Here is a 487587-nt window from a genome sequence, read left to right on the forward strand (position 1 = left end):
ATTTGTGCTTTTTGTAAAACTATCACTGCATGAAGCATACAACTACCATCGTCATACATGAGCAAGAGATTTTACTGAGACCATGAGACATTTATGGTTCTTCATAAAATCACTGAGTGAAAGATTTCTATTCATGCAGTCATTGACCAGTGTTGTGTGGCTTTCAAGGAAAGCTGGAGTTTTAAAGTTTGTGCAGGAGGATAATACAAACATTGAAATAACAATATCGCACAGACTCGTGTACTGGGGACATAGTAATAGGCTCCCTGGAGTAGAGAAGCAGCTGGAAGAGTTGAAAACAAAATAGTTGCCATGTCCAAACAGAATCACAAATCATTTCTCCAGAGAGTAATCTACAGCATTGGCCTCTTACTTAGCTTGCATTTATTGCAAATCTCTCACTTAGTGCAAAGAACCAGGCAGCTGGGAAGAAGTTCAGGTGGCTTCTGTATATAAGAATGGTAAAAGAACATACCTGCAAAATTACAGACCAATATCCGCAACACTTATTTGCTCCAGAGTTCCTGAATAAAATTATTTTTCTTGAGACAGAAATGTTTCTGTTCACAAATCAGCATGGATTTTGTGGAATACTCATCTTGGTCTTCTTTCAAATTATATACTGTGAACCATGGATGGCGGGCAACAGGCTGGATTCCACATTCCTACATTTCCAAAAAGCATTTGACACAGTGCCCCATTGCATGCTGTTAATGGGGGTATGAGCATATGGAATAGGTTCCCCGATATATGAACTGCACAAAGACCTCTCAAGTTACAGAGGCCAGTATTTTGACCTCCACAGAGACTGTTCCTTAGAGACAAGAGTATCATCAGTAGTGCCACAGAGAATAGTGCCATATCTATATATGAAATGATCTGATGAGCAGCATTCTGTGTCTGTTTGCTGATGGCATTGTGTGTGGGGGAAGGGTCATCACTGAGTGACGACGAGGATACAAGGTGACTTGGACAGATTTTTATTTGGTGTGATGAATGGCTGGTGTAGAAATCTTCAAGTGGATGTAGATGAGAAGGAAAAAGAATCCCCTAATGTTAGAATACAACACTGGTACTGTACAGGTTAACACAGTCTGGTGAATAAAATGTCAAGGCATTATATTGCAAAGTGATATAAAATGGAACAAGCACATAAGGATTGTAGTACGATGGGGAATGATCAACTTATGTTTACTGAGAAAACTGTTGTTCATCTGTGAAGGACACCACATATAGAACACCATACAATCGCGTAGTAGTAGTAGTACTAGTAGAAGGTACCATCCATCATGCACCATTTGGTGGCTTGCAGAGTTTTTATGTAGATGTAGATACACAGCAACCAGAAAGAGGCTAATCAAATTGCAGAGTCCATGTGGAAATCGTTTTCATCCTTTTTAAGTTTGGAAAGCCTGAACGCTGCTGAACATGGGAAGAAGTATCTTCAGCTGTTTGCAAACTGAGGGCAGCTCCTCCATCTGCACACAGCATGCACACATTATATCCTATGTGCTACTACTATTCGAAAATCAACTATAAAAACGCACAGAGAAAGCAAACCATCTAACTTGTTATTGTTCCGATGTTTCACCAGTGGCGGCTAATGAATTACTGCGCTCTGTAGCTGTTAGTTCAAAAGAATTGACAGCTTTGAAACAGACTGCGAATACACCTTAAAGTTACTAAAATATGGGATGCTCCTCCTGACAACAAAAACATAGAAGGAATGTAATCATAAAATGAGAGAGAGAGAGAGAGAGAGAGAGAGAGAGAGAGAGAGAGAGAGAGAGCTAGCTACATATGTAACTTGCTTCTGAAACATCCCTGATTAAGTTATGGTATTGTTAGCTGTTGAACAATGTACCAGCTTAAGCTTGGTTTTAAATAACTGTAGCCTAATGCGTACATGTTACTTGGTTTTGGCTGCTATGGATGTTTCAGTCAGAAATTGGCTGCTCAATAAGGCTACATTCAGGGTGTAGAGATTTTTGATTAAACAAGATCATACAAGTTAGCCCAAAGTAAAGTTACATATTTTTGCTAAACATAAATGGAAGGAGTCACTATCATTGAAAAATAAATTCTTATTCATATCTAATCTTGACACATCAAATATGCGTGTGTTGTCTATCCTTTTAGACATGTTCAACAGGACAGACAGCATTCTGATCCTGCAGCCACAATGACTCGGCAAAAAGGACGTAGATACATTAGTTGTCTGGGCATTAATTTACATAAATGGGGAAGATTGAAAATTTGTACTGGACCAGGATTGGAACCTGAGTCGTGCTGACTAGGCGAATGCACTGACAACTAGGTCATCTGGACACTGTGGTCATCACATCTGCATGGACAGTTCTAGCATTCTACCTGTCAGACGCAAGTTCTCAACTTAATCACCCACTACCAATGCAGTGCTCATGCTCATGATCCTCATTACACATGGTTCCTGTAAGAGTTCAAACATGGTGTGAATCTATACAGAAAGGATCATTGGCTGACATCACCTTAATTATGTATGTGGTATCTGTTCTTTTGGACATGTCAATGTATTGTCACATCCTGTTCCAACAATCAGAACATGTTTTCCATACTGCAATCATTTGGCCAGTGTTGTGGACATGAACGTGTAATACTGGCATTCCATATTTAACATAATTTCTTGGTGAAAACAATTTTCACAATATGATATAACTTTGGGTTGCTGGGGTCAACCCACAACATTGGGGACACACATTCAGCCAGTGATATATTACTCCTCTCACTGTGCCATTACAATCAACACTCTGTTGTGGAGCTGCATCACTGCATCTGAAAGCAGCAACAACGCATACTGGGAGCATTAAGTGATCGACTACAAATACCTGGTATCTTCTACTGGTGTGAGTATAATATGCTTATCTTTCGGTAGGCAATAGTGCATGCCTTACAGTGCTCTGCTGGTGTGTCACATACAGCAGTTTGAATCTTTCTAAACTGAGAGAATCAGTTTCTCGTCATTCAAAACAAACAAAAGATAACTGTGCAACAGACTGAACGAATCTACACATTACAGTTTTGTAAACATACTAACAGAATATGTAGTGGAGATCACAAAACCAATAAAAGATCTGATCTGAGTCTTAAGCTCTGCTCCAATTGGATGATAGTAGTTCATCCATAACTTGACTCTACAAATTAAAAGATATTCTTTTGCCTCACTAACAAATGTTCATTGCCTCTTCAGCCAACAGCAAAAAAGTGAGTGTAGGATGTCCTCTGAGCCCAACCAACAAATTTCGTCATTGCACATGAGCCACAGTTTGGAGATGGCCAAAAGAACTTAAACCAGATCTCATATGAGACAGTGGCGGATAGAGAAAAACCGCAAGGACAGGGCGCTAAAGATATCTTGAGCTACCTTTCCTTTTATGGAATAAAAAATTATCAAGTCACATGCAAATTTTGAGAAAGTTTTATTTAAACTGATTATAGACAGATACAAGACAATGCCATCTTATGATATAAAAAAGTTACAATTGTGGTTCTCTTCCTTAAATGTGCGCCTGTTCTTCCTGGAAAATTGATTAATTACATCATCAATAGGACAATAAATGTTTGGGAGAATGTCCAACAGAGCTAAGCCATAAAGTCAATCCTCCTTCATTGTTGACCTCTGCCATGTCTTTGTATGCCGCAATGTTGAGAAACTTCTGTCTAGTGTAGCAATAGATGCAGGTAGACAAGCAAATATTTTGTACAGTGTGTACAAAGCAGGATAGTCAGATCTAGGACAGACAGACCTCACTTGTGTAACAGAATCACAATCATTAACGACATTTATTCTCCCTTACTTGTGTTGAAGAATCTCTCCCATTACTCTCTTTTTAATCACAAAGTGTGATTCTTCTTCGGGGAATGGTGGTTCAGTTAAGCACTGATTCAATTTATGTGCCAGATCATTACCACCGTGTTTCAGTAGTTATGAGGGCAAAAGTATGTTGAATTTTAAATGATAAATGTTTTCTTCAGCAAAATGTTCTCTCATGTCAGTCGTAACATGCTCCAGTGTTAGAATAAAAAACAGTTCTTTTCCAATATGTCATAGCATCCTCATTATGATCGCAGTTTTCCCTGTGTCTTTGTCTGCCTGAAAACAAGGAACACTCATCTCCACTTCTAACTCTTCCACCAGTGCCTTCGCCACATCAACAATATGAGCAAAGTGGCTATCAGCATTAGCTCTCATGCAGATGTACACCTTGAGCGTTGAATCTAATTTTGCTTTTGGCATTGAGACGTCCAAGATAGTGGCCTTGCAAGATTTTGCTGTCTGGATATGTTATACACATAACATCACTCAGTGTAAAGATTGTGATAAGAAACTTGCAATTAGAGAGAGCTCGAGGAAAAATATTGTATTTTGCAGCCATTGTTCTATCCCTCCAACACTGTATTTCCTGAAGAACTTTTCAAACTGTTCAGAGATCAACTGTGAATTGAAAAACAGCATCATGTTGCACAACCCATCTCATTTGACAGTGTGACTGCTGTGAGTGTTGTAGCCCTCAAGGTTGCAAACCGCTTGCTAGATGCTGTAAAGAATGATACTCCTTCTTCAATAGTACCAAGTGAGTTTCTCACACTTGCAACTTTCAACTGTGAGAGACGGTGAGGTTGAGCTGATGGCTTCGATACAGTGCTACTTGCACATTGATAGCTTTCTTTTTTATTCTAGCCACAGCTCCTCCCAGTTCTGACGTATTAACTGAGCAACCGTACAGCCTATACCCACACAGCTCTCCAGGGACAGAGAAAGGCTTTCCATTTTCCTTAGAACCTTAGTACCTGATACTTCACCAGTAGTGCTATGTTCTTCATCTGGAATTTCGTGAAGTTCGTCGATGTTCCCACTGCAATCATTGTCTTTATTGATGTCAATGATACGTAAAAATCTTCGTGTAATTCCCAATCATGATCAACATATATTGCAGCTAAACTCAGCTGGGCGATGAGTGCTATGCCTGCAGTCTCATCAAAGATTATGCTGTAACAACGAGAATCTTTGATTTCCTCCAATATTCTCGATAACATCTCTGTTTCACAGCATGAAATAAGTTAGTTACATGTTGTTTTATGTATGTAAGTGGCATTCGCTTTAGTGGTCTCAAGGTGATGTTTCAGTTGCAAGTCACCAGTGTCAAATCTGGATCGTAGAAGAGTTCTAAAGTTTCCCTTGTTATGTACTATACTTTCACTATAATTTTCTTTTTATAATAGACTCGCATCATTTCTATGCCCTGCAGGGGAATATTTTGCTTTACATAAAATATGATTGTTTATGTTATAGGTTTTCCCTAATACTTTTCATTCTCTGTCTCGACAGTTGATTTATCGCATAAAGTTAGCATTCCTCTTCTTGTCAAAAATAATTTTGCATCTGTTGACACTTCAACATGGTACATGAGCTGAGAGTGAGTCTCAAGGGCACCATCTTTACAAGTAAGTTTGGCAAACTTTGTTAGTGGTTCAGTCACAAATTTCTTGGCGATAATGGTTTTCTTTCCTCCAGCCATTTTATTATTCACAAAAGTTGAACAGTTAATGCAAAGAAGGCCCATTTTAACTTGTGAGAACATCAGCCATGGATACTGTTCAAAGTGATTATGGTACACTTGTCTGCATTCAACGCATCCTCTATTGTTGTGCTCGGAAGTAGGAAAGATAAAACATTTATCAGGTTTCCTTGGAGCTGTGAAAAGCTTGTGTTTTATGTCATCACTAAAATTTCCTGATGCTAATATATCCAAATAATTGCCCATATCTGTGGGATTAAAGGAATCAGCTGATGAACTTTGATGTGGAAGTTTCGACAAATGCTGGGCTCTGCCATTACATCTGGTGGTGGTTTTTGTGGCTCAATGGTGACCAGAATCTTCAAATGGTTTCTACTTTTTTCGTATTACATGAAAATCTATTTTATTATGTTGTTATGATGCAAGTAAATTCGGTGCCAATTATTCTTGAATAAATAATTTATTTACACTGGAAAATATTGGTTTCCATACAGAAAAATGCAGTAAAAGAAAATTATTAACACAAATATATTTGTGCACCTGCTAATACTGCCACTGCAGAAGAGCTGTATTTGTCGCACACATTGTACTGCTCAATTAGCTTTTTTATTTTAATTTTATTTGCAGCAAATGCTAAGAGAATCATGGCCCAAAAACTTAAATTGTTGTGCCACTGCTTGTGTAGGTATAAATTTGTGATACTGGATATGGTGGATGCAGAGAAAGTTCACACATCAGGTAGGAGATTTCAATCATGGAAGAACAAATTCTGATGTAACAAGAGGGAAATTGTTGTAAACTTAACTTTGGGGGCATATCTAGACATTCACTGACATATATAATTGTACCAAGGATGTGGCTGTGTCATTGGATCATTTGACTAAGAAAAGTGGTGGAGAGTAAACCAGTTGCGAATTTTTAGTCTACTGCACATAAAACAAGTGGTCACTGCGTTTTACGTCAAAGATCATTCCTTGTGCCTGTTCATTATCATGGAAAATTTTTCTTTAAATTAGGGTTACTAGTACAACAACCATGTGTCCAGATGGCATATATGTGAGTTGTTTTCTGTGACTTCTGAAGGCTTGCTAGTGGTGCAAGCAAAACGATTAAATTTATTTTTATTTGTACAGATTTAGAACAAATTCACAATTTAATTGAAATGTAAAATAACATAAATTTGTAACTTATGTAGCCTCCATAATTCACCACATCACTACTGTGACTGTGACACTGGAGAGAAACAGTTGTCATGATCACTTACTTTGTACAATAAAGATATGGCATTGTTTTTCGTAATGAAGGAACTTTTATTTAAGGAAAACTAGTTGACTACTAGGCTTCACCTGGCTATAAATTTACTCCACTTCTAACCTACTCCACCCCTATTATCTGTGGCGGTTAAGTGTCTGGATTTGGGCATGTCTTCTCATTGCAACACGAGCCTCATCTGTAGAGATTGTGGATGAGTACTGCATGCAAATGACCCATGTGCCTCTCGCCCCATTTGTGTCCACTGGTGGAAAGCACTACACTCCCTGAAACTTCCTGGCAGATTAAAACTGTTTGCTGGACCGAGACTCGAACTTGGGACCTTTGCCTTTCGTGGGCAAGTGCTCTACCAACTGAGCTACCCAAGCACGACTCATGACCCATCCTCACAGCTTTAATTCTGCCAGTACCTCGTTTCCTACCTTTCAAACTTCACAGAAGCTGTTCTGTGAACCTTGCAGAACTAGCACTCTTGGAAGAAAGGATATTGCGGAGACATTGCTTAGCCGCAGCCAGGGAGGGGGGGGGGGGGGGGTTTCAAGAATGAGATTTTCACTCTGCAGCGGATTGTGTGCTGATATGAAACTTCTTGGCTCAGTTGGTAGAGAACTTCCCGCGAAAGGCAAAAGGTCCTGAGTTTGAGTCTCGTTCCGGCACACAGTTTTAATCTGCCAGGAAGTTACATATCAGTGCACACTCTGCTGCAGAGTGAAAATCTCACTGAGATAACACCCCCCAGGCTGTGGCTAAGCAATGTCTGTAATATCCTTTCTTCCAGGAGTGCTAGTTCTGCAACGTTCGCAGGAGAGCTTCTGTAAAGTTTGGAAGGTAGGAGACGAGGTACTGGCTGAATTAAAGCTGTGAGGATGGGTCGTAAGTCGTGCTTTGGTAGCCCAGTTGTAGAGCACCTGCCTGCAAAAGGCAAAGGTCCTGAGTTCGAGTATCAGTCCAGCACACAGTTTTAATCTGCCAGAAAGTTTCACATCAGCATGCACTCTGCTGCAGAGTGAAAATCTCATTCTACTACACTCTCTGCTCACCAGATTATGCTATTTTCTAGAGAGGGAAGAAGATAGAAGAATACAAGACTCAGGACAAACCTACTGACAAAGAGGCCAAAATGAAGTGCAAGCAGTTGCCACCCCCCCCCCCCCCCAATCCCTCCCCAGCATTTACAACAATGTTACATGCTACAGCTACAAAGATATTTCCACTTTGTTGATGGTACTCCTGCATGTTACTCTTTCTGTAGTGGTCCCTCAGGGCCACTCAACCATCCCTGCCCCCCTGATTGTTTGGGGATCAATTGCTTCCCATCCACCAGGGACATTTGTCCCCACCCCCAGCCTCAGATGAATAAGCTGCTTCTGGCTTCCCTTGCCAGGAATGGGTCCTCAGGGACACTTCCTTCTTGGGTTACATTGGTCTACAACTGGACAGCAAGTGGCTGAAGGATCCACAGGCTGTTGGTCGCCATGCTTCAGGATCATCATTTTTACCTGAAACTGATTCAGAGAAGTTCTTGCCATAATCAAATCCTCTAAGAAGAGGAAACACAAGAAAAGTGCTTCACCGAGTAGGACCTTCCAGTGGACCTCCACTCCAGCAGATCCCACCTGTTCAGCTCCTGTGGCCAAGGCAGAGATTCCAGCAACCGCTCAGGCCCCAGTTTGCATCACTCAGTGGAACCCGGAACAGAGTTTGCACATGTGTTCTGGATACTCTATATAGCAAACTTTTGCCTGTTGATACACCTTTGGGCAGTTGGGGTAAGTGCATATCAGGGTAGTATTGTCTGCAGTATTGACCTCCCTCCTGATGAAGCATCTCACGATATATTGTTTGCATTGGTGTCTCATCTCCCCCCCTCTTTGCTAATCTTGGGCAATTTCAGCACCCATAACCCTTTGTGGGTCTTAACCACGATCACTAGCTGGCACTTACTGGCACAACTTGAACTTTGACTCTTAAATACTGATGCCCCCACACACTTCAGCATGGCACACAGAGTTTTCTCAGCCATTAACCTTCCCACTTGCAGCCCTTGGCTTCTCCCATCCGCTGGGAAGTTCATGATGACCTGTGTGGTAATGACCGTTTCATATCTTCCTGTTCCTCCTTCCACATCACTACCCTGGATGCGTGCCCAGAGGGGCTCTCAACTTTGCTGACTGTAGTGCTTTTGCCTTTGCTGTCGGCCTTAACTCCCCATGGCTTCGAGACATCAACAAGGCAGTCTAGAATGTAATTACAGCCATTCATTTGGCAGCTGATTTAGTAATCCCTTGTTCCTCATGCCTGCCCTGACATGAGAGTACCTTGGCAGTAATCAGAAACTACAGAGGCCATTAGCAATAGCAGCTGAGCTCTCCAGCACCGTAAGTGGCACAAATCGATGGAGCATATCATCCACTTTAAATGGCTTCGTGCCCGGGACTGCCACCTGATAAAACAATGTAAACAAGAATGCTGGGAGCTGCATGTTTCAACCATCGGACCACACACCTTTCTTTCGTGGGTTTGACCTAAGATGAGATGTCCTACATATACTAGTAGACGCTAGTAGGTGTACCTGCTATTACCTTGAAATTGCACTGTCTCCACTGACCCAGATACGATTCCTGAACATTCTACCCTGCATATGCTCGAGTCACAGCATCTGAGAATTATCTTTCCGTCTTTCATGTTCTCAAGCAATGGGTGGAGCAAAAGCAATATCTTTTCCTACATGCCACCTGGAGATGTATAAAGCTCCATTCACATAGTGGAATTCGTCAGTGTCCTAGCCCTTTGCCCTGATACAGCCCCAGGTCCAGGTTTCGTCCACAACCAAGTGATGAAGCACCTATTCTATAAATATGACGCCCAGTATACAGTGGAACGACACATCGCTCTATCACAAAAAGGGAAAAAACAATGAATTCATTGTGTGAATAGTGCAACAAGTGTGTTATGAAAGGTATCTTACGCGTAAAGTGCAATTTCTGGGTGCATGAAAAGTGCGCAAAAGTTAAATCTAAAACTCGTAAACGACGATTCTCTGTGGACATGCCCAGTACGTTTACAAAGTGAAACAATCAACCTAGAAAGTATGATCAAATTGAAGGACGAAATAAACTGCTGCAAAATGATATTGAATCGCTTAGGAGTGAAATTGTGTGTCTCAAGGAAGCAAACGCGAAGTTACTAAGTGGTTTGGCACCCAGTGTTTGTGAAAATCCAGTACCAAACACAGAAAAAAAATGTGAAAATTCTTGTGTGCAATCTTGAGTGCAAAAGGAACATTGAAAATTCTCATGGGAAAAATACGACCGAAAAAGAAGCAGAGTTTTTAAACTGTTGAAAACCTGTACGTAAATACACCTGATAAACAGTGACATATAATTAAAGGGTGAAACGTAAAATTTCTTCACAAAAGCAGATTAACGAAATGAATTCTTTGTTATTGGCAATTGTATACAAAAAAATGTAATTTCACCAAACTGTGAAATCGATGTTCGCCGTGGTATCTGACCTCATTAGCTCAACAAACATTTTAAAAATCTCTGAAGTGCAAAACAATCTACCACTAAAAATGGAAAGGATCCAATGACCAATTACAATGGTGTATTTATTCACTCTGTGTTGAATTCAATACAAAGCAGCACTCAGGAAGAAATTCTAAGTGAGACAAGAAACATCATTTGTTCAGCCAAAAGCATTGTAGACAAACTCAAGACTGGTTATAAGTGGAATTCTGCACAGAAGGTCAGTAAACAGTTCTTATATAAACAACATAAACAGCGCTATCAGGAAACAGTGTGACGAACTTGGCACGATATTTGTTAAACCCAATAAATTTTTAAGTGGCAAATGCTTGGGAAAGGATGGTGTGCATTTAAACAGACTAGGCTCAATGAATTTCAGTAAAATGATTACAGACATCTGTAAAATCATTAAGAACAAAAGAAACTGATACCATATGAAGGGGGTGAAAATTAAAAAGTGAAAATTGAAAATAAAAAGTATCTTCCAGGCAGAAATTCCAATATAAATACAAGTACTAAGGACAGTAAGTTTCAGAACTCGTTTTTAATTCCAAACTTGACGGTATTTCATCAAAATGTACAATTTCTGTCCAACAAAGGAAACAAATTATCTATTTTGTTAGAAAATGACATTAAAAAGACTTCTGTATGATGTTTTACTGAACATTTTGCTTGACAAAGAGAAACTTCATATGGTATACATTCCAAATTTTGTATTGGGTAGTTATTTTTGTTGGAAATTGGTTAAAGATGGTGGTAGTCACATTTATGTTAAAATAGCATAAATGTTAAATGTATGCCTTTCATAGAAAAATAATTCATAGAGAAAGATATTGAAGTACATGGAATTGAAATCGTGGATGAAAAAATTGCCATAATTTGTCTATACAGGGTGTCAACTAGCAATATTAACATCGTGTTAAAGAACCTTGAAAATATCTTACACAAGACTACACAAAAAAATAGAAAACTAATTATATGTGGGGTTTCAACACTGACTTTGCACCTGAGGCCAAAGAAAAAACTGCTTTAATGAACCTCTTAGCAATTTTCAATTTAAAGGCTACTATAGAAACACCAACACACATAACAAAAGCCTCAGCCACAAGCCTTGATCAAATATTTACAAATGCGCCATTGAAATATTCAACTCAAACCCACAATACAGGCTTTGAGGACCATACAGCCCAAAAAATTAGTATAAGAATACGAAAACAGTTTGGTTCAACTGAATGTCTTAACAACTACATCTAGGAAGTATAATGACCAGAATATACAACACTTCCTTAACTATCTGAGTAAAGAAACTTGGGAAGACATGTATGAATGTAAAAGTACAAATGATAAGTTCAACAAACTCCTAAATAGTTTTAGCTGTCATTTTGAATTTGTTTTCTGCTCCATAAAAAGACAGTCAAAAAAAAGGATCTGAAAATAAAATTGGTCACAACAGGGATACAAACATCTGCGAAGAAAAAGAGATTACTTTATGAAATATCTATATAGCACATCACATCCCCAGAATTTTATTCCTATTTTAAGAATTACAAAAAGATTTTAACTACAGCCATAAATGAAACAAAAAGAGTGGCAAATAAATTAAAAGCCACATGGGACATTGTAAGGCATGAAACAATAGTAAAATGGAGATAATACCATAATATCAAACTGAAAGAAAACTCGTCTGTTACATCTGATCCCTAGCAGATTGCAAAATATTTTAACTAATATTTCTCTCAGACAGCTGATATTCTGGTGAAGCAAACCTTTCAACATGCTGCCAGTGAAAATCAGATTAAAACTATTCCTAGTACCAAGTCTCTCTTCCTACACCCAACAGATGAACAGGAAATGCTAAAAACAATAGGGGAGCTAAACTCTAAATTTTCCTCTGGTACTGACAACATACCAGACCATATCATTAAAACATGTGCACCCTTAGTAGTGAGACCCATGGTAAACATATGTAATAGTTCACTTTGTAAGGGAATCCTCCCAGAAAGGGAGCCATTGTACAACATGGGTGAAAAACAGGCATAACAAATTATAGGCTAGTCTCCCTACAATCTGTTTTTTCTAAAATAATTGAATAAACCTTTTATAAAAAACTTGTAGATTTCAATGAAAAAAATAAACTTTTCTCAGCTACGCAGCATGCTTTCCGAAAACGTAAATCCAGTGAAACAGCTATTATCGATTTTTTAAATGAAGCTTTAAATGCATCAGATGAAAAAGAACACACAGCAGCAATATTCCTAGATCTTTCAAAAGCATTTGACACCATTAATGATGGTCTGTTACTTAGAAAGCTAGAAAATGTTGGCGTCAGAGGCCCAGGTTATGAGTGCGTAAAGACTGTTAGACAAAAATCTTGAAATTGTAAATAGCACCAAATTTCTGGTAATTTGGCTTGAGGATGACATAAGATGGCAGGAACACACACAACACCTATGCAATAAATTAAATACCATTTATTATAGTATAAAAATTCTTGCTGGATGCACATCAATGCAAGTCATAAAAAATGTGCACTATGCCCAAGCAGAATCATTACTAAGGTATGGTTTAATTTGCTGGCGAAATTCGTCACCCAGCAAAAGGTGTTTCATTGCACAAAATAAAAAAAATTATAAGAGCCATGGAAGGCACAGCACCTCGATCTTTATGCAAACCCTTATTTAAAAACCTTCATATTCTTCAATTACCATTCCTATTTATCCTAGAAACAATAATATTTATGAGGAAAATTGTAGATGAAAATAGCAAGATTGACCAAAAAACCAAAGTATCCATTGATACAACACAAGGAATAATCAAGATTTACATATGCAATTTTCACATACAACACTATAACAAAAAGGACCCTTGCAAGCAGGAAGAAACTGTATAAGAAACTACCTAAAAAAATTAAAGCAATAACTGGCGCGCATATATTCAAAACTGCAGTGAGTGACTACTTGCAACAGAATTACTACTATAGTGTTGATGAATATTTATCTACAATGTAAATATGTGAAAAATTTAAATAGTTTTTACAATTAAGGCCAAAATAATAAGAGTGTGCATGTAGATTTATATGTGTATTATCTGTGTATTATATGTGGTCTATAACATATATGGGTGTGTCCGTATAATCAAGGCTGAAAGTAAGAAATGTATATGTGTAAAATTTTTTTGTTTATTTGTGAAATGTTATTCCCATATGTTAGACTCATATTGCTATGTACTGGAAACCATAAAACAGTATTCTGTTAAACTTTATTGCAATCATTTGATGTGTCCTATATCATTATGTACGTTTGTACAATGTTTATCTAAAAACAAAGATGATGTAACTTACCAAACGAAAGTGTTGGCATGTTGATAGAGAAACACACACACTCACACTCACACACACACACTCACACACACAAACAAAATACGTAACCTACTCGTACAATGTTTGATTCACAGGACCAATAAATATCAGTGGAATGTCAATATAATATTATTGTCATCTTTAACTGGTTCTGGAGCTAGGGTCAGTTCCCATCGCAACAATTACGAAGCATCATTGCCACAGTGCTGAAACTGGGTAAGCATCCTTTAGAGATTGTCAGTTATCGCCCAGTAAGTTTCACCAATGTTCTCCGTAAATTGCTTGAATGTGCAATGAGCTGGCAGCTGTGTGGCTCCTTGAGTCTCAGGGAATTCTGGCCCTGTCCCAGGGTGGTTTTTGCCAAGGCTCTTCCACTACCAATAATCTGGTTTCCCTGCAGTCTGCCAGCCAATCAGCTTTTGCCCAATGTCAATGCATTATAGCCATCTTCTTAGACATGCAAAAGCTGTATGACACCAGGAGGTCACATCATATCCTTGCTACCTTAAATGAATGTGGTCTGTGGTATCCACTCCCAATTTTTATCTAGAATTTCATGTCACAGTGTATCTTCCAGGTTCAAGTTGGTGCTTCCCACAACACTCCCCATATCCAAGAGAATGGAGTTCTGCAGGGCTCTGTACTGAGTGTCCTTGTCATTCTACGAACCATCAATGGTCACCTCCAACTGTGAGGTCATCAGATCACCCTCCTCGTATGTTGACTACTTCTGCCTCTTACTATTTCTTTTCCAGTGTGGGTGTCACTGAATGCAGACTGCAAGGCACCATATGAAAGACATGGTCATGGGCACTCATCTATGGCTTTTGGTTTTCAGTTGACAAGACTCATGTCATTGTTCTCCGTCAAAGTCATATGGTTCATCCACAATCAGAACTTTATCTTGATGATGAACTACTCAATGTGGCAGGAACATGCATCTTTTTAGGACTGGTCTTTGATTCTTAGTAGACATGAATTCACAATCTTTGCTAGTGTAAGAGAAAGTGCTTGCTGCACCTCAGAAGACTGACGCCTGAGTAACACCAGCAGGGGGTGCATAGTGCACCACCCTTCTGCAGCTTTACTAAGCTATGATACAACTCTGTCTTGGTTATGGAAGTCTGGGATATGGTTCGGCATCACCCTAAGCATTGTGGATAGTGGATCTGATACACCACTGAGGGGTTTGATTTATAACAGGAGCCTTTTAAACTAGTGCTGTGGATGGATTACTCATGGAGGCTGGGGTCCATTCATTGTGTATCAGGTGCCAAGAACAGCTTCTCTTTTACACTACCTATGTTTTTAACGCCAAACACAGCAAATCATCTTCCACAATGGTGGCCCAGATCAGGGATTATGATCGCAATCCCCATCCTGTTCCTCTCCTCTGGACTCCAGTTATTTCTTCCTCCACCTCTCCTCTGGGCCCACTCGCATACACCTCTGTGGGCAACCCTTGGTCACAGCTTTGTCTTGACCCATCATGAGGTCTTAAAGACACGGTCTCTCCTGAGGCCCTCTGCCACCGATTTTTCTCCATCCTTGGTACATCCTGGAATTCAGCAGTAGTCTATATTGATTTCTTGATGGTTGTTGATCACATGGGCTTTACTTACTCTGTCACAGGTATACTGAACTGACTTCCTTCCCAGAAGCTGTAGTGGTGGTAGCTATCTCAGATTGTCTTGAGAATGTCCTTTCCTCCACTGGTGGGTGCATCCTCATCTGTAGCAACCTCTTGACCTGTTTGAAAGCTCTCAGCCAGTATTGCCTTCAGCATCCCTTGGTCATTGCTAACCAGTATTCCAAGCATGCCCCTGAGCAATGTGGATGCTCAGTGACCATTGTTTGGACTCTGGGTCATGTTGGGATCCCTGGGAATGAACTTGGTGATAGCTTGTTCGAATTGGCTACCAGTAAACCAGCTCTGGTGATCAGTATTCTGGAAACAGAACTCTGATTGATAATATACCATCAAGTTTTAGGAACCTGTGAATGGATGGCTCTGACTTCAAACTTCCAGTGATAAAGGAGACTACAAATCTGTGGAGGTACTCCATGCAGGCCTCTCACAAGGATTCTACCATCCTTTGCCAGGTCCACATCAGCCGTACCTGGCTGACTCCCGGTCATCTCCTCCAGTGCCACCCCACTGACTTCATTCCCATTCAACAGTGGTCTACATTTTGCTGTACTGTCCAACCTAGCACCCTGTGGCAGAATCTTGCTGACATGCTACCCCTGGTGTTAGGAGATGATGCCTCAGTAGCTGACTTTTATGTTTTATTAATGAGGAGGGCTTTTACTGTTCTCTTTAAGGGAGGGCAACTTAAGCTCATCAGCCCATTGAGGGGTTGGCAGAACACTCTGTTGCCTCCTCTGCCCAGACCAGTCTGTAGTTTCTGGGCTTGGTGGTTCAACCCGATTTTCACCCTACCTGCTAATTTACTCTTTTCCCCCCTCTTGCATGGTTTGTTAGACGAATTAATCTTTTTTCTCTGTACTTATCTTGTCCTGTCTGTGGTGCTAGTCTTTCCTAGGCACTGTGAGTAGAGTACCTCTGGTAAGTGGTGAGGACTGTTGGATGTGTCCCCTCATTGCAGTCTGCTCTCTGATGCTTCCGGCTGCTCCCTAAATGGGGTTTCAAGCCTGTCTTTTATCCTCTGCCTCCCTTTTTTCTCTGTCTCTTATATTGATTTCACTAACCTTTCATATACATTGGGGTTTTCTTCCTCTGGATTGTGTGTGGTAGGCTCTGCATTGCCTATAGTCATGTAGACCTGCCTGCCTGTTTGAGGAAGAAGGGATGGATGACCTAGTAGTTTTGTCCCTTTAATCATTCAATCAGCCAACCATCTCTGTTCATCTGCTGCCCTCTCCCTGTCCATCTGTTCCTGACACCTCTCTATCTGTTCCTTCCCCTCCTCTCTCCACGTCATGCTGCCCACCTCCATTTTAGTGTAGATGGTACGCAATATGCGTAGCTGGCTTGGTTGAATTCGAAAAAAGGGTTTAGGAGGTGATGTAAAAACATCCACTTTCATGATATGTACATATGGTTACTGTGTATGCTGATTGCTGCTTGGCATGTAAGAAATAATTTTGATTGATATTTCGGGGTCAGTTGCTTACTGTTGCACCCCCTGCGGGTCCGGGGTAAGAATAGGCCCGAGGTATTCCTGCCTGTCGTACAAGGCGACTAAAAGGAGTTTCAACCGTTTTGGCCTTCCATGTGATGGTCCCCCTTGGGGTTTGCCCTCCATTTTTCAAAATTCTACAGAAGTACGAGCCTTTTGGGGAAGGACACCTTACGTGGTGTACCACTGGTCCTAAGTGCACTAAGACCTTGGCACTCAGCATTGTAACAGCGTTGTTACCATACCCACTATTCTTCAAATTGGGCCTAAACGCCTGATGGGTTGTACAAGTTACGCCCATAGTGCGTCCCCATCTGCACCTACGATCATGATGGACTTTCCATGGCACCCGAAATCCAGCACGGTAGCCAGCCCGTTGTGGTGGGGTCGTCATGTACCCTCTAGGTTGTAGCCCCCTGACAACACAGGGATTGTACTGCCGATACCTGAGCTGCACCCTCCCCACGTCGGCCAAGGAGTAGATGCCCGTCTCCTTGGGGCATCAGGACTCCCAGCAACGGTCATCCTGCCAGGTGGCCCTCGCTGAGGCTGGCTGGTGCCCGTGGGGAGAGCCCCTGGTCGGAGTGGGTGGTATCGAGGCGGACGTTTCGCAGATGAAACGTCAACATGTATCAGGTCGCTCTGCGGCCGAGTCTTTTAAAAAGAAGGGTACTGTCTCTGGTTCTGGTTCTCCTGTCCTTTTCCCCTTGGCCACTCCCTGGGAGGGAGGACAGGCCCGCTGGCTTGGGGCGAATTACTTCCCCCGCTATTTGGTCTGTTCTCGAACCGATGGGGGGACGTTCGCCACCTCCAAGCCCATGTTCTTTGTTCAGTGCATCGAGGACATCTTTGGGGAAATCGAGGCTCTTAGTAAAATGCGTTCAGGATCCGTTCTTATAAAGACCACCTCCGCCACACAGTCGGCGGCGGTCCAGGCGTGCGACCAACCAGGGGACATCCCAGTGTCCATTGTCCCGCATCTGGCACTGAATAGGATGCAGGGGGTTATTTTTCATCGGGACCTCCTGCTGCAATCTGATGAGGAGCTCAGGGCCAACCTGGAGCACCGAGGCGTGCATTTCGTCCGGCGAGTCCAGCGCGGCCCCAAAGACCTTCGCATCGACACCGGGGCCTTTATCCTCGCCTTCGAGGGGGATGTTCTCCCGGAGAAGGTTAAGGTGATGTGCTACCGGTGCGACGTGCGACTTTACGTCCCACCTCCTATGCGCTGTTTTCGGTGTTTGCGCTTTGGGCACATGTTGTCATGGTGTGAGGCTGAGCCCCTTTGTGGCGATTGTGGATGTCCTCTTTGTGAGGAACATACATGCACCCCAACACCTTGTTGCGTTAATTGTCCTGGCATCCACTCGCCTAGATCCTTAGACTGCCCCGCGTATCAGAAGGAGAAGAAGATTCAAGAACTCAAAACTTTGGATCGTCTCTCTTATTCTGAGGCCAGGAAGAAGTATGACCGCCTCCATCCCGTGACGTTGACCACTTCGTTTGCCTCAGTCGTGTCCACTCCTTCCACAGTATCCTCACCCCTATCCTGTCCCCCCTCCACCTCCTCCCCGCATCCGGGGTCTATGCCTCCACCTCCCAAATCCCTCCCTTCCAAATCCTCCTCCCCCACGGCCCACGCCCCCTCTGCCCCAGGGGCCACCCTTCCTCCTCCTCCCCCCCCCACCGCCGCCTGAGAAGCGATCCTCTTCTCAGGCGTCCATCGGGGAAACGTTCCGGACCCCAGCTTCTGAGGTCCAGCGTTCCAAAACGGACCCTGCGCGTGAGGACCTTCTTTGGGTCCAGCCCACCATCCCTGTGCCTCCTCGGACTTCCAAGAAGGCCTCCAAGAAGAAGTCTCTATCCCCCTCTCCACCCCGGCGTGTTTCGTCTGACGCTCCATCCGTGAGTCGCTGCTCCCAGCCGTCCTCAGTTTCGCCGGGACGCTCTGCTGCCAGGCGCTCAGCTGGCCTCTCGTCGGCAAATGATGCTGCCCCTCCTACACAACCCGGGACAGCGGCCGCAGCTGGCGACGACTCGATGGAGCAGGATCCACCTCCCGCCGGTTGTAGCGTTGTTCCCTCGAAACCTGGCACTCCGCGGCCGTCGAGGTGACCAGCTCTCCCCCTGTCTCGTTCCCCCTCTTTTTTTGACCAGCGATGGCCTTGTTACATTGGAACGTAAGAGTTATTCGATCTAATCGGGAGGAATTACAACTGCTCCTCCGCCTGCACTGTCCGCTCGTCCTTGGTCTCCAGGAAACCAAGTTGCGCCCAACTGACCGTATTGCCTTTACCCACTATACCTCGGAGCGGTATGACCTCACCCCTGTGGACGGTATCGCATCTCATGGTGGGGAAGTGTTGCTCGTTCGGGACGATGTCTATTACCATCCCATCCAATTGACCGCCCCACTCCAAGCAATAGCTGTCCGTATTACTCTTTCTGCTTTTACTTTTTCAGTTTGTACCATCTACACTCCATCGTCATCAGCAGTTAGTCGGGCTGATATGATGCACCTGATTGTTCAGCTTCCTCCGCCGTTTTTATTGTTTGGCGACTTCAATGCCCATCATCCCCTTTGGGGCTCTCCTGCATCCTGTCAAAGAGGCTCACTCTGGGCGGATGTCTTCAACCATCTCAATCTTGTCTGCCTCAATACTGGCGCCCCGACTTTCCTCTCGGACTCTACTCACACCTACTCCCACTTGGACCTTTCGATCTGTTGTACCACTCTTGCCCGTCGGTTCGAGTGGTATGTCCTTTCTGACACCTATTCGAGCGACCACTTCCCCTGTGTCGTTCGTCTCCTGCACCACATCCCATCCCCACGTCCTTCGAGCTGGAACATACCGAAAGCTGACTGGGGACTTTACTCCTCCCTGGCGACCTTTCCGGACCACGATTTCCTCAGTTGCGACAGTCAGGTCGAATACATCACGGCTGTTATCGTCAATGCTGCCGTATGTTCCATTCCTCATACTACCTCTTCACGTCACGTTTCCGTCCCCTGGTGGAATGAGGCTTGTAGGGACGCTATCCGTGCTCGACGACGTGCTTTACGCACCTTTCGCCGCCATCCTACGTTGGCGAATTGTATTGGATACAAACGACTCCGAGCGCAATGCCGTAGAGTCATCAAAGACAGCAAAAAAGCTAGTTGAGCCTCTTTCACCAGCTCCTTTAACAGTTTTACTCCCTCTTCTGTCGTTTGGGGTGGCCTGCGCCGGCTGTCGGGCATTAAGGCCCACTCCTTGGTACCTGGCCTGACCTCAGGTAATGAGGTCCTTGTTGATCCTGTGGCTGTCTCCAACGCCTTCGGCCGCTTTTTCGCGGAGGTTTCAAGCTCCGCCCATTACCACCCTGCCTTCCTTCCCAGGAAAGAGGCAGAAGAGGCTCGGCGACCTTCCTTCCACTCGCTGAATCTGGAAACTTATAATGCCCCCTTTACTATGCGGGAACTCGAATGTGCGCTTGCACTGTCCCGGTCCACTGCTCCGGGGCCAGATGCCATTCACGTTCAGATGCTGGCACACCTTTCTCCGGCGGGCAAAAGCTTCCTTCTTCATACCCACAATCACGTCTGGACCAAAGGTCAGGTCCCCATGCGTTGGCGTGACGCCGTCATTGTTCCTATACCCAAACCCGGGAAGGATAGACACCTTCCCTCTAGTTACCCCCCCATTTCTCTTACAAGCTGTGTCTGTAAGGTGTTGGAGTGCATGGTTAATGCTTGGTTAGTCTGGATTCTTGAATCTCGACGGCTAATTACCAATGTCCAATGCGGCTTTCATCGCCGCCGCTCCACTGTTGCCCAGCTTGTGACCTTGTCGACATTCATCATGAACAATTTTTTGTGAAGGCGCCAAACGGTAGCCGTGTTCTTCGATTTGGAGAAGGCTTATGATACCTGTTGGAGAGGAGGTATACTCCGCACTATGCACAGGTGGGTCCTACGCGGTCGCCTGCCCCTTTTTATTGATTCCTTTTTAACGGATCGAAAGTTTAGGGTACGTGTGGGTTCCGTATTGTCCGACGTCTTCCTCCAGGAGAACGGAGTGCCTCAGGGCTCCGTCTTGAGCGTAGCCCTTTTTGTCATCGCGATCAATCCAATTATGGATTGCATTCCACCCAATGTCTCAGGCTCTCTCTTTGTCGATGACTTCGCGATCTACTGCAGTGCCCAGAGAACATGCCTCCTGGAGCGCTGCCTTCAGCGTTGTCTAGACAGCATATATTCATGGAGCATGGCAAATGGCTTCCGGTTCTCTGAAGAGAAGACGGTTTGTATCAACTTTTGGCGATATAAAGCGTTGCTTCTGCCATCCTTACATCTCGGTCCCATTGTTCTCCCATTCATGGAAACAACTAAGTTTCTAGGGCTCACATTGGACAGGAAACTTTGTTGGTCTCCGCATGTCTCTTATTTGGCGGCCCGTTGTACACGTTCCCTTAATGTCCTCAGAGTTCTTAGTGGTTCATCTTGGGGAGCAGATCGCACTGTCCTGCTTCGCTTGTATCGGTCCATAGTCCGATCGAAGCTGGATTATGGGAGCTTCGTCTACTCGTCTGCTCGGCCATCCCTCTTACGCCGTCTCAACTCCATCCACCATCGGGGGTTACGTCTTGCGACCGGAGCCTTCTACACTAGTCCCGTCGAGAGTCTTTATGCTGAAGCTGCCGAATTACTATTGACCTACCGGCGTGACGTACTGCTGTGTCGGTATGCCTGCCGGCTGTTGTCAATGCCCGACCACCCCTCTTATCAGTCCTTCTTCGCCGATTCTCTCGACCGTCAGTACGGGTTGTATGTTTCTGCCCTGCTGCCCCCTGGTGTCCGCTTCTGTCGTCTGCTTCGACAATTGGATTTTGCCCTCCCTACCACCTTCAGAGAGGGTGAGAGCCCGACACCACCTTGGCTCCAGGCTCCGGTTCATATTTATCTCGACCTCAGCTCACTCCCGAAGGAGGGTACTCCGGCTGTAGTGTATTGCTCACGGTTTGTCGAACTTCGTGCTCGACTTGCCGGTCACACCTTTATATACATCGATGCCTCCAAAACTGACGATGGTGTCGGCTGTGCCTTTGTCATCGGGGCCGTCAACTTTAAATACCGGCTCCTCGACCAATGTTCCAGCTTTACGGCCGAGCTTTTTGCTCTCCATCAGGCCGTTCAGTATGCCTGCCGCCACCGCCATTCATCGTATGTACTCTGCTCTGATTCCCTCAGTGCTCTTCGGAGCCTTGGAGCTCCCTATCCGGTCCATCCCTTGGTGCAACGGATCCAGCAGTCCCTCCATTCTTTCGCTGATAATGGTTCTCCTGTCAGCTTTCTGTGGGTTCCCGGACATGTAGGAGTGCCTGGGAATGAGGCTGCAGATGCTGCAGCCAAGGCTGCAGTCCTCCTGCCTCGGCCAGCCTCCCATTGTGTCCCGTCATCTGACGTTCGTGGGGTTGTTTGTAAGAGGTTTGTGTCGTTGTGGTGGGATGCTTGGTCATCCCTCCAAGGAAACAAGCTCCGGGCAGTAAAACTGTTCCCAACTGCTTGGACATCCTCCTCCCGACCATCTCGGCGAGAAGAGGTCCTTCTGACCAGGTTGCGGATTGGGCATTGCCAGTTTAGCCACCGCTACCTGCTCTCCGGTGACCCGGCCCCGCAGTGCCCTTGTGGTCAAGCATTAACAGTGCGCCATGTTTTATTGTCGTGTCCCCGCTTTAGTCAATCTCGTGTTGTCTTGTCCCTGCCATCTACTTTACCGGATATTTTAGCTGATGTCGCTCGAGCAGCTGCTCGTGTTCTGCGTTTTATAACTTTGACTGGCTCGTCCAAAGACATCTAACTTTTTTACGTATTTTATCTGCATCTTCGTCAGGACTTTCTGGTGTCCCCCCTCCCCTTGAGTTTTACTAGATTCCATGTGCTCTAACAACTGTGACCTCAGTAGTTGAGCGCCCTTAAACCCCACCAAAAAAAAAAAAAGCTTACTGTTGTACCTGCCTTCGAGAATAACCAATGCTTTGGTTTCAGATATCTGAAATGTAGCACCACATTTTCTTGCTGCCTGGTTCTAATTGATGAATATGTGTGAGTAATTGCTTTTACGCAAGATCGATATCTCTCTCTCTCGTGTGTGTGTGTGTGTGTGTGTGTGTAACTTTTTTTATTTTGCTTTTTCCAGTTTCTTGAAGACCAATTAAAGACTGAAGGCACTAGTGTTTCAGTAAAGCAAGATCCAGAACTGAAACAACATGCTGATGGATCTGAGCATAATGTAAGTTTTCACACAAGCACTGTATTGTGGAGGAAGTGTAGTAAGAATGTCATGACACAATTATGGGGCATTCAAGCTAAATTACCATGGATGTTCAACATTTGTAACCTATGATACCAGCTCTTTTCAAGAACTTTTGTGGACTGTCAGTTGACTCTAGTTAGATATGTTATTTGTTGGCTATTACCAATAGTATTTTAACAGAACTTGTAACAAGCATATCATTATGAACCATTACCCTTTTATTAATTTTTTATTATGGTTCTATTTAATGAATGCTTTAAGTACATTTTTGGTATTAACGGAGCAATGAAGGCTTCCTCTTGGAAGTAATTGTTAGTCTTGTTATGTGTCTTTGTGTCACAGTGTCGCAACAGAGGATTTGGCACTTATGATATGTTGTGAGTGTATATTTTAGAGTTTCCAGTCACTGTTCACTGTAATATTTACATCATTACTGAAATCCTGCATTGGCTGTATGTAATTCCTTATGATTTTCCTCCCGTACACATGACCTAAGTTTGCATTGTTTCCTAAAGAGCAGGCACTGAAAATACATGTTGACAGAGCAAGAAGCTGTGTAAATAGCATTAACTTTGGTCAATTTTGACGATAATGTGTGGAATGCCATATTCATTTGATTAATGGCCAAAATGTCCTCTTGTTTATGGGTTTACTGCTGGAAGATTATTTGCATCTCTATATTATCTGAGTGTAATTTTGAAATGTTGCCACACACGTGTATCCAGTTTGTATATGGGAGTACGACCACCCGATAGAGCAGGCCATGGTGCCTCTGAAATCAGAGTGGGTTATGTGACAGGAATAGGAAGTGAAAGCATCTCAATATAAATATTACTCAATGGCTGTTAGCATAATCAGAGATGTTAGAACTGATTTGGATGCATTCTGACTCTCGTCCCAAGTGATAGGAATATGTGCAAAGTTGGATGATATTCATAAGAAAGGAATATTGAGACCTGTGTCATACATACAGAAGTTAATAAGCAGTTATAATTCACAGATTGTTTTCTTCTTCCAGTCTGTTAAAGATCCATTGGGAATATCATGGCCCACTGATTTTATCAAGGAGGATCCTGAACTAAATTTGGAAATGAATGTAACTGAGAATATTGTAAGTATTCACATCTCTGATGTATTGCATGTAGTCAAGTAAAAAGTCGTCTGTTAATAGTGTAGAATAAAGGATGCATTGCAGTGGAATTGGCACAGTGTGTCAGTTTCCTGGAACTTGTTGCTGTTCACATTTCTAGAGTATTTTTGTTCTCGTCCACTTAACTTCCACATCACCTTTTACATGCTGACTGTTGTAAATAGAAGTGGATGGGGACTGGTGGTTGGTATAATCCTGTTTTCTGTAGCCCTTGTTGATGTCAACTATATTTTATAATGGCTGTGTGTGATGGACACAAAATTCACATTTAGATGAAGTGGAAGTTCTAATAGTAAGGTCACTTGAGAAACATTCCTCCTTTCGATAAATCCTGATCAATACAATTCAAAAGAACAGTGGCTGGTCTTACCTTTTTTGTGAATCATAGTTATTCTTCAGTTTGTCCTAAAAATTTTTTGGGTTTTGGAAAAAAAGAGATAAAATTTGTGTGTTGTAAATCAGCCCTGATACTTTGTCCACAACCTGTACATATTGTGGCAGCTTGTGTGGTACCTGTTGTATTAGCTTTATATTTTTCAACTATAGAAAAACTCTGTATGGCTTTTGGTGAATGATTGTTCACAGATGAAGCCATGTATGACCTCAACATTTGAATCCTGGATGATCTAAAAAAGGAAGATTAATTTTTTAAATACACTTTATGACCCTGCTAAGGGAAAGCGATGTTAACATTGATAAAAATGTCACAGGGTTTAAAATTAGAGAAAGAGGAGGGAACATTCAACACACAGTTGCCGAAGATTAGTTACTGGCTCTCTCGATATCATTGTTCATAAACAAACTTGCTGTAGTTATAAAGGATTCTTCAGGCACTGAAAATTTTGGTGATAATACAAGCACACAGATCAAGGAACCAAACTATCATTCTGGGGGCAGTTCTGGCAGAATGTAAAGGAGTATAGCTGATTCACAGCTAGCAGGCCAAGACTTAATGTCACACAGACTCACATTATGCCATTTTAAACAAATTAAAGGGATGCATTGGCATCACAAGTAGACAGGATGGTTGTTGTTGTGGTCTTCAATCCTGAGACTGGTTTGATGCAGCTCTCCATACTACTCCATCCTGCGCTAAATTCTTCATCTCCCAGTACCTACTGCAAACTACATCCTTCTGAATCTGCTTAGTGTATTCATCTCTTGGTCTCCCTCTACGATTTTTACCGTCCACACTGCCCTCCAATGCTAAATTTGTGATCCCTTGATGCCTCAGAAAATGTCCTACCAACTGATCCCTTCTTCTAGTCAAGTTGTGCCACAAACTTCTCTTTTCCCCAATCCTATTCAATACCTCCTCATTAGTTACGTGATCTACCCACCTTATCTTCAGCATTCTTCTGTAGCATCACATTTCGAAAGCTTCAATTCTCTTCTTGTCGAAACTAGTTATCGTCCATGTTTCACTTCCATACAAATACTTTCAGAAACGTCTTCCTGACACTTAAATCTATACTCGATGTTAACAAATTTCTCTTCTTCAGAAACGCTTTCCTTGCCATTGCCAGTCTACATTTTATATCCTCTCTACCTCGACCATCATCAGTTATTTTACTCCCTAAATATCAAAACTCCTTTACTACTTTAAGTGTCTCATTTCCTAATCTAATTCCCTCAGCATCACCCGATTTAATTTGACTACATTCCATTATCCTCGTTTTGCTTTTGTTGATGTTCATCTTATATTCTCCTTTCAAGACACTGTCCATTCCGGTCACCTGCTCTTCCAAGTCCTTTGCTGTCTCTGACAGAATTACAATGTCATCGGCGAACCTCAAAGTTTTTACTTCTTCTCAATGAATTTTAATACCTACTCCGAATTTTTCTTTTGTTTCCGTTACTGCTTGCTCAATATACAGATTGAATAACATCGGGGATAGGCCACAACCCTGTCTCACTCACTTCCCAACCACTGCTTCCCTTTCATACCCCTCGACTCTTATAACTGCCATCTGGTTTCTGTACAAATTGTAAATAGCCTTTCGCTCCCTGTATTTTACCCTTGCCACCTTCAGAGTTTGAAAGAGAGTATTCCAGTTAACATTGTCAAAAGCTTTCTCTAAGTCTACAAATGCTAGAAACGTAGGTTTGCCTTTTCTTAATCTTTCTTCTAAGATAAGTTGTAAGGTTAGTATTGCCTCACGTGTTCCAACATTTCTACGGAATCCAAACTGATCTTCCCCGATGTCCGTTTCTACCAGTTTTTCCAATCGTCTGTAAAGAATTCGCGTTAGTATGTTGCAGCTGTGACTTATTAAACTGATAGTTCGGTAATTTTCACATCTGTCAACACCTGCTTTTTTTGGGATTGGAAGTATCATATTCTTCTTGAAGTCTGAGGGTATTTCGCCTGTCTCGTACATCTTGCTCACCAGATGGTAGAGTTTTGTCATGACTGGCTCTCCCAAGGCCATCAGTAGTTCTAATGGAATGTTGTCTACTCCCGGGGCCTTGTTTCGACTCAGGTCTTTCAGTGCTCTGTCAAACTCTTCACGCAGTATCTTATCTCCCATTTCGTCTTCATCTACATCCTCTTCCATTTCCATAATATTGTCCTCAAGTACATCGCCCTTGTATAAACCCTCTATATACTCCTTCCACCTTTCTGCCTTCCCTTCTTTGCCTAGAACTGGGTTGCCATCTGAGCTCTTGATATTCATACAAGTGGTTCTCTTCTCTCCAAAGGTCTCCTTAATTTTCCTGTAGGCAGTATCTGTCTTACCCCTAGTGAGACAAGCCTCTACATCCTTACATTTGTCCTGCTTAGCCATTTTGCACTTCCTGTCAATCTCATTTTTGAGACGTTTGTATTCCTTTTTGCCTGCTTCATTCACTGCAATTTTATATTTTCTCCTTTCATCAATTAAATTCAATATTTCTTCTGTTACCCAAGGATTTCTATTAGCCCTCGTCTTTTTACCTACTTGATCGTCTGCTGCCTTCACTACTTCATCCCTCAGAGTTACCCATTCTTCTTCTACTGTATTTCTTTCCCCCATTCCTGTCAATTGTTCCCTTATGCTCTCCCTGAGACTCTCTACAACCTCTGGTTCTTTCAGTTTATCCAGGTCCCATCGCCTTAAATTCCCACCATTTTGCAGTTTCTTCAGTTTCAATCTGCAGTTCATAACCAATAGATTGTGGTCAGAATCCACATCTGCCCCTGGAAATGTCTTACAATTTAAAACCTGGTTCCTAAATCTCTGTCTTACCATTATATAATCTATCTGATACCTTTTAGTATCTCCAGGATTCTTCTAGGTATACAACCTTCTTTTATGATTCTTGAACCAAGTGTTAGCTATGATTAAGTTATGCTCTGTACAAAATTCTACAAGGCGGCTTCCTCTTTCATTTCTTCCCCCGAATCCATATTCACCTACCATGTTTCCTTCTCTCCCTTTTCCTACTGACGAATTCCAGTCACCCATGACTATTAAATTTTCGTCTCCCTTCACTACCTGAATAATTTCTTTTATCTCGTCATACATTTCATCAATTTCTTCATCATCCGCAGAGCTAGTTGGCATATAAACTTGTATTACTGCAGTAGGCATGGGCTTTGTGTGTATCTTGGCCACAATAATGCGTTCACTATGCTGTTTGTAGTAGCTAACCCGCACTCCTATTTTTTTATTCATTATTAAACCTACTCCTGCATTACCCCTATTTGATTTTGTATTTATAACCCTGTAATCACCTGACTAAAAGTCTTGTTCCTCCTGCCACCGAACTTCACTAATTCTCACTATATTTAACTTTAACCTATCCATTTCCCTTTTTAAATTTTCTAACCTACCTGCCCGATTAAGGGTTCTGACATTCCACGCTCCGATCCGTAGAGTGCCAGTTTTCTTTCTCCTGATAACGACGTCCTCTTGAGTAGTCCCCGCCCAGAGATCCGAATGGGGGACTATTTTACCTCCGGAATATTTTACCCATACAATAAAGCTGCATGCCCTCGGGAAAAATTACGGCTGTAGTTTCCCCTTGCTTTCAGCTGTTCGCAGTACCAGCACAGCAAGGCCGTTTTGGTTAATGTTACAAGGCCAGATCAGTCAATCATCCAGACTGTTGCCCCTGCAACTACTGAAAAGGCTGTTGCCCCTCTTCAGGAACCACATGTTTGTCTGGCCTCTCAACAGATACCCCTCCGTTGTGGTTGCACCTACGGTACGGCCATCTGTATCGCTGAGGCAAGCAAGCCTCCCCACCAACGGCAAGGTCCATGGTTCATGGGGGGGGTAAGGATGGTATGTGAAATAATAGTAGTGTTGTTCCACAAGAAGGGTTTTAAAGAAATGAGAACACCACACTTGTGAAAATGAGGAGCTTGGCCAAAACAATGAACTGTAGGGTGTTGAAGAGCATAGCTGTAGTTGTCAAAACAGCTTGATTGTATTTGGTGACCACTTACCATGAAAATATAAACGGCAATACTGGCCTGCATATGCAGCGCAAGAGATCATGTCGTACAAGATGCCTCCATAGCGTCAGGGCCAGAGGTGCAGAGATAGTGTCTCCTTCATGGAGTGTTGCTCCCGATGCAAGTGTGTAGAACAGTGTGTGGCTAGTTGTGTGGCCTAGAAAACCATGTCATATTGTTGGCACTGAAATCACTGATGTGTACCGCACTTGTTACTTTGAAAATGCATAACTTATATTAAATAGTGCTAGACACCTGAGCAAATCTATGAATAGGATGTGTGACCATAAGTGATCCTGAGTAGCACATACAGCTGTGCAGTGAACACCTTAGCTGTCAGCTGGAGTGACATGAAATTTTTGTGGTCTCGTGAGCATAAGATGCTTAATAATAATGCAGAAAAATAGGGCTGATTATTTTGATACTGGCACATGGCCAACAAGATTGTTTATTAATTGTGTAACTGGAAATTATAGTTGGTAATTGCGTTAGAATCTTGAGCAAGTCTTGGTTACTGTACTCCTAGGTATCTCATTTACAGTGCCCACTGTCGATCTTTCCTGAAAACCTGTTCCAACTGCTTCCTACATCAGAAATTTGTTTGTCAGGCTTAATTTTGATATGCATTCATTGAGTATTATTATTTGCCTGTGTTTAAAGATTTTTGTGATTGTAATTGCTGTCATATTTGAAGATAGTATTAGAAAGATAATAGTAAGAGACCTATTACCTAGTGAATTAAGTCATGAGATTAGATGCAGGAATCAAGACGTTGCAGTGCTTTTTATCACTTGCATGGTGTTAAACATTAATTATGAGTTGTTTGAATTTCTGTGAAGGTTTGGTGATCTTGCAGACCAATATGTATGTGCTAATAATTGAAAGCCCATGTCCTACATTAAGGTTCCATCAGCTAAATGTCATGATGGGCTGATGTGGTAGTGCTTGAAAAACTGAAAGGGAAGATTGGTTTGTAATGGCACATGATTTTAGAAATGTAAGATGTAGTCTCAGAAATTTTTATTGGAAATCCTGGTTACGTATGTGTCATCCACTCGTTGCATGGTACAGTTAAGGAAATAGAGTGCTGATGGCTGATTTTTCTCATGTAGTGAAATTTAGTCAGCTTTAATGAAGTTACGGAAAATTGAGATTCGGAGATGTGATTATTGAGATGGGAGAATCATCTTTTTGAACCATCAAGTATCATAAGGGAAAGTGGATGGCAAAAATGTGCGTTGGGATCAGGTGTCCTGGGAAGGAACCCTGAAGGACTATGCAGTGTCTAATTAGAGAACACGTTGAGTGTCAGACTGTTGTATGTTCAGATAACTGGGAGTGTTAAAACCTTCAGCCAGTTCCATTAGAATACAGCTAATTTCAGAATAAGGTGTTATACAGTGCAGTGACATTGCAAAGAAGTAGTGAGCTATGGGGTGAGATGAGAGCGTGCAGTGTTGTGCAGAGTCATTTGAATGAACGCATATGGAATGAATACGTAATTAAGCATGGGTATATTTTTCATTCAGTGAGCTGGGTTCCTTTGTATTGTGTGTGTAGAGTATTAGGGCATAGTTTTGCTGTTTTGATTGGTTGTAGAGTGGATGAACAAGAATATTTAGTTTCCAGCAGATATCATGTATCTAAAACAGAGTTCAGTGCTAACTTATTAGTCACTCTTTTGCTCAACAGAATATTTTGAATCAAGGATGCAAGTTTCACTTTAGTTTTTGTGTTGAATGGGTTTTGACTTCGACAGTAAGTAGACAGCTGATATAATTTCTGTGTAAAGGTGTATTAATTGTTTATTCGAGAAGCAATCCAGAGACAGGCTGGTAGATTTGTTACTGGTAGGTTCAAACAACCCACAAGTGTTGTGGAGATGCTTCAGGAACTCAAATGGGAATCCCTGATGGGCAGGTGATAATCTTTCAAGTAACACTATGGAGAAAATTTAGAGAACAGCCATTTGAATCTGACTGCCAAATGATTCTGTTGTTTCCAACATGCTTTGCACATACGGACTATGAAAATAAAGTATGAGAAATCAGGACTGATATGGAGGCACAAAGATTTGTGAGGTGAGTGGGAAAGGAAATGACCCACAGGGCTATGGGGCACCCTTTGCCGTGCAGCATTAGGTGGATAGTGGAGTATTGATGTATGTGGAGATATTAAGTAAAAAGTAGCTGACTAATGTAGTAGGGGAAACAGTGATATTTTTCATGGTAGTAATAGAAAATAATCTGTTAGCAGTTCCATTAAGTAATAGTGTGAGTAGATTAGCACTAGTCACAAACAGCTGGTTGTCAGTATATTTCAGAGGTAAATTCCTGTGGGAGCTTCTGCCTTAAGATTTGCAGCCTGGCTCACCCCACTTCCATCCACTTCTTCATTTATGGAATGCAATGTGTAAAACAAAGAATGAACAAACTAATAACCTTCATACCCCATCTCTAGCCAGAGCAGAGGTTACAGTGATGAAAGAAAACTTAATTTTATGAAAAAAATACTGAAACGTTCAATAATAAATGCAACCCATCAAGACAAATTAAGGTTATATTTTACTGAAAACAAATTATGCCTACATAAGCAGTTCCTCAGGGTGTTTAAAATCATCAGATTTGACAAGGCTATAACTTTGCCATATAAGATACAGAATTTGAGTAAAATTTGTGCCTCATTACATACCAGCAAAGCCTTTATTTACAAAGGAACTGTATGATTTTCCCGTTGTGTATGATTTATATGGGTGCACATATAACATTCAGGTGCCTTTCACAGCTGTGCTTAGGATCAGATTCATCATTTACTGATCACAAATATCAAAATTCTTTTCAATGCCTTTAAGCATCCAGGCAATAGACTTGATCCATGCAGTTGCAAGCATGTCAGTTTAGGAAACTCACTGCTGTTCCCATGTAGCATCATAGTTCATTCAAAGTAGTTGGAAGAGGAGACAACTAGGTGGAGCCTTTTACAATCTCCCACAACTAAAAAAGTTACCAGGTTGTGAGATCTGCAGCCCCTCATAGCTGATAAATTCCTCAGGCAGCTTACTGTTCAGAAGTGCTCTTTTGTGAAGGTTCCAATGCAGTGGTACACCATCCAGAAGAAAAATTATATTTCTGTAATTTTCCATCTCTGCTGTTTTTGGTCCATTTATGTGTTTTCTAATATCGTCTACTTTCTTCAGTTTGTTAAAGAATTCCCTATTCTTCAGATTAAGTTCAGTGTTAATCTCACTAAACTGTTCATCACATTACATGAGTTGGATAATAAATAATGATCACTACCAACAAGCTTCCTGTCCTGTATTGCACAGCACATTACCCTTATTAATTTTGCAGCAATCTGTTCAACTCTTATCCTCAACGACTCATTTTATACGTTTTAAAGCAATGAGAAATGACCTGCTGGAAGTAGTACACATTTGGTCATACACTAAATGAAACATACTGCATACAATTCCTTGGTGTCTGCTTGGATTTCAAATTGAAGTGGGGTCAAGAAATTGGTAAACTTGTCCAGCTAATCCACTCAGCATAACTCACCTAAAGGCAATTATGATGACTTCTTTTGGATTTTCACTTGTTTTTGGAATTATCTTCTGGGACAGCCAACTAGAAATAAATAAAATATTTATATGTTATTTAATGCAGAAACCAATAGAGTGTGCCTTAGTGACACATAGGTTCAAGATGCCCTAGATCAATGAAGAGGTTTATGCAAGGTGTTCAGTTGTTTAACATCACATCACAATCCTACTGGAAGTGTCTATAGGATACATACTTATTTGTTCATGGTTGCTATGCCCTATAAGATTATCGTATAGGATAGTACTGATTGGAAGCATGCTAGGAAGCATTCCTGCAAGGTGACACTCTGGAGGAACATTTATAATTGCAAGGCAGAGAGATACTAGCTTTTTGGTTAAATTATTCTTATGCTGGTGTCTCCTTAATTTACGCTACTGGCCATTAAAATTGCTACACCACGAAGATGACGTGCTTCAGACGTGAAATTTAACCGACAGGAAGAAGATGATGTGAAATGGAAATTATCAGCTTTTCAGAGCATTAACACAACGTTGGCACTAGTGGCGACACCTACAATGTGCTGACATGAGGAAAGTTTCCAACCGATTTCTCATACACAAACAGCAGTTGACGAGTGTTGCCTGATGAAACGTTGTTGTGATGCCTCATGTAAGGAGGAAAAATGCGTACTATGACGTTTCCAACTTTGATAAAGAACGGATTGTAGCCTATTGCGATTGCGGTTTATCATATCACGACATTGCTGCTCACATTGGTCGAGATCCAATGACTGTTAGCAGAATATGGGATCAGTGTGTTCAGGAGGATCCCAATGTCCTCATATCACTAGCAGTCGAGATGACAGGCATCTTATCTGCATGGCTGTAACGGATCATACAGCCACGTCTCGATCCCTGAGTCAACAGATGGGAACGTTTGCAAGACAACCACCATCTGGACAAACAGTTAGATGACATTTGAAGCAGCATGGACTGTCATCTCAGAGACCATGGCTGCAGTTACCCTTGACGCTGCATCACAGACAGGAGCACCTGCGATGGTGTACTCAATGACGAACCTGGGTTCACAAATGACAAAACGTCATTTTTTCGGATGAATCCAGGTTCTGTTTACAGTATCATGATGGTCACATCTGTGTTTGGCAACATCGCGGTGAACGCACATTGGAAGCGTGTATTCGTCATCGCCATACTGTCGTATCACCCAGCGTGATGGTATGGGGTGCCACTAGTTACACATCTCGGTCACCTCTTGTTCGCATTGACGGCACTTTGAACAGTGGACATTACATTTCAGATGTGTTACGACACGTGGCTCCCTGTGAAACCCTACATTTCAGCAGGATAATGGACGACTGCATGTTGCAGGTCCTGTAGGGGCCTTTCTGGATACAGAAAATGTTCGACTGCTGCCTTGGGCAGCACATTCTCCAGATCTCCCACTAATTGAAAACGTCTGGTCCATGGTGGCCGAGCAACTGGCTCGTCACAATACGCCAGTCACAACTCTTGATGAATTGTGGTATTGTGTTGAAGCTGCATGGGCAGCTGTACCTGTACATGCCATCCAAGCTCTGTTTGACTCAATGCCCAGGTGTATCAAGGCTGTTATTACGGCCAGAGGTGGTTGTTCTGGGTACTGATTTCTCAGGATCTATGCACCCAAATTGCGTGAAAATGTAATCACATGTCAGTTGTAGTATAATATGTTTGTCCAAAGAATACCTGTGTATCATCTGCATTTCTTCTTGGTGTTGCAATTTTAATGGCCAGTAGTGTATTATCAATCTGAATGTCCAAGAACTTCGCTCATGTATCCTCATTCAGTGTCTGTTATTGATATCTCCTTGTATCTATGAGTCATTCGGATTTGTTTGGAATTGCACGATGTGTGGTTTTGTAAATATAAAGGTTGAATTTTTGTTCTGTTTCCTGTAAACCAGTTTCAGGTATGTTTCATTATTCACCTGGCTGTTTCTAGTTTGAATGAGTTTGTCAGTTTTTAGTGTACTTGTGTCATCAACAAACATAGCAGATTTTGAAGGCTCCTCCATTGGGGTTAGCACTACATTAATGTGGGTCAGGATAAGTCAAATGCTGAGCCCAGTGGGACATCATATGTAATTTTTCCCCATTCTATATTCAGTTTTCCTCCCAGGGTATCGTTTGTTACTAAGACCCAGTTTTTTGTTGCTAAGCTAAGATTCAGTTCTTGTAAGTATAATTCTTTTAACACCATAACAATGTAGTTTCCCAAGTAAAGGGAGATCACGAGTTTAATTTGATGCCAATAAGTTTTCTCCACTTGTACTGCATATTTCTCATTCTATAAAGTCAGCACAATATTTTAGTAATTAGATTGTTACGATCATAACAAGAAGAATTTCTGCTTCTGTCACCAGACGATTCTTGTGATTGATTTGACCATTCACCTGATGAAACTGATGTCTGGTTGAGTATACACTTCCTGACTGAGTCTGATGGATCTAATTTCAATAGTCATTTTTTCTCCTCAAATGTTTTCAGCAACTGTTAAGAAATTGTTTTCATGGCCTGATATTTTTTCAGTTTTTCTAAATATTAGGCTGGTGCGTAAGTTGATAGCACTTCCGTTTTGCATGTTGATATTCCAGTTGCTGAGTTTTTTTTACCAATAGCTATTTTTTATTTGTAGTTCATTGTTGCTATTTGAGTTTACATGTATTTCAGTTTACACATTGTCATTTTGTCATCTGGAGATACTGAGTGGGATGGTGGTCACTAGAAAGTGGAGTGCCAAGTAGAGGAATTGAGGCACTGTGGACATGTTCATCTCTAAGGGTTCAATAGAGGGTAACTAGTGGAGGCAGCCAGAAACATTGTTGTACATCTGGTGGGACAGGGACAAAGTGGTTTACTATGAATTGCTTCCTCAACATGTAACCACTGATTACTGTTGAGATTTATTGTCAATAACTCAAGATGTTTTGCAGATGCAGTACAAGAACAATGACCAAGAAGTCGCTACTACATGATAACACCTGCCAACAATTTGCTAGACTTACAAAAAACAGTATACAGGAGTTGGGGGTTGGAACTATTGCACACCCCCTTCTTCACTTGAACTTGCACCCTCAGATTTTCCCCTTTTCTGCTCTTTATTGAGCAACGTTCAAAGAACTTTATTTCCAGATCAAAATGCACTCTGAACCTTGGTCAACGAGTACTATGCCTTAAAACAACATGATTTCTACAATTACAGAATGAAAAAGTCGCCCCAGCATTGGGAGACTGCTGTAAATAGTGAAGGAGAACATTTCACTGGTTATTAAAGTCTCTCTTATTTGTTTCTGTTGTGCGTATTAAACTTCTGGAAAAATACCAACTGATACTTACTGCAAATAGATACATATGCATAACTTTCTTTCATTGTGCTGCTAAACTTAGTTTCCTTTCGTCTTTGTCTAACCAGTATGAATAACATTCAAAATTACACTTGGTCTGTTAAGCCCAGTGTCTGGGTACAGATATTGCAAACATGGATGGGTATTGTACATATCTTTTGCAATACAATTAACTCAGTGCATGTGTCCTAAGTGTTCGAAGATGAATCATATTGTTGTTGGTTGTCAAGTTTATAAAGAATTTCACATTCTTTCGAAACAATTCTGATCCCCAAGTGAGGGTATATGTGAGTAAATGTCAGAAGAGTCTTAATTTTGTGTCATAAAAGGATGTGGCTCTGTTGAGAGTTTAATATAATTCGTGCACCATTGATTCTCATAATATTTGAGTAGTAGTGTGTGGGTCAGTTGTGTTATGACAGTTATCCAACATAAAAGTTGATTACTCTTGTTCTGAGGTATCAGTTTAGGTAATTTTGATGAACAACTCCAAGGATGCATTGAAATATTTTGTAGGTTATCAACAAATGAGCATAGCTTTTAAAAGTAATTTTGTATGAAGCAAATGCAGTGAAGAAATGACAGAACCTGTAAATTAGTTAATAAATTTCTTTAGTTCATTGTAGAAAGGACTGAGGCACTCAGTAGTCCACCAATTGATGTTGGAAATAATTTGAATTTGTTTCATGATCAGTAGGCATGGTAGTTGCAGTGGATAGAGATACAATTATATCTTAATGGTATTCAACAGTATACTTACTCATTAAAGGTCAGTTGAATCAAAAGTAAAATTCAGCTGAGGAAGGAGTGATTCCTAGTTTCCTCTTGGGCAATCACACGTATGAAAGGTTGAGTTTTATTAATTGTTACAGTAACATATCCTTTTCTAAATGATTGATAATGCATTCACACTGTAGGCTGTGTGGAATTAAAGATAGCTCCTGAAAGAATTTTTTAAAATCATGTTTAAATCGGAAATTATTTGAATTGTTCCTTTCCTTTAAATACAAGTACATAAGGAATGTTACATTAGGCATGCAGTAATTGTATCTAAAACCTGAAATCTTGGAGATAAAAGTAAAAAACTAATTGCATTTGGGACACCATAGATTGTACTCACAGCTCGCACAAATAGTGTCATTCGTAGCGCAATTCTTGATACTCTAAAAAACTAAAACTATATATAAATCATACATCTCTCTCAATTTTTCATTATATTTCATTTCCTTATTTAAAATAGTTTATTTATCTTGCAGCAGTCATAGGTCCCAATTCTAAAGACATAAGTAATATCAATTGCTTTTTTGAATAATCATTGGTCATTTATTAATGTTCAAATTTGTTCTATTCTTACAAAAAGAGCTGCCACTTTTGTGTTGTGTGAATAAATTGTAGCCTTGGGAATGGGATTCAAAAACATTACCATAGCTTTTCCATTTCCAGAGATTCCATGGAAATTGTTTTATATCTTCCTCATTTGAAATATGTACTTTGACAAACAATCCAGGGTATATCAGATCAACATGCATATCCTTGCCAGCCTCTGTTCCAATTGTCTTTACATGTGCAGCAAGAATCATGTTACACTTCTGAATACCCAGCACATCTTTGATGGGTTGCATCCTCAGTTATGAGAAGATTTTTTTTTTTTTCAAACTTCAGGGTTGTTGTGACAAGAATATTATGATAGCTTAAGGCAGTAAATAATGATCATTTTGAATATGAGCAAAAAGTTTGACCTGGATGGAAGTTATGATCACTCAGTTGCCCAGAAACCATTCTCTCGTTCCATAAAATATGCTTTCTGCTCGAATCTGAGTTTGTGCATATTCATAAAAGTCTGTAGCTCAGCCAGCATACAGTTTTCTGTATTTCATCTGGTTCCACACTCCTCTCATTGTACCACCAATAGCATCCATCACAACTTTACTATGACATGCAGCAAAGAATAACACAGTCCATTTCCACTTCAAATATTTTCGAACACAAACTGGATAGTGTGTACTTGTTTTCAAATAGGGAAGCACAGCCATCTCAACTAATCGTCATTTTTTTGACACACGAGATTTTCTTCTTTACATCAGCTATAATTTATATGAGAACACAGCAACAGAAACGGTTTCATGTGTTGATCTCATTATGATGATGGCAGGATAAAATTTTTCTGCGGCATCCAGGCACAACCTGTGAAGCGTGTACTTGTTCATGTGATGAATGAGCACTTTGACTTTTGTCTTCATTAATCAGAGAAACATTATCTACAAAGTCTGTCGATAGGTAATCAGATTTGGGAGATCCATTTTGCATATATCCCAAATTCAGCAGATTGTGAGGTTTAATGAAGCAGTGAAATATTAAATATAAAATTTGCCTATCAATTTCTGAGACTACATCAGCGATGGTACCATTAACTTCTGCATATTTTTGTAGCCTGTCAACATCAATCCAGTCTTTTCCATTTTATTTCTTTGTCAATCAACTTCCACATTTATTGTGGAGTGAAGTTCAGGAGTTACGGTTTCTATGCTTTATGCATGAGTTCATAGTATACATGAATTTGACAGTAGACTAAATGTTCCAGGAACTCCTCATCTCATGGAAAAAATGCTCTTTTCAGTGTCATTTTTCAGTACATTCACCAGATAATCAGAGTTGGAATGATACCTTCACACATACGTTAAGGTGTGTTCAAAACCAACAAAATGTGTAATGAGTGAAAGTGTTTTTTATTTTTTTATTTTCCCCATTTCCGTGTCTGCTAAAACTGCTTATAAGCTCCATGAGGTGAAAGTACTATGTAGTGTTTTTGCAAAACTCTTTGCATCTTAGTCTTGCGATCTTTAAATAATTTGGTATCCCATCTGTCAGGTGCTTGATAGATTGTCATCTGTTCTAAAAAAAATTAAACTGTTTTTTTAAAAAAAATTTTTAGGTTAAAGTTAACTAACAAAAAATGTAAACTTTCTTCCTGACCTACCTTCTGTGTAGTAAGAATCCTTGCTGTTAAATTCTTCTTCGGATGTCAGAACTTAATCAGTATTTTTAGTTTCATATCTGACATCAAACATGATGAATTTAAACTTAAAATGCCTCTAACACTGTAGCCAAACAAAATGTATTTTGTAACATGGTTTACGCAGTTCAAATCAGCACACAGGAAGTGTCATACTCATCAGTAAGTTAGGTATGTAATGTGAAGACAAAGATTCTTCATATCATTGTAACCTCTACTTGTAGCTTTCAAAAATTAGACACGGGAAATTATTTCCACTGTTCCTCCTCAGACAGGAAAATAGATACTACACATAAACTCTGATGAAAAAACAAAGATAAGGTTCAGAAAAATATATTTTGCTCTTGTGCTTACATTCTGGAAACTTCAAAATTGTCACACAAAATGGCTGTCCTTCACTTCACTGCAGGAGGGGAAACTACAAGTACTGACAACACATGCTCACAAATGTACAAGAACTTCCCTACCTTTTGGAACTATAAGTTTTGTCATCTGGAAACAGTTAGGAATAGATACATGAAGGTTAGGAAAAAGGACAGGTCACTGAGACCCAAAGAGTGTCAGTCACAAGGAAACATCATCCATTTGACCTTATATTTTTGAGACAACAAAAGTGTATCATATTTTATGGAGTATGACACTTTTTCTTCGAAAAATTGCCTACAAATTCCAGGTGCATCTTATACTCAAAACTACTATAAAAGTCCAGTGTTTGATTTGAAATTGCTGTCAGGCTTAAAAAAGGTCATATTGCTGTGGAAAACGTCTCTCTATCTGGCAACACTGTATTCAACTGGCAGCAGTAGTGCACTGATACAATGAACATGAGTTTTGGGGCTTCACAAGCTTGCTAACACTGTCCCCCTCACGCCCTGCCATCACAAAACCAGAACCCTGTCTAACCTTTGATGTGTCAGTGCAGTATACAGTGCCAGTGAACCTGAACTGAAAGTGATTTGTGTTATTGGTAACAGAAGAGTATTTTCTTTAGTAATTTCCTAATGGAAATGCAGGCTGTAAATTGAAAGTAACATCATATGGAGAACAATATGGAAGCATAGCAGCTGAGTGGCATTTTGGTCCTCCTCCAACAGAAAGACCCATTAGTTATTGGCTTGTTAGTACGAAAGAACTGCAAAAATGTAGAAGACTACATGTGCAAATTGATGATTGGATGCAAAAATGCCAAAACTACACTTGTATCCAAAATTAAAGCAACAAACAACTACTTTTCTGTTCTGTGTTTAATTCACAATACAATCCTACAAACTGTCAACCAGATGTCCGTACAATCGTGTTCTGCATGGAAAATGGCGTTCTGGTCAACTGGCAACTATTCCAATGATTTCAGGGCACCTATGAGACGATTAGTGTTTGCTGGGTAGCCCCATATCCACAACCGCCATGTACACAGCCACATACAGTCCACTAAGACAGAGAGAAAATGCCTACCAGACTAGACGGTGGAGTGCCATAGAAAGGAAGCAGAACAGTCGCAAATTGATGTGGCCTGATGGCTTAGTGTGAATCGTTCTGTTTTTCAGATGTGGCAACACTTTATAGAGACTGAAACTGTATCCCAAAGTCCAGGGCAGGATTGCATGTAACTTCAAAAGAGATTACCATTATTTGGTTGTAAGGTCACAACAGTGCATGGCAACTGGCATGTGAGTTTGCAGCATCCACTGGACATGTAATACGAAGGTAAGCTGTGTGCAGATGGCTTTGGCAGTGTGTCCTTTATTGTCGGAGACCTGCTATATGTCTACCTCCGACACATCTTCACAGAAGGGAACATCTAGAGTGGGCAGGTGGCTTGCTTGTGACTCAGGGCAGGCTGCAGTGTCGTGTATTTGAATGGTGACGCCATGCTACATTCCACAATGTCGCTCTGGGTGTCACAGGCTTGTGGCATAAGCTGTGATAGTGGGACGATTAACAACTGCTTTGTTAATCCTGTGCCCTGTATGCTAAAATGATATATATATATATATATATATATATATATATATATATATATATATATATATATATATATATATAAACAGGTATTGTATGATATCCCTGTTAAACAAACAACCCACCTGATCTAATACTTCATACTCTTCTAATGGTTCCACCACACACAAAGTTCTTACCAGCAAGCTAGACTCAGCACTGACCTAAAGTCATTTCACAGTACCCTTAGGTATGTAATTATGTGAATCAAGTCTTAGTATGGTTGTTCATGGTTTAATTGGTTCATCTTTTGCAACAGACATTCCTTGCCACCTCTCTACCATGACTTAACCTAACTGAAACATTTTTCGATCAAGTTCCACCCTATCAAGGTAGAAGTTGATTATGGCACAACACTGATATAAGAAATCTAATCCCAGACTCATGTTGTAGCCGTCAATTGCATGTGACACAATCTCTAAATATTGTTTAAATTAAGCTGTATCCAGGTGGATGTCTGTTCATTGTCCTAATGGTGTGACGTCTTTATTCCCATTCTGTGCAGCCTGTGCTGTGGTGGGTCCCATTGCTTACATTTCACCAGATCACTACTGGAGACTGGAACATGCTCCCCTGTGTCCAATTTTTTCCACTATTATTCTTATCGCATACAGTTCGTATCACATCCACTTCTGAATACAGTTTTGTAACATCTGATCATACTGGGAACCACCATAGGTTCCTCCCTGGTCCTCTACTTTTAAAACATTACTTCTTACTTTATTCACATCACCCTGAGGCTGGCGACACTTCATTCTTACATCGCCAGTTTTTCCAAACTTGATATGTTTTATACTAGCTGTAAAACACTGTCCATTTGCCCTGCATTCCAGTCGACAAATTGGTCTCCTCACACTATGTAGTTAATTGCACTGCTGTGAGCAAATCTATAGGAAACCCCGTCTGCACACATTTTGACATTTCTGCATGCAGCCCTCTTAAAAAAGCATCGAACACCCTCTGCTCTGCTTCTTGTGAAATAATGCCATTGACTTCAGCATCCTGCCCCAATGCATAGGTGCATCCATTAATTTTAATTATCCTATCTGCAAATTGTTCCACAGTTTTTGTATTTTTCTTAGTTATTACCGCTAGTTGTTGCAGCTCACTTCTACTGTGGCGTTTTTTTTTTTTTGCCAAATGCGGTTGACATGATACAGATTAAGCCCAACAAAGACTCACACAAGAGAGAGCACTGAAATGACCTACAATCAAACAAGTGTGTCAGTGGAAAAGACAGTCATGGTCTAGAGTAAGAGAAGACATTGTCAAATCTTTCAAAAAGTGCAGCATAAGTAACGTTCTGGCTGGCAGTGAAGACCGTCATTTATGAAGAGGACAATGGTCGTGAAGGAGAAGTTCAATTTTGATTTTCGGGGACCTTAAGGTCAGTTTGGTTTAATAGACTAATAATATTTTTACCCTGACTTTGCAATCTAATATTAAAAATTGTAAAAATTTTACTTTTTAAGAAGTGCTCAAAAATTAAAGTTAGCCTTATAGCCCATAGCATCTTACAGTCTATAAAATATACTGAGGGTCTTACTGAAGTCTTCACAGACCACAATTATCCTCCCAACCTTGCACAAAAACAAATCTCTCATGTCTTATCTTTCCAGTCTCCCACAGTCTGGTCACAGAACAGCATTCCCCCTGGAATTCATTACCACCCAGGACTGGAGCAACTGAATTACATCCTCCACCAGGGTTTTGTCTACCTCTCACCATGCCCGGAAATGAGAAATGTTCTGCTCCCTATCCTTCCCATCCCTCCCACAGTGATATTCCACCATCCACCAAGCCTACACAATATACTCATTCTTCCTTACATGACTCCTGCTCCCAACCCCTTACCTCGTGTCTCATATCCCTGTTATAGACCTATATGCAAGACCTGTCCCATACATCCTCCCACCACCATCACAAACATCACCTATCCCATCAAAGACAGGGCTACCTGACAAACCAGTCTTGTGATGTACAAGCTAAGCCGCAACCACTGTGCTGCATTCTATGTAGGCATGACAACCAACAAGCCATTTGTCCATATGAATGGCCACAGAAGAAAGTGGACCACCGAGTTGCTGAGCATGCAGCCAAACATGACATCCTTCCTTTCAATGACTGCTTCACAGCCTGTGCCATGTGGATCCTTCCCAATAACACCAGAATTTTCTGAAATGCACAGGTGGGAACTTTGCCTACGTTCCTGTAACCCTCCTGGCCTCAATCTTTGTTAGTCATTGTCCTCACCCATCCAGCCTTCCTGTTCCCATTCCAGCGCTGCACAGACCTCATTCCACCATTGTACCCAGTCTTTTTACTTCTCATCTTTTCCAGTACCCCCATCGCCAACTCTCCCCTGCCCACCGTCTTACCTCCTGACAGCACATATCTGCCCTACCATCTTTCCACCTCATCCCTGCACACTCCCCAGCCGCACTCCACTGTGTGCCACTCCTTCCATATTATTTCTCCCACCCCCTACTACCCCAGCTTCCTCCTTACCCACACCCAGTCACCACTCCCATCATGCATTGGTGCTGCTGCTCGGTGTGGCTACAGTTGCTTGAGACTGTGTGTGTGTGTGTGTGTATATGTGTGTGTGTGTGTGTGTGTGTGTTTGACTAAGGCCTTATGGGCTGAAAGCTTAATTTGTGACAGTCTTTTTTGTGCCTGTTTGCAACTCAGCATCGCCATTATATGGTGTCAACTTTCCTCTAAACAATATTGTTATATTCCAATCTGTATTTTCCATTATTTGAGTCTATGAAATATGATACTTGCAAGACATCAGCGCTGCAATTGATCCCACATTGGAATTTGGGCTATAATTCTAATATTTTGCAGTTGCAACCAACTGAAAGACAGCTTTTAAAGATGTACATGCACCAGTTGTCTGTTACTCCACCCCAATGGAGCCACGTAATGCCTGAGCAACAAATACTACACTGTCGAGTGGGTAAAGGGTTGTGAAATAATGTTTTGGTTGTGCTCTTATGATTTATTCATTTTGAGTGTGTGGTTTCTGACCTGTAACTGGTGATAGAGGTCTCTTTACTTCAAATATTATTATGTTGCAATTCACAAGTGCAGTGTAAATGAATGAATGTCTTGATGCAGTAGTAGTATAGCTCTCTTTGTTTCTTTAGAATATACCACTGGCATTGTTATATTGAAGGACATTTTGCAGGACATGCACTGTTCTTAATGTAATTGGCATGATCAAAATGTAGACCAAAAATAGATAACGTCAATTCATAATAATTCTGAAGTTGACTGGGTTATTCATTTTGATCTTCAAGTGCGTTTATAGCTGCTCCAGAATATGGATACAGTAATATTGTTAAAATAATACTCTACTGTTTCTACAAAGTAAAACATTCAGAAGCCATGGTCTGCAGCATGCCATGGTAAGAGGATTGTAGAACAGTAGAGAAATATTACATGATTTAAATAACAAAGAGGTGGTGTGCACATAGGTCCTGTATTGCCCTCTTTTGTATGGTCAAACAGATCACTGTTACACAGCACTCAGTTGTTGCAGAGATGTCATACGAAATAGAAATGCATAATCGTGTGAAACTATTCCTTGCCATGGTCAAATGGGGCAGAATTAATGGTTGCCAGAAGGCAGCTTTGTCATTCTGTGATGTGGCTCATACAAAGCCTGCAGCATCAACAATGAGGCAGATGTGGAACCAGTGGAGACGGTTACTGGAGAACACATTGTGACGACAATGTGAGATGACCACAATCTTGTCTGCTTTCAAGGTGTTACAAGAATGGCAGAGTGTAGCAAGGTGATGCTTACTGCAAGTGGTTTGAAACGCGCAAATAATGCACAGAAAAGGAAAATTAACTTGGGTGATTGGCAGGATATATAGAGAAAAAGATTTCATGACACTGGATTGGAACATAAATCGTGAAATTAAAGGTAATTCTTCAAAACAGCCACCAACGCAGAGGAGTGGAATAATGCTGGATTGGTTTTGTAAAAGGACATGTGTCTATTGAATAACATGTGTCCTGAATGGCAGCATATGTGTCCTATAGAGTACATGGCTCTAACAATATACATTATGTGTATCTTCTGACATAAGTAAACTCTAAATGTCTCTTAATCAGAGCCCTAACGTCATTTTATATGGCTTGTTGCATGCTGAAATGTTTTCCTCAACTATCTTCAGGAGTGGTAACTCCACTTTTGTTTCTGTCTTTGTCATTGATGAAAAAGTAAAATACACAGTTATGTTATCAAGAGAGTGTGGAATATGATAACTCAGTTGAATATTAGGTAGTAATATTGCCAGCATGATTCAGGATCACGTATGCAATGCAGAAGTGTGTTCAAAAGCAGGATGCAAGGACACAAGCCTGGAAATTAACTTACAGCTGTACGAAGAATATCGTGCCTGGATGCACAATCAACAGTCAATTTACTTGATAAACTCCATGTAAATAGGCATGCCAGCCAGATGAAAGGAAGGTAAGACAGACAATACATAGAAACAAGGTGCTTTCAGATATGAAGCCTAGTCAAGAGAACTGTTTAAAAACATTGCTTGACATATTCTGCATCATCCAAGAATGAATACATTCTCTTCAACATAAACTGAAAAGTGGAGTTACCACTCCTGAAGATGGTTGAGGAAAACATTTCAGCATGCAACAAGCCATCTAAAATGACGTTAGTGCTCTGATTAAGAGACATTTAGAGTTTCTCAAAGCAGGAATAAATCTCCAAAGAATGTCTGTGCTCCAACCTCAACCTCTGCAGAATGTATAGATTGTTTATGATCGCAGCTTCAGATGAAATAGAAATGCACGACATACGAGATGGAATCCAAAATTTTCGGGACTGGTGCTGCCATCCGGAAAGGAGGAATAGTAGATCTTTGCACCGCTAGGTGGCGAGAACTGCATATATGATGAGTCGGTGTGCAGAGTGGCATTCAGGTGCAAGGACGTGTTCTGTGTCTATAGTGATTTCCGTAATACTATGTGTTTGGTTTGTGGCAATTTTACAATGGATCAGCGAACAGAACAGTGCGTGTGTATCAAATTCTGTGCGAATCTCGGGAAAAGTGCTACGGAGACCCTTTCAATAATTCAAAAAGTGTTGGGGGGGACAGAGCATGAGCCGTACATGTGTGTTTCAGTGACATGCTTGGTTCAGGGCTGGCCGTACAGACGTCGAAGATGATGCTCACACTGGAAGGCCCGTTAGCCACACAATGTCAGACATCGTTGCTAAATTTCAACAATTGGTCCTTGCAGATCGATGTCGAACCATTCAAGACCTTGCAGATTAAATGGGTATTGGTTATGGCAAATGTCAACGACTGTTGAGTAATGAATTGGGCATGCATCGTTTCGCCACAGAATTTGTGCCAAGGATCTTGAGTGCCGATCAGAAGGCACAGTGTGTTGAAGTGTGCACGGACCTTTGTCAGACCGCAGCTGATGACACAACCTTCTTGTCATGGGTTATCACCAGCGACAAGAGCTGGATTTACGGTTATGACCCAGAGACAAAGCAACAATCATCCCAGTGGAAGAGCCAGGGCTCTCCATGACCCAAAAAAGCGAGACAGGTGAAGAGCACGATCATCATTTTCTCTGATACCAAGGGAATTGTGCAAAAAAGAACTCGTCCCACCCGATCAAACAGTGAATTCTGCATACTTCCGTGACGTTTTGTGACAGCTCTGTGAAAACATGCGGTGACGATGGCTCTAAATTTGGCGTCAAGGGAACTGGTTGCTGCATCACAACAATGTGCCCTGTCACACATCCTTACTCACCAGGACCTTTTTGGCAAAAAACATGGCAGTTGTACCCCCATGCACTCTACTCGCCAGATTTGGCACCTTCCCAAAACTGAAACTCAAGATGAAAGACCATTTGTTTGACACTCTAGAGAGGATTCAAGAAGCATCGCTGGCAGTGATAAACACTCTCAACAGACAGGACTTCGAGAAAACGTTTGACCAGTGGCAGAAGTGCTGGGACCGGTGTGTATGTGCAGATGTGAACTTCTTCAAGGGTGATGGAGACCATTAGTCCAAAGGTAAGGTTTTCAACAGATGGCAACACCAGTCCCAAAATTTTTTAATATCACCTCATAGAACTTACGTCAGTTACGTCATGCAAAAGAAGGCCCAGCATACGGAGTGACAGAAAAATTTACAAAAATGGCTATAAACGAACAACAATATAAATGTTACATCTGTTCATGTACAACAGGTTTTACTATGTCATACATTGACACATTCCATGGCATTCTGCTGGAGACAGCTGCCGTCGTATAATTTCATGGTTCATGACTTTGGTACTTAACCAACACTGTAAACTTGTGGGATGGATCTGGTGCAAGGTGTGGTTTAGTCATAATAGTTTCCTGCCTGATAAATTTGTGATGCTTGAAGAAGGTATGGAACACAGACTAACTATATGGTCTGATCACTATGTTGGGCAGAACAATAACTGGAGAATTTTAGCACTTTATTTCTATCTGGTCAACTGCAAGTACTGTGGAGAAATACATAAAAAGTTTTTATGTTCCATTCATAGTTTCCTACCTTGTGACAGGAACTTCACAATGATTGAGAAAAGACAGTGTCAAAAGTTATGGCTCCTTTAGAATAGAAGCATGCCATAGCTTAGGCCTCTGTAGAGCCTTCAAAACTGTCCATTCAGGAGATGATGGAGGACTTAAAGAGCATAGATCCATTGAGCTGGTTCTCAAAACGCCACCTGCTTTGAAAATAACTGGTGTGCTCTGGTTGAAGTTATGCAGTGAAAATCCTTGAGGCATATGCTTGCTTCATCCACATGAAACACAATTTATTTTGAAACATGGTTGTGAACATGAAGCAAAAGAAACTATGTTGCCTTCTCGGTTTTGGTTGCTCTGCAATGGGGTACTGAAACTTGTAAGGAGAAGGAAAGCGATCTATTGGATGTGACGAAATACATGGAATCAAAATACTGGCATTTCATGAAAACATGCAGTGTGCCAGCTGAGTGTAATGTACCAGCTTTGTGTCTCAACTTGATGATAAACTCATGTTATATTTTTTAAGACCAAAGTAATCAGTTTACAATAAATATTAGTTTGTATCTTGATATAATTTTCTCACTTAAAACTTTCAGATTCTAGGCAACCTTATCATTATAGTAGAGTAAGAATGACCTGCAGTAATGCTGTATATCAGTTGCTATACAGTGTTTTTTCTATTTTAGTAGTTATTTTCGAAAACCTATCCTTAGCACAAGCCAGCCATGGTGGCAGAGTGGTTCTAGGCGCTTCGGTCTGGAACCATATGGCTGCTACGGTTGCAGGTTCGAATCCTGCCTCAGGCATGGATGTGTGTGATGTCCTTAGGTTTAAGTAGTTCTAAGTCTAGGGGACTGATGACCTCAGATGTTAAGTCCCATGGTGCTTAGAGCCATTTGAACTTTAACACAATTTTAAAAAACACTATTTTCAACAGTCCACATGCACAAACAATACATATCTGCTATTAATTATTGTTAAGGGTTTTTATCGATTTCCTGAAAACGGCAAAATATGCCATATAGCATTATTCGTGCACACACTTAATTTTGCTGTGATTACGTGCATCTATGAGGTGATACTAATTGAGAGTATGATTGATTGGTGCCTTCTTCCAATCAGTCGGAAACTTTCATGACATCAGAGATGTTTGATAAGCTGCTGTGCGAGGAGGAACAAGTTCAGTGTAATATGAGCAGTATTGTACAGGTATCTCAACTGGTCCAGGTGCCCTTTTTTTCTATTAAGTGGTCATGCAGAAGAAAATAAACGGAAATTGATCATGTCAAAATCTGTCCTTTTGATGTTGAGGCCTGTACTGAAAGGAGAAACTGCATTATGATGATCCATGATGAAATAGATTTAGAAGAGCAAATTGAATATTTTGGCCTCGTGGCAGTTATCTTCAGTTTGTGTGCCAGTAGGGGCATCGATAGTGATTTCAGTGCAGCTACTGACACTGTGAGCTGACCCCTTACTGAGAAAATTCACTCAAGATGTATAATGTTAATGTTCTGAAATTGGTCCTATGAAGTATTGAGTTTCAGGGTAGTGAAGAAAGCTGATGTCGGAATGTACCTCTACAGTCCCATGCATGGGTCAGGGCCTTCCATCAATGAGCATGTAGCCTGATAAAAGCACCAGCGGTCTACACTAGATTTTGTTAGTCAAGCAACATCTAAAATTATGAAGTTAGGTATACATTGCAATAGTTAATGCACAATTAAACAAGTCATTTAAACAGATTTTAAATGCAGTGGAAAGGAAATAAATAAGGAAATGTAAACAGAGTGCTAAAGTTAAGCTGAATGCTGTATGCTGTCAATGTAAGACACTAAAATATAAATGGCCATACTTGTAATCAATAAATTGAATTATATAGGTTTACATAGGAAGCTTAAATACTAAATACAGTTCAATTGTGTGACTAAAAGTATTTGGCAGATTTCCCAGTTACATAAGCTACTGTGAAATCAGAACTAAAATCTAAGTTCCAACTATGTGTTAATATTATGGTCATCAGTGATGCTGTGTCATTTGTCTGTCAAAGTTGATCACAAAACAGAACTATCAGTTGCGTAAAGTGAAAGTTCGTCAATCAAAAAACATACAACAATTGAAAGTAGTGAGAAAATGCGAAAATCCTCACATATTGCTCAAAATCCTATTGTCCATGCAGTTTCAGAGAGTTGAAATGGTTGGGTGCAAAGAGACTTCTGTACAATGGCTGTCAAAACCTACCCAAACTTAACAGTAACTGTTCGCTGGCCTAGACCATGTGAGAAACACAAATATATTACCAAAGGCTGTGAGGCACAGCAGCACTGCTTATTTAAAACCTCAGAAAACCATACAGTGCTAATCATTTTAAAAACGTCTTACAAATGTACATTAAAATAACAATGATTGAAAGTACACTGATTTTATTGAAACTAAATAACTTGAAATAAGCACAGCCCCATGCTGGTCACTTTAAAACCTTATGAAACATTCTAAGATAAATATCACATTAAATATCTGTGGAAGTACTTAAACTGACATCATATACAACTGTTAAAATAAACAAATACACAGAAATATTTCTATACAAACAAGTGTGTCATATCAAATGAGATTATAATGTCCTGCTCATTTACATGGTGCTTTAGGTTACTATCTAGCACATACCAAGTTTGAATTACAACCAACTGAACTGGACACATCTTGATCACACTGCATAAGAGTTAATTTCTCAAAAAAAGACTTAAACACACATTCACTAAGGATGAAGGTAAGGGTGTAGTGTAAAATATGCTGTCTTTTTGGTATATGGGATTGACGAGTATATTTAGCTGTGGTCAAATTGAGTAGTTTTTAGTCAAATTGGTTTGATGTATTGTTTATGCTTGTGGTAGTTCTGGCTTATCAGTAGCACAATTTAGCATTATTGTAATCAGTGTTTACGAAAATTATTTAATGAAAATCTGTACAGTGCTATATTTAATAACAGAAGTTGAGATGCACAGTTTGATAGAGTACTGTTGAATTCAATTTTAGTGTTTTTCTATGTAACATTAGTGAGCAATATTTTATAGTTGGAAAGTGACAAATTAGCAATTGGCTATATATCTGATTTTTTAAGTGATCAGTCAGCAGAGTTGCGAATACTTCATCCATTGAATCCTTCTTTTATTGCTGTTCCTCACTTAATTTGGTTGCATTCATCTTTTATTTGCCAGTGAGTTAAATGTGTGACAAATATTCTGCTTGCTATCATAGCATTGACGTTGGAAAAGTCCTAAAATTCCTCAAAGATACTAGTGCAAAAGTTTTATGAATGTGAATTTAAATTCTGCCTCACAGTTGTTGGCCTTTTCTCACATGAAAGTATTCCCAATGGCTGGCCGGTTCTGGGCACCTCTCTCGGGTTAAGAACAACATAGTTCACCAGAGCAGAATATTAAATGTATAACTGTCTGTGTTTCAGTGTTAAGTGGGAAATGTTTAGTGTCAAACAATCCTTTGTATTTGATGTTAGATTCACATGACTATCTTAATTGTAATGTTCAAAAGTTTGAATGCACGACGAATTTTCAGTTACCTTAATTATTTGTTCAAACTAATTTCCAGCCCTGCTTACAAAGACTTGATACCTTATATTAAGGATTATAAAATGCACTTGCTTCTTCAAAACATTGCCTCTAAAACTGAGGTGTGTCCTCTACTCGAATTTAATATAACAAGTCCAGTGTTTGAGTCACGATTCCTGGTTGCCTTAAAAATGGACATATATTCAGTGGTGCAGGAAATGTATTTCTATCTATCAAGATTGGATTTAATTGGTAGCAGCAGTGCACCAGTGCAAAGAACATGAGATATGGGGACTCACAAGCTTGCTAACATTGTCTCCCTCCTGCCCCACAATCACAAACCTGAACGCTGTCTAGCTTGTGATGTGTCATTGCAGTGTACAGCACCAGCAAACTTGAACTGAAAGTGATTTGTGTTCATGTGGCCGAGCGGTTCTAGGCACTTCAGCCTGTGACCGCACGCCTGCTACGGTCACAGGTTCGAATCCTGCCTTGGGCATGGATGTGTGTTATGTGCTTAGGTTAGTTAGGTTTATGTAGTTCTAAGTTCTAGGGGACTGATGACCTCAGATGTTAAATCCCATAGTGCTCAGAGCCATTTGCACAATTTTTTTTTATTTGTGTTATTGGTAACAGAGGAATATTTTCTTCAGTATTCATATGATGCAGGTTATAAATTGAAAGTAATAGCATACGCAGAAGGTGGCACATCAGGCCACAGATTTCCAGGTCTTTTTATTAACTGGCAAACCATGTAAATGGTATGTTATGAACCTCCAGTAGCTATAGTAAAGAAGCGAGAGTCTTACCACTGACTTTCCAGCACTTGTCGCTAAAGTCGATACCATTTGGAACACTACGTGTAGAATGTTCTCTATTTCAGATTGTTGCCACCCTCAATGACCTGTAAATTGTAACAGTATAATTGCCCGATGAAATGTTGCTGTGTTGTCTTTGTGAACAGATGGTTAATAACGGCAAATGGACTTAACATGTAAATGTATTATGTAACATGATACATGATCACAACTGTTTTCTACGTGTTTTGAAAGTCATTTTTCTTAAAGTCACATTACTGAACTACAAGAGCCTTAATTTTATTTCATACTAGATGGTATTTAAAATTTGACATGCCAAACTTTCTTGATGCAGTAAGCAGTGAATTGAGAGTAAATTTGGCAAATTCCATTCCTTCTTAATCAGTGCTATCAAACCATTGTTGACACCCATCACACCTGTACATACTGATATTAATTTGGTCACAGATAAGTCTTTTTTTTTTTTTACAAAGTCTTTAATTGCATCCACAAAATCACATCCTTTTGTGTGACCTTTCATGGTTATAACTGCTAAAAAATCTCTATTACCCCATCATTTGTGCAGTAACGCACAAATAATGAAAACTGAGCCATCGAAGCTAAATCTGTAGTGGAATCACATGCAAGACTGAATATTTGTATAGTGTGACTTTATTAATTACTGCCTCAAACATATATTTTGAAATATCGTCTATATGATGTCGACAGGTAGATTCTGAAAATGTGAGCTTATTTATTTCAGCTGATATTAGTTTACTGTTGGTGAAATTTTGAAACAAAGTTTCAGAAACAGTCATCATACATCGCTTCACTAATTCAGCATCAGTGAAAGCTTTCCATATTTCGTGGCAGAATATTACATACTTGGTATGATGCTCTTGTGACAGCCTCACTTTGCCCAACTGCTGTTAACATAACGTTTTGTTGACGACGAATGGTAGATTTTAGATCAGCAATTTTTTCCTTCCTTTCATTTGAATTCAAAGAAAGAGCTACTGTAAATGAATTTTTCTTATTTGCGTAGTAGCGAAATAAATTGTATCTCTTCAGACCAACAAACGTATCCCGGCATATTAAGCAATTAGCAGTCCTTTCTTCGTGTCGACTTATAAAGCAAATCTCTTCTTCCCATATTTATTTGAAACTTCTCTTCACATATTTTCCTCTTACTCACTGTTCTTTAGGGTACATCAGACATTATTAGTTCCACTAATAATTATATCACCAAACATGAGCACAAATTCACTCAATATGCGACGAACGCTCAGGGGCATCGAAACTTAGTTCCTGACTGACACCATCACGAAAAAGCTAACAATGAGGTGGCTGTGGGACAACCCCACCACCAACAAACGAGCGGCCGTGGGCACACGGCGCATTTGATGCATGGCTCACATTGTTGGTTTTAGTGCTGCGGAACACCAGCAAGTGGCGCTTTAAATGAAAGTGATGGATGGTTTTCAGTTACCTAATTACTTCTCAGACTTTAATCACAATTCTGTAAACAAAACACCACTACACCAGACAAGTAGATAACCAATGCTACCTGTGCGTAGCCGAGGAGGGTCGCGGGCTGTACCAAAGCATGATCTGGGCCGCATGCGGCCCATGGGCCGCAGTTTGATGACAACTGATATAAATGCAACTTGCATAAACCACATGTTGTCGTGCTTGTAAAGGCACATGCTCTAGCAGCATAGTTAGGGTATCCCGTATGAAATCATGATAACGTGCTCCATTGAGTGTAGGTGGAAGAACATGGGGCCCAATCAAGATATCACCAACAATGCCTGCCCAAACGTTCACAGAAAATCTGTGTTGATGACATGATTGCACAATTGCGTGTGGATTCTTGTCAGCCCACACATGTTGATTGTGAAAATTTACAATTTGATCACATTGGAATGAAGCCTCAGCCGTAAAGAGAACATTTGCACTTAAATGAGGATTGACACATTGTTGGATGAATCATTCGCAGAAGTTTACCCATGGAGGCCAATCAGCTGCTGATAGTGCCTGCACACGCTGTACACGGTATGGAAACAACTGGTTCTCCCATAGCACTCTCCATACAGTGACGTGGTCAACATTACCTTGTACAGCAGCAACTTCTCTGATGCTGACATTAGAGTTATCATCAACTGCACGAAGAATTGTCTCGTCCATTGCAGGTGTCCTCGTCGTTCTAGGTCTTCCCCAGTTGCGAGTCATAGGCTGGAACGTTCCGTGCTCCCTAAGACACTGATCAATTGCTTCAAATGTCTTCCTGTCGGGACACCTTCGTTCTGGCAATCTGTCTCAATACAAACGTACCGCGCCACGGCTATTGCCCGTGCTAATCCATACATCAAATGGGCATCTGCCAACTCCACATTTGTGAACATTGCATTGACTGCAAAACCACGTTCGTGATGAACACTAACCTGTTGATGCTATGTACTGATGTGCTTGATGCTAGTACTGTAGAGCAATGGGTCACATGTCAACACAAGCACCAAAGTCAACATTACCTTCCTTCGATTGGGCCAACTGGTGGTGAATTGAGGAAGTACAGTACATACTGACGAAACTAAAATGAGCTCTAACATGGAAATTAAGCATTTCCGGACACATGTCCACATAACATTCTTTCTTTATTTGTGTGTGAAGAATGTTTCCTGAAAGTTTGGCCGTACCTTTCTGTAACACCCTGTATAAGAATAAAACTATTTTGGAATATGAAGAACAAATGCTTATTCGTTGCATACCAATGGTCTTTGATAACAGCAGCACATTAATTTGGCATGGAATCCACAAGCTTTTGTAATAGGCCAATTGGGAGTTCTGACTATGGGTCCAATAAGATACCAGCAAACTGATCTGTGTTTGGGTAGCTTCTACCATGAACACATGAATTCAGTGCATATCAGAGGCATTCAGTTGGATTTAGATCCAGGCTCTGGCATAGGCACTCCAGAAGTTTCATTTTTTAGACTGAAAAGAATTTTTTTGAAGATAGACAGAGGTGTGTTTTCAATCGTTGACCTGCTGAAATATCCAATTATGACACATACTCTTTCTCCTACACAGAATCATATCCTTTTCTAAAATGTGACTGTACAGCAAACATCCCTACACCATAACATTTCCTACACCATGATTAATGATCTGTATCTGATACTGTTGTGGCCCTTAAGCTTTTTAGTTCTGTATATACTTCACACCATCAGAAAAAATACATTACATTTATTTTTTTTACTCTGTAAAACCTTAGACCCATCTGTGGCATTCCAAATTCGGTGTTCTTGCCATTGACTGTGCACTCATGTTAGTAGTTGTGATATGCCATAGTCTGTATAAGTGCTAGGCTGCAAAATCACAATCTTGAAGACGTGCAAAACAACTTGTCTCACATCAAGCAAATGTTCTGTTATGGTATACTTCTAGTTCTCTACGAGTAAATACCATATCATCAAGGCAAAGGAATATATATTTACATTGCTGTAGTATGATATTGATCGTTAACTAGATATGTAACCACAGCAGCAGAAAGCTGTTGATGGAGCGACACTTCCATATATTGGTCGTTTGTGACTGCATGAAGGCAGTACTGACAGCATAATGACGCAACTGCAAAATACTTCTGATCACTGCTGTAACCTAACAGAACACTCAGAATACTGTTATCTGCATATTAGCAGAGACTCTTTGACCTCGTTAACGTAATTTGTTTTCAGTGAATATACCAGCAGTATGCTTTCCTGAGAAGGTATTACAAATGTGGAACAAAATTTTTGTTCTTCCTCCTCCATTACAGGCCAGCTAAGGTTTCATGTTTCCTTATGCTACTGCTTCATCTGTCCACTTTTTTCTTTCCACTCACTTGATGTCCAGATTCTGTCTTGTCTTTTTGGAACTATTTTGCTGTGGAGAATTTACCAACTCAGTTATGTTTCTGTATTCAGTTTGATTTTGAATTTCTTGCATATTTATACTCATTAGCCTTCTTTTCCAAATTTTGTCTTCAGTGTTTTCCTATGTATCTATATTTAGCCTTCTTTTCCAAATTTTGTCTGCAGTGTTTTCCTATGTATCTATCTATATTTGTTTATAGTTTCTTAATTTAAATATTTGTACTGGTGTTCTGTTTCCTAATACCTTTCCTTTTTTTCACAATTTACACTATATTTTGTTGATTCTAAAATTAGTGTTTGTGGTGCAGATGTGTATTCTGGCCAAATGACTGCCTTGCTAGTCAAAGGTTCTGCAATAGTGGAGAATGAATTTTTGTGGCTCCATTTTTTCCAACCATTTGGTTATATGACTTCTCATGGGTCCTCAAATTTGTCATCCCCTGATACTCCCATACTTCGTATTTGATTTGGATGTTGCAGTCTTGTTATAGCCAGTACCTCTTTTTATCTGAGGAGATGTGTCGATGTGCTTTCTCTACCGTTTTTTTTCCAGTCTGTCTTTGTGCTTTCTTTACACTGTCAATATTGCTAAATTGTCTATAAAAGTTGAACAGACGATTTTAACATTGTCTATTTTCTAACCAAGTTGTATTCAACTTCTGGCATTAGATTCTGACAACTGCTCCATCTGTTCAATGTTCACTTTTTCAAGTATGGTCCAAAAGAAGAATGGAGTTAATCCATTTCCTGGGCTAAAGTCTGTTCTTATCTCAAATAAGGATGTAGCTCTTTTAAGAGGACCCGTGTTCTCTTCTGTGTTTCAGATTCTTGAAGAATTTTCAGTAAATGCAGTCTTGGTTTATAGTCATAAGCCTTATAAAATATTACAAATGTATTCCAGTATTAATTTGCTCCGTTAGTCCTTCATCAAATTTTTCCTTCACAGCACCTCCATGTCCTAAGCCATTGCTGATACATGTAGTAGTTTTGAATTTCTGCTGTTGTTCCTTGGACTTCTCATGGAATTTCTTTGAATCTTCTGGGAATATGGTTATCAGTTATTCTAGACCAGAAATCTTACTTTTATTATTCGGTGGTAATGGTCAATTTCAACATGTATTTACGTATGATATCTATGTATGACTCTGAAAAGCATTATCTTTTTGGAATTGTGCTTTGTTATTGGCACATAAGCTATCTGATATTCTCAAATCATATTATTGTTGACTTCATCTCCCTTTAGAGATGTGTGTGTGTGTGTCACAGGGGTGGGAGAGAGGTGGTTCTGCTGCCAATAATTTTGTTAAATGTTTTTTCTTACCATTTTTCCTTTTTTCTTACATCCACAGACGGGCAGAAATTTATAAATGGAAAAACAGTTTCGCCCTGGACTTGTGATGGTGCTCACATGCTTTGTTTCTTTGTTGTTCTCAGTGTTGACGTACTGGCTGAAAAATTATGGGTGGAAGTGCAACTACTGTCTACTGTAAGTGATGTAGTCAACAGATACACAGTTGTGTTTCACAATTATTTACTATCACTTTTTCACAACCCCGCATATACACATTTAATATGGCCAGTGTACTATTGTTTAGCTTTCGATGATTCTCATAGGTTGCAGGCAAACATCCACATATTGCTACAGTAGTTTACTGTTGCATATCTATGAGCAGTAAAAACCTAACCATAAAGTTCAAAGTTCTTGAAGAATAGAAAGGTACGTGTGGAGCAGACAGTGTCATTGTTTTTACACATTGCCTAAGTGTCTAAACTTACTTCACAGATGCATTGTTGTTTATCTAACCAGTACAGGTTCCTCCTCTGAAATTTGGCCGTGGACTGACTGTCTCATGATCAAAAACCAGTTCCTTATATATCCTCACAATAATAGGTCTGAAACTACAAATTGTTCAAAGTTAAATGTACAGAAACTACAATTAAAACTTAACTCATTAAATTAACTAAATACATCGAAAACTTGCTTCTTTTTAACTGTTTCTCACACTGCAAGGGTTAAGCCGAATTATTTGTTTAAATTATGAAATTAACATACATAGTTAAGTAAACAATACTTTTGACAAAACTGTTAATTATTTTGGCATTAAGGGCTGGCTTTGCTAACATGTTTTCAAATAGAGCCAAATAGATATCTTAAGATTTCGAGTATTTTGTCTTCCAAATGTTTATAATTAGTACAGAATGTATATTTGTTTATACGCCAACAACAGAATTTAAATTACGAAATAATTACTGATTTCACCCTATAATAAAAGACACTAACTATGAATAGTCAAAATAAATTAGAAAATCTATTACATATTCTTTCTCTTTATGTTAATGATAATTAGACAGGAAAAAATGAATTTTAAGGAGGCAGACTGCAAAACAGTAGGGGATGTAAAAATATCCCAGCTTGCTTTGTCACAGACTGTTAGTGAATGTATTATTCAAAATTGTTAATTTGACAGTTCAAAGATAGCTCAGTTTGATGCCTGAATGCTTTATACTTTGTTTTGTGACAACACTTTCCTTGCATTAACTATGTTTAGGAATGACAGGAGTCATTGTCATCTGTATCCCTACACAATGATAGTACTTCATGTAATAATTTCCATCGAAGTCATGTCACACTGCACATCTTAATTTCCACTCCCTATGCACGAGGGGTGACATTTAATAACTTGACTTAGTTCATAGTAATCTCTCGCCAGAGAATGGTGTAACAGTCAAAATTCCAGTTGTGAATAAATACATTTAATAGCAGTTTAGGCAGAAAATGTTTTCACCTGCATTCTGTACCAATTTGAGGATTAAAACTTAATAAAATTTTTATGTTTTCCTATGGCACTTCATTAGATGCTTCTCATCATTGTTCTTAGGACTGTTATACTTTCTGCATTGTTCTTGTTATCCTGATATATTGGCGCATGTGCATTAATTATTGTGTACCTCTCATCTAAATACTGAATTATTGCAGGGAGAGTCTTCCTGGAGGTGATGAAAAATTTGGTACCAATTGCAACATTGATTCGCCATTGATGAAAGCAGAGCCTAGCTCTGGAGTATTTTCCGAATTTCTTCCCTGTGTTCTCTGTGAAAAATCTACAGTGCTCTGAATGTGGTATTTCTTCATCTGTGAATGTGCTATTTTGTAATGCCAATTTTAACTTGTCCATTTACAATGTCTGAAATTATTTTGAGTTTTCCAATATTTATTAATGTTTGTATATTTAATGGTCCATGCATGTATGCAGTTCTGGATGTGAACTTATGGTTGGGTTTAGAAGTCACTCCTCACCTCTGCAAATTGGTCTGGGCTGCCCATAGCACAAAGACCTAAACGTGTCACTTATGGTAGTGGATTTATCTCTCAGCGAATGGCAGTTTTCCTAAGGTCACTTTTTTTTCTGAAGTATCTAGTAGGAAATATGATTACAACTGAATAACTGGCTTGCATATTTATTTACAGTACTGAAGAGAAAGTGAGGAAATAAAGAGTGAATTCTTACTAACATTCTGTTTCAGTAACTGCAACAGTTTATCATGTCTTCTGTAATGATATTTTCAAGCTTCAAATACAGCATTTTATGGACCAAACACATGTTGGTGGGTGTTAATACAATTGTATTTATTTACTCTCTCACCAGTTGTAAATCACTGGCAATTTCTTGAAATGTTGCAGGTGGCAGCCTCAGAAAGATATGCATCCGATAGTGCGCGGTAAGTTTTCGTAATTCACTGCAGAACTTTTTGAGAAATATAAATTTTTATTTATTAGTTGTGGAGGTACTTCAGTTATAAAATGCACTTCTGTAATTATCCAGTATTATTAAGCAACAACATTACAATGCAGTATGGTCAGTAAACTATCCTCTGCAACAACCATTATGTGACTGTTCCTAAATAAACAGAGCGAACTTTTAATATCCATGCAAGGAAAAAAAAAGTTCAAGTGAATGTAGCAGCTGTATTGTACTTAATGCAGAACATCACTTGAAAGGCACTGAAATAGAATAGCTTCATCTTGATGGACACAAGCTAATGTCATACTGCAGTAGAACAAGGAAGAAGAAAGGGTGTGTGGCTGCATATCCAAAACTTGGAGCTGATTCCCAGCCATTCAGATTAACAAATATAGTGTTGAACTGCTCTTTCAGTTTTGTGTGACAGTGGTGCTCAGTAAATGTACAAACTTGTCGTAGTGACAGTGTATGACCCACCATCAAGAAGAATCTTAAGTAGCTGGTGCCAGTTTCAGTAGGGTTGTGAAGACTTAAATGGTGAATCCTCATTGATTGCAGAGATAGTATTATGTTTCTATGTCACATAGAACTAACTGAGGACACGTGGAAACCATGAGGTCCACTATTGAAAATCTGCCACAGGAAAATTGTCTATACGGTGACTAGTGTTGTTGCAGCAAAACCAAAGGCCACTGTTTCAATTGGTCATGCTAATCAAATTTATACTAATTCTAGTACCACGCACTGTGGAATTTGAATCCACACCAGATGTCATAGACATCGAAGACCCCTAGAGGTGTCTGCACCATCGCGCCATAAGCTGTGGTGGCGTGCGAATCCTGCCGCGTTTTCTGTCATTTCAACCCTGCAACTGTCCTGGTCGCAGTTACAACACTAATTATCAAGTGCAGATCACAGGAGGAAAGTATGTTTTCTCAGAATAAAAAAAAAATCCGCCCAATGGGACTCACCACCCTTTGGCAAGCTTCACCGCCATGGGACCCCAGCCTTTGCGGCACCTTGTTCCTTTCTGTGCCCATGTCTATGCTCCTGCTGTTCTTTCTCCCCTTGCTTGAGGAACACATTTTGCATAGTTTCAGGAATGTGTTCTGATATTTCAATGGCCTAGCTTGGGAACAGTCCATGATATGTTTTCCTTTCTTTCTTTCTTTCTTTGTTCTCCATCTCCTCACCTTACTGGCATTTGAGGTTTCTTTGTTTCTCCTTCCTGTGTGTTCCTGAAGGTTGGCCCATGCATTACACACATAACAGGTGACTGGGTAATACAATTACCAGTCCCAGGGCAATGGGTAAGATTTGCACATACCTCCTGATACAGGCCAGGCCCAGAGAGGGGTGACTGCCTGAGCTGTTACCTTCCCAAATGGCAATTGGTCCCTCTGTCTAGAGTTTGGGAGGTGTGACCTGAGGTGGGAACAGTCATTTATACCAGGTGAATCCCCCTCCAAGGGGGCCCCCAGTTGGAAGGAGCATGCCATTAGAGATTTTGGTGATCATGGGGGATTTTTTTGCCTCGACTCAATCACCATCTTAGTCTGTGTCTACTAAACGTAAACAGAATGAGATTCGAGAGTCGAAAACACTCCCAGCTGCACATCGGTTCCTCATAGTATCATGTACCGCAGGTGGTCAGTCCTTTGGTATGGTTAATGCTTGCATTATTCAGAAAGTTGTTGCATTTGCAGGCCCTGTGAAACTCTGTTCTCATTTATGCAAAGGAACTTTGCTTATGAAGACCACTTGTGATTTTCAAGCCCAACAACTGCTGACGGCATCACTCCTCCATAGCTATCATACTCGTGTCGAGGACCATTATACTCTGAATTCTTAACATGGTGTTCTTTACATTCAGATGCTTGATGGCCTCACTGGGGAAGAAATCAACACTTATCTCTCTGATCAGGGCATCACTGTGGCCCATTAGGTAATGAAAAAGATGAATGCAAACTGAATGCCCACATGCTCTTCTTTTCTACCAATTGCTCGATTAGTGTTTGCCTCAAAGATTAAGGCAGTAATCATGGTCTAACCGTACATTCCAAACCAGATGAATTACTACCAGTGTCAACATTATAACACCACACGTGTCCTGTCAAAACATTGCCAAATGTGTAACTCTTCAGGCTTTCCCGGCAATCTAATGACATCTTGGGTTGTCGGGTGTTCTGCCGGATATCAGCGTCGTACTTGAACGATATTTCGGTCACGTAGCTCGAGACCTTCATCAGGTGCGACCTGAGACTGCTCCTCGAGTGGACCTGGTCCAGTATTTATGCCTATGGCCTTCCCCCTCCACCAACGGCTGCAGGCGCTTCCTCTGTGGTCCGCGCCCATTCCCTGTGACCTGCAGGAGCGTTGCTGCTCCGTTTTCCGTCCGCTGCGGTTCTAGGGGTTCCCTCTGCGGTCCGCGCCCACCAGTCCCACTTCTGGGTGTTCCATCTTCGGTCTGGTGCTCCTGGCCGTCCGTCAGGGGCTCGTTTACCATCTCCATGTCTCTGGTTCTTCTGTTTGTGTAGTGTTGCAGCTGGCCCCGTTGCTCCTTTAACAATTCCAGAGCCGGATCCCAGGCTCTGCTTAGCTGGTACCCTGTGTCACGATTCATAAGATCGTCAGCCATTTTAATCTCAATCGATTCTCTTATAACACTGTCCCAAAATCTGGGTGTTTGTCCTAGAATCTTGGTATCCTCATACTTCATGGCATGATCTAGTTCTAGACAGTGTTCAGCAATGGCTGACTTAGTCACCTGTCTTAATCTAGTGTGCCTCTGATCTTCTTTGCACCTGATATCCACAGTTCTTGTCGTCTGGCCAATATAGGACATGCCACATTGACAAGGTATATTGTAAATCCCTGGTTTTCGTAACCCAAGGTCGTCTTTGACACTCCCCAGCAGTCCCCCGATCTTGTTGGATGGACAGAAAACACACTTGATATTGTGTTTACGTAGGATCCTACTGATTCTGGCAGAAATAGGGCCAGCATAGGGCAGATATGCCACCTTCCTTGCTTCATCTTGGTCTTCTTCAGGAACCTGTGGTATAGTGGCTGGTCGGAGTGCCCTCTCAATTTGTCTGTCCATGTATCCACTCTTGGAGAAAACTGTTTTGAGACGTTCTATCTCTATGGGTAGATTCTCTTGGTCTGATAGGGCACGTGCTCCGTGGACCAAAGTCTTCAGAACCCCATTCTTCTGTGCAGGGTGGTGACAACTGCTGGCCTGCAGATATAAATCAGTGTGTGTAGGTTTTCGGTACACACTGTGGCCAATTGATCCATCTGCTTTCCTCTGGACTAGTACATCCATGAGGAGCAGTCTCAGGTCGCACCTGATGAAGGTCTCGAGCTACGTGATGGAAATATCGTGCAAGTACGACGCTGATATCCGGCAGAACACCCGACAACCCAAGATGTCATTAGATCGCCGGGAAAGCCTGAAGAGTTACATCAAAAGTCTCTACGGGGAGGAGATGTATCAGAATATCAAGAAGCTGGACAAGCTACGGCAGAAGAAAGGGAAGATGTTGAGTTCTCTCAGTTTTTTGCTGAGGTGTCGAGATGGAGAAGTGGTACCAGTATTTGCCACAATTAAACATCACATCAACTCCAGAGCGGCGAACGAGATAAAACGCAGAGCTAGCATGGCACTGGTGAGAGAGAGGATTCGAGATATGCGCCACAGGTTAGATGTTGTGGCCAGGGAGCTGTTACACATTCATCTGTACATGGCATGGGCGCGGACCACAGAGGAAGCGCCTGCAGCCGTTGGTGGAGGGGGAAGGCCATAGGCATAAATACTGGACCAGGTCCACTCGAGGAGCAGTCTCAGGTTGCACCTGATGAAGGTCTCAAGCTACGTGACCGAAATATCGTGCAAGTACGACGCTGATATCCGGCAGAACACCCGACAACCCAAGATGTCATTGCCAAATGTGTTACTCATGGCAGAGATGCTCACAACGGCATTTGTCCACCTCCTCCCCACTATATCGATTAATCATATGAATATCCTGTGTGTCTTAATGAGCGAGCCTTCCAGGAGATCTGAATGAAGGAAATCGAACGCCAACCTGCCACTTGCATTTGTTAGCTAGTCAAAAGCCGTGCATTGTACTATATGGCATTTACAGTACTGTTCTTGCTATGCAATGCTTAACATAGGATATGCCCACCCAGACTTGCAACGTCCAATTAAGGATTGCAGTCGTGAAATCACGCAAATCACAGTAGCATCCCCATCTCCTCCCACAGCTGCTCAACAAGCCATCACATCTTTGCCCTTGGTGGTGAAACCACCTGCTACACAGCTATCAGGCTGAAAAGACAAAAGCAACACTCCTGCAAAGACTTTCTACAGTTAAATAAACAATCCACATCTGCCAACTGTAAAGTTCTAAGAAATCAAACAAAAACAAATGATCTCCTTCCCCAACTGGAAGAACTTCTTCAATGGTGTTGCCACATAATACCCCCACCTGCCTGACCTCTATTTTCCTGGTGCCCACTGCTTACCGATTTTCTGGCACAGAATACACAGGCTGAACTAGGGAGAGTGCCAATGCCTTTGTAGATAGCATGGAACAGGATTCTCCAGCCTCCACTGCCTGTAGCATTGGGTTTTTGATGGCTGGCACTCAGCAGCCACGAAGGTGACTAACCATCATTTGTTCCCTCCTCCCCACTCCCCATAATTACTTTTCTCCAGTGGAACATTCGTGGCATTAGATCCAACAATGAGGAATTACAGCTGCTCTTGGAATTGCAGTGTCCACCTGTTTTGTCCTCCCAAGAAAAAAAATTGTCCTCACATCCCCTTTGACCTCTCATGTTTCCTTCTGGTCCTCTGTGACCTTACCCCCAAGGGCAGCATTCCACCTCATCTGGGAGCCATGCTGGTTATGCCTGTCATTTAACACTCGACTGCTAGCTGTTGCAGTCTGCATCGTCCTCCCTCATTTGACCTTTTCTCTTTGTAACATCTACACCCCTCCGTCATTTGCTGTTACCAAGTTGGACTTACTCCAGCTCATTGGTCAGCTCCCTCACTCCTTTTTGCTGCTTGGCAGCTTTAATGCTCACCATCTGCTTTGGGGCTCTTAGAGAACCTGTCCAAGAGGTTCCCTCTTAGCTGACCTTCTGAATCATCTCTCTTACCACTGGAGCACCCACATTCCTTTCAGATTCCATGCACATTTATTACCATTTTCTCATTCTGCGCTGTCCAGCTCACCTGTCATCTTCAGTACCCGATCCCTCTGACACATACTCAAGTGATCACTTTCTGTGTGCTATCCATTTACCGATTCCTACCCCACCTAAATGCAAATCCAATTGGCAGCTTTCTAAGGCCGACTGGAGGCTTTACCCCTTCCTCACGACCTTTACAAAGCTGCGATGACTAGGTAAAGTGTCTTCCAAACGTTATCTTTACTGCTGCAAAATGTTTGATATCATGCACTTCAAGTTAACTGTAGCATGTCCTGTTCCCTGGTGGACTGAAGCAGGCAGCGATGTGATTAACTTGTGGAGATTTGCTGTTCACATTTTGAACCATCATCCTGATATATCTGCTGGAGGGTTGGTATCCTCTGTAGTCCATACATGTGGGGCTTCAGGGGTCATCTGCTCATTTACTAGAGGAAGTTTTGAAAGATGTTTTCCCAAGCTTTATATGCTTTGGCCTTGTCAGACACATATATCCAGGAAAATGGGGTGCCTGAATGCTCGTCCTGAGTATCATTGTCTTTGCTATCCCCAATAACCATATTATGGACTGTCTCCCATCAGGCATCTGTGGCTCCCTTTTTGTCAATGATTTTCCAATCTGTTGCAGTTCTCCATAAACTTGTCTCAATGAGCGGCGTCTGCAGTGCCGTTCCTATTGTATTTACTCATGAAGTGTAGGGAGTTGCTTTCACTTTTCCATGGCCAAAACCTTTTGTATTAATATTTGGTGATGGTATGAATTTGTTACAATATCTTTACATCTTGGGCCTGTTGCTCTTCCAACCACTGAAACTAAGAAATTCATGGGGCTCATGCTGGATAGGAACCTTCCTTGGTCCTCCCATGTTTCTTACCTGCCTGTACATTGTACCCAGTCCCTCAGTGTCCTACATCTCCTAAGTGGTACTTTCTGGGGAGTGGATCAGACCACCCTCCTCCATTTTTTTCCGATCCCTTGTCCATTCAAAACTAGACAGCTGGTGTTTCGTTCAGTCCTCTGCACCTCTGCCCATCATATGCTGTTTTAACACAATCCACCATCATGGAACACAATCTAAGTGCCAGCTCAGTCTGTCTGATGAACAGGTTTGGGTGCTGTCTGAGGCTGACGAAGTCCATGAGCCAGATGAAATCGTTGCCATGTTCCAGAGGAAGCCTCTCAGCATGCAAGACTGGGCATTTGCAGATGGTAGTATTACTGGTAATTGGGAGCTCCAATGTTAGGTGTGCAATGGAACCCCTTCGAGATAAAGCTGCATAGGAGGGGAAGGAATCCAATGTGCATTCTTTGTGCATACTGGGAAGACTCTTTCCAGATGAGGAATGGGTGCTTCCAAATGCCGTGAAGTGTGTGGCAGAGCCAGTCTTGCGAGATAAAGGTGGAGCTCACCATGTGTAGCATCATGGGAAGAACTGACAGTGGTCCTTTGGTACAGAGTCGACTGAAGGTCTGAAGCAGAGTGACAGACAGTTTTGCAGCTATGTAGGCTGCAGATGCCTCGACTAGCGCCAAAAGATGGTGGATTAACGGGTTTTGCTAAATAGGTCAGAAGTCCACTACACAAAGGAATCAATTACACGAGTATGGCAGATGTGAAGAGTAGATGGGACTCTTTTTAGGTTAGAGGGTCTCAGGAAAGTGCAGAAAGGGCTTTAGTTTCAAAGCCTAAAAGTAGAACACCAAAAGATGGTAGATAAAACCACAATAACTATTTTAGTTATGAATTGTAGTAGCTGTATTAGAAAAGAGTCAGGGCTCAAAGCGCTAACAGGAAGCACTGAATCTCAAATCATTATAGGTATGGAAATAAGTTCAGCTGAAATTTTTTCAAGAGGCCTAACCATGCTCACAAAGGATAGATGTAATTCGGTTGATGGTGCAGTGTCCATTGCTGTTAGTAGTAGTTTACATTGTAGTGAAATTTAAGTAGATAGTACCTGCGAGGTAGTATGGGTAGAGGCTATACCTGACAACTGGGATAAATTAATAATCAATTCCTTTTACTGATGTTCTGACTTGGATGATACGGTTGCTGAACAGTTCAAAGAAGACTTGAGTGTAATTTCAAATAGGTATGCCACTTGTACAATTATAGTTGGTGGATACTTCAGTCTACCCTCGATATATTGGTGAAAATACATGTTTAATATCAGTGGTAGGCATAAACCGTCATCCAAAACCCTACTGAATGGCGCCCTGAAAATTGTTTTGACCCAGGAGTTCAGGAGCCCACTAAAAGTGGAAATGGTTGTGCAAACATATTTGACGTCTTGTTGACCTTGACCAAACAGAGAACATAACAGCAGATACAGACATTAGTGACCACAAGGTTGTTGAGCCATGAAGAGTTCGCAAGAGTGAATACTGTAACATCCAAACTCACCAAAATAAACGCAAAATACTTTCACTTAAAAAAGCAGATAAGAATTCACTTGACTCATTCCAAAGAGACTGTCTCCAGTCCTTCAGATACATCTTTCTAAACATAGACCAGATGTGGTTTGACGTCAAAGAAATAATATCAATGGTAACTGAGAGATACATGTCAAATAAATGAATAAGAGGTGGTACTGATCCTCCATGCTACACAAAACATGTCAGAACACTGTTGTAGAAGCAATAAAAAACGCATGCCAATTGAAAAGACCACAAAATTCACAAGTCTGGCAAAGTTTCACAGAAGCTCGAAATTTACCGCAAACTACTAAAGCAGAGTTACTGAGGACGGTTTTCCTAAATCCTTCACAAAAAAGCAAAGTAAGTATTCCAAAATTGTAATCAAGAATAACTGCCTACATGAGTAACTTAGAAGTGGATATCCTGAATGTAGTGAAGCAGCTTAAAACACTTAAGGAAGGCAGTGCCTCCAGTCCAGAAATTTTTTGTGAACATACTTGGAACATTTAGCTATACATTGAGCCTACTCAATGTAGCCTCCATCAGCTGTGACGCATCTGGCCCAACGTTCATTTTCATGATGTAAATGCACTTTGGTGAAATTCTGGGGATTGACTTTTACACTATCGGTTGACATAGGAAACAAGGTGTTTCTGAGTATCAACTGTTTTACTGGGCAGGTGGGCCCTCAGATGTCCATAGCGCTAAAAATCAGACCGAGCCAGACAGACTGTAGGGAGGATAAGGAATAATTTTACAACCAATTTTCCTGATTTTCTTCTTAGTCATAAGGGCTGTCTGGGGTTTGGCATTGTCATGATATAGTCTGATGAGCTGATCTTGAAGCTGTGGTCTGTGGGTGTTGATGGCACATCGCAGCTTGTCCAATGACGAACATTAACGGTCCCGGTTAATTGTGGAGCCAAGTTCCAAAACGTCTATGAAAATGACAACACACTCTTCCCAGAAGAAGGAAGCCATCACCTTTCGACCTGCTGTTTGAGAAAGTCTTGGTTTCTTCATCCAAGGGGAACCCAGATGACGCCACTCCATGGATTGGGTATTGTTCTCAGGTTCGGAGAAAAACAACCACGTTTCATCCTTGGTAATGACTGTCAAAACACTGTCTCTACTCTGCAATAAGGGTCTTAATGAGACCCTTGCACACATTCTTCCTCATCGTTTTCATTTCTCTTGTCAATAACCTAGGTGCCTAATGTGCACAGATTTTTGTGTATCCTAGTGACTGTACCAGCGATACCACTCTAACCAAGAGAAATGAGTGGTTTCAGCAAGCTGTCAAGTCGTCACACATCTGTCATTTGAGATGATTTTATCAATTGTCGCCTTATTCACATCACTCACTGCAGTCGATGATCTACTGCATCGTGGATTTCCAGTGACAGAAATCACCTTCTTTAAGCCTCTGCAGCCACCGCTGTATACTGCTGCGATCCAGTGTGCCCTCCCCATAAACAGGGAGCAACTTTCTGTGAATCGATGTGACAGTCATCGTCAGTCTTGAAGAGGAACTCCATCACTTACTTAGCAGACATATACAACTCTTCAACTGCAGAAAGATTGGTACCCAAAGAATGGAAAGTTGCACGAATCGCACCAGAACCCAACAAAGGAAATGGGAGTAATTCGATGAAATACAGACCCATACCACTAACGTCACTTTGCAGTAGGATTTTGGAAAGTATGATCCGTTTGAACATTATTTTACCTGTTTCCTGTTCCATCCAATATCACAACATGATCCTACTTTGTTAAATCCTTGCACAATGATCCTACATCCTCTACCACATATCTAAAACTAGCACTGAGCTTGCAAAAACTTGTTACAGGAAACGAGATTGCTTCTTTGCATAAAGTTGGTGCTTCTCTGCATCAGGGAACAACAAGTGGTGCTTGAGGGGATTATGTCAGTTTTCACAACCTCCAATACTTGAATGACAACTAGGAGCCATTGGCCTATTTTGGCTTGGTCCATGGCTGCTAGCTAATACTTTTGCTACAGTGTCGTTTCCACCACAGGAGCCTTCCAAGTAACATAATAAGCAATGGCTACCAGAGAGACAAGGTCATGTGGTGAAGTTGTGCTTAATTCATGCTGCTGTTGACATGGTTTTGTAGATTTTTTGATACTCACTATCCAACATGTGCTTGCGCATACTGGACAGAAGAATGTGTCTGCAAAGAGAGCAGTGATTTTTCATAGGTTAGTATAGCAATTTTTATTTCCGAGTTAAGATGACTCGGTTCTGAAACACACAGAGCTGCAAATAGTGTTATATACAAGGTAAAGTTATTTATTCATAACCTTAAAGACAATGCCAAACCAGACGAAAGCTTATCAGCACTGCAGACTTCAACAACATAGGCATATGGTGTTTGACCATGAACTGTATTGAGAATATTTGCAGAAGTGTAGTCGATGGAAACCTGTGTTCAAGAAACTGAGTTTGTCCCCAAGGAAAGACATTAGTAGAAGAACACTGATTTGGAAGATCTACAGAGAGATGTTCCTCAGTGTACTATATTGGAATTTTATTACCATGGTGAGTATCCTACAAGGCAAAATGTAGATGTTTTATATTATAACATAGCTTTCACAGGGGGCCATCACTGGAGAGGAAGAATTCTGAAACCTTTGGGATACACACACAGCAAATGCAATGATGAAAGATTCACTCTGATGGAGGATCCAATACTGTAGTAACTTTAACTACTTCTTTGAGACAAACTCAGACTATCAGGAAAGGAAATAATCATTCCCCTATTTCTTATTTTGATGATATGTGACTCAATCAGAATCGTGCAATAAACAACATGTGACAGGGTTCAAAGAGCAATGAAGGGTTGAAAGCACTCTTTGGCAAAGGAAACACACATACTGTCTATCATGGAATAATAATACAAAAAGCTAGAATTTACATCCTGCATATCCAATAATTATTATGAAGTACCCAACAGTTATGTATCTGAATGCTTGTTTTTACTTTTATTGTGTGTATTCAAAGAGGGTGTCTGTCATCAGCAATGCTAGTTACAATTCAAGGATAAAGGAGAAATTTCCTAGTTCAAGAACAAGGAAGGAGAAAATTCCACATTACGTGGAAGAGAAAAGTAACTCCATTTCATGCTGCTAGTGATGAGGAGGGGCTAGAGGGAGGGGGGATGAGGCACAGAGAGACAGGATGGGAGAGGCAAATGCATTGGGGAGATGGAATGATAAGAGAGGAAGGGAAGCAGGAAGGGGGTTGGACACAAGGAGTTGGGAAGGGGAACACAGGCATGTGGGAAGGGGGGTGGAGGCAGGGATGTGGGAAGGGGGGGTGGAGGCAGGGAGATGGGAAGGGGGTTGGTGGCAGATATACGAGAAGGGGGGTGGAGGCAGAGAGGCAGGAAGGGGGTTGGAGGCAGAGAGGCAAGACGGGAGAAAAGAGGGGACGAGGGAGGAGAATGAGAAGGGGGGAGAGGTTTGAGAGGCGAGAGAGAAGAGGGTGAGGGACAGAGAAGGGGAGAGAGAAGGGGAAGAGAGAGAAGAGGGGGAGATTGAGGGGAGACAGGAGGAGGGAAAGGTGGAGAGAAGAGTAGGAGAGGAGTGAGGAGAGGGGAGAAGAGGGGGAGAGGGGTGAGAGAGTTGGGGAAGATGGGAGAGGGTCGGGGAAGATGGGAGAGGGTCGGGTAAGACGGGAGAGGGTCGGGTAAGACGGGAGAGGGTCGGGTAAGACGGGAGAGGGTCGGATAAGACGGGAGAGGGTCGGGTAAGACGGGAGAGGGTCGGGTAAGACGGGAGAGGGTCGGGTAAGACGGGAGAGGGTCGGGGAAGACGGGAGAGGGTCGGTGAAGACGGGAGAGGGTCGGGGAAGACGGGAGAGGGTCGGGGAAGACGGGAGAGGGTCGGGGAAGACGGGAGAGGGTCGGGGAAGACGGGAGAGGGTCGGGGAAGACGGGAGAGGGTCGGGGAAGACGGGAGAGGGTCGGGGAAGACGGGAGAGGGTCGGGGAAGACGGGAGAGGGTCGGGGAAGACGGGAAGGGGATATGGGAAAGGAAGAGAGGACCCTCCTGCCTCCTCCTTGTGGTTCTGCTAATTTTACTTGTGCCATCTCCCATTATGAGTGCCCCTCTGCTCTGCATTCACAGGACCAAGATTCCACTACAGTTCAGATGCATGTCACGTTTCACTGATATGAGCACCAGCATCCAACCATGAGAACCCCCACTCCCACAGCCAGTGCTCCAGCAACTTTCATGTAGCACACACTACCACATTTAACTCGTGTATCTACATCTGTGATGTCATATCGCATTACTGCAACTAGTATGTATGAAGTGTTGCCTATGTTAAAATTGTTAAATATGCCTGTCTATGAAGTGAACGCCTAAACCTATAACTCTCATTATATTTTGTTACTTTTATATCAGTGGCAGGTCGTAGGTTTTGTTTTAATATCTATGCACGGCACTCTTACAGCATTTGCATCTTGACCATTACTGATGAAGACTTTCACTGCAAGTATTAGAAACAAGAAAGAAATCTCACTGCTAAGCATCCAATTTTCTATACTCAGTTAATTTACTTTTTGTCCACAGCATGACGTAATGGCAGTGCTGATTAAGATATTGGAACAACTTTCTGTTGTTGCTGTTGTATTCCAGAAAATGTAATGAGAATACTGTTGCCAATTATGTGAACAGCAACTGGCATGTCACCTCTCGCTCTGAGACAATTATCAGCCACACCACCTAAACGTCCTTAGCTAACGAACAAAGACATACCGATGATGATGATGATGATGATGATGATGATCTATATCTACATGATTACTCTGCAATTCACAGTTAAGGGCCTCTCATAGGGTCATTGAAAGATAATTTTTAAGCTACTTCTCTACTATTCCATTGTGTGTGCAAGGAAAACTTAACACTTAACATCTTTCAATGGGACGTCTGATTTCTCGTATTTTATTATGATGATAATTTCTCCCTCACACTCTGATGACAAAATTCGTGATTGAAATTTCATGAGAAATTCTGGCCTAGCAAAAAACGCCTTAATTACCACCACCCCAATTCAGGTACTGTATCCATAGCACTCTCCCCCGTATTTGGTGACAACACAAAACGAGCTGTCTTTCATTGAACTTTTTTGATGGCCCACATCACACTGCAATACTCCACAAGAGGGCACACAAGCATAGTCTAAGCAGCCTCTTTAGTAGACCTGTTATGGTTTTAAAGTGTTGTGCCAATAAATCATTTTTTGGTTTACTTTCTCCAGAGCATGCTCCATGTGAACGTTAGGATTTAATTCATATGTAAGTATAATCCCTATCAATTTAGTTGAGTCTACAGCTTTTAGCTTTTTATGATTTATCGTGTAAACGAAATTTAGTGCATTCATTTTAGTACTCATGTCGATGACTTCACACTTTTCCTTATTTACAGCCAACTGCCAGTTCTCACACAATACGGATATCTTGTCTATCACTTCACAATTAGTTTTTATCGCCTGATGACTTCACAGTAAGGTAAATGACAGCATAATCTGCAAACAATCTAAGGGAGCTGCTCAGATTGTCTCCTAAATCATGTTTATAGATCAGAAACAACAAAGGACGCGTAACACTTCTTTAGGAAACGTCTGATATTACTTCTGTTTCGCTCGATGACTTTCTGTCGGCTGTTACTAACGGTGACCTTTCTGGTACAGAATCACGGATCAATTCCCACAACTGGGATGATACTCCATGGGCACACAATGTAATCAGAAGTCACTTGTGAGGAATGGAGTCAAAAGACTTATGAAAACCTAAAAATATGGGATAATCTGTCCATATCATTCATTACTTCATGAGAATAAATAGCTTCTTGTGCTTCACAAGAATTATGTTTTCTGAGTATGTGTCGGCTATTTGTAGGTAAATCATGTCTTCAAGGTAAGAACAGGAAACAGTATTTATATGGATCAGGTCTACAATATTGCATATGACCTGCTAAAAGTCTCATCTGCCATGAGCCTTACAAATGTGGGCTTAGTTCCTGATTTCATGGGGTTAGATTTGCCCCAATTGAACAGCTTTGTCAGGAAGGTCAATATGGAGTCAGATCAGCTGTTTTGGGCTGGTTTTTTTTTCTGGCATTGGTTTTGTTCCTGCTGATGCTATTGGTAGGAGGGACTTCACTTCTGAATCTCAATAGGAAAAGGAGGGTTAATTGGTCGTGATGATAAAAGGGTCTAGAAACTCAGGAGAGAACCTCTTTTTTTAGGCTAAGATCAGTATACAACTATTTAACGTTGAATGAGAATCTCAGACAAGTGGGTACTAGAGATATTTTCAGAAAAGAACAGTGAAAGATAATGTTAGTCAAATGCATCAGAATGTCTGGATTAAAAAATTAGAGTAGCTTCTTGTTCATTTAAAAGATGTAGAAACTGAGAGTGGAATAGATGTACCAAACCTGTGCGAACATCATGTTATCAAAGATGTGGAGAGGGTTAATGTAGGTGGCTATAAGGTTTCAGCATATGCATGTAGGCACATTATGGAAAGAGCAGGAGTTGCCATACAAGAGTGTTCAAACAAGTCCGGAACATTCGTAATTTCTCGCCAATAGCAACTTTGTGAAAAATGCAGTTGGTATCCCTGCACATGCTTGTGTTTAATGTGGGTTTGCCGGAAGTTTCTTGTTGTATGTCAGTTACTGTTCAGTGCTGTATTAAGTAGAATGTGTCACACAGTTAGCGAATTTCGACATAGCAGAGTTAGAGAATCCATGAACCTGCATTAAATTTTGTATGAAACTCAAGAAAACCTTTACAGAGGCACATTAAATGATGCACGAACACTATTGCGGTAAGTGCTTACGTCATACTCGGTGTTACGAATAGTTCACGTAGTCTAAATGTGGCTGGACGGATGTTACAGATGACTCTCATTCAGGATGCCCTTCAACATGTCAGGAACATCAACTAAATTGCGCATGCCAATCGAAGATGGACTGCTGGAGAGATGGCAGAAGAATGTAACATTTCTGTAGGATGATTTCATTAAATCCTGACAGCATCCTGGAACGCATCATGTTGCCGCCAAGTTCATCCCATGGTTCAAGTCAAGACCAGCAAGACGTTCATCTCATAGTCTGTGAAGAGCTTTTGGATCGCGCAAACGAGAACGAGATGTTGCTTAAGAGAATCATTACTGGTTATGATACTGAGACAAATATTTACAATCGGTGGGGAACGATTCTTGAAGTCCCAAAGGATTAGTTCATCATGAATCTGTATCACAGGGACAAACTGTTAATTGACGGTGGTATCGACATGTCACGACACTTGGAAGAAAATCAGAGAGGGAAATGGCCTGAAATGTGGCGAAAAAATTCATGGCTCTTGCATCACAATCGCGCAGCCGCACGTTCATCCCTGTTGGTGCATGACTAATGTGCAAAAAACCAAATCACTGTGCTGCTTCATCTTCTGTACTCTCCAGACCTTACACCTGGAGCCTTTTTTCATTTCTAAAGTTGAAAACACAATTGAAAGGAGGAAGATTTTCAATGATAGACAACATAAAAGAATATTCACAGACGGCACTTCACCGACCCAACAAGAGGCATACAAAGACTGCTTCAAGAAGTAGAAATGGCGTTGGGAGTGATGTATCTATAATGGAAGAGAGTATGTCGAAGGAGATCATGCAACATAAGTGAAATGTAAGTACAGAAAAATTTTGCGGACAAAGTTCAGGAATTTTTTGAACACACTCCATATGTTGAAGTTAAAGACAATATGAAAAATTCAGAAACTGAAAGAAAAATTGTGTAGATCAAATTCAGAAGCATGTAGCTGCGAGCTGAAGCTAAATGGGACTTTCATAATTGTAGCTGTGTACAGGTCCCCATTGGGAAATTTCAAGCGATTTCTGAAAAACTTGGATTCTTTATTATGTTGTCTGGCAGTCAGAGATAAGCAAATTGTTTGTGGAGATTTCAGTGTAGATTTTCTGAAAGAATCTGATAGACAGGACGACCTTGAAGTATTACTTGGTTCTTTCAATGTGACATCAGTTATTGGTTTTCCTGCACAGGTTGTACAGGAAAGCAGCACACAGACTGAAGATAAATTTAATCAAAAACTTTTCCTTTTAACATTGGTCCTTATGATCATGATGCACAGCTATTTATACTATATGACATAGTGCCATATAAGTAATGCAAAACACTTCTCCAAATTAGTGCATTCAATTTAACAATTGCAAATCTAGCAATAGAGTGGGATGAGATGTACAGGGAACCTGATGCTAATTTAAAATTTAATGTGAAAATAGTTTCCCTAAGCAAACAACATAACATAATTGTAAGAAACCATCTAAAAAGCTGTTGCTAACTAAAGAGACAAAAATATGTTGTAAACAGAAATGGGAAATGTATCTTACAGCCAGAAAGAGTAAATATGCAGAAAGAGCCGAACATTTCAAAAATTATTTCACTGTATTACGAAAAGTTATTAAAAAGTCCATTAGTGTGTGCATTAGGTCTTGGATTAGCAGCTCTGATAAAATTAAAACAATTTGGGATATTGTTAGAAAGGAAACAGGACAGTCAAAATCACAGGAGGGTTGTATTTCTATCAGACTCAACGAAAGGTTTGTTAACCAAAACCTGAAATACAAAGTATTTTTAATAAACATTTTTTACATATTGTAGAGAAAATAGGATCCAGCTGTTCATTAGAAAATACAAGGCTGTATATGAAAGAAGCAATAGCTATGCAATTTGATAAAACTGAAATTAGGAAAATAATTTACCCTTGGAATTGATGGCACTTCCAACACAATACTAAAAGCGTGTTGTCAACAGATAAGTAGAATTCTCAGCCACATATGAAGTAGCTCACTGAAACAGGGCACTTTTCCAGATAGACTGAAATTTGCTATTTTTAAACCATTGCGTAAAAAGGCAGATCAGTCTGATGCTAATAACTACCACTCAATCTGACTTCTGACAGCTCCACCAAAAGTTCTTGAAAAGTAACTTATTCAAGACTGCATTTACCTATTCATAAAAAATGCAGTACTAAGAAAAGTCAGTTTGATTTTCAGAAAGGCTTTGCGACATAAAATACTATACATGCTTTCACAGCTGAAATATTAAATGGTCTGGGTAACTTTACATCACTCATTAGGATTTTTGCAATCTCTCAAAAGCTTTTGATTGTGTGAATCATCAAAATCTTATATATCAGCTTAAGTATTGTGGTATGAGTATGACATGCACAAATGGTTTAATTCATATTTAACTGGAAGAATGCAGAAGGCTGAAATTAACAATAGAGATAGTGTGCAAAAGTCAGCAGTCTTCTAACTGGGGAGATATCAAGAATGGTGTCATATATTGTGTGTGTGTGTGTGTGTGTGTGACTTGGCATTCTACATTAACCCTGAAGATCCAAAGCTATTCTTTTTTCTGATGATATAGTAATCACACTCAAGAAACAAGAATTAAGTGAGGAAATTATAAATTATGTCATTATGTCTTTCAGGAAATTAGGTGGCTCTCTGCAGATGGTCTCACAGTAAATTTTTAGAAGACATAGTATATACTGTTCTGTAGAGTTGTAATCAGAATAATAGTTGGAGAGCACTCAAGATCACATTTTAGACACTTGTTTAAGGAACTAGGGACATTCACAGTACCTTCAAATTAGATACCTTCACTTACGAAATTTGTGATTAATAGCGAATCCCCATACAAAAATAATAGCAAAGTACAATGGGCTAAATCTGACTTTGGCACAGAAAGCGATGAATTGTGCTCCCACGGAAGCCTTTTGTCATTTACCAAATAGCATTAACAGTCTGACAGACAGCCAATCAGCATCTAAAAAAATTAAAATAATTTATTAATGACATCATTTACTCAGTAGATGAACTTTTAGATATGATATTGTAGTGGTGAAAAAATAAATTACATTGTGTAATGAAACCTAATGGTAAACTGACAAGTGGCACATCATTACAAAATGTCATATTCATGATATGTGGAACAAGTATCGATGTGATGGAATGTAGTGTAATATCATGAAACCAGGCAAGGACTGCACATCTGTCTATAGTTACTATAATTTGTATCTTACCTGGTTGAGCAGTTCTAGGCACTACAGTCTGGAACTGTGCAACCACTATTGTCGCAGGTTCGAATCCTCCCTCGGGCATGGATGTGTGTGATGTCCTTAGGTTAGTTAGGTTTAAGTAGTTCTAAGTTCTAGGGGACTGATAACCTCAGCAGTTAAGTCCCATAGTGCTCAGAGCCATTTGAACCATTTTTTTACGTGCTGTAAGAAAAGTAATTTGAAAAGTTTGGTCAGCATATGGTCCACCTGGGTCATAGAATCCAAGAAAACCCTGCCTGCCTGCCTGCCTGCCTACCTGCCTGGGTTCAGATGGTATCACTCCACCTTGAACACTATTGGTAGCTGGAATGCACTGACCATCTGTATGCCAATGTTTCATTCGAGCAGGGCGTGAGAAATTAAGCACTTGCGATCTGTAGATATTGAAAGCTTCAATCTTCTGAGTAGTATCTGAACTGGACTCACTAGACCTCTATGATGTGTTACTTGTCCTATCTGGAAGCAGGTGCATAAGAAATGTAGCTACATGAGTACCAGACAGGCAAATATTTTTTAAACACAGAATACAGAAACAAGTGGAATATAATGTTGCGCATTAACTTGGAAATTTGTATGTAAGGCCATGTAATTGTTTTCTTCTTAAATTAAAATCTTTAATTCATCATTGACACAATGTGTAACATCCTAAGTAGATAATACTATTAAGCAATAAAGTGACTGCAAACATTTTGATCAATGACAAAGAAATATATTTGATTAGACATACAGACTAAATGGTTCAAAAGTGTAATTTTTGTACATATACTTGGATGATGTGCATTGCCCAGTAAACCAACCTCACCAAAAGGAGAAAGTTTCAATCAGTAGTCGCTTAAATTTTCTCTTTACTACAAATTGTTTGTATGAAAGAATGAGAGAGGTAAGGAGGGAGTGATTCTGTGGGGGAAGAATGATGAACATTCAGTGATTTCAACTTCTTGTGCATTATGATACAAGAAATAATAACTTCACTTTCAACTTGGGCAGAAAGCCACACCAACATTTGTAATAAAATTAATCATTCAAATATAGATGGCAGTGCAGGATGTGCAGCCCAGTGCCCAGCCTCTCACATAGGAAACATACAGGGTGACAATTATTGAACTACATGAAAAAAATCGTAAATTAGTTGCAAACCATGGCATTCACACACTCTATTCAATATGTAAACGCACTGCAGGTATTCAGATTTAGGTTATGATATCTTTAATACGCATCTGTCATTGGCGATGATGTGGCACAAGCAGACAGCAAAATTCTGCATGACCCACTAAAGTGTCGGAGCTTCGATGCTGTCAGTGACTCCCCAAGTGGCTATTTTCTGCCTGCAATGGTTTTGGGATTGCTGCTGTACATCTTTTCTTTAATATGGCCACACAAAAGCGACTCAGATCTGTTCAGATTAGGACCAGGGATATTTGAGAATTCCAGGAATGTTTATTTTATTTTGCCATTAAATTTTTGTAATTTTGATTGCTACGTATGGATACGCTAATAAAAAATTACTTTAGCCCTCCACTGCAGAATAATAGTGCAGCAATAAAACATAAACGAGGGAATGTTGCCAAAATCTATAGTTGCAAAGAAAATGGGCGTTCACCACAACAAAACCAGTGTACACACAAACCTCTTCCGACAGTAATGTTCAAGATTCTGCAATACTTCGTAGAAAGAAAATGCTTTCAGTATGTCTTATTACTGGGCCATTTTGATGAGTGACGTCACAACTGGTTACATTTCTAATGGACGTGGGGAAATATTGCGAATGCTGGATTCAGAAGCATTACTTTCAAAGTAAGTTTCCTTTTATGCAAGATGATGATATGTGTCAGAATTTTTGATGAATTTCTTAAACCATGGAACATTAGATTCTCATTCAAAACTTAATGCTGAGGACTAGGTATGCGCATTATTTTAGGCGTAGAAGACCAGCCATTTATGCCCTAATTTTATATTTTGGTGGCACACTTGCTTTTCATATATCTTGAGAAGGTAATACACACAAAAATGACCAGGTTTCGAGGTTAGTCTCTCATATTTATTTTTGTTCTTTCATTGATTACAGTTTATGCAATAATGCTGGCAAAAAGTGTAGTTGTCTTTAAAAAAAAATTGTGAAGCAAGTTCTTGAGCGATTTCACATGTAACTGGCTTTACTATGAAAAAGTCAAAAGTTGTGTACAGAATATGATTCTGCTAGGTAACCCACAAAGTGTCCAGGGCACATCAGTCAGAAATACTCAGCTGCTGCAATTAAAGCTGGTGCTCTTAGTCCTGCCTAACAACACTCTCGGAAAAAACAGCACCAACTTTCCGAATGCCAGTATTATGTATGAAAACTTAGCTTTTCTTTTGGTTGTACCGATGTGTATTAATTTAAACCATTAAATTTTTCTGTTTGTGTGTTTGCACAGCCTAAAATTCATGTTGTTATTAGCTGACATCATCATGTTTCGTATGATCTTAATGTCTGCTGTCACTGGCTGGCAATATCATGTGACATGAGCAATACTTGGCCAACAAAACCACAACACAATGTTGATTTTAGCGATTTGGAAGTACTGTGGTGTAATTGGTGAAATTTGTGTTAATACTTTCATGATACAAAAATAAGTTGTTTATATGTTTCTACGCATCGAGGAAATGTTTCGCTCTTTGCTAGGTTGAGATTCCTAAAGTGCCAGAAAGTTCTATATCTGTTCACAAATTCATCACCATTCAAAGGATTGTAGGGAAACAGTATCATTTTTTAACATTGAAAAATGTACTTCCACCTGGTAAATAGTTCATTTTCACCCTAGAAAGTGTTAACTGGGAAATATGGGAATTTTTTTTCTTGGCCGGGTATACACCCACTTAATGTTTTTGCGTTCCATATGAAATGAAATGATGTGGCTATTGAGAAAAAACGCCATGCAGTGGTGGTACAGTTGTTTTATCAGAACAGCACTGCATTGCAGGAATATAATTGAAATAAATGCCTGAGAAACCACCCCATGTCAATAAATGTAATAAAGAATACGATCAAGAAAATTGAAGGAAGAGGTGAATTGAGTGGTGCAGCAGATTCCAACAGCAGCTGTTGAAGTTGCTTTTAGCTGCAGCTGACCATTCAGCAGATGCCTCAACATCTGCAGTAAGTGCTACAGTTGTAACAGGATCTCTCTCTCTCTCTCACTCTCTCTCTCTCTCTCTCTCACTCACTCACTCACTCACTCACTCACTCACACAGTGTCTCTGACTGTGTGTCCCCCAAATCAAAAGTTCAACAGATTTTGTGGCACATTTTACACTGGTATCTCTATAAGCCGCTAAAGAAGCCCCAGGATAGGCTACAACACTTTCATTTTGCCTTCAATTTTGGCATGCATGGAAGTAAGTGACTTTTGGCTGGGGAATATTCTTTGGGTGGACAAGGCATATTTTACTGTGCATGGGGCTGTGAATGCACACAACTGCCGCATATGGAGCTGTCCTCCCAAACGTGCAGGAGCATCCACTGCACTCAGCTTATGTGACAGTGTGGTGTAGTTTCACAAGCGCCTTCATTCTCAGTCAGTGTTCCTTCGAGATGACATCTCGTGGGCCTGTTAGGTGTACATTGACGTGTGAACTTCAGAAGAAACTTGTTATGCAACTCGTGATTCAACATTTCAAGAACACGCTAGTATCTGCACCATTATTTTGATGTGAGATGGTGTTACATGATAATTCACTTGTCATGTGAAAGATAGGTATTGCAAAGCCTTTGGTATCAATTGCATTATATCTAGGCAATTTCAAAATGTGTGGTCTTCGAGAGCCCTCTACCTAAATTAATGTGACAAGTGGGTATTGAGATATTTGAAAGATTTATCAGGGATATATCCAGACTAATCCTGATCAGAAGGATATCGTATGATGACAATCAATCTGATTACACTGGACATTCTGTAAGCAACTGTAACCATGTCATGTTACAGATACAGCATGTTGGTGGGTCAGTAGACCATTTTGAACACGCAACTTCTTACCATATCCTAATAAATGTAACAGAACCACTGTTATCATTTTACTCATCGTTTCTTCCCTTTTTCTTGACCTGTCACCTCATTCTGACAGCTTGTAGCGCCATATTTTCACCTGGTGGCAGAAAGTGAAAAATTATTTTTCAGGGTACTCAGTGAGGACACCAGTTACTGAACATCCTACAATGAAACTTCCTGGCAGATTAAAACTGTGTGCCCGACCGAGACTCGAACTCTGGGCCAGTGCACACTCCGCTGCAGAGTGAAAATCTCATTCTGGAACATCCAACAATGTTACAGCATTCTGCAAAATAGAGCGCCCACACTGCAGCACCTGGAACACAGTCAGTTTTATTATAAGCATTTGGAAGGTCTAGGATCGACATCTTGTTATGAAAGCAGGGTGCTACTCAGACAATTTGACCCTCAGTAAATTCTTGCAGAGATACCATGCTCGTTCTATTTTGGCTACTTAGCAGGGGTTTCTATCAACAGTTTGTATTTATTGCAGCATAATACTTTCGGTGACTTCTGTCAGTATCTTGTACAAGATGCAGTGTATGCCATGTCCTTCTGACCATTGAAACCAGCGTGAACAGACCTATTATTCTACCCAAGTTTTGACAGTAAGTGAACCATATTTCAATGTATATTTTGGATAAATGATTTATGAAGTTTTGGATGGCAGTGGTATTCATTAACATAACATGATAGAAATTGGTGATACAACTTCACGACGGACTGGATGATTCTGCTGATGATGATTATGATGATAGCAGGGGACATAGTCTTATCACCATGATTCCTGATTTTATGGTAGGGGAAACTCTTCCAAATGGAGAAATGCACAACCCAAGCAATGTGTACACAAGGCAATATAATATTGCTTTGCAGGTTCCTGCCCTGTGACTGAGGGGTAATGTGCTGGGTAAGAATTGAGACATTGAACAAGGAATCAGGTGTGCATTTCCCTCAAGGTATTTTAGATGAGATTCAACAGTGATGAAACAAAATTTTGACACTATGAAAATATTCAGAAGAACATAACTTTTGTGCTTGTTGTTGATGTCTCTGAGATAAAAGCTTACATTGATAAAATTTCCTTACTAGGGGAACCAGATGTAATACTTTTCATGGTACTGTAAGAAACTGGTTTTCTTCATAATGACAGATCTCTGGTTTGAGATTCGAGATAACAAAGGAAGGTATACAGTAGAGGTAACAGATACAGTGTCAAAACTTTTAACAAATGTAGTGTAAACCATCAGCAGTGTTACTGTCCAGGCTGTAATATTTTTGTTGATAATATACTTGTTCACGTTCACCATCACTGCATGAATAGCTTACAGATGCACCTGTCACGAAAATTGTTGTGGGGTAACGATAAGGATATGACACACACTAGTACCCAGTATCTATACAATGCTTACATGGAGATGTCTAAAATACTTTATAAGTAATTAACATGAAAATTGATTTCTCATTGAAGTTTTCCAGAAATTCTGTTCCTCATCCTTGATTGTTAATCAAAGTCTGGCATACCATAAAAATTTTAATTGTAACTTTTATTTCTAGTGCTTTGAGAATCATAGAAAAGTATTTATTTGAAACGTGACTTGGATAATTCTTCGATTTTCTTCAGTATTAATATTCAGTTACTTCACTTCAATGTGTGTGAAAACACATGCTGTAACTAGTTCAGTTAAAAAAACTTGTTAAATTCTGGAATCTGACATACAGCATGATACCAGTTATGTAAAAAAATCGTATGATCCCAGTTACAGCTTAAAAACACTCGAAATTTGCCAGTTACCATACTAAACAAAACTATACATCTAACACAAAAAAAGTCAAGAGTTACAATCAGAACAGAAGAAAATTACTGGAGCATGCTTGCCCACAGTATTTTGTAATCTTTCATGTGCAACATGCTGCACATACTGGGGACCTGAAAGGCATCACACATTTCTGTTCTGTGAGAAAGGGTTTAATTGCAGATGTAATCATGGGACCCAGATACTATGGGGGTTGCTCATGCATCAGCTGTTACCACTGGCACTCAGTATGATGTCTCCTGCACTGTGGCTAATGCGTTATGTGGCCATTTATACAAGTGTCTTTCTGTCAGTGGTGTTCTGCAATGCGAGGTGACCACATGCTGGAAAGAGGTAAAAGTTAAAAAAAAAAAAAAAAAGGATCACTGCAAATGTACTGGAAAAATTACACTCACTTCCAACTTTCCAGGCAATATTTCCATTTGCTTAAGGCTCCATATAAGTTGCAGTGCCAAAAACACAGTCTTGGATTGAAACCATCTGTAAGTGTAACATTCAAATTCATTCATCAGTATGCACATTTTTTTTACCTTAAATGATGTGATATTGATACTTGTTCATGAACAGTTTTTATCTAAATGATAGACAACCATACTAGATACCCAATTAAAATATTGGACCTTTCACTAGTTCTTGACTCAATGGGAATCAAACAAAAAAAATTTCTGTTTTACTAGGTGAAAGAGATTTATCATTTCCAAAAGTGGAAGTGTTTCCAAAACAAAGATAAGGCACTTCCGGAGCTGTTATGATGGAAGAGGGCATTAAAAATTATTTCTCATTATTACTTTTAATTAAATCTGAAATACCTTGAACATAAGAATTCTGAATTAAACATCTAACAAACATTTTTTGATACATTTAATAAACTGGTGTAGACTGTTAACTTCTGGCGCCATATTTTAAAAATATTGTAATACTTCAAAGTGAATTATCTTAATTCTCATCTAAAAACTCCCAATTCAAATCAGTGACTCAGATTAATCGTTATTGAATTTCCTATGGTTATTTTCTTTTTAAACGTATTTTACTTCATCAGTTCTTTCCTTCTGGTAGAATATTTTAATTTTAAATTAGTAACTGTTATTGAAAATGTAATTTCTTAGGCATTATTGTGACATGTGGCCTATAGTCCTGAATTTATGGACACTTAAATATTGTTCCCATTTTGTATATTTATCACTCTACTCCTCACTCTTCAGGTTGATTCATAGTACTGGTGGAAGCTGTGGCACATCATGTGAAGAAACTTGTCACCATGGATGGGTCCTGGATGACTTGGAGATAGACAGAGAGAAGTCAACACGCGAGTTTGGTAGACATAAAGAAAGGATTATGGATAAGGAATGCTCAGTTGCCACCATATATGACTGCAGTATGAGGGAAAAGGAATTTCATGTATATAGCTGTAACTTCTGTCTACAGAGCTTTCCTTCAAAATACAGACTCATAATGCATGTGTTTATGCACATTGATGGCATGCAGCCGCCTTTGTATGTTTGTAAGTGGTGTGGTGAGGTATTTCACAGGAATGTAAGCTTGAAAAAACATTTGAGAATGAGTGAGAATTATAAAGACTTAACTGCTGCCAATCATGAAAATTATGGCTTTAGTGATAAGCATCAAAGCGGTATCTTCTCAGATAGAGTGTCAGAAGTTCCTGTCACAGAACACAATGAGCTATCTTCATATAAGGAAACTTGGAAAGCTTCAAACAGGTCCTCTAATGACACATGTAACACACATATGACAAATGATATGGAGACAACAAATCATTATGGAAATTTATCTACAGCTGTTAATGTCGGTGCCCAGGCTGTTCTGCTTACTGCGAGCAGACCCCAAAAATGCGGTATTTGTGGTAAGTCTTTTCCTGTGTCAGGTAGGCTCAAGAGACAGGAATTAATTCACACTGGAAAAAAACCGCACAAATGCGATATTTGTGACAAATCGTTTGCCCTGTCATCTAGTCTCAAGAGACACAAATTAATCCACACTGGAAAGAAACCTCACAAATGTGAGATTTGTGACAAATCGTTTGCCGTCTCACGTCGTCTCAAGAAACACCGTTTAATCCACACTGGAGAGATACCTCACAAATGTGATATTTGTGGGAAATCTTTTGCTATGTCAGACAATCTCAAGAGACACGAATTAATTCACACTGGAAGGAAACTGCACAAATGTGATATTTGTGACAAATCTTTTACTGTGCCAAGTAGTCTCAAGAGACATGAATTAATCCACACTAGAATGAAACCGCACAAATGTGATATTTGTGGCAAATCTCTTGCTGTGTCAGGTAGTCTCAAGAGACACGAATTAATCCACACTGGAAAGAAACGTCACAAATGTGAGATTTGTGGGAAATTTTTTACTGTGTCATGCAATCTCAAGAGAGACAAATTAATTCACACAGGAAACACACCGCACAAATGTGATATTTGTTGCGAATCTTTTGCTGTTTAGATGGTCTCAAGAGACACAAACTAATCCACACTGGCAAATGTGATATTTGTGACAAATCGTTTGCCCTGTCAGGTAGTCTGAAGACACATGAATTAATTCACACTGGAAAGAAACCGAACAAATCCGATATTTGTGGCAAATCCAATGCTCTGTTAGGTAATCTCAAGAGTCATATTGATTCACACAGGAATGAAACGTCAGAGATGTGATATTTGTGCTCTATCGTTTGCCTAGTCAGCCTATCTCAAGACAGATACATTAATTCACATTAGAATGAAACCTCACAAATGTTGTATCTGTGGCAGAAGTTTCAGTCAATTGGGTACTCTCAAGACTCATGCATTACTTCACATCAGAAAGCAAGTGCAAGTTAGTGTTAGTTTAAGCAAATGGGTTTCTCTGGTTGCTGCTCTCAAGGCCTATAAAATAATGGATGTAGCAGGGAGACAATAAATTGTAATGACTGTGAAATAACATTAAAATGTGGTAGAATTCTGAAAAAATGTGCAACAATGTGAACTACAGTGTGGTAGCAGATAATGTTACAATATGAAAATCCATATCTGTAGCTTAAGATGTCAAGAAATTGTATTACTGTATACTCCAGAAATATGAATCAAATGTGTTTTTGTCATTAACACTGCTTTTTTTCCTATCGATTTTGAGACAAGCAGATTGTGAATTGTGATATATTCTTCACCTCTGTCAGTAATCCTATGTACCATGCAATTTTCAGTATAAGGCCAAGGAAATGTGATGAGTTCACCTTATTATTCCAAACATAGTCATCATGTGGTTCTTGTAACATTGAATTTTAGGAAGTGTCAGAAAAAATATATTCATGTCACTTCACTCAGGCTTGTAAACGCAACACTGGAGGAACTTGATTATGGCAATTATTTTACTCTGGAATGTTTTTCAGGAGATTTGCTGTGTGTGTCATTAATAGTGTGTACATTCATTTTCTGTTAGTATTAATCCTGCACCAGTAAACATAACAAATACATCAACCTGCTTAATAGCATGTTTGTCCCCCTTTGGAAAACAATGCAACAACAATTCAACATGATATAGACTTGACAAGCCGTTTACACATTTTTGAAAGTATGTTGCACCAGATGGCTATACAGTTGCATTTCACAGGTTCCCATCAGGTAAGTGGTGTGGCCGAGACATCAGTGTTAACTACCATGCTATTCAGACCACTGTGGAGTGATTCTGGATATATCACGTGGACAGTTATCCTTCTGAAAAATGCCTCCCGTGCCCACTGCAGTTGGAATTGAAAATTTTGGTGGATCAGTATGGGAACATACAGTGACATGGAACACCACATTCAACAATTTGTAGTGAATTGTGTGTTCCAAAACGTGTATGGCTACTCCAGCATTGTTTTCTGTCATCAGATATTCCACATATTGCCACGTGCCCAACTTTACAGAGCAGCCAAGGCTCTGACATCCATGATTTGTGATGTATAGATGTACTAAATATTTTCTTAAGGTTATGGATTTATCATCTTTCAGCTACTTTCCACAGATGTCTACAACAGTACCACAGAAACAGCCAACTAGCTTCACCACATTTGAGGCACAAGTTCCCAACTGCAGTGCCACAACAACATGCCCTTTGCTAAAGTAACTTATGTCATTGGATTTACACGTCCGCAACACATCTCATTGGTAGAATAATTCCTTGTTAATCTCGGTTCTGCTTATATACTTGTATCCTGCTTACTGCATCATATGCTTAGAACATGTGGCATTCAGTGTCCTGATGGGCAGTGTTCATGAAATTTTTGCTCATCAGTGCATCTTCATGTAAGAGGGTCAGATGCGAAAATGTGTAATCTAACATATTCAACTTGCTTGGTTGCCGTTTACACCAGTGCACAGTAGCTATATTTTTTTTTTAAACATTTTGGTGTTTCACAAAGCGGTGTGCATGACTCTTAATTATCTGTTCAGCATTTAATACTGCATAAGTTCTATGCAAAATGAAATAGGTAAACAAACATTATGTGTTAAAGTTCGATTCCAGTTATTTGTATACACAAGGACAACACTTGGTAGTGCTCAGAACATGAGTACTAAATATTAGCTGTGTTATGCGAGGGTCACTACAAAAGAAATGCACACTATTTTTTTTAAATCCATCTTTTATTCTACATGTTTGAAAGTTTTACAGTGTGTAGATACATCCTTTAGGAATAATATTTTCATTTCTCCACATAATTTCCATCCCTCTTAACTGCCTTACGCCATCTTGGAACCAGCGCCTGTATACCCGACGGTAAAATTCTGGACCAACCTGTTGGAGCCATGGTTTGGCAGCGTGCACAAGGGAGTCATCATCGTCAAACCTTGTTCCATGAAGAGAGTCTTTCAGTTTCCCAAAGAGATGATAGTCACATGGAGCCAGGTCAGGACTGTAAGGCGGGTGTTTCAGTGTTGTCCATCTGAGTTTTGTGATCGCTTCCTTGGTTTTTTGACTGACATATGGCCATGTATTGTCATGCAACAGAAAAACATCCTGCTTTTGCTGATGTGGTCGAACATCACTCAGTCAAGCTTGAAGTTTCTTCAGTGTCATCAGATATGCATCACAACTTATGGTGGTTCCACTTGGCATGATGTCCACAAGCAAGAGCTCTTTGGTAATAAGAAACATCGTAGTCATAACTTTTCCAGCAGACGGTGTGGTTTTGAATTTTTTGGGTGAATTTACATGATGCCACTCCATTAATTGTCTCTTCGTCTCTGGTGAAAAATGATGGAGCCATGTTTCATCATCTCTCACAATTCTTCCAAGAAATTCATCTCCACCATTCTTGTACTGTTCCAAAAGTTCGCTGCATACCGTTTTTCTCATTTCTTTGTGAGCCTCTGTCAACATCCTGGGAACCCACCAGGCACACACCTTTTTTAACGCCAACACTTTCAGTATTCTGCAAACACTTCCTTCCCCTATCCCAACATAGTGTGACAATGCGTTCACTGTGATGCGTCTGTCAGCAGTCACCAGTTTGTTAACTCTCTGCACATTGTCTGGAGTGTGTGCAGTACGACGTGTGCTGCTGCGAGGACAATCCTCTGTATTGCTGTGCCCGCTTTCATCACATAACCTGCTTGCCCACCGACTAACTGTACTGCAATCGACAACCTCTTGTGGATGTTTCCCACTGTCTCGTTTTCACAGCACAGGAGTTCTATGACAGCACTTTGCTTCTGACGAATGTCAAGTGTAGCAGCCATCTTGAAGACATGCTGTGATGGCGCCATTCATGGGAACAGGTTGAAATAAGTTTCAAAACAAGCAGGTAGAATGTATCTACACACTGTAAGACTTTCACACATGCAGAATGAAAACTGTATTTTTACAAAAGTAGTATGCATTTCTTTTGGAGTGACCCCCGTATTTCAAAGATGTTTCCATTGTGCATATTTTGTTAATTTGCGTAATTAAATGTAACGTTTTGGAAATGTGTACTCATGATTCACTTTTAATTTCAGAATGGTTATTTTTGATCTCCTACCTATTCATTATTGGTGAATGTAGTTTAGTGTGTCCCATCATACAGGTAACAACTGGAGATAGTTATAATTGATTGGCACTGTTCAATTTTGCTACACTTTATCTATGACACTTTGTAGTGATGTGATTACATTTCGTTCCATTTTTCATGATAGGACATCCACAACTTCTGTATAGTTTATTCATAATTGACAACATCCACATATATTTGTATTAGGTTTTTTCCAATAAAATGAAAGAAAAAACAGGTTTCTGGACAACAACATTATATTCAGATGAATCTGAAAATATACTGCTAAGTGTGGCGACTATACATATTATGAATCTCTAAGAAAAACACTAAAATTTGCAGTAACATGTTAAAAAGGGTACACAATATGTACTGAGTATCTATATGTATCAGCTAAAGATGGATCATATAGTTTTTCTCTGGTACATGAGATGTAAGCAGAAAATGAACGTAATAATCAGTACTTGTGTGGAAAACCACTCAAAGAACTGGGTCTATATAAACACAGTAGATACCCATGAATAAAAGATTGTAATTGCACCTAATAAAATCACAACCTAAGCTAATCATGACAAAATAAACTATTGAACAAGAATTGCCAAGGACAAGTCAATTGTATAATTTGTATCCAGGAGTACACTGAAATCGAGCACATTGTTAAAAAAAAACGATGGAGTGTGCTTTAAAACAAGTGACTGGTGTTTCTATCAGAACTATAACTCTACGGCCACTAACAGACTGAGGGGCATAGTGCCAGAGAAATGGATGGAAGGGCACATCTGGTCAGACTGAAGGCTGGTTCCCAAGAGCGAGTTAGATTGATCCCGGCTATGCTCTATAGCCACATGTGACCATTAACAGCTGTCTGATTGGTTGCTGGATGGTTTCCTACAAGTTTCTCCTCGCTAGTGACTTGTCGGAAGTGTCACCCCATCAGCATCCTCACTGTCAGAATGGTATGCAAGTGAACGGAGCATGGGCTGCTGACAATACACAGTGGTAGCTGATACAGAACCAGCCCCTGCCTAGCCACAGCTCTGCAGTGAAACATGTTTCATAAAGCTTTTTCCACTCAGTCCACCATGCACACTTCACTCTCCAGTGTTCTAATAGGGGAAAAAGAGAAATTCCAAAATGTAGTAAAAAATGTGGAGAAGAATACAAAACTCAAAAGTATTTAAGAAGTTACAAATAATAGTACAATAAGTTAGAGTTCGAATTGGCTGATTTTTGGTTATTGTAGAAATATATGCAGCCAACTGAAATGATGCATTGATACAGTGGTGCGGTAGTACAGAGGCAACAGGTGTGCAAAACCATGTACTGAGCCAACGGGGACAGCATGAGGGCTGCCAATATTCATCAGCCAGGCAGTGCCTAGGCTGGTGTAATGGTGATGCCTGTGGGCAGTGATGGAATACTGTGTTCAGGAATGACAACGTTGGGGCCACCAAATGTTGTTACCATTTGTGATGGTCTCAACTCGCAGATCATGGAAGACTGTAACACTCCATCGAAGGCTGCATCAGTGAAGGGGTGGGGTATTTTAATACAAAAGGAGGTTTAGCTCAATAATATTGATAACACTCATTACTTTTCCTATCATCTCTGCAGTTCGTAGTATAAAAATTAAAATTGCAAAGTTATTGAAGGATACATTACAAACTGGTTACATATCCATTATAAACTAATCTCATTAAGACAATAGTAACACTATCATTGTTTTATTAAATCTTAATTCATGTACTTAATTGATACTGACTGTTAAATCCTGTCATTGGTATGGTCCTTAACTAAGTGGCATGTAATGCTCTCCCATGTTACAAAATACGCAAAATGACAAAACTATAGAATGGAAACAAACTAATACATATTAACATCCCATCTCCTAATGCTTAGTCATAAACGAAAGCCGTGATTTAATTGTGCCAGGTTCCAAAATCCACTTAAGTGTAACAATCACCCAACAGTTGCTGCTCGTGCATCAGTGGTTTTGATGAACTGAATAGTTCTCAATATTCTTGATTACATATGATCCATATAACCATTCTAAGGACGATTGCAGTGACTGTAAGAGAAATGACACTGGGGCAACCACTCTATGTAGGTATTCTATCTTACACCATTCAGTAATGTGTACAGTGCTGTCGTAAATGGTAACTTGTAATTTTCCCTAGCTACTATTCATCAGTGGTTTGCAGGAGGCGAGTCTGATTTTTTTGCTAGTGTAGGGAGGCTGTCGGTTGGGTGGCGGTACAAAAGGTGTTTCAGGCAAATTAGCAGTAAAAGTTAAAAGCTATTGTGTCTATAAGTTAAATGAGCAGATAACCTAATAGTGGGTGTGATACATCATAATATGAACGTTGAATAAAAGTCTACCATTAGAGAAACTCGATAAGTCTGAAGAATAAATACATGATGATAGCAGAGAACTGCTATAATTGACTGTCGTACCAACTACGGTAATTTGTTCCCAGTGGGCATAAATAAAGGTTTGTGCATTGCAACAACAGTGCAAGAGCAAGGGAATTCTTTCGTTTCCTCGAAAATGAATGCACTTTCACAATTCACGACACTAATGCAGAGTAATAAGGTAGTACACTTGTGATAATTTGTATGAATGCACAGTTGAAACTCGAACTAATTACATGACAGTCTGATGGACAATCCTTGCTAACTACCAGGATGTCCTTCGTTTGCCAAACATTGCATTCATAAGCAGCTACACAGGCGACAGGGAAAGAGAAGGCGATATCACTCAGCTTTGTAACTGGTGCAAGCTATGGGCAGGGATATCTGCACATTTAACACATTTATAGATGATGACAGTTTATCTTAGAAGCAGTGTGATAATAAAGCAAGGTTGATTCCTACAAGGAGTAGATCATTGGCATGTGCACTGATGCACGAAATGAATTATTAGTTATGGTTTGCAGGTAAGTTTCAGCTGGCAGTAAGTTAGGGCTGATCCTCTGTTGAATGTGCAAGATGTTAGCAGGCAGCAGTGTTGTGTGGGAGCTATACAACAAGACCTGTAAGGCTTTGCTTACTTCCAAAGTAGCAGTCAGTTTTCACAGTTCCCTGTTTATAGTTACTAAGTCGCACTGGATCAAGATTTTGAGTTCCTAATATTGCAGTAGTAGCACAGTGGCTATACTGTGGGTTTGTCAATTGGTAGCCAAAATGTTGTCTTCGATTTGAGTGAACCACACATGCCAGCATACTGGAATTTCATGATACGGAGTAACAAAGAATGATGTCCACTGGATGGCTTTATCACATCGATCAGCATCAGTCTGTTCAGGGGTACCAAATTTGTTTTCAGCATAGCTGCATTTCCATTAAACCAAATTCGCATTGCATGGCGAAGTGGTTCTGTGACCAGATATTAACAGGATGAACAGTGAATATAATGCAGTGAAGGAGAATCAAATCAGTGTGAAAAGACAGAGATGATAGTAAACATTATCTTATCGTTTCTGCTTGCAAGTTGCAAGAGTTAGCACTCATAGGGAGGCAACTGCAACAGGTTACCAGGGTTCGATGGCTTCGCAAACAAGATGATTGATCAGCAGTATTTATAGTGTGTTGACAGATGGTAGTTGTCTTGAAACTTCGCACAAGTTTAAAAGTTTATTATTCTTTCGAAAAAATAGTGATGATTTATGCTGAGTAGGGATGAATGTTGAGAGGACTGAATTCACAGCCAGTTGTGTTTGGCACGCCTTGGGAAAGAATAGAAGACGTTATGGCCTGACATATTGCAGAATTAGGTCAACAGTTAGCTAATGTGTATGATTTAGTGTAATTGTGCTAATTCTATACTTTGTTGGGAAACGAAATGTGATTTTCTACCTGCACTTTCCTGAAAATCTAATGCAAATGAAACCACATTTTGGAAGTGTCCATTATTAAACTGGCATGAATATGGAGATCTTAGCTTTAGGACAAGGGTGTCAAGATGGGAGCCAGTAGGCCCACCCAGTAGTGCTAACCTTCTTCGTGAACTATGGGAAAGAATACAGGGCTTAGCTATTACGAAAATGGTCAAACCAGCTTTGATTGTCTGTAACAAAATTAAAGTGAAGATTATATAATGTATTAATACACAACGGACGTTGCAATAAGCATAGGATGTGAACTAGGAAGGGAATCATGATCAACTGTCTGAACTCATGATGTCTCAAGCAAACTGACATGCTGTGCACCACACAGGGCAGCCAATGTAATGAACTGAAAGCAGGTGTTCACAGTAGTCAGTTGTTGAAAAGGACTGTAGTCTTGTGACTGCTGATGAACATAACTGGTTCATGCCAGTACTAATTAAATTGGGTGATAAAAACAAATATCAGAACATGAAAATAGCAAATGAAAGACAGATATACAGAAACAGAAAAAGAGGTGACATCATGCACTACAATTACTGCAATTTACATTTAATCATAAAGGGAAGCAAAAGGAAGGGCAGAAGCTTGTTGCTAGATGAATCAGACGTTTTTCGTCATCTCATCAGCATATCAAGGTGGAATGAACTTAACGAGTGGTAGGAGTCAAAATGAGTGTGCTGCTGCCATACATGGTTTGTGTCGTTAAGCCATCGGATTTTATTCTACTGCTATAAAAGTTCGTCAAAACTAAAGGTAGTAAAGGAAAGTGAGATGAGCAGAAACGCATGTAGATACATGAGGTAAGTAGCGAAACATTTAAAGTTTTTCCTCAGTGGTGCAGTTCTCGCAAGTACTACATTAACTTTGTAGGTGTGTAAGGCACTGCGGTGTGTCCAACTGTATAACTATTTATAGTGTAGTACTTGTGAATGCATAATGTGGTATGTCTCAGTGGAAATGAAAGGGTCACAAACGTAACCTGTATCAGTAAGGCATGCATATCCAGATACACCGCTCTTTTGGTTAGTGACAGATGGGGAAGCACAGAGCAGTTGAACAGATTGCATGAATCATTTTAATTCTTTCCATAAACAGAATGGTCATCATCAGATGAGTTTGCATTCACATTATCCAAATAGCAGAGCCTAACTGGTAGGTAAAACATATCACTGGAGGGACAAGTGCACATAATTGTGGGATAGTGAGTGATTAATTAGAGTATGAGCATAATTAAAATCTTTGGTGGCCACAACATTGGGAAAATACTTCATTATTCATATTTTTCTTGGAGTGAGCAAGGCTAAAATTGGTGTGAACTGCTTGATAAATGTGATTCTGTGCTGCTAAATGCCACGTTTTAATCAATGGAGGATGTAGATAATGTCTGAGGTCACCTTTTACACAACAAATGACAGGCGACGAGTAATGTAGCACAAGTGTTCATAAGCATCAAATGAGGCTCCAGTATTATTATAAAGATGTACTAAACAGATAGATACGCAAGGGTAGACCAGCGTTCAAAGTGGGAACAATGTGGAATATTATTGCCCGTATGCACATAGTATTCAAGCAGTGTCATTGGTAGATGAAACATAAAGTATCAAAATAATACGGTGGTGTAGGAATTAGAGATAGTTACCCGCTAAAGGAACACTCTGTAAGTGTCTAAGAGCGAACATTGTGTTTCATAGGTGTTTGTGTTGTGTATACAACCCTAGTTGAGATCCTGTAGTTCTCAATGTGCAAATGAGGCACATATATTTTTGTGTGACAGCAAGATGAAAGATGGTAGATCGGACCATAGTACAAAGATGAATCAGAAATAAGTGCTATGACTAGACCAGGGTCTCTGTGATGGCTAATTGCACTGTGCTAGGAGGACGCCCCTGGAGGAACCAGAACGCCAAACAACATCCTCCTGTCTCATTTGTATGGGATCGATGTTGAAAGACACTAACTTCCTATCTAGTGAATCCCTTTCAACCACAAATTGTTGAGTGGTTAATGATATGGAATAAACAGGAGGTCTGTACATCGTTCAAGGCATATCACATTTCTCACACTGTATCGTTGTTTAATGATCTTACATCTTAATGTTAAATGTAAGTGGTTGTAAAGAAAGACAGTGTAAAAGATAGCAGTATTATTATTTTTCATATTAGGATGCACATTGGAAGCAGTTCTAACTTTGCTGGATCACCTTTGTCCAGTTGAAACATACCATATGAATATCTTAAAAGAATGATCAAGGCTTCAGATAGTTCGCTTATGGAGTGGTGATTTCATAATTAGGAGGGCATACATCTAATTAGCGAAACACATGAATGGAGGGATGATATTCCCATTGCCATGATATATGAGCCAAGATGAAGTGAATAAATCATAGGTAGGCTTAGTGGAGGCCAAGAGGAATTGCTTAGCGATATTCCTGTCATTGCTCAAACACTTGCTGTTTGACAATTGATGTGCTGAATCATTCCGCTAGAAAATAACATTGGTTCCTTGCTTAACTAACCAATTGAGAGACAGCTCATACCACGCAGTGAGTCTTTGGAGAATAGCTAAAGCAGACACTGCAACAAAGCAGGAGCGATGCTGCTGTAGTATAGGCTGCGATAGTGAGATAGAACTGGTACTATGAGAGTGACATGGTCCAGATGAGCTCAGACTAATATCTTCTTAACGGAAGAAGGAGAAGAACAGAACAGATTCACGGACTCAGTGGTAGGGACAGGAATAGCTGGGACGGGTTAAGAAACTAACTGCAATGATATGTGACTACGGAATTTCTCCGGCAGTACAGGATGACTGTTCATCTTGCCTTAGCAGTAGCATAAGAAAGCACATCATTGAGAAGATCAAAATTATATCCACTTGGACATTAACCAGTTGTAATACAGCAGATCTTGTGAGAACAACTCGTTTTAATTATGCCTACACATTTGAATAGTGCAGTAGATGCAGTAGAAGCGCAACTTAAAGTAAGAAATGGTACTATATTACTTGGCCAGAGTACGCACAGTCTAGTCCATGATACCATAAGTGGATGGAGAGATAACATGCGTCACTGTAGTGCGTATATTAAATAGGTTTTCCCAGGAAGATATAAAATCTCAATCACTGGGTTACCTATGAAGGAAAGAAATAAAATCAATATTGTATAAGAATTATGAACATTGACTGATCAGAGTATTTCAGATGAAATACTGTGTTGATGCTTAAAGGAATGTAATGTACCACATACCATTACAACGAAGTAGGATACTGGTTTTGGCTAATTTCAGGGGAGAGTGAATGTCATGTCCTCATTTCTATCACACATGAAATACAGTAAACAAAATACAGAAAAAAAACACAAGACATAAGAAGAGGTACTCATAAAAATGTTTAAAATGAAACGCAAATGAACATTTATGAATGGCATGCTTTCAGAGTAACTGTCACAGTGACGAGCAATTAGCCCATCACTGTAATTTCAACAAACAATTCATTTACCCTTCTTTGCAGAACTGTAAGCAATTCTTATTCGCTGGGCGACGTGGCCGCGCGATTTGAGGCACAATGTCACGGATTTCGCGGCCCCTCCCATCAGAGGTTGAAGTCCTCCCTTGGGTAGGGTGTGTGTTGTTCTTAGCGTAAGTTAGTTTAAGATAGTTAAAGTGGTTTGTGAGTCTAGGGACCAATGACCTCAGCAGTTTGATTCCAGAGGAATTCACACACGTTTGAACAATTCTTATTCATCCATAGGACAGTGAAGGTGCTACTGTTGTTTGAAAATTGTTTGTCTCTTAACGTCATATAGAACTGGGCATAATTAAACATTACCTTCCACAAATCATTGCTGGTAAACTACATTTGACACCTTCTGTGTCTGTAGTGCCTTTCAAGAATCATTGTTCGGCAATGAAGTTAAGTAATTTGTGGTACGGTAGTAATGTACAATTCAACTCGTTGGCGAGTGGTTTCTTGCGAAAATTTCAGTTCTCAAACATTTTTTTATAATTATCTATGCTTACTTTCTCCTGAAACATTGATACCAGGATTTCAGGTTAGAAGTCTATTGTAAATTAGGTGATGAATTGAGGAAGTATCTCTTTTAAAGGTGTAATACATTTTCTAGAATGGTATATAGCAAAATTCGTAATCATAAATAGCTTGTTTCACCAGATCAATCCACATGAGGCACGATACATTCCATCACAAATTACAAAGACGAGGACATGTTTTTGTTTTGTTATCCTTTACATACAAAGAATAAAGGCCAACAGACGTGCAAAGATGATACCAAACAGTAACTTATGCTACACTCTATGTATTTACTACTAGTAAAATGTTATAGTGTGAGTTATTCTTTGTTTACTAATGGCTAACGCAACTTCCAGATAGTATTGTTTTATAGATTATAACTTCCCCTAGTGTATACTACGAGAGTCCTGGGTAATTTCAAATAGCTTTCGTTTGCAGATGTTAGGTGAGTGTGTCAAGTACATGATCTGTGTAGGTTACTCACTGCATGAATTAGTCTTTAGTGTTAACTCGAAACACTTGATATATAGGTCCTCTGGTTGTTGCAACTTTGGTTCTTAACTGTTATATAAATGAATGCACCTATCTCTTGTCTCCTAATGTATTTAATTAAGTAGTTTACTTGCCCATAGTGGACAAGAAAACTATGAATTGTAATGTAAATTTTAATAGTAAAGTGTCATTAGCGTGACGTCTGATAATCACTGAACATATACCTATTTGGTGTATGTGTTTTCCGAAAGAAACTAGGCCAAAGAAAAATTTGTATTGCTTTAAAGAAACCATTCGATTAATAGTAGCTATGGGAAGGACACTTTTTTACTTAACGCCTCCAATTATCTATTTCACTTCAAAACTGCTTATGAGCTGCTTAAGTAAAATTTTCTTCTGTTTCAAAACGGTAATCCTCATCTCATAACAATAGTACTGATTAAACCTCTTTTGCTATAGTGTATATACGTTCGTAAAAAGTCCATTTCAAATGATGTAAAATCTTTAGTGCAAATAATGCAAAATTAACAGTTACTTCATGTAGGTATCACCACAATGCGTTTCTCACTTAAACGAAGGTCTAAAGTTTTACTGAGTAACGTAGTAATCTCCTGATGATGTTGAATAGTAGCCTCTCACATTCTCTTTTACTGCTACATTATTATTATAAAACAACTGATCTCTCTAAACTCTTGTCCACTGTATAAGCAATTATTTGTGGTCACACTTATACATTTACATCATCACTTTATCACTGGTCTCGTTACTTTGTTGTTAATATACAGCAACTTATAATACAGCAAGGCAAACTTAAAAGCAGTTCTTGCAGCTTCCTACATGACAATACTGCAGAAGGAAAACGGGAAACTAGCCTCAACTGGAGACTGATTCTGCAGTCTAGCATAATTCGTTTGCACTAGTCAGTCAAAATGACTGACTGAATGACAGAATTATCATTCACAACAGTATCAATAAAATACAATTCTTCCCATAGTGAAATCACTCCTACACAGAATAAAATACTACATGAAATTCGTTCAAATGAACAGTACCTCAATCCCACGACCTCAAGGCATAAAGGTGCTTATTTCTCAAGGCATACTGAGAATATGCTGACAGCAAGTTGTGTTATTTTTCCTGCATTTCTGCATGATAGTATATGTACTTTATCATAAATTATTTTGAGCAGGACTAAGAGACACTGCAGAGGGTGGCAGAGTGTGACCATGGTACAACTGTAGCCAGTCATAATGTAATACCACTGTGTGATCAGACAATAAATATCTGTATTAACAGGACAAGTCACTCATATGATGGAATCATGGCTTTCATATTGAGGCAGGAATTTCTTAGTCTTCCCTAGAGATTGGGTGGTCCTGTGATGCCCCTCTCCCCCCTCCCCTCCCCCCCAAATGAACTTCTACAGTGAACGCTGAAAAGCTATCCAATTCTGTTCTGTATCAGCTTCACTTGTTCCAGGTCATCCAATACGATGCTTCGCATCAACCCTTCCTGTCTGCATGAAATTCCTGTACCACCAGTGTGTCGACATCTGGGAGGGTGGGTGCTTCCTATGTTATGTTACGAAGTTCCTTTGCAAGGTGCTTCTTATGCCATGTTCAGAAGTTAGCTACAAATCAAAACTAGGTCCCCAGGTTCCTACTGAGAAAGTACAGCTCCTTTGTTACTTCGTTCATCTTGTTTCTGGATAGCTTTATATTTATTTTGCTTCGCCCGCTTCCAGATAGCCTTCAGGTGACAACTTCATCCAGATCCACGCCAGATGGGAGTTCATAATGTTCAAATGGGGAGCTAATAGTCTGCCCTTATACTTCCTTGTGGGATGTATTGTAGTTGATTCACATATGAGAATATTTTACACAGAAGTTACATAGGCGACCTATGTGTCCCAGTCACTGAGTGATTTATGTAGTAAGACAACATCCGAACAGTTGTTTGATATAAAAGTTGGAAATGGCCTTAGCTTTTGGGTGAAATGGAGTGTTTCTCTATTTTTTGGTTTGTAGTAATTTGAACACCTGTAAGAACAGGGTGTACATGAAATTAGTCCTCTGATCAGTCGAAATATCACCAGGACTTTCGAGTGATGAAACTTAACTATTGACAAAGGCTCTTGTTACTGCTCCTACAGTCATATCTGCAACTTGTAGTAGAATTAGATGTATAGAAAAAGATCAGTGATAGATAGGGTATACTTATTGTTTTGTGTGCTCTGTGGGAACGGTCTGACAATATCTAAGGCAACATTCTGAAACAGGTTTGTAGCGTCTGAAAGTGTTTGCAAGGCAATTTACGTTCATGGTGGGACTAACGTCTGACCAGAAGGCAAGTAGTTGTGTATGTACTTCTGAACATCAGTCTGTCTATCTTCCCATCAATACCATGTGTCTATTCTGGCATTATAGCTTCTTGCCCATTATGACATGCCTGCAAACTGTCATGATACTGAGCTATTATACATGCTTGCCACTCTTTTTGCAATTTCGACTCAGTTACTCAGGGGCAGTTATGTGGCATAGTATACAATCAACTGGACAAAATGTGGAAGAGAATTGTACCAGTGACATTGTATGTCTCTCAGTTCTTTTATTAAAACATTGTCAGTCTGAATCATTTTGACCTTATGGCTCAGTGCATCAGATTTCAGATGTGAACGGCCTGGTTTGTGGCATACATCATGACCGTGTTTTGATTGTTTTAATGCCCAATGAGTTAAATGACTACTGGTCTGCTTTAAACTGCACGGCTACAAACGAGCAGTATAATCAGGGAGTACAGTGAATTTTCTTCTGTACAAATAACTTCTCAAATAGTTGACTCAGAATATAAGTGCTAGCAATTCTTTCTCACTGGTACTGTAACTAGCCCTGCTTGGTTTAGCTATCTAGAAGCGTAGCCTGTGAGCCTTCGCTCACAATTATATTCCTGACAAAGAACAGCACTGATAGCATATTTGAGGTGTCCAAAGCATAAAAGGCTTTTCACAGTCTATATATATTTTAATAAATGTGAACCTGCCAATACATATTTAAGTTTCATTATAGCCAATTCGAATCCTTTTGTCCGCTCAGACACTGCATCTTTCTTTAACAACTTAGTTAATCGTTTGGCTGTCATAGCATAATCCTGTACAAAAGACGTTAATAATTAGTGAGGCCAAGAGAAGTTGCATCTCCTTAATGTTAGTGAGCGCTTGAAAAGTCTTAACTGCTTTGGTTAACTGTGGATGTAGCTTAACAACATCTGAACTGATAATATGTCCCAGGTACTTAACCTGTGACTGTGCAAAAAACAAAACAAAAAAAAACTTTAAATATAAATATGTATGATGTAACCTTGATAAAACGTACGTCTGTCTCACCAAATGTTCCTCAGTAATCCTTCAAAATATGATATCATGCAAATACACTAAAGACATTGTAGGCTTCAATCATCTTAGTAACAAGCCAGCGAATCTTTGGAAAGTGACAGGCGCATTTCTAAGGCTGAAAGGAATGTGTAAAAACTCATACAACCCTCATGGAACCACAAATGCGGTTTTTAGGTATTCTCGTGCAATCGGAATTTGGTGGTAATTAGAATACATATGAAAGGTAGTAAAATACCTACAGATCCCCAATCTGTCCTTTTGGGTGCCACAACAATAGGGACCAAGCAGTGGTTGGCAGAGGAATGATCTATCCCTGCAGCCAGCTGTTGTTGTGTAACATCCTGAACAATGTATTGTAGGTAAAGTAGGAACCTGTCCATTTCCGAGACTGTCCAGTTTCTAAGCAATTGGCCTAATGTCTCAAGTTGGAATTCCATGTAGTACAACGTCAGTGACTGACATATAGTGCTGTTCCTCGAACAACCAAGCTTATTCCTTTAATACCAGGCACAAAAGATTTCACTAACAGTGGCAAATGCGCTAACATAGACCGGATTTTTAAGTAAGTGCACGACTGTGCAAATTCTCCTTCTGTCAGCTCCTTGTTGCTCATACTCTTTAACTTACTTTCACAGTGAAATTTTTCCTCACAACTTCCTGCCACTAACACGTATTGTTCCTTGTGTAATCTGTATATCTCCTTACCGAAAATACAAATAAATACTGAATCACAAAACTTTTTTACTACTGTCTCTATTTTATTTATTTTTCTTCTCACATGAATCTATGACCTGTCGAGAACGTGGTTCAGACCGAGTGGATCAACCAGAAAGTCCAACCAAGGTAGCATTTGGGTTGTAAAGTGTATCCAAAGAACTCTTCCTGTGCCACCGCTGATTGTTACCAGTTGCGTAAGTTTCAAATGCCCATGTATGTGGTTCTGTTGGAGGTTGTGGAAGAGGCCTCATTCCACAAATTCCTAGCGATTGAGGGTCGCGAGTTCCACCGAAATAATTAGTTGCCTCACTGAATCGAACAATATGCATCCCATAATCTACCACCACCAAGTACTGGTATAGGAATCGTTCTCTAGAATGGTACTCCATCTACAGGTTTACAAAACATATTTCTGTGGGCAGTATTACTTCTTCTCTTAATCCACTAATGTTACAGCGAACGATTTCAGTGCACTTTTATCATTAAGAGAAACAAATAATGTAGTAATTGGCAGCCCTTCCTCTGATACTGGCTTCTAAAATTATATTAGCCACATCATTTACACTTCTGTCTGGGCTGGACACATTACTCATGTTAAGTGGAGGATAGGTGGTGGGGTCTGATCCCTGACCATTTCCCCACTCTGTACTCACATTTAGTCTATTATCACGTGGTAAATTCCGCTATTGATTTTGTCTCGGATCTTCTGGGTAGGCATTACTTGCATGCCCTACGACATGGTGTATGGTACAACACAGTGCACAACATCGTTCAGCAGTGTGATTTGGCCCTCCACAGCGTTTGGAATTCGTGTCACTTACAAAGACATGGCGCATCTTATTATTTTGCGACAGAGCAGAAACGAATCTGTCAGCCTCCTTGCAAGTAGGTGTCAGTCTTACTGCCTCATGTAGTGAAGTAGGTGAGGCCACCTTCTATACATATCTGCAGATTTATTCCACGCATGAAGATGTCAATTGCTCTGGCTCCAGCTACCTCAATTAAGACGTCATTACATGAGGCATCTCATCCTAAAATATATATGCCACATGACACAGCTCTTATTCGATCAGCTAAAACTTCAAAAATCTTTATTTGGCTTTTGCCTTAAAGTGGATGCATGGTCACTGCAGTTGCTGACTTCTCATTTGTCGGAAGAGTGCTCTGCTAAATCGTATGCCAGAGCTTCAGAGACTGGCAATTAAAAAGATTTCCAAGGGCTGTCATCAAGGTTCCATAAGTGGTCCACTCTTTTGAGATCTTAGTGTTGAGCCCTATTACTTCTGGGGCAGATGGTATTGAAGGTGTTGTCGCATACACAGGTGACATCCTAGTAGGTGTGTCTGCAGACACCAGGGCGAGGCTTAAGGGAAAGGCGAGTGATGTGCTCGCTCAGATGCAGAATTGGTGCAAGAGCAACAAACTGGCTATAGCTGTTCGTAAAACCGCATACATACTTTTGGAGGGAAGACTTCCTCTTAGTAGGAATCGTTCCCTGAGGCTTGACGGAATACCTTTAAAATTCAGCACTGTTTGTAGATATTTAGGCTTTCTTCTAGACGAGAAAAGAAACTGTCTAGAACACTAAAAATCTGCTACTCAGAAAGCGGCCAAATTTATGCATAATATTGCCTGCGCTGGTACTGCTGACTATAAATTACCATTAAATGTGGTGTGGTCATATCACGAAGCTCATTTCGACAATATTGTGGGCTTCACTGCCAGCGTCTTGGCACATCATCTTAGACTAAGGAGCAAGAAAACAATAGTGCGATAAATTCAGTGGAGCCTACTTCTGTGCATCACTGTGCCTTTCGCTCTACACCTGTAGGGTGTTTAATGGGGATATGTCTAATGGATTTCGTGGTATGTTACAGGGCAGTGCTGTTTTGGTTAGGGTGTGAGCAATATGATAATGTGTATGATACCACAGGAATGCATATTACTGGTAAATGACATTTATGAGCATGGAAGTTAGATGAATAGCAGTCAGATAGGAACCCTAGGAGCGCTACAAGGAGTGTTTAACGTATATAGTCACGCATCAGGAACAGGTTTAAATTGCGTGACATTTCCCCTACATGAGGTATGGTAAACAAGGTCAAGATCGATGGCGTGGTCCATATCCCAAACATCTACACCATGTGGGATGTTGTAACACATGAATCTGTGAATGTGGATAGGAAGGGTGTGATGATCATGTCGTTCTCAGATGGCCCCCTTTTCAGGTGGAGAGACATTGCGCACAATTAGACTGCAATCTACAAACAATTGCAAGTGACCAAGATTTTTAGACCAAATTCAATATGGTAGCACATGAGATATCCAAAAGGCAACCTCTTAACTTTCAGTCTACAAGATCAAGTGGACGCTCTGAGTATTAAAATAATGTCAGCAGCTCACAAAAAGCATTTCCTCAGTTATAGATAATAATAGGCACACATACATGTAACTAAGAGACCACCAACAAGGATATGCATTAACTTGAGGATTGTCGAGGCACACACATACCAATGTGGGTGATGTATAATAGTGTAGCAACAATAGGTTCAGAAGTAGGTGTAGCTGTAGTTAGCTGGAAAACATGATGTTCTTAAGACATAAGTCATTCACTTGCATCTTGAGTTAATTCCCCTTATTTTCTGTTTTTTTAATTAATTCCTATTTTTGAAATGTCGTGCTTCACTTCTACGCTAATATTACCACCAGTTGCTGTTAATATGATTTACTACTACATATACAACATGAAACATTGTATGTTACCATTATTAACGAATATGTATGACCTGTTTAGGGTTTCCAGAAAACAGGTCTAAAATTCGTAGTACTAAACTGAATTGAACTGAACTGAATTGCTTCAAATTTTATTGCATCTTTTAACTCATCAACTTATTCAACGTACTTACGTCTGTCATCTCACAATTTTAGCCTCAATATGTTTAGCAAAATTCCATTCAGTCAAGTCCAAAGATGCCCCAGATCGCTAACATTCTGTAAGAATGCAGTAACACTTCCATTCTGCTTTCCCGAAAATGTAGGTATAGAAGAGACTGCATGGAAGCTGCTTGCAGTGGTTGCTGCAGAACTAGCTGCAGGGGTTCCTGAAAAGCTTGCAGCTGTCCGACAGGTTTTGTGCTCAGTTTCATCCCTTTGCGCCAATTCTTCACACTATTCCTGTAACAGAAAAAAGGTCGTATGAACATGTGTCCAGAAATGCATTGTTGTCATCGTAGATGGCACTGACGAATGACAGTTCCTCTGATCACGAGCCTGTGTTCCTTATGTGTTGTAGGCTGTGTAATTGAGGTAGCATACTGTAAGAAGCAGAATGGTCCTGTACTCATGTCAGGAACAAGACAGATGTTATCTGTGTGCGGCCAAGCACATGGAATCAGTTGAGAGACAGCACAGCTAAACCCCTACAGACAGCAACATAGGACCTGTTTTCTTCCATTTCCAGTAAGGAATTACATCCTTGTAGTTTGTTGGTTTTATTAATGTTCTTCTTTTATATATTGAAAATCCCAAGAAGATAATGGATCAGCTATGATTTCTCATGGCACCACCTGCTGCTGGTAATGTACCTCATTAAAATGAGGTTGTTTGAATAATTTCAGTGCTTAGAGGGAGAGATGCACCATAGAATAAGTATGGAAACAGTAGCTCGAGAACTATGCAAACCGGCTCACAAAATATACCCTCAGAGACAAACTGTAATTCGAGGTTTGGATGACTTATGGGAGGCTGATCTTGTAGTTACGAGGGAACATTAACGCGAGAATAATCGTTGCAAATATATGTTAATAGTCATTGATAATATAATAAATTCACCTGGGCATTAGTGGTGAAAAGAAAAATGGCGAGGGATGCTCCACTAGTCTATGAGTGATTGCTGCAGACAGGGGTGAATCGAAGTCCAGACATCCTTTAAACAGATCACAGTGGAGAGATTAACAATAGATATTTCAAGACTATAGTGGAGACTAAAGGAAAGTATCGTGGAAAGCCTGAACAGAACAGTGAAAGCTTAAATGTTGGTGGACTTAAATCTACACAGCTCTTACAGATGAGTAGATATGCTCTCACAAATAATTGCACAGTGTAATGGAAAAAAACATCACACAATGAAAATGATACCAATCGATGTTTTGCTAGTGGAGTCCTAGATATGGTACACAATCTTATTAAAATGGTGGATCCACGCAAACATAAATCTGATGTAGGCGATTTAGTACTGATTTCAAAAGACAAGACAGTATTTGAGAAATTATACCTACCAAACAGGTCGAGTAAGGTATTTACAGTTTCCAAAGGACAGAGAACAAATCTCAGAACCTACATCTCAAAGGATAGTAGTGGTACCGAAATTGCTGGATGCTTTTACACATAGTAAATACAGAACAGCTCGGAACTGTATGTATTTCTCATAGATAGGGTCATAAGACGTCTAGGGAATGGAGTGTTACTTAAACGTTTAATTTTCTCGCAACACAAAACAGCTGGATGGACGCCAACGATTTGCTATTGTTGTTGCAGACCACAACCACGGCAACAGCATAAAATGCATGATAGGAGACGCATTAGAGAAAGTGGTGGTCTTCTAGATAAACTTCAGATATACCAACTGTGGTCCCAGAACAAAACTACAAAAACAGTTAGCCCATGGTGATAAGGTGATCAGTGTGCTTGATAAGGCATGTATGGAACATGATGCTCCATACACAGCAAATAAAGATCTCCCATGACATCACTTTACAGATCACAGTTTAACTGACAACACTAAGTCAATACGTGAGAGAAGGGATATTGGCATAGGATATGGTATTGTAGCATTTGCGGTCGATAAAACTATGCTTGGTAAAATTACGTTGAGTCTGAGTGAGAATTTTAACCAAGTTATCAACGCCGCACATCGTGTGTGAAGAAGAAAAATAAAAAGAAGAAGACAATAGCGATGAAGAAGAAGAAGAAAAAGAAAAAGAACAAGCTGGAGCAAGAATGTTTAAAAAGTTATATCCTGGCAGCTATATATGCTGCTGAAAGCGCTCTGAATCAGAAAGGAGAGAAAAGGCTGATTAAAGCACCCAGGATTCTGCCAATGCCCAATAGACGGAATTACTCCCTTTCTCATCCTAGCCCTCGTGGGTATCTCAGCAGTGGGATCATTGATTGGCGGTGCTGTGGCTACTCAAAGGACAGTCAAGAAAGCACAGAACTCTCAGAAGCAACTACAGGAAACAAGCAGACATGACCATATGATGGGATCAATAGCCCTCAGAAAGGTGTATACTTGAAACTATACAAGAAAGGACTAGGTCTCTTCATAAATAAAAAAGCCCCTTAACCATCCTACCACATAGAGGGCTCATCAATACAGATCTGCTTGAGTCTGTTAGAAATAAATTCAACATTCGCAGATTCCACATTGTATTTATGTAGGATACATTAGCTAAGATTATGTGGAAATTCTAAGGAAATGTAATTGTGAATTTAGGTGTTATCGGAGGAGCTGGAAACCATTAGGTGGCGTATATTCAGAATACAAACAACGTGTACTATTTTGACTCATTAAATGAGAAATAATAACGGTGAAAGCAATGATTGACTTTAATCAGAAATGTTCAATAGGATGAGTATTGGGTTTCATAAAGGGATAACTTTGAAGAAGGATCCCAGTAAATTTTACACGTATGGTCAGACTGGATATACTCCCTTTCATTACAAACTGTGTTGAGTGCAACATCTCAACGATGGACTGGTTCATACAATTTACAGATTCTTCCCCACAGCTGGATCGTGTTATGAGATTGTTAAGACCCCCCACAATGTGATATTTGAGACACTGTACTATTTGGAGCTGAGAATTGTGGAGCAGAATAGTCAACTTTTTGACTTTTGTGGTGAGGAAATCAAAGTATTACTACATGTAAGTTAGGATGGATGTAACGTATAAAAACAGCCCACACAACCCACAACATGACATTTCCCAGCACAACCGCAAGTTCATAACGTGTGCACCCTGCAAGTTTCTTGTATCAGTAAGCTTGAAACTCTGCAATGACGTTGTTCAATATTACGCTTCCTGTAGAATATAATGAGTGAATTATACACCAGGAATACTTCTCATACAAACTTTATGCTTCAGCCACATTTAACAAGAACGATGAAATTAGGATTGTTATCCAGCACCAAGGTGCTGTAACCTTTCCACGAAAGAGCTTTAAATGTCTGAGTGGAGGGTATAGGGAAAAAGGATCATTTTGCTAAAGTGGCATCCAAACTTACATGTAATACTTTAGCATTCCCGTTTCAGGAGATATCATATAAAATTAATAGTGTTGAGATTGACCGTACATGTAATATAGGCATATTATCGACCATTAAAACGTATGTCTCTGCATCGATCTTAGAAAATGCAGGATGGTTCATAGACGAGCCAGTGGGTAGAACAGTGGGTGAGTAGAAGTGATTTACTGCGCACATGTCTTTAAAAATGGTTATGGGGTACTTTGAGGACATATGATAAATTATTATTTAGACTAAACAGGAACTCATTCTTGTGATGGATAACAACTCATACACTCAACAAACCCAAGAGGAGAACGAGATCATTATCAATAAAATAATATTCCGGCTGGAGTGGCCAAGCGGTTCTAGGCGCTACAGTCTGGAGCTGCACGACCGCTACGGTCGCAGGTTCGAATCCTGCCTTCGGCATGGATGTGTGTGATGTCCTTAGGTTAGTTAGGTTTAAGTAGTTCAGAATTCTAATGGACTGATGACCTCAGAAGTTAAGTCCCATAGTGCTCAGAGCCATTTGAGCCAATAAAAAAATGTGAAAAATTCCGAACATCACTATACCAGATGAAGAGCATTTGAAACTTTTAAATGTTCTGAATGTTGGTATATACGTACCATTAACTTTCCATTCATGGGAGCGTCTTGATTACCAATTGCTACCGACAGTGACCAGACAAGCGTGGGCTATTAAAAGCTCTGTTCGATTGGGGATACCTCGATTCATTATAGTTGCGTTTCAGGTCGTCTGAAGGGCCAATACAGCAAATGATTCCACTGTATTTGACAACCGCGAGTTAACTAATTCCAAATTCCCCGTGAATACATAGTTACATCCTTATGGCAATTTACTGCTACAGTGAGAAGAAAATGTACGTTGTATAGCATTTGACATGTATGGGAGATTCTGCACTTCTTACTATGATGGTGCTGAAGATGGAGGATGTCTACTCACAAGGGAACCTCCCCATCGCACCCCCCTCAGATTTAGTTATAAGTTGGCACAGTGGATTGGCCTTGAAAATCTGAACACAGATCAATCGAGAAAACAGGAAGAAGTTGTCTGGAACCGTAAAAAAATTAGTATAATATACAAACTGAGTAGTCCATGCGCAAGATAGCCAACATCAAGGCTAGTGTAAATTCAGGAGTGCTGTGGTCCCGTGGTTATTGTGAGTAGCTACGGAACGACAGGTCCTTGGTTCAAGTCTTCCCTCGACTGAAAATTTTACTTTCTTTATTTTCGCAAAGTTATGATCTCTCCGTTCATTCATTGACGTCTCTGTTCACTGCAATAAGTTTAGTGTCTGTGTTTTGCGACCGCACCGCAAAACCGTGCGATTAGTAGACGAAAGGACGTGCCTCTCCAATGGAACCGAAAATATTTGATCGCAAGGTCATAGGTCAACTGATTCCTCCACGGGAAAACATGTCTGATATATTCTATACGACACTGGTGACGGCATGTGTGTCACATGACAGCAATACGTTGTCGACCCACCTAACTTGTACACTTAGCGAAAAGGTAAAAAGATTCTTCTACCTTGCCCGATTCAGGTTTTCTTGTGGATGTGATAATCACTCCCAAAAAAGTGATGAAAACATAAGAGTTTATCACATAAACTAAAAATAAAAAATTAAAATTTTCACGCGAGGGAAGACTTGAACCTAGGACCTCTCGCTCCGTAGCTGCTCTCGCTAACCACGGGACCACGCCGCTCCTAGAATCCCAGTCTCCTTGATGTTGCCTATCTTCGCATGGACTACTCAGTTTGTATATTTTACTAATTTTTTCATAGTTCCACACAACTTATTCCTGTTTTCTCGATTGATCTGTGTTCAGTTTTTCAAGGCCTATCCACTGTGCCAACTTATAACTAAATTTGAAGGGGGTGCGATGTGGAGGTTCCGAAATTCAAGGAGCTAGCACCAACCATCACAATAGACTGCTCAAAACAGAATGACGTACTTAAACCGGGACCAATATAAGTATGAACTCAAGGTGAATCAGAACGTACTGCAGCATATGCTCTAGCTAAACATGACCATGTCTTTAACTACTTCACTCTCATTAGTGTTGCGCAGCGAGCTGTATGAATGAATGTCTGTTGTGTCAACCATGTGCATTTCACAATGGCATCTCAATGTGTGGACATAATTGCAGACGTTCTAAGTTTCTATGATTATGAATGCAGATGGTTCATATTTAAAGATATTGCATCCATTACATTCACAGAAGATGCCGGTGTAATAGAGACATTCTCAGCAAGCATTGTATTGCAAAGATTTTCAAGATGTGAAGTCTACTAAAATACAGAGTGGAATATGTTAAACGTGTTTGCTTCATGGAATTCACTGGGACCATAAAGATATGATGCCATCACATCGATTATTTGACTACATGGAAACCACACTCTACTTCTAAGGGAAGGAGAAGATTCCATGAATGTGTGGAATCTACAAGGGGCAAGCCAGGCTCTACAGGCCATTTCTGTCTATTAATACAGATTCCACACACCCTCCCACCCTCCTCATCTTCAATTTATTTAGTAGATTTTGCCAACATCTATCAACTGAAAAGAAAATCAGGATAGTTATATATTTTAACTGATTATAAAAATAAAAGTGTCTTATGCAAGAAACAAATTAGATTTGACATAAAGCGGAAAATTTTGTAAAAAAATTCTAAGAAGAATTTGCTTTTCTTAAAATCTAATAAATGTTTCCATATAAATTAAACCAAAAAACATAACTTATTTGTGGAATGAATTAAAATGTCACATTTCTGTTGACAGAAATAACAAACGAAAATTCAAAGAGGTATTTCTAAATGTTATTTAAACTATATTTCATTATAGAAAATTTGGGAAGAATCAAACATATTCTTGATATTGATGTATTAAAAGTAATTTATGCAGAAGAAGAATAGAAAAGGGGATTTGATACTTAGCAGTGAGGTAATGGATATAGAAACATGGGAAGAAATAGAAAACATACAATCTATCTTTTTGGAAATTAGAGAATTACCAACTTTATGACTATGATTTAGGAATAAAAAATTTAGCAAACATGTTAAAAATTATAGTCATGATTATACATTATTTTTAAAATTTCTCAATAATTAAAAAAATCTGGATCTAGAGGCTTAGAAAGCAGAGAATACAATAAAAAGCATCTAAGAAATTATTTCGCTGTTGCAATGAATATGATATAAATTTGATGAAAATTGATGTAATTTTATTTGTAGGTGAGATGAGGTAAAGCACTTATTTTAATTTTAATTTATTATATCGGTTTTGATATACATAAGGCACTGTACATTTTAAAAATAAAAATTTAATATTTTCACTTATAAATGAGAAATTTAAAACCTTGGATTCAATTTGAGAATATCTTAAAAGAAATTTCACCTTGACCTTCGAGAAAATTGTAGAACAAATTGTTTGAAAGGGTGTTACACATTAAATAAAGGAGATTAAATTAGTAATTAAATGTTTAATAAGAATGGAAGTAATGGCAAGGAAGAATCGGAAATGTTTAACTTATTACCCCTCTCCTCCCCCCCCCCCAATGAACCATGGACCTTGCCATTGGTAGGGAGGCTTGCATGCCTCAGCGATACGGATGACTGTACCGTAGGTGCAACCACAATGGAGGGGTATCTGTTGAGAGGCCAGACAAATGCGTGATTCCTGAAGAGGGGCAGCAGCCTTTTCAGTAGTTGCAGGGGCAACAGCCTCGATGATTGACTGATCTGGCCTTGTAACACTAACGAAAACGGCCTTGCTGTGCTGGTGTTGCAAATGGCTGAAAGCAAGGGGAAACTACAGCCGTAATTTTTCCCAAGGGCATGCAGCTTTACTGTATGGTTAAATGATGATGACATCCTCTTGGGTAAAATATTCCGGTGGTAAAATAGTCCCCCATTCGGATCTCCAGGTGGGGACTACTCAAGAGGACGTCGTTATCAGGAGAAAGAAAACTGGCATTCTACAGATCAGAGCGTGGAATGTCAGATCCATTAATTGGGCAGGTAGGTTAGAAAATGTTAAAAAGGGAAATGGATAGGTTAAAGTTAGATATAGTGGGAATTAGTGACGTTCGGTGGCAAGAGGAACAAGACTTTTGGTCAGGTGAATACAGGGTTATAAATACAAAATCAAATAGGGGTAATGCAGGAGTAGGTTTAATAATGAATAAAAAAATATGAGTGAGGGTAAACTACTACAAACAGCATAGTGAAAGCATTATTGTGGCCAAGATAGACACGAAGCCCACACCTACTACAGTAGTACAAGTTCATATGGCAACTAGCTCAGCATATTATGAAAAAACTGATGAAATGTATGATGAGATAAATGAAATTATTCAAGTAGTGAAGGGAGACGAAAGTTTAATATTCATGGGTGACTGGAATTCGATAGTCGGAAAAGGGAGAGAAGGAAACATAGTAGGTGAATATGGATTGCGGCTAAGAAATGAAAGAGGAAGCTGCCTGGTAGAGATTTGCACCAAGCATAACTTAATCATAGCTAACACTTGGTTCAAGAATCATAAGAGAAGGTAGTACACATGGAAATATCCTGGAGATACCAGAAGATATCAGATAGATTATAAATGATAAGACAGAGATTTATGAACCAGGTTTTAAGTTGTAAGACATTTCCAGGGGCAGATGTGGACTCTGCTCGCAATCTATTGGTTATGAAATGTAGATTAAAACTGAAGAAACTGCAAAAAGATGGGGATTTAAGGATAAGGGACCTAGCTAAATTGAAAGAACCAAAGGCTGTACAGAGTTTCAGGGAGAGCATAAGTGAACAGTTGAGAGGAATGGGGGAAAGAAATGCAGTAGAAGAAGAATGGGTAGCTCAGAGGGATCAAGTAGGTAAAAATACAAGGGCTAGTAGAAATCCTCAGGTAACACAAGAAATATTGAATTTAGTTGATGAAAGGAGAAAATATAAAAATGCAGTAAATGAAGCAGGCAAAAAGGAATACAAACGTCTCAAAAATAAGATCGACAGGAAGAGCAAAATGGCTAAGCAGGGATGGCTAGAGGACAAATGTAAGGATGTAGAGGCTTATCTCACTATGGGTAAGACAGATACTGCCTACAGGAAAATTAAAGAGACCTTTGGAGAAAAGAGAACCACTTGTATGAATATCAAGAGCTCAGGTGGAAACCCAGTTCTAAGCAAAGAAGGGAAAGCAGAAAGGTGGAAGGAGTATATAGAGGGTCTATACAAGGGCGGTGTACTTGAGGACAATATAATGGAAATGGAAGAGGATGTAGATGAAGTGGGAGATACGATAATGCGTGAAGAGTTTGGCAGAGCACTGAAAGACCTGAGTCGAAGCAAGGCTCTGGGAGTAGACAACATTCCATTGGAGCTACTGACAGCCTTGGAAGAGCCAGTTTTGACAAAACTCTACCATCTGGTGAGCAAGATGTATGAGACAGGCGAAATACCCTCAGACTTCATGAAGAATATAACAGATCCAATCCCAAAGAAAGCAGATGCTGACAGATGTGAAAATTACAGAACTGTCAGTTTATTAAGTCATGGCTGCAAAATACTAACGCGAATTCTTTGCAGACAAATGGAAAAACTGGTAGAAGCCGACCTCGGGATGATCACTTTGGACTCCATAGTAATATTGGAACACATCAGGCAATACTGACCTTACAACTTACCTTAGAAGAAAGATTAAGGAAAGGTAAACCTACATTTGTAGCATTTGTAGACTTAGAGAAAGCTTTTGACAATGTTGACTAGAATACTCTCTTTCAAATTCTGAAGGTGGTAGGGGTAAAATACAGGGAGCGAAAGGCTATTTACATCTTGTACGGAAACCAGATGGCAGTTACAAAAGTTGAGGGACATGAAAGGGAAGCAGTGGTTGGGAAGGGAGTGAGACAGGGTTGTTGCCCATCCCCGATGTTATTCAATATGTATATTGAGCAAGCAGTAAAAGAAAAAAAAAAAGAAAAATTCAGAGTAGCTATTAAAATCCATGGAGAAGAAATAAAAACTTTAGGTTCACCAATGACATTGAAATTCTATCAGAGACAGCAAAGGACTTGGAAAGCAGTTGAACGGAATGGACAGTGTCTTGAAAGGAGGATATAAAATGAACATCAACAAAAGCAAAACGAGGATAATGGAATGTAGTCGAATTAAGTTGGGTGACGCTGAGGGAATTAGATTAGGAAATGAGAAACTTAAAGAAGTAAAGGAGTTTTGCTATTTGGGGACCAAAATAACTGATAATGGTCGAAGTAGAGAAGATAAAAATGTAGACTGGCAATGGCAAGGAATCGTTTCTGAAGAAGAGAAATTTGTTAACATCGAGTTTAGATTTAAGCATCATGAAGTCGTTTCTGAAAATATTTGTATGGGGTGCAGCCATGTATGGAAGTGAGACATGGACGATAAATAGTTTGGATGAGAAGAGAATAGAAACTTTCGAAATGTGGTGCTACAGGAGAATGCTGAAGATCAGATGGGTAGATCACATAATTAATGAGGAGGTATTGTATAGAATTGGGGAGAAGAGGAGTTTGTGGCACAACTTGACAAGAAGAAGGCACCAGTTGATAGGACATTTTATGAGGCATCAAGGTATTACTAATTTAACATTGGAGGGCAGTGTGGAGGGTAAAAATCGTAGAGGGAGACCAAGAGATGAATACACTAAGCAGATTCAGAAGGATGTAGGTTGCAGTAAGTACTGGGAGATGAAGAAACTTGCACAGGATAGGGTAGCATGTAAAGCTGCATCAAACCAGTCAGGACTGAAGATCACAACAATTATTATATAATATGAATAGTGATGATGTTTTTAAAAATAATGAGGATAAACCATTAAAGGAATTATTTTCTATCTCTACCAATTTGTTTTGGAAACTACATAATAAATCATTAGAAGAAATATTTCCATATTCTAGTAAGTTTGGTTGCGAAAAAAAGAAAAATTAAACAATATTTAGTTGATACAGCATTTGAAAAAAGATTACAGGCTATAAATTTCGAAAATAATGTAGGGTAGCTCAGTCCTAACATTTTCTAAACAGCAATGAAACACAAAAATTACGAAAATCTTTAAATGAAATCGTAAATTGTTTAATAGCTTGAAAATAAATTTTAATTGATTTTGCTGGTACAGAATTTATACAACAAACTGAAAATTATGGGATTCTTGCAGAAAACGATATAATTAATAAATTAAGCTACAAAAAATACTTTGACAAAAAATTCCTATTATGATATATAATGATCGCTGTGGATATCAAACAGAATTACTTGATTACATCTAGCTATTAATAAAGATGTTATACTAAGAGGTTTGTGTTACATCAGATCATCAGAAGAAATCAAGAAAAAAAGCTTGTGTTAAAGTAAAAAATAACGGTCAAAAGAGCTTCCTACAAGCAGTAGCTTCTGCATTAAAACCAGTAGATAGACAGAAATGTAAAAATCCAAACACAACAAGTAATTATAACAATTTTGCTAAGGACCTTGAAGAAAAAGTACCAGATATTTCTTTCCCTGGTGAAATTAATTATGTCCCAAAAACTAAGACTGAAACTGATGTTTCTGTTAATGTTTGTTCCTTTGAAGGAAAAATCATCCATTGTAATGTATTATTATGTATATGCATTAAAAATAACGAAACCTAGGAAAAGGAAAAGTTATTATTTTATCATATTAAAAAGAAAATAATTCACAAAGCTGCCGGATAAGAGATTTACCTCGACTTCATTCTAGCCAAGTTAATAAAAAAAGAGTATAAAAAATTTATTTATGATTTTAGTTTATTACATTTTAATGATAAGGGAAAAATAGATGATCACTCATAAAATTGTTCTATTATGAAACCAGTAAAAGCAGAGCACCCAGGAAAAGGTCAGTACATAGACCTTAAAAATTATGAATTTACCCAAAATGTTCCTTTTGTTGTTTATGTAGATTTCGGAAGTTTATTATTAAAATGGATAGCTGTCAACCTTCTCTAGAAATTTCTTTTACTATCCTATATCAAAAACATTGTGGCAAACTGTATTCCGTTTATTGAGAAAACATTTACTGATTGACCTAGCCCGGGTACATTACGTGAGTTTAGTGGCCCTAAGGCGCAAACAGATTTAGCTGGGGCTCGAAAAGTGCACGGAGGCAACCGCCCAAAGTGTCTGAACTCGTCGGGGGCCTGTCAGTAAAAGAGGGCGATCCACACGCCTCGTCCGCGCAGCTCGGCGCGGTGGGGGCTCACACGTGATCTCCTGGACCTTTCTGATTGGCTGCTGTAGGAGCTCTGCCTAGGCAAGCGACGCTTCCCTAAGCGTCACCCCATCAGCTGAAAGATTGTTTGTTCGTTGAGCACGTGAACAAGCCGTGGGATACAGGCACATAATGGAAAAATCTGATGTATCGCCAACCCAAGGCCCATGCACGGCTTTGTGAAGATCCATTGCCATCCATAGCTCACCCATTTAAAAAAATTTCCCTTTTCTTTTATTGAAAATAAAGGATTCCCGTACTCAATCTGTCAGAACCTGTACATCTCCTTCCCCTTCTGCAGGAGCGAGGTTTTATAGCGAAAATTAGTTGTTCTCGTTGACAAAAGAAAACAATTTGCTCCCTTGGTAGAGTGTGCTAATATTCGCAAAAATCTAAGTTTTGCAAAAACATCTATGTATACTGGAGTGTTTTTACAACAACATAAAAAGAAAGTCCCTTTTTTATTAAAAAACGATATTATACAGGGAGATTGTTGTGAGTTTGGTGATCAAAATCATAAAACATTTAGAGACATTGAACTTATCACACATAATTCAATACCATAATTTCCCATCATCATTACTATATCAGAATGCAAATCTTAGCACAAAAAGTTAAAAGTATGTCAAAAGTTTCATAACATTGGAATGAAGTATTACAGATCGTGTTAATCATATATACTTGCAACGCTAAACTCGGTGTAGCAGAAGTGTAGATGCTGGCCGAAATGAATCAGCACTGATCTTCTGAAGATTACAGGCGCCTCTAGAAACGTGTAATTGTTTGTGTTGTTTGGCAAACGTTAAACTCGTTGCTACATAGTGGAATCAGTTTCAGAATATAAACTAAAATATGAAGGCAGTAATTGTAACAAATTAGTTAATTCCACAAAATGAAAGTTTTCAATTGACAAACATAGTTAACATAAACAGAATATGAAGACAGTAAACAAGTAGATAAAACATAGAAATTCTCAAACTGAAAGGTAGTTTCTATGGTCAATAGCTTCAAAATAATAATTAAAGACTTATTGAAACAGTAACAACCTAAAAAATTGCTTCATATACAGATAATATAAAGTTAAAACATGTTCATAATGTAACATAAAAGGCATTTGCTTCTGTATAGGGACACTGATTGAAATTTGTTAAACACAATAAAGTTCTAACTGTTGATGGTATATCTTCCACACATAATATAGACAATCATTGAAAAATAAACAGAGTGAGAATCTTTGGGTCAGATGCGGCGCTGTGATGGCGTGGCCCATGTGCCACTGACGGAGAGTGAGGCAGCACAGGGCGCCGCGCAGCGTTGGATACACTGTCGCTCCCTCAGGTGGGGACGGCGGGAGGGAGGGACATGGTGGCAGCTGCTTATTGTGTAGGCAGGTACTGAAACACTCCCCCAGGGATTGTATCAGTAAAGTTTGCAGGGGTGGGCTTCAGTAGCAATTAAACTAAGGTTTCCCACATTCAGTGGTCATCTCTAGTATCTTTACCCAAAATATTAGACCCCAAAAGATAATTACACTACTCCCTGATAACAATGCTAAAACAGTATTTATCTTTCCCAATAGTTTACATGATTAGATAAATTGATACATTGATACATGATAACAATAATAGTAAATGAACATTAGACAATACAAACTTTATTTCAGTTAAAGAGTGTATTTCACTATGGCAGACCATGCCTGACATTGCTCTTGTCGAAATTCACCTTGGGCTGTGCCTCGGGGACAGTTGCTTGTTTTGACTTAATGTGTTTGTAGTATCCTTTCTTATACAGGCACCAGAGAACGGCTCCTGCGACAATCAGGGTTGGAACAGTAAGGGCACTAGGCAGAGTAACCGTATACAATTGTTTCTGTGTCCGTCAGGTAGCTATGTGAGCAACAGCTCGATCCAGGGTGATTTGGTCCGTTCGTGAGCTAGTAATTCGTCAGTTGACTGAAGTAATCGAGCATCGGACTCGTTGGGTAGCCTGGGTACACTATCGGGTGATGGTAGTACCACGGGTCCCTTAGGTAAATAAAGTAAAAGGGGTCTGAGGCTCAAATTTTTCACTTGTGTAAGGTGTGCTGCCAGTTTGACAGTAGGTGTTATTAAATCACAGGCGGACGTGTTGTACAGTAATCCACTGTTTTGTAGTGCGAAACGATATGTCCGAGACACGAAAACATGGTCATAGCATATTAAAGCAATTGTAGATGTTTGAGGTACAAAATATGATAAACTATCCCCTACTGGTTGAAACCAAGGCTCACGCAAGGTCGATAACATACGAGGACAGGAGGGAGGGGGGGGGGTTTGTTTCCTCTAAAAACAAGGCCGCCTCACAGACCTTAGTTCCAGTATGAATGTATAAGTTTGAACACATATAGTATTTAGTGTGAAGGCACTGATGGATGTCAGTCAGCTGCATGACAGAATGTCTTTGGCGATCTTTGCTAATAGCTAAGATATCATTAGTTTGCCAAGTCACTTGCTTTCGTAGGGCAACCCAAGTAACCGGAAAGGTGTGTAATCGGTAACATTCAAACTCGCAGCTGGCGCATGTGATGGGTAGAGAAATCTGTGCGCACAGTCCTTGAGAAGTTCGCACAAGATGTACTGTAGCTGCCACATAATAATGGGGTAGTGAATATTCCCATACAGGGTAAAGCATTTGCATTGGTGATGCAAGATGAAACGAAAAATTAGCCAGAGTGCAAGAACATTTCTGCAGGTATTAACGTAGGGCTAAGCTTATGCTGTAGTCCTAGCAGAGTAATAGTATGGAAGGTGTTAATATGTAACTGAATGGCATGGGTGTTGTATAGTAAGATATGTAGCGCCCTCGTTATCTCCAAAGTGTAGGTCACATTAGTTATGGTATGATGTAAAAACTCAAGGTCCCGTTGGATAACATTCCTGAATGTTTCGTACCGGTGTACAAGGTCAGTTGCCACGACACGAATTTGCCTAGTAGCAGCTAATAAACTGTCTTCAATATGGGTGAGGCGTAATTGCTGGTGGACCAGTACGTCCCGATTTTGGTCAGTAGTAAAAGTTACTGGGCGAAGGGTTTGGTCCCAGCGCTTAGCGTCAGCATGGTCGGGGGTACCAAAGATAGTTCTGAGCATCGCACGTCTGGCATTGAACCAGGCTCTCTTAACCCGAGTTAGGGGCACAGTGTCGAAGATGCTTCGTAGTTGTTCTTGAGTGTTTAGCAGTGCTTGTTTTAAATCCCACAGAGTGCGTAAGGTGGAAGTCTGCCCTGATTGTTCAAGTAGAGGTTCACAGGCCAATAGGCGATTGATAAGTTGTTGTAAAGCTAGCTCTTCTTCCTTAATGGAGGTTAGTCGTATATCGGCACTTATTACCGTTTGATGGGGGGTTATATAGCAAGTTGTTCAAACATGATGCCTGACGATGACGGATGATTACTAAAGGGTGGGAGACAGCTCCAGTAAAAAGAATCAACAAAGCACAGCATCTCATGGTGTAATGTCTGGTCGATATTCTCCTGGTAGTTATTCAACAAGTCCAATAGATTATGAGTGACACCGCCGAAGTGGCCGATGAAAGGACAGAGTGTAGTAGGTTTTCCCGGTGAGAAGTATTTAACGAATAATTCTCTCCAAATAAAGTGAGTAGATGCAAAAGCGATAACCAGATAGAGGGTTTAACCGCCAGAAATGCAAACAAAACAAGTGCAGCTGAACCCTTTTAATACATCTCCTGTAGTAGAGTTTATACCCTCTCTTTCAGGGTGGGGTGAATATGACTGTGTATACGTATCATGGGGATGAGGTGTCTGTGAATGTGTAAGGAACGTTATGCGGGTGTTCATGAAGCGATAACATGCAGTTCATACACTACAGGTATGTCTGACAATATGTGGCTATTCTTCGCTATGAGTTGCCAAAGCGAGATGGGACTTCATCATAGAAGCACCAGAGGTAATGAGAGGAAAAACTGATGATAGCGGCCGTGAAAGAGATTCTGGTGTGCAAGGTTGCGATTGCCAGATGGGCTGAATAATAACTAACTTGAAGAAGGACTTGCTACTGCTGTTATTGAGTGGTCGAGATTCGTGGATTAAGCAAACCAGCTCATATTTACGAGGGTAACAAAATGTTTCCCGGCATCAGGTAAAAGTAAGGCAGAGCATGGCATAAAAGGATGAAATAGCAAACATTTGCAGAGAGATGGTTACGTGCAAAGCATTGTCAACAACCAAGGACCACACTCGTTATGATATCAAGGCATTAAGCAATCAAGAGCATGACTGAAGTGGTTACTACACCCCGATTGCTTCAGGCAAATTGGGAACAGCAACTTAACAAGACAGATACTTCGGCTCTTTACTCCTATGAAAGCTCGAGATTCGCTGACGTGACTGTTGGAGAAGAAATGTGCCAACACCTGGCATAATACTCGGGTTCTAAGAAGGAAGCGAAATAATGCAGTATGTAATGACTGTAATACAAGAAAAGGCGGATCAATACTGTAATAATGTATAGCATTTTAAAGCTCAGAGTGACTTACTGCCCACTATGTGGATAAAGCTTCTGAGAGGTGAAGCGTAGCTGAACAGTCAAGTTTACTGGTTACAGTACGTACGCGCGTGGCTGCGGGAAACCTCACCAGGCCCGGACACCGGAAGGATTGACAGATCGATAGCTCTTTCTTGATTCGGTGGGTGGTGGTGCATGGCCGTTCTTAGCCTGCTAACTAGTCGCGTGACATCCTTCGTGCTGTACTTTTCTTCCTAGAGGGACACGCGGCTTCCAGCCGCACGAGAGTGAGCAATAACAGGTCTGTCATGCCCTTAGATCTTCTGGGCCGCACGCGCGCTATACTGAAGGAATCAGCGTGTCTTCCTAGGCCGAAAGGTCGGGGTAACCCGCTGAACCTCCTTCGTGCTAGAGTTTGGGGCTTCCAATTGTTCCCCATGAACGGGGAATTCCCAGTAAGCGCGAGTCATAAGCTCGCGTTGATTACGTCCCTGCCCTTTGCACTCACCGCCCGTCGTTACTACGACGTTATGTGATACGCGTGTCTGCTGATCAGGCAGCTCGTGCCCGCACGCACACGTGTGTTGCGCGCTGCACTGCTTCACAGTAGTACGTGCGGGGAATAAAACTTCCCTCTTACACGACCGAGTATTGGCGTACTTAGTTTAGAGAGTTACGCAGAGAGATAATTTATGTTGGCACTAAGAACTGTGTGGTGGCTCTTCCAAGTACGTATCGTATCGTTGCTACGACGCAAATGACGCGTCGAACTTGTGGTTAGTGTCACGAAAAGTCACGAGCAGCAAGGAAAAGTGAAAATGCGAACACGGTGATTGTATTTATGTACTTTAAGGGAGGGACAAAGCTCTCCTTAGGAACAACCAAGTAATTCCCATGGTTACGTCTTTAAAAATTTCCAACGCAGGTTTTTGGCCTACTGTTGAAGGACACTGATTCTTCGCTTAGCTAGATAGCAGAGACACGATTCTCACTTCACAATAGATCGTCGGAGAATAGCTTAAACATGGACACTGCAACAAGGGATGAGAAAAATGGCTGGAAAGACGGATAGGAGCGGTACTGTTGGATTAATTTACAGTACCACTGCATACTCAACAACAAAAGAAGAAAGACAGGATAGATCCGAGGGCTTGGCAGTAGAGTAAGTAATAAAAGGGGAGGTCTTCAAAAATTAACTGCAATCACAGGCGACTGCAGGTGACCACCGATTCGGCAGCACAGATACCAGCATGTCGTGTGCTTTCAGTAGCGTGAAAAGACCGAGCCAACGAAATAGTTGTCCATGTTACTCGTTGTCCAACCTATCAATCTGACACGTCAGTGACTGTGTCAGATAGTCTTCCACCGCTGCGGTGGCAGCGAAACATTCCCACAGACAAACAGGTGTATTAGTTTTTATCGCGGAGCCGCTCCTTGTTATGCAGGGTAGCAGAATGACCGGCATGGCTTAGGTGCTATTTGATTCATAAAGGAAAGATAATAGTAAGTAACTATCACTTAATACAGTGAGGGGAGGGGGACGGTTGAGACATGGCCCCGTGTTCCCTGCGTTTACAAACTGAAGGTATACAACATAAAATGACAAAAAAATGCACACATACAACATAATAAACTGACATGAGGCATAATGCAATTAACAGCACAATAAAATAATACAAAACAATAAAATGGAACACACGGCGTAAATTAGCTTATGACTTAGATCAGTGAGCAAGCATTGCAAAGCGACTGGAAGACAGTATAGTCGTCTCAGAACTAATAGATGTGCAATCTGCTACGAGTTGGCATTAAGACATTTAATTCCGGACGAATTACGTCACTTGAAAGGAGACTCTCATGATCCATGGCTATGAATACTAAGGACATCCATCACTGGGTGTGTGAAAACATTACTTGTAATGCAAGGTGGTGTGATCGGTACAAAGTGCGTAAATGACGGTAATAGCAAGTAGGAGCGAGTGGGACTGCGGTGATGTCAGTCAAATGTAATTCATTGAGGTGTTAAATTGTAATAAAATCGTGGCAGTAAAATGATGAGATTCTCTCACTTGTTTTGTACCACCTATAACGCCTGCCACACTGTCTAATAAATGGTTCTTTCTTTATATCCACTTACTCTGTTGCGGTAAAGTATTCAAATTTTGAAACTTCCTGGCAGATTAAAACTGTGTGCCCAACCGAGACTCGAACTCGGGACCTTTGCCTTTCGCGGGCAAGTGCTCTTGCCCGCGAAAGGCAAAGGTCCCGAGTTCGAGTCTCGGTCGGGCACACAGTTTTAATCTGCCAGGAAGTTTCATATCAGCGCACACTCCGCTGCAGAGTGAAAATCTCATTCTGTATGCATATTTTATCCATAGTTATGCTATTCCATGCTGAATAACGACGGCTGTGAGGATATGTGAGGGTCTCTTCATTTAATTAGTGACGTGCATGAATGGATTGACGAGATCCTCGCTTGCTATCCACTATCTAGCGGGACCACTGCCAAAGGAACAGACTGGAAAACGTTAGTGAAGAAAGAATACCCTATTGAGCTTGACTCGAAGTATACACTTGGCAACCGCCTTGCCGCAGTGGATACACCGGTTCCCGTGAGATCACCGAAGTTAAGCGCTGTCGGGCGTGGCCGGCACTTGGATGGGTGACCATCAAGGCCGCCATGCGCTGTTGCCATTTTTCGGGGTGCACTCAGCCTTGTGATGCCAATTGAGGAGCTACTCGACCGAATAGTAGCGTCTCCGGTCAAAGAAAACCATCTTAACGACCGGGAGAGCGGTGTGCTGACCACACACCCCTCCTATCTGCATCCTCAGCTGAGGATGACACGGCGGTCGGATGGTCCCGATGGGCCACTTGTGGCCTGAAGAGGGAGTGAAGTATACACTTGCATGAGTAATTATGCAGACCAGCTGTCATTAACTCTATTTTGTCAGTAGGTGTGTGTCATGCCCTATCCGTTTTCTATCATGTATCTCGCTAATCCTGGAGACTTACCTGAGCACGTACTGTAGCACCACGGCGACATCTCGACGATCCATGGCTTACCTGTGGCGTCTGCTCGGTGAGCCGCTGTTGCGATCAGTAAGACATAATTTTATAGGTGTGTAGTATGTAAACAGTGAATAATTCTCTGAGTTAGCCTTCTATAATGATCACTTGTATGATAGCTGATAGTGTTCTGTTCTTCATTAGCTAAGGAAAATGATTATTTGCATTGTGGAAGACAGCAAATGTGTAAATGTGAGACGTATTTACACTAGTAGTGCAGAATCCGTTTCATGGCGTATCACGGCAGTTGTGTATCCTGTAATTCTCATACGTGCTTGTTGAACGCCATAGGTTGCATTTCAGGCAGCATAAGAGTGTGAATTAGTTGCAAGGCTGTAGATAAGGTAGGAATAATTTTGTTTACTAGTGTTTTTTTTGTGTAATTTGCATTTGCTTAGGTATAAGGTACTTCGTGTAGTAGTGTAATTCATCAACTAGGACGTGTGCGGTTCATTAGATGACGTAACAAATGACAAAATGTGGCGCAGTGATTCATTCGACGTAGTGTGTGCTAGTGTGTGGGTGTGCGTGCGGCTGCGTATCTAACGGAATGCGGTGCTCTGGCGCCTCCAGCAAGGACGCCCCATCAGGCGGCTGTGCGCGCCTTCGCACGCTTAGTTATGTTTTGTTTTTGTCTGCGATGGCGTGGCCTGTTATTTGTCACTATGTGGGTGAATGACTTTACTACACTAGTGTTTGACTATGCCGAACTATTGAAGTTGCGATACTCAATACTTTAACTACAATTCTGATTCCATTCTTCTTAAAGTAGTGCTCTCTATCGGACGGTTCCGAGCCCAGCTCCCTTCCGTACACAGCCAGGTTGGATACAGAAATGCACATCGTAGTGGCCGGCTACACTAAGTTATGTATATCCGCCAATTCCTGGATGTGTATGGCGAAGGAGTACGCCCGAAGACGCCCAAGAGCGGCACTACTTCCTTTAACTTGCAACCGCGAATACCAATAGTCTCTTTAACGGTGGAACACAAAAACTTTTAATCCCTGTTTTCCAAGATAGCGGAAAAATATTACTGGGCGCTATACGAACTCAGCTGCATTACATTAGAAATGATTGTGTCCTCTACCAATTACGTAGTAGTGCCAGTATCTTTCTATGTGAACTTCGACTAAATAAGTTACTTTTTCATCGCATAGTGCTGAAGAATTTACATTGAATATTCACTTGGTTTGTAACCTGGGAAAAGTTTTCACTAGCGTCTTCTAGGCAATCAATAGAAGTTCCTCTTAAAAGATAGCAATTTGTGTTGTGTACGTCGGCAGACGTTATGAAAAGGTGTACTTTATTTGAGCATTAGGCAAAATGATTTGTGGTTAATAGCTATTGCAGTGATATTCAAAAGGGAAGTTACCAGTACTGTCGTATGGAGGATGAATGGCATAAATACTACAAGTCAAGTTCCCATGACCAGGTACCATAACACAGACCACTCCTCTTCACAGAACATTTATCTTTCAACGTTCTTTGTCATACTCTCCAGCATTTTCGTGTAGGCACATGACGCGCTAAAACTTCGGTGCAGCTACCAGCTCTCTTTCATTACAGTGGTAGTAATAGGTGTATTTTGTTACTCATAGTCATACGTACCTTGCATAGGTGTAGATGGACAGTGGAACGTGTGAAAAGAAATATCATTAGAATTTCTGTGTCCTTCCAGGCTAAATGTTAGGTTTGTATGTACTGTGTAATTATTTCTTTCGATAATAAATGATTCCAAAACCTCACTGTTCTCGTCCTGTTACCTTATTGATACATAGATTAAACTCTGGGGTAATCTCCATAGTTCCAGCATGGATCTGTACTCTCAGGGTGGGAAACAGAGAGAGAGATGTGGTGTGATATTTACGACGAGGCAGATGAAGCTAGTATGAGAGTGACCCAGCGATTACAAGCATTGCGTCTGACATCCTCTAGTGTGATACAAAGGAACTGCAGAAAATGTGGACAGCTGTATTCGTTCCGTTATCTTAAGCTCTGGAGAATTTAATTACATGGAAGATACAGACAGTGGCTATAACTGCTCTAATATTCCAGGATTGAGTTTTAAACTCGTGTTAGTGTAGGATCATGATAGTCTCACATTATTTGTCAATTACTTTTTCCATTCAGGAAGTGGTTAGGAGCCCTTGCGACAACTTATCGTACTATTTGAGCAGGTATCTCCTCATCGAATATAATTATACTGCCGTTGCAACCCATACTTCCAGCACCTTGCTTGCTCGCTACTTACTCTACACTTTGCAGTTACATATCAGTAAGCTACACTTAAGGCTGCAGCAGCGCATGCAACTGAACAAGTATTACATGAAGCTTCAAATGAATATGAGTTAACAGCTACGCTTGATACACTACAAAGCAAGATACAAACTTAGTCTCTTGACCTCAATGCATAAGGATGCTTATTTCTTAAGGAATATCTAGGTCTGGCAGGTGAAGGTTTTACCTTCTTTTTCTTTACTTTAGTCACTGTAGGTCCTGGCATAGTTGATACACTACTAGGCCATGGATCAGGCAAAACTGTCGGAATGGAAGGAGCTTTTCCATAAAAGGGTTTCAGACGATCAAAATGTACTATCACTAACCGATCTGGCAACTGGATTTCAGCATTTACTGGAGAGGTTAACCGAATGATAGGGTATGGTCCCTCATATTGAGGTGCAAACTTCTTTGTTCTTCCTCGTCTTACTATTGGGTTACGCAACAAGATTAAATCTCCAGGCTTGTAAAGGGGTATTACTGCATTCTTATTGCTCCGCTGTAATTGTTTTTTGGTGGCTTTGGAATTATTGGTTTGAACTTGTTTCCAAATTGACTTGAAACGGTGAGCTAACCTCTTGACTTCAGTTATGTCCACACCTGGGGGCAATTTATCCAATTCAAAAGGTGAGTTCATACGTTTGCCAAAAAAAAAAAAAAAAAAAAAAAAACTCATAAGGACTATAGCCTGTTGACTCATGGACACGGCTATTATAGGCTGAAGCGATTATATTGATATAACGGTCCCAATCTGAATGCGTTCTGTTTACACATTAACTTAACATTTTCTTAATTGTCCTTTGGACACGTTCCTGGCGGCCATTTGCCTTTGGATGAAAGGGGGTGGTTCTCCACTTTTTGATTCCTACAAGCTTGCACACTTGAACGAATAAAGCCGACATAAAGTTCGTCCCTTGGTCTGTTAGAACAGCGTCAGGGCTACCGAAAGGCAAAACTAAGTGATTGACAAATTCTCTAGCAACTGTCTCTACTGTCATATCAGCGAGAGGTACCAAAACAAGGTATCGAGAAAAGTGGTCCATAATGGACAGGATGTATTTATTGTTTTGTTTGCTTTGTGGCAAAGGACCGACAATATCAAAAGCAATATTCTGAAATGTTCTCGTCGCCTCTAAAAGGCTTTTTAAAGGTATTTTGGTCCTAGGAGGGGGTGCTCTTTGAGCGCAAGGTAAACAATTTTGAATATACTTTTTAACATCTTTCTTTCTGTTTTTCCACCGATACCGTGCAGCTATCCTTGTATTTGTTGCTCTTCGCCCATTATGGCATGCTTGAAAACTATCATGGCATTGAGCTATTATTCTGGACTGCAATTCCTTAGGAATTGCAACTCTATTACCACCCGGAGTCTTTCGGTATAAAATACCATCTTCAGTAATGAAATCTACACTGGTAACATACCTATGACATTCAACATCTCGGCTTTGCGCCTCTTTCAGTTCCTCAATCAAAACATCATTTGTTTCAACTACTCTTACTTTACCACTCAGAGATTCAGCATTAGAATGCAGTCTACCACGTTTATGCTTAACCTCGTAGTGATATTCGGCAAGTTTTAAAGCCCATCTAGTTAAACGACTGCTAGGATCTTTCAGATTCAACATCCAAGTTAATGTCGCGTGATCTGTTATTACGGTGAACTTTCTACCATACAAATAACATTTAAAATAGTTTACCCCGAACGTAAGTGCAAGCAATTCCTTTTCAGTAGTACTATAATTTATTTCAGCCTGATTCATCTGACGGGAGGCATCCCAACAGGTCTTTCCTCTCCGTTATATTCTTGGCTAAGGACTGCACCCAGAGCAAAATCTGAGGCATCTGTTGCAAGAATAAAAGGTTTTTCAAAATCTGGATAGACTAACAGAAGTGAGCTTGTTAGTACTTCTTTAATCTTCTTTAGAGCTACGTCACATTCTTCTGACCACTCGGAAACAGCACCTTTTTTCAACAACTTGGTTAATGGCTTAGCTATGGTGGCATAATCTTTCACAAACCGGCGATAGTAATTATATAGGCCAAGCAGTGACTGTAACTCTTTTACAGTGGTTGGGGTGGGAAAATCTCTCACAGCCTCAGTCAACCGAGGATCTGGTTTGACACCTTCAGCACTAATGACATGTCCCAAGTACTGGACTTGTGACTGTGCAAATGAACATTTTTCTATCTTCAGACTTAAATGGTCACTCTGCAAACGTGACAAAACACACCTCAACCTTTCTGCATATTCTTCAATAGTTCTAGAAAATACAATAATTTCGTCTAAATAAACTAAACATGTGGTGGGCTTTAAACCACGAAACAATAAATCAGCAAATCTTTGAAAGGTTGCAGGAGCATTCCTGAGACCAAATGGCATGTGTAAAAACTTATACAAACCCGAAGGCACAATAAAGGCGGTTGTAGGTCTGTCCTTGGGAACTATAGGAATCTGATGATACCCTGATCGCATATCTAAAGTGTTGAAATACTTGCAGTTTCCAAATTGATCTAGGGTTTCGTCAATTCGAGGCAAAGAATAAGTATCAGGTGTTGTTACTTTATTCACCGCTCTCATATCAACACAGAGCCTATAACTCTTCTCGCCATTGATTGATTTCTTACAAACCAGAACGATTGGGGACGACCAGGGGCTGGCAGAGGGTTGAATAATCCCTGCTGCTAGCTGCTGTTGAACTGTGTCTTCCACTATTGGTTGTAAATGATAAGGGATCGTATAAGCCTTTTGAGATATAGGTCTAGCATCACCGGTGGGAATATCGTGCTGTATGAGGTCAGTAGCAGGCAAATATTGCCTTTCCTCAAACAACCACGCAAATTCTTCCAATACGGGCCATAGTAGCCTCCGTTCTGCTCTACTCAAATGCTCTAACTTTTCATTACATTGCTTTTGCAAAGAGGGTATCAGGGTACGCACACTTCTAATAGGGAACTGCTTCCTATTTTGACCCTTACCTTCATTTATCACTTCCTGACCACTTGCTAAAACTGTTCCACGTGGAATCTCTATCTTTCTCAAACAAAAATTATCGACACATACAGGTACACAAAACTTCTTCCCTTTTCTCTCTACAGCACATAAACCTGTCTTCACAGGAACTTATAACCTGTCCAACACATCGTTTTGACGGAGCGGATCCACAAAAACTATTGAACTAGTAGGTAATGGAGCTTGGATATCAATCCATAGAACCTTGCCTGTCCCACTCTCAATGGTAACTGGGCATAACGATTTAATGGGCCATGTACGCTGTTCTGTTGGATCCTGTGAGAGCGCCAGTCCCTCATAATTTCCTTGCGCGCTTTCGGTCCGAACGCCGCCGAAAAAGTGAGTTTCCTCACCAAATCGGACGGTGTGCGTCCTATAATCGATTACCTCTTAGTACTCATTGAGGAAATCATTGCCTAGAATGATATCAAAGTCCCTCCTACGTTTCCGTACAACCTCCATATTAAAACCATGTGTTTTTTTACTTAAATGAAAAGTAACGAAAGATGATCCGGCAGGAATGATCAGTCCCTCACCCAATCCAGCAATGTGATAGCGGGGCGGTTTCAACCTCCGCTTATGGTGATAGGGGACAGACAGCACGCTAATTTGTGCTCCCGTATCTACTAACACTCTAATTGTTCTACCCCTGAGTTTACCTCTAACAAAACATTTGCCACCTCATCTTTCTGCTGTTTTTTACACACCTGTTTCATTACTTTTATCAGGGGCGAGGGTCAGTGGCTGAGCCTGCCCCCCGACCATTTCCCTGTTGGTAACTACCCCGTTGCCTGTTTGTCTGTGGAACATTTTGCTGCCTTTGTCTGGTTACATTGTTTTGGGGCCATGTGGCATTAGTATGGCAGATCTTGTGGCATCTGCCACAACACGATGCGTCAGCGCGCGGTAGTATGATTAAACTTCCCGCAGCGCTGACATTTTGCACCATTAAGAAACATGCGCCGTGACTCGTTACTTCGCGCTGGGTGAGTAACAAATCTCCCTGCTTCCTCACGTAGCAGCGCAATTCGCACAGCTTCGTGCAATGTAGTAGCGGAAGCCATTTTCACTTCCATCCCGGTTTGCGGGTTAATCCCTCGAATGAACACATCTATAGTCCTTGCTTCTGCTTCCTCTCTTAAAACTTCATTACGGGCCTGGCAGTTGCTAAGCACATAAGTGCCACACGATACCGTGCGGATTCGATCAGCAAATACTTCTAAATCTTCTTTGGTTTTCTGTCGTAAGGTAGACAGCAAATCTCGATAATAACTGACACCTCTCTTATCGGAATAGTGCTCTGCTAACCCTTTAGCCAAGGCTTCAAAAGTGATAGCATCTCGCAGAGCGTCGACTGATTCAACATATGTTCGAGCGTCTCCTGCTAGTTTCAGTTTCAGCACACTCAAAAGGAAACTATCAGGCCAGCCGCAAGTCCTACCTACATCTTTGACACACTGCAAAAATGTCGTTACATTTCTGTTAGTTTTACCCGCGAAAGTCGGGATGAAATTTACGGCAGGGAAACTGCCAACAAGAGTAGACATAGGCGGAACTGTGCTAACTACAGAGGGGCGACTAGCGCTTGCAGCTGCTTGTTCAATTGTAACTTTTTTGTTGCTTTCCACAGCAAGCGCATTGCACTGCTCATGCAATTACATCTTTTGCACAGTTAACTGTCTTATCTGTTCTTCTAACATAGTGACAGGGTCTGCGCCAGGAATTTCGGCAGCAGCTCCTGCTTGCTCATTTGAATGGGTGTCAGGCCTGTTTACAAAATGACTTCACAATCAACTCAAGGAATTGCTACAAAGACAGCGAGGCCAGGCTACTGCAATTCCTCACGACTTACACTACTTCATTATGCTGGAGGCGGCGACGTTCGCGGCGGCGGCGAAGGCGGCGTAGGCAGACGAAGCGGCAGCCGGGCGTTGACTGCCGGCTGCGCAGCGACGCTACAGCGGCGGTGGGAAGTGCTGCCCCGGCAGCATCTGGTACAGTGGCATCCAGCTGACTGCGGCTCACCTGGCGGCGTGATGGTCAACGCGCGGCGATGTCGCTGTATCGCGTGCGTTAAGGCTGAAATAAAATGGGCCACCAAGGCCGACGCGACGGCAACAAGAACAGCTGCATGTAATAATGTAGTGTCGTATCGGTGCATCTAGCACCACAAGAAGTTAATTCACTGCATGGCCCCCAGGTCAAAGAAAATGTCCCGGCATCTAGCCGTAATTTCAATACTTGTTAGACCGCATGGTGGGTCAGATCCCACTTCTCTGACACCAGTTGTGCATGTCAGCATGTGGCTGAGGTGGAAGTGGGGTCTAAAAAAGAGCAAGTGTTAATATTTCAACTCCGGTCGGCAAACTGCCTCCCATTTATTGAGAAAACATTTATTGATGACCTAGCCGGGGTACATTATGTGAGTTTAGCGGCCCTAAGGCGCAAACAGATTGAGCCGGAGCTCGAAAAGTGCACGGAGGCAACCGGCCAATGCGTCTGACCTCGTCGGGGGCCTGTCAGTAAAAGAGGGCGATCCACACGCCTCGTTTGTGCAGCTCGGCGCGGTGGGCGCTCACACGTGATATCCTGGACCTTTCTGATTGGCTGCTGTAGGAGCTCTGCCTAGGCAAGCGACGCTTCCCTAAGCGTCACCCCGCCAGCAGAAAGGTTGTTTGTTCGTCGAGCACGTGAACAAGCTGTGGGATAGCGGCACATACTGGAAAAATCTGGTTTGTTGCCAACCCAGGGCTCGTGCACGGCTTTGTGAACATCCATTGCCATCCATAGCTCACGCATTTAAAAAAATTCCCTTTTCTTTTATTGAAAATAAAGGACTCCCGTACTCAATCTGTGAGCACCTGTACACAAAGTAAATTGTGTGCTTGCTAGGAGACAGACTCTGTTAATCTTTGTTATTTTATGAAATCACAGAAACAATTCACTATGATAAGAATTAAAAATTTTTTACATACACAGATATACATATATTTTACATACACAGTGGAATTCAAAAATGTGTCACAGCCCTTTAAACTGAGTTATTATGTAGATGGACAGCTGTGCTGATGAAATATTGCTTAAATGCTCCATGTATTCCATACGCTCCCCTTGAAGACCGATCACAACGCCTCGCCCCTTTGACACTGACGTGACAGAGACTGGCTCTCACTCACAACTTCCACATCAGCGACAGGACAGTGTAGTAGGCAAACACATTTTACGGCAGTATCGGCATGTTCAGGATATAGTTGGAGCTCTGTCTTTGGACATCTCCATTTGCTTACAAGGATACCAGGAGGGACATTCAATTGCACGTCTGCCTCTAGATAGGTCATAGTTGAAGATCTCCTTTCGGTGATCCATACCGTGTCCAGTGGGGTACAGACTCATCAGTTATTCCTCCAGAGGGTATCCCTGATCACCCAGCAGTGCACGAGGTGTACTGCTGGTTGGTACACTGAATGAATTGCTTTCCAAGCGATGACAGGCGGCAATATCTAAAGGGACGGAACAGCCATTCTGTCTGCCGCATCCTCCTATGTACACGGTAATAAATCTGTGACTGGAGTCTGCAGTACTTTGAAGGTGGGTAGAGAAGTACTTTTTGTAATGGAAATCCGTAGATGCCGATTTGGAGGACTTCTTATGCGAATGTGTTTGCCGTCATTGCTGACTATACGGTTGGGACACTTCCACAGACGCTCATAATCAGTCGCAATTTTGCGAAATTCTTCCGTGTTCGGAACAGGCATATGTTTCGTTAGCGTCTCCACTCAGATAGCTTCACACGTTTCATACACAACGCTTGCGATGGTGTTTCGTGCCATTGAGTGAGGATGCCAATAATCTGACGGCCATCTCTGTAGAAATAAGCCTGAAGCAATATGTTATTTATGTCACTGGGTGTCACTTAGTGAAAGTGCAGATGGGTTCAGAGGTGCGCTTACCGTGAATGTTATGACGGCAACTTGTGCCGCAAGCAGTTGTACAATGGTCCCATTGGCTATCTACGACTTGACTGACGCTTTGCCAACATCTACTCACAAACTCTGTAAGACCGCTATGCGTTCGTAACCCATCTGCACTTTAGCTGTCTGTTTTATCTTCTGTTATCATTGTACGAATATCCCTGCGAACGTTTCGATAGAAGTTGATTTTTCGTGTGTGCATTTTTAGCTTCCACTGTGAAACGAAAGTGGCAGAATTGAGGACTTTCATAACGACAGAAACTTCCAGAATTTAAAACTTTCATATCAACGGAAACTTCCGAAGGATAATCGGCCCAACAGGTTAGACATCATTGTACTTTGATTCTAAACCGAAGTATATTCACCAAATGCGCTTTTTACAACACGTTATACTTCAAGGCGTCTCGCTGGAAACTTTCAAAATCCGATGCATCACATATAATGGTCGGCGGTAGAGATGTACATGTCGTATCATACGATGATAGACACAACTTCAGGATTTATTTTGAGACCAACGTGACGACGAGGGCACCCACTCTAAGATGAAAGTATTACTACCGAAAAAACTGCCAAAACGGGGAAAGAAAAGGTGTCAAAAAGGGTCTAATTTACGATCCAGCAGAACTGGAGGAAACCAAGGAAGAATACACAGATGATATGATTTCCAAGAATCAAAAGTCCGGAGAGTGTGACGAAGACAATTTCTTTCTTATGAGGTTATTTCCACATTTATGTGTCACACCACAGCACCTGAACTTAAATTACCTGAGGTCTTAGTGAAAATCTGACATTTCATCATTCACCACACCCTACCACCGCCTCAAAAAGCCTGTCAACACTTGAGCCACATCCATATTTATCACGCTGAGGACAGCCGAAACACAGGAATGGTGGTTGCATTGAAACAAGCAGAAAATTCTGACTCACATGACGTCAGGCATTTCTTGGACGTGGCCCAATGAGGAACATCTAATTTTTAGATTGAGAAATAGACTGTAAACTGTAACTACAATTAGATATTTTTAATAAAAATGATTTTCCTTCTTTATAACTTTCAAAGCTGCATCGTTGTTTCTGTGGTAACTCTGAATTATATGTTAACCACAGCTGAATTAAAATTATTCGCTTACAATTAAAACGACATAGATGAAATGCGAGCATATTCAGTGGGACAGTTGTGTCCCGCTCATAATAGTATTTTACCAGGCTTGTATGAATTGTATTTTATGTTACCTGGGGGCCTAGAAACATCGGAGAGGCTCTGTCCCCGCCGCAGCTGCAGTGGTCCACAATCCCACGACGACTACTGCAGTTCACTTCACCCCTCCGCCGCCACACACCGAACCACTCTTTCAGGGTTATTGTGCGGTTCAGCCCCCGCTGGAGCCCCCACCCCCAGGGCACGTCTCACACCAGACGAGTGTAACCCCTATGTTTGAGGGGTAGAGTAATGGTGCTGTACCCATATGTGGAGAACTTGTTTGTGCAGCAGTCGCGGACATAGTGTAGCTGAGGCGGAAAAAGGGGAACCAGCCCACGTTCGACGAGGCAGATCGAAAACCGCCTAAAAACCATATACAGACTGGCCAGCTCACCAGACCTCAACAAGAGTCTGCTGGGCGGATTCGTGCCGAGGACCAGGCAGTCCTTCCCAATCCGGAAAGCTGTGTGTAAGACCGCATGGTTGAGTGGGCGGGCTTTACCAGGCTTAGTGCCCTACCCAGTAGTATTACAGAAGCTATACATAGCAATAGATATGAGCAACCTGAATTCTGTGAACTTGGTATTAAATAGTATGAGTAACAGAAAGTAAAGTTGCTGTGTGGTTACAACTAGCCTCACTTCCGCTGAAATGCATTTATTTTTTCCTTTATTGAATTTAGATTCCCCCCCAAGGGGGCAGGCTGGCAGCGGCTTAGCACGCCGCTCTTCAGCCTACAGAATTTTTAAAACGTAAGAAGACAGGAAACAATAAAAGCAAACGATGAAATGGTGATGTAAAATGTGAAACAGCGGAAAATTGTGGAAAGTTTAAACATAAAAACAAATGGTGGGCGATGATAATAAAATACACAAGAAACAAACATGGAAAATAGTAGATAATTAAAAAACATGGTGACGGTCTGGATTCTATTCACAAGAGATATAAAAATCAAACCCTGTGACAGTATGATGTCAGTACGCAACACTTCTTAACAATCACTGGAAACACTGCACTAAAAGGTCAGCACGAAGATGACACACCACAGGCAGGAGCTCAAGGGGGGGGGGGGGGTACTGGACAGATGAGGGGAAAAAAAAGGAAAAAGAGGGGAGGAGAGGAAAAAGGAGAGGCGAGGGGGGGGGGGGTCGAACTGATGGAGAGGACTCAGAAGGGGAAAGCAGGGTAGACGTGACAGGGAATGGGGAAGGGCAGAGGAAGGAAACACAGAAGGACTCGAGGGAGAGAAGGGAGGCAGAGAGAGAGAGTAGACAAGGAAAAAAATAGGATGGAAGGGGGAGGGGGAGGGGAAGAGGGAGCCTGGGAAAAGGACAAAGGAAAGGAGGGGGGTGAGAATCAGAGTTGATAGGAGGGATAAATGGAGGGAGCGAGGGCATCATCCAGGAGGTGGAGTTGATGGAAGCCACCTTGGGAAATGAGATGGTGTAGAGACAGAGGGCAGGGGGAACACAACAGTGAAGACGTGGCAGAGGGCAGGGATTGGAGAGGAGAGGAGCAATCATGGGATGAAGGGGATCAAGGTGGCAGGAGGTGTAGAGTATGCGGATATGTTCAAGGAATAGAAGCAGATGGAATCAGGTCGTAGAGGATCCGCATGGGGGATGGGAGGCGGATACAGAAGGCGAGGCGGAGTACATGGTGCTCAAGGATCTGGAGGGACTTGTAGAATTTGGGCAGGGTGGATATCCATGTGGGACTGGCATAACAGAGGATGGGATGGATTAAGGATTTATAATTGTGGAGGGTGGTAGAGGGTTTCAAACTCCATGTCTGGCCAGAGAGGAGTTTGAGGTGGTTGTGAGCTTTGGATTGGATAGAGTGGAGATGAGGGATCCAGGTGAGGTGCTGAAATGCATTTTGTGAAGTTGAACTACTTCTCAGTGTCCCCACCAATCACCTCTAGTCCGTAAAAGAACGTTTCTCTCTTCATTATATACTCGTGAAATTATTGTAGCGACTGAGGAAATAGCATACACTATTTGTCACGCTTATCCTGAGACAGATAAACACGCATTCGACCTCGTTACAACAGCAAAAGCTGCAACGCAATCCTAGCCTCTGGACACAGAGGCGTTGTGGGATCCACCCCTTCCCCAGCAACTGACGGAGGTCGGACGCGCTTTGACCCCGCTGTCTGCCGATGCCATCGTGCGTCTGACGGCGCTGTGGACGCCACTGTGGACACAGCCTGTCTGTCTCCGAATTGTGGCGAACACGCTGTAGTCGCACAGTGAAAAGAAGCGACTCGCCTTTCGATGAAAACCGCGTGAAAAGCAGAGTTCAGAAAGAACCTATACTGCAGCGAGCAGAGGACTGACTGCTGCGCTGTCATCTGTTGGCGGCTCCCAGCAACAGCTGCGTGGCTGTCCGGTCAGTAGCCTCAGACGGCGGCCGCTGGTTTTACTTCGCGTTTCGAAGCTTTGTAAAGCTCTGAGTGGTATAAGACGCATCTCCAGATTTGCACATATCTAGATGGTTACTAGAGTGTCATAATCGAACATAAATTTGAACTGCTTATGACGAGAGTGTTTGACACTTGTTTCATGTTTCTTATTGCAAATGGCATATATTTTCTTTCATAACTGTTCGTAAGGCGAGTGCAATGTGGTATGAGAAGTCTGTTACCCTTGTACGTGGATAAACTCTGTCTGTGTGGGTGAGGGGTTACTTAACACTAGAAGAAATGGTGTAATGGAACTCTACTATGATATTTCATTCTTGCTGTCCCATTTTGTTTATTGTCTACATAGGATATAGTGTCCGCATGCTATGACATGTCCGACTAATTTATCAGAGAAATTTTCAGGAACGTTGCAAGGGGGAAAACCGTAATTTGTTTCTTGGAACGTTCCACAACAGTCGCAAAAAGTTGCACTGTTACTTTGCGGCCCATGGGATAAATTCAAAATATTAAACGAGAAGTTGCAAGAAAGACAGTTTTATTAAATCAAATATAGTTTTAGGAGCATCCGGTATGGATCTCTGCTTGGAGATCGTCCCCATACTTAGATTTATTTAAAGAAATCAAGTTTCATGTAGCTTCCAAATTTTGGGAAACACATCACTGTTTAAAAAAAATCACATACATACACGTCAGTGCCACAGTCAGCACCTTCCTTGTGGGCCAAAATTTCACAGGGCATACACTGCACACATAGTTGGCCACTACAGTCTCCTGTTCACATCGCACCACGAGACAGGGAAGCAGTGACTTCACTGAGACGCCTGCTAACACCAAATGCAGTTTCGGGACCAGACTCAACCCGATCCTGTGTCTGAATGACTTGACTCATGATTATCAGGAACTTTCTCTCGCTCATAATAGCAGCACCCACATGTTTGTGTATGAAAACTTATCATGTCTAAATTTAATTATAAATTCCAGTACTAAAATTGGAACATAAAGTTTGATACACGTGCAATGCCAGGAGACTATCGTAATTACACCTTTCATAACTATAGCACTTTTGTTACAAATGCCCACCTCACAAAGTGTTTGTCAGCAAAACTGTTGCATCAGGGTGTCCGACAGGTGAAATTGCGAGCTGGTACTAGTAACTGACGCATTTAACAACAGAATGAGCTGTGTTGTTATCAGGTATGTAGAGTGCCCAGATTACACGCACAGTTTAAATCGTTTTACGACATCGGTCCTCAGAACTGTCCGTCAGCGATACTCTCCCAATATGGTACTGTAGTTGCTGGCGTCTGCATAAAACAGTTTCACCAACAGCGCACAGTCTCTCTTCTCGATAGCCACACGAGTCACGTTACGACTCGTCAAATTACAGTGTCATACTGTTGTAAAAACGGTGAACAGCTCAAGACTGGTATTTTGTTTCTATTGTAAACCGGTTCCACATTAAAGCATTAGCATGTATACCAATTTTCGGTTAGTGAAAACTGCATCAGAATCCCTGCAGCTGTTCCTGAGATCAGCCTTGTCATACACACAGAAAGACTGCGGTAGGGACTTTAATTTGCAATACTCAGTGATGGGTAGATTCTGGTCAAGCTTCGTCGTTGTCTGGAGTTGCGGCGGCTGTTTAGTTTATCTCTTTTGCCGATAGATACCGCCTCCTCTGTAGCTGACCGTCTCATAGTTGCCATCATTGCCACGAGGTGTCACTCAGAAAGCAATGTGAATTTGTAACAGACTAAAAATCGAGTACCATGTTGTAATGTTATATAAAGGAAGTGTAATTAGCTGATTCAATGCCTGCATAAATTAAATGCAAATTTCGCAGAATGTTACTACACAGGAAGCAAAACGCAATAAACATAGTGACACAATTAACGCATCTTTGAGATGTCGCAATGAGACTCAGTAGGTTCTGCATCAATGTTACTTATAATACGCCTTGATTGCAAAAATGTTTATTCGCATGACCGATTTCGGTTCCTCTAGAACCATATTCAGATCTGCAATTTCGGTTACAGGAGTAATCACTCACAGTAACCTTCACATTTTGGTTACAGGAGTAATCCGTCCACTCACAGCAACCTTCACATGCTGAATGTGACGCAGCATGTGATGGTTACTGTGAGTGGACGGGTTACTCCTGTAACCAAAATTGCAGATCTGAAGATGGTTCTAGAGTAAATGAAACCGGTCATGTGAATAAATATTTTTGAAATCGAGACAGATTATAAGTAACATTTTGTGAGTGATTGCGGTATCCCATCAGACATTATGTCTATTTTTGTAAAGGTTCTGCATCAGCTACTCCTGATACAAGAAACCTGTGAGCATTTGTGATCCAGTAACATGTCTGCATATCTTTAGAGATAGCGTTTGGACACTGCACACAACAGAAATCGTCACAATGAAGCAAATTTTCTAAAAATGCCCTGGTTATGTTCCTTATTTAAGAATCACCACCGTTAGGGAGGTTGAGGGACAGTGGTGATTCCTAAATGTAAGTCCGATTGTGAACGCAGATTTTTAATTTATAGTATATGTTATGTCACTAGACAACAATATGTAAAGGGTGTCCAAAGTTAAAGTTCGTCTTTGAAAACGCTGGAGTGAGAGAACGACTGCTCAAAATGGCATCAGATTTGAACAGCGTATTACTTAACCCTGGGCAAACGCCATGGCACAAAAAAAAAAAAACAAAAAAAAAACAACTGACCGTCAGATGTCGCTGTAAGTCTCAGAATATGAACACCAACAGACGCGCGGCACACGGCTGTACCTGAGTTCGCTTCCGAGGCACCCAACATGACTATCGTCATCCCAAGGATAGTGCGCTGCTGGTGAAGTTCTTCTACAAGAATGGCGACTGCACACCAGTAGACCCGCAGTAGTTCTGGACACTCAGGGGTGCGAAAGGAGGCGTTGGCTCGATGTCTGTTACTGGTCTCGAGAAAATAATTATGCATTCAGAACGACAGGTTCTTTTGAACTACAGTGAGGTGTACAGAGGGAGAAAAACAGTTAATCCGTTGTCTGTTGAAGATGTGGCCACAGCATTACAGGAGGGGCCGAGTTGTGGTGTGCAAACATGCAGTGCACAGGTAATTGTCCGAACGTTGGACATGCCCACAAGCACAGAGCTAAAAATCCGGTAAAATCTACTGCATGTCTATCCACACAAAATCAACCTTGTTCAGGAAATGCTTCCTGCTGACCTGGCAGCAAGACAAACGTTCCGTCTGGGATTTCTTACTCACTTGGAAGTGGTCAATGAATGGCCTTTGAACATTCTGTGGACATACAAAGTCCATTTCCGTCTCCAACTACATGTCAATGCGCTGAGTTACAGAATATGGGCAATGGAAATTACCCACGAACTTGTACCACTTCATTCCGCAAACGTGGTCCGAGTTGACGACATTTTTTTGTTTTTTGTTTTGTTTTGAAGAGATAGGTCATGTGGGTCCTTGTACTGTCACTGGTAATTGGCGCACCAACGTCATTCCCAACCATCAACAGCGTGGATCCGTGGATAGGATCGTTCTAATGCAAGATGGCGATCCTCTGTACATTGCACAGCCAGTGGAGCGGCTGCTGCAGAAGCATTTCGGAAATGCTAGAATTATCAGCCGTCATTTCCCTACAGTGTGGCAGTCTAGATCACCTGGTCTTGATCCATGTGACTTCTGGTTGTGGAATCATTCGAAAGGCGTGTTGAGTGCTTCAGATACAAACGTAGCTGAACTGAAGGCACACATTGCACAACGCTTTCTGAACAGGACCCACAAGATGTTGTGATCTGTCATGAAACATGCCATTTCTAGATTTCAACTTGTGTCAGAGAATGATGGACAGTGTATTGAACATGCCTTGCATCAGTCTCAAGACGATTAGAAACCGGTGTCATTTTGATTTATATGTGGTCTTTTGGCCTTATGACCGTTAAAAACCGAATATTCACATCTGATGTAGCATGAACATGCCATGGTCAATGGGCTCACCTAACTAACAGTGCCACAACTGTTGACTGCCGAGCTTGTGCCATTACAGACATGGATCTGTGTGGATGGTGTGATGTGCATCTGAAGCCTCAGTCTTTGTACTGCTATTCATTTGTCATTTGTAGCTGATCCCATTTACATTAAAGGCTCTCAGCTCAATTTATCGGAAAATTCTCGTAATTTATTTGTTTACATAACGTTTTTGGGTCTGTCAATAATGTGCTGCTCAAATTTGACATCATCCTGAGCAGTGGTTTTTCTTTGTACTGCGTTTGGAAAGTGGTATTTTAATTAAGGAGACCTCGTATGTTAAGTACCAAAGAATACTATAAACAAAAACCTTTCTCATAAAGCTTAAAGCTAAATTAAAAACTGCTAAAAAAGAATATGAAGGTATTGACGCATTAATGAATACTTTAATTAAAAAACAAATTACTATAGGTGATTCAGGTAAAGAATTTGATTCTCTTGATGTACAAAATTACGTTAGAATTTTATTTCAGTGAAATGCTGTGTATTCTGACAACGATCCACAAAATTAAATCAAGTAAAGGAAATAATTATTTGATAATAACTATTGTTGTATTATTATTCTCCTAGTTTTTCAGAAAGAAATTGATTATAGTATACTTCGAAATGGTGAAATAAACCCTAAATCAATTAAATTTAAATTAACTAATGGACAATTAAATAGTACAAAACCATTTTTACTAATGCATAAAAAAGAAAAATGATAAAAAAGGTAGAAATTTGTTTATTACATTTAGTATTCCTGTTGTGAAAATAATTGTTGACAATTTAATGAACAAAAAGACACAAATCGCAAAGGTGTATTTCTACCACTTTTATTTGATGCTACTTCAGCATTTGCAGCAATCGGAAATGTGGTTATAAACAAGAAAAAATATGATAAAGAACTGGAAGAAAAAAAAAGATGTAATTCTGCAACAGAAACTAAGCTATGTGGTTTGAAAAGAGTAAAAAATCAGAGATATTTAAAAATTTAATAAACCTTTATCTTATTTTGACATAGAAGAATTAGTTAAACAATGAAAAATCAAATATTCTTGTGCCATTTATATGACTGGTGAATTACTGAAAAACCGAAAGAATTAGAATTTGGAATAGTAAATGAAGGTACACCTGATCATGTTGCTACTCACTGGATTTGTTATTATAAGAATAAAAACGTTTGTATGGTGCAATAATCTAAAACTGCTAGTAAATTATTTACGAAAAATGATTTACGTTATAACATCAAAAGCACACAAAATTTAAACGAATTTATTTGTAGTCATTTGTGTTTATTTGCTTTAAAACTATTATATACGAATTATAACTTTAATGATATTTTAAATTTAATAAATGGGAAATTTTGTAACTAAGTTATATGCTAAACTCAATAAAGATTTAGAAAAAACATAATATTTTCAATTATTAGAACCAAAAATTGCTTACTTTTTAAAGCAACTAGAGGTTATATTAGTTTTAAAGATAGAAGAACTTTGAATATAAATGATCTATATGATGTTAAAGATGTAGTGAACAGTCAATATGTAATGAATTAAGTATTCCTTTTACTAATGCTGAATAAATAAGTATTTTAACAAGCTGAATAATTATATGACAGAAACAGATTTTAATTGGCTTAATAAAAATGATATAACCAATTACTTTACATATATATATATATATATATATATATATATATATATATATATATGCTTTTTCAGGTTACTTCTCAGAAACAGAGTCAATTCCATATTTAAAGAAGGTACAATAAATATAAATAAATAATTGTATTTACTGTTATGACTGCAGACATACCAAAAATGTATTATTATGGTAAATGTGGTTTTAGTTTTAAAAAGTTGTTGTTTCTGGTAAAAACATAAACAGGAATTTACAAAGTTACGACTTTAATGTTGTGATGGTGTTATTGAGAAACTTTACAAAAAAAACTATACACATCCAATCAATAAAAATAGTGTTCAACACAAATTTTCTAACTATAAGACTATAAGATTCTGTTAAATCTATTTTACTTGATATTTAGTTAATTATATCTGGTGAGGTGATTTACTTATTTTTCAACCTATATAAATGGAGAATCGTAATGTATCTAGTGTCTGATGTATAAAAAGTGTACTGAATCACACAATCCTCATAGAACAACAACTAAAAATGGAAAACAAAGAATTGAATGTTCTGTAAAATTTGCAACAGTAAAAAAAGGCAAATTTGTTAAAAAAAATTATAGACAATGGATTGAGTATTTGTGAACAAATTATTAATGAATTACATAAACAAATGAGTAAAATTTTAAAAGGAATAATGTAATTTCTTTTGGAATAGATGAAGTATGGCAAACTGATTTAGTTAAATGGCTTCTGGTAGATTGAAACAAATTTCAAAAACAAATAAGGTTGTAAATATGTATTAACTGTTACAAATGTTATTTCAAAATTCGCCTGGACCATTGCAGATAAAACAGGTAAAACATAGTTATTCTTTAAAAAATTATTCTATTCAAAAAATCAAAAAATTACAAACAGATAATGATAATGTATTTTATAACTAAGAATTTAAAGCATTAATGAAAAAATTTAATATTATTCATTACTCAACTTTTTGTGAATTAAAAGCATGTGTTGTTGAATGATCTTAAAATGAAAAATGTGGACTAAATTTGACTTACAAGGAAATTATAAATGGGTTGAACTAGTTTCGAAATTTGTTGATGAATATAATAACACAAATCATTCAACAATAAAAATCAAACCAAAAGACATAAATAAAGAAAACAAAAAAATTATAGAAAACAGTTTATGTAACAAATATGTTAGACAGTAGTGCTAAATATGAAATTGGTGATATATAAGAATAAGTAAACTGAATGGACTTTCCAAAAAAGGATATATAGCAAGTTGATCAACACAAATTTTTGAAACTGAAGATGTTACTCATTTGATCCAAACATAATTGTAAGATTGTAAGATTTGAATGGAGAAGAATTCAAAAGAAATCATTTTGAACAAGAACTGTAGAAATCGAATCTTCTTGAAATAGTTTTGAGCAAGAATGGAGATAATGTATATGTTACATTGTTATATTTTGATATTTCACCCACTAGTTTGGTAAATAAAAGTACTGTAATTCTTTAAAATGTTAATAAAAATTTTAAACGTAAATGGAGGTAGTTATTGAAAATTGAAACATGTTTGGTATTGAATTTAACAATTATTATGTTTACTGTTTCATTGAAGAAGTTGTTGAGAAGGAAACTCGGAAACTCCCTCCCCCCTCCAAAATCTGGAATTTGAGTGCAATGCATACTGCTTCGATTCCTAAATTATTGATCATTTTGCTGGACACATGTTCCATTTAATCACATAAGGAAGTAGTATCAGTTCCAGTCAAAAAATGTGCCACATATATGATAATTTTTATAGACAAAAAAGCTGTACCTTGAAAATAATGATGCAATCATATATACCTGTTAAATAGCAGAGTAATCTAATCTCTCTCTCACACACACACACACACACAAACAACCATATATAAATATGTGTGTGTGTGCATCATATATATATATATATATATATATATATATATATATATATATATATATATATGTATGATGCACACACACACACACACACACACACACACACATATATATATATATATATATATATATATATATATATATAGTCACAGAAGAAGCTGAGTAGCACTGTGGTGTGGAGGTTATGATACTAAACTGTTGCATGGAGGGCTCATGAGTTCAAGACTCACTTAGACTGTACAACTTTAAACTCTATATTCGGTTCGAGTACATAATAGAAGTATCCACAAACATCAAGATTAATTGTACTGGTATATTCTGTAGCTGTATATATACAGTATATGTTCTGGCTGGAGGCTGTTCACCCCACACTCTTGTGTGTGCAGGAGCTGAATAAAACTTCTTCTACATGACATTGTTCTGCTGGAGGCCCTGAGTATTGAAACTTGTGATGGCACACACTATCGACGACACAGTGGCTCCCGTCGCCGTTTATGTGGCGAGATACCCGAGTTCGAGTAATATACAACAGACTGCAATCAACCACAGACAGAAGTAGAACCGGATGTTACAATGACATAAACTGTTTGCCACCACATGAGACATCCTTCCGGGTTCTCTGGTGATGATGGCCAAGATCCAAACAAGTTGCTGAATGTATATGAGCTTACAGGCAAATTTAATAAATGGGATGACACCGTGACACTTGCAGGGCACTGCCAAGCAGTAGTATGAGAACAATGAGGAAAAGTTCACAAGCTGGGAGGTATTCCAGGCTGAACTGCGCAAGTGTTTCAGCGACTCACGACGACAGAAGTGCAAGACTCAAGATAAGTTTAAGTGCAGGGCACAGCGTCCAAGAGAAACTACAGCATCCTACATTCAAGACGACTTGGAGCTGTGTAAAATAGAGCATCGTAGAATGAAGTAGTAAGATAAGGTTGCACATCTCATGAAGGGACATGTATCAAAGCCTACTCCTGAAGTTGGTTTCGACAGCAGACGGCTTTACAAAATGGTGTCAGTATATCGAGACAAAGCATCAAAAAAGAATTACACGCAAGAGGTATGAACGGCTTCCAAACGTCGTATCGATGTCTGTGATGGAAGAAGCAACTGATTTCACAAGTGCTCTACGTCAGATAATGAGATAGTAATAAGTTCAGAAGGCACTTGGATACAGCGAGCAAAAATCCGAGACGCTTCAAGAGGTCATAACGATGGAAGTGGAACAGATATTGAACCCAGTCTCTTGTCCTTCATTTCACTTTAAAACGGTGAAAACATCGAGACCCAGGCGAAGTTATGTTCTTGCAATGCTGCATGAGGGACCTGTTTGGGCACCAAGGAAGACTGACGTCTGGAGGACCCAGGGTAACCAACCAGTATTTTCCCACTGTGGACGACCTGGACGTGTGGTGCGCTGTTGTCGAGAAAGGTGGCGGATATTTGATGACGCCCGCACCAGAAGACAGGAGACCGGCCTCAGCCGACACAAACTCCGGACGACGAAGATAAACAAGAAGATGTGAGTGCAGGACAACGTAGATCACTACCGCCGCAACCTAGCCGCTGGAGAGGACGTTCCTCAACACGCTGATCAAGGTCTCCATCGCCGTTTAGATGCTCAAGCCGATCAGCTAGCCGCTGCAACCTGGAAAACTAAAGGTTGCGACCTTCCTTGGAGCTGAGGCCGCCAAAGAGAAAAATCCTCCGCCTTCGATCACTACAAAAATGACAAGAAACTACATCTATATCCACATGGATGGCTGACCAGCGCAAGCTCTTGTGGACTCTGGAGCATCATAGTCAGTCATTTAGGAGAAGTACCGTCGCCAGTTGCCGAAATCCGTATTTGTCGACATCAAAACATCTCTGCTGAAGGTGACTAATCGGAAATATGTAAAACCTACAGGAAGATGTACTGTTCATGTGGATATAACTGGCTATACACAACCCTTAGAATTCATCGTCTTACAAGAGGGTAGTCATTATGTCATTCTCGGATGGGACTTTTTGAAAGATTCTTAGGCAATTATAGATTGTGGTCTCTCGAAGTTATGCTAGACGAGATGAGATACTGTGGACAGGAAGATGCACATTCGTATGTGTGGAGACTATGTGTGCTGGATGAAGTGATCATTCCTGCAGTCAGCGCTGGATCTGTCACGTGTCATGCCATGCATCAACCCATGAAACTTGTAGTGGAATGTAAGAGAACTATAACACTGAAGAGTAACTTGGTCATCCCAGCCTCTGTCGTCTGGTTTAAGAGCGGATTCGGTGAATTGTGGGTGGTTAACTGTCGTCGAGAACCGCAGATCCTTCCAAGATGCATGTGCGTAGCAAACGCTGAGCCGGTAATTGAAGAACAGCTGAGCGTCATAGACACTTCCCATGCCAAGTCTGTGGGCGAAATTAGCGTACCACTGCAAGATCTTCTAGCTCGGCTATCACCACATCTCACTAAGAAACAACATTCTTCAAGAGTTCTTTGAATGCTTCAATCTACGGGTGAAGAGTAAATTGGACAAATCGATTGTGAAGAACCATCAACCGACAAGCCAGAGAGCGTACCGTGTGTCAGCAATGGAACGTCGAATAATTCGCAACGATGTAGAGAAAATGATGAAGAACATCATCATTCTGCCTTCGCAGAGCCCATGGACGTCACCAGTGGTCTTCATCAGGAACAAGGAAGTCAGTTGGTGCTTTTGTGTTGACTACAGGAAACTTAATAAGATAACTAAAAGGGACATTTACCCCCCACGAATAGACGATGCACTAGATGTCTGAAGGGGGCTAAGTTCTTTTCGACCATGGACATGTGCTCGGGATACTGGAAAATCGAAGTAGATGAGGCTGATCGCGAGAAAACTGCATTCATCACCCCTGAGGGCCTATTTGAGTTTGCCGTTTCGTTTGTGTAATGCACCAGCAACTTTTGAACAGATGATGGATAATCTTCTAAGGCACCTGAAGTGGACGATGTGTATTTTTTATTTTAATGACATTATAGTGTTCTCAGAGACATTTGATGAACATATAAAAAGACTGATGGCCATTCTTAAGTGTCTCCAACAAGGCGGACTGAAACTCAATCCAAGAATGTGTCTCTTTGGAGCAAAAGAAATCAAAGTACTTGTACTCCTTGTGTCAAACGAAGGTGTGCGGCCAGACCCAGAAAAGGTGAGATCTATAGAGGAATTTCCTATTCCTAAACGTATTAGAGATGTGAAAACGTACCTCGGATTATATTGTTATTACCATCGTTTTATCGAAGACTTTTGTGTCAAAGTCTGGCCACTCCAAGAGTTGCTAAAAGCTGATGCTAAATTTATCTGGGATAGTGATCAACAAGATTCTTTCGATGTGCTGCGAAAGTCTCTGACGACTGACCATGTACTTTGTCTATATGATGAGAGAGGACCTACACAACTACATACAGATGCCAGTGGGTATGGGATTGGTGCTATTCTGGTGCAAATTTCGGATGGAAAAGAGAAGGTTATAGCCTATGCTTCTAGAACACTTACAAAAGCCGAGAGAAACTACTCAACTACAGAAAGAGGATGTCTTGCTGTGATCTGGGCCATGTGCAAATTTCGACAGTATCTCTACGAAAGGCCATTCACAGTTGTTACAGACCATCACTCGCTTTGTTGGCTGACATGTCTTAAGAATCCAACAGGACGACTCGCCAGGTGGGCACTATGTCTTCAAAAGTATGACATTACCATACTGTACAAAAGTGGAAGAAAATACCAAGATACGGACCATCTCTCTAGAAAACCTGTGCAAGACCATCAAGACTTCGATGAAGCCAGTGAGCTCACTGCCACTGTTGGATAAGCAGCAGCCAGCAGTCGCACTCTTAGCTCACATATTTGATTTATCGTTTAATTCTTAATTTCCTTACGTGTTTTTGGGTACTTGCACAGTTTAATTCACAAATTACGGGCGTATTATAATATTTTAGAGTTGTAGCATCGCATTTCAGTACCCGTATAGTGTAAATTCGCGTAGCCGTCTGTCACCTGTTTGATTGAACGGCTTTTGAGATAAGAGAGACGAAAAAAAATTGTTAGGGATGGATAGGGACTGCGCCTATTGTGTACGGACTCAGGAGGAATTGACCACCGTCCATAAACAGCTGGAAACTGTGTTGGCCGTGGTCGACAGGCTCCAGGCTGTTGTTCCGGGCCGCGGTGACATTGGGACACCCGAGGCGAGTGCTTTATCGTATGTGGAACCTGTAGCATCGCCTGAGATCTCTGATGCCACTGCGACCTCTGATTCGGACGTCCCTGCCGGTCGACACTTGCCTGACTGTGATTTGCGAACCATGGCGGGTAGCAAATCCCTGGGCGGAAGACCAAAGTTGGTGCTGGCCTCAAGACTGTACCCTTACGCCTCTGTAACAAGTTTGAGGTGCTGCGCACTGCTGAAAAATACTTCTGAGCCAGCAAGGGCGGCCTCGCCTGGTGTGGCAGTGGCAGGTCTGGACAAGTGCAGAGGGTGGGATTGCTTGTCATTGGGAGTGGCAGAATTTATCTCCAGCTATTTCTATAACGATTTCAGCTTCAGTGCTTTCTATCAGCGCTTGAAGCTCTGGTACTTTTCCAACACAGCTACTACAATTTGCGACTATAATACCGACTGTTGCTTGGTCGATTCTCGTCGTTTCTTTGCCCTGTACCCTTTGACTGGAGCCCTGTAGGCGGGTAATGGAGCCCATTAGAGATATGGCAGCTAAGGACTCGAAGAAAGCCAATGTGGGCGTGCATAACGGGGGGGAGTCATCCAAGATGTGGAAAGGGTCCTTTCAGATGCCATGAAGGGTACAGGGTGCAGCCAACTGCAGATGGTCTCTCATGTCAGCACTAAAGACGTGTGTCGCTATGGATCGGAAGATATTCTCTCTGGTTTCCGGCGGCTATCTGAGATGGTGAGGACTGCCAGTCTTGCTAACGAGATGAAGGCAGAGCTCACCATCTGCAGCATTGTCAAGAGGACCAATTCGGGACCTTCAGTACAGAGCCTAGTGGAGGGTCTGAATCAGAGGCTCAGGGGGTTCCGCGACTGTGTAGGCTGCAAATTTCTCGACTTGCGCTGTAGGATGGTGGGGTCTCAGGTTCCGCTAAATAGGTCAGGTCTCCACTACACAGAGGAGGTGGCTACACGGGTAGCAGGGGTTTGTGGACTGGGCGGTTTTTTAGGTTATACAGTCTCAGGAAAGATCAAAAAGGGCTCCAGTCTCAAAGGGGACAGGGCAAAGAAACGACGAGAATGGACCAAGCAACAGTCGGTATTGTAGACGTAAATTGTCGTAGCTGTGTTGGAAAAGTACCAGAGCTTCAAGCACTGATAGAAAACACTGAAGCTGAAATCGTTATAGGAACTGAAAGCTGACTAAAGCCGGAGATAAATTGTGCCGAAATTTTTACAGAGGCGCAAACTGTGTTCAGAAAGGATAGATTAAATAGATTAGGTGGTGGTGTGTTTGTGTCTGTTGGTAGTAATTTCTCTTGTAGTGAAGTTGAAAAAGATAGTTCCTGCGAGTTACTATGGGTAGAAGCTATACTCAAGAGCCATACCAAAATAATAATTGGCTCCTTCTACCGCCCCCCCCCCCCCCAACTCAGATGATATAATATCTGAACGATTCAAAGAAAACTGTAATCTCATTACAAATAAGTACCCCACTCATAATTGGTGGAGACTTATATCTACCCTCGATTTGGTGGCGAAAATACATGTTCAAATCCAGTAATCTTCCGAAATTGTACTAAATACTTTCTCTGAGAATTAATTTGAACAATTAGTTCCTCGGCCCACACATGATTGTAAATGGTTGCGAAAACACACTTGACCTCTTAGCCATAAATAATCCTGATCTAATACAGAGCGTTATAGCAGATACAGGGATTATTAAACACTAGGTCATAGTAGCGAGGTTCAAAACCATATCAACCAAAACTACTATAAATAAACGCTAAATATATCTATTTAAAACAGCAGATAGAAATTCGCTTGATGCCTTCCTAAGAGAGAGTCTCTATTCCTTCCAAGCTAATTATTAAAGTATAGACCAGATATGGCTCAAATTAAAAAAAAAATGCAGTATCGACAGTAATAGATAGACTCATACCACATGATTTAATAAGAGATGGGACTGATCCACCATGGTACACAAAACTCGTCAAAACACTGTTGCAGAAGCAACGAAGAAAGCATGCCAAATTCAGAAGAACGCAAAATCCCCAAAACTGGCTAAGTTTCACAGAAGCTAGGAATTTAGTGCGGACGTCAACGCGAGATGCCTTTAATAGTTTCCACAATGAAACATTGTCTCAAAATATGGTATATAACCCAAAGACAAGAATGCTGAGCATTAGACGGCTAGATGACATAACTAATGAGGAGGTGTCGATTAGAATTGGGGAGAAGAGGAGTTTGTGGCACAACTTGACTAGAAGAAGGGATCGGTTGGTAGGGAATATTCTGAGGCATCAAGGGATCACCAATTTAGTATTGGAGTGCAGCATGGAGGGTAAAAATCGTAGAGGGAGACCAAGAGATGAATACACTAAGAAGATTCAGAAGGATGTAGGCTGCAGTAGGTACTGGGAGATGAAGAAGCTTACACAGAATAGAGTAGCATGGAGAGCTGCATCAAACCAGTCTCAGTACTGAAGACCACAACAACAACAACGACCCAAAGAGATTCTGGTCGTATGGGAAGTACACCAGTGGAAAAAAAACAGTCAATACCGTCACTGAGCGATAGCGATGGAAATATTACCGATGATGGTGCTACTAAAGCGGAGTTACTGTATATGTTGTTGTTGTTGTGGTCTTCAGTCCTGAGACTGGTTTGATGCAGCTCTCCATGCTACTCTATCCTGTGCAAGCTTTTTCATCTCCCAGTACCTACTGCAACCTACATCCTTCTGAATCTGCTTAGTGTATTCATCTCTTGGTCTCCCTCTACGATTTTTACCCTCCACACTGCCCTCCAATACTAAATTGGTGATCCCTTGATGCCTCAGAACATGTCCTACCAACCGATCCCTTCTTCTGGTCAAGTTGTGCCACAAACTTCTCTTCTCCCCAATCCTATTCAATACTTCCTCATTAGTTATGTGATCTACCCATCTAATCTTTAGCATTCTTCTGTAGCACCACATTTCGAAAGCTTCTATTCTCTTCTTGTCCAAACTATTTATCGTCCATGTTTCACTTCCATACATGGCTACACTCCATACGAATACTTTCAGAAATGACTTCCTGACAGTTAAATCTATACTCGATGTTATCAAATTTCTCTTCTTCAGAAACGCTTTCCTTGCCATTGCCAGCCTACATTTTATATCCTCTCTACTTCGACCATCATCAGTTATTTTGCTCCCCAAATAGCAAAACTCCTTTACTACTTTAAGTGCCTCGTTTCCTAATCTAATGCCCTCAGCATCACCCGACTTAATTAGACTACATTCCATTATCCTTGTTTTGCTTTTGTTGATGTTCATCTTATATCCTCCTTTCAAGACACTGTCCATTCCATTCAACTGCTCTTCCAAGTCCTTTGCTGTCTCTGACAGAATTACAATGTCATCAGCGAACCTCAAAGTTTTTATTTCTTCTCCATGAATTTTAATACCTACTCCGAATTTTTCTTTTGTTTCCTTTACTGCTTGCTCAATATACAGATTGAACAACATCGGGGAGAGGCTACAACCCTGTCTTACTCCCTTCCCAACTACTGCTTCCCTTTCATGCCCCCCGACTCTTATAACTGCCATCTGGTTTCTGTACAAATTGTAAATAGCCTTTCGCTCCCTGTATTTTACCCCTGCCACCTTTAGAATTTGAAAGAGAGTATTCCAGTCAACATTGTCAAAAGCTTTCTCTAAGTCTACAAATGCTAGAAACGTAGGTTTGCCTTTCCTTAATCTTTCTTCTAAGATAAGTCGTAAGGTCAGTATTGCCTCACGTGTTCCAGTGTTTCTACGGAATCCAAACTGATCTTCCCCGAGGTTGGCTTCTACTAGTTTTTCCATTCGTCTGTAAAGAATTCGTGTTAGTATTTTGCAGCTGTGACTTATTAAGCTGATAGTTCGGTAATTTTCACATCTGTCAACACCTGCTTTCTTTGGGATTGGAATTATTATATTCTTCTTGAAGTCTGAGGGTATTTCGCCTGTTTCATACATCTTGCTCACCAGATGGTAGAGTTTTGTCAGGACTGGCTCTCCCACGGCCGTTAGTAGTTCCAATGGAATATTGTCTACTCCGGGGGCCTTGTTTCGACTCAGGTCTTTCAGTGCTCTGTCAAACTCTTCACGCAGTATCATATCTCCCATTTCATCTTCATCTACATCCTCTTCCATTTCCATAATATTGTCCTCAAGTACATCGCCCTTGTATAGACCCTCTATATACTCCTTCCACCTTTCTGCTTTCCCTTCTTTGCTTAGAACTGGGTTTCCATCTGAGCTCTTGATATTCATACAAGTCGTTCTCTTATCTCCAAAGGTCTCTTTAATTTTCCTGTAGGCGGTATCTATCTTACCCCTAGTGAGATAGGCCTCTACATCCTTACATTTGTCCTCTAGCCATCCCTGCTTAGCCATTTTGCACTTCCTGTCGATCTCATTTTTGAGACGTTTGTATTCCGTTTTGCCTGTTTCACTTACTGCATTTTTATATTTTCTCCTTTCATCAATTAAATTCAATATTTCTTCTGTTACCCAAGGATTTCTACTAGCCCTCGTCTTTTTACCTACTTGATCCTCTGCTGCCTTCACTACTTCATCCCTCAAAGCTACCCATTCTTCCTCTACTGTATTTCTTTCCCCCATTCCTGTCAATTGCTCCCTTATGCTCTCCCTGAATCTCTGTACAACCTCTGGTTCTTTTAGTTTATCCAGGTCCCATCTCCTTAAATTCCCACCTTTTTGCAGTTTCTTCAATTTTAATCTACAGGTCATAACCAATAGATTGTGGTCAGAGTCCACATCTGCCCCTGGAAATGTCTTACAATTTAAAACCTGGTTCCTAAATCTCTGTCTTACCATTATATAATCTATCTGATACCTTTTAGTATCTCCAGGGTTCTTCCATTGTATACAACCTTCTTTCATGATTCTTAAACCAAGTGTTAGCTATGATTATGTTGTGCTCTGTGCAAAATTCTACCAGGCGGCTTCCTCTTTCATTTCTGTCCCCCAATCCATATTCACCTACTATGTTTCCTTCTCTCCCTTTTCCTACACTCGAATTCCAGTCACCCATGACTATTAAATTTTCGTCTCCCTTCACAATCTGAATAATTTCTTTTATTTCATCATACATTTCTTCAATTTCTTCGTCATCTGCAGAGCTAGTTGGCATATAAACTTGTACTACTGTAGTAGGTGTGGGCTTCGTATCTATCTTGGCCACAATAATGCGTTCACTATGCTGTTTGTAGTAGCTTACCCGCATTCCTATTTTCCTATTCATTATTAAACCTACTCCTGCATTACCCCTATTTGATTTTGTGTTTATAACCCTGTAGTCACCTGACCAGAAGTCTTGTTCCTCCTGCCACCGAACTTCACTAATTCCCACTATATCTAGCTTTAACCTATCCATTACTGTATATAGCTTTCCGTAATTCCTTCACGAAAGAAGACGAAGTAAATATTCCAGAATTCGAAACCAGAACAGCTGTTTGCATGACTGACACAAAAGTAGATATCTTAGTGTTGCGAAACAAATCAAATCACTTAAGAAAGGCAAGTCTTCTGGTCCATATGGTATACCAATCAGGTTCCTTTCAGAGCATTCAGACACAATAGCGCCTTTCTTAGCAATCATATACAACCGCTCACTTGACGAAATGTCTGTTCCTAAAGACTGGAAAATAGCACAGGTCTCATTAATATTCAAGAAAGAAGTAACCCACTGAATTACAGACCCATATCACTGACCTCAATTTGCAGTAGGATTTTGGAGCATATACTGTACTCGAACATTATGAATCACCTTGAAGAAAATGACTTATTGATACATAACCAACACGGATTCAGAAAATATCGCTCTTGTGCAACACAGCTAGCTCTTTATTCCAATGAAGTAATGAGTAATGTCGACAAGGGATCCCAGATATATTCCATATTCCTAAGTTTCCAGAAGGATTTTGATACCGCTCCTCACAAGCGACTATTAATCAAATTGAATGCATATGGAGTATCGTCTCATTTGGTGACTGGATTTGTGATTTCCTCTCAGAGAGGTCACGGTTCGTAGTGATAGGCGGTAAATCATCGAGTAGAATAGAAGCGATATCTGGCATTCCGCAAAGTTGTGTCACAGGCCCTCTGCTGTTCCTGATTTACATAAATGATCTAGGTGATAATCTGGGCAGCCCACGTAGACTGTTCGCAGATGACGCTGTAATTTACCGTCTAGTAAAGTCATCAGACGATCAACTACAATTACGAAATGATCTAGAGAGAATTTCCATATGGTGCGAAAAGTGGCAACTGGCATTAAACAAAGAAAAGTGCGAGGTCATACACATGGGTACGAAAGAAATTCGATAAATTTTGGGTATACGATAAATCGCGCAAATCTAAGGGCTGTCAGTTCGACTGAATACCTAAGAATTACAGTTACGAGCAACTTATATTGGACAGACCACATAGGTAATATTGTGGGGAAGGCTAAACAAAGACTGTTCTTTGTTGGCAGAACACTTAGAAGATGCGACAAGCCCACCAAAGAGACAGCCTACATTACACTAGTCCGTCCTCTGCTGGAACATTGCTGCACGGTATGGCATCCTTATCAGGTAGGATTGACGGAGGACATCGAAAAATAGCAAAGAAGGGCAGCTCGTTTCGTGTTATCATGCAATAGGGGTGAGAGTGTCACTGATGTGATACTCGAACTGGCGTGGCAGTCACTGAAACAAAGGCGGTTTTCTTTGCGGCGAGATCTATTTACGAAATTTCAATCGCCAACTTCCTCGTCTGAATGTGAAAATATTTCGTTGGCACCCACCTACGTAAGACAATCATAATAAAATAAGAGAAATCTCGAATGGAAAGATTTAGGTGTTCCTTTTTCCCGTGCGCCATTCGAGAATGGAATGGTAGAGAACTAGTATGAAAATGGTTCGATGGACCCTCTGCAAGGCACTTAAGTGTGAATTGCAGAGTAACCATGTAGATGTAGATGTAGATGCACTCCAGGATCTCTCTGCTGAGCAGAAGAAGAACGCCAAGATATCTCAAATTATGCTTGCCTTAGATCGGTCAGAGGACGTGAAAGGACAATTTCAGGTACTTAATGGAAAACTTTGCAATAAAATGGTTCAAATGGCTCTGAGCACTATGCGACTTAACTTCTGAGGTCATCAGTCGCCTAGATCTTAGAACTAATTAAACCTAACTAACCTAAGGACATCACAGACATCCATGCCCGAGGCAGGATTCGAACCTGCGACCTTACCGGTCGCTCGGCTCCAGACTGTGGCGCCTAGAACCGCACGGCCACTCCGGCCGGCTTTGCAAGAAAAACTTTGATACGTTTGGAAAGAGGTGGCTTCGAGTGATTCCTAAACACATGCGCTTAAATGTTCTACAGCAATTCCATGATCTGGTACCGTGCGCTGCGAAATTTGAATCCATGCCAGACGTCATGGACGTCGAAGACCCATAGAGGTCTCTGCACCATCGTACCGTAAGCTGTGGCGAAGCCCGCCTGCTGGCCCGCTTTTAGTGTGAGGGCGCCACAGTGAAACATTTGGTTCCAGCGACCAATAGCGGCGCCCCCCATAGCGTACTTAAGCGCCTGCCTCTAGCTCAGCCAGCCAGTCTAATCACGCGTACGTCGGTTGACACCTCACCTCACGTTAGACAGTTTACTTCCTTGCTCTGAGTACAAGTGGACGTGTTTGTTTCCTTGTGACTCCGTTCGTTCTGTCCTTCATTGGTCGTGTCCGTCCTCTCCCGTTGTGTTGTTCGCGGGCCTCTCCGCTGGTCCCGCGGCGCTTTCCGTCATTGCTACCCCGCGACCGTCCCAGTCGCTGTTACAACATTTTGGCGACGAGGTAAATGGTGGTCGTTGTTGGTATGGAGGCGAAGTTGTTCTGTCTGCTGGAGCAACAGCAGCAGCTCATGCAGCAGTAACAGCTCCAGTTAGACATCTTACAAAAGTCGCTGCAGTTGCTATCGGACAAAGTCGATGCCCAGGACGCATTACCGCAACAGCTTCAGAGTCCGCGGGTGTCTGATGCTTTCCCACGTCCGCCGTCGTTTCCACCCATTAATGACGCTAAAGAGGACTGGGAACCTTACTTAAATCGGCTGAAACAATTTCACGGCTTTTCAAGTCGCGGACGACTCCTTGCAGTGGTCGTTGTTTTTGTCTTGGCCCTGACACGATCTTTCTTCTCCGCAATTCGGCACCGTTGTCCGATCCTGTGGCTCTATATCTTTTGCTGACAAACTATTATTCTCAACGCTACCATGTAGTCGCCTCTCGGCTGGAGTTCCACCAGTACCATAAACAGCCTGGTCAATCGTATCGTTCCTGGGTAACGGAGTTGCAGGGTCTCAGCCGTCGATGTGATTTTACGTGCCCCAGTCAGCAGTGTAAGGCTTCGTATGCAGACCCCCTGATCCGGGATGTGGTGGTTGAGCTGGCTCCCCACCCTGAGGTCTGTACTGTTACGTTCAAACTGGACAACTACTCCTTTGAAATTGCTCAAGCGGCTAACAAGCGTCTTATGGCACGACCGCAGGTGGCAGCGATCACGTGTCACGGCGGGTTCCGCCCTCGCGACGTCGACGTGGCTCGGCCGACAGGGGGCAGCGCTGTCGGGACTCCTCGTGTTCCGACGTCTCTATGGGGTCGGCGCCTTCGATCGCCCCTCGTCGCCAGTAGCGCGGCCCACTTCCATCTTGCCCACAGTGCTTTACTGCCCATTCGGGGGGTGATTGTCCCTACCACTGGAAAACGTGCACGCTGTGTAACAAGGAGGGCCACATCCGATCGGTTTGTCGTAGTCGCTCGACTCGATCCAGTCCTGCCCCTCCTGGGCCTCAATATACCGTCCATGCTCTGCAATCGGTCGTCCCACGGGATGACCTGTCAGCGAGGAAGCTTCTCCTCACGCTCCGCATTTTCACAGAGGGTGTCAGTTTTCAGGTCGACACTGGGGCCACCGTCTCCCTGATTAATACGGCGACATATACTTGGCTGGGCTCTCCTGCGTTGTCGCCTCCCTCTCGCCGTTTGGTCGCCTACGGAGACTGTTCCATTCCCCTCCGTGGGCAGTTCGTCGTCCAGGCGACGTACAAGCATGTTCCCCGGCTCCTTACCCTCTTTGTCGTCGACCATCCGTCGGCTTCGAATATTTTTGGCCTGGATGCGTTTCAACTGCTTGGCTTTTCAGTTTCTGATGAAGTTAAGGTCATTTCCACGGCTGTTCCCTTTCAGGACTTGGACGATCTGTGCTCCGCTTTTGCGTCGGATCTGGGATATGGTTCCAGCTTTCAGGCGCACATCACCCTAAGGCTTGATGCGCAGCCTCGCTTTTTCCAGGCCCAGCTCCTTCCAGTGGCCTTACGGCCCGCGGTCAAGCAGGAACTTGATCGGCTTCGGGCCGCTGGCGTGCTGGAGCCTGAAACTTACCGTGCATGGGCGACACCACTGGTGGTCATACGGAAACCCAATGGGTTCCTTTGGCCCTACAGTCAGTGCTCAATCCCTCGATGACACTTACCCCATTCCCTGACAAGAAGACCTTTCCAAGCTTGCCGGGGGTGAGTATTTTTCAGAGATCGACCTGGCTGAGGCATACCCCCAGTTGCCCTTGGATGCAGAATCTCAGAACATCATGGTTATCAACACGCCTTTCAGATTGTATAAGTACAAGCACCTTCCCTTTGGTGTCACTTCGGCGCCAGCCATTATCCAGCGATTCCTGGAGCAGCTTACACAGCCTATCTCTGCATGTATGAATTATCTGGATGACATCTTCGTCACCGGGCGTTCCCGCCAGGAACATTTGCAAAACCTCAGCGCCTTATTTCACGCTCTGCAGTCTGCTGGTCTCCGCTGTCGGCTGGACAAGTGTTGTTTTTTTCAACCAGAAGTGGAATACTTGGGCCACTGGCTTAGCAAAGATGACATTCGCCCTTTGGGTCGTAATGTCACGGCTATTGAGGCCCTTCCTCGTCCCAAGGACTTATCTGAACTGCAGGTGTTTTTGGGCAAGGTTACTTATTAATTAAAGATGTTGCCCCAGGCTGCCTCTCTTGCTCAACCCCTCAATCACTTGTGTCGCAAAGGGGTACCTTTTGTTTGGACTCCTACCTTTGACCAGGCTTTTCTCTGTTTAAAGGCGATTCTGAAGTCTGCCCCTTGCCTTACTCCCTTCTCTCTGGACCGCCTCTTGGTTGTGGCAGCTGATGCATCGGCATATGGCATTTGGGCCGTCCTCGCCCACCAGGATGCCGATGGCTCCAAACAGCCCATCGCTTATGCCTCTAAGACGTTGACCCCAGCACAACAGAACTACTCCCAGATTGAAAAGGACGCCCTGGCGATCGTGTTCACCATCCAACAATTTCACACCTATCTCTTTGGAGCAAAGTTCACCCTCCTGATGGACCATAAAACCTTGGTCACACTTTTAGACCCCACCCTCACCTTCCCAAGTGGACAGCTCAATGTCTCCAGCACTGGGCATTGTATTTACGTAATTATGCTTACACCATCCATTATAAGACCACTGGCCACCATGCTAATGTGGACGCTTTGTCATGTCTCCCAGCTGGCCCCGATCCTGCCTCTGACCAACAGGAGGTCCTCTGCTTTCATATTGAATCCACCCGCTGGGATGCGCTGGACAGTCTGCCTCTTATGGCTACTCACATGGTGGAAACGACGGCGGACGTGGGAAAGCATCATACACCCAAGGACTCAGAAGCTGTTGCAGTAATGTGTCCCAGGCATCGACTTTGTCCGTTAGAAACGCCATGAGCCTATCTTGCAGCTGGTTCTCAACTACGTGGTCCACGGGTGGCCATCCTATGTTACTCGGCGGATGCAGTCCGATTTCAGCCCCTGGCGCCACCTGTCCCACAGGCTCTCCATGGTCGATGATGTCCTTCTGTTGGCCACAGAGTCAGATGCCCACCGGGTGGTCATCCCTCTGGAATTGCGACTTCAGGTGCTCAGTTTGTTACACTGCAGGCACTGGGGTATGTCCCGTATGAAAGTTTTGCCTCGCCGGCATATGTATTGGCCCAGCATCGATGGCGATATTGAGTGCCTGTTCTATGGGTGCACTGTCTGTGAGCATCACCAGGCGAGTCCCCTGGCCTGTGGCTCACTGGCCCTGGGATCGCATTCATATCGATTTTGCGGTCCCATTTTTGGGGTCCATGTGGTTACTCATCATTGATGCCTACTCCAAATACCCATATGTTTTCCACATGGCATCCACGACCACGGAGGATACACTCATGGCCCTGGCCCAGGTTATCACCATTCAGGGTCTGCCACACAAATTGGTCTCCGATAATGGTCCCCAATCCACAGAGTCCTCCTTCCACAACTTCTATCAGGCCAACGGCATCAGACATATCCGTAGCCCCCCTTTCCACTGGTGGAGAGGCATGTCAGCACTTTTAAACACCAGTTGACTAAGGCGGTTGACACATGTCCAACCACGTCGGCCCTCACCCTGTTTTTGAGCACCTATCGCACTATGCCAATTGACGGACGCAGTCCAGCGGAGCTCCTTCATGGGCAACAGCCGCGGATCCTGCTCCATTTGCTGATGCCATCTTCCTCCGACCCCCACTCCCAGCCCTCGCAGCGGTATGCCGCTGGCACAGCTGTGTGGGCCCGTGAATACGAGAGCAAGGCGGGTTGGACACCCGCCAGTCATCGCGGCCCATGGGCAGCGTGTGACGTCGGTGCAGACGTCGAAATGGTTGGAGCGCCGCCATCATAATCAGCTCCACCCTCGTGCTGCCACGGGACTCGCGCCGCCGCCTCTCTCCCTAACTCCTTCTGGTACAGACGTGGTCCTTGAGTCACTGTCCCAGCCCCCGGTTGCCATCTCCCCACGGGCCTGGCGCCAGCCCTCTCCGCCTCCGTGTGGATCGGGGGCTCACTCCCCCGCCCTGGACTCTGGATCAGCTGTCATGGATACCTCGGGCGTCCCTTCCTCCCCGCCAATTGCGGTTGATACACCCAGTTCCTCTTTTCACTGCCGCCCACCTCGGCACCGTCCGTGGTGTTTCCGCCCCTACGTGCAAGTTTCAGGGGGGAAGTATCTAGTACCGCATGCCACAGAATTTGAATTCGCGCCAGACGTCATGGACGTCGAAGACCGATAGAGGTCTCTTCACCATCGCGCCTTAAGCTGTGGCGGCGCGTGTACCCAGGCCCGCTTTTAGTGTGAGGGCGCCACAGTGGAACATTTGGTTCTAACGACCAATAGCGGCGCCCCCGATAGTGTACTTAAGCGCCTGCCTCTCGCTCAGCCAGCCAGTCTAATCACGCTTACGTCCGTTGACACCTCGCCTCACGTTAGTTTACTTCCTTGTTCTGTGTACGAGTGGACGTGTTTGTTTCCTTGTGACTCCGTTGTTTGATCTTGTTGTATTCGTTCTGCCCATCATTGGTCGTGTCCGTCCTCTCCCGTTGTGTTGCTGTTCATGGGCCTCTCCGCGGGTCCCGCCGCGCTTTCCGTCATTGCAACCCCGCGACCGTCCCGGTCGCAGTTACAACACATGACACACCTGAGGCCGTACATTTAGAATTTATTAATGTGGTGTCACCGCCAGACACCACACTTGCTAGGTGGTAGCTTAAATCGGCCGCGGTCCATTTAGTACATGTCGGACCTGCGTGTCGCCACTGTGTGATCGCAGACCGAGCGCCACCACAAGGCAGGTCTCGCGATACGGGATAGCACTCGCCCCAGTTGTACAACGACATTGCTAGCGACTATACGGACGAAGCCTTTCTCTCATTTGCCGAGAGACAGTTAGAATAGCCTTCAGCTAAGTCCATGGCTACGACCTAGCAAGGCGCCATTAGCCTTACATAGTTTGAGAGTTATCGTATGAAATGTCTCATCAAGAACGTTGTAAACCAACAAAGAATTAAAGTTAAGTATTCGAGGAGCTGCATACTTTTCTTATTAGAATCAATACTCATTCTGTTCCAGAATTCACGCCAGTCGGCGTGTGTGTACGCGTGCCTTTCTTTCGGCTACCCGTCACTGTGGACTGGCTGCCTTAGCAGTCCACATCAATTCAGACCTACGATAGAAGTCGCAAGAGATTTTTCTGGCCAGGTTTATTTAGGAGTGTCCGTCACTATGTGTCGCACTGTAGAGAGTGCCAGAGGAGAGAGGCAGTTCCTCAGAAACCACCTGGCTGACTCATACCAATTCCACCAGGTGATGCTACGGTCACAGGTTCGAATCCTGCCTTGGGTATGGATGTGTGTGATGTCCTTAGGTTAGTTAGGTTTAAGTAGTTCTATAGTCCGTGAGACGAGTGATTGGTACTGACAGTTCCGGCGGGCAGACGGCGCTGTTGCCGAACGTGGCTCACAGCACGCGGCGCCCTGTCTGCTACACGCATTCTCTAGCAGCAGAAATAAAAGCGAGACAAAATACAAGTCGTATTGGTACGCGTGAATTTATTTAAAGTTGATGCTTGAAATATATTAACTCGAAAACTGATAAGAGCTATTTAGTACAAGTATCTAAGATGCTGAAACATAATAAAGTTATTTGTTAAACTTCACAACTGAAATGAAAATTATTTTCGCAAGTTGTTGAACATTAGCAGTTTTGGTTTCCATTGTTAAGTATTAGCATTATTAATTTGTTCTACTACAAGCTACAGAATAATTGGTCAGTGTATTAAGAGTTATAATCTGAAGAAAGTACTCACAATATGATGATCTGGTTGTAGATCGATAGCAAACTCCCTCCTTACATTCCTGAATACGTTGTAGTTACTGTAATGGAAAAACACCACTCACATCACTGTCAGAATCTGATTTGACATTGTCTTCCTCAGCACTACTCGAACTATCAGTGTTCTCTCCCAGATGTATAATTAAATTTTCGATGCATTCTTCCACAACCCCTTCGGTTTTGGCCGCCTCTCTGATGGCACTTGCAGTGCTGTTTACAATTTTAGCCCACGTCCCGCTTGTCACTTTATTGATAGCTGCTGGAAGGAGAGTTTCCACTTCAGAGGTCGTGAATTTTTTATTGTTTGCAGCAATGTAATTTTTTATCTGCGCCCACACTCCTTCAATTGCATTGAAGTGACAGTGGTATGGAGGAAGCCGAACGATTTCATGCCCGTGCCTTTTAGCAATCTTGTCAATTACATACGTTGCAAATTGGGATTTCTTTTGTGCCACAATTTCGAGCAGTTCCGCCTTCCTTAAATCTTCTCTGAAATCTACTTTTCGCCGTTTCAACCACTGAATGATATCGTCTTTTTTTGTTGCCAAGGTTGGTGCCTTATCGTGAACAACGGAATGATAAGGCGCATTGTCCATAACGATCACTGATGGACTTGTCAGATTCGTCATAAGCGATGTCTCGAACCATTCTTGAAATAGTACACTGCTCATTTCTTCATGGTAATGTCCTGTCTTTTTTGACCGAAACATTTTCAAGCAGTTTGTCACAAAACCTTTCGATGTTCCTGCATGTAAGACATTAATACGCCCTCCTTTGCCAACAGGCACTGCCATTGTACCCTCAGGCGTTCCATCATTTCAGCCTCTACGTAAAGAATGGCTGACATTGACCCAAGTTTCATCTAACCACACTATACTTTCGAATTCTACACCCATGATCCTGTGCAGAAATCTGCACCGCCGTGCAACTACATCTGTCCTTTCCATTAATATTTTGCGTCCGTTAAACTGTGAATAGCTGATGCCTATGTCTTTCAACACTGTGCGCAATGAAAATTTGCTCCCTTTAAAAAGATCGTCTTTCTGAAGCGACACCTGTAATTTAGATAGAGTGGGATGTTCCCTTCTCTTATAATAGCTGTTTATATGACGACGAATAGCGTCTTTCTGAAAATCGTCCAAAGCTGTCACCTGCTTATTTCTCGGTCGCTTCTTTCCTGGTGTGTGCAGCTTTGTTGTGCCACTCTCTTCACAGTCTACACTATACTGTTCTTTCCCTATCTTCACAACAGTGTTCTTACTTATTTTCAATGCTGCTGCAGTTCTCTTCACAACCTGAACAACAGGAATTAAGGGCCCACCTTTGTCCTTTTCTTTCTCAAAGTAATCCCTCACAGAGCACACGAATTCACGGGCCCTTTTCTTCCTCCGTTTCACTTCTTGTGTTGGGCTGGTACTACCCGCCGCACTAGACATTGTTTACAACGAAACATAAACAAAGAAACACTAAAAACAACAAAAACGAAATAAACTGCGAATTCAACTTCAGACAAACGACGAACGACCGCACCGCCTGCACGCGAGACACTGGTAAGTTTCATAAGCGCGCGCGACCGGGTTTCAGAGCGGCAACGTGGCCCTTGCTACCCGCTCAAGGTCAGGCCATCATTGGCTGCCTGCCTGCGGTCGCTAGGCAACGGAAAAACGCTACCGAGCTGTCAATACCAAAGAGTCGTCTCCCAGACTATAAGTTCTAGGGGACTGATGACCTCAGAAATTGAGTCCCATAGTACTCAGAGCCATTTGAACCATTTGGAAGTGTGTATTCGTCATCGTGATACTGGCGTATCACCTGTTGGGATAGTATGGGGTGCCATTGGTTACACGTCTCGGTCACCACTTTTTCGCATTGACGGCACTTTGAAAAGTGGACGTTACATTTCAGATGTGTTATGACCGTGCCTCTACCCTTCATTCAATCCCTGCAAAACCCTACATTTCAGCAGGATAATGCACGACCGCATGTTGCAGATCCTGTATGGGCCTTTCTGGATACAGAAAAAGTTCGACTACTGCCCTTGCCAGCACATTCTCCAGATCTCTCACCAATTGAAAACGTTTGGACAATGGTAGCCGAGCAACTGTCTCGTCACAATATGCCAGTCACTACTCTTGATGGACTGTGGTAATGTGTTGAAGCTGCATGGGCATCTGTACCTGTACACGCCATCCAAGCTCTGTTTGACTTCATGCCCAGGCGTATCAAGGCCGTTATTACGGCCAAGTGTGGTTGTTCTGGGTACTGATTTCTCAGAATCTATGCACCCAAATTGCGTGAAAATGTAATTATATGTAAGTTCTAGTATAATATATTTGTCCAATGAATACCCATTTATCATCTGCATTTCTTCTTGGTGTAGCAATTTTAATGGCTATTAGTGTAGCTCGACTGTGCACGCTGCAGGCTCCATAAAACTATCTCTGTTGGTATGACGCGAGCCATAGCCTTGTTGTCTACCAGCCTTCTGACCTCGTCTGGGTCTTCACTCCTGTATGGAAGGTTGATCTCTCTGAGAAGCTCCTCAGGCGATACTTTGGACCTTATAAAGTTGTAAGACAGTTGTCTGATGTTACTTATGAGGTTGAAGATTTTGACCCCGACGCGAGACGACGAATGATCAGAGATACGGTCCACACCCTTCGAATGAAGCCCTACAAGGATCCTGCCACTCAGGGTAAATTCGAAGCTCCAGCGACAGGCAACAAGCGGAAAAGTGACGAAGAGCGTAGCGGCTAAAGGAGTTGTAAGAAGATCATCGCAGGGAGAACATCAGCCATCAGAAGTCGGAGTATGCAGCACCGATGACTCGTTTCCCGACTAGCACGCCGTAACACCGAGACTCTGTTCACTTAAGCAGGGAGGAACGTCACAGAAGAAGCTGAGTGACACCGTGGTGTAGAGGCTATGGTACTAAACTGTTGCATGGAGGGCACCTGGACTGTACAATTTTAACTTCTATATTCGGTTCGAGTACATTGCAGAACTATCCACAAATGTCAAGATGCATTGTACTGGAATGTTCTGTAGCTGTGTATGTACTATACTATATGTGTTCTGGCCAGAGGCAGTCCGCTTCGTGCTTTTGTATGTGCAAGTGCTGAATAAACTTTCTTCTACGTGGCAATATATATATATATATATATATATATATATATATATATATATATATATATATATATATGTGTGTGTGTGTGTGTGTGTGTGTCTGCATGTTTCATTTTGTTGCCAAAACTGTTCACAGCAGACCAACTTCTTTTATTTATGGGAGTAGCCGTAAGTCTCGCATTACGCACTATGCTGTTTTTGTCACAGTGGATGGATGTGGGTGGTTGTGGATAGCAAAAATTTTAATGCTAATATAATTATGACTGTGTGCTGCCAACACAAATTTCCTGGTGTAATCTCTTCCTAGAGTTTGCAGTCAGTGATACAATGAGATCTTCAGTGTATGGTAAACTATTAATGGGATGCAAAATGATTATATGAGATGAATGTACAGTTGCCCATTAATGATAGGAGTTTTATTGCTACTATCAGGAGACTTTCGGCAAACATTACCAGTAATTCCAAAATCAACACCAGCAGACGAAATAAATGCAAGTTTATAGAGATTTATATTTTGGAATAAGTTTGAAAAGTTATATTTGAAATAAAATACGCATGCAATAATGACAGGAGATCCAAGAGCTCACATATTTGCCCAAAATTTATTGAAAATTGCATATGGTCCTTACCCTCTTGATCTTTACTCTGGAAAGCTTATTTTAACATTAGAATTATGCAGTATGTCAGAAGCTGAGGGACAATTATTGACAAAGTGTATCCATCTATAGAAATGAACTAGCTAAGTAAAGATTGGCTGTGTGAGTGATCAATTGTAACACCAAGAATGACGTAGTGCAGCAAATACAGAAGTTTATTCCAGTAGCAGAAACAGTATATAAATCAGTAGTTACAATAATGGATCAAGAAGAAACTGTCAACTTCACAACCGAATTCTTAAACTTATTAAATGCCTTTGCATAGACTGAAACTGAAAATTCGATCGCCAGTAATGCTGGTAAGAAATATTAACTCACCCATCTTATGTAACGGCACAAGATTGTGTGTCAGACAACAACTTCATAATATTATTGAAGCACTAACATTAACTGGTAAACAAAAAGGAAACTCGGTGTTCCTACCAAGACTCCTACCAACGTAAACTCACACGCCATTTTCTTTTAAAAGATAACATTTTCCTGTGAAATTACTTTATAGTATGACAATAAATAAGGCTCAGGACCCAACATATCTAGGGAAGGAACCCTGTTTCTCGTCTCACATGGTCAACTGTACATTATTTTTCCACATGTCGAACAAGCAGAAAATATATGTGTGTCTGTGACATATCCAGACATCAAATGTAGTGTATAAGAATGTAATTTTATGTAAGGAATTTATACGTAAGGTATTTGTCCAAATAAAAAGTCGAAATGAAAAATGAAAAAGTCTTTCACTGCAGCTTTTTGTCCATTATACATCTATAATACTACTGACAGAAAACTAAAACCCCTGTATAACAGGTTATTATCATCTAATGTACCTATAAAAAGGTAACCATAAATTGTCTGCGATCCAACAAGTTTTTGTGGCACATTTAAAATTTAGTTTTTGTGGCATGACAGACCTCTAAACTGACCAACTCATTTATTTAGAAAAATTGAATTTTAGAGACTTATCAACACCCAAGGTCATGCCAGAGTGGTGTTTCCCTTTTGTGTGTGTGTATGGCGATTTGAGTGTCACACCATGAGTAGAATACAATGCGTGGGGCATATGTCAGTTTGCTGTAGGCTTTTACTCTTCTTTTTCAAGTGCCGTCGCCTTTTTGTGTTGTTCTCATGGTCTGGCTTCTGCGTACATTGGCTGTGGGTAAACTTATTCTCCTCGACTTTGTCTCCAGACGGAGTGATGAAAATTGCCTTGACAGCTAATCGATCAAGAGCGGGAAAGGTGAAAGTTCACGAGTATACGATCAGAGTGACAAGTGCCTGAGAAATGACTTCCCTATCAATACAAGTGCATGAGAGATGACTTCCCTATCAATCTCCTGCATAATTTTGTTTCTCAAATCAACACAGCCGTTATCATGCACTAGCACACGAAATGTAGTTTTGTCGGTAGATTCTTTTACACTACGACCGAAAGGTGTCTCAGTTGTTGGGAAAAAATTCCAACCGTGATGGACACACCCTTGGGGAAGAGTTCGTATTGTAAAAGACAATTTTGGAGCTATCAGATGGAAAATATTATTTCAATCTACTCTTTGGTAGGGCTCAGCCGTTCATTTCTTCTTAGGAAGTTAATGATAAAGACATCATAGCTCGTCACCAGTACAGTATTGAGTAGGAATGCTGAATAAGCGACCTAAAGATGTGCAAGCAAAACTGCGAAAACAGTCATTCCGTTGATTCCTGTTCTTTCGAATTAGAGCATGCTGTACTCCTACACTAGACTTCTGACCCTTGCCTGTCGAATGCAAATGTAGCATGATAGTTGAATGGTAATACATCACTTATATCGGTAGTCGAGATCTCCTTAATGTGGAAAGTCATTCCTACCACAACGATCTTCACTGAAACAAGAATATATCTGTCCCAAAAATACTCGCTCTACACACAGTTCAAATCTTTCGAGCTGCCTCCTTTGCATTCATCCCTCTATTATACCAAAAGCAAATATTGTGTAGCAGATATTACACCTATTACCACTTGCAACCCATCTTTGCAACGCTTAATTGTAGTTCATGATTTTCAAGTATGCAAAGTCCAATGCTTAACTGCAAGTTGATAACTAGAACTTGAAGTTCGAAAATGACAGTTGACACATACACTGTCAGCGTCGTGCCGCGTTCACCTGGGCGGCGCCGGATTTCAGGCGGCGGGTGGCGCCTGGCCGGTGGCCGGTAGCCGCTGCAGCGCGAGGAAACGCTCGAGCGTTAGCCACGAGCTGTCTTGCGAAATTGTTTCTCGAAGTAGTTGTTATTACTAGAATGTGAAACGAATTATCTTCTATGTTTAATCAGAGTCATAACTTCAGACGAGGGCCGAAACACGGTAAAAGAGGGAGATACGGTTGGACGCGACCACGCAACTAGAAGATTAAAATGCACGACGATTACCACTAGACCATGGGCTCAACAACACGACAACATCTCGAAAGTAGACAACACTTCCTTCTGACACCTCAGTGTCTTACAGTGTTCCCAGAGTGTGCAGATGGCAGGGCTTAGCGTTGTTAGTGGCGGTCGGTTTTATTGGCCACCTTAAGTGAACGCCTCGGACTTAGTTTGTGGCGGCCAGCCTGCGGTCAGTTTTTATGTCTAAGACTGTACATTAATCGTGAAAACAGATCCAATTATGAATGACTGATAACATCGAATCGTCATTCAATACGTCTGACCACACTGAACTCAGCTTAAGATTTGAGATTTACACTCTTCATTTGTCTTGAGCGTTTACAGTGTATTACGCCTGTTTCCTCTGAGGTGTTCTTGACGCTTTCAAGGGACATTGTCAAGGAATAGATGTCCACGATCAGCAAGTGTTACCATGTTCACCACACTGCACCTTTCCCCTTCTGTGTTATTTCACTGCATGCGCACCATCTGCACAGACTTCTGATTGGGATAGGCACAGTGGATTTTTCCCAATAGGCAAAATATTTATAGAAGACACTGCAATCTTTTGCCAGCACGAGCGTATTCAGTGAAACATGGGTCGTTCTCAAGAATAACCCATGTTACACTACACTAGCAACTACACAACCATGCACATAAACGTATTTAAGTGTTAAGCAAAGTTAACGATTTCTTCAACTTTGTAATCATAATGTTACCACAGCCATATGACTTCAATACCACTGAAGGAGACAAATGGGCTGTTAATCTACTTAGTGTTACAAATATGCAGTGAAGTCGGTTGTTGTATACAGTATCACACTGACCACAAAATATTTACAGTCCCAAGAACACACTTCTACATCCGCTGAGAGATTACACTTTTCTGGAAAAATAACTCGGAAAATGTATTGGATTCCTTTTTGATGCGATGCATATGAGAGAATCGCAATATAGATGAGGTGATGCTTCACTACTAGGGAATTTTTAACACACCCATACTACTTAAAAGTTTGTACGAGTATGCTGGAATAGAATGATGCAATAAACGAAAGATGATCATTTTACAAGCAGATTTTTCGTGAATATTACAATCAATTACACTGCTGAGCCAAAACATTAAGACCACCTGCTTAATAGCTTATTTGTCCGTCTTTGGAACGAAATACATCACTGGTCCTGCGTATAATAGATCCTCCAGTTTGTTGGTAGGTTTGTGGAAGTTTGTAGCGTTATATGTCTAAGCAGAGGCCATGTAATTCGCGTAAATAACGGGCAGTTGATATGCGTACGCAGTGATGGTGCCCGAAAGCAACACAGGTGGGTTCCATAGGATTTACGTCAGGAGAATTTTGTCATCGAGACATCAATGTGAGTTCACTATAATGCTGCTGAAACCACTGTAGCACATTTCTGGCTCCATGACAGGGACAATTATATTGCTGAAACATGACATCGCGGCCAGGGAAGACACCTAGTATGAAGGGGTGCAGGTAGCTCGTAGAAGTCAGCGTGTCCTCGATTACTGCCACAGGTGCCATGCAAGCGCTGGATAATGTCTCCCATTGCGTAATACTGCTGCTACCAACCTGGATCCAAGACGCGCTGCACGTTTCGAGCAGGCAGTCATCCCGATGACGGCATTTGAGGAGAGGATCATCGACCTAGTGTAGCAAAAATGTGACTCACTCGAAGAGCCGACATGCTTCCATTGATCGACAGTCGAATACCGATGGTGTCAAGCCCAGCGCAATCTTAACTGATGTTGTTGGGTCAACACGTGAACACATGGAGGTGGTCTGCTGCAGAGCTCCATATTCAAGAATGTACGATGAACGGAGTGCTCTGAAACAGTTGTGCGTGCACCAGCATTGTGTCCTATTTTATAGAGCAGACAAGCCTCAGAATACCACGTTCTGTGAAGAGTCGTGGCCGTCCAACCAATTAGCCCCTAGTGGTAGTTTCAATGTACTTTCACCTCTTTCCGCAGATGTTCACGACAGTAACACGTGAACACTGTACCACCTTCGCCGTTTTCGAGTTACTCATTCACAGGCTCTGTCTAATAATAATCTGCCGTTTCCCGAAGTCTCTTATCTCGACGAGTTTCCCCACCTTGCAGCCCACATCTCCACTATGGTGATCCCCTGTCCGCGTCTTCTCCGGTTGCATACTTTTTCTTACCCCGTCACGTGCTCGCAACGCCACTAGGTGGCATCCAGCGTTGCAGTCGCCAGTGATCACAATGCTTTGGCTCATCAGTGCACATAGCTAAAGTTTTGACATAGTTTCTCAAGTATTGCTCTCAACTATTTAAATGGTCAACTGAATATTTAACTGGAAGAGCTGTACATCCCACTCTCTTCACTTGCGTATAATCTACAGAATGCTCATAACGGAGCTATTGTCAAGAACTACATGGCAATAAAAGTTTGGGGTATTGAATGTCTTTCACGTACAAGAGAAAACGGGAATTTAGATTGTTCTGAACAAGTCACTCACAGTTTATTTCAAATTTGCTTATCGTCGGAACACTTGTGCTTCAAGCTGCAGCGCTCTTAAGTTGCGGGCCTGTAAAGCACAGCCTTTGATTCTGAGGCCATTCTTCACTATAGGATGACGCAGAACGATAATTAGGGCAACAATTTATCAGAGTGGGAACTGCATCTGGGCAATTATGAAGAGCATTAAACTCTCCTATACTTATTAATATCATTGATATTGTTTGCAGAGGGAAACTGAATGTTTTGTGCTAATGAAAGCTGTTAAACAGAGGAGGGAGATAATAATACTTGTGATCAACAGTCTCACAGGAGTTCACTAAGAATGAGAAACTTACGTTCCTCATACACGGACTCTTCAGACAAGGTCAGTCTAAGCCGGCAGTGTAAACTTCTCCGGTTTTGTGGTGAGGGAAACATCGAATGCTCTGTGCATTACGTGGCAGAAAATGTAGTTCATATACCCGCAAATGCAACAAAGATGTTATTAGATATTATGAAATGGATTCAGACTTTGCGACTCCAGATTGAAGCCACGTGTTTGTGACACACGAGAAACTGTGCCAGTTAGACTTAATACTCTACAGAGGAACTGGGCTTCATATCACTTTATGTTATTGTCCTCAACACCACATAATAAGTATCATATTCATACTTGTCCCATAACCTAAATATTCAAAACCAAGAAAGAACAAATTTACTCTACACTTACTATGTACTGTTTTCTTAACATGTAATGTTGTGTACTGAGTGAGTCCACTTCTTATATAACATTTTGTAGTTTGGAAACGGAACACGCTAACTTTAGGCCATGACAAGTAACGGCCTTTAAAGGCAGCAACACGGAACTTCGTGCCGATACAGTTCAGGAGATGTACCTGTCAGTGATTGCTACTAATAAGAGCTCACTGATGTGTAACAGCAGTAACTATTATGAAAAATGCAGAACGCTACAGGTTGTCCATTCGTAAGCTGATATTTATGATGATTTTAAACAAGTATGGAGCAGCTCAGTTAAGGCCCACGTTATGTCATTAATTTTCGTATACAACCCAATAATGCAAAAACGCATGTGTATTCATTATTTTATTTCATAAATCTCATCAAAAACGTTATCGAAGCGAGCTTAGAAAACTGCACATAAGGTTACTAATGTATCTCAAAATTTTTAGATCTGTAGGTTCAGCAAGAGCTGAAATGAGATATATGTTTAGGTACTTTGTCGAGGAAACTCTGTACTACAGTCTGCACATATTAAAGCTGTCGCAAGTAAAGAAACTCTGATGTGGACATACCAAACACAGTTCCATTCGTTGATTTTCTACAGAATCGGTTTCTGTGGAAGTACTGGGCTCTTACGAAAATTTGTGCGCTTAAAAAACTTTATCTTCTCAACCTCATTTTACTAAAATCGATCTAACAAATGTTACATGGTTCTTTGTCCTTGGCGATGTTTAGCTTCAACAGAATAATTCTCAGACACACCATGCCTTTGACACTCAAAGTGCTCTGCAAGATGAGTAGCAACTTCCCTGGCCAGCACGATCTCTGTACTTTACTTCAGTCGGTGTACGGTATGGTGGGACTCGTCAACGAACAACTCTTACAGAACTATGTGAACAGTTCAAGAAGGCGTGGTGTGACATATCCCCAGCACAGGCAAACTCGTTAACCAAATGAGAACAATTGGATCAGTTATAGTACCAAATGACAAACAAATGTCCGTTAGATATTTTCCAGAACATGATGGAGTCAGAAAAGTGTAACACATGGTAACATGATATTATACAATAGTATACCAGAAGAAACAAAAATTGTTCCAGATTCAGCGTTTAGGAGTAAACAGTAGTCGTTTTTAATAAAACATTACCTTTCTTCTGGATGGAAACTTATGAATATGCGAAACAGTAAAGTTCCCTTGAATGTACATCAGCCAAATAAACAAAGAACATAAGAATGTATATCTACTGCTGTTTTATCATGTGTACTGCCTTTTATGTTATTTCACCTGTTTAATAGCACTTGTAAATTCTATACTGTATGCCAGAATAACGATCCAATGTATGTACAATCAAAAACAATGATGCCAAAACTATTTCCAAGTTAATACCTGTTAATTACATTTCACGCCTTATCTAAGGAAATTCAAATTTTTACAATTACAGTTAGTGCATATATTTCCTCATTGTAATATTAATTGCTAATAGTAGAGGCCAGCTACAAGCAATAGGACACACAGAGGAACACTACAAGTTATCTGTCCCAGACCTCATCGATGTATGGAATGGATAGAAAACTTAGTATACAGAATAGTATGTCGTACCTCTGACATACTTTTCATAATGATGTGCAGAGCACGCAGGTAAATATAACCCCCATTTGCAAAACATACTAGTAGAAAAGATATGCCTCTATAGTTTCAACCTAATATACCTGCTTTATAATTCTTCTTGGACTACGACACTCAGTCACATTGTACACGAAAAAATGCACTGCTGGGCTGCGTGGGGTAGCCGTGAGGACTTAGGAGTCTTGCCACAGTTCGCGCGGCTCCCCCCGTCGGAGGTTTGAGTCCTTCCTCGGGCATGGGTGTGTTTGATGTCCTTAGCGTCAGTTAGTTTATGTTAGATTAAGTAGTGCATAAGCCTACGGACCGATGACCTCAGCAGTTTGGTCCCATAGTCCTTACCACAAATTTCGAAAATTTACAGTGCTGGAAAAAAATAGTACACCCTTTTAGACGTTTCCAATTCACTCAAGATTTGCTACTGCAACAGTGCATATGGAGTACATGAAATGATTACATTTACAGATCAATAACGTAAGTGGTACTGAGGTACCAGACATGGACCCATGCTGACATGCCCCATATTAGTATGTTGTGTAGGCTCCACAGGTGGCAATGCAGGCGCTGACGCTGGCATGCAGTCGACCATGCAGATGGCGAATGCTATCATGGGATATGTCACACCTCGTCTGCTTGGCCTGTTCACATAGTTCTGTAAGAGTTGTTCCTTGACGAGTCCCACCATACCCTACACCGACTGGAGAAAAGTCCAGAGATCGTGTTGGCCAGGGAAGTTGCTGCACATCTTGCAGAGCATGTTGAGTGTGAGAGGCATGGTGTGTGTGAGAATTATTCTGTTGAAGCTAAACATCGCCTTCCTCTTGCAAGAACAGCAAAGGAATGGGTGTAACAACATGCTGCATGTACCAACTGCTAGTTAACATCCCCTCCATAATCACCAAAGGTGAATGAGAGTTGTAGGTTAATACAGTCCATTAGATCTGGGGTGGAACCAACGTATCTTGGACTAATGCACTCTATGAGACAGCACTCAGCAGGTCTATGTTGAATGTGCAAACGACCATCAGTTGTGTGCTGGCAGAATCTGATTTCATCGGTAAAGACCACGGCACACCATTCCATCTCCAAAGCGATTACCTGCCTTTAAATATTTCATGAGGAATTCGAGATGGTCTTGTGTAACAGCTGTTATCACATCTTGCAGTGCCATATTCATGTTGCTTTTCATGTGTTAAGCCTAGGTTTATAGCTGCAAAACTTATCCTCACTTACTTTTTTAATATTTACTGCACTTGGGTGCTGCAAAATCTATGTTAGCATGTCCACATGTCGTCCTTGTCAAGTGTTCCCAGCCATAAAGGGTTACTGAGTGGGTGAAATTTCTATTATAAATAAATTGGTAGTATTACATAATGTCAGAATTACCTTATGTTAAGATAACACACCTACTTATGACTAGTTGAATGATGGTCTTTAACACGATTAATGGCAGTGCCACAATTAGATGATTCAAATGGCTCTAAACACTATGGGACTTAACATCTGAAGTCATCAGTCCCCTAGACTTAGAATTACTTAAGCCTAACTAACCTAAGGACATCACACACATCCATGCGTGTGCGTCAATTAGAGTGTGCCCTAGAAGGAAAGACAAACTTTTATTACTCATCAAAGAGTCGATGGATTGTCTGTAAGCAGTACAAAAGTATCCATTAACCATTTTTTCCCCACTAGATATTCATATTTTAGTATTATATCCTTGCAAAATTTAGCGAGACCTATAGCAAAGTCTCTGATGACTGTGATTCCCTAGTGCTATTCCAGTGTAGAATGACCTTAAAGATGTATGTATGAACTTAGGATTAGTAACATGATAAAAAGAAAATATATCGGGCAAGGTGTGGTGGCGTGGTAAATTAATACTGAGACGTGAAGGAATTACAGTGAAAATTTTTCTGGAATTCGAAGCCATGTCTCCTGCTTATTAGGCAGATGCTCAAACGACTCAGCCATTCACACACAGTGGTCATAGTGACTACCACGTTTCCCACCAGACCTAATTTCTCAACTTATTCACACACTACTAATGTAATGCTTCTTGCCTTTACTTGTAGCATTTCGTCAATTATAAAATTAATATTGTCGTGTGATTCTGGAGCGCTGGAATAACAAATATCCTGTATCCATATATGTGTCAGCACCACCTCTTAACATATACCTATAAACTAACTTAGAAACACTGTACAACAGCAGTACGTGATACAGTTAGTCAGCTGTATATTAGCGCATTTTGCAAGGTACTGCAGTCCTCTGCAACATACTGTTCAGCAGAATTTGCGCTGTCACAGCCCACAAGTCTTTTTTCGCTAAGAAGCACACACAGCTGCATCACCCAATGCATGGGAAGTGCGAACTCAGTGTCCAGCACTGAATTATTGTAAAATAAAGACGTTATGTTATTTTCTACATGCTCACCTACGACGTATTGCTATACACAGTAAACAAGTAGTCTGCATATAAATGTATGTGCTCATATTGCTGGTGTTAGGTCGGTATTCTCACGATCTGGCCAGAACACCAAGAAACTGTGCTTCTTCCAAATATTAACCCAACACAATACTAACCACGAAAGCCAACGCTTATGCACAAGCTAAAAAAACGCACATGGATTTCTGACAATACCTATACATTAAATACATCTTTATGCTTACTCATAATCACAAGACACCTTCACTGATCACATAAAAACGAGTGTACACACCGGTATGTTTATAAGGTCTTGCAAGACTTTAAGCTCTTCTAATACTTTGTGCTGTGTTATAATTGTTGTTTATAGTATTGCCAGATGGTACTTTTTCTACAGTAGAGATAGTTTTTGAGGTTCATTTGTCCTTTCACAGGCCATGCTAAGGGTACTAGAAGAAGTGATTTTGTTTGTAGCATCAGCTCTTATACCGACTGAGCATTTACTGCTATATGATGCATCATGAAATATAGGGCTATGGACAGATGGCTGCAACTTGGCCTCTACTTGCTGATGATGAACATAAAACCTTTGCCCAAAATGATGAAAGTGAGGGAATTCCTCTCAGCTCCCCTTAATGGGAGAGTAACTTCAGTAATCACTACAGATGCATTCCCAGTCATAAATACTATTTGACTGAGATTCCCTGATGCCATCAACTATGATAAATGCTGACAACATTACTGGACAACTTGCAGATGTATGCCCACTGTGAGTACTTTGTGTAAAGTTTTGGCTTCGGTGGTTAGTATTGTGTTGGGTTAACGTTTGGGAGAAATACAGTTTGTTGATACTCTGTCTTGATGGTGAAAACACCAAACCAGTACCAACGGTAAGAGAACATACATTTACCCATAGACTACTTGTTCGGATGTCTAGCAATGGTCAAAGTGAGTGTTTACAGAAAATACAGGGTGATTCAAAAAGAATACCACAACTTTAAAAATGTGTATTTAATGAAAGAAACATAATATAACCTTCTGTTATACATCATTACAAAGAGTATTTAAAAAGGTTTTTTTTTCACTCAAAAACAAGTTCAGAGATGTTCAATATGGCCCCCTCCAGACACTCGAGCAATATCAACCCGATACTCCAACTCGTTCCACACTCTTTGTAGCATATCAGGCGTAACATTTTGGATAGCTGCTGTCATTTCTCGTTTCAAATCATCAATGGTGGCTGGGAGAGGTGGCCGAAATACCATACCCTTAACATACCCCCATAAGAAAAAATCGCAGGGGGTAAGATCAGGGCTTCTTGGAGGCCAGTGATGAAGTGCTCTGTCACAGGCTGCCTGGCGACCGATCCATCGCCTCGGGTAGTTGACGTTCAGGTAGTTACGGACAGATAAGTGCCAATGTGGTGGCGCTCCATCCTGCTGAAATATGAATTGTTGTGCTTCTTGTTCGAGCTGAGGGAACAGCCAATTCTCTAACATCTCCAGATACTGTAGTCCAGTTACAGTAGCACCTTCGAAGAAAAAGGGACCAAGAACTTTATTGGCTGAAATGGCACAGAAAACGTTCACCTTAGGCGAGTCACGTTCATACTGAGTTGTTTCCCGCGGATTCTCAGTGCCCCATATACAGACATTGTGACGGTTGACTTTCCCGTTTGTGTGGAAAGTTGCTTCATCACTAAACACAATCTTTGAAACAAAAGATTCATCTGTTTCCATTTGAGCAAGGATAAAATCACAGAAATCGATTCTTTTAATCTTATCAGCTGCAGACAGTGCTTGAACCAATTTCAGACGATAAGGTTTCATAACTAACCTTTTTCGTAGGACTCTCCATACAGTTGATTGTGGAATTTGCAGCTCTCTTCTAGCTCTGCGAGTCGATTTTCCTGGGCTGTGAACAAATGCTTGCTGGATGCGTGCTACATTTTCATCACTCGTTCTCGGCCGTCCAGAACTTTTCCCTTTGCACAAACACCCATTCTCTGTAAACTGTTTATACCAACGTTTAATACACCACCTATCAGGAGGTTTAACACCATACTTCGTTCGAAATGCACGCTGGACAACTGTCGTCGATTTACTTCTGCCGTACTCAATAACACAAAAAGCTTTCTGTTGAGCGGTCGCCATCTTAGCATCAACTGACGCTGACGCCTAGTCAACAGCGCCTCAAGCGAACAAATGTACAACTAAATGAAACTTTATAGCTCCCTTAATTCGCCGACAGATACTGCTTAGCTCTGCCTTTTGTCGTTGCAGAGTTTTAAATTCCTAAAGTTGTGGTATTCTTTTTGAATCACCCTGTATAATAATGTCCTTATTTATAGTGACTCAGTTTCCTGTTTCACTTGCAAATGGGGTCAATGATAATACGATTGCCCAGAAGCCTCTGTATTCAGTGATTTGGGTATGTCCATATTGCCGGTAGATGGGTGCAGATTGTTATTAAATACAGAAATCAATACACATCCGAAAATTGTCTGCATGTTGAATTAGGCTTCACATTCATTGAGTGATGCTGCTGTGTGTATCCTTTTTTTTTATAGTGAAAAGATATGAGCAGGCTGTGGTAGCACAAATACTGCTGAGCAGTAATTCATGCTGCAGCGATGTGACTTCTTCATTACACTTCAATGGGATGCAGCACCTTGTGAAATGCACTAATTACAGAGCTGATGGCCTGTATGACATCCTGTAACTGTACAGTATCTTTATGTTAATTTATAAGCATTCGTCAGATGTGGTGCTGACACATACAGGGATGCAGGGCTTGTATTATTGTGGTACTTAGAGATAACACGACATACCAGTTTACTACAAAGCTGCTTTCAAGCTTTAGTAGCCAGCACAGCACTCTGATATTTTTTGTTGTTGATGATTTTACTAGTAACAAAGTCTACACATGTGCTTTAATGTTATTCCACAAGAATGAATAATGTGCTTATTATAAAAGATGTTTTCCTTACCCATCTGGAAGCACGTCTACAGTGAATAACTCAGGCGGCAGTTTTGCCAGATGAGAGGATATGATGCTGACAGTGTGTGTCCTATAGGTTTGTGGAGATGTCATGTGATAGAGCGAATCACAGTCATCAGAAATGTTGTGCATATACGAAACATTTATTGTTGTAGGTATCATGCTACTGTGCAAGGATGTAATATTAACCCATGAATGAAGTATGCCAATCACATTAACATTGTTTCATACCATTCCATTGTTGATTTATAATTGTGAGCCCATACCTACTCCTTCATTACTGCTTCAGCTAATACAATAATAATTTGTGTTGTTGTATGTGCAAGTGAGTGGCAGAAGTATAAAATAAACAACAAGCTAGGTGAGAAAAAAATTATGACCGATGCAAGACAATGACCCAAATTCTGAGCTAGCAGCATTTTAAATGCAATGGTGTCAGAGTACAAGATGTCAGGAGGCTTCACCAGTCATTTAATGAGCCTCACAATAAAATATGCCAAGATTCATTCATTCATCATAACAGGACACAAGAATGTCAGAAGTGTAAAAGACCAAGAATGAGTGCTAGAAACAAATGCAAAATGTCACACTGAACTATTATATACATAAACTTACTTCTGGAAATACAGAATTACTCCAGGTGTGTCAATATACATTTGTTTCCGATTTGGAATTGTGAAATTTAGGGTTCAGTGGCTTGGTAAACAACAGCTAAGGGGTGGGTTACAACCATGAGCAAGAAAAAGAGATTATATGTGTTCTACCTGTGCATGAAAGAGACGGATTCAGTCTCTCAATCCTACTGAATCACATTACTGATGTCAACTTTCAGAGTGCTAGTAGCTGTTCAGCATACTAGTGTTCAAAAAGTTCTGGAGGTTATGTAATACAGCACAAAATCCTGAAATAAAAGTGAAAAACACTCCCTTTTATAAGAGTTTTAGCAGTAATATACCTAAATTTAAAGGCACAAAGGCTGCTGATGAATGTTCATAATTTTCTGAGTTACAAGAACACATTCAAGGAGACCAAACGGGAGAGCATTTTGCATTAAAACTTAAGTTTACAAAGAACTGCTGGGGTTTTGCAAGTTTAACTTAAGACAATCAGAACAGGCAGAAGTACAGAAGAAGATAACGATGAACCAGCAAATGACAAAGATGCCTCTCAATCCGATGAAGCAATGTTTTGTACTCCATAATTTGTTATTTTTCAGCTATTTCAGCAATAGAACATGTTGTGTTCAGTGGATGATATATGAATAACGTGAACTATACTGCCTGGGTAACAATAAAGTCTTAAATGTTTTTGAAATTTTGTTAAAGAGAGAGGTGCTTCTTTATTCCAGGCTATATTACAAAGAATTAATTTACAATAAGAATGAATGTACCTTAAGTGGGTGCACCATGAATAGCCGAAAGTATTTCACATGGATAGGTGAAAAACCTCTGAATTTTGTACAAGAAGATTTTTCAGTCCAGTTGTTAGAAATTATAATTTTCATTCACAACATATTTTTAAATATATACTTTATTAATGCAAACTGTGCAGCAAGGGTAGCTGATCTTGACCATATCTAAGCTGTATTCAGAGAAGCTGTTTCTGCTTTTTTTGTTGCAGTAATATGGAAATGATTAAAAAGTATGTATATTGCATATGGTAATTACTTTCTTCATTTAACTAATTTATAATTATTTTAAAAATTGGATTATCCCTTAGAGTTCTTGAGAACATTTCATGATTTCCTGAACCTATATGTTTTATCCACTTCAAAACGTATTTATGTCCATGTTAGTTGTTTCCAAAACTAAGCATGTCCTCTTGTACTTTCCAAGTCACCATGTCCAATAAACATCCGCTATTATTTATGAAAAATAAAAATGTATTTTATAGCAGGTACGCCACATGTGTTTGAAACAGTGTTTGACCCTGAATTTGTTTTATATAGCTTTCTAATTCAGTATAAAGTGATCTAATAGTTTTTTCAGTTTTCCTCTCTTTCAGTTAACAAGAATATGTTCAGGTTTGGAACTTACAGTGTCTTCATAGGCAAGAGGGAAGAGAGATTAGGGTGAAAATTCACATGTACCATGAGACTGTTTCCCCTCACTTGTTATAGAGAAATATCAGGATGGGGAATGGATAGTACTGGTTTAACTAGGCATGCAATTCACAGTGATGTCTAGAGGATACACACAGTTGTAGATGGCAGTAGTAACAAAATGATGCCAAATATATGTCTATTTCTGTAATCGGACTTTATTGTATCATGTACTGCCAGTATGCAAGTAAAGTCACTTTCAAGTAGAAACTCAAGATTTTGGACATTTGCATAATTTCTTCATCTTCTTCTCCCGACCACGAGGATGCTGAAAATCATTGAAAGTTCTAGCTTCTGCAGAAGGGTGATACATTTTGAACGCCAAGAGAATTTAACGAGACAGCGTTAAACTTCTGCAGACGGAATTGGTCATACATGAATAAAGTGTATTACGTTTCTGCTTAAATGTGATCTATTTAGGCCTGTATGATACGTCTATTGTAATGCTATTGCGCCATGCTGTTTTAGCTTATGGTGATTCTTTCTGATTTCCACAGGCAGGTAAAATCGTCTATCATACAATTCAGAGCGCTGAAGCATTATCTCTCTCCCCCTCTCTTCTTCTCTCTCTCTCCATTAATATCGTCTCACGAGATGTAAGAGTATTGCAGCTTTCAGTTATTAAATATTGTTACTGATTTGCTTTACTTCATCTGCTATGGCCACTGTTTGTGAATGCAGTGTGTCATTACTGCCATACAATTAAATAAGATCCCATAGCAGCATTAAAAAATTAGGAAGTTACTTGTTGATTCTTGAAACCTTTGGACACTTTTGGAGCACTGTCCTCAATGACAATATCAAATACATAAAAGTTATCTCAATGTTGACAGCTCCCACTATCATTTAGTGTACTGCATTAGTTTAATGACAGTCATCTTGGCTTTTCTCACATAGTATGAACAATTAGTCTCCAGTTAGAAAGATCTGTAGTCCATATCCCTTCATAGTAAACTGTTCTGATTACTGGAACTAACAGTTTCTAGATTGCCAATCACTTTCTTGACGATTATTTAATGATGGCCACTGATTTTTTTCACGTTGCTTATTTAGTGCTGATAATGGCAGACAGAAAAAAATACAAGGGCGTTGTTTACATTTCCTTGAAATGTCACTCTACCTTGTGTAAATCTATCTCATTAGATCTTGCCTCATCTCGTTCTTTGCAGATTAGTATTGCAGTAAATTTCACTTGTCACCAATAATGCAACATATATTTTCAGTGCATAAACTATTTATGTCTGTGGTTTAAATGACTGGAATCATCCCTATACTACTTTTTGTCCATTTAATTTTTTCTTTTTCTTCCACAACTTACGAGTTGTTGTCGGTGTTGTTTTTCTCTGTGTGGTATTACTCGAACAGAATAAATTTCCAGGACTTGCCAAAAAGAAAATAGTATCTGAAATACTTTATTAACATTTAGGATAAAGGTAACTGCATGTGCAGACAGATTTATTTATCCTCCTCAAGAAGCTGGTTGTACAATGATAACACACACAAACACACACACACACACACACACACACACACAATTGGCAATCCCCATTAAGCATGTGCTAAAACCATAGCAACTGGACAGTCCGTTTCCAGTCCTCTGTGGATACATCTGATAGCCTGTTTTGAGAATCCAGTCCAATAGTGAACACGTCGGAGCCCGTGTAGTGAGGATTACACACAAACAAAGCTTCGTATCTGAAGTATTGGTCGATCGTTGACAGCATTAAATTCCCTTTTGTTCTGCAGAATCACTGAGTCGGGATATCTGTCCATTTGGGAGTCGGATGTGTGCGATGGACAGTGGGTGACATCAGGCACTTGGCAGCTGGTGATAGACTCCTGACATTTCGGTGTGGCTATCAGGCTCTTGACGCTTTACCAGACCTGGCACTTGTGTTTCGGGTTCATGTGGCAGCCAAGTGGACACTCGAAGTCCTTGGCAAACTCAGGCTGGTTGCTGAATGGGCGCAGTATGCGAAAGCGGCTCGGTGGGTGAACGTCAGTCAAGATGCTCTGGCGCATCTGCTCAACACGGTACCTGTGAACGGAATGGAGCAGAAAGTCATTATTCTTTCTTGGTGCTTACTTGCTCAAATGAGGGCTAAAAACTAACACTCTTCAACTGAGAGAACTTAAATACTGGCAGTAAAATTTTAAAAAAAGGTATGACAGCAGTTTTTAAGTAACAGGATTTTATCTCTCACTTTTATTATAAAGATCATCACAGAATTAATTTTATTCATATATAAATAATATTACAAATAGGCGGATCATCATAACAACACAAATAATTAACTTGTCCACCAGCTTGCACATGCTACACATGTGAAAAACATACACAATGTGATCAAAAGTATACAGACACCCTCAGAAACATACGTTTTTCATATTAGGTGCATTGTGCTGCGACCTACTGCCAGGTATTCCATATCAGCGACCTCAGTAGTCATTAGACATTGTGAGAGAGTAGAATGGGGCGCACTGCAGAACTCATGAAATTCGAACGTGGTCAGATGATTGGGTGTCACTGGTGCCCACACTCCTAAACATCCCTAGGTCCACTGTTTCCGATGTAATAGTGATTTGGAAACGTGAAGGAACACATACAGCACAAAAGTGTACAGGCCGACCTAGTCTGTGGACTGACAGAGACCGCAGACAGTAGAAGAGGGTTGTCACACAGGAATACCAGACTGCATCAGGATCCACTGCAAGTACTATAACGGTTAGGCTGGAGATGAGAAAAGTTGGATGTCGTGGTTGAGCGGCAGCTCATAAGCCACACATCACGCCGGTAAATGCCAAACGAAGCCTCACTTGGTGTAAGGAGCGTCAACATTGGATGATTCAACAGTGGAAAAACGTTGTGGAGTGACGAATCACGGTATACAATGTGGTGATCCGTTGGTAGTGTTTGGATATGGCGAGTGCCCGATGAACGTCATCTGCCAGCGTGTGTAGTGCCAAGAGTAAACTTCGGAGGCGATGGTGTTGTGGTGTGGTCGTGTTTTTCATGAAGGAGGCTTGCACCCCTTGTTGTGGCACTATCACAGCACAGGCCTACATTGATGTTTTAAGCACCTTCCCACTGTTGAACAGCAATTCGGGGATGGCGGCTGCATCATTCATCAGGATCGGGCACCTGTTCATAATGCATGGCCTGTGGTGGATTGGTTACATGACAACAACATCTCTGTAATGGACTGGACTGCACAGAGTCCTGACGTGAATCCTATAGAACACCTTTTGGATGTTTTGGAACGCCGAGTTCGTGCCAGGCCTCAGCGAAGTGCAGCACTCTGTAAAGATTGGCTGCCATTCCCCAAGAAACCTTCCAGTGCCTGATTGAACGTATGCCTGCGAGAGTGGAAGCTGTCATCAAGCCTAAGGGTGGGTCATCACTATATTGAACCAGCATTACGAATGGAAGGCGCCACAAACCTGTAAGTCATTTTCAGCCAGGCGTGTGGATACTCTTGACCACATAGTGTACATGCAACACACATTCATTAATACCTACAGACCGACTGTAAAAAATACATGTGCACAAACACACATATACACTGCTAAACGTACATGAATACATGCATATATACACATATTCATACACATAGACAAACACACAGTGCACAGATGCACTCACACTGTGAAAATGGACATACTCATACATATGAAGTGCAACATACATACATACTGTAGAAACATACACTCCTGGAAATTGAAATAAGAACACCGTGAATTCATTGTCCAAGGAAGGGGAAACTTTATTGACACATTCCTGGGGTCAGATACATCACATGATCACACTGACAGAACCACAGGCACATAGACACAGGCAACAGAGCATGCACAATGTCGGCACTAGTACAGTGTATATCCACCTTTCGCAGCAATGCAGGCTGCTATTCTCCCATGGAGACGATCGTAGAGATGCTGGATGTAGTCCTGTGGAACGGCTTGCCATGCCATTTCCACCTGGCGCCTCAGTTGGACCAGCGTTCGTGCTGGACGTGCAGACCGCGTGAGACGACGCTTCATCCAGTCCCAAACATGCTCAATGGGGGACAGATCCGGAGATCTTGCTGGCCAGGGTAGTTGACTTACACCTTCTAGAGCACGTTGGGTGGCACGGGATACATGCGGACGTGCATTGTCCTGTTGGAACGGCAAGTTCCCTTTCCGGTCAAGGAATGGTAGAACGATGGGTTCGATGACGGTTTGGATGTACCGTGCACTATTCAGTGTCCCCTCGACGATCACCAGTGGTGTACGGCCAGTGTAGGTGATCGCTCCCCACACCATGATGCCGGGTGTTGGCCCTGTGTGCCTCGGTCGTATGCAGTCCTGATTGTGGCGCTCACCTGCACGGCGCCAAACACGCATACGACCATCATTGGCACCAAGGCAGAAGCGACTTTCATCGCTGAAGACGACACGTCTCCATTCGTCCCTCCATTCACGCCTGTCGCGACACCACTGGAGGCGGGCTGCCCGATGTTGGGGCGTGAGCGGAAGACGGCCTAACGGTGTGCGGGACCATAGCCCAGCTTCATGGAGACGGTTGCGAATGGTCCTCGCCGATACCCCAGGAGCAACAGTGTCCCCAATTTGCTGGGAAGTAGCTGTGCGGTCCCCTATGGCACTGCGTAGGATCCTACGGTCTTGGCGTGCATCCGTGCTTCGCTGCGGTCCGGTCCCAGGTCGACGGGCACGTGCACCTTCCGCCGACCACTGGCGACAACATCGATGTACTGTGGAGACCTCACGCCCCACGTGTTGAGCATTTCGGCGGTACGTCCACCCGGCCTCCCGCATGCCCACTATACGCCCTCGCTCAAAGTCAGTCAACTGCACATACGGTTCACGTCCACGCTGTCGCGGCATGCTACCAGTGTTAAAGACTGCGATGGAGCTCCGTATGCCACGGCAAACTGGCTGACACTGACGGCGGCGGTGCACAAATGCTGCGCAGCTAGCGCCATTCGACGGCCAACACCGCGGTTCCTGGTGTGTCTGCTGTGCCGTGCGTGTGATCATTGCTTGTACAGCCCTCTCGCAGTGTTCGGAGCAAGTATGGTGGGTCTGACACACCGGTGTCAATGTGTTCTTTTTTCCATTTCCAGGAGTGTATAAACCACACTATCATATATGTGTTTTTTTGTTCTTTAAATTGAAAACTGGTTTGATGCAGCTCTCTATCTCAGTCTATCCAGTGCAAACTTCTTCACCTCTACATAACTACTGTGGCCTACATCCTCATGACCCTGCTTACTATTTTCGATCATTTCCTCCTTGCTACATTTGGTTATTTGTAAGCACCTCAAGGGCTTCACAACATGACAGTGGAAAATCTGCAAGATGTACAGAAAAATGACCAACATTAATCGACAGAGCATCTCTTGAAGCATCGTTATGGAGGAGTTGCACTTTGGAGGGAAGCTTGTAACAAGATGTAGATAAGGAGTCTGCTCAATATTGCTGCACTGAATTAGTTCACACGTGCAGATAGGAAACCCACTGAACAAATTTTCGAAGCAGGCTACTGTTGTGCCATTGTAGGCAGTTTGCGTCAGTGAGTTCAGTGAATTTCAGGCATGTAATGATGTTCACCATGACGTGAATTGTCGCCATACTAAGAACCCGCAGTGTGAATTAAAAAACTGGAGAGATGCTCTATCCATTGATGTGTCTCTGTTTTCTGTATTCCCTGCAGTTTTGAAGCAGTTGTCTTCTGAAATCCTGAAAGACGTTATGAAGAAACATCTGTTGTACATCCACACTCTTCAAACTATTATGAAGTGCGTGGCAGTGGGTATACACTTATTGGACCATGTATTATAGTTTCACCCCATTCCATTGATGTATGGAGTATGGGTAAAATGACTGCTTAAACTCCTCTATGCATATTGTAAATAATTTTATCTTGTCTTTTGTGTCCTTATACTAGCAATATGTAGGAGGTAGTAGTATATTCCTAGATTCATCAGTTAAAATTGCTTCTTTACTTATTACTATTGTGACTTACTGTTACTTTAGTCATAGGATACTATGAACTCTTGATTTATGAGATTGTTTTCTAACCGTTTGATGCATGTGGTAAATCTTTGTATTGCTTGATATTTTATCAAGACCTGACCAATATTTATGCAGTTTCTAGACAGTACTACAGCTAAAGGTGTTACCTGTGGAAAGTGTGAGGTTACTACAAATAATGTCTGACATGTCATTAATAGACAACATAAACAGCAAGGATTCCAAGATAATTTCCTTGAGCATTCCCCAAGTTACTTCTACATCTGTTGATTACGCCCCGTCCAAGATAATTTGTTCCTTCTTTACTACCTAGCGAAGCCACTTCAGCCATTTGCAGTGACTCCATTTTCAATTGCTATGAATTGCCAGTACTGTTGCACTAACACAGAAATAGAATGCACTGAGTGAGTGTCAGGGATGGGACCCCTCTACTGACTTGGAGCACCAGGCCTGTGCGACGGACACCCAGAACATCTGCCGTGGAGAGAGGCTGGACAGCGCGGGCAGCCTCAGTTCTGGCTGGCCGGCGCGGCGCTCCAGGGCGAGGTAGGCGCGGTACGCCTCCTTGATGCCGCCATTGTCTGCGATGTTCTCCCCCTGTGTGATGAGCCCATTCAGCTGCAACATGACACACCGCTATCAATCATCGTCACTCACCACCATCATTTGCTTCTGCTTGTAGTCTTCTGCTGGTTACCTATGTACATGATTGCGAAAATAGAGTGAAATGAAGCAGAGTGCATGCTCCGTTGTATCCAATAGCATATGTATTGAAGAACACGTTTTTACTGAGCTAAATTGTACAGAATTACAGAATTTATAACGGCCAAATTATGTGGGATTCGTAAAGTAAAATGCCTGAGATGTGAAGTACACTCATCAGAATGGCGATCAGCCAAATGAGAAAACTCAAATGTCCCAGATAAAATGAATCTTCACAAGTATGTTTAGTATTCAAATGAATCATAAAAAATTATCATGTGACATCCACTTTCATTGAAATGATTAGTCGAGTGGGGCAGTCAGATAAGATGCATCCTGACTGGCACAGCGATAAGTAAAGTGGTACCACTCAAAAGTATTAGGTATCGTGCACCTGAATTGGAGTACTTACTAGTAAAATGGGGCAGTCAACTATTTCAAATCATACGCATCTGCATCTGCATGTTGACTGGTCAGGTAGGCCAGATAAGGCGTCTCTTCATCAGAGTGGCAATGAATCAAATGGGCCAGGCCAGTTGACTGCAGCACGGAGTGGCCGCGTGGTTCGAGGCGCCATGTAACGGATTGTGACACCCCCCCCCCCCCCCACTGATGGTTTGAGTCCTCTCTCGGGCGCTGGTGTGTGTGTGTGTGTGTGTGTGTGTGTGTGTGTGTGTGTGTGTGTGTGTGTGTGTGTGTGTGTGTATGTGTTGTTCTGAAAATAAGTTAGCTAAGGTAAAGTGTAAGTCTAGCGGCCAATGACCTCAGTAGTTTGGTCCTTTAGAAATTCACACACATCTGAAAATTTTTTTGACCAGTCTTCCATAGTGTATGAAATCCATCGTCACTGAAATAATTAGTGAAATGGGAGAACTCAGTATGGGAGGTGCATTGCATCAGAATGGTAGTCAGAAAATTGGGTCTAAAGCTGTGTCAGGTTAGATGTGCACCTTCAGAATGTGATTAGTCAAATTAGCTGTATGATGTGAATCTTCATCCAGATTGTGATTACTGAAACAGGAGAAACCAAGGCTTATTGTGTTCAAGAATGGGACCAGTATGGCTACTTTTTTCTTTAAACAGGAGGATAAGCAATATTTTCAGAGAAGGAGGCGCTAGGCCAGACCAGCAGGTTTACTCACGTGCATGCCTGTCTGCTTATCAGTGAGATTCCCGTACTGTGAGATGATGCAGCGTGCCTTCTTAAGAAACTTGTCACGAGTCACAGGGTCCCACCAGTCCACCACGTTACCATCCTTGTCATACCGACGACCCTGAAGATGGTTGAAACATTAAAGCTGTGTTAAAAATACTTGTAATATAGCAATTTTTTCTAGATTCTTAGCCATCTACATTGTTTTGCCCTCCTTCCCAGTTCCATTCCTGAATGGTGCATGGGAGGAACAGTTGGCAAGACTTCATATGAGTTGCAGTCTTGCAATTTTTTTTTCATGGTTTTACTGCCAGTTATGCATAGGATGAGGGGACATATTGGTTGACCCTTATAGGAACATACGGTCGTGGTAATCTTGCACAAATCCCACTGGTACTGGATGAGCATCTTTGTGATGTCTTCCTACTTCCTAAACAAATCTGTGACAAAATTCACTGCTCTTCTTTGTATCTTTTCCATTGCCTCTAACTATCTTGTCTGGGACAGGTTCTAGAATGAGAAGCAACGCTAAAGTATTGATCAAACTAAGGTTTGAATAACTGTCTTTATGGATGGACTACATTGCATGTGGCCTTCTTCCAATATCTCCCAGTGTCATCCACTGTGGAGTAGCACTAGGAATAACTTCTTTGAGTAATAGTCAAAATGTTTGGGATCCGATTTTGGGTTGCCCTCCCTCCCACACTGATTAAATTTTTAACAAAAGTCTTGTACAATAACAGTTGAAGGCTGCCAACAGCTTTGTTAAAGAGTGCTGAGGAATGGACAGAGTCTCAAGCTACCCTCTTGTACTTGGAGTGGGAAACTGGTACCAAAACACAGAAGAATCTCTACTATAAATCAATTCAAATTATATGAGAGACTAATATTAGGAAGACTGCTACCACTCACAGAATAAAAACTCATAGCTCAACAAGCAGGTTTCAGACCTTGAAAGGACGACACAAGCCAGATTTTACACCTTACAGAATGCATTGAGGAAGGATATCAAAATAAATTAAGCACAAGAGTTGCTCTGATGGATCTGTCTGCTGATTACCATAGGATTTTGCTGGCCAAGCTGTTCTACAATTCCAAAAATCAGCATTTTATTCAAGTTATTTAGTCAGTTCTCGAGTTGATCAAGAGAAAGGTAGACATAGAAATCAATGTAGTTATATGCCTTGGGAAAATGAGCTGGAACCAATTTTATTTGATTTGTACAAAAAATACCAACTAATTCCCAGTAATTAAAATTATTTCAATACAACAGTCTAGGTTGAAGTAAATTTAACGTAATTTTATCAGTTGCTGCTTTCTTAAGGACGATGTTCCCAAAAAATTTTAATTCTCAGTAAGATTTAGCATTCCCTCCCTATGCATATGATCATGTTCTTCCTGTACAGGATAAAAATGTTTAGCCTGTTGCTGAGAAACTAACACAGACCTTCTCTATCACATCAATTTGTTACAAACAAAATGCATTGAGACTAAATGTTTTTAAAGTATGTGCATTTTATTCAAGATCTAGATTGACAATATAGGTACTCATAATATATTGGAAGGGCAGTTGGAACACACAGACACTCCTAAATATGTAGGAGTATTAGTGGCAAAGCAATGAGGTTTCTTGGAGAAATAGTACATTGGACATGGACATTGATCATGAACACATGTTATCCTCAATGACCCAAATCAAGTCAAAAATCATGTAGCCATCATGCAACCATATTGGATATGTTCAAAATATCCAAATGACCCGAATTGTGTAAATGAAATAGCCAATAAGTATGTGGCCCCAGAGCTGCCATCTTGGTCTTACTAAAAGTATTCAGACGATCTGAATGGTGTGAATGAAACAAATGATCAGTATGTACCCTGGTGATATTTGTGCATGATTGTTTAAAACTCACAGTGTGAAGTGGATGTGTGGTGAACAGGGGCATGCTTTACCATTAGAACCACAGTTTTGTCAAGACACTAAATATTTAAAAAGTAAATGCGTTTTATCTAACAAAGGGAGATCACAACACTGGGTTCACAGATTTACTTCAAGCTTTGTGCATCTGTAGCAGGCCATTAAAACAACATTGTGTGCAAGTAGTAATGTGCACTGCTCTGGCAATTCTGAGAACATCGCAAGATAAGTTTTAAGATTGTATTATGTAACTGATATATATGTGCCACCTGGTAGAGTTCATGGTGGTGGTTCATGGTGCTGGCACGGTAACTCAGTGTGTTCAGTCAGAGAGTAGGCTGCCCCCTGCAATAAACAAAACTGAGTCAATGAGCTTCACCAGGTGTCATGGGACGTCCGTAACAAACAAATACAATGAACATGAAGAAACAAAATGAAATTTAAAAAAACTGGTTAGCATTTGAGCTCTATAAGATGAGCCTGTGTGAGGTGACAGTTCGATTCATCCTCAAACTTAAATTTTAATTTAGATTTTTTCGTCACTGGTCATATTATTTAATATATATGTCATTTGAGAGGTAATATAATTTTTAAAAAGCCACGTGTATTTGCATGAAGTTTTAGTGAATGTAATGTTTTCTACTACTTACCATTTTTCGTTAAATTTAATTATTAGAAGAAACATATTTTTAACTATCGACGAGTAAATGAAATGCATTGAGTTTTCCTGAAAATGTATGCCTGTCATGATTTGTGAAGTCCTATATACACTCAATCTAGTAAGGTAACTGGAACTACTTTGCACATCGTTACTACGAGGAGTGGACACGAAGCCAGGTCTCATTCGGCAGTTAACCTGCGTAGTGGTGAGACATTGCTAATGTAGCAACAACGAATAGTGAAGCTGCAAATTTTTTGAATATCATGGAACTTAAACTGGAACTTCAAACATAAATGTTTCAGTGGGAGTCCACATGTCACCTCATACACGTTTGTCTTATGAAGCTACACACTAACCACTTGACCACCATTAACTCTAATGGCAAGCACCTATGCACAGATACATCCATAATATAATTCTCTGAATTGCCAGAGTAGTGCACCTTACTACTTGCACGTTATGTTGTTTTACTGGCCTACTAGAGACATACTAAACTTTAAGTAAATCTGTGATCTCAACGCCTTGTAAGATCTAAACTGGCAATATAGATACTCATAATACACTGAAGAACCAAAGAAACGGATACACCTGCCTAATATTGTGTAGGGCCCCTGTGAGCACGCAGAAGTGCCACAACACGACATGGCATGGACTAATGTCTGAAGTAGTGCTGGAGGGAGTTGACACCATGAATTCTACAGGGTTGTCCATAAATTGCAAGGCATCCCAGATATGCTCAATAAGGTTCATGTCTGGAGAATTGGTGGCCAGAAGAACGTTCCTGAAGCCATTCTGTAGCAATTCTGGATGTGTGGGATGTCGCATTGTCCTGCTGGAATTGTCCAAGTCCGTCAGTATGCACAATGGACATGAATGAATGCAGGTAATCAGACTGGATGATTATGTATGTGTCACCCGTCACAGTCATATCTACACATATGAGGCGTGTCATATCACTCCAACTGCAAATGCCCCACACCATTACAGAACGCCGGCCAGTGTGGCCGAGAGGTTCTAGGCACTTCAGTCGGGAACCGTGCAACCGCTATGGTCGCATGTTCGAATCCTACCTCAGGCATGGATGTGTGTGAGGTCCTAAGGTTAGTTAGGTTTAAATAGTTCTAAGTTCTTTGGGACTGATGACCTCAGAAGTTAAGTCCTATAGTGCTCAGAGCCATTTGAAGCCATTACAGAGCCTCCATCAGCTTGAGCAGTCCCCAGCTGACATGCAGAATGCATGGATACATGAAGTTGTCTCCCTACCCGTACATGTCCATCTGCTCGATACAATTGGAAACGAGTGTCGTCCGACCAGGCAAGATGTTTCCAGTCATCAACAGTCCAATGTCGGTGTTGACCAGCCCAGGTGAGGTGTAAAGCTTTGTGTCATGCAGTCATCAAGGGTTCACGAGTGGTCCTTCAGCTCCTAAAGCCCATATCAATGATGTTTCATTGAATAATTCACTCACTGACACTTGTTGATGGCGCAGCATTGAAATCTGCAGCAACTTGCGGAAGGGCTGCACTTCTATTAAACTGAACAATTTTCTTCAGTCGTTGTTGGTCCCATTCTTGCAGGACTTTTTTCTTGTCACAGCGAGGTCGGATATTTGATGTTTTACTGGATTCCTGATATTCACAGTACACTAGTGAAATGGTTGTGCAGGAAAATCCACACTTCATGTTTACCTTGGTGATGCTGTGTCCCATTGCTCGTGTGCTGTCTACAACACCATGTTCAAACTCACTTAGTCTTGATAAGCTGCCATTGTAGCAAAAGTAACCGATCTAACGACTGCTCCAGACACTTCTTGTCTTGTATAGGCGTTGCCGAGAGCAGTACGGTATTCTGCCTGTTTACATATCTCTGTATTTGAATTCATATGCTGATACCAGTTTCTTTGGCTCTTCATTGTATACTAGGAGGGCAGCTGGACACACAGACACTCATAAATATTTAGGAGTATTAGTAGAAAGGCAATGGGGTTTCTGGGACAAATATGACATCATGAATGCATGAGCACACATGTACACACACACACATACAAACACACAGACACACACAAACACACACACACACACACACACACACAGACACACACACACACACACACACACATTTAGACATTAGACCACCATGTCGAATTCCAGTTATTACCAGCATTTAAACCAAATAATTCTCTCACAGCCCTGTAATGCAGCGATTATTAGAATGTAAGAGGCAATGTGCATCTTGTTCTCTGCACCCACCCCCACTATTGGCAATGAGCAAAGGTATATCTTTGTACCACACTTGGTGCAAGGCGTAATGGACTCTCAAGTTAAATATTTACAAATCTAAATTGACTGTATTGTTGTTCTATAATTGTGCACAAGACATGTTAGTTAAAATATTACTCTGAACAGGCAAATTAGTGATAGTTGACAGTTCCTCCTACGACTAAATGAGGCTACGTGACTGGCAGCACAAAAAAAAAAACTTTCACTACCTGACAAAGCACTATTTTGGGGAGAGGTGGGAAGATAAAGCATCATGTTCTAAACCAGAAAACATAACTGGTGCTTTTGACTGGCTAATATAGCCTTTTTCTTATGATTTATATCTTGGGATTACCTGTTTTTATTTTCCATGATGTAAAAAAGCGAACTTTTGAGGAAGGCTGCAACATTAGTTATTGGAACTGTGGTACCAACTGACTCTAAAAAAGCTTACATACAGGATTTCCACAAGCAATTACTAAATAATAGGACATTTATCCATCGGTGTCTCATTTTCTGACACTTTAGCGCAACAAGGTATACTAAAATCGGCTCGTTTTGATGAGATCTTTAATGCAGTGTATCTCTTAAACTGCATAATTTCCGAATACACAAGTATTACACAAAAATCCGCCAAATATCTTTGTAAACACTGTTCTATTTGCTTCTGTCATATGCTGTCACACAGTGAAACTTACATGACACTTTGACGAAATAACATAATGAACAGTAGTCTTAACATCTCAATTTAATACACATTCAGTGACACAGGGACAGGTTGCTACACCACAGCAAGTAGCATCAAAGAGGTTGTAGCGAATTACCCCCGCCCCATATAATTGTATATTCGATTACAGAGAGCATGAAACAACTGACGCCAATGAAACTGTAATGAACTCCCTCATATGTCACAAACTTATTGATTTTATTATACAAAGCATCTCTGTTATCATTTATGAGAAACGTTTGCATATTTCTTGGTTAAAGAATATACTATTACCTGTAAACTATATGGATATCGTTAACACAGATACCAAAAGGACAACATTAGTCTTATATGAAATCTGTAGAAACATATTTTTGCCAATCCAGGACCTCATTCTCTACAATGCTGTCAAATATAGGTATTGTCGGAATGGGATTGGTTCTCAAGATTAATGTATTTCTCTGGTTTTAAGAAAAATAAGCAATTTATTGTGTGGTGTCACAGCCAGACACCACACTTGCTAGGTGGTAGCTTAAATCGGCCGCGGTCCATTTAGTACATGTCGGACCAGCGTGTCGCCACTGTGTGATCGCAGACCTAGCGCCACCACAAGGCAGGTCTTGAGATACGATATAGCACTCGCCCCAGTTGTACGGACGACATTGCTAGCGACAATACGGACGAAGCCTTCCTCACATTTGCCGAGAGACAGTTAGAATAGCCTTCTGCTAAGTCCATGGCTACGACCTAGCAAGGCGCCAATTGTAACAGTGCATGTATCTTACGAGTCTCATTTGTATAGTCAAGAGAGATGTATCACAAGGAGTGATTAAAAGTTAAGTAAATTCCAAAGCTACGTATTTTCTTTATAGCAGTCATAACGTATCCTGTTCCAGACTTGACGCCAGTCGGCGTGTGTGTACGCGTGCCTTTCTTTCGGCTCCCTTCTCAGCGTGGCGTAACAAGCTTGTTACGCCACAACATATTGAACATACTGAAACAGATCCATGTTACAAAAATTGCTCCTCTCAGTACTACTAATGCGTTATGTGTATGAAAAGGCAAACTGATAATATCTATGTAATAAAAAAAGCAAACTAGACTATTTGTCAAAAACAATGAATAAAAAGAAGGAATACAGACTGCTTCTGGAAAAAAGAGCAATCCATTCCACATGTGCAAACAAGAGCTACAAATCAGTTTAAATAAAAATCTGAATACAACTGCAAGGAACACAAGCCACCAGCATTTACTGTAAATACTACTGGAATGTGACCATACATTGGAGTACTCGCAGAAATGAATGGATGTTTATTCTACTTGAGGGTAGATGAAAAATGCAATTTGAAAACCTCTCACTTTTTTCACTTGCTTAGAAGGATGGTTACATTGTATCTAAATGTGGTGGTCTGAACATTACTATGGTTAATGACCACTCATTTAACAAACTGTTGAACTTAAATCTCTATAGGCAAGAGTTTCCATCTTACACGCAAGAGGATATACAGCATCTTAACAGTATTAATATGCAGGAAACAAAAGGCAAAATTAAAATTCCGAAATGCTCTCGGCAAGATGCAGTGTTACACAGAATGTATGTAAGCGCAAAGTCTTGCATTCTGTGGGTTCTGGTACAAGGCAGGCATCGCTGTGGATGCTGTGCCCTCCATAATCAGACCCTGTATGTTGCTGTAACAGTTTGACCGAAATAAGACAAATCTGTGACCACCAACAGAAAATTAAGAGGTGGGATTAACATAGTTTATTTTTTTACAAACCTCGGACTATTTTCATCTCCAAGTGTACCTAACCACTAAGTTACAACAGTAGTGCAGATAAGCGAGCGATGCTTGTTCTGTACTGTTATAATGGAAATTTTTATGTGTATATTACACACAAGTTTTAGTTTCATCAGAGTGTGATACAAAGATCGTAGTACTGCGCTCGACAGGTGCACTGTAACTTGCAGGTCAGACCAGTGCGAAGAATAAGTCACTCATGTGTGCCTTGTACTGTTACAGAAGAAATATTTATATACATTAGTAAATAATACAATTCTCAGTTCTTTTTGTTCTAAGTTCGAATTTCGTTCATGGTCAGAAATGAGACTTTTCTCTGTCTTGAACCTTGTTCATCATTCTCTCTTTGACAGGAGCAGAGCTAGGCATTTTTTTTTCCAAGCTGACACACTGCATTTGGCATCCCAGTGAGTGCAGGGCATCCATGCTGCGACCAAGCAGATCTTCGCGTGCCCTCACCTCCCATTTGTACACCTGAGACTTCCTCCAACCCCATGAACAAAAAATTAATAGTGTAAGGACTGGCGATCTTGGTGTCCAGTTAATTGTACTACGATGATCAATCTAGCGATTAGGGTAAGAGCGGTTGAGATGTTACCGCATATGACTGGTAAAATGTGGAGGGGTGCCAGCAACCTGCAAGTACACTAAAAATCTGTGCGAAGGACACTCTCAGTGTCCAACAAACTAATTTTCCAAAAAAATGCAACTAATTCTGTCGCGTCATTTGCTCTTTTAAAATGACTGGCCTTTTATACATGTTACCAATCCTACCTCACCGTTTCCACAGTTGTGGTGGATTTTCCTGACAACATCTATAATTATTATGTGAAGTGTTGATTCCATCCAATTTAAACGTGGCTTCATCAGTATTAATGGGAGCAAATGACAATTGTCACTTAACCAATACAAAATACAGGTTATGTGGTCCTGTCGCCACTGTGAAGACTGTAGACACGCTGTATGTGAAATGGGTGCAAGTGTTCCGCATGTAATGTCCGCCCTAAATGTATTTGTCGGACACTAATAACTCCAGAATTCTCCTTGGCTGGTAGCAGGATTACACTGCAGCAATTCAGCAATGTGTTGCTGTTCCTGCACAGGTTGTTGAACTGCGAGTTCACAAGGAAAACAAGAACTTACACCTGCTAATCATACGGTGTTGAAAACTCTACTAAAGACTCTACAATCAAGGATTCGACGTGTCGGATAGAGCTGATGGTACCATATCACACACCAAATATGCCTGTTCTTCATTTGGGTAGATGTGCTGCGTTTTATCTAGCATGTGTAAAACCCAGTTAACCGATGATTTTCTCTGATACACTTTCAGTCCCTCGCACTACTTCACCCACAACACACCATCGACAGCTGCGTGTTTTAAGGGCTAGTTTAACAGCAGAAAGACGTACTTAGCAAAGGTGAAAGTGGCGAAATACGAGTAAGATGGGCTAGAATAAAAGGTCAAAGAGGTTGGACAGGCGAGACCCATCCATGTGCGCCACAAGCTGAAAAACAAAAATGTACATTAAATGTGTTCTATTTCAGAAACCATTCAGAACAGAGTACGTGTGCATACGAAGGTTTTGATTTACGTTAGCCTTCCTGTCATACTCCTGAATGTATAGCATTCCTACTGGGTTACCTTATATAGGAGGGTACACAGTATATATTGGACTCAGTGTGCACGCTGTATTGGAAAGACATTCAGCAGCATTTTTCTTGATTACTGTGGTTACAAGGTTTTTTATGTTAATTTCGGTCTTTGGATCTGAATAACATTCTGACAATTGTGAAATTCAGTTTTGAAGATGCCAGGACAATTAATGCTTCAAGTTGTTATGTGGAGGGGCAAATTCTCTTTCACCCTGCCATTAGGCTGGTGTAGCTGTGGGGAAAACGTGCTTAAAACCTACTGCAGAGCGACGTCAAGTACTGTAATTTGGTCTGGATTTTGGTTTTTGGTACAAGTTTGACATCTGGTAAGCAGGATATCCTAGCAACAGCAACATGGGATGACTAGATGCATTTTCAACAGGAAAGTTGGTCTGTTTTACGTGATGTAAGCTCTTGGTGACATACATGTAACAGGTCATACATTTACTAATCTACTGTAGTTTGCATAGAGACACAGGGGCACAAGATATGGCAAGAATAAATAAAATAACAAATGCTTGGAACATGATTAGCCTAAAGTTGCAACGTTACTACTGTTTGTAGCCACACAGTCCTCATAGTTCCAACAGAATTAATATCTAGAATGAGTTTGAAGAGCATGTGGCCACAGAACTTCTTGAACGGTACCCACCATAAGAAGTTGAGCCAACATGTGTGCAGCTGGAGCAGAAAAGTTGGGGGAGCCTCAACAGACTAGGAATAGACGTTGCGCCAGTTAAGACAATCATACCAAGGCGGGGATTACAAGATGACAACGACATTTTCTATGATGGTGGTGTGATGCAGGATATGGCCAACATGTGTGCCGTGGGAGTAGAAAAATTGGGGGATCATCAACAGACTAGGAATAGATGTTGCGCCATTAAGACAAATGTAAGACAAATGTACTAATGTGGGGATTACTAGCGGACAACGACATTTTCTATGATTGTGGTGTGATGCAGGATATGGCATAGAAATTTCATTGCCCTATCAGTTCTTATAAGTGAATCCTCGAGTATCTATGGGTGAGAAACAATACAGCTATTGACTTTGTCCAATACTGTGCCGAAAATTTTGGAACAGATAACAGGGATAGGAGACTATGGCTGAAAACTTGCTCGGACGTGATAAAGTAAAAGTAAAGTGTGGCTGCATTTTTGTGGCAATTTTAAATGGTGTCATTTCATATTCTTGCATTTTCAAGCTCGTAATGATGGAACCAGCTTATGTAACCTGCCAGAATTCTTATCTTTTGGTAGCTGTTCTGCTCTCAACTTCGTGGTGTCAGATGTTTAAACACTACACCAAATGGGCACAAAATATGGAAAAACACGACCTTTGAACAAGTTTTGGTATGGCAATACACCCAACAGCAGTTTTTTTTCGAATTTCATTTAAGTGGTAAGTGTTTCCTGTCCATTGACCTGCTCAAATCTTTCTTTATTGCCCGCCATGGAAGCAATTCGAGGACGATCACTACGAACCTCATCTTGGATGCCAGACGGCACCACCTGGCGCTCTTCAGTACTTACAAGCTCTGAATATCAGCCCTAGGTAGGACATAAGTTTTCTGTAGCACTATGCCAAACTTCTCAAAAACACTCGGAGAAGTAGACATCGAGCATTTCTGACTCCTCTTGAGTACAAAATATTTCGACCATTTTTTCCTGCCTCAGTGAGCAGTGTCCCAGTATACAGTTGGAAAGTCAGTGCTTCGATACTTGCTAACTGGAACTTTCTCTTCTTCGCTCTTATTTCACTTGTATATAATTAGACTAAAATATTAATTAACAAATGACATTACGAAACCGTCAAAGTTGCGCAGAAGTTTGTTTTTATTGAAATGGCGACCAGCTTCTGAACAAGGTCCATTACCAAGCAATCCATGTAAGTGCTACCATAATGTATGTATGCTGGCCACATTACATGCGTCAGCAGCTACGTGCTAGGTACTATTTGCATACGACAGTCCAGTACCGCTCGCACAGTAAGCAAGACCAGTGCACAGAGATTATGGTAACACTATGTGAATGTTGCTGCCTCATGCAATCCAGCTTACTAGTGGTGGGTTAACTAACGAACACTGAATCTGAATGAAAAGTTAAATTTTTGACAACCAGTTGCATGAAAATGTAGACAAAATAAATTAAAATTTGGTAGAAAATTGTGGGGCAATAAATAGCAAATATAGACAATTTTTCTAGAAATTGTATTATTCACACATATATATTTTCCATTCAGTAATAAAGCATCTCGCAGTTTTGTGCCAAATAATAATTTATTATGAATATTATGCTTCAATTTGTTGTTAAACCTTTTAGTTTGGTAATAAATGTAGAAGTAAACTGAAAGTAAAATTGCCTCTAGGGTGATCGATTCAGCGACTACAACATAAATTCATGTGAGGTCGCTGTCCTTCAAATCCTGTTAGAAAAAAAAATGAAAAAAAAGAACAAGTCAAAGACTGCCAGTCGCTAAGGCCTCCTTATCGGATGAATTTTAGGTAAAGATTTTCTTCTGAAGTAATTAATTCGGCAACATCACAACATCAGTGTGTTGCATTTCGATATTGGCCATATTATATTAGTGCCCTGTGGTGATATGATAGAAGTTAACATTACAGCATTCCAACACACCGTGTAAAGACAGTAGATAAAGGTACAGCAGTCAGTTTTATTACATAATTCGTTTCCTTCTTATTTATGAAACTTTTTCTATGGCCTAATTCTACATCTACATCCATATTCTGTAAATCACGGAAAAGTGCATGGGAGAGGGTACTCCGCACTGTACAATATATTTGTCTTTCTTCTGTTCCATTAACACATGGAGTGCAGAAGAATAACTGCTTAAACTCTTCTATCCATGCTGCAGTTATTCTAATCTCGCCTTGAGGATCCCTACAGGAGTGATGTCTACAGCACTGTGCTAAGTTCGAAGATTGTTGGTTTAATGCTGTTTCTCTGAACTTTGTAAGTAGCGTGTCCCTCTTCAGATTTTTCAATGTCTGTGTGAGTCAAACAAACCTGTGACCATTTGTGCCATTCTTCTTTGTATTCATCCGGTATCCGCTGTCAGTCCTATCTGGAACTGGCCTGTACACACCTGAGTAATATTATAGAATGGGTGGCGCAAGTGTCTTACAAGCATCTCCTTTGTAGACATATAGCATTTACCCATCATACTGCCACCAAACTTAAGTCTATCACCTGCTTTACTTACAGCTAAGCGAATATCATTCTGTTTTGTATCCCCATAGATGGTTATATCTAGGTATTTCTGTGAGTTAAAAAATTTTAATTTATATTGTAGTCATGAAGTACCATTTTCCTGTTTTCTGTGAAGTCCTATATACACTCAATCTAGTAAGGTAACTGGAACTACTTTGCACATCGTTACTACGAGGAGTGGACACGAAGCCAGGTCTCATTCGGCAGTTAACCTGCGTAGTGGTGAGACATTGCTAATGTAGCAACAACGAATAGTGAAGCTGCAAATTTTTTGAATATCATGGAACTTAAACTGGAACTTCAAACATAAATGTTTCAGTGGGAGTCCACATGTCACCTCATACACGTTTGTCTTATGAAGCTACACACTAACCACTTGACCACCATTAACTCTAATGGCAAGCACCTATGCACAGATACATCCATAATATAATTCTCTGAATTGCCAGAGTAGTGCACCTTACTACTTGCACGTTATGTTGTTTTACTGGCCTACTAGAGACATACTAAACTTTAAGTAAATCTGTGATCTCAACGCCTTGTAAGATCTAAACTGGCAATATAGATACTCATAATACACTGAAGAACCAAAGAAACGGATACACCTGCCTAATATTGTGTAGGGCCCCTGTGAGCACGCAGAAGTGCCACAACACGACATGGCATGGACTAATGTCTGAAGTAGTGCTGGAGGGAGTTGACACCATGAATTCTACAGGGTTGTCCATAAATTGCAAGGCATCCCAGATATGCTCAATAAGGTTCATGTCTGGAGAATTGGTGGCCAGAAGAACGTTCCTGAAGCCATTCTGTAGCAATTCTGGATGTGTGGGATGTCGCATTGTCCTGCTGGAATTGTCCAAGTCCGTCAGTATGCACAATGGACATGAATGAATGCAGGTAATCAGACTGGATGATTATGTATGTGTCACCCGTCACAGTCATATCTACACATATGAGGCGTGTCATATCACTCCAACTGCAAATGCCCCACACCATTACAGAACGCCGGCCAGTGTGGCCGAGAGGTTCTAGGCACTTCAGTCGGGAACCGTGCAACCGCTATGGTCGCATGTTCGAATCCTACCTCAGGCATGGATGTGTGTGAGGTCCTAAGGTTAGTTAGGTTTAAATAGTTCTAAGTTCTTTGGGACTGATGACCTCAGAAGTTAAGTCCTATAGTGCTCAGAGCCATTTGAAGCCATTACAGAGCCTCCATCAGCTTGAGCAGTCCCCAGCTGACATGCAGAATGCATGGATACATGAAGTTGTCTCCCTACCCGTACATGTCCATCTGCTCGATACAATTGGAAACGAGTGTCGTCCGACCAGGCAAGATGTTTCCAGTCATCAACAGTCCAATGTCGGTGTTGACCAGCCCAGGTGAGGTGTAAAGCTTTGTGTCATGCAGTCATCAAGGGTTCACGAGTGGTCCTTCAGCTCCTAAAGCCCATATCAATGATGTTTCATTGAATAATTCACTCACTGACACTTGTTGATGGCGCAGCATTGAAATCTGCAGCAACTTGCGGAAGGGCTGCACTTCTATTAAACTGAACAATTTTCTTCAGTCGTTGTTGGTCCCATTCTTGCAGGACTTTTTTCTTGTCACAGCGAGGTCGGATATTTGATGTTTTACTGGATTCCTGATATTCACAGTACACTAGTGAAATGGTTGTGCAGGAAAATCCACACTTCATGTTTACCTTGGTGATGCTGTGTCCCATTGCTCGTGTGCTGTCTACAACACCATGTTCAAACTCACTTAGTCTTGATAAGCTGCCATTGTAGCAAAAGTAACCGATCTAACGACTGCTCCAGACACTTCTTGTCTTGTATAGGCGTTGCCGAGAGCAGTACGGTATTCTGCCTGTTTACATATCTCTGTATTTGAATTCATATGCTGATACCAGTTTCTTTGGCTCTTCATTGTATACTAGGAGGGCAGCTGGACACACAGACACTCATAAATATTTAGGAGTATTAGTAGAAAGGCAATGGGGTTTCTGGGACAAATATGACATCATGAATGCATGAGCACACATGTACACACACACACATACAAACACACAGACACACACAAACACACACACACACACACACACACACACAGACACACACACACACACACACACATTTAGACATTAGACCACCATGTCGAATTCCAGTTATTACCAGCATTTAAACCAAATAATTCTCTCACAGCCCTGTAATGCAGCGATTATTAGAATGTAAGAGGCAATGTGCATCTTGTTCTCTGCACCCACCCCCACTATTGGCAATGAGCAAAGGTATATCTTTGTACCACACTTGGTGCAAGGCGTAATGGACTCTCAAGTTAAATATTTACAAATCTAAATTGACTGTATTGTTGTTCTATAATTGTGCACAAGACATGTTAGTTAAAATATTACTCTGAACAGGCAAATTAGTGATAGTTGACAGTTCCTCCTATGACTAAATGAGGCTACGTGACTGGCAGCACAAAAAAAAAAACTTTCACTACCTGACAAAGCACTATTTTGGGGAGAGGTGGGAAGATAAAGCATCATGTTCTAAACCAGAAAACATAACTGGTGCTTTTGACTGGCTAATATAGCCTTTTTCTTATGATTTATATCTTGGGATTACCTGTTTTTATTTTCCATGATGTAAAAAAGCGAACTTTTGAGGAAGGCTGCAACATTAGTTATTGGAACTGTGGTACCAACTGACTCTAAAAAAGCTTACATACAGGATTTCCACAAGCAATTACTAAATAATAGGACATTTATCCATCGGTGTCTCATTTTCTGACACTTTAGCGCAACAAGGTATACTAAAATCGGCTCGTTTTGATGAGATCTTTAATGCAGTGTATCTCTTAAACTGCATAATTTCCGAATACACAAGTATTACACAAAAATCCGCCAAATATCTTTGTAAACACTGTTCTATTTGCTTCTGTCATATGCTGTCACACAGTGAAACTTACATGACACTTTGACGAAATAACATAATGAACAGTAGTCTTAACATCTCAATTTAATACACATTCAGTGACACAGGGACAGGTTGCTACACCACAGCAAGTAGCATCAAAGAGGTTGTAGCGAATTACCCCCGCCCCATATAATTGTATATTCGATTACAGAGAGCATGAAACAACTGACGCCAATGAAACTGTAATGAACTCCCTCATATGTCACAAACTTATTGATTTTATTATACAAAGCATCTCTGTTATCATTTATGAGAAACGTTTGCATATTTCTTGGTTAAAGAATATACTATTACCTGTAAACTATATGGATATCGTTAACACAGATACCAAAAGGACAACATTAGTCTTATATGAAATCTGTAGAAACATATTTTTGCCAATCCAGGACCTCATTCTCTACAATGCTGTCAAATATAGGTATTGTCGGAATGGGATTGGTTCTCAAGATTAATGTATTTCTCTGGTTTTAAGAAAAATAAGCAATTTATTGTGTGGTGTCACAGCCAGACACCACACTTGCTAGGTGGTAGCTTAAATCGGCCGCGGTCCATTTAGTACATGTCGGACCAGCGTGTCGCCACTGTGTGATCGCAGACCTAGCGCCACCACAAGGCAGGTCTTGAGATACGATATAGCACTCGCCCCAGTTGTACGGACGACATTGCTAGCGACAATACGGACGAAGCCTTCCTCTCATTTGCCGAGAGACAGTTAGAATAGCCTTCTGCTAAGTCCATGGCTACGACCTAGCAAGGCGCCAATTGTAACAGTGCATGTATCTTACGAGTCTCATTTGTATAGTCAAGAGAGATGTATCACAAGGAGTGATTAAAAGTTAAGTAAATTCCAAAGCTACGTATTTTCTTTATAGCAGTCATAACGTATCCTGTTCCAGACTTGACGCCAGTCGGCGTGTGTGTACGCGTGCCTTTCTTTCGGCTCCCTTCTCAGCGTGGCGTAACAAGCTTGTTACGCCACAACATATTGAACATACTGAAACAGATCCATGTTACAAAAATTGCTCCTCTCAGTACTACTAATGCGTTATGTGTATGAAAAGGCAAACTGATAATATCTATGTAATAAAAAAAGCAAACTAGACTATTTGTCAAAAACAATGAATAAAAAGAAGGAATACAGACTGCTTCTGGAAAAAAGAGCAATCCATTCCACATGTGCAAACAAGAGCTACAAATCAGTTTAAATAAAAATCTGAATACAACTGCAAGGAACACAAGCCACCAGCATTTACTGTAAATACTACTGGAATGTGACCATACAATGGAGTACTCGCAGAAATGAATGGATGTTTATTCTACTTGAGGGTAGATGAAAAATGCAATTTGAAAACCTCTCACTTTTTTCACTTGCTTAGAAGGATGGTTACATTGTATCTAAATGTGGTGGTCTGAACATTACTATGGTTAATGACCACTCATTTAACAAACTGTTGAACTTAAATCTCTATAGGCAAGAGTTTCCATCTTACACGCAAGAGGATATACAGCATCTTAACAGTATTAATATGCAGGAAACAAAAGGCAAAATTAAAATTCCGAAATGCTCTCGGCAAGATGCAGTGTTACACAGAATGTATGTAAGCGCAAAGTCTTGCATTCTGTGGGTTCTGGTACAAGGCAGGCATCGCTGTGGATGCTGTGCCCTCCATAATCAGACCCTGTATGTTGCTGTAACAGTTTGACCGAAATAAGACAAATCTGTGACCACCAACAGAAAATTAAGAGGTGGGATTAACATAGTTTATTTTTTTACAAACCTCGGACTATTTTCATCTCCAAGTGTACCTAACCACTAAGTTACAACAGTAGTGCAGATAAGCGAGCGATGCTTGTTCTGTACTGTTATAATGGAAATTTTTATGTGTATATTACACACAAGTTTTAGTTTCATCAGAGTGTGATACAAAGATCGTAGTACTGCGCTCGACAGGTGCACTGTAACTTGCAGGTCAGACCAGTGCGAAGAATAAGTCACTCATGTGTGCCTTGTACTGTTACAGAAGAAATATTTATATACATTAGTAAATAATACAATTCTCAGTTCTTTTTGTTCTAAGTTCGAATTTCGTTCATGGTCAGAAATGAGACTTTTCTCTGTCTTGAACCTTGTTCATCATTCTCTCTTTGACAGGAGCAGAGCTAGGCATTTTTTTTTCCAAGCTGACACACTGCATTTGGCATCCCAGTGAGTGCAGGGCATCCATGCTGCGACCAAGCAGATCTTCGCGTGCCCTCACCTCCCATTTGTACACCTGAGACTTCCTCCAACCCCATGAACAAAAAATTAATAGTGTAAGGACTGGCGATCTTGGTGTCCAGTTAATTGTACTACGATGATCAATCTAGCGATTAGGGTAAGAGCGGTTGAGATGTTACCGCATATGACTGGTAAAATGTGGAGGGGTGCCAGCAACCTGCAAGTACACTAAAAATCTGTGCGAAGGACACTCTCAGTGTCCAACAAACTAATTTTCCAAAAAAATGCAACTAATTCTGTCGCGTCATTTGCTCTTTTAAAATGACTGGCCTTTTATACATGTTACCAATCCTACCTCACCGTTTCCACAGTTGTGGTGGATTTTCCTGACAACATCTATAATTATTATGTGAAGTGTTGATTCCATCCAATTTAAACGTGGCTTCATCAGTATTAATGGGAGCAAATGACAATTGTCACTTAACCAATACAAAATACAGGTTATGTGGTCCTGTCGCCACTGTGAAGACTGTAGACACGCTGTATGTGAAATGGGTGCAAGTGTTCCGCATGTAATGTCCGCCCTAAATGTATTTGTCGGACACTAATAACTCCAGAATTCTCCTTGGCTGGTAGCAGGATTACACTGCAGCAATTCAGCAATGTGTTTGCTGTTCCTGCACAGGTTGTTGAACTGCGAGTTCACAAGGAAAACAAGAACTTACACCTGCTAATCATACGGTGTTGAAAACTCTACTAAAGACTCTACAATCAAGGATTCGACGTGTCGGATAGAGCTGATGGTACCATATCACACACCAAATATGCCTGTTCTTCATTTGGGTAGATGTGCTGCGTTTTATCTAGCATGTGTAAAACCCAGTTAACCGATGATTTTCTCTGATACACTTTCAGTCCCTCGCACTACTTCACCCACAACACACCATCGACAGCTGCGTGTTTTAAGGGCTAGTTTAACAGCAGAAAGACGTACTTAGCAAAGGTGAAAGTGGCGAAATACGAGTAAGATGGGCTAGAATAAAAGGTCAAAGAGGTTGGACAGGCGAGACCCATCCATGTGCGCCACAAGCTGAAAAACAAAAATGTACATTAAATGTGTTCTATTTCAGAAACCATTCAGAACAGAGTACGTGTGCATACGAAGGTTTTGATTTACGTTAGCCTTCCTGTCATACTCCTGAATGTATAGCATTCCTACTGGGTTACCTTATATAGGAGGGTACACAGTATATATTGGACTCAGTGTGCACGCTGTATTGGAAAGACATTCAGCAGCATTTTTCTTGATTACTGTGGTTACAAGGTTTTTTTATGTTAATTTCGGTCTTTGGATCTGAATAACATTCTGACAATTGTGAAATTCAGTTTTGAAGATGCCAGGACAATTAATGCTTCAAGTTGTTATGTGGAGGGGCAAATTCTCTTTCACCCTGCCACTAGGCTGGTGTAGCTGTGGGGAAAACGTGCTTAAAACCTACTGCAGAGCGACGTCAAGTACTGTAATTTGGTCTGGATTTTGGTTTTTGGTACAAGTTTGACATCTGGTAAGCAGGATATCCTAGCAACAGCAACATGGGATGGACTAGATGCATTTTCAACGAAAGTTGGTCTGTTTTACGTGATGTAAGCTCTTGGTGACATACATGTAACAGGTCATACATTTACTAATCTACTGTAGTTTGCATAGAGACACAGGGGCACAAGATATGGCAAGAATAAATAAAATAACAAATGCTTGGAACATGATTAGCCTAAAGTTGCAACGTTACTACTGTTTGTAGCCACACAGTCCTCATAGTTCCAACAGAATTAATATCTAGAATGAGTTTGAAGAGCATGTGGCCACAGAACTTCTTGAACGGTACCCACCATAAGAAGTTGAGCCAACATGTGTGCAGCTGGAGCAGAAAAGTTGGGGGAGCCTCAACAGACTAGGAATAGACGTTGCGCCAGTTAAGACAATCATACCAAGGCGGGGATTACAAGATGACAACGACATTTTCTATGATGGTGGTGTGATGCAGGATATGGCCAACATGTGTGCCGTGGGAGTAGAAAAATTGGGGGATCATCAACAGACTAGGAATAGATGTTGCGCCATTAAGACAAATGTAAGACAAATGTACTAATGTGGGGATTACTAGCGGACAACGACATTTTCTATGATTGTGGTGTGATGCAGGATATGGCATAGAAATTTCATTGCCCTATCAGTTCTTATAAGTGAATCCTCGAGTATCTATGGGTGAGAAACAATACAGCTATTGACTTTGTCCAATACTGTGCCGAAAATTTTGGAACAGATAACAGGGATAGGAGACTATGGCTGAAAACTTGCTCGGACGTGATAAAGTAAAAGTAAAGTGTGGCTGCATTTTTGTGGCAATTTTAAATGGTGTCATTTCATATTCTTGCATTTTCAAGCTCGTAATGATGGAACCAGCTTATGTAACCTGCCAGAATTCTTATCTTTTGGTAGCTGTTCTGCTCTCAACTTCGTGGTGTCAGATGTTTAAACACTACACCAAATGGGCACAAAATATGGAAAAACACGACCTTTGAACAAGTTTTGGTATGGCAATACACCCAACAGCAGTTTTTTTTCGAATTTCATTTAAGTGGTAAGTGTTTCCTGTCCATTGACCTGCTCAAATCTTTCTTTATTGCCCGCCATGGAAGCAATTCGAGGACGATCACTACGAACCTCATCTTGGATGCCAGACGGCACCACCTGGCGCTCTTCAGTACTTACAAGCTCTGAATATCAGCCCTAGGTAGGACATAAGTTTTCTGTAGCACTATGCCAAACTTCTCAAAAACACTCGGAGAAGTAGACATCGAGCATTTCTGACTCCTCTTGAGTACAAAATATTTCGACCATTTTTTCCTGCCTCAGTGAGCAGTGTCCCAGTATACAGTTGGAAAGTCAGTGCTTCGATACTTGCTAACTGGAACTTTCTCTTCTTCGCTCTTATTTCACTTGTATATAATTAGACTAAAATATTAATTAACAAATGACATTACGAAACCGTCAAAGTTGCGCAGAAGTTTGTTTTTATTGAAATGGCGACCAGCTTCTGAACAAGGTCCATTACCAAGCAATCCATGTAAGTGCTACCATAATGTATGTATGCTGGCCACATTACATGCGTCAGCAGCTACGTGCTAGGTACTATTTGCATACGACAGTCCAGTACCGCTCGCACAGTAAGCAAGACCAGTGCACAGAGATTATGGTAACACTATGTGAATGTTGCTGCCTCATGCAATCCAGCTTACTAGTGGTGGGTTAACTAACGAACACTGAATCTGAATGAAAAGTTAAATTTTTGACAACCAGTTGCATGAAAATGTAGACAAAATAAATTAAAATTTGGTAGAAAATTGTGGGGCAATAAATAGCAAATATAGACAATTTTTCTAGAAATTGTATTATTCACACATATATATTTTCCATTCAGTAATAAAGCATCTCGCAGTTTTGTGCCAAATAATAATTTATTATGAATATTATGCTTCAATTTGTTGTTAAACCTTTTAGTTTGGTAATAAATGTAGAAGTAAACTGAAAGTAAAATTGCCTCTAGGGTGATCGATTCAGCGACTACAACATAAATTCATGTGAGGTCGCTGTCCTTCAAATCCTGTTAGAAAAAAAAATGAAAAAAAAGAACAAGTCAAAGACTGCCAGTCGCTAAGGCCTCCTTATCGGATGAATTTTAGGTAAAGATTTTCTTCTGAAGTAATTAATTCGGCAACATCACAACATCAGTGTGTTGCATTTCGATATTGGCCATATTATATTAGTGCCCTGTGGTGATATGATAGAAGTTAACATTACAGCATTCCAACACACCGTGTAAAGACAGTAGATAAAGGTACAGCAGTCAGTTTTATTACATAATTCGTTTCCTTCTTATTTATGAAACTTTTTCTATGGCCTAATTCTACATCTACATCCATATTCTGTAAATCACGGAAAAGTGCATGGGAGAGGGTACTCCGCACTGTACAATATATTTGTCTTTCTTCTGTTCCATTAACACATGGAGTGCAGAAGAATAACTGCTTAAACTCTTCTATCCATGCTGCAGTTATTCTAATCTCGCCTTGAGGATCCCTACAGGAGTGATGTCTACAGCACTGTGCTAAGTTCGAAGATTGTTGGTTTAATGCTGTTTCTCTGAACTTTGTAAGTAGCGTGTCCCTCTTCAGATTTTTCAATGTCTGTGTGAGTCAAACAAACCTGTGACCATTTGTGCCATTCTTCTTTGTATTCATCCGGTATCCGCTGTCAGTCCTATCTGGAACTGGTCTGTACACACCTGAGTAATATTATAGAATGGGTGGCGCAAGTGTCTTACAAGCATCTCCTTTGTAGACATATAGCATTTACCCATCATACTGCCACCAAACTTAAGTCTATCACCTGCTTTACTTACAGCTAAGCGTATATCATTCTGTTTTGTATCCCCATAGATGGTTATATCTAGGTATTTCTGTGAGTTAAAAAATTTTAATTTATATTGTAGTCATGAAGTACCATTTTCCTGTTTTCTGTAAAGTTCACTATTTCACATTTCAAGACATTTCAACAACTATATCCCACATAAGTGTGTAGTATTAAAAGTATGTAAAAAAAAGTAGGTACCTTGTCATCGAAGCCATGTGTAATCTCGTGGCCAATGATAAAGCCGATGCCACCGTAGTTCATGTACTTGGGGCGGTCAGCACTGAAGAAGGCTCCTTGGAGGATGCCCGCTGGGAACACTGTGGAACCCACACACACACCTCCATCACTACATGTACTGCTGGTATGGACAGAGTCTCCACCACCACCATCTAGCAGTCTAGTAATTACTCACTAAGATTCAACAACAAGCCTATTTCTCTTGTTCAAATGACAAACCTAGATGGTACAAAAGGAACACTTAACTTTTGATCAGGTGACACTGAACTTTCTATTGAATGAGGTTAACAGAAACACATGCAAACTAGCGGACATGTAGTCCCAGACGCTCCCAGTTGGCTTATGGAATGCACTGCTGGGACTTTAGAGGGTTACTGAAAGAGACAGAACTTTGTTGATGCTATCACATCACCATCATCATACACCATACATCCATAGCTCGATAACGTCATCCTTCAGACTTCTCCACAGATTCTGGTCACCAGCTGTTCACACCCATGTCACTGCTTCTTTCCTGATGTCACATCCCAAGCTCCCATCAGGCCATCAGCTCAGTCTTTCCCCGTGTCTGAGAATCAAGCAGAGAACTCCCTTGCTCCGTCTGCCACGCATTCTGCTAGCCACACGTCCTGCCCACATCCGTCAGTATGATCAACACGAATCGCCTCCCTATCCAGAGTGTCCCCTGGCCCGTCTGTTTGTCTCTCAAGATGTATACCTTACACATATTTGTAATGAGATCAATGAAGTGATTAAGACGCAAATGAGCATATAGTCCCAGTTAATAGAGAATAAATGCACGAGATTTGAACAATATATTTAAGAAGAATGCAATAAAATAATCAGTAATAGCAATATTAATAGTAATTCAATTCTACTTGCAGAAATCTTGCTTGGTAGTTGTAAAACGTTTTATGTATTTCGTCCTACGAAAAATAAGCATCCTGTAGGGCTTCTGAAAGATTTTCGTAATGTGTTACCCAGATATTGATCGGATAAAGAAAAAGTGTCATTTATAAAATGTCATCTGGGTAGTGAATAATATAGGTGGGCACCTGAAATCGTGGTAATCTGCGATTTAATATCACAAAATGAGCTGGTGTTCTTGTCTGAATTTTTGTTTAACGATAAACAGCAACCTGTATTGAGAGATTTCTTGGAAGGGAAGAGCAGTATCCCACAGATAGAGAGCTTAAAAGTGAGTTACTAAGATAAAATATTGTTGTAACAAATTGGATGCTGAGGCAGTTATGGCTTGGTCCTGAGAATAAATGGCCTACACAGGTGTAGCAAATGGTGGTTGCCTAGAAACAGTTTTGACAGATTTACTAATTTGATGGAAAGTGTTCAGAGAGTTTTAAAAAAAGACACTACTGAAAATTTACTTGACTAGATGGGTGCAAGCAACAGAAACGACAGGCATAGAAAGCCAAACACATGGAATATCAATCATGACTGGGAGCATATACATTATACAGATGGGAATGATGAACACCTAGACAGAAGTGAAGGGTAAACTCATCTTGAGAGAGTGTGGCCAGGAAACAGGGATTATCTCCTGTTGAGGCTGGACACGATCAACATTGTGAGCTGGGGGACGGGGGAGGGAGGGGGGAAGCGAGTTCTTTAAGTTGCAGAAGGGGAGGAAGAATAAGGGTTATTGGGAGTGGAAATAATCAGAAAGCTCAAAACATAGAGAATAGAGATGAAGCGGCGAGTTCTTTAAGCTGCAGAAGGGGAGGAAGACTAAGGGTTATTGGGAATGGAAATAATCAGACAGCTCAAAATATAGCTTTAAATGAAGGGAAAGATAGCTCCTCTAGGGATGCAGGACTGGAATTTGAGTGTTTGAGCAGATGTATTGATCAAATTGAACAGCTTTCTGAAATTAGCATCAAGAGGGCGTATCATAAGGGTTTTAGAATTGATAGTAACTGTGTAAAGCAGAGACTTGAAGGAAGATTAGAATTTAAGAGCCTGTCAACAGTACACTTATTAGAGACACATAGCACTTGCGCAGATTACGAAGGATTCGGGGAAGGAAACAGGCCATTGTGAGCTGGGGAAGGGGGGAGAAGGGGGAAGCCACAAGGCACCACACATTTGGAGGACCTAATGGAAAGAACAAAGAGATTGAAAGGAGAATAGAGATGAAGCGGCGAGTTCTTTAAGTTGCAGAAGGGGAGGAAGAATAAGGGTTATTGGGAGTGGAAATAATCAGACAGCTCAAAACATAGCTTTAAATGAAGGAAAAGATAGCTCATATCCAAAAAGATTTAGAGAAGTGACAGAAAACCTAAATGTGGATGGCTGGATTTGAAATGGTGTCCTCAATGCAAGTCCAATGCACTAAGGGATTTATTAATTTTATGGGAAGTATTCAAGGAGTTTAAACCATTGAAGAGCCAAGAAACTACAGCAGACTTAATACACCAGATAAGAGTGAACAATAGAAATGACAGGCATAGTATGCTAAACACGTGGAGTGTCAGTATTGACAGAGTAGCCTGCAGTGTGAGAAGGGAGAGAAAGTCTGAAGAGGAAGAAAAAATGGAAAACGAGTATGAGGGGAAACGGAAACATAGTACGCAGGAATTTGTTTCTGATGAAGATGGTGTGTAAGTTAGTTAATCTGAATATAATGGTGATGAGTCAGTCATGGACAAAGTAATACTGGTAAAATATCTGGAAGGGTGTTGCAATCTGAAACTATTGGACAGACTGGGAAATCTGTGAACCATACATAAATGTGAAGAACGAGATTAGCTGGACGTAGTCGACTGTGGTAGGTGGCTGCACGTTAGTGCAAAATCATTAGATGCAGAGCAGGTCCTTCATGGAGGAAGTGAAAGGGAACCACCTATTCACTCATCTAAGCTGAAATAGGGGTGTTCCCATGAAAGCTTCCCTAGAGAATGGAAATGTTGTGTGTGGGATATCACAGACATGGTATGAGTCAATGGCTAAGCAGATGAAGTTGCAGACCACGCCAGTAACAGGAGTGAATATTGTTGGGGTGACAGGTAAGTTGGTGAAATCAATGAAGTGGAAAGTTCCATTGCGCCTTTCAATATTAGAAAACAGAATTCAGGTATTACTCGCTCCTCTGCGAATCATAAAGTTGTTTTTTGGGATGAATGTAAACGCCATGTCCCTCGTACCTCCCGTCAGGTAGACCGTTCGCCTGGTGCAAGTCTTTCGAGTTGACGCCACTTCGGCGACTTGCATGTCGATGGGGATGAAATGGTGACACAGCACTCAGCCCCTGAGTGGAGAAAATCTTCGACCTAGCCAGGAATCAAATCCGGGCCGTTAGGTACCGGTATGATATTCCGTCGCACTGACCACTCAGCTACCAGGGGTGGACGCTTTTGGGGTAGATCTGCTCAATCAAATAAAAGGAAAAATAGGCTTTGAAGAAGAGTGTTGTTTTGCTGTCAGTTTAGGGGAGTGTGTTCAGGAGTTCCATTTGTTGCCAAGGCAGATAAAAATGTGGTAGAACTACCTTTACACTGTCGTGATGAAGATGCTGAAGGAATATGGCTGAGACCGACATTGGTGTTGGTTGACTGGGAGGAAATGGTCATAGAGAATGTGGCAAATTCCAGAATGAGATTTTCACTCTGCAGCGGAGTGTGCACTGATATGAAACTTCCTGGCAGATTAAAACTGTGTGCCGGACCGAGACTTGAACTCGGGACCTATGCCTTTCGCTGGCAAATGCTCTAATGTGGCAAATATTTAATAATCTGCAATTAAACAGCGGGAAGACGCGATATAGGTTTCTACCAGAAAAAAATGCCCTTTCTGATAGTCCAGGACTGGTGAATGGGTTTGAATGTAAATTAGAAGAGAGATATTCCATCTTTTGTAAAGCTATATTCCAGGCTGGAAACCTACCTGTACCAGGGATAGTAGGATTATTGGGAGACAGGACTCTTAATAATAATTGGCAGGAACTACACCAATATACTTCTTTCAATAGTTTTAATACTTGTATAGAAAGAAAGATATTCACAAGTCTACATGGAGTGCACAAGGATCAATGGCTATGCTTGACAATATAATAATTAATGATAAAACAAAGAATCTCAAGCAAGATGTAAGTTTTTACAGAGGAAGTGAAGTAGGTAGCGACCATTTCGTTTTAGGCAATACCATAAGGCTATGCTCAGGAGAGAGGAAAAGACGATTGGCGAGAACAAGGCGAGTGCCATCTGTTGTGGATCAGAAGAACTTCAACAGAAAACTTTTCACAGTCTACATGACTGACATCTTTAAGTGAAAAACTTAAACCAGACCAGAGAGGTTTAAATATGAAGCAGCAACGATGTGATTCTCAAGATATGATGATTCTTTTTCATTACATACGAATAATAGGATTATTATTTTTCCATGGTATGCTGGGGAAAGAGTTGTAATGGATTGTTCTGCAATAATAATAGCAAACTTTGTACACTGACATGATTTCGTTAAAAACGAAATGCTATAAATGGAGGTGAAATACGAGGAATTATGTTAGTATAGTGAAAGTAAATAGAAATATCTCTATTCTAGACCATTAATTCAGAATAGAACTAGCTATTGTTTCTAGGAAAGGTTTCAACTAAGCTTTAGTGTGTAATATTTATAGGGCTGAATGTTCCTATGGTAGAGGGAATCATTAATATCAAATCTGGACCACATTGCTGTTTGGTGGGGCAGATTACAACTTTTGAGATAGCTTTGTAGCTTGGCATCATGTATTCAAGAAAGTCAAATTAAGACACCGATATCACCAGACTTGTACTATCCTGGGCAGTTGTAATCTTTACACAGTGATTCTGGCCTCCCAGTTTGTAAAATGTGGGAGATGCAAAACACAAAAAGAGTTAGGGACACATTTTTTCTATGTATTGACTGTAGCCTTTTCTGTTATCTAGCTGCCATTGAAAATTTTAAAAGCAAAAAAGTACTTCTTGTGAACCAGAGTTCCAGATTTTATTGCTAATTTCACTAAATAGCTAACTCACTTTCACTTTTGGATACAGGTTATAAGCCCCATACTCTTACGACTGTTTCCTTTTAAATATTTAGCATATTAAAACACTCCATAGACATCGTGAATGAAGTCTGATACATATGCTGTTTGTAATCCAACTATATGGAATCATAATTTCTATTGAAGATAATATCTTTTATTTTTAATTAATAACTGAATGAAAATAAAATTGGGTACAAATTGTGAAACATCAAATCAAAGATTTCTAAAGATTGAACAGTGTTGTAGATGGGGCAGTTATATTCATTGAACAACTAGACCATTTGTATCCCTGTAAAAAATTTTAATTTATTTTCTAATGAACAGTAAAAACAAACAGAATTTTTTTTTGCAAGCTCTTTCTTACACCCCAATTTATTTATTTTTAGACCTTCTCTTTACTTGAAATTTTACAACTTCAATAAATCTTTGTGCCTGGCTTCAAGTCTTCTTTTGTCATTTCCCAAGAATTCACTGCATATAATCAGATTTTTTGTTATGTTTTAAATTCTTTATTTATGATTTATAATTTTATAGTAATACACTAATATTAGTGTTAGTATATAGTTAGTTATATAATAGTATAAGTAAAAATATTATATTTTAATTTACTGTTTTAAATTATTCATTAAATTAATTTGATAGGTTGTTAATTTTTCTTAATCAATCATGATTAAAGGTTAATTAATTGGCATTAAATTTGATAAAATATATTTAATTGATACAAAAGTAATAGAAAATCATTACAACAAGATTGCAATGACTGCACTTTCAAATCATTTGTATGCTGTCACACTTTAGGTGGTGTGATTAACAGAGCTCTGAAACCTGATCTTCAATGGTGATTTTTCAAGGTTTTTTGAGAACTGTGTCATACTGCTTCAAGAAACTGATTTCTGGGCACAGACTTTCGAATTGTCTGAGTGTGGAGCAAAGTAAAAAAGGCCACCATCTAAGTTTTCCTTGGAAGTCATTTTTCAGGACTATGTTGGAACACAGGCATGCGCACATGCGCGCGTGCGCACGCACACACACACACACACACACACACACACACACACACACACACACACACACATGAACTGGATCTCCCACGTCTCACCTCCATCTTCTATCCTGCTTGGTTTGTCTGGGAGAACAAAGAGATAATCAACGCCTTCCCCCTCTGCAATTACACTCTTCATTACAGAATGAGACAAACGAAAAACAAAATTCATGTAATGTTTCATATAGTCGCAGCAGTAATAAAAGCAATGAATCTTAGAAGTGTAAACTGTGTGACACACACAAAAAGTGCCCTTTGGATTGTCCAAATCTTGTATGCTGCAAATACCACTTTTCTGGTAGCACAGAAGCTACAGTACAGAGTACTCACATATGGAGTTCTCACTGGGGTCGTAGAAGGCGTTTACAGTAGCTGACGCTCCGTGGGTGGTCCATGAAGTCTTGTTGATGGGCTGTCGCAGTTGACCAAAGGAGTAGTCCATCAGGAACTTGGTCACGTTGAGCAAGCTCTCCAGGTAGAGGGTTGAGTTGACGTCCAGCTACAATGGAACGCTCATGGACCAAACACTCATTAAGACAATAGCAGAGTAGTAGCTTACAGGGAGAGAGGTATGCATGGTGACCAAGGGAAGACTATTGTTCTGTCCGCTTACTGGCAATCTACTGGAAAACCTCTGCATGTGGTACTGGAGGACTTTCTTGTGTGATAGATCAGCCTGGTAGGGTTCTCCACTGGTGTTTGGAAGGGTTATTGCATAGCATGAGACGTCATCAAACTACTGGCTTACAAAATTCTACAGAGTAAATGGGGCAACTATGATGGCCTGACACTAACTGCCAAGGCATCTGCATTGGAATCCCTGTGCATGTAAGTTTTACAGACCAGTCACAGTTGAATGTGGCAATGATCACCAATGGAAGTGGGTAGGGTACTGATAAGGGAGAGACTGGGAATTCGAACGAGTGTCCTGTCCAAACATTTTCTAGTGTGTCCTGAGTGACTATAACTCCCAGACAGAAGTTTTGAAATGTGTTTCGCTAACTCAACTCATAAGTCTTTTGACTCAACAGTTTGAACTACACTAGTCTCAGAGACTGTTGCTGCACGTTGTAGCGAAGCAAGGAGCACCAAATTTGTTATAAAAGTAAATTACTCAACAGACAATATTTTTCAGTACTGGTATTTCGTTCATTCCAAGCAAGTATCGATTCGTGACGTCATCGTCCAGATATGAGTTGACTGTAATCTGAATCCGTTTCAGACAACTAATAGTTTCTCTCAGGCGATAAAATTTTATTGATTATGAAATATAAGTTCTTGAAGCTTATTCAGAATGGGTAATGTTTAGTTAGCAACTGAATGTCATAATTCATCTGTCTAATATAAAGGTGTTTTGATTTTTATATGCACAAAAAGAGTGTGAATTTATTTGCGGACTTTACTCTGAGACGAGTGCCAAAAGTGCGCGTGTACACTCCGCTGACCTGTGCGGTGAATTTTATTTTGTGATTTTGACCAGAATGGAGACAAATCCAGTTTCATTTAGACTATGCGTGAATTAGACACATCACGTTACGACAAAAGAGTCGTTTAGCCCATTAGAGAAAACTGAAACCTGCGCGCTCGATTTGAAATATGTTACACGCTAGTGCGTGATCGAGCTGTCAAGTCAATCGCGTAAAATAGTTGGAAACGCGCTTGGACGTAATGCACAATGTCGGAAATTAATTTTGAGACAAGAGCTGATTTTGACAAAAATGAACCGAAAGTTCATTCAGAGTATCGAGGTTGTGTTTTAATTGAGACACATATCACCTTATAGATTACGTTGCCTAGCAACATTGTATGCAGGTTAATTAATTAATTAGATTTGCAACGTAGGGTAGCGTCTTTGATTCATAATTAAAACGTCTTCGGTCCCGGGTTCGATCCCCGTCACTGCCCAAATTTTGATAAATAATCAGCATTGGCGGCCGAAGACTTCCGGCATGAGAAGTCAGCCTCATTCTGCCAACGGCCTTGTCAAAGGGGGCGGAGGAGCGGATAGCGGTTCAGGGCACTCTCTTGTCCTAGGGGTGGGAAATTGCCCCTAAAGGCGGAAGAATCAGCAATGATCAACGACATGAGGATGCAGAAGGTAATGGAAACCACTGCATTAAAGACACGTAACGTGTATCCACAGGACATGTGGCCTGTAATTGAAGAAGTGTCATGATGATCTCTCCATTGGCAAAAGATTCCCGAATAGTCCCCCATTCGGATCTCCGAGAGGGGACTGCCAAGGGGGAGGTTACCATGAGAAAAAGATTGAATAATCAACGAAAAGATAACGTTCTACGCGTCGGGGCGTGGAATGTCAGAAGCTTGAACGTGGCAGGGAAACTAGAAAATCTGAAAAGGGAAATGCAAAGGCTCAGTCTAGATATAGTAGGGGTCAGTGAAGTGAAATGGAAGGAAGACATGGATTTCTGGTCAGATGAGTATCGGGTAATATCAACAGCAGCAGAAAATGGTATAACAGGTGTAGGATTCGTTATGAATAGGAAGGTAGGGCAGAGGGTGTGTTACAGTGAACAGTTCAATGACCGGGTTGTTCTAATCAGAATCGACGGCAGACCAACACCGACAACGATAGTTCAGGTATACATGACGACGTCGCAAGCTGAAGATGAACAGATAGAGAAAGTGTATGAGGATATTGAAAGGGTAATGCAGTATGTAAAGGGGGACGAAAATCTAATAGTCATGGGCGACTGGAATGCAGTTGTAGGGGAAGGAGTAGAAGAAAAGGTTACAGGAGAATATGAGCTTGGGACAAGGAATGAAAGAGGAGAAAGACTAATTGAGTTCTGTAACAAGTTTCAGCTAGTAATAGCGAATACCCTGTTCAAGAATCACAAGAGGAGGAGGTATACTTGGAATTGGCCGGGAGATACGGGAAGATTTCAATTAGATTACATCATGGTCAGACAGAGATTCCGAAATCAGATACTGGATTGTAAGGCGTACCCAGGAGCAGATATAGACTCAGATCACAATATAGTAGTGATGAAGAGTAGGCTGAAGTTCAAGACATTAGCCAGGAAGAATCAATACGCAAAGAAGTGGGATACGGAAGTACTAAGGAATGACGAGATACGTTTGATGTTCTCTAACGCTATAGATACAGCAATAAGGAATAGCGCAGTAGGCAGTACAGTTGAAGAGGAATGGACATCTCTAAAAAGGGCCATCACAGAAGTTGGGAAGGAAAACATAGGTACAAAGAAGGTAGCTTCGAGGAAACCATGGGTAACAGAAGAAATACTTCAGTTGATTGATGAAAGGAGGAAGTACAAACATGTTCCGGGAAAATCAGGAATACAGAAATACAAGTCGCTGAGCAATGAAATAAATAGGAAGTGCAGGGAAGCTAAGACGAAATGGCTGCAGGAAAAATGTGAAGACATCGAAAAAGATACGATTGTCGGAAGAACAGACTCAGCATACAGGAAAGTCAAAACAACCTTTGGTGACATTAAAAGCAACGGTGGTAACATTAAGGGTGCAATGGGAATTCCACTGTTAAATGCACAGGAGAGAGCAGATAGGTGGAAAGAATACATTGAAAGCCTGTATGAGGGTGAAGATTTGTCTGATGTGATAGAAGAAGAAACAGGAGTCGATTTAGAAGAAATAGGGGATCCAGTATTAGAATCAGAATTTAAAAGAGCTTTGGAGGACTTATGGTCAAATAAGGCAGAAGGGATAGATAACATTCCATCACAATTTCTAAAATCATTGGGGGAAGTGGCAACAAAACGACTATTCACGTTGGTGTGTAGAATATATGAGTCTGGCGACATACCATCTGACTTTCGGAAAAGCATCATCTACACAATTCCGAAGACGGTAAGAGCTGACAAGTGCGAGAATTATCGCACAATCAGCTTAACAGCTCATGCATCGAAGCTGCTTACAAGAATAATATACAGAAGAACGGAAAAGAAAATTGAGAATGCGCTAGGTGACGATCAGTTTGGCTTTAGGAAAAGTAAAGGGACGAGAGAGGCAATTCTGATGTTACGGCTAATAATGGAAGCAAGGCTAAAGAAAAATCAAGACACTTTCATAGGATTTGTCGACCTGGAAAAAGCGTTCGATAATATAAAATAGTGCAAGGTGTTCGAGATTCTGAAAAAAGTAGGGGTAAGCTATAGGGAGAGACGGGTCATATACAATATGTACAACAACCAAGAGGGAATAATAAGAGTGGACGATCAAGAACGAAGTGCTCGTATTAAGAAGGGTGTAAGACAAGGCTGTAGCCTTTCGCCCCTACTCTTCAATCTGTACATCGAGGAAGCAATGATGGAAATAAAAGAAAGGTTCAGGAGTGGAATTAAAATACAAGGTGAAAGGATATCAATGATACGATTCGCTGATGACATAGCTATCCTGAGTGAAAGTGAAGAAGAATTAAATGATCTGCTGAACGGAATGAACAGTCTAATGAGTACACAGTATGGTTTGAGAGTAAATCGGAGAAAGACGAAGGTAATGAGAAGTAGTAGAAATGAGAACAGCGAGAAACTTAACATCAGGATTGATGGTCACGAAGTCAATGAAGTGAAGGAATTCTGCTACCTAGGCAGTAAAATAACCAATGACGGACGGAGCAAGGAGGACATCAAAAGCAGACTCGCTATGGCAAAAAAGGCATTTCTGGCCAAGAGAAGTCTACTAATATCAAATACTGGCCTTAATTTGAGGAAGAAATTTCTGAGGCTGTACGTCTGGAGTACAGCATTGTATGGTAGTGAAACATGGACTATGGGAAAACCGGAACAGAAGAGAATCGAAGCATTTGAGATGTGGTGCTATAGACGAATGTTGAAAATTAGGTGGACTGATAAGGTAAGGAATGAGGAGGTTTTACGCAGAATCGGAGAGGAAAGGAATATGTGGAAAACACTGATAAGGAGAAGGGACAGGATGATAGGACATCTGCTAAGACATGAGGAAATGGCTTCCATGGTACTAGAGGGAGCTGTAGAGGGCAAAAACTGTCGAGGAAGACAGAGATTGGAATACGTGAAGCAAATAATTGAGGACGTAGGTTGCAAGTGCTACTCTGAGATGGAGAGGTTAACACAGGAAAGGAATTCGTGGCGGGCCGCATCAAACCAGTCAGTAGACTGATGACCAAAGAAAAAAAAAAGAAGGTCCCATTACACACACAAAATTTTACACGGAATTTGCTGATCGCACGAGAGTATGAGAGTGTCTTTCTTTCCAGAAGTGCCAATAAACCGGCAGTTTCAAAAGTTAAGTTACTAACTGTTGCGTAACTTCATTGGCATTACATTTCACTGACGAATACTATCCTTACTAAGAAATGAATATTAACTGCGAGTAGATTAACTGATAACGAAACCCCATTTCGAGTTAAGGATGTCTGACGATTTTGATCCCCCACTGGAAGGTGGAAAACTGCAATAGATTTGTAAGAACTGAGAACTGTATGAGTAGAACTGCCCTGTCACACACTTGTCCCCAAATGGTTAGCAATTAAGTTTCACTTCAGATACCTGTATACACAGACCAAAAATTCACCAAATCCGTGTGGTGTGTTTTGTACAAGACAACGCCATCTGTCCTTTGCAAGACTACTAATTGGCAGCTACCATTCTCATATGGTTTTGTAACCACCCCACAATCAGTGCCACATGAAATGTAACGGAAACATCACATAATACATTTCTTAACTTAGTTTCAAAGTTTCCAATGGGAGACGATCATCCATGTCTTACACAGAGTAGTATATCCTGCACCTATCCTATGGCACTTTATCAACGCTCCAAACAGCTGCTTCTTTTAACGTTATTGATCAGAGCAGTTTTAATAATGAACTGATGGGTGCATAACTCATTAATCTTGAACCAGATGTTCTGATGTTCAGATGTGAGTGAAATCTTATGGGACTTAACTGCTAAGGTCATCAGTCCTTAAACTTACACACTACTTAACCTAAATTATTCTAAGGACAAACACACATACCCATGCCCAAGGGAGGACTCGAACGTTCGCCGGGACCAGCTGCGCAGTCCATGACTGCATCGCCTCAGACCACTCGGCTAATCCCGCGTGGCAAACTTGAACCCTGTTCCTTGAACCACGTTTGCCCAAATCGATCGAATAATTTTTTTTTTTTTTGCTAATGATGAGACCTTTACAGATAATGCAGCTGCCTGATATAAATCTATTTATTACTTCTTCTTCTTCTTCTGCATGAATCCATTAACTTTGGCCCATGTAGGACATTTACTTAGAAGAGTGGTCTTTTGTATGAAGGTCTTCTTCCTATCTTCCTTGTACTTTTTCAGTTACTTGTCCTAATTCTGTTACCACCTGCACAGACTTGCTAACTAATAAGTTTCACTGTGAAACACCGATGTTCCATATTACATTTACGTCTACACTAATCAGCCAGAGCATTATGCCCACCGATCAACTATCAATATAAATCCACCCAGGCGATATCAGTGTCATATGGCAAGGATTGACTGTTACTCACACACACATGTGATGCATTTATTATCAGTGAGCTTGCTGTCCGTGAATAGAATGGGGAAGGCATGCGATCTGTCTGAGTTTGACCAAGGCTAAGCATGAGTATTTTGGAAACTGCACGAGTTGTCGGGTGTTCGAGGAGTGCTGTGGTGGTGAAAGCGAGGTGAAACCACGTCCAGACATCCCGGGACTGGGCCGCCACTCCTCATTACAGATGTCGGACGTCGCAGGCTGGGCAGACTGGTAAAACAGGACAGGCGGCGAACTGTGGCGGAACTAACATCAGACTTTAATTCTGTGTAGAGTGCAAGTGTGTCTGAACACACAGTGCACCGAACATTCATAACAGTGGGCCTCCAGAGGCCATGAACCGTTCGTATGTAAATATTAACATCACGACATCGGCAACTACAACTGAAATGGGCACGTGACCATTCGCACTGGACGTTGGCACAGTGGCAGAGCACTGCACGGTGTAATCAACCCCTTCTTCATCATACCTGTGAACCTTCCGTCGTCTTCCAGGGGAACAGCTCCTTGTGACCTGCAATGCAGGATGGAGGCAATCTGGCGGCGGCACCATTATGCTCTGGGGAGCATTCACATGGGTCCAGAATGAGATTTTCACTCTGCAGCGGAGTGTGCGCCGATATGAAACTTCCTGGCAGACTAAAACTGTGTGCCGGACCGAGACTCGAACTCGGGACCTTTGCCTTTCGCCGGCAAGTGCTCTACCAACTGAACTACCCAAGCACGACTCACGCCCCGTCCTCACAGCTTTCCCTCTGCCAGTACCTCATCTCCTACCTTCTAAACTTTACAGAAGCTGACCTGTGAACCATGCAGAACTAGCACTCCTGAAAGAAAGGATACTGCGGAGACATGGGTTAGCCACAACCTGGGGAATGTTTCCAGAATGAGACTTTCACTCTGCAGCGGAGTGTGCGCTGATGTGAAACTTCCTGGCAGACTAAAGCTGTGTCCCGGAACGAGACTCGAACTCGGGACCTTTGCCTTTCACCGGCAAGTGATCTACCAACTGAGCTACCCAAGCACGACTCACGCCTCGTTCCCACAGATTTATTTCTGCCAGTACCTCGTCTCCTACCTTCCAGATCTCCTACCTTCCAAACTTTACAGAAGCTCTCCTGCGAACCATGCAGAACTAATGTGTGTGTGTCGTGCTTGGGTAGCTCAGTTGGTAGAGCACTTGCCCGCGAAAGGCAAAGGTCCCGAGTTTGAGTCTCGGTCCGACACACAATTTTAATCTGCCAGGAAGTTTCATTCACATGGGTATCCATAGGTTCGGTGGAGCTCATGCAAGGCACTACGATGGCCAAGTAGTATCGTACACTGGTTGCAGGCTATGTACACCCTTTCATGACGATCATGTTTACCGACGTCAATGGCATTTTTCAACAAGACAATGCGAATGTCACAAGGCCAGGAGTGTGAAGGAATGGTTATAGAAACACAATGGTGAGGTCCAGTTGTAGTGCTAGCCCCCAAAGTCGCCTGATATGAACCCAGTTGAACGCATCTGGGATGTGGTTGAACACGGCGTCAGAGCTCTTCGCCCGCCTCCCCGGAATCTACTGGAGTCAGGGGACTTGATTGTGCAGATGTGGTGCCCGCTCCCTACAGCGACACACCAAGCCCTCACTGCTTCTATGCCACAACGCGTCACAGCTGTTATCTGTGTAGAGGTGGACATACGGGCTATTAGGTAGGTGATAATAATGTTCTGTCTGACGAGTGTACATCTAGATCATTACACTGCAGTTTAAAATTAAGTCCCTGGCAGAGGGTTCATTGAAGCTCCTTCAAGATATTTTTCTACTATTCCACTCTTGAACAGCATACTGGAGAAACAAACTCTTAAATCTTTCTGTGCGAGCTCTGATTCCTCCTTTCCTATTGTGATGATCACTTCTCTGTGTGTGTGGGTGCCAACAAAATATTTTCACATATCGAGCAGAGAGTTGGTGATCGGAATTTTATGAGAAGATCCTGCTCCAATGATAAACACCTTTGTTTTAATGATTGCCTCCCCAGTTCGCGTATCATGTTCATGGCACTTCCTCCCCTATTTCGCGACCTACTCTTCTTCGAACTTTTTCAATGTCCTCCGTCAACCTATCTGATGCGGATCCCACAACAGACAGTAATACTCCAGAAGAGGGCGGACAAGCATAAAGCAAGCAATCTCTTTAATATACCTTTTACATTTAGTATGTGTTCTGCCAATTTAATCAGAAGTTGGTTGCGAGGAACGGTGTCAAAGCCTTCAGGAAATCTAAAAGTATGGAATCAGTTTAACATTCCCTATCGACAACACTTATTACTTTGTGAGGATAAAGGTCTGGTTGTGTTTCAAAAGAGCGATATTTTCCAAATCTGCGCTGGCTATTTGTCAGTAAATCGTTTTATTCGAGGTGATTCATAATGTTTTAAGACAGTATATGTTCCAAAATTGTACTGCAAATCGACGTTAGTGATATAGGTCTGTAATTCAGCGGATTATTCCTATTTCCTTCTTTGGGTACTGGTGTGACCTGTGCAATTTTCCGGTCTTTAAGTATGGGTCTTCCGACGAGCGAGCAGTTACACATGTTTGCTAAGTATGGAGCGATAATAATATCAGCATGCCTCGAAAGGAACCTGACTGGCATACAATCTGGACAAAAGGCCTTGCTTTTGTTGAGTGATTTATGCTGCCTTATTACACTGAGAATATTTACTTCTAAGACGATTAATATTGACAGACCGGTTTTCCTTAAAAACATTACTCATGCATTTGTTTTAAACAACTGAATTTGATATTTGTAATGGTGTTTGCATGTCTGAAACATACTGCAAACAATCACCATAACTATAGCCAAGTCTCAGGGTAGAAAAAAATGTATCTTTGTATATATAATTATTCTATGAGATATTAATTTTTATCAGCATGTACAGGTATTTCAAATTTTAAGATTTGAAAGAAACACCAGAATAATGTGCAACATCTTCGTTATTATAGTGCAAATCGTATTTAGGTTACGTCTGTAGCATGAAACAGAAGGTGTAAGCGATTATTTGTAGTACTTATTTCTTGACACATTTGTTTCATCATTACACTATATTTATGAAATGTGCGCGGTGGGAATCGGCATGTACAAATAACAACAAAGTAATATGGTAAGTATCTGACGATTGGGGCTTCAGGGAGTTGTTTCTTCTAAAGTATAGAATTGTGAGCAAAAGCACATGTTTTTCCTTTACATTTTAAGAATGTGAAGTAGTCATGGCTCTAACGGTAACTTTTGCTGTGGTCTTCAGTCTAGAGGGTGGTTTGATGAAGCTCTCCATGCTACTCTGTCCTGCGCAAGGTTCTTCATCTCCCAGTACCTGCTGCAACCTACATCCTTCTGAATCTGTTTAGTGTATTCACCTGTTGGTCTCCCTCTACGATTTTTAACCTCCACGCTGCCCTCCAATACTAAACTGGTGATCCCTTCATGCCTCAGAATATGCCCTATCAACCGATTTCTCCTTCTAGTCAAGATGTGCCATAAATTTGTCTTCTCTCCAATTCTATTCAATACTTCCTCATTAGTTATGTAATCTATCCATCCAATCTTCAGCATTCTTCTGCAGCACTACATTTCGAAAGCTTCTATTCGCTTCCAGTCCAAACTATTTATCGTCCACATTTCACTTCCATACATGGCTACACTCCGTACGAATACTTTCAGAAACGATTTCCTGACACATAAATCTATACTCGATGTTAACAAACTTCTCTTCTTCAGAACCGCTTTCGTTGCAATTGTTAGTCTATATTTTATATCCTCTCCATCAGTTATTTTGTTTCCCAAATAGCAAAAGTCCTTTACTACTTTAAGTGTCTCATTTCCTAATCTAATTACCGCAGCACCACCAATCTTAATTCAACTACATTCCATTATCCTCGTTTTGCTCTTGTTGATGTTCATCTTATATCCTCCTTTCAAGACACTTTCCATTCCGTTCAACTGCTCTTCCAAGTCCTTAGCTGTCTCTGACAATTACAATGTCATCAGCGAACCTGAACGTTTTTCTTTCTTCTCCATGGATTTTAATTCCTACTCCCAATTTTTCTTTTGTTTTCTTTAATGCTTGCTCAATATACGGATTGAATAACATCGGGGAAAGGTTACAACCCTGTCTCACTCCCTTCCCAACCACTGCTTCCCTTTCATGACCCTCGACTCTTATAGCTGCCATCTGGTTTCTGTACCATTTGTAAATAGCCTTTCGCTTCCTGTATTTTACCCCTGCCACCTTCAGAATGTGAAAAAGAATATTCCGGTCAACATTGTCAAAAGCTTTCTCCAAGTCCACAAACGCTAGATACGTACGGTTGCCTTTCCTTAATATATTTTCTAAGATAAGTCGTAGGGTCAGTATTGCTTCACGTGTTCCAACATTTCTACGGAATCCAAACTGATCTTCCCCGAGGTCGGCTTCTACCAGTTTTTCCATTCGTCTGTAAAGAATTCGTGTTAGTATTTTGCAACAGTGGCTTATTATACTGATAGTTCGGTAATTTTCACATCTGTCAACACCTGATTTCTTTGGGATTGGAATTATTATATTCTTCTTGAAGTCTAAGGGTATTTCGTCTGTGTCATACAGCTTGCTCACTAGATGGTAAAGTTTTGTTAGGCCTGGCTCTCCCAAGGCTGTCAGTAGTTCCAATGGAATGTCCACTCCTGGGGACTTGTTTCGACTTAGGTCTTTCAATGCTCTGTCAAACTCTTCACACAGTATCCTATCTCCTATTTCATCTTCATCTACATTCTCTTCGTTTCTGTAATATTGCCCTCAAGAATATCACCCTTGTATAGACCCTCTATGTACCCCTACCACTTTTCTGCTTTCCCTTCTTTGCTTAGAACTGGGTTTCCATCTGAGCTCTTGATATTCATGCAAGTGGTTCTCTTTTCTCCGAAGGTCTCTTTAATTTTCCTGTAAGCAATATATATCTTACCCCAAGTGATATGCGCCTCTACATCCTTTCATTTGTTCTCTAGCCATCATGCTTAGCCATTTTGCGCTTCCTGTCGATCTCATTTTTGAAACGTTTGTATTCCCTTTTGCCTGCTTCATTTACTGCATTTTTATATTTTCTCCTTTCATCAATTAAATTCAATATTTCTTCTGTTACCCAAGGATTTCTATTAGCCCTCTTCTTTTTACCTACTTGATCGTCTGCTGCCTTCACTACTTCATCCCTCAGAGCTACCCATTCTTCTTCTACTGTATTTCTCTCCCTAATTCCTGTCAATTGTTCCCTTATGCTCTCCCTGAAACTCTCTACAACCTCTGGTTCTTTCAGTTTATCTAGGTCCCATCTCCTCAAATTCCCACCTTTTTTGAAGTTTCTTCAGTTTTAATCTACAGTTCATAACCAACAGCTTGTGGTCAGTGTCCACATCTGCCCATGGAAATGTCTTACAATTTAAAACCTGGTTCCTAAATCTCTGTCTTACCATTATGATTAAGTTATGCTCTGTGCAAAATTCTACCAGGCGGCTTCCTCTTTCATTCCTTACACCCATTCCATATTCACCTACTACGTTTCGTTCTCTTCCTTTTCCTACTATCGAGTTCCAGTCACCCATGACTATTAAATTTTCCTCTCCCTTCAGTATCTGAATAATTTCTTTTATCTCATTATACATTTCATCAATCCCTTCGTTATCTGTGGAGCTAGTTGGCATATAAACTTGTACTACGGTGGTAGGCGTGGGCTTCGTATCACAATAGTGCATTCACTATGCTGTTTATAGTAGCTTACCCACATTCATATTTTCCTATTCATTATTAAACCTACTCGTGCATTACCCCTATTTTATTCTGTATTTATAAAAGTGTATTCACCTGACCAGAAGTCTTGTTCCTCCTGCCACCGAACTTCACTAATTCCCACTATATCTAACTTTAACCCATCCATTTCCCTTTTTAAATTTTCTAACCCACCTGCCCGGTTAAGGGATCTGACATTCCATGCTCCGATCCGTAGAACGCCAGTTTTCTTTCTCCTGATAACAATGTTCTCCTGAGTAGTGCCGCCTGGAGATCCGAATGGAGAACTATTTTACCTCCGGAATATTTTACCCAAGAGGACGCCATCATTATTTAACCATACAGTAAAAGCTGAATGCCCTTGAGAAAAATTGCAGCTGTAGTTTCCTCTTGCTTTCAGCCATTTGCAGTATCAGCACAGCAAGGCCGTTTTGGTTAGTGTTACAAGGTCAGGTCAGTCCATCATCCAGACTGTTGCCCCTGCAACTACTGAGAAGGCCACTGCCCCTCTTCTAACTATAATGGGAAAAATTAACTTAAAAACATCTTTCCAGACAAGATATTTAGATTTGAATACACTCGCCTTTTGAATAAAGGAGAAATGTGACTGGCACACAAATTGACCTCTCAGTAGACATTGTGTTCTTACTGGGAAGAAAAATGTGGCGAAGACCGGGATGAAGACAACATCACGCCATGAATCTGGTCTCCTGAGACATATGTCACAGGGAACTGCATAGAACAATGGCAGAGTGGAAATATACAAGAGCTAGAATTGCACCTCAAAGCTGACAACTGAGCCACTTTTTGAAACACTGGAGGTGAAAGAATATCAGCATTGAGTAGAATAAAGAAAACAAATTAACTGTCACGCATTGAGCAGACGTAAAATATAGCGAAAACACGATAAAATATTGAATGTGAGTTAATAATAAAAATATCATAATGCAACATGAAAGAAATATTAAAAACATATTTGTTAGTTATAACTATAACTAGTAACAAAGACAGTAGTTGTAGTAGTAAAAAGTATTGCAAACGACTACAAGTTTTTTCTCTGCACAAAGTTTGTGACAACTTTACTTTATGTTGGAGAAGTGCAGACATACACAGTACTTTACTATTCACATTAAACACTTCAAGAGTTTTCTAAGTGGGTTTATAATCTCCTATGTAGAAATTTATGGTGGGTAATGATCCAATTCAGTTTCACGAAGAAAGATATTCATTCATCATCTTCTTAACAAAGTAACTGGATCGCTTTTCTTTTCTTTGTGTGATTGGTTTGGATTACTCCCTGCCACGAGATCCTACGTAGTATATGATCTACTAACACTGCTGCAAAACGTCTCTGAAACTGTGTATTGAAAAGATTTTATGAAATGTGTCACCTACGCCGACAGATATTTCCAGTATCCCAGTATCACTAGTCAACGATCATGGATGTTTACAAAAGACCATACAGGAAAAGGTGACCATTTCGCTTTCTGCCCTCTGCTTGTGACTGTTTCATTATGGAGATTTTGGAGCAACTGCAGTTTAATATAAATAGAAAAATTTATTGTTCTTTAGAGCTAATGAATAGACGAATATGGCCCTGCAACGCTGATTACGATTTGTAACAAAATTTTTCATCAATGAAAGTATGAAATCACAGATTCTGTTTAGTCACCCAACGTCAGTGTGGTAAAGCATTACGTACCTACTACATTAAGTATTTACGAAAGAAATGAAGCATCAGAATTAAAGTATGCATTGACTTACTCAGAAGAACCATGAACCCGTACACATTACACTATGAATAAATTTTGTTACTGTGTGACAGACTCAAACACTTCCATCTACGAGTTTGTTCGCGTGGCCATCGTTAGCAGCAAGAAGAGAAATAACTGTTTTGTGAACAAAAACAGCCTTTTCTTGCTGCACTGTACTTTATTTCTCTCAGGCGCGTTTCGTCTTTTTCACTTAAAGGCATCATCAGTGGGATCTAGATTGATACACTTGTAGATTATGAAACATATAAAAATAGAGTGAACTGCTTTATACTGTACAAATAACACGTATCAAAACAAGTTTGTATTATTCTAGATCCCACTGGTGATGCCTCAAAGTGAAAAAGGCGAAACGTGTCTGGGAGAAATAAAAAAATACAGTGAAGCAAGAAAAGGTGCATTTTATTTAGAAAATAAATACCTCCATGTGCTTCCTCATGAGACTACTCTGCAATTCGCAATTAAGTCCCCTGCAGTTGGTTCATCTAACCACCTTCGATCTATTTCGCTTCCATTCCATTCTTGAGGAGCACAAAGGATAAAACCAACATTTAAATCATTCCGTGTGAGCTCTAATTTCGCTTATTTTATTATGAAGGTCATTTCTCTCTATGTAGATGGGCGACCAGAAAATATATCCCCATTTCTAGGAGAAAGTGGGTGGTCTCGCCGCAATGAAAGGCGCCTTTGTTTCAATGAGTGCGAGCCAAAACCCTTGTATCATATACGTGACACTGTCTCTCTTATTTCGCGATAATACAAAACAGGTTGCTCTTATTTAAAATTTCTAATGTCTTCTATCAATCATACCTCATACCCCACAAAAATATGTAAGTATGGTCACTAGACGTACTGAATTTTCTAATTATTCTGTCGATAAAATGCAGTGTTTGGTTCACTTTCCCAAAAACGTTATCCATGTTATCGTTCCTTATCATGTAAACAAAATTTATTGGTCTTCTTTTAGTACTTGTTTGGGTGACCTCACACGTTATATTATTTGACATCTGCTGCCTCTTTTCGCACCATACAGATATCTTGTCTAAATCATTTTGCAATTGGTTTTGATCTTACGATGAATTTATGCGACAGTAAATGACAGTCTAGGCGTAGCGCCTTGGTCTAGTAATCAAAACATCCTGAGTCCCAGGTAGGATCATAGCCGCTATTTGAACTTAGAATGAAAATGGCAGCCGAAGACTCCCAGCATAAGAAGTCACATCTTGCCCTTGGGTAGGGAAACTGCCCCTAAAAGGCGGAAGAATCAGGAATTATCAACGGCATGAAGATGAAGAAGGCAGTGGAAACCACTGCGTGAAAGACACGTAATGTGCATCCACAAGACTTGAGAGGTCTGTAACTGTAACAGTGTGACGATGGTCTATCCATATGCAAAAGATTCCGGATTAGTCACCCCTTTGGATCTCTGGAAGAGGATTACCGAAGACATGGTGACCATGGGGAAATGACTGAACAACCAGTAACTGGGTAACTTTCTACGAGCCATAATATGGAACGTCAGAAGATTGAATGCCAGAGGGGAGCTAGAAAATCCGAAAAGGGAAATTCCAAGGCTCAGTCCAGGTATTGTGGGTTTCAGTGAAGGGCAACAAAAGGAAGAAAAGGATTTGCGGTCATATGAGTACAGTATAATATCAACAGCAGCAGAAAATAGTCTAATGGGGGCTTCGTTATGAATAGGAAGGTAGGACAGAGAGAGACTGTGAATAGTTCACTGACAGGGTTGTTCTCATCAGCATCGATAGCAATCCAACACTGACAACAATAGCTCAGGTATACATGCCAATATCATAAACAGAAGATGAAGAGATACATAACCTGTATGAGGATATTAAATGGGTAATTCAGTACGTAAGGGAAGATAAAAATCTAATGGTCATGGGAGACTGAAATCCAGTTGTAAGCCCAGAAGCGAGGGAAAGAGTTACGGTAAAATATGGGCTTGCAGTAGGAATGAGTGAGGAGAAGGATTAATTTAATTCTGCAACAAATAGCTAGTAATAGCGAATTATCTGTTCAAGAATCACAAGAGGATGAGATATACTTGGAAAAGACCAGGAATATTGGAAGACTTGAGTTAGCTTGGATGATGATCAAGCAGACATTTCCAAATCAGATACTGGATTGTAAGGAGCAGATATAGACTCAGATTACAATTTAGTACTGATTAAAAGTAGGCTAAAGTGTGAGTAGTCTAAAGTTTAAAACAGACTAGTAAGAAAGAATCAGTAAGCAAAGAGAGGTACTGAAGTACTAAAGAGTGAGGAGACACGCTGGAACTTCTCTGAGGCGACAATAAACAGCCCTGTAGGCATTTTAGTTGAAGAGGAATGGACATTTCTAAAAAGGGCAATCACACAAGTTCAAAAGAAAAAAAACGTGGATAGAAGGAAGGTCACTGTGAAGAAACCATGGGTAACGGAAGAAATACCTCAGTTCATCGTTGAAAGAAGGAGTAACAAAAACGTTCAGCGAAATTCAGAAATATAGAAATAGAACTCATGTACGAAGTGCAGGGAAGATAAGACGAAATGGCCACATGGAAAATATGAAGAGATCGAAAAATATATGATTGTCGGAAGGCCTGACTGAGGATACAGAAAAATCAACACAGCTTAAGGTGATAAAAGCAAGAACGGTAATACTAAGGGCGCAATGACAACTACACTTTTAAATGCAGAGTAAAGAACGGATAGGAGGAAAGAGTACGCTGAAAGCCTCTATGAGGGGGAAGACTTGTCTGATGACGTCATAGAAGACGAAACAGGAGTCGATAGGGAAGAGGAAGGTGTTCAAGCATTAGAATCAGATTCTAAAAGTTCTTTTTAGGACTTAAGAGCAAATAACGCAGAAGAAATAGATAATTCTCGATCGGAATTTCTAAAATCATCGGGTGAAATGGCATCAAAACGACTATTTACGTTGGTGTGCTGAGACTGGCGATATACCATCAGACATTCGAAAAACATCATCCACACAACTGCGAGGATAGCAAGGGCCGACAGGTGCGAGAATTATCGAACAGTTAACTTGACAGCTCATGCATCCCAGTTACCGACAAGATGAAGGGAAAATGAAAATGAGAATCTGTTAGATGATCATCAACTCGCAGCAGAGAGTCAGTTCTGACATTACGGCTGATAACGGAAGAAAAACTGAAAAAAATCAAATTCATAGGATTTGTCGATCTGGAAGAAGCGTCCTACAATATGAAACGGTGTAACATATACGAAATGTGGAGAGAAAGAGGGGTAAGCTATAGGGAAAGTCCATATGCACAAGAACCAAGAGGGACCAATAGGACTGGAAGGCTGATACTCGCACAAGCAATTCATGGAATTTATTTTGAAAAGACGAATTAGACACCATAGATTTGGGGGGGGGGGGGGGGGGGGGGTAGCGGAGTGTTCATTGTAGTTGACAAAAAGGTTATTGAGGTCGAATCTGAATGTGACAGTGTAGTTACCTGGTGACCTAACCGAAATCTAGTGAATTATTGGATGTTTTTACCAACCACCTGATTCCGCTGTGACAGTTCTAGGATAATTCACAGAAAGTCGACGGTCAGTAGCGCGAAAATACCCAGATCATGCAATGATAGTTGGAGGGGACTTTAGCCAACCGAGTATAGAGTGGGACGTCTGCGGATTCACTGCACAGGGTTACAGGAAGACATACGTGCAAAAGTGCTTTTGAACACGTTTTCCGAAAACTGTCTTGAGCAACTAGTTTGACAGCCCACACACAATGGAGATATCTTAGACCTTGGTAGCCACAAAGAGACCTGACCGTAGACGGTGTCAGTACAGTGATCATGACCTCGTTATAGCAACTACCGTTACTAAGGTTAATAAGTCAACCGAGAAGGCTACGGGAGAGTATTTCTGCTAGACAGAGCGGACAAGAAGTCGCTAACGTCCCACTTAGGGAAAGAGCTGACATCATTTATTTCCAGTTTGAGTACACGAAGAGGATTTAAAAGCAATGTTTAGGCGGATTGTAAATCGTGTTCTGGAGAAATATGTGCCTAGTTAGTGGATTAAAGATGGAAAAGACCTCTGTGGTCTGACAACGAAATTCAGGAAATTCTGAAAGAGTACTTGCACACTAGATTCGAAAGAGAACACACAAATGACGACAGGTAAGAGTTAGCAGAAATTAGTGCGTCCATATAAGCAATGCGCGAAGTATGCAACAACTATCAGCTTCATGTCGTAGCAAACGATCTTGCCGAGAACTTGAGAAAATTGTGGCTCTATGTGAAGTTGCTAAGCTGTCCTGATGCATCCTTGCTGTCTCTCGTTCACGAGTCTTCTGTGGCAGTTGAAGACAGCTAAGGGAATTCCGAAGTTTTAAACATCGAGTTTAAGAAGCCATTCACGCAGGAGAATCGTAAATCATACCGTCGGTTGACCATCGGACTGCCGTACGAAGGACATAGCAATTCGCATCCCTGCCGCAGAGAAACAACTGAAACAGTTGAAGGCAAATAAGTTGCCAGGTCCGGATGGAATACCACTTCGGTTATACCGTGAGTTCTCTACGGCAATGGCAAGTCATCGCCACGGCAAAGTCCCAAGCGACTGGTGAAAAGCGGACGTTACTCCTGTATACAAGACAGCTTAAGGAACGGATCAGTAAAATTACAGACCACTGTCCCTAACGTTAGTCTGCTGCACAATTCTTGAATATATTCTTAGTTCGAAAATAATAAATTTTATTGAGATGGGAAAGCTTCTCTCCACGAATCAATACGGTTTCAGAAAGCATCACTCGTGCAAAGCTCACTTTGCCCTTTTCTCGCATGAGGTCCTGAAAACCACTGAAGAGCAAGAGGGAAATTCCATGTTTCTAGGATACAAGATGACTTACGCAAAATTTCTAGTTGGTGCGATGAATGGAAGCTAACTCTAAACGTAGGAAAATGTAAGTTAGTGTGGATGAGTACAAAAAACAATCCCTTGATGTTCGGATACAGCATTAGTAGTGTCACGCTTGACACAGTCACACAGTCACATCTATTAAATATCTAGGCGCAACGTTGCTAAGCGATGTGAGGTGGAACAAGCTAGTAAGGATTGTAGTATGAAAGACAAATGCTCGACTTATTTTTTTGGGAGAATTTTAGGAAAACGTGGTTAATCTGTAAAATAACTGGCATATAGAACAAGAGTGCGAGCCATTCTTCAGTACTCGCAGAGCATTCAGGATCCGCACCACATTGGCTTAAAGGAAGAACTCGAAGCAATTCACAGGCGGGCTGCTAGACTTTTAACAGTTATGTCCGAACAACATGCAAGTATTATGGAAATGCTTCGGGAACTCAAATGAGATCCTTGGAGGGAAGGAGACGTTCTTTCCCAGGAACACTACTGAGAAAATTTAAAGGAGTGGCACTGATAAAATTTAGACGACCGGCATTTGAAACTCACTGCAGACCGATCCCACTGCTACTAACGTACATTCCGCATAAGGACCAGGAAGATTTAAGAGATTAGAGCCAGCATGGAGGCGCACAGACAGTCGTTTTTCCCTCGCTCTGTTTGCGATTTTTTGAAACAGCAAAGGAAGTGACTAATAGTGCTACAGGATACCCTCCATCACGCACTGTACGACTGCATGCGGACTATGTATGTAGATGTAGAAAATGTGTGTAAGAGAGGGATGTAGTCTTTCGACTCTACAGTTCAATCTATGTATCGAAGGAACAACTACGGAAATAAAAGTGAGACTCAAGGGTTGAATTAAAATTAAAAGTGAAACGATATCAATGATAACATTCGCTGACAACATTGCTGTCCTGAGTGGAAATGAAGAAGAATCACAGGATGTGCTGAATGGAATGAACAGTCTAACTAGTACAGGATATGGACTGAGAGTAAACCGAAGAAAGGTGAAGGTCATGAGTATTAACATAAATGAGAACAGTGAGAAACTTAACATTAGAATTGTCGATTGCGAAGTAAATGAAGTTAAGGATTTCTGGTACCTAGGCAGCAAAATGAACAATGATTGACAGAGGACATAAAAAGCTGACTATCACTGACAGAAAGGGCATTCATGGGCAAGATAGGTCCACTAATATCAAACACAGATCTTAATTTGAGAAAGTAATTTCTGAGAATGCACGTTCAAATTACAGCATTGTATGATAGTGAAAGATCGGTAGTGAAACATTGGCTGTGGAAAAACCGGAACAGAAAAGAACAAAAGCATTTGAGGTGTCGAAAATTAGGTAGATTCACAGGGTAATGAATGGGGAGGTTCTCCGCAGAATGGGTGGAATATATGCAAAACACCGACAGGAGGACGGGAGAAGATGATGGGACATCTGGTACTAGAGGGAGATTCAGAGGGTAAACACTTGGAAAACATGCAGCAAATGATTGAAAACTTAGGTTGCAAGTGCTACTCTGGGATGAAGAGCTTGGCACAAGAGATCAATTCGAGGCGAGCCGCATCAAATCAGTCAGAAGAATGATGTCTAAAAAATGGCTGCTTTGTTTGTCTCCTAATCCTTATATATGGATCAGGATCTGCAGATGGCGTATAGCACTGTCTTGGGAACACCAGATACGACTTCAGTTTTACACGACACCATTCCATCAGTTACTGTGAACTGTGAGCTGTCTCATAGGAAATGACGAATCCAGCCATATAACTGAGATGGTAGTTTATAGGCATGCAATCTGATTAGATGTCCCTTCTGCGGAATGGTTTGAAAAGCCTTCTGGAAATGCAGAACTATGGAATAAACTTGAGATCTTGAGTCGATAGCACTCATTACGTCATGCTAATAAAGAGGTAGTTGTCTAGGACAAGAACGATCTTTTCTGCATTAATACTATTTGTCAAGTCATCGTTTTCTCTGATGTAATTCATAATGTTCGAATAGAGTATACGTTCCAAATTCCTACTGAAAATAGATGTCAGTGATATGAGTCTATAATTCAGCGGATTACTCCTACATGCTTTCTTCAGTACTGGTGTGACCTGGGCCACTTTCCAGTTTTTAGGGACAGTTCTTTGACTGAGTGAGCAGTTGTACATGATTGTTAAGTATGAGTTTTTGTAATTTGAAAGGAACCTAACTGACATCGTATCTGGACTAGAAGGCTTCTCTCTATTAAGTGACAAGCTGAGTAGCTGACATTGCTCCAGTATGAATTTATACCACACTTCAACCATCTCCTGCTTGCCCCTTTCTCTGTCCAGCTCCTCCTCTCCGCTCTTCCTGTTCATCTCCTACACCCTCTCTTTCTGTCCATGCCCTCCTGCCGCTCTCTCTGCCAATCTCCTACCCCATTTCTCTGTCCATCTCCTCTTATCTCCTCTACCTGTTCATCTGCTCCCTTCCCAGTTTCTGTCCACGTCGTCCTGCCCCTCTTTCTGTCCATCTCCTACTTCCCAATTTCTCTGTCCATCTCCTCCTCTCCTCTCTTTATCTCCTACACCCCCTTTTCTGTCCATGTTCTCATGCCACTCTTTCTGTCCATCTCCTACGTCCCCCTTTCTCTGTCCATCTCCGCCTATCCTCTCTTTATCTCCTACACCCCCACTTTCTGTCCATGCCCTTCTGCCCTCTCTCTGCCCATCTCCTGTATTCCCCTCTCTCTGTTCATCTCCTACACCTCCACTTTCTGTCCATGTCCTGCCTTTCTCTCTCTCTCTATCTGCTCATCCCCCTGTCTGTATCCATCTCCTCCAGCCCTTCTGTTCAACTGATCCTTACCCCTATGTCCATCACCTACTCCCCCTCTAATTCATCTCCTCTTCCTCCATCACACTGTCCATCTCCTCCTCTCATCTTTCTCCTTTCATCTCATCCTCTCCCCTTCTTAGCCCATATTGTAATCTTTGTTTTATGTCAATTTCTCCTCTGTCTTTCCATCTCCTTTTCCCCCTATCTGTGTCCATCTCCTCTTTCCCTCTCTTTGTTTGTCCCTCTCTTCCTCACCCTTCTCTTTCGATGTTATCATCCCCATACCAATAGGAGATTGTTGTTTACTAGCTCCACAGTAATCCTTTCCAGATAATGATATGTGCATCAAGTTTGCTTCAAACTGATGCAAGGACTTAGAAGCTTTTTATCCTTGGTGTAGCCTGCATATGTGCATGTCACACATATTTTTACGCATGTTTAAATGGTATATTTAGTGACATTCACCCTGCAGTTTCGTTCTCATGCAGATCAGTGCTTATGACGTCATATTTCCTAACTATGTATTGTACAACGATATAAGTGTACATATACGCATACATACTTATGTACATACATGTATACATACACTGTTATAATATGTATGAAAGCCAGCTGCTTCGCTGCAATTTTCTCGTGTATCAGCTATTCTCGATTCAAATTATGGAATATTCACTTTGTCAGTGAAAGAGTTAATAATCAAGTTTGGTAAACCCACTTTCGTGCACTAAATACAGGTCGGTGTTAACTACTCTAACATACCAGACATTATCACACAAATGTGTAGTGTGTGTCGGCGCTCCACCTGCAATAATACCAGAATTTAAGCTGTCGAAGCCTCCCCTATCTGTTAACACGACTGTGCTGCCACCCTTTGGAGTTCTACAATTTTTTATGCGTGGTAGAATGCACAAAATAAGCTACATTGCGAGAACATGGCGCCTAAGAAACATCTATGATTGGCTGGCAGCCGGCCCCAATCAATTGACATTCTGAAGTGTCAGTCACATCCCCCATGTATACTCCATGCCCATGACACCCTTTGCATACATCATAAACAGTTATCACTACACATTTACAGGTCAGCTGAAAGAGAGTAGTGCAAACATATATATCTGCTTGGGATATATCGGTACCAATTACAGAGAATGTGAAAGATATTTTAAAGTTTCGATCATTGCCCATGTACAGTGAATCAGAAACCCACATAAGTGTGGTGTGGCACAAGTGAAAAATTTGTTGTTGTAAGTAAATATGGTGGGTCATTAACACAAGGAATTCTGTGTATTAAGAGTTTTTTCAACTGTCGATATGGTGACACAGTGTAGAGAAGATTTTGTCAGCACCTCCAAACGCCAACAGCATTCGCAGGAAAACTCGGCAATTTCAAGAAACAAGATGTTTGAGCAAAGCAAAAAGAACTAGACAGTCATATGTATCAGCAAAAACCTTGGGAGGATTCGCCTTTCGTTCTAACCCAGTCCATGAAAATGATGCATGGAGCCAGTAGGGAGAAAGAAATGCAACATCAAGTACTTGGCGTATCCGTAAAACGAAGCTTAAAATGAATCTTTACATAATTAAAATAGGAGTTCAACGCTATTTCAGATGTACAACGATGGAGCTATGGCGAAAGAAAATCTTTTTGCACATCTACGTTTTAGTGATGCAGTCTTCCACAGAATCAAAAGGTTAACCTCTACAAGACTCGAATATGGGGTGCAGAAGAGCCTTCATGCATGACTGAACATCAGTAGTGGGTGTCTATTAGTCGTGAAACATACAAAGGATTCGCCCCCTCCACTTATCCTTCCCCACCAGATCAAGGTCATCCCAGCCCTTTTCCACCCCAAGGTCAGTTCTGGGACAATCACAGAATTTTCTCCATCTCATCCTCTACCAAGGGCCATTCTTATGACATCGCAGTGAAAGATGGCTCATTTGTCCTAAGCTAAGATGTCGGGAAATCCAAAAAAGTCCTAACTGGGCACTGTGCTTTATTATTATAAACAGTCACAGCCGCCAAGCAGGCATGTGTGTAATATTTTAAACATGAAGCAGGAAAGTTTTTTATTTATTGCTGTAGCAAGGACGTTTTATTCAAACAATTTTGTATTTCAGAATGAGATTTTTATTCTGCAGCGGAGTGTGTGCTGATACGAAACTTCCTGGCAGATTAAAACTGTGTGCCGGACTGAGACTCGAGTTGGGGACCTTTGCCTTTCGCGGGCAAGTGCTCTACCAACTGAGCTACCCAAACACGACTCACGCCCCCTCCTCACAGCGTTACTTCTGCCAGTACCTCGTCTCCTACCTTCCAAACTTTACAGAAGCTCTCCTGCGAACCTTGCAGAACTAACACTCCTGAAAGAAATGATATTGTGGAGACAAGGCCTAGCCACAGCCAGGGGGATGTTTCCAGAATGAGATTTTCACTCTGCAGCGGAGTGTGTGCTGATATGAAACCTTAGAAGACGAGGTACTGGGAGCAGTAAAGCTGTGAGGACGGGGTGTGAGTCGTGCTTGGGTAGCTCAGTTGGTAGAGCACTTGCCCACGAAAGGCAAAGGTCCCAAGGTCGAGTCTCGGTCTGGCACACAGTTTTAATCTGCCAGGAAGTTTAATTTTGTATATAAACATCGTTATGCCGAAAGATAATTGTCAGCTGGTACAGAGAGATCAGAATAAAACAAGCATTGCTGAACAAACAAGATGTGTAGACAATACTGAGGTTCCACTTACAGGCAATGCATATGTTTACATATTGATTTGTCATGACTTACCTTCTCATAGAAGTGGTCCAGCTTGCTGTCATCCAGCAACTCATCAGGATAGGCGATGTGGGCGACCATGGACTTGGTCTTCTCTAGCACCTTCTTCCTAAACATTGAATCACACCACATTATATTATACACTGATCAGCAAGAACAGTATGACCACCGACCTACTATCAATATAAATCCAGGAGTGTCAACTGGCGAGGAATGACTGCTAGTCAGACACACACATGGTGCATGTAGTATCAGTGAGTGTGCTGTACGTGTGTAGAATGGGAAAGGTGCACGATCTATCTGAGTGTGACCAAGGGTAGACTGTGATGGCCCAGAGGCTCGAGATGAGCATTTCGGAAACTACATTACTTGTATGGAGTTCGAGAAATGGTGTGGTGAGCGTCTTCCACAGATGGCGAAACCAAGGTGAAGCCATTTCGCAGACACGTCTCATTACAGACGTTGGACATCGTAGGAACTGTGTAGGGGAACTGTGGCAGAAATAACCATCAGTCTTAGATGCTCGGAAAAGCACAAGTGCGCCTGAACACAGAGTGCGCCCAGCAGCCGACGACTCCAGCACGTTTAAATTTGACATCACGACATTGGGAACTATGACTGGAATGGACATGTGAGCATAGGCACTGGGCATTGGCACAGTGGCAGAACATTACACGGACTGATGAATCGCAGTACCTTCTTCATGATGTGGGAGCCTGTCATCTTCCAGGGGGACAGCACGTCGGCACCTGTACTGTGGCTGGCAGTGGCTCCATTATGTTCTGTTATAGCCAATCAGTGAAAACTGTCAGGATCTGTTAGATCTCTGGACGAGTAGGTGACATCAGAAATGAAGAAATAAATCATTTCAGAAAGGGGGAAAATGGACCTTATCGACTTACCTTCATCTGCATACATACTAAGCAGTCTGTAATACAGTGCATGGTGGAGGGTACCATGTACGACTTCTAGTCACCACTTTCCTGTTTTCCTGTCAAATGGAGTAAGAGGAAACTGAATGTTTTTGTACGAACCCTGATTTCTCTTAACTTATCCCTGTCGTTCCTATTAGAGATGTACAGTCTGTGAGTAAAAAAAGAAAATGACGCACCATGAAGGAGTTATCCAAACAGGATGGAATTGGTAGACGTTCTGTACATGTACAGACAAGGAAATGTATTAAAAAAAAACGAGATAATTTATTCAAGAGAGTATCATAAACTGAGGAGTTCAATAATGCGTCAGTCTAGCTCTGGCTTTTATGCAACCAGTTATTCGGATTAGCGCTGATTGATTGAGTTGTTGGATGTCCTCCTGAGGGATTTCGTGTGAAATTCTGTCCAGTTGGTGCGTCAGATCGTTAAAACCTGGCTGGAGGAGCCTACACGTAATGGTCCAAGTGTTATCAGTTGGGATAGATCCGGCGACCTTCCTGGCCAAGGTATGGTTTGGCATGTACGAAGATTAGCAGTAGAAACTCTCGTCATGAGCAGGAAACGAATTATTGGCTGAAATGTAAGCCCAGGATGGCTTGCCATGAAGAGGAACATTACGGGGGACAGAAACAGTCGAAATACCGCTGAGCTGTAAGGGCGACGTGGATGATAATCAAAGCAGTCCTGCTACGAAAAGAAATGACACACCAGACCATCACTCCGTGTTGTCCGGCCAGTTGGACAGAATTTCGCACAATATCCCTCAGGACGACATCCAACAACTCAACCTATCAGTGCTACACCGAATATCTGGTTGCATAAGAACCAGAAGTAGACAACGCATTATTGAATTGTTCAGCAATACTAAAAGTGGCAATAAATGACATCTACTTTATAAAAAAAAAAAAAAAAAAAAAAAAAAAAAAAAAAAAACAGAATTCAGCAAAAATATCTCCGAAATTGGCGGAAAACAGAACCCAAATTCGCAAAACATAAGACCAAATTTCGAAAAAAATTAAAACCTAATTGCTTAATTAAGAACTACATTCCTGAAACTGGAAAGGTTTATGTGATGAATGCCTTGATCTAATGGTTCCAAACTGATACTTCTGCTATTTGCATACCAGCAGGATGTGTGGATCAAAATTTTATCCTTGTGCGAGCTTATTTTCAGTACGAGAGAGAGTTGTACCTCGCTGTACTTCTCAGATTCGCTTCTAGAAGTTTAACATACTTTCTTATTTCATTTTTAAATCACGTCATTTACTTTTTATTTGCTGTAGGCCACTTCTGAAATTACACTCGCTTCTGACAGTGGCGGTCAGGTCGAAGCCAACGTGTCTATGTATGACCTGGTGCAATATTATGAGAAGCAGCCACTCTCTAGACCCGTACCACTCAAACTCCTGGAAGCATGGTGTCTTGAGCTCGTTGGATATATTGTATTGGTGCATGAGTTCATAGCGTTTTTCCATAAGTACTGCAGATACACGTAACAGAGACTTTAGCCATCGATAATTTATTCTCCTTCACTATTTACACTCTGACGACGTTGCGTTATCGTTTCGATTCCGCGACTGTAGAAATCACGTCTCAAGACGAACACGTTGTCGAGCTATGTTTGGAGTTCATTTTCATCCAGAAAGAAAGTTCCTTGATGATAGCTCGAAAGAGAGCGGAAAATGTGAAAATCTGAGGTCGCAAGATCAGGTGAATAAGGTGCGTGCTGAATGACTTCCCAGCCCAATTCCTTTATAGTGTTTTTTGTCAGTCTAGCAATTAGCCGGCGACTGTTATCTTCGAATAGCCTTACTTCACGCACTCTTCCTGGTCGTTGTTCTTGGACTGCGTCTGCAAGATGTCTCAGTTGCTGACAGTAAAAATTGCAGCACTGAAGTTTACATCTTAGAGAAGCAATTCGTAGTACGTCACACTGTCGCTGTTCTGCTACATGCATAACACTATCTTTTACGGATGCGCACAGGCCTTTATACATTGTTTGACCTCAGTGATTCCCTTCTTTTGCTTATGTTACCAAAAAGACACAATTACATACCACCAGAAATGATATAGGACAGAAATGGTCAGTGTTGTCAGTAGAGGGGCAAGACAGATTCAGAGCCATCTTGTGGGTTGCCTACATCAGGGGTAGATATGCACACAGGAGCGAACCTGTTCTCCTTTGATTGACAGGTATGTAACATATTGCTCTGTTAAGTGCTTTTCCATATGACCACACTTAACCTATTGTTCCCCCAACCCCTCTGACTCGATTCCTCTCTCACGAAGGGAGTGATTGACCATTTTGTTATCGCAGGTTGCCTACATCAGGGGCGAACCTACTGTTCTCCTTTGATTGACAGGTACTAAACCTGTTGTTCTGTTAAGTGCTTTTCCATGTCACCCCCATTTCCTTTTGATTGACAGCCACTTAAACTTAACCTATTGCTCCCCACCCCCACCCCCCTGCCCACCCCACCATCTCCCCCACAACCCCGTTTCCCTCACAGCTACAGGTACACTTTCAGGTCTGAGTTATTAGAATAGGCCCTCTCTCACACTTATCAATATGATTGACTACTTAATAAAATTGTTCAATTAGTTAACCTCTCTGGTGGGAAAGGGCCACACTCCCCCTCCCCCCCCCCCCCCGCCACGCCTCCCTGGCGGGAAGTTCAAATTCCATCAGGACAATGCAACCTCTACTAACCTAAGAACATGGTGGTAAGAAAGGGCACCTCCTCTAATCTAACTCATCAGACCGCCACCCCTTCCTAGGAATTGATGGCAAAAAGACTCAGTTGATTTATCATTTGGAGGGTATTCGATTGTAGTGTATGGAATACTGGTCAAACAATTTAGACATTTTGTGGAAAATTGTTTATTTAAACAACTTAGCACATTCAAGGCATTGTATGGAATATATGGAAATTGGTGGAGAGGAAAGATCTCATAACAGGAAATTCAAGAGTATATTATTTATTTATAAAAGAAAGTCAATTTGTGGGGGTTGGATTTCCCTTGCTCATCATTCCCTGCTGTCTGGAAACACGTAGGTCTTGTAAGAAGTAATTACATGCAGCAAACATGATGCATAACCAAATGTTTGGCACTGTACTCTCGGTGTCTTAACCTAATGTTTGGGCCTTTGTCAGCGCTTAAACTATTGTGCTGTTAAGTGGTTTTCTGTGTCACACCCATTTCCTTAAAATATTCTACTGCCATTGATATCAAATTAAGTAATTAGTTATGTCCTCCTACCATTTCCTGGTACATTTGTCGAATTTCACATCCTTTAGAACGCCATTTCTGGAGCATTCTTCTTTGCTACACACCCCCTTAAAATATTATACTGCGTTTTACGTAAAAATATGCAAATTAACCTAGTGTTCTGCACTTAACCTGCTGTTGTGCTCCATGTCACCCACTCATGCCCTCCCTCCCATTCACTACTGTACTGCTAACACCACACTGATATAAAAATTTACGCAAATTAATTAAATTGGTATTCTTCACATGTATGGGGTAGTTTTTCTTAATTCGCAGCTTTATAAATCAAGGTACGACATTACCTCTGAATGATGTGGTTTTTTCTATCAAGACAAATGCCAAGACAGTGATCACTGGAGTGTATATTAATAGACCAGCTCTCCAGTTACTCGAAGCCCACAATGCAACCTCGTTCTAAGATCAGTGAATTTTGAAAGTGATTCGCGTAAGGGACATGGTATGTAAGCAGTATTTGCGATCCCCTCACCCAACCCCAACTAGATATTTCTATAGTACATTTAATGTATTGTGACTCGATTCCATATCAGGGCTCTGCGATATATCTACTGAGCTATAGGCAATGACTGATTGAGAAGGAATACAAGCAGTAGTAGTAGATGATGTGCTGATTGAAGTCATAAAAAAATGTACACAAGCTTTTCAGATATCTAGTGTTACACTACCTGCTAGAAATGATGTCCATTATTCGGCATCAAGTCTTTCCATTCACCCACACACCTGCGTCGGATCACACCCACAGGTGAACCATATATCTGGCACTCTCATATCTCAAAACGGGACATTGTTCTCGAATATGTTTGCTACAGTAAAATTCCAATGTTGTTTTAGTCACCCCGTACGCATCTTGCAACTGTTCCCATTTCTACAGCTTAGTACATGTGATATTTCCAGTTTAAGTCGGAACTGAGCAGAATTCAGAGAAAGACATATACACCACCCTCTGCAACCCATGTAGAAACAGAACTACCTGAGTTAGTGCAACAGGACCATGTTTTAACCATTCGGTGGAAATGCATTTAATGTGGTACATCTTAAACTAGATACAGATACTACAGTTTGAAGTAAATCTGTGTCCATTCAAATCCATCAGCCCAACATGCTATCATCATTATTCTGGACCATCCAACATTGAAAAATAACGAATTATAAAAGCTCCACTAACTTCATCAGATATAGAACTCACCTAAGCGCCATTGCGCACACGATGACACTTGGCTGTGATGTGGATCTGGCGCAGAGAGAGAGTTGTCACGATGCTTCCCAGCCTGGAATTCCTCCTAGCATTCCTAACATGACATCCAGTCCATCGTCGAATTTACCTGTCAAACTGCTACTGTTGCTTTTGCAGGATGATCCTATTAAATATGCAGATTTTGATTCATTGCTGAGGTCAGTTTAAGGTTTCATCACCCATAATGTAGGATGATGACCTTATCCCACAGACTATACTGTAACTCACAGAGGCGCACCCTGTGACCCAGTGTTTTTGTTTGAAACATTGTTTTCAAACACGTTTTGTACACTGCCTTTCATTTGTTTGTCTGCCACGACTATGAGGTATGTCTCAGGTCCTAAACGGACGTCTTAAATTGGAACGATCAGATGTGTTAAGCTGTAGAAATGGGAACAATTGCAAGATGCATAGGGGGTGACTAAAACGACGTTGGAATTTTACTGTAGCAAACATACTCCAGAGTGGTGTCTCGGTTCGAGATATGAGAGTGCCAGAAATATGATTCACCTGTGGGTGTGATCTGACACAGGTATGTGGTTGAATGGAAAGACTTGATTCCAAATAATGGACATCATTTCTAGCAGGTAGTGTAACACTAGAGATCTGAAAAAAGCTTGTATACATTTACTTACGACGTCAATCAGTACATCATCTACAACTACTGCTTTTATTCTTTCTCAATCAGTCATGGTCTATAATTCAGTTGATATATCCTAGAATGTCTGATACAGTATTGAGTCAGAATACATTACATGTACTATAGAAATATCCAGCTGGGGTGGGGTGAGGGAGTCGCAAATACCACTTACATGACACGTCCCTTAGGCGAATCACTTTCAAAATTCAGTGATTTTATAATGAGATTGCATTGCGGACTTCGAGTAACTGGAATGCTGATAGCATACACTCCAGAGACCACCGTCTTGGCATTTGTCCAGTTAGAAAAACCACCTCATTCAGAGGTAATGTCGTACCTCGATTTATAAAGCCAGTGTACCTTTTAACATGGATACTTATGTGCACCTGTAGAAGCATGACCACTTGTAACAGTAACATACAGTAGTTGTTGGGATCAAGCTTTTTTAATATGTGGCTGATTGCGTCTCTATTTCTAGGACACAGTGGTACAACTTAACCCATGGTTAATTTTCTCTCAGTATTATTTTGTATCGCCAGCGATCGGTTATTGACGAATTATTATAGTTAGTAGTAAGGGGTGTGTGATATGTTCGCATTTGAGCATCAGGCTTATAAAGTATGTGTTTGTGTTCCGACATGTGTAAAGGAAATGACTATGTCCAGTTGTAAGGAAAATTTTGGATCTGACGTGGAGTACTGTGATAGCATGGGAAGAGTATGTCGATTCATAAGAATGGAACTGATACTTCTATTTCCAGAGCCACAGCCATCAACAGAGTGTATTTCCGATACTTCGCTCATTGTCGAATGTTGTTCAAATGAGACCCACAATTGTAACATTTAGTTGTAAGTACAGGGATAAAATATATATGTGACCTATTTCTTAGGATAAACATTCAACCTGTACATGCTCGGCTTGCACCGCCGGTGACCTGTGCGGGTGTGATTCACATTTCCTCTTAGCAGCAGGAGCTGTCAGACTGGTGATGCCTGTTGGAGTGTAGGGATGTAGAAGAATTAACTGTGTTGTCCCCTAGACGACCGAATAGCGAACTAATACTTTGTATATGTTGGATAGCGTTTCGTGATTCCATGGAAATTTTAGATGATTGAATATGGACGTGCGTTTGAGCTGGATCGTTATTCCCGCCCATGTAATTTGTTCGGGTGACTGCTTCTGCATATTCAGCCCCTTTATTTGGTTCAGAGAAGATCGACTGTGGTGTGTCCATTTAGCATGTTGAAGACACGTTTGCCGGTTCTCTAGATATGGGAAACACTTTAGCTGACCTTGTAAATTATGGGGATGATTTGGAATCTACTACATCACTGACATCAGTATTCGAGAGTGGAAATATCAGTTTCCTCTATTTGTTTCGAGTTGCTGAGGAAATGTCTTCACGGACATAACAAATTTCTAGCTAGTCAGTGGTTTACAGCTCTCCCCACGTAGCTAAAGTTTTGGATTTGAGAGAACTAATTTACAGTCTATATCTTGGAAATTATGTTGCGCTAGCGATCATTAGGATGCTGCCTAGAGTTTCATATCGAGAAATACCACGATAATGGTATAATGTTATGGCAAACCATGCGAAAAAATACATGTGTTCCTGTAGTTGCTGAGTCTGGAGATGTGTGTAGAAAAGCGAGCAGGCAAGGAAGCAGGTTCGAAGTAGAAACAGTAACGTATTTGTGCCCTGGGAAAACGATCCCGAATTTGTAGAACAGTTCTGAGAGCGACTTTGGTCCACTGTGGGTGCTCTGGTCGTGTGTTGGGGTGGATGAGTTGTGATCGTTGGCTGCAGTAAAATTCTAGTGGTGAGAGGATTATATATATCATACTGCCCGTATTTGCGGTATATGTATGAATAATGTAAAAGGAATGATTTTGTTTGGCACAGGATACAAATTGTATGTTTACTACATCAACGGGGTACACGGTGACATATGGCAAGGTTGGAGATCGGTTTCGCCCGCTAATATTGAAACTCCTGTCCTTGGTGGGAGAGCAGTGTATCCGAGCAAGAGACTTTCCGTATTTGACGTTATGTAGGGTACACAGTGATATAATGATGAGTCGCAGGTCTCTTTCACTTTCTAATATTCAAGCTCCTGTCCTTGGTGGGACAGCAGTGTACCCGAGTGGGCTTCGTGGTGTTGCTCCAGTCACGCTGTGTAGTTAAGAACTGTTTGACGCGTCTCTCATGTTGCGTGAGGAACAATGCACCCTGTGATATTCTGGGAAGCATTGGAACATCTCTCTCGGTGCTCCACCGCCCCACAGCTATGCATCATCTCGAATGGGACCAGTGTGAGCGAGCCGAGAGGTTCTGTGATGTCAGTATAATACTGGAAGAATTCTAACTGTATACACGACAATGGACCCAACTTTCACCTGCAGCGGTGAGGGCTCGTGGTGGCTTGCGTCCGGCGGTGGCTCGTGGTAACGGCGGCGGTTGCGGTGGGGGCGGCGGCGGCGGCGGCGTCGAGTGGCAGGATGTGTGCTTTATTAGCAATCTTTTGTCTAAGCTATATTTCATCGGTTTCACTGACCAATAGGATTCTGCGAATTAAGAAATACTACCCCATACATGCGACGAATACCAATTCAATTAATTTGCATAAATTTTTTACATCAATGTGGTATTAGCTGTACAGTAGTGAATGGGAGGAACAGCGTGAGTGAGTGACATGGAGCAGAACAGCAGGTTAAGTGCCGAACACTAGGTTAATTTCCATAATTTTTATTTAAAACACAGTACAAAAGTTTAAGAGGGTGTGTGGCAAAGAAGAATGCTCCAGAAATGGCGTTCTAAAGGATGTGAAATTCGACAAGTGTACCAGAAAATGGTGGGAGGACATAACTAATTACTAAATTTGGTACCAATGGCGGTAGAATATTTTAAGGAAATAGGTGTGACATGGAGAACCACTTAACAGAACAATAGGTTAAGTGGCTAAAATGGCTCTGAGCACTATGGGACTTAACTGCTGAGGTCATCACTCCTCTAGAACTTAGAACTACTTAAACCTAGCTAACCTAAGGACATCACACACATCCATGCCCGAGGCAGGATTCGAACCTGCGACCGTAGCGGTCATGTGGCTCCAGACTGTAGTGCCTAGAACCGCTCGGTCACTCCAGCCGGCAATAGGTTAAGTGCTGAGAAAGGCCCAAAGATGTTAAGACAGCCAGAGTACAGTGCCAAACATTAGGTTATTCATCATATTTGTCCCATGTAATTACTTCTTACAAGACCTCATCTTTCCAGACATTAGGTAATAAATAGCAAGAGAAATCATACCCCACAATTTGATTTTTTTTATATAAATATACAATATACCCTTGATTTTCCCACTATGAAATCCTTCCACATATTCCATGCAATGCCTTGACTCCATTAAATTGTTTAAATAAAAAATATTCCACATAATGTCCAAAATGTTTAAGCAATATTCTATACACTACAAGTGAATACCCTCCAAATGATAGATCAACTGAGTCTTTTTCCAGCCAGTTCCTAGGGAGAGGTGGCAGTCGGATGACTTAGGTTAGGTGAGGTGCCCTTATTCCCACCATTTTCTTAGGTTAGTAGAGGTTGCATTATCCTCATGGAATTTGAGCTTTTCACCTGTGGGGTGTGGCACTTTCCCACTGGAGAGGTTAACTAATTGATCAATTTAATTAAGTATTCAATCACTGATAACAATAAGGGCAGGGGGCCTATTCCAATAACTCATACCTGAAAGTGTACCTGTAGCAGCGAGGGGGAGTGTTTGGGGTAGGGGGGGAGGGGGCCAATAGGTTAAGTGCCTGTCAGTCAAAAGAAAATGGGGGTGACATGGAAAAACACTTAACAAAAATTTGGTTCAAATGGCTCTGAGCACTATGGGACTTAACATCTGAGGTCATCATGCCCTAGAACTTAGAACAACTTAAACCTAACTAACCTAAGGACATCACACACATCCATTCCCGATGCATGATTTGAACCTGCGACTGTAGCGGTTGTGCGGTTCCAGACTGAAGTGCCTAGAACCGTTCGGCCACCAGCAGCCAGCAAAAGCACTTAACAGAACAATAGGTTAAGTATCTGTCAGTCAAAGGAGAACAATAGGTTAAGTAGGTGTCAATGAATGGGGAACAATAGGTTAAGTACCTGTCAATCAAAGGACAACAATAGAATTGCCCCTGAGTGCATACCTACCCCTGATGTAGGTAACCCACACTAACGAAATGGCCTGGCACTCTCGTCCTAAGGGGAGAGGGGAATGGGGTGGGGTAGGGAACAATAGGTTAATTGTGATGACATGGTAAACACTAACAGAACAGTAGGTTATGTACCTGTCAATCAAAGGAGAACAATAAGTTCGCCCCTGAGTGCATACCTACTCCTGATGTAATCAACCCACAAGATGGCTCAGAATGTGTCTTGCCCCTCTACTGTTGTCCACGAGTCAATTGTTGATAAGCAAGCAGAGATACATGTTATTCCAACCTCTGATTTTTGTGATTTTACCTTAGAGCACAATGTAGCCATACACCTGGATTTTGAAACTTCTCCATTGAATGCAAATGTCGCATGATGGCCCAATGATAACAGTTCATCATATTTTCCAGTTCTCACCTCAGGATTTTCATCAAACTACGAAGGTCTCTCTGAATGTGGAGTCACTTATGTCAAAATGATTCTTCTTAAAAAGAAAAAACAGTTTCCTTGTCACGCTATGTCCAATAGCGTTATGACCATACAAAGCACATACTGTATGTTCCTGGCTGCTGTCACCCCTCTGTTGAAATCAAACTCAAGAATACGTCAGAACTGTTCCGATTTCTCCAGTTGGTTCTCTACTTTCTGTGTTCCACAGCTCCACTCACTATTTCCAACTGATAAAATGACAATTTGTAACTCAAATAGCAACAATGAACTACAAAAAAATGGCAGTCGGTAAATAAACGCATACCTCCCCCTCATTTTTACTTGGGTCATCAGTCTACTGACTGGTTTGAAGTGGCCCATCATGAATTTCTCTCCTGTGCCAAACTCTTCATCTCAGAGTAGCACTTGCAACCTACGTGCTTAGTTATTTGCTGGATGTATTCCAATGTGTGTCTTCCTCTACAGTTTATACCATCAACCGCTCCTTCTAGTATCATGGAAGTCAGTCCCTGATGTCTTAACAGATGTCCTGTCATCCTGTCATTTTTGTCAGTGTTTCTCACATAATCCTTTCCTCTCTGATGCCTCAGTCCTTACCGCATTGGTGCACCTAACTTTCAAAATTCGTCTGTAGCACTACATCGCAAATTGCTTCAGTTCTTTCCTGTTCCTGTTTTCTCACAGTCCGTGTTTCACTATCATACAATGTTATGCTCCAAACGTACATTCTCAGAAGTTTCTTCAGCAAATTAAGGAATACGTTTGATACTATAGGCTTTTCTTGGCCAGGAGTGTCTTCTTTGCCACTGCTAGTCTGCTTTTGGTGTCCTCCTGACTCCAACCGTCATTGGTTATTTTACTGCCTAGGTAGTAGAATTCCTTAAATTCATCTCCTTCGTGACCATCAATCCTGATAAGTTTCTCGCTGTTCTCATTTTTGCTATTTCTCATCACTTTTTCCATTCTTCGATTTACTCTCAGTCCACATTCTGTACTCATTAGACTGTCCATTCCATTCTTCTTCAATTTCACTCAAGACAGCAATGTCATCAGTAAATCGTCTCATCGATGCCCTATCACCTTGAATTTTAATTCCACTCCAGAGCCCTTCTTTTAATTCCATTATTGCTGCTTCGATGTACAGTTTGAACAGTAGGGGCGAAAGACTACATCCCTGTCTTACACCCTTTTCAATCCGAGAGCTTCGTTCTTGGTCGTCCACTCTTATTATTCCCTCTTCGTTCTTGTACGTATTGTTCATTACCTGTCTCTCCCTACAGCTTACCATTTTTCTCACAATTTCGAACACTTTGTACTATTTTACATTGTCTAACGCGTTTTCTGGGTCAACAAATCCTATGAACGTGACTTGATTTGTCTTTAGTCTTGCTTCCGTTATCAATCGCAACGTCAGAATTGCCTTTCTGGTGACTGTACCTTTCCTGAAGCTAAAATGATCGTCACACATCCTCAATTTTCTTTTCCATTCTTCGGTATATTAATCTTATGAGCAAATCTGGGTACATGAGCTGTTAAGCAGATTGTGCGATACTTCTCGAACTCGTCAGCTCTTGCAGTCTTCAGGATTGTGTGAATGATATTTTTCCGAAGCTCAGTCGGTATGTTGCCAGACTCATACCTTCTACACATCAACGTGAATAGTCGTTTTGTTGCCACTTCTCTCAATGATTTTAGAAATTGTGATGGAATGTTATCGATCCCTTCTGCCTTATTTGATCTTAAGCCCTCCAAGACTCTCTTAAATTCTGATTCTAATACTGGATCCCCTATCACTTCTAAATCGACTCCTGTTTCTTCTTCTGTCACATCAGACAAATCTTCCCCCACATAGAGGCGTTCAATGTACTCTTTCCATCCACCCGCTCTCTCCTCTGCATTTAACAATGGAATTCCAGTTGCACTCTTAATGTTACCTCAATTGTTTGTGGTTTCACCGAAGGCTGTTTTGACTTTCCCACATGCTGAGTCAGTCCTTCCGACTATCATTTCTTTTTCGATATCTTCACATTTCTCATGCAGCTATTTCGCCTTAGATACCCTGCACTTCCTGTTTATTAAATTCATGAGCGACTTGTATTTCTGTATCCCTGAATATTCCTGAACATTTTTCTACTTCCTTATTTCATCAATCAGCTGAAGTACTTCTTCTGTTACCTATGGTTTCTTCGCAGTTACCTTCTTTGTACCTATGTTTTCCTTTCCAACTTCTGTGATAGCCCTTTTTAGAGAGGTGCATTCCTCTTCAACTGTACTGCCTACTAGACTATTCTTTATTGTTGTATCCACAGCCTTAGAAAATTTCAAGCATATCTTGTCATTCCTTAGTACTTCCGTATCCCACTTCTTTGCGTACTGATTCTTCCTGACTAATGTCTTGAACTTCAGCCTACTCTCCATCAGTAATGTATTGTGATCTGAGTCTGTATCTGCTTCTGGGTACACCTTACCACCAGGTATCTGATTTCAGAATCTCTGTCTGAGCAAGACATAATCCAACTGAAATCTTCCCCTATCACCCTGCCTGTTCCAAGTATACCTCCTCCTCTTGTGATTCTTGAACAGATTAATCGCAATTACTAGCTGAATTTTATTACAGTACTCAATTAGTCTTTCTCCTCTCTCATTCCTTGACCCAAGCCCATATTCTCCTGTAACATTTTCTTCTAGTCCTTCCCTTACAACTGCATTCCAGTCCCCCATGAGTATTAAAGTACTTGCGTATTGTATTACCGTACTTTCTGTGTCTTTTAATCTTCAGCTTTCGACGTCGGCATTTATACCTCAACTTCGTTGCCGATATTGGTTTGCTGTAGATTGTGATAAGAACAACTGTATCACTGAACTGTTCACAGTAATGCACTCTCTGCCCTACCTTCATATTCATAACGTATCCTGCTCCCGTTATACCATTTTCTGCTGCTGTTCGTATTCACCTATACTCATCTGACCAGAAATCCTTGTCTTCTTTCCATTTAACTTCACTCATCTATTATAGACTGAGCCTTTGCATTTCACTTTTCAGATTTCCTTGTTTCTGTGCCACATTCAAGTTTCTGACATTCCATGCCCCGAGTCATAGAACGTTATTCTTTCGTTGATTATTCAATATTTTCCTCATGGTCACCTCCCCCTAGGCAGTTCCCTCCTGGAGATCCGAATGGGGGACTATTCCGGAATCTTTTACCAATGGAGAGATCATCATGACGCTTTTTCAATCACAGGCCACATGTCCTGTGGATACACGTTGTGTCTGCTTAATGCAGTGGTTTCTAATGCCTTCTACACCCTCATGCAGCTGATCATTGCTGATTCTTTCGCCTTTAGGGGCAGTTTCTCATCCCATTGGCAAGAGAATGCCCCGAACCTCTGCCCACTCCTCTGCACAGTGAACATGAACATGAACAGGAAAAACAAGCACACTACAAGCTTATGCTCCAACCTAATAAAAACTAGACTGATTTGGAAATAGCTAAAGGGAGGCTAAATATTCTACAATATGTAGCAAGAATGGTAAGTCCTATTATAATACCCTTAATGAGCAGGATTCAAAATTTCACACACCAGCAGGAAAATGCCACAATCCACTCAGCAAGTTACTTCACAGCTATCTTGAAGAATGTGTGGATCCTTCATCGACCTGTCTGGCCCCCTGACTAAGTCACCCATAAATCATAACTGGGATGTGATGGGAAGACGTACATCTTCACACCAGTCTCCAGTCAGCGACCTTCATGAACTGACAGAGCATATATTTTCAGCAGGGCATTAAATTCTTCTAGATAATATTGTGAGGCTGTTTCCTTCCATGCCAATGTGAACGAGAGAGAGTACTTATGATTTGGTGGTTACACATCATAGCAATACTGATGAGGGAATGGAATTAAAAGCTAAATCATTTAATACCTGTTATGTGATGAACATCTTCACAAAGGTTGATAAATATGAAAGTGATGTTTCATGGAGTAAGACTTTCAATTTTAATTTTCTTGTGGGATACTGCCGAAAATAGTTAGGGCTCTGTGCAGACACTAAGGGTGAGACATACTTGGTGCCCTCATCCATCCAGTCCACCTCTTGCAGCATGTGGAGGAACTCCTGGCGGATGTCGTCCACTATCTCGAGCGCCGCGTTCTTGGCCTCCTTGTCGAAGAACCTGCGCACATAGATGGAGCCCACAGCCAGCGGCATGCTGGAACATGAGATATGTCGCTCATATTAACCGCTCCACATGTCACACACAAACATAACCCGCGAAGAATTCAAGGAAACAACAGTGGAACATACACATAGGTGCGGATTTTAATACAAATGTATGCCCAGCATACAGCTGTATTAAAACTCCCAGAATTTTGTATAGGAATCAGATTTCTGTTCTAGGACTTGAAGGATGTGAAAAACAAGCAGTAATTAAGAATGGAGTGAGTCAGGGTTTTAGCCTCTCCATGATGTTATTCAGTCTGTACATTGACCAACTGATAGAGATAGCAAAGGAGAAACTTGGAAATTAAAGCTCAAGAAGAAACAAAAATTTCTTGGTTGAACACTGATGCAGTAAGTCTATGAGAGATGGAAAAATACTTACAAGACCATGTGAATGGAATGTATGGTGGTTATACACTGATCAGCCAGGACATTATGATGACCAGCCTACAATGGATATAAGCCTGTCCAGGCGACACCAGTGTCACCTGGGGAGGAATGGCTGCTAGTGAGACATACACACAACGCATGTACTATCAGTGAGCGTGTTGTCCATGTGTAGAATGCATGGGGAAAACATTCAATCTATCTGAATTTGACGAAGGGCAGATTTTAATGGCCCAGGGGCTCGGCACAAGCATTTTGGAATTTTCGCGCCTTGTCGGATCTTCACAGAGCACTGTGGTGAATACCTTCAATATATGGCGAAACCAAGGTGAAAGTACATGCAGACATCGTAGGGTTGTGCAGCCACCCTTCCCTATATAGATGTTGGACATCATAGGCTAAGTATACTAGCAAAACAAGACAGGTAGCGAACTGTGCCCCAACCAAGGTCAGACTTTAATGCTGGGCAGAGTATAACTGTGTCTGAACACAGAGTGCACCGAACACACGTAACAATGGGCCTCCACAGTCGACAACAAGTGCTTTGAGCAAATGCTAAGATCATGACACCAATAACTACGAATGAAATGGCTTATGACCGTTGACACTGGACGTTGGCGCAGTGTCAGAGCATTGTATGGACTGATGAATCTCGATACCTTCCTCATCAAGATGATTGAAGGGCGCGAATCTGTCGGCTCCCAGTGGACAGCTCCTTGACACTTGTACTAATGGGCGGAGACAAGTTAGTGGTAGCTCTATTATACTATGGGGAACATTCACGTGGGCATCCATGGGTCCAGTGGGGCTCGTTCAAGGCACTGTGACAACCAAAGGGCATCGTACACTGGCCAGACCACATGTAGCCCTTCGTCGCGATCATGGTTCCCAACGGCAGTGGCATTTTTCAACAAGATAAATCACCAGGTCACAAGGCAAGGACTGTGATAGAGTGGATCGAGGAAAACAGTAGCAATTCTCAGCTGATGTGCTGCTTCCCAACACACCAAATTTGAATCCGATCGAACACATCTGGGATGTCACTGAATTTGGCGTCAGAGGCCATCGTCCGCCTAACCAGCATTTACGGGAATTAGGTGACTTGTTGTGCAGATTTGGTGCTAACTTCCTTCAGCGACCTATCAAGACCTCATTGCTTCCATGCCATGATGCACTGCTGCTGTTACCCATGCCAAAGGTGGACATACCAGCTATTAAGTAGGTGGTCAAAATGTTCTGACTGATCAGTGTAAGATAAATATTAATAAAAGTAAAACAGGTTCATGGAGAGTAGTCAAACTATCAAATGCTCAGAGAATTATATAGAAAATGTGACAAAGCTGTAGACGAGTTTTGCCACTTAGGGAGGAAAGTAACTGATGATTGCTGTAGTAGAGAGAGTGTAAAGTGCAGACTGGCAATAGCATGAATAGCATTTTGGAAAACAGAAATATAAGTTCAAGAGGTAGAAAATCTTTTCTGAAGATTTCTGCCTAGAGTGTAGCCTTCTACATAAAGGAAACATGGATAATGTGCAATTGAGACTATAAGAAATTAGAACCTTTTGGAATGTGTTGCTACAGAAAAATGTTGAGGATCAGGGGATTCATCAAATAATTAATGAGGAAGTACTGTATAAAACTGAGGAAAAAAGGAAATTTTTGGCACAAACTGACTAAAGGTGGTGCACAGATGGGAGAATACTTCCAGATGCATCAAGGAATCATCAGTTTGGTAATGGAGGGAAATGTGAGGGAAAGTAAATATTGGAAAGGCAGACGAAGGCTCAGATAAAGTAAGCAGGCTCAGAAGGGGCTGAAAAAGTTTTGCATAGATGATCAGTATAGTATGGGTAGCACAGTGTGGAGCATCAAAGCTGTCTCTGAACTATAGACCACTATCACAACAATAACAAAAACCACAATAACAATAACATGTTATGTACTGAAGGTGGAGGAGTAGAAAGGAAAGGAAAGGAAAGGAAAGGAAAGGAGCTATTGATATCAGCCACGTAAGGACTTTATGCAGAATCAGCGGTAACGAGTGAAAATGTACGTCAGACCGAAACACAAGGCGCCACGCATTCATATATGATTGATTCGACTCGATGGGCAGTGAATCCACCACCTTCAGTGTGGATGCATAATTACATTCAGTCTCTGGCGGGAATCTCAAAGTAGCGAGCATGGAAGTTGTGGACAGGGACTGTGGACAAGTGGTGATGGCTGGGAATGTGAGTAGGCAAATTGGTGTTCCGAGACAGTCAACACAATTGTGATAGGCACAATGTCCATATGGCGCTGTGGTTAATGCAACTGCCACGGAAGCAGCAGATCCCGGGTTCCAATTCCGGTTGGTCGCACATTTTCTCTTGTCACCGCTGATTCCGCATAAAGTCTCGATGCAGCTGACATAAATAGTCCCTTCCCTTTGCTATCCTTTCTCCCCTCCCCCCCCCCCTTCATGATTCACCTTCAATTTACATAACATGTATCACATATGAGGATTCCACGTGGCGTCTGTACTTTTGGACATGTCTAAAAGGACGGATACCAAGTATTCATAAACATCAACAAAAACAAGAAATAAAACCATGGAGCTGCAACTCTGGTACGAAACAGTATCGACGAAGGTAAATAAAACCAATGTTGCTGCGAATTTGGTGATCTACCGACAGGGGTTTATCATGTGCCAGAAAATAAGCAAAGCTGTACTTGCGTGTGTTGATGCAGTTGTATCAAACTCACCCAGTAGCGACGATTTCGACGCACTCCCTCGAGCGGGGTTGCCGCTCTCTCTTGCCGGTCAGGGCGTAGTTGTAGTCGAGCTGGCGCTCGCGCATCTCCTTCGTCATGAACCTCACCCGGGCCTCAGCTGCCCGCCACATGACATAGTTGGCGATCACCCTGTGGGACAGAAACGTCTGTAGTGACGTGCATGCACTCCGTGCGGGCTGTTCTGATCAGCCTACAACCACAGCCCCACTTACACTGATGAGCCAAAACATCATGACCTCCTACTTAATAGCTTGTTTGTCCATCTTTGGAACGAAATACATCACCGATTCTGCTTTTAAGGGTCTGAAAGTTCGTTGGTAGGTTTCTGGAGGTATGTGACATTAGATCTCTGCGCTTAGATCATGTAATTCCAGGTGATGGCACCCGATAGTGAGTCGGACGGGTTCCATGGTATTTACATCAGGCGAATTTGGTCGCCGAGACATCAACGTGAGTTCACTGTAATGCCGATCAAACGACTGTAGCACGGTTCTGGCTCTGAGACATGGCTGGAAGATGAGATCGCCGCTGGGGAAGACATCGAGTATGAAGGGTGCAAGCGGTTCACAGTGTGTCTTCGATTACTACCGCAAGTCCCACGGAAGCATAATACTGCTCCCACCAGCCTGCATCGATATCATACTGCACGTTGCCAGCCACTGTTCACATCGAAAGTGAGGAGACGACCAGCGACCTAGTGTAGCAAAAATGTGTTTCACCCAAAGAGCCGACACGTTTCCACTGATCGACTGTCGAATCCTGGTAGTCCCATGCCCACTGCAATCGTAACTGACGATGTTGTCAGGTCAACATGTGAAAACATGTGGTTATCTGGTGTTGAGCTCCATGTTCAACAATGTACGATGAACAAGTGCTCCAAAACATTTACATGTGCACCAGCATTGTGCACTTTAGGCAGAGGTGCCGCAAACCCTACCTCCCCTCCCCCCCTCCCATTCTGTAAAAAGTCCTGGACGTCCAACCATTTACCGCCTAGTCGCAGTTTCATGGTCCATCTACCTTTTCCTGTAGATGCTCACGACAACAGCTTGTGAACATTCGGCGAGCTTCGCCGTTTTGAGATACTCGTTTACAGGGTGTGTGTAATAATAATCTGCTGTCTCAGTTGATTTCCGCATCTGCAACCCATACCTTCGCTAGGGTGATCCCCCATCAGTATCTCCTCTGCTCACACCTTTTTCTTGCCATGTCACGTGGCTGCAACAAGACCAGACGGTAGGTAGTGGTCATAATGTTTTGAGTGAGCAGTCTACACTATGTGATCAAAAGTATCCGGACATACGTTTTTCATATTACGTGCATCGTGCTGCCACCTACTGTCAGGTACTCCATATCAGCGACCTCATTAGTCATCAGACATCATGAGAGAGCAGATTAGGGCGCTCCGCAGAACTCACGGACTTCCAGCGTGGTCAGCTGATTGGTGTCACTTGTCTCGTACGTCTGTAGGCAAGATTTACACACTCCTAAGCGTCCCTAGGTCCACTGTCTCCGATGTGGAAACGTGAAGGGACAGGCACAGCACAAAAGCGTACAGGAGGACCTCGTCTGTTGACTGACAGAGACTACAGACACTTGAAGAGAGTCGTAATGTGTAATAGGCACACATCTATCCAGACAATCACACAGGAATTCCAAACTACATCAGGATCTACTGCAAGTACTATGAAAGTTAGACAGGAGGTGAGAAAGCTCCGATTTGGTGGTCGAGTGGCTGCTCATAAGCCACAAACTGTGCCGGTAAATACCAAACGGCGCCTCGTTTGGTGAAAGGAGCGTAAACTTTGACGATAAAACAATGGAAGAAAGTTGTGTGGAGTGACGAATAACGGTACGCAATGTGGCGATCCGATGGCAGGATGTGGGTCTGGCGAATGCCCAGTGCGTAGTGCCAGCGTGCGTAGTGGCAACAGTAAAATTCTCAGGCGGTGGTGTTATGGTGTGATCGTGTTTTTCATGGAGGGGACTTCCTTCTCCTCGTTGTTTTGCGTAGCACTATCACAGCACACGCCTACATTGATGTTTTAAGCTCCTTCTTGCTTCCCACTGTCGAGGAGCAGCTCGGGGATGGCGATTGCATCTTTCAACACGATCCAGCACCTATTCATAATGCACGGCCTGTGGCGGAGTGGTTACACGACAATAACATCCCTGTAACTGACTGGCCTGCACAGGGTTCTGACCTGAAGCCTATAAAACACCTGTGGGATGTTTTGGAACGCCGGCTTTGTGACAGGCCTCACCGACCGGCATCTATACTTCTCCTCAGTGCAGCATTCCGGGGAGAATGGGCTGCCATTCGCCAAGAAACGTACCAGCACCTGATTGAACGTTTGCCTGAGACAGTGGAAACTGCCATTAAGGCTAAGGGTAGGCCAACACCATATTCAATTCCAGCATTAGCGGTGGAGGGCGTCGCGAACATGTAAGTCATTTTCAGCTAGGTGTCCGGATAGTTTAGATCACATAATGTATGTTCTCATAGTTTTTCATGGTGACATAACTGAAAAAAAGTCTTCTCGATTTTCAAGCCGTGACAATCCAAATGCAACACTATAGCTTTCGGCAATTGGGTCAGCCGTCGTCATCAGGAGGGAAAAAAATCTTTTGCTTGTACGGAGATGGGAGCGTCTGTTACATTCCATGTGCCACCTGGCGTAACTTGGTTCGTCCTTGGGTCTGGATTTGCAACGAGTTTCCCAATTCCGTTCCACACAGGTACATCATGACGGCCCTCTCTCGAAGTTTCCAGAGGCTGCTACCGCGTCGAAACGAAACACTGTGCCAGCTCTGGCAGTCAGTGGCTTTATTTTTTATTACTGATAACGATTCCAGAGACAGGTGTCGATGCCCGAACATTTTATTTGCAGTGACATGACTTGAAAAACGCACTGCAACATCTACAGTCGTCGCACTGCTGTGAAACGTGTTATCACTTGACAATTTATATCGACATATTACGGATATACAAGAAATGTAATCACACTTGCGAATATGGACAACCATCAGCTGTTTAATGGACTGACGACAATGAAATGTTATGCCGCACCGGGACTTGATCCTGGATTTCCCGCCCATCGCGGGCGGTCGTCTTACCGGTTGGCCAATACAGTACGACTCACGGAGAGACGCAAACTTCCACGATACATCCGCTACGTATCTTCCCAGGCGGGGAAACCACTTTACTTGAAGGTCACTTGCCCGGTGTCTGTGCATAAATACGATGTTGCATTGCCTGTGTTGTTCCGATTTACGATACAATGTTCCTTCGGACATGCATACGCACTGCGCATCGTTTCTTCTTATAGAAATATGGAAACCATGAAGTCATCGTATTATGGTTACTTTCATGCAATTATGGCATTTGGAATTATATTTTGGGGAAATCAGCCACTGGCTGTGTGTACAAAAAAGAGCGATAAGGATCATGTGTGGAGTCCATCCTAGAGACACATGCAGGAATCTTTTTGAGTAGCTTGAAATACTTACATCCACTGCGCAATATATATTTTCTTTGATGTGCTTCATAAGGAAAGAAAATTCCATCTGTAAGCTGAATAGTGCATATCACAGTCACAATACTAGAAGGAAACATGATATCCACTACGAACAGCTAAATCTAAGTATGGTGCAGAAAGGAGTTCATTTCAGTGGCTGTAAGATTTTTAATGCCCTCCCTTCAAGAATGAAGTGTTTGGTAAATGATGATCTCTTGTTTAAGAAAACCTTAAGGCAGTTCCTATTGCAAGGATGATTTTATACAATAGAAGAGTTCCTGAACTACAGTGTTTAACATTTCTTGTATTGTAAATTACAAATGTATGCCCAAATTTCTATTTGTAATACCGAATATTTTTATTGTCAACATATATTTTACAATATTTATTTCTCTGTAACACTTATTATTTTGTAATCTTTATCTATCTCTAAAATGTATTTTTTTGTAGTGGGACCTAAGTTACTGTTTACTGTTTTTGTTTTGTAATCTCTATCTATCTCTAAAATGTATTTTTTGTAGTGGGACCTAAGTTACTGTGTACTGTTTTTGTTTTGTGCATTACCATAAATTCTGGCCAAAAGCTTGTAAAATTTACACGTTCCATATTCTGTGATAGTGTCACAACATGGATCACCGGAACAAGAGATAAATAAATAAATACATGCCGGGCAAGCAACTTTCAAGTACAGCGTCTGACCTGTACGGGAACATACGTGACGGATGTAGGAGTACGGGGTGCAGGCGCAGGGCTGACGACATGTGGAGGTTTGGGTCTGGCCAGGAGCCGTGCACGCATAGCGAGACTGTGAGGCGGCCGACGGCGATAAGCGGGAACTACGGGTTCGAGGCCCAGTCCGTCGATTATACAGCTGACGGTTGTCCAGATTCCCAACTGCGAATACATTTCTTGTATTTCATACCGGCTGTACTCGCGGCAGTGGTCGTGACCTCAGACACGCAAACACGTCCGAAGGAACCTTGCATCGTAATTAGGAATAACACACGCACTGCAGAATCGTGTTAGGGATTTCCTCTGTGTATCTTTGTTTCAATACAACTATCTATTTTAGAGCAAAAATAATAGTCTGACAATAAATATGTTACATGTGAGGAAGAAAATACACATGTACACAATGCATAAAATCTGGAGTAATCAGTTTAAAAAGTTATCGTTGTAAACAATATCTACTTTTGTCGGGCATGCTTCACTCGTCTCTTCGCGCTTCACCATTCACACTCCAAAGGGGTTGGGGTTTGGTTGTTTGGGGGAAGACACCTAACTGCGTGGTCATCGGTCTCATCGGATTAGGGAAGGACGGGGAGGGAAGTCGCGCGTGCCCTTTCAAAGGAACCATCCCGGCATTTGCCTGGAGCGATTTAGGGAAATCACGGGAAACCTAAACCAGGATGGCCGGACGCGGGGTTGAACCGTCCAGTGTGCTAAGCAATGCGCCACCTCGCTCAGTCACACTCCTAGTCGCGATCTGTTAAGGCGCGAGTCTTTCTCTAACTGAGAATAATCACTCAGCTTATTTCAAACCTTGTGTAACATTATTTTATTGTGTACCACTGATGCACCGTAGTATGTTATTGACAGGTTTGACAGTGAAAGTGAGCGTTGAGTATGAAGGCGAAAAACCAGCTCTCGCGATGTCTGTTTAGCCACCATTAAGACTGTCCCACTGCGATCGGTACGAACTGTAACAGTTACTCAGAACCTACAATTTACGAAGTTGTATTTGCTAGTAAGAACAATACTGGCACACTTGAGATACTCGAACCTGGCACAGATGCAAAAGTACAAAATCAAGCCAGTTACTCCCGAAACAAATAGCATTTCGTGCAGACTGAGTGTTCGTAGGACTAGCAAATAGTTAATTATTATACGGCGTGAGTAATATTATTTCAAACCATCGGTGTTGCATGATTGTCTGTTTCTTTTCTCATGTATGCCAATGACATGTATGCGCAATGTCAGACCGATCTGTGAGTTTTAAAAGGGTGAAAAACCCATTTTCAAAAGAGGTCGAAATTCATTAATTCCAATAAAATCAAGGAGAAATACACGAAAGAAAAAGAAATAATAACTGATAAGTTTTTGTGAAGATACCATTGTTCACGGCTACAATACGAGGTAAGGCAGTAAACAATGCTCATTGAGCTGTACTACCAGTCCCAGCTGTGATAGCAGTAACATCCATTTATTCGAAGCTTGTTGTTTGAAAATTTTAGTGGTTTTGCAAAATCTGAAATTATTATGTAACTGTTACACATACTGTAAAGAAGGCCGCAAGACTGCGTGTAATAATACTTAGGGGCGCCCAACTTACAGTGTAGATTAGCACTTGTTTTGCAAAGAAACGTATTTTAATGCTGAGAGGCGCTGAAATACCATCTGTAAACTGTTAGCTGCGTTACGATTATTAATAGATTCGCCAACAGTATTGTACGGTAATGCAATGATAACCCATCAACAATTTAGAATGATGGCTTCTTCACATACTGAAACTGAGTCTAATCAGATTAAGAAGACGAATTCGCCACGAAAATTTAGAAAACACGACGACTGAAATTATGTCACCAGCTACAGGAGAGAATACTGCTGAGTCTGTTAGTGTAGCAACAGATCCTATTATGCAACAACTCCTGGAGAAAAAAAATTAGAGAGATGCTGTGAATCAGAGACGGAAAAGTACGAAACAACAACGAGATGATTTGACTAGTCAGGTCACACAAATTAATGAACAGATAAAAAATCACGTGAGCAGTGTGTTGTGAGCTAGAAACCATAACAAGTGAGATTACAGGTTTGAAACACATCATTACAGGCATTTCTTAAACTGTAGAGAACTTGACTGAAAATCTTACTACTTTGCAAATAGAGCAAGAAACTTTTAAATCCACCATTCAACAGGTAGTAACCCGAGTAGATCTCTCCACTGGTCACGAAAAGAAATTACATGAATTTTTAAAGAAAAAGGACGAAAAAATTACAGAAGGGATTTGAATCGGAAGTACAGAAAGCCCTGCAGCGAACTATAACCGAAGTGTATTCCGAACAGAGCACTCCAGCACAAGCTGTTAGGAGGAATTAGGACACACACAGCAAGCCTTGAGACAAGGTTTGCCTGAATGACAAGATAAGGTACAAACACACCTTAATGTACAGATAGTTTATATAGAAAAAGAATTAAACAGGGTAAAGAAATAGGTTAGAAATGATCAGGTCAGGTAGCTGTGATTCATCAATGAAAAGGGTTGCTCGCAAAGTAATGCACTCTATTTTTTTTTCAACAACTCTTTGTTGATGGTGTTTTATCTACACACCCTACTTTTCCACGTAACCTCCATCCCGTTCTATGGCCTGCCTTCCAGAGCGAAAGAAGGGCGTGTATGCCCTGTCGGTACCCGTCCTTGTCCTGGTGGCGGAGCCAGTGCTTCACTGTGTGAATCACCTCCTCATCCTCGTCAAAATGCCTTCTAAGAATGGCATCCTTTAATGACACAAACGAGTGGAAGGCCGGGGGCGCTAGGTCAGGACTGTAGGGCGGATGGGGTGACACTGTCCAAGAATGTTCTGCAATGTGTTCGGCAGTCCTCCGACTTGTGTGGGGACGAGCGTCATCGTGTTGCAGCAAAACATCTCCTGGGTTGCTGTGGCGCCGAAGTCGGCGAAAGCGCGTCTTGAGTTTTGTTAATGTGTCGATACATGCTTCTGAATTAATGGTACCGCCTCTTGGCATCACATCAATGAGAATCACACCGTCAGAGTCCTAGAACACGGTGATCATGACCTTACTGGCGGAAGCAGTTCCTTTGGATTTTTTCTTCTGTGGGTAGTGGGAATGGCGCCATTCCATCGACTGTCGTTTTGTTTCGGGCTCAAAATGGTGCATCCAGCTTTCAAAACCTGTCACAATCCAGGTCAGGAAGGCTCCCCCTCAGCTGCAACAAATCGAGAGAAATGTTTTTTCTGTGCGATTTTTGATCCACCGTTAGACTCCGCGGGACCCATGTTGGACACACTTTTGAATATCCACGAGTGCGGATAATTGCATCCACACTTCCTTTGCTGATTGACAGATGCTGTGCCACCTCGTCGTGTCCTGGTATAGGTGGGAGAGGCAGAAAAGGGGTTGCTGGTCGGTCTGTGCTCCCGAGCAGTACAGAGCAGAAGGCAGAAGGACAACTCACAGTGAAGGCTTTTGATAGTTTTCTTCTATCTGAGCCAACACTGGTACAGGCATTTACTAGAAATGCAGGTGGTGAGACTTGGTAGGGAACTCTTGGACAAACAGGGTTTTGAAATAGTTGTTTATTCCAGACAGGACTAACTAATACACTGGAGGCCAGTTCTAGGGTTAGAAAAAGCGGGAATAACACTGTTACAGCACAAACCAGTGCAGGAGTCCTAGGAGTGGAGGTTAACCACAGTAACAAACAGTATCAGCACCTTAAGGCAACAACTTAGTTGCAAAACAAAACATACTGAATGTGACACTCTTCACCGAGCCACTCCAAGAGAGAGAGCAGACTTACGCGGAGCTGGACCGAGGCTGGAATTGACGGACGCGGATGCGGCGCCCAGATCGTCTGACTGAGAACACCGCCAAAATGCGGAATCTAGGGGTTTTAAAGAGTCGTGTGAGGGCACTTAAAGCCACCCAGCCAATCCCGCAGGTCTCTTGTAGGCGCCTGCCGATCATGGTTTAGTTAGGCGGGGATGTTAATGCAGCTGCGCTAGCTAAGTCTGTATTTGGTATCAACATTGTTCAGCTGAAAGCTAAACCTAACTGCTCTGCCAAGTAAGACTTGCAACATCATTATACGTCATTTAGCCCCGCGCCTCGGGCTCCCCGGAGTAGGGACTGCTAGGTCAGCAGTTTTGGGCGTTTTCGCTCTGTTTCTAACCCTTGTGAGCCTACTGACGTTGCTGTTCTCAGGGCTGGTATCAAGCTGGCTTCATACGCTACTACGTGCCTGTTGGTTACAAAGTTCTACGGTGGCAGCCAACCACAGCGTCTGGACGACATATGAAGTTACTTGTTAATTTCTTGAAGAGTAACTAGCGCCCTGGGACCGCGTCTGGAGGCGTCTGCATTTTCGCAAGGCTCTCCCCTTACGGTTTACTTCATGTAACAATATCTCTCCTAGTTTCGTCTGCCCTCTGCATCGTCTCTGCTTCCGCGCCTTGGAGCGCCTGTCCTCCTTTCTCACAGCGTCAAGATAACGCTATAGTAGCAAGGAATAATCAATATATAACGAACTGGCGAGTCGTAATGCGCCTGTCCTCGCAAATGACGACATCAGCTCGCTTCAACGTGTCAGGTGCGACAGCCGTCGGTAGTCTCCCCCGGCCGCTGCAAATCGTGGAGCTCCGCCGAACTGCCTTCTGATGACCTCACCCCCCGTGCCCAGCGGCTAGCTGTACTTCTGTGGACAGCAGATACTCCATAGACTTGACACAAGCGTTTGTGAATATTACCCACAGTGTCTTTCTCTGCGGTGACAAATTCAATGACGGCACGTCGCTTGTAACGTACATCACCTGCAGATCCCATTTTGAAACTGTTCTGCAACTACGCTAATACATACATCAATGGCCATTAAAATTGCTACACCACTAAGATGACGTGCTACAGACGCGAAATTTAACCGACAGGAAGAAGATGCTGTGATATGCAAATGATTAGCTTTTCAGAGCATTCACACACGGTTGGCGCCGGTGGCGACACCTACAACGTGCTGACATGAGGAAAGTTTCCAACCGATTTCTCATACACAAACAGCAGTTGACCGGCGTTGCCTGGTGAAACGTTGTTGTGATGCCTCGTGTAAGAAAGAAAAATGCGTTCCATCACGTTTCCGACTTTGATAAAGGTCGGATTGTAGCCTATCGCGACTGCGGTTTGTCGTATCGCGACATTGCTTCTCGCGTTGGTCGAGATCCAATGACTGTTAGCAGAATAAGGAATCGATGGGTTCAGGAGGGTAATACGGAACGCCGTGCTGGATCCCAACGGCCTCGTATCACTAGCAGTCGAGATGACAGGCATCTTATCCGCATGGCTGTAACGGATCGTGCAGCCACTTCTGGATCCCTGAGTCAACAGATGGGGACGTTTGCAAGTCAACAACCATCTGCACGAACAGTTCGACAACGTTTGCAGCAGCATGGACTATCAGCTCGGAGACCATGGCTGCGGATACCCTTGACGCTGCATCACAGACAGGAGCGCCTGCGATGGTGTACTCAGCGACTAACCTGGTTGCACGAATGGCAGAACGTCATTTTTTCGGATGAATCCAGGTTCTGTTTACAGCATCATGATGGTGTTTGGCGACATCGCGGTGAACGCACATTGGAAGCGTGTATTCGTCATCGCCATACTGGCGTATCACCTGCGATATGGTATGGGGTGCCATTGGTTACACGTCTCGGTCACCTCTTGTTCGCATTGACGGCACTTTGCACAGTGGACGTTACATATCACATGTGTTACGATCTGTGTCTCTACCCTTCATTCGATCCCTGCTAAACCCTACATTTCAGCAGGATAATGCACGACCGCATCTTGCAGGTTCTGTACGGGCCTTTCTGGATACAGAAAATGCTCGATTGCTGCCCTGGTCAGCACATTCTCCAGATCTCTCACCAATTGAAAACGTCTGGTCAATGGTGGCCAAGCAACTGGCTCGCCACAATACGGCAGTCACTACTCTTGATGAACTGTGGTATCGTGTTGAACCTGCATGGGCAGCTGTACCTGTATACGCCATCCAAGCTCTGTTTGACTCAATGCCCAGGCATATCAAGGCCGTTATTACAGACAGAGGTGGTTGTTCTGGGTAGTGAATTCTCAGGATCTATGCACCCAAATTGCGTGAAAATGTAACCACATGTCAGTTCTAGTATAATATTTTTGTCCAATGAATACCTGTTTATCATCTGCATTTCTTCTTGGTGTGGCAATTTTAATGGCCAGTAGTGTAGGTAATGTTTCGCATTTGTAGCATTGTTTCCAGCCGAGAAAAAAAATGCGGTGCATTACTTTCTGGGAATCCCGTATGTTGATGAAATGTACTATGGTTTATTTCGCCACAAAACCATATGGCTAGGAGTACGGGGCAGAAACAACTTTTTCCGTTGCTCTAGGAAACTAAAGTCAACTCAGATACAAAGAAGACGCAAAGGAGTTAATGACATTAGCTGCCAGAGGGCATACATTTAAGTCAATGGGGAAAGTTGGAAATTCGTGCCAGACCAGGTTTCAAACCTTGACCTCCTACTTACCGGGCAGATGCGCTCACCGCTACGCCATCAGCACACAGTTTCTCATGGCTGTTGGCGCTTACTGGTGGAGCATATTTTTTAAATATCTCCGCAGAAGGAAATCCGGCGGCATCGAATCCAGCCACCTAGCGGGCCAGTTGATAGATCCACCCCTGCCTATCTACCGACAAGTGTAAACACAGAGTAGTACCTGCCGTGCTTCAGCTGGATTATGCACTGGGCAACAGTCATGCTGAAACCTCACATGTTGTCAAAGATACAGGGAAACATCCTGCAGTAGCACCGACAGTTCCTATTCAAATAATGTGCAGTATTTGCATCCGTACAACACGCAATGTAGAAAGTATGGACTAAAGAGTTTGTTATCCATGGTGCAATAACATACGTTAAGCCACCAAGAATGTCGATGGTCAAATTGCCTTAACAGTGGTACTGTATACACTCCGATAATGCATGTTATGCCAGTTAACGCTGTCATGGCATGTTAATGTGGACTCATCGAAAAATAGCACCTCAGCAAAGAACGTGGGGGTCGCTTGCATTTGTTCATGAGCCCACTGACCAAACACTACCCGGTTATGGAAATAAGCGCCATGAGGTTCTTGATACAGTGACACGAGGTATGGATGATAATTATGAAGATGCTTTATTGTGACAATACACGCCAAAGTTGCTTTGTAATTTCTGGGCGCTTATGCGTAGGTTGTGGTGCACTGCCGCTAGTACAGCTATTTCATTAGCTTCTGTTGTAACACGTTTGCTTCTTTCCCTTTTGCCTATCTGCACGCTGCCATCAGACATAAATCGTTTACAACCTTGTAAAAGAAAGAACGGGAGTGAGCTTTCTCTGGAAAACGCTCGGCATACAAGGCAACAGCAGCCTCAACATTTTTCGTATATTCTCCGTAAATCAGGATCATTTAAATTCTTTCTTCTGTGGTAGCAACATTCATCGTCCACTTGGACGTCTGTTCTCCAACTGATAGGTAGGTGTGCTGTAATGTTGAGAGCCTCTGTCTATTCTACGTCTGCATAATACGTGAGCTCTGGTCATAGTGTACTGCATGACCATGGTGGCATGTCGTGTAGTCCTCGGTTCGATATGCCGGAAGAATACAACGTTGCGAATGGGGTTTCCTATTAGAAGTTATGAAATGCTGGCCTGTCATAGCATTGCAGCATGGAGTTGGGGTCACATATGCCATTGGATATTCGGGGGCCACTGAGTAGCATGTCGCAATTTACGATTTTGTACCCATTTCTAGTCCACCGATTACAGCGCCATCTGTGGCAAAAAGAAGACTGTAGATTTGGCCACACAAATGTAATCTGCAATAAAAACGCGGTTCCCTTTGCAGATGTTAAACTTGGACGCAGAGGATGGTGTAGCGGGTCGAGTGTCGTATCGTTGGATGTCTCCCACTGAGACAAACAAATTGGAATTATGAGTATCTTTCTAGTTCTCGAGATATTTCAATGCCTTCCGTTAAAATGAACAGTCTGTATATGTGGCGACTGTTCTTTCGGATATCTCCAAAAGAACAGACGTAATTTTGAAACTGCAGCTGTTACGAATCAACATACGAAGGAATTAATGACATTAGTTGCCTGTGGACCCTGATTTAAATCAACGGAGTAAGTTGAAACCTTGTGCCAGACCAGGATTCGGTCCAGCGGCTCCTACTTGCTGGGCAGGTACGCTGACAACTGCGCCATCCAGGAACAGCGGTCATCGCCACCGCTTGGATCTGGGTGTGACAGGAGGCGCCATGATGGCCAAGTAGTATCGTACACTGGTTGCAAACCGTGTTTACCCCTTCATGACGATCATGTTTTCCCGACAGCGGTGGCATTTTTCACAAAACATAACAAGACACGTCACAAGGCCAGGGGTGTGAGGAACACAGTGGTGAGTTCCAATTGATGCGCTGTTCCCCCTCCCCCCTGCCTCACCCGCCAAACTCGCCAGACGTGAACCCAACTGGAAACATCTGAGATGTGACTGAAGGTGGCGTCAGAGCTCATCGCCCCCCCTCGCCGAAATTTTCGGGGTCAGGTGACTCGGGTGTGCAGATGTGGCGCCAGCTCCCTCCAGCCAGCTACCTAGGCCTCGTTGCTTCCATGCCACAACGCGTCGCCGCTGTTGTCCGTGCCAAAAGTGGACACACCAGGCGGTCATAATGTTCTGGGTGATCAGGGTATGATGTAGCAATAATTGTGCAATTGATTTTTTTTTAAATTTGCAAATAGTTATATTATTTTTAACGTTGTGTTCTCACACCAGTGTAGTTTCCTTTGATGATGATGATGTTTGGTTTGTGGTGAGCTCAACTACGTGATCATCAGCGCCCATAAAGAGTCCCAATCTTTACACAGATCAATCTAGCCACTTTCACGAATGATGATGAAATGATGAGGCCAACAGAAACACTCAGTCGCCAGGCAGAGATATTCCCCAGTCCGGCCGGGAATCTAACCAGGGAGCCTGTGATCTTTAGGCGGCAACGCTAGTTTTCTTTGGAGACCAGTCGTTGTGGCTTATCTGGCATGTTAAATAATGTAAGCAATGCATGCCATACCAGTTTCATATTTTACGTATACTTATACTGGAGCAGTCAGCAGAACTTCCATTTATTAGATAGATTCTGTTGTTTACTAGCCATGTTTATTGCTAAAAGGATACGACATTCGTTATTAAGTGTCCACAGGTTACAAGAGAACCTTAAATCACGTGTTTAGTAATGTGCTATTTCATACCACTCTAGGCCTCTAGGAAACCTACAGGATGACAGATGTGGTGCCTTCTTTTTGTTATTACTGCTGTTTATTGTTTACATACTAATGAATACTGCGTTAGAAACTGATACGAACCATACCATTTACATTCACGTGCTATCGTATTGAAAACTGTGTCTTACTGCCAGCTTGGTGTGCTGTCGTCGCACTGTACAGCGAAACTAAGTAGGGATGTCGTGACTGTATGTGGTAGGGTGAGCTATAACTATTGATTTGGTGCATAAGTTCGGAGCGTTTCTCCATAAGTTTAACAAACACGACGGATACACATAACAGAACCTTATGTCATCAATACTCTATTCTCTTTTACTATTTACAACATTCTGCCACCGCTTGGATAGCTTTTTAATTCCACAAAAGTAGAAATCACGTGGCCCTGAGGCTAACAACTCACCGGCCCACTTTCGGAGCGCATTTTCATCCGGAAAGGGAGTTCCTTGAAGGTTGTCCGATAAACAGCGGAAAAAGTGAAAATCTCATGGCACAATGTCAAGTGAATAAGGTGGGTGCGGAATGGCTTCCCAGCCCAGCTCCCCCCGTATAACGCCTTTTGTCAGTCTACCAGAACGCGGGCGGGCGCTTTCGTGGAGTAGCGTCACATCACGCTGTCTTCCTGGTCGTCGCTCTTGGACTGCGTCTGCAAGACGTCGCAGTGGTCGACAACAGATTACAGCAGTGATGGTCACACCTCCGGGAAGCAATTCGTAGTACACCACACCGTCGCTGTTCCACTAGATCCAGAACTATCTTTTGCGAATTGCCGCAGGTCTTTGTATGGGGAGTTGCTGCACCGTTTGGGTTCAGTCATTCCTCTCTTTTCCTTATGCTGGCATAAAGACAGAGTTCCTCGTCAGTAGTAACGATATATAGGAATGGTCGGCGTTATCCAAGAACCAACTGAAGACGAGCAAGCAGAGACCCACATTTGGCCACAGGCTGATTTTTTAGGCTTAGAGCATGCTGCTCCCATACACCCGATTCTTGAATTTTCGCAGTTGCATACAAATGTCGCACGATAGTTAACGAACACAGTTAGAACATGCTCACGTGGATCATTGTGGATTAATATATTTAAACGACTACGACCAAAACCCAAGCGTCATCCAGAACGTGGAGAGTACTAATGTCAAAACGATCCTCCTTGAAACGAGAAAACAATTTTCTTCCTGTGCTCTGTTCAATGACATTACCACCATAATTGGCGCTTACGAGTCTGGCTGCTGTCACGGTTTACTGAACCCAAACAGAAGAATATATCGTCATTGTTCCGATTTCTCCAGTTGGCACTCCATTTTCTAGTGTCCACAGCTCCACTCAGTATATTCTAATGACAAAATGGCAATATGTAAACAAAAATAGCAACGTCGACTACAGATATAAAATGGCAATCGATAAGTAAAGCCACAGCAACGAGACTACGAACATGCAAAACAAAAGCGACTCATTCTCTAACATAATAAAAACGAGGCTGATTTGGTAATAGTTGAAGGGAGGCTGAATATTGGGCGGTGTCTAGTCAGAATGGAAGACCTTGTCACTATAGCCTTCATGACCAGGATACCAAATGGCATACTCTAGCAGGATAATGCAAGACCCTATTCAGAAAATTATACCATAAGTTGCTTGGAACATGTGTGCCAGACCGGGATTCGAACCCAGGATCCCCTGGTTACTAGCCAATTGCGTTAACCACTGCACTATTTGCACAGTGTTTAAGGTAATGATGAGGACTATCGCTGCACACATCCCAGCTGAAATATATTTCCACCTAGCTCCGTTTATCCGTGGTTCCTGTTCGTGTCCTCCATGCTCACTACTTTGAGATTCCTGTAGGAGGTCGAACGTGACTGTGCATCCTCAGTGTAGGTGGTGGACTCACAACCCATTGAGGCGAATCAGTTACATGGGTGAATGGTGTGTGTTCTTTCCAACATGTCTGAAAGAGCAGATACCATGCATACAGTCCGCAGCTCGTGGTGTAGTGGCTGGCGTTGCTGCCTCTGGATCACAGGATTCTGGGTTCGATTCCTCACCGGGTTGTGGATTTTCTGTGTGCAGGGAGTGGGTGTCTGTGTTGTCCTCATCATTTCATCATCATCATCATCATCATTATTCGTGACCGTGCCTACAGTGAATTGTGTAAAAATTGGACTGTGTAAACACTGGGACTCGGTACAGACACTGACGACTGCGCTGTTGACCACTCCACAAACCAAAGATCATCCCCATGAATTCAAATAACAAATGGATGTGTACGTTACTGATCAACATCGAAGGTCTGAATTAAGATTTGCACTCATTTATTTGCATAAATCCCTCACAGTGTGGGTAGCAAGATTCTAAATTTGGCAGTGTTAACTATAAGTGTTCCTCCCAGTTTGAACTCTGATTTCTCTTACTTTGTAATAGTGATAATCTGTTCCTATCTAGGTTGGCGTCAATTGAATATTTTCGCAATTGGAGGGGAAAGATGCTGTCGCAAATTTCACGAGAAGATCCTGATGCAGCCAAATACGCCTTTATTTTAATGATTGCCACCCGAATTCTCGTATCATGTCCGTGATACTCTCTCCTCTATTTTTAGATAATACAAAAAGAGCTGCCCTTCTTCGAACTAGCCGGCCGAAGTGGCCGTGCGGTTAAAGGCGCTACAGTCTGGAACCGCAAGACCGCTACGGTCGCAGGTTCGAATCCTGCCTCGGGCATGGATGTTTGTGGTGTCCTTAGGTTAGTTAGGTTTAACTAGTTCTAAGTTCTAGGGGACTAATGACCTCAGCAGTTTAGTCCCATAGTGCTCAGAGCCATTTGAACCATTTAAATTTTTCTTCTTCGAACTTTTCGAAGTCCTCCGTCATACCCATCTGATGCGGCTCCCAGACTGCGCAGTAGTACTCCAGAAGAGGGCAGACTAGCTTAGTGTAGGTTGTCTGTCTAGTAGACATGTTGCACTTTCTAAGTGTTCTGCCAATATATTGCAGTCTTTGGTTTGTTTTCCCCACAACATTATCTATGTGTTGATACCAGATTAAACTACTTATGATTGTAGTGCCTAAATATTTAGTTGAATTTACATCCTCTAGATTTCTATAATTCATCATGTAACTACAATTTAGCTGATTTCTTTAACATGTGGATCACATCACCACTTTGTTATTAAGAGTCGACTGCCACTTTTCGCACCATACAAATATCTTGTTTAAGTAATATCGCAATTGTTTTGATGTCAGATGACTTTACAGGACAATAAATGACAGAATCATCTTCAAACAATTTAACAGGCCTATTCAGATGATCTACTATGTCATTTATATAGTTCAGGAACTGCGGAGGGCCTCTAACACTTGTTTCGGGAACGATACATATTACTTCTGTTTTACTCCAATGACTTTCCGTCAGGTACTACAAACTGTGACTTTTTCTGACAGAAAGTCACGAGCTAAACTGATGTGATACTCCATACGCAAGCAATCTGATTAGAAGTTGCTTGTGAGGAACGGTGCCAAAAACGTTCTGGAAATCGGAAAATATGGAATTGATTTGACATCCTCTATCGATAGCATTCATTACTCCATGAGAATAAAGAGCTAGTAGTGTTTCAGAAGAAAAATGTATTCTGAATCCATGCTGCCTATTTTTTTATAGGTCATTTTCTTAGAAAGCGATTCATAATATTCAGACCCAACATATGTTCCAAAATTCTACTGCAAATCGACGTTAATGATACGGGTCTGTAAGTCATCGGGTAACTCCTATTTCCTTTCTTGGGTATCTATGTGAGTTGTTCCACTTTCCAGCCTTTGGGTATGGATCTTTCAACAAGCGAGCGGTTGAATATGATTGCTGGGTATGGAACTATTGTATCAGCGTACTCAGAAAGGAACATGACTGGAATACAATCTGGACTGGAGGCCTTGCCTTTATTAAGCAGTTTAAGCTGCTTCGCTACACCGATGGTATCTACTTCTAAGTTAGTCATATTGGCAGTTGTTCTACATTCGAATTCTGTTATATTTACGTCGTCTTCTTTGGTGATGGAGTTTCGGAAAACTGTGTTTAGTAACCCTGCTTTAGTGGCGCTGCCATCAGTAACACAACACTGGTTCCTTCTACATCTTCAACCTGAGTACTCTGTGGACACTACCATCTACTAAGGTGAGAACAGCTATGTTCACAGAGCTGCACTCATATTTTGTTCCTCACATACTCGATAGCATCTCACCTGGTCCGAGAAATCGTCCTATCCCACAGAAAACGCCAGAAACTTTCTGCAACAGTGGGAGAAACGTAAGAACTAGCATTCCCGCAGTTCTACAAGTTCTAATTGCTAATGAGAGGCTCCAGTTGGTTATGGCACACGTGGAAGAAACTTGTGGACTCCCTTCCTCACCAAATTCACGCCATTGTGAGAGCTAGAGGCGCTGTTTGATGGTGTTGGCGCCGTGTTCCCTGGAGGGTTGTGAGGAGCCTCTGTTCCTTTTGACTGACACATGAAGGCAAGGAGGGTTCTGTATTGCAGAATCTGAAGAGTGTGGGGATAGCAGTATGTGAGGGTAAGGCACCATCCGATGTTGAGCGCAAAATGTTCACCACCGAATCTGGGACCACGGTGCTGGTTCATCTGAAGAACTGCTGTATATATCAGCCACCAAGTTCTCGACTATCTATCCCACCAAACTACACCTTCTCAACAGCAGTAATGTGTACATGGTATATCATGGAAGAGAAAATAACACAGATGCACTCGATTTATTTGCGAAAATAAAATTGACAGTTATAATTCACAAAATATTAGACAGTGGGAGAACAAGATATGTTAATATTAGATTTCTTAAAAAAAAAAAAAAAAAAAAACACTATTGTCATTCCTTGTTTTATTTGCAAGAATTTTTAGCTCAGCTAGTCATCGATGATCGGAGAGCCTTTACAAAAGAGAATGACAGAATAATACAGTCGTTTCAGAGAGAGTTCTTTGTAGGTTCGAAAAACTATGCTCCTTTTGAAGTGTACGTTAGGTACAAATGTATTTATTACACAGAACTATTTCTGCTGCAGTGTAAAAACCATTAAAAATATATTATTCATAATGTACACAGTTAGCCTACAAAATATTACTCAGTCCCGTTCCAATTTATTCAATGCACATACAGCATCGAAATCTAGATTGTCTAATAGTGAAGTTTTAAATGTCTACTAAAAATTGAAATGGACTCTTGTTTGTAATAGACAATGCTGTAAAAATAGTGGAGGGTGAGAAAACGTGATTTAGATTCGTATATTTTCCCAGTATAAATTTTGAAAGTTCCCTATGAAAATTTTTATACAATGACATTAATATTTTTATATATTGCTAGTTTCTGCTTTTATTCCTCAGTAATATACTGAAATAATAAAGTAATTTTCAAGTACTTACGTGTAAAACAAGAAAACATTACTTTGTATGACAGACAACACAGGTGTGTACAGTATTATTTATTTGAGATATACAGAGATGTGTGTGCATATAAATGATGAGTAACTTTGACCTTGGAGTCATTAAAAATTATGCCAGAGTTATGCTTATGTACACAGCTGTCCTTGACTTTCTCAGAAATTATATTTGATTTCGCAGAGATCTATAATTATACTTGCATGGTGCAATAGCGTTTAGCATTAACAGTTTACCATTTACCGCTTAGCGTTTATCATTTACTGTTTATCAATTGGCATTTACTGTGTGTGTTGTCTCACAGGCAAACTGCAAAACTGTTTGACACTGCAGATAGAGAGTATTAAAAATGGCTAAAATATTTTATAAGTGAGTCAATCTGTGAAACTGTTCCAACCTGTGAGACCTATTTCCCGTCCACATCTTTTCGCTACATTGTTAAGTAATTTTTTTAAACATCATACACAGTTTTTATACACTGTTTTCAACCAGAAACCTACGAATTCAATTAAGGACAACTTAAATTCGAAGCAACGCATAGAAAATGTTGTAGGCAAGGCAAACCGAAGACTGCGTTTGATTGGCAGGACACTTAGACAATGCAACAGGTCTACTAAGGAGCCTGCCTACACAACGCTTGTCCGCCCTCTTTCGGAGTACCGCTGCACAGTGCCGGGTCCTTACCAGGTAGGATTAACGGAGTACTTCGAGAAAGCTCAGAGAAGAGCAGCACGTTTCGTATTATAGCGAAATCGGGAAGAGAGTGTCTCTAACATGATACGAGATTCGGAGTAGACACCATTAAAACAGAGTGGTTTTTCATTGCAGCAGAATCTTCTCACTAAATTTCAATCACCAACTTTCTGCTCCGACTGTGAAATATTTTGTTGACACCGGCATACATAGGGAGAAACGATCATCATAAAAAAAGTGGGGAAATCAGAGTTCGCACGGAAAGATGTAGGTGCTCGTTTCTTCTGCGCACTGTTCGAGACTGGAATAACAGAGAATTATTGTGAAGGTGGTTCGATGAACCCACAGCCAGGCACTTAAGTGTGATTTGCAGAGTATCCATGTAGATGCGGACATAGACCTGAACTGTAAAATTATATGATCTCTTTCAACTGATATACGTATTTCGAAATGTAAAGTCTGTGAACTTAGTCCAGCCTATGAGACACACACATATATATATATTAAGAAAAACATATTACGAATAAATCTAGTTTGTTGACCCCTAGTCACTCGTTTTATTTCTTTCTATGTCAGTCCTGTGAAACAATAATTGTTCGCAGCTTTGAGTTCCACCAGCATTACACGTGCCTTTTCCGCAAGAAGAGAAGCACTCGCACATTAAAACTGGTGAGACGCGGCCGCCCACACTCAGCTAACGTCAGTGGAGCAGCAGTGCAGGCAGCGTGGCGCGACTCGCGGCGCTCGGCCAGCGGCCAGGGGTGTACACATTCCGCTTATAACCTGCCAACACTTGCCTGTCAGCCAAGCAGGCAAGCTGTCGCACATTACCAGCAGAGCGGGCACACTACGTAACTCCCAGCCATGTCAAGCTACGCCCAACACAAGCAGGCTACAGTAGTCATGCTTGTCTGCCCGTCTTCTCGCTATGCTACACTACGTAGCAGTTTATTCTGTACGCTTTCACTGTATTGTTACGAGTGGGGTTAGGAAGTTGATGAAAAGCCTTTGTCACCCGAGTATTACAAGACGAGGTTCAATGAAATTCATTTTGGGTCCTTGTAGGGTAGAAAATAGTAGATTTTATTTGCCCTTTTTTTCCTTTTCGGAGTATTTCATTTTCATTTATTTCGATAGGGTCTGGTTTATTTGCAACTTCTCTTTTTTGACTAGTACTGGCTATTCTGGCTATTCTGAATTAAAACCACCATCAGGTCTACTGTAATATGCGTTTTCCGTAGTAACAGAACCATCTCCGGAAGTCCAGATCCCTTGGACTTACGAACATGAAGATGTCTATTATACTGCAGATCCAATTAAAGTAAGGTTTGGAAGTCTAGTTTCTATAACCACAGTTATAACAATTCAATGAATTTTTCGAGATATGTATTGTGGGTTCGTAGAATTCCTCTAAATGATCAAAGTAGTTCATTGTAAAGTCCACACATATTATGTTAATCTAAAATGTACATGTGTGAAAGAAAAAGCTTTTCTTTCACACTAAACTTTCTTCGCATTACGTTACATATGACTAGAATGGGGTTTTCAACATCCAGTGAACCATATTTTTTGCCTGTTTCAATCAGCGTTTGCCCTAAATCCAGAAAGCCTATATGCTGCCGAATTGCCTGAATTCCTTTCCACACACTTGTCAGCCACTATTTTGAAAAATATTTATGGAACTAGGAAACCGCAGGTCAGATTTAAAGACACGTCGTAACACGCTCGAAGTTCCGGAATGAGTGTTCTACAACATGGTACTCAATTTGCGTTGCGAGCCACCTGAAGCTGCCTCATAAACACACCTCCACATTCAGTTCACAGAAAGATATAAACATTTCTGTCCTGTTCCTACCGTAAATGTTTAAACAATACTATACATGGATTGCCTGACAATTCACATAGTAAAACAGATGTTTAAATACAGGTGTTAAAATTATGAAAACATAATAGTGAGCGAAAAATCCAATAGTCCGTTGTAGCTGTATTTATTTCTTTAAGTCTATTAGAGAGCCACACAACTGGTTTCTAATCGAATTAACTAAATACAGCTACAGCTGATTCCCGGACTTTTCATTCAGTTTTATATTTTTAACACTTTTAACACCCGTACTTAAACAGCTGTTGTACTGCACGCACTGTCGACCAGTGATGTATAACCGTGTCAGCTGTGGCTGTGAGCACCCAGATCACCCGACGTGAATCCCGTCGAACGCTTATGGGAAGTGATCGAGAGATTACTTCGCACTCAACATTCTGCACTGGCAGCGGTTTCGCAATTAAGGACGGCTATAGAGGCAGCATGGCTCAATATTTCTGCAGTGGAACGACTTCTTGAGTCCATTCCTCGTCGATCTACTGCATTATGCCGGGCGAAAGCCGGTCCGCCACGATTTTAGGAGGTACCCCGTGACTTTTGTCACCCCAGTGTATTTTGTTGCAGTAAGTATTCTCACCATGACACCCCATCCATTCTGTGTGTGCGCCATATTTTGCCACCAGGGAAATCCGCCGCAGGTCCAGAGCCTCTCGTCTCTTGCAGTGCCAAAGAAACTCCAACACAGACCTTACACCTTCCTTCGTAGCTTGTAGGTGTAGTCGAGAAGAATACAGTCAGTAGGACGTTAAAGGGAGAATAGGGACTTAGAACTAGGAGTGAGAGAGGAGAGACGCTGACTCAATCCTGCAACAAATTGTAGCTAGTAGCAGCTAATCTTTAGGAAACCCAGAACTAGTCATGAGCCACCCAGTGTAAGACTGATCGCTCACAGTGCTGTTGTGCAGGCGAAAGTGCCATCACTGGTCGGTCTTGAGGAATTGCAGTAAGACTCTGACACAACTCTCATTTGGTGTAAAGAGTGGCAGTTCTCTATAAACGCTGATAAATGCAATGCCCTCTAATGTTCCATATCTATGCCGACGATTTAGGAGGTAATCTGAGCAGCCACCTTGGGTTCCGTGCTGATGGTACTGTCGTTGATCGTCTACTATAGTCATCAAAAGATCAAAACAAATTGCAAAACGATTCAGGGAGGATACCTGTATTGTGCGAAAATTGGCATTTGATACTAAATAATGCAAAATGTATGGACATCCACATGAGGAATCCATTATACTTCGGTTACACGATAAGTCAGTCAGATGTAAAAGCCGTAAATTGAAATAAATATCTAGCAACAACAGTTACGAACAACTTAAATTTGGAAGAGCACATGGAAAATACTGGAAAAAGGTAAACCAAAGACTGCTAAAGAGACTGCGTACGCTACACTTGTCCGTCCTATTCTTGAGTACTTCTACGCAATGTGGGATCCTTACCAGATAACATTCACGGAGTACATCGGGAAAGTTCAGAGGTGATGATGATGTTTGGTTTGTGGGGCTCTCAACTGCGTGGTCATCAGCGCCCGTACAAATTCCCAGCCTTTGCTCAGTCCAACCTCGCCACTTTCATGAATGATGATGAAATGACGAGGACAACAGAAACACCCAGTCATCTCGAGGCAGGTGAAAATCCCTGACCCCACGGAGAATCGAACCCGGGACCCCGTGCTCGGGAAGCGAGAACGCGACCGCGAGACCACGACCTGCTGACTTCAAAGAAGAGCAGCACGCTTTTAGGGCAGAGAGTGTCACTGACATGATATAGGATTTGAGGTGGACATCATTAAAATAAAGGCGTTTGTGGTTGCGGCAGGATCTTGTCACGAAATTTCAATCACCATCTTTCTCCTCAGAGTGCGAAAATATGTTGTTGACGCCTACCTACATAGGGAAAAACTATTATTGTAATAAAATAAGGCAAATCAGAGCTCGAACGGAGAGATATAGGTGTTCGTTTTTTTACGCGCACAGGTCGAGATTGGAATAACACAGCAGTTTTGTGAAGCTGGTTCGATGAATCCTCTGCCAGGCATTTAAGTGTAATTCTCAGAGTGTCCACGTAAACGTAGTTTTAGACGTACGACAGAAAGGAAACCCCAACAGTACCCGATTAAAGGATTAGTAATGCTGGTCACACTTAGCAGTTATTTTTGGGGTAGTACTAAAAAGCGATACGAAATGTGACAGTCACGTAAAATCAATATTGGGAAAGGCGAGTGTAACACTGGGATTTCGGGGAATGCAAAGCGTCTGTGCTAGAAATCGCATACAAGAAAGACCACAGCGCGACAAGTTCTAGAATATTGTTTCAGTTTTAGAGTCCTTATCGAGTGGGCACGATAACAAACATGGAGCAATAACTACTTAGAATAGCGCATGCGAATCAGTGACATAACTTCCTGGAGATTTTAAGAGAGAATCTTCAGAGGCCAGACAATGCAGTAGTGAGCTGCTGTTGGGTAAATTTAGAAAATCCGGATTAGACAAAGGCTGTCATGCTCCCAACATCATATATCTCGTGTAGGTTTCATGAGAGTAAGCCAAGAGACATCAGGGTGCATACAGACGCATTAAGACAGACAGTCTTCTATCGCCCAGCACACAAATGGATTAGGAAAGAAAATTGGTAATACACATACTGTTTGCCCTCCGCGATGCACTTTACAGTTGCTTGCCGAGCACCTACTTAGATGTAGAGGTGGAGCTCAGGCAGTGCACTGACACCCTGGCTGTGACGTACCTCTTGGGGGTGTGGCTGAGCAACTGTAAGAGGCGCTCGATGTACGACGGCGCCAGGACGACGACCGCCTCGCTGCTGGAGACGGTGACGCGTGGCGGCAGCAGCGCCTGCAGGAACTCCAGCCACGGCACCGACGGGTACGCCCGCTGCAGCTTCTCCACGGTGGGCGGTTCGTACGGCTGCGTCACGTTGCCCCTCTTCTCTCTTGTCAGCGAGATCTGTAAACCGATGGCGGCCGCGTCACGATCACTGCGCTCGTGTCCAGTCTCCTCTATCAGACTTTAGGAAGTTGCAGTAATTCCAACAAGAAATTGTTTACGAACTTGGACTAATACGGAAAAAACTGCCGAAAGGTAGGAAACGAAGGAGATGGCACCTACATAAGTTAAGACAACCACTGATTGCGGAGAATGGCTAAGGGAGCATTAAACAAGAGAGGGGAACAACGGAAGATGAACTGGTAACTTTAAAAAATGTAACAGTGAAATCAGCAGAGGATCAAACAGCCAAAAAGGCAGGGCCCAGTAGAGGTATTGAACCTAATTGATAAAACGAGAAAATACAAAAAAATGCAGCAAACGCAACACGCAAAAGAGAATATAGGGGCCTACAAAAGTGACCGACATAATGAGCAAAATCGTGAATGGCTAGAGGACAGAAACAAAACTGTAGAAGCGTGCATAAGTAGGGACAGATAGATGTCACCTAGAGGAAAATCAAAAGATCCTTGGACAAATGGGAAGAACTCAGATGGCAAGGCAGTATGAAGCAAAGAAAGGATAATGGACAGATTGAAGGGATGTATAAACGTAATGAATTCGAAGAAAATATTATAGAGAGGGGAGCGAGTGTAGATGAAGGTGATTTGGGAGATATAGCTTAGATGGCAACTCAGTACAAAGCAAAGAAAGAAAAGTTCAAAGGTTGAAGAAATATCTAGAACGGCAATACAATGGAAATGGAAACATAGGGAAAAAGGACATAGATGAATGTGAATGGGAGATACGATATTCGAGAAATATTTGACAGATCACTTAAAGACATAAGTCTGAACGAGGGCCCTGAAGTAGACGACATTTCTTCAGAATACTAAATCACTAAGAGAATCAGTTATCACAAAACAATTCCATCTCGTTGAGAAGATATTTATGAGTACATCAGGGTAGATACCCACACATTTCATGCCGAATTTAGGAATCAAAATTCCAAAAATGGCATATGCTCACAGCTATGAGTATCACAAACCAATAATCAGCCATGGCTGCAACAATGAATTACTTAGAGTGGAAGAAAGACTGCCAGAAGTCAACCTGTTACAGCTCAGTTTGGCTTTCGGATCAATTTAGGAAAGCAGGAGGCGGTAACGAGCCAATGGTTCATCTTGAAAGCTATTTAGAAGAAGAAAAAGAAGAAAAAACTTTATTTATGGGATTTCTAGTTTTAGGGAAAGCTTTTGACATTATTGACTGGAATATACTCGTTGAAACTGTGCGGACAGTCGCACATGGAAACCGAATAGTCATTATAAGAGTCTAAGGGTGTGGAAGGGAAGCAATGGTTTAAAAGAGAGCGAAACAATTTCGTAAAGTCAGCCAGAGATGGCTAATGTTTTGTAAGATCACTTGAACTGAATCAGTAATATGGACAAAATATTAGTCGCGTCCATAAAAAAGCACACTGTTCACTTTTACATGCTATAGACAGTGTAAAACTGGTGCCATGCAGTCATGTGACCCTCCACTGAAGACTTCATTCATTGTAGTGACGCAAGAAGATCCTAACCAACAGTGATCTGAGACGGGTCTTGCGCCTTTTCAACGAAAACTCGTTGACAACATGAACTGCTGTTAACGGACGCAGGACCATCTAAATTAGTTTCCAAGTGGAGTCTGGAAGACTTCTTTAATGTTATGAGCATTTAAACTACTGGTAAACGTAAACAGTTAAGACTGTAATGATTTATGTGCATATAGAAGTAACTTATACATTATCTGTGACAAATTGAAACATGGAAGTAGTTTGTAAGAAATTACTGGTAGTCTCCCCGGGTTTTCTGCCGAATCCTAAAGTTAAGGGGACACAGACGCGAGCGAAATTCCTATGGTCGACCACACTAATGTTGGTGCACTTTTCTCAAAAACTATTTGCTCAAATCCAACCCAATTTGAAACTTACATACTAATGATGGTACACTATTATCAAAAACTATTTGTTCAAATCAAACCAAATTTGAAACTTGGATAAGTTGTCAAATTTTCTTTAGGTTGTATTGCTTATATGACAGTAACATTGTTATCAGAGTTGAAATTGCAAAGCATACGTCCTAAACAATTAACATTTACTCGTAACGTCCCAGATGCGGTCTCACAGACCGCTAGCGTTTATTGTTACTCCGTTCCTAATGCATAGTGGTGGGGTAGGAGATTACAGCAGCGTCCAGTTGTTGTTTCCCGAAGCTGTCGTGGTTTACTTAGTCAGTAGCCACTTGAATGCGACGTGGACTACACTATTACTGCTTCTTTCGTGCTAGCGGTCTCTGAGACTGCACCTTTGCGTTATGGATTCAGTAGCCATATCTTCGTCTACTGTTCATGTTTAACGGATCCTGACTTTGAAGATACTGTTTTAAAATGGTTTGAGGACAGTTTAGCAAGTAATGTTGGACCAGACAGCGACAATGAGTTTGCAAGTGAACATAACAGAGTATAGGAACAATGGGAAAGTGAAGACGAATTTGTTTTGCCTCCTGTGAATTCCTTTAATAACACAAGTGATCGAAGTGACGAAGACAGAAGTGTGGAGACTGAATCTTTAGCTAGAGGTTCTGCTATAAATACATTAGGTAGAAAAAAATACCGTTACTTGTCGAAGCTTCTTCTAACGATGGCAAACGGCATTATTTTTCCGCATGCTTGACGTTAGTGGGCTGAATGCGTTTACCCTTCACAATTCCTATAAAGAAATTACTCAGATGAACAGCTTTAATTTTTGAAACAGTTTGTAAACTGTATGGTGGCACCAAAGATAAAAAGCGAGTTGACGAGTATCACATACCCCGTCAATTTCGTGCATCCTTTTGGGTGTAGCAGAGAGGAGAAGTTGTTGTAGAATGATTTGCAGAAAACGGCAAACGTACTCCACCAGCGACCCAAGAAAGACGAGACAGACACCTTATGTTTGCAGTTGCTGCAAGAAGCTACAAACTTTTCCAGCGAGTGCAAAGAAAGCCTATGAGAAGAATACTAAAGACCTAAAAGGAACTAATGCAATTTGTATTTTTTGAATCATTTGTAGGAGTTCCTTATGTTTTTGTTTCTACATCTACAATAAGCAATGAAAATATAGCAATACGTAAAATCGAGTGCCGGGTATCTGAATTTTTATAGCATTAATATCAAATAATATTATGTTCATTTTGTACAGTTTTCTGTTTAAACGTGTTTATTTTTTAAAAATTAACTTTAATATTTTTTGAATATATTTTGTGTGTGTGTTAATACAGCCTTTAACATAAAACCAGAATTGTTCCACTGAAACAGTCCCATCGGGGGAACATCTGCAACTGAGCATTATAGCAAAGCTTTAAAATACCGCTTTAGTTGAAAGGTTCTTTTTATTTAGAACACGGCCGGTTTCAGGCTCTTATGCACCCATCATCAGGTGTTATAACCTTTTGCTGCGACCCCAATCGCTGCGGTGGACGTGTACAGGACGCGGTGTGTCATCTTGCTCTGCGCCCGTTGGTGATACGCCGCATCCTGTACACGTCCACCGCTGCGCTCGGGGTCACATCCCAAAGTTATAACACCTGATGATGGGCATGTAAGAGCACGAAACCGCTTGTGTTCTAAATAAAAAGAGCCTTACAGCTGAAACTGTATTTTCAAGCTCTGTTCCACTGAATTAGGAGGATGAAATTTTTATGGTTATTTAAATATAGCGGTCGTCAGACCGCACCTGGGACAATGTGTGACAAAAAAAAGACCTGGGAAGCTAAGAGCTTAAAAAAAAAAGGCACTAGCCAAACCTTTTACATGATTGCTATAACTCCAGTATAATTTAATGAAAAAGATGTAATTAATCTTTGTAACAAGTTTCATTAACACAGATATAGTAGTTTCGCAGAAAGTTGTACCTAAAGTTAAAAATTTCATGCTTTCAGGAAAACGCATTTATGTAATCTTTTCAACCTACATTCAAAGTTAAAACTTGCCAGGTTCATAGCTGTCAGCGTTGTGCGTTTGTGTATCCTGCAGCTTACGTTTGGAATCCATCTTTCGAATTTTGGCCTCTTCTCTTACCTGTACTATACCTTCCTCAGCTGGTCAGTTGACAGTAGCGCATTCATCACGTTCACCCCAGGTTCTGTACCTACATCACTGAAAAGTTTCAGCCTGCTGGCTAATCCATCACTGGAACACAACGCTATATTCATGAAGCCAGTTTTTATGGGTTTTACGCCCACAGAAACTTTTTTGGGCAAGCGTTTGCATTCACAGTTATTGAAGCTTTCGTTGGGATTCTGACTTCTTGCATGTATGTGTTTAGCAAGCAAGTATTTATTGGCTACGTCTTAGCTAAATCTAGAGATAGATTTTATAACGTCTGCGACTGACAGTGGAAGGGGATGGTTATCTCTATACAGGGTGAACATCAATAAAACTGACAAACTGCAAGGTAGGATTCCTGACTGGACGCACAGGAAAAAAGGTCCTATGAACATGTGCCCAGAAAGCATCGTTCCCGTGGTAGGTGACAACTACAAACACAATAACCTTGTATCCTAAAATCAAGCGCTGTTTCAAATCACTACGGCGTATGAAACGAAAGCACTACGCTGAAATGATATTCAGCTGTCACTTACATACGCTTAGCACCAGGTTCACCAACTTGCAAAGCAGTGGTCAAGTAATAAATGGGGTAAAAACAAAGAAAGGCCGCTGCAGCCTGAATAAACGCAGAACAATTCACACCAGGTAGAAGGGGTCTTGTAGTTGCTAAGAGAATGCTCTTTCTTCTTACGCATCAGATGTACGAACACCACACGTAATCTGGTTTTGAAAGGACCGGGGTGTAAACAAAGTTAAAAGAATTCTTTATTTCGAAGCATTTTCGCTTCCGGGTTCCTTTAACGTGACTAGATATTTTGGTGATCCACTCGTCCTCCTTCTCAGGACAGTCGATGCTGCAGCTGAGTCCCACTGAAAACTGATGCAAACGTTGGAGACTGTCTTCCCATATACTCTCAAGCACCTCAGGTCTACACGGCACGTGCGACGCCCACCACAGACACTGCCACTTGGAACTGGACATAACAGAAAACCACCACCAGTGACTGCCCTCAAACACCAGGTCTGGCCACATTGAGGAACAATATGTTTTGTATGCAATAACGGCGCGGTTACGTTTGGTTGTCGTACGGAAAGCGTCCATTCATCCTGTGGTAAATTTCTTCTTCTGCAATCTGGTCCACAGGCCTTACCTGTTGAAAACGAATGATGTTCCTCTACTGGAAAAAGCTGTAGTAGAACCAGTAGCTTTATACAAATCCAATGGGTGCAATATATGTTCTCCCGTATCAAGTTATCTGAGCGATTAATTGAACGGTAGTTTATGTGTGAAAAATTCGGTGTATCTGGAATTGTTTGATATGCAAACACCGTCAAGCCCATACTGCTCTTCACTTCTATTTTCAACATTCGCATGTAATCCCAGCTTATGGCATCGCACTAAATCTAATGCGAAAAAGAATAACAAAACGGATTATCTGTGACAGAGAGATTGCTCACATACTACACAATTTGACCGCTACTAACGTTCAACTTGTGGTTACGGCTTGTATATCCTGCAACGCCGATTTTGGTTGTTCAAAAGTCACAGTTTACAAATTAAAACCGGAATTTCACGTGTTCGTTTTTCTCACACGTTCGCATCCACTTTGCGCCACTCCACGGTCGAACTTTAATCATTATTCTGCAGAGTTATCACATTTATTCAGAGCTCCATAGATCCGCATCTGCATATGCTGATGGCTAAGCTCCAAACTGCACTCTTTAGACTTCACGAAGCAACTCTTTAGTCCATGCATTATGGGTGAACGTACTGTCCTCTTACTGGCTGATATACATCATTAGCCATCCCGATATTATTATTAATCAGCACAATCCCAGGTCTGGTACCTTTCATCAGTCATAATTTAATAGCTTTAATGAACGATTTCCTAATCGGTCAAATTTAGAAAATTCACATTTATGAAAATAAGTCCCACGTTAAATAACAGAATTATCATAAAATGTTGGCTTTCTCGTGATTATGACTCACCTACTCAGTACACTGTTCTCATGCTAAAGTGTACTCAGTTAATAGACATAACATGTTTATTAATATGAATGACGGAACGAATGGAAAGCAAGATAATAAATGACTGTAATCTTACTCTCCATTCGCACCGTCATTCATTTTAATAAGAAAATAAAATTCTCAATAATTAATGAAAGTCTCAATAGTCACAATAGCTCAGTTCTGTTTTCATAATATCTTTTAACTACGTATTATCTTATACAGAGGGTTCCAGAGTAATGTAGACACTCTGTAATAGTTAATATCTTTGGAAGAAAATGACATATCGTTGCACTTTTGCATAGGCCATACGTAACATTGACAACGCATGTTCCTACCTCTTCCGTGTTAACGCTTGAAACCAACATCTAACTCACGTGACTCGGGGCAAAAAGCCGAGTTCCTTTCATTACGCGCTGTGTGAATTGGGGCTGACAGTTACAGTTTCTCCGATTTATAGGTGAGATCAAGCATTGATTTGGACAGTTGATTGAACTGTAATACTACTCTCACACATGTAGTAGTCCAGTAAACATAGCTTCTCCGAAATGTCTGACAATAAAGCAGTCGTTAGCATTTTTAAATGTGATCAAGTTGAAACATATTGACAATTCTTCTAACAAGCGACAGAATGACTGTTCTTTAGTGAGTACTTGTTTTTTTTTTTCACTGTGAATTGTTGTAGTTTGCAGCTTCAACAGAAGACAAAATAAAAATTTAGAGCGCAGCATTAGTTTTATAACGATCCTGCAACAATATGTGTGAAATGGTTTAGTAAGCGTTTGTAAGAAAGGAAATTCTTTGAAGTGCATAATGTGAGGTATTACACAAGTAACGGGCAAGGCGAACTCTACACTGCGGTTTATTGGTAAAATCCTGAATCGATGCAGTCCTTCAACAAAGGAAATTGCTTACAATACGTTAGTTCGTCCAGTCTTAGAGTATTGTTCGTCTGTATGGGACGCTTACCAGTTGGATCGGATTCAAGAGACTGAGAAGGTCCAAAGAAGAGCGGCAAGATTTGTGACTGGTACATTTAGCCATCGCGAGAGTGTTACAAATCTCACAGAAAGTTTGAAGTGGGACACACTTGCAGATAGACGACGCGCTAAACGGAAGGAGCTGCTCACTAAATTATGTAGAGCATATATTGTTACCACCTACTTTCAAATGGCGCAATGATCACCATTCAAAGATAAGGGAAATTAGAGCTCGTACTGAGGCGTTCTGACAGTCGTTTTACCCTCGCGCGATCCGCGAGTGGTACAGAGGGGGGAAAATATGACTTTGGCGCGAATTGTGCCCTCCGCCACACACCGCTTGGTGGCTAAAGGATTATATATGTAGATGTAGATGTAGTTATGCAAAATAAGCACGTATGTTTTCTGAATTTTGCTTAACTTGCATAACTGAGATTTTCGTCACTTTACATAATCTGTAGGATATTAAACAACTATCTAACCTGAGCATTTGTGAAGGTCTTCACTTCTGCACCTAGTAAAAAGCACAGCATTTGATCTGTAACAAAAATATGATAAATTGTGCACCATAAATGCTTAATGACTTGCTCGGCTTCGTGCCCCGAGTCACGTGACTGACAATTTGGTATCAGTAAAATGACATCATGCACAGTCTATGGTATCTGTGGTCTATGCACTTGTGCGTGGTAGCGTGAGCCATTGTTTTCTCAACAGGTCTTGTCGCTCGTTATCCAGCAAATGACAGTGCAGCCATGAATGAAGTAAGACATGAATGCGTGGTGTTTGTTCTTTAGAACGTGTCCGAAAGAACACACACTACGCATTCATATGAGAAGCCTAGCTGGGCAATGGATCCAACTTCTGCAGTGCTGATGCACAAATACGTCAGACCTCCCCGACTAACGAACGGGACTGTAGTGGACTGGGAGGGACTGCCGATAGGTGGCGCTCGGGGGGAGTGTGGGTGGGCCGTGAGGCGAACGGAGACAGCCCGTGCAGGTGCGATAACGCTGTCTCCCGGATGGCGCAGTGGTTACCGCACCTGCCTAGTAGGCAGGAGATCCTGGGTTCGAATCCCGTACACATTTTCGCTCGTCGCCGCTGACTCCGCTTAATGTCCCGCTGCAGCTGACAGCAAGTGATCGCCCCTTCTTTTGTCTTCTTATCTGCGCTCTGAATAAGTCTACGTAGCTGCGGCGTGCGGTGCGATATATGGCATATCCGTGTGATGCACAACGGAAGGGATCAGGGCACGTTTGATAAACTGCAAGAAAATTGGCTATAGTTAATTTATACGGGACAGACTTTTGCCATAACGTCACGAACGAAAAGTATCTGAGGAATTGTGTGCGTGAGAAAAAGTAGCGCTCAGTATTAAATTCTATTACATGCCGAATAAACGATAATAGGATCTGTTGACTATACGAAAGGACGTTAAACTGAATGTAAGAACGGAATTTGACCCTTAGCTTTGAGAAAGTAAAAGCGAACAAAGTTTGAATGACTGTATCGAAGTGTAGTAATGGACCATAGTCTTTGCTGTAATTCGTTTGAGTGACGAACTATAAAAAGCAGGGACATTTCAGTTGCCGTAATTGCTGAGAGCAGTTCTAGGATCAAACCTCCTTTTCCCTGCACACAAAACGCATTCATCATGATCATTTAATTAATGTAAATGTTGTTAATAAAAAACTGAAGTGATTCCCTCAGTAGCGATGATAATCATAGCCAAGCTGCAAATTGTATCTCTGGATGACGGAAGGGTCGATTCTAGAATATGACGAAGCGTAAATTGTGACTTAAAAGCTGTTTTATATTTCATCTCGAATCGGACAGAAATAACACAGAATGAAAAGCAGTGACGGTAAGTAGTAACGGCGGAAATAGGAAGTTAAAATGATAACTGACATCCAAAGACGTTATTAACTATCTTGTATCCAGTAACGCAGTAACAAATGAAGTGTGATCGACTGTGCAAAATGTCAACATTAATTTTTATTATTAAAACCTGAAATTTAGTCGCCGTTACAGTTAAGATGTTTGTGGCTGTCAATCTGACACGTGGTATAACGAAAAGTTCGGCATATACAGTAGATAACAACATCAACATCTTACTTGAGAGAAGCCGACGACAGCAGATCGACGGAGTGCGGCTACAAAGTACAACGGCGATGACGTAAAAGACACACCCAAACCTCCAGGTGACAGCCACATCGGTACCAAACGTTGTATGTCGATGGCGTATCAACCAGCACTTCGATATAGATGTACTTCATACTACGTGCTGTCCTCGAGCAGAACATGCGTGAACGGTAATTAAAATTGACACAAGGACGTCGGAGGACAGAAAAAGCGCATCTGTGAATAATTGCTTTGTAGATCTCGCGCCGGTGAGTGCGTAGAGGGTGAGGTCCTGCATTCAAACCCCACTGATGACAATTTTCTTTACTGTTTAAGCTTGAAATTGTTGTGTGGGAGACCATTTTCCTGAAATGTAAAAGGACTTTTTTGACTGAAAGTAGGAAACCTGTAGAGCACATTTGTGATATGATGTGATGTGATGTTCCGTCGGACATGTGCGACGGAAGCGACACCACTCGTGATGAAGCAGCTCGTGCATTTGTAGTTTCACAGAAGAAACATAAATAATCGGAACATGAGGGTAAAGAAACAATTTCATCACACGTGTGGAACTATTAATAGTCCCGTATAACACTTTGAAGCAGAATGCAATAAAAAATAATTGTTGTCATCTTTTGGGTATGAATCCAGGAACCTTGGTACGAGGATCTAACGCTCTACCAACTTCCCCACAAAAGATACACACATTAGTCACTCACAGTTATGCTTTCCTGTGCTCTGGTAGTTCTGGTGTCACTTTTAACTAACGTTTACGCCCGTTCTACTGGACGACAGCACACAGTACGGAGTTCTGGTTGATACTCTGTAGACATACAACGTTTGGTATCGATCAGAGTGTCTGAAATCTGGAGGTTTAGGTCTCAGCCACAAACACATACAACAGTATATCGTATTCGGGATAAATTTGAAGCTGACGGTACTGTTCAGGAAAGGTCTCGTCGACCAACAACATCCACAAGTCCAGTCTCCAGCGCTGCTGTGATGCAACACACTACTAGATCACCTCAGAAACCTGTGAAGCAGGGCGTACATGGAAGAGGCGTAAGCTGATCAAGCGTACGACCAATTCTGAAGGCTGCAAAGTGGAAAGTGTACTTCCAAGATCGCTGCACGCTATGAATGGGGACGACCAGGATCGAAGGATTGTGTAGCGAGAGTGGTTTGAAGGCATGATCCGCGAGGATGACCGGTTTGCAGGGATGGTTATGTAACCTGACGAGCTGTAAATTGAGCTGGATGGTACTGTAAACCGCCACAGCTGCGTGTGCTGGGCTCCTGAAAATCCTCATGTTCACTTGGACAAACATGTAAATCTACTGTGTGGTGTAGTCTCTCATCATATTGTCTGATTGACCCATTCTTCTTCGAAGTTACCGTAACTGGTGGATCTCCATATGCTGCAAACATCCGTTTTACCTATAATCCGCGACATGTTTGGAAATGAAAGATTTTACCCACAACAAGATGGCGCTCGTCTCACTACCACAGAGATGTAGGATTCTACTTTGATGAAAATCTTCCTGGACGATGCAGAGGTCGAAGAGGAGCTGCTGACTACCCACCACGGTCTCCAGACCTCACACCTCTTGACTTCCACTTATAGAGGACCTTGAAAAACAAAGTTTATCAACACCAAGTCAGCTACACTGAACGTGCTACAAGAAACCACCGAGGTACCCTTTATGGGCACTGACAGCCGTAGTTCGGCCAACAGTTCAACGGCATCGGCGATGTTTGGCTGCTGCTGGAGTCACTTTGAACACACAAAACGACTTTCCCCATGTGGAAGAATTTTAACGGTATGTCACTTTGTTCCGTTAATAATGACTGCCAAACAGTGTCTACATTTTTCTTGATCCCTCTACAGTCAATAAGATGTTGGCAGCTTTTGGCCACAGTAGTAACTACTTGCAGACAGCCACTGGATCAGAGTGCATCTGTCTGGCCATAACCATGACTCTTTGTATCTACCTGCTCAGTTCCGTCTGTTACTTACGTAGGCGCTAGGCAAGGTGCTACCCTCGATGCCAGAAAGAACGCCCTTCTAAGAGGAAAACCCTTGTCTCTATTAAACAAGTTGTCTGCCAAACAAGGAGAAATTTCTCTCCTATAAACACTATTCTAGAAATCAGACATATCAGCGACTATCAGGGTCTCGTTAAATTTAACCACATGCTCCTTGGTGGTCCGAGGATAGTCTCCGACTGCAGCACATCGTTGGCACCAGTCTTCTACCAGGGACGACGTCACAAGCCCAGACGCAGGGGCGTCGTATATGGTATGATGCCTACATAGGGCAATAGTTACTAACCTTGGCGTCAGTTTTCAGGGTGACTCAGCAACAACAGCGTCTTTCCTGGCGGATAGTAGGAGAGCCAAAACATCGGATCATGTCGATTTTAAGATCTGGTAGCATACTCAAGGAGGCTGGCAAGGAGTTAGTGTGTTTAAGTGAAAGTGCAGTGTGATGGACCACTAATCAGAAAGTCTGATGTTCGGAGCATAGTTCTGAAACAGATGCTGCAGAAGTCGATTTGGTCATAGGAAGATGGGAGGTCACCATAGTGGGTCGAATGGGGCATGGAGATAGGCAAGGCTTCAGCAGAGTGCTGACCGGCTTAAGCGGCAAAAGAGGGCCATACACACCAGCTGTGCACAGACTTCGGCTAGCCTGGCGGCCAAACCACGAGTTATTAAGGCTGTTAATCTTTGTTGCTACATTAATTTGAGGGGTCTTTGCCTCAGAGGTGATGGTGATACTTTGCATAGAGCAAGTGTTCCACCACCATCTTGGCAAATGCGCGAGTAAACTGAAAGGTGATTTGGAGGACTACTAAAAGAAGAGTAGGGATGGTTCATAGGTCGATTTCTATAACTTGAGATGTTTAATAAACATATTTACATTCGCTAAAATGGTATGGAACAATAATTACTGAAATATTTTCCAGTGTTATTGCTAGGTTTACAAATTCCATGTCCTTGCGAACTTTCCTATGAAAAATATTGTGCGTAAGCACGTCAGAACAGTTAGGGAACAAATTGTGGCCAGCACGCAACACTCAATTCCTAGAAGATGCCGACAAGAATGCGGATTTGACTTATCTGTAGGACTGTGACTATTTACAACAGTACAAGTCAACATTACCAATTATGTAAAATACTACTGGGTGACTTTATACATCCCATTTTCTTTGGAGTGGATGTTAGTTACAAACCTCAGTAGTCCATGGTTGCTATATTGTGTTCCTATGTTAACTGGGCTCATCTCGTTCTTAGAAGTTGAGTCACCTTCCTATATCGTTAGCATCGTCACACTCTGTGAACAGGCTAACCTTCATTACGGCTGTGAACCTAAAATACTATGAGTAGTAATGCTATGCTAATTCCACAACACTTTCTTTACATTGCGACATTTTGGCATGTTACATTGGGACAGTCTGGCATATTTCGTTAACAACATGTGACCAAAGTCAATGGCTTACTGATGTCATCAGTGATACCATCATCCCGATCAGTGGGAAGCCAGTCCTCTCCCTTTCTCCCCCTTTTATCAGCAACCAATCATAGGGCAATACTGAAAATAAACAATCAATCATGATTCCAAGATGGAGGCAATAGGATAACTGTGTAAGTGGGAAATTAAACACCCTCTCCCCTCCCCCGTCTCCAACCAATCACAGTGCAGTAATTATTGTCTCCAACCAGTCATTGTCCAGTATGAGAAATTAAAGCACCAATCAATAATTGAAGTTCATGTAACTAAGCCAATGGTGTTAATAGAAATCAAAAACCCTCTCCCCCTCCCTCTCTGCTCCTTATCAGCAGCCATTCATAGCACAGAATTATAATGAATAACCACTGAAAAAATACAAGGTCGTGGAATTTATCCAACTGTGCTGAGGAATAACTAAAACTCCTTCCCTTAGTCCTCAGCCTTGTATCCTATCAATTAGACCATAGCATTAAAATGATGTGCCAGATAGGCAGAAAATATTACATAACCTCAACTTGAAAGTCAAAGATAGTTATGTACTCATACAAACTCTGTATTTCAAACACAATATATTAAAATGGCATGTAAAAATGGTTCCACATTCAAAGATGTATATTATTTATAGAAAATGGTGCACACACACGCTGAATAATGTAACTACCTCTCTCCCTTCACCATTGATCATAGCCTAGCATTGATACCATTAAAATTAAAGAGCCAGTTATCCAGCTCTGGGGTATGCTCAAAAGCGTCCCAATTATTTCAATTATTTATAAAAAACAACATAACTCTCTCTCTTTTCTTCTCCTATACGAGTCAATTACAACTTAGCCTCATATCACCTGTGCTCAAAAGCATCCAAATGACATCAATTATTCATCAAAAAACAGATCACAGACCTACATCTCCTCTCCTTCTATCATAGTATTTTAGTCATTATTAAAATGGAAGAGCCAATTATAATCTGTGTCTATATGGCCAAAAGTTTTCCAAATACTTATCAAAAAATATGTCAAAGTATCTGAACTGTGTAACATGAGAAACTACATTGGAATTGCTGACTTAAAAAAACCAGTTTAGGGATTGGTTCACGAGTTACATCACTAAATTTCATTCCAAGCTATATATCACACATTTTGGAATACTGGAAAGAGTATTTAACATACACTCTAAAAATAATTAAGAATCAAAAATTACAAAATGTAATTAACCAATTAGTAATGCATAGTTATCGAATATGAGTTTTGCTTTAAATGACATTCTGAAAACCCTCAAAACGCAAAATAAAAGCACCTGCTGTTTCATGTCACAGTTGCTTACTGTCACCAACAGGTGACACCATTAGTTAAAACGTTAATTGTTTGATCTTTGTGCCATGAGTAATTTACTGTCACCAGGAGATGTCGGAATTGGTAAAAATTTCAAGGTTCTATCTATGCTACACATGTGGTATATGACACAAAAGGGCATCAAATTCATTATTATCCTCATCTATGGTGCTTGTCAAATGCCACAAGATTCCTAAATGTCTGCAAAAATACGTATGCAGTGCAAAAAATTTCAATGTTTATGTCGAATGTTGTAATTTTAATTTCCACATCACACACAGTCAGGATATTAGGGACTATCTATGATTGTGAACTGTTAAGTAAGCACCCCAACGCAATTTCCATGCCTAAACAATTTCAAATAAGAGCTGAGCATTTTCTGCAACTATGACAGTTGTCGAGTATCAAAATACTCTTTCCAAGTCCAAACTGTCTGCAAAAGTACGTCTACAACTGAAATCGTTCCCATGTTCACATCAAGTATCATACCGTTATTTTCCACATACACACATAGCTATCAAATGAGAGCCTAAAACATGATTGTCTATAATGTTATTTCTGTTCTAGAATAATTACAAAACAGTTGACTTTTAGAGACTAGACCAAAATGAGGTCGGTATTGTAAAACTAACCTAACCAGGCTTATAACTGCAAAAAATACGTGTTAGCTAAAATACATCGCTGAGCGCTCAAGCATACGAAGAAACAGACAGTCTGAATGTAATTAGCTCGCCTATTTTTGACGTAAGCCTCAGTACACCCTTAAATTAAACACACTCCTGGAAATTGAAATAAGAACACCGTGAATTCATTGTCCCAGGAAGGGGAAACTTTATTGACACATTCCTGGGGTCAGATACATCACATGATCACACTGACAGAACCACAGGCACATAGACACAGGCAACAGAGCATGCACAATGTCGGCACTAGTACAGTGTATATCCACCTTTCGCAGCAATGCAGGCTGCTATTCTCCCATGGAGACGATCGTAGAGATGCTGGATGTAGTCCTGTGGAACGGCTTGCCATGCCATTTCCACCTGGCGCCTCAGTTGGACCAGCGTTCGTGCTGGACGTGCAGACCGCGTGAGACGACGCTTCATCCAGTCCCAAACATGCTCAATGGGGGACAGATCCGGAGATCTTGCTGGCCAGGGTAGTTGACTTACACCTTCTAGAGCACGTTGGGTGGCACGGGATACATGCGGACGTGCATTGTCCTGTTGGAACAGCAAGTTCCCTTGCCGGTCTAGGAATGGTAGAACGATGGGTTCGATGACGGTTTGGATGTACCGTGCACTATTCAGTGTCCCCTCGACGATCACCAGTGGTGTACGGCCAGTGTAGGAGATCGCTCCCCACACCATGATGCCGGGTGTTGGCCCTGTGTGCCTCGGTCGTATGCAGTCCTGATTGTGGCGCTCACCTGCACGGCGCCAAACACGCATACGATCATCATTGGCACCAAGGCAGAAGCGACTCTCATCGCTGAAGACGACACGTCTCCATTCGTCCCTCCATTCACGCCTGTCGCGACACCACTGGAGGCGGGCTGCACGATGTTGGGGCGTGAGCGGAAGACGGCCTAACGGTGTGCGGGACCGTAGGCCAACTTCATGGAGACGGTTGCGAATGGTCCTCGCCGATACCCCAGGAGCAACAGTGTCCCTAATTTGCTGGGAAGTGGCGGTGCGGTCCCCTACGGCACTGCGTAGGATCCTACGGTCTTGGCGTGCATCCGTGCGTCGCTGCAGTCCGGTCCCAGGTCGACGGGCACGTGCACCTTCCGCCGACCACTGGCGACAACATCGATGTACTGTGGAGACCTCACGCCCCACGTGTTGAGCAATTCGGCGGTACGTCCACCCGGCCTCCCGCATGCCCTCTATACGCCCTCGCTCAAAGTCCGTCAACTGCACATACGGTTCACGTCCACGCTGTCGCGGCATGCTATCAGTGTTAAAGACTGTGATGGAGCTCCGTATGCCACGGCAAACTGGCTGACACTGACGGCGGCGGTGCACAAATGCTGCGCAGCTAGCGCCATTCGACGGCCAACACCGCGGTTCCTGGTGTGTCCGCTGTGCCGTGCGTGTGATCATTGCTTGTACAGCCCTCTCGCAGTGTCCGGAGCAAGTATGGTGGGTCTGACACACCGGTGTCAATGTGTTCTTTTTTCCATTTCCAGGAGTGAATTTTTACTTCTAAATTGTTCTCAAGCACCGGTTAAAGATGAAGAAATATAGCACATCTTAAGCATAATGTAATCAATCACTATTATCACTTTTATTACAAGTAAATCAGGTCTACTAGAGGTTATATACAAAACAACTTCTGACAAAGATTGCAATATTTAGAAATCAGAAATATGGTGCTAAGTTCTCTAAAAGTTTCCCTTTAATCAAAAATTAAATAACACCTTCTTGCAATAAAGGATGTGACTCACGCAAAATACTGAAAAGACGAACGGAAAGAATGTTAGGAAGAAGGTGTCTGGTTTTTGGAAGGAAGACCTTACATCCCGTATATTTGAGAAGGGAAGAAAGTGTTTTATCATGACATATCACTTGAACTGCAGACCGACATATATATATATGTACACACTCATGAGATAACCAGATACAGTCACAGAGACATGTGACATCTTCAGAGACGAAGACAGGGTCGATAACCCGAAAATAAAATTTTTTAATAGAAATTATTTATTATTTATGGTGTTATATCTGAAATTCCTCACGTTTCTCAAGCAAAATGAAGCTTCAAATTAAACACTGCAGCACATAATCGTCAGTATTACTTATTAAAGTGCACACACCTTGCGTGCTTATCGTAATATGCAAGAGCTCTACGAAAATTCGAGCATAATTAATTTGTATTTTATGTAAGAGTTCTCACCCTTTGCCAGCACAGTGTAGCTTCGAAGTAAATATTCCAACATTTAAACTCTCTGCATAGAGCTTGCGTGTTGGCGGTACTGACAGAAATTATTAGGTTAAGCAGCACCCGTTTTCGACGAAAGTTCGACAGGCTCAGCGCATTTCTAAATTTGTAATAGTTGGTTCCATATTAGCACTACTGCATAACTATCTTGCTGCTTAAAATGCATCAATATTGCTCTCACGTCTATATGCACATTAAATACACACTACCACACTTTGTACGCAAAGATGTCGTCTAGTAACTAGATGCGACGGTGTGTATGTGATTACGACAGAGAAAGGAGCCTGTGACCAATGGAGATGCCGCCACTGATTACCCCACAGTCTTAACACAACACACTCATGCCATATTAATACACGCCTTACCACTGAGGTTCCAACCATGGAAACGCATTGTGGAAATAAAAAAATTGGTAACAGTAAACTTGTTTATTCCTAGTTTCCTTCCTTGTGCCAATAAGTGTCTGTCCAATTTCTGACGGATGTACATTTCTCTTTAGTTGAACTAGTTACTGTAATATTCATTATCACAGTATCTGCAGCATCAAAAAACTTAAAACATACATCGTCGTTTGTCCACTTCAGTCTACTCTTCCTCGTTATTAAATTTTGAACTGAATCTGCGTCTCCTCCTGGGTACGCCATGCACTGCTATATCTACTTTAGGAGTTTCTGTCTCACCATGACGTAACCCAGCTGTTATCTTTCCGTGTCTCCAGGTAATTCCATATATATCTCCCCAACTTGTGAATCCTGAACAAGTAATTTGCTATTACTATCAGAAATAGAAAAATTAAGGGAAGTAGGAACATAACGACTATTCACGTTGGCGTGTACAATATATGAGACTGGCGAAATACCATCAGACTTTCGGAAAAACATCTGCCACACAATTAAGAAGATAGTAAGACCCGACAAGTGCGAGAATTACCGCACAGTCCCCGTAACACATCATGTCTCCAAGTTGCTGACGAGAATAGTATAGAGAAGAATGGAAAAGAAAACTGAAGATCTGTTAGATGATTATCAGTTGGGCTTTATGAGAGGTAAAGGCACGAGACAGGCAGTTTTGACGTCGTGTTTGATAATGGAAGCAAGAACGAAAAAAAAAAAAAAAAAAAACAAGACACGTTCGTAGAATATGTTGACCTGAAAAAGGCGTTCAGCAATGCAAAATGGTGCAAGATGTTCGAAATTCTGAGAAAAAGAGAAGAAAGCTATGGAGAACGATGAGTAGTATGCAGTATGTATAAGAACCTAGAGGGAACCGTAACAGTGGGAGACAAGGAAGGTAGTGCTCGCATTAAAAATAGTGTAAGACGTTGGTGACCCCGACCTCCCCATGAACGATAGATTTTGCCCTTGTTGGTTGGTTTGCGTGCATCAGCGATAAAGATAGATGTACTGTAGGCGCAACCACATTGAAGGGGTAACTGTTGAGAGGTCTGGCAAACATGTGGTTCCTGAAGAGAGACAGCAGCTTTTTCAGTGATTGCAGGGGCAACAGCCAGCATGAGTGACTACCCTGGCCTTATAACATGAACCAAAATGGCCTTGCTATGCTGGTACTGCAAACGGCTGAAGCAAGAGAACACTACAAACATAATATTTCCCGAGCACATTCAGCTCTCCTGTATGGTTAGATGATGACAGCATTATCTTTAGTACAATATTTTGGAGGTAAATTAGTCTCCTCATTCGGAACACCAGGACTACACAGGAGGACGTTGTCACCAAGAGAACCAAAACTGGCATTGTACAGATCGGAGTGTGGAATATTGGATCCTTTTAATTTTGTATGTAGATTATAAAATTTAGCCATGGAAATGGGTCAGTTGACGGTAGATTTAGTGGGCATTAGTGGAGTTTGGTGGCAAGAGGAACAGGACGTCTGGTCAGGCGAATACAGAGCTATAAATACAAAATCAAATAGGGGTGGTGCAGCAATGCCTTTAATAATGAATGAAAAATAAGAATGCTGGTAAGCTACTATGAACTGCATAGTGAACATATTATTGTAGCCAAAAAAGACACAAAGCTCACAACTGCCATGATAGTGCTAGCTTATATTCCAACTAGCTCCGTAAGTGATGAAGAGATTGAAGAAATGTACCATCAGACAAAATAAATTATTCAAATAGTTCAGGGCGATGAAAATTTAACTGTGATGAAGGACTGAAATTCGATAGAAGCGAAAGGAAGAGAAGGAAAAATAATAGGATGGTGGAAAGAGGAAACCACCATCTAGCATTTTGCACAGAACATAATTTAATCATCGCTAACACTTGGTTTAAGATTTATGGAAGAAAGCTGTATGTGTGGAAGAGACCTGAGACACTGGAAGGTTTCAGACTCAATTGTGATGCTGAGACAGATATTTCACAACTGGATTTTTAATTGTAAGATATTTCCGGGGGCAGATGTGGACTGTGACCACAATATGGGCCTATTGATCATGAACTCTAATTAAAACTAAAGAAATTGAAAAAAGATAGAAAATTAACGATATGGGACCTGGATAAGTTTAAAGAACCAAAGGCTGTTCGGAGTTTTAGAGGGAGCTTTAGGGAACGATTGAGTGGAAGAGGGGAAAGGAATACAATGGAAGGCGAATAGGTAGTTTTGAGAGGCGAAATAGTAATTAATTAATGAAAGGAGAAAATACAAAAATGCAGCAAATGAAGGTGGCGAAAGGAAATACAAACGTCTAAAAGATAAGATTGAAAGGAAGTGCAAAATGGCTTAGCAGGAACGGCTAGAGGAGAAAACTAAGGATTCATAAGCACATATCATTAGGGGAAAGAGAGATACTGTCTACAAGAAAATTAAAGAGGCCTTTGAAGAAAAGAGAAGCAGTGGTATGAATATCAAGAGCTCAGATGGAAAACCAGTCCTAAGGAAAGAAGGGAAAGCTGAAAGGTGGAAGGGGTATATAGAGTGTATACACAGGCGGGATGAACTTGCAGGCAATTTTGTGTAAAGGTAAGAGGACGTAAATAAAGGTGAAATGGAAGTTATGATATTGCGAAAAGAATTTGACGGAGCACTGAAAGTCCTAAGCCGAAACAAGGCTCCAGCAGTAGACGACATTCCGTCAGACCTACTGACGGCCTTAGGAGACCTATCCATGTAGTGTGCAAGTTTTATTGAGACAGGCGCAATACCCTCACACGTCTAAAAAAAATGTATTATTCCAATGCCAACAAAGCTCTTGCTAATAGGTGTGAATAGTATAGAACTATTAGTTTAATATGTCATGGTTGCAAAATACTAACACGACTTCTTTATAGAAGGATGCCAAAACTGGTAGAAACAAAAAAGACCGCATTGAGATTAGTTGAGATACTAAAGAAATGTAGGAACACGCGAGGCAATACTTACCCTTCGACCTACCTTAGAAGATAGGTTACTGAAAGGAAAATGTACGTTTATATCATTTGTAGACGTAGAGAAAGCTTTTGACAATGTTGACTGGAACACTATCTTTGAAATTCTGTAGGCACCAGAGGTACAATCCAGGAAGCGATGGGCTGTTTAGAACTTTTACAGAAACCACACAGTAGGTATGTCGAGGGCATGAAAGTGAAGCAGTGATTGAGAAAGGAGTGAGACAGGGAGATCTCTTCTGAAGAGCACGTTACAAAGCATCCCAGATACACTCAATAATTTTCAGGTCTGGAGAATTTGGTGGCCAGCGGAAGTGTTTAAACTTATAAAAGTGTTCTTGGAGCCATTCTGTAGCAATTCTGGACGTGTGGAGTGCCGCATTGTCTTGCTGGAATTGCCCACGTGCATCGGAATGCACAATGGACATGAATGGATGCAGGTGATCAGACAGGATGCTATCGTACGTGTTACCTGTCAGAGTCGTAACTGAAGTCCTATATCACTCCAACTACACACGCCCTACACCATGCTGATACGCAGGGTCCACAGATTCATGAGGTTGTCGCCATACCCGTTAACATCCATCCGCTCAATACAATTTGAAACGAGACTCGTCCACCCAGGCAACATTTTTCCAGTCTTCAACAGTCCATTATCGGTGTTCACGGGCCAGGCGAGGCGTAAAGCTTTGTGTTGTGCAGTCATCAAGGGTACAAGAGTGGGCCTTCGGCTCCAAAAGTCCATATCGATGATGTTTCGTCGAATGGTGCGCACGGAGACACTTGTTGATGGCCCAGCATTGAAATCTGTAGTATTTTGCGCTAAGGTTGCACTTCTGTCTTCAGTCGTCATTGGTCCCGTTCTTGCAGAATCTTTTTCTGGCCTCAGAAATGTCGGAGATTTGATGTTTTGCCGGGTTCCTGATATTCACAGTACACTCGTGATATGGTCGTACGGGAAAATACCCAGTTCATTGCTACCTCAGAGATGCTGGGACCCATTGGTCACACACCGACTATAAGACCACGTTCAAACTCAATTAAATCTTGTTAACATGCTATTGTAGCAGCATTAACCTATCTAACAACTGCATCAGATACTTGTCTTATATAGGCATTGCCGACTGCAGCGACGTATTCTGCCTGTTTACTTTGTATTTGAATACACATGCCTATACCAGTTCCTTTAGTGCTTCGGTTTCTATACGGCGCTCAAATTCAGTATCTACGTTTCTACAACAAAGAATGACATGGCTGGAGGTTCACATGTAAGGACTCAACTTACGATGTTACTATATTTTTCAAACATATTATATTCCAAATTTGAAGTTTATGAAAACTCTTAGAACCATTGTTATATCGAGGATTAAGCGAGAGTTGGCATGACAGTGATGGAAACTGTACTCTCCTCACTCACCGTACCATATACTCACTATGGCCAGATGTCTCTCGAACTCGAGGGACTGCCTGAGCTCACGCTGTGCGCGCACTCTGTCACCACCCAGCAGAACTGCTAGGTCCACCTGGTACTTGTAATATGCATCCACCTGCTTGTTTGGGGGAGGCCTCAGAAGGAACTCGTGACTTAGTCCTGGCGATGCCCGGTCCAGCTGCAGAAGAGTGAGGGAAGTATTAGCTCCTGTCACAGATACAGAAAGAAGGGGAATAGTGGGAGAGAGAAGGTGACAGAGATCGAGAAGGAGTGAACGAAAGATCCAGAGAGAGAAAGAGTGACAGACGCTGACAGAAAACTATAAAGCAAGTGTACAGTGAGAGAGGTACAAAAAGTGAGAGGGACAGAGAGGGTGATCAAGCAAGGGACAGAGAGGCGATGTGAGAGAAAGTAAAGAGCAGTATTAAACTGAGAGAGACGAGACAGGCCGAGTCAGAGCAAAAAACAAAGAAGGGGGACGAGAGAGAGAGAGAGGGAAGGTGAGAGACTGCGAAAACAAGGAGGAGAGTAGCAGACAGTGGGAGCGAAAAAGAGATGGTGAGTGAAAGAAAGACAGAGAAAAAATAAAAATAAAGAGAGAAACTGAGAATAAGAAAATACAAGATAGTGAGAGGGAGGGAGAGATCTAAAGACACAGATTGGAGTAAAGAAAGTAGCATAGGAAGAGCAATACAAAAAAGACCAAAAGGATGAATTAGACATAGTGAGCAAGATGACGAGGGAGGAGGAAACGCAGACCGTGACGAAAAGAAGGAGGCAAAGGGAAAATGAGAGAGGGGAAGAGACTGAGAGGGCGAGTGAAAGATACGTAGGGTTATAGAGTAAGGGTGGGGGGGGGGGGGTTAATGTACAAAGTCTGGGTCAGACACAGAGTGTGCTACAAAAAGAGAAGAGGGATGTTTAGAGAAAGGAAATTAGAGAGATGGAAAGACAGAAGAAAAATTAGATAGAGAGTGAGGAGGTGAGGATGAGAGGCATAATCTGAGAGAAGACGTCACACACACACACACACACACACACACACACACATACACACACGCACACACAGTGACGTGAAAGAAAGAGATAAGGAGTGAAAAACATACTGTGTGAGAGAGAGGAAAGACCGAGAGGGAAAGGGTGAGGTTGACAGACAGTGAAGAAAGGGAAAAGAGGAAGGTGAAGCCAGAAAATGGCAGAAGGAGGTAGATAGAAAGACGAGAAGTGTGAGATAAGGAAAGAGATAAAGTATAGCTCCGAGAATCAATGAATGAATAATAGAGTCAGAGGGAGAGTTAGGGGAAGGAAGATAAGGAAAGATAGGATATGTAAAGAGACACTGAAGTAGGTGAGAAACACAAGGATGGGCTGCAATGAAACACACACACACACACACAAATACACACGCGTGAGAGAGAGAGAATAAGGGGGAGGGGGAGTAATGCAAAGAAAAAGAAATACAGAGAGGAAGAATGACACTGATGGAATGTCCTGATCTATTTCGATTTGGTTTCAGTTCCTTATTTAATTTACCTCAGTACTGAATTTGACTTTTCTCTTAATTAAGGTTTTTTGCTTTGTTCCTTATAACTACTGATTCTGTATTATTTATAGAAAAATTATTATGTGTGCACCATTAAAAGTAATTTTTTACTCAAAGAAACCTTTTTCCCTTATGGTTGTGTTGAATTATCAGATTTGCAATGTGTAGCAGCATGGGCAGTTTGAAATTTTTAACGCTTGAAAATTCATCCTTTCAGTTTTACTGTCTGAGTGTTTATGTTGGATTTTTTCTAATTAAGCTGAAGAGTTTATAATTTATTTCACAATCACAGTCCAGTAGTATTTCCTTCAACTACAGCAACTAACTGTAGACATACATTGACCACTATTACGCAAATTGCAAGACAATTCATGTATCGTACATTTATATTGAATGTATCTGAGAAACTGAAGCAGCCATTACACTCAGTTTAAGTTAAGAAAGTATGTAACACCACAACACACACACACACACACACACACACATATATATATATATATATATATATATATATATATATATATATATATATATAGTTGGTTTTATTAATGTTCACGCTAAATCCAACAAACTGTAGGGACGTATTCCTGACGAAAAGGAGGAAAAAAGTCCTATTCAAAAAACCAATGTGGATGATGCACTTTCGTTTCTTGGTTTACATATATCAGGATGATCAAAGCGTCCTTCCTGACCTAAAAGGTATTGGCAGTAGCTTCGATTCATATAACTCACATGATTAGAATCGTGAATCTTATAGTTGGTTTCGTCTCCTACAAGAAAGACAGTTTATAATCTACTAGACAGGTTATCAGGCATCCTATTTCTGTGTAACCATCTCTAGGCACCGACAGATGACCTGCTAGGCAGGTTGTCAGGCAACCCAATTCTATGTACCCATCTCTAGACACTGATTCTCAGGACTTCAGTACTCACGTAAATGCAGCGCTGCGTTGAGTTGCGGTGGTCGGTCGCCACCGAGAACTTGATGAAGTAGTCAGTGCTGAATCCGGCCCTGCGGAAGCGGTAGACGCTCTGCCGCCAGTCGAAGCCCGCCTCTTGCCAGGAGTCGCCCTCCACGGCGGGCCAGCCGCCCAGCTCCTGCAGCACCCTCTGGAGCGGCCCCACGCCGCGGGACTCGATCTGTGCTGATGGCCCCCACAGGGGGATCTTCAGCTAACCGGATTCCCAGTGCTTGGACGCACTCCTGCCCCAGATCACACATCGGAACTTAACTATTGGGCACCATCCGGGCAATTTCACTTCCATGAGGGAACATTGGAAGACTAGGACGAGAATATGGTAGGCTGATGCCAGAGACTGTAATTACCGAGTAACATCAATGAATGAGTCAGGAAACGGGCAATATTCATACAAGAGCTAATTTTACTCTTACTCTGCAGCATCACACGCAGTAAATTGCCATGGCAAGAAGGTGTTTGTGGTATACCTCTAAAGACAGTTTCCAAGGTATCTGGAAGGAGTGTTCCACTGTATCTAGGAAAGATATTCCAAGTTGCTGCAAAGGAAGGCTGTCATGGTATCCATATGTAGCATTACAAATGCACCCATGTAAACACTCCCCCCCCCCCCCCAAAAAAAAGAGTTGTTACCATATGTGGCTTTCTTGGTATATGGAGGTCCTGATATTTTTAACGCTTTAAAATTCATCCTTTCGATTTTACTGTCTGAGTGTTTATGTTGTCAGCTCAAGGACATGTTATCTGGAGCTGGTGTTCTGACTGATCACATAAGGAAAGCTCTCATGATATCTAAAGAAAGTGTTGAAAGTAACTTCAGCGAGATTGCTGACATACACTCCTCTAAATGGAAAAAAGAACACATTGACACCGGTGTGTCAGACCCACCATACTTGCTCCGGACACTGCGAGAGGGCTGTACAAGCAATGATCACACGCACGGCACAGCGGACACACCAGGAACCGCGGTGTTGGCCGTCGAATGGCGCTAGCTGCGCAGCATTTGTGCACCGCCGCCGTCAGTGTCAGCCAGTTTGCCGTGGCATACGGAGCTCCATCGCAGTCTTTAACACTGGTAGCATGCCGCGACAGCGTGGACGTGAACCGTATGTGCAGTTGACGGACTTTGAGCGAGGGCGTATAGTGGGCATGCGGGAGGCCGGGTGGACGTACCGCCGAATTGCTCAACACGTGGGGCGTGAGGTCTCCACAGTACATCGATGTTGTCGCCAGTGGTCGGCGGAAGGTGCACGTGCCCGTCGACCTGGGACCGGACCGCAGCGACGCACGGATGCACTCCAAGACCGTAGGATCCTACGCAGTGCCGTAGGGGACCGCACCGCCACTTCCCAGCAAATTAGGGACACTGTTGCTCCTGGGGTATCGGCGAGGACCATTCGCAACCGTCTCCATGAAGCTGGGCTACGGTCCCGCACACCGTTAGGCCGTCTTCCGCTCACGCCCCAACATCGTGCAGCCCGCCTCCAGTGGTGTCGCGACAGGCGTGAATGGAGGGACGAATGGAGACGTGTCGTCTTCAGCGATGAGAGTCGCTTCTGCCTTGGTGCCAATGATGGTCGTATGCGTGTTTGGCGCCATGCAGGTGAGCGCCACAATCAGGACTGCATACGACCGAGGCACACAGGGCCAACACCCGGCATCATAGTGTGGGGAGCGATCTCCTACACTGGTCGTACACCACTGGTGATCGTCGAGGGGACACTGAATAGTGCACGGTACATCCAAACCGTTATCGAACCCATCGTTCTACCATTCCTAGACCGGCAAGGGAACTTGCTGTTCCAACAGGACAATGCACGTCCGCATGTATCCCGTGCCACCCAACGTGCTCTAGAAGGTGTAAGTCAACTGCCCTGGCCAGCAAGATCTCCGGATCTGTCCCCCATTGAGCATGTTTGGGACTGGATGAAGCGTTGTCTCACGCGGTCTGCACGTCCAGCACGAACGCTGGTCCAACTGAGGCGCCAGGTGGAAATGGCATGGCAAGCCGTTCCACAGGACTACATCCAGCATCTCTACGATCGTCTCCATGGGAGAATAGCAGCCTGAATTGCTGCGAAAGGTGGATATACACTGTACTAGTGCCGACATTGTGCATGCTCTGTTGCCTGTGTCTATGTGCCTGTGGTTCTGTCAGTGTGATCATGTGATGTATCTGACCCCAGGAATGTGTCAATAAAGTTTCCCCTTCCTGGGACAATGAATTCACGGTGTTCTTATTTCAATTTCCAGGAGTGTATTTAATTGAAGTGCTGAAGTGTGCTTTGATAAAAGTTTCGGTAGTATACACAGGAGGTCTTCCAAGTTTCACTCATGCATGACTGGAATGATATCTGGAACAGGTGTTCCAAGTGGCCCCCAAGCTTTCCATGCATCTACATTTCAGCCTCAGTGTGTATGTGAGGGTAGCCAGCAGTCTCCTGGAGGACCATTAATACAGAGAACAGGCAGAGAATATCTCACGGTAGGATGTGCATGAAGCTCCATCAGTATATTATGTCATAGTAAATAACATACTGAGTATGCGAGTCTTTTTTTAGTATATCTAGAGCTAGAGGCTGTGAGGACACAAGAGATTTTTAGGAAGCGCCCTGAAGTGCGAAGCAATACGTGCAAAACACTTTGCGGTGTTCTCCTTTCGCGTGTGTTTGTATGGCGTGTGGCGACTTGGTGGAAACACTTCGCGGTGGATCTGTCAGTATAATGTTGTCCAAGTTACCTTTTACTATTCTCCATCAAACACAGTGGCCTGTTTATTTCGTCCTCGTGTTCCGGTACTCCGTATCACGGCTGTGGGCTAACTTATTCTTCTCGACTTAATCTCCAGACAGGGTGATGCTGTAAGACAGTGTCTCACAAACTGCAGCTACTCAATGACGAGCACGTCTTCAGCGACAATGAGCTGCATTGTTTCAACTATGCACATCAATTGTGAACATAGGTCCAGTTGTCAGCAACTCACAGCTTCAAATACATCATGACCACACCGAACTGAACCTAAGTTCTAAGATTTAGTCTTCATTTGTCTTGAGCATTTGCACTGTAATACGTCTGTTTTCTCTAGGGTCTCCATGACACCTTGAAGGTTCGCCGCAAAGGCATAAATGTGCAGCTGCAGCTACTGCAGTCACCACACCGCGACTCGCCCCTGCAGTGTTACGTCACTGGATACGTAACAGCCGCACAGAGCACAGAACGGGGTATGCACAGTGAAATTTTCCCATTACATAAAATGTTTATAAAAGACACGACCATCTTTCGCCAGCGTGAGTGCCTTTAGTGAAACATACACTATGTGATCAAAAGTATCTGGACACCTGGCTGAAAATGACTTACAAGTTCGTGGCGTCGTCCATCGGTAACACTGGAATTCAGTAAGGTGTTGGCCCACCCTTAGCCTTGATGACAGCTTCCGCTCTCGCAGACATACGTTCATTCAGGTGCTGGAAAGTTTCTTGGGGAATGGCAGCCCATTCTTCATGGAGTGCTGCACTGAGGAGAGGTATCGATGTCCGTCGGTGAGGCCAGGCTCGGCGTTGCAAAACATCCCAAAGGTGTTCTATAGAATTCAGGTCAGGACTCTGTACAGGCCAGTCCATTACAAGGATGTTATTGTCGTGTAATCACTCCGTCACAGGCCATGCATTATGAACAGGTGCTCGATCGTGTTGAAAGATGCAGTCCCCATCCCCCAATTTCTCGTCAACAATGGGAAGCAAAATGATGCTTAAAAGATCAACACAGGTCTGCACTGTATAGTGCCACGCAAAACAACAAGGGGTGCAAGACCCCTCCATAAAAAACACGACCACACCATAACACTACCACCTCCCAACTTTCCGAACTTTACTGTTGGCTCTACACACGCTGGCAATGACGTTCGCCAGGCATTCGCCATACCCACCCCCTGCCATCGGATCGCCACATTCGTGATTTGTCATTCCACAAAACGTTTTTCCAATGTACAATCGTCCAATGTTTGCTCTCCTTTCACCAAGCGAGGCGTCGTTTGGCATTTTTCGGCGTGATGTGTCGCGTATGAGCAGCCGCTCAACCATGAAATCTCGCCTACAGACGTATGACACAAGAGACACCCAGTCACCTGACCACGTTCGAAGCTCAGTTCCGCAGAGCGTCCCATTCTGCTCTCTCACGATGTCTAATGACTACTGAGGTCGCTGACATGGAGTACCTGGCAGTAGGTGGCAGCACAATGCACTTAATATGAAAAACGTGTATTTGGGGTACTTTTCCACCTAGTGTAGGTTATGCTTACGAATAACCCATGTTACACCACACTGATCTTTAACTGTCGTCACGGTTGGTACAGTTAACTGACAGGTAAAAAGGTACGTAGCTTGTAGGTACAGTGCGGCGAATGACCCAAGATTCCAGTCACCAGTAACGAAGCGACCTGACGGGTCCTTGTAAGGCCAACACACAGATCTGTGGCTTGTAAGCCTCGCATTTTGAAAAGCAGCTGCACATTTCGTACCGCATATTCACGCATGTGACAACAGTCACTTTTCTGTCTCAAAACATCTGGAGTTAGCTGTCTGTCTGGTGGTGTAGTACATCACTGCGGAGAAACTGCACGGTTTGTCTTGACGGGTTGTTTGAGCCTTTACTGGAGCCTGCCAACAGCTGGACGGTATAATTCGTTGCACGAGGCCTCGAGCCGCCAGACAGGGACACACTCGCCTTCCCGCCGCCGCGATGACTGCCGTGCTGGTCTGCGTCGTGCAATGAGAGGAGAAAAGACTGCCCGGCCGCAACACTTTACAGACCAAAGTACAGAGTATTGTGCATGCCCGAGTTCACAAGTGTCACTGTTCAAAACTGTAGCGGCCTTTGGAGCTTCAGTTTGGTGTTTACATCGTCAAACAGAAGCAGTATTACAGTTTGGCTACTGTATACGTCGAGATTCATAGCAGTTTAACTCGTCATATCATTTCTTTGGAAAATCATTATTCGCGCACGTAGACATGGTTGAAATATAAGAACCCCATGTCGGTAGGATTACTTCAACGGCGAGTGTTTCACGCCTTTTCATTGGCTTAGTGCATAGACGGCACCATAGCTCAGCGCGTTCGGTCACGGGCTTAGCTGCCCTGTCTAATAATAATAATAATAATAATAATAATAAAAGAAACGGAGTGCATGGATAAACGATGAACTTGAACTGGTGTCATGTGACGTCCGCCCCACATAAATGCAAAGAACAGTAACGAACAAAATGAGATCAAGTAAATAAATAAATGAATGAAAAGTGAATAGGTTAACAGTTTACGAACATAAAAGACGAGCGCTCCAACCTTACTGTAGTCAGTTGTCTTTTCCCTTATTTTAAATCTTAATTCGCTGCAAATTGTGCAGTTGTAGGCTTTTCTAAGTTCCAAATTGTTTCAGAAGATTCCATTTTATAGTAGGCTAATTTCTAAATAGACCAATGTTCATAGTAAAAATATTGAAAATGGATGTACGTATTTCTAATTACTTCGACCACCACCTGGTGTCTATGTAGTTTTCAGCTAAGAGAAACATATCAGCCGATTGGCGTACGTTATAGGTCTGCTTCAAAATGGCTGATTTGGATGTTCGCGAGCGAAAAATTGCTCTCTTTAAAAACGGTGTTGGTTCATCTGGGGTAGGACGTCGTTATCGTGTTTGATGCTTCCACAGCAAGGAAATGGATTAGATTTAGAGATAACGGTGCGGTAGCGAGACGCCCAATACCCAGAAGGTCACGAGTCTCTACATGGAGACAGGATGAAGAATTGGTCAGGGCGGCCCACAATGCTCATTTGTCAGTCAACTGGGAACTAGGGAGAGGCTCATATTTCCTGGCCCTATCGAGAACTGCTCTCATAAGATTAAAGGATCGTGCAAACAGGTCCTGCAGTGTTCGTTTCAAAGAATCTTTGTCCGGCGAACAGGTAGTGGATAGACTACAGTTCGTAGGAAGATGTCGATTGGGGGAAAGTCATTTTTTCTGATGAGTGCACAACTGATCCTCGAGCAGAGGTCCTGCTATTGACCACTGCAACCATGTGAAACGCGCTTCAAGGCTAGAAGTGGACGCCTAAGTGTGAAATGTGGGGTCTGCACGTCTTGTATGGGTGCACTACGAAAAAGCTCCTGCTGTCGTAAGAAATCGCACCCCAGACCATAGCAGCTGGTGTAGGTCCAGTGTGTCTAGCGAGCAGACAGACTGGTGGCAGGCCCTAAGTAGCGCACAGGACCATCGGCACCGAGGCAAAACGGGCTTTCAGCATAAAACACAACATACCTCCAGTCTACTATCCAATGAGTCCAATGAATTTGCAGATGACCGTGGTTTGGGGTCAGTGGAATGCCCCCAACAGGGCGTCGGGCTCGGAGTTGTTCTCGAAGAACTCAATTTGTAGCAGTTCGTTATCTCACTGTGGTGTAAAATGCTGTTCGAATGCCGTTGCTGTAAGATGCTCCAGAGCCATACGCTGAACGCGACGGTCCCCCCTGTCGGTAGTGGCACGTGGCCCTCCAGAAGCCAGTCTGTGCACTCTCGTCACTACTGCTGCCAGCAATCGTCTACAGTGGCAACATTTCTGCCGAGTCTTTCTGCAGTAGCGTAGAAGTAACATCAAGATTCTGGTAGCCCCACTACACGACGCCGTTCAAGTTCGGTTACCTGTTGATCATGGCTTATTCATCGTCTCAAAGGCATTCTTGACTGACATTTAATCACTGCGCCCGATCTCAAAGGTAACTAATGGTCACGAACGTTACAGCGAGTATAAAAAGAAAACCTGATTTGCGTCCCCACAGTGGCGCTACTAACGCCACTCTTATTCGGCTGGCGCGAAATCTCGATAGGTGTCACCTCTGAGATGTAGAGACACGCCTGTAAACTTTCGTTTGTCTCGTACAACTCTTCCTTGGTATGGGGATTTTTCTTTCTGTCATTGTAGTATATGTACATTGACTTGTGATAGTGAAATGGACTCACTCATCTGACCTCGTTCTGTAACATCGTGAGATCGCTGCCGCCTTTGCACAGTTACGCTGTATCTACGTGACAGCACATTATGTGGCTTTTCTAATAATGGGCAATTAGGTTTCTGTCTGTGATACATTTTGCAGTGGCGACTACCGTGAGGAATCTTGGGTGTTTGTTTTCGCTTTGAGTATGCTGATCAGTATCTAATCGTTCTTCAGTCACCCAAGTTTTAGCTTACCTCATTGTTCTTTCACTCGTAAAACCATGTTTGAGGCATCAGTTCTAATATGTGGCTATTTGCTTTTGTCCATTGTCTCCCACGGTAATGCAGAGGCGTATGGTCCATTGAATTGTATTTACACATGAAATATGTTATCTCGCGCCACAACATTGGTGATTATATTGCGTTTGAGCAAAACTGCGATTTTTATAAGCCAGTTTTCACCCTACTCCTGGTTTTTGTTTAAATTAACCTTCTATGATTTTCACACTTGCACGTGTGTTCACTCGAGACCCACATTCTGCAAACAACCTCATTCATTTAAATTGTATTTAAAGGTGTAATGAGGTAACCACCCCTCAGAGAAGATTCGAGATTTATTAAATAAAATTTTTAGCTATACAGATGGCTGTGTCAGTGTTGAATTTCGAGACATGTACTAGCGTGTTAGGAAGAAAGCGGAGCAGAGCGAATGAGTTCGGTACTTCCTTTTCACCCGGCCAAGCTCAAGCTGGAATCACTTAACTTGCGCATGACCATTCAGACAAGGCATTATGCAACTGTCTAAAACATAATGAAATAGTTTAATAATGACACAATGCTTTGTCACATGATGTAAACCCATAATTATGTCATATATTTTGACTTTTAACATATGTTGATTACTTTCCACAGATATCCAGTATCTACGAATTTTCAAAAGCCGACTGTATGAAAAGATCACTATTGACCGTCGTCAGTCGTCTGCGGTGTATCTGGCTGAGCTTCATAATGCGCCGCAGCTGTCCCCAGCTGTGTTCGCTAAGCTTCGAGTAGTGATGAGGACGACAGACATGAGTGTTTATCCATCGAATTACACCGCAGAGCCAAATAAACTGGTACACCTGTCACGTATAGTGTAGGGTCCCCGAGCGCACGCAGAAGTGCCACTACACGACGTGGCATGGACTCGACTAATGTGCGAAGTAGTGCTGGAGGGAACTGACACCATTCATCTTGCAAGGCTGTCCATAAATTCGCAAGAGTACGAGGGGATGAAGATCTCTTCGGAACAGCACGTTGCATCTGAAATATACTCAATAATGTTCATGTCTGGGGAGATTGGTGGCCAGCAGAAGTGTTTAAATTCAGAACAGAGTTCATGGAGCCTCTCTGTAGCAATCCTGGACGTGTGGGGTGTCGCATTGTCCTACTGGAATTGACCAAGACCGTCAGAATGCACAATGGACACGAATGGATGCAGATGATCAGACAGGACGCTTACCTTAAGAGTCAGTTCTAGACGTATTAGCGGATCCATATCAGTCCAGTAGCGCACGCCTCACGCCTTTACAAAGTCCACCGGCTTGAACAGTCCACTGCCGACATGCAGGGACCATGAATTCATGAGGGTGTCTTCACACCCGTACACATCCTTACGTTCGGTACAATTTGAAACGAGACTCGTTAGACCACGCAACACGTTTCCAGTCATCAACAATCCAATTGCGGTGTTCACAGGCCCAGGTGAGGCGTAAAGCTTTGTGTCGTGCAGTCATCAAGGGTACATGAGTGGGCTTCCGGCTCCAAATTCCAGTATCGATGACTGGTTCGTACGCTGAGATTTGTTGATGGCGCAGAACTGAATGATTATCTTCAGGCGTCGTTGGTCCAGTTCTTGCAGGATCTTTTTCCGGCCACAGCGATGTCGGAGATTTGATGTTTTGCATGATTCCTGATATTCACGGTACACTCGTGAAATGATCGTACAGGATAATGCTCACTTCATCACTACCTCGGAGATGCTGTGTCCCATCGCTCGTGCCCCGACTGTAATACCGTCTTCAAACTCACTTAAATCTTTATAACCTGCCACAGTAGCCGCAGTAACCGATCTAAGAACTCCGCCAGACACTTGTCTTATATAGGCGTTGCCGACCACAGCGCCGTATTCTGCCTGTTTACATGTCTTTGTATTTGAATACGCATGCCTGTATCAGTTCCTTTGGCACTGCAGTGTAGTTAACCCACGTTTCCTTTTGATTATTAATAGTGAGTTAGAAAATTTAATTCGAGTACGATGAGCTGGACTGTGCATACGACAATGGCAGCAGGTTTCTCGATTCCTTTGTTGCTGTCCATACAAATATGATGGGCAGTCGATAAGTAATGCAACATATTTTTTTTCGGAAAGCATATTGACTTTATTCAGGATTCCAGTCCAACATTTTATTTTGACTACGTAACCCCATTTTTCAATATGATCTGCCTTCAATGTGACGACGTTATGACACCTTACTAGAACATCCCGTATGTCCACATGGACGTCTTGCTGCATCAATAAACTCCCCACCATCCCCGTTGTCCTTCCCGCTGAGTGTATCCTTCATTGGGCCCAACAGATGAGAGTGGCAAAGTGCGAGACCCGGGCTGTAGAGTGGATGAGGAAGAAAAGTCCAGAGAAGTTTTGTGAGCTCCTCCGGGTACGTAGACTTGTATGAGGCCTTGTGTTGTCATGGAGAAGGGGAAGTTCGTTTGCATTTTTGTGGCGAGCAACATGCCGAAGTCCTTTCTTCAATTTCCCGAGGTTAGCACAACACACATCCGAGTTGATCGTTGCAGCGCGAGGGAGGGCATCAAACAGAACAGCCCCTTCAGAGTCGCTGGAGACCATCGCCTTGACTTTATCCGCTGAGGGTGTTGCTCTGAACCTTTTCTTTGGAGGAGAGGTGGAGTTTTGTTTCCAGTTTGAAGTGATGAACCCATGTTTCATAGCCTGGGATGATGTTCGGCAAAAATTCTCACCATCAGCTTCGTTGTTCTCTATGGTCTACTGTCAGGGGGCGGGGAACCTAGCGTCGACACACCCCAGCGGGTGGACCAGTGCGTCGGCGCTGCCAACAGAAACTGAGTCAAATTCTTTTCGGAAATCGAGAAATACTGTATCTACCTGCCTGCCTTGATGCAAAGCTTTCAGTATGTCATATGCGAAACGTGCAGGTTGAGTTTCACATGATCGATATTTTCGGAATCCAGGCTGGGTTACACTGAATACGTCATTCTATTCGAGATGCCTTTATATTTGAGCTCAGAATATGTTCCGAGATTCTACAACAAATCGATATCAAGGATACTGGACGGTAGTTTTGTGGATCACTTCTACTGCCCTTCTTGTAGACTGGTGTGACCTGTGCTTTTCTCCAAGAACTGGGCACGGTGTTTTGTTCAAGGAATCTACGATAGATTGTTGTCAAAACAGGGTCTACTTCAGCCGCAAATTCAATATAGAATCTGACAGCCACTGCGTAGGGCTCTGAAGCTGTGTTCAGTTTTAACGATTTCCGCTGTACTATCTTCATCATCATCATTCGCGGCGTTCAGACACAGAGCACTGGCAGCTTGTAGTCTTCCAGTATCTGCCAGATCAGAAGTGAGGAGTCCTTCAAGCAAATGATTTACATGCAGTAAGTTTAGTGTAGACATTTTAACTTGGTCTGCTTTGAGTGCTGATGTGGAGTGTAGGTGAAGCAACTGTCGCTCGGAAGAGAAGTGATGGAAAAGAAGCATGTTATGTAGCAAGTGTCTACCCTCAGCATGAATAGTAACCTTTATTTTATGATAACGGGTTTTAGACAGCAATCACGATGCACTGAGAACTGCTTCATAAAGAAAGTTTGTTAGACATTAAGAGTATCAACTATTTGACTCGTCGGTTTATGGTTCAATAAAATACTTAGAGGAACTATATATGTCATTTACCTCTCGTCACTTTAAAAATAAAAGTGTTCAAATCAAATTATTTTTCATTCTGAAGTTTCATTAGGCGCTAGTGGAAATGTGAGAGCGGGGGAAGGTTGATTCAAATGGCTCTGAGCACTATGGGACTTAACATCTATGGTCATCAGTCCCCTAGAACTTAGAACTACTTAAACCTAACTAACCGAAGGACATCACACAACACCCAGTCATCACGAGGCAGAGAAAATCCCTGACCCCGCCGGGAATCGAACCCGGGCGCGGGAAGCGAGAGAGCGGGGGAAGGGGGAGATCGAAGGGTAGAGAGTGGGACAATAGCTAATATCTCACTGCGCTTATGGGTAATCGTCTCAGGAATGTTGGAACCGTTGATGTAGGTAATGAATCAGCTCAGCGTATCTTTGAATTTGGATTTGTAAAGTTCGAATTGATGTAGTGGTACTGTAACACTTTTCTAGTGTCATTTGATGTCTTGTGACGTGACCTGATGAAGCAAGGAATCTGGTGTGTTTTCCAGCATTTATTAACATTGAATATACTGTGGGAAGAAATTTTCATCTGTATTACAAATTTGTAGAGATAATTATTTCCATTTTTTTATTTATGTATTTGCTGGACAGCTACGATAGTACAAGATTTCAATTGCGTGGAACCTCATTGTAAATTCTGAATTGCTTCTGGAAAAGTTTAGTGGTTTTCGACGCTTTAGAACTAAGTGAATTAATACATTTTATTTCGTATTATCAGTGATGTATGATTACTCACATTAGCTATTCTGGCTTTCTGTTAGGATTACCTTGCCAGGGGCCTGATTAACAATATTGTTTGACATACATGAATTTCTTTGACATACAATCCGTTTTAAATTCTACTTTGATTTGTTGTGTCAAGGAACGGGTGGCTGAAATGGTTCTTGGTAGTGCTGCTGTGACTTGAATATTAGATGGTCACACTTTAATGTTTCAGTATATGTCTTGACCCCTCTATGAATATGCAATATATGTACTCTAGCACATCTTCAACATTCAGTTGCAGCTCCGGTATTGGGAGTTATATTGGAATTACATCAGAGAAAGTTCCTGTACTTTTGAAAAGAGTGTGCATCAACTAGTTGACAGTTATCATCATCTATTTGACTACTATAAAATATCACAAGTGAATTACAAGTTCAGTGAGTTAGTTCAGTGGGTAAAAAGCTTTGTTTAGTGGCTATAGGGAGTATGAAGACATGGTATTACATTTTTTAATCAGCTGACGTTTAGTGGTAATATTTCAGTGAAGTAAGGATTCTGTGTGTATTCAAGTTCTCTCGACTAGATGTGTTAAATAAAAGGCATTTTCACATATGTTTGCTATAGTGTGGATCCAATCTGGTATTGTCTGTCATCTGAAAGTTGAATTTGCATGTATCTTCTCTGAGGACGTTAACTTTCAATTGAAGGCCGGCCGGTGTGGCCGTGCGGTTCTAGGCGCTTTAGTCTGGAACCGCGTGACCGCTACGGTCGCAGGTTCGAATCCTGCCTCGGGCATGGATGTGTGTGATGTCCTTAGGTTAGTTAGGTTTAAGTAGTTTTAAGTTCTAGCGGACTGATGACCACAGATGTTAAGTCCCATAGTGCTCAGAGCCATTTGAACCATTTCAATTGAAGCGAGACTGCATGGCAGATGTTTGGGAAGACCCTATGCATAGATTTGAAGAACAAGCAGTATGCATTAAGCAAGAGATGAGGAATTAACATGAAAGAAAACAAATTAATGTAACTAAAGAAGGGCAGACTAAACTAAAGAAGGAAGTTTTAGGTGATTAGTCAGCTCTACTAAATTTAAAAGGGTGAAAGACTATAAGGAAAGTCATGAGCAATTGATGTGTACTATAAAAATCTGTGTATGTATGTAGAATCCACATCTCCTCCTTAACCACTGACCAGATTTCGACCTATCTTGGTACATATATCACTTACTATCTGGAAACAACCCTTATGGCGATAAAAATCACCTCCCTACGAAATGGGTGAATATCAGACTTTATTCATTCAGTACCTGAGAATGGCCAAGAGGTCAGCCAAAAACAGGTCTTACGTTGCGGACGAAATTGGTGAGAATGTACCTTCGCAGCAAAGCATTATGTGGTTGTGGAAGAAGGACTGTGGGAAAGCCAAAAAAGATGTATCAAAGCATTTGAGATGTGGTGTTACGTTGAAAATTAGGTGGGCTGATAGGATAAGGAATGAGGAGGTTCTCCAGAGAATCAGCGAGAAAAGGAACATACAGCAAACGCCAACAAGAAGGGACAGGATGGTAGGACATCTGTTAAGACATCAGGGAATAAGTAGCGCGGCACTGGAGGGAGAGCTGTAGTAGGTAAAAACTGTAGAGAAAAACAGACGTTAGAATACACCCAGCAAATAATTCAGGACATAAGTTGCAATTGTTACGGTTGGCACAGGAGAGGAATTCGTGGCGGGCCACAGTAAACCACTGAGAAAACTGATGACTCAAAAGAAAAGAAAACTTGAGCATGACCACAGTTAGGTGTTTTTCTCAAACTTTCAAACCATTGTGATACGTTATCTCATTGACAACCCCACAAAATGCTGAAAGGGAAAAGAAACTGCATCTCTTACCACAGTTTCACTGTTCATACAGTAAAACCGCCTCATCAAGCATTACGTTGTGACTTATTACTTCTTTACTATAAAATGTATTCACGAAACATTTTTCAGGCAGTATTTACTGAAGCCGTTGAATGTGCTTACGAGATTATGTCATTGTAAGAAAGATAGTTCAGGGATATAACGTAAGAAATATTGAGATGAGTGAAAATGAAACCGCAGGGCGAAACTGACGAGTAAAACTGTGTGTGAAATACGCTGAATATATGTGAAATATGAACGGCATGTGCGTACACTGCCAAAGCTGCAGGTAGGAAGCTCCTCCTAAATCCATGGACCAATTTCAACCAAACATGGACACACATTACTTACTATATGGGGAGGAATAGTTTACGGGTAAGAACGAACTACCTCCTTTTGAGGGACGGACAATAACGTTGAGACAGAAGGGGGAGAAGAAGATATGGACATACAGGGGGAGGGAAGGAGATAATGGACACAGAAAAGGGAGAGGAGGAGCTGGGCAGAGTGAGGATGTGTAGGAAATGACTGAAAGGTAGGTGGAAGAGGTGGACAGAGAGAGGTGAGAGCAGACGATGGACAGAGAAAGGAAAGAGGAGGAGATGGACTAAGAAGGTCGTGAGGGGCAGATGAAGAAAGAGATTCACTTACAGGGGTAGAGGAGGAGATGGACAGAGGATAAAGACCAGATGGACAGAGGTGGTATGAGTATATGGAGCGTGAGAAGGGGAGGATAAGATAGATAGGAAGAGGGACAAGACTGTGGACAGAGAGTGCGGAAGGATTACATACTTACCTGGAAAACTCCGAGCACTCAGCTAATCGTTAAAGAAAATTTCTCTTGATGTTTTTGTTTGATGATGACATTTCTCTGTAAATTACACTCTTCTCAAACACAAACCAGTGCTTTTGGAAATATGTACACTGACAGAAAAAAATCGCAACACCCAACAACGATTAACGTAGACTAATGAAAGTGCGGTATTTCACTTGCTAAGGTTACATTGCAAGATCACAGGTTACCGTGCTCGGACCTGTCCTCGAAGCAACTCCTTTGTAACAGTTTTCTGTGTCATTGTGGTACCAACTGCTGCTGAAATTGTTACTGTAGATGCAGTATGATGCGCCAGAGATATACACTGAACACGATGTTCTTCTCTCTTGGTAGTGCCACATGGCAATCCGGAGCATGGTCTTGTTGTGACTGTACATTCTCGTGACCATCGCTACCAGAAGTCATGTACATTGGCGATATTCTTGCCAAGTCTTTCTGCAATGTCACAGAAGGAACATCCAGCTTCTCATAGCCCTCTTACACGACCTCATTCAAACTCAGTGAAGTGTTGATTATGGCGTCTTTGTCATCTTAAAAACATTTTTGACTAACATCAACTGTCCACGTCCAGTCTGAAAGGTAAGTAACTCTCACGGCCGTTACAGTGTGTATTTAAAGCAAACCTGCTTTGCATCCTGATAGTGATACTACTAGAGCCACACTTATGCGACTATTGGGGAATTTGAGCAGATGCATCTTTCAGATGTAGAAACACGACTATCAACTCCTTCTTGGTGCTGCGATTTTTTTCCAGCAGTGTATTTCTGCGGTGGTTAACTAATATGCAAAGGACGACCAGAAACTAAGGTTAAAAAGCCTTATCTCTTATGTCGTACAGCCAATGATGCCAATTCATAGTAAATACGGCAGGTTGTTTTTCGACATTGTCTCCACATCGGTTTACGCAATTGTCATTTCATGGGATGAGTTTTCAGCCTTCAGCTCCTTCAAATACGAAAAAAGGCGAAAGTCGCTTGACGTGAGCTGTGTCAAAATCTGTAGAAGCCGTGCTGGGTCGCCTACAACGGTCCTCGTCGGTGACATTTCCTCTACTGGCCGCAGACTTCCGACGTCGTTCGCTGACGACAAATTAGAATCTCTCCATAAACCCCTAACCACTGCCACTGAACCTCACACGCGGTAAAATGTTTCCCCCACAGGCGGATTTCTTCACCTAGCCAGTTTTCCAAGCCGGCCGCGGTGGTCTCGCGGTTCTAGGCGCGCAGTCCGGAACCGTGCGACTGCTGCGGTCGCAGGTTCGAATCCTGCCTCGGGCATGGATGTGTGTGATGTCCTTAGGCTAGTTAGGTTTAAGTAGTTCTAAGTTCTAGGGGACTGATGACCACAGCAGTTGAGTCCCATAGTGCTCAGAGCCATTTGAACCATTTTTGAACCAGTTTTCCAAACGAGTCGCCATTCGTGTTTACCTAAAACTTGCGCTGTGTGTGGCAGGTGACTGAAACTCTGCACAGTTGTCAGCAGCAAGTATCAGAATTACCTTTCACTACTAATTTCTCTATAGGAACATCGGCCACGTAACCTCAGTGTGAGTACCCAGTGTAACAAATAGTAGAGAGTGACTCAAAAAACGGCAAATTTTGGAATGGAGGCTAATGCATCAACACAATTCACAATTATTTTACACATATTTATTTATGTCACTTTACAGTACAGAGAATTCCACGTAGCTTGTAGCAATGGAACTTTAAATTCACTTTCAGTGTGTACTGAACAGTCGAAGGATACAACTGTTGACAGACTGTCTGACGTCGAAGAGAGCACTTTGGACTTCTTGCGAAAGCATTTCGCACAGCCTCAATATTGTCTCCCATATGCATTTGGAGTATCCCTGCAGATTGCTTCTTCAATGCAGAACCCGTGGCTTCAGAATTACGGACACAGGTGCTGATTTCACGCGCCAAAGAAACACGACCACGTTGACCCATGTTGAAATGACGCCTCCATACATACATTCGTGTAATAGGATTTTGCCATAATGGCGTGCTGCACCTAGTTCCACTGTTGCATTTCTACTCTTTACTGTGAGCAGCATTCTACACCGACCAGCCAGAACATCGTGGCCAGCTACCTGACAGCTGGTATGTCCGCCTATGGCGCGGGTAACATTTGAAAGGCGTCGTGGCATGGAAGCTATGACGCCTTGGTAGATTGCTGGAGGGTATTTGTAACACATCAGCACACACAAGTCACATAATTCCTGTAAATTCCGGGAAGGTGACGATGAACTCTGACACCACGTTCAATCACATCCCACATGTGTTCAATGGGGTTCATAGCTGGCGAGTTGGAGTCCACCACATCAACTGGATCTCGTAACCGTGTTCCCTAAACCACTCCAATACACATCTTTCTTTGTGACGTGGCGCATTTCCTTGTTGAAAAATGCCATTGTTGTTGGGAAACATGATTGTCATAAAGGGGTGTACATGGTCTGCAACCAATGTACAGTACTCCTCGATCGTCAGGGTGCCTTGCCATAGCTTCACTGGACCCATGGATGCTCACATGAATGCTACCCAAGCATAATGAGGACGCTGCCAGATTCTCTCCATCACGAAGTACAGATGTCAAGGAGCTGTTGCCCTGGCAGACGACGGAATCGCCCCATCCCATCAGCATGATAAAGGAGGTATGGGAACTCATCTGACCATACAGTGCTCTGCCACTGCGTCAACGTCCAGTGCTCATGGTGACGCGCCCATTTGAGTCTTAGTTGCCGATGCCGTGGTGTTACCACTGGTACATGCACAGGTCGTCGGCTGCAGAGGCCCACTGTTAGGAGTGTTTGGTGCACTGTGTGTTAAGACACAGCTGTACTCTGCCCTGCATTACAGTCTGATGTTGGATCCACCACAGTTCGCCACCTGTCCTGTTTTTACCAGTCTGTCCAGCCTATGACGTCCAACATCTGTAGTGAGTGGTGGTCCCACAACCGCATGACGTCGTGCAGAACCTCCAGGCCATCAAAATTTGCCCTCGGTCAAAGTCAGGTAGATAGCATCCCTCCCCATTCTACAGGTGGACAGCACGATTACTGACACTACATGCACTGAGCGTATGTCTGGCTAGCAATCATTCCTCGCCAGGTGACACGGCTACTGCCTGGATGGCTTTATACAGATAGTAGGTCCATGGTCATAATGTTCTGGCTGATCAATGTATCCGTCATTCGGCGCCCACCTACCTTGCAGCACTGCCGCAACACATTCCAAAATTTGCCTTTCTTTTGAGTTACACTGTATGTGAGAGACATACAGTGCTCGAGGTTAGCATTAGATAGCATTCTGTAGGGTCTGGGGACGAGTGCTCACACTCATTCAGACTTGTAACCTTGAAAGATGACCGTCATACCTGAGTGGCAAGTACTACTTGCTGAACGTACACAACTTGCAGTTTGGTGGTGAGTAACTTCCGCGAGGGGCTGGGAGAGCAGTGCTAGCTCATGTTGAAACCTAAAAGGTCACCCTCGTAGGAGAGTAGTGTAGTGTAACGTGGGTTATTAGTGAGAATGACCAATGTTCCACTGCAGACGCTCACGCTGGCGGAGAATGGACGTGTCTTTTATCAACAATTTATAGACTGGCAAAAACTCACTGTGCATCTATCCCGATGTGCAATCCATGCAGATGCGGCCCCTGCAGTGGCGTAACACAGCAGGGCAAGGCGCGCTAGCACCTGCTGGAGGTGCACGTTTATGCCTTGGTGACGTCACTTGAAGTTGTCATGAACACCTTAGAGTAGACAGACATACTGCAATATAAACACTCAAGACAAATAAAGAATGTAAATCTTAGATCACAAGTTTAATTCGGTGTATTTGTATGCTGCATGATGTATTTGAAACTATGAGTTATTTATTGGATCTGTCTTCACAACTGATATAAATAGTTGAAGCAATACAGCAGATTGTCGTTGAAGACCTGTACATCATTTAGTAGCTGGAAATAGCGAGACGCTCTCTTACAGGATCACCCAGCCAGGAGAAGAAGTCGAGAAGAATAACTTTGCACTTGGCCGTGGTATAGAGCAGCCAGACCGCTTGAACAAAAGAGACAGGCGACTGTATTTGAAGAACAGCAGTGGAAGGTAACTTGGACCACATCAGACTGACAGATCCGCTACGCAGTGTTCGCTGATCATGGTGTTACAGGCAAGTAGCCGTACTCACACGCGATATGGAAACACTGCAGCAGCAAGCGCAGGTTACTGACCCACAGCGCTCTCGCTCAGGTAGTAGGTGTCTCCTGCCAGAGTCTGGAGCACGAGTACTCACGCTTGTTCATGCAGGCCCTGTAGAAGTCGCGTGCCAGCTGCAGGCTTCGTGGGACGACAGCTTCGGTCAGCTCCTCTTCTATGGCGTTGCGTAGCTTCTCCAGCAGGTGGTCGGTGAGAGCTGAGATGGTGTCCACCGACGACTTGTCATCCGGGATGTTGGTGGTGCGAACGTAGTTGCCACACGCGTACTGGTAGAAGTCATCACAGGGGTCCGCCGACGGGTCCAGTTTGCTCAGCACCTCAGACGCTGTCCGGGCGAACACCACACCAGAAATCACTCACTGACCTTGCAGACATAACTCCTGACTGGAGCAGTAATAGTACTAAAGATGGCCATTTCCCTGAGGGGAAACATACCACATGTAAATACTACACTATTTAATAATTAGTGAAGTGTCTTTATGCCTTTTCTACATTGTATCAAAATACTCACTGGTACTTTATATGTCTATATCGTAACCACAGGTAAGGCCTTAATTTTCACTGCTAGTCCTGTTAATGGAACATTATCATTTGACAGTTACCTTTGTCTGTGGAGATTGCTTGGACACACACCAAAAAAGTTTCTGTGGCATGTACGAGGGTGCGATGAAAAGTAATACCTCAGAATTTCTTACATGAAAACCGTTAAAGCTTTTTAAATTAAACTAACGTTACTGACATTCTGCTTCTCTGTCCTTCATGTCTGCGTATTTGAAGCCCTCTGTCGCTAGAGGTCTCCAGGCCGTAGCGTGCAACATGGCGGTGTGTGATATAACTACGCAGGCGCGTGAGAAACACGGTGCAGCAATCAATTTTCGAATTCTAGCAGCTCGTCCACACGTGCAGCACCCTCTCCTTCAGGTAGTCAGTGTCGGAATACACCACTGCGACACCTTGGGTCCACTGTCATCGGTCGTCCTCCATAAAGTCCTGACTTGGCTCCATCCAATTTTCATCTGCTTCCAAAATGTAAAGGGAATGTCCTAGGACTTTATTTTCATAGTTACGAAGTGATGCAAGCAGACGTGAGGTTGTGGCTCTGTCAACAGAATGAAACATTCTACAGTGCCAGAATCAACAAACTGGTCTCTCATTGGGAGAGATGTGTTCATTGGGAGGGTAACTAGGTTGGAAATAAATATGTAGCAATGAATATTAAAGGGGCTGAATGGTAATAACGTTTGCCTTGTCGAAAAGCTTTTAGGGTTTTCACACGAGAAATTCAAAGCACTACTTCCAACATGCACTTGTAATTCTGTATGTAGCTTTGTGTGTGATGTAATGCTGTCTTCCTCTATCACACACGCACACACACACACACACACACACACACACACATACATACGCGCACATGCACACACAAGCACACTTGCTACTCACACAAAGGCCTCCTCTGCTTTACACAAACACAAACTTTCTCTCTCTCTTTCACACAGACACACGCACAGACATAAATTTAAACAAATTTTCATCCCTTACACAAACGCCAAATGTCCCTCTCGCTCTCTCACTCACTCACACCACACACACACACACACACACACACACACACACACACAAAGCTTCCTGTCCTTCACACAAACACAATCTTTCTCTGGATCTGTCTGTCACCCACCCCCCTCCCTCAACACACACACAAGAAATTTCCATTCTTTCTATCACAATGTCGCTCTCACATACTCATTCTCCTCACAAAACGTTGCATCTACTATGTGATGAGCCCACTTTTGTCGCCAGGTACTTTCCTTGGAAAGAGTATTTCCTGTTTTTCTCTGGGCACATTTACAGCTGTAGGCAGTAGGTGAAGAGAGCACAAGTACCAACCTGCTTTGATGCATCCCTGTGTGAGGCAGAGGTCCTCCTGGCTCTGATTGTTGGACTGGGATACTGGCGCCTGACTGGCTCCTGCAAACATGTTCCTTCTGTACTGAACCCCCAGTGCCACCAGCAGCTACTAACAACAACAGGCTAGCTAGTGCAAGCGTTAGCAAAGCTTAATGCCGCAAGCTGCTAACCACAACCTGGGTGCAGGCAGCGATGCACAGGCTGCTGGCAGTTTCTAGTCCGAACACAATACTGTAACGTCAGCTCTCAGAAGAGTACAGGTGCAATAGCTGCAAGGGACTGCAAACGTGGAAGTGTCATGTAATCACACACAGCCTCAGTCCATAAATAGGAAGCAAGGTTAGGTTTTACTGCAGCATCGAATTGCGGTGTAAAGAATATCAGAGCAGTTTTGCGATGACATTGAAGAGCTCCAAGCAAATGGAACAAAGCGTTTCATTCTTAATGGAGATGTCTTCAGATGTGAAAGTAGCATTGGACATACTGAAAGGGAGTGCTTTGGGACCATTATTGTTCAGACTGCATGTAAATAACCTAGTTTTATACCGTTGGAGAGTCCATGAGCCTCTTTGCTGATGATGAGACTCCACATAGAGAAATTTTAGCTGTATAAAATTCGAAAGTAACTGAGGACGGCCTGCACAGGATCGATGGTTGGTGCAGAGATTGGCATTTGACACTGAACATCAACAGATATAATTTATAGCACAGAAATACTACGAAAACCCGTTGTTGTATGGTTACACGATTGCTGAACAATCACTGGAAGCAGTTCCATCCATCAAGCATCCAGGAATGTGTGTATGGTGTAATTTAAAGTGCAACGACCTTGTAGGTCTAATCATGTAGAGATTGGAGATGAAGCCTGAATTGGGGAGCCATGGGGAAGGAGGTCAGCCACGCCCTTTCTCAGGAGGCGTCCCAGTATTCAGCTTAAACGAGTCTGTGAAACTGTAGAAAACCTAATTGTAGAGGTGAGAAAGAGAATTTGAAACAGCATGCGACTCATGTCTTAGCTCAGTTTCCAGTTCACAGAAATGTGGTGGTGTGGGATTTTACAAAGCTATTAACATGGCAGCTGCTCATAACGGCTTCATCTCAGGAATTCACCTGTCAGTGCATCCTCCTTCCACAATGGCAGAGAATGCAATGAAACCTTGGTAACACAGCAATACACTAAATTGTAAGCAAGGCAGCAACTTTCCTGTCAAACAGCACAGAGAGCCAATACTGCAAACCATTGCGAACACAGTGATCGCAGCCAATTTAATTGCAAGCATGCCAGAAATTCCACTGTCAGTGCATAGCCATTCCACAGCACCACTTTGAAGCAAAATTGCAAATATTTGCACACACAGTGATTGTAGTTGATAGCATGTAACCCAGCGATTCTGTTCACAGTGCATATTCATTCCACAGCAGCATGAAGAGACAGTTAGTTTTGAATACATTATGGGATTGGCAGTGATCAATGTCTTACAAATATTTACTATTAAAAACAGTCTTGATCATGATTTATTTATCAAGGTGACCGGTTTCGACCACTACTGTGGTCATCTTCAGACCTACAAGTTGTATACAAAGCTTTAATTACAGGGCTACATACATTAAAGAAATTACATAAAGTTATAAAGCTATAAAACGATGAATTACCATTGAGTAGAAACCTCTTTCTGTTGGAGAATCACTACTGGATAAACCAGTGCACGTCTTACTATACATAATGGAGGCTCCGCCCACTTCTGACGGCATGATGTCATTACTAAGCAACGAGTTATAAGTTGAATAACAATTTAAAATTTCTTAGTTAAAACAACATTGTCAAGAATTACAAATAAATACACACAAAACTTAGCTTATTAAACAGCTATTGTCAATTAAGAAGCGTTAAAAATATTTAAATATGTAGGATAAATGAACTTCGGTATGGCAGTACACGGGTTGTCCTCTGAAGGTCTGTTAGTGAACTATTTGGAACCACTGGTTGCCATGGTGGTCGGACGCCGTTCCAAAGATGAGGCAGCAAGCTTCTTTCCACTGAAGTTTTTGCAAAGTCGATAGGCGAACTAGTGGTTGCCATGGTGAGGACAAAACACCAGTGGAAAGATGTGGCAGCAGGCTTCTTTCTAACGAAGTTGTTGTGAAAGTGGAATGATGAAGACTGTCACGTCAGACGATGTATTATTGAGCAGCAACATTTTATTGAAACGATTTTCAATGAGTAGGCTGTAATAATCTTTAGCTGACATGTATACTACATGCTGCACAAATACGATACGAAGTTGTTGTCCATATATATGAAACATTGTCTATGAAGTTCGACTTTACAACAACTTCAGTGGAAAGAAGCCTGCTGCCTAATCTTTGGAACGGCGTCCAACTTCACCATGGTAACTAGTGGTTCCAAATAGTTCACTAACAGGCCTTCAGAGAGCAACCCATGCACTGCCAAACCGAAGTTCATTTATCCTACATATTTAAATCTTTTTAACGCTTCTTAATTGACAATAGCTGTTTAATAAGCTAAGTTTTGTGTGTATTTATTTGTAATTCTTGACAATGTTGTTTTAACTAAGAAATCTTAAATTGTTATTCGACTTATAACTCATTGGTTAGTAATGACATCATGCCATCAGAAGTGGGCGGAGTCTCCATTATATATAGTAAGACGTGCACTGGTTTATCCAGTAGTGATTCTCCAACAGAAAGAGGTTCCTACTCAATGGTAATTCATCGTTTTATAGCTTTATAACTTTATGTAATTTATTTAATGTATGTAGCCGTGTAATTAAAGCTTGGTATACAACTTGTAGGTCTGAAGATGACCACAGTAGTGGACGAAACCGGTCACCTTGATAAATAAATCATGATCAAGACTGTTTTTAATACTAAATAAAGAGAGAATGTTGCAAATACTTCCGGGCACAGGGATTATCAGCCAACTGCAAACAAATCAGCAAATCCGTTGTTGGTGCATATCCATTTCGCAATACCAGAGATGCATTAGTGCAAACTCCTCCTAGTACGCACGCTTATTTCACAGCAGCAAAGAGAGGCACTATTGCAAACACTAGCATCCAACTGTAAGTCAGTCAGTGCATCAGAAGTACACAAAGCAGACACAGAAGGAATACTGCTGTGTGTTGTTAACGTGTCGGTTGCATGCAGTCATACAGGTGCTTGAATATTTGTTTGTCAGTGTGCAGTCAATTCAAATAGGCTTTGTGGTGTAGCTGTAGGAAACATGTGTTGATGCAGTAGCTGCAAGATGTTGCACGTCTTCTGGCTTTTCAGACGCCAGTGTGGAGGCAGATGTGGACTGTGTAGCACATTATTGCGCATTTTCATAACCACACAATCTTTCCAGTTTCTAACTGGGTTTTCATTCATCAAAAAGTGTCAACAAGAAAAGATGACCATTTTGCAGTAGTTGTGCTCAGAGCTTTCCAGAAGAGAGCAAACACTGAACTGATTCTATACAGAATCAGATAATCTATTGAACCGATTATTTAACGAGTTAGTGATTGTAGTAAATCTAAGAAGCATAGGAAGCAAATGTGTTAAACAAGTATGATGATGTACAGCCAAATTAGAACTTTCATAGGTTAGGGATAATCTTTTACTCTGAAAGTTCTGCCTCAGAGACACCCTCCCAGATAAGAAACAAAGCTTCTGTCGATGATGAGGTCACCAGAGGTTAAGAGTGCTGTAGGAGAAAGGAGTAGATAAATGGGCTCGAAATATTTAAGGAAAACTGATCATTGAGAATGTGCAGAGTACTTAAATTATGTTGTCCAATGCGGATTATGATCCAAATTTTTCCAAATAGTAGTTCCACATGTTAGCCACTGAGGCGACTAGTCGGCTTTAGTCCATGATGCAATGAAATTCTGGTCAGTGAAGTTGTCCATATGTGCCCTCATCGACACTCTGTAAAGCAATGGGAAGTTCCTGGAGGAGGGTCCTTCCAATAGGGTTTCTTGCTCTTGTATGCACATGCAGAGCCTGGTGTTACAGCACTGAACAGAAAGGGGTGGGAAATTAGAAAATTTTATTACAACTCATAAAAATTACCACAGGAAAATTAAGTCGTGCCACAGACAGAGGCGGAATTAGGAAGTACGCCAGTATGCCACAAATGGGTTAGGCAGTCAACACGTTACCACACCATGTGCTGAGTGGGAATAGGCATACAGCGGAAATAAGACTGCGAAAGAAAATTAAGTACAGTAAGACGAGCCTATTCGCTAGGTCGTAAGACATGGTGCACGGAAACCTGTCCCTTACATAAGAGTATAGGGAAAGGAATGGACACAGAAATGTTAAATACTCCAGCATTCCAACTCTCGTCATTAGGTGATCATTGGGATCAATTGAATTCACAATAATAACACATGATTCCATGATTACGGTACTGCAGTGAATCTGTGTCCTATAAACTACAGAACAGTCTATGAATTAGCCGACAATGCACTTGAGACGATGGTGTCCAACGGGTGAACTTCGGGCTGCCCGCCACCTTCCGTCTACTGATGGAGAAACTGACTGTCTTCTCACAACACCACACCACAGGGTGCTGCCAGCACCAAACTCCAACATCGAAGCCAGCCACAGGTCCTCTTGGGGTCCACATGCCTCTTCAATACAGAGGCATTTAAGGGTGTTCAAACGTACCACAAGCGGTCTAAGGCACTATAGCCATGGACTGTGCAGCTGATTCCTGTGGAGGTTCGAGTCCTCCCTTGGGCATCAGTGTCTTTGTTTGTCCTTAGGATAATTTAGGTTAAGTAGTGTGTAAGCTTAGGAACTGATGACCTTAGCAGTTAAGTCCCATAAGATTTCACACACATTTTTGAACAAATGTACCAGGTGTCAGGGAGGGGATCAACCGACCACACGACTACTGACACGGGTACATCGCGGATTGGTCACCAAGGACCATCGTAGAATTCAGAGTGGGATGGAGAATACTTCAGCAGCTGAAGTGAGACCACTTCACGCTGAGCGACGACCTTCCCTGTTCGCCAGCAACCTGCCGTGGCGCCAGGCTCTCTAATACCTTCTCCTGAGCGAGCGACCACTGCGCTAACTGGACAGACATCAGTCAGAATCCGCGACGGAGATGAATGAGGGACAGCCGAGGCTAGCGCAGAGAAACAACTACTTGTAAAAACTGTGAACTCTAATAATATTTTATTAGCATAGAAGGTGCATCACAGGTTTCCAACAGCTGTCCTGACTTCACACAGAAGTATCGGTGCTCGGCCTCCGTGCAGTGGTAAGAATTACTGTAAACGCCTCTCTGCACGCTGTATGTGCTTTATTAGTCTAATCTTTTCTTTGGACTGCCTATGTGTATGATAAATAAAGATAGTTCTGGCCACTGTCAGTACATTTTTGTGGGGGAATTGACGTCGACCTTCGAGTGTCTGCAGTAAAGGTGTTCCAACATGTCATTGTCTGTCTTACTTTGATTAAAAATACCTGGTGCCATTGGTGCGACTCTTTTTTGTATATGTTCAATAGCCCCATTAAGCGATCTTTGCTATGGTAATTTTTAAGAAAGCTCACACAAGAGTTTGATCGGAATCCCGACAGTATATAGTTATCTGCTATAGTTTTTCTGAAAAGGAAGGAAGGAAGATTAAAATTCATCATACCACTGACACCATGGTGATTACAGATAGTGCTCAAGGTAGTGTTGTTTCAAAGAGGGGAAACTAAATCAGTCATGTTCATTCAAAGGAACCAACGTGGCATTTACTTGGTGCGATTTAGGGACATGACAGAAAACATAAACCAGGATGGCTGGACTCGGATTTGAACTGTCATCCTACCGAATGCGAGTCCATTGTGTTAACAACTGTGCCACCTTGTTAGGGGCATTCTTTCTAGGATGTTGGTTGTGGTGGAGAAGTTGACCTGTAGGGGAGCCCACTGTCAGGGCTAAGTTTGAAAGACCCAGTTTGGCAGTGACTTTGCCCAGTCAAGAAATTTGATTGTGTAATGCTGTTGTAGTTTGCAGTCTGAAGAGTGGTTCAGTGCAGCTTTCCACGATAGCTTATCCTGAGAAAGTCTCCTCATTTTAACACCCACATTTCTCACCATTACCAGATTGTATATTCTTTGGTGACTACCAACTACTCCCTTCTTCTAGTCATGTTGTGCCATTCATTTCTTTCCCAACAATTCAAGTCAATACCTTCTAATTAGCTACTCGATTTACCCAACTAATTTTCAACATTCTTTCACAGAACCGTATCTTTCTGAGTGATCTCTTTATCACCACATTTCTCTTCCATATATTGGTAACCTCCAGATAAATACAATCAGAAAATATTTCCTCACATTTAAATTTATGGCAGATGTTTACAAATATATCTTTTTTTAAAAGAGCTTTTCTTGCTATTGCCTGTCTGTATTTTATATCCTCTCTACTCTCTACTTTGGCTATTATCAGTTATTTTACGGCCATAATAGCGAAACTCCTCTGCTACTTTTGGTGTCTCATTTTCTGGTCTATTTTCCTCAGCATCGCCTTATTGAGTTCGACTTCGTTTCTAGTTAGAGTACTTCTACGTATCTACATCTGTATCTGCACCTACATCTACGTGTAGAGTCTTAGTTATGCCACATTTTTTATACATACTGAATTTTTGCCAGTGAATCGTGTATGCTGTTTTTATGACTTCAAAAGTTAAACTAAGTGGGTTGTATCAGAGGTTTGATTTTTTCCAAATTTACAATAAATGTATGGAGCATATGATGTTTTAACGAAATTTTGTGTGGTTCTTATACAGTCTAAGGATATTTGCCAGAAGTTTTATAGATTGTGTTAAGTTCTGGACAACACATAGGAATACCATGCGGGGAATGGGTCCTTATAACTCTAGCCAGAGGATGTCGTGACTGAGAATTCGCTATCGTACTCCTGTGTTAAGACCACCACCACCAGCACCAGCAGCAGCAGCTGAGGCACACGCAGAGCTTTGTTTAGGCTTGTTTTAGTTTTGTGGCCATACTGGGCTGGTGCTGCCACTTGACAAAGAGGACGCCCAGCGAGACGGCGAGAGCGATGGCTGCCAGCAGCGTGGTCGCAGCCACCAGCGTCAGCCTGCGCTCCATGGGGATACAGTCGTGGCTGCACGTGGGCCCCCTGCAACAGGCAGAGGCAGCTCAGTCAGCACCGTGGCGCAACACGGCCGCCTGCCTTAGTTTACCACCGAAATGGAAGATGGAGTATCCTTCTTGGATGTTTTGGTCACGTGTAGGGTTGTAACAGTAATGACTAAAGTGTTTAGAGGGAATTGCCCAAAACTGGTACCCCATTTTGTTTCTGATGTAAAAATATTAATAATTTCAGTTTTAAAAGTTTGTAATATTTTCTTTACTATGTTATGCACGATTTACATTTAACTCTTAGAAACTATAATTAAACGTTACCATGAAAATTATTTTCAAGAACCTTACACATGGCGGTTTGAGAGATAGTTGCCAAAATTGGACCGTTTGCAAAAAATGAGGAAAATTACACTAAACAAAATTATAAATATGTATTAAAAGACAGAAAATGTAATCTATTTTCGCTGTATAAATCTGATATAACAACTGCAGCGTTTAGTTTTACAAATGATACAGAATGTATTAAGAAAAGGTATAGAAATTGCATATGAGCACTGAGTCGTTTATCGACAAAACACACAGATGTGTACGTCCTTTTCAGCTCCATCACAGTCCACTTAGTTTGACAGCGAGCACTTAACGCACATGAGCGAAATTTAACCCTTAGGTTCCTACGAAAATTTCCTGTCTAAAAACGTACGATAACCATTTTCTTTGGAGGAAGATACTAGTGGGAGAGGATTGAGTTCAGATGTCCCAGAGGACATGTTGTTTTCATTTTCAGTGTTCGAATTTTTGGCATTTTCCCGAAACGTAGACGCTTTTTTATGGACTTGTCTTGAGAGTACTACTGATGATCCGTCTCTGGCCATGAGTACCTTAGCGTGCTTGCTGTTCAACTGCCTTGGCTTGTTTAGCTATTCTTAGCTCCCACCAAGTTGACTTAATAAGGTCGTAAGGTAGTTGCGATGACTATGGAGCCGCAAGGCTTTTCTCTCGTATTCAGGACACTTTTTTTATTTTTGGAATGGGAATGCTGTTAAGTTGGGTTATCTTACAAGATTTGGAACCCAGAGGATCTTTTAGGTATGTGGTTTGGTAGGTGAGTAGGTATCATTTCAATCTGCTCATTTTTATCTTAATACTTATTGTCCTCTACATAACAAGGACCTGTAAACGATTGAGGTAGGTAATCTGAAAATAGTCGTAAATGAGTTACGTGTAGTTGGCATCTTACATGTCCACGTTTCCAGCTCTCTATAGCTGAAAGAACCTCTTGCCTGAGACTGTGAGATCATTTGGAACTGGCTACTGAAATCATTTAACTGAGGTTTCAAGAAGGAACTCATATATTCTACTCTCCTTTGCATCACACTAACACAGTGCTAATATTTCGGTAGAAATGTCTCATTTCTTCAGCTTCTATCATAATTTAGAATCAGAATTATGTTTACAATTATATAAATTCTATCAGTTCGGCTAATGCAAATTAATGTAGCTCGCCTAAAATTGGGAAGTTTAGTGTTCCACCCGCCATGTGGTTTTTGAATATGGGCAGCACATTAAAATTTGCTAAACCAGGATGGATAAGGCAAATAATTGTCTAATTTTCACATGGAATTTCAGTTTTATGCAATGTGAACGAAGTGTGGTCACAGTTTCCTCTTGTGATAACTTAAAGTTTCTCCACCCATCATGAGCCCATAACCAATAGCAACTAACATGCTGCCTGACTACAACACACAGCTCTTCTATGCGCTGCTGTGTCTTCTTGTATATGTTCCGCAGTAATACGTCACCACCAATCACGTCCATTGCTGCTTGATGCATACACAAAAATAATCAGCTCTTAAAATAACATCAATTGCCAGCTTCAGCACAATCAGAAAATTCACAGAAAATCTCTCACCCTGAGACAAAAATTCGATACACACCTGTGTCTTAGCTTCAAAACTGCTTCCAAAGATAGCCCGCTTCACCTTAGTCCACTGCAACCCATGAAGCTACACTTTCATACTTCTAAAATGCACCTCACTCAACACAAGTCCAGTGCTATACATATCAAGAACAGACGAAAAAATAAGTCCATTAACATCTATTTTAAGCACTGGACTCACCAAAGAAATTATATTTTCCTGTATCTCTCCAAGCAAACGCTACATCACATCTTCAAAATTCAACACATTCAATTGTTCATAGCTAGTATTCATTATATTTTCAGTATACAATCAGCTGCTGACTGAAATTGTCAGTCATACGTCGGTGGACTCTGTGTACACACATTGTTCCTTGGATTAACTGATTGCACCTCCATAATCTGCACTCCTGAATCTCTGTCATACCTATAAACGTCTCTGTTATTACCTCTGCTACGTATGTAGTTACCAAAATGTCTACCATTCCAGGTGTTTCTGTATTTTCCATAATCACTATTCACACTGCAGTCCCGTATTTCATCGCAATGTCTTCATCTGCCATTGCCTTACCTGTCATGTTGGGAACCAGATAACTCATGATCGTAATTTCTACTTCATTGTGACCAAGGATATAGATAAATAAACTGATTGTTGTTCCTACCACACTTTGTCGTCATTGTCACACTCCAACTCCCGTAGCACACTTTGGAAGCCCTCCACGTCATCTTCCACAAGACCAGGAAGAATAATTTGTCATAAATGTTGAAGGAGTTTCAGAAGACAAATTCGAATCAATTCATCAGGACCGTAAGGATAGTATGAGGGATGCCTGGAAAATGATTTGGAAGAAAACTCATAAAAAGATTTTTTCCAACCAAAATTTATTTTGAGAAGAGAGAGCTTTTCTTAAACTATTTTTCTGCATAGCTGCCACATTTCTTCAGACATCTATCATAGAGGGGAACTAACTTTTCTATGCCTTCCTCATAGAAAGATACTGCCAGTGAAGAAGGTGATCCAGCTGCTCCCACCAGAACTGTTGAATAATTTCGTAAATGAGACCAGCAGAATAGAGGCGTGCACTGTCATGAAGTAGCACAATTCATTGACTGTGCTTTACATGCCTTTTGTTTTTAATTGCGTGCCAATGTTTTCTCCATGTTCCACGGTATCTTATCCATTAACAGAGGAATGATTTGGAACACTAAATGCTGCACCTGACCTGTCAAGTGTGCAAAGAACTAAATGGTCCAATCAAAGTAAAACATTCAGATATGTAATACGTGGGGCAAATGTTCCAAAAGCGAGTAGCAGTCCTTGTGGTAAAGATCGGCAAAAGAGCAGGGGTGAAGAACAAGTGAAAACAGTAGATGATTACAATAGCACAGAAAGTGAGAAAAAGGTAATAACAAGAATAGTATTACAAGAGAAATAAAGAATCATACAGAAGTTCGTCGATGTTGTTAAAGAAGGGGCATGGCAGAGCTTCTTGTGACAGTAGAATGCATCAAATGGACAAGTTTAGGAATGTGGTCAAGTGTATAACAGTTTCAGAGAGTAGGGGAAAGAGAAGGACAAGAGACTAAACAAAGGAGGAACAGATCTGATAATAGTTCTACCTAGTGCAAATAAAACAAAATATTAGGGGAGATGTAGGGTGTGTAACAGAGGAGCATGGTGATGGAGAAATAATTATAGTCTCAGATAATGAAAACTGCAAATAAAGATGAAACTTTTGAAGATAATAATCATAGTTCTGAAATGATTCAGGTGTAAAGCCACGACAATTACAGTATTTATCAGGTTAAAGCTGGATTGTACAACAAATTGTGCAATGTGCAGACACAAAAAGTGATGACCCGGTACACACTACTAATGAAACAGTAATCTCCACAAGTATGAATAAACGAAGCAAAGAATTTCAGAAACTATCAGATGTAGAGAACAAACAGATTACCAAATCAGAAACAGGTGAAGATATGACAATTCAGCATAAGCAGAAAGCAAGTAAGGAGGCAAAATGTAGACAAGACCTCCAGATAAGTCAACATTTAAAAAGGCAGTTAAATATTTTGGAGTTAACTGGCAGTAGAAAAGCATTTTTTTAGAGAAGATAATGAGAATAAGTCTTTAGTAAGCGTAACACAGACAACAATATCATTAAATGACTACAAGAATAATTTACAAGTTTTTCTCGACCCAAGTATGCAAATTAGCCCGATGTCAAATGCATGTTTTGAAACAATAAGGAACTAAGTAGGAATAGTAGCGATACCTGTTGTAGGTATTAACTAGTTGGCGCAACTGGAAAAGTAGGGGAAACTATCAAGAAACAGTTTATAACAGATTCTGAAATACATTGTAAATGGCTTAGCGATGAATTCTTAGTTATACAAGAGTTAAGTACCGAATCAAAACTGGTGTTTTGTAGACGATACTTGTATCATAATACATCCCATTAAATAAAAAGCAACAGATGATTTGGTAAACAAAATTCTGAAAATTCTGATAATGGACTCTCCCTAAATTCAAAAGCAAGGACACCACATTTCAGTCCTGTGCAAGAAATACAGTCACAACAATCACTTATGTGGTGCATGATCAGGAGTCAGTAAGTGGAATAGAAAGCTCTAAATTTTTGAGTGTACATGTTGATGAAAACTTGAACTGGAAGTAAATGCTACTGAGGTTCTCAAACAATTACGTTCAGCTACTTTTGCTCTTCATGTAATTTTTAATCTTAGAAACAAACCTATCAACCTTCTGACATATTTTGCAATTTTACCCCCTCCCCTATAATGTACAGAGTAATTTTCTGGGGTAATTCATACTTAGAAAGAAAGTATTGATTGCACAAAAGCGAACAGTAAACAATAGAGGTAAATATGACATTTATTGACCACTGTTAAAGCTGTCAGTGGCTCTGAAAGGACTTCAATATGCACCAATAACATTTTTTGATCATTTTCCCAGGAACATAAAATGTCTGAAAGGCAGCAAAGCTGATTTTAAATCTAATTTCAAATCAGTTCTCTTGAACTACTCATTCTATTCCACTGACCAATTTCTAATTAAAAACTGGTAGTTGCAAGAAAATTAAGTTCTTCAGTAGAGCTGGTAACAATAATAATGATAATATATTCCTAAATGTCAACACTAATCATGCATATTCTAAGCTGACTCAGTCCACATTACTTTGATAAAAGAATCGTCCAAATGGTCCATAAAGCATGTAACTAACAAACTAAGTGATTTTTGGGATAGAGTGGTTGGTGAAACATAATAAAAAAGTAATAAAATGTGTAGTGAATGACAAGTTACTCCAAATAGCTTTTGAGGAGCTAAGTGGAAGATACTTAAATCAGAGTTATTCATTAAGAATAAAGTACACTAGGACAAAAGACCGCTTAGGTCATGGTTCACAGCAGTACAATGAAAGACTCATTGATGATCATGAGAACAAAACAAATGAGCTAACGAAAATAGTGGAGCAGATTAATGATTTGGTAGTAACACAAAAGCAGGATTTACATCAGGTGTTAATGGCAATGAACGAGCATTTTCTGATACATATAGATTAGTAAAAGGATTTTAACACAAGGTAGATGCCAAAGAATACGAACCAGTTTTCATTCATCCGTTTCCAATTTCTATTTCGAAGAAGAAAGAAGTACAAAAATAAAGTGATAAGATGATGGAATGAGGCATAGTAGAGCAAAGCTGTGGTCTGTACAATAATCCCTTGAGAACAGTGAGTAAGAAATATGGAGTAGTTCAGGTTGTAATAGACGCTCATATATTGAACAAAATAGTAAAATGGGAAACTGACCGTCCAGAGAATTTAAACAACTGTTACAAAACTTTTATGATTTATGATGTACAGCTAGGTCGGACTGAATGACAGAATATTGGCAGATGTCATCAGTACCTGAATCACAAAAGTATTTGCATTTTTATTTGTAGGAAAATGCTAGCAGTACAGCATTAGAATTAAACACATAACTACCAGTATTTATCGCAACAGCTGATAAAATAGTGGGTGCAGAAGTAAGTTCGTAAATTACAATGTGTGTAGACAATGTGTTAATAGCCCATAAGAAAGGATATTATGTCTGTAGGGCTTGACTGAAAGAATTCACATAAAATAGATGCAATAAAATATTGTCCAGTAGCGAAGTCCAAAAAACAATTGAAAGCTCATCTACTCATAATGGAATTTTATTTTAAAGATGTGAAAGGGCAAGCACTTAACGATTCTCACATGAATAATTTATTGAAATCGAACAGAGCATTTGTCAGGACGTCAAAATGACAATCTGAATTCAAAAAGATGAGAGAAGGTCTTGCCAAATAAATAATATTATATCTTAACGATTTGAATAAACCATTTCATAGGGGAATTGCAAGTCCAGATTTAGGTCTAAGAGTTACATTCTCCGGTGGAAGGAAGAAGATGACCATGTGAAATATTCCCTTAGAAAAATTATAAATGACTGTGCTTACACTGACACAATATTTTTTAGCGCAATGCAATCTGACTTTCAATTATCCCTACAAAAGAATGGCCCTGACTAACAATAACCTATACCTTTCATGAATCACTTACCTTACAAAAATCTTCATTACTCGAACTACTGCAATACAGCGAGCGCCACTACTGCCAGCTAAATAAAAGATTCAAACTACTGAAGGCACTAACTACTGATAGGCATAGTTAGAAAATGAAAGATTTTGGTAGAGAACACACAATGTATTTACCTTAATAGTGTTCAAAAGTCATAATATATATATATATATCAGTTCATGATATCCAGTATTACAAATTTACTCTCTCTGATGGACACACGTCCAGATCACCGCTCTAAAAACTCCGCCATCTCTCTCCCCACATCCACCACTGCTGGCGGCTCACCTCCAACTGCGCAATTCTACGCGCTGTTAACAGCCAACTGCCCAACACTACAATAGCAAATTCCAACAATGCAAACCAGCCACAGACTGCACACAGCACAGCCAGTGATTTCCATACAGAGCGCTAGGTGACGTTACCAACATAAAAACCTAAACAGCCTACTTACACATGTTGTCCATAAAGCATTTGCTTTCGTAAATCGGATGTAAGGTAAATATGAAAGTCATTATACCATTTCCGAAAAAGAAGAGTCAACAACAGTTAAGAGATGTAAACACTTCTGGAATTATTTGTGAGGGCACAAAACCGTACTTCACATACACAACAGAACTTTAACGTTTCTCAAAAATTATTTGCTGTTCCACCGACTAATCCAATAGGGGCTATACTCACAGCAATTTGAGATGGAAATAAAATATTGAATAACAAATGCATTCCTGAGGGCATACGTTATCTTTTTCAGATATTCGAAGAAAATAAAGAATATGTACAATGGAAAAGCATTGCTTTTACATTTAAGGAGTTTTATATATACATCTAATATTATTTATTGATGGTTACTTGCAGATGAATATGAGGAAAGAGACCTAAAAGTGGACTATGACTTATAGCTGAAAATTTTATTTCAGTGTTACACACTTTCGTACATTAGTGTAGTCTGGTTTCTTCCAGAGAAACCAATAACTTATTGTAAGTAAAGGTGTAGGGTTCATCTAACGAAAGTAGGAAGCCATTAGGGCTGTGAACTATCAAGCTTTTTCCCTTGCCGTTCCGTTCCTGGAACGCCATTTTTACAGGAAGGCCTTGTCACTTCCGTTTATGGAGCTCCCAGTCTTTGGAACGAGGTGTACAGCAGATGGGTTGAAGTAAAGGACATAGCCAGCTAACAGTGGTTCACTGAGACCGTTTTCTCTTCATGACTTTTATATTTTCTGCTAACATGCAGTTCATGGAGAAGACGACAGTAATTAGTACATCTGCAGTAATAAATCTTGTCATGAAAACAGCAGCCGTGCATGCAAGATATTTCCAGAGAAATTTATGGTGTTGCGAAAGTTGCATCATCTTGCTTGTAGAATGGTTTCAGAAGTTAGACATTATGGCGTGTATGATCTAGTTGAATAACATGTGACACTGCGGATGCTGTGGAAGCAATTATACACCATGTTCTCACCTCCACTGCTTGTGAAAGGGCGAGCTACTGATAATTCATTTTACAGTTAATCATGTAAAGCAAAATCAGACTCGAGTTAAACATAAAGTATGGTGGTAGTGTCTTTGAATTAACACAGCAACAGTTGAGCCTCGAGAAGGCTTTCCTTGTGATGTCAGCTGCACCCTGTTTAGTCTGCCTAAATTCTGTCATAAGGATTATTATTTGTCAAATGGGAAAATAATTGCATTGTAGGCAATATTTTACGTAAGTGATTTCTCAATAATTACGTAAATTCAGTATGACAACAGTATCGAACTTCATTTTTGCATGCAAAACTTCGTAAAATGACTGTCGACAAGGATGTCTTGTAAGTTCTGTTCTGGTACTAAAAGCAAACGATATACACACCACAAAAAAAGTTTTGCATCACCCCAGTTCCCAGAACTCCTGAAGATAGACTGTGGATATTGTATCACAGACACAGTCCCTTTGACTGTTCAGAGATGTCACTAAACCCGCCCAAAGATACAAACAACCATGCATGAGCAGCGCCTATTAGACGGGGGGGAAGGGGGGGGGGGGGGGGGAGGGTCCGACAGTCGATCAGTTCCAGTCATGCCACCAGGAAAGAGGTACATGGCTCGTGTTGTCTGTAGTTCAAACATGCCTAGGCGGTCAATAGCGCGGTTCGATCGAATCCGCATTGTTACTTTGTTGTCAGGAAGGGCTCTCAGCAAGGGAAGTGTCCAGGCGTCTCGGAGTGAACCAAAGCGATGTTGTTCGGACATGGAGGAGATACAGAGAGACAGGAACTGTCGACGACATGCCTCGCTCAGGCCGCCCATGGACTACTACTGCAGTGGATGACCGCTAGCTACGGATTATGGCTCGGAGGAACCCTGACAGCAGCGCCACCGTGTTCAATAATGCTTTTCGTGCAGCCACAGGACCTCGTGTTACGATTCAAGCTATGTGCAACAGGCTGCATGATGCGCAACTTCCTTCCCAACGTCCATGGCGAGGTCCATGTTTGCACCATACAGCGCAGTACAGGTGGGGCCAACAACATGCTGAATGGACCGCTCAGGATTGGCATCACGTTCCCTTTACCGATGAGTGTCGCATATGCCTTCAACCAGACAATCGTCGGAGACGTGTTTGGAGGCAACCTGGTCAGGCTAAACGCCTTAGACACACTGTCCAGCGAATGCAGCATGGTGGAGGTTCCCTGCTGTTTTGGGGTGGCATTATGTCGGGCCAGCGTACGCCGCTGGTGGTCAAGCAAGGTGCCGTAACGTCTGTACTATACGTGAGTGCCATCCTCCGACCGATAGTGCGACAATATCGGCAGCATATTGGCGAGGCATTCCTCTGGATGGACGACAATTCGCGCCCTCGTCGTGCACATCTTCTGAGTGAGTTCCTTTAGGATAACGACATCGCTCGACTAGAGTGGCCAGCATGTTCTCCTGACAGGAACCCTATCGGACACGCCTGGGATAGACTGAAAAGGACTGTTTGTGGACGACGTGACCCACCAACCACTCTGAGGGATCTACGCCGAATCGCCATTGAAGAGTGGGATAATCTGGACCAACATTGCCTTGATGAACTTGTGGATAGTATGCCACGACGAATACAGGAATGCATCAGTGCAAGAGGACGTGCTACTGGGTATTAGAGGTACCGGTGTGTACAGCAATCTGGACCTCCACCTCTGAAGGTCTCGCTATATGGTGGTACAACATGCTATGCGTGGTTCTCATGAGCAATAAAAAGGGCGGAAATGATGTTTCTGTTGATCTACATTCCAATTTTCTGTACAGACTTCCGAACCCTCGGAAACGAGGTGATGTAAGACTTTTTTTGATGTGTGTACATGTTTCAGTTCAACAGAGCGAAATACAGTGACGTGTGGTAGAAGAATGCTGCATGGAGAGGCGTGGCATTGCACTTTGGCACACTTGAGACCAATCTTGCATTTCCTCCAAGATATATGTTTCATATATTGAACTCTTCAGAAAGATATGCGCCACAAAATTGACGTATTTTTGAAAAATTGATTTCGTTTCAATTTTTGACGTCCTATCTCAAACGCTGATAGGGGGTGGGAGAGGGGGGGCGCCACTATTAAGCTTTTGCCCCAGTTCAGAGAATATCGTGGGTTTGGGGTTGACATTTGGACAAAGCTAAGCGCGTACTGAAGTGCGGTTAACTGTGCTTTGCAGACTGCAGACGCGCTTGTAGATGTACGACGGGACTTTAAAAGGTAAGTTTATGTTATAACGGCAGGCAAAATAACTTTTACTGAATTCTGCGCACACTTAAAAGTTATACAAACGCTTGACACCACTCCTGAACACAATCGCCAAGTCCGTGTAAATAGCGGTCGGTGCGTTCTACGCATCGTTCAGTTGCTCGATGACAAAAGACCCGCCCCTTGCTGAGCCGCACACTGAAGCCGTGCGGTGCGTCCCCAGCCGGTTCGCCACTCCACCCGCAGCTGTCCCAGCAGCGGCAGAAGCGGCTCTGCAGGGGGACCGCCCGCTACACGTGTCCTCGCTCGCCCCTGACGGCGCGCCACACCTGTTGCGCAGTGGTCCCAGCAGGGGGCCGCCCGGCAAGCGGATTTCCGTGATCTTTGTATCCGTGGTGCACGAAGTGCAGAACTGAAACATCAGTCTTCCCGTACTGTTCGATGCAATTTTCAAAAATTCTCAAAGAAATCGGTTTTGAATTTCTCTGAGCTACAGTAACTCTCTCAAATTAAGGCTCTTTTCACAGTGAACCGCCTGCCTGATTCGGTAGCGTTTAACAATGACAATCGCGTCATCAGTGGGTCGCTGCTTCGAATCTTGCTATGGAATTACTTTTCCATTTTATTTTTTGTTCAGTTGGAATCCCTAATCTGTTAAATATAAAATGCATCAAATATAAACCAATTAAAACCTATTTAACCATAGTTTTTCATAAAAAATCCTCATATTCTTGTGTCTTATTACATACCAGACACAAAACTGTAGCTTTCACTGGAAATATAAATTATTAATTATAGATACTTTATAAAAGATTATTAATAGTTTTATAACGCTTTTTAAAATTTAAGCCATCATTATTATCAATCTTATGAAATATCGATAATTAGGAATTAAGACTAGATAATTTAATTACAATATGTTTGATGAATTCTATAAGTAAATGATGTGGATATTCCAATTCAACGAAGAAAAAGGAACGAAAATAAAAAGGACCATGGCGATATTCGATCACGCGATTTCTGTTTTCAACGGTACTGAGTGATCAACACGGGCCACCGCTAGAAACCCTTAATTTTAGTGAAATACTGTTCCCCTAAAAATTTCAAAATCGATTTTCTCGAGCGTTTTTACAATTGTATTGAACCGCTTTCGGACATGGGTATTTGAGTTCTTAACTCCACATACCACGAATACAAAAACTTAGAAAAATTCAATTACCGGGTAGTATCTTTGTTAGAGTGGGTCGACATGCGTAACCTACTTCCTGAGGTCCCTCTCGTATCTTAGTATCTAAATGTATTCGCATGGTAGCAGAAACAGAAATGGCGCTAGAGATCCAGATGTTAAGGACTCTAAAGTTGAATCAATATATTTAGGACTTTTTGATATATAACCACCACAATTTGCTAAAAATTGTTGTTATTCTGCGACTACTTTGACATTACCGTCATTATCTGGCAGAATTCTTTTTTCTTCTTAGTTTTTTAATTTTGTTGTCTGAGCAGGACTCATACACCTATACATGTATCAGGTATAAAATATCACCACAGACGTACGTAAAACTGCAGTAGAATCATATTACAAGATGATCTCCTCGTCTAGCAAAGAGGTATATAAAAGGTGATGTCTTCTCAAGTCTTTTATGGTGATACTCTCTGCAAACAGGAATCGGATGGCGACCAGATACTGTAGGAGGTTCGTGGCGTTGTGGGTAATGTGACAGGCATCCTGTTCTGCACCGGTTTCGCACAGTGGTGATGCCACCACACCTATACAATGTATGAGGGTAGTTTGAAAAGTTCTCGAGACGGAATACAAAAAAAGTACTTACATCACTGAAACTTTTTTATTTTTCACCGTAGTGGCCTTGTAGATTAAGGCACTTGGTCCAACAATGTTCAAGTGCCTTGATCCCATCTCGAAAATAACTTTCTTCTAGACCTGCAAAATGTTTGTCAATTCCCGCTATCAATTCTTCGTAGGAAGTGAATCTTTGTCCACCAAGAAAAATTTTCGGTTTTGGGAAGAGTGGAAGTCTGACGGAGCCATATGAGGTGAATAAGGCGGGTTTGGCAACAATTCATACTTAATTCGTGTAATTTTGCCATGGCGACGGCATATGTGTATGAGCGCGCATTGTCTTAATGGAAGATGACTTTCTTCCTTTCTAAACCTGGCCTTGTTTCGCGTATTTTTTGTTGCAATTTGTCCAGGAGGTTAGCATACGAGGTCAGTATTCTCCAGTAATAGTTTGCCCAGTGGCGACATAATCCACACCCATGCTCATAAATTAAGGACAATGCTGATACATGGTGGAACAAGCCTCTGGTGGGCGGTTTGTGGGTTAAATCACCTCGGGGTATGACCGTGCCGTGAATATGACCTGCGGTCGTCGCACGGTGGCGCTGGCAGCAGTCCACATACGCAGAGGTGTGTTGGTGCTTGTCAGAGTACGGTGCAGCGAGCAAGTGTGCAGACGTTTTCAGACGTGCTAATGGTGACTGTGTGTTGAAAATGGCTCAAAGAACAGATATTGATGACGTTATGAGGGGCAGAATACTAGGGCGACTGGAGGCTGCGGAACAAGGCAGATTGTAGCACGGGCCTTCCGTGTGCCACAAAGCGTGACCTCAAGATTACGGCAACGATTCCAGCAGACGGGAAACGTGTCCAGGGCTACAGTGCGGGACATCCACAGTGTACAAAACTGCAAGAAGACAGATATCTCTTCATCAGTGCCCGCAGATGGCCATGGAGTACTGCAGGTAGCCTTGCTCGGGACCTTACCGCAGCCAGTGGAACAGTTGTCTCCAGACACACAGTCTACAGACGACTGAACAGACACTGTTTATTCGCCCGGAAACCTGCAAGGTGCATTCCACTGACCCATGGTCACATAAGAGCCCGTAAAGCCCGGTGTCAAGAACGGAGTACATGGTCATTGGAACAGTGGTCTTAGCTTATGTTCACAGACGAGTCCAGGTATAGTCTGAACAGTGATTCTCGCTAGGTTTTCATCTAGCGTGAACCAGGAACCAGAAACCAACCCCTTAATGTCCTTGGAATGGACCTGTATGGAGATCGTGGTTTGATGGTGTGGGGTGGGATTATGATTGGTGCACGTACATCCCTGGATGTCTTTGACAGAGAAACTGTAGCAGGTCTGGTGTATCGGGACGTCATTTGGCACCAGTATGTCCATCTTTTCAAGGGTGCCGTGGGTCCCACCTTCTTCCTGATGGATGATAACGCACGGCCATACTGAGCTGCCATCGTGGAGGAGTACCTTGAAACAGAAGATATCGGGCGAATGGAATGGCCTGCCTGTTCTCCAGACCTAAACTCCATCGAGCACGTCTCGGATGCTCTCGGTCGACGTATGGCTGCACGTCTTCAAACCCCTACGACACTTCAGGAGCTGCGCCAGGCACTGTTGCAAGAATCGGAGGCTATACCCCAGCAGCTGCTCGACCACCTGATGCAGAGTATGCCAAACCATCGTGCGACCTGTGTACGTGTGCCTGGTAATCATATCCCATACTGATGTGGGGGTACATGCGCAGGAAACCGTGGCGTTTTGTAGCACATGTGTTTCGGGACGGTTTTCTCAACTTATCACCAATACCGTGGGCTTACAGATCTGTGTCGTGTGTGTTCCCTATGTGCCTAAGCTATTAGCGACAGTTTTGTGTATGCCACGTTGTGTGGCACCACATTCTCCTATTATCCTTAATTTATGAGCATGAGTGTACAAACAGAATCCCCTTCGCATACCAGAACACTGATGCCATGACCTTTCCCGCCGAACGAATTGTCTTTGCCTTCTTTGGTAGCGGAAAATCAGCATGTTTCCATTGCTTTGACTGTTGTTTTGTCTCTGAAGTATAGCAATGCACCCAAGTTTCATCTAAGGTCACAAATCGGCGCAAAAAATCTTGTTCGTTTCTCCTAAAATGGGCCAAACATTAATTCGACACGTCCATTCTCATGCGTTTTTGGTATAGTATCAAGAGTCGCGGCATCTAATTTGCAGATAGTTTTTTCATTTGTAATTCTTCAGTTAAAATGTGACATACCCTTTCAGATGACATCTCAAGCGTGAGAAATTTTACACACTTTCAATAGACGATCCTCCGTGACCATTTTGTGCACTTTTGCAATGATTTCTGGAGTAGTGACACATCTTGGCCGACCACTGCGCGGATCATCATCTAAGCTCTCCCGACCAAATTTAAATTCGTTTGTCCACTTGGCAGCAGTTGAATATAAAGCAGCAGAGTCCCCCAGTGTAATATGGAAATCAGCCCGATTGTCCTTTGCTTTCATACCTTTCTTTACGAAGTACTTAATCACTGATCGAATCTCGATTCTTTTCCATCTTCGCAAATCAGTACGCGGGAAAAACAACAGAGTCACGTCATTGGCACAGCTCTCTTCCAAGAGCATTGACGAGGCACGTGTTTACAGGCAATAGTCCAACGAATATCACGTCAACAATTCGTTGCGACAGCGCTCACTTCTCGTGGTAATTCCGAGAACTTTTAAAACCACCCTCGTAGAAGCTTTCTTAACAGCGATGGTTCAATATTAACTTTCTGGAGCTGCGATGTCTCTCATGCTGGAAGTTCGGAATCAGCACCGGGTTCTTTACTAGCATAATTGTTAACTTCGTAACTGGAGGTTTCATGCCGTTTTGTGCTCAGTTTTCCTGATCGTTGATTTACTAACGTTTAAAGAAAGTGTAGCTGGTAATTCCACACGACTGCCCATTCAGTCAGAGACGGCTGCCTTGGGTGTCTTCTCTACTCTATCAGCGGCATGAACGTCTCAGTGGTAATACCAGCACATGGTAACTTCCTGCTTCCTAGTTGTGATCTGCAGTATCAGATTCATGGCGCCATTTGCTATGGGGCAGTTGAATCTTCCGCTTTTGAGGTTTCTTAATAGTTGCAGCGCTCGTCTTGAATCAGAGAGGATGACGAACTCGAAACGCCGCTCGGGGTAGCCGAGAGCTCTGATCCGCCTTGTCACGGTCTGCGCGGCTCCCCCGTCGGAGGTTCGAGTTCTCCCTCGGGCATGGGTGCGTGTGCGTGTGCGTGTGTGTGTGTGAGTGTGTGTGTGTGTGTGTGTGCGTGTGTGTGTGTGTGTGTGTGGTCTTTAGCCTAAGTTAGTTTAAGTTAGATTGTGCGTAAGCTTAGGGACCCATGACTTCAGTAGTTTGGTTCCATAAGACCTTACCACAAAAAACTCGAAACCCAAGAGCTTCCAAAAGGATAGCCAGAAGCTAGTCTCTCATAATCGCGAGTTCTTTAGGCAGCTTCAATTTCATTCCAGTATGACAACTGCTCTCGCAGCAAGTACGACCATATAAATCTTCATTCTTCGAACAATATCTATAAGATTAGTCTGGCACTGCTGTGTTCGGAGAGGTACATCGTCAAAATGAAATTATTCGAATAATCACAGCCAAAGTGTATACCACATGGCTACTATATTAATACGTATTTAATAACTGTTTACACGTGTGAATGTAGAAGGTCCCGCTCAGAACACAATAATTCTAAATAATAATCTGTTTTAAATTTGTAGACCCGTTATACGCACAATACAAAAATTCAAAGTCTGGCAAACAGTGTCTTTAATTTCTAAACGAAACGCAGAATAATATAAGGTTTGAGCAGCTTCTTGTGGTCTTACACCAAAATGTCTTTCACAAAAGCTATGCAGCATAACATAAAGACGATTATATTCATCCATGCTTCATGAGGGCGGACTCTATCGACATCTACGTAAATAATCCGCAAGCCGCAGTAAGGTAGACGGTGGAGGGTTGGCAGAATCGCTCTGCAGACAGCTTCAAATGTCGGTCCCCTAAATGTTCTCATTAGTGTTCCTACAGAAGAACTTCGCCTTTCCATATCATCTGACTAACACTTGTATGTCGTTTGAACCTACTGGTAACAACTCTAGCAGCCCGTCTCTGAATTGCTTCGATGTCTTCCTTTGATCCAACTTGGTGCAGATCCGAAAACTCGAGCAGTGCTCCAGAATAGGTCGCAGTAGTGTCCTACAAGCGGCCGCTTTTGCAGATAAAGCACACTTTCCTAAAAATCTCCCAATAAACCAAGGTCGACGATTCGGCTTCTCTTCCACAATCCTCGCGTCCTCAGTTCCATTTCATGTAGCTCTGCAACGTTTCGCCTAGATATTTAATCGACCTGAGTGTGTCAATGAGCGCCATACTAATACTGTATTCGAAAGTTGTGGGTTTGTTTCTCCTACACGTCTGCGTTAACTTAACATTTTTCTACATTTACAGCTATCTGTCATTCATCACGACAGCTGGAACTGTGTGTAACTCATCTTGTATTCATCACTCAATGACGACACGTCACCGCATACTACAGCATCATCAGCAAACAGGCGAGTGTTGGTGGCCACCCTGTCCTCCAGGCCACTTACGTGTATAAAGAACAACAGCGGTCGTGTCGCACTTCCCTCGGCCACTCCTGACGACACCCACGTCTCTGATGAACACTCGCCGTAGAGGACAACGTACTCATATAGTTAGTTAAGAAATCTTCCAGTCACTCAGATACCCTGGACCTTATCCCGTATGCCCATACCTTCGTTAACAGTCTGCAATATGGAACGGTGTCAAATGATTTTCGGAAATCTAGGAATGTCTTCCTTCCCCCATGATTCGGAGGATATTATGTCAGAAGATGGGAAGCTAAGTTTCTCATGAGCGATGGTTTCTAAACTTCTGCTGATTCGTGGACATAAGCTTCTCGTCCTCAAGGAAATTAATTGTATAAGAACTGAGAATATGTTCAAGAATTCCGAAGCAGACTGATATTACAGATATTGTTCTGTAATTTTGTGGGTCTGCTCTTTTACCCATCTTGTAGGGGGTGAACATTAATAAGATGGACAAACTGCAGGGACGGATTCCTGACTGGAAACGGGGAAAAATAAATCCTATGAACATGTGTCTGGAAACGCATCGTTGCCACAGTAGATGGCGCTGATGAATGAAAGTGCCTCTAACCACGTACCGTGTGGTCGTTGTAGGCTGTGTGACTGACGCAGTGTAATGTGAGCAGCAGAATGGTCCGGTATTCATGTCAGAAAGAGGCAGAGACAGTGTTTCTGTACAGCCAAGGAGGCGGAAACGGCCGAGAGGCAGCACGGCTATCCCACAGCAAGTACCCTCACAGACGCCAACCATCTCTCACGACATTCCAAGTGCTTTTTGGGCGCTTCTGAGGTCCAGGGTCCTTACAGATAGATGAACGTGCAGAGAGGCGGCGGGCTGTGCATACACCAAATCTGGTGGACCAGGTTCTACGGGGCATTGAGACGAACCCCAGTACAGGCTCCAGGTAAGTGGCCCACCAACATAGTGTAAGCCAGAGTACGATTATGTGCATCCTGCGTGAAAACCGCTACTATCTCTATCACCTGCAAGCGTATGGAGGCCACTTTGAAAATGTGTTGTGACGTGGATGCGATGCTGCTCTGATCTGTGTTCTGGGCAGTTTGTTGTCTTTGAAAGTGCACTGACCATTTCTGGACACATGTTCATACGATCTTTTTCCTTCCATTTCAGGTCAGAAATCCGTCTCTGCAGCTTTTCCGTTTCACTACTGTTCATCCTGTATACAGGAGCCACTCGCGGCTCTCGCAGGTCCTTCCTTGGGACTTGTGGCACTGGGCGAGAGACTCGCGATGAATGCGAGGAGAGTAGCGCCCAACGCTGCAGGGTACTTTTTGTAATACCGAACTGAGGTTCCATCCGAAAAAGTAACTCTTTTGGTGTCAAATCCTTCCGTTATTTCTCTACACCAGGGATGCTTATTAATATGTCCTTCGTACATAGGTGATTGCGATGGTCAAACGACGACATGTTTGTACGATTCTCATGCGTGAACTAGTCATTAAATGCGAAATTTAAAACTTCAGCTTTCCTTTTGCTATCTTCTAGTCTTTTGTTGCTGTTGTTGTTATTGCTGTTTTCGTGGTCTGCAGTCCAAAGACTGGAATGATGCAGCTCTTCACTATATCCCACGAAGGACTCTTCATCTGTGAATAACTGCTGTAGCCTACATCCATTTGCTTACGATATTCATTGTTTGTCTCAGTTTTTGCTGCTCACACTACACCCCTCCCTCATTGCGAGACAGTTATTCATGTGTCATCATGTGCCCTGCCCTCTTCAAATGATTCCACGCGAATGCTCCCTCATTACTTACTCGATCTATCCATCAGATTATTCGCATGTAAATACATAAAACTGCAACCAATCACTTTTTTGAATAATTATTTATTATTCCATGAACCGGTTTTCGAACTTTTTCAGGTTCATCTTCAGATGGTTTCCGGAAGTCACATCACTATTTCTAGCATAATTCTGGGTGCTGGCTCTCTGACAAGATGATGGAACACGCTGCCATGACTGTTGTTTATCTGGCGCTATGGATGTAAATTCAGTTTTTTAAGTACTGCGACAATATCGGCGGCGTTTTTCGTTAGTGTCCATGTGTGTGCCTCAGTTTTGATGCCAGTTGGAATATCACTTCCCACACTTTTACACAATTTATATTGATTTACACTGTGACAGCGAAACTTTGCCAGCATCCAGCGTGTTCTATACGACTGTTGCATGCAACAAAGATCTTGACAAAAAGATATGGCACAGGCCTACTTTGCTAAGAGATGTAATTTGTGCTCGTTTTCTTATATTAAAATCGATACAAGGGCAAATATTTTAATCTGACTGACAAAATAAAATATATAAAGAAATGAATTACTACAAGAACAAACTTCAAGTGATCTGATGTCGTATTTATATTCGTATATTGACGTATAATACAGTCAGTTTAGGAGCAAATACTTTAATCAAGATTGGCATTGACATGTTAATGCCAATCTTGATTAAAATACTTCCTCATCAACTGACTGTATTATACGTTAATATACGAATAGAAATACGACATCAGATCACTTAAAGTTTGACATTAGCATGTCTGTTCTGGTAAAAATGGTGCTGGAACAACAGAAAGCGTTTTTGTTGTACGTTCTGCGCAGTGCGGGGTCAGTAATAACTGTTCAGCCGGGGTTCCGGACTAAGTATGGTGTAGATCCTGTAATATTAGTAATTTTCGCCTCACAAACAATAATATACGCTCAATAGTAAATGCCTGATGGCCTAAAGTTATCGAACAATTGTAAAGTAAAAGAAATGAACCATCGCATAGCAGCGACAGAGTCTATTATTCTTTATCTTTGCCGTTCTTGCGCGGTGCCTGTAAATCTCTATGTACATGTATCGATTAATGGTATAAAAAAGAATTCTGCTGTTTCAAGACAAATGAGGCTTTTGGCGCCTCACCTTTTACTGTTTGTATTCTATGAAAGGCGGACGCGGACTTGCTGCGTTCCGCAACTGTATTGTATATTCTATGTGAAAATATTGAGTGAATATGCTAAATGTTATTTTTTTTTCAATCAGAAAACATGTAGTTTCTTGTAACTGATTACGAACAGACAGCATCAAGTGCACATTTTTACTGTTATGTATAAAGTATTTAACCACAATGGTCATCTATTGTAATTTAATATGAAAAGGTACGTAGCATTAAAAAAAAGGTGTGTTACAGATAAGTGTGCTTATTTTAGTAATTTAACCTTGATGATTTCCATCTCCTCATTTACTTGAATTATAATTATTTTGTGTTACTTCATCACCAGAAATTACGATCACGCTGATGGGCCGAACGCAGCATGAGGCAGAAGGTAAATTATCGTTTTCCTATTATTTCTGAACCAACTTTTTTGTGTAGTTCTTTTAAAGTCTATAAATCTTATGGTCCCTTAGTGTTGATCCGGGTATGACTTCATCGCGACTATAAAAATGCACAGAAATGTTAATGTTTCTTCCGAACGATCTCAAATATATATATCAATATGCTGCTCTTATTCAGGTATTTAATGCTCAACGTATGTTATTATAATAGTGTAATCAATCCCTGATTCTGTTGCCAAGTGGCCATCAAAATATTCACTTTTCCGACATTTTTTAAAAAAAAAATATATATATATATATATATAAAAAATAACAATTCTTTTTCTTTTCGTCCCCAAAGAGCAACGCCACACTTGGCGCCCGAACAGGGACTTGATCAAAAGTCATTTCATGTAGGTGTTTAAAAATTTTTCAGTGCTTGTTCTAATAATTGTTTCATTTTTTCATGTGGATGCAATTCAACTGAGGAAGAGAAGTGGGAAAACCTTTTAATTAATTCAGAAGAACAATTGATGAAATTACCAAAAAACGCGAGTATCCAGCCGTATCACCATCAAGACAGCCATAGTAAGTCAAATTTTTATACGCAGTAGCCAAGCTTTCGTAGTGACGTAGCATTTTTCGAGCTGACCAGAACGTAAACCTGTCTTTCCTTGCCTTGAAACAGCTTTATTTAAATTTGTCCATAGTCCATTCTTATGTAGTTAAATTCAGTGAAAGTGTACCATTGTTGTCAGTGTATAAAAAAAATTACGATATGGCGGATAACTACGCTCGAAACTGGTAAAACGTGTGATATTTCATTTGTTTGTAATTAGTAGGAACCATCTTGTCTTCTTGGCGTACATGAACGTCAGTTGTTACCCAGAGTTAAAATTTCATCTTAGGCCCCAGTAAGCCATAGCACTACGTGACAGACAAACGACTGACGGCAGTGACAAACAATATCTGTAGCATTTTGACATTCATGAACATGGCTGACGGTAAACAGCGGACACAAACAAAAGCAGACGACAGCGGTGATGCGAATGGACCTCACTATCCATTACGATCACGCGCGATAGGTACACGAGCGGAGGCAGAAGCAGCCTCGACCGAAGTTTTAGAAGCCGGTCTTAGTGTGCAAACTATTCCCGCTTTTGAAAAAAATGACTTGGCCGCAATGATCGAAGCAATAATGGAACGCAAGTTCGAAAGTCAAAGACAGAGAGAAGCGCAAAGACAGGAGCGTGAAAAGCAGGAAAAATTAGATGAAAAGGCCCGCGAAGAAAAAGAGAAGGCCGAAAGAGGGCATAATAAAAATCAGGTCCTTACAAATTTGTGCAATTCAGTAAAAGCAGACATAAATTCAGTAAAAACAGATCTGCAAACGGAGATGAATAACCTAAATACACGGTTAAATTCGGTAAAGGCCGAACTAAAGGCAGACATAACAGCTGATTTAAATACCCTGTTGGGTAATGTCCAAAGCCAAATCAGTAGTCAGATCACGACCATGAGGCTAGAAATTGACACACAAGAAGAGTCAAAAATAGAGGATATTTCAAAACGGTTAGATGAAAAAATCGAAGCAGCCAAGGGAGAGATAAATTCAAAAGTGATGGAATATCAAAAACAAGCTGCGACCTTAAAAGAAGATTATACTGCAATCTCTGATGAGGTCAAGGGAGTTAAAACCGCAGTAGACACGATCGAGAATGTTGTTAATGATCTTTCCAAACAGACTGAGACTCTTAATGTAGAGGATCAAATAAAGAATACTGTTAAGGCACATGCTGAAGCATTGTCCCACCACTACCAAGAGTGGATTAAAAACAAAGACAGATTCATAGAAAACAAGGTCAAGAACGAACTCAGGGAAACTGTCAAAAACGTGACCTTTGAAATATTGGCAGCCCCTGGAAGAACAGGAGACACGGTGATGTCAGAATTAGGTCAGATAAGACGAACGTTAGCTCAAGATTTACCTGAATGGCGTCAACAGATAGTCGATGAAGTTCGTACACTAAAATGTCAAGTTGAAAATTCCCCACCTCCCGTGTCAGGAGAGTGGAATAATTCACCACGATGTAATGAACAACAGCAGGTACATTACCGTTCACCATTCGATAACGCTCAAACTCATAGTTCTATAGAAGCGCAATTTAACCAGAGTACCGGCCTACCCACTTTTGTCAGTTTGATGCAGGAAGAAAGCGTGATCATACATCGTGTTTTTCCGACCTTTCACCCACAGAAAAGAGAAATTCATCCTATAGTGTTCCTCCGAAATTTTTCAGGAATTTTCCCGAATAGCTGGAGTGACCGCCAGCGAATTCAATTCTTTACTGGATTTATCGTAGGCGATGCTGCCTTAGGGGGAACCGAAATGGTCGTCTCTTCTAAATGTTACAAAGAGTTTGAACAGATGTTTTTCGCTAAATTCTGGAGTTCTGGTGTGCAGCAGCGCCTGAAAAAAGAGGTTTACAACGCCGAAGTGTTTAACAGTAAGCGCGGTAGTTTGAGAAGATATTTTGAAAAGTATTTCGCCGATCACTGCCAAAGACGTTATTATGATTCTGAAAACTAAGCTACCGATTGCGATCAGAGTTAGTAAACGTGTCTGAGGACGATACGGACACTTTCCTATCTGTGTTAGACTCGTTAGATGTGATTTATGAGGACGCTAGAGTTGATGTTGGCAACGCCCACTTCAGTGCTGGCGGCCAGCACAATACAGAATACGCGGGCAACAATGGTGGCCGAGCGAAAGCGCGTCACAGTGACGGCCAGTACCAACCCCACAACGGTTTCAAAAATAAACACCCTACGTACTCAAACAGTAAATACAAAAATAAGTAGAATAACGGCCAGAGATACAATCCAGTATATAATTCGTCACCACCTCAGTACGGAAATGCACATTATAATACACAGCCCCAGCATTATGGAAACACGTAACCGATCAACGGTAATTATCAAAACGATCAGTCTTACGATTCAAATCGTCAGTGGAAAGGAAATAAATGGCATAATCAAGGTGGAGACGAACGTACACCTTTCAGTAACGGTTACAATCAACACAAGCCACAGCAAAATACCTTTCAACCACAAAATATACACTTCACGCAACAAGCGAATGGACCTTCGGGAAGTCTAAAGCCTAAACGCCAGCATAATATGCAAATTTATTATGCGCAAGCGAATACACCAGGACAACAAGATCCATTTCCAACCGAGTTCGTACCACAAAACCAACACCAGTTCCAGACAGAAGAAACTTTAAGAAATATAAATCAGCAGGAAAGTAAGCGTCGAGCGGAAAATTAAAAGCAGCACCTTTGAGCCTCCTAGAGGATGCTGCAGGTTTGAATGGGGGCACCCTGTCCCTTAGTCCACACGAAATTAAAGCAATTAGGTATGACAAAGAGACAAACTTACGGGATGATCTAGTAGCAGTCACTGAGACGAAAGACAATGATGACGTAAGGGACGAACAAGTTCAAGCTTCCATAAGAGTATCAATTGCCAACATACCAGTAACAACCATTGTAGATACAGGAGCTAATATAAATGTCTTATCTTTATGTTTATTTAAGCAAATATCCTCTGTATGCAAAGTTTTATCACTTCCAATTCAAGGTTGCACCGTTTCGGGAGCAATTGGTCCACTAACACAACGTGTAAATCTTCAGACTCAGCTTCAAATCCAGATAGAGTCTATTTCAGTAACGTGCATTTTTCTTATTGTTAAAAACCTGAGTATGGAATTCTTGAGGCAGACGAAAGCTAAAATTGACATCGAGTGTGGAATCTGTACTCTAGTAGCGAGCCAGCAACAAGTAACTATAAATTTGTTAAGAAGTAAGGTGAAGACAAACTTTGGGGTGCTTCAAATAGCAGTACGGCCATGGACTAAAAGACAACAGTACAGTCAGACAGAAGACATGACAGATCTTGAAAGTGTTAATGACGATGAGTATAAAGACCTAATTCCCGCTCAGAATGAATTATACGGTAAAGCTAGTGAGTCCACTGAATTATCCAAACAACAGAAGAATGAGCTTTACAATTTGTTAACAGATTACGTTCAAGTAGTTTCTAAGAAACCTGGACTAATAAAAGGCTTTGAATATCGAATGGATGTCCTGCCCCATTCAACCTACTGTAGAACAAGCTATTCCATTCCATATGAGAGACGCGAAGCTGTCAAGTGCGAGATCAGGAAAATGCTACGCTGGAATGTGATAGAAGTATCTCATTCACCTTATTCGAGTCCTTTATTGTCTGTACTAAAATCAGATGGTAGCGTAAGGCTAGTCCTAGATGCAAGATTAATCAATAAAATTATAGTACCCGTAAGAACGAGACCAGAGGCTCTTGAAGAGCATCTGCAGAAGTTTCATGGAGTTAAGTATTTGAGCACCCTTGATTTGAAAAGCAGTTACTGGCAAGTAAAACTTGCGCAGGAGTCTAGGAAGTACACTGCGTTTATATTTGCAGGTAGATCTTACCATTTAAAAGTTGTACCGTTTGGACTAAATGTGAGTTCCGGAATTTTTATTTCTGCCCTTGACTGTGTACTAGGTCCTGAACTTTTAGATGAGGTAACAGTCTATGTGGATGACGTTCTTGTAGCATCGAAAAATTGGGAAGATCATGTGGCCCTTCTGCAAAAGGTATTTGAACGATTCAGGGAGTATGGTGTTACAGCAAATCTTAAGAAATCCAAGTTTGGAAAAAGTGAAATTAAATTTTTAGGACACATCATCGCCCCTGAAGGAATTAAACCTGACCCGGAAAAATTGACTGCTATAAAAAACTTTCCAACCCCTGTTACAAAAAGGCAACTGAAAGGATTTATCGGTCTTACGTCATTTTTCAGACGTTTTGTTCCCAATCAGGTATTGAACAATCCCGCTCTTCACAACCTTTTAAAAAAGAATTCACATTGGAATTGGACACCTGAATGCCAAGACGGATTTCAGAAAATTAAAGACTGTCTGGTTAACAGTAACATTCTCCATCATCCTCAGATGGATAAGGAATTCTGCATTACTGCAGACGCTTCCTTTGTGGGTATCGGCGCTTGTCTTTTCCAGATTCAATTAGTAAATGGACACGTGCAAATCCAAGTGATCAGCTTTGCGAGTCGAGTGTTATGTGAGTGTGAAAAGTCTTATGCGGTTACGGAGTTGGAGGCATTCGCCGAAGAATGGGCTTTTAGGCGATTTAACTATTATATCTTTGGAAGAAAAATTAAAGTCTATTCAGACCATCAAGCCTTATCATTCCTCCTTTCATGCAAGTTGCAACATCCCCGTCTTACTCGTTGGTGCTTATTCCTGCAGGAATATGACTTTGACATTATATATATAAAAGGTAAAGATAATGTTATAGCAGACACACCTTCTCGCTCACCTGAGGGCTTACCAGAAACCAGCGAACTGGTGGAACAAATGCCTAATTATAAAGTTTTGTTAATGAAAGATCCAATTCACAGAAAGTATTTTCTTCAGTTATGTAGGCAGATTCAGATTCTTCAAAATACAGATCCAAAATGGAAAAAGGTTAGACAAATTCTTCACGAAAATCCAGCCCACAAGTTGTCCAAGTTTTATAAAGTTCATAACCAAGTGCTATTTCATAAGACATCTGAGTCATCTGAGAGATGGTGTGTTTGCATCCCTCGAAATTTCATTGAACATCTTCTGTGGTACACTCACATTTCATGGGGTCACTAAGGACCAGAAAAATGTAAAAGGAAAATCTCGACTTAATGTTATGTTCCGAATCTACATCAGAGAATCCATAAATTATTGAGAAACTGTGTCATCTGTCAAAAGGCAAAATCCTTAAACATTTCCACTTCAATCCCACTAAATCCAATAATTGCTGAAACACCAAACCAGCTTCTTAGTATTGATCTGGCAGGTCCACTACCCACCGGTAGGGGAGGCACTAAATACTTAGTAGCAATCCTGGACAATTTTTCTAAGCACATAAGACTGTACGCAGTGAAATCTTCTTGTGCAAATCCGATAATTCGTCGCATTGAAAATGATTATTTCACACGATTCGGGGTTCCAGAATCAATCTTGTCCGATAATGCTTCAAATGTCACATCACGCCCGTGGCGTGCATTTCTTGCTCACCATGGAATCAAACAAATTTTGATATCCCTGTTTCGACCGCAATCGAATCCGACAGAAAGAATCTTCAAAGAATTTAACAGATTTATAAGGACGTACATTCTGAATAAGCAATCTAAGTGGGTAGACTTCGTAACACCTTTCGAACAGATTATAACCACCTTCCTCATCTGTCGACCGGATTCACGGCACATGAGTTACTGTCAAGATCAAAAGAAAGGAATGAATGGATAGACCCCCTTCCAAAGTTACAAGACAACGAATTGGACCTAGACGCAAAAATCAGGCAAGCCCTCAAGTCATTGACAACGTATGCTAACCTCCGAAAAAAGGCATTTGATAAGAAGGTAAACAGAGTTATAGATTTCAAAGAAGGAGAAAAGGTATTAGTCAGGACTCACTTTAAACCATCCCTGTTGTTAAAGAAGAATCGTAAGTGGCAACACATTTATGAAGGTCCCTTTGTGAAAATGAGGAAACCACGCATTGGTAGCTATTTTTTAACTGACTCTGCCACGAATAAAATCCACCATCATGATTTAAGAAAATTTTATAACGCCAGGAATTAAGTTAATTTAAGCTGTAAGAAAATTCTAAGGTATTGGAGATCAGGATTAACCAATGAGTAACAAGAACTGAACTGAACTGACTACGGACGTTAACCGGTGCTAAAAGGAAACCTAATGTATTAAAACAACGTGTCTGGAAAATAAAATACAGAATAAGTTGTAGACAAGTATTTACATGAATAATCTTTATGTAAACAGGAGGACATGTCCTAGAGGCGATTTTCAATTTTAGTTATAAGTTAGTATGTAAGAAAAATGATGTACTCGAGAGGTATTAATTAGCCCCGAGGTATTAAAATGAAGAAAGAGAAAGGAGCGAATAATGCACTTCTCTCGCTAAATAGTAATATGAAAATGATGATTATACGTGCTTAGTATTAGTAAGTGAAATTTAATCAAGGACAAATTAATTATCTGTTTTAAAAGGAAATACTTAAACGTCCAGACAAAAGAGGAAAGTTGTGTGAAATGATTCGATTCCATGAGGTTATTCCCTATTTTCAAATGTGACGTAAATAAGGCACCACCTGTTAGCATAAAACAGTCGGTAGATTTAACTTGTAAATTCCAGCACAGTGCTGTGCCAGCGATAAAATAACATCTCTTTGAAGTAAAGAGGTACCTAGGATTAAGCATGAACAGATTGATAACACAGTGCAATTGTTCTAAAAAGGCCTGACGTTAACCTTAAGTAAAAGCGTGATGGAATAAAAAGGAAGTTTATTATATAACGAAAAGTAAGATGAGTCCAGTCTATAAATAAGCTGAGTAAAAGAACATATGAGTAACACGGTTTATTATGGCAACTACACGGTACTATTGAGCATTAGCGATACTGCAAATTCACAAGCTAGCAGCAAATAGAATAAGACTCTCGCCCAAGCTTCACAGGTCGCGACAGCAGCAAAAAACAACACTCTAGTGAGAGGCTTATATATACAAATGATAATTAATACCCAAATGGGTAATGCATAAACTTGACTTAGTCTAAGAAGTGAACAAAGAGTAGTAAGCAAGCTGCAGCAAGATACATATTAGATATACATGCCTGAAGTGACAGATTTTATTTTAAGTGCGTACTGCAATATTTATTGTTGTCTCTGTGATTATGTGATTATTGAACACCTTTCCTTAGTGCAAATCCTTTAAGATCCTTGATCCTATCCACTCCCCAGGATCAACTTGTAAAGATGCACATGTGCTTGGAAAGTGAGGCACTACGTATAAAAATTGAGTAGGTTCCCGACGCGCATATTGCTTTTGTAATGCGCAATGTAAATTAAATTTTCGACCTCGTTAAGGAGCAATTTAAATTCTGTCGACGATCCGCGAGTAGGCCCGCTTTTGCCACCTTTTTTTTCGACTGTTTGTATTTCTACACGAAATCCAGAGGCGGATTTGCTGTTTTCAAATCTGTCCTCGAACTTTCTTTAAAGACAAACACATACGAGAGAAACATTGACATAAATGAAGCTCCCCTCACAAGTCACTAAATAAGAAAATGTATTGAGCCTACAAAATGAATAAGCAAGCGTGATAAAGATTACTATGAATGAAATTAATTTGTAAAGGAGATTGGAATGAATTTGGTCAAAGAAAAAGGACTTATAATAGCTTACCTGTGACCGTAGGCATAAATTAAAAAAAGACTAATTAAGAAACAATTGTTCTGATTCAAAGTGGTCAATTAGATTATTTCTCGATTTAAATGAACTCTTGTAAATATTAGTATGTAAATCAACTTGTAAACACCGTGTGATGTTATGAAGCGAGAATTTCTTTTAATACACCGTTCACGCAGACGCTCACCACAGAGCAAGTGAAGTTTTACAGTTCGACGATTTTCGGTGGCAGTATTCTACTGCACCATATGTGTGAAAAATTCATTGATGTGTGCAGTGTGTTATAATCAGTGTCATTCCACACATGCAGTTGCAGCGGTAGCTACCACTTACCTGTGAATCCGTAACTGGATAGTGGACAGGAAGTGATGTGAGGCAGTTTCGGTGGCAGAAGCTCCCTCCAGCAATCTAAAAAGCACAAAGCCACGATCCGCCGAACAAAAGCGACGCACGGCACCTCAAGCGCGAAATCAACGCTCTGCAAGAAAGCTCCGGTCACGTGCGCGCGCACAGACTGAATTTCAAGATTGCTCGCAACAGTGGAGGCGGACCGCCACCATGTGACAAAATAATGTAAACGTTCAACCGCCAACAGCAGTTGCTGTGCGCTATATTCTGTAGCAAAAACATTCACATCCAGTACTGAAAACATTTTTGTATGTATCATAAACCTTCCGAGAGACTCTAAGCTAGAGAAGTTAGCGTAATTAGTATAACGACTGATTGTACAGAGAGATAAGTCACAAGTTCACCTCTGAACACTGTTGAAAAGTAAATTTTAACGAGAGGTCACGATACGAATGAAAATAAGCACACGAAAATACGTCAAAAGATCCGATCCTTCCTATATCCCATCCCACATGTATATAAAATTAGTTTTATAAGCTATTCTAATATATTTTATCTGTTTCATATGTGAAATAACTCGGAGAGCCACAATCGAGCCCTGAAAGTGAAAGATATGGACTTCCTTGTCGAAGCCATCACCAGTGGCCGCTCTACAATCCAAGTCTATCATAAATAGTGTATATGTAACGAAAATAAATGTACAATCAAGTGCGACAACGGACAAGGCAATCAATCGACAAGACGATGACAATATAATGAATACAGTCAAAACAGAAAGTTGTGTACCAGTTGTGATAGCCAAATTACTTTTGCAACGATGAAAAATGAAGTGTGACTCTATTTTCTTATAAATTTTGTAAATATGTTTACTTATAGCCTTAATTTTAAGAATCATCAAGAAAGACTGAATCCATGCAAACACTGATAGAAACACAGAACAAATTCACAATGATCCACCGTCAGTAATTACAAATTGAAACGTTAATTCTTTTATTGTGGAATGAATGTGAAATGAAACTTTTAATAACCTGTATGTTACACCCGAAAATTACAAATATTCCAATGGGCATGAGGATGAAAATAATATCTTCACTATTCCTTCCCTCCTCATGGGAGGCAGTGTAATATTAGTAATTTTCGCCTCACAAACATTAATATACGCTCAATAGTAAATGCCTGATGGCCTAAAGTTATCGAACAATTGTAAAGTAAAAGAAATGAACCATCGCATAGCAGCGACAGAGTCTATTATTCTTTATCTTTGCCGTTCTTGCGCGGTGCCTGTAAATCTCTATGTACATGTATCGATTAATGGTATAAAAAAGAATTCTGCTGTTTCAAGACAAATGAGGCTTTTGGCGCCTCACCTTTTACTGTTTGTATTCTATGAAAGGCGGACGCGGACTTGCTGCGTTCCGCAACTGTATTTTACACTCCTGGAAATGTAAAAAAGAACACATTGACACCGGTGTGTCAGACCCACCATACTTGCTCCGGACACTGCGAGAGGGCTGTACAAGCAATGATCACACGCACGGCACAGCTGACACACCAGGAACCGCGGTGTTGGCCGTCGAATGGCGCTACCTGCGCAGCATTTGTGCACCGCCGCCGTCAGTGTCAGCCAGTTTGCCGTGGCATACGGAGCTCCATCGCAGTCTTTAACACTGGTAGCATGCCGCGACAGCGTGGACGTGAACCGTATGTGCAGTTGACGGACTTTGAGCGAGGGCGTAGAGTGGGCATGCGGGAGGCCGGGTGGACGTACCGCCGAATTGCTCAACACGTGGGGCGTGAGGTCTCCACAGTACATCGATGTTGTCGCCAGTGGTCGGCGGAAGGTGCACGTGCCCGTCGACCTGGGACCGGACCGCAGCGACGCACGGATGCACGCCAAGACCGTAGGATCCTACGCAGTGCCGTAGGGGACCGCACCGCCACTTCCCAGCAAATTAGGGACACTGTTGCTCCTGGGGTATCGGCGAGGACCATTCGCAACCGTCTCCATGAAGCTGGGCTACGGTCCCGCACACCGTTAGGCCGTCTTCCGCTCACGCCCCAACATCGTGCAGCCCGCCTCCAGTGGTGTCGCGACAGGCGTGAATGGAGGGACGAATGGAGACGTGTCGTCTTCAGCGATGAGAGTCGCTTCTGCCTTGGTGCCAATGATGGTCGTATGCGTGTTTGGCGCCGTGCAGGTGAGCGCCACAATCAGGACTGCATACGACCGAGGCACACAGGGCCAACACCCGGCATCATGGTGTGGGGAGCGATCTCCTACACTGGCCGTACACCACTGGTGATCGTCGAGGGGACACTGAATAGTGCACGGTACATCCAAACCGTCATCGAACCCATCGTTCTACCATTCCTAGACCGGCAAGGGAACTTGCTGTTCCAACAGGACAATGCACGTCCGCATGTATTCCGTGCCACCCAACGTGCTCTAGAAGGTGTACGTCAACTACCCTGGCCAGCAAGATCTCCGGATCTGTCCCCCATTGAGCATGTTTGGGACTGGATGAAGTGTCGTCTCACGCGGTCTGCACGTCCAGCACGAACGCTGGTCCAACTGAGGCGCCAGGTGGAAATGGCATGGCAAGCCGTTCCTCAGGACTACATCCAGCATCTCTACGATCGTCTCCATGGGAGAATAGCAGCCTGCATTGCTGCGAAAGGTGGATATACACTGTACTAGTGCCGACATTGTGCATGCTCTGTTGCCTGTGTCTATGTGCCTGTGGTTCTGTCAGTGTGATCATGTGATGCATCTGACCCCAGGAATGTGTCAATAAAGTTTCCCCTTCCTGGGACAATGAATTCACGGTGTTCTTATTTCAATTTCCAGGAGTGTATATTCTATGTGAAAATATTGAGTGAATATGCTAAATGTTATTTTTTTTCAATCAGAAAACATGTAGTTTCTTGTAACTGATTACGAACAGACAGCATCAAGTGCACATTTTTACTGTTATGTGTAAAGTATTTAACCACAATGGCCATCTATTGTAATTTAATATGAAAAGGTACGTAGCATTAAAAAAAAGGTGTGTTACAGATAAGTGTGCTTATTATAGTAAATTAACCTTGATGATTTCCATCTCCTCATTTACTTGAATTATAATTATTTTGTGTTACTTCATCACCAGAAATTACGATCACGCTGATGGGCCGAACGCAGCATGAGGCAGAAGGAAAATTATCGTTTTCCTATTATTTCTGAACCAACTTTTTTGTGTAGTTCTTTTAAAGTCTATAAATCTTCTGGTCCCTTAGTGTTGATCCGGGTATGACTACATCGCGACTATAAAAATGCCCAGAAATGTTAATGTTTCTTCCGAACGATCTCAAATATATATATCAATATGCTGCTCTTATTCAGGTATTTAATGCTCAACGTATGTTATTATAATAGTGTAATCAATCCCTGATTCTGTTGCCAAGTGGCCCACCAAAATATTCACTTTTTCGACATTTTTCAAAAAATAAAGTAACAATTCTTTTTCTTTTCGTCCCCAAAGAGCAACGCTACAATCCTCCTACAGTACAGAGCATTAGGTGATGGCCTGAACAATTCCGAGAAACAGGTTGTATGTGTAAAGGCTAATCACTAGGCCGTCGCCGAGTGTCTGATACAGACGTCGAACGCATACGGCATAGTTTCACAAGGAGTCCGCAAAAACTTTCTTTTCCCACGATTTCATTTACCAACAGCATGAGGACCGTCACACTGGCATCTGGAAGCGCAGGAACTTTTAAATCAAAGGATTACTCAACGATGGATCGGTCGTACTGAACCAGATGATTCAGCCTTAGATTCCTGGCCTCCAAAGTCGTGTTATTGTTTCTTGTGGGAGTTTGTAGAAGACTCTTTTTGTGTGCCTCCGCTGTCAACAACAATGAATGAGCTGAGACATCGCATAACAGCAGCTGTGGAAGCTGTAACTCAAGACATGATCGCTGCAGTGTGGGAACAATTTGAATTCCGCATTGACATGTGCCGTGCATCTCAAAGGGGGGCATAGTGAACACCTATAAAAGGTATGGAAAAAAGTTTTTGAGTTTCGTGTTCATCAAAAAAAAATTCATTGTAGGCGTTTATTAGTTCCAGAAATATAATCGTGCCAAATCGGATGATTCTTTTTGATACACCCTGTACACTTCCTAACGACTGGAAAGCTAACGTTCACGAATCAGCACGGTTTCAGAAATAATTGCTTTTGTGGAACACAGCTTGCCCTTTCATCACATGACACACTAGGAACTATGGATGATGGGGAACAGGCACATTCCAAATTCCTAGATTACTGAAAAGCATTTAACACGCTACCGCTCTAGAGGCTGTTAACGAAGATAGGAAAATACAGAATTTAATGAACAAAGTAAGAGCATATGGACTATCAGACCAGTTGTGTGATTGGATTGAAGAGTTGGTAGATAACAGAATGCAGCATGTCATTCTCAATGGAGAGAAGTCTTCCGAAGTAAGAGTGATTTCAGGTGTGCCACAGGGGAATGTCGTAGGACCGTTGCTATTCACAATATACATAAATGAGCTTGTGGATAACATCGGAAGTTCACTGAGACTTTTTGCGGATGATGCTGTAGTATATCGAGAGGTTGTAACAATCGAAAGTTATACTGAAATGCAGGAGGATCTGCAACGAATTGACGCATGGTGCAGGGAATGGCAACTGAACTCAATGTAGACAAATGTAATGTGCTGCGAATACATAGAATGAAAGATCGTTTATCATTTAGCTACAATATAGCAGGTGAGCAACTGGAAGCAGTTAATTCCATAAATTATCTGGGAGTATGCATTAGGATGATTCAAAATGGAATGATCATATAAAGTTGATCGTCGGTAAAGCAGATGCCAGACTGAGATTCATTGGAAGAATCCTAAGGAAATGCAATCCGAAAACAAAGGAAGTAGGTTACAGTACACTTATTCGCCAACTGCTTGAATACTTCTAATAATTTCCGGGTATGCAGCCGGATCCCGTCGACATTCTGCCACGATATTTCGGCCCAGAGACGTCTGGCCATCATCAGGTGAGTACACAACTACTGAAGAGCCCATTTTTTTTTTTTTTTTTAATGGACTTGTAGTCCGGGGTGATATGTTGCAGGTGCAGTCGCGGTATTTATGCCGAATCTCGCGCATGTGAAATGTACTGGCATCCTACAGCGCATGCGTCAGGTGTTGACATGCGCAGCATAGCCGAGTTGTACGTGCTGCCCTCGGTGGTGGAAATAAAGGTTCATCTAGTCATTGAGTATCGAATGACACTGTCGATTCCGCTGTGATTGTATAATTTTAATAACAGGATTCCAAGAAGTCACATCTGCTTGAATACTGCTCGCTCGTGTGGGACCCGTACCAGATAGGGTTGATAGAAGAGATAGAGAAGATCCAACGGAGAGAACCGCGCTTCGTTACAGGATCATTTAGTAATCGCGAAAGCGTTACGGAGATGTTAGATAAATTCCAGTGTAAGACTCTGCAGGAGAGACGCTCAGTAGCTCGGTACGGGCTTTTGTTGAAGTTTCGAGAACATACCTTCACCAAGGAGTCAAGCAGTATATTGCTCCCTTCTACGGATATCTCGCGAAGAGATCATGAGGATAAAATCAGAGAGATTAGAGCCCACACAGAGGCGTACCGACAATCTTTTTTTCCACGAACAATACGAGACTGGAATAGTAGGGAGAACCGATAGAGGTACTCAAAGTACCCTGCGCCACGCGCCTTCAGGTGTCTTGCGGGGTATGGATGTAGATGTAGATGTAGATAGGTTAGCATATATGTGAGTGACTCGTAGACTTCTTAAATAATAACGTAACATGTTGTCCTCGACAGCGAGTGTTCAGCAGAGACATGGGTATCGTCAGAAGTGCCCGACAGGACTGATAATATTCTCTGTATACATAAACGATCTGGCGGGCAGAGTGGACAGCAGTCTGTGGCTGTTTGCTGATGACGCTGTGGCATACGAGAAGCTGTCGTTGTTGAGTCATGTACCACAGTGAGCCTGGCCGGCTCCAACCTCAGCGTTCAGCTAGAGTCTGCCGACTGTGTTTCAGGACGCTGGTTTGTAACCTCTCCCCCTAATGATCGGTTTTAATGCGATAGTACACTGCTGGAAAAAAAAATAGTACGCTTGTAAAGACAATGTCGATTTTGATCCAATGACGGCATATCACTCCTGTGGGATAGCAGATGTACTGATAACGGTTTCAACGTATTCCGCCAACAGCTAGCACCACCTGTGTCTCCATCCTTCAATAGGGAATGCTCACAGCCAGAAGGCTCAGTGTGGCGCAAACACGTGAAGCAAGCAGGAAACCGTGCCACAGAGATGCACTCGTGCTTCCTACAGTCAAGTGAGCGACCCTGAAAGTGGTCAAATTGTGGCTTTTCCAGTGGCGGGACGGTCGTCTCACACGATTGCCACAGAAGTTGGGCGTGGTGCGTCAGTTGTGCAGAGACGCTGGTATCAGTCCCGGTCACGTGAACATTCGCACACTGCTAGACGAGGTTACGGACGTCCAGGCAGCACAGATGCCCGCCAAGGTCGCCGTAGTGTAAGGGCGGCAGTGTCAGATGGCACAGCTGTAACAGCCAAGGTAAGAGGACATGTGAGCCCGCCGCGCGGTATTAATCGAGCGGTCTCAGGCACTGCAGTCATGGACTGTGCGGCTGGTCCCGGCGGAGGTTCGAGTCCTCCCTCGGGCATGGGTGTGTGTGTTTGTCCTTAGAATAATTTAGGTTAAGTAGTGTGTAAGTTTAGGGACTGATGACCGTAGCAGTTAAGTCCCATAAGATTTGACACACATTAGAACATTTGAACTTGTGAACCCGGACATGTCAACACGAACTGTTGAGAACTGGTTACTGCCAGTGTGACTATGGGCTCACACACCTCTAACCTGTCTCTTACTCACATGGCAGCACCAATGTGCAAGGCTCGACCAGTACCGTCAAGAGGATCACCTGGAACGTGGAATGGCGCGCTGTGGTCTTCAGCGATGAAAGCAGGTTCTGCTGTACGCAAGTGACGGTCGTTTGCACACACGACATGGAGCTGGCGAGCTCTGTCTCGTGAGTGCGTTAGTCTTTGACACACTGACCCTACCCCACACCTTATGTAGGATCTTATTAGACCCATACTTTTGCTGTTACTGCAACACGAAGGTGATTTGTTATTCCAGCAGTATAACGTTCAGCCACACACTGCTCGTGAAACTCAACGAGCTCTGCAAGACGTGCAGCCACTTCCCCGGCCAACAAAATCTCCAGACTTGTTTCCAGTCGAGCACGTGTGGGATACGATGGGACGAGAAGTGACTCGCGCAACTCGTCAGCCCACAACTCGTACGAAACAAAGTGAACAGCTGGAGCAGGCATGGCATGACGTATCCCATGACAGTATTCCCCATCTGTACAGTCAACTTGATGCCAGAGTAACTTTCACATAGTTTTATGCACAGTATGTTATTTTTCGAGCTCCTGCATTGCCGCCCATTGAGGCTACACCACGTACTCATATGGGTGTTGAATCATGGGTACCTGGTAACTCAGAACCGCTTCTGCTATTGATCTGCAGACGTCATCATTTCATGTGCTGCATACTGTAACGGAACATTCTCCTCCAGTGTTGCTTTTCCTCAATAGTGCTTGTCGATGCCAGCGCTGTTTTTCCAATTTTGGACAGGTCAATGCTGTCTCGGTGGCTTTGCTCGAAAACTTTCATACAGTTTTATGCACAGTATGTTATATTTAGAGCTAAAATTTATGAAAAGCAGTTACTTTATAAAATATTTTAGCTTCGATGTTATAATCGATAAATACTAGTTCTGAATGTACGGTTAACATTATCTTTTTTCAGAATCATTTCAAACTACGAATTATTGGCACTCTTAAAATTACTATTTTTAATTACGCAATCCTGTACTGTCTTCTATGTTTGTTTCTGGCTGCAGTTACTGAATAATAATTGAAATTAATAATGTAACGGAAACTAGCAGAAACTCATTTGTTAAGAAAAATTGTAAACCCTTTCGAATATCATTATTTCCGCAGTGTGATTGTCGTAAGCTTACCTTGATGTCATCGAACGGTCTTTTGTGTGAAAAATGTTATTTAGACTTAGTTTATGTGAAAAAACAAAATACTATACGCTATAGTAAAATGTGAGAAAATATATTTACGTAGAAAAAGCTGCAAAACAATCTTCAAATTTATTTTAGTTCAAACCAAACATGAGGACATAATGTGAGATTTTCAGTTTCAAGAATCAGACCCCTAGACAAGAAGAACTGGAGCTATTTCAACATGACAAGATAAGTAAACTTGGAAGTTAATTATAATCTTCACTCCTCTTAAATCTTCATAAACGACTTTGCTTATTAATAACTTGGACTGGACATTGTTTAATGTGAAAAACAGATGCAATTAGGAAGGCGGGGGGAGATTACAATATGCACTCTTGCAACAATAAATACTAAGTGAATGGGAACCTCAAAAACAATGTATTAAGTTTTTATCGGCTGTGTTCGAACGTCATTGTGTATGCCACATGAATCTGAATTTGGACAAGGCTCTCGTCTGCGAAGAAAATTTGACCGCATAATGGAGATATGTGTGCCACAGATTATTCTAACGAGCAACCTATTCTGTCCAAGCATTATCTACTTATTTGCAGTTGGCTGAATATTTAAACAGCGCATATCTGACATGTAAAATACGAAGCAAAAAGATGCTCTACATGACTCAAAGAGTCCACAACAAATCTATTGAAGCAATACACAACTTAATTAATGCAGTTGACAGCCCAACTGGGCACTGTCTCTCCAATGTCTAATCAGTAATTCGGACAGCAATGAATACGTAACCGTTTAAGTGTATGTGTAGCAATAGAAGGTTAGCACACGTTCCTGACAACACACCAAGTTACTAAATAATAATAAAGAAAGAAAGCAATTGTCTTATAAAGTTAATAATCAGATGTGTTATTTGGAAAAGGTATGTTAACTCTTCATTTAAACGTAAATAACTGAGTGGAGGTATCTCTTGTTACGACAGTAATTTACGTAACCTCAGATAAAAGCACTAGGTTCGTGGACATGGTTAGCTGCGCACTTTGAGTAGATTGTAATTACTATGAAAATTTACTGGATCAAATAAGCAACTGTTGGTATCCAACACATTGGGAAAGCCGAAATACGAGCCAAGACAGAACACAATGTTATTGTTGCTACAGACCCATAAATGAAATACATGAACTAAATCTATTCTTTTCTTTGAACTAACACTGCCAGAAGTACTTTAATTTTAAATAACATTTACTTTGACTCCATTCAATTAGCAAGAACGTCAGTGCCTCTGAATATTATTGAGCAACACTGTAAACTTATTGAGGGTTCATTATAAATGTTTTTTAGTTATATATTCTAAGCATAGAAAAAAAACTGGAAATGATAGTCTTTTGTTACTTATGTTTTGACAGCGTAAATAACGACACTCGGGTATTCAGTCATTGGAAACGGATGGGACAATATGACTAAGGACAATTATAAGATCAGGTACCTACGATTATTATGTGCAGCAGTTATTTATTAAAACAAAATTCATTGAGAATGTCACTTGGTAATGCCTCACAAAGTTTATCCTACACCTTGTTTAAACTCTAGGAGGCCATCTTTTAGGTAACAACTCAATACGAATTTTCTTACATGTTGGTAGCTCCAGTAATGATCCACGGATATACTAATTCATACTCACTTCACAGTTAACGTAACACTGGGATATGCTTTAACTCTATAAGGCCTTTCGTAACTACTAACTCAATTAAAAAAAAAAAAGAAAAAAAGATATTAACTCTCAAAAACTCGCCACAACTCGGCTAACGATTTCCAAGGTTCCTGCCTTTCTCATTTCACAAGTATTGCCCTTCGTCTCCACCCCCTACCACCACTGTACTGGCCGTGTTCGACAAGTCACAAATGTGTTGCACTGATGTCGCTATGGCACGTGTCTAGGTAAATATTTATTAAAAGGCGAAAAAAATTATAGACAGGGGTACTGAGGAGACAGTTTTTTTTTTATTTTTTTTTTTTTTTTTGCCTACACTCAAAGTCTAAGAGGGGCGTTTAGTACGCAATACAAAACTTTTTTCTCTCGGACACTTTCGGTTGAAAAACTGGGATATTTAATTTTCTTTAATTAGCGTCTATGGTCACAAATTTTGTGTTAACAGATTACCAGTTTCGGTCTATAATAACCATCACCAGATCTGAAGCAAAAAATGGGCAAAACATAAATACACTCGCAGATTGTCTACAGATTAAAAACAATAAATAGAAAATAATGAAAAGTACTACTGACATATATGCATTTGTGCGCTTTAAGTATGAAGAGGCATAGCCGTTTTATAAAAACAATGTCCTAAATGTACTGCAACCATAGTGGCATCGCCAAATGTTAAATGCAGCATCAGCTCCAGCACCATCAAACACATATAAATAACATCGTAAGCACGAGTCATGTTCTCAGTAGCACTACTGTTCAAAACAAGCTGCCGTACAGTAGCCACAAGATGTTTGTGCTGTAAGTTCATCAGATGTCGCTAATGTCGGCATATACTAGTTTTCAATAAGTAATTGAACCGCGAAAATAAAGGGAGATACAATAGTTGAAGTTTGTAATGAGCTTATAACGTATAAAAGGCATTAAAGTAGTTAAAAGCAATGAAATAGAATACGACAAAAATAAGATTGTTAAAAAGAGGAAGAGTTAAGAAACAGTAGTTGACATATGCTGCAGTGCCAATATTGTAGATAATGACATAAGTAATAAACACCTTTGATAGTGCACAGGATAATATTAAAAACCATAAAACAAATCGCTAAAGAAGCCACAGTGACAGAAAACATGGTGCTGCACATAATCAGCGCCCTCTGTTATCACCAATGCCAGAATTCCGCATAGGCGGCAAGTGGTTGAAGAAGCGTGACCGCCAGAGGGCCCCTCCTGCCCTGCAGCTCTCTGTTGCAAGAAAAGAGTGATGTTATTCCGTAACTGGGAAATTTGTTATGGGACGTCGTGGAATATTCTCACCTCACTTCCTGTAGTTTCATGAAGTTCTGTTACGTAGCAGGGCTCGCTTCCCGTAGCCTGCAAGTCGCCTTCCGTAACGGAGGTGTGTCCAAACAGAAAGCTCTCATTGAGTTCCTTTTGGCTGAAAACCAGAGCATCGCAGATGTTGACAGGTTGTGGGGCGGCGGGTTGAACAGTAATACCAGTAATTGGTCACAGGATGAAATTGGAATTGTTGTAAATATTGTTCGCCGTCTTTTACGAGAGCCTGGCAACTATTTCTCTCGTCAGCCAGAAAGTGATGGAGAACATACTAACCATAGTTCCCAGTCTGCAAGTCCACATTCTTGTCCAGCACATTGAAAGAATTGTTTATATTCTCTATTTGCTCAGCGGGATCACAACTATGATTACACAGGGTGAGTCACCTAACGTTACTGCTGGATATATTTCGTAAACCTCATCAAGTACTGACGAACCGATTCCACAGACCGAACGTGAGGAGAGGGCTAGTGTAATTGTTTAATACAAACCATACAAAAATGCACAGAAGTATGTTTTTTAACATTAACCTACGTTTTTTTAAGTGGAACCACCTTAGTTTTGTTAGCACATCTGAACATATAAAGAAATACGTAATCAGTGCCGTTTGTTGCATTGTAAAATGCTAATTACATCCGGAGATATTGTAACCTAAAGTTGACGCTTGAAACCTCCGACGTTCAGTTGCGTGTTGTAACAAACACGGGCCACAGTCGGCGAGCAGCATCTGCAGGGACATGTTTACGATGACGACCGTGTTTACGAGTGTGGCTGTAGTGCACTGTTGTGGTTTGGTCTAGCTGTCGCAGTGTCCGCATGTAGCGCTTGCTGCTATTGTTATTCTGCATTCGTCTCCGCACGCAGACCAACTGTAGTACATCGCGTTACCAGACGTCTGTGATAGTGTAGTGTTATAGGAATTGTGACCATGGTGTATTCGAACTCTGAAAAGGCGGAGATGATACTCATCTATGGCGAGTGTCGACGAAATGCAGCTGAAGCCTGCAGGGTGTATGCCGAACGGTACCCGGACAGAGAGCATCCACATTGCGAAACATCTACCGCTAACTGTATGCAACAGGTATGGTTGTAGCACGCAAACGGGTCCGTAACAGGCCCGTCACAGGAGAAGCGGGTGCAGTTGGTGTGTTAGCTGCTGTTGCCATGAACCCACACATGAGTACACGGGACATTGTGAGAGCCGGTGGACTGAGTCAAAGTAGTGTCATGCGCATTCTGCATCGTCACCGCTTTCACCCGTTTCATGTGTCGCTACATGGTGATGACTTTAATCATCGAGTGCAATTCTGTCAATGGGCATTAACAGAGAATGCGTTGCAGTTCTACCTGTTTACCGATGAAGCGGGTTTCACAAACCACGGGGCAGTGAATCTACGGAACATGCATTACTGGTCCGTGGACAATCCTCGCTGTCTCAGACAGGTAGAGCGACAGCGACCGTGGACTGTAAATGTATGGTGCGGAATCATTGGCGACCACCTCATTGGTCCTCACTTCACTGCAGGGGCCCAAGCAGCTGCAACATACATCGCGTTTCTACAGAATGACCTGCCAACGTTGCTCGAAAATGTCCCACTGGAAACACGTCGACGTATGTGGTATCAGCAGGATGGTGCACCTACACATTCCGCAATTAACACTAGGCTGACCCTTGACAGGATGTTCGACGGGCGTTTCATAGGACGTGGAGGACGCATAAATTGGCCAGCCCGTTCTCCTGATCTTACACCTCTGGACTTCTTTCTGTGGGGCACGTTAAAGGAGAATGTGTACCGTGATGTGCCTACAACCCCAGAGGATATGAAACAACGTATTGTGGCAGCCTGTGGTGACATTACACTAGATGTACTGCAGCGTGTACTACATTCATTACGCCAGAGATTGGAATTGTGTGCAGCAAATGATGGCCACCACATTGAACATCTATTGGCCTGACATGTCGGGACACACTCTATTCCACTCCATAATTGAAAACGGAAACCACGTGTGTACGTGTGCCTCACCCCTCATGGTAATGTACATGTGCGTCAGTGAAAAAGACCAATAAAAAGGTGTTAGCATGTGGACGTAATGTGCTGTTCCAGTCTCTTCTGTACCTAGGGTCCATCACCGTTCCCTTTGGATCCCTACGTAATTCGGTGCTCTCCGATACACACGTTCGAACAGCGGAGGAGTGGTACTCAAGCGTCAACTTTAGGTTACAATATCTCCGGATGTAATTAACATTTTACAATGCAACAAACGGCACTGATTATGTATTTGTTTCTATGTTCAGACGTGCTAACAAAACTAACGGGGTTCCATTTTAAAAAACGTAGGTTTGTGTTAAAAAACATACTTCCGTGCATTTTTTTATGGTTTGTATTAACCAGTTGCACTAGCCCCTCTCCTCACGTTCGGTCTGTGGAATCGTTTCATCAGTATTTGATGTGGTTTACGAAATATATCGAGCGGTAATGTTAGGTGACTCACCCTTTATATGAAGATTTTGAGCTCTAATTGATACATGTATTTGGTAAAGTTTCACACGCACAACATTGTTATATTCATAATGTTCATACTGACAGTACCTCTCTCTATCCTAAATAGCACTATGAGCAGTACAGAGGCGACCTCTACGGTATGTTCCTACTAAATTGGCTTTCGCCCTAACTACTAGTAATCAAAATAAATGGTCGCAGCAAAAGTAGAAAATAATTGTTACCACTTGCCACGCAGATCATTTAACATTACAGTAATAGTTACTTCTACAAAGTCTAAGTGATTCAGGACGGTTTACAGTCCTCGCGAATTCACTTTCTATTATTACTGAAAATAAGCGTTTTGTAACAGCCCGTCTCTGACGTCATCCAAGGCAGCTGGCACTCCGGCGTTTGATTGGCGTAGATCTTATGGTAGCTGGATGCGAAGTGAAACCTAGTCTTGCCTCTCGGGCTGTATTTATATACGTGGCGTAGCGGACGGCCAAGGGAACACCTGCTGTCATCAGTTCTATGCATACGGTAGTAGTCTTTAAACGGCCGCTTTCTCGGCCAAAAATATTTAATAACAATGTTATGAATCAATTTAGAATCTTCTTAGTTTTTGAGTGCATGTGGGTAAGTTGATCAAAATCACAGAATAAGGTTTAGCTCGCTAGCCTTAAAACTTTGCCTTCTAGAATTTTTTGAACAGAACTGACAGTAGAACATGATCTCTGAACTATGGCCTTAAGAGACCTTGCATTGGTTGTTATTAATATCAAGGTCCTAAGACTTGTTATAGCTCTATTATTTAATATGTTTTATCACATGCTGAACCAAAACTGTCTAGTATTAATATAACAGATACTTAATCTACTACAAATTTAGTTTTCAGTAAATTACTCGAAAACTGTTAGAGGTAGCTTAATGGGGTTGCGTAGTTATTATTTTTCTGTTGAACTGAAGCATCATACAAATTCTCACATTTCTAAGTCAAATATTTAGCTCCTTCAATTTTTCTTAAAACGATGTATTTAGGTATGTTATACTTCGCACAGACGCGTTATGGTGACGCGGGGCTGCTAGCAGTGAACCAGGGTGAGTCCCGGCACACTCGCTCGCCTCTGTATCTCTCAAATGATACAGCGCTTGTTTCGCCTCAAGGTGCTCGGAGAATGCCTGCGGAGACCTGGCATCGAACAAAGGCACGGTGAGTCGCTGGGCGAGGCATCTGTCGTCATCGCAACCAAGGTCGCGCATACCTGTCCGACCTCCCACGTGCCGGCCGGACGCACACAGCTGTGACCCCACCAAACTGAAGAAACGACTCGAGTGTGTTCGTCGCCACAGAAGTGCAAACCAACTTCCCCTCTATGACAATGCAAGGCTCCACAGAAGACTGCGCACCCGGGACGAGATCACGCAACTTTTCGGACTGTTGTTCCGCATAGACGCTAAAGTCCGTGTGCCAAAATTTGTGATGTCCATCTGTTTGGCCCACGCACTCTTCGGGAAGTAGGACGTGGATGATGGGGAATTTATTGAGGCAACAAGACGTCGGCTCTGACACCGACCAGTCGAAATGCACCATGCTAACCATATAGGCTCTCCCAGTTAGATGGTATAAGGCCGTTTCACTGCACGGAGATTATGTTGAGAAGTACGCTTTTGTAGGCATAAGAGTGCGAAATAATACGGTATACTGGTTACTTGCATAAAATCGGCCTGTTCCCAGAAAAAAATTATTGCATTACTTATTGAAGGTATTGCGTATGATTCGTCTTTAACGTCGACGTTGCAATGTTTCATACGTAAGCATCGATACTGAAACATCGATGTTAATTTCTAAATACCTATAATTATTGAGCATCCCTCGTGGTGACACAGAACCACCACCTTGACTACAAAAACTAAACCGGCCTAGTTCTTCCTAGTGTTATCAAGTACCCCTCCCCCCCCCCCCCCCCCCCCAATATTTGATTTAGACTTCAGACTCTTCCTAGGACCTCGTGCTGGGATGGCAGCAGGTGAAGGAAGGTCTGAGCCTTTACCTCAAGGTAAACCTGTTACGTCCGCTGTATAAGAAGCATATAGCACTAGCAACAGAACGAACTGGATGCTGTGGCCTAATGGAAGAGAGTGTTTCTCGTTTTATGCTCGTTAGAGACGAGCTTCCCATTCAGACTGAAGAAGGGGGTGGGGCGTCGTTTTCGAGTTTCCAAGGTCTGGTTTTAATGCTAGTGTGACGCAACAGCCACACACTGCCAGGAGCATCTTGAGCGGGAAGATGGTACCATATAATTCCCGCCACCGTTGCAATAAGAAGGCACGCGGCGTCATTTTCTCCAATAATCAACCGTGGAGCGATGAGCCAAAGTTCATGACCGACCTCAATTCCGGCGAGGTGAAGGATAAGTTTGAACACAGCCCGCTGCGCGTTCCGAGTCCAAAGAAACACCTGTTGGCGTGGCGGAGCGCTTGTCCCGGCGATGTGACAGTCGTTACAGCCCCATCGCTGGCCCACTGTGGCAGTCAGTCTGGCTGAAATGCATCAGACTTCACTGAAGAACAACCTGTAATGTATTGATAGTCATCGTCGACGTCGTCGTCTTAATCATCACCACCGCTGCCGCCATCGCCACCGTAATGAAAATGTGCTCCGTCACCATAATCATCTCTAAAACACTACTGCTACTATCACTACTAATAATAATAATATAATAATAATCAGGTGCAGGATTAAAATTCAAGGTAAAAGGATATCGATGATAAGATTAGCTGATGACATTGCTATCCTGAGTGAAAGTGAAGAAGAATTACAGGCTCTGCTGTATGCGGTGAACAGTCTAATGGGTACAGAATACGGGCTGAGAGTGAGCTGAAGAAAGGCGAAAGTAATGAGCGGGTCACAAAGTAAAAGAAGTTAAGGACTAATCCACGAAGGACAGAGCAGAGGAAGCCCAAAAAGCAGACTAGCACCCTAAAAAAAAAGGTATTCCTAGGCAAGAGAAGTCTCCTACTATCAAACATTGGCCTTAATTTGAGGAACAAATTTCTGAGAATGTACGTTTAGAGCACAGTATTGTATGGCAGTGAAACATGGACTGTGGCGATACAGGAACGCAACAGAATCGAACACTTGAGATGTGTTGCTACACACGATTGTTGAAAATTAGGAGGACTGATAAGGTAAGCAATGAGGAGGTTCTGCGCAGAATCGGAGAGGAAAGGAATAAGTGGACAATACTGGGAAGGAGAAGGGGCAAGATGATAGGATACCTGTGAAGACATAAAGGAATAAATTCCATGGTACTAGAGGATTAGAACTGTAGCGGAATACAGAGATTGGAACACATCCTGTTAATAATTGATGACGTACGTTGCAATTGCTACTATAAGATGAAAAGCTTGGCACACGTCAGGCCACGTTAAACCAGTCAGAAGACTGATGACTCAAAAAGAAAAAAATGTCATTATCGTACAACCATCATTGTCACCGCAACTCTCGTTAACAATGAATTTTTTTCTTTAAGGCAAACTGTTTTTTTTTTGTGTATTTTGCAGTGGTGATTTCAGATAAAGTACACAGAATGTGCAATGAATGCAGTTCTGACACAAATTCAGAATTTCTGTGGGATAAGCAAAATATATCTATTTAGTCAGGTGCATTGTATTGCGAAGGTTTCAAATGGTTCAAATGGCTCTGAGCACTATGGGACTTAACTTCTGAGGTCATCAGTTCCCTAGAACTTAGAACTACTTAAACCTAACTAACCTAAAGACATCACACACATCCATGCCCGAGGCAGGATTCGAACCTGCGACCGTAGTGGTCGCGCGGTTCCAGACTGTAGCGCCTAGAACCGCTCGGCCACTTCGGCCGGCCGCGAAGGTTTCCAAAATAACCTGCTACAAAAGCATATTTTGTTTTATAGTCTATAATACGGCTACCTATACATTTCTTCCCCAAGAATAGAAAAGAAAATTGAGGATGTGTTAGATTACTATCAGTTTGGCTTTAGGAAAGTTAAAGACACGGGAGAGATAATTTTGACGTTCCGGTTGATAATGGAAGCAAGACTAAGGATCAAGAGACGTTCAAAGGATTTGTCGACCTGGAAAAAGCGTTCAACAATGGAAAATGACGCAACATGTTCGAAATTCTGAGAAAAATAGGAACAAAGAGGGAATAATAAGAGTCGACGACCAAGAACGGAGTGCTCGGATTAGCAACGATGTAAGACAAGGATGTAGTCTTTCACCCCTAGCGTTCAATCTGTACATCGAGGAAGAAATGTGCAAATAAAAGAAAGATTCAGAAACGGGATTAACATTCAAGGTGAAAGGATATCAGTGATACGATAAGCTGTTGACATTGCCGTCCTGGGCCAAAGTGAAGAAATATTACATGATCTGCTGAATGGAATGAACAGATTAATGAGTACAGAGTAATTCCGTGAAGACATCAGAGAATGACTTCCACGGTATTAGAGGGAGCTGTAGAGGGCGATAACTGTAGACGAAGACAGAGACTGGAATATATGCAGCAAATAATTGACGACGTAAGCTAAAAGTGCTACTCTGGGAGGAAGAGGTTGGCACTGTAGAGGAATTCGTGGCGGGCCGCATGAAACCAGTCAGAACACTGACGACCCAAATATATATATACAATAGTGTAATATCTAGGAACATATTTCTGTTTCAAATCAAGTTTTTCACGCATACTTCAGTGACGGGTGATAAGTCGACTTGTGACTGCGCTTTGAAATTTCATTTCTTCAAGAGGTCATATTAGTTCGCCTGAACGCTTCTGCAACAAGTGTTGCAAATCTGTAATTAAAAAGCACTTTTACATTTACATGGACAAGCATCAACTGTACAATGGAATAACTACAATGAAAATTTGTGCCAGACTGGGACTCGAAGCCGAGTTTCCCACTTTTCGCGAGCAGTCGCCTTACCATTACTGTATCACAGCACGCTATATGCACAGACCCAAACTTGTGTATGTCGTCAACCATGTGTCTACAGCCACATACGGAAGTTTGCGTCTTGCCGTGGAGTGTGCTCGGATAGCCTAATGGTGCCGGCAAGGTAGCTCAGCGTGTTCGGTCAGCTACCCTCTGTAGCAAAAAAGTGAGTGAATGTGTTGTCGGACGTCCGCCCCCAACAAATTCAACGAACAATATAGAAAGAAGAAAAAAACAAAAAAAAATGGTAAAGCGACCCCTCGTGCAATGTGGGAATCTGGGTTCGACTCCCGGTTCTCATATTAATTTTCATTGTCGTCAGTTCATTGTAAAGCTGATGGTTATCAGTATTCGTAACTGCAGATACATGTCATGTATTTCATGACGACTGCTGTCGCCGCAGTACCTGTTCCTTCGAACATGCATGTACGTCCGAAGGAACATCACATCATAATTCCGAAGAACAAAGGGACTTCAGTATCGCATCGTTTGAGACTTTGTCCGAGAAATGTACTTTGCATACTTTGGGGTAAAGGTTGGGGATGAGGACAAGTGATTTACCCCACAGCTAATCTGTTCAAGTCGTCAGGATGCACTCCGCATGCAGTCCAACCAAACATATACGTACACACGTTTACATACATACTCCGCAGATCGCCACATGGAGTTTGACGTGGGGTATCTTGTACTGCCAGTAGTCATTTTCTTTCCTGATCCGCCCGCAAAAGGAGCAAGGGAAAAACGACTGTCTATACGCCCCATACGAGCCCTGAATTCTCTCATCTTAGTAGTCCTTACGTCAAATGTTCGCCAGCAGCAGTAGATTCGTTCTGCAGACAGCTTCAAGTGCCGCTTGTCTAAACTTTCTGAATAGTGCCTCGCGGAAAGACCGTAGCCTTCCCTGCAGGAATTCCTATTTGAGTTCCCGAAGCAACTCTGTAACACTCGTCTGTTGATCCAACCTATCGGTGGCAAATCTAACAGCACGCCTGTGATTTGCTTCCGTGTCTTAATCCAATCCGAACTGGTTGGGACACCACACTCTCGAACAGTACTCATGAATCGGCTGCAAAAATGTTCTAATTGCTGTCTCCTTTACAGATCAACCCCACTCTCCTAAAATTGTCCCAATAAACCGAAGTCGAACATCCGTGTCCCCTACTACAATACCCACATGCTCGTTGCATTTCATATCGCTTTGCAACGTTACGCTCAGATACTTAAACGACTAGTAATACTGTATCCGAACATCACAGGCTTTTCTTGCTCTTCATCCCCATTAACTTACATTTTTCCACATTTAACGCTAACTGCAATTCATCACACAACTGGAAATTTTGCCCAAGTCGTCTTGTATCTTCCTCCGGTCAGCCAGCCTCGACACCTTACGGTACACCACGGAATCATCAGCGAACTACCACAGATTGCTGCCCACCCCGTCCGCCAAATCATTTATGTATATAAATAATAACAGTGGTCCTATCGCACTTCCCTGGGGCACACATGACAATAGCCATGCCTGTGATGAAGACTCGCTGTCGGGGACAACTTAATGGGTTCTGTTAGTTACAAAGTCTTCGAACCTCTCGGATATCTGTGAACTTATTCCATACGCTCGTACCGTCGTTATAAGCCTGCAGTGGGGCACCATGCCAAATGCTTATTGGAAATTTAGAAACATAAACTCTGTCTGTTGTGCTTCATCCATAGTTCGCAGGATATCGTGTGAGAAAAGGACAAGCTGAGTTTCGCACGAGCGATACTTCCTAAAACCATGTTGATTCGTGGACGGAAGCTTATCCGTCTCAAGGAGATCTATTATTTTCGAACGGAGAATATATGCAAGGATTCTGTCGGAAACCGATATTAAGGATATTGATCTTTAATTTTGCGGGCCCATTATTTCACCCTTCTGGTACACAAGAGTCACCAGCGCTTCTATCCAGTTGCTTGGGTCTCTGCACTGGGCGAAAGGTTCGCGATAAACGCAAGGCCAGTAAGGGGCCAGTGCCGTAGAGCACTCTTTGTAAAACCAGATTGCGGATCCGTCTGGGGCTGGCGACTTATTTGCTTTCAACTCTCTCAGTTGTCTCTCTACGATAGGTATTTCTATTACTAAGTCCTTCAGACGAAGGTGTGTGCGATGGTCAAACGATATGTTTTACTTATATGTGTATGAGCCATTTCATCAACGCAAAATCTAAAAATTCCATTTTTCTTTCGTTGTCTTCTGTTGTCGCACCAGAGTCTGAAGAGTGACTGGATAGAACCATTCGGCCCCCTAAGCAGTATTACTTAGGCCAAAATTTTCTAGGACTCTCGGCAAAATTTTTCGTTGGACGGTGGAAGCTGTATGCTCCGCGCATCGATTTTACAGACGCAAGAATTCCTATTAACTTTTGCGTCTTGTTTTTTGGAACCAAAATTGGAACAATAATGTGAAATCTTACCACTTGGGGATTCCATTGGTCCGGAGGGAGTCTTTAAATTACAGAGATTAGCGTTACTTGTGCGCTCGGAACATACGGCGACACGATTTAAACCAAAAAGAAAATCTTTTATTCTGTGCCTCTGCCATCTGTTAATCTCAATGAAGTGCTTCCACTTTCGGAGAATGAGGCGTGTGACACATCTGATGAAGATTAGAAATTCCATGACTGCCGTGTGCCACAGTTGTTCTCACAATTTAAACGGTATGATTTGATCAGAGACCTGTCATTTCTAAAAACCTCTGCGCTACAGGAAAATAACTTGGCCTTTGAACTTCTCTCTCTTGCTTCAGATTTTTAAAAAAAGACATTTCCTTGCTCACTTTCCTCATTAGGATGACCTTGTGTGCTGCCCAAATGTTCCTGGTTTGATGAAAATGTTTGGAACTGAGCACGAGACAAGAAAGTGGAGACTCCTCATTAAATTTTCAAACAGAATTCTCACAGCTGTGCTTCTGCGCTTCAAGCTTCCATGCCAGTTGGAGACTGAATATATCTGAAAGAAAAATATGATATTGTACCCTTTAAGTCGGACAAGCATAATTACGAAGAATATGAGTGCATCATTTTTAGTGATTTGAAAGCATTCTCTATGAGCCTTGGTGTAGAGGGTGGCCATACTCCGTACCCATGCTTCCTATGCGAATGGGACAGCACTGCACTACTGTTCAACGTGCATGACTGAAAACGTTCTGCAGTCAACATCAGCGGCACTGTCACTTAGGTTAAGCCCATCCACCTCTGTCCCGAGGCCAAAAACCGCATAAAGATGAAAATGACATATGTTTCTAATTATTCTGGGGCCAAAAAGCGGATATAAATCAAAATGACATCTGTTTCTAATAGGCGCACGACATGTTGATTATGCTATCCACCGTTTTCTGCCACAAGCCGAGACTCAGAAACAGCACGTTGCACAACAGATGGGAGCGTCTCAGGGGTCACGGTCAGGATGCCCTGCGTAAGGCGTGCCGCTGATTCAGCCGCCTTCGCAGTCAGAGCACTGAACACAACACCTTCCAGATAACCCCGCGGCCAGAAGCCACGCGGATTAAGACCAGGTGATCCGGACGGCTAGGCTGTAGGGGAATGACGGCTGGTAATTCTGCGAGCATTTCCGGAATGCCTCTGAAGCAGCCGCTTCACTAGCTCTCCGATGTGCAGAGGAGCGCCATCTTGCATAAAAATGGTCCTAACATACATCCACGTTATCGGACGTTAGGAATGACATTGGTGCGGAAAAAGCCTCTAGCAGCGTTTACCAGTGGCGGTGCAGGCAACAGGAGCCGCAGGGCTCATCTCGCTCTCTTACGGCCCCGCGATAAACGACGCCGCCAACCCGCGCCACACGGTCACCTTTGCACAATCAAGTGCCACTGGTCGACGTGCGTGCAGATTTTTCGTTGCGCATATCCTACAGTTGTGAGTATTGACATGTCCTTGGAGATGGGAATGGGCTTTGTTTGTCCGAAGAATGTTCCGTGACCTAACAGCCACCACACTGTCGCCGAAGCAGAACGAAATCTCTGCGGCCCGTATGCAAGCAGTTATTTTACTTCGCACAGTATTTAGCGACACAGTTCTTAACCTCCGGTGTTACATTAAAATAACTGACGGATGTAGCATCAACACCGAGATCGATACGTAAATCTCCACCGTTTCTTGTAATTGTTAAACCGAGTTATTGTTATTTACATGTAAAGAGCTCAATGCCTTACAATGCAGTTAATTTTTTTAAAGGTCGCCCTACTAATTAACGATATTTTTTAATACTGTATGAAGAAATGGCAAATATTTAAAAGTTTTTGATTTCACACTGTGAAGTTACAAGATCACATCACGGGAGAACTGTTCTCACAGTGTACATTCTTTCCACGTTTTGAAGGCGTCCATGCTGACGCTTCGTTTTCTGTATAAATAATACATATTGCCAGCATGGAGGATAATTATGTTATTTCGACTGATGATGATGATGATGATGATGATGAAGTCCCATACTCCTTGACAGGGAGTAGGGGACGGTGCGGGAGACCCGCACCGCTGCACCAGGCAAGGTCCCAGCTCAGCTGTCAATAAATTTGGGGCATTGTTCACCTAACAGAATGAGATTTTCATTCTGCAGCGGAGTGTGCGCTGATATGAAACTTCCTGGCAGATTAAAACTGTGTGCCCGACCGAGACTCGAACTCGGGACACTTTTAATCTGCCAGGAAGTTTCATATGAGCGCACACTCCGCTGCAGAGTGAAAATCTCATTCTGGAAACATCCCCCAGGCTGTGGCTAAGCCATGTCTCCGCAGTATCCTTTCTTTCAAGAGTGCTAGTTCTGCAAGGTTCGCAGGAGAGCTTCTGTAAAGTTTTGAAGGTAGGAGACGAGATACTGGCAGAAGTAAAGCTGTGAGGACCGGTCGTGAGTCGTGCTTGGGTAGCTCAGATGGTAGAGCACTTGCCCGCGAAAGGTAAAGGTCCCGAGTTCGAGTCTCGGTCGGACACACAGTTTTAATCTGCCAGGAAGTTTCATTGTTCACTTAAATTTACGTCTTTTCACTATCATATGAGCGAACATCGAGGACCCCGGTACTGATAAAATACACTGAAAAGCCGAAGAAACTGGGACACCTGCCTAATATTGTGCAGGGTGCCCGCGAGCACGCAAAAGTGCCGCAACACGATGTGGCATGGACTCGACTAATGTCTGAAGTGGTGTTGGAGGGGGCTGACACCATGAATTTTGCAGGCCTGTCCATAAATCCATGAGTACGAGGGGGTGGAGATCTGTTCCGAACAGCATGTTGCAAGGCATCCCAGATATCCTCAATAATGTTCATGTCTGGGGAGCTTCGTGGCCAGAGGAAGTATTTATACTCAGAAGTGTGTTCCCGGAGCTACTCTGTAGCAATCCTGAGGGATGTCGCATTGTCCTCCTGGAATTGCCCAAATCCGTCGGAATGTACCGTTGACATGAATGGATGCAGGTGATTAGACAGGATGCTTACGTACATGTCACCTGTCAGAGTCGTATCTAGACATATCAGGGGTCCCATATCACTCCATGTGCACATGCCCGACACCATCACAGAGCCTCCACCAACTTCATGAGGTTGTCTCCATAGCCGTACACGTCGATCCACTCGATACAACTTGAAACGAGGCTTGCCCGACCAGGCAACATGTTTCCACTCATCAACAGTCCAATATCGGTGATGAGGGGCCTCAGGTGAGGCGTAAACCGCTGTGTCGTACAGTCATCAGGGGTATGTAAGTGGGCCTCTGGCTCCGAAAGCCCATATGGATGAAGCTTCGTTGAATGGTTCGCAAGCTGACACTTTTTGGTGGCCCAGCATTAAAATCTGCAGCAATTTGCAGAAGGGTTGCATTTCTGTCACTTTGATCGATTCTCTTCAGTCGTCCTTGGTCCCGTTCTTGCAGGACCTTTTTCCGGTCGCAGCGAAGTCCGAGATTTTATGTTTTGTTGGATTCCTGATACTCACGGTACATTCGTGAAATGGTAGTACGGAAAAATCACCACTTCATCGCTACCTTGGATATACTTTGCCCCACCGCTCGTGCGCCGACTACAACACCACGTTCAAACTCACTTAAATCTTGATAGCGTGCCATTGTAGCAGCAGTAACCAGTCTAACAACTGCTCCAGACCCTAGTTGTCTTATTTAGGCGTCGCCGACCGCAGCACCTTGTTCTGCCTGATCTCCGTATTTGAGTGCGCATGGCTATGCCAGTTTCTTTGGAGTTTCAATGTAGTACAGAGGAAACGCATGTTTTTCACTATCGAATGACTGGGACACAGCTTGATAAAAATAATAAAAACATGCATTACGTGATAGATTTCTTAATGCAATTTTGAAATATACATAATTTAACTATGTTCGAAAAATAATGTCTTGGAGATGACGTCTTTCTTGCTGGATACAAATTTGGGTCCTCTCCCGAAAGTTACGTATGGCTCTCTCCAACATTTCATTTGGCACAGCTTCAATTTCCAGACGAATGGAATTCTTCAGATCATCGATTGTGCGAGGCTTGTTCATGTAGACTTTTGATTTTAAATATCCTCACAAAAAGAAGTCGCATATCGACAAATCGGGTGAGCAAGGGGGCCAGTAAACATCACCATAACTCGAAGTAACATGGCCTGGGAACATTTGTCGAACCACTTCCATGGATACTATCGCCGTGTGAGCTGTGGCGCCATCCTGCTGAAACAATATTTCTCTCATGTTCACCTGACGCCTTTCAAGTTCTGGACGAAGAAAGCTGCTTAACATTTTAACGCAGCGCGCTGATGTCACAGTACTTCCAGTTCCTTCCTCTTCAAAAGATAGGGTCCAACAATCCCCATCTTTGAAATGCAGCACCACACTGTTAGTTTTAAACTGTGGACAGGTCTTTGGTGTAATTCATGTGGGTTCTCCAGCGCCCAATACTGACGATTTTGAACATCGACGTAACCGTGTACATGAAAATGTGCTTCATCACTCATGAAGACTGTAGCATCTGCATCTTCTGTAAAAATTTCGTCCTTTACGCGACAAAACTCTCTGCGCTGCACGAAATCCCCTTCCCTAAGCTGCTGGACGATCATTATCTTGTACGGGTGAAACTTAAGGTCATCACGTAAGGTGCGGTGAAGCGAACGACGTGACATACCCATCGCTTCAGGCTGTCGTCCGGCCGGTCGTTCCGGACTAGCAATAACTGCCGTTCTCACTCGGTCTACATATTCCGCAGTACGAATTAAACGGGGAAGACCAGGTGGCTTCTTTTCCATCACAGATCCAGTATTTGTAAATGCTGCAACCCATCGGAGTACAGTATTTCGATCAGACACTGCACCTCGACGTCCAACTCTCAACTTTTGACGAAAAAGACGTTGCACTGTGACTACGGAACCATTGTTTCTAAAAGTACTGCTCGACAACGAACACTATAACGCCTCTTCTTCTTGATGATTTGGTTTGATTTGTACTTGGCCTCGGGTAAAACTCGGCGACAGTCGGTAGAGTGTTGAGATCGTTATCAAGTTACGAAGACGACGTTACACAAAATCACAGTGCTGAACCGAAATGTCGACGTGAGTGAGATATTTACTTCACCAAGAATCGTAATTAATCGTTCGTAATCGATGTTTAACTGATTAATGATAAAAAAAATCAATACAGTCACATCCACAACAAATTCCCTACAAGCTGGTCGTAATTTTAAGTATCTAAGAAATCGTAACAGTGAGCTTATTATTTGAGTCAAAGATGCTACACAAGCGCCGAGCGCTACAGTCAAATATTATCGCTGCGAGTAATTATTACTCGGGAGTTTCATGTCAATAATTTGATAGAATTTTAAGTCACAAATGCACGACTTGGCACGAGAGGGTGTTTTATTGCACAATATCAGTCACTTCCTAACCGAGTCTTGAGAAGAAAACTTTCCCAGGCGTTGGGGGCATTTAAATTATATGCTTCGGACCTATCACTGAAGTTCCATAAACCACTGGCTATTATGAATGAAAATTGTCTATCAGTTTTCGTTGCCAAAATCACTGTCTAAGTAATGTTTAGTTCAATTATCTAGTTAAAAGTTCACTTTATTCTAGTAGGTAAAAGTCCCCCGTTCGAATTCTAATGCCGTGATATTTGAAGTCAGAAGATAGTATTATTGCGTCATAATAGATCGCAATTATTCAATCTCAAAAACAATCTAAGCGCGCCTACATGTACGAGCATTCAAATATACGACCTGCTTCGGCTAACTCTCGTAACGTAGTGACAATGCATTGAATTATACTTAGTCATTACTCACGATTCCCAAAAAGTACTCACACGGAGTATTCTTTGGGATCGTTGGTTCTACTTTGCGAATGTTAACTTATGCTAATTTTGCAATTTATTATGATTTTGATTTTAATTTTACTGAAATTTAATCTTTCTTTCGTAGATTGCTAAATCGTCAAGTCATAGATTCCTGATTTAATTACTTGTTATTGTCCTAATAATTGTGATAAATGGAACTTCGTTCGCTTATTCACTTTTCTGGGAATTTGGGACTTGGGGGGAAATCTTCGGGGTATTGGGAGCTAATTTTTGATTTTTATTTCTCTTCCGAGGAAGTGGCATTGCAACACACCATGTTCTGCGCTCCAACGCTCCATCACAGCGACTGAAACTGTATTGTATGGGCAGTCTGCCAACATTCATTCAAGGTCAATGCCCCCTCTCGTTACCGCGTACAAGCGGTTCAAAAAACATGCGTACCCTCTGCTCCACCCTGTACAACACGTTTACAGGATGATTCAAAATAACGTCTAGAAACTGACGTGTCACATCGGCCAGACAGCAGGGATCAGCCGTCACACAGGAACCGGGGGTCGCAAACGCCACAAAAGGGCGCCGTGGTCACGTGAGGGCGTTGCTGTACAAACACGGGCGGATCGCACGCCGTGGAACCTTTGCGATAACGCGCCTACCTACCTGCACGCATCGCGAAACAGCTGAGATGCATTTGATTTATGGCACGACAACTGCACTGGGAGAGAAGCCGTGCGATTGTATTGTGCAAAAATATCCTAACAGAAAGACACCACACCACACATTATTCGTCAACCTGTACCGCCGATTGTGTAAAACCTACCAGTTTCACGTGCGCAAGCAGGTTGCTGGTCGCCAACGAACTACGAGGACAGTTGCGGAGGGAGAAGGCGTTCTCGAAGGGTGCAGCGTACGCCGTCAACAAGAACACGAGGTGTATCCCGCGCCACTGATACCCCTCAACCTTCCGAGTGGCGCATTCCACACGACGAAGGACTGATTCTGGTTCTATTCCAAGGCGTCCGGGCACTGCAGTCGGGGGACTACAATGAGTGCCAGGGTTTTGCACGGTGGTTTCTGCAAACATCCACGGCAGACCGCAGCGAGTGTCCTCTTCACAGATGAGGCTGCGTTCCCACTCGAGGGTGTGACGGACGTTCACAACGGGCGTACGTGGGCTGATGTTAGCTCATATGCTACCCCTACGCATGCCTCACAACGCAAGTTTACCTTCAATGCATGGGCTGGCACTGTCAGGATTGTTTAATTAGCCTGTACTTTCTCCCGGACCGACTTGACGATAGCTCACATCTCGTATTGCTGCGAGAGATTCTGCTGGACATGCTGAATAGTGTCCCCATGGCTACCCGTTGCTGCATTCGAGTTTGGTAGTAATAAGGAGCCGCTGCGCGTTCCAGGATACAAGCCAGGTCGCGCCTGTAATCAACCATTCCGGCCGCTGTATTGGCCGCCACCATCACCCGATCCGTCCCAAATCATTTTTTTCCTTTGGGGGATCTCTGAAGGGTCCTGTGTACGAAACACCTGTTACATCGCTGGAGGACCTAATGGGCAGGGATGTTGCGACAGCGGATGTCTTCGAGATACACTAGGTATCTTCGACAGGGTAGGCCGTTCAAATGCAGCTTCGATGTGATGCGTGTCTCAATGTATCTGGACAAAAGTCTGAGCACCTCCTGCAGTGGGATTACACTTTCCGCAGGTGACTGAGTAATTGCAACGCCATTCAGTGGCCCGGATGGCCTTTGTGAACCCCTGATTCCTTAGTGATTACTGAGCCTTGCTGTATGCCCGATATGCCGTATCAGTCTGTGCAAGTTGTTTTGGAATCACCTCGTATACCTTCAGTGGTTTAAGCTATGTGTTGTGAGTCAGTCAGTCAGTCAGTTGGTCGAGAAGAGATTCAGTCAGCTGGTCGAGAAGGGATTCAGTCAGTTGGTCGCGAAGGGATTCATCTAACCTAATCTTTCCTTCAGTTTATGTCAACTGAAGCAATTTCAGTAACATCATGAATTTATTGAAACGGAATCTATCGAATTCATTCTTTAGACAATAATATGTTGGTGTTTTTAATGCGTTCATCGCAACGCTTGGTGGTGAACGATATTTCTTGTCTTTCCGTCCGGAGAGAAAACGAATAGCGCCGATGATTTACCGACTTTCGAGCACGCAGCGTACAAATGCCCGTGGGAAAAACACGGCAGTTTAAGAGGTTCGTTCCACACACTTCCTAGATTAAAAGTAATTGCGAATGCAAGACATACTGAAAACTGGACACGCTTAAATTGAAACGGCAAATTGTTTGGAATCGGAACATCCTCGGCTTTGAACTTTCGTATGATTATCGTTGCTTCGACCACGTTGGTAGTCAGTTTCTCAACTGTGAGTCTTGTTCCATCGCGTAGTATCGGTTGGTCCAGGTTGCGTAACGTGATTCTCACCGTGCCGACCTTGAGCTGCAAATTGTGCGTTTTTGTACCTCGAAAATCCAAGGAATTCAGGAATTCAATTGCATAATTCAATTCATCTGGATCAGTAATTGAATGTGCATTTACCTGATTCGATCGATTCCATTACCGATTCATATTAAGTCCTCAACTGTCCATTTGAATTCCTAAATTCTCTGGCCAGCGATTTGAGCGAACGAGCCATTTCAACAGCGAAAAACAAGGAAGCACACGATTTGAAGGTAAAAATTCAATTTACCTTCAAATCGTGTGCTTCCTTGTTTTTCGCTGCTGAAATGGCTCGTTCGCTCAACCAAACGCAGTTTTTGTAATTTGCAGCATTATTCGGGAACACTTTCGTGATCAATTCTTTTTTCGATGTTGTGAACTGACAAAAATTGGGTGGGAATGAAATGAGGCCAGTGGAAGCCTCAATCAGAATTTTTCCGTGGCCAGTGTCTATTAATTAGTTGGAGAACACTTCCGGCTATTCATCACTCTGTAAAGCGACACTCATATTCGTTGTTTACTTGAGAGTTTCCACGTGTCTCCACAAGATCGATGAATTCAAGCAAGCGTTTATTTCGTCAGCAGCTGTCGATCTGGGAACGATCGGCATCGTTTAGCCAAAATCACCGGCCACCAGAATCTTCGTACCTCCAGGAGTCCAAATGGCTCCAACTCTCGTTTTTGCACCACGCTACACTCATTCCAAATAATTATTTTGCAGTTCTATGATACTTCCGTTGCTGAATTTTTGGCGATATTGCACTTCGGTTCATCTGTCCTCTGCAAATTCAGCGGCAGTTCGGCCGCTGAATCAGCAAGTCAGTCGGCCTTGTGACAATGTGACAGCGATCCCAGATAGTGTTATGGCCGGCACTATCTTACTCTGTGGACGAATCGAAGCTAAAATCAACGAAATCAGGAACGTTTTGCCAGTTCGTCCACGTGCTTCGAGGAAGAAGATTCCTCTGTATCCGTTGTTGACTGCTGTCACTAGTGTTTTCTGCTGCTGATAAAAGAGGGACCTGAGTTGGTACTGACCGACTCGAAGCATCTCGATCGTATTGCCGTTCTCTTTCACTTTCTCGAGTGTATCGTGCAGGGCGCGATTCGTCGCTGGCGTTCCTAATCGTGCAACATCTTGCCGGACATCAACAGGCACAAGTCTTCTACGGAAATTGACCCCTCGCTGTGGACCTCCACGTGTAATTCAAGTTCGGTATTTGCTATTGTTGTCCGCACTCGATGGAGAATGGCTTCAGCAGCACTGTACTCGCATTTGTTCCACAAATGAGGCGGACCCGATGAAAAACGCGTTGAAACGATGGTGGCAGAAAGTGATCGTATTTGATGCCCAGTGGACAAAATAACAGCATCAGCGAGTGTGTGGTCCCCATGAATGTCATCCCCAAGCGAGTGTGAACACTGACAGTTGTCTCGATATTCTGCGCAAAACTCATCATTCAGAGTTAATAAAAAATTCAAATGAAGTCGGTCCACCAACATTAAATAATAGTAAGCGTAAGTAAAAATATTCATCATTGTTCGGATGAACTGTAGAAACGCATCAGTTGAATATACAGTGATAAGCCAATGCATTATGGCCACCTGTAATAGCTTGTTTGTCCGTCTTTGGAACGAAATACATGACTTATTCTGCCTATCAGTGAGCCGACAGTCTGTTGGCAGGTTTGTGGGGGTATGTGGCATTAGATGTCTACGCACAGGTCATGTAAGTCGAGTAAATAACGGGCCGCACATCTGCGTACGTGGTGATGGCGCCCTATAGCGACCCAGATGGGTTTCATAGAATTCACATCAGGCAAATTTGCTCGTCGATACATCAACGTGAGTTCACTGTAATGCTCCTCAAGGCAGTGTATCACAGTTCTGGCTCCCAGACACGGAAATTACACTGAAGCACCAAAGAAACTGGTATAGGCATGCGTATTACAATACAGAGATATGTAAACAGAATCGGGCGCTCCGGTCGGCAGCGCCTATATAAGACAACAAGTTTCTGGCGCAGTTGTTATATCGGTTCCTGCTGCTACAATGGTAGGTTATCAAGATTTATGTGAGTTACAAGTGGTGCTACAGTCGGGGCACAAGCGATGAGACACAGCGTCGCTGAGGTAGTGAAGAAGTGGGGATTTTCACGTATTATGATTTCACGAGTGTACCGTGAATGTCAGGAATCCGGTAAAACATCAAATTTACGACATGGCTACTACCAGAAAAAGATCCCGCAAGAACGAGACCAATGAAGGCTGAAGAGAATCGTTCAACGTGTCAGAAGTGCAACCCTTCCCCAAATTGCTGCAGATTTCAATACCGGGCCACCAACAAGTTTCAGTATGCGAACCATTAAACGAAACATCATCGACATGAGCTTTCGGAGCTGAAGGCCCACTCGTGTACCGTTGATGACTGCACGACACAAAGCTTTACGTCTCGCCTGGGCCTGTCAACACTTACATTGGACTGTTGATGACTGGAAACATGTTGCCTGGTCGGACGAGTCTCGATTCAGATTGTATCGAGCAAATGGACGTGTACGGCTATGGAGACATCCTCATGAATTCCTGAACTGTGCATGTCAGCAGGGGACTGTTCAAGTTGATAGAAGCTCTATAATGGTGTGGTGCATGTGCAGTTGGAGTGATATGGGAACCCTGATACGTCTGGATACCACTCCGGCAGGTGACACGTACGTAAGCATCCTATCAGATCACCTGCATACATTTATGTCCATTTTGCATCCTGACGGACTTGGGCAATTCCAGCAGCACAATGCGACATCCCACACGTCCAGAATTGCTGCAGAGTGGCTCCAGGAATACCCTTCTGAGTTTAAACACCTGCGCTGGCCACCAAATTCCCCCGACACGAACATTATTGAGCATATCTGAGGTGCCTTGCAACGTGCTGTTCGGAACAGATCTCCACCCCCTCGTACTCTTACGGATTTGTCGACAGACCTGCAGGATTCATGGTGCCAGTTCCCTCCAGCACCACTGCAGACGTTAGTCGAGTTCATGCAACATTGTGTTTTTGCACTTCTCCGTGTTTGCGTGGGTCTTAGACGATATTTGGCAGGAGGAACAGTTTCTTTGGCTCTTCAGTGTATAGTGCTGAAAAATGACATCGCCGTCTGGACTGACATCAAGCATGGTGGGATGTTGGTGGTTCACAGTTGTCAGCATGTCTCCGATTACCAGAGGTCCCATCCAAGCTGAGGAGAATGTTTTCGGGAGCATAATATTGCTCCCAGCAAGCTGCGTCCGTGGCGCGCTGCACGTTTCGAGGCGCCGTTCACCTCGATAACGGCGTTTGTGGAGACGACCTTCGACTTAGTGCAGCATAAGTGTGATTTACGTTTCCATTGATCAACGGTCGAACCCCGATGGTTCCATGCCCACAGCAGTCGTAATTGATGATGTCGTCAGGTCCACATGTGAACATGTATGGGCGGTCTGCTGCGGAGCTCCATGTTCGACAACGTACGATGAACGGTGCGCTCCGAAAAACTTGTGCGTGCACCAGCACTGTGCTCTTTCGGCAGAGACGTCACAGGCCACCATCTCCCCTACTTTACAGAGCAGACAAGCCTCGAAACTCTGCGTTCGTTGAATAGTCGTGGTCATGCAACCATTTAGCCCCTAGTCGTAGTTTTACTTTCCTACCACTTTCTGCAGGTGCTCACGACAATAGCACTTGAACATTCCACCAACTTTGCAGTTTTCGAGATACTCATTCACAGGCTCTGTGTAATAATAATCTGCCCTTTGTCAAAGTCACTTATCTCAATGGATTTCCCCCATTTGCAGCCCATATCCTCGCTAGGGTGATCCCTCGTCCGTGTTCCTTTGCTTGCACACCTTCGTTATCGCGTCACGTGCCTGCAACGTTACCAGCCGGCATCCAGCGTCCCGGTGGACAGTGGGCGCAATGTTTTGGCTTATCGGTGTTGTACATTCACGTATCCAGCAACGGGCTTTCCGTGTGCCACTCGTTAGAATTTTTTTTTTTTTTAATTATGCGTTCCACGGAAATACCTCGGCATTCCGTGTAAAGCAGAGTTCTCGCTTATGGATCACCTGCGCACGCCAAGAGGAAGCTGATCGAAGTTGCTGCTGATGGTCTTTCAGCTCTCTGCGCTGCGTTTGCTGCCGTCAAATAGACTCGTTGCCCATTCTCCAGGTGCACACCAAAATGGACCACGTGGGATGAGTTTCGCGTATGGAAATTAAAAGGTCCTGCACGCCGTCTCATTGCTGCTGATATTGCGAAACTTCATCGGTGGCATCAGAAGCCGCAGTACCAAATACAGCCATGTCGCTTCCTCCCGTGGCATGCTTGCAAACATACTTGATGAACTCGACAGAACTGCAGTACTCAACATTCCAGTGCGCTTTGGATGTTTTGGAAAGCAGCGACCAATTCGGAACAGTCCAGCTGTTGTCCAGTACAACGTGTTTACTTTTTACTTTCGACGTTATCGATACGCCGTCATCCTGTGCAGAGTGACGACGGTACAGGAGGTGGCCGCAACTGCCTGTGAGTGTGTGAGCCAAAAAAAGCATGCGGCTAATGTTTATAGCATTTGTTTTGGATAAAATTTCTGGTTGTGATCGCCGCACGGTCCATGAGTCATATTCCTCGTCACCACTTCGTACGACCCTGCACCTGTTTCGGGATCAGGAATTTCTGCGCAGACTACGGCGTCAGTTTCATCTGATCTTATTTTCGCGACCATCCACTGGAGAATACGTGCACGAGGCAGTCCTCTTTCCTGCCACTGCACAGAGTACATCCGACATCACACGTCTCCCAAGACAGGACATTTCGTAATGAAGTCTATGACCGCCTTCAATTTTTTCTTGAACAGTCGTTTTGAAGTGTCGCGGCAATTGTTGGATGATCCACCAGCTGCAAGATTTCGATCCATTTTGGGTTGCAAGTGGAAGTGATCACTAAGTCTGGTCGCTGGTATTGGCGCGCATACGAGATCTGTTCAAAAAATTTCGGAACACTCGAAATCTCGCGCCAGTTGCGAGTCAGAGCGAAATGCGGTTGGCATCCCTGCACACGCGTGTGCTTAATGTGTAACTGCCGGAAGTCTCATTGTCGTATGTCTGTTAGTTATTGTTCAGTGATGTACTGAGTAGAACGTTCTGTCGCACAGCTTGCAAACTTCGAAACGCCAGAGTTAGAGGAGCGACGTGTCTACATTACATTTTTGAGTGAGAATCACGAAAACCTTTACAGGGACACACCAAATGATGCAGGAAGCCTACAGTGACGAGTGATTGAGCTGTATTCGACGTTACGGATGCTTCACACGGTTTCAAAAGGCGGGCAGAACTCCGTCAGGTCAGGTCAAATGTCAGTTCCATGATGATAGTTTTCTTTGACTTTGAAAGATTGCCTCGTCATGAATTTGTGGCACAGGGACATGTTTTATCGCGACCTGTTCCGACTCCTGTGAGAAAATGTGAGAAGGAAACGACGTGAAATCTGGCCAGACAATTCATGGCTCTTGCGTTAAGATAATGCACCGGCGCATTCTTCCCTATTGGTGCTTGACTGTTGCACAAAACACGAAATCACTGCGCTGCCTCATCCTCCATACAATCCAGACCTGGTCCTGTGGACTTTTTTTTATTCCTAAAATTGAAAGGACGAAGCTCTGCAACGATAGACGAGATAAAAGAAAATTTGCAGACGGCGCTTCGTGCGATCCAGCAAGAGGTGTACCAAGACTGCTTCCGGAAGTGGAAACGGCGTTGGGAGCGGTGTATCAATTGTGGAGGAGAGTACGTCGAAGCAGACCATGCACAAGAAGTAAAAGGTAAGCGCAGTAAAATTTTGTGAACAAAGTTCCGCATTTTCTTGAACAGACTTCGTAGATCATCGCTTCTTGCATGTATTCGTGCACGTGCCTCTGGCTTCCAGCTGGAAAATTGGTGGGTCAGCCGACATGGTTTACATTTCCATCTACATTCGTGGCATAACGCACTAGAATGCGTTCTTCCATTCGCAATTTTTGTTGATTTAAATGTATATATGACAGACGCACCGTTTCAGTTGTGGCGTATATATCAATGGCGAACTAATGAAACAATCTGCGGGATTTCAGTATGTGATTGTCCTCTTTTCGACGAATCATCAAGTGGTAGGCTCATACGGCTGAACTCCTTGTTTGTTTCCCTACCTGTGAGTGAATAATTAACTTTTGCTAGGAATAGAATTGAAACACAACACTGGTATGTATCAGTTAATGGGTTAATCATTGTACTGGTTAATGGTTTAATCATCTTGATCAAAAAATTATATCCCTCCTCTCCTCTGAAAAATTTCAGTAGGCATCGCAATGCATCATACGAACGATGGGTTTCTCAGACACACTGAAGATTATCACTAATCACCGTCAAGCTGTCAAGCCAGTAAATTCTCGCCAACAACCACAATGTCAGTTCCACTCAACGTCGGTGCTTTAAAGCGTTTTTAATGTTCGCCTGTTGGTATTTTATCTGCTATCAACAGTATTTTTTGATCACCCAGAGTCATCATTTGTAACCCAGTCTTCAATACTGTCAACTGTTTGTGCTCATGTAAAGGTTGCTGTAGTTGCGCAATAATGTCTCAACATCAGAATTTCCGATAAAATATATATAAAGAAATTTGTAACCAACATTTCATGGTGGCTACAGTGCTCCAGCACAATGGTGAATTTGTGCTTAAATGTTTAAAAACGAAGAGAAATTATTGATTAATGAACCTTATTAAAACTTTATGTATCGTTGATGTTTATTTATTTCAGCAACTGTCATAGCCCTGTCCTCAGACTATTTACATTCAGATTATATTTTGGTAGCTCTCCTATTATAAAAGAAGTCAAACTGGCGCCAGTGGCATCAAAAATTGGACAAAGAGCTGTGAAGCATTTGTCGAAAATAGCGGATCTAATAACAACATCAATTTTTTCCATATGTGAATAATCGGGAGTTCAGTAAAGTATAATTGAAAAATAGTTATTAGTTCGGCATAAATTTAAAAAGTGACTTTTGATTTGGTTTGCAAGTACAGAAATTATTTCATTCTGAATTTTGTCTCCGAGGTACGTCAGGATATTCGTGAAACTCGTATCGCTCACCGAATTTTCTTAACATTTCAGTGCGTTTCAGAAAGTTATCACTGTTCCAGTCATACAGTTTTCTGCTCTTTTCAAGTAACGCCATGTTTTGTGAACTCAAGAAACTGAATCACGTGCGTTATCCTTACAATAACATTTTGTCAACGCTCCTTTTCAGCATCTAAAAGTTTCTGGTGCAGGCTGTTTTTTAAAGAGTTATTCATCTCAATTCATATTTTATAATTTCTGAAATGCACAGAACTTTTCTCATGTCTGTTAAGGAATAAAGCTGAACTCACTAATCCCGTCACGGAATTTGTTATGTTTTGTTTCGAGAAGCTTACGAAATGAGCAGGAAACAGCATTTCTCGAATATGATTGGAACACCCATTCTCTGTAGTACTTAGCGCCGTTTCTTAAACGCCTTTCGTAATACTCAGGCCGCGTCCTATGAAAAGCGACAGAAGCGACCGGCAGCGCGCGACAGCTTCAGGCGACAAAACACAACCGCAGGTGTAGTTACGGAAGTGTCCTACGTGAGCGACATCTGTGTCGCTGCCTGTCTCCCGCTGCAACTGGCGACGTTTGAATTCAAACGTGTTTGAATCTCGTCGCTCCAGCACGCACGACGTGTCTTCCCGGCAAAGCAGTGGAGCGGACGCGACGGCAGCTTTGAAATACTAATCATCCGATTTTAAGAAAAGTATTCAGTGAATTTTTTGTTTTCTTCCGCATCTAACAGCATTATATCTTTGCTCGATAAAAGTCTGAATTTATTTTCGTTATTCTTCATAGTTTACGTCAAAGGGACCCATGCCCATTAATGTTTCTGATTATTGATGAATAGATTTGATAGTAAGAGAAGAAGAAACGGGATGGTTCATCACGCCATCGCCTGCTCCCCAGCGGCTGTCCGCGACTGCTTATTTTTTGTATTCGCAGCTACCCTTCATATCTGAAGGCCGTATCCCCTACCCGCAACCTGGGGACGCGCTGTGCCGTTGTGGTAGGGGCCCACGAGACAGTTAAAAATGGGTGACAGAAGTTGGTGTAAGTAGTTCACAAAGTGATAGGTAAAGTATGGAACTCAGAGATGATACCTGAAGAGTGGCAGGAGTCGATTCTGATCCCAATTTTTAAGAAGGGCGACAAAATGGATTGTAGTAATTATAGAGGGATATCGCTGTTACCAGTATGTTCCAAAATTTTCTGGAATATTCTGCTAAGCAGGCTTACACCATGTGCAGATGAAATTGTGGGGGATTACCAAGCTGGCCTTTGGAGGAACAGATCAACAATAGACCTAATAATATTCACCCTGCGTCAAATTTCGGAAAAGAAATGGGAATACAATAAACCAGTTTATAATCTTTTCATTGATTTTACAAAAGCATATGATTCAGTATTGCAATCAAAATTGTACAGAATTCTTTTGGAACTTGGAATACCAAAGCAGTATGTTAGACTTATACAAGCGAGTTTGAAAAACACAAAAGGTAGAGTACGAGTGGGGAAATTGGAGTCAGAAGAATTTATAATAAAGAACGGACTTAAGCAGGGAGATGCCCTGTTTCCGGTACTTTTTAATTTAGTCCTAGAATATATTGTACGAATGGCAGCAGATAATTCAAAGGGTGTGGAGTTAAATGGAAATATTAAGATATTCGGGTATCTAAACATCATTAGCGATAGGAAAGAATCTGTAACAGCAAATGCGAATGCGTTAATCAACGCTAGTGAAGATGTAGGTATAAGGATAAGTGAAGACAAAACTAAATACCTGGTTACTACTAGAATTCCAACAGCAGTAGATCAGGAAATGTTAAGAGTTGGAGACATGCAGTTTGAAAAAGTGAACACGTTTAAATATCTAGGCGTGGACATCACTTCGAGAAATGAGATTGAATCCGAACTGAAGAAGAGATTACTGGCGGGAAATGCGTGGTACTTCCCACTGAATAGATTACTTTCATCACGGATATTGTCTAGGAATTTAAAGATTAGAATATACAAAATTATTATTCTACCAGCTATGCTGTATGTGTGTGAGACTTGGTCTCTCACTGTGCAAAATGAAAAGCCGTTTCGAGTATTTGAAAACAAAATTTTGAGGAAAATTTTCGGAGCAAAAAGGGATGTAATTAGCGAAGAGTGGCGAAAACTGCATAACGAAGAGGTTCACGAACTCTATTCGAGCCCTGACATAATCAGTATTATTAAATCACGTTGTCTGCGATGGGCGGGTCACGTAGCTCGAATGGATGAGGGCAGGGCAGCGCGCAGAGTACTGGTAGGGCACCTAGGGGGAAAACGTCCTGTGGGGGGACCGAGGCGTAGATGGGAGGACAGTGTGAAGTCTGATTTGAGGAGCCTAGGTATTGAAGGTGAATGGAAGGAAATAGCCCAAGACAAGGACAGGTGGTGAAAATACGTTGCTGCGGTAATGGAGTCCGGTATGACCGGTGAGTGAGTGTGAGTATTCGTCATAGTTACTGTGCTGCACGAAAATAAGTACATGGCTGCACGAAATTTTTAAGAATTTGCAGAGGTGAAATCACATTGTGTAGACTTTAAGGATAGTTCATTTAAGGCCACACATTATTGCGTATGAAATGTAACCAATATATCTAAATTGTATTTAAAGTAGAGGCCGGAATGATATCTCTTTTCATTCTTGAGACATTGGTTGTTATATCCGCGGACGGGTCGGTCGCGGCGCGTCCCAACCTTTCCTGCGCTTAGGGAATCAAGTGGTGGTAAAAATGGTCGTATCTCATAAACGGTTCAAGATATCGAAGCGACGATTTCTGGAAGTGACAGCACGCAGAAAGGACTACTTTATCGTATGATCAACACTCGCCACGTTTTTGTAAACGCGTGAGCGGAGCGGAAACAACATCGCCTATAAATTACACCATGAGGTTTTGTCCGAATTTTCATAGCCAAACAAACGGAGAGAAACAGGTAAACGGCGTATCAAAGTGACCAGCATGAGGTCTAGTTTTGCATGAAAGTATTTAACAGCTTGAAAGTAATCAGGGTAATTAACGAAAACTTAATTAATGAGTTGAGGAAAAATGTAAATACACTCCTGGAAATTGAAATAAGAACACCGTGAATTCATTGTCCCATGAAGGGGAAACTTTATTGACACATCCCTGGGGTCAGATACATCACATGATCACACTGACAGAACCACACGCACATAGACACAGGCAACAGAGCATGCACAATGTCGGCACTAGTACAGTGTATATCCACCTTTCGCAGCAATGCAGGCTGCTATTCTCCCATGGAGACGATCGTAGAGATGCTGGATGTAGTCCTGTGGAACGGCTTGCCATGCCATTTCCACCTGGTGCCTCAGTTGGACCAGCGTTCGTGGTGGACGTGCAGACCGCGTGAGACGACGCTTCATCCAGTCCCAAACATGCTCAATGGGGGACAGATCCGGAGATCTTGCTGGCCAGGGTAGTTGACTTACACCTTCTAGAGCACGTTGGGTGGCACGGGATACATGCGGACGTGCATTGTCCTGTTGGAACAGCAAGTTCCCTTGCCGGTCTAGGAATGGTAGAACGATGGGTTCGATGACGGTTTGGATGTACCGTGCACTATTCAGTGTCCCCTCGACGATCACCAGTGGTGTACGGCCAGTGTAGGAGATCGCTCCCCACACCATGATGCCGGGTGTTGGCCCTGTGTGCCTCGGTCGTATGCAGTCCTGATTGTGGCGCTCACCTGCACGGCGCCAAACACGCATACGACCATCATTGGCACCAAGGCAGAAGCGACTCTCATCGCTGAAGACGACACGTCTCCATTCGTCCCTCCATTCACGCCTGTCGCGACACCACTGGAGGCGGGCTGCACGATGTTGGGGCGTGAGCGGAAGACGGCCTAACGGTGTGCGGGACCGTAGCCCAGCTTCATGGAGACGGTTGCGAATGGTCCTCGCCGATACCCCAGGAGCAACAGTGTCCCTAATTTGCTGGGAAGTGGCGGTGCGGTCCCCAATGGCACTGCGTAGGATCCTACGGTCTTGGCGTGCATCCGTGCGTCGCTGCGGTCCGGTCCCTGGTCGACGGGCACGTGCACCTTCCGCCGACCACTGGCGACAACATCGATGTACTGTGGAGACCTCACGCCCCACGTGTTGAGCAATTCGGCGGTACGTCCACCCGGCCTCCCGCATGCCCACTATACGCCCTCGCTCAAAGTCCGTCAACTGCACATACGGTTCACGTCCACGCTGTCGCGGCATGCTACCAGTGTTAAAGACTGCGATGGAGCTCCGTATGCCACGGCAAACTGGCTGACACTGACGGCGGCGGTGCACAAATGCTGCGCAGCTAGCGCCATTCGACGGCCAACACCGCGGTTCCTGGTGTGTCCGCTGTGCCGTGCGTGTGATCATTGCTTGTACAGCCCTCTCGCAGTGTCCGGAGCAAGTATGGTGGGTCTGACACACGGGTGTCAATGTGTTCTTTTTCCATTTCCAGGAGTGTACTTCACGACAAGTTGCTGCCAAGCTAAGTAAATGATGTGCCAAAAATTTCATCTGCGCAAGGCCGAGCTGTTTTGCACATAAAAAGATACATTGGTGCGGTATTTAAATGTCAATAAGGCTTCCTTCGAATCAAGTACGTTAGGAAGGCAAACGAGGAGTCAGTACGATCATGCTTCCTGACAAGCTCGAAAATATAAAAATGAAAGAAGTCGGTCAAATATATTATGAAATGATTTCTGAAAAAGAAATAAGCAGATCAGAGAAACGTTCTAAGTGCCTTTGAATGACGCTCGAAATCATGAAGAGAAAATGAGGTGCACCAAATGTTTCGCTAATAATTTTTATTTCATCCTTTGGGACAAATCATTACACAAAACGTTTGAGTTTCTTTTCGAAAATTTAGTATGCTCTACTTTTACAGACTATTTAGAATAATTGAAACCCTTGGCGTTAGCACTGACTGCTGATGAATTACGTTCGCAACATCAAATATCTGTAAAATTTCATGGTTCATTGTAATTTATTAGGAAATTCATGTGTGCGATATACTGGGACAGGTGTGTTTACACTTAAAGATCAAGTTACTAGGCAAAACCTCGAATATATACTCAGCGATGCAGTGTAAATAGTATACACAAAACTCTGTATACAGAACTATAACTGAGTCAGTTAAAATGTACAAAGAACCCACTGTCGAACGGAGGACCTTCTCGACACACGTAACCACAAATTCTAACACTACCACTACACCACGGCTGGATATGCAGGTTATCGGTCTGTGTGTGTGTTTATGTGTGTATTTAGGGTAGTTAGTCATGTAGTCAGTCATTGTTCCTCATTTATTGGCTGTTTAAAGTTCTTGTTCACGTAAAAAACATTTGCATTTAATTTATTGATGAGATAGTCGAATGCTCCCCTGCTCATTCACGTGTATTCGAAGAATTTGTCTGGTGATCTTCGTAGTTGATGATATTTATGAAATTCTCCATTGAGATTCCTCCCTTTATAAATTTCATGCACAGCATTCCTTTACGCTTTATTTGCTTACGTAAACCTAGTTTTGTTAGCCTTACCCTCCAGTTACAGTATTCCACAGTTTAGGGGCGGCGTTTTACAGAGACAGCTGGTCGGCTCTCAGCAGCCATCTCGCAGCGCGACACGGCCGCTCGCACGCAGGACAGCCGGGCTCTTCCCCCGATGCTGCTGCCTGCCGCTGGAGTGTCGCGCATCCAGGAGTCGCTCGCTGTCGGTCGCTTCTGTCGCTCACGTAGGACACGGCACAAGTCGAAAAATCTTCGATTTTAAGCATCACGAGGATAATCAAGCTTTTTGATTTGTTTGGGTACGTTTTCTATCAAATACTGCATCACTTCAGAATTTAAAACCGCAGGCCGAAGTCGAGAATCATCTTTAGAAATACATGGTATCGATCTTGGAACCCATGGAGACTGTGGTCTAGGCGGTGGCGTTTATACGGTTATACAAGCGGAAGACAGGGTTTCAATGGCGTCGACTTACTAGTTATCATTTCGGTCACTTGTCGGGAAACCTGCAGTATTAAAAAATGAAATTTTCTCTTTTGTTTTCAAGTAATTCAGTGCGCTGAAATTTCGAGGACGAGAAAATCGTGGCGCAGTACTAGGTGGCACAAAATGTTCTGGTACATTTTACGAAAAAAGTACTGTAGTCCTTACTTGAAATTTAATACAGCGATATAAATGAACTGTTCGATGTATTATTAGTGAGTATTTTAAGGAAGACAAAGAAAATGGAGAGTCGCGACTCCACTCATACACGTATGCGATTGTCCGCAGCTCGTGAACCACGTATGAGGTTTTTTTTTTTTTTTAAGTATGGTGGAGCCCCTCCATGCTCACACCGGCATAATACGCTTACTGCCGCCTCTGCATATTGGCTAGTTTCCTCTAAGTGGGGTCTCGCAGGATGTCGGTACTGCGATGTTTGCGTACGTCTGGTTACGGTTATCCATTAATACGCGCTCATCTGGAGATAGATTGGGACGAAAGTTGAATGAAGGGTAGCGGTTTGAAGGGCAGAGGAAAAATGTGCCAAGGCAAGAGCCAAGGGAAAAAATCCTCTGCAGTAGTTGGGTGGGGTTGTAAGAGGAGTAGCGGATTTCATGCTGCCTGCGACAGGTCATGCAAGGGCAGGCTTTGTTAGTAGTGGGTATCATGCAGGCGCGTACCTCTGACGTCGTGGAGCCATGTCACTCGCCGGCTGCAGCTGGGTGACGATGTTGGCTTCTCGGTCAGCATCAGCATACCTGTAACATATGGTCTCATTATCATTTATTGAGACGCGTACACAGACTTTGCACGCACTGGTTAGCGACGCTCTGCACTGACAGAATCGAAGCGCGCGCACACAGTAATCTTCCTTTTGCAGAAATTATTCTGTTAAAATATTTGATTTTTGCCTTACTTGTGGCACTATGTGTCAGCTTCATGGCGAAGTGCCCATCGTCTCGCTAATGGTCATACTTTTTGTGATGTACATATTTTAGTAAGACACTAAGCAAAATTCGAAAAGTTTGCATTGAAAAATAGAGGTCGCTATGATTTTGCATTTTGTCCTGTATTTCACCACATGTGTGCGAAATTTAGCCAACACACTGAATTTTTCTTCAGAATTGGGAGGAGGTCTCTATCTGTCTCCGATCTCGAGAAAATGGATCGAATGTAGCGCGTTCACTCCCGATCTCACGCCTGCGAGAATAAAATATTCACAACATCCCTCATATCTCTTAATCCGCTCGAGACTTCGACACGAGATTTTGGCGAATGATAGCACACACACGGAGGAGAGTCTTTTGCCAATTCGTAAACAAACATAACTATGGCGACGTGTCAGAAAGTATACTTTCTATTTTATTTTTTTCATTCCCAGGAGTCTAATTTTTTAACAGTTATCGACAGCTAGTGAAACAAGAGTTTCCTAATATGGAAAAAACGTGAAATTTCTTCTCTTACGTCACTGCAAACCGACACAATGAGGTTTTTCGTAAGCTATTGAGCTCTCTGGTCGCTAATTACTTGTTTAATGGGACACTGTGTTTGAGAATTCTGTCGCAATAGCTGTTGCAAGAGGAGCTGGTCAAATTGTACTGCATTTTGGGAAAAGAAATATTATTAAACCTGTTAACAAGAGAAATGTGGCCGTTGCTAATAAATGATGTTCTTCGAATGAGAAAAGGTTAACAATTCACACAAAAAGAAATCCCCAATTCTGTTGGAATTTTGGTTGAATTCCCATAACCTATGGTATTTCCCCCCCCCCCCCCCCCCCCCCATGAACCATGGACCTTGCCGTTGGTGGGGAGGCTTGCGTGCCTCAGCGATACAGATAGCCGTACCGTAGGTGCAACCACAACGGAGGGGTATCTGTTGAGAGGCCAGACAAACGTGTGGTTCCTGAAGAGGGGCAGCAGCCTTTTCACTAGTTGCAAGGGCAACAGTCTGGATGATTGACTGATCTGGCCTTGTAACAATAACCAAAACGGCCTTGCTGTGCTGGTACTGCGAACGGCTGAAAGCAAGGGGAAACTACAGCCGTAATTTTTCCCGAGGGCATGCAGCTTTACTGTATGATTACATGATGATGGCGTCCTCTGGGTAAAATATTCCGGAGGTAAAATAGTCCCCCATTCGGATCTCTGGGCGGGGACTACTCAAGAGGATGTCGTTATCAGGAGAAAGAAAACTGGCGTTCTACGGATCGGAGCGTGGAATGTCAGATCCCTTAATCGGGCAGGTAGGTTAGAAAATTTAAAAAGGGAAATGGATAGGTTGAAGTTAGATATAGTGGGAATTAGTGAAGTTCGGTGGCAGGAGGAACAAGACTTCTGGTCAGGTGACTACAGGGTTATAAACACAAAATCAAATAGGGGTAATGCAGGAGTAGGTTTAATAATGAATAGGAAAATAGGAATGCGGGTAAGCTACTACAAACAGCATAGTGAACGCATTATTGTGGCCAAGATAGATACGAAGCCCACACCTACTACGGTAGTACAAGTTTATATGCCAACTAGCTCTGCAGATGACGAAGAAATTGAAGAAATGTATGATGAAATAAAAGAAATTATTCAGATTGTGAAGGGAGACGAAAATTTAATAGTCATGGGTGACTGGAATTCGAGTGTAGGAAAAGGGAGAGAAGGAAACATAGTAGGTGAATATGGATTGGGGGACAGAAATGAAAGAGGAAGCCGCCTGGTAGAATTTTGCACAGAGCACAACATAATCATAACTAACACTTGGTTTAAGAATCATGAAAGAAGGTTGTATACATGGAAGAACCCTGGAGATACTAAAAGGTATCAGATAGATTATATAATGGTAAGACAGAGATTTAGGAACCAGGTTTTAAATTGTAAGACATTTCCAGGGGCAGATGTGGACTCTGACCACAATCTATTGGTTATGACCTGTAGATTAAAACTGAAGAAACTGCAAAAAGGTGGGAATTTAAGGAGATGGGACCTGGATAAACTAAAAGAACCAGAGGTTGTACAGAGATTCAGGGAGAGCATAAGGGAGCAATTGACAGGAATGGGGGAAATAAATACAGTAGAAGAAGAATGGGTAGCTTTGAGGGATGAAGTAGTGAAGGCAGCAGAGGATCAAGTAGGTAAAAAGACGAGGGCTAGTAGAAATCCTTGGGTAACAGAAGAAATATTGAATTTAATTGATGAAAGGAGAAAATATAAAAATGCAGTAAGTGAAACAGGCAAAAAGGAATACAAACGTCTCAAAAATGAGATCGACAGGAAGTGCAAAATGGCTAAGCAGGGATGGCTAGAGGATAAATGTAAGGATGTAGAGGCCTATCTCACTAGGGGTAAGATAGATACCGCCTACAGGAAAATTAAAGAGACCTTTGGAGATAAGAGAACGACTTGTATGAATATCAAGAGCTCAGATGGAAACCCAGTTCTAAGCAAAGAAGGGAAAGCAGAAAGGTGGAAGGAGTATATAGAGGGTCTATACAAGGGCAATGTACTTGAGGACAATATTATGGAAATGGAAGAGGATGTAGATGAAGATGAAATGGGAGATATGATACTGCGTGAGGAGTTCGACAGAGCACTGAAAGACCTGAGTCGAAACAAGGCCCCCGGAGTAGACAATATTCCATTGGAACTACTGACGGCCGTGGGAGAGCCAGTCCTGACAAAACTCTACCATCTGGTGAGCAAGATGTATGAAACCGGCGAAATACCCTCAGACTTCAAGAAGAATATAATAATTCCAATCCCAAAGAAAGCAGGTGTTGACAGATGTGAAAATTACCGGACTATCAGCTTAATAAGTCACAGCTGCAAAATACTAACACGAATTCTTTACAGACGAATGGAAAAACTAGTAGAAGCCGACCTCGGGGAAGATCAGTTTGGATTCCGTAGAAACACTGGAACACGTGAAGCAATACTGACCTTACGACTCATCTTAGAAGAAAGATTAAGGAAAGGCAAACCTACGTTTCTAGCATTTGTAGACTTAGAGAAAGCTTTTGACAATGTTGACTGGAATACTCTCTTTCAAATTCTAAAGGTGGCAGAAGTAAAATACAGGGAGCGAAAGGCTATTTACAATTTGTACAGAAACCAGATGGCAGTTATAAGGGTCGAGGGACATGAAAGGGAAGCAGTGGTTGGGAAGGGAGTAAGACAGGGTTGTAGCCTCTCCCCGATGTTGTTCAATGTGTATATTGAGCAAGCAGTAAAGGAAACAAAAGAAAAATTCGGAGTAGGTATTAAAATCCATGGAGAAGAAATAAAAACTTTGAGGTTCGCCGATGACATTGTAATTCTGTCAGAGACAGCAAAGGACTTGGAAGAGCAGTTGAATGGAATGGACAGTGTCTTGAAAGGAGGATATAAGATGAACATCAACAAAAGCAAAACAAGGATAATGGAATGTAGTCTAATTAAGTCGGGTGATGCTGAGGGATTTAGATTAGGAAATGAGGCACTTAAAGTAGTAAAGGAGTTTTGCTATTTGGGGAGCAAAATAACTGATGATGGTCGAAGTAGAGAGGATATAAAATGTAGCCTGGCAATGGCAAGGAAAGCGTTTCTGAAGAAGAGAAATTTGTTAACATCCAGTATTGATTTAAGTGTCAGGAAGTCATTTCTGAAAGTATTCGTATGGAGTGTAGCCATGTATGGAAGTGAAACATGGACGATAAATACACTCCTGGAAATGGAAAAAAGAACACATTGACACCGGTGTGTCAGACCCACCATACTTGCTCCGGACACTGCGACAGGGCTGTACAAGCAATGATCACACGCACGGCACAGCGGACACACCAGGAACCGCGGTGTTGGCCGTCGAATGGCGCTAGCTGCGCAGCATTTGTGCACCGCCGCCGTCAGTGTCAGCCAGTTTGCCGTGGCATACGGAGCTCCATCGCAGTCTTTAACACTGGTAGCATGCCGCGACAGCGTGGACGTGAACCGTATGTGCAGTTGACGGACTTTGAGCGAGGGCGTATAGTGGGCATGCGGGAGGCCGGGTGGACGTACCGCCGAATTGCTCAACACGTGGGGCGTGAGGTCTCCACAGTACATCGATGTTGTCGCCAGTGGTCGGCGGAAGGTGCACGTGCCCGTCCACCTGGGACCGGACCGCAGCGACGCACGGATGCACGCCAAGACCGTAGGATCCTACGCAGTGCCGTAGGGGACCGCACCGCCACTTCCCAGCAAATTAGGGACACTGTTGCTCCTGGGGTATCGGCGAGGACCATTCGCAACCGTCACCATGAAGCTGGGCTATGGTCCCGCACACCGTTAGGCCGTCTTCCGCTCACGCCCCAACTTCGTGCAGCCCTAATCCAGTGGTGTCGCGACAGGCGTGAATGGAGGGACGAATGGAGACGTGTCGTCTTCAGCGATGAGAGTCGCTTCTGCCTTGGTGCCAATGATGGTCGTATGCGTGTTTGGCGCCGTGCAGGTGAGCGCCACAATCAGGACTGCATACGACCGAGGCACACAGGGCCAACACCCGGCATCATGGTGTGGGGAGCGATCTCCTACACTGGCCGTACACCACTGGTGATCGTCGAGGGGACACTGAATAGTGCACGGTACATCCAAACCGTCATCGAACCCATCGTTCTACCATTCCTAGACCGGCAAGGGAACTTGCTGTTCCAACAGGACAATGCACGTCCGCATGTATCCCGTGCCACCCAACGTGCTCTAGAAGGTGTAAGTCAACTACCCTGGCCAGCAAGATCTCCGGATCTGTCCCCCATTGAGCATGTTTGGGACTGGATGAAGCGTCGTCTCACGCGGTCTGCACGTCCAGCACGAACGCTGGTCCAACTGAGGCGCCAGGTGGAAATGGCATGGCAAGCCGTTCCACAGGACTACATCCAGCATCTCTACGATCGTCTCCATGGGAGAATAGCAGCTTGCATTGCTGCGAAAGGTGGATATACACTGTACTAGTGCCGACATTGTGCATGCTCTGTTGCCTGTGTCTATGTGCGTGTGGTTCTGTCAGTGTGATCATGTAATGTATCTGACCCCAGGAATGTGTCAATAAAGTTTCCCCTTCCTGGGACAATGAATTCACGGTGTTCTTATTTCAATTTCCAGGAGTGTAGTTTGGACAAGAAGAGAATAGAAGCTTTCGAAATGTGGTGCTACAGAAGAATGCTGAAGATTAGATGGGTAGATCACATAACTAATGAGGAAGTATTGAATAGGATTGGGGAGAAGAGAAGTTTGTGGCACAACTTGACCAGAAGAAGGGATCGGTTGGTAGGACATGTTCTGAGGCATCAAGGGATCACCAATTTAGTATTGGAGGGCAGCGTGGAGGGTAAAAATCGTAGAGGGATACCAAGAGATGAATACACTAAGCAGATTCAGAAGGATGTAGGTTGCAGTAGGTACTGGGACATGAAAAAGCTTGCACAGGATAGAGTAGCATGGAGAGCTGCATCAAACCAGTCTCAGGACTGAAGACCACAACAACAACAACAACAACATGGTATTTTTAACACTGGAGTCCATGCCGTTCGAAAAACATTGTCATTAAAATAGATATGCCTTTGTCAGCTAGTCATTACAGTAGATCTGCCTTTGTCAGCAATACATTTCAACAAATTACATATATTAAAACACCACACTATTCCAGGATACTCTTATTTTCGGACCGAGCGGGGTGGCGCAGTGGTTAGACACTGGACTCGCATTCGGGAGGACGACGGTTCAATCCCGCGTCCGGCCATCCTGATTTAGGTTTTCCGTGATTTCCCTAAATCGCTCCAGGCAAATGCCGGGATGGTTCCTCTGAAAGGGCACGGCCGACTTCCTTCCCAATCCTTCCCTAATCCGATGAGACCGATGACCACGCTGTCTGGTCTCCTTCCCCAAACCAACCAACCAACCATCTTATTTTCGGAATAGTACTCGCCAGATCTTCATTCGTGTAGCCTGTCGTGTAATTAGTTTATTAATGCTGATAGTACGTATGCAGCCACTGAAATGCTTCTTGTCGTCATGAAGAGCCAATTAAAACACTGTTATTCGTGAGGGTTTCTCGGCTGTTTCTAGCTTGCAGTTGGAATGTGTTGTCCACATGTACATAGTATAACGTCCCTTATTATACCCATATCCAAGTAATGCTAGTGAAAGTTATGTACTTCAGATCTTGGACGTCTTTTACCAGGGGCACAAAGGGGTCGTACCCTTCGAAATTACGTCTTTTCGACTTCTTGTAACAGATCGTAGAGATATCAACGTAACAGGCAGCAAGGAGATAACCTTGTTTTACTTTCCTGCCTTTCTTCTAGATCACATGATTTTAAAATATTCCTTACTTCCTTATTCGCTACCCTTACGATAAATCATCTGTCCCTTCTTACGATCTGAAAACATTTTGTAGGCAGAAGATATAGTCCCATTGGCTAATGGCTCATCAGTTACTGAACTGTGCATCGTTCTTAACAAAAGAATAAACGAAACAAAAAATAGACAGATATATGCAACTGTAAACTATTATGTACTAACGAAAAGAGTTAGAGCGCTTAAACGGCGAAAAACGAAACACTACTCAGTGACAATAAAATTCAATATAGTGTAAGGCTGTACTTTTCGGATGGGCAGTACTTCCACTGCCCATATGCGCCATGCCGAAGTGAGCACATGGCAGGAGTCCCACCCCACGCCCCGCCACACCCCTCCCTCAGCGCTCGCGTGGCGCGGGGCGCGAGAAACTCTGCCGCGACCACAACGCCGCGCGACCTGGGCCAGACGCGCGTCGCGTCCCAGTCGCGTCGCGTCCCAGTTTTCGCGCTCCCATCTGAACCTGTGTAGCCACAAAAATGCGGGCTGCGCCGCGCCGCGCCACACGCGCTGTACGCGTCTCAATTTGCGCCTAGCGTGTCGCTTGACGGCTTCCCTGCTATAGCCTATTGGTCGGCTTTGAAAGAAGCTGGCGTATTCAGTCAATGTTTTGGCTGGGGCTTGCCAACGTTGCCGCTTTTGAGTGTATGTTAGCTCGCCATGGAAGAGCTCACTGTTCGTAGACGTTTCACCGAAAGAAGAACAAGCTCCTGCCGCAAACGTACAATACCCCGTATGGAGGTCCCTCAATCGCGTAAGAGTGGGCGTCCCCCGATGCAAGACCAACCTGAAGAATAGGGAATCCTTCCAGCGACCACTGGCACCTTTTGCGACTACGGGGCTGTAGAAGATCCGAGCCATCTATTTGTATGCCCCCTCCTGGATAACCAGCGCTCAATACAAGATGTTTACGAAGGAAATGACAAAGCTACTGCAACTGCTATTTTTTGGAAATCCTGACCGGACATGGAAATGAAATGAATGATAGGTGGTTATACCGTAGCTAGAAGTGTCTTTGGCCGCTTATACTACCACCTATGGTTGTGATCTTAGTTTCCAGAGCAAGGATGAAAGGATTGTTCGAGTGTCCAGAGCTACTGTATAGTCGTGTGGCGACTCTGAATACTTCCTTGAGGGTTCCAAGGCGGTATTCAGTATCAAGATCCACGGTGCGGGTGTAGCGTGGAGCGTTGCTAAAGATGCATAGGAGTTTGTTCTGTATGATCTGCGGGCGTGTAGGAGCTGCATATCTCCAGACTGGAGCTGCGTACGTCATCAGAGGTCTGATCAGTGTCATATATATTGACCTCGACACATATGCGAGGCCGAGAGGGGCTCATATAGTGGCAAAGCGGCTCGACTCGGATTTGAGGGACCCGTGTTCAGTCCCTGGACCAGCCACCAAATTTTTATTTTCCGTGGTTTCCTCTAACTTTTTTACGCAGATGGCGTGATGAGGTTGCCCACGCATCGTTGCCTTCAAGCAAACTAATAACTTTGGCTGTCGACTGGACATGAAAGTTCCTTTCTTCACTCCTTCCTTTGTTAGATATGCGTGCACTGGCCAGCTGCTATTTATTATACCCCTTTATCACTTTTAACAGTCGCCATTTGAGCTGGGTGGTAACGTTCTCGCCTCCCATGCAAGTGGGCCCAGGTTCGATTCCCGGGCAGGTAAGGGATTTTCCTCTGTTCAGGCTGTATTCATCATCCTTTTATCCTCATCACCGGCGCACAAGTAGCCCAGTGTAGCGTCGACTGAAATAAGACTTGCACTTGGCTGCCGAACTTCCCCAGATGGGGCCTATCGGCCAACCATGCCATACGCTCATTTCCATTTATCACTTTTAACGAGTTAACTGAAAGAAATTACGCCCGAGCACTAATAAGAGCATTTTCCACTCTCTAAAATGACGTTGTACGCTGAAGTGGAGCGGGTAGGATTTTTGTTCGGAACATAAATCGTCATACCCCTTAAAGTTCTAAGGGCAATTTAATGAACATCTTACAATATATGATACATATCTAAAACAACATTGGCGTAAATTTTCATGGTTCTAGGCTTTCGTATTCATAATTTAAAAATAATAAGTTCATAAATGTAAAGTATAAAAATCAGTCCCTCTTTACGTACCAATTTCTCAAAAAGTGCAGAAGTTGTTTTCATGAAACTCTGCATGTGGTTTTTATGGTAATTTCTGGGTAGTGTGAAAAGAATTCTGTGTTTAGCTCCAATATTTCATCTGCTATGATGTATGTTATTTGATACGAAATTATTTGAAAATTTTATATTGTCCTCCTCTCATAAACGTATGAACTTTGGTATTAGGCATTAGAATACTCAGTGCAGCGTATAGGCTAACTTTAAGCGATAAAGTGTCCTGCTAACTCTTTTAATTCAGTTAAAAGCTTTTAGGCAGAAGGCTTTCGTCGCTTTGGAGATTACGCAACGAATTTGAATAATTTCAGGATCGCCCTCATAAACAAATAAAACTGTGGTTTAAGGCTTTAATCGTAGAGTGCACAAATGTAAACAGACAATATCCATAGCAAGTACTGTATGCACTTGCAAAATTGGCAGAGTTAGTCACGGGAGATGCAAGTGGCACAGGTACAATAGCCTACCCGCTTTGATGGGGGGGGGGGGGGGGGGGAGGGGTAGAACGTAGAAGCACAGATGATTGGGAATTTCTTGCTCAGCACTGCCAACTGACAGGCGAGCGTTACGCATGAACTGCTACGGTATAATCTTAAGTCGGGAACATGTAGTTGTAAATGTTCATTGCACGGCCAATCACCTTCAAGTATGGTTCTCGTTTGTAGTGGGAAATGTGAAATTAAATTAAGTCTGCTGTACAGCGCAATAAATAGGAGAAAAATGGCCGCTAGTGATCGCGGATGCCCGCAACTATCAGAAACAGAAGGTAGGTGACTTCAAGTGCTCCGAATGGGACTCACATGCAGAGCCGGTTGGCAGGGGATTTTGCAACCTCGTGCGATGATTTCAGTCGCCCCTTCTCCTCACACACGAGGACACAACTTTACAGTATCTTAATCTCATTGTCATTCCTGAAAGATATCTTACTTTAACATATGGCTGGTAGGCATCAAAGAGAGATTTGTAAGTGCGTGGATTTCTCTCCATCTGTTTGCGAAAACTCGTAATAACGGTAACCAGTAACTCTATAATCAAAGAGAGATTTGCAACTGCACGGATTTCTTTCATCTGTCAACAGCTATACTTCCACTACACACTCATTTACACTAAAGAGCCAGGGAAACCGATACACCTGCCTAATATCGTGAAGGGCTCCAGCAAGCACGCAGAAGTGCCGCAACATGACGTCGTATGGACTAGACTAATGTCTGAAGTAGTGCTGGAGGGAATTGACACCATGACTCCTGCAGGACTGTCCATAAATCCATAAGAGTACGATGGGGTGGTGATCTCTTCTGAACAGCAAGTCGCAAGGCATCCCAGATACGCTCAGTAATGTTCGTGTCTGCTGAATTTGGTGGCCGGCGGAAGTGTTTAAACGCGGAAGGGTATTCCTGGAGTCGCTCTTGAGCAATTCCGGACGTGTAAGGTGTCGCATTGTCCTATTGGAATTCACCAACTCCGTCGGAATGCACAATAGACACGAATGGATGCAGGTGATCAGACAGGACGCTTACGTATGTATCATCTGACAGAGTCGTATCTAGACGTATCAGGGGTCTCATATCACTCCAACTGCACACGTCCCACACCGTTACAGAGCCTCCACCAGCTTGAACAGTTCCCTGCTGACGTGCAGGGCCCATGAACTGATGAGGTTGTCTCTACAACTGTACACGTCCATCCGCTCGATACAATTTCAAAGGAGACTCGTCCGAGCAGGCTGCATGTTTCCAGTCATCCAATGTCGGTGTTGATGGGCCCAGTCGAGGCGTAAAACTTTGTGTCACGCAGTGATCAAGGGTACACGAGTGGGCCTCCGGCTCTGGAACCCATATCGATGATGTTTCGTTTAATAGTTCGCATACTGAAACTTGTTGGTGGTCCGGTATTGAAATCTGCAGCAATTTGCGGAAGGACTGCACTTCTGCCACGCTGAACGATTCTCTTCAGACATCATTCATCCCGTTCTTGCAGGTTCTTTTTCCGGCCGCAGGACTGTCGAAGATTTAATGTTTTACCGGACTCGTGAAATGGTCGTACGGGAAAATCCCTATTTCATCCCTATCTCGGAGATGCTGTGTCGCATCGCTCGTGTGCCGACCATAACACCACGTTCAAACTCACTTGATAGCGTGCCATTGTAGCAGCAGTAACCGACCTGACAACTGTGCCATACACTTGTTGTCTTATATAGGAGTTGCCGACCGCAACGCCGTATTCTGTCTGTTTACATAGATCTGTATTTCAGTACGCATGCCTGTACCAGTTTCTTTGCCCCTTCAGTGTATGCAGAAACTTTGTGGATCACTTCACATTATGTTTCAAGGTACGGTTTTTGCTTCGCCAGTAAAATATAACAAAAAAAAAAGGTTCAGATGGCTCTGAGCACTATGGGACTTAACATCTTAGTTCATCAGTCCCCTACAACTTAGAACTACTTAAACCTAACTAATCTAAGGACATCACACACATCAATGCCAGAGGCAAGATTCGAACCGCTCGGCCACACCAGTCGGCTTAACAAATTGGAGTTAAGAGGTTTTCACTGACCGTCGTATCTCATGGCGTTACTCTGACAATTTTTTATTTTTATGAATACGTTCCAGTACATGAAACGGAAGTCAAATATTTTTAGTATAACGCATTTCGAGTTATCCAAAATTACACATCAAGGTAAAGGGATGTCTGCTGAGAAAAACTGAAACGAGACACTGATGAACCAAAACATGAAGAGCACCTGCTTAATAGCTTGTTTGTCCGTCTCTGGAACGAAATACATGACTTATTCTGCCTATCAGGGATCTGACAGTTTGTTGGTAGGTTTATGGAGGTAGGCCTATGTGGCATCATATGTCTACGCACAGGTCACGTAATTCGTGTAAATAACGGCCCGCCCATCTGCGCACGCGGCGATGGCGCCCTAGCGCCCTATAGCGACCCATATGGGTGTCATAGGATTCACATCAGCCGAATTTGGTCGCTGAGACATCAACGCGTTTTCACTATAACGCTCCTCAAATCACTGTACCACGGTTCTGGCTCCGAGACACGGACAATTATATTGCTGAAAGACGACATCGCCGTCAGGGAGGACATCAGGCGTGAAGGGATACAGGTTGTTCGCAGCTGTCAGCGTGTCTTCGACTACTGCCTCAGGCCCTCCCACGTCTCCCGCGGCACAACACTGCCCCCACCAGCCTGCTTCCCTGGCGCGCTGCACGTTTCGGGCCTCCGTGCGCCTCGATGACGGCGAATCCCGACGGTTCCGTGCCCACTGCAATCGTAATGGACGATGCCGTTGAGTCAACATATTAACATGTAGGGGTGGCATGTTGCGCAGCTCCACCCTCCACAATGTACGATGAACGGTGTGCTCTGAAACACTTGTGCGTGCACCAGCACTGTGACCTATCGACAGAGATGCCACACATCAGCGTCTGTCCTGCTGTGCAGAGCAGACAAGCCTCCGGACTGCACAGTGTGTGAAGAGTCGTGGACGTTCAATCGTTTAGCGCCTGATGATAATTTCGTTGTCCTTCTACCTCAGGACTGCGGCACGAGAACATTCGACTAGCTTCGCCGTTTTCGAGATACTCGTTCACAGGCTCCTCCTAATAATAATATGCCATTTGCTGAACGAACAATGTGCTTCATGACGATTACTCATTACGTGTGAAATCGACGAGTGCGTTTCCTTCCAGTTAGTGCGATACACACGTGACATTTTTAATTCTCTTTCTTGGTGAGTTTTCTTGTACAGTATACTCACCAGCAACACTCACCTGTCACTCTTTGGAAAATATTTCACTGCCTGACTGGTACACGTTGTCGTCCCAGAACACAAGTACAACCACTGACCGACAGTGAAAGAGGAACACCTCGGCCCGCATCGAGAAGTATCTGGCCGACGCAACGCCGAACGGAAATCATGGGTGGGTGGTGGTAAGTTCCTATGGGAAATGCTGACGTCATCGGTCCCTAGGCTTACACACTACTTAATCTAACTTAAACTAAGTTACACTAAGGACAACACACACACATCCAAGCCCGAGGGAGGACTCGAACCTCCGATGGGGGGATCCGCGCGAACCGTGCCAAAGCGCCCTCGACCACGCTGCTACGCCGCGCGGAAATCATGATCGCTACGTTTACATGCGACACATCTTTTGAAAGACGAAATCCGAATTTCGGAAACAGTTTTTCGCTACCGTGTTTACATGTTAAGTTCCGAAGTGGTTGTGCTACCCCAGTTAAATATGGCGCCTGGAAAACAGCTGTTACAGTCTGATATCGTAAAGACAATCGCTATTTCTCATCACTTAGACGAGGTGTAAACAGCTTCGTACTAATATTTCTACATATCCTTCACTGTACATTAAGGCACTCCATCCATATTAGCCGAAAGTTTTTAATAACGAGACGAAACCCGACAGTCCAAGCACGTTACAAACCGGTTGTGTTTACATGGGAGGGTAAATCGATTGCGGAATTGGGAAACTCGCAACTAGAAGCGGATTTCCAGAATCGATCTTCGAAGTGTTTACACGACCACCCAGAAGGATATTTGGAAATCGGTTTACGAAATCCGGTTTTGGGGGCCCCATGCAAAGAGGGCGCTTGCTGAGCCTAAATTCATCAAGCGGAGGGTGGGAGGAAAACAAAGGAAATAAAATGACCAAGAGCAACAAAGCAATAATTATCTCATTTAAAAGATTCAGGAAATACGGGATACATAGTGTAAAACACGTGAGCCAGGATTTTCGTTCAATTTAAATCAATATACGGGATTTCCCGGAATATACGGGATAGTTGGCAGTTCTAGTTCGTACGGACCACTTGTAGCATTCAGTGAATGTATTAGTACCTTCTGGGCAGAGTCTGACAACATATTGCACACACCTTTTGCGAAATGACCACGAAGAGACAATCCGAAAAATTTGTGTTAATGCGGATATTTACCAACAATGGAACAGGGGAGGGGGAGCAGTGAGTGGTACGAGAAATAGCCTCCATCACATACGGAAAGGTGGATTCCGTAGCATGTGCAAGGGGGCTACCCGATCTGGCATGTCGATTTTCAAGAAATTTCGGCCATAAGTGTGAACGAAGTTGAGTTGCGAATCTGATAAATGTACTCAGCATCTGTAGTATCGATATAATCACAGTCTTTGTTAAGTCTGTGTTTTGAGACCAAAGATGTTAGAGTAAGTCAGAGAGTAGCACTGAGCAGTGTGTGTGTGTGTGTGTGTGTGTGTGTGTGTGTGTGTGTGTGTGTTGGACAGTCTGGCACTGAACTCGGTTTGAAAAGGACGGAAGCTGTTCTGGATTATTTAAGAAGGATTTTGTAATAATGCGTTTTGAGGAATGCCGAAGATTTTGAGCTAATATTAATGAAACAATAACAGGAACTTTTAAGGTAATCCAGTTTTGTTTTATATTTGTAACTGTGTAGTTTCTTATTGTTAGAACGTTGCGTGTGGTTGTGGTATGCTGTAGGAATTTTGTAATTAAGCACATGGCCTCGTCTTATAACTGAAACAAGTGCCAAGGAAAGTAATTTTACACTGGGACATTGTTAAAATAGGCCTATGTTTTGATAACTCGTATAGTTGTGAGTGCTTTATGAAAAGGCGTATTGTTATGGCTTAATGAAGCGTTTATCAGTCGTTAAGTTTAATTCCTTATTTCTCATTCTTTACCTTTACCAATGTGTTTGCATTCTCGCATTGCACACCGCGAGTTGCGTGTTGCAGAAGCATGTTTATAAAAAGTGGTAAGATACCGCCTTGCATTGCACATCGCAAGTACGGTAAATGAAATTTGGTTTTTGACAGTCACATCATGATTATTTATGGCGAAAGGGTGCAGAGCAGATAAACGTTCCGTGCGTAAAGGTAGGCCAACAAATTTAATTATCATTACAGTTCATCCACTGTAAGGTAGAGTGATTGTCGGAATGTGTGTGTGAAAATATCAGTATCAGGTCAGTGGTTTGATATTAATAAAAGATTTGAGGAGAGTGCAATCTTGTGGGTTTTCAAGCAGTTTTATCAGAAAGACAGATGCGTTAAATTTTATGTCCATTTGCTGTTTAATTAGAATAATAGTTCTGAAGATAAAGATTAACAACATTCAGGGTCAACATTTTAATCTGAGACATTTGTTTTGCAGTCAAATAGCACATGTAAATTTCATTGAAAACGGATTGCTGTTTCGCAGGCGAATCGTTTGATGTACTAGCCAGTCGGGATTTCGCATCGTATAGCGTGAGATTCATATATTTCCTTCAAAATTTAATTTTAACACAGTTCTGTTGCCCTGCACGCAGCTTTTCACCTTAAGATGTCAGAATAAGTTTTATACAGGGTGAAAAGAAATTCGCGCACTCGGAATTCGCAGCGCGATTCCTCACATATTGCCAATACAAAAATGTCTCTCAAAAAATTACGTCCTGCGCATATTTCGGGCAGTAAATGTGCGTTAGAGGTCGGCAATATGGCAACTTTGCAATCGTGTGAACAGTAACATATCTCTTACAGCATATCGCAGTATAGCTGTGAAGTTGGTCCACTGGATAGTGTTCTGGGTAGAGCATGCAGAAGGTCAAGGGTTCGATTCCGTGTTGTTGATTTCTTTTTTTATTATTATTATTTTTTTGCTGAAAGTAGTATGCTTGGTACGGTATCTGGCGTCTTGATCGTCATACAGCGATTACACTGTGTCTTCTACGAAGTATTTGCAGCTACGTATTGCGAACGCATGGGTGCAAATACAATCGTTTTCATTGGCCAACTTTTAAAGAAATCTTTTGCTTATCGTAGACGCGAATTGCTTCGCACGGCTGCATCAGCTAGATTCCAAACCCGTTTTCTGTGTACCATCCCCCAATGGTCCATCGATTAATACCAGATATTATACATGCTGCACTCAGGTCCATTACAATCCGTCAGAGCCTTACGCCACCAGTAGGGCTAGCAACGTGGTTTTCAAATAATTTCGATGGGACCATTAGGGGACAGTACACAGAGAACAGGTTTGGAATGTGGTAATTGCAGTGGTGTGAAACAATTCGCGTCCACGACGTGCAAAAGGCTTCTTTAAAAGCTGGCCAATGAAAACGATTGTACTTCCATTTCTGTGTTCGTACTACATGATCGCAATTTTTTTTGTACAAGACCCACAGTAATCGCTGTATGACGATTAAGGCGTCAGATATCGTGCCACGCAGACTACTTTTTGCAAATAAAAACAAATATGCATCGACGCAGAGTCGAACCCTCGCCCTCCTGTATGTCATCCAAAAATCTGTATTCTGAGACAGGTAGTTACAGTACATGTGATAACAGTGTTGCCGGATTGCTGATCTTTAACGTCCATTTACTGCCCGAAATAAGCGCAGAACGAAATTTTTGTGAGAGACATTTTCGTATTGCGAGTATGTGAGAAATCGCGCTGCGAAGTCCGAGCCTGAGAATTTTTCTTCACCCTCTATATTCGTCATTCAGAAGTTCCACATTAAACTTTCACACGTACGCACGTGTAGTGGCAGAGCGCGCGTTCGCTGCGCCTCGGCTCTGCCTTCACTCGTGTGGGAGGCCAGGGAAAGGCTTCGGGACCAAACTGCTGTGTTCGTCGACCCCTAGACTTACACATTACTTAAACTAACTTATCCTAAGCACAACACAGACATCCATGCCCGAGGGAGGACTCGAACCTCCGGCGGTAGGGGCCGCGAAATCCGTGACATTTCTCCTCAAACCGCGCGGCCCTGCGTATTCAAATACAGAGATATGTAAACAGGCAGAAAACGGCGTTGAAGTCGGCAACGCCCGTATAAGACAACAAGTGTCTGGCACAGTTGTTACATCGGTTACTGCTGTTACAATGGCAGGTTACGAAGATGTAAGTGAGTTTGAACGTCGTGTTACAGACGGCGCACGAGCGGTGCGACACAGTATGTCCGAGGTACCGATAAAGTGGGGATTTCCCCGTACGACCATTTCACGAGTGTGCTGTGACTTTCAGGAATCCGGTAAATCATCAAATTTCCGACATCGCTGCGGCTGGAAGAAGATCCTGCGAGAACGGAACCAACGACTGAAGACTAGTAACGTGTCAGAATTGCAATCATTCCCAAATTACCGCACATTTCAGTGATGGGCCGTCAACAAGTGTCAGCGTGCGGACCATTCAACGAAACCTCATCGATATGAGCTTTCGGAGTCGAAGGCCCACTCGTGAGCCCTTGATGACTGCAAGACACAAAGTTTTACACCTCGCGTGGTCCTATCAACACCGACATTTGACTGTTGATGGTGCCCTATACGATATTAGGCAGGTGTAGCAGTTTCTTTGGCTCTGCAGTGTTTTTAGTCAGTCACATTTTCCATGGAGCATTTGAACTATTGTCTTATCGAAATGATGTGGAACGAGTCACATTACACGTTATGTATGTGGCTCTGCCACAGCGTACTACACCTGCAGCAGCAGTTGGCACCGCAGTAACACAACGATGTGATAGAAATTAGGATGGACGCCTGTAGTGTTGTCTGATGAAAGCTGGTACTTCCTCACAGTCAGCGGTGACCGAGTTGGCTACAAGGAGACCAGCTGAGGTCCTGCAAATGGTTCTAAATGGTTCAAATGGTTCTGAGCACTATGGGACTTAACATCTGAGGTCATCAGTCCTCTAGAACTTAGAACTCCTTAAACCTAACTAACCTAAGGACATCACACACATCCATACCCGAGGCAGGATTCGAACCTGCGACCGTAGCGGTCGCGCGGTTCCAGACTGTAGCGCCTAGAACCGCTCGGCCACACCGGCCGACTGAGGTCCTGCAACCTACCTGTCTGCGTGCTAGACACAATGGACCCACACCTGGAGTTAACCTGTGACCCAGCTGTGTTAATCACTTAAATATGTTCCGTACAAAAATATATTCCAGAAATTGCATCACTCTACATTAACTGTTTATTGGTGTTGCGATATTATTTTTTTATCAGTGTAATAAAGACTTGTATTACCTGGAAGGTCCTTAGGAAAGTGCGACACATGCTAAAGGAGATCGCTTACAAGAAGCCATTCCGATCAGTTGTAGAGAACTGCTCCAGTGACTGGAGTGCTTATCAGGTGGGAGGTTTCCCGAACTTCGTTCTGTATAACACCGGCGAAAAGCGAATCTACATCTACATCTACATTTATACTCCGCAAGCCACCCAACGGTGTGTGGCGGAGGGCACTTTACGTGCCACTGTCATTACCTCTCTTTCCTGTTCCAGTCGCGTATGGTTCGCGGGAAGAACGACTGCCGGAAATCCTCCGTGCGCGCTCGAATCTCTCTAATTTTACATTCGTGATCTCCTCGGGAGGTATAAGTAGGGGAAAGCAATATATACGACACCTCATCCAGAAACGCATCCTCTCGAAACCTGGCGAGCAAACTACACCGCGATGCAGAGCGCCTCTCTTTCAGAGTCTGCCACTTGAGTTTGCTAAACATCTCCGTAACGCTATCACGCTACCAAATAACCCTGTGACGAAACGCGCCGCTCTTCTTTGGATCTTCTCTATCTCCTCTGTCAACCCGACCTGGTACGGATCCCACAATGATGAGCAATACCCAAGTATAGGTCGAACGAGTGTTTTGTAAGCCACCTCCTTTGTTGATGGACTACATTTTCTGAGGACTCTCCCAATGAATCTCAACCTGGTACCCGCCTTACCAACAATTAATTTTATATGATCATTTCACTTCAAATCGTACTGCACGCATACTCTCAGATATTTCACAGAAGTAACTGCTACCAGTGTTTGTTCCACTGTCATAAAATTATACAATAAAGGCTCCTTCTTTCTATGTATTCGCAATACATTATATTTGCCTATGTTAACGGTCAGTTGCCACTACCTGCACCAAGTGCCTATCCGCTGCAGATCTTCCTGCATTTCGCTGCAATTTTCTAATGCTCCAACTTCTCTGCATACTACAGCATCATCCGCGAAAAGCCGCACGGAGCTTCCGACACTATCTACTAGGTCATTTATATATATTGTGAAAAGCAATGGTCCCATAACACTCCCCTGTGGCACACAAGAGGTTACTTTAACGTCTGTAGACGTCTCTCCATTGAGAACAACATGCTGTGTTCTGTTTGCTAAAAACTCTTCAATCCAGCCACACAGCTGGTCTGATATTCCGTATGCTCTTACTTTGTTTATCAGGCGACAGTGCCGAACTGTATCGAACGCCTTCCGGAAGTCAAGTAACCTGGCATCTACCTGGGAGCCTGTATCTAATATTTTCTGGGTCTCATTAACAAATAAGGCGAGTTGGGTCTCACACGATCGCTGTTTCCGGAATCCATGTCGTTTCCTACAGAGTAGATTCTGGGTTTCCAGAAACCACATGATACGCGATTCTACAACAGATCGATGTCAGGGGAGGAGGAGGATATTAGTGTTTAACGTCCCGCCGACAACGAGGTCATTAGAGACGGAGCGCAAGCTCGGATGAGGGAAGGATGGGGAAGGAAATCGGCCGTGCCCTTTCAAAGGAACCATCCCGGCATTTGCCTGAAGCGATTTAGGGAAATCACGGAAAACCTAAATCAGGATGGCCGGAGACGGGATTGAACCGTCGTCCTCCCGAATGCGAGTCCAGTGTGCTAACCACTGCGCCACTCGATGTCAGGGATATAGGTCTATAGTTTTGCGCATCTGCTCGACGACCCTTCTTGAAGACTGGGACTACCTGTGCTCTTTTCCAATCATTTGGAACCTGGAACCTTCCGTTCGTCTAGAGACTTGCAGTACACGGCTGTTAGAAGGGGGGCAAGTTCTTTCGCGTACTCTGTGTAGAATCGAATTGGTATCCCGCCAGGTCCAGTGGACTTTCCTCTGTTGAGTGATTTCAGTTGCTTTTCTATTCCTTGGACACTTATTTTGATGTCAGCCATTTTTTCGTTTGTGCGAGGATTTATAGAAGGAACTGCAGTGCGGTCTTCCTCTGTGAAACAGCTTTGGAAAAAGGTGTTTAGTATTTCAGCTTTACGCTTGTCATCCTCTGTTTCAATGCCATCATCATCCCGGAGTGTCTGGATATGCTGTTTCGAGCCACTTACTGATTTAACGTAAGACCAGATCTTCCTAGGATTTTCTGTCAAGTCGGTACATAGAATTTTACTTTCGAATTCACTGAACGCTTGAGGCAAAGCCCTCGTTACGCTAACTTTGACATCGTTTAGCTTCTGTTTGTCTGAGAGGTTTTGGCTGCGTTTAAGCTTGCAGTGAAGCTCTCTTTGCTTTCGCAGTAGTTTCCTAACTTTGTTGTTGAACCACGGTGGGTTTTTTCCCGTCCCTCACAGTTTTACTCGGCACGTACCTGTCTAAAACGCATTTTACGATTGCCTTGAACTTTTTCCATAAACACTCAACATTGTCCGTGTCGGAACAGAAATTTTCGTTTTGATCTGTTGGGTAGTCGGAAATCTGCCTCCTATTACTCGTTCTCTGCCAAAAAAAAACTATTAGCAGCACGGCGGTTTTTTCGACATTTTGTCGAAAATTATTATTTTTTAAAATTTTATTATGGTTTCTCTGTTACTAGTTATGATTTAAAATTGAAGTAATCACTGAATAATATAACTTTTTGTTATTTTTTCAAAATACTAACCTTCAAAATAAACAGTGTCTTCCATCAAAGTACACAGATTCTCGAAGTGTTTTGACCTGAAGTACTAAGAATAAATAACAACACAGAACCGTCATTCTCCTGGCTGAACAGAAGTTCATTTTCATTGATTCTACTAAATAAATCTGCGGACATAACGCAGAGAAGGACAGTCGAATATAGAACAACTCTCAGGGTTCCGCGCCTCACTCTCTAGAAACGGAAATCTTAAAGTATCAGTTTGTTGTCCGTTTCTCTTTTTGTTCAGCTGTTAAGAACCCTTTTTTTTCGGCAACAAGTACAAGTATCAAGTTCAGATTAAAGTGACAGGTTATGGTGTACGGTCTATTGGCTGTCTAAAAATTGAAACCTACTAAGTTAATACAATCGAAAGATACGGCCATTTATGTCACATAGAATGACGAGCCAAAACGTTACGACCAGCTGCTTAACAGCTTGTTTTTCCGCCTTTGGAACGAAATACTCGTACATCACTGATTCTGCGTACCAGGGATCCGAAAGTTTGTTGATAGGTTTGTCGAGGTGTGTGGCATTAGATGTCTACGCACAGGTCACGTAATTCGGGTAACTAACGGGCCGCTGATCTGCGTGTGCGGCGATGGCGCCAGGTAACCACCGAGACGGCTTCCATACGATTTACATCAGGCGAGTTTGGTCGCCGAGACATCAACAGGAGTTCACCATAATGCTCCCCAAACCACTGTACGACGGTTGTAGCTCCGAGACATGGACAGTCTGCTGAAAGATGGCATCGCCGTCACGAAAACATCAAGCTTGAAGGGATGCAGTGGTTTGCAGTTGTCAGCTCGTCTTAGATTATTAGCGCAGGTACTATGGAAGCGGAGAGTAATGTCACCCACAGCATTATACTGTTCCCACCACCCTTAGTCCGTAGCGCGCTGCACCTTTTGAGCCGCCGTTCACCTCGACGACGATGATTGTGGAGACGACCATCGACTTCGTGTAGCAAAAATGTGATTCACCCGAAGAGCGGACACGTTTGCATTGATCGGCATTCGAACCCTGATGGTCCCGTGGTCACTTCAATCGTAATCGACGATGTCGATGGGCCATATGTGCACACATAGGGGTCGTCTGCTGCGGAGCTCCATGTTCGACAATGTACTACGAACACTGTGCTCTGAAACACTTGTGCGTGCACCAACGTTGAGCTCACTCGGCAGAGATGGCACAGATCACCATCTACCCTGCTTTGCTGAGCACGCAAGCCTGCGAACCCGCACGTTCTGTACAGAGTCGTGGACGTGCAACCATTTAGCGCCTAATGGCGGTTTCACTGTCCTTCTACCTCTGTCCCAAGATGCTCACGACAGTAGCACGGGAACATTCGACCAGCTTCTTCATTTTCGAGATACTAGTTAACAGGCTCTGCGTAATAATACTGTGCCCTTTGTCAAAGTCGCTTATCTTAATAGATTTCCTAATTTGCTACCCATATCTTCGCTAGGGTGATCGCCCGTCCGTGTCCGCTCGACTAACATCCTTTTGTTAGCGCGCCACGTCACGGTGGGCAGTGGTCATGAGGTTTTAGTCCGTCAGCGTATTTTGGCACTCGAAAACTCAATCATCAAAACCCGTAGGGTACCGCCCGTTGAGCTACAATCATGAAATTTGGCAGTAAGCAAAATTTCACAGTAGAAGTAAAGAAAAAAATCCGAATATATTTAAAGTGAATTATATCAGACGAAAAATATTTCTTTCCTCATTTGTTATTCGACGTCAGATTTTAACTTAAAACAATCGGCAGTCCGGCATTCAGAATCACCGGGTCGCAATGGTAAAAGTCAAACACCAGGTGAGAAATAACTCTACTGCTCATATGACACACTTCGGAAATTATCCATCATCACATAACCTGGAGCTACTACTCCACATAGATATTGCGTTTTGATGACAGATAAATTTCGAAATGCGTCTTATCAGCAATAAAGACGTCCTTGCCTGATGTCTGACTGGTACCATTGCGACTTGGTCAGCTCGGACGGAGAACTACTCATTAATGTAATAATGGTCGTCTGCCTGATGCGTGACTTTGTTCCACAGTTATGTTGTTGAAACTGAAACACTGTCGAAAATCTTGAAAACCCTGGGACCGATACGTCGCCAGTATCAGTATCGATAATAATCAAAAGTGGTGGAGATTCCCGATCCTGCCACGGATGAACTGTCTATACACATGCTGAATCATCCAAAACTCGATCCACAAATATTGCGCAAATGGAAAGTGCTGCTGACGTGCGATTGTCACAGAATTTATTAGTAATCAGTGGCCCGTATTGTTAGACAATAAAGAGATCGTAATAATACCTAGAACGTGTATTTTTTGTCCAAACATGCACTTTTTTGAATGTGACAATCGCTCTTGACTTTAACAGACAAAAATTGGGCTAAATTACAATTACAGTGGTATTTGCTGCAGGATTCTATTTTGAACAGTTTCCACACCGACCCTTCTTTGTGCCATTCAACCTGCGTGGCTGCTAGGCACCATATTGTTATGTTTACTCACAGGGTGTTTGTGTGTTCTTTGAGTACATTGCGACTTGATAGTCAGTCAGTGTGTGGCAGTCCAAGGAGTGGGTCGTGAGTGGACGGTGGGATTTAGCAATGCAGAAAAAGCCGACATGCTCGTAGTGTATGGAGAGTGTAGGAAGAATGCAGTATTTTCCTGTATAGTGTAGGCGGCGAGATATCCCAATAGACGTGAGCCATCTCGGCAGTTATTTATCAACCTCTTCAGCCAGTTATATGAAAGTGGTAGTGTAACATCTAGACAATGCAACAGAAGGAAACAAATGACGACAGAAGAGGGAGAAATTAATATTCTTGTTGCTGTTGCATTTGATCCGCATAGTAGCTGCCGCGCAATCGCACGGGGAAGTGGCATGCGTCAGGCGAGTGTGCTACGCATTCTCCATCACCCAATCAACTGCTGCATGGATACGATTATGAGAATCATGTTAACAGTACTTGATCATTAAAAAAAGGGTTCCAATTGTATAAACTTGCTTGTAAAGGGCGGTGAAGCCACATTTAGCAATTACGGCCAGGTAAACCACCGAATCATGCAGTATTAGTCTGTTGACAATACCCGTTAGCTTCGTCAGGTGGAACGTCAGCGCCCATGGAGTTTAAACGTGTTGCGCCTCATAGGCCTGTTTTTTTTAGGCGGAACGCTGAAAGTGCACAAGTATCGCAAGCCTCCTAACAGACGGATGGTAGAAGACGTCCCTCTGCAAAGGAACCTGTGGTACCAACATGACGGCTGTCCAGCCCATAGTGGCCGAAGTACTGCAGCATGGCTTCACGAGTTCTTTCCAAACCGTTGGTTTGCACGCAGAGGACCTGTACCTTGGCCGGCCCGTTCCCCGTATTTGACGCCTGTAGCTTTCTTTCTGCGGGGAAAGCTGTCTATAAGGACATACCAACTACATCCGATGGTATGCAACGACATACCAGTTCAGTCTGCTCGGGCACCTCCGCTGAAATGTTTGCACGTGTACAGCAGTCATTCCATACCACACTGGAAGCGTGTACTGCCGCTGCCGGTGGTTATTTTCAACACCTGTCGTCGTCAATTGTCTCGTTACTGGTCAGAATCCGTATAGCTGGTGTTGCTTAGTGCGTGCTATCACGGGTATTGTACAAGTTTCGGTGTGGGAACTTTTCAGAATACGATGTCTCGTAAACGACTCGCACTAGAATCCTGCAACAAACACCGGTGACATAGTTTACTCTAATTTTAGTTTCTTAATGCCAATACGCAGTGTTATATTTAAAAAATGTGAGTTCTCACAGAAAATACACTTTTTAAGTAGTATTGCAAATCTGTTTGTTGGCTAATAATACGAGCCCCTGAGTACCAATCCATTCTGTGAAAACCACATGTCAGTAGCACTTTCCATTTTGGCAATATCTGCGTTTGTACGGAATCCCTATTTTATTTTTATTTATTTATTTATTTTTGAGCGAGTGAAAAACTTGCGGAAAGAAATATTTGAGATATATAAAGACGAGGAGTACTTACCAACTGAAAAAATGGCGAGTTTGATGAAGGTGCATAACAAACTAAACTATTTTGAAATAGATTAAGCGCTCAAAAGTGAAGAAGCGATAATTAAATGCAAAATGCCACCTATAGTACTAGTAAGTCAGGAAAGGGGACACACGACGTTTATAGCATTAAAATAGAAAATCGCTATTATAGAGGAAAAAAAATCTACCGCAAATATTAGAGCACTATGAAATGACGCAAATTATCTTTCAAACATAATATACAAGCGTTTGAGATTGAGAGATGGGAAGACGTATTTTTGCTCTTATACAGTGATAGCACCCTCTAGGTACCAGTTGGAACAATGTAGACTACATGCTCCATTAAATGAAGGAAATGTACGTTTGTTATTTCATGCAAATGGTTCTTTAAGTAATATGTGTAATATTCTACATGCAAAGGCTTGTTTTATGTATTGCAACAGGTCTATGTGCCTGAAAAGGAAAGTGGAAGCGAAAGCACCTTCTACCGGCTACTCGTAACACCGAAAATGCAGATGACATACCTTCTGGACCATTCAAAATGTTTCGCCGTTTCATATTCGCTGGTAACTTGTACTGTCCTTTTGATTCTGAATCTGTAAGCTGTATTACAGAAACTGTATTTAATACTTAATCGACGTAATAGTGTATTTATTTCTGTCAGTATATAATCGAGTGTAATTATAATAAAAATATTGTAAACTGCTGGGTAATACACAAGGGGACTTTATTTAGAGGTATCGATTTCGTCGACGAAATGGCAGTAGCTGTGCCGTTGTTTATCTTTGCGTATGGACAGTCTGTGTCGCTTTGCGAGCAGAGAGGGGGCAGAGCAGCTTGAGTCGTGGAAGAGTGCGGGAGTTGCTTGTTGGGCGCTCTCGCAGACGCGCCAGCACTGTAGGAGCGCGAGTGTCGTCAACCAGCGAGTATTGAGGGCACGGTGGGAGTGGCCAGGCGGAGGCGGAGGCGGAGGGAGCTGCAGTCCTCGCAGCTGGCTGTCCCTCAACTACCCGCGGCTCTGGAGGCGGCTCGGGGTTCTCAGCGCCCAGCAGCAGCAACGGCGCCGGCTCAGCACTGTCGTCGACTACAGTGTTCGTCACAGCATTGCAACACTGTTAAGTGAAAAATGTGAACCCAACGGCATTTTTTCAGAAGATATCACTAACTTGCATAATAACCTGCAATAGTTAAAACTTGTGTTGTCATTGTCCTCAGAAGCTATTGCCAAGCAGGGTCCCTTTCCTTTCCAGGCAGTCACCGAGTGCCGTAAAATTACGACAATTGATTAATTATTTATTGGCACTTTTGGGTATTTGCTAATGACAGATTTCAGTCTAAATTTAATGTTTCAGTAACTGCTCGTTCTTGCATTGCATAACATAGGTTTAACTAATTTGTAAATTTCACCATTAACTTCATTCACTTCAAGTAACGTAAAAATTCATTGGCAAAACTAATAACTAAAGACATAGCGCAAATTATGAGTGCACGATTTCATTTACTCTGTAATTTGTTTTAAGTACAGATAGTGTTGAGGATCAGTGAACAAAGTTCAGAACCATCGTACAATATGCGTTAGATGAGTATGTGCCAAGCAAGATCGTAAGAGATGGAAAAGAGCCACCGTGGTACAACAACCGAGTTAGAAAACTGCTGCGGAAGCAAAGGGAACTGCACAGCAAACATAAACATAGCCAAAGCCTTGCAGACAAACAAAAATTAAGCGAAGCGAAAAGTAGTGTGAGGAGGGCCATGCGAGAGGCTGTAACCTCCCCACCGCAATTTTTTTATAAGAAAATATAGCAATACTTAATAGAAATGGGAGCCAAGTGTAACCTCCCCACAAAAATTTTAAAAGAAAATAACGATACTAATTAGAAATGCTGATGGACATGGCTCTATGCGTAACCTGCCCACAATCAAATGTACTGACAATGGCAACAAATGTGAAATTCGCAATCTGACTCAATTATAAATCCTTCAAAAAATTAAAGTCCATTCAGTGACAAGAAAATTCAATTAAACCGAAATATCGGTCTTTGGCCCTGTGTAAAAACAATCAGAATTAAAGTCTTACCTCAGAATAAATGGATGTCACATATCTGCTCTTGTTGTTGCGCACCACTTGGAGGAACTACATTGCAAATAATAATATTCTCCTTTTTTTTTGTAATTCTAGTGAAATTTTTCTTCAAAAAGAAGTGGAATGAAATGGGAAGTGCAACGAGATCTTTAGTTCAAAAAAATTAAACTTTTGAGAAAATGCTTTTGAAATAAAAATTATTATTGGGAGACTTGTTGGAGAATAATTACAATAAATAAAATTTTTCATTATCTAATGATTATATTAATTAACAGTATACCTTATTCCTCATCTTGACCATTGTTGCCGACCGCCTACATCACACAACCGCACTGGGCTGCTACTACTGACCGACCGCTCTGCATGACGACTACAGACTGAGTACTGCTCTCAACTAGACAGAGCTACAGACTCGCAACGACTGACTGACTGCTACTCTGCATAGCGACAACTAACTCGCAAAGACTACTACTGACTGAGAACCGCTCGCAACACTCGCGCGGTCAAGCGCATACTCTCTGGTCACAGATGCTACAATGCCTCGCCATCGCTGCTGCGTTACATACGTGTTTCATAACCCTCCACTCGGGGGGCAAAAATTTGGCAGCGATGGTGAGTCATTTGGACTTGCCAAGCGCGGCAAAATTTTTCTTTAATTAACAAAATCCTACAACTTACAGAATATTTAAATGTTGTGCACACGCACTAAGTACAAAATATATCAGACAAGGACAAAATGTGAATACTAAACATAGTAGCAAATCAGAAAAAAGTATATACAAACTTTTTGACAGATAAAGTGCACAGGCACTGAAAAAATTCTTTAGCATATGCAGAACAAATAAACAGACTGGCAAGAATAATTAGATGTAGTACATAAAGTAAATGTTGTGCACACGCACTAAGTACAAAATATATCAGACAAAGACAAAATGTGAGTACAAAACATAGTAGCAAATCAGAAAAGTATATACAAACTTTTTGACAGATAAAGTGCACAGGCACTGAAAAAATTCTTTAGCATATTCAGAACAAATAAACAGACTGGCAAAAAATATTATGTTGACAAGTGTACATGCACTGAAAAATGTCTTTAGCATTTTCACAACAAATAAACATAATGGCAAAAAAAAATTCATGTCCAAAGTGCACATGCACTGAAAAATGTCTTTAGTATTTTCACAACAAATAAACATAATGGCAAACATCATGTCGACCAGTGACATAAGTGTACTCACACTGGAGTTTAGCGAATCGAAAAATGTATAACCTATGAACATAAATGATGTTACCAAAAAAAAATTTTTTTTTTTATGTGACAAGAATCAGGATAGGAAAGGGAAGGATTGCATCATGGTTGTAGCACTTTAGATTGCACACAGCTGCTCTGAAAGTCCATATCTTTCCACAGTAGTACAACACCAAGTGACACAACTTGAAGTTCTTTTCCCATCAGAATTTATCAGTGTAGCCAAGACACTGAACTGTCGTAGTAATGTTCCATGTTTTCATTTTGGCAGTACATTAGGTACACCAAACAGTGGGACCATAATAATGTCTTCATCGCTCATGGTGGTGGAAAGCATGTCGTGTCAACACCACACTCTTACAAGGCACACCAACGTAGAATTAGTGCAAAACCAAATATAGTGCTCCATGATCACTGGGATAAACAGGACAAATGGACATTGCAGTAATTCAGGGTAGTCAGCTTATGAGGTGAAGGACATCAAGTCACATAATATTGACAATTACAGTCTTCATTGATAGTTCGTGGCATTCATAGCCCAGTTATTGAACATTTCTGTACCAAGTATGTAGTATTACAGAAAAATGTTCATTAATTGTTTTACATAGAATCAGTAGCCTTCTTTTCCTGGTTACAAAATATTATGAAATAATCGCATTCTTTTCAGTTACAGAGTATAATTAAGAATCATTAACCTTCTCCTAATTACAGTTAATTAATCATTTGTCATTCCAATCTATTAAGAATCATTAGCCTTCTTCTAATTACAAAGCATTATTAAACAATCACATTTATTTCCAATTACAAAGTATGAACATTGAAAACAAGAGTTAATTAATGGCATAATTAATAACAATTTCGTTGATTGACATTAATTATTGGCACTCAGTGGCCATCAAGTATTGAATAGAATAAAACATAGTTCATCATTCAGTATTATTCAGATCATTACAAAGTCATTATTAAAAATCAGTTAATTACAGTCAAATCATTAGTAATCACAGGCATTACAATAAACAGTGGCAGTTATTAGCTAGTGACAAAGCATTATTTTGAATATAGTCTCATTAAGAGGTCATTACTCGAGTGACATGCTATTCAGAGTTGATCAGTATTATTCAGAATTATCATAAACTAGTGACATTATGTGGGACTGGTAATACATTTTTTTTGGTAGCAATGCATTGCGTTGGGATCGATAATTAATTGCTAAGGCATAATACTTTTTGCTTTTGACCTATTGCTGCAAATGAGGATAGGTAACGTCATTCGTCATGAGTCAGCTGTAGCAAGATTATGTAACAAGGCAGTACATGTGATCACATTTATAAATGATAAACACAAATGGGTAAAAAATATAAAAATGCAAGTACTAGAACAGGTATAATAAGTAACAGGTTTAGTAAGTGTCATGAAAAACTTCTCCTGGAAAAAATACAAAAACGGATTATTGACCTGAAAGAAGAAACGCACACTATGCTGAAAAGTAGTGAACTTCGAATTAACAAGTAGTGAAATGTGTATAAAATGTGTTCCATAGCTGTCCTTTCCAAAACTTTCCGTCATCCTACTATGCAATGTAACACCTGCTGTCAAAGCAAACCGCAACAAATACTTAAATAACTACGTGGCATAAAGAAAAAAACTTCATTATCCATATCATCATAACTTCACCATTATCATCACCTGTAAAGAAAAACTTCATTATTCATAATACCATTTCCTTCATCATTATTCATCAGTATTCACTATCATCTGCAAAAAATCACTTCATTACTCATTACCTAACTATTCCTTATCTCTAGCATATTTCATCACTAAAAATAAGATGTGTAGTTCTCTCTGACAGCCTGCATCAATCACCTTGTATTCTGAAAGAAAAAATTAGTTAAGACTGCTATTCTGTGATGAGTATAGTATAGTCTTGTTAATGCTTGTTAATCCTGATCCCTTTACTCTTCCTCATAAAGTTATTGCATCTCCTTTCGTTTATTCCGTAGGTGAAATTCCCATTTATGTTAAATTTATTTCTTAGAATCATCATTCCTTTCTGAAATTGATGAACAAAGATTAATGTCTTGCATTTAAATCCTATACCCACTAAATAATGACTGGTTTATGGTGACACAATTAACCATACAGCATAACATGACAGAAAACGTAATATGTCCAAGACATTGACAGTGTTCGGATGCGAAAAAATGTACACAGAATAATACAATGCAGTAGCAAAAAAAAATGTGAAACAGTCACGATGTTGAGATGTCATAAGCAAAAAAAAAAATGTCAAAGTCGACTGGTGTGTGTTATACCTTAACTATTTCATAGTGCATACAAACAAAACTGGAGTACAGTCATATACACAAAAAAATGGAAAATGTGCACGGTCTGATGTGTAACGACAAGAAAAGCGACCTGCTAACCTTACCTTGCCGGGCACTTGCCAAGAAAAAAAAATACGATAATCATCAATAAGTAGTCACATAAATATAATTGCAGAAATAGTCGTAAATGTGTAAATTCATCTGGAAAAATATGCACGGTCTGATGTGTAACGACAAGAAGAGCGACCTGCTAACCTTACCTTGCCGGGCACTTGCCAAGAAAAAAAATACGATAATCATCAATAAGTAGTCACATAAATATAATTGCAGAAATAGTCGTAAATGTGTAAATTCATCTGGAAAATATGCACGGTCTGATGTGTAACGACAAGAAGAGCGACCTGCTAACCTTACCTTGCCGGGCACTTGCCAAGAAAAAAAATACGATAATCATCAATAATTAGTCAGGTGAATTAATTGCATTAGTAAATGGCATCATAGTGTGTTAATTCATACAGTGGTTTCACTCAATAAACGGTTTAATGTTTGAGATATGGTGATTGCCTTTCGATTTTCTGGTTCTCAAAGTTTCGACGTGTACAACATTGGGGTGAGGGATACTGCGAATCCGATACGGACCTGCGTATAGAAGTTCAAATTTACTGCACTTACCTTTTAATTTGCTGGATAAATAGTGTGTACGTACTAATATCTTCTGTCCAACGTGAAAGTCGCGGCGTGTACAAACCTGTTTTTGCTGTCTTCTCCGGCGCTCTGCGGCACGTTTGATGTTGTTCAGCGCAATGTCAATTATTTCGTGGTGTCGTAGGCGACGATTTTTGGGGAATTCTATTAATTCTTTAATTTTGTTCGGTGGTTCAACGTTTTTCAGTATAACAGTCGGAGATAGCATAGTGGATTCATTTGGAATGGAATTAATTACATCTTGGAATGAGAGTATGTGTGTATCCCAATCAATATGTCTTTTGTGGCAGTATATTCTGCACAGCTTACCAATTTCCTTCATTAATCTTTCACAAGGGTTCGAAGAAGCGTGGTACTTGGATATATAGATCGGAGAAATGTTTCTAGCTCGTAACATGCGTGTCCATACACTACTACGAAATTGAGATCCATTATCAGAAATTACTTTCATTACATGCCCTACATGAAATAGAAAATGTTTTACAAATGCTTTCGAAACAGTTTTAGCAGTAGCTTTGCGTAACGGAGTGAAAGTAACAAATTTTGAAGTGAGCTCAACAGCGACAAAAATGTAGCAAAAACCTCTGTTAGTTCTCGGAATCGGACCAAAAATATCTACTGCGGCCATGTGTCTTAATTTCACAGGTATAATGGGATATAAAGGAGGAATATGTGAAGTGGTGTCTGATTTAGCTTTCTGGCAAATTTTACAAGACGCTAAAACTCGTCGTATACGTTTTTCCATGTTGGTAAAATAACAGTTCTGTCTCAGTATAAGAAAACATTTTCGTGCTCCGTAATGTGCGTAACTTAAATGAGTGTACCAAATTAGTTTGTTAACCAGTTCGTCAGGAATGCATAATAACCAAATGTTGCTGTCAGGATGAGAGCGGCGAAACAGAATGTCATTGCGTACAGTGTAGTGGTTCCTAATCGTAACATTTTTCCTATCTTGCCAAAGGTGTTTAATTTCTTTCCACACATTGTCCTTATTTTGTTCTTGTGCTATGTCCTGTAATGACGATGAAATAAAATTTTCAAATGCAACCTGCTGAATGTACATGACACTGAAATTTGCTTTGCAGAAGTTGGTTGCTACGTCTTGCTGATTGTTACTGAGAGAACGCGATAGTGCGTCTGCTATAACATTTTGCGTACCGGGAATGTGAACTATTGTAAAATTAAATTCCTGTAAATATAGTTTCCATCTGCTTAACCTGTCGTGAGTGAATTTAGCTGAAAGTAAAAATTGTATCGCTCTATGGTCTGTGTAGACGGTGGTATGTCTGCCGTAAAGAAAGTGCCTAAATCTCGTGAAAGCCCATACAACACATAATGTTTCAAGTTCTGTGACGGAATAATTTCGTTCAGCAGGTGACAAAATGCGACTTGCAAATGCGATGTTTTTAATTACTGTAGAACCATCTTCTTCTATTTCCTGGAAAATGTGTACGCCTAAAGCGGTGTTGGAACTGTCGGTAGCAATGGAAAAATTTCTAGTAAGATCTGGATGCGATAAAAGTGGTGCATTCAACAAAGCATGTTTCAGGTTCATGAATTCAGAGTGTGCTTGCTTATCCCAAGACCAAATACTGTTTTTACCTGTTAATTGGCATAGTCTAGGCGTGTCTAAAGCAGAATGATGAATAAATTTACGAAAAAAGTTAATTAAGCCCAAAAAACTGCGTAATTGCTTCTTCGTCGTAGGAACAGTAATGTCACGTAGAGCTTGAAGTTTTTCCGGATCAGGTGCAATGCCTTCTGCTGAAATTACGTGTCCAAGAAATTTTATAGAAGTTTTGCCAAAGTGCGATTTACTGAGGTTAACTGTGAGTCCTTGTGCATGAAAAGTTTGTAACAGTTGTTCAAGAATCATATTGTGTTCAGACCAGTTAGCTTCTGCGATAAGAATATCGTCTACATACGTCGTAATTCTGTCTTTAAGTTCTGTCGGAAGTATTGTGTTCAAACCGCGAATAAAAGCTGCAGAAGAAATAGTTAAGCCGAACGGTAGTTTGCAAAATTGATAACAGTCGCCGAAACAGAGAAAAGCTGTATATTTTCTACAATTCGGATGAAGTTGAATTTGCCAAAATCCCGATTTCAAATCTAATGTGGAATAAATAGCTGTACCGTGAAATTTCTGTAAAAGTTCCTCTAATGTCTGTGGTCGATCTGTTTCATTAATAATAATGTCATTAATGTGACGTGAATCAAGTACAAGGCGAAGTGAGCCATCTTTTTTCTTAACAATATGTAGCGGGTTTATGTACGAACTAACTGCTGGTTCTATAATTCCTTGGTCGAGCATATCCTGCAATTCTTTTTTAACCTGTTCTCTGTGAATGTATGGAATAGGATAATGCTTTGCTTTAAATGTGTCATGCGGTTTGACTTGAAATTCATACATAAAGCCGGACATAGTACCAGGAATGTTGTCAAAAACTGGAGCTTGCTGTAAAAGAATTTTGTGTAATTGCGTTCGTTCGTCGTCTGTAATTGCACTACTCTCTTTAACTTTATCGGAAATCATTTGTATTACGTCGTAGTCCATTTCGTCTGGAGTATTATAGTTGTGTACGTACGTATCCGTTAACAATGTGGGATTACAGTCTATGTCACGTGTTGCGGAAATGACCTCTGTGCGGTTAATTGTTTGTTCTTCCGCAGATAATGAGTGCTGAAATTCTAAAGCAAGTTGTACATTTTCATCCTCTAACATTAAATAAGAATTCTGAAAATCAATGACTGCTTCGTGTTGTACCAGAAAATTCGTGCCTAAAATAACGTCTGTTGTCAATAAAGGAACAATCCAAAAATTAGAGTGAAACGTGTGACCTGCGATACAAAATGATAAATGTGTCTGTAATTTAACGTCTACTCCTTTACTCGATACTGCTCCTTTCACTTTTGTTTTGCCTAAAGGTAATGTCGGATAAGTATTCTCTTTGTTGCACTCATTAAAAGTCTCCTCATTTATTACTGATATAGGTGATCCGGAATCAATTACTGCTGAGAATTTCGATGAACCAATTTTAATTTCGATAACAGGATGTGAAATGGTTTTCTGAATAACTGGTCTTTCCTGTAAAAGAGTGTCTCTGATGTCGTCAAAAGTAATTACATTTTCGTGAACAACATTTTGCGTGTCTAAGGTAGTGCTTGTATTATTGCAAGATGCGTCCTGTACATTATCTAGTCAGATTCTATCTGACGTGTTATTATTATTAGGAGGATTCTGTGGCATTTCGACTATTTGAACTGTCCTATTACTTCTTCCAGGCGTGTTACGCTCTGGATGGTACCTACTGTCGGGTTCATTCATGAGAATATGTTCTTGCGTATGATTTTGCTGTTGGTATGACCGACTGTTGTTAGACGTTCGCTGAAAATTGTCTTCATTATTTTTACGTCTGTCGTAATAGTCATTCCTATACGGTGCATTACGATAGGAATTGAAATACTGTCTTCTTTGTACGTAGTTGTTTCCGTGCTGACGTACGTTACTATTTGTTGGACCAGGGACTATGCGTCCACGCGGCGAAACATTAAAGCCTGGTTGACCTTGTGTATTCCATTGTTGGTTAGGTATCCTAATCGGCTGGTTTTGATGTTGTTGTTGTGAAACACCTCTATTGTTACTAAAGTGTTGTTCCTGTTGCTGAAAATTTTGACGGTATTGATAATTAGAATTTTGCCTGTTATTAAATTTCTGGTAGTTATCGTTCCTAAAGCGTCTGTTATCTTTCCGATTGAAATTACGTCCCTGATCATAATTGCAGTACTGTTGTTGACCTTGGTTGTTACTCGAAAAGTTTTTGTTTACAAAAGAATAATCGGATTGCTGTACTTCCAAGAGCTGTAAAAGATCTCTGAATGCTGAAATGTTTTCTTTTTGCTGGCCCGTTAGAAGTGACACTCGTAATGACCGTGGTAATTTAGAGATGCATAGTTGTATAAGTGCGGATTCACTGTACGGTTCACTTAGGTACTGGTTTTGTTGTACCATGTGCTCAAAAAATTGCGTTACACTGGGAAAATTTGAGTTTTCATAGTTTGGCAAACTAATTAGTTGATCTTTAATTCCGCGCTGTGTCGTCTTCGACCAGTACGCTGACAGAAAAGCATTCTGAAATTCCTCTACCGAGTAACACTGTCTCGCGATCGGTCTCATACGAGTTGCCGGTTCGCCTTCCAAAAAACTGCAAATAAATTCAAGTTTATGTGTTACAGGCCAAGTCGGTGGAAGAGCAAAGCTAAACTGTTGAATCCAATCCAGTGGGTGAATCTGCGTTCTATCGTTTTTAAATATTTTGAACTTTCTTACTGACAGAAAATGTTTATAGTCGAAATTATCATCTCTGTGTAATAAAACAGGTTCAGGATCGTAAGAGAATCTATTGAACTGCGGTTGATCGGAATCTAAGTCCCGTACTCTCTGTAGATTACCCAAATTATACGCGCTGCGTGAGTCTGACACATGTTCATAAAGTGGCGTCTGTTGTGGTATGTTATTAACTGACATGTTTTTCATCTCTGTTACTTCTTGTTGTAAATTTGATAACTTCCGACGTAACGTGTTGTTAGATGAATCGATTTCATTAATTGTCAGCTGTAAATTTTGAAATTCAGGTGTTTGGATAAAAGAAACCGGTGCAGTATCGTCTGATTTATTGTCATTAGTATTTTCGATAACATCAATACGACTGGCCAATTCATCACATTTTTCAGTCAGTATTTTAACCTGATCATCGGTTTTAGAATCAGACGCATTAATCTGTTTTTGCAACTTGCGCGTAGTTTCGCTCAGTTTTTTAACATCAGCTTTGATGACATCGCAATCCTGTGTTAGATCTAGTTGTTCGAATCTATCTGTCACTGTTTGAATATTTACTGTGTGTGTATCCGTTTTTGCTTTAAGATCAGAAATTTCATCCCGTAATTCCGCGTTCAATTGTTCTATGGTATTAATTTTGTCGGACACTGTAGTAATATTATTGTCTACATACGTCTTCGCTTTCGCGAATATTTTACGTTTGTCCTCTTGTCTCTGTGCAGTGATTGTTTCCATGACTTGTCGTTTTACTTTGTTTTGATCTTGAATAAATCTGCGGAAACGCGTATCACTGTTCTGTATGTGCTGACTAAAGCGCTCGTTAATCTGAGTGTTCTGCTGTTCGAATTTCGCGTCTATCTTTGCGTCCATAGTGCGCGAAAGTTCTACCGTCATTGCTTTAAACTCGTCCCGTAATTGTGCAGCTTTTTCAGAGCATTGTTTAGCGACTCCGCTAATTTCGTCTCTGAGTGTTTCTGTTGCGGCTGTTTGCATTTCTCTTAATTCTTGCGCAACAGACTTAATTTCTTCGCTATTTTTTTGAGAACAAGCCTCAATTTCCACGCGCAATTGTTCCTTAGTGTCATGGCACTGCGCGGCAACGTCTCTAATTTGTTCACTAAGCTGTCTGTTATCTTCCCTAAGTTGTTTGAAATTTTCACTCTGTTGTTTATTATCTTCCCTAAGTTGTATCAGTATTGCCATAATTGGATCCGAGCCAAAATTACCATTTCTATTATCTGTACTGTTCAATAGTGGATCTGGAATTGTTTCACTTTCTGTAACCATTTGGTCATTCTGAAATTTACAAAAAGGTTTGTCAGTCAAATGTATACTATCAGTCATTGTTTCGGAATTAAATACATCTGTCCTACTTTGTGTGATCTGTTCATTTTCATTAGACAGATTTGACTGTACATTACTTGAATTTTCCAAATCGGGTGTGTTAAGCTCTACAGCGCTCATTACCATAGAGCATTCTGCGTCATCAATTGTCGTCAAGTTAACAGACGAGACAATTGAGTTCGTTTGTTCATCATTAAGGTGAAAGTCATCATTAGTGGTTGGAATGCACTGATTGTTAGTGAACGCAGGATTGTCATCATTACGTTGCGTATCACAATTACTATCGGTCACGTTGTTTAAGTCGGTAATTTCATTCACAATACTTCGCGATACACTATTCACAGTCTTTCGCGGCATTTTTACAATAGTCAAAATTTTTCACAAAACAAATAAGCACAATGCAAAAGCAACACACAAATACAACAAAGCAGCAAATTGCCGTTGACCTGTAGAAAGAAAGTCACAATATTATTAAAAGCGTTGCGCCAAATCCTAATTATCTAAGCAAATAAGAGCAGATATCTGACTGTCGCTCAAAAGACTCTCAACGAAATACGATCCTGGACTGGGTGTCGCCAAGTGTAACCTCCCCACCGCAATTTTTTTTATAAGAAAATATAGCAATACTTAATAGAAATGGGAGCCAAGTGTAACCTCCCCACAAAAATTTTAAAAGAAAATAACGATACTAATTAGAAATGCTGATGGACATGGCTCTATGCGTAACCTGCCCACAATCAAATGTACTGACAATGGCAACAAATGTGAAATTCGCAATCTGACTCAATTATAAATCCTTCAAAAAATTAAAGTCCATTCAGTGACAAGAAAATTCAATTAAACCGAAATATCGGTCTTTGGCCCTGTGTAAAAACAATCAGAATTAAAGTCTTACCTCAGAATAAATGGATGTCACATATCTGCTCTTGTTGTTGCGCACCACTTGGAGGAACTACATTGCAAATAATAATATTCTCCTTTTTTTTTGTAATTCTAGTGAAATTTTTCTTCAAAAAGAAGTGGAATGAAATGGGAAGTGCAACGAGATCTTTAGTTCAAAAAAATTAAACTTTTGAGAAAATGCTTTTGAAATAAAAATTATTATTGGGAGACTTGTTGGAGAATAATTACAATAAATAAAATTTTTCATTATCTAATGATTATATTAATTAACAGTATACCTTATTCCTCATCTTGACCATTGTTGCCGACCGCCTACATCACACAACCGCACTGGGCTGCTACTACTGACCGACCGCTCTGCATGACGACTACAGACTGAGTACTGCTCTCAACTAGACAGAGCTACAGACTCGCAACGACTGACTGACTGCTACTCTGCATAGCGACAACTAACTCGCAAAGACTACTACTGACTGAGAACCGCTCGCAACACTCGCGCGGTCAAGCGCATACTCTCTGGTCACAGATGCTACAATGCCTCGCCATCGCTGCTGCGTTACATACGTGTTTCAAGGCGTTCAATGAATTCGAAAGTAAATTTCTATGTACTGACTTGGCAGAAAATCCTAAGAAATTTTGGTCTTACGTCAAAGCGGTAGGTGGATCAAAACAAAATGTCCAGACACTCTGTGACCAAAATGGTACTGAAACAGAGGATGGCAGACTAAAGGCCGAAATACTAAATGTCTTTTTCCAAAGCTGTTTTACAGAGGAAGACTGCGCTGTAGTTCCTTCTCTAGATTGTCGCACAGATGACAAAATGGTAGATATCGAAATAGACGACAGAGGGATAGAGAAACAATTAAAATCGCTGAAAAGAGGAAAGGCCGCTCGACCTGATGGGATACCAGTTCGATTTTACACAGAGTACGCGAAGGAACTTGCCCCCCTTCTTGCAGCGGTGTACCGTAGATCTCTAGAAGAGTGTAGCGTTCCAAAGGATTGGAAAAGGGCACAGGTCATTCCCGTTTTCAGAAGGGACGTCGAACAATGTGCAGAACTATAGACCTATATTTCTAACGTCAATCAGTCGTAGAATTTTGAAACACGTATTATGTTCGAGTATAATGACTTTTCTGGAGACTAAACATCTACTCTGTAGGAATCAGCATGGGTTTCGAAAAAGACGATCGTGTGAAACCCAGCTTGCGCTATTCGTCCACGAGACTCAGAGGGCCATAGACACGGGTTCCCAGTTAGATGCCCTGTTTCTTGACTTCCGCAAGGCGTTCGATACAGTTCCCCACAGTTGTTTAATGAACAAAGTAAGAGCATATGGACTATCAGACCAATTGCGACATTGAATTGAAGAGTTCCAAGATAACAGAACGCAGCACGTCATTCTCAATGAAGAGTAGTCTTCCGAAGTAAGAGTGATTTCAGGTGTGCCGCAGGGGAGTGTCGTAGGACCGTTGCTATTCACAATGTATATCAATGACCTTGTGGATGACATCGGAAGTTCACTGAGGCTTTTTGCGGATGATGCTGTGGTATATCGAGAGGTTGTAACAATGGAAAATTGTACTGAAATGCAGGAAGATCTGCAGCGAATTGACGCATGGTGCAGGGAATGACAATTGAATCTCAATGTAGACAAGTGTAATGTGCTGCGAATACATAGAAAGAAAGATCCCATATCATTTACCTACAATATAGCAGGTCAGAAACTGGAAGCAGTTAATTCCATAAATTATCTGGGGGTAGGCACTAGGAGTGATTTAAAATGGAATGATCATATAAAGTTGATCGTCGGTACAGCAGATGCCAGACTGAGATTCATTGGAAGAATCCTAAGGAAATGCAATCCGAGAACAAAGGAAATAGGTTACAGTACGCTTGTTCGCCCACTCCTTGAATACTGCTCAGCAGTGTGGGATCCGTACCAGATAGGGTTGATAGAAGAGATAGAGAAGATCCAACGGAGAGCAGCGCGCTTCGTCACAGGATCATTTAGTAATCGCGAAAGCGTTACGTAGATGACAGATAAACTCCAGTGGAAGACTCTGCAGGAGAGACGCTCAGTAGCTCGGTACGGGCTTTTGTTGAAGTTTCGAGAACATACCTTCACCGAGGAGTCAAGCAGTATATTGCTCCCTCCTACGTATATCTCGCGAAGAGACCACGAGGATAAAATCAGAGAGGTTAGAGCCAACACAGAGGCACACCGACAATCCTTCTTTCCACGAACAATACGAGACTGAAATAGAAGGGAGAACCAATAGAGGTACTCAGGGTACAGGTGGTTATCGGAGTATGGATGTCGATGTAGATATTTAGCTTAGCGAGTAACTTCTGCCGGCTTAGTGTGTATTTTATTGTTGCTATACTTCAAGTAAAATCAGTTGCTCATTGCTTAAAGGAAATTGATTTCAATCTTTCAACAATCAAAAGTAAATTGCTTGCCCTATTCTAAATTTTGTATTACTTTACACTGGGGTTACCGAAAGTATTTTTTTTTTTACACAACGAAGTTTTAGTAACATTTATTTAGGCAGTAACTCCATTCAACCCTTTAACTGCTCTGGACGTGTCAACGCGCGCGCCTTTGTACCTGTCCCTGTGTGCTCTGAAGGACTGTTGGCGCGCGTAAACACGTTCAGAGCACACAGGGACAGGACACGTCCAGAGCAGTTAAAGGATTAATATTACTTTCAAAATTTAGTATTTCAAAACAAGTACTGGAAACTCAGAGGTTTCTGGTTCACTTTCTCGTCAACTGTTGAGGTGTGGAAAAGTGTGAAAAACTTCTGTTGCCATGCCAGTGATTATTTGCCTGAATTTCTTTGCCATTACCTTCCTTAAGATTCTGGAGATTCATTGCCCAAGCGGGCTAGCGAACATTAAAGTATTCCCTTTTTAGCTAATCAGTGTTTTCTTTGTATTATCAATCATTTTTGTAGTACTGTAAATATTATGTTCCATCCTTTTCCCCCATGTATGGTTCGTGAGTGATTCCAGTATGTTCCACCCATTTCAAAGGTATCATCAGTCTTTAGATTAGGTTTAGAATAGATTCTTCCTTCAGAAGGGCCCGTTGTGCACTTTCTCTCCAACTTTTATTTTCCTTTGGCATCGATAGCCTTACTTACTCTAAAATGTTATTGAGCATACGTTATCACGGTCAGTTATACCACAATCCAGTAGGCCGATTACGAGGTGTGAGGTTACACACTTCACAAGGTGGGCACTGTACCCACTATCACAGCAACACAGAGCGAGGCAGCAGACCGGCCCAGATGTATCCAGAATGAACAAATATATCGAGGTATGGTTTTCGCCAAGTTATAACGGAGAGCGTTCCGAATTTCTTGACGTTTTTAAGTAATTTTCTCGTTCACAGTCGCCGAATTACGCCACCGACTTTGTTTATTTCCGATGGAATTATATATTAAATACTTTTTCTCTGTCATTTAACAGAAGCTTCTAAGAGAACTTCAACGACGCAACAAGTATGGGCCTTTATCAAATAGTATAAGTTAACAGTACCTCAAAGTACTGGCTACCAGGAGAAGAGGTTCCACGAACGTCTGCCCTATTAAAGCAAACATAAGCAAAATTGTAACTTAGCCACGATTCACTTGTTTATTATCACGGCCCTCATACCAAGTGCTGAAAATGTTGACCTAGACCATTGTTACACAATGTAAAGCGATAACGGAGAAACAATACTGCACGTCGAATTTCATCTGGAGCTAGTGGCAGCCACATGTGCGCGTTATAATGCATTTGTTGCCTTTGGGAGTAGTCTTTGTTTTAATTTTCGTCAAAGGTAAAAGTACATAGGTGTCAAGTCTTGTGAGTGTACGGACCATTTTGCGTTGCCTGTACGCCTGTTCCGAAGCTCTCCAGGTCATTACATGTGTGGGATGGGAGGAACTGCCTTATGTCTGGTGCAGTGTGATGTCTTCCAGTAGCTGAGGCAGCAGCGTATCTGAGGAGCTCGAGATACTTGAGTGTACTTCAAAAGTTCATTATTCACAATGTTGCGAATGGCTATGATGTCGGGTCTGGGCGGGGTACGGTCAAATGGGGGGGGGGGAGGGGGGGGGGACCTCTAGTATTATGGGTAACACTGAAATATTTCTGTTTGCTGATGACACTAGTTTGTTAGTAAACGATGTTGTGTGCAACATTGGCTCGGTTCATGACATAACTTCATGGTTTTAGAAAATAAACTAAAGCTAAATCGCAGCAAGACTCAGTTTTTATAGTTTCTAACACACAATTCAACGAAACCTGACGTTTTAATTTCACAGAATTGGAATATTAATTGAATAGTTCAAATTTCTAGGTGTTCAGATAGGTAGTAAACTGTTGTGGAAAGCCCACGTTCAAGATCTTGTTCAAAGACTTGAATGCTGCCATTTTTACTATTCGAACAGTATCTGAAGTATGTGATCGTTCGACATGAAAATTTGTCTACTTTGTTTATTTTCATTCGCTTATGTCGTAAGGTATTATATTTTTGGGTACCTCTTTCCGTTCTAAAAGGACATTTTCGGCGGTTTGTGCAAGAAGTTGTGTAAGTTCACGAACCTCTTGTCGACGCCTGTTCACGAGTCTGTGTATTTTGGCATTGCCTTCTCAATATATGTATTCCTTACTGTCATATCTCGTTAACAGTATCAGCATAGTCCCCAGAACAAGCAGTTTTTAGTCAGCTAATACGCGGCAGAAATCAAACCTGAATTTGGATCGGACTTCCTTAACTCTTGTGCAGAAAGGTGTACAGCATACTGCTGCATCCATTGTCAGTAGCTACCACAAGGATTCAAAAATCTTAGCAGTAATCTACGCGCTTTCAAATCGAAAGTGAAGAGTTTCCACATCGGTCACTCCTTCTGTCGATAATGTCCTTGAAAAATTAAGCTGATTCTTGTTGTATTGTTGATTGTGTTTACTTAAACTTACGGCTTCACTTTTTTCTGGTTCATAAACATTTTATTTTTACCTCTTATTACTGTTATGTTGTAATTTCCTGTACTGATAAGTCCCATTACTTTGGAAATTTGCTCCTCAATTTGGCCCTGCGGAACTTGTGTAAATAAAAATAAAATAAATAATAGAGTCGCATCAATAAAACAGGGACCAGTGATTCGAGTCTTGACAAGACACGCACCAATCGTTAATAGGCCAAGAGCGTTGTTTTCATCCACTCTACATCTACATCTACATTTATACTCCGCAAGCCACCAAACGGTGTGTGGCGGAGGGCACTTTACGTGCCGCTGTCATTACCTCCCTTTCCTGTTCCAGTCGCGTATGGTTCACGGGAAGAACGACTGCCGGAAAGCCTCCGTGCGCGCTCGAATCTCCCTAACTCTACATTCGTGATCTCCTCGGGAGGTATAAGTAGGGGGAAGCAATATATTCGATACCTCATCCAGAAACGCACCCTTCACGAAACCTGGACAGCAAGCTAAACGGCAATGCAGAGCGCCTCTTTTGCAGACTCTGCCACTTGAGTTTGCTAAATATCTCCGTAACGCTATCACGCTTACCAAATAACCCTCTGACGAAACGCGCCGCTCTTCTTTGGATCTTCTCAATCTCCTCCGTCAACCTGAGCTGGTACGCATCCCACACTGATGTGCAATACTCGAGTATAGGTCGAACGAGTGTTTTGTAAGCCATCTCCTTTGTTGATGGACTACATTTTCTAAGGACTCTTCCAATGAATCTCAACCTGGCACCCACCTTACCAACAATTAATGTTATATGAATTACTTTTGAATGCATTACGGGAACAGCAGTGATCAATGTCTTATAAATAATTACTATTAAAAACAGTCTTGATCACGATTTATTTAACAAGGTGACCGGTTTCGACCACTACTGTGGTCATCTTCAGACCATTGAGTAGGAACCTCTTTCTTCAGAAGAAAGAGGTTCCTACTCAATGGTCTGAAGATGACCACAGTAGTGGTCGAAACCGGTCTTCTTGTTAAATAAATCGTGATCAAGACTGTTTTTAATAGTAATTAATGTTATATGATCATTCCACTTCAAATCGTTCCGTACACATACTCCCAGACATTTCACAGAAGTAACTGCTACCAGTGTTTGTTCCGCTATCATATAATCATACAATAAAGGATCCTTCTTTCTATGTATTCGCAATACATTACATTTGTCTATGTTAAGGGTCAGTTGCCACTCCCTGCACCAAGTGCCTATCCGCTGCAGATCTTCCTGCATTTCGCTGCAATTTTCTAATGCTGCAACTTCTCTGTATACTACAGCATCATCCGCGAAAAGCCACATAGAACTTCCGACACTATCTACTAGGTCATTTATATTTATTGTGAAAAGCAATGGTCCCGTAACGCTCCCCTGTGGCACGCCAGAGGTTACTATAACGTCTGTAGACGTCTCTCCATTGAGAAAAACATGTTGTGTTCTGTTTGCTAAGAACTGTTCAATCCAGTCACATAGCTGGTCTGATATTGCGTAGGTTGTTACTTTGTTTATCAGGCGACAGTGCCGAACTGTATCGAACGCCTTCCGGAAGTCAAGGAAAATGGCATCTACCTGGGAGCCTGTATCTAATATTTTTTGGGTCTCATGAACAAATAAAACGAGTTGGGTCTCACACGATCGCTGTTTCCGGAATCCATGTTGATTCCTACAGAGTAGATTCTGGGTTTCCAGTAACGACATGATACGCGACTCTTTAGGTCGTCGTGGATTTTCAGGTAACCATTAGTTCATAATGGGAAGATTGACATGGTTTGTAAACAATGATTCTTTCTTAAACAAAGTTTTGCTCGGATATATCGCACCACTTCGCACATGCCGTAGATGACTTTCGGACAGCTGTAACAAATTTTAGAAGTCATTGCCGTAAATGTGGAGACGCAGCGGAGGGTGAAGAGGAATGAAATGCGACGGAATGTAGTGTTCCCAGAACACTCGTTTGGTTGATCGCCTCTTAATGACATTTGCATCGTGTATGTTACTGCTCTAAAATGGTGGTCTTATTTCTTTCATGAGTTGATCTTCTTTTACCCAAGGTGTATTTCACTGTCCACACTCCGTTTCTAGAACTTTTTTCAATGTTTCCAAAGACAGACTGCAGATGCTTGTCACGATATGGGTACCCTTCATCATAGGACCGCGCCGCTGCTCTATTTAGCTTTGCGACATTCGCCATGAATGGAATTCGCTTTTTCGACTGTCGTATACATATTTAATGTCTCAGTAGCTTTACGAACAAGTTATGTAACTGCTACTGCAGCAGAACACAAACTGGTGTCGGTCAGCCTCAGTTGCCGGTTCTCTAAATTTTCTCAACAGCGTTGCTCGAAAAGAACGTCTCCTGTCCTCCAAGGATTCACATTTGAGTTCCCAAAACATCTCCGTCAACACTACCATGTTGTTCGAAACTACCGATAGCAAATCTGGCAGCCCGCCTCTGAATTGCTTCGGCGTCTTCCTCCAGTCCGGCCTGGTACGGATCCCAAACACTCGAGAAGTACTCAAGAATAGGTGTCACCAGCGTCCTATACGCGGTCTTCTATACAGGTGAACCACTCTTCCTAAAATTCTGCCAATAAACGGACGTCGGCCACTCGCCTTCCTTACCACGGTTCTCACATGCTCATTCTATTGCACATCGCTTTGCTACCGTAAGCCCAGATATTTAAACGAGTTGACTGTCTCAATTAGATAAATGGTAATACTGTATCCGAACATTACAGGTTTGTTCTTCCTACTCATTCGCATTATTTTACATTTTTCCACATTTAGAGCTAGCAGCCATTCATGGCACCAACTGTAAATTTTCTCCAAGTCGCCTTGTACCTTCCTACAGTGACGCAACTTCGACATCTTACCGTGCACTACGGCATCATGACCAAACAACCGTAGATTGCTGCCCACCCTGTCCGCCAAATCATTTGTGTACACAGAGAACGACAGTGGTCCGGCACACTTTCCTGAGGCACTCCTGACGATATCCTTTTGTCTGAGGAGCGCTAGCCGTCGAGGACAACATACCTGGCAATATAACATAAGAAGTCTGCGAGCCACACACACACACACTCTCTCATATCTTCTTCAACAGCCTGCAACGGAACACTGTGGCAAATGCTTTGTGTAAGTCTAGACATATGGAGTCTGCCTGTTGCCCTTCATCCACAGTTCTTAGTATACCCTGCATATCATGTGGAAAAAGGGCAAGGTGAGCTTCGCACGAACGATGCTTTCTAAAACCGTGCTGATTCGTGGACATTAATTTCTGTGTCTCGAGAAAGTCTGATAATGTCGAACTGAGAACATGGTCAAAGGATCCTGCGGCAGACGGAAGTTAAGGAATTTTGCGGGTCTGTTCTTTTACCCTTCTTATCTACTGGAGTCACCTGCGCTTTTTTCCAGACACTGGGGACTTTGTGTTGGGGGGAGAGATTCACGATAAATGCAAGCTAGGTAAGGATATAATGCCGTAGAGTACTCTTCGTGAAACTGAACTGCCATTCCATCCGGACCTGGTGATTTATTTGCTTTCAGATCTTTCAGTTGTTTCTCTACGGTAGGGATGCACATTGCTATGTTGTCCACGCGGGAGTCTGTTCGATAGTCAAATGACGGTATGTTGGCACGATTCTCCTGTTTCAACGATTCTTAAACGCAAAATTTCAACCTTCGGCTTTCGTTTGCATATCTTCAACTGCCGCACCAGACTGGTCAACAAAGGACTGAATGGAAGCCATAGACCAGCTCTCCCTATGTTTCCACAATTAGAAACAACTATAACATCATACGTTGCAAGTTTGCAACTATAAACGATGGAAATGTTGCCTTGGCATAATGTTTGCAGATAAGGGCATTCTTAGAGTTAGTTGGATTTTGAGTTTTGCTCTGAACAGATTTGTTTATTACATCAGGATTTGCTAGGACACTAGATGTGAATTTGACAGCATTCATTACACATTCGAGAATGCATTTCTTTGTCGCTATAGGAGTTATTCCACAGGCAGCTGTGAGTGGGGGCGTCACCGGGGTACATCGAACAACACAGATCGGTTCTACATTAACACATCAGCATATCTACCAAGTAGTACCTGTGTTAGTAACTACACTTTAATTACAACCACCCGATATGTAGTACACTTTATGCCAATTTGTCCTCCTGCTTAGCTGGATGGTAGCGGACCCGGGTTCGATACCCGGCCGGGTTGGAGATTTTCTCCGTTCGGGGACTGGGTGTTGTGTTGTCCTCATCATCGTTTCATCCTCATCACCGGCGCAAAAGTCGCCCAATGTGGCGTCGACTGAGATAAGATTTGCTCTTGGCTGCCGAACTCCCCCGAGTGAGGCCTCCCGGCCAACGATGCCATACGCTCATTTCCATTTTATTTTATGCCAATTTCATGTCTGTTGCCTTTTTAGTGACCAGCCATGTTATTAGGGAGAGACGAAGGCCATGCAACAAGACTGCAATAGCTCCGAAACATCACAAGATGAATTGACCTCGTATCGTGTAAAAAAAAAAAAGAAGCTATAGAGAAAGTAAAGAAGTTACGAGCAAATTTCTTTTTGCCGACAGTAGCAGCATCCATTACGTAAGGACGGCTTGTGGGATGAGGTTTGGTTTAAAGTGTTTATTTTTTTTTCCTAATTTATTGTCCAACCACGCAACAAGGGTTTGCAAACTACTGAGATATATCCGAGAATGGTCGTAGACCTGTAATCGGCTATATGATGCTCTGCTGTGATTGTGGGGATGCTACAAAAAACGAAAATGGAATAACCTGAGCTGTTATTACAGATGGTTTCGCTCGTTTTCGTAAATGTGTAAGCCATTTGTCATAGCATTAAAGAAGAGAAAATAACTAAGATAAGTTAGGGACTGACGTCATTCTTCGAGTAAGACGAGGGTAATTACGAATGGTCCAAGTTCCGTGTTGCCTTGGTACGCGCTTTAGAAGGCCGGCGACCACGCGACCTTCCTCAGATCAGACGTACCGCGGCTCCGTTGCTGAAATACAACCTTTTCATTACTTTGGCTCTGGGTTACAAGTACCATGCAGCCAACTATTTTTATAAAGTGCCAAAGAAAAACAGCAAAAAAGCAGAATAGCACAAAATGGCGAAGTTAGCATATGAATACACTCTTAAAGTAAAATAAAAGCTATATTAGACGAAAACCAGACAACCAGCGGCAGTGATGACAATGACATCTGAACAGAATTACAAATAGAACTACAATATAACGTTATGACAAACACACATTTGCTCTTATAGAAAAAACAAAACATTGACGGACAAACACCGTACATCACATAATAAGCAGTAGAATAGCTGAAGAACAGAGTTGCAAATAACATCATATAACACAGTACGAGAATTACAGCATACAGACAGACATAATTAAAATAAAAGAAAAATTCAGAAAGACAAACACAATACAACCAACGGTATGTACAGAAGTGGCAGTAGAACAGGTCTCGGCACCTCATAAATAAATTTGGATGCTGGTAGTTTTCAGACAGCCTGTGAGCAAGCTATACTTCTGTTTATCGAAACTGCGTAGTAGAACAGGTACACTGGTAGGGAGGAGGCAACCTCTTGCAAAAAGTTTCTTATGCAGGGTGCGGTGCGGGAACTTCCTTACTTGGCACGCGCGGCACACAGCAGCTATTAGGCATTGTTGCGTGGGTTTCAGTGGAACCAACAGTGCGAGACTTAACGATTTTTTTAAGGTTCGTTTAGTAGCGACCATGCTGTGTGCAAGAGAGGTACGCGCGTTGGCCTTTGCGGCCTACTTTTCGAATGGACGTTCGATCATCAGAACCTAAAGTGTATAAATGCATCAACATATCTACCAAATTTCGCTACCATACGATACTTACAGCCCACATCGACCTCCATAAGTATCTGCTCTTTAATTATAAGCATCCAGTACCTCGATATGCAAATTATTTACATTTCAGCACATGCACATAGCATGTAGGAGTGATGCCCTCTATGTTCTGTATATAAGGGATGATCATACTGTGAGTTTGACATTCAGAAATCGCATTTGAATTTTGTTACTTTGTGAGAATATCGCGTCTGTACCTCATACAAGGAGAAGAAACCTCTGCCGGCACCTGTCAGAATTGGACAGTGTCAGCATAGAGGCCTGCTGGAGACCACCGTCTATCGTTCCACCACACTGTCGGTCACGTTGGTCGGGATTACGTGACTGTCATATGAAGAGTCTCAGCACCATCACCTAACAACTCAGTAGCTGCACTCGACTAGCGCCAGAGAGGGCAGGTGAAGTGTTGGTTCAGGAATGCAGGGTCGTACCATCTAATTGAATAAAAAAATTTAAAAAAATAAATTTCTTTAAAATTTTACTAGTCACGCCCAAATATTGTACGCGGTGAAAGATTATGATTACTTTTATTTACTTATAACAATGAAATCTTACATAAATCTGGAATCCAATCTTGCTGTACCTTTTTTGGTAAACTGTTATCAAGAACATCTTCTTTCGTATGAAATGCTAATGAGACAAAACATTTTAATATAACATAATTTATGTTAATAAATGTCTTTGATAAAATAAGCCCGCTCCAAGCCAAAGTTCTCTGTGATTTCGGCTTGTGAGATTTGTATAATGTCACTGAAAAAAATTTACTGTGCTGCCTATCAGGAAAATCATCGAACTTCTTTAACGCAATGTCGAAAATTGTGGATTTCTTTCTCAGATATGCAGTGTGGTTAAATGTTAGTGAAGCCGATTCAAAACTATACCGCAAGAACGTCGTTTGTAACGTATTCCACTCGTCTGACAGTATTTTTGAAATTAAGTTGTGCCTGAGATTGCGTAACTAGTATACACAAGTTAGAATAGCACTTTACTGTCCAATTATATTCTCAATATACACATAAATTAATTCAGGAATGAGCAGCAATCAGAATGAATTTAGCAAAGGCATATGATGCGAATAAAAGAGTTTACTTTGTTTCGTCACTTACAAATCAGTTCTGAAAAACTTGTGATGCAGTTTGTAGTACGTCTCTACAATTCAGTTTCTCCTAGCTCTTCAGTAATGTTAGCCACCGCGCTTCAACATACACCATTATTAGTTATACGTAACCAAGAAACCATAAAAACCACTTAAAAACTCTTAAATTTAAGCAAAGAGCTGTCATAGCTGTCACGTCACACACCTTGAGCCGAGCACAAATGTCTTTTTCTTAATTTTTTATTTTGTTTTTATCAACCGATTTTGGCTCACCTTCACGAAATACAGCGCTGATATAGGCAGTAACATGATGAAACTGTTGTAAACAGTCTTTCGCGAAGATGACTAATTTAGGGATGATCGACGATCATCGCTATTAAAAAAAAATCTGTGGTGGGAGCTTTAACATCAGTGTTTCACTATCGACACTGAATCTTGAAAAAGTCGTAACGTTGATGTCAAAGTCAAATTATCGACATTCAGGGTTGGAAAAAAAATAAAATAAAAGGACAAATCTTCTTTTCTGAACATATCTCCTAACGACATAGAAACAGCGATTAGCACGACCAAGTGGTAAGCTAAGAGAAGAACTACACTTCAGATTACAAGGGGCGATCGCAAACTTCCCGACTGAGCGCATTGCTGCGCCCTGTATCCAACGCTGCGCGACTCCGATGCTGGTCTGGTACGCAGGGCGATTCAGCTCCCCTAACTATATCGTTTTATGCAACCCGCAATGTTATGTCTGGCCTTCAAAACTCACGAGCGAGATTTTCATATCCTCTCGCTCGCTTCGCACGTAACTATTAGTCCTACAGAAAAAAAATGAATTGAATCTTTTTTGAAGAAGATGTAATATAGATAAATTTTGTACTGGGATACGTTTTCGCTGGAGGCCACGGTTTTCGAGCTACTGAACAAAAACTTACAAATTTGACATTCAAACGTACCTCCATCCCCACTCTCATCCCTCACCAGTCGGAATTTCTAGTGTGTTGTTTGTAGCACTACCTCCAATCAATGTAGAAAAATTTATACCACACGAAGTATTCTCGACATTCGATCTATTTTGGTCTCTGTTGATCGGGTTATTACTCCACCTGCATAGTCGGAGACGAAGTGAACATTATTAATCTAGGCGTACCCGTGAGAGCTATGAAATGAAACGGCTTTTGTAAATATTACGATAAACTAATTACATTGACAACTCGACCCAAACATAAACATTACAAGTACAGTAATTTCGCAGTCAGAAAGCCTGACGAGTATAATAGTGTAGTTATTATTTTATGATGTTAAAATTCATAAGGGCCCGCCGCGGTGGTCGAGCGGTTCTAGGCGCCTCAGTCCCGAACCGCGCTGCTGCTACGGTCGCAGGTTCGAATCCTGCCTCGGGCATGGATGTGCGTGGTGTCCTTAGGTTAATTAGGTTTAAGTAATTCTAAGTTCTAGGGGACTGATGACCTCAGATGTTAAATCCCATAGTGCTCAGAGCCATTTGAACCATCTGAAAGTTCACAAAATTTTTTGGTACAATTTATACAATCTATAAGTTCTCGGCTAAGCCGATGGCGTATTAAGACCAGTCACTAAATGCCAAAGAAATCGAACGTGGGATATAATTTATGCAGTCACAAATATTTGTACAGTTGTCGGAAGGAGTGTCATTAACAGCATACTAGAAATCCTGACGGACTGAATGTTGGAGTGGATGTGACTTTGAAAGTGAATTTTGTACGTTTTTCTTCAATAATTCGAGAACTACGGCCTCTAGCGCGAAAGCATACCGGCAGAAAATTTAACCGACGCTGTCCCTTTTGAATGATAAATTCCAATGCGCTTATGTCACCATTTGGAAGATCATTTGAAACCTCTTTCTAATATAATACAATTCGCCCATATGTGTGATTAAACAAAGCTGGAAATTGAATCTACACTCATGTTGCAGTCTGCTGATGGATTCAGCCACAAAGTAAAATGTAAATGTCTTGTGACTAGGGTCTCCGACGCCACTTCGGCAACTTGCGCGTCGAAACCACAAGGTAGCATTGCTTTTTAACCTCTTAAAGTGTGCTGTAACAGGGATGTACCTTCTTATCAGCTTCTCGTATTATTTTGCATTCCAGCGAGGCTTCCATAAAGACTAACAAGGTTTAGATGCGTGAAAGTCATTTTTTTGCTTCTAAGTCTCTATGACTCCGATCTAATGCTTGCCTGTATTTAGGGCCTGTTGTAGAAGGTGAAGAAGTATTTTTAACCACTTTGGAACCCTCAACATTTCCAGTTTCTCGGAACTTGATTTGACTGGCATACGTTAATTCTACAGCACCAAAATATTTTGTCAGTAGGTGTGTATTACGTCTTTTACTGCATTCCCTTAACTCTACGAACGACTTTGATGGCTACCAATTCGAATCTTAGAACACGTACTGTTATTGGTACTTTTCAGCCACTTATGGTTATTTTTTTAAGAAAGTACTCTCAGGCTGTGTCACGCAAGCCATCGTTTTTTTAAATTCTGACTTTTTATACACAGTTTGTGTTTCAAACCTTTCTTTCCTTCTCCAGGGAAGGTAGGACCTTATACTACATAATTTTTCATAAAGTCCAATCTTTTTACATACTCTTTATCAGAACATCTCTCTTTTCCTGTCATAATTTTGACTTCCGAAGGGCCTAGAATAAAAACCAATACGATTTAAGAACTCATTCTGGAGACGACTTTTCTGTAGGTGACTACATGTATACTCTGCAAATCACATTTTAGTGCCTGGCACTACTTTCTCCATTATTCCAGCGTCGAGCAGCGCGCGGAAAAGACGAACACCGTATGAACTCTGATTTCCTTTATTTTATAACGGTGATCATGTCTCCCTATGTCGGTCGGTGCCGACAAAATATTTTCGCATTCGGAGGACAAAGTTGGTGACTGAAATTTCGTGAGAAGATCCCGCCGTAACGAGAAGCGCCTCTGTTTTAATGATGTACACCCCAAATCCTGTATCACATCAGTGCCACTCTCTCTCCTATTTCTCGATAATACAAAAGTGCTCCCCTTCTTTGAACTTTCTCTATGTATTCCGTTAAGCCGGCCGCGGTGGTCTAGCGGTTCTAGGCGCTCAGTCCGGAACCGCGGGACTGCTACGGTCGCAGGTTCGAATCCTGCCTCGGGCATGGATGTGTGTGATGTCTTTAGGTTAGTTAGGTTTAAGTAGTTCTAAGTTCTAGGGGACTGATGACTTCAGATGTTAAGTCCCATAGTGCTCAGAGCCATTTGAACTATTTTTTGTATTCCGTTAATCCTGTCTGGTAAGGATTCCACACCTCGCAGCGCTACTCCAAAAGAAAACGAACAGTCGAGGTTTACACAGTCTCTTTAGTAGATCTGTTGCATCTTCAATCGCATAAAATTAAACTGCAGTATTCAGCGGCTATTATTAAAAAAAACTTCCACCAGAGAAATGACTTTTCTATCACTCTATATTAACAAATATGCAGGAAAAAAGCTGATCTATTACAAAAAAAAGATTACTATAAAAGTAGTAAATAGTATGAATGAAAATAATTATAAATGACAATACATATCTGGATGTTCGAAATCCATATGCTTTTCACCACATTTCAAGTAAAAATACACTTTAGCACATTCAGAAACGCAGAGTGAATTCAAGGCAGTAGAGGAGCTTCAGACGTACTGCAAGCGCGACGTAAGTACAGACTGGCTGTATCGCGTATCAGTACAGAATGAGCGAGTAAAACACACCGCCTCAGCAGTGCCGCTTCTATCAGACAACAGCAGGAAGCCACGCATTCTGGGAATTACTCACATTTCAAAAGCGGACTTCTGACCAGCTTTTAGGGCAAAATACCCCCTCGTGCGTCGGTGCCATACGGGACCAAGCAGTTCCGGCTTTGCCCGGCGCCGTCGTCAGCTGGTGTTCAAGTCGCCGCTAGAACCGATTACGACTAAAAGACGGATTGTTTTCCTTCGAAAAATTGCCTCTAAAATTCAGGTGCTTCTTATACTATAAATTATTCCAGCGTTTGGTTTAAAATTCCCGGCAGTCTTAAAACTAGCCATATATTCGACGCCGCGGGAAACTTATCTCTACCTGTAAAATTGGATCAACTGCCATCAGCAGTACACACCATGCGACGAACACGAGTTGCCGGGGTTCACCAGCCTGTTAACTCTGTCTGCCTCCCGCCCCGCCATCACAAACGCAGAACACACTGTCTAGCCTATGATGCATCACTGCAGGCTGCGCTGACAGTGACTTGAACTGAAAGTGATTTGTGTTCTCAGTAACAGTACAATGTTTTTATTAGTAGCTAGTTTCGCTCTTGGCAGGAAATAAACGGTATTCTTATGATGTGGGCTGTAGACTTAAAGTAACAGCGTATGCAGAAGAACATGGAAAAACAGCAGCTGAGCGGCATTTCGGCCTTCCACCATCCACCAACAGAAAAAACTATTCGCGATTGGCGGTCTAGTAAGGAAGAACAGGAAAAAAAGGAGGAAGACTAAATGTGCAAATAGAGAACTGAATGCAAAATGGCCAAAACTAGAAAAGGACGTATTGAAATCGACTCAAGGACACCGTCAAAATGGCACTGTAATTAATACGAAAATCATTCAAAGACTAGTGCTATAGTGCAACTTAACTGACTTTAAGGGCGGAGTAACACAGGTTTATGAAGCGCCATGAACTTCGCTTGCAAGCCAAAACCAAACTATCTCAAACAACGCCACAACAGTATGAAGAGAAAATATTATCTTTCCATGTCGTTTTTATTCCGTATCGAAATAAGACCCGTATGGAACTAAGCCGAGTAGCAAATATGGGTGAAACGCCTGTGACATTTGATGTGCCGAGTAACAGAACTGTTGCCATGAAAGGAGCTAAAACTGTAACCAGAAAAACAAGTGGACATTTAAAAAATACACTGCACTGTTGGCCTTTCACGCTGTGCTGACGGTACTAAAATTAGTCCAATGATCATTTTCTAGCGCAAAAAAAGCCAAAACCTTCAGAAATTCGCCCAGGTATTGTTGCTCACGTACATGACAAGGACTGGATGGACAAGGCTGCTATGAAATAATGGATTATCGGAGTGTAGAAGAAAGGTGCTTTATTGAAGAAGAGTTCTCTTCTTGTGCTAGATCAGTTTAGTAGTCATTTGAAACAATATGTGAAAGAGAAATCGAAACAGTGAGATACAGAGCTTGCTGTTATTCCGGGAGAACTTACTTCGCAATTTCAGCCTCTTGCTGTCTCGATAAATGAACTATTTAAAGTTTACATGAGAGAGGAATGGAACAGATGGATGATGGATGAAATCCAACTGAATTCACGCCAAATGGAGCTTTAAAACGACCTACAATCAAACAAGCGCGTCAGTGGATAAAACAGTCATGGTCTAGAGCAGGGGTCTGCAAACTTTTTAGTCCGCGGGCCACATTTGACTCCTCCACGAGTCCTAGTGGGATTAAAGCACCCTAGCACTCCATGATTACCGTAATGTAAGGCTAAAGGCAAGATGAAATCGCAAAAATCTAAGGTTGTGGGAATAGCTAGCACTGAAACGAACTACGATTTTTATTTAATTATATAATTTTGATTGGTGAACGTACCTGACCGAAATTCTGGCGTATTTTATTCTGGCGAACTTCACCGACAAGAAAATATGTCACTGCACATTCTTCACGAAAGCGTCCTGCAAAGTTAACGAAATCTCAAAATCATTGTTAGCAACACTATTACTGCAAGACGTAACAGAGGTAGTCAACGCATTGTTATGTAAGTTTAGTTTTGTAGTCTTGTCGCGAGTAGCAGAGCCAGAGCATATATTTGATGGTTCTGTTGCGTGACTGTGTCTATGTTGCGAGTGTCTCACGAGTTTTTTAGTGCTTTATGTGCTGTACTAGTAGGTGAGACGACGAAGTGTGGGGCAATTGAAAGTTTGAAATCGAATAGACAAGGAAAATCTGAAAATCGAGATACGTATAGCACGACTTTTTTAGTGGAACTACAGTGTAATTGTGAGTATTTAATTTAGTAATTAAAGTACGTTAAAAATAAATTAATTGGAATTTGTTTAGGCAGACTACTACTTTTTCACTATCGCACGGAGAATGGTCTGTCTGTTTATTGCGGATAGCCACAAGTTTAACCATGACCTTCCGCTTTGTAAAGATAGAGCTTCGACAATGTCGCGGTGTATTGGTCGCGATAGGCCTCGAAACTCGGTTGTTGGCAGTATAGGTACCACCTCAAATATTTGGCGGGCCGGATGCCGGGGACGTCCGGCCAGCTAACGCGGGCTGGTTTGCCGGCCCTTGCGGGCCGTAGTTTGGAGACCCCTGGTCTAGAGTGCGAGAAGACATTATTGTTAAATATTTCATGAAGTGCTGCTCTCGATGGCAGTGAGGGCCCATCTTATACAGGGTGATTCAACGACGATATGCAAATATTTTAATATGTTATTCTACAAGTAAATCTAAAGAAAAAAAGTTCGTATAAACATAGGTCTGCAAATGTTTCGTTACGGAGTTACGGCTAATAAAAGATTTTGCCTGCAGTTTAGCAACTTTGCTCTTATGAAGCCATCACAAAACTTTACGAGATTAAAGCAAAGCACAATTTCCATTTATTTTGTTGTTATTGATTTGGTGAGTCTAATAAAAGTGTCCCATACGTGTATCTGCAGTAGTTTTCCAGAACATCCAGGGATTATTTACTTTCCATTAACAATGTAGAAGCGTTTATGTCATTGATTGCGAACGCTAGTCAGTTGTTTGAGTCGTTTCCTAATCTTGAAACGAGTTAGTTTGCTGCATTGTTCAGTGAAAGAATATAATAACAACAGTGTGTTTCAGTGAAACCACGCAGTAACTGTTGTAATTTGTATATTATTTATGAAATAAGGATGGCTTTCAAATTTACGACAGAGGAATACGTCGATATGATGTATATTTATGGCAAATGCGATGGTAATGCTACGGCTGTAGTTTGAAGATTACCCAACTCGGAAGATTCGGAATACACTAACCATTAGCGCGTTAGAGGAGTATTTCGAACGCGAGACAGGTGCTCTACCTAGCGTTCATAATCACAACGAGCTGTCGGTACGTGAAGACGATGATGAGGATACTGTGGATACTGTTCAGCGTAGCCCGAGTAGCAGTAGACGATGTATCAACGATTAGGCATTTCACAATATAAGGTATGGCGTACAGTGAGGTACAATAATCTGTATCCTTACCATAAACAAAAAGTGTATCATTTAATCAACACACACTTTATTGAACCATTCATTTTCCGAGGAAAGGCGAGACGTACTTACAGTTCCTTCAAGAATAAATGCCCCACTTGCTCGAAGATGTTCCACTTGCTACGCGATTGCAAATGTATTGTCAACACGACGGCGCAGCTCCACACTTCGCCGTTACTATACATTTAAATGAACATTTCCCCCAGAAATGGATTGGTCGTGGTGCTACACGTCTATGGCCACCCATATCCCTCGATTTTACGCCAGTGGATTTTTCTGTATGGGGATGGATGAAAGACATAGTTTATGAGGACAGAGTCAGTACGCGTGAGGCATTACTTGCTCGAATTATGAATGCAGTTGACGAAATTAAGAACAACCTCGTGAAACGGAAAAGAGCAACAAAATCTGTTCATACACGTGCAGCTAAATGCATTGAACTCGGTGGGGACATTTCTGAATATTTATTGTGAGTGTATTGTGAATTTGTATGTACACTGTACAACTTCCTTGACACTGAGCTTTGTTTTTTACGGTTTAACAGGAATTCATGTGTGCTATGGCATTAATAAAAGCAGATTATCTGACACATTCATACCGTTTCAGTTAATGTTATTTCCATCATTTTTCCAAAATTAAATTCTCTGCAACTTCCGTTGAAAAGTTTGTGCAATTGTCTGGAATTTAAAAATCGAATTGGGCTAAGTAGTTAATCAATCAAAAATTTTACGAAATTACTTCTTTGCTTCTCTGGATGTTCTGGAAAATTACTGCAGATACACGACTGGGACATGTTTTATCAGATTCATCAGATCAATAACAACAAAATAAATGGAAACCATGCTTTACTTTAACCTTGTAAAGTGTAGCGATGGCTTCATATTAGCGAAGTTGCTAAATTTCAGGCAAAATCTTTTTTGCTGTAAATCCGTTACTAAACATTTGCGGACCTATCTTTATATGAACCCTTTTCTTTAGTTTTACTTGTAGAATAACACATTAAAATATTTGCATATCTTCGTGAATCACCCAGTATATGAAGAGGCCAACGATGATGATGAAGAGGAAGAAGAAGAAGAAAGTTCAGATGACAATTTTCAAGGATCTTAAATGTGAGTTCAGCTTTATAAGAACATTTTTTAGACTGGCTTTGCAATCTAATAATAAAAATGGTTAAAAATGTTATTGAAAAAAATTGCCTAAAACTTAAGATGCGCCTTATTGACCGTAAACGCAACGGGCTTGCCTCAGTGGTAGCACCGTTTCCCGTCAGATCACCAAAGTTAAGCGCTGTCTGGCTTTTTCTAGTCTACTAGCTCACTGCGTGTCACGTACATTTCACAGTATTGTGCTGTATGCCTATATAGCCAAGGTACATTGCGCTATAGGGAAAAAATTACGGATAAAATATTGCAAATCTGTCTTAGCTGTCAAGTTACGAGTCGCACCTGTATTTTAACCCTTTCAGGTTACAATTGCGTAGATTAAATTTTAATTTCCCTTGACTTCGTCTGGAACCGCGCGACCGCTACAGTCGCAGGTTCGAATCCTGCCTCGGGCATGGATGTGTATGGTGTCCTTAGGTTAGTTAGGTTTAAGTAGTTCTAAGTTCTAGAGGACTGATGACCTCAGCTGTGAAGTCCCATAGTGCTCAGAGCCATTTGAATTTGAACCTTGACTTCAACAGAAACATTTTTCCTCAATGGAAACGTCGCGTACACATTTGCGACTGTTCAATCTTTACATCATGCACAAGTGCCGCCACTTGTCCTGTATCGCTATAAAAGCATCAACAAGTGCATGTGCTACTGATCGTAACCGCCAGAATACACCGAAGCTGTTTCTTAATTGTATTCCACTGTGTAATTGAAGAATATAATTGTTCTTTTGCATGGGAATTATTGAATGATTAATTTATGTATTGCAACATTTATGTATTGTAAAATTAATTAATTTTGTCCACGTAATGAAGCTGGGTGTATAAAGTATATTATGATAAAGGATACATATATTTATAAACAGCTTGCTTCTATAATGATTAAAAATTATTTATGAGCATTCGAAAATAAATAAAAAATATCCTGCCTGGTGAAAAAAATTCAGGTCCGAAAGGGAGAAATAGAAACAGACACAAGTGTTTTAGGCATTATTATACGGTTGGAGGCTGTTGAATATAATGTAGGGCCAGCAGTATATAGAAACCAAATAGCGGATTCATGGCACTTATGTTGCACACTAAGAAATATGGTAAAATAACAGGTAAAAATAACAGGAAAGGAGATAAGTCACTACAAACAAAAGAGGATACTCACTTTACAACGGTCTGCGTCGTGTTGTTGGACATTGTGGGCGGAGAAAACTAAATTAAGATCGATGCTCTACTCCGAGCTCTGGCCAGTTAATAATTTCGCAACATGTGCCACTTTCCACGTTGTCTCACAGTTTGTCGGCTTTTCGAGTCAGAAGGTCGGAGCGTCAGTTAATAGAACGCACGAAGCAACAACGAACGATTCGTACTATCGCCGTCAAAGCTCTTCAATACGTGTGTCAGAGACGTGTCTGCGCGACACGGCAGCAAAAATGATGCCAATCACTGCAGCCACCTGTTGCTTCCGACGGCGACTGCCGGGCGCAGAGATGGGAAGGCGCAGACCAGCAGTGTTCGTAACGGGAGGCGACAGACAGCCAATGGCGTTGTGCCGTGAGCGGGCCGTGAAATGGGGGAATCGACGTAGCGGTGAAGGAAGGGGCAGCGGGAGGGGAAGTGTAGCCAGTTTATCTCCTTCCCGGCTATGTCTGCGGTATTTCATTGGCGTGTTCGTAGTTAAAGATAATTAATCCATACTGGAGGGATTTCTAACTTCTTAGTTTCTCGTGGGAGGTATATCACGTTGCATGTAAAGCCCTCTAGTGGTTAAGTTCTTAAGATCGGTGCACGCCTAAATAACATCCTGGCGGCCGACCCAACAGAGGGCGCTGATCATTGATCTGTCCTTTTTTCAGCTGTCATATAGACATTTTATCTTTCATAGACAATTTATAGGTTGCTACAGGCAATGTAATACGCATATTAACTGTTGACTGTAAATTCACCATAAAAAGGATCGGTCTTATTCTATTCATATATTTCCTTCTAATAATTTTATACAGGTAACTGTATTCGTCTTTTAATGCATCACAATTTAGTTTCTATGATCAGTTATCAATTTTAAAAGTCTGCTACATGTATTTTACATAATGTGTTTTTATCAGATTATGATTTTTGCATAAATGATGACTACATCTAAACCGACAGTAGGGACATCTAGGGATGATGTAGACAAACAGATTTCTGGTAGCTACTGTACTTCAGTAGCCAGTTGCAATAATGACTGTGTGGACGATGAGGCCTGTTCTACACCTTATTTTAGATCTATATGACGATGCTATGCTGATTCTGTTTATATGTTTTGACGATGCCATTATGGTCTTATCACTTTAGGACATGGTGTAAAAAGGTACGCTTTACCGTATTTTCTGTACATCTCCCTGGTTGTGTGGTAGTATATTGTGATACGTAGCTGGCTGGGGTGGCAGAGCGGTTCTAGGCGCTACAGTCTGGAACTGCGTGACCGCTACAGTCGCAGGTTCGAATCCTGCCTCGGGCATGGATGTGTGTGATGTCCTCAGGTTAGTTAGGTTTAAGTAGTTCTAGCCTTTTGAACCAACACACAAATTAACTGGTCCGTGCCCATATACATTACTTAACTGAATGTATGAAGTTTGTGAAGCAGCGGCGAAGATTGGTGGCAGGCGACATGGGGGCTAACTGTACGAACTGAACGCCTCTTGATTTACGAATGCCCTATAAAATCTCTTCTTGGCGTCGAATTTTCAACGTATTAGAGCCATTCCATTATGCCGTGAATACCAAATAATAGCCAGATCCACATCCGAGGCAAATCCCTTATAATGCAGCTTCCAACTGCCTCTCTTAGCACCGTCGAAGAGTACCGTGCTAAGGCTAGCCACGTACTGCGTGTCGTTCACACAAAGGAGCCGCCCAGTTAGACCGCCAAACCTACCTTTTACATCGCGCCATGCCTCTTTCGTTGTGGAGGGACTTCCCTACAGCGTTTACACGTTACAGATACAATTTCCTTAAGCATGAACCACCTTTTAACAAATATTTTCTTTTCATGAAGATATCCATATTATAATAATTTATCATTTCAACATATTCTTTTGCTTTTTTCATATACACATTACAAAACCCTAATTTTGTCACAATAGAGGAGGAGTTTAAACGGCACAGAATACAAATTTCATAAATTGCAAATACACCGTTACATAAAATAAATCTACTCCTAATCGATGTAAGTGTTACAGGCTGCTGTTACAGCCTGAGGCAGACAGTTGTTTACTGACTTCGTTACTACTGTTACTACTATATGTTAATTTTCACTGCTGGCAACATCATCGAACTAGCAGTTGTCGCATGCTAGCTGTACTGTACGCATGTTTTACTGCAAATGAACCATGTAAACTTCCGTGTGTCATTTCTACCATTGTACCTGATCGGTGCGCAGGGCGGAGGGTGGTAGTCCTTGAATTTTCGATGTTTAGATATTGGAGATTTTAACGCGTGACAGAGAATGTAACATCAGTGTTACGAATGCGAAAGCTTCTGCTTCCATTTTCCACTCTTAACAGCTAAAGACACAGATTATTTTTTCTTTGTGGCTTTGTGTACATCTATGGCAAAGTACCTTTCGAATTATATGAAGATCGTTGGCCTCCTTGTACAACTACTATTACAAAGAAGTACTTCAGTTTTCGAGTTCACGTGTTAATATTATCTGTTATAGAAGAGATCCTACCAGGCTTTGTCTTTTATCCTCTCTTATCCTCACTATTTCGTCTCTTAAAGCTGCCCATTCACCTTCTGCTGTATTCCTTTTCCCTGTTCTAGTCAACCGTTGTCTGACGCTCCCTTGAAGCTCTCAACAGCCTCTGGTTCGTTTAACTTATCCAGGGCCCATCTCCTTAAATTTCTACCTTTTTCCAATTTCTTCAGTTTTAATCTATAGTTCATAACCAATCAATTGTGCTCAGAGTCCACATCTGCCCCTTGAAATGTCTTAAAATTTAAAATCTGGTTGTTAAATATCTGTCTTACCGTTACATAGTCAATCCATATCCTTCCGGTGTCTCCAGGTGTGTTCCATGTGTGCAATCGTCTTTCATGATTCTTAAACCAAGTGTTAGCTATAATTAAATTATGCTCTGTGCAAAACTCTACCAGGCGGCTTCCTTTTTAATTCCTTGCCCCCAGTCCATATTCATCTACTATTTTTCATTCTCTTCCTTTTCCCACTACGGTACCGAATTCCAGTCCGCCATCACAATTAAAATTTCGTCTCCTTTAACTATCCGAATAATTTCTTTTACCTCATCATACATTTCTTCAGTTTCATCATGTACGGAGTTAGTCTGTGATAAGCTGTGACTCCGTACCTATATTGGCTACAATAATGCTCTCACTATGTCTTCAATAGTAGCTTACCCACATTCATATTTTCTTATTCATTATAGACCAACTCCTGCATTATCTCTATTTGAGTTTGTATTTATAATCCTGTATTCAGCTGACTAGAAGTCCTGTTTCTCACACCACTGAATTTCACGAAAGCCCACTATATCTAACTTTAAACTATCAATTTACCCTTCTAAATTTTCTAACCTACCTGCCCAATTAAGGGACTAGCATTCCACACTCTGATCCATGGAATACCACTTTTGTTTAAGTAGTCACCAAGCCAGAGATCCGAATGGAGGACTATTTTACCTTCGGAATATTTTATCCAAGAGGGCGCCATCATCATTTAACCATGCAGTAGAGCTGCATGCACTCAGGAAAAATTACGGCTATGGTTCCCCCTTGCTGCCAGCCATTCGCAAGGCGGTTGATGTCACAAGGCCAAATCAGTCAATCTTCCAGACTACTGTAAAGCCCGCGCTGCCCCTCTACAGGAACCACAAGGTGGCCTCTCAATATATACCCCTCCGTTGTGGCTGTACCTACGATAGAGCTATCTGTATCACTGAGGCACAGAATCCACATCAGCAACGGCAAGGTACATGGTTCATTAAAAACTAAAAAACAAAAACTAAATTTGTTAATTGTTACTGAACTATGTTAACAACATACTCTTTGAAGAGCTACTGATGTGTAAGTATGGTCTAGAAGCGGGAAACGCCTTTTAGCCCACTCTTAGCAAAATAAACGCACTTTCAATAATGTGTGCGACCGACTTCATGACCCCCCACAAAAAGTTTAAAAATTCAAATTTAGCTCATTGCTACTTTTTAAAGAAATGTGGATGTGTTAAGTCATATCCCGATCGTGGAAATATTGAATACGACAGTCAGTGGGAAAAGTGACATCTCCAAAAGAGACTAAAATTTTTGGTTCAATTTTAACCAACAAATTTGAGGTATATATGGAATTTTTATAGAAGGATTCATTAAAACGGTAAATAATAATTTTACAAATTGTAAAATATAAAATATCTCACTAGACTACAATATTCTCAAGAGGTGGGTATAAAATAAGTAATATAATAATAATTTTACAAATTATAAAATATAAAATATCTGACTAGACCACAATATTCTCAAGAGGTGGGTATAAAATAAGCCCCGCACTCATCTTGGTAGGAGCAAGTGCAACAGAAATTGTATGGACACAAGTAAAGAACTGAGTGGCTGTCGAGAACGTTACTTTTAAGCACGAGGATATATGGAAGACGGCTGAGGAAAAATTTTCCTGTGTGAGTGAGCTAAAATGGCAAGCAGCTTGAAGTCATATGGAAGATGTCGGAAAGAAAAGTAAAATGCAAATGAGTGTATGGCTTCAGTGGCCGGGAGTTCCCAGGCAGGAAGTTCGGCTGCCAAGTGCAAGTCTTACTGAGAGCGACGCCACATGGGGCGACTTGCGCGTCGACAGTGGGGATGAAATGATGTTGAGCGCAGCACAACACCCAGTCCCTGAGGGGAGAAAATCTCCCACCCCAGCCGGGAATCGAAGCCGCGCACCCCGTGTGTGGTATTCGAACGCGCTGACAATTCAGCCATTGGGGCGGACCGGAAAGAAAGGTACTGAGCATGAATAATTAACAGACGAAATAGGAGAAGTTGTTATTGATTTTTATGCTAGCCAGTCCAGCGACACCAATGACGAGAATGGATTTCGATCCTTATTTTTTGACGGCAGCGATTCAATGAAAGCCAGTAAATAATGCTCTACATGTTTTCATGTAATCAGTGTCGCTTGTGCGAGGTTATAAACTACATTTTCTCCCTTTTTTAGTCTGATGAGAATTCCTTCTTGCCGTGTGTGCTTGGAGTGTTATTTTCCTTTTATTGATCCGTTGTTTAGCTGATGTTTTAGTTTCAGTCTCTAGTCAGACATTACAGACTTTGAAAATTTGTACACTCACGTTCAGAAAAAACGGAGCACCTTCAACGACTAGAGATAGAACACCTACACTCACGGAACATGTGCATTAATATGTTCTACAGAAATGATTAGCATTTCAGTGACTTCGGTTCAGCATGTGCCCTGTATCCCATTAGGCACAAGGTCCACCATAGACTCTGATAACTTGTTCCATGTGTTATGGCATCAATGCGTGTAAGGCGCCAATGGCGTAGTGTGGTACAGCCAGCCAAGCTGCATTCACCTCATCCAGTATTTCACCTGTGGTGGTAGGCACTGGCTCACAGCACTGCCCCACATCCCTCACATTTTCCGTTGGTGACAAGTCTGGTTATCTGGCGTGCCAGGGCAAAAGCCTGACATCCTGTCACACCGATAAGGCATGTGTTCATGTAGCAACATGTGGTCATGCATTGTACTGCTGAGAAATGGCGTCCGAGGTGTTGTGCGGAAAGGGTATGGCTACAGGTCACAGGATGTCATTCTCGTGGGTCACAATGGTCACAGTGCCCTGGACAGGCACCAACTGTGATCTGTGGTTGTAGCCAATGGCACCCCCAGCATAAGGTCTCAAGTTGGTGCTATACGTATTGTGCAAATGCAGTCACTTTGATGCTGCTGCTACTGTCTGTGGCGACTAAAAAGTTTGTGTTCAATCTACATCAGGCGAATTTAGTCGCCAAGACATCAACATGAGTTCACTACAATGCTCCTCAAACCACTATAGCACGCTTATGGCTCTGAGACATGGACAGTTACACTGCTGAAAGATGACATCGCAGTCGGGGAAGACATTGAGCGAGAAGGGATGCAGGTGATTCGCAGCTGTCAGCGAGTCTTCGATTACTACCACTGGTCCCATGCATGCGCAGGAGAATGTCTCTCACGGTATATTGCTGCTCCCACGAGCCTGCACGTTTCGAGGCGCCGTTCGCTTCGATGACGGCGTTTGTGTACACGACGAGCGACCTAGTGTAGCAAAAACGTGATTCGCTCACAGCAGTTTCCACTGATCGACGATCGAATCCAGATGGCCCCATGCCTACTGCGACCGTAATTGACGATGACGTTGGGTAAAAATGTGTGGTGTGCTGCAGAATTTCATGTTCGACAATGTTGGATGAACGGTGGGCTCCGAAACACTTGTCCATGCACCAGCTTCGTGCTCTATCGGTAGAGATGCCAAAGATCACCATCTGTCCTACTTCACAGAACAGAGAAGCCTCCGAACCCCACACTGTGTGAAGAGCCGTGGTCGTCCAACAATTTACCGCCTAGTGGTAGTTTCACTGTCCTTCTACCTTTCCTCACGACAGTAGCATGTGAATATTCGACCAGCTTCGCCGCTTTCGAGATACTTGTTCACAATCTCTGTTAATTGTCAAAGCCGCTTATCTCAATGGATTTCTCCATTTGCAGCCCATGTCTTCGCTAGGGTGATACCCTGTCCATTTCAGCTCTGCTTACATACTCTTGTTATAGCGTAACGTGCCCGCAAGGCCACAAGGCGGCATCTAACGTCACAGTGGGCAGCGGTCATAGTGTTTTGACCCATCACCATTCAGAGATATTAAGTAGAACAGTGATAGCGGTAGTGCTACGAGGGTGGCCAAAGCTAGTTTCATAGACAGTTTTAAGAAGTACAAGCAATTGAAACATTTGTGAGATGACGATTTGAACATAATATATGTAAAAGTAACTAATACACGTTTACAGATCTGTTTTTTGAAGTCAATAAAGGAAGGGAATCATTGACTGTCAACGTTACGAGGAGGTAATTGGCCCAGTGTGATTCGTGACGGAACTAGGAAAGCCATTTCGGCTCCACCCAGGTAAGCCCTACGTATCTCTGGCCGAAATAATTGGCTAGCCTACTGGTAATAAATTATATAGTGAAACCCTCTTCATGAATCTGTCTATCAGAGAGAACAATATTAACATTTCTGCGGCAGTTTCTGAGATTAGTCTTGACGTACAGACAGAAAAAAAATGTGATTGTCGACTTTGAATACATAATCTGAAGCGTTAGCCTGATTTTGTACTAGATGTATTTCTGTATCTGATTTCACATAAGAACAGAGTATTCACACTATTCTATTATTCTTTTGTGCGAGAGAATTAGTCAGTTTTCAGCGTAAAACGTTATTTTTCATTATATAAAATAATGTTTTGACTGCTCATTATGGGGAATCAGGCCATCATTTCCTTGAACATAAGTTTCTGAATAATAGGTTATGCTTTCACGGTATACTGTAAGTAACTTTACTGTTACTGAACTCAGAAACTGGAACTCCTGTGTTAGCTTTATACAGGGTCTTTTGAAATTATTCATTCTAATTAATACAGGCGACAGAAAACATCAAAACAAACACAATGCCAGAAAAACTTACAACATCCAAAGATAATTAAATTAATGAAATTTCGTCTAGTTAACATATTTATGTGGATGAGATTGAAAAACCACTGCAAATGAGAAATGTTGGTACACTAATAACCTCCAGAATGCTAAATGCAACGTGCAGACGTGCTGGCATTGTGTAGTACAGGTGCCAGATGCCAATTTGCGGGAAGGAGTTCCAGGCCTGCTGCACTTGGGCGGTCAACATAGGGGCGGTCAGTGCTGTTTCTGGATGACGCTGGAGCTGTCGTCCGATCATGCCCCACATGTGTTCCATTGCAGACAGATCTGATGATCGAGCAGGGCCAGGGGCAAGTCGACACTCTGTGCAGCATGCTGGGCTAAAACAGCGACATGTGGACTAGCGTTATCCTGTTGGAAAACACCCCCTAAAATGGTGTCGAATCGCCAGGTTAATGTACAGATTTGCTATCGGGTTGCGTGGGACAACCACGAGAGTGCTGATACGAGATAACACACCAGACCATAAATCCACGTGTAGGCCAAGTGTGTCTAGCACGTAGACAAGTTCGTTGCAGGCCCTGACCTGCTCTTCCAACTAACATGCGGCCATCACTGGTATCGAGACAGAGCCAGCTTTCATCACAGAGCACAACAGACCTCCATCCAGCTTTCACTTGACACCGCTGTAGCCACTTATGGCGGTGGTTTGGAGTCAGTGGATTGTACGCTACAGGACCTCTGGCTCGGAGCACTCCTTGAAGTAACCGATTTGTAACAGTTCGTTGTGTCCCTGTGGTGCCAACTGCTGCTAAAATTGCTGCTGCTGTTGCAGTACGATGTGCCAGAGCCATACGCTTAACGCGATGCTCTTCCCTCTCAGTGGTGCCATGACGCCATCTGGAGCTTGGTCTTCTAGCGACCCTACATTCTTGTCACCACCGCTGCTAGCAATCATCTGCAGTGGCTACATTCCTGCTAAGTCTTTCTGCAGTATCACAGAAGGAGCATCCAGCTCCTTCCAGCCGTGTTATGCGACCTCGTTCAAACTCAGTGAGGGGTTGATAATGATTTCGTTACCGTCTTAAAGGCATTCTTGACTGGAATCAGCTCACCACGTCCAGTATCAAAGGTCACTAACGCTCTCAAAACTTACAGCGAGTATGTAAAGCAAAACTGATATGCATGCTCATAGTAGTGCCACTAGGGCCACTCTTACTGGCGCGAAATTTGAATATACCTCATCTTTCAGACGTAGAAACACGTCCAACAACTTTCGTTTATGTGGCACAACTCCTTCTCGATGTTATCCTTTGTTTACGTCAGCGTATATTTCGATAACGAACGTATTGTATCTGAAGTTATCTTGCACTGTTACCGAACGTTTTGTTAGCTCTGGTGACGTAATCTGTTCTGTCAATGTCGCTGAATGGGAAAGTCAAAGTTGTTTCAATAACCTCAATTACAATCTTTGGCACATGTGGATTCACGAGGTAGTTGACTAAGAGCTCATCAACAGCTATGTGGTGTTAATGCGTTGACCTGCGTTCTTGGTGATAGGTTGAACGAACCATACATTCTCACATTTCACCTCAACGGATGGAGATATCCCATTTTCGTGAAAAACGTGTGGCCACAATTGGTTGGAGCATGTACCTCTGAATGTTAGGTGAAAGATGTGTCAGCCCATTTTCGCATCCCTGTGAGGAATCGTCTGGGAGCCACCTTCGAGAATCCATGGACTGACTCAGGAGGTCCTGTGGCCTGGCCTCCCAGGTCACCTGAGATCACGTGTCTCGATTCCTTCCTGTGTGGACACAGGAGGCACCTGGTGTCGGAAAACCGTTGTGGAAACAGAAAAACACCTCGTCACTTGGACTGCTGTCACTGCAGATACCGTTGTGGATGTGCCAGGCACCTTCACATGGAGACGACAGTCTGTGATGTGATGTTGTACTGTGCCCTTACGGGCCAACGATTGAGCATTCGAGCAGTTCCTGTCAGTGCCACTGCTCTAAATAGCTTTCTAAACTATCGTCTGTGTAAATCATCCCTAGCATCAGAAACTGCCATCAGGGATCATATGTACCATAATGAAATTTATTTGTTTTTATGTTCTCTTCCTATTGTTATAATATGAACTTTACAATAAAATTACCGTTGTTTGTATTTAGCTCCAAAGAATAATCACTTGTGCTGAAATTCTCATTGTTCAACACTTCTCTTCAAAAGTATAGTAGGACAGTGTAGAGTAAAAGTGGAGGAGGAAGAAAAGAAAGGGACTATATGTGCAATCAATAGGGTTGAATGAAAATGGGTGCCAGACTGCGATTCGAACCTGAAATCTCCTGCATACGAGGCATTTGCGTTAACCACTGCGTCTTCCATACACAGTGTTCATCGAACTTCTTCGGATTACCCCGAAACCCCTCCTGGCCAGCCCACATTCCCAGCTTGCGCCACCGATCGGCAGTCATCGTCCATACTCGCTACGGTGAGATTTCGGTGGAGGATCGAATGAAATTGTGCGTGTGCACTGGAGGTGGTGGGTTCATGACCCATCGAGGCGAATAAGTTTTGTGAACACGTAGTGTTCATTCTTTTGAACATGTCCGAAAGAACAGACATCACACGTTCATATAATACAGTAGAATGTTTTCCACACTAGACTGCAATACCCTCTGCTATTTCCCTCCAGAGCACATTGCAAATTTCATTCAGCTGAGGACGAGAAGGTGATAACAGATGCATGTTAAATGGCACTTTCAGTTTAGCCAAAGTTTTGTTTTCCCTAGGCCACGAAACAGTCTTTGCAAGTTTCTCGTGAACACATTCTGTAACCAGAATAGGTAGCTGGTGTTTAAAGTCTTTGAGTCACCTCTCTGTGAAGCACTGTTCTGGTGGCATGTTTCACCTCTGACGAGTTTAACACGCTTTCGGTCAATCAGAGTAGTGGGCAGTTAAGTTGCGTCATGCAGCTGAGCGAGTTGAAAATCATACTCTGCTCTAGGTGGCAAGGCAGGATAATTGAAGCAGTTGACTTTACCCACTGCCTTATTGAAAGACATGTGTAGAAGATTTGTGTTTCCGTCAATGATTTGATGTGTATTGCAGATTCCCACAGGCTTATGTTCACTCTTTGATCAATTTGAAAGTACTCCATGGTAACGAATCAGTACCACTGTTACTCATTTCTACTCTGCTAACTCATGTACTTAATTTTCACACCTAATTGTGTCCCACACTTTATATGATTCCATCTCGAGCACACACGTTGATGACCTCTTCTTTGTCGATTCAGCCGACTGAAACAGTACAGATAATGAATTAGCTCAGTTGTGTGCAGTTTCCCTACTTTTGTTTGTAATTATATTCTGCATTCATAATTTTTATGTTGTGAAAGGTAATTTTAGATGTTTGATATAGAATGCAGAACATCTGTGACAGATTTTTATAGTGTATGTTTTCAAGTACCCTCAAAATAGCGTGCAGGGAACATGATGCCGTCCAGTTTCCGCAATAGTACACGCAGGTCTTGTCCTTCAACCTCCATTATTAGTCATTTGCCTTGGTGAGGTGTTACCTATAACGAAACATTTTCAGATTAAGGTTTTGTTGTTACATTCAGAGGGAATCATCCCTCTGCACTGTCTGTGGCTACAAGTTGACCACTTCTGCACTCTGAAATTTGAAAAGTTTTATGTGAGTGATTTTCACACTGTTTGACGTTCAGTCGTAACACCTGTGCTCGTCATTTACCAGATGTATGGTCTGTTGTAACTGCGTTATACTGAGATTACTTCTTTTTCTTAATTCAGAAGTCTGATTACGTTACAAAATTGGTTACTGGGTCATGAACATTTATATACTAAGTCATAGTATGAACAAATCATGTCCTAGTTTACTACGTACGTTAGTAGTCCAGTTCTTAACTCAATAGGCAAATTACGAAATAGTGGGGTCTGATAAGTTGTAGGGAAATGAAATGCAACGACCGCAAAGTCTCAGTTGTACGTAAAGCAGGTCGGTGGCAGACATTTTTCACGTGTAAAATAACAGGTATATGCGAACAGTCTACAATGGAGGCACCTGTACGATACATCATAGAATATTAATAACGTGTGTGGGGCTCTATAGAATACGACTAACAGGAGACAGTGAACGGATAGAAAGAAAGGGTGCACGAATCGCCACGTGTTTGTTCGATGCATGCGAGAGAGTCACGAAGGTGGTGAAAGAACTGCACTGGGAGGCGCTTGAAGATGCATGCATACTACACCATGGAAACGCATTTAGTAAATTTCTGGAACTAATTTTAAGTGATGAACCTAGGAATATATTCCAGCAGTCTATGGAAGGGAAAAAGCCCTATTAACTGGTAGAAAAGGACCGACGCTCCGCCGTGCACTTTGCACTGGTTTGCAGGGTACTGATGTGGAGGCAGATGTGGTCAGCTACCCTGTCTCACTCGTTTCACAACCACTGCCCCTCGAAACCTGTAACTGCCGCCTGACTTTTGTACAAGTTGTAAACGGCCTCTCCGCCTCCTTATTTCACCCCTGCTGTACGCAGCACTTTACAGCGTATTGCAGGTCAATACTGTCAAAAACTTTCACTTACAAAGAGAGGCCCCCAACGCTGGAGTCGATTTTTTGGCGTCATCAATGACGACAAGCGAAGGTCAGTAGAGATTCGTGCGTTTGTGGAAAGATCTATGTGCGAAGCATACAACAACTACCAACGTCATACCTTATCTGGCCGAGAACCCGACAAAATTCTGCTCGTGTATGAAATTACTAAGCGTGTATAAGGCTTTCATTTAGTCCGTTGTTGACCAAACTCGTGTCGCAACTGCAGATAGCAAAACGAAAGCCGAAGCTTTAAATTTCATCTTCCAGAAATAGTTCACACAGGAGAATCGTACAAACGGACCATCATTTGACCATCGAACAGGCTCGGATATGGGCGACATAGTAATAAGCATAGCTGGCTTAGAGAAACAACTGAAAGACTTGAAAGCAAATAAATCACAAGGTCCGGATGGAATCGGATTTCGACTTTACAAAGACTACTCTACGGATGGGTCCCTTACCTAGCTTGCATTTATCGTGAATGTCTAGCCCAGCAATAAGTAGCAAGCAACTGGAGAAAACAGCAGGTGACTCTGGTGTGTAAGGGTAAAAGAACGGACCAGCAATACTACAGACTAATATCCCTAACTTCTCTTCGCTGTAGAATCTTTGAGTATATTCACAGTACGAATATAATACAGTTTCTTGAGACCGAGAAGCTTATGTTCATGAATCAGCATGGTTTTAGAAATCATCACTCTTCCTAATCTCAGCTTGCCCTTTTCTTACATGTTACACTGAAAACTATGGATGAAGGGTAACAGGTGCGTTCGATATTTCTACATTTTCGGAAAGCATTTGACATGCTGCGCCATTGCAGGCTGTTAATGAAGGTGCGAGCATGTGGAATAAGTTTACAAATAAGTGGGGGCTCGAAGACTTCTTAAGTAATAGAGCTCAGTATGATGTTCTCGACGATGAGTGTTCATCGGATACACGTGTGTCCTGGGGAAGTGTGATAGGACCGCTGTTGCTCTCTGTATACATAAATGATTTGGATGACAGCGTGGGCAGCAATCTGTGGTTGTTTGCTGAAGAAGCCGTGGGATACGATAAGGCATCTAAGTTGAGTCAGTGTAGGAAGGTACAAGAGGACTTAGACAAAATTTCCAGCAGGTGTGATGAATGGTAGCTAGACCTAAATATGGAATAGTGGAATTTAATACGGATGGGTAGGAAGCTCAAACCTGTAATGTTCGGATACAGTATTACTAGTGTCCTCAGAATCAGATTTTTACTCTGCAGCGGAGTGTGCGCTGATATGAAACTTTCTGGCGGATTAAAACTGTGTGTCGGGCCGAGACTCGAACTCGGAACCTTTGCCTTTCGCAGGCAAGTGCTCTACCAACTAAGCTACCCTAACACGACTCACTTCCCCTCCTCACAGCTTTACTTCCGCCAGTACCTCGTCTCCTACCTTCCAAACTTTACAGAAGCTCTCCTGCGAACCTTGCAGAACTAGCACTCTTGAAAGAAAGGAGTGCTAGTGTCCTGCTTGACACAGTACAAGTCGTTTAAATATCTGCGTGTAACGTTGTAAAGCAAGGAGGGGGAAGGAGCATGTGAGAACTATGACAGGGAAGGCGAATGGTCGACTTCGGTTTATTGGATTAGAACAATTTTAGGAAAGAGTGGTTCACTTATAAAGGAAACCACATATAGGATGCTCGTGCGACGTATCCTTGAGTGCTGCTTGAGTGTTTGTGATCGGTTCCAGGTCACACTGAAGGAAGACATCGAAGCAGTTCGGAGGCGGGCTGCTAGATCAGTTACTGGTAGGTTCGAGCAACACATATGTGTTACTGAGACGCTTCGGCAACTCAAGTGGGAATCCCTGAAGGAAATGCGACTTTCTTTTCGATAAACACTATTGAGAACATTTAGTGAACCGGCATTTGAAGCTGAATAATGTACGATTGTACTGCCGTAAACATACACTGTGCGTAAGGACCACTAAGGTAAGATACCAGAAATTAGGGCTCTTTTTTTTTTGATCATCAGTCTACTGACTGGTTTGACGCGGCCCGCCACGAATTCCTTTCCTGTGCTAACCTCTTCATCTCAGAGTAGCACTTGCAACCTACGTCCTCAATTATTTGCTTGACGTATTCCAATCTCTGTCTTCCTCTACAGTTTTTGCCCTCTACAGCTCCCTCTAGTACCATGGAAGTCATTCCCTCATGCCTTAGCACATGTCCTATCATCCTGTCCCTTCTCCTTATCAGTGTTTTCCACATGTTCCTTTCCTCTCCGATTCTGCATTGAACCTCCTCATTCCTTACCTTATCAGTCCACCTAATTTTCAACATTCGTCTATAGCACCACATCTCAAATGCTTCGATTCTCTTCTGTTCCGGTTTTCCCACAGTCAATGTTTCACTACCATACAATGCTGTACTCCAGACGTACATCCTCAGAAATTTCTTCCTCAAATTAAGGCCGGTATTTGACATTAGTAGACTTCTCTTGGCCAGAAATGCCTTTTTTGCCATAGTGAGTCTGCTTTTGATGTTCTCCTTGCTCCGTCCGTCATTGGTTATTTTACTGCCTACATAGCAGAATTCCTTAACTTCATTGACTTCGTGACCATCAATCCTGATGTTAAGTTTCTCGCTGTTCTCATTTCTACTACTTCTCATTACCTTCGTCTTTCTCCGATTTACTCTCAAACCATACAGTGTACTCATTAGACTGTTCATTCCGTTCAGCAGATCATTTGATTCTTCTTCACTTTCACTCAGGATAGCAATGTCATCAGCGAATCGTATCATTGATATCCTTTCACCTTGTATTTTATTCCGCTCCTGAACCTTTCTTTTATTTCCATCATTAATTCCTCGATGTACAGATTGAAGAGTAGGGACGAAAGGATACAGCCTTGTCTTACACCCTTCTTAATACGAGCACTTCGTTCTTGATCGTCCACTCTTATTATTCCCTCTTGGTTGTTGTACATATTCTATATGACCCGTCTCTCCCTATGCTTACCCCTACTTTTTTCAGAATCTCGAACAGCTGCACCATTTTATATTGTCGAACGCTTTTTCCAGGTCGACAAATCATATGAAAGTGTCTTGATTTTTCTTTAGCCTTGCTTCCATTATTAGCCGTAACGTCAGAATTGCCTCTCTCGTCCCTTTACTTTTCCTAAATCCAAACTGATCGTCACCTAGCGCATTCTCAATTTTCTTTTCCATTCTTCTGTGTATTATTCTTGTAAGCAGCTTCGATGCATGAGCTGTTAAGCTGATTGTGCGATAATTCTCGCACTTGTCAGCTCTTGCCGTCTTCGGAATTGTGTGGATGATGCTTTTCCGAAAGTCAGATGGTATATTGCCTGACTCATATATTCTACACACCAACGTGAATAGTCGTTTTGTTGCCACTTCCCCCAATGATTTTAGAAATTCTGATGGAATGTTATCTATCCCTTCTGCCTTATTTGACCATAAGTTCTCCAAAGCTCTTTTAAATTCCGATTCTAATACTGGATCCCCTATCTCTTCTAAATCGACTCCTGTTTCTTCTTCTATCACATCAGACAAATCTTCACCCTCATAGAGGCTTTCAATGTATTCTTTCCACCTATCTGCTCTCTCCTCTGCATTTAACAGTGGAATTCCCGTTGCACTCTTAATGTTACCACCGTTGCTTTTAATGTCACCAAAGGTTGTTTTGACTTTCCTGTTTGCTGAGTCTGTCCTTCCGACAACCATATCTTTTTCGATGTCTTCACATTTTTCCTGCAGCCATTTCGTCTTAGCCTCCCTGCACTTCCTATTTATTTCTGTATTCCTGATTTTCCCGGAACATGTTTGTACTTCCTCCTTTCATCAATCAACTGAAGTATTTCTTCTGTTACCCATAGTTTCTTCGCAGCTACCTTCTTTGTACCTGTTTTCCTTCCCAACTTCTGTGATGGCCCTTTTTAGAGATGTCCATTCCTCTTCAACTGTACTGCTTACTGCGCTATTCCTTATTGCTGTATCTATAGCGTTAGAGAACTTCAAACGTATCTCGTCATTCCTTAGTACTTCCGTATCCCACTTCTTTGCGTATTGATTCTTCCTGACTAATATCTTGAACTTCAGCCTACTCTTCATCACTACTATATTGTGATCTGAGTCTATATCTGCTCCTGGTTACGCCTTACAATCCAGTATCTGATTGCGGAATCTCTGTCTGACCATGATGTAATCTAATTGAAATCTTCTCGTATCTCCCGGCCTTTTCCAAGTATACCTCCTCCTCTTGTGATTCTTGAACAGGGTATTCGCTATTACTAGCTGAAACTTGTTACAGAACTCAATTAGTCTTTCTCCTCTTTCATTCCTTGTCCCAAGTCCATATTCTCCTGTAACCTTTTCTTCTACTCCTTCCCCTACAACTGCATTCCAGTCGCCCATGACTATTAGATTTTCGTCCCCCTTTACATACTGCATTACCCTTTCAATATCCTCACACACTTTCTCTATCTGTTCATTTTCAGCTTGCGACGTCGGCATGTATACCTGAACTATCGTTGTCGGTGTTGGTCTGCTGTCGATTCTGATTAGAACAACCTGGTCACTGAACTGTTCACAGTAACACACCCTCTGCCCTACCTTCCTATTCATAACGAATCCTACACCTGTTATACCATTTTCTGCTGCTGTTGATATTACCCGATACTCATCTGACCAGAAAGCCTTGTCTTCCTTCCACTTCACTTCACTGACCCCTACTGTATCTAGATTGAGCCTTTGCATTTCCCTTTTCAGATTTTCTAGTTTCCCTACCACGTTCAAGCTTCTGACATTCCACGCCCCGACTCGTAGAACGTTATCCTTTCGTAGATTATTCAATCTTTTTCTCATGGTAACCTCCCCCTTGGCAGTCCCCTCCCAGAGATCCGAATGGGGGACTATTCCAGACTCTTTTGCCACTGGAGAGATCATTATGACACTTCTTCAATTACAGGCCACTTGTCCTGTGGATACACGTTACGTGTCTTTAATGCAGTGGTTTCTATTGCCTTCTGCATCCTCATGTGTTGATGATTGCTGATTCTTCCGCCTTTAGGGGCAATTTCCCACCCCTAGGACAAGAGAGTGCCCTGAACCTCTATCCGCTCCTCCGCCCTCTTTGACAAGGCCGTTGGCAGAATGAGGCTCACTTCTTATGCCGGAAGTCTTCGGCCGCCGATGCAGATTATTTATCAAAATTTAGGCAGTGGCGATTATCGAACCCGGGACCGAAGTCGTTTTGATTATGAATCAAAGACGCTATCCCTAGACCACGGGTTATATACACGGAGGAATATACAGACAGTCGTTTTTCCCTCACACTCTTTGCGAGTGGAACAGGAAAGGAAATGACAAGTAGTGGTGCAGGGTACCCTCCACCACGCACCGAACTGTAGCTTGCAGAGTATCTATGTAGATGTAGATGTAGATTTAGATGTAGATGTAGATCAATACGGCGATGTAGGTTAAGATCTCACACATCAATCTCTGCAGCCATTCATCTCGATGGGCTCTAGTTCGCGAGTAATCGAAGATAAAGGTTCGGAATGTCGCGTGAAAGTCTTTAGCTTTTGAAAAAAGGTACACATAATAGACTGGTTTAGCAGCGTAACAGTTAAGGTACAGGCCTTGTGTGCCAAAGGCTATGGGGTCGAATGTTGTTGGACAATGTAAAATTTTCATTTTTCGCCCTTTATCGAAATGATTTTAATCATTTTTATTGAATTAACTGGGTTAAATGTATTTCTTTATTTCTGTTCCTTTGTCACAGCATTTAAATCAACACGTTAACTTTTTAAAATCGTCTCATTGTTTCATGCTTTTTCCACATGAGATCTTTGTGCCTGTGAATTCAATTATTTTTATTTATGTATCATAATATTTAAACATTTGAAAACTGACGATGTACTCGGTAAAACACAAAGACCAAATACTCTGTTTACTTTGATTGTGCAGTTGCGTGAGAAACGTATTTTTCGTCATAGGATGCACATTTTTTGTCAACGGCCGTGCCGCAGTGGCAGCACCCGTTGCCGTCAGATCACCGACCTTAAGCGCTTTCGGGCTGGGCTAGAACTTGGATGGGTGACCATTCGGTCTGCCCAGCGCTGTTCGCAAGTGCGGCGCACTCAGCCCTTGTGAGCCAAACTGAGCAGCTACTTGATCGAGAAGTAGCGGCTCCGGTTCCGTAAACTGACATACGGCCGGGAGAGCGGTGTGCTGACCACATGCTCCTCCATATCCGCATCCAGTGACGCCTGTGGGCTGAGGATGACACGGCGGCCGGTCGGAACCGTTGGGTATTCGTGGCCAGTTCGGGCGGAGTTTAGTTTCTTGTATATTTTTTGGATGGTTAACGTCATAAAACATACAAAACAGTAATTATTGCACGATGGACAAAATACAGCACATGAAGATTTCAACGAAAAAACGGATTATAAATAAAAAGAAATTTTAGCAAAATGAGGAACATAAAATAATGAATGCAATAGCATGGACAAAAATATAGGATGGTAAAATGGAAGAAATTAATTCGAAATTGCTATATATCAATAATTAAAACCACATGAACTGAGATTTCAAGCGGAGAAATTTGAAAAAAAATATATTGACTAAAATAATGTGACAAGGGAATAGACACAAAAAATATAATAGAAGATATGAATTGAGGAGCTTTTACACATGAGTCCTGTACCGTGACAGTTACGCTGCGCAATCAGTCTATTACAAGTACCTGTGTATATGGACCACGTTCTGCAGCAGCCTCAAGATCCAAAGTTTCCTAGGCTAGGCACTCTGCGGGCATGTATCAGGAGGAATGTGAGTGCAGACAAGTCTACATAGGAAAAACTGGCAGGCTGGTAACAATCCACATACGCGAGTAGGAGCCCACATCCGACTTTGGTAGCTTCACAGTCTGCAGTGGCCCAGAATCAGACAGACTTTGGTAAGGAAACAAAACTAAGTGAAAGCTCTGTACTGGCCAAGCATCTGGGGATGGTGAAACGCGAGATGAGGGAAGCGGCGGAAATGTTGAAACACTTCCCTAGCGCCTGCTGCTTCTCTCGCGTGGAGTGTATGATCCGCACAGTTATTTTTTTTTTGTATTTTTGTCCTTTAATCGATTTTTGTGTTGTTCAAAGATTGCAACAGTTCCTAAGCTTTTTTCGCCAATTGAGGCCATAGAAGCATGATTTTTCCGAATGTACTTCTTACCAAAAAGCGATTCCGGTAGCTGGAATCCAATGTCTTTGTTAATCATGCCTTTTGGGTTCTTGTGGTGTATTTACACAGAAACTTTCATTGCCTAACCCCTTTTTTTGTATCTACCTGAGAAGTTATATATCAACTTTCATGGATTTAGCCTTAAACTTTTTTTAATATAACAAAATACTTTCATAAAATTTTCATCCCTCATTTCACTCCCTTAGGGGCTCAATTTCCAGAAAACAGTGAAACAGCTGCTTTTTAATTTCTAACAGAGAAGCCTTATACAAATTTTTACAGATTTAGTTTTGAAAATGCTTTCACAATAAAATACTTCCATAAAGACTTTATACGCTATTTCACACAGGAGTTAAATTTCCTAGGAAACATTGAAAGACGTGGCTAACGATTCAAATACCAGTTTTCAATGATGTAGCTTTAAATATCGCTTAGTGGTTCCTTGATAATTTTTTTATGTTTTATTTCCAGTTGAGCCTCTACGGATTGCGTGGTAACATGCAATTTCATTTTAGTGTCTAGGTCTTGTTCTTGTTCCATCTTTGACTTCCTACCAGTTTCTTCTGAGCCCACCAAAAAGTGCCTGTATACGCTCTTCTGACAGAGGTCCTCTCCGTCTTTGGACGTTGATGCCATTTGAAAACCTTGGTAGTTGTTCACCAACCTTCTAAATTTGTTCCTGTCAGGAATTTCTCTCTCTGAGATACCAATCTGCCTAATATCTTTTCTATTTATTTCATTTTATTTATTATTTTATTTTATTTCTTATTTTATGTATTATTTTATTTATTTATTTATTTTAAAAAATTTCACACTATATTTTATCTCCTTAGCAGTTGAATTTCAAAAATTCTGAAACATAATTTTTTTTATTTGTAACTGAGAAACCAAATGCTTATTTTCGTAGATCTATGTTCAAAATTGCATTAATAGGTACATATTTTCAGAAAGTCTTTCATCCTCTAATTCATCCCTCAAGAGTGGAATTTAGAACAATCCCTTCTTAAA

General features: G+C 41.9%; 1 protein-coding gene, 1 long non-coding RNA gene and 1 pseudogene across 2 annotated transcripts; 2 read left to right on the forward strand and 1 right to left on the reverse strand.

The window, feature by feature from the left end:
• Positions 1 to 23033: 23033 nt before the first annotated feature.
• Positions 23034 to 59262, forward strand: LOC126426731 (uncharacterized). Its single transcript, XR_007576403.1, has 3 exons — positions 23034 to 23127; positions 24170 to 24262; positions 59223 to 59262. It is a non-coding gene; the product is annotated as an uncharacterized LOC126426731 (long non-coding RNA).
• A 63877-nt stretch (positions 59263 to 123139) lies between these two features.
• Positions 123140 to 123257, forward strand: LOC126427548 (5S ribosomal RNA; annotated as a pseudogene).
• Positions 123258 to 182137: 58880 nt separating this feature from the next.
• LOC126426850 (neprilysin-2-like) lies at positions 182138 to 467574 on the reverse strand. Its single transcript, XM_050088871.1, has 16 exons — positions 467193 to 467574; positions 408054 to 408131; positions 335995 to 336128; positions 328952 to 329032; positions 327144 to 327392; positions 308383 to 308594; positions 305908 to 306084; positions 283865 to 284082; positions 259483 to 259641; positions 256194 to 256337; positions 241380 to 241476; positions 217092 to 217260; positions 210658 to 210776; positions 188543 to 188674; positions 187135 to 187316; positions 182138 to 182703 (listed from the first exon to the last, which is right to left on the reverse strand). Exons 1-16 carry the CDS (start codon positions 467222 to 467224, stop codon positions 182541 to 182543), a joined length of 2346 nt encoding a protein of 781 aa, XP_049944828.1. The 5' UTR covers positions 467225 to 467574; the 3' UTR covers positions 182138 to 182540.
• Between the last annotated feature and the right edge of the window lie 20013 nt (positions 467575 to 487587).

Source organism: Schistocerca serialis, chromosome 11, assembly GCF_023864345.2.
Source record: "Schistocerca serialis cubense isolate TAMUIC-IGC-003099 chromosome 11, iqSchSeri2.2, whole genome shotgun sequence".
Classification (NCBI taxonomy): domain Eukaryota; kingdom Metazoa; phylum Arthropoda; class Insecta; order Orthoptera; family Acrididae; genus Schistocerca; species Schistocerca serialis.

Excerpts from the sequence above, each read along its gene's own strand:
- LOC126426850 (XM_050088871.1), bottom strand. The coding sequence starts at position 467,224 with ATGTCCAACAACACGACGCAGACCGTTGTAAA. Across the intron at positions 241,477-256,193 it reads TGGATGGATGAGGGCACCAA|GAAGAAGGTGCTAGAGAAGA; the intron begins GTATGTCTCACC and ends TTCAATGTTTAG. Across the intron at positions 182,704-187,134 it reads GCACAGGCCTGGTGCTCCAA|GTACCGTGTTGAGCAGATGC; the intron begins GTCAGTAGAGGG and ends TTCCGTTCACAG.